Source organism: Triturus cristatus, chromosome 4_1 (assembly GCF_964204655.1).
Source record: "Triturus cristatus chromosome 4_1, aTriCri1.1, whole genome shotgun sequence".
NCBI classification, from domain to species: Eukaryota; Metazoa; Chordata; class Amphibia; order Caudata; family Salamandridae; genus Triturus; species Triturus cristatus.
In genome coordinates, this window is record NC_140585.1 from 907,215,286 (window position 1) to 907,792,001 (window position 576,716).

The following is a 576,716-nucleotide window of genomic DNA, read 5'->3' on the forward strand; positions in this document are numbered from 1 at the left end:
CTTGTTTTAGATGGCGGTAATGGGCAGAACGGAATAACATTAGAAGCTCGCTTAATAAGGTGGGCATTCTGCAGCTGTGGAGTTGGTGGTCCTGCTAAGTCTGGCCAGTTGGCAAGGTAATTCTGACAACAGAATCAGCTGAGCATCTACTTTCAGAAAATAATCCTTCTCATCACCTTTAAATTATGCAGGTAAATTGAGATGTGGGTCTCACGGAAACTCTATAAATTTTGATGGGTGTCCCATTATTGTACATAAGAGCCTTGGGATAGACATGAGATTACATGATAATGCCCTGGGGTGGAGCGATGCAGCACTGACTACTGGGGCAAGGAACCCTTTTGGAAGGAGTTGGACTCCAAAGCCATCCCCACTGTCTCAGATCTTCTTGTGGGAGAGGAATGCTGAGGACCATGATCAATTCCATCTACATCCTGTCACCTTTGGAACCACCAACGCCTGTCCAGTTATCTGCGTACAGCACTGCGCCCCCTTCGCAGTTGACCTTCACAAGTCCCCGATTCTCGACATGCTATGAAAGAGGGGCACATATAAGGGTGTGACCGCGGGCTTCTATATGAATATTGTGAACCACCAATTCTCCACACTCCGTTTCACAATAACTGAAGGAATGGTGGTCAGATAGATTGAAAACTCAATATCCCATTGTTAAATGGACAGACCTACTAACCACCAGTCATAATCCCTTGAAGAAGGTTTATCTCATGTCAGCCACTTTAAAACACTGTGCAGATGGCACTTGTCACCCAAGACACTGAGACACGGGGCCTTGTGCTGGAGGTGAGGGTCGCCTGATGGAGACATTGTACATCTACTGTGGGAATGACTCCCATTGACCCCGTTCTGGACTCTCATTAATGCCAAGACAGGAGAGACAATAGAGGTGACAGTCTAGCTAAGGCCCAAACTGCCCTAATTCATGATTTTGGTCAATACCCGTGTTAAATGGTAGCGGCAGTTTCAGTCGATAATCTTTCAAGGATTTGCCCGGCGGTAATCGCCTCTCATACCACTCGATGATTTCCAATAAAAGAGGCAGGCGCCGGAGACTGGAAGGCAGGAAACAAAGTTTTATTCCGTCGGAGCAGAACACATCAGATCAGACAGCAAGGTATCGTCACGAGGTGCTCTAACTGCATCTCTGAGACCTGGTCTCTTATACACTGGTTTATTGCTTTATTACATATAGTACATTCTTGAGATTCCCTTGATGTGCGGGGAAATATCCCCTGAAGCCCCGGCTCAGATCCGATCCCACACATGGTTACAGTAGAGGTTCCCACCCTACCCGCAGTGGGAGATGGCTATCGCGCAGCAGGGAATTCCGCTAATTCCCGGGGGTGTGTGCAACCGGCCGGGTCTCAGGGGGTAGGGGCTTTGATTCTACTTTAATCCCTTTGATGTGGGGTGTTTCCCTTACAGTAGGGGCAATAAACTGCATCCGCAGGGCTAGGCGATGGCCTGGGACCAGTTCAGACAATGGGGCGCAGAGGAAGGGGGTTATCAAAGGAGAGGCATGACCATGTATGGGTTGTCGGTCGGAAGTGGTTCCGTAGCAGGGTCGCGCAGAAGGAGAGGGTTTATGGCCTGTATGAGAGAGCGGGGGTGGCCGGCGCGCGGGGGGATGCTTGCAGCGCCAAGGGAAAACGCTGGCGGTCGAGAGTGAGCGGGGAGAGAGTGGGGTGCCTAAAATGGCGGCCGTGCATTCGTTGTGCGTGGCGCTGGGGAGAGGCAAGATGGCGCAGATAATGTTCAGTTTGCACGCTAAATTTCCACAGTCCTCCCTTTTAACATGTCTCGCCAGCTTGCCTAGTTTGGATCTATCCCCATAATACCCCGTACCTCCACCTCGTTCAGAGCTTTCATCCGCTCAGTTTCAAAGTCCAAAGTCTTAGGGCAGATGCAGTTCATAAAAAGCGAACATAAAGGTGGCAGACACTGAATCCCCAAGCAACATCCACATAGTAACACAATCGGTATCAGGATAAATGAAAACAGTCTCCATCCCCAACCTTTAATAGTGTCCCAAAACCAACTCCCCAGTGACCATTCTTCTTGTTCTTGATGAACCTCTGCGGACAGTCTGTGGAGATGTTCAATTGCTTTGTAGACTGAGGGTGAGTTATCCGGTACGTAGGTACAACAGCTGGACCCAATGATGCGGCATGCTCCTCCACGATCTGCCAGAACCACGTCTAGAACAAGGCGGTTCTGGAGAGCCACCAGGCGGACGGCCTGAAGCTCAGCGGTGTTGTTGGCGAGGGCGCCAGCTGTAATGTTCATTGCCGTTTCGACTGCCTGGGTTAAGTGGCGGATGGCACGGCTGTTTGCCATCGGACCCCAGAGTGGAACAAGGCCTTTGACTGCGTCCATGAACTGTGCTCCGGTGGAGTCGGCCTGCACAATGTCTTTGGCCCGTTTCTGTCGGTGATGGTTTGCTGGAGCCACATACGTCGGAGGAAGGACAAAGGCGATGTAGCAGGTGCCTCCCCAACCTTTCGGAAGCCAGGTGTAGGCCTTAGTACCACAGACGAAGTACATATTCGGGGAGGCAACAAAGGAGGGTGGGTCAACTGAGTCCAATGTTCGGGTGATGAGGCAGGAGCTGTGGCCCACCAGCTGTGCCCCCAGGCCTTCGAGGCATACAGACCCAGTGATGTTGATGACGGACAGGGCCACTGTTAGGGTGGCGGCCGTCCGTTTCCGGAGGTAAGAGAAGGTGGGTCTGGCTGGATTGTTGAACACTTGCATTTCAACTCGTTCTTTGGCAGGGATGTCCATGTGAAAGGAAGTGTTCGATCTCAGAGGGCAGAAGAGGGCAGAAGTTCTTCCAGTTTTGTTCAGCCAGAACCCATGGTAAAAGTGTGACATGGTTCTGCCGGAAGTGGCATTGTCCTTGTAGCTTTCTTGCAGGAGGATTAGCCAGGCGAGGCAGGAACCATGGACAGAAAAAGGTGAAGGGATGAAAGGGATAGAGTGTCCAGTGGCGTGTGGTAGCAGTCCACAGATCCAGCAATTAGTGGCGTTGGTAGCAAGATTGTGTTGGTGGAGCAACTGCACAAAAGAGTTATTCCAGAACTCCTTACGCCTTTCTCGGAGTTGGGGTGAAAGCGAGATCAGATGATGTTCTTTCGTGGTGGTAGGTTGAACGGTGGTCAGTAATGTCTTATGAGCGGGTGTGCTCTCTTCCATGATCCAGAAGGTGACCATGAGGAGAAGGCAAAAGAGAAGGGTAATGAAAAGTGCAATAGTCTTTAAGCTGTGCATTCGGTCAGTCTTTGGGTTTCTGTAGTGGATCTTCGGACGTCCGGTTGCTTCCATCATCTTCATGTCGGGCGCTTCCATCACCTTCAAGAGACTCGGTAGCGGGCAGAACCACAGACTTTGTTTTAGTTTCTCTCCTGGTGGCCTTTTAGGTGACTAGGCTACCGTTCTGAGATTTCCACTTAGCCTGTGGTCTGCTTAGCCGAAGTTCTCTCCTTTCGTCGCAAGTTATACCCTTCTTTGGATGGCACAGTGGGGTCGGGATATTCAATCAACTCAAGTGTCTCTGTATCCGGGCCGCGGTTCAGGGATGGTCGGTCTTTGTCCAGTAGTTCCTCTTGGGTGGTGATGTTGTCCGTGGTTGTCAGGGTCGGTGATACCTTCTTGCAGTGGTGTGCATGCAGCCAATTGCGTTTCCCCTCCACTCGAAGAGCTGTTCGGGTGGTGATCAGGACTTGCAGGGGGCCCGTCCACCGGGGCTCCAGACTCTTGGTGCGCTGGAAGTTACGCACTAAGACGAAGTCACCGGGTTGGATGTCGTGTCCCGGGCCCCTGGAAACATCGGGAATGGCGTGCAGCACCTGCTGGTGGATAACAGACAATGTCTTAGTTAGGTTATACAAATAGTCAGACATGAGGACGTCCGGGACGTCGTGGATGGATGATGGTTTTGGTGCAGTCCAAAGGTTCATGGGCCGCCCAAAGACGACCTCGTAGGGGGTTAAGTGGTGTTTGGTGGGGGTGGAACGCATTGATAGCAATGCTAGTGGGAGAGCGTCTGGCCATCTTAGTCCTGTGGTGGCGACTATTTTTGCTATCTTAAGCTTCAATGTGGCATTGTGTCGCTCAACCAGGCCTGCAGATTGGGGATGGAAGACCGCATGGAACTTCTGTTTTACACCCAACCCTTTTAAGATGAGTTGGATAACTTCGGCTACGAAGTGGGGGCCATTGTCGCTCCACAAAATTCGACAAAGGCCGTATCGGGGGAAGAATTCCTTCAGTAGTACTTTTGCGGTAGTCATAGCGGTGTTATCATGGGTCGGGTAGGCTTCCACCCACTTGCTGAAGGCACATACAACGACAAGCACATACTTTAAACCTTGGCACCTTTCTAGCTGGACGTAGTCCATTTGTAGGACTTCAAAGGGGTGATTGGGGACCCCAAACCCTCCCCGGGGTACAGCAGTTCCTTTCCCAGGGTTGTGTTGGAGGCATACTAGGCATTGTTGGACCAGACGTTTGGCTGAGTCCGGTATTCTGTCGTTGTGCCAGACTTTGGAGATGAGTTCGATCATGGGGGCAGACCCTATGTGTGCGGGGGAGTGTGCCATGGTCAGCATGGGGATCAAGTATGAGTCGGGTAGCAGCCATTTGTTCGAGTCTTTAGTTCGCCAACAACCGTCATCGTCCTTCAATCCTACCCGGGCCCATTCAGTTAATTCGTGTGGTGTGCTGGCTAGTTGGATATCCCTAATCGTTTCCCTAGCATCCTTCCATTTCTCAGTTTGTGACCTGGTCACGTACATACGGGTCGTGGACCTATTCTCGGCTGTGGTTCGGGCAGTAATGTCAGCTAGTGCATTTCCCTGACCTATAATGTCTGTCACCTTCTTGTGTGCCTGGCATTTGATCACAGCTAACCGTGTGGGGAGGAGGACTGCTTCGGTCAGGGCAGAGACTAGGTCTCCATGCAGGATGGGTGTGCCATGAGAAGTCAAGAATCCCCTCTCTTTCCATAAGAGCCCGAAGTGGTGAACTACCCCAAAGGCATACTGACTGTCTGTGTAAATGTTTGCGGTTGTCCCTGCTGCCAGGATGCAGGCTCGTGTGAGGGCAATTAGTTCAGCCGCCTGTGCGGATCGCTGTGTGATGCGGGCCGTCTCAACAACTGTTCGAGCTGTGGTGACTGCATAGGCAGCTGAGGTGGTGCCATCAGGGAGCTTGATGCATGAGCCATCCACCCACAGTTCTCCGTCAGGGTTCGGGAAGGCAGTATCCCGGAGGTCAACCCTACTCTTGGTCTGTTCGTCGGTGAGGGTCACGCAGTCATGTATAGGGGACGCATTGGGGTCAGTGTCAGGGAGAGGTAGTAGAGTGGCTGGATTCAGAGTGGTGCATCGTTTCAATGTGATGTGGGGTGCAAGCAGAGTCAGTTCGTACCCAGTCAGTCGTGCGCTAGTCAGGTGTTGAGTTTTGGTTTGGTTCAGGAGGGTATCAACAGCATGGGGCACCAATACAGTGAGGGGGTTCGAGAGCACGATCCCCTCACTTTGTCGGATAGAGACAGCAGCGGCGGCTACTGCTCGAAGGCAGGCGGGCAAGGCTCTGGCTACGGGGTCGAGAGTGGCAGAGAAGTAGGCACAAGGGCGTTGTTTAGGGCCTATGGACTGGGTTAGGACAGACAATGCGCATCCCTCCCTTTCGTGGGTGTAGAGGGAGAAAGGTTTAGTGTAGTTTGGGGTTCCTAGGACTGGGGCTGAGCAGAGGGCATCCCGTAATTCTTTGAAGGAGGATTGGCATTCGGGTGTCCAGGGGAGGGGGAAGGGGGTATCTTTAGCCAGCAGGGAAAGCAGAGGTTTTACGATAAGACTGAAATTTGGCAACCACTGACGACAGAAGGAGGTGAGGCCCACTAGGGACCGCACTTGCTTCTGAGTTTTGGGAACAGGGGTTTCTAGGATGGTTTGAATTCGGTCAGGGGTAAGTTTCCTCCCGTCTTTGGATAGTAGGTGGCCTAGATACGTTACTTGGGGCTGGCAGAATTGCAATTTCTTTCTGGAGACCTTGTGACCGTTCTCCGCAAGGAAGCGGAGGAGGTGAATGGTGGCTGTGACGGCAAGTGGAGTGGTGTCGGCCGCCAAAAGAATGTCATCGACGTACTGTATCAACGCCACTCCATCGGGTAGTTGGACTGCATCTAGTTGCCTCTTGAGGGCCTGGCTGTAAATACTGGGACTCTCAGTGTAACCTTGGGGTGCCCTACAGAATCTGTACGAACGGGCTTTTAAAGTGAAGCCGAACAGGTAGCGGCTGTCTGGGTGGATGGGGATGGAAAAGAATGCGTTCTTGAGGTCAATGACAGTAAAGATGGTGGCGGTGGATGGAATCAGGGTGAGGATGGTGGTGATGTCTGAGACTACGGGGTACTGGGGTATGACTACTTTGTTAACCTCTCGCAAGTCAACAATGAAACGGTAGGCTTTCTCATCCCCCTCGCCTTGCTTCTTTACAATGGGTAGGATAGGGCTGTTGCAAACATTACTCGCTACTTCTTCTACCACTCCTGCCTCGACCAGGGACTCGATGATTTCCACCAATGCCTTCTCGCCTTCGGGGGATATCCGATACTGAGGAAGCTTTGGGAGCACTGCGTCCGGTCGGACGGTTATGTGTACCGGGTCGATCACCATGCGCCCTACATCTGAGTCGGTTTTAGCCCATAGATGTGAAGGTAATGTGTCGAGTAGGGACATATCGGCATCGGTTATAGAGAGCATACGCCGAGTGTGACAGGGTCTGGACAGATCTGGGTTATCGTGTAGGATGACTCGAACTCCGTCTGGGGAGCATCTGATAGTGGCTCGAAAATGTTTTAGCAAATCAAGTCCCATAATAGCATCGGGGGTGTTGGAGGAGAGCAGAAAGGTCGTGTCAGTGGTGTTATCTTCTAAATCAAAGGGGATTGGTGCTGATAAGGGGTTAGTGGAGGGCGTTCCGTCAAAGCCTATTGAGGTTACGTGTGAGCCAGACAAGGGTGCCCTAGGAATCAGTCGTTTAGATAACGCACTACGTGTCGCCCCAGTATCTACCAGGAATGGAGATTTTGTGCCCAAGACCTTAGCGGTGACGTAAGGACCTTGCTGGTCAACACGGAGTTCGACTGGATCCCTCCCTTGCCCCTGGCGGTCCTATGCGAAGTCATGAGTGCTTTCATAGTCGGACTGCTGACACTGGTTTTGTCGGGGGCGATCAAAGGTGTTTGATCTGCCTGGCCTGTCGTTGATGGCGTCGTTCGTGTGCCCTTGTTCCCGTCCTCTATTTCTGTGGTCATATGCTGTGTCTCTGGGGTTCCTATTTTTATTCATTTCCAGAAGGACCGGGCACTGGGATTTCCAGTGTCCGAACCCTCTACAGAACGCACATTGGTTCCCATCTAAGTCTCTCCGTCCGTTGTAGGGCGTAGGTGTATGGTCTCTAGGGGGTAGCTTTCTAGGGGCGGTTGGTTGGTAATTCTCTTTTGGGGGTTCCCTTCCTATGGTCACCCCCTGCAACTGTGCTATCATCACCCTCTCCTTTAATTCCTTTTTCTTCTTCTCTGACGCCCTATCGTTCTCGTTCTTCTGGTTTTCGTAGTATTGGGCCATCTGGAGAATTGCTGCGGGTTTGGAGGCTGCCCAACTACTCTCGCTGGTCTGTAACTTCTGGGAAACTTCTGGCGACAGACCCTTTACATAATTCTGGACAAAGAGGTGGTGTCCGGTTGCGGTGGTCATGTCTTGGCCACTGTAATCGGAAAACACAGTCTCGAATCGGGAGAAGTATTCAGACACATCTTCCTGGGGTTTCTGGCGGCAAGCTGTCACTATCGACCAGTCTACCTTTCTTTCTGGGATTAGAGTCTTCAGTTTTTGTACAATCTTGTCTGGGAGCTCTAAGATGGCTTTCGGGGGTTTCTGTCCTGGCTCTCGCTGTTTATCTATGGTATCGAGTTGTACCCAGGTATATCCGAACGGCTCAGCGTGGTCAACTTTCCGGATTTGTTTCCACACATCAGCCGGCAAACATAGCCCAAAGAACAAGTCGATATCTGCTAACGTCATTATCGTTGAGCCTAAGGCTGTGCCTAATTCAGTGTAGAAGGCAGTCGGGTTCTTTCTCAAGTCGGGTAGGGTCTTTCTAAAGGTCAAAATATCTTGCCGGTCCCACGGCTGGTAGACCCAGTTATATACAACCCTTCCCTTCGCATCTTGGTGGTTGATGTCGTCGTGTGTTCCCTGACCCCGTGGGGGGACCCAGTAGGGGGCAGCTTCTTTAATGGGCATCATGGCATCGGCCCTTCCTCCCTGGGGCTTAGTTGCCATGGGGGTTTCCGTTGTGGTTGTCTGTCCATGTTCTGTAAGGTGTCGGTAGACCTCGAGTGTACGAGTGAAGAGGTTCGTTACATCGCCCTCTCTTTCTTCCCCAATGTCTACCTTCCTATATAGGGCCGCTAGGCCTTCGGGACCTTTATCGTGGTACCTATTCTCATATGTATTCAGGGTGCGATAACAGAGCCGTACGACGAAGTGTCGTCTGCGGCTGTCGGCATACGATTTATACACGTCCGTTATATACTCCTCACTTTCTTTTCGCTCCACCAGCGTCCCTACTATCTTGTCAATTCCTGCTCGTTCATCTTTAGTTAACCGATTCATTCTGGTGGACTCTTTCTTTCCTATCTCATGGTCGTCTAGCGTTGTAGTCGACGTTAGGTTCAGTACAAGAGGCTCAGCCGGCGCGGAGGCCGTGAGGGCCGAGGCCCCTGTACTGCTTTCGTTCGTGTTCGGGGGTTGTGGGTGTTGCACTACCGATTGGGAGGGTGCATACGGAGGGGGCATGTAAATGGTCGGGGGACCTAACAGTAATTCGTCATTCGTTTGCTGCTTGGAGGACAATACAGGGTAGAGCAGAGAAGGGGTCCTAACAGCGTACTGGCCTGAGGTTTCGGGCTCCTGTCTTAGTTTAGTTTCCCTTCTCTCTTTTATGTCTTCTTCTAACTTTTTAGCGGCAAGGTGAGCTGCCTTTCGTAATTCCTTTTCTGCTTTTACTTCTTCCCTCTTTTTCCGTTGCGTTGCTTCTTTGCGCCACATGCCGATACTGTCAAGCATAGTAGGCGTCGTCTTATTGCTACGCAGAGCTATTTCTAGTGCTTCTATCTTATGGTCGTCGAAGGATCCCATCAGTGGCCACTGACTTTCGGGGTCCTTCTTGGTATATTTATGCCACAGCTTGCTATAAGCTACGGCGACTAGTCCATATTTAGTGAACATGTCCTTATTAGGGGTGCCTTCCAGTGGAGCCGGGTGGTTCACCTCTAATAAGCGGTCCGGGCAGAACCAACTACCAATCAGTGGGGAGAAGATAGGCATGACGGGTTTCAACGGGGACAAAAGTCAGCACTACCTATCTTTTCACTGCTTGCAAAGACTAGACAGAATATCTCTATTCTTCGTTATTTGTAAGCAGAGAATACCTCCAAAGAACCAATATCGAACAACTAGTGTTCGGACAATCAATCAATCAATCAATGGGGAGATAAAGATAGGCACGACGGGTTTCAACGGGGACAAAAGTCTGCGTTACCTACCCTTCACTATTTGCAAAGACTAGACAGAATATTCCTATTCTACGTTATTTGCAAACAGAGAATATCTCAAAAGCACTATTCTTCAAAACAATCAATGTTCGGACAATCAATCAATGGGGAGATAAAGATAGGCACGACGGGTTTCAACGGGGACAAAAGTCTGCGTTACCTACCCTTCACTATCTGCAAAGGGAGAGAGAGAGAGTATTCCTACTCCTCCCCGTTTGTAGACAGCGAATATCTCAAAAAGAACAATCAATGAGCAATACTAGTATTCAAACAATCAATCAATTATTTCGCACTTTTGTCGTATTTCACGACCTTACCCGGACCGCATGGACAGTTTCTCGTCTTCCGCCTCCAGCGCCCGATCGTCCTCTATTCTCCGTATTTGCCGCGGCACTCCTGATGGTTCCCAGTCAGGACCGTAGATCACTCGAGAGAGGTCTGCTCGGAACCAGTGAAGTTCGGATGATCGGCTGCCAGACGAGGGTCTATTGGGCAGGAGCTCTCCCGATCGTTGCAGTCGTTCACTCTGTCGTCGGGACCTCTCCCACTGGATCCACGTGTCGCTGATGGGCCCCACGTTTGGGACGCCAATTGTTAAATGGTAGCGGCAGTTTCAGTCGATAATCTTTCAAGGATTTGCCCGGCGGTAATCGCCTCTCATACCACTCGATGATTTCCAATAAAAGAGGCAGGCGCCGGAGACTGGAAGGCAGGAAACAAAGTTTTATTCCGTCGGAGCAGAACACATCAGATCAGACAGCAAGGTATCGTCACGAGGTGCTCTAACTGCATCTCTGAGACCTGGTCTCTTATACACTGGTTTATTGCTTTATTACATATAGTACATTCTTGAGATTCCCTTGATGTGCGGGGAAATATCCCCTGAAGCCCCGGCTCAGATCCGATCCCACACATGGTTACAGTAGAGGTTCCCACCCTACCCGCAGTGGGAGATGGCTATCGCGCAGCAGGGAATTCCGCTAATTCCCGGGGGTGTGTGCAACCGGCCGGGTCTCAGGGGGTAGGGGCTTTGATTCTACTTTAATCCCTTTGATGTGGGGTGTTTCCCTTACAGTAGGGGCAATAAACTGCATCCGCAGGGCTAGGCGATGGCCTGGGACCAGTTCAGACAATGGGGCGCAGAGGAAGGGGGTTATCAAAGGAGAGGCATGACCATGTATGGGTTGTCGGTCGGAAGTGGTTCCGTAGCAGGGTCGCGCAGAAGGAGAGGGTTTATGGCCTGTATGAGAGAGCGGGGGTGGCCGGCGCGCGGGGGGATGCTTGCAGCGCCAAGGGAAAACGCTGGCGGTCGAGAGTGAGCGGGGAGAGAGTGGGGTGCCTAAAATGGCGGCCGTGCATTCGTTGTGCGTGGCGCTGGGGAGAGGCAAGATGGCGCAGATAATGTTCAGTTTGCACGCTAAATTTCCACACCCGCACATCACTAACCAACAACCACACTGGCTGGCAAAAGCATTGGCCAAAATCTGTATTTAAAGACTCTGGAGATCTAAAGACTGCCTTACTTTGGCATCATGGCTCCAGGAGATGTACAAAATAGCAGACATGCTAGTCTGAATGATCAGGTGGACACGTTTAAAGATACTTGTAGACACTTCAGGACTGACTGATGAGGAACTGATACCTACTATGATTCCACCATCCGCCATTATACTAATGACGAGTAGGAGCCCTTTTCACCCTTTTGACCCACCTGTTCTACATTTCATTACCCACACTGATGTTCATGTCATGCATGGTCTCTGCCAGTGCTGCCGGCATTCCACCCATGTGTGATTTTTTACAATGAGCAAACTAACAAAGTATCTAGTTGCTATATTTTTGGGTTGTTCAAACATAAAGGTACCAATGTTTAATTTAATTTATTTCACTTTTCTATTTCTTTTTCTTTTTCAGAAAACAGTTTTTTCTACATTAAGACATGTCTATGTAAAGGGCAACACTTAATTATGATAATACAAAGTACAAACATACATCAAATCACATTTGTATATAAATGAATTACCAAACGACATGTAATGACCAACTGACATATTCATATACATAAAAAACATCAAATAAGTGGCCTTTCCTTGACCAGTCCTTCATTAACACATTAACACTGGGTGGATAGTTCACTTTCTATTATGTGTAGTGAGTCCTGTCAATGTGTATTGCCCTGGGGTCGCTGACTTAGAATGTTGTCAAAAGGAGAGTAGCTACAATTCTGGATTTCTCTCAGACACTCTCAGTGTTGCCCTTTACTGAGACATGCCTTAATGTAGAAAAAACAGTTTTCTGAAAAAAGAAAAAGAAAGTGAAATAAATCACAAGGGCTAATGAAATTAGAACATTGGTACCTTTATTTTTGAACAACCCAAAAATATGGCAACTAGATACTTTGTTAGTTTACACAAATGAAGTGGTCCAATCTAGTTTGCGCAAGGACCCAAGCCTCCCTTTATTACCAACATTCTTACAATGAGCAGCAGGCGTGACCACTCCTGGTACTGAATAATACTCCACTGATGCATGTATGTATCTTTGTTAAAACCTCAATAAAGAAATGTTAACACTAAACGTAGCAGTAAAGAAAAATGACCTGAGCAACGAGTAAAAAGGCTATTGTAAGCCATTTTCTCAAAACTCCTACCACATACACTGACCCATTATCGTAATCTGTCCTCCCTTTCATTGGGCTCAAGAAGGCTTAGAATGCAGGTGAGCAAACATTGCTGTCCACATTTTAAGCCAATCTCAGAATTCCATAGATGGCAGTCTTGTGTTTTGTTAGAAAGGAAGTTCTGAATTTTGTTACTCAAAATCTTCGTCGTAGTGTAGTGTCTTTCAAAACATCAAAATAAGTGCATTGGAATGACTGTTTCAGCTGGAGTAATAAGAAGTGTTTTAGTGTTGCTCATTTTAGACATTGTCCCAGCCGGATGTGTTAGATTACAGAGTAGGAGTCGAGCCTGGGCAGCGCAAGCACTGCTCTGCGAGCCATGCTGTATTGAGTTAGGGATTTGAAGCCCCACCCACTCTCCGCCCTTATTTTTCATTGGCTTGTGTCATTGTCCTTCGTAAATGCTGGCTTCTGATTGGCTAATAAGCGTGTTAGTCCCTCCTTAGTACTGCCTTGTCTTCATTTGAAACTTCCCATGGCGACTGGCCCTTTTACTTTTGTTGCGTCACAGTATGTTTTAATTTGTCTGTAAATACTATTTTCTTTAATGGGGTTTGCCCTACTGCAGTCACGTCATGCTTTCCTTACAATCAGCGCGCCATGCGCGCTTTCACTTTCCAAGCAGCTGGGACAATGGAGGGCGCTGGTTTGTAATATGTCACACTTTTACAAGAGTTTGAGCTACTGGCATTGTAAATGCCAATAGCTTAAAACTCTCGCAAATGTGAGACCTATGGTATTGCACATGCTTGTTAAAAGTGCTTTCAGTTTTCACTATGCTTTTCTCTATATGACACATACTTGTGTGTTTGCTGCAGTGCAGAATGTTGGAGTGTTGACCAAAGCGGACGTGCCTGTGATGTCATCATTGGAATGTTGGGGCTGGTCCTAAAGTGATGAAGAATGTGACAGCTGGGCACTGGACGAGAATTGGAAGGCGTCAGGAGTTGACGAGAGACAGGGTTAAGGCCCAGTCTGTAGTTTAATATAGATAATCCTGACAGGAATCTTCTAAAACATAAACCTGGAACAGCTTATACTTGAGAGTCACTCAGGGCTTCTTTTAGGGTTATCTTGAGGGAGGTCCCAGGTTCCTGAGATTGCCTTTGTGTTTCAGTGATTCCACCTTCCTTCCGCAGTAAATTGCTGGCTGCTAGCTAGACCCTGAGGTAATTAGTGACAAGGTAATTGCCTGGATTCCACAGTTCAGCAGCCGTGAGGTAATGGATGTGTTCCTTTCTCGCCTGATAAGCTCTAAGAACACTCAGGTGGGACAGTTGAAAATGATGGATGAGTATGGCAAGGAAAGAGGCTGTACAGTGTCTTATCAGCAAAAGCAAACTTTGTCAGAAACATAAGTTAGGTGGAACAGAGCACTCTTAGTCGTCAAACCTGTAACACATTGTCAGCCAGTATCACTAGTTTAGTTCACCAGCAAATGGCGAATTTATATTTGATAGGAAGTCATTTTTAGAAAAATACGCATACTGAGTTTCCACTATTTCGTTTATGTATCAAAGGCTAAACATGGAGGGGAGGGAAATAAAGGGGAGTGTATATATTAGGTTAAGCAGAGTTTGTGACCTGTATACATATCAGTTGCCTCTTAAAGATTAACAAACAAAAAAATATTTTACACCAAAAATAGAGCACAGTGTTTCTTACAAATAGTACACAAAGACACAAAGGTCAAAGAATTAAAGTTGACTTTGAATCCCCCATCTCCTGTTGGTTACCTTCCGGCGCCAATAATGCCCTGTTATTTGCCGGTAATCTTCATTACTCCTGGCCCCGTAAGTCCATGTCCCATTCCTTACTTATGGAGATGACCATCTCCCTGACAGAAAAAAGAACAGAGGAACGCTGGGACTCCTAACCCCACCCCCTCCCACTGAGAATACGTTTACCAATACTTACCCAGCATTCCGCCTGAACTACCAAGCCACCAACAGGAAGGCTGGCCGTCCAAAAGGAGGGAGGGGCGTAAGGAATGGGACGAGGACACCAGGACCAGGAGTAATAAAGGTTACAGGTAAGTAATAGGGCTTTATCTCCAGGTCCCTCCAGTCCTCTTCCCATTCCTTACTTATGGAGCATACCAAAGCCTGAAACCTGGCCCTCCGAACCCCCAAAGACCACCCAGGACACCACACCAAAAAGCAGCAGCCCAAGTGAAGCAAACGGGAGAACCACAGGCAGGAGCACACAGCCTTCAACACCCCCAACCAAACAACAGGGCCACACCCTCCAGAACAAGCTGACCACAGCCAACAGAAAAGCAGCCAACCCATGGCACCGCTGTCCAGAGGGCAGCCAACCCACACTGGGAACAACCCCGAACCAAAAAAGAAGGGGGAGCACCCGCCAAGGAAGCACCAGAGACTGCCCACAACAGAAGGACAGAGACAAGGCTCACATACGGAAGAAGTCCCAAGGTGACCAGACACACCATTAAGCTATGGCCAGGCCAACAAGGACACAACCAAGGACCGTAAGAACCAGTACCCCGGAAGCTGAAGGCACCAGCGGCAGAAGCAGCCAACCACAGAAAAAAAAAGCAGGGCACCCTGGCCCCACCGAACCCAATTCCCAAAACTACCAAACAGAAGTGAGCCAGCCGTGAAGGCAACAAGGCAGAGACCAACAAAGCCAAAGCCAGAAATGAGTAAAACCGCAGAGACCCCAAGCCCAAAGGCGAAAGCCCCAAAGGGGCCAAAGCAACCATACCATCAGAAACAGCCATCATAAGGAGGACCAGAACAGCCTGATCACCCCACAGGTCACAAAAAGCCTGAAAGGGTGCCCATAGGGCCAGAAGGCCACCATGCCTAGGACCACCAAGCAGCCCCCAGACCCAACAGCAGAAGTGACAGACAGAGAGCCCAAACAGATAACAGAAAGAAAGCCCAGCAAAGCCGAAAAACCCCACTATAAAAACCAAAAAAGAGACAAGGGGAAGCAAGGAAAGACCTCACAGGCCCAGCCCCAACAAGGAAACAAAGGGCAACAGGGCTAACAACAGGACCAAACCCAAAGCCACTGGGGAGTCCCACAGCAGACCAGACCAGAAAAAAAGAGGACAGCGCCAGCCAACAGGGGTATGGCGCAGAACCAGAGGACCAACCAAGGGCCGGGCCACACAAACCAAGCCAGGAAGTGAGTAACCACAGACCAAAAGCCAGTCCCACCAACCAGAACGACCTGTCCGCTAGAGAGCCCAGAGGACACCACCACTGAAAACCCCTAGCAGAGGACCAGGCCCCAGGGTAGGAACATCTAGTACCAACCACCAGCTGCAACACAGGACAACCGCCAAATCGCTCAAACCGAGAGTAGTAGCCGGGGTACAGGAGCAGACCAACAAGCCAAGACCAAGGCACCCCCAAAGAACACAGGGGACACCAGGACACAACTAGGAACCCCGCCCAACAAATGCATGGCCACGGCCAAAAGGAAGCAGGGACGATGGGCACTAGAACACCAGCTGCCTGAAGACCAACCAGAAGGATCAGGCAGCCAGAAACACGAACCCCATCCGGACAGGAAACGGCAGGGGGAGAATCAGAGGCCAGCCCACGAAGCACAACCCTCCACCAAGAACGAGGCCAACAACAGTACCCTGCCCTTGGAAAACCAAGGGGTGGACACCAGCAGACCCCACACCAGACCAGGCATAGCCCCTAGAGAGGGGCGAGGCAAACCCCCAAGGCCACTGAGACCAGGGGTACCCTAATACAAAACAGATCCAGGATGACACCAACAACCACAAACCCTGGGGTTGATCGAAGGCAAAAAAGACAGGACCGGCGAAGACCATGTCATTGGCCACCAAAAAGGAACCCCGGAACCTGGAAGGGAGGAAAACCCCTAACGGAACAACAAGCTGACCAACCGGCCCGGAGAACAAAAGACAACACCAAGGGACCACCCCAAGAGAATTTCAAGCCCAGCCGCAGAAGGGTCAAGACAAAACTCTACGACAGCCCCAGAGCAAATGGAGAAGCAGACAGCCTCTGGCCCCAGAGCAAAAATGGTAGGAAACAAGAACCATTCCAGGACCACTAGAATAGGTGGGATAAACAGGGCGGCCCACAGCTCACCCCCACATATGCCCCCACAGACCCCCAAGATGCAAATTGACTGAACTACAGACATTCCAGCAAAGACAGGAGGCCACCTACAGGGCACCCCCACAGGCCCGGAAGGAGTGACGCAGGGCCAATAGCCACAAATCCGTAACCCCCAACCCCCGAGGGCAGAGAGAAAGCCGCTGGAACCAGCCACAACCAGGCTAAAAAGGGAATAAAAAGTGGCAGGAAGTCAGGGCAGAAGCCAAGCAGCCTGCACTGGCATGCCAACACCACGGCCCAGCCCACACCAGGGACAGGCAGGTGCAGAGTAGACACCAGAGGAAAGGGCAAAGAGGCCGAACCGGTCCCCAGCAACGCCAGGCACAAAACCACAAGGGGGCCTGAAATACCCACACTCAAATAAGGCGCAATGTGACCAGGGCAAGGGAAGCTAGAAAAGGCCCACAGAGAGACACCCAAAAGGTCAATCAATCAATCAATTAGGATTTTTGAAGCACGCTACTCACCCATGAGGGTCTCTAGGCACTGGGGGGGTGGGGGTTGAGCAGCGCCGTGGTCATACCAACAGATAGGTCTTGAGATACTTTCTGAATAGGTGCAGTGTCGGGCTTCATCTAAGGCTGAGGGGGAGCTTGTTCCAGGTCTTGGCCGTGATGTAGGAGAAGGATCTGCCACCCGCTCTGGCCCTGTGGATGCGAAGGCCCGTGGCTAGGGCTAGGTCAGCAGAGCGGAGGTTTCTCTTGGGGGCGAGGTCTTGGGGTCCAGTGTTATGGAGGGCTTGGTAGGCGTGTGTTGGCAGTTTGAAGGTTATTCTTTTTTTGACAGGGAGCCAATGGAGGTCGCAGAGGTGGTGGGTGATGTATAAATGTCGTGGGATGTTGAGGATGAGTCTGGCTGCGGCGCTCTCGATGGTCTGGAGTTTGCAGGGGAGTGCTTTGTTGATTCCGGTGTAGATTGTGTTTCTGTAGTCCAGTCTGCTGGTGATGAGTGCATGTGTGATGGTCTTCCTGGAGTTGGGGGATCCATTTGAAGGTCTTGCGGAGTATGCACAGGTTGTTGGAGCATGTGGAGGACACGGCGTTGATCTGGTGGTTCATGGTGAGTGAAAAGTCGAGTATGATGCCGAGGTTGCGAGCGTGGTCCATAAGGGTGGGTGGGTTTCCGAGGGCAGGAGGCCACCAGGTATTGTCCCATGCAGAGGGGGTGGAGCCAAAGATGATGACTTCTGATTTCTCTGAGATGAGCTTCAGACAGCTGCTGCTCATCCAGGTTGCAAAGTCCTTCATCCCTTCTTGGAAACTTTGCCTGGTGATGTCAGGTTATTTGCTAAGGGAGAGGATGAGCTGGGTCTCGTCAGCATATGAGGGTATGTTGAGTTCATGTTTTCTGACGATGGTTACGAGGGGGGCCATGTAGATATTGAAAAGCGTAGAGCTGAAGGAGGCTCCTTGGGGTACTCCGCATCTGATCTCTGTAGGTTCAGAGAGGAAGAGCAGGAGTCTTATTCTTTGAGTTCTGCCTGGAGGAAAGATCGAATCCAGTATAAGGCAGTTCCCTGGATGCTGGGGTTGTGGAGTCTGGTGGCTAGTGTGAGGTGGGAGATGGTGTCGAAGTCTGCTAGGAGGTCTAGGAGTAAGAGGGCTGCTGTGTGGCCTTGGTCGAGGAGGGTGTGGATGTCGTCAGTGGCGGCTATGAGAGCGGTCTCTGTGCTGTGGTTGCTGCAGAATCCAGATTGAGAGGTGTTGAGGGTATCTATAGAGTGCACTAGCTCGGTGTTGAAGACTTTCTCAATTACTTTGGCAGCGAAAGGAGATTTGCCTGAAGTTCTTTAAGTCTGTCAGGTCTGCGGAGGGCTTCTTGAGGAGGGGTTTGACTTTGGCATGTTTCCAGTTGTCGGGGAATGTGGCTGGCTCGAGGGAGCAGTTGATGATTCGTCGAAGTTCGGGGGCGATGGCTGTGGCCGCTCTGTGGAAGATGTGCTGCAGGCAAGGATCAGTGGGAGCTCCGGAGTGGATGCCTGGCATAGTCTCTGCGGTGTCTTCTGTGGTGAGAGGGGCCCAGGTGAGGAGGGTCTGCTGGATGGTGTCGCTGGTGGGGGGTGTTGGGTCGGTGCCATGGTCTTGATCATCGAAGTTGTCTTAGAGCGTCTTGATCTTGTGGTGGAAGAATGAGCTGAGTTTGTTGCAGAGGTCTTGGGAGGGAGGGACGTCGGCAGTTTCGCTGTAGGGTCTGGTGAATTTTTGTATGATGGAAAAGAGTTCCTTGGAGTTGTAACTCCCAAGGTGAGTCCCAAGGTGCCAAGGTCCCAACGGCCTGAGCCGGACACCAACCGGTGGCAAGCCCCCACAACCTTGAAGCCCTCAAGCAGGAGACAAGGGGAGAGGCACAGACCAACGAGGGACCCAAAAAAGGGACAGCGAGGTCACCACAAACAGAGGAAGAGCCAAGGCCCCACAACCCGACTTGAAGACCCAGGACCACACAAAAATCCAAGGAAGAAAGAGCCCGGAGGGCACACACTTGCACAACCCACCGAGGGAGCAGAGACCAGAAGAGGGACCGGGCGGAACCCAGACCAAAACAGAAACAGCAATAGCAGGGCTACCAAAAGGCCAGAAAGAGCAAGAACCAGAGACACCTGCACCACAACACCGCCTCCTATCCCCAACGATCCGGGCACAGAAAAACAGCAGGAAGGTGCGCAGGAACCTATAGGACCAAGCCCCAATGGCAAGACCCAGCCCCAAGCGGAAAGCATCAGGACCCTGCCACCACCGCAGGGACCAAAACCCAGCCATAGAGGCACCAGTAACACAGCCACTGAAAAAGACACCCAAAAGGCAACCCCCACAGGTCAGGACTGGACATCCCACTGGAGGCCAGCCCCACAAACCAGGAAGCACCCCAACCAGGAGACACGCGCAGTCACAACAAAACATTGATGCCCGAGAAAACAGATGCCAAAGCCAAAGCCTGAACCAAGCAGACCAGAACAGCTGCCAAGGAAGACCAAGACCACACCACCCACTGAGGGGACAGAGGCAGCTAGACACAAAGCCCACAAGCTGTACCCAACCTGACATACCCACAGCATGGCAACTAAACTCCCAGGAAGAGCACCATGACACCAACGCCGCCAGCCCCAGACTTCAACAAGAGACAGGACCACCACCACTCACAGCCGACAAAAAGATGTGAACAAGAGGTAAAGGAGTGAAAAAAACAGGGCGTAGGCATAATTCGTATTCCAGACTGTAATCAAACCAAACTCAGCGGACTGCACAAGCAGCGGACAGTCATCCAAATCCAATGCAGCATCAAAAGGGCAGATACAAAGCAATACGGAGATGATGCAGGGTACAGACTGCTTGAAGAACCAGGTCACACCTGTGAAAGCACTGACATGAAGGCAGGGAGAAGGAAAACCAACAGCCATAGCACCTGGGAGGCGCACAGCAGAAAAAGAAAAGAGAAACCGCTATGCGGTGCTCACCATGGGGCAAAAAGACTCAGCAGGGAACATAAATGCCCCAGGAACACTCAGGCACGCCAACCAAGACTGGCATGCCTGGACCCAGCCCAGCAGATCTGCACCGAGACACCCAGAGGACAGACATATGCGGAGCACCCCCAATCCAGCTCAATGTACCATGCAACCACCTCCTGCAACTGCCAATCAGGACAGGACCAGCGCACGGGCCCCAGCGGCCAACATGCAGGGAGATCTAAACAAGGAACAAGGGAACCCTACTCACATAGAGCCTGGGTGTTAATTATTAAAAGGAAACAATGGCTCGTGTGAATAAATAACCAATAATATGATATACGAAACACAATGGCAATGAAAAAAGGGTTAAGCGTGACGTCAGAAAGAAAAGTTGAACATACACATTAAATAAAAAACATGGTTCTTTATACTTATAATGAAAAAGTTGTTTTTAAAAACAGTCTCACAATATACATTCCAAACAAAATGGCAGTCTTAATAAACAGTTCTGAAAGGTGTCCCAGTGCAAAAAAAGTGATTAAATCTAACCAAAACAAGTGACATAAAGTGCAACATAAGTAAAAGGTTTCAATTATTCATTATAGAGGCGATCATAAAGAATGGTAGAATGTGATTGTCAACACTTGTTCATCATAAGTGTCGAATAACGATTTGCCTCTTTTTTCTCGTCAACGACGTTTCGACCCTATTTGAAATTTGAGTTAACCCTCACAGGGGCAAGTGATAAGTGAACATGAACGAGAATAGGCAAGCAGCTACCATTTGCGGCGTTTGTGTTTTTTGTGCCAAATACATATTTGCATCCAAAATGGACGTTAGTACGCATTTAATGCTAATGTATATAGAACCAAATGCCATTTTTGCATTTTGCATGGTTACAGAGAATTTTGAGAATATTTTTCCAAATTTAGCAGTATACACATGTTGCAAAGTCATTCTGTGCTCTGGGCACACCCCAACTATTTTGCTGACTGGTACTGGTGGTAACTGACTCTGAATGACCCTGGGCTCTGCCTAACCAGGCCCATGGCCTGTGCTATATTGAAAGAGACATTGAATGCAGTGAAAACACCTACAAACACAATGGGTTAGGGTATCCCTATGATTGGCATGACCTCCCCTATAAGGCCATAGTACATATTAGGGCCGGGGCTAGATATAGACAGGGTCCTTATCAAATATGTTTTCATAAGCCCTAATGATGGAAAAATGGCCCAAATCACTTGTACCATTGCAAATCCCCTGCCACAGAGGTTAACATGGCAGGAAATTGTTAACTAATAATTCCCGCTAGGAGAATCATAATGATGCCATGCAAAGACTTCCTAGAATTGTATCAATATATCCAACAATATGATATTGTTGAATTTCTCCTAAAGTGTACAGACAAGAAGTTATAAGACTTTCTTGTCTGTAAGCCAAAATTCAGCCTTCCAGTGGTCTGTCCTGATTGTTCAGAGTTAAGTGGATTAAACAGGCTCCTTTGATAAGATGATAAATAGGCCCTGGGGTTAGACAGCTCTTCTGGAGGTGCGGGGTTCTGCTACATAGAATCACAGAGCAGGGGAAGGGGTCATAAACCATTTTCTTCAATGGAAGGAGGAGACAGTCAGAAGAAGTCAGTTTCAATTTACACCTCTTCTCTTTGAACCCAGCCAGATGGTGGTATTAAGGAAGGAAGGAGGAGTGACAAGGGGGAGAGACTATGGAGATTAACCATCCTGGGGTGTGATTAGCTAGCTCTTCTCTCCCTGCTGGAAAATCAACCATGATGAATTTTGTGGAAATGGTGCTCTCTGGATGAAAATAGTGCCGCACTTTGGCAGATGTGGTCATACTCTGGTGTGTTGCCCTGCACCTCATTGGACAGGAGTGCTCTCCTGCTTGACCCATAGAACTTGAAATACGTTTCTGAGAGGGGCAGCACCTCTCAGATTTACTGCTTGAAACAAAAGAAGAAGGGTCCATGCTGAAGAGTTTGATTGGCGCTCACCAGGCCCTGTACTTTGAAGATTGAGCCTGCTGCACAATCTGAACTACAGCCTTGTGGACCTACCTTGCTTCAAAAAGACTATAGCTACAGGTTAACAGAGCTCACCTGGAACATCACCACCAAGAATCCTCAGCCTGGAGTACCACCAGTGGATTTGTAAGGGTTTTGTCCAAGTGGATTGTGGGAAGTGAAGTTGCAATCATTCAAGGACTATCTTGGAGATTCCAGACCCTTGGAGTAAGTTTTGGGCACTTTGGGACCCTTTGTGGAACTTCAGGAAGAAGTTCCAGAAGTGTGGAGAAGTTTGGAGCAACTTTGGAAAAAAGCTCCATAAGTGGACCGACTCGACCTGGCCAGCCAAGCCAGCGACTCTCAGCCGCGAGTGGGCCTGCCGTCCAGGATCGTCCCGCTAAAAAGCTCTGGAGGTCCGAATTCCAGAGTTTAACCGTGAGTAAGATGAAACCCAAGGCAGTGGACACTCACTGAATCCGGCCTGGTGAAGAGCATCGAGTGACCCCGCAAGAAAAAGCTCTGTGAAAGTTTTTAGCTCGAACGTAGAAAAGGTGACCGGGACCAACCACGAGCCACCCAACTTCAACCGCAAGCCGGACTGGATACCTGGTTCATCCCGCCTGAAAGCTCCAGGGGTCTGACTTCCATATGTTTGACCGGGAGCTCTTCACAAGCTGGCGACCCCTCACCGAATCCAAACTGGCTGAAAGCTTCGAGGAACCCTGGGAAGAAAAGCTCCAGAAAAGTTTCTAAGTCAGAAGGTAAAAACATTGACCAAGACCAACAGGGAGGGGTAGCACCACAGGGCTCCATCGCAGTCGGCCTGAAACTTTGACTTTGACCAGTCTAGTGCGACCAGATGTCCCAATAGGTGCTATAGGTTTCTATGTGCTATGTAGTGCTAAATCTTTAAACATTCATATCTTCGGTTCCCTACATTGGATTTTTTTCGTTTTGGTGTAATTATAAAGATATAAATATTTCCTATTTTTAATCATTGGTGTTGGATTTTTGAGTTGCGTCTTAATTATTTACTGAATTGGTGTTTTTAGATGTTTTACATACCTATTCCTGTTTTTGAAGTTAAGCCTGTCTGCTCGCAGCCAAGCTACCAAGGATTGAGCATGGGAATACTTTTCTAAGACTTGCACTGAGCCCTGTATTGTGCTAGTGGCCTTATTGACAGTGGCAGATATACATTTGCCACTACTAACAAACCACTTTCCAACAACGCATATGCCAATTACCCAAATTTAGTGCATCCCCATACAAAATGTTTTTATTAAAAAAGCTGCAATAACAGAAACTAGGGCAGTCATCAAGGAGCGAAAATCTCATTGATCAAAGCACATATTTATAGCCTAAGTTACAAGCTTCAAAATGGCCATACTTTTTACTATAGGAGGCAGAATTCTTAAATGAGATCATGAGAAACAGTAATACTGGGAGCTCATTTCTTCGTTACTCAACATGGCCAGAACTTTTTGAAAATACATGCCAAATGCGCCAAGCACAACCCCTGTTTACAAAGTGAGGCCAGGGTTTCCGGTGAATGCGTTAAGGCCTAACAAAAGATGGCTGTCATCCATGATTACATGGTTATGCTTATCATGATAATAAATTAAAATCACCAGGCTCAGTAGTCTCTGCAGGGAATCCTACTGTCTGCTTGAAACTTTCCTGTAAATCAGTGGCGGTTGGCGACCCGTCTTCAAGTTAAGTTGAGTGACTGCAGGAGGCCAGATCATTTAGACGGGATCTAGATGATGTCTTTTGTCCCCAAGAATGTTTTATTTTTAATTGGGCCAAAGATGCATTTTAATCGACGGAGTTTAAATGTTGAAAGAGGGTTTTGCTAAACCTTTAATACCTCAGGTGCCTGTTATACCACCCAATTTTCCACAACATGAAATCATGTGTGTGAATCTCAAAATAGGGTGCAATTGATAGATAAGAAGGTTACAGGCTACATATTTCAGGAATCTCTTCAACATCTGTGGAAGCCTATACAAGGATACTGATCAGAGATACTGATCTGCATTGCCAGAGCTGTTAAAGATGAAAGGGGTGGTGCTCAAATCTTACTGCGCCTCTCAATAATATGTCAACCCATTGAGCCATCCACTTTATCTGACATAAGTGCTGTTCTAAAGAAAGGCAAAAGGCTCCTTTTCTAATCCACTGAGTCAGTATCTACTGAGGCTTCCAGTTATAGAAACCCCACATACCGGTGGGAAAAGTTATTTATGCTTGTGCCATGCTGAATCTCCTAAAGGGTATACATTTCAGAAAACAATAGGAGAGTCTCCATAATTGTTCACGAACATCTTTAGTCAAATTAGCAAATTAAATAGCTTTTCTTTTTGCTTTCATTGTTTGTGTTTTGAAGGTCATTGAAAAATCTGACGATTTGTTTCTTATCTGATAGGAATGTATGTCGTTACAACGAATTCCGTTGCAACGCATGCCTTTACCACGCATGTGTTACAAAGGAATGATATTTCTACTCATAACCTTTACCACGAATATTCCTTTACCACGCATACTTGCATGGTAATGGAATACTCTTGTTAAAGGTTATACCCCTCCCCTGTGCCCTTACGTGATTCCCTCCTCCCCCAATACTTTTTATATTTACCCCTGGCCGTTACCCTCATTCCATATATATATATTTTAAATTTATATTCCCCTTACCTCTTCACATCGTCTCTTCGTTCTTCCTTGTTGACGTTGTACGTCTTAAAGTGGAAGCGTCATTCCCTTTCACCTAAAACGACGTTGATTTCCTCCACTTCCCCACGTTACTTCAGGTTCTTTTTTTGGGGGGGGGGGGGCAGCCCTCCCCCCCCCCCCCCAGCCCCCTTTCTTTTCTCAATTTTTATTTTTTATTTTTGGGGGGAGACCCCCCAAGCCCCCTTTCTTCTAATTTTTGCCTTTAACTCACATCTTCGCCAACACTAAAAAAGGACTTAATGTGACGAGGAAGAAGACGTTCCAGTCCAGCTTGCGTGGTATAGACGTTTGTGGAAGGAATACGCGTTGTAGTTCAGTTCTAATAGCTTTATTCGATTTTAAAATCAAAACCATAAAAGCACACTTTAAAACATTCCATTGATAAATACATCAAAGTTAGTAAATAATTAACCTTTAAATAACAATATAAGAATTACAATAAGAAGCTTAATTGCATTGAGGTCCTAAATCTAATAATGGTTTTAAGAAACTTTGACACTGAGAACATGAGCAAATCATCATCAAGCATTTGAAATCTTAACAGTGCCACTCTACATTGTCTCAAACCAAACTTTCTTAAAACAGGAGTTAAAATTCCTTTCCTAGGTCCTGAATAAAATTTACAAAAGAAAATACAATGAAGGGAGGATTGAGCGGAAACCAGGTCACATGGGTAGGGAATTAATTCTTTAGACCAACAATTCATCTCCGGGAAGGTAACTAATCTAAAAAAGATATCCACCCTGAAACGAGTCAGTAACATGCGGGAATAGCAGCAGGGCTCTTGCAACAAGTACGGCTGAATACCTTGATTTTGTATGAGTAAACAATTAGCCATAACAGTGCTCTTGCATTTCTCTATCTGCCACCGTTTGTCTTCTAGGAAATGCAAACATAATTCCTTGAGCTTCTTCCTTGACGTCCCTGCCATGCTATCCGGTGCATCAAAGTATTCCTGGTGACCCATGTCCACCCAAAAAAATGTTATGTACTTAAACCAGGAAATCTTTGAAACCCCCTCTAGACCTAAACAGTCCAAGATTATGTCCCTATTCAGGCCTGTTTCATTAGAGGACCATACTTTGTGCCACAATAAAATAGGGTCAACTTTAATAAGGTCCATAATATAAGGTAGGCCTAGCTCTTGATGGCATAAAAAAGTGGAAGTGGAACCAGGCACTGCCAGGAGATAGCGAAGGAAAGCGTTCTCACAGGACTGTGTACTGTGATTTTTCGCTATCTCCCAGATCCCTGCACCATATAACGCCGTGGTCACGCATTTAGATTTATAAATGTCCACTAGGACAGGTACTGGACGTCCTCCCACCTTATTTGCAAAATTTTTAACTGCCCCGATTGCTCGTGAGAACGCTAACTTTCTTGTTTCACCTGCTACAGTCCAAGAACCCTTTTTTTCAAAATTGATACCTAAGTAGGAAAAAGTATTTACCGTATCAATTTTTAAATTGGATAGGAAGGTTTTACAGGTGATGTTCTTCTTTTTGGTGCAACACATGTTGAAGGTCTTACTTATGTTAATCTTTAGGCCCCTGTTGCCCATATAATCTGAGAAGTTTTTGAGCGATCTCTGGAGTCCCACTTGTGTCCGAGCCATGATCACTGCATCATCTGCACATAAAAGAATGGGGATATAGGAATTTCCAATTTTGGGATAATCTTGCTTATCTTCCAAGAGGTGAGAGGCTACCGAATTAATATATAAGTTAAACAAAAATGGAGCTAATATGCAGCCTTGTCTCACACCCTTCCCTATCGCAAATTTGGAAGTACAATCCCCCTTATCTCCATAGCGAACCCGGGCGCCTGCCCCTCGATATAGTTCCCTAATGAAAATTAGGAGGTTTGGGTCTACTCCCATATCCTGCATTATTGACCAAAGTTTATTGTGATTGAGGCAATCAAAGGCCGTGCTTAGATCTACAAAAGTGAGAAATAAGCATTCATTTTTGGCCTCAACATATTTGGCTACTAAAAGAGCTAAGTTCAGACCTTGCTCTATTGTTCCCAAACCTTCCCTAAAACCATATTGAAACTGTGAGAGAATACCGTTATCTTCAACCCATAATTGCAGTTTATTGAGTATAACTCTCCTGGCAATCTTCATGAGCGAGTCCAATAAGGAAATCGGTCTATAGCACTTCAGCTCATTTCGTTCGCCTTTTTTAAAAATAGGAACCACAATTGCTTCCTGCCAAGTAAAAGGAAATCCTACTTTAGTAAAGCTGTTTAGAACATTTGTTAAAAGCGGGGCCCACAGGGCAGTATTAGCCTTGAAGATATCGACAGGAATTCCATCGGGGCCCGGGGCCTTCCCTGCCACACTCTTATCAATAGCTAAATAATTTAATTACCGGGACTTAATTTGATACAGAACATAATAAAAATAGCTCAGTAAATAAGAGGCAGAATCCGTGGTATTAGAGGTTCGGAATGGGTTTTATTCTAATGGACGATTTCGAAATCGTGGCCTCCAAGTTCCATCACCACGGAGGTTCAGGAAGTGAAGTACATACATTATTGATAATTATTCACTTTTATACAATAGGCATTACAGTGAAGTAAATGCAAGAGGCGTAACAATTGATAGCAAAGATAACATTTCACATGCGTAGCTGAAAGAGGCGTAATTGGGAGTAACAAGGAAACGTCATTGGTTGTGATGTCACATATGGGTGGACCTATGAAATAATTTCGCAATGTCAGCAGAAATACTTGGCAGAGATGCGCGCGCAGCAGTATGACGTGTGATTGACGTGCAACTAGGGGGTGAAGGGGACTTGACATTTAGCTCTACATGTGGCGACAGAAGTCTGGAGGGTCAAGTCAACCTAATCCCAAATCATATCTAACATCCTATGTTTAAAGAACTATGTTATCCAGAAGGGAGGTCTCTGAGAGTAGAATCTTATTCTATACTGACTATACTAACTGTGAGTGCGTGTACAAGCGTCTAAGTGTCTACACTAGGTGCGAGGGCAGGAATCTTCCATAGTAACAGGGCTATGAATTACTTGCATGAAGACAGAGAAGCCGGGCCTTTGCTCGGTAGCTGGAAGAATGTTTACTTAAACTACTAGACAGGAATGCATTGGGCAGGGAACGGAGCAGATAATTTCGAAGGTGAAATACAGTTCTTGGCAGGCAGCAAGCTGATGTCAGGCATCGTGAGCCGCGCAGGGAATGAGACAAAGTTTATGGTCACAGATGCAGGCTCGGACTGGAGCTTCAGAGACAGAAAGCAAGAAAAGCTTGATGACAGAATCAGGGCCTACTTGCCTGGACTGTAAAAATGGCATAAGTGAACCATATAAAGGCGGTGGCCTTTTGTACTTAGGAATGGAATATCCGGCCTATTCATGGCGGATCTGAAAGAGGACATGTTGACGGTGGACGCACATGTGTTTGCGTCTTCATAACTGGAACTGGAGGGAACATACATGTACTTGTAACATGCACATAGAACCGTTGGGGTCCAAGATAGGGGACATAACTGACCAGAAAAATCCATATTTCCACATTCCCTCCTTGTCCCCTACTTGCCCGTCAAGAGATATCAATCTTCATTAATCCATTGATCTGTTCATATAGCATCATTTGTTCTTCTTTCTTATTCCGGGATCTTTAACGAAAATCTTGATGTGGAATACACGATGTGGCACACAGACCACAAATCGCTGGTCCACATTGCAGGCATAGACAGCAACTGAATAGTATGAGAAGGCCAATACCTAGGAAGGATAGAACTCTCCATCCCCAGGCTGATAACACGCTCCAAAACCACCCGGACCAAGTCCAAGTGCCTGGATTCTGGTGTATCTGGCTCACAATCTTATGAAGACGGGTTATAGCTTTATATACAGATGGCGAATTTTCTGGTATGAAAATGCAACAACTTGATCCGATGACCCTACAAGCTCCGCCCCTATCGGCCAGGATGACGTCAAGGACAAGACGATTTTGAAGCACAACAATCCGCATAGCAGACTGTTCTTCTGTTAAATTGCCTAAGGCGGAAATAGTTTCTTTCACTACTGCTTCAAGGGTTCTAGTTAATCTACGTATCAGCTTACTATTAGTAACGGTGCCTATATAGGGAAAGAGACCTTTATTGAAATCTGTGTATTTTTCCCATGCTGTTTCAGTGTAATCGACAATTGGGAGATCTCTCCTTTCTCTATTGTGTACTAAATGAGTATTTCTGTGATAATCAGGAGGAGCTAGGAAAACAGGAGGCAAAAGGAATCCAATGTAGCAGGTACCATCCCAATCTAGAGGCAAACGTACATATGCCGTCTGACCACATATAAAATAGGAAGCTCTAAATGTCGACTTGCCTTGATCACTGAATTCTATTACAGTGGTGCATCTACTATGGCCCATATGTATGGAACCATTCTTTCTTACACATAATTCACCTTTTACTGAAAAGGGCGGGCAAAATTGGAGTAGCTTCGGATTCGACATTTAGGATCATAAGATTAAGCGTAAAATTACCTAATCCATATACTTCATTTTCTAGATCAGTTCCTGTTCTCTTGGGAAGTCCCTCCTTGTTAGGGTAGCAGACTTTAAGTAAAACTAAGTTCAAATTTCCCCATACCCAGTTGTCTTGATAAACTGCAGAATTTGAATCTAGGGAATTAATTAAACTAAACCATGCTCCACAGGAGCCGTTGTGTGTGAACGGGTATGGAAAAAGAGGTAGAATTCCTTTATAATTCTGATAGGGAGGGAGTCGGCCACATATCCAACAATTTGTAGCATTGCTAACCTGATGGGAATGATGTAACATACTAATAAAAGTGTTATTGCGCAGCGCAAATCTATACGATAATTCATGCGGGGGTAGGTCACTAAAAGAATGTTCAGCAGTAACATTATAAACATGTCTAGAAATAGGATAATATATGTGCAACAATATACTTGCAGTAATTATTAAGAAACTTAGGAAAAACAAAATTAATAACGTCACTGTGCAATGACTACGCAGTGATTTACAGTATGCATGTCGTTTCAACATTTTTCGGGTGTTTTCTCTATTCAGATCTAAGGGATACATGTCAGGGACAAATTCAACCGCTTCACCTTGGAGAGGACTTAAACAATCAAATTTCCCGACGGGTTAGGTCTGAGTTTTAGTTTATAATGTTCGTGACTACTGGTTTCAACAAAAGGAAGTTTTGAGTCAATGGGTGAAGACACACGAGGTGTGGTATTCACATCCGCTGGTAGTCCATGAAATTTCTTGATATGACTTGAATGAATCCAGCCTTTTCTGCCTTCGATCTTCACGGCTGTCCTTGTGGTGAGCAAGACCAATTTCGGTGACTTCCACCTAGGATCCAGCTGAGTCTTTCGATCAAAGTTCCTCACTAGGACCAGGTCGCCTGGAATTACGTCATGGGGTTTCACCTCAGTGTTGTCAGGAAAGGCTGCAGCTACCTGTGAACGACAAGATTGTAGTGCAGACATCAAGGAAGCCAAATAATCTGTCAGCATATTACAGTCAATATCAGTTATTTTACGTGGTATAGGCGTCCCCCACATATTTGGTGGTCTGCCAAAGATCACCTCATACGGGGATAGCCCTGTTCGAGAGTGTGCTACCATTCTCATGTAAAAGAGTGCAACTGGTAATGCTACTACCCAGTCGACACCTTTTTCCCTGCATATTTTGGACAATCTAATTTTCAGGGTCTGATTATGTCTTTCCACGAGACCTGCTGCCTCGGGGTGTCGGACACAGTGGAATTTCCACTGATAGCCTAACAAAAGTGAAACGTGTTTCATGAGTTCGGATGAGAACGGCTGGCCGTTATCTGAGTAGACAGCACGTGGTAAACCGTATCGTGGGAAGAATTCTCGAACTAACTGTTTGGCAGTAGTCGGGGCAGTGTAATCTGAAACCGGGTATGCCTCTGTCCAGCGGGAAAGAGCACAGACAACTACGAGAACATATTTGAATCCTCGACATCGTTCCATCTGGATATAATCCATCTGGAGGATTTCAAAAGGGTGATCAGGAGGCTGAAATCCACCCTGCTCTACGGGGATGCTTTTTCCTGGGTTGAACTGACAACAGATCATACAGGTACGAACTTTTTGTTTCGCTGCTGCTCGTAAATGTTTGTTGAACCAGATATGTTGGATGCTGTCTAGCATAGCTTTTTCTCCTAGATGTGCTGGACTATGTATAGTGTTAATAATAACTTGGACCATTGAATCAGGAAGGAACCACACACATTTTTCCTTCGTCATCTATCCTTGGTCCGTTTGAATCCCTCCTAATTCAGTCCATTTCCTTATTTCGTCTGGAGTAGCATGTGTCTGTATGTCAATTACATCAAGAGCGGGATCCTTAACCATCATGCAATGTGTTGGTGTCTGGACTATTGTCTTTGTCATGTCGGATGTTTGAGTTTGAGCAGTCTGTTTAGCTGTTCTGTCAGCTAGATCATTGCCTTGAGAAATGATATCAGTAACTTTCGTATGAGCTTTACATTTCATAATTGATATTGCAGTGGGTAGATGTATTGCATCTAATAAGGCATGAATGAGGGGTCCGTGCTGAATGTGGGCACCGTGAGAAGTTAAATAACCTCTCTCTCGCCACAGCACGCCGAAGTCATGTACAACTCCGAATGCATAACGTGAGTCAGTGTATATGTTGACTTTTTTATTTGCGGCTTGAATACAGGCTTGTGTCAGAGCGACGAGCTCTGCTGCTTGAGCGGACAAGGTATTTATACAATTTGTTTCAATGATTTCAGTGTCTGTTGTGACTGCGTAAGCGGCCACTAACTCTCCTGTACTTGTTCTCATACATGAACCATCTACATACAACGTCAGGTCTGGGTCTGACAATGGGACATCTGTCAAGTCTTGTCTGGGTTTCGTCGTGATTGTAATAACGTCAATACAGTCATGAGCTAGTGGGTCTGTTCCGTTTACTGGTAACAGTGTGGCAGGATTCAATGTGTTACAACGTCTGATTTCTATATGTGGTTGGAACAATGTTAATTCATACCCTGTAAGTCGCGCTATAGTTAAGTGTTGTGTCTGTGTGCGGTTCAAGAGAACCTCTACTGCATGTGGTACTTGAACTATCAATGGATGTCCTAACACTATGGCATCGCTTTGTCTTATTGCTAAAGCTGTTGCTGCCACTGATTTCAGGCACGCAGGCAGAGCCTGAGCTACGGGATCTAATGTACTAGAAAAATAAGCACACGGTTTGTGTGATCCTGCTTGTTCCTGTGTGAGTACTGACAAGGCAGTACCTTCTCGTTCTGTAACAAAGAGTGTAAAATGTTTTCTGTAACATGGTGTTGCTAAAACAGGTGCTTGGCATAGAGCTTTCTTTAAGCTTTCAAAAGCTAGTGTGTGTTCCTGAGTCCAAGGGAGGACAGTCGATGTGGCTGCCTCCTGTGTTGTTAATTGAATGAGTGGTTTTGCTAGAAATGCATACTGAGGGATCCACTGCCTACAATATGAAGTGAGGCCTATAAAAGCCCGCACCTCCTTTTGTGTCTTGGGTATAGGCATGTTAGCTATTAACTGAATGCGGTCGGGTGTAAGCTGCCTTCCCTCCTTGGACAGCGAGTGTCCAAGATAAACAACTCGCTGGACACAGAATTGCAGCTTAGAAGGGGACACCTTGTGCCCCTTTTCGGCTAGAAATTGTAAAACTGTCAGTGATGCTTTCTCACATTCAGGTTCGCTTCTGGCGGTGATCAGCAGATCATCGACATATTGAAGCAGGGCAGTGTTTACTGGCATGTGGATACTGTCGAGTTCTCGTTTCAGTGCTTGGCTATAGATGCTGGGGCTTTCTGTAAATCCTTGAGGTGCGCGTGAGAATTTAAAGCTACGTCCATTTAAACTAAATCCGAACAAGTATTGGCTTTCCGGATCTATAGGGACGCTGAAAAAGGCATTTTTGAGATCAATTACAGTAAAGAATGTTGCTTCAGGATCAATAGCTGTCAGTAATGACGAGATATCTGGGACCACAGGGAATTGTGGCATAATGCATTTGTTCAATTCGCGCAGATCAATAACCAATCGATATACTGGCGGGGCCTTCGGATCTGTTCGTTTAAGAATCGGAATTATCGGTGAATTACATACATTGGAGTCTGTTTCTACAACCACTCCTTGGGCAATGAGCTCGTCAATGATTTGTAGTAAAGCCACTACAGCATCTGGTGGTAACTTGTATTGTCGCATTCGTGGTAGTACCACTCCTGCCTTTAGTGTCACTCGATATGGTGTAATATTCATGCAACCAACGTCAGTAGGGCCTTGTGCCCATAGATGTGTAGGTAAAGTCTGCAGTCGGGGATCCATGTCTCGAGACACATAATGACCTTTGAAATCACGTAAAAACAATCTTACTCCTTCCGGAGAACAACATATTATAGCTCCTAGAGCTTTCAGTGTTTTTATACCTAACAAGTTTTCTGGACATGATTTAGTAAGCAACAAATCTGTAGTTCTGGTCAAGGGTCCTATCGTCAGTGGAAGAGGCTGTGATACTTCGTTAACAATAGGTTTTCCTGAAAAACCAAGGGAAATATTCTGTGAGCCTGAGAGGGGTGCCCCTGGAACTTCACTACGTTTTATGGTTGTTCGACTTGCCCCTGTATCTAGTAGGAATTTTCTATCTTGGCCTAATAATTCACTATGTACATAAGGTCCTTCTTGGTCTACAGGGACCTCGATAAGGGGTAAGTCAACTTCCCTCTCTAGGCTGGTTCATGCGTATCGTTGATAATCAGGGTAGTCGTACTGTGCGGTCTGGTACAGCTGTCGTGTCGTGGTTTGTGTGGCAGCAACAGGCAGCGCTGGTGCAGCTGGCACAAACTGTATAGACTGTTGTGGAGCTGGCATGGACTGTGCATGCTGTGGGGCTCCTTGTTCATTCTGATCCTGTCTAAGTGGCCGTGGTCTTTCTTTTGTAATACCTGTGGCGATATTACGCTTCAGGACTGGACAATCGTGTATATAATGACCTGGTTGTTTACAATAGTTGCATGTCCCTTTTACAGGTCCTGCTGATTCACCGGAATGTGTCGTACCCTTTTTATGTCCTTCAGCTGGAACTGTCTGGGAGACTAGCATTTTCATTTTCGTGTCTTTCATGCGTCTTTGTTCATGATCTTGTTCCTCTCTAATTCTATTGTGATGATACTGTAACATTTGTAACATTTGTGATGGGGTATTACCTTGCCAGGTACTCTCGAATTTTAATACTCTATTCTTCACTTGGGGCAAGGAATTTTCAACTAATTTTGTCACAAACAGATGTGGGTATGACTCGCTACTTGCTTTTATACCACTATTTATACCAAAACATTTTTCGAATCGGGCATAGAAATCACTAGTGTCTTCATCTTGCTTTTGTTTACAGGCTGAGATTGCACCCCAGTCTTCCTTTTTCGTGGTTAATAAACGTGGCAGTACCTGAACTAGTAAACCTGGTAGTGCTTTAGTTTTGTCCCCAAGCCCCGAACCTGGACCTCGGGCCTTTTCTTCATTTTCTAATGCTGTCCAGTCTATCTTTTGGTCTCCCACCTCCCACTCTTTTTCCTTGAGTTTTTCATAAATGCCAGCAGGCATCAATACCTTTAATATTGTCATAATGTCGGGATAGGTATACTCTCCCATGAGTAACATGTCTTTAATTTCTCGGTGGAAACCCGCTGGGTCTTTGTCATGACTGGGTACCACTTTCTTCATTTCCAACAATTCTATTTTTGATATGGGCGTATATACATATACACGTTTAAACTGATTGTCCTCGCCCTTTATTGGGTGCACTTCTCGTAAGGGATTCTGTCTGTCCATGTAATACATCGGTCTTTCCTTGATGGCCAGTGAATCATGTTCTGGACATACAAAAAGAATGTACTGCTTTCTGGATTCTAGTATTTCCTTAATTAACTTAGTACCTGAACCTTTCCATCTATTCGTGAGTAATTCAGTCAATATATCAGGTAAGGGACCAGGATCTGAATGTTGGCTTTTATATAGTATAAGAAGTTGTTGAATCATATAAATCCCAGCTAAACGCTGTTCATCTGGGGTGAGATTCAAAAATGTGTGTGCTACTGTATCATCATCATACTTTCCGGGACTGTCAACCCAATGAACGGCTGACCTGGCTAATTCTTGTTCATCCATAGAATCGAGAAAATGATAACCCCTTCGTTCTCGGAGTAATTTGTCAGTGGCTTGGAACGAATGCTCGGGGGACTTTATATTTATTATAGGTGTTTGGAAATTCCTGTTATTATCTGGGCATATCGGACGTATCGGGTCAGTAAAACATCTAGTACTATTACAAGATCTTCCTCTACCTACATAGGCTATGGTTTCTGACTGTCCTGTGGGCAGTCCTGATCCTTCCTCCTCGCTTTGTTCGAACTGGTCTACCGCTAATCTCTCTTCGTGTAGGCGTTCTATTTCTTTACGGATCTTTCGGCACATGGCTATTATACAGTTTTGCTTATCATGTCTCCCTTCTGATATATTCTGGCTCCATCTGGTAAGAATTTGCATTGCTTCCGGGTCTACCCCCGGTCGGTCTTGATTTCTGATCACACAATTTATGAGGAAACGTAACAGTTCCCCCTGTATTTCCACTTTCTGGTATTCCATAGCTCTGTTAATACATTCAGAATCTCGCCCTGTTTGGACAAAATGATATATATTATCTAGATGCATAGTCATTCCTGGTAACTTCCCTAAATACACCGCGGCTCGTCTGATACGTAATGATGCCAGGATCATTTCGTCCTCTTTGCCGGGCACAGGGTCATATTTACAATCTATAAGAAGTTCCTTAAGCGTGCGTGCATTTATGAGTTTGGGGGTACGTGGATGTGCTGACTCCTGAAAAGTAAGTTTATTTATTCTGGGTGGCGTAGAAAAAATATTAGTAGCACCTCCGGTAGCCCCGTCTGGGGTATCGGGCGTGAAAGGATTCGTTGAACGCGATACAGCAACTATAGGTGTGGACACAGCTATAGAAGTAGCTGTAGGAGCAGATGTGGAAACGGACGTGCTTGCTGGAACTTGTGTCAGGATTTGTTGTTGTAAAGATACAGATACAGGATCTTGGCGTTGAACCTCCCCGGCCGACGGTCTATGTGGGGCGGGGTTAGCATACTCGGGAGCTGCGTTATCTAAATATGAGGAAAGAAAAACATCTTCTGCGGTTCTAGGATGCCCTTTGGGATGTACCTTTATTGGAAATAATGGGGGTGGCAAGTCTTTTGGTATCCCCGCAGTAGCCTTAGGTAATCCCTCGGCCAGAAGGGGATACATACCCTTCATAAGGGCATGTCTTTGTCTGTCTACTTGTTCTGATTTCACTCGTGTACCTTCTTCAATTAATAGATTTTCTCGGACTTCATTTGAATTCTCTTTACTCTTCTCTTCCTGTCTACGTGCTTTTTCTGTACGTCTATACGATTCTTTACGCCATAATTCAATGGCGTCTTTCTGTGACTGTCTGGCTTTCCTTTTCCATAACTCTTCCTCTACTTTCACGATGCACTCTGCATCCCAGGTCCCAGCTGCGGGCCACCTCTGACTTTCTGGTAATTCCTTAGTGTAGTCTACCCATAGATCAAGAAATAATATAGCGTCTAAGCCGTGTTTATGATACATGAAGTACCCTGGAGTGTCCCTAGGAGGAATGGGAACAGCTTCTTCGAGTACCCCTTTTCTAGTGGTGATCTGTCTTAGTTTCGAAAAGAGCGGCATATTGAGAACTGGTCTGATACTTGGTCTTGAACAAACTTAATACAATAAAAACACAATAATGAACAGTCATTCACACCACAGTATGCAGAACGTATTAAAAACATTTAACATTTAACCTTTAACTGAGCAACGATGATGATGACGATCTAAGAAAACTTAATCATAAAACATAATTCTCGACATTAACGGAAATTATTCTGGATTTATATACTTGATATACTAGATATACTGCTAAACAGTACAGATACACTGCTAAACAGTGCAGACCGGATTTGTGTACCCAAACCCGTCTGGACCGGCACAACTTATGTGCACGCCAGAACGCCTCCCCAGTAATGGTACTCACCGGGTAGCTCGGAACGGAAGGCCTCGGAACGGAACTGAACTGAACTGGACCGTACTGGACTCGACTCGACTCGAAAACTTCGGACACGTCAGGACATCGGAAACCTGGTGGGCCTCTGTATACCTCGGATCTTGCTCTCTCAGCTAGGCTCTGGTCGGGATACTTCACACTTCTCACCGCCTCGTCTGGGTGTTGATCGCAGCCTCAGTCGCCCCCGCTTGACCGGAGGGAGATACAGGAAATCCTGCTGGTACGCGTTGTTGTCCGTCCAGCTGTGGCAGGAGACCGGGCCTGCAACGCACCGCCGGCGCGTGAGATGAGAAAGTGTCCCTGTTCGGGCGCCATTTATGTGGTAAATAATTTAATTACCGGGACTTAATTTGATACAGAACATAATAAAAATAGCTCAGTAAATAAGAGGCAGAATCCGTGGTATTAGAGGTTCGGAATGGGTTTTATTCTAATGGACGATTTCGAAATCGTGGCCTCCAAGTTCCATCACCACGGAGGTTCAGGAAGTGAAGTACATACATTATTGATAATTATTCACTTTTATACAATAGGCATTACAGTGAAGTAAATGCAAGAGGCGTAACAATTGATAGCAAAGATAACATTTCACATGCGTAGCTGAAAGAGGCGTAATTGGGAGTAACAAGGAAACGTCATTGGTTGTGATGTCACATATGGGTGGACCTATGAAATAATTTCGCAATGTCAGCAGAAATACTTGGCAGAGATGCGCGCGCAGCAGTATGACGTGTGATTGACGTGCAACTAGGGGGTGAAGGGGACTTGACATTTAGCTCTACATGTGGCGACAGAAGTCTGGAGGGTCAAGTCAACCTAATCCCAAATCATATCTAACATCCTATGTTTAAAGAACTATGTTATCCAGAAGGGAGGTCTCTGAGAGTAGAATCTTATTCTATACTGACTATACTAACTGTGAGTGCGTGTACAAGCGTCTAAGTGTCTACACTAGGTGCGAGGGCAGGAATCTTCCATAGTAACAGGGCTATGAATTACTTGCATGAAGACAGAGAAGCCGGGCCTTTGCTCGGTAGCTGGAAGAATGTTTACTTAAACTACTAGACAGGAATGCATTGGGCAGGGAACGGAGCAGATAATTTCGAAGGTGAAATACAGTTCTTGGCAGGCAGCAAGCTGATGTCAGGCATCGTGAGCCGCGCAGGGAATGAGACAAAGTTCATGGTCACAGATGCAGGCTCGGACTGGAGCTTCAGAGACAGAAAGCAAGAAAAGCTTGATGACAGAATCAGGGCCTACTTGCCTGGACTGTAAAAATGGCATAAGTGAACCATATAAAGGCGGTGGCCTTTTGTACTTAGGAATGGAATATCCGGCCTATTCATGGCGGATCTGAAAGAGGACATGTTGACGGTGGACGCACATGTGTTTGCGTCTTCATAACTGGAACTGGAGGGAACATACATGTACTTGTAACATGCACATAGAACCGTTGGGGTCCAAGATAGGGGACATAACTGACCAGAAAAATCCATATTTCCACAGCTACCAGCACATCTTCAAAAAGGAATTCAACATTTATTGGGTATGGAGCAATGTCCTGACCAGGTAAATTAAGCCCCCTCTCTGAGCCTTCCTCGGTTTCAGCTTGGTAGAGCTCCCCAAAATAGGTCACCCATGACTCTTCCGTAATTGCTACCTCAATTGTGTCTGTTGAATTATCTTTAAAAAAGGGAGCATTTACAGCTCTCCAGAAAGCAATATTATCTTTTGTCTGGGAGGCTTCCTGCAAGGTCTGCCATGCTTCCTGTTTGATCTGTTCTTTTCTATTTTTTAGTGCACATTGATATGCAGATCTAGCAAGTCTGACTTCAGCCTTATCCCTGGGGTCACGTTTTAACTGTGTCATTAAACAAGCATGAGTCTTACTACATTCCTTGTTAAACCACCTCTTCAACCTAGCCTCCCTTGGTTTCTGAGGTTTTAAAAGCAAGTTACGTACTTCCTCTGAAATACTAAGGAAAGCGTTGTGTACAATAGTAGGATCGTCGTTCTCAGTAAGACAAATGTCGAATTCCCTCTCTTTGGACTGAAAAAGATTTCTAAAAAAAGCCACTGGTTCCACTTTATCTCATTTTAGAGTGTAACCATTCTTTCTAGCAAGTCTCAGCCTATAATTATATAGGTTTTGGACCACAGTGTTAGCCTTTCTGGTACCCCCCAGGGAGGAAATGGAAATACTGATTGGCAAATGATCACTCATTACTATCTCACATATTTCAAATGAGCGAATATGGCTAGAGTACCGTTTGGATATTAGCATAAAATCAATAACTAATTTACAGCCCCTTCCTATAAATGTGGTATGAAAGGGGACTGAGGGGGAGCAGAGTTCATTAACGAACCCCATGTCCAAGCGAAATATTAAGTTGTTTAAAAGATTACCCAAAGGCGTATGGGAAAAGTGTGCTGTAGGGACGTCTGTAACCTCGCCCAACCCGCAAATATTAAGATTGCTATGTGGGCATAAATAGGAGTTGAAATCACCCATCCAGATCACACAAGTGTCAACAGCTTGTTTTCCTTCGATGTTTTTAAGGGTCTTGTGTAATTCATTGAAAGTCGAGGTCCGTTCGTCTTTTGGGATATTATTGTAAAAATTTATCAGAATTATATTTTGTTTGCCCCCGTACATAATTGTCAAAATCTGGAAAAAATCCGAAACAGGGGCAAAAAGAATATTTGTTTCTTTCATACAGTTGGATACGTAAGTGCAAAGACCTCCTTTATTTGTCCCCCTTGATGTACTAATTGCCGGTGTGTGAAAGGTACGGTAGCCATTCATATGAATGGGATCCACTGACCAACATTCCTGTAAACCAATAATCGAGAACTGTTGTAAAAAAGATATACAGTTTAAGTCCCCTAGCCTGGCAGACAACCCTGCAACATTCCAGGTAAGGAGTCTTAAATCGGAGACTCTATCAGCATCTTTGAGTGATCTCACATTTGAAATTTGGGGCGAGACCTCAGTAACAGGAGCTCCTCTTGGGCTTTCAATCAATGGAAGGTAATTATTTAGCTCCCCATCTTCACTGATAGAAAGAACATTTGTAAATTTGTCCTTAGGGTCAATCGTCAAGTGAACTGCCAGAGAGCCAGAGGATACATTATATTCACTAGCTTGCTTGGTCCTATCATCAGTTATCATCTCCCGTGTAGATTCAAGGTCAATTAATTTTGGGCACAGTCAATCAACCATGTCAAGACCACTAAATCTGTTCTTTGTCGGAAAGGCCTCTAACCAACCGTAATCTGCTGGAGCCAACCTACATCTCTGGGTATCAGTAGCTATTTTGCCCCTCCCAACCTTTTCCCAAGTACTATTATTTGATTGGTAGGGATGAAAACCATAAAAATAACCAAGGGGAAGTGGCCGAATTCTTGTATATGGCATGAATGGCCGCTCCTGCTGAATATATTTTACGGTCTGTGTATCTTTAAAATTAACAACAATGCAATCCCCTGATATGTCTTTGTTACCCTTGCCCACCCAGCTAACTCTCCGAACAAACAAAATTTCACTATGTATGTAAGGGGGAAGTGGTCGATTAGTATTAAGCCAGTGCATTGTTTTATTCTTTAGCTCGTGGTATGTTTCAGTGGCGGTATTTTCCAAACCAGGAACCCCTGCTAATACGATGACATAGGGGGAGGATTCTGGCGGCAAATCTAAAGGAGGTAACAAAAAACCTCTACTATTATTATGAACGGATCTATTTTCTGTCTCATTAAAATTCTGAACCGTACCACATTTTACGTTTTCATTGACATCACAATGTCTTAGAGATGTATTTACTCTTATAGGTAGATTTGTAAGGCCATTTGCATCTGGGGTAATTTTAGTGCATAATATATCCACACCTTTATCCCTGTGAGATCCCTTCGGAGGTTCAGAAGTAAGAGCCAAGGGTACGGGAGTTTTTCCCTTGGCCTTAGATGCCTGATTGCCAGAGGGAAGCTGCACATTAGGCTCTGTTGATAATCCCAACTTTAACATTTGGTTGAGTTCAAGGTTCGACAGAGCCATTTGTTCAAGTTTCTTAAGACGCTCCTCGATAAGCTTAAGTCTATCCAAAATAGAGCGAGTAGAAAGGGCAAGAAGTTCCTCAATTTTGGAGCATAGTCCCTCGTCCAGATTGATAACTGGATCTGCAGACACTGTAGACAAGGATTGGTCAGCAGCACTTGGTTGGTTCTTGGATAACGATTTTATATTTTTCGAAATCATCGATCTCAATTTACTGCCCTTTTTTCCTCGCTGGGCAATCTTCTGTTTCGGTTTGGCTCCCAGGGTTTGATCTGTGGAAGAAATGGAAGTCTCAGTAACAGTGTATGTTTGTGCCCGAGTGGATACACCTTCTGTTTGAGCGATCGTGTGGTCTACTTTGGAAGTTAGATGCCTAGCGGTACTTTTCCCTTCTTTGCCACTCTTACTTTCCATGGTTATGTCCATGGACACATCATTACTGTCTTCATCAGAGACAATGGAGTCATGTAGGGCAAGAGTTTTAGTGTTAACCTTGGGTGTAACAGACGATGCGATTTTTCCCAATGAAGAACATTTATGGGAAACAGGGTCAAGGGAAAGACGACGCTCTGTGAGATCAATTTCACGTTCAAGAAGGGTAGCAGCTCTTACAATAAAATTGTCCAGTGTACCTGCCATAGTAACGCCGACTGCTGCGCTTCTTCCCTTGCCCGTTCCGCCCGCCATTGTTATGGGGCAAACTTCGAACAAATTTTAGTTACACTAAACTTATTGCCTCGATGACCAAACATAGGGGTTGGCCCAGCCCAGTCTCTTTGGTCTCGAACGGGCTCAAACGGGCCCGCCCTTGGCCCGGGCTTCGCCCGGCACGTCCCGCGCGCGTCCCGCGCACGTCCCGCGCGCGTCCCGCGCAGCGACGAACGTCAGTATATATAGTGACGTGAGGGGCAAAGCGCAGGAGATGCGGGGTGGGAAGAGTAACCAGCTGGAGGTGGTGTGGACTGCTGGTCCTCGCAGTCCCACACCGCAATAATCCGTAGGAATTCAGCCAAAGTAACAGCTGCGAGCGGCTCCCGCGAAGCGGGGGCCGCGAGCTGTTATATGCACCAGAGAGGCGGGGCGGGAAGAGTAACCAGCTGGAGGTGGTGTGGACTGCTGGTCCTCGCAGTCCCACACCGCAATAATCCATAGGAATTCAGCCAAAGTAACAGCTGCGAGCTAAAAAAGGACTTAATGTGACGAGGAAGAAGACGTTCCAGTCCAGCTGGCGTGGTATAGACGTTTGTGGAAGGAATACGTGTTGTATAGACGTTTACGTGGTAAGTGTACCGTTGTAAACGTAATGCGTGGAAATGCCTGATAGTGTATGAAACTCACCAAGAGCTTTTTAGTCCTCGAGTGACTCTCTTTTGCCATAAAGCTTATACTAAGCTCGGTTTAAGCATTATCACTCCATACCTGCACACCTATCAATTACAGTACTGAGGACCCCACACAGACACCTCTGCCAGTGCACCTACATACTTCTTGGTCTGCCCGACTTGTGCCCTCCCTGTACTATGACACACACTCAGCTTTCCAAATGCACATCAATCATTCGCACCTGGCTTGCAGCATTCCATCTAATATACCCCATACACCGAAATCCTTCCGGAATCCTCATTAATATTCCATTCCATTTTCCCACAAACACAAGAGCGCCAATAAACCTCAACCGTTAATCGATTCCACCTGTTCATGTTACTTTACTGAGGTGCACATAGACACATCTACCTATGGTACATCCCTACCTTTTGGGCTGCAGCACCTCCACTATTGAAATACAAGGACATGCATGTTTACTATTTGCCTTCCTGGCTTTCTAATACTTAGACCTATAAGCAACTCTTTTCTAAGAGTTGTAAGGTCAGGTCCCATCGCTTCTCTTCCAGTGCAGGAGTAAGTACTGTACCACCCATGTTAGGTCTCCAGCCCATCGGGAAACATCAGAGGCCTTTTAAATATCACTGAGACACGCAAGAGGGAAAATGTCATCTGTCTGAGGTTTTTAAGAAACAGACACAAAAAACCTAGGAGTCTAGTAAGGGTGCAGGAACTCCCATCATGTGCAAAGCACCCCTTCCTTCCTCAGAGGATTGATTCAGGCAGTCACAAATGTGATTATAAAAGCAAAGGGAGAAGACAATAGAATCGGCAGAGGGTGTTTACAAAAAAAGAGTAGCAGAGAGATTTTCACAGCACTGTTTAGGATTGGGACAGTTTGTAAACATCTGCCAAGTGACCCTGTGTCTTCCATTACACCTTCATTCAGTTCTGGATTTATAGTCAAAAAAATTGCAATCTGGTGCTTGTAGTCACGCCATTCTAATAACAAATTAACTATCCGTTCTCGACATTTTATGAAATCAAAAAACATTTCCTGATAAAAAACATACCGCTGGAGAGTAGAGGTTAAAATTGAGACTTGTGACTCAGATCAGGCAAAAACATACATAAAGCAGACAAGAAACTGCAGACTTTAGCACAAGCATGCACTAAACAAACTCTCACACATACAAACACACATAGGCCCAAGCCCACACAAAGGGGCCGATTACAATGGCGGACGGACTGGAGTCCGTCCGCCATCGTGGTGGTGACCGGGACTATCCACAATACATGCAGCGGTCCCACACATCCCATTAGGATGCGACCGTAACCATGGCAGTCATAATTGCACTTTAACATTGCGGCTGGTGCTGCTGACTGCAGCACCCGCCGCGATGTTCCAAATGCATTTTGTGCATTTCACTGCATCACGTGGAAGGCACCACACAGTGCCTGCCACTTGGTGCAGTGAATGGTACCCCCAAGTGCACCCACACCTCCCTCAACACAAGGGGGGCCCGCAACGAGCCCCCAAAACCAAGCACCACCAGCCTTTCCATGGCGGTTTCTCCACCATGGAAAGGCTGGCTGTTGTCAGCATCCTAATTTGGCGGACGGTGCCTGCTAGGCACCACCACCATTTTAGCCTATCTGTAATGTCTGCCAGGCAATCGCAACGATTGCCTGTGGCGGTTCCATGGCGGACGGTCTTTGCGTCCGCCGTGGTTGCAGTCTGGATCCCCCCGCCATCGTAATGTGGCGGGAGGAAGATCGTGGTCCGACGGTGAAAGGCCCGCCACTGCATGGCTGGCGGTGGCAGTCCTCCCGCCATCGTAATCAGTCCCATAATTAGGCAGTCCCTAAGGAGAATAACAGGTAATGGTGCAGGAGAGTGACAGTGCACAGAAGGGCAGTGTGAATAGGGCTTCTAAAATGGACTAGCTTGGAGTAGCAGAAGGGCAGGGTACAATGTGAAAATCGGGGTATAGTTGTTCAAATCAAGAGTTGCAATTTGCCTGGGAAGGGCTGAAAAAGGAGGTGACCTCTAAGCAGCACCAGTGGACGTTTGAGTTTTAACCTTTTACAGTAGTGGAAAACGTGTCCACAGCTGGCAAGCACCACTGAAGCAACCCATAACAAATGTGCAGGCATCACACTGCACAATGATTGCAAAGTTTTAAAAAAACAGAGCATTTGACAGCCAGGAGGCTTTTTACCTTCCAACATCCCCACTATTTACAAACAGTACAATTCATCAACATTAGTTCAATGAATGGTGCTTGTCTTCTGAAGTAATTAGCCACTGTATGTTACTGCTTATCCTTCAAATTGATTGCTCAATTATTTTCACAGTTGGAATCTGCGTACATTGACATATCCAAATATTGTAAAGCTGTGTTTTTGCTCATCCAGGGAAGAATAGTTTCATTTTCATACAGAAAACCATATCTAAAAGTATTAGAATCTTTTTTTTATTATCTGCGTCATCCATCCTTCAGATAATATTTCACTTGAAAAATGAATTCTCCATAATGACATGACAGGTATGTGCAGCCTGAGTGTGATGGTCAATTATCCAAATGAATGCTGGCAACAGGTTACAATTACATACAAAACGTAGTGGAATATTCTCTGGAATGCTTAGAAGATGGTGGGGATCTTTTGTATTTTAGCTACTTAACACAACAGCTCCAAATCCTCTGTATCAGTAAGAGCACAGCTCCATTTGGTGAGCAGAGCAGGGAGCTAGTCTCAGCAAAGCATGGACATCTGTGATTGTTGAATCTATTTGGGAGATATTAGTTTCTGAAATCAGGTAAAAGTGGGAAAGTACTTCCACAATGATGGATCTATATATATACCTCCAGCGAAACCAACTCTCCTGCTGTGTGCCGATTAGGCCTGGGCTAAAATTCCGTTCCGCTCGCGGAAATTCCGATAATTTGACATTTTCGCGTTCCGCGGAGAGCGTGAAAATGTCAAAATTTTCGCAATCCGCATTTTACCGGAAATTTTCTGCTTGCTCGCGCTGTAAAATAATACATTCTCGCGTGCGCGCGATCGCCTTACCTGAATCCCCGCGTTCGCCGACAAGTTTTCCCGATCCGGTCGCGTTCTCCACGAGATGTTGGATTGTTGGTAGCCATTTGCGCTGTCTCGCGACAGTACGCGCCCGCAGTAACATCATTCGTCGCGCGATCACGTCTTTCTTCTCGCGATCATGCACCGCGAGACAAGTGAAAACAAGATGGCCGTGCCCGCGAGCAACCGCATGGGTAAGTTGGCGAGCCGCGACCACGCAGAAAATACCGCGAACGGGCGGGAAAAAAACTTCCGCATCTTTGCGATATTTCCGCGTGTTTGCGGAGATTTTTAACATTTTCGCGATAATTTGCGATAGTGAATTTCGCAAATTCCGCCCACCCCTAGTGCCGATCTCATCCACCGGCGGGGTTGGTGCAGGGCAAAATGGGCGCAGGACCCATTATAAATGTAACAATAATGCCGGCTGTATGTACAAACCCTTTTATCCCTTCAAGTATCTGATAACTGTAAATATGCACATGTGTAAAGTCTCACATTTTAAATCTGTTATCCAGTCTACATGTACCTTTGAATTGCTTTCTAAACCTAACAGGTTATAGCATGGCTGTCCCAGGTCAATAATCCATTGGACTTTACTATCCTTCTTTTACAATCTGATATTTTTTAAGATGAAATACTCAATTTTAATTCTATTAATGTGTATGTATAACATGGATCTACGTAACTATATCTAGCTAAAGTTTACTGCATCCTCTACCTGATAACACTGTGGTAGTCCCTGGTCACCACAAATCCTATTTTCAGGCTCATTTAAAACCGGTGGCATGGAGTGGGTCCCTTGCTCGCTGTGCCACTGGATTCAAACTAGCTTGGCTGTTGAGGGGTGAAACCCTGAAACCAGTCCTAGGAAGCTTGTTTCTGGTCCGGTGAGGACCTAGCTTGGTAGTTTGGGCTGGAATGTTGCCATGAGGAACAGGGTCATGACTGATTTGCACTTGGCTGGGTCGAAACTTGGGAGGCATAATGAGCAAAAGAACAATAGATTAAACCCTGATCTGTGACTGGGGGTGAGTGGTTGAAAAGTTTCAGCACTCCGTTCATCATCTTGTTGTGTTTGCTATGTTCACCCAAGTGGCCATCAGTATGCCCAGACGTGGGCCCCTTTCTCGGTGTGCTACTGGACTCAAGCTAGACTGGCTAATGAGGGGTGAAACGCCAATCTGTGACTGGGGGTGAGTGGTTGAAAACTTTCAGCACTCCGTTCATCATCTTGTTGTGTTTGCTATGTTCACCCAAGTGGTCATCAGTATGCCCAGACGTGGGTGGGCCCCTTTCTCGGTGTGCTACTGGGCTCAAGCTAGACTGGCTAATGAGGGGTGAAACGCCAAAACCGGTCCAAGGATGCTTGTTTCCAGTCCAGGGACGACCTGACCTAGCAGTTCGGGCTGGACTGTTCCCATGGGAAACTGGGTAAAGACTGATTTGGATATGGCTGGGTCCAAACTGGGGTGGCATAGTGAGCAAAAAAATAATGGTTTAAACCAGATCTGTGACTGGGGGTGAGTGGTTGAAAAGTTTCAGCACTCCATCCATCATCTTGTGTTTGCTATGTTTGCCTTAAGTGGCCAAGTGTATTCCCAGACCTGGGTCCCCTGCTCACTGTGGCATTGGATTCAAGCTAGTCTGGCTGATAAGGGGTGAAACCCTAAAACTGGTTGTAGGATGCTTGTTTCTGGTCCAGGGAGGACCTGGCCTGGCAGTTCGTGCTGGACTGCTCCCATGAGGAACAGTGTCAAGACTGATTTGCATATGGCTGGGTCGCAATTGGGGTGGCATAGTGAGTGAAAGGACAATGGATAAACCCAGATCTGTGACTGGGGGTGAGGGTCTGAAAAGTTTCAGCATTCCATCCATCATCTTGTTGAGTTTGCTAAGATTATTATTCCCCTAGGTCAATTTGGAAATAATGGAGGATGTTAATTAATCTCTTTTATGCCGGACGAAGCTATGGAGGCTCAAATTATTGAAGATACTTTATGAAAGATTTCAGCTTTGATCAACACAGCCCACAAAAAGGTAGAGCTGTGGGTGACTCATTAAACAACATAGGCCCGTCAGTCCACAATGGCAGGGCAGAATGACCAACCAGTGGAATTCACCCACATCTCACAACAGAGATTTGCTTTCTTGGACAATATGTGTATCTCTATTTTCCACTTTTTTCAGATAAATGACTTTAAAGTAATTCCATACTGGTTTAGTGATCACGCCATGTTGAGAAGCATCTCACATTTTAAGGGCACTTGTCTAGAACAGGAATATCTGTAAGGTTCACAGGAGGAAATTGAGTCCATTAAAATATTGAAATGGTCAATAAACAATGATGACTCTGTATACAATGAAAAAGCAAACATGGAAGACTTCCTTAAGAAGAATAGCAACTCTAATTCATATGACTGGCCTCAATTCCGGTTGTCTCTTTTAGAGCTGTTATCCAAGGAAGGTGCAGCAGCTCCTGCCACCTATAGTCGCTGTTACTCTCTAGGATTGTAGGCAATATCACTGAAACCTGAATTGATTAAACTCCTCAGACAACAACAGATTTTAGACTTTAATCATGGGATTAAAGAGGGAATAAAAGAAAGAAGAAGGATAACCTGTAAGGGATCAAAAGAGACTATTTGGAAAAAAGCAATGGATTATCCTTCAAGAGGTAAAAAAAACCAAGAAAAACTGAAACAAAGTGTGGTCTCTGATAAATCGTCCACCGTGTAAACACCTGCAGGCCCTCACTGCAAACATAACTGCTACCACCTGGTACAATAATACCCAAAAAGTATATGTGGAGGACAGCGAACCTTTATCTGAAGGATCAGCTATCTGGCATCAGCTATAAGAGACCACAGAAAGCTCCATAGTTTCATTCATATCACAACAAAAAATGGAGATAATAATTAAAAAGATTCATTTCCAAGGGGCCCCTGGCCCAAATGGCATTTCTGTTGCGATCTTCAAAATAGCTGAACAAGAATGGCCCAACCTTCTTTTCCCAATTTTTAGCATCTGCCTTCTTCATAATAGCATCCCAGACAGCTGGGGAGAATCCCTCTTGGCCCAATCCACAAAAAAGGTCCTTAAAATCAGCCTTAGAAGTTGCACTTAGTAGCTCTTTTAGACATTGATGGCAATAGATTTGCAAAAATGCTAAATCAGGATCTTGAGAAATTGACAATGGAAAATCACCTGATTCTTGTCACCAAAACAGGATTTAGGAAAGGAAGCTCTGTAAAAGATAATATTTTCTGTCTCACATCCCTGATTGATCAAGTAAAGTGAAGGAAAGCTCCACAACTCTACTCTGCCTTTATCGATTTTACAACAGCATTTGACAGTGTAGATGGAGGGCGGATATAGAGGGAGGCTCTGGCAAAAGCTAGTAGTGAGGAATTCTCCCACATCACCTACGAGCAATTATTTCACCATATACAGAGGTTTAGGTTGAGCTATCCTCCAAGTGGGTGATGTCAGAGAAGATCGGGCACCCTGGCACCCATGTTATTTTATTTTATTTTATTTAGTAAATATAGACAATTCACTGACATCGGAAAGAGTGTTCCCCCTTAATCTTGCAAGAATCTAATTCAAATTCTACAATATGCAGATGACACCATACTATTGGATCAAATGCTAGTCGGTCTTCAAAGATCTTTGGATGCCCTGGTTGAGTACTGTAAAACAAATATGATCAAACTCAATAGTAGAAATAAAAAATAATAGTATTCGGCCGCAAAATTATCAAGTAGGGATCTTGGTTTCTAGAGAGTGTGAGAATCGAAAAAGGTCATATCTTACAAATAAATATGCATCTGGTTAAATGGACGAGGTCATCACCCATCCCACTTACATATGCGTAAGAACACAGATAATACATTGATCAGAGTGTTCAGAATGCTGTCAAATAATTTAACAGGCCCAGATCTGACACCATTGTCTATGTTAATTAGAAGCAAACTTCCCCCTTCATTAACCTTTGGTATTATCACCTATAGAAATAAGCTGAGTAACTGGCTTGATAAAATACAATGCAAATGCTACAGACAGCTCTTGCACCTTCCAGACTCTACTGTCATAGCAACATTTGATCCTAGATGCAAGATTTTGAGGGTACTGCATTAAATTAAAAACAGCTCATAAGACTCCTTAAAACATCTACTATGGGACAGAATAATAAAAGATATCTCCCATGGAAGGATTATTTGGAAGAACCAGTTGAAACCTATTAAGCTAAAGACCTATGGGAAAGGAAAATACCTGTTAAATCAACATTCAAGAATGCTATGGAAACAGGTGAGACTAATTTTGGTTGACTATGACCTTCGGAAATGAAGACAGAAAATGAATAGAAACGTTTTATGATCCTCCAAACTGGCCAGCATATCTAAATCAACCTCTTTCCCTTGTTGCAGAAGGACAACTGATCCAGGTAGCATTCGGCTGCATGCCCCTTAGGGCTTATTAATATGGCCATCTCAATGGCAGCACTGCCCAGCATTGTGTCCTATGCTGTCTGGATCAGGAGTCAATAATCCATGTGGTTTGCATCTACAGTAATCTGCGGGCACCAAAAAGGTACTGGCTACTCCCAATCTTCTAACTTTTAAATATACAAAATTGTACAATGGCAATTGAAACCGGTCTGAATGGGAGATTCCCATCAACTACCTGCAAGATGTTTAAAGTGTGCAAAATCTGCTCTGAAAAATGCTAAGCCCATTCCTATCTTGGAGGAGGGTATCAATGAGTCTTAGTAGGACATGACCCGATGATCTGTCCTTGCAGTAGTATTCTCCAGTGGTACACCAATGATTCATTGGACTTCTCCTCTCCATTAGTGAATGCCCTTCATTACTTCCCATTTCTTATCCTTTTTAATGTTTTAATAAACTATTCATTTTATGAAACTCTAATGGCTTGCGTTCTTTGAACATATTGTTAAATATTTCCACTATATAACTCTTTCTAAATTAATGTTTCAGTGTTTATTGGTTATTTTGTGAAATTGCAATGATTTTAATTTTAAGCCTGGGCGTTGAACTACGCTCCGTTCGCGGAGCTTGCGAAGTTTTGGTAACTTCACGCTTCGCGTAGAGCGCGAAGTTGCAGATTGCTACGCAATCTAGCGCGTAGCGTAGTAAATTTGCTTCCTCGCGCGCTCAATATTCATTCTCGCGCGCGCGGTAATGTCTTACCTTGATTCTGCGATCGCCAACTTGCTTTTCTGTCTGTTTGCGAGCGCCACGAGATTTGTACTATGGCTGCCCAAGCCCGCGAGAGTGTGCGCCCCCGAACACGTCATTGGTGCGCGCGAACTGACTTCCGGCGGCTGTTTTGGTAAGATCGCGATCCCGAACATGGAAAAACTGCAATCTGGCAAAGAATATCTCGCGAGCTTCATAAAACCTTCTCTAAAATGATCATTTTGCTCAGAAAACTCCTCAGATTGTGATCTTGCTGTAGTCTTTGTGTAAGAAAGAGTCCTTTAATTTTTTTAACACTTTTTTTTCAAGAGGAAGGAAGTGCCCCTGACACTACAACTTCCTGTTCCTGTCCAGCAGGCTCCTCCCACGTGCTTTGTGCATGTGTTGTTCACTTTCATTTGGATTTGGAGCTGGAAGGATCACTTTTTGTGTCTGTCTGCTGCATCACACCATTTTTTTGGATTTATTTGAGGAATTTTTGATTTGAGATTTAATTTACGACAAGTAAGTTGGAGAATTGGTGTGTTTGTTTCATTGGGGCTTGTTTGTACCTACATTTTTCTGGGATTTTTATTGTTTTTAAAAATTATTGTTGTGGTGGGTGGCCTGTACTACTTTCAATTTGGGCCTAGTTGTTTTTCTCTGCAATTTCAGCCAGTAGGGTACCCATGGGTCCATGTTTTGTGGTGTCTGTAGAATTTCTACATCATGTAGGGCATGGATGGCATAGGATTGAAATGCTAAACGTGGCTGTGGTGTATTTCACTGTTGGTGTGTGTGTGTGATTTACCTTTGTTGGATGTGTGTGCTTGTGGCCTAGTAGTCTTCCACTAGGCCCAGAGGTAGTCAGCCTCCAAGCTGTGGTGCGTGATTTTAAATGTACAGTTGGTGTTGTCTGGTGATTTTCCTTTACTCCATGGATGGCTTTGGATTTTGTTGCAAAAGGTGTGTTTGGGGTGCAATAGCATTTTTTGGGTGTGTGCTAAACAAATTGGGCTATTTTGGCCTGCATTTAAGGCAAGGGATTCAGCTCGCGAACTTTCGGTAACTCTGCACAGCGCGACAACGCGGACTTACAGTTTTTGTCATTTTTGCGCTCGCAATATGCGTGTTCGCGCACGCGAGAAAGCCTTTTTGTACAGTTCGCGATCCCGAACACGCAGCTTTTGCAATCTGGCAAACAATATCTCGCGAGCAACATAGACCCTTCTCGAAAACGCTTTTTTGTGCATTTCTGCACAAAAAACTCCTCAGGCTGTCATTGAGCTGTAGGTTTGGAGCAGGGAGAAGCTGTTATTTGTCTGGAAAACATTTTTATGAGAGGGATTAAGTTCCACAGACACTACAACTTCCTCTTCCTGTCCTTTCCAATCACTTTTTGTGTGTTATTGTGGTGGGGGGGCTGAGCATGTGTGTGGCGGCCATTTTAGGAAGGCATGCATTGTGCCTTTGCCATAGGCGTCCATTGACTGTCTCCCATTTCTTGTGGTTGTTGTGGGTGTGTGGCGGCCATTTTGTGAAGCCATCCAAGCAGTGTGCTTGCTTTTGCCATCCGGTTCCAAGCTTGTGGCCTAGTAGTCTTCCACTAGGCCCAGAGGTAGTCAGCCTCCAAGCTGTGGTGCGTGATTTTAAATGTACAGTTGGTGTTGTCTGGTGATTTTCCTTTACTCCATGGATGGCTTTGGATTTTGTTGCAAAAGGTGTGTTTGGGGTGCAATAGCATTTTTTGGGTGTGTGCTAAACAAATTGGGCTATTTTGGCCCCCATGTAAGGCAAGGGATTCAGCTCGCGAACGGCCATTTTAGGAAGGCATGCATTGTGCCTTTGCCATAGGCGTCCATTGACTGTCTCCCATTTCTTGTGGTTGTTGTGGGTGTGTGGCGGCCATTTTGTGAAGCCATCCAAGCAGTGTGCTTCCTTTTGCCATCCGGTTCCAAGCTTGTGGCCTAGTAGTCTTCCACTAGGCCCAGAGGTAGTCAGCCTCCAAGCTGTGGTGCGTGATTTTAAATGTACAGTTGGTGTTGTCTGGTGATTTTCCTTTACTCCATGGATGGCTTTGGATTTTGTTGCAAAAGGTGTGTTTGGGGTGCAATAGCATTTTTTGGGTGTGTGCTAAACAAATTGGGCTATTTTGGCCTGCATTTAAGGCAAGGGATTCAGCTCGCGAACTTTCGGTAACTCTGCACAGCGCGACAACGCGGACTTACAGTTTTCGTCATTTTTGCGCTCGCAATATGCGTGTTCGCACACGCGAGAAAGCCTTTTTGTACAGTTCGCGATCCCGAACACGCAGCTTTTGCAATCTGGCAAACAATATCTCGCGAGCAACATAGACCCTTCTCGAAAACGCTTTTTTGTGCATTTCTGCACAAAAAACTCCTCAGGCTGTCATTGAGCTGTAGGTTTGGAGCAGGGAGAAGCTGTTATTTGTCTGGAAAACATTTTTATGAGAGGGATTAAGTTCCACAGACACTACAACTTCCTCTTCCTGTCCTTTCCAATCACTTTTTGTGTGTTATTGTGGTGGGGGGGCTGAGCATGTGTGTGGCGGCCATTTTAGGAAGGCATGCATTGTGCCTTTGCCATAGGCGTCCATTGACTGTCTCCCATTTCTTGTGGTTGTTGTGGGTGTGTGGCGGCCATTTTGTGAAGCCATCCAAGCAGTGTGCTTGCTTTTGCCATCCGGTTCCAAGCTTGTGGCCTAGTAGTCTTCCACTAGGCCCAGAGGTAGTCAGCCTCCAAGCTGTGGTGCGTGATTTTAAATGTACAGTTGGTGTTGTCTGGTGATTTTCCTTTACTCCATGGATGGCTTTGGATTTTGTTGCAAAAGGTGTGTTTGGGGTGCAATAGCATTTTTTGGGTGTGTGCTAAACAAATTGGGCTATTTTGGCCTGCATGTAAGGCAAGGGATTCAGCTCGCGAACGGCCATTTTAGGAAGGCATGCATTGTGCCTTTGCCATAGGCGTCCATTGACTGTCTCCCATTTCTTGTGGTTGTTGTGGGTGTGTGGCGGCCATTTTGTGAAGCCATCCAAGCAGTGTGCTTCCTTTTGCCATCCGGTTCCAAGCTTGTGGCCTAGTAGTCTTCCACTAGGCCCAGAGGTAGTCAGCCTCCAAGCTGTGGTGCGTGATTTTAAATGTACAGTTGGTGTTGTCTGGTGATTTTCCTTTACTCCATGGATGGCTTTGGATTTTGTTGCAAAAGGTGTGTTTGGGGTGCAATAGCATTTTTTGGGTGTGTGCTAAACAAATTGGGCTATTTTGGCCTGCATGTAAGGCAAGGGATTCAGCTCGCGAACGGCCATTTTAGGAAGGCATGCATTGTGCCTTTGCCATAGGCGTCCATTGACTGTCTCCCATTTCTTGTGGTTGTTGTGGGTGTGTGGCGGCCATTTTGTGAAGCCATCCAAGCAGTGTGCTTCCTTTTGCCATCCGGTTCCAAGCTTGTGGCCTAGTAGTCTTCCACTAGGCCCAGAGGTAGTCAGCCTCCAAGCTGTGGTGCGTGATTTTAAATGTACAGTTGGTGTTGTCTGGTGATTTTCCTTTACTCCATGGATGGCTTTGGATTTTGTTGCAAAAGGTGTGTTTGGGGTGCAATAGCATTTTTTGGGTGTGTGCTAAACAAATTGGGCTATTTTGGCCTGCATTTAAGGCAAGGGATTCAGCTCCCGAACTTTCGGTAACTCTGCACAGCGCGACAACGCGGACTTACAGTTTTCGTCATTTTTGCGCTCGCAATATGCGTGTTCGCGCACGCGAGAAAGCCTTTTTGTACAGTTCGCGATCCCGAACACGCAGCTTTTGCAATCTGGCAAACAATATCTGGCGAGCAACATAGACCCTTCTCGAAAACGCTTTTTTGTGCATTTCTGCACAAAAAACTCCTCAGGCTGTCATTCAGCTGTAGGTTTGGAGCAGGGAGAAGCTGTTATTTGTCTGGAAAACATTTTTATGAGAGGGATTAAGTTCCACAGACACTACAACTTCCTCTTCCTGTCCTTTCCAATCACTTTTTGTGTGTTATTGTGGTGGGGGGGCTGAGCATGTGTGTGGCGGCCATTTTAGGAAGGCATGCATTGTGCCTTTGCCATAGGCGTCCATTGACTGTCTCCCATTTCTTGTGGTTGTTGTGGGTGTGTGGCGGCCATTTTGTGAAGCCATCCAAGCAGTGTGCTTGCTTTTGCCATCCGGTTCCAAGCTTGTGGCCTAGTAGTCTTCCACTAGGCCCAGAGGTAGTCAGCCTCCAAGCTGTGGTGCGTGATTTTAAATGTACAGTTGGTGTTGTCTGGTGATTTTCCTTTACTCCATGGATGGCTTTGGATTTTGTTGCAAAAGGTGTGTTTGGGGTGCAATAGCATTTTTTGGGTGTGTGCTAAACAAATTGGGCTATTTTGGCCTGCATGTAAGGCAAGGGATTCAGCTCGCGAACGGCCATTTTAGGAAGGCATGCATTGTGCCTTTGCCATAGGCGTCCATTGACTGTCTCCCATTTCTTGTGGTTGTTGTGGGTGTGTGGCGGCCATTTTTTGAAGCCATCCAAGCAGTGTGCTTCCTTTTGCCATCCGGTTCCAAGCTTGTGGCCTAGTAGTCTTCCACTAGGCCCAGAGGTAGTCAGCCTCCAAGCTGCGGTGCGTGATTTTAAATGTACAGTTGGTGTTGTCTGGTGATTTTCCTTTACTCCATGGATGGCTTTGGATTTTGTTGCAAAAGGTGTGTTTGGGGTGCAATAGCATTTTTTGGGTGTGTGCTAAACAAATTGGGCTATTTTGGCCTGCATGTAAGGCAAGGGATTCAGCTCGCGAACGGCCATTTTAGGAAGGCATGCATTGTGCCTTTGCCATAGGCGTCCATTGACTGTCTCCCATTTCTTGTGGTTGTTGTGGGTGTGTGGCGGCCATTTTGTGAAGCCATCCAAGCAGTGTGCTTCCTTTTGCCATCCGGTTCCAAGCTTGTGGCCTAGTAGTCTTCCACTAGGCCCAGAGGTAGTCAGCCTCCAAGCTGTGGTGCGTGATTTTAAATGTACAGTTGGTGTTGTCTGGTGATTTTCCTTTACTCCATGGATGGCTTTGGATTTTGTTGCAAAAGGTGTGTTTGGGGTGCAATAGCATTTTTTGGGTGTGTGCTAAACAAATTGGGCTATTTTGGCCTGCATTTAAGGCAAGGGATTCAGCTCGCGAACTTTCGGTAACTCTGCACAGCGCGACAACGCGGACTTACAGTTTTCGTCATTTTTGCGCTCGCAATATGCGTGTGTGCGCACGCGAGAAAGCCTTTTTGTACAGTTCGCGATCCCGAACACGCAGCTTTTGCAATCTGGCAAACAATATCTCGCGAGCAACATAGACCCTTCTCGAAAACGCTTTTTTGTGCATTTCTGCACAAAAAACTCCTCAGGCTGTCATTGAGCTGTAGGTTTGGAGCAGGGAGAAGCTGTTATTTGTCTGGAAAACATTTTTATGAGAGGGATTAAGTTCCACAGACACTACAACTTCCTCTTCCTGTCCTTTCCAATCACTTTTTGTGTGTTATTGTGGTGGGTGGGCTGGGCATGTGTGTGGCGGCCATTTTAGGAAGGCATGCATTGTGCCTTTGCCATAGGCGTCCAAACTTGTGGCCTAGTCGTACAGTAGGCCCAGGGGTACAACTCAGCAATCATCACGGCGGGTTTTTTTTCCTTGCTATTCTTCTTCCTAAGTGTACACTACACAGTACAAATACAACAGGATCCCTGGCCTTGTCAGTCTCTTAATGGCTGGCTATACTGTTGATGTTGTTCACTGACTGCATGAAATTTAATAATTGTGATGACCACCCACGAGACACTAATAAATTATATATTATATTATGGATCTTTTGACTGATGTTCTTCTGGCTTTTTTGCTTTTAGGTGCACAAAAGACAGAGGTGTGTCATCATCATCCACTGTGGTGGTGCCAGACCGACGTCCTGCTGCTGTAGTGTACACAACGTGACGTGTCAGTGACCTGACCAGGCATCTATGCAACTTGTGCAACTGAGTGCTGTTTCGACATCTGTTGAAGATGCCCCCTAAGAAAGCAGGTAGCAGGTCCTCCGGTACCAAGAAAGTTGCCATGGAGAAGAAGGAACAGAAGAAGAAGGAAGTGTCACTTAAGTCTGGTGTGCCTCCCAAAACCTTTTTTGGTTCAACAAAAATGAGGCCTGCAGCAGCGGTGTCGGGGGGGCAAGCTGGGGGCAGCACCTCCACATCAGTGGGCCCAACCCACCAACCCATGCCCAAGCAGATGAGTGTGGAAGAGGTAGCCAGCCTTATGGTAGAAAGCAGTGATGCTGAGCCTGAACTAAACTTATCGCTATCTCAAAGTAGTACACAATCAACGCAGGAGGGAACATCATCAACACAGCAGATAAGTGGTCAACAGCCGCAGCTACCGCCCGCAATAGTAGCTGTTCCTCCTGAAGTAGGGGCAGTTCAGGAAATTGAGCCTCATGCAGAGGAAGAAGAGGAAGCCACTCCTTTAGAAGTTGCATTGGCTTTTAAATCCCCAGCAAGGAAAAGGAGGATTAGTACATCAAGTTCTTCACCAAGCCCCCCTTCTGATGATCTAGATGTCACTTGGAAGCCACAAACAGAGTCTGAGAGGGAAACACATCACAAGAGCAGGCATGGCAAAAGGAAGGTTCCAAAAAGCCTTACACTTATGGATGTTGATGTAGAAGAGCAGGTTGATGATGATGATGATGATGAGCCAGTCATCACAAACATCACTCCCGGGCCTGAGGAGATGGAGAGCAACATTTTTACATTATCCAAAATGGATGCGAGGGATGTAGCACGCATACCTCCAACACAGGTAACACCAACACGACCTCCAGCTTCCATATTTACATTAGCAAAGGGCCGGCAGTGTCCTACATCCAGCACAACAAGCACCACCTCAGCAGAAGTAGGTAGTGGTCCTGCACAGAGTCAAATTCAACACACACCCTCCAGTTCATCCGGCATTGGAAGTGGGAGTGGCACCTCCAGCAGGAGACAAAAGTTAAGCTCCCCAGTGTGGGACTACTTTACGGTTAGCCCAAAGGAGGAGAACATTGCTGTATGCTCCGTTTGTCATTCCTCTGTTAGCCGTGGAAAGCTTGGTACAAACTATGGTACCGGAGGCCAAATGACCCATCTGAAAAAACACCACGCAATCCAGTGGGAGGAGCACCTTAGGCTCATCAAAACTGGAACCATTGCTGTTGGGCATAAACGAGTAGAAAGTCCGCTCACGGTGGAACAGGAAGAAGAGGGAGACATTCTCTGTGCTAGTGGTACACAAAGTAGCCCTGTCCCCAGCACTGCAGTGGTAACGCCCACATCCTCAGCCACATCTCATTGGCACAAGAGTAAGAGCCAGCCTGAGACTCCAAGGAGTACTGCTGGGCCAAAAAGTGCGACGTCGACCACAGGAAGGAATACCATGCAGCCTACCATTCTTAGCATGTTTAGTAGGCCGGAGGGGCAGTACGAACGCAATCACCCAATAGCACGTTTGTACAATGCTAAGCTGGCAAAAATGTTAGCACTGGACCTTCTCCCTTTTTCTTTTGTTGAAGGGGTGGGTTTTCTTGAGTTTGTGACCACCATCTGCCCAAAATGGAAAGTTCCCAGCCGCTACTATTTTGCAAGAGTTGCTGTTCCAGCACTACATCACGACGTGCTGGAATTGCTTGGAAAAGCCTTAAAACAGAGTGCTGTTCAGAGTATACACCTGACAACAGACATGTGGACCAGTTGCCAAGCCACTGATTACATGTGCATCACTGCACACTGGGTCTCTTTTTCGGGTGTTAAAGATAAGATATCTGACGGCGTTGTTGACACCGCTGAGATTTTTAAAGACACTCGCAAACATGCAACTGTAGCCATGTTTGCAATGGAGAAATCTCATACTGCTGCTAACATTTTGGATGAGTTTAACAGCAAGGTGTTGGAGTGGCTGCGACCAAGAGGTCTTACCATTGGTTTTGTTGCCACGGACAATGGCAGTAATGTAGTTCGGGCCATGAAAGATGGTGGGTATTTCAGGGTGCCATGTTTGGCACACTGCATTAACATTGTTGTGCAAGACTTTCTGAAAAATGAAAGCAAAGTCAGCAGCTTACTGACCACCTGCAGAAGAATATGCACACATTTCAACCATTCTTTTAAAGCCCGGAAGGAGCTGAGGGTGATTCAACGTGAGCATAAAATGCCAGTCAAAGCACTCATCCAAGAGGTGCCAACACGTTGGAACTCAACGTATTACATGCTTGAGCGTCTGTTTGAGCAGTACATACCACTTAATGCTTATGTCATGAAAAGGTCAGGGGATCCTACAGTGAAAGGCATGAGAGTTGAGATGACCCAATGGGACCTTGTCAAAAGCCTGACAGAGATGCTACTTCCTTTTGAGGTCTTCACCCGTGAAGTGAGCCGGGAGGACTGTACTATGGGCCAAGCTATCCCATTGTTGTACATGCTAGAGCAACAGCTGAAGGATGTGGCAGAAATGTACGCAGATGTGGATGACAAAGTAGAAGCACATTCTTTGGCAGACACCTTATCCGCTCGCTTATCTCACAATACAAAGCTTCAAAATAACATTCTGTCAGATCCACATTACATTACTGCCTCAATTTTGGATCCACGTTACAAATTATTGCTGCGCAGTAATGAAGTAATTCCTTTTTCAGAAGTGAATGTTGCCCAGTACAAAACTTGGATAGCTGAGGAAGCCACTGAGTTTGAAAACGAAAGGATCTTCATTAAAGGCCCGCCCCTCCAGGTCAGAAAAAGTACTGCAGGGCACCCAGAACGAAGTTCTACTTCAGAAGCCAAGAGCAGTGCGTTTGCCTCCCAGCAGTCAACACTGCCAGCAGCAATAACATCAACAGCACCAACAGGATCATCAGGCACATTTCCAAAAACGGCAGGTGATTGGTTTCTACGGAAAGGGTATTGCACATCAATGACTGATGCAAAGGCAAAAGAGGCCCAGGAAATCGGAGCACCCCTGAACATTGAGCGGATGGTTCAGGCCTATCTAGATGACACAACAGAGGTCTACATGGAGCAAAGCCCATTGGTGTATTGGTATGGGAAAAGAAGCCAATGGCCAGTGCTCAGCAGGCTGGCGATAAAGTATGTGGCTTGCCCTGTTGCAAGTGTCTCTTCAGAGCGTGTTTTCAGTGCTGCTGGTGCCATTGTTACTGTCAAAAGGACCAGTCTCTCGCCCAAAAGTGTTGAGAGGTTAACCATGATCAAAATGAATCAACACTTTATACCACCGGAGTACAAAATACGTGAATCACAGGAGGAAGAGGAGAGTGACTTTGATGACATAAGTAGTGGATTGTTAGACGTACTGCTGTCCGAACCACCAGAGTTTGAGGACGAGCTCCTCTTCCCTGACAACTAGGCTTTCAAATTGTTCTCCCTTCCTTTATTTGTGTGTGACTGTGTGTATCTGTTTTTCTGGTTCAAAATCTACATTCACAACAAAGCCATCAACAGTCTCCTTTTTTTATTTCCCTATTGGAGTTGCACGTCTGTGCATAACTGTCCACTCCACTCCTCAGGGTCCTGCTCCATGTTCCTTACTCTCCCTAAGTACATTTCAAGCAAGTCAGACATTGGATGGAGATGGAGAATAGTACAATACATGTTGCCTCTAACAGTCCCTCCATAAGAAGTGAAACGTGACTCCACCTATATTCCATTTTGTTTCCAATCCGAAAGAAACTCATCACTGACTGGCAGAAGGCTAGGCAGGCATCAGATCAGACAGCCAAAGAGAACACCAAGACAGGTAATGAGTGATTATTGTGAATGATGGTGGCATGCATTGCATTGGATGCTGGCTGACTACGAAGAATTGTGCATGCCATGAAGTAGAACTATACTAGTTTACCGACAAAGTACAAGTGACTCAGGTGTGGTGACAGTTAATGTTTCCTTGCTGTTTAATAATGACCACATTGTACTCCTACCACTGCAGGTGCCGGCCAATATCCGTTGCAATTTGGTAATATGGAATATATTATAAACTTAATCAGTCACTACAGACTGAGTTGGTGTTGGAGAATACGTACCACACGGTCACCATCATTGAGGATGCTGAGCATACTATCTTTGCACACAGTCAGTTGGATTGGAGAAAATTTATGGAATAACGGCGTTTCATGGGCTGACATAAAAGGTAAAAAGTTTGAACAAGAACCACAGCAGACCTAGGCTAGATGTCCGTGTAGTGGTGTGGACTGGAGTAGAGTGTAGTGGTATGACGGACAGTGGCGCATTGATTTAGTCACTTCATTGGGAAAATTCTAGGTTGCTGCAGTGCATTTGACATTTCTCTGGCTCGGTCAAAATGTAAGTAAGGGGTAGGGTGCCTGGCCTGTGCCGCGGTTCTCCTGTTCTGTGGCTGTGCTGGCTCCTGAATCCTGTCCCGTTGTTGTTGTACCTTAATGCTTGCTGTAGAGTAGACACACTATGTAGCCTATCCAAGCTGCCTCAGTCTGAAAGTGTTCTCTCCAGAGTGTTGTCTTGCACTCCACTGTAATTGAGTTTATTGTTGTAAAGGCTGTAATTTTTCAATACCCCGTTTGTTTTTCCATCTACACTTACAGGCCGGCCGGCCCTTTACCCTGTGCTACAGTGGGAGAAACGACTCACACGTACCTTACCAATACGCATCAGGCAGGCAGTGATACCCAAGATTGATGTGCGGAGTGTCCATGGAAGGGAGGTCCAAGAAGAATGACGAGAATGATGCAACTCCTCATTTGGACCAGGATAATACAGTAACTTTAGTATCATCATTCGTCTTTACATTTATTTGCTTGCTTTTTTCTCTTTAATCATTACGACTGTGTGTTGTGGTTTGTTTGTTAATTGATCCAACTTTTTTTTAGTTTCCTTAGCTAGCTTGAAAAATGAAAGTAAGCCCGGTAGAGCAGGTAATTGGGTTCGGTCTGAGCTCTGAGGGCGTCAGACAGGCAAGGCAAATTTCAATTTCGTCCCTGACTGTACTGTCTCATTGGGTCATAGTAGTTATAGTACAACTCATTATCTCATTAACCATCAAGTTATCCTCCTCAGCATGCATGCATTTGCTTTCTCTCACTTCATACTTTGATTTCTTTGATAATGGATCATGGTCGTCTTACAAGATTGTGTTTTACTTTTGTTGTGTCCATGCATATTGTCTGTTTTTCTTTCTCAAACCTTTCCCAAAACCCCACTTCCCATCCAATCATCAATCCCTAACCCTCTTCCCCCGGGCTGTGTGATTTATATTGAGGTGTGATGTGATGACTATGTACACCAATTGATCACACGCTTGCTGGGGCAGATGTGGTGAAAGCAACACTAATTGAATTTCAACTAAGGCAGGGCAAGGATCTTCTTCTGCTTGACCACCCATGCTGTAGTTTACTTTGTGTTCTGTTCCACTCCTCCTCCCTGAGTCTCAGTCAAGTGACTTTCTCTTTCTTTTTTCAAACGCTATTGCCAGTGTCTACTACTACCACCACTATAATGGCATCTACTTTTCAATTTGGGAAACCAACCATGCAGCCATCAGTGTGCCGAACTTCATCATCAATCACAGGTAAGATAAGTTTGGTGGGAGGTATGGACTAGGAGGAGAGACTGACAGTACTATGACAATTAAAAATAACTCAGTGAGGGGTACTGCATCTATCGGTTTGTGTGTTACAAAATCGGCAGATCTTTTAAATCAAACACTGGCTGTGGGCATGCAGCAGCACGGAAACAAAGTAAACAACCATGTAACTTACATTGAATTCGGAAAACTGTAACCCACCACAAAAAACATTAACATCATATAAATAAATAGTAAGTATATTTTTAATATCCCCTAACAAAAATAAACTATCCCGCTCTGACCTAACCCACCCCCCTCCCTAACCCCAACGAAACGAAAGTCCAAAGTCCCAATGTCCGTTGAAATCCCCAACGCCCACAAACCCACCCACCAACAAAAGGAATTAAAAAACGGGCAAACGACGAGGTCCTCTATTGTCGGCGGGCCTTAAGGTGTTTGTCCACTAGGATCTTGACCCGCTCCTCCATGTTCTCCTCCCAGCGGGCCATCCGGCGGAGCAGCTGGCGGCGAAATGCCCTAAAGTTGCTTCCAGGGTGGGGGGCAGCAGTGCTGGAAATCGAGGCGCGGCGGCGGGCAAATGCCGGACCACGGCGCCGTGAAAGTGGAGGCCGGGCCTGACTGGGGCCCGGGGCATTGGAGGAGGCTGCAGCTTCAGCCGCCTCCTCCTCCTCCTCCTCCTGAGCCACCAGCCGGCGATAATGCTCGCAGATGGCCTCCAGTTTCCGGCGCCGGGCCCTAGCGGCCAACTCCTTCCTTGATGGTTTATTGGAAGGAGTATCATCTATATCAAAAAAGGAAAAGAACATGTTGGAGCCAATACTCTTAGCAAAACAGGAACACTAAAATCATTCAACACATAGTGTCACAGTATCACTAGCAAGCACAGTTCATAACATTTGGGATTTGGTGCTGGGGTAAGTATCTCTAATCCTACTTCCTTGGACTCTAACATTTGTGACCGTTTCAGACATTATTTATAAATATAATCGTACTATGTATGTACTGCGGTACACCAGTCGTGCTGTTCTTATCTGTAGTTTAGCCCAATTACATAACCTTGTTGTAGGCGGCATGCCAGGTCCATCAGCTAAGCTTGCACCCAAGAGAAACAGATATGAGCCACATGATGATGCAGACTCACGTTACTTTTATTTACTACTACTGTCTGCAGGTGGGGAAGCTCATCTTTTTGTCTGACGCCTTACGGCCGTTGGCACTGGTCATACTCTGTTACATGAGGGCAAATGGCATGCACAATTTCACTTACACCCTACCATGGGTACTACAAAAAGGCTGATTATTTATTTATCGGATCCAACGATCATTGCTTATATTCATATTATAGATGCTGCTAGTGCTAATACGATATACGACATCAGGTCGGTAGCGGTCGGTGGTGGGAGTGCTGCCGGTCGGTGACGTGGGAAGGTGCAGGGTGGGGATAGTAAACGATGGATTAAGGACATTCACAGGTAATTAAAGAATACATAAAAAAAAAACATTGCTGCACACAGTAGCACACACTGCATCGCATTCGGCGGTGCAGTGCGCACCTTGAAAATAGTTTTATTTATTTTTATGTTGATTACCTGTATTTGGCCGTAACAGTAATACACAGTTTACTCGCCAGTGCCACCCACCCGTCCCCTCCCCATGTCGCCGCCCGCCAACAATCCCACCACCAACCGCTACTGCAGAGGGTACTTTGCTTTCATTGCTTGTGTAACCAATATACATAAACATTAAACAACAGATAGGCCACCCTTTGCAGGCTGGCTGCCCCAATCGAAAATACATTAATAATAATAGGTAGGGAGTGGTCCCCAGAGTGGGAGGAAGGGGTTTCCGCTTGATAATATATGACGTGCTTGCAAACTACTGCAAGTGTACTGTATGCTCATAATACTACCTTGATTCCTCTAGGCTTTGCTACTGTCGCGCAGTTTCTGTTACATTTTCTTCAAAGTAAGAATCTCCAGTGACACTTTCCACCTATACTGTCTCTTGGTGATAGTACATCCAGGCATACATCCATTAAAGTAAACGTCTATCCTTTTGTATATATCTCTTAACAAACCTTAGTTGGTTTCACCAACAAACACCCATGCTTCTGCTCCTTCCTTCCTTGCCTTGGCTTTGAGTTTGAACCAAAAACACCGCTGATTCTTGCTATCTAGTACTATCCACCCATACTGTGTCGCCCACCCAGGCAGGCATTCTTTCACCTTCCACCCATCCTTCAACAACCCATGCATCTGATCTTATTACTATCAGACTCCTATACATGCTTCCAACAACATATCCTTCTCTGCCGGTCAGTCATATTGTTTATCTCGCCCGTCCTTCCACCCTTAGTGCTTTCCCTCTATGTTCAACACATCCATGAAGGTCATCTGATCTGAGTTTGTCTTCTCCATAAAACATTCACAGCTGATTTTGGAGTCAAATAGAAGAGGCCATTGGTTACTCTACTCACGCTGGTAATGCTACGTAAAGGGTGTCTTCTTCAACCGTTGTATAATGTCGCACAGTACAGTGAAATAGTGAACACAGTTCCATCTAGCTGTAATGTCAAGAAGTAATGAATATAACTTACCGCCGCCGGCCACTGCTGCTGGATCCCCCCTGGGCCCTGTGTCTCCTGCAGGTGCCGCCAGTTCGCCTGCCCCCTCCGGAATGGCCGCATCGCTGGCCCCGACGGCACTGGTGGATGGTAGTGTGCCTAGAAAAAAGCATCAAAAATGTTTTAGATGCCTGTAAACCTCCCCCTATTTTAAGTGTTCACTTGGAACATTGAACAAAAAGTTAATGCGATGCAACATACATCAGCACTAGACAGTAAGTACAGTCAGTAGACAGACACTAGTAGGATATGGTTCCACTTCCTAGGGTCATCTAGTCCTACTCTACTCATTTGAAAGTTAGCCTGAGCCATGAGTAACCCTTTTAGATTCATCATGTCGACTACTACTCTTTTGGTGCATATTATACCTGCCAGCGTATTGACATGTGCAGTAGATGCCTTTAAGGCCGCTTGACTGTTGCGTACAAGTGAAGAGGTCGAAAAAAAAACAACATATTGACTTTGTTTAGTTTATATTGCTTAGCCATCACACATACATGTTACACTTTTTGGCATGACTGCAAAATGCTAGCATCATTCACCAGTATACTATCTAACGGCTAACTCGCAGCGTTTTTCTCATATATCATAGGCGAAAGATTCCCTTCTACAAACCAGAGATTTACAGAGCATAGTGGATGCAAGATGATGTAACCAGTATTTCTACGTTCTACGGTGAGGGATCTTCCACAATTATAAAGATCTTGGCTCTTGTTCTTGTTGTCAATCATGCACTTGTAAATGTTTACTGTTTTAATGTTAGGCTTTTTGCTGGCTTATTGACTATGGCTGTCGTAAATTAAATTTCATATTAACGATGTACAGAGTTTGATACTTGTTTCAAATAAACCTTTTGAACTTACACATAGACTCTGTGGTATTTGGTGTGGTGGAGTGGACTTACACAAGTGTGTGAGCAAAATGGTGTTTGTTATTATGTTCTGGATTGTCTCTGTCTCCGTCATCATCAACATTGCGTATCGTCTTCGTGGGGGGGTCGGGAGTGGGACCCTAATGTGAGACACTATAGCTAGTCTGTTAGGGGATCCTGGGTTTTTCGGACTGAGGTGTGATCAGTAAGATCCAACCTCCCATCAGCACCATCCTATTTTGTTGTGCATAGTTCTGTATGTGGCTCTGCAGAATCCTAGACAATAGTAGTATCATGTACTATCCGATCAAAAATACTAGTCAAATATCTGGTTGGGCATTTTGTTTGTGGTAATTGTCAAAGCCTCAACATTGAGAAGACTTGAAGAGGACAACCCAAAGGACAGGACCCAGTGGCTAGAGCTATTGGTCAATCAGAGTTTTATTGTTGCAAAGAAAACCTTCTATTAAAGAGTGGGCAACTGTGCAAGCTTCGCTACACACAGAGTAATAATAGTAATAGTAGTAGTAGTATTAGTAGCACAGAGAGTCATAGCAGAGGGAGTTAGAAGCAACTTCGAGGCATGGATAAACAGAATTAGTAAACAGATAGTCAAGGTCAAAGAAGTAAGCTTTTGTAAAAAAGAGATTCAGAAAGTGGAACCATAATTTAGAGTTTGGGAAAAAAAAGATGCAGTAACATAACATTTAGGGAAATATAAATGTCAATCTAACCAATGGAGGACTTACTGGGGCCAGCTGCAGGAGCCTCAGTAGAGGAGAGGTCCTGGGGTTCCCCCGCCGACTCCGACCCCGTCTTCTTGCCCCTGGGTGGTGCTGATGATCATGTAAAATATAATAAAGAAAGAGACCAACATTAAGGAGTGCTGTGAGAAAAATAATAAATCATTTGGAAAAACGATAAGTCAAAGAACATTTTAGGAAACAACAAGTGCAATAAAATTGACCTATCTAATCAGATGGATCGACTACTGGCTGCTTCCTAGTGCATTTACGGATCGTCTACTTATTTATGAACACTCCAGTGTTCCTTGATCATTCTGATTCCAAATACTAACAAAGCCTAGTAAGTACCACCTGACCTACACCACCTATTCCAGACGGGCCAATTGTTCACTAAGTCTGCACTTCAATTTTTTTCAGCCATCAAATGCATAGATGATGAGATGGAGGACACATGCATAGTTGCATACATTAGTGCATACATACAACAAATTGTGGGTTGGTTGCATAATGCTGATCTAGTTCTGCTACTGACTGACCATGCTAAGCCTACCACTCACTAAACAAAGTACAAAAGGTTCGACGGAGGACTGGGGTAAGCAGCACTCAGTGACAGAGGATGCGTCACGCAGACCGCATAAAACAATTAGTAACTACTACTAACAAACTAAACCTAGTATCCAATATCCATCCACCACTATTTCACAGTAGGACAATGGAAGGACTAGAGTCTCTCTAGCAAATCGCATTACCTAACTTCAGTTCTGTAAAGTAAACTCTTACATAATCAGCATCAGCACAAGCTAGCGCAAACTACGTTGCAAACAAGTAAGAGTACCACCGTGCACCTGGGTCCTTAAATCAAAGAACATTTTGCTTTTTGGAACGTAATACCAGCAACGCTTGGCACGCAGCAGTAATCTTGTTGTTCATCTAATTTAATATACACAATCAGTTACTCACCAAGCCCGATGACCTCGACACCTAGCAGGTCCAACAGGTCCTGCTCCCGGTCCAGGATGTCGGACCACCGGTGAGCTAGCTGGTTGTGGGTGCGCCGGATCCCAGTGCACCGGAACACGGCCCGGCGCACCTTCGCCCACCGACGGTGCCGCTCCTGGGTAGCGTACCCGGAGCCGGGCCTGCCGCCTGCTGCCAAGGTTAAGGGGAGGAGGCGCTGGATGAAAAAAACAAGAGCCGCCACCTCCTCCTCCCCAAACAGTTGCCGGGCCTGCACCCCTGCAGGACGCATTCTGCCGCAAGGCAGGCGGCGCTTCTCTGCGCCTGCAGGTCCCTTGCCCTTGGGACTTGGTGTGCCCTTGGCCATGGTTCTGGGGTGGGTGGGAGGCGGAAAAGAAAAGTCCGAAGGGGAAAAAAAGTTAGGGGGAGGAAGATAGAAAGAACTTTATAAAAGTAACAAAAACACAGTAAAAATAGAAATAAAATGCAAAATATAAACTGAGGCAAACAGAGAGATAGATAATAACTAAAAAAAGTCAGGAAAAAGGCTTTAAAGACAAAGGATTGCTGAGATAAAGGGAGGATACAAAAGTAGGCCCAGAAACATGGCATAGAGTGAAAAACAAGATGGCCGCGCCCATTCGCGACCGCGTGGGTAAGTTCGCGCGATATTTCTCGCGAACATGTACAATTTATCGCGAACAAGTAAAATGCGCTCCCGAACACGTCAATGCACATCGCGAACACGCTATCCGCGACCCGGAACAGGAAATAAGGCATCGCGAGCGGGCGGGACTATAGAAAAACAAGATGGCCGCGCCCATTGGCGACCGCATGGGTAAGATCGCGAGATATATCCCCCGAGCATGCAAACAGTTCCCCGAACATGCTTACCGCGCTCGCGAACAAGAAAGAGCCATCGCGAACAGGTTGCCACAAGCAACTACGCAAGCTCGCGAAGCTTCGCGAAGGTCGCGTAGTGCAATGACATCTTCGCGAAGCTTCGCGAAGCGCGACTACGCGAACTACGCCCAGGGTTATTTAATTTATCATGCAATAATCCTACTTATATTTATAATCTTAACAATAAGCAATATTAACTTGTATACAATAGAAGTACAAAAAGAGAAGTGATGAGAGGTAGGAATGATATATATTTGCATTAAAACTGTAAAATAGCATGTACAACTATTTCAAATAGTACGGCAATCTAGTGCATTATTACCATTAGTAAATGTATTACAAAAAAACAACTCGTATTATCAGTGACCACCTTCATCTATGATAGACATGTATAACAGCCTCAAATTTGGTTTGGGTGAATATTCAGTAAATGGTTACCACATGAACATGTACTTCTTGTACAGGGATGGATTGGAAACATTATTAGTATCTATTTTATGATTCCACATATGCCATTCCACTATGCTTTAACTGAGAAAATAGTGGACTATTTAAAGTTGATGCTAATTTGCACGAAAGATGTAGCCAAAGGAATAGCAACTAACTTACCGTTCACAAAGTAATTGAAATCCTTCTAGAAGCAGCCTTCCTAGGAATACATTTTGAAACGAAATAGGAGTTTTGATATTCATAATATTATTTAAAAACTTCCATACGTGTCCCCAAATCTGTTTAACTGGATGATAATCATATACAACTTGTTACAGATGAGCACCATTAGAAGTATTAGACCAACCATCAATCAATCAATCAATGCACTTATAAAGCGCACTACTTACCCGTGAGGGTCTCAAGGCGCTGAGGGGGGGGGGGCTGCTACTGCTCGAAGAGCCAGGTCTTGAGGTGTCTTCTGAAGGTGAGGAGGTCTTGGGTCCACCGTAGGTGTGTGGGGAGGGAGTTCCAAGTCTTGGCGGTGAGGAAGGAGAAAGAACTGCCGCCAGAGGTCGTGCGGTGGATGCGGGGGACTGCGGCGAGGGCGAGGTTGGTGGAGCGGAGCTGGCGTAGTGGAGGGCTTTGTGTGCGTGGGTGAGGAGCTTGAAAGTGATCCTCTTTTCGATGGGGGTAGGTGCTGTTCCTAGCGTGGTCGGTGGGGGTAGGTGCTGTTCCTAGCGCGGTCAGCCACCAGAAGTCGTCCCAGGCTGAGGGTGTGGGTCCGAGGATGAGGACCTCCGTCTTGTCCGAGTTCAGCTTCAGTCGTCTGTTCCTCATCCATTCGGCAACGGCTTTCAATCCCTCGTGGAGGTTAGTTTTGGCGGTGGTCGGGTCCTTGGTGAGGGAGAGGATCAGCTGGGTGTCACCGGTGTAGGAGATGATGTTGAGGTGGTGTCGGCAGACGACCTGTGCGAGGGAGGCCATGTAGACGTTGAACAACATCGGGCTGAGGGATGATCCCTGGGGTACGCTGCAGATGATGTCGGTGGCCTTGGAGCGGAAGGGGGGAGAGGCGTACACTCTGTGTTCTGCCGGAGAGGAAGGAAGTGATCCAGTCCAGGGCTTTTCCCTGGATTCCGGCTTCTTGGAGGCGTTTCTTTAGTGTGCGGTGGCAGAATGTGTCGAATGCGGATGATAGGTCCAGGAGGATGAGGCCCGATGTTTCTCCGTTGTCTAGTTGAGTCCTGATGTCGTCTGTGGCTGCGATGAGGGCTGTCTCAGTACTGTGGTTTCTTCGGAATCCGGACTGGGATGGGTCTAGGATGCTGTTTTCTTCGAGGTAGTGGGTCAGCTGTGCGTTGATGACTTTCTCGATGACCTTTGCCAGGAATGGGAGCAGTGAGATGGGCCGGAAGTTCTTGAGGTCCTTGGGATCCGCTTTGGGTTTCTTCAGGAGGGCATTGATTTGGGCATGTTTCCAGCTTTCCCGGAAGGTGGCAGTCTCCAGGGAGATGTTGATGATCTTCCGCAGTTGGGGGGCGATGGCAGTGTCGTCTTTGTTGAAGATGTGGTGTGGGCAGGGGTCTGACGGTGATCCAGAGTGGATGGAGTTCATGATCTTGCGTGTCTCGTCGTCGTTGACGTTAGTCCAGGAGGTTAGGAGGTTGCCGTGGGTGGTGTTCACTGGGACAGTGGGGTCCCGTGTGGTGGGGGCGGTCGTGTTGTCGAATCTGGCGTGGATGTCGGCGATTTTCTGGTGGAAGAAGGCGGCCAGTGAGTCGCACAGTTCTTGGTAGGGTGGGATGTCATTGGTGTTGGCGCTGGGGTTGGAGAGTTCCTTCACGATGCTGAAGAGCTCTTTGCTCTCGTGTGCGTTGTTTTCCAGGCGGCTCTTGAGGGATGATCTTTTGGCCAGTCTGATGAGGTGGTGATGTTTGCGGGAGGCGTCCTTGTGGGCTGCGTGGCTGTCTGGTGTTCATTCGTGTAGCCATTTCTTCTCCAGTTTTCGGCATGTCCGTTTGGAGGTCTGGAGCTCTTCGGTGAACCAGGTGGCTTTCTTTCTGGTGTGGATGTTGGGTGGTTTCTTGAGTGGGGCGAGGGTGTTGGCGCAGTTGTTGATCCAATGGCTGAGGTTGCTTGCGGCGGCGTCTGGGTTCATGGTGTCTGTGGGTGGGTTCTGCGTGAGGGAGGTGGTCAGCTGGTCCTTGGTGACTTTACTCTAGCCCCGGCGGGGGAGCTGTTTGGTGCAGTGGTGTGTGGTTGGCTTCTTGTAGGTGAAGTGGACGCATCGGTGATCAGTCCAGTGGAGTTCGGTGGTGTGGTTGAAGGTGACGTGTGGGCTTGTGGAGAAGATAGGGTCAAACATGTGACCGGAGGCGTGTGTTGGATCGGTGATGAATTGTCTGAGGCCGAGGTTGGTGATGTTGTCGATCAGGGTGGTGGAGTTGGTGTTGTTGCTGTTCTCGAGGTGGAAGTTCAGGTCCCCGAGGATGATGTAGTCCATGGAGGCGAGTGCGTGGGTGCTGGCGAGGTCGGCGATGGAGTCGCTGAATTGAGGCCGGGGTCCGGGTGGTCTGTAGATGAGTGTTCCTCTGAGGGTGGTGTTTGGGTCAGTATGGATCTGGAAGTGCAGGTGTTCGGTGGTACTAAGGGTGTCGTCTGAGTGGGAGGAGACTTTGAGGGTGGACTTGTGAACGATGGCTATTCCTCCTCCAGTCCTGTTGGTGCGGTCTCTGCGGGTGATCTTGCAGCCGTCCGGGATGGCTATGGCGATGTAGGGTGCCGAGGCGTCGTTCCACCAGGTCACGGTCAGGAAGGCCACGTCAGGGGAGGAGGTGTCGAGCAGGTCCCAGAGCTCAATGGAGTGTTTGCGTACTGAGCGGGTGTTGAGGAGTATGCAGCGAAGATAGTTGGCCCCGGTCCTGGGAGGTTTGGTGGCTCTGTCGCAGGTGAAGCTACAGGTGCGGCAAGAGAACGGGCCGTGGGTGCGTTTGGGGGTGGCCTGGAAGCAGCGGTGGTCTCGGCCGGTGTTGAGAGTGTGGAGGGTGCTGGTGTCATAGAGATGTCTGGTGTTGCAGCGGTTGCGGGGTCCAGGGGTCTTGGCGCTGGGCGCGGTCCAGGCACGGACGGGCGCAGACGGGCTTGCCTCTGGTGCGCCTCCATATAAGGCGAAGTGGAGGGAGGAGCAGCTGGGAGGCAGGAGCGGGGCGACGAATGGGCGGCGGGAACGGGTCACAGAAGGAAAAAGGGGCGGGCTGCAGGGGAGCAGCGGCGGGAAGCGAGGACGGAAAAATAGAGCGGTGGGGGTACAGAAGGAAAGGGGGCACTGGGAGCAATCAGGAAAATACAAATTATGGGCAGAAAAATATAATCAGCAATCAGAGGCAGCAAAACAGAGCAAGCAGAACAGTGTCAGGGAGAGTACACCAGCGGCAAACTCACGACAGTGGAAGGCAGCACGGGCTAGTCACGAGCGCACTGGAGGAGCCGTGCGGCGTGGGGAGCGACCTGGCCTGTGAGCTGGGTCGAGGGTCACACTCACTGTCGTGCGGCGTCCTCCATATAAGGCCAAGTGGGAGGGAGGAGCAGCTGGAAGGCGGGAGCGGGGCGGCGAATGGGTGGCGGGAACGGGTCACAGAAGGAAAAAGGGGCGGGGCCACAGGGGAGCAGCGGCGGGAAGCGGGGACGGGAAAATAGAGCGGTGGGGGTACAGAAGAAAAGGGGGCGCTGGGAGCAATCAGGAAAATACAAATTATGGGCAGAAAAATACAATCAGCAATCAGAGGCAGCAAAACAGAGCAAGCAGAACAGAGTCAGGGAGAGTACACCAGCGGCGAACTCACGGCAGTGGAAGGCAGCACGGGGGAGTCACGAGAGCACAGGAGGAGCCGTGCGGCGTGGGGAGCGACCTGGCCTGCGAGCAGGGTCGAGGGACATTTTATTTCAATAAGAGGCATACCTTTATGTAATAATAAAGAAAAATGTCTGTGTTGTATTTGCCACATGCAGACTATTATTATATTTAGACCAAATAACAAGGCAACACCTCTATCACCATTACACCTCTATCACCATTGCTTTTTAGTTTTGGCCATCACATGAGTATTATTGTACAGACCGGCATTCCTTTGCTCAACCTGCTGCTACCTCGGTTTTTTTTGCACTAGCTTAGAATCTTTTAACCTTTTAACATTATTCTGTTGAAATTGAATTGTTTATTGGCCCTGCTGCTACCTAGCATTTATTTTGCACTAAAATTGATTGCTGCTTAAACTTTTAAAATTGTGTGCTGAATTTCGAGTGTCTTTTTTAAACGGGGAATTGATTGGAGCGGGAGGGGGAATCGAACCCTGACTTTGGAGGCTTCTTGCACCGATCACCGCCATTTTTTCTAGATGGTGCGGTCTAGTTGTTTTACCCTGGACACATCAAAACATGATGCTGCGTGAGCGCGCAGCGGACGCGCCACTGTCGCGCCTAAGGCAAGCCCGTCTGTGCCAGTCAGCGCCCCGGAGGTGACTGGCGCCGGGAATGCTACCGGTCTGCCATCAGAACAGCCAAATCCCATTATGTGCAGTAGAGATAGTCTCCTTAACATTGGTAGTTGTGTGAGCTGTAGGCCCCACCTCCCTGTGCAGTGGGGTGCTAATCACCGACTTTATAAACACTGTAACTGGGGGTCATCCCCCAATTTGGGGAAACGCTATGTGATTCGAATACGGCCCAGCGGGACAGTGTAGGCAACCACTTGAAGGCGTTCCTACCTAATGCTCGCTCAGTAAAAAAAACACATGAGCTTCAACTCCCCGACCTGTTAGTTGACTCAACCCTCGATCTGTTGTTCCCAACTGAGACGTGGTTGACTGAAGCATCTAACCCCACTATCGCTATTGCGATCCCCCCAGGTTACCTAATCCTATGGAAGGATCGACCCGAGTGGCGAGGAGGGGGTGTGGCTTTAATCTTTCGGAGCTCCTTCAACTGTGTCTCATTACCTACCATGGAGTTAGAAGGGGCAGAGCGCATGGGTTTCCTTATAACTGTGTCGGCTCAACAGTCCATCGTGGGGTTAGTTATCTACCGCCCACCGGGGCTGGCAGTCAAGTTCCTAGAATCTATCAGTGTTGTTATCCCTCCCATAGCAGCCAAATATAGCCACTGCCTGGTCCTTGGAGACTTTAATATCCATATGGATAACACTTCGGAACCAGAGTCAGTGAGGTTGCGTGAATCCCTGGACATACTTAACTTGACCCCATAAGTCTGCCTCCCAACCCATGAAAATGGGCATACATTGGATCAGATTTTTTCATCGAATCTGATCGAAATGAATGTCCCCCTCCCCTTAGTTTGGTTTGACCATTGACTGATAGGTTTTAGAGTCTGCATATAGCAAGTCAGGCACCAACCAGTAGGTCAGGCCCTTCCACCTGATCTCCTCCGAGGTTATGCAGAGTGCACTGAGTCACCACCCTATTCCCCTGAGTGGGAACCTTGAGAGGGATGTGCACGCCTTGGAGCACTCGCTTCAACTTTGCGCCTTAGAAATTACCCCTTCAACCTCGAGGGCAGTTAATGCCAACCGAGCTACCACCCCGTGGTTTACAGTGGCCCTTAGGAAAAGCAAAAGCGCGTGCAAATGCCTCGAAAGAGTGTCAGGCGAATTACAACTCAAAGGATAAAGTCATTTATAAGCGGGCTTTGAATGAGCATTATAGGAATGACCGCGAGGGAAAGAAACTTTTCTTTTCACCAAAATTGATCAGGCCAGTAATAAAGGCAGAGAACTGTTCAATATTGTAACAAAATGTCATATCTCCGACGACCACTGGTTGCCTGTTTGCCCCTACAAGTGACTGGACTAACCTTATGGCGCAGTTCTTCCATGATACAATTAAAAACATCCAGGATTCTTTTGAAGCTCAGTTGCGAGCACTAGAAGCAGCCACTGCCTTGTTCCCCATTGCTAGGCGTAACACCGACTGCTCATGGACGCAGTTTCCTGCTATCACATTGGAAAAATCCCTTGCACTCATGAAGGCTCTCAAGTCCGGTTCACCATCGGTCCTTGTCCTGCCAAAGTACTGTCATCTATTGCAGAAGTGTTAAACCGTGCGGTTAATTTTATACTGAACACCGCTCTACGCGAAGGTCACATGCCGCAGACCTGGAAACATGCCAAAATTCTCTCGCTCCTGAAAAAACCCTCGGCCGACCCTGAGGTAGCCAGTAACTACAGGCCCATTTCCTTGCTGCCTTTTTCTCCAAAGTTTTGGAGAAATATGTCAACACTGTTACCACGGAGTACGTGAAGGCCAATCATCTTTTGCATCTGAGTCAGTCGGGTTTCAGGGCCAACTTCAGCATGGAAACAGCATTATTAGAAGTTGCTGAAGCTATAAAAGCCACACTGGACAAAGGGGGCAATGTGGTTTTGGTGTTGTTGGACCTTTCCGCGGCCTTCGGCATTGAGATGGTTGACCTCCTTCTTAAATAACCGTCTACAAACTATCTGGTCCCCTCCTTTCGCCGCAGACATCCCTCCCATGAATGTTGGAGTGCCACAGGGCTTAATTTTGAGCCCACCTTTGTTCAACATGTATATGGCCCCTCTTGCACTCCTTGCCGAGAAGTACGGTGCCAAAATAGTATTGTATGCGGACAACACTCAACTGTTGTTCACTTGCAAGAAGGATGCTGAGTTCAAAGGCGAAGCGATCAACACCTGTCTCTCAGAGGTATTCTTTTGGCTTAGACAAAACCAACTGAAGTGCAACTCTGAAAAGTCAGAGATTATCTTCTTTGGCTCAAGCCCTTGTGAAGCATGGCACAGTTGGTAGCCGCAAGATATGTCTTCCCCCTCAACACCAGTTACAATTGTGAAAAATCTTGGGGTCAAATTGGATGCTGCCCTCTCGATGAAAGCTCAGATTCAAATGGTGGCTGGGACCTGTTTTGGGCTATTGAGAATGCTGAGAAACGTTCTCCCCCTGCTCCCAGTCTCACACAGAAAGGCCTTGGTGGTCTCAAGACTAGACTATGTAAACTTCCTGTACTTGGGCCTCCAGGATTATTTACTCAGACTTCTGCAGATGGTCCAGAATGTGGCAGCTAGGGCCATATTTTTGGCAGGACCTAGGACACACACGACCCAACTTCTGTCTTCCTTACACTGGCTACTGGTTCAGAAACGAATCCATTTTAAGGCATTGGTTTTGGTCTTCAAAGCCTTTCGCAAGATAGGGCCCCCCTACCTCATGGAAAGATTTCAACACTACACACCTCAACGCAATTTGAGGTCATCTGCTCAGCTTCTGACCTCGACGTCTAAGGTCTTGCTGTCCCGGATAGGGGGAAGATCCTTTCAAGTGGTGGCCTCTCGTTTGTGGAACAGCTTACCTCTCTTTCTTAGACAGGCACAGGACCTCCTCATCTTTAGGAGGAAATTAAAGACCTGGCTTTTTCCAACTTTAGGTTCTGGCTGGCTTTCTGCATTGGGTGTTTTCTCTGTTAGCTGTTATGTGTGTTTTTTCTCTTCAGCGCCGGGCCACTCCTGGGAGTAGCTGCGCACTTTACAAATACCATATAACATAACATAACATTGCTAAACAGTGGGAGAGTACAAATTAAGGATACTATGAGACATTTTGAGCAATTAAGAAATAAGATATCTCATTCCAAAAGTTATTGATCGTTGCTAATTCTTTACTATTTTTTAGATTAGGTAATTATCAGATATTTTAACCTATCTTGACATAAGCAGTGACCAAACATCATTATTATTGAGAAAATAAAAAACAAGTAAATGAAACAAAATAAGAAAAGGCTATATGAGTCACCATCAAATATTTGATTCATTTTTTATATCACATAATTACCCGGTCTAACAATGAATTGTTTGAACATTACTGTTGATATATTCGTTATAACTTAATCGTGAATTCATTAATTGATATCAAATAGAAAGATTAGACTTCAGAAATGTGAATAAAAGCCTATGGCATTTTTGGTGGTTGAACAAAAATGGTATTTAAGCTTATGAGACAAGAAAAGGACCTCTTGAAATGAGAAGAGTTGAATGGAAAATTGTTTTCTCAAATCACATATATAGGTGCTCTTAAATTATTTCCATCTGTAAATAAAAGCCAAGCTTAAAAACGAGAAAACTCTATTTGATAGATAAATAATATGTTTATTAAGACATTTGTCCATAAAAACATACAGGAGTACAATATCATGAAAACCATCGCCATAAAATACATCCAAGTTTAAATTGTTTAATGATTTCAAGAATTAAAATACAATATCCCCACATTTTTGATACGCAGCAATGAATTTCCCATCTTTCAGCAAACTAGAATTCAATCACTATCTTTTAGTTCTTCTTTCCTTTTGAAAAATGTCAAAAACTGAAATAACAAGAGCATGGTCGTGATCTGGTACCAGTATTCCACCAATTTCTGAATATACGAATGTTTAAATTAAGGATTAACTAGAATTTATGTAATCAGGTCTAGAATTAAAACCATTTATTGGAGGATAGAAAGATAACTGATAAGTATTCAGATTACATAGTCTCCATGTATCTAAACAAACTCCTTTTTCAGTTAAACGTGAGAATTATTTTGTGCATTTAGCAAGGAATATATATAGGTCTGAGTTATCAAAAATCAGGTCCGGAGGCAGATTACAATCACCTCTCACAGTCAAATTATCAAGCAAACAATCATGAAGTATACTGGTACTATTTCTCTTTAAAGAGACATCAAATGTGTTCCTCTGGGCTCCTACTGGATCATCAGCTAAAATGGTAATGCTGTATTTATGAACATTTTGCTTACGATGTCAATGTAATGTCATAATTGCTGCTCATTGTTTCTAATAAAAATTGTTTACAAAAAAAAAGACACATCACATGTAGTTGAACTGTAAATATTCAATATATTTAAGAGAACATTATTACATTAGGAATCTAGCTACCATCAATATAATTTTCCTGAGCAATAACATCAGTATTCAAGGATTTGTGACATAAAATAATCACTTAATGTTTCGTAGTCAGAGCCTCTGGTGTAAAAATCGGACCAACCCATACTTGCTCCAATTTTTGTTGCCTCATCATTGGAAAAGTGGGTCTCTTTTTATAAATACAATGGGGCAGATGTACAAGCCCCTTGCGCCACTTTTGCGTCACATTTCCCATGTTAAAAGTGACGCAAAAGTGGCGCAAGGTGCTTGTAAACCTGCCCCAATATTTGCTTTGAGTGTAACTAAATATGATTACAGTTCCTGCCTCTTGGTGGGATTATTCAAACCTTTAACAAACATTTGTGAAAATAAATAATTGAATCACTTTTACATTGCAGCTAGAACAAGTAAATAAATATTTTCACTGACCTCAAACGTATGAAAAGCAACGGAAAGAACAAAGATTGTAGACTACACTAAAGAGAAATAGAAAAAAGTAGGGGTGGGTGAAGAATTCCGCTCCACCGGCAGAGTTCCTGGAGTTTTACCCAATCCGTGCTCCAAGCGGAGTTCCGAAAAACATAGCAAAGTGAGTCTGAGAGGAGTTTTTTCTCTCGAGCGGCTCGCCAATGGTAAGTTGGTGAGCAGTTGTGAGAAAAAAATCTCGCTCTAGACCTTCTCCCAGTGAGATATCTCACTGCAGGCCGTCGCAGCAGGTTGCAACCACTCACGCTGAGAAATCTACTATTTGTGTTGAGGAAGCTGACACTCAATTAGAATGTCTACTCGAGCCGGCAGAAAGCAGCAGCGACTTCTGGCGTGACGCTTAGTGCCATTTGCACTGTTTTAAAGTTCTGCACAAACTTCCTGCACTAAAGATTTGTGCGAGCAGGTCGACTTACCCGACGCTACCGCTGGCGGAACTCTGCAGAACGCGGCAGAGTTTTTCTGTCATGTAGCTGAGTGCCGTGGAATAAGACTCTGCGAACTCCACCCAGGCATAAAAAAAAGAAGAAATTAGAAAAAAAGAAGGAAATGTACCAGAGTAACACATTAGACATGGTGAAGGAAAACCAAATAACAGTCAAGAGCTGTAGCTATAAACACAAGAAAAGAGTGGTCTAAAAACATAGAACTGTGACAACCCATGGAAAATAACACAACTTCAACTCCAGATTAAAACTCCAAACAACAGCCACAAAGATGATGACGATAAGAAGATAGCTTGCGAGCTTCCTTAAAGATAAAAAAGACCTAAAACATAAACAAAGACAAATATATACTTATTATAGACATGTGAGTGACACAATAAAGGTATGTGCTCACGTAACAATACCATTACCAACAACCTCTTTTATCTGTTTGATATTGTAAGACTTCATGTTGTGCAGGTATTGTAAAAGGTGTTTAGAATAGGAATTATTGGGAGGTGCATCCTGTACATTAGGGGAGGGCAGAGCTGATTTGCCACAGAACTGAAGAGATTGCGAAAGGCAACATTTCGAGATGCAGTTGTAACTTGGTTATTGGTAGAGAAAATAGACAAAGGGACCCTGGAACAGAGATCTTTTGATATAGTGTTCATATATGGGGCCCTCTGCCCATGATGGAATGGGCATAGGCCTCCAACGTGCAGTGTAGTGTGTGCCAATGTGTTGCTTGTCATAATATAATATGGAGAAACATTGTCTGATATAAATATTATGTTCTAATAAGTGTCTACAAAAAAAATCCCAATGGGTGTAGATTTTCTGTTATTAACTACAAATGAGTGATATATATGTGGACTATATTTAGGATGCTCTAGGAAATCCGACTTATCTGAGTGGTCATGATGGATTTATTGCTTTTTGCTGTACCCTATATTTTTTTGGCTTTAGAACTTTGTGCCATTTACACCTGCTATCCAGTAGTAAAATGCCTGTGCTCCCTGTTTAAACATGGGCGAATTTACATGCTCCTAACTGGCAAATGTAACTTTATTATACGTCCCTAGTATATTGTATAAATAGTGCGGAGGGCTTGGAAGTTGAATGCCACTAGTGTACAGTAGCATCTATTGTGCCATCCCCTACTGTGGCATTGCAAACATGGCTTGATGCCTACCATTATAGTTTGACTGCAACTGTGTAGAAACCGCAATTTGATCTGTCAAAATAAACCCTTTTAACTGGTAAAAATCGTCCTTCTAAATACTAATAACTCTCCACAATCTAAACTTTGTAGCCCACAAGCTAGGGTGCATAGTATTTGAAAGCTGGACATGTAGATGTTTAATATTAAAATGTCCTTACAGTGATTAGCATCCAAAAGATATTTTCACAGCAGCAGGCCTAGATGTCCTTCATAGAAAACCAGAGTACATAATAATATATTAATAGTCTATCATGAAAATGGGATCAGCTAGAAAAATAATTAAACAACTATTTTTGCTAGTTTTTAAAAATCCAATTCAAAATTGAGGGTCAATACATGGACTTTCAAAAATTGGGAACTGTCCTTGAGGTTTTGAAGAAAGGCTTAGCACAGGCATTGTGTCCCCCAAAATAGAGGACTATAGGGCTTAGAGGCCTAACTTATGATAATGAGAGTAAATTAAAGATTGATTAGTTGCTTTGCTTTTCAATACAAATTTGTAAAATAATGGTGTGGCAATCGGATCAGGGTGGGAAGGGCGAGTGTTTTTCAGTTAAGTTGATGTTTGTAATTTTGTGCAAACGCTGTATGTCAACAATAGAAAAATTAAGAAAAATATTATTAGAAAAAAAACTTTACTGGTAAATAAGATTTGTGATAAATACTAAGGGTAAAGTAACTTTCAGAAAGATACCTTTTCCCTGCTTGAAGTTCCTGGAGGTTAAGTTGCATTGGTTCTACAGCTTCTCCAAGCCAGTAATTAGCTTGGAATATGTATGAAATGCCTACCAGGAGCAAATAATAGGCTGACCTGAATTGGCACACATGACTCCTCTGAACTCTGCAGAATGTTCATGGTGGGGGCTGTGGGCATCCTTTTTGTAACAACAGTGTTAAACCCTGTTTGAGTGTCACATCCTGCGTAACAAGTTTTCTGGGTTTTAATATAACCCTTGGGGCACACTTGAAAGGCTAAATAACATGATGCCAAGACAATTCTTGTGGATACACAATCTGGTTGCAGAAGGACTCAGCTTTTGTCATACCAGAATTCTGTCTCTGAGTGCATTGTGGATACAGTGGCTGCCACAAACTGCAGTTTAGCGTTAGATGTAAGAGGACACAACCCCAGCCCTCAGAACCCGAGTTTGGTGTGGCTAATGACTTTCACAATCTTGAAAATGCCCAAAGTGTGTAGGTTTTGTCCCAGGAACGTGTATACCATTGGTTAGAGTGTGCCCAGGAGTCAGTACCACCCACTAAAATGTACTAGTGATAAATGTGGCACTGCCAAGCACCCAATGCAGAACATCTCTTGGACCTGCAGAAGATAAGAAGATGACTTAATATGCTATCTATGACCTGAGAGGAGCGCTGAAGTATTGCATCTGCTCCCTCTTGTACCAGGAGAAAGAAGTAGAAACCACGGGCCAGATTTACTACTTATTCACACAGCGCTGTGCAGCAATATGGCATTCTCCTCCCCTTTTCCTAGTGCCTGTGCAGAAATCAGCTGCTGTGCACCACGGAGACACCTTTGCTCCATAGTGCAAGGGTATCTCAGTGAGTCTAGCATAGGTTTTATACTGGAACGTTAGCCTTCTAGTACAAGAGATCATGCTTAGACTAACTTTAAACTTTTTCCTCCTTTCCTCCTTTGTATGTGTGCTGTAAAGTGCAGTACATGTACAAAGTCGGAAAAGGAAGGAGAAATAAATCAATTTCTCCTTCCTTTTGCCTACTTCAAAATTGCGCGGTTTTCTGACGCTAAAACCATCAACTTAATTTAGTAAATAGGATTTAGCGTCAGAAACCTTGGGTGGTTGTATGGGAAGGCCCCCTTGGCGCTAAGTAATGCAAAGCAGCTCTGTGCCCTGCTTTGTGTTACTTTCACATTATTTCCAGCACTAAACAAGTTTAGCGCTGGAAAGTAAATTAGAAAAAAAGGATTTTGCACCGATTTGCATCACTTTTGTGACACAAACACACCGTAAAATCCTCCCCTCAAGGGTCATAAGGCTACCCTCCTGTTCAAGCTACAAAGATGCAACAAGTTACAAGAGGCCTTAACCAGGTGACCAGTGGCAACTGGACCTGGACTGGACACTGCGGCTGGCTGACACCCTGTGAGTCTCTCAATGCATCCCCTGAGGTTCTGGAGGGCTTTGGAAGCTTAAACCTGTGGTGGATTGTGGCTTAAAGGACTAATTCAGAAAAAGAAATGACCAGGACAAACCTGCCTGGTGTATCTGACCCTTGCTCCATCATGATCAGTCTCAAGCACGGCCTAGGTCCCGGTCTACTGCCACAAGTGCCTATCATTGGCACTTTGTGCTTTTTGGTACTATTTCTACTTAAAAATTTCAAAAATCATTATTCCAGTTCCCGTTATTGGATCTTTAGTCATTCTTGTGTTATATTATTCATTACATTGTATGCTATTATTCTAATTCAGTTTGGGGTTCTTCTTCATTTGCATATAGGTACTGCATAAATACTCTACAAGTTAACCGTCTTTTTGGTGCCATAGCTGCCAGGGGGTTGAGCTACAGTTAATTTAGTGAATTTAGGGTTTCACCCTGACGAAGGTTGTCATTGTTCCTTTTAGGTGGGTTGTCACCTACCTCAAACAATAATCACATTTCCTACAAATGCCATATTTATATGAGATAATATTCTGAAAATATTATGGTTCCACTCTGTGCCCATTTTGTATGGTCATTCTGGGACAGGCCAATTGGCCAGATGTTTAAATTATAGGGTTTGACAGTCATTTAAGTCACATTGACAATAGAAGAGAAATTAAGAATTACTGGTATGATACATTAGAGAATGCCTGTAGCTGCAGTTCAAGAAAAATATTAACGAATGGTATAGGCTTGAGGTAAAAGGGTTATAATACGTTTAAAACATTGCATGCAATGATCGTAAAATAGTCTAAACTAGATAGACAGCAACAAAAAGATCAGAGTTAGAGTGCTACAGCAAAAGGTCTATACCACTCACAATTGTACTCTCTAGCCTTCTATGGAGCAACCAGCATTTCAATGTTATAATGCTGCATTGTAGGACATTGCTGAGGACTATACCAGTACACAATAAGACAGAAGGACTATAATGTGATTAGAACATTCCATTCAAAACAGGTGGAATGTTCGGAATTAAACAGGGAAAATGGAAGGAGACTCAATGGAATGTTGAAGCAGAAGGCTTATACCATTACTCATTCAAATTTTCTAACTATTAGTACAGAGACTACATGCCCGAGAAAATATGTAATTTGGAGCATATGTATTCATGTTGCAATCCTGCTACAGCTTTTATATTTTAGTAACTTTGTAAGTCCACTCTAAACGGTAAGAAACAATTAATATTGGGAATAATAGATTGAGATCCTTTTTGTTAACTAAGAAGATGTCGAAGCCTTTGTGTCCCAAGATAGTGCATAATGAGAGACTAACACAATGTTCTGAACTGAGAAAAGGTGTTACAAAGCATCCTACTGAGCCATCTCCATCTCATTCCTGACAAAATTGTAATTTTCCTGTCTAACAGTGACTCTCATCACATGAATAGGTGGGTTTCCTTGCCGAAGTGCGGATGTTTCATGATATGAGGACTAAAACAGTCTAGATTTTGCTTTAATTAGTAGCACCAAATATGTTCTTGGTTTGCAAAGATTGTCTGTGTTTCTTAGAATAGATATATTTTGCTTATCATTTTAATGCACTGCAAAAGAGTTTGCGCATTAAATTATACGTAGTTGCCACACATTTATGCGCAACATTTAATCTGATCCCTGGTAGTTTAGAAAACAACTTTCTGATTCTCAGTAAAAGCCCAAACTCTGCAATCCTAGAGTGCAATCAAAACATGGATTTTGAGTTCAGCATGCCAAAAATACAGATAGGTGTTCTATCTATGCAGTCTCATTCCTGCCTTTCCATAAACACTTAGCAGATCCTCAGCAGCCTGAGACGCTATATGTTGGAAATCAGATAAATACACTATAAGTCCAACATCTGCCAACTAGATGGCAGCAACCAATGTGAATATGATTGTAAATTTGGTTAAATTCACAATATTGTGTTGGTGAGATTCGAAGCTTAGCCTATGGCATAAAACACTGAACCAATTGTGTCCCAACCAGTAAGGGGCACAGGATAGATATGGAATAGAGAGAAGAGATGAATATGATTTTGGGCCTGATTTATTGTTTGGCTGCTAGATTGCAGTCTGTCAGGGTGGTGGAGGACTTCACATCTGCCGCCCTGATGGACTACTGCCTGCTGTGTTGTGGAATCACTGTCCGCCCAGCGGTGACCACAGCGACTTCTGTGAAGGCATGGAAAGCTTGGTGAGTGGCTGCCCTGCTTCAGATGGGTTCTCACAAAACCTTTTTATTTTTGAATAAGAAAATCCCAAAGGAGGAGTTGGTTTTTGAAAAATAAATACTAATTACTATCACATACAGGGGGTTTTCTCTCAGGGTGTGGGTGTCATTAGTATTTTTATTTTCTTTGTTTAGGACCATCATAATTTTCCTGCTGAGTACAAACAAAAAGGAAATTACACAGTCCTCTTGAAATGGGGCAGGCATTTTAATCTTCTTATACTGATAGCGGGCATTATTTCATCAGGCCATCAGTGTAAGGTTTCAGATGGCAGAGCCAACAGGTGACTCTAAAGAGAGTGGGCGGACCAATGGATTGACGGACAAGTTACTCCACCAAACCATAAATCAAGCCATTTGTCTCTTATGTCACACCTGAACACCCACTATAACAGGTGGTAGTTGTGAAAGCTATTTATTAATGCTCAGACTGTTTAACACATTAGTGCGTACCACATCCAGAGATAAACATTTCCAGTAAGAAATAGGGGTACTAGTTGAGGGAGGTGAGTACCCGTCACAAGTAATAACCACAACGATGTCAGGGTTAAGCAGCAGAGTTACTAAATTAACCTGAGCTCAACCCACTGGTAGCTACGGCACAGAGAAGACAGGTTTAACATACACGCAATGTGTAAAATTTGTATGCATTACCAAAACAGAGACACAACACTAAAAAGAGTGAATTTTATTAAATAAAATGATACTAAAACGACAAAAAGTCAATAAGGGAAACCAAAGTAAAGAATTTTTAAAGTTTAAATGAAAAAATAATGCCAAAAAGCATTAACCTCCTAACGCAATCATCTGGTTTCACTTGACCGGTCCCCAGGCATAAATTAAGGCTGACCGCGATGGAGCCCAGGTTAGATATAGAAACCAGGTTCCAACCGGACAAAAGTTTTACCTTCTGTATTTTTCCTTTGGATTTGGTCTCTGAAATAGAAGAAAGAAATTCTCAGCAGGGCATGCCAGCAGGATGTGACAGAATAGGGCTACACACTGTCAGATAGCCTCTGGACATATAGTCTCAGTGAAGCCGTTGACATTTGGCAGGAAAGCTCTGAGTGAAAAAAAATCAAATTTCATGACAAGAGAAGGTTCCTTGCCATCTTAATACTTTTGGAACCTTTGCCAGGTGATGATTTGTACCTTCGGACTTAGTCACTTTTTTTTAGCTTGAATTCATCCAGTGGGGAAAGCTGCAGGCTAGAGCCAAAGAGTGCTTCTGAAGGCAGATACCCTCTCCGTGAAATCCCAGTCAATCAAATTTGCTGCTGCAGAATTGGTCTGAGCCATAGCAACCTGAATCCTTAACCCAGCATACACTTTTATTGAGTTGGCTTGGCAGTTTGGTCCCTCACTTCTAGAGCGTTTTGGAGCCAAAATGTTTCTATGTCACAATGTTCAGGAAAAGTTAGGCGGATGCCAGCCAAGGGACCAAGACCTTGGAGACATCTTTTGGGAGGTTATGACTCACTCCAGCAAAGGCCAGCAGCTGGGTAAAGGGCAATACCAGTTGAACTGGCCTCTTGTATCTTGTTGTGTCCAAGTAGTTTGAACAGGAGGTCAGTCTTGTTTCCCTTGGGGTCCAATTGTTTGTCCTGGGTACAAGAGGTAACAGGTCAAGTATTATAGGCTCTTAGACAGCAGGTTCTGAACTCTTCTGTTCTTCCACTTTTCCCAGAAGTGTTCTGAAGAGGGCACTGGAATGCCACATATATGCTTGGTACCAGCCTGTGAGTGTGGTGATGCCTGACCCCTCCCTAACCATATGGGTAAAAGTTCCCAGTGGCAACTCAATCCACTTTTGCAGAGCTTCATGTGTGCTCTACTGAAAAAAATCCTACAGTGCCTTTTTCTTCCTAAAGTCAAGATGGTGAAACCCTTTTCCCCTTGTGCAGAGACAGTGTGCCTACCCCAAAAGAGTGTCCAGGGAAATGAGCAACTCCTCCCCTATGGTCACTCTCAATCAGTTCTGCAGGCAGTACATCTCCCACTGGGACTGGTGCCTTTCTGTCCGAGGGAACAAAGAAGTTTACTGCCAGGTTTAAGCTAACATTTGCCTATGACAGGTTAGACCTCTTAGAAGTTAATCAACTTCCTTGGCACAGCTGTGGTGGTCATTCTGCAAAAGGAACAGAACACCTCCCCACCCCAAGGCCTTTGTCTCAGTTCTGGGAGCAAGTTCACACCTAAAAGGGCTATTCAGCTCCTGGCTCACAGTTGATACTCATGTAAATGGGCCTCCAGAGGTTTCAGGCAGTAAAAATGTAACTTTCTAAATGTACCTTTTCCAAATTTTGTATTACAAATCTGACTTTACTAGTGGATTGGGCTTGTAATAAATATTCTGAGAACTCTAAAAATGAAACTTGTAGCTATTTCCTAGGTGGAGATAACTTTATTAAATGTAATATTGTATCTCAATGTTTTCCTATGGAACAGCCAAACCAGCTTCAGTGGCAATAGCTTTTTTGTCAATGTAATGACATGTTTATCATTAAACCTTTACACTTCTTAAAGTTCAAGTTCAATAAACTTTATTTGGGTAGCTTAATACCCATAAAAGCGCAACATATTAATGAAAAATATAAATAGCAGAAATGGAAAATTGACAATACACAATAATCAAGCATTTATGATAACATAGCTATAACAATTAATACATTTGATTACATATTAAAAGGAACTTCATTGGTAAAAAATAAATAATTTTCTGTAAATAAAACAATATGCCAACTAATGATAGTACAAAGATAGTCAGTCAGGTGGGGGCTCAAGGGTCGGGCATGGTCATACGTGCTCTAATGGCAATTCTTAGGAAAGTGCTTGTGCGAAGGATCAGCTCTTCCTCAGCCAGGGAAACTAAACACGTATAAGCATTATCCAGGCTGATTGGCCTTCTCTTTTTAAAAAATGGATTTAAAAAACACTTTATATATTTAATATAATACCTAATAAAAAGTGTAAAATTGATTGGCCACTCACCCCATCACAAGGACATGGTACATGGTCGAGATTGTGGTGATAGCCAAAAGGGAAGCATAGTGCAAATCTAACAGTTCCTGCTCTAAGGCGGAATAATAAGCTCCTTTCCCAGTGACTCATGTGTAGGGTGAGATATATAGGTAGGGAATGATAGTCCTGTTCAATGGACATATATCTGAGAACAGGAGATTTCTTAGATTCCAGGCCAGTCCCTTCTTCATTATATAAAGAGTAAAGCGCATCGCTAAGCTCCTTTTTTGGCACAGTGTCAGCTATGTTTGGTTTTAGGAAAATAATTCCTTTGTTGACGCTGCATAGGCTTTGGTATACTCCACTGAGCCAGGGGATTTCCATCCCTTTGTCACACAAGAGACAATCATTAATGATCTCTCTGGTGAGGGAGGCAGCCTGGTTCTTCCATATCGATAGCCAAAAAAGGGCAGGACGGGCGCGTATGAAATCCGATATATAATTAAGATTAAGTTCTCTGTGGCAGATGTATTGTGGGATAGAGATTGGGATACCCAATAGTTTCCTACAAAACCTATTTTCTTCCTGCTGAATGCCGGGACAGTTTGCAGTACCCCAAATCTCAGCCCCGTAAGTCGCAAGAGGGACACACTGTAGTTTAAAAAAAAATTAAATGGCTGATATAGCGCCAGTGGTCTTTGGGCGGGGAAGACTAAGAATTGAATTGGTGGCCTTTGAGAACTTGCTCCTGGAGTGAGCGAGATGCTCAGTCCAGGAGCCGTTCGCAGCAAAGACCAAACCAGATATGGAAATGTACAAGTACTTGTCAATTTCTGACTACCCACTGCAATAGAACTTAACTGTCGATTCCCAGGACCACAGGACATTAAACATGATTTGTTAAAATTAACACATAAATCCAGGCTATCCATGTACTCAACAAAAGTCCGTACTAGTCTACGCAGAGAATTCGGAGTGTGGGCTATGAGAACAGCATCATCTGCGTATAATAGTACAGGAAGAGTTTTACCATTAATCATGGGGACGTCATGGGTCGAGGTTTTGAGAAAGTTGTTCAGCCCATTAATATAAATGATGAAGAGGAGGGGGGCCAAGACACATCCCTGTCTGACCCCCTTCCTACCTTAATCATCCCCGAAACCTCGCCACTCATGCCAATCCGCACCTGCGCCTGGAGGTCTTTATGAAGATGAGCTAAGAAATGTACCAGAGGTTCATCCAAACCATATGCCAAAAGGATTGCCCAGAGCTTAGACCTGTTAACGAGGTTGAACGCTGAGGACAAGTCCATAAAGGCCATGTAAACCGGGGATTTCCGTGCTATGGTGTATTTCCCAATAACCAAGTTGAGATTGAGATATTGCTCATTGGTGCCTACCTTGCTACGGAAACCTAGCTGACAGTGCTCTTAGATGTTATTTTCCTCTGCCCAGGTTGAGATTTTATTGTACAGAACTCTTCCTAATATTTTTTAAGTATTGTCGATTAATGAGATCTGCCTATAATTACTAGGCTGAGACCGATCTCCTTTTTTAAAAATTGGGACTATAATACTCTTAGCCCATGTGTCCGGTAACGTGGCATGTGTTAGACTATTAAAAACATTTAAAAGTAGTGGGGCCCAAAAGTCTGGTTTCCATTTTATTAAATCAATTGGTAGCCCATCAGGGTCAGGTGCTTTGTTCCCAATGCTCTGTTGGATGGCCTCTTCTATATCAGAGATAGTCAGCTCAATAGTAGTAAAAGGGCCATAATCATGTTGATCAAGCTCTGATTGCGGGGTAGCATAAATTTTTGAAAAATGATTTTCCCAGGTCTCGCTTGATATGTTACAACTAATAGGAGTTAGTAGCTGACCCATCGATCGAAGCTCCCTAACTGCAGACCAAAAGATGTTGCCCTTTTTTGAACTTGCAGCCTGGGATAGAGTTTCCCAGCATTCGTTTAGGAGGATTCCATTCCTTTTCCGAATTGCAATTTTATACTCCCTCCTTGCCGATTGTACGTCTTCAGCACACCTTGGGTTAAATGACAGTGCCCTACAAAGATTTCTATTGGCCCGTGCACACTCATGATCGAACCATTTAGGGTTATTTACTGGTGGTGACAAGCAGGAATTAATGAGATGCATATTAACTCTAACTAACGTTTTAAAAAGTTCACCGTTGTCAACGCCCTTCCAAACTAATCTCAAATTGTCAGTCGAGGGTACAAGATTTTTTGCTCCACATTCAAGGGAGAACACAGGCCGATGTGCAAACCTCAACATTATTTTAATGGGGTTATGGTCCCCATAATCCGTTTCAATTACTTCAGCGGCCCTTAGTTGATCTTCAAGGCAGGGAAAAATAAAAATAAAATCAATGATTGACGAGCAGCCCCTTCCCCTAAATGTTGGCAGTTTTTTATTAGTAGTATTAGAGCTGCTCACCAAATTCATAACATTAGTCAAGTTGTTTGATTTTAGAAGCAAGTTCAATTCTACTCCCCTACGGGACGAGGGCCCAGGATTACTTGTACCCTTGGCATGCGCCACACCATTAATTGTAGCATTAAAATCTCCTCCCAAGAGAATCCCAATAGATCCCTCCCTGTTTTGTTGACTGTCTAGGTTAGAAATAAAATCAAAAAGCCCAATGAAGTTCCTGTTGGGAACCGAATAAAAGTCATTGTTATAAAAATTTACCAAATATAAACAAACCTTCCTTTTAAAAAGATGACTTGATAGTTTCTACTATTAGTTGAGAGAACCTTGAAACTGCCCCTAGCGGCCACATTGATCCCAATGAATAGTCCCCAGATGGTCTTCCCAATTTGGGGATGGGGCTACTATACTAAAACAATGAAACCCTTCGATATGAATATCTTCGGTGGCCCAAGTCTCCTGGAACATGATTACGTCTTGTTCCTTTACTAGACGCAACCAGTCTTGTTCTCCAAGCCTGGATTGAAGCCACACCACGTTCCAACTTTGAATGCTTAAATTAGCTCCCATGTTTGCCATAGTTGGGACCAATGTATCATTAGAGGATGGGGGTACAGTGTCTGAATAGTCCCCCACATGGGCCTGCGGATTAGTCGACAACAATTGTTGTCAGTCCTGAGCGTCCAAGTTGGAAAGTGCATGAAACCTATTTGCTGCCAAGGGTATTACATGGGCATCCCTAAACGAATAAACTGGTGGTTTGTAAAAATAATCTAAGGGGAGTGCACAAATATCGGTATGTTGTGAAAAGGATTGCTCTTGAGTTCTAAGTAAGTGACGGACCGTGTGTGGTCTACAAAAATGAAGGACAATGCAATCACCGCTGATGTTCTTATCCGAGAGGCCAACCCACCCTACTCTCCCTGCCATAATGATTTCATTCATTGAGGAGGGGTGGAAACCTTTGTGTTTGCGTAGCCAATCTACTGATTTATTGCGGAGGTCTGACCAAGATTCCCTCTGTCCCTCGGCGAGGTTAGGAACACCAGCCAATACTAACACATAAGGACTGGAAGCTGGTGGCAGGCTCAGCACGTCTGTATTGGGACTTAGGTGTGTGTCTCTGAGGTGGTCCGTGACCACATTATTTTGGTCAGCCTCGATAGTTCCCTGCTGAGGCAAATTACAATTCACACTGCCTAGTGTCGCATTGAAATCATTGGGGTTACGCATGTGGAGTATGCCCAGGCTTCCCCTCTGTGTAGGGATTGAATTTGGCACAGGTAAGTTATTTTGATTACAAAGGGAAACACTAGGGGCCCGATTCACAGAACTAACTTAAGACAAAATCCTAAACTTACTACCATTTTAGTATTCACAGAAGGCACTTACTCATTTTGGTATTCACAGAAGACACTTACTCACTTTGGTATTCACAGAAGTTAGTAGTCCTAACTTTAGGACTCCTAAATGCCTTCTGTGAATACCGAAAGTCTTAAAATTAGGATTTTTCTCAGTTTAGGAGTCCTAAAGTTAGGACTCCTAACTTTACAACTACTAAACTGAGAAAAATCCTAATTTTAAGGCTTTCGGTATTCACAGAAGGCATTTAGGAGTCCTAAAGTTAGGAGTCCTAACTTTACTACTACTAAATTGAGAAAAATCCTAATTTTAAGACTTTCGGTATTCACAGAAGGCATTTAGGAGTCCTAAAGTTAGGACTCCTAACTTCTGTGAATACTGAAATGCGTAAGTGCCTTCTGTGAATACCAAAATGAGTAAGTGCCTTCTGTGAATCTTAAGTTATCCACAAGACGGTCCAACTGATTAAATTTCCCCCACAACAATTTTTATCAATCGCATCCTTGAGGGAAACCAACATAGACGCTAGAGCTTCCATGGCGAACCCTGTTTGTGTGGCTCCCCCCGCGGCACCTGTATTATTATTACACATGGGTTCAAAAATGCTGTCTGTCTGGGTTGCTACTGAGTTTGTAATAGTGGCCACCACAATATTTGGGTTCCCAGCTGATTGGTAGCCTTTGACGTTTTTAGAGTTAGACTTGGCAGAAGCAGCATGCTTTTTCTTAATAGATTGACCGCTTAATTTAGTGTTCCTTTGTGCCTTAGCGGTATTACCCCTAGTATTAACAAAGGGTGCATCTAAAACCGGCACATTAGGGGAATCTTCAAAAAGTAAAGATAGGTTAGAAGAAACAGGGAGAGGTCTTGCTGTTGATATATTTGGTGATGTGTTTGGTGTTTTTGTACAAGTTGTATTGACATTAGCAGAACCACCCAGCGACAAACGAGATTGTAGCGTGGCAGGGTCCAGAGACAACCTTCTTTCAGTCAGGTGGATTTCATGAGATAAAAGTGACTCAGCCCTTACAATAAATGCGTCTAGGGTCCCGGCTACACCTTTCAATTTGCTCATTTTACAACACAGGATGTAGTTGCCAAATTACACGATTGTGTGGCCACCTATCGATGGCAAATGCAATAAACAATAAGCCGCTTCACAGTACCTTAGCACCAGATGTCCGTGGGTGGAGGGACAGGTCAAAAATAGCAGCCTCTGCTGAGGCCAAATAACGAGGCCCAGCCCGGCCTCCTTCGGCCTCGGACGGCCGCAGACGGCCCGCCCTTTGTCGCGCTTCTCTTTATGCGCCTCCGGGCGCGACGACCAGCAGGGCAGTATGGGAGGCATAGTCCTCTCCCTCCGTATGCGGTGGCAGGCAGCGGCAGCGGCAGTGGTGGCGGTTCCCCTTTACATTTCTTACTTCTAAACACCATGCGCCCTGCCTTATGGTAAGTAAGACCTCCTTAGGGGTGACTTACTAATATTTAAAATAAAAGTATAGACTTGTCAAAAATGGTTTTTGGTCAGGTCAAATTTGTAGTTTTAAAACTGCACATCCAGGCTACACAGACTAGGCCTGCATTCATGTTTACACTGTCACTGTAGTGGATAGAACAATGGGTGCTGCAGTCCACTGGTGACATTTAACTTGCAAGCACTGGGTAAACTTTCATAGCATGTACTAGGGGCTTACAGGTAAGTTAAATATGCCAATCAATGGTATAACAATTTCAACATGTTAAAAGGGGATGCCCAGGCACTTTATCTCTGGTAAGCAGGGGTAAAGTGCACAGAATTAACAAAAATAGTCAAGGCAAAAATATGGGGGTGCACACGCAAATGATGGTAATTTCCAACAGTGACAAACAGTTTTGACCGTAGACACATTTGCATCAAGATATTTTGACCACCAAGTATCTGCTAACTTTCTTTATACATTAAGATAGTGTCAGTCACTTGGCGATTTTCACCAGCAGCTAAATACCCATCTTGCTTCATTTCAGGAATTCTATAGGTTGTAAACAGTTCTCAGAGACAACAAGTCTATTAGGTAAACTATACAAGTGTATTGATTCATTCAAAACCATCAGCAAAAAGATTCTTCCTGAGCTGCCTCCTGAACCCTGATAAATAGACGATCAGCTGTAAGTCGTCCAGTCCATTTTGTTCAAAGATGTCTCCATACATGCGCGGCGAGTTCAGGTAGGAGCGGTGAGGCGGGAAGTCGATAGACGACAGAATAGGGAAAATAAAATAAAAAAACTAATAAAACCACTTACTTTGCTCTTGTCGCATCGCCAACTCGGCAATGTGGAAAGCGCAAGTTAAGTGGTTTTATAATATGTCCCAGCACTACTTAAGAATAAGCCTCAACAAAAAAACTAAATGTTCGCCCACAAATCACCTCAAAAATGTGTCTGGGTTTGTCTGCTGTATTTGCCCTGGCCTCTGCCCAGGAGCAAAGAATTAAACAAAGGAAAAGAATCCCCCGTCTGTTTACGCTCCTCGTTATGCAAATTGGGCATCATCATGGCCATTAGGATGCCCAAAACCTCCTGCGCCTGAAATGCAACTGTGAAGCAGTTCTGAAAAGAGACATGCAGAAAGCAATGCCTTCCTCGGAGGATGTTCAGTCAATATATCATTCCTTCCCCACTTGAAAGACAATCGCATCCATTTCTTCCCAGGTTGAATAAAAGGATGGCATGCTTTAGAACCAGCCGCATCTCCGCAGCTCAGAAATCTCTACTGCAAGCGACAGATGTTTCTAACTGGAGTGCCCAAAACCTATTATCCGCCACAATGTTCATTCAGTATTCAGGCACAATCCGATCATATCTTTTTTGCGCCTGCATTGTAACTTCCATTTCAGAGCTGGGTGTGCATAGAGTCCAGTGATGTACGTCCTGCTGCAAGTTTCACGTTTTTATTTTTTACATAGTCAATGTTTTGCAAACTCTCTCATTTTCACACTTTATGAAAGTTGCGGAAATTCCTGATTTAAGTCCACCTTTGCCTGTGCAAGATCTTTCTTACTAGTGGAGATCATTTTCACCACGTTGTGACATAATTTTCACTCTAATTAAACTCTGACAAGACGGACGATACAGGCAGACGTTTCACTGCAGGTTTACCTTTCGCAGGGTTTTCCTATAACCAATGAAATGACTGTGCACATCGCTAGTTTAATGGTCATTTAAGAATAGATGTAGCGCATAGAAGCATTGGAGTATACTGAGCACGTTATGCGTTTTTTTGTTTCACACTGTGGCTCTAATGCATATAATGCTGATTATTACTTCGAAAACGAGCTCTATAGCATGATACAGACTCGTGCAGCACACACTGACTCTATGCATCACACCTTGTCTTTTTGCATCAGATGTTGACCCTTTTGCATCACCACCTTGCTCTAGTGCCTCACATATGCCTGTATTGCATCACTCACTGGCCTTATTGAATCACAGTTTTTATCTACTGCATCACACACTGTATAACTGTTGCATAACTCTGTTTCCAGTGCATCACAAACTCCTCACATACTCACATCTACTGCATCATGCTCTGTCTATGCTGTATTACACTGTTACTTTATTGTATCACATACTGCTTCTATTGCACCACTCACATTGACTCTGTTGCTTCCCATGCTGCCTCTACTGCATTACGTGCTAGTTCTATTGCATCTCACGTTGCCTCTGATGCTAGGTCCAGTGCATCACCTTCTGCCTTCTGACTGAACACTGACTTTGCTGCATCTTGTCCCCATATCTCAATCGACCACTTTGAGGGGTGGGTGCTCTTCTAGGGCAGCTGAATTGTGTGAAAGCATCAAAAGCATCAATGTGCAAGCTCAGATAAACTGGGACATATTTGATAGCACATTAGGATTTTTTAAACTGACGTTTGCACAAGGAAATCTTTAAATTTGGCGATTTGTAGATTTTGAATTATCGCCTAAGCTTCAAGGCACTGTGGAATGGGGCAGAAGGAGAGGGTGATTCAGTGGACGAACGGAGCAGTCAGGCTTTCAGATGTTTTCTGAAAGTGAATACATCAGGTGAATCTGAGCTCTTATAGCAGAATTTCATAGGGCAGCACTTATGACTACATTTTGAGTTTGGGATTCTACCAATCTTTACTCTTCTGTTAAAATATTTCTTTGTTTTTCTGTTGAAAGATGAGAACAACTTTCAGCATCACTCAGAATAACCGGCTACAAAGTGGCTTTTCATTACACAAATGCAACAGAGACATTCATTTAAATCAACCTGCAAAGTGCATATCTGGCACGTGTATCTCACTTGTCAGCAGTCATGGCACTGAAATTGAAGGAATTCCCAGGTAGCAAGAAACAATGGTTAGGTAATAAGTGATTGTGCACTTGAGCCATTGGTCTAGTTTGAGTCATACATTCATAATAGATACAACTACAGGCAGGGATAGTTGTACTTAGATTCGGTCGCCGAAGTGGAGTGGTCAGCACGGAAAGCTGGGTGTGTCCTTAAAGGGCAGAAGACCTGGATCAGGAACTCAGGCAGCCAGACTATGCCCCTGTCCTACACGTCTTTTAGTTTCACCAGACTCCTTGCATATCTTCTGACTCCAATATTATCCACTCAGTGTCAGATTCATTTTTACTCAGCAGCCATCTTTGTACCACCATGTTCACATGCCAAAGGATCAGGAGAAGACAAGTCTATTGGCCATTTCATAGCCAGGGGCGGGGACCTGTATGTAAAGAGGACTGAGTCAGTGGAAAAGAGGCATGTTGACATCACACCTCATTTAAAGGAGCTGTGAATGATGCCCGGCGGTGCTGTGTAGGAAGAAGGACACAATGTGCAAGCAGGAAACTCCTTCAATAATCTATACACGCCTATTTATATGAAGTGACTCCACGAGGGAAATCAACTGCACATTCACAGGAAATGTCAGTTAAAACAGCACAAAATGTATACATCAGTTTACTAAAATTAGGATATGCGGATAGCCGACTGTAAACTGAAAACAATATTGAAGTACAAATATAATACTCAATAAGGTAAGTAAAACAAAAATATAAGCAAGCCATTCAACTATGGGCATGTACATTTCATTGATTACATACAAAGTCGTCATGGGAGTGACAAAAGATCGTACAAACCTTGGTTCACTGATTCACAATCTAGAAAATCACTCACACCATCCACTTGTGAACCAACCGATGGTTCTCAGGGTAGTTTCACATTTCCAAATACTACTCGTCATTATTATGAGCAGTTTCTTCACTCTGACTTTGAATATGTTTACTTCCTAAAGATTTCTCAACCTCTGTCAAGTTCTATTCTTCATCATTACAACCATGTAGGCCCTGCAGTCCTTCCTGCACGTCCTGTTCTTTCAGGCACTGCAAGTCATTGCCAATCTCGAGGTCAATTTGTACAGAAGCATCCCTGTCGGAGCATACAAATGGCTAAACACCTCATATGCCATTGTTTCTCATCACTCAACTTTGCTGGGCTGGTTACGAATTTAATGATTTTAAAAGGCTCAACAAATAACTCTCAACTTTACCTTAATCCTTTTCTTGACTCACAACCAATCCCTTTCCTTCTGAGCACAATATTTTACACCATGTTTACCAACGCATTACTGTGCCTTCTTCCTTGTTTTCCTTAACAACTGCCGGAGATCATTCTACTAGTCTAGACTTAGACTTCCAATCTAATTTACCAATGGTGAAAGGGATTTTTCCCTTCATACTAACAAACGGGCTATTTATACAGTTAATTTAGGGTAATGCAATATGCCAATAAAATTGTTATCTGTTCGACAACTCATTTCTGCCTGCTTCTACTAGCCAGTTGCATCACACCTTTCATTATTATCAGTAGCGGTCCGTGGAGGGAGTTCCGTGGGGCGGTGAGGCGGGGCGGGGGAGGGGCAGGGTGGGGAAATGTAAACACCGGAATATGGATGAACGGAGGTAAGTACACATTTAAATAAATAAAGCGAATTTTGTTGCGCGCGCTGCATCGCAAAATGCTATGCCATTCGCAGTAGGGTGGTATAAAGTAGTGCTGCTCAAAGACACAAAATCACTCAGGCCCACTCACATTCATTTTGTAGTGGACTTGTTTTCACTGTCGGTATGAGTCTGTATGATTTTTAATGTTGTCCTTTGGTTCCCTATAAAGTAGTATGATGGTAGACCCTCATAACAAGGAGATTGTGGGCCACATTGGGTATCAGCTGGCTTATCGCCAGTAGGCCAACATTAGGTTTTATAGTATGTTTTCTATCACAGAGTGACTGTTCCAACTGGTCCTGATGAATGCCCCTGAACCGTGAGTTGGGTCACTCTAAGGGCAGAAACATGTTGACCATCTAAGGGGAGCATTATTTTCAAATTCCCCTTCACATCCCCTTTCTCTCTATCCACAGGGGGCACCAGAATAAAACTGAAATTTTGCCTACCAGAAGATAGTGTTAACTCACCACAACTGAATCTATAGCACTCAGCCTCTCGCCTATACCTGCCTTTCATTAAAAATAAAACACCTCTGCTCCTCTCCTTTGGAGAGGTGTAGCCTGCACCAGGTACCATTTTTCCTGGTGTGAGGAGGGAGCCCAATGATGAAGCAGGCCACTTTCGGGTGGGTGAGGGTTCTTGTCCTGAAATAAAAAACAAATTCACTTACAAAGATACTCTTTTCAGCACTAGGCAATCTTTTGTGTGATTTCTTTATCAAAAACCCACATCTTCCCTTCAGCTCTCTCTCAACTTGTTCCATTTTTGTTTCTGTTCTCTCCTCTCTTTCTGCTGTCTGTCATTTACATTTCACCGTTCCATCCGCCATACCTCTCTCAGCTATTTGTATCTAAACTGCAATCTCTTTATCAGCTATCACTCTCTCACCTGTCTCCCTCTCTCTAAGGCATTGTATCAGTTTCTCTGATTTCCTTCACCTATCTCATACTCTCTTTTTTTGTTTTTTTATATTGCTCGAACTCAACACAAATTTATCAGAACACTTTACATGAGCACCTGTTGTGTTACAGAAGGACACATTAATTTTGTTAGGCACGGAGAGATTAAGTGATTTGCCCCGAATCACAGGATGTTGTGCATCTCTGCCAAGACTCGAACCCGGTTCCCCAGCTTCGGGGTTAACCGCACTAGCCATTAGGCCACATCCTCTCCCCAATTATCTCTCTTAACAGTCTTCCCTATCTGTTTCTCCCCTTTCACCGCTTTTCTGAATTGTCTTGTTTACCTGTCTCTCTGCTCAATTGTTTCTATTCCCTCTCTCTCACCTGTACCACTTCTTTCTCTCTGGGCTCTCACACACCAGTCTGTCTATATCAGCTTTCTTACACCTGCCTCTTACCCTCTGTCTCTGTAAACTAACTCTAACTCACCTATCTCTCCCCTATCTCTTAGATACCTCTTTTTCACCCTGTCCCCTCTCTGCAGTGTTTTTCTGGCATGTCTCTTTTTATCCCCTTTCACACACCTGTCTCCCCTTTATATCTCAAGTGTACCTTTCTCATTTATGTGGCCATCACATCTCTGTTTTTCCCCATCTGTCCGCTGTATCCTTTTTGCCGCTCTGCCTTAAATGTCGCTCTTGTCTCTCTCTCACACCTGTTGCGATCTCTTCAACATATATCTCTTCATCTTTATCGTATCTTTCTCATCTGTCTGTCACATCTCAATCTATCCCTCTGCCAGATGTCTCTTTTTTGTCTGTCTGTCTTAAACTTCTCTCTTGTTTCTCTCACACGTCTGTCTCTATCTCTCAACAAATATCTCTTTATCTTTCCATCTCTCTCAGTTGTTTCTTTATTTTTATTTCTCTTTCTCTTTCTCTCTCTCTCTCTCTCTCTACAAACACACACTTTTGCTTCTATATCTCACCTATCTGTTATATCTTCCCCTCTGCTTCTACCTCTGCTGCTCCCTCATTCCTCCCTTAACACTTATTTTCTCTCTACTCTCTGCTATATTTCCCCTCTCCCCTGACATGTCTGGAGACCGGGTCTTCTCAATCAGAAACAATAAATTATGTTGCAAAGTTTTGTTATTTTCAGTTTACCTCTGTGCTAGGTTCTTGCTGGAGATGCACTCTGCAAAAGCAGCTTAGCCCCTGTACCACTTGCCACAAATGGTAACATTTTGATTCAGTGCAGTGTAGTTCCACCGCTGAATTATTTTTTATCGCTGACAATATTCATTTCGGTTGCGAGTTAAAAGAAAAAAGCTCAGGAAAACCAGGTTTAGCATTCCTGACACTACTTTAGCAAACTCCGGGGAAAAGGGGTTGCAAGGGTAGTGCCAGGAGTTGCAAGGGGCAAGCTAGGAGTCACAAATGGGATCCCTGGCAACCCCTAAATGACATCCAAGGCAAGGCTTAGTGTTTTCTATAGTGTGCTTGTTGGAACTAGCCAGGGTCGGACTGGCCGTAGCGGGCATCTGGTGTTACTCCGGTGAGCCAGAAGGGTGGGTGAAGGTTTTAGACTGGTAGGGGCCGTTTTTTTGTTACTAGGGACCAGTTTTGCAGTAGTGCTGCAAAATCCGTCCCTTGTAACAAAAGGGCAGCATCAGATCTGCCCATGGTAGCAGGGCAACTCGTCAGCGAGAACAGCGTGACGGGAGTGAGCCGAGGAGGAGTCCTATCCTATCACCCGACGTAGCCTGGTGGGCTATGATGAGCTGGGACTCCAGGAAGAGAAGAGCCCAGGAAGCGTCCTGCTGACGTGGGCTCCCTTCATCAAGAAATGCAAGCCAGTTAGCCGAAATGGATCACTCAACGGAGGTCGCGCTCGGTCCTCTTTGCCCAGCTCAGTCGCACCCACAGCATACGCAGGCCAGCGGCCCGACAGCCTCCCTCAACGGCATGGCACTGGAGCACTGTGCTCAGAGCCCCGTCACAGTGCAGGGTCTCTGCCAAGCAGAATCTGGCTTGAGGGTTCTCAGCGTGGGCGTGTGGCGCTCCTCGCTGCCGGAGGCATATCCTTTGCAGCAGCTGCACCGCGTGATCGTGGGCAACTGCCTTTTTGACATATCTTAGGGCATTTTGCCTGATTGCTGCGAGACGATGTAAACCTCAAGGTCACCGTATTACCCTGGAATTACTATAGTCACCATAGCTCCTGCTCCCTGCGTGGCGACCAGACAGTACCGCTTCCGAATTGATAGGAGTGCATATAGATTGCGTCCCATACTCTTGTGGGGAGATGTCATGACCCGGATGGGTATTGCTACATTTGGCTTTCTTTTCAGTACAGACTGTCTGTCGTGTTACCGTGATTTGTGATTCCTATGTTTTGGGTGCTTTAACCAACTGCTTCCTATTCATGACCTGATGTTGTGATGCATGGTGTGTTTCCTCACATTTCCAGGACTGGCATAGTATGCCGAGCAGCCATGATTGATGTATAACCTACCTCATGCATTTTAGGCCCCAATGTGTTCTAATGTATGTTTTTTTTTTCTTGCATTTGTCAGGATAACGAGATTAATTCCAGGATTCGCCATATATGTGCAGTGATGGTGGTTTTGTAATGTGTGCAATCTATGAGCATTTAGCCTATTTCACTACCTATGCTGTTATGACCATTTCCAAGTGGCCAGTGATTTTATGGTCTATGGGACATCATGAAAATTGCCTAGTTGGCAAAGTGATATATGTGATTGTGATCTAAAGTGTTTTCTGTACCATACAAAGGATATTTTTATATAACCGTGTGTGGAGTCTCTTTTTGTGGTTTGCCTAGGGTGTCACTGGTGTGTGTGTGTTGAGCAAATACTTTACACATTGCCTCTGGGATGAGCCTGAATGCTCTACCAAGCAACCAAGCAGGTGATCAGCTTTTTTCTTGGGTGTGTAACTCCCTTACCCTAGCTAGAGTGGTGGGTTCTGTCTGGCTTAACTGCATACCCTGGCCAACCTGAAACCCAATTTCTAACAGTGCTTTACCAGGAAGAACACAGATGCAGCTTTAAGGTTTTGAGCATTCTATCAGTTAAACACAAGACTATGCTGGCCAGAGGTACATTCAAAGTGTACCCTCACTGTCAGAAATGGGGGTCTCTAGTTGGCAAGGGCTTGCACCTTTGTCCAAATAGAGACCCTTCTTTCTAGTCAGGATAAGGGAGTTACACTCCTAAAATAACCCCTGCTCACCCCCTTGGTAGCTTGGCACGAGCAGTCAGGCTTATCTTAGAGGCTGTGTGTAAAGCATTTGCACATAACCAACAGTAATACACTGCAAGCACTACAAACGGACACCACACCAGTTTAGAAAAATATCCAATATTTTTATATACTTAAAACAAGACCAAAACAATAAAATCCACAATACAGTACTTAAAAATCTTCCGTTATCAAAATAACCTTGAAAAACAGTTCCTTGATGTCGATAGCTCCGTCCGGGGTTATCACGGCGTCACGAGCAAACAAATCCAAACAGTTCTGGCTGACTGGGGCATTGTGGTCCTGCTACGGTGTCGGGAAGACCCGCAAACAGTACCTTTTAGAAATGCAGGGCGTCGACGACCTCTCGTTGAGCTTCCGAAAGCAAGGCGTCCGCAGGCGTCGGTTCCAGAGGTCGGTGCAGGAATCGTCTGGGGTCCTCGAAGTCACACGCGTTGGAGGTTAAACTCCTCTTTGTTGAAGTCAGGAGTGCTCGCGTCTGCGGGCATGGGGTGCTGCAGGGCGAAGTGCAGCGGTGCGGTTTGGGGTGCCCTCAGGTCGCGGTGCAAGCAGCGGCTCGGTGGCGGCATCAGATGGCGCCATCAGTGAGACCAGGGTCGCGGTGCGAGATGAAAGCTGTGCTCGTCATGGTGCTGGCAGGTCTCTGCGCAAACAGCGTCGTCGTCGTTGCTAAAGCTCTGTCATCTGCTGACAGACTGGAGTCAATGGCACCGGCGTTGGTACGCCAAGGCTGCAGTGCAGGATGAGGGCGGTGCATCATGTAAATTTACGAGCGGTGCCCTCGAACCACAGTGCAAGCAGCAGCATCAATTCTGCCGTGGAGCGTCGTCGTCGGGGATACCAAGGAGTCATCGTGAAATGAGGTGGTGTGGAGTGCGGGGCCCACAGGTCACAGTGCGAGCAGCTACTTGGTGGCGGCACCAGCAGGCGTCGTCGGTGAGACCAGAGTCGCGTTGCGGCGGTACCCTTTGCTGTGCCGTCAAGACACGGAGTCGGCAGCGGCGGCATAGACGTTGTTGAGTTGCTTTTCTTCTGTTGCAGCACAAAACACGCAGTCCCCAGTGCTGTTGGCAGAAGAGCTTGAAGTCTTTGCTGTTCCTGAGATTTCTTGAACAGGGGGCAAGCTCTACCTCAAGCCCTTGGAGAAACTCACAAAAGTAGATTGCAGAAAGTTCAGTCCAGTCCTTTCACTGCCCAAGACAGAAGCAGCCACTGCAGGCGAACACAGCAAAGGACACAGCAAAGTGGTAGTTCCTCCTCACAGCTTCTCCAGCTCTTCTTCTTGGCAGTCTTCTTGATCCGAAAGAGTTCTAAAGTTCTGGGGTTTGGGCCCCAATATTTATTCCACCAAATCCTTTGTTCTCTGAAGGCAGAGAGTGTCTGTACCTAGTCCAAACCAGATATGGGTGCATTCTGCCAGTGCACAACTTCTTCCTTTGTCAGTGTGGGCCAGGGTCATGAGACGTACCACAGGAGGTGGAGCCAGCATTGTGGAAGGCAGGCACAGCCCTATTCAGGTCCAGGTGCTACTCCTCCCACCACTCCTCATGCAGATAGGTCTATTCAGCCTTGTGCTGACTCACCCTGCCTCCTGGAGCCACCCCAGATCCTGTCACTCACAAACCATACATGCAATACACAACCTAGCAGAGGCACGCTGGATGGTTAGGCAAGTAAAAACCTACTTTCTAAAAGTGGTATTTTCAAACACAGAATATTAAAACCAACTTCACTAAACGATGTATTTTATCATCCTGAGTTCAGGCATACTAAATTTGTTTTTGTACCATGTTCCCTGGGTCAGTTAGGATTATAAGATGTTATAATCAAACTGCCCATTCAGGCCTATGGGAAATAGTGAAAACGAGATTTGGCTGTAATTCACAATCAGGACATGCCACACACACCAGGGCATGCCCTACCTTTCACATACAATGCACCCTGCCCCCTGGGGTACCTTGGGCCTACCTTAGGGGTGGCTAACATGTAGAAAAGGGAAGGTTTAGGGACTGGCAAGTGGGTGCACTTCCCAAGTCGACATGGCAGTCCCAGACTGCACACAAGCTCTGCAATGGCAGGCCAGAGTTACACTCTTCGGGAGCCTAGCGTGGGTGGCACAATCCAGTGCTGCAGCTCACCAACAGCATTTGATTTATGGGCCCTGGCACAAGCAGTGCACTTTACTAGGGATTGACACATAAATCAAATAGGCCAATCATGGAAACACCAATTCATAACACATTTTACTACAGGAGCACTTGCACTTTACCACTGGTCACAAATGGGACAAGTGCGCAGAATCATTATACCAGCAAAAACAGAGTCAAAACCGGGAGGTCAGAAAGCAAAAACTCAGGGGAAACACGCCAAAAGATGCCAAGTCTACCACTCACAAATAATGGAGGGTGGTTGCAGCCCAATCAGGCTCGTCTAAAGATAGAATAATGGTTGGTGGCAGTTAAATCTATAGTTAAGGATTTCTGTATGTGGTGTTAATTTTTGGGATTTTTGGTAGTGTTTTCCACTGTTATGGCAAAATGTGAAGTTTAATATTTATCAGTATTTATACATTGCCCACATAAAAAGATTAAAGATAGTGTAGTTTTTCCTGTCTTTTAGTAAAATGTGTTCTGTTTTCTGTGGTGGCATAGGTGTCTTTGCAGGATTAAAATGAGATGAGGAGGAGTGAAATTGAATCATGTATTTTTTATAGCACTATACAACTTCATGTACAGTTATTTAGTGCTTTACACAATTTCTTTTTGAATGAATTAATAAATATTTATTTATTTATTCAAATCAATAAATGACAATTAGAAATCATGTAGAAATCGATTTGTTGCAAACAAATCATCATAAAATCCCAGAGTGACGCATCTGAGTTTTGTCGATAAGGAAAGTCAAGATGAGCCAAGAAATTTTGCAGGTTTGCTTAATGAAACAATTTTTATGTGAGAAACAATGGCTCATCACTTCTTTGTCTATTCTTATCTTATTCTCATTGAAGAAATGATGCAAGTACTTCCTCCTCAAGCCCAGTAAGTTTGGGCAGGTACATCATCTGTGTTCCAGGGCTTCTGCTCTGTAGTAGCATAGTCTGCCGCAATCATGTTGGGGGCAAGCCTGTTTTCCAGGAGCCCTCAAATATGGGGGTGTGGATGTACAATAGACAAAACTATAAATGGCGGCATCCGGTTCTGAGTCGATGTAAGACTGTTTTGTAGCAAAGAAAGTGTGTAAGACTAGGTGCCTGTTTTTTTAAAATCATTTTGACGACCAAGCTGGAGAAGAGAATTTTGCTTTATGCGTTCACAGCTGCACATTTGGAGGTTGAATAAATCGTCCAAAGAAGGCAAGTTGTGCTAATCAAAAGGTTTTTCAATTGTACAGAAATTGAAGGCATGATGTTTTCGATCATTGGAGATAATGTTAGAGAACTTGTGGAGGATCCACTTTTTTGTCATCGTGTGTGGACCAGCATTCGCAAGCCAAGTTAAAGAGGGAAGCCAGATGCAAGCTACTTACAGATTATAAGTTCAGTTCCAAATGAGGAATAGCGCGAGGAGTGGGGGACCTTAGGAGCCTGACTTTAGCATGTAAATAGTGTTAATATTGTTGATCTTGCTGGAAGTGCCACCAAGGCATAATGATGGAGTGTGAGGAGTTTAGCATTCAAGGCCAGAAGCAAAGGCGTGACTTGTTGTAAGACGTAGATGGTGGAGAAGTGTTTCACTCCTTTGGTAACTGTAGTAGTTTTACTTCTTAATTTGTCAATATGGTTGGACCAGGTTAATTTGTAGTTGATTGCAACAACGAGGTACTGCTAGTTATGAATGACATCTATACGGTGTTGGCCAATCTGCCAAGGCATGCTTCCCCTTTTTATCAAATGTCATGATTTTTGTTTACATTTATATTATACATCTACAGTTGGAGCACAAGAACGTACCACAATTTGGCCATAATGGCATTCTATTTGGTCACAACAACCTTGGTTTAGAATCGAAGTCTACGAGTTCCAAGGTCCACATCAGCACATTTGTAAGTGCAGCTGGTCTGGTCCGATGGAAAGGGGCTCTGTCAGAGGCCACTTGCATCCGAAGCTGGTTTTGGATTCATGGTTGGGTCTGAGCCCATAAAGTTACTTTTGATTGGTGGAGCAGAGGCAGGGACTTGCACAGAGAGTAACCTGTCAGAAGTGTGGGTAATGGGTTTGGGATCAATGGTTTTGTCAGGAAATCTTCTGCCTCCAAGTTGATTGTAGGTGGTGGGGGCAGTGTTTTCCCTGAAGTTGACTGTGGTCCATGGGGTGGTGGTTGTTTCAGGTAGCAATGTGCCCCCAAAATGTATTTTGTGTACTGAAGCAGAGTAGGTATCTTAATAGATTGCTCACTGCCCCCATTTATTTGTGGGAGGTGGAGGAAAGCGACAGAGTCACTCCTTAAGTCATGACCTCTTCATAAGCAGTATTGGTCCTTTGTGTGTATGTTTTATTTAGCATTTATTTGTAAAAAAAAAATGAACTGTCACCTGCTGGTCACTTGGCATTAGAACTGAGGAGAAGCATATACGAGAAGGATGAAAATAGAGTCAGATTGAACAGAAAGCAAGACTCATACAAGAAGAAAAAACAATAACATAGGAACAAGAATGGAAACAAAATAGGAGGAACCTCAAGGAAATGAAAACATTCTCAACTTTTTAGGAAAGATCTGGTGGAGGTCGAGGGGAAAGTAATTCCAGAGTTTAGGGCCGAGGATTCCAAACAACCATCCCCCACATAGCGCCTTGTAGAAGCGACAGATGGAGAGTAGTGAGAGGGATCCCGACAAAGGCAGCCTCTGTGGGTGTTAAAGTGAAATCAGAGAAAATAGGAGTATTGAGCTCTCGCAATAAAAGGCCTGATGAATGCACTGCACGCTCTCTCTGATAAATCTGACCAGTAAGCTAAAAACCAGTAAGCTAGAAATGTAGTCATTGCTTCTCCATGTGGTGAGGCATGTGTGTGTGTGTGTGTGTGTTTGTGTGTGTTGTATGGATGAGAGATTATGTGCAGGGTGAATGGTATCCTATGGAGGGACCAGTGACTACTGCAAACAATGTTGGGTCCTCTTCAGGTTATCTTTGTTCATCTTGTTGAACTGACAACCTGCATACTACTTTCGAGGAGTTTTGCCCCATTAATCCCTTAAATGTATGGTTTGGCTGGGAGAATACACAGCCAAATCTCTCCACATCTGCCCTGCAATAGTACCTGAGCTTCCCTCCGTAAGAAATTGGGCTATTATTTTAGAGGGGAGAGAGCACCATTCAGGAAATGATAACAATATTTGTCAGGGTGAACTACAAAATTCACTAACTAAACCAATGTTTAATCCTCTAGTAGCTTGGCACAAAAGCAGTGAAGCTTAATTTAGAGGCAATTTGTAAAGTATTTATGCAGCACTCAAGCATTAATAAAGTAAAAATATAATACAAGAAAAATACCAAACCAAATTAAAATAATTGAGAAAATGTTATTGAATAAAATGAGACCTAAACAACAACATTCCAATAAGTAGAACCAGAGATATGATTTGTTTTAATATTTCAGTAGAAATAGGCCCCAAACCACAAAGCTCCAATCACGATTAGCTGACCCTGCTGGACCAGGTCGAAGTCAAACGTTAAGGCTGACGGGAATGGAGCTTAGATTGGGTACAGGGACCAGGTTCATCCTGGGGTAAAGTGTACCTTCTAACTTAGTTCTGTTTCATTAGAGAAGATCTTCTCTACAAGGTTGGTGGTGGGTCAGACTGTATGCTGGTTCTGTAGAGGGGCTCATCAATGGCGGGTTGCTGAAGTCTTAAGCATCGGGTGGAATTTACATTGGCCAGAAATATGCACAGTCTTTCTTTTTGTAGATGCAAAGAGCTCCTGTGCAGCGACGTCCAGGGTCTGTATCCAGGAAGGTCTTGTCAGTAGTTAGATGCAGTTTTAGCGCTTGCCTCGGTGAAGTCTGTGTACATTTGCTAAGAAGCTCTGGACAGTTCATTTTAACACGAAGAGTGCAGAGCCTCAGGTTGTTCACCTAGAGACATGTCCTTGCAGTTTTAAGGGTGGAGGAGTACACCCTTACATAAGCCAAGAGTCCAGGACCTGGGGGCACCACCTGGGATTTAGGACTCACTTCAGCAGAGGCCAGCAGCAGGGTCCAGGAAGGCCCACTTGGTACTGGTCAGCTAGACAGTTGCAGGAAGGACTTCTGAAAGCTTATTTTGTCCCTCTAGCTCAAACAGAAGGTCATTCAACTGACCCTTAGAATCCATTCTTGGGTCCTGGGTATGAGGCAAGCATGTGCAGTCTTCTGTCAGGCTTCATAAAGAAGGGCAGTCCTTCGTCTAAATCTCCACAGACACATCAGCATTCTCATGAGAGGTACTTGTGTTGCCATTTTTATGTCCAGGGTCATCCTGAGGGTCGGGGGCACCCCCTTTGTCTAACCCTAAACTCGCTCCGGTCATTTCTTTTATTTTCCTTAGGGCCGGCTCCTGTCTTGCTAGTTAAATAAAGGCAGGCAGGCCCAGGTGTGAGGTGCATTTGCCAGTGACAGGACAGGCATCTTCTGTAATCAGGAAGGGCCAAGGCATAGCCCTCAGGCTACCCGCTGACGCTCAGGAAGGGGCTCGGTACAACTGCCCAGGCCATTCTGCTCAGGAAAGGAACACCCTTCCCCACACCCAAGGACATTTTGCCCCCTGTCAGGAAGGATTACACATCACATCACAGGAGAGCCATTAACAGTCATGGGACCCTGGACATTGTCAGAAAGACACATTTGGTTTAGTCTGAAACATGACAACTTTCTGAAAGTGGCATTTTCAAAATAGCAATTTAAAATCTGACATTGCCATTAAAGAGGATTTTAAATTCCAATTCAAATGAATGAAATATGTACTTCTGTAGCTGGTCCCCAACTGAAGATATCACTTATTAAATGTTATAAGGTAACTCAGTGTTAGTCTATGGGAGGCTAACTTTGCACAGTGAAAAACGATTTGGGGGGTGTTCACTGCTAGGACATCTTAAATATAATTATACATGTCCTACATTTAAATACCAGGCACCCTGCCCTATGAGTTTTCGGTCTTACTAAAGGGGTAATTTACAAATATTAACAGGGAAGGCATAGGTTGGAAAAAAGGTTTATTTTGCCAGGTTGAAGCTGCAGTCTTAAAACTGCAATACAGGCTGCAGTGAAAGTCTGAGACATGTTTTAAAGTGCTACTTTAATGAGTGGCACCACGAGTGCTGCAGCCCACTAGTACATTTAATTTACAGGCCCTGGATACATGTTGAACAATTTGCTAAGGGCTTATATGTAAGTGAAAGGTGCCAATTATATGTTTACCAATTTTACCATATCTGGGAGGGTGAGCACTAGCACTTTACCTCTGGTTAGCACAAGTAAAATACGAAGAGTCCTATAAGCCAACAAACAAAGAAAACATAGAAGGAAAAAATCTAGGGAAAAACCAAGCAAAATATGATAATGTCCAACACCCCCTGATGTTCTATTGGGCACCATCTAGCAACATTTTGTACCCCTGATTAAAGAATCTCACTCCTGACTCCCAATGCTTCACAACTTGTCCACATGGCACATGGTGAAACCTCCTTCCCTGTCCTTATGCACCTTGCAATGAACGCCCAGGAAGATGCAGTCCTTCAGTCAGAAATGCGTACAATGTCTAGATTTTGAGAAGGAGTCTGTGCATATGTTCACATTTGTGAGAAGCAAGGCTCTTTGTGGCACAGTTTTCTCTGAAGGACAAACTCAAGGTCAGTATGTAGTCTTTCTTCTCATCACCAAAACTCAACACATTTCCACAGCCTGGTTCTATAGATATGAGATTTCATTGTTGTGTGCTTCAAGCTTAACTATCATCCATTGCCCAAATCTGAACCCAGCTTCTCTGAGTCCTAGCCATGGGGATGGAGAAGCTCATGACTGTCTAATTGGTATCATTCATGAAACTTAGCCCTGTGTTGATTTCACTGACATCCCTATACCCAATTGTGAATGAATATGCTTTACTTGTTGATCCTGTTTCCGAAATGAAGAAGATTTCCTTGTTGCAGGGCATGCAGTATGTACTGTAGTACTGTATACCAAGCTGTGGAAAGCTATTAATTAACAAAAGTGAGATCTGCCAAGAAGTCAAGATTGTTGCACTAATCCAAGCATGTATCTTGGGCAAAGACAATACTGCAACTCTGTATACAACATCCACTTAAGCCACCCTATGCAACCCCTCTGGACGGACCACCATTGCGTACACTTCTCCTTCTCAAAACCCACCGCACACAAACCTACACCACGCCCCCGTGCAGGAATTGGAGCAAGGTCACTGAAGAGCACCTCAACTCCACCATCAACTATGCTCCCCCCACCCGCCACAACCGATGTCAACTATGCAGCCAACAAACTCAACAGATGGATCACCAGCTGTGCAGACAAGCTCGCCTCCCATCTGGAACTCCCCACGAAAGCCACATGGGTCATCACTGACCTCCGAGAATCCAGTCGCACCTGCAGACGTCTGGAGAAAGTATAGAGAAACAGCAAAACCCCCGAAGCACAGACCAGCTACAAGAACACCATGACAGAAAACCACTAACGCATCAGATCCACTAATACGAACTTCATCCAGGACAAGATCCTTGCCAAATCCAGCAAATGGAAAGAGCTCTTCAGCATCATAGAGGAATTCACAAAAAACTCCAGCGAAGCCTCAGACATCACGCCCTCCCATAACCTCTGCAACAAACTTGTCTCCTACGTCCATCTCAAGATCAAGTCCCTCTACGACAACGTCAAAGAACAGATACTAGACACCAAAGCTACACCTAACTCCAGCAATGCCAGCCAGCCTACCATTTTTGCCTGGACCCCGGTCACTACAGAAGACACCCCAACAACCATGAAGAGCATTCACTCAGGAACCCCCACGGACCCCTGCCCGCCGCACATCTTCCACAGAGCCACCATAGCACCTGAACTATGACACACCATCAACTCCAACTTCGAAGTCGGCACATTCCCCGATGACTGGAAATGTGCAAAAGTCAAGCCCCTCCTCAAGAAGCCCTCCACAGACCCAACGGACCTCAAAAACTACAGACCCATTTCTTTCCTCCCCTTTGCAGCCAAAGTCACTGAGAAGATCATTAACATCCAGCTCACGAACTTCATCGAAGTTCTCCCAATCCGGATTCCGCAGCAACCACAGCACCGAGACCGCCCTCCTAGCCTCCACAGACGACATTTGCACTCTCCTAGACCAGGGCCACACAGCGGCTCTCATTCTACTAGACCTCTCTTCAGCCTTCGACACGTCTTCCACCGCACACTCACCGCCAGACACCGTGATGCTGGCATACAGGGGACTGCCCTTGACTGGATCCACTCTTTCCTCACCAGCTGAACCCAAAGAATCAGACTCCTGAACCCACCGAGATCAGCTGCGGAGTACTCCAAGGATCATCACTCAGCCCCATGCTCTTCAACATCTACATGACCTCCCTTGCCGCCATCGTCAGACAGCATGGACTCAGCATAGTATCCTACACCGGCGACAACCAGCTCATCCTCTCCCTTCCAAAGTATTCCAACACCACCAGACTCAGCTTATAGGAAGGAATGGAAGACATTGCGTCCTGGATGAGCAGCAGCTGCCTGAAGCTCAACTCGGAGAAGACAGAAGTCCTCGTCCTCGGATCCACCCCCTCTGCATGGGACAACACATGGTGGTCCACTGCACTTGGCAACCCCCACACCCACGGATCATGCCCGCAACCTCAGGATCATACTCGAGTCCTCCCTCTCCATGACCCGACAGATTAACGCCATCACATCCAATTACTTCAACACCCTCCGCATCCTCCGCAAGACCTTCAAATGGATACCCCCAGAATCCGGAAAGACCGTCACTCACACAGTCATAACCAGCAGATCGGACTATGGAAATGCCCTCTATGCTGGAATCAACAAGTCCCTGCTCCGAAAACTCCAGACCATCCAGAGCACTGGAACACTTATTAAAAGCAGTCAATGTGTGCAAATCCTTGTCAATGCTCCCAAGGAGTTAGCAGTGGTAAAGCCTGCTGCTCATCGTTATGCTCATGGTGAGGTGCCTAAAGAAAAAGCCTTGGTTGACTCTGCCACTAGAAAAGCTGCCTTGTCTGAAAATGCTTTCTCTGAAAGATATGCCTTATTGTAGAATCAAGCCTCTGAAAGCAATAAACAGTAGTGGCTCAAGTAAAAATATGAAATGGACCCTGAGAGGGCATGGAGAGATAGCATTGAGAATGAAGTCTAACAAAAAGTACTACTTACCACCCTTGCATTGTTGTATCATGGAGAAGTCCATGTCAGTGGGAATGGGATGCACAACCCTCTGGTATGTGCCCATCCTTCCTTCAATGGTCCAAAAATATTGTCACTCCTGTGTCACCTATCAGTCCCATTAATGCTTTGAAAGGGAATAAGACTGTCCTCGCTGCTTACTCTCGTTTTTGGTGTCCCTTCATGCTCCTCCAGATGGATTTTATCCAGATGCTGAAATGTGTGCCATACTCCTATGTCTTGGTGATAGTCTGAATAGGTTCGGGGGGGGGGGGGGTAGAAGCTTACCCATGCACAAGAACAGATGCAATGACAACTACAAAGCACATGCATAGAGATTTTGTTTTCCCCCATTGAATGACCAAGGAACACACCTCCTCTTGATCATCATGAAGGAGATCTGTATAGCTTAAAGATTGTGCATGTTACCCAGAGTCAACCAGTAAATTAGAAATGAATAAGATAGCATAAATATGTTCAGAAACACTTTTAAGTTGCCTGATGCTCTTCCCTTAGCTCTGTGGACCATCAGAGCCATGCCTACTTAGAAAACTAAGTTGAGACCATAAGAAATCGTGATGGGGTGACCTATGATGTTACCCTCAAATCCTCCAGTCTTTGGTGATAAGTTAGACTATAACTGAAGTATGATTCAGTTTACAGCATTGCAAAAAGCTTATACTCTGTCTCTAAAGCTTCTTTTCTCAGGTCCATGCTGCTTTACTTGAGCAACCGACCGAGGCCTGACACTCCTGCCAGCCTGGGGACTAGATTTCCATTTGAGTTCATCAGAGGAAGGCCACTCTGTATCCCCGCTGGCATGGACCCTACCAGTTCCTGCACATCATCAACAGTGCTGTCAAATGCTGTGGTCTGGCAATGTGGATGCACTCCTCTTAGTACAAATGAGCTGCATCACCTAGAGATGACAACGCACCTTCATCTACTTCTGGACCTGCATCCAACCCTAGGCAGGTGACCTCTGCTGGAACTGTTTCTGCTACTGTCTCACCTCCTGACAGTGCTCCAAGTCATCAGCATCCCACCTCTTCATCTGCCACTCGACAGTCGTGCAAGCTGTGCACATCACCCCACAACAGTGCCACTTCTGTCCTAGTTAGCCACCACCCTAGGGCCAAATTTCTTTGTAAAGGGAAGGAGGCCATGTTCTCTCAGCCGATTCTGGTATCGGCCCCGGACACCATCCCCCAGGGCGCAATACTACACTGTCCCAGGGAGCCCACCCTCTGGACGCTGTGGTTTTCTTCTCGGGAGAATGGGAATACCCTTCTCTCACTCTCTGGGCAGGGACCTCAACTTTGCTCTTGCCCGGGCCCAGAAAAATGCAATAATAGAAACTATGTTAAAAGAAATACTCACATATAGAATTTTGTTTTAATGAAAACTTTAATAATTTTTGTAAAAAATAATCACTGTTATTAAACATTGAGTTGTGTGAATTACTAAAATATACATTTGATAAAAAATATTGTTGATATTTGGACAAAGATTATAGATTTTCTTTAGATATGCTCACCCTTGATAAAGCCAATGAGCCCACTTTTTATATTTTGGTTTTGTGACTCTTTGACAAAGTTAGTAAATCTGCCTGAGTGCAGCCAGGACTTGTGAGACCAACCTCATGCTGCACATGCCATAACGCTGTGTGCTGCAGGAGGTAAGGAGCTTGTAGGGTGTGGGACGCAGCCCTGGCCACAGGTCTTTAGCACAACCCCACACTGTGTATGACTGAAGGCCACATTCAGTGGGGAATAGGGTGCCCGCATGGGGTTGGACCAGCGCCCGCCCCATGCTGCACACAGCTGGTTCGTGCACAGCGCGGGGTTGCTTGCCTGCGAAGGGTTGGGCGCAGCCTGTGTGCGTTGGGGAGGTTGGTTGCTCGCAGGGGGCAGATGCAGGGTTGGCCGAAGGTTGTGTGGGCATGGGGTTGGCTTTCTGTATAGTAACACTATAGTAATACAGTAAAAAAGTACATTGTGGAGTTGGCTTCACATATGGTAATAAAATGTCCCTTAAAAAAAAAGAAATGTACTGAAAAAAACAAATGTTAAAGTGACATTATAGTTAGAAATTGTAATTATGTATCACTTTATATTTTTAAAAAAACATAGAAATTCACTGAAAAAATAGAAGGTTAAAGTAACGCTATACTTTGGTGAAAAGTTCAGTGGCAACGTAACGTTTTAAGCTAAAAAAAACACTGACATTCACCTGTTATAGTTATCTCTGGTAACTATAACTCATGCCCTAAAGTAACTATAGCTTGTGCCCTCACAATGCTCTGCTAATCACCCCACATAATCCATCAATCATCACGTGATCTATGACAACATTGAGAGCATGACTGCAAAATCTGAAATGCCATCATTGGTGACAACACTGTGGATGGCGGGGCCCAAGTTACAGTTACTTTAAGACACGAATTATAGTTACTAGAGATAACTGCAACTTGTGAATTTCAGTGATTTCTTTAGTTTAAAATATTATATACATACCTTACCAGTAGTTACCCTGCATGGTAAAGGCACAAACACCTGGGTTGTACTTACATTTGTAGTAAAGGGATGTGTGGTAGAGGCTGTGTGGGAAAGGCACTGCGTGGTAAAGGCATTGTTGTAAATGCTGTTAAGGCTGCTTCCCTAAGTTTGCATTCAACGCATGTTAGACTTTAAGGGTTCACTAAAGTGTTGTGTTTTTACCTACAGTACGCAAAAGCTCTACCTACCCGCAGAAGTATCTGTAATAAGGCTGTTTACTCTCTGTAGATTTCACTCATTGCCCTTTCCCTACCTCCTCAGCAGGAAATAAAATAAAAGTCTGTCCGGGGACTAGGTGCATGAAAAGGAGTCAATCCCCTGATTACACTGGAGATCACAGGCTGCATGATGTCACTCCCCCTACCTCAACATTGATATAGGTAACTTCAAGATGACAAAGCGGAACAGGAGGCATTTTCCATCAAGAAAGAGATCTATGCGACATGGTGGTTGAGTAGGAACACACCGATTGAAACAGCACAGAACACACATTAATCCCCTCTGCAGCAAGGTTTGCAAAATATTTACTACAGTCGCAGGCAAGCCCAGCTGCAAACCCTGATTAAGGCAGGGTGAAGGGAGCAGGTCATCTTCGGCTCAGATGGATGCGGCCACCAAGGGAATCAGAAGTGATTCTATGAGGTTGGACAGAGAATAACACAAATAAACTCATCCAAAAACATTGTTCTCCCAAGCGGAGTTACAAGTCCTTTGAGCCCTTTGTGCAGAGCGAATGAAAATAAATGTAGATGGGCTTTGTGCAAACAATTCACCGTGCTGCGCACCGAAATCACAGAAATCAATTTCTTTTTCATAAATAAAGGCTGAACTTCCCTTCAACCTGAAGACGCATGTTTGATCAATAAGCCAAGTACTCGTTGTAAAAATAAAGTCTAAGCTTCACAATCAGCAGCGCGCTCTTCAACTGTGGCCTTCGCAATAGCTAAATAAGCATTGACAGCAGATACCACGTAGTGCGCCCGCGTGCTTGCTTGTTGCAACTCTGTAGACTCTCCAAGGTCAACAGATTTCTCTCTACACCCACACGGCAGCATTTAACCATCATGAGCTGGCAGACCGCCCATTCCCAGTTAACTGCTGACTTGAGAATGGAGTTCTAAGGCCTCAATTTATCTTTCAACAATACCCTCCTGAGCGGTCGCTCCGCCTCGGATAATGTTGCATTGTAAACCTACCAAGGTTCCTGTCTAAAGTTTTTTGCAACAATTGATGGGGTCAGGACCTCGTAATTGTTACAGTTAACTAGTAACAATGCCAGCTTCTAAGAAGGAAAACAAGGAGGCTCTTGGTTGGTCACTGCCCAAAGAACCATGTCCTGTTGGCACCATCTGGGTGGTTTATCCACAGATGGCTGCATAACTTCTTGCCTTTAAGCCAGAGGTCTCGCTTCTAAACACATCTATTTATGCTCCTTCTGCCTCTTTGGTTTAGGTGGCATTGCCAGTTGAAGGGAAGAAACCCTTGGGTGAGATGCGACCATATCTGTAGGAAAGAGTGGAGACTTGACTTAGCTGCAGGGAAATTCCTCAAAGCACACCGTGAGGTGTGGCTCAGAAGGATTCTGCCGTTGCTCCACTGTTCTCAGAAAAGTTTACCAATTATTGCCACGGTCTTACCCTTCTGGATTTCTGCGACAGTTTATTATGGGCCTTGAAAGCTCTTCATTGTTTCCCTGTGAAAAGTGTAGAGCCCTTCTTAACTCTATGCTTAGTTCATAAGGTGATAGATCTCAAAACTACCTTGCCAAACTACTTATCCTTCACCTAATACAGCCATTTGTAGAGCGCTAACAGGTACGTCCAATAGAGGTGTCCCGGCGCTATAGCAACAGGTGGTGCGCAAGAGTCACGCAACGACCGAAAATTCCAGGAAATTAATCTAGGTTAAAAAGCCATGTTTCTGCTGCTTTCCTGAATTGTGTTTCAGAAGCAATCTGGCGCAGGGCATACTGACCTACTGACCTCAGACCTGAGGCCCACCAATAAGATGTTTCTTGACTAGCCATCACACTGCAAGATATTTGATAGTTGAGTTCTCCATGTTTGTGGCTCCTTTCGATGGGCCCCACACCACTACATTTAAAACTTGAAGAGGAATTAATAAAGCTTAGAACATTTTTAAAGAATCACCTATTTTCCTTAGCATGTGGGCTATTTAACCCTTTTCAAGTCATTTTTCATCCGTGGACTCCTCTCGGACCTGAGTGGTAAGAATTCTAAGATCACAATTCCTTCTCCACCATTGGATTTAACTCTCTTGTTCTTTGAAGGTGTAATATTAATTTAGGACACATATGATATACCTGAGATACATCATTCATAATGTTGAGGCTACCGAGTTCATCACCGGGTTCCTCAGTGCACTGCCTTACTTCCTGCATTTCCTCCTATGTACCCACATTCAAAACAAACAGAGGTCATCAATGGTTCGTAATTCTTTACAGCCCCCAAAATAAATGCAATTATTTACAGCTCTTAGAAAGGCATATTTGTGGTACGAAGCACTATATCAAAATATTATTATTACTATTGTGTAACATAGGTACATACTTTCTGCTATACAACAGCAGTCAGAGATTGACACTCAAGGGCACTCTCACTTTAACACTCACTGCTTATACCACTTGTATTACACACAGGCGTGGTTCCTCTCACGCACTTTGTTTTAGTGTTACTCATTCCTCAGATCACTGGTATCAAGGACTTCTATGGAGTATCCCTCATTCTTTCCATTTGCAGATAATGTTTCCTTCTACATTTTTTAAGGCTGCCTCATAAAGCCTCCACAATATTTCTAAAAACCCTCCATAAAAACAGATTTTGACTTAAAACTTCTGATTGTGAGCTCACCTTTCTTTTGAACAAATCTCTCCTTTGTGTCTATCCTCTGCATGCCTCCTTTCTCTGAGCACGCCTTCTTTAATCTATTTGTATGTTTTGCCTTACCCCTTATTCTTGTAACCTACTTATCTTGGGATTTGGATCAGAATACTACCCAGTATAAAGCGCTACAACACCTCATATGGATTAGTAAGCACTATAAAAATGCATTTACAATGCAAATCCAATATGTAACTCATATTAATAGTAATAGCGTGTGTGTGATAACTTTATTTCGGTCGAAAGACCATAAAAGTGCACATACGTACATCAACAATTACAATAACACAATAAGACAATAAATAAGCATATAAAGTTAAACGTTTTAAAAAAAAGATTAAACTTCAGGTTATCAATGTGAAAATAATTAGGTTAAAAAAGTTTGTCTCCTGCGCCACATACTGTGTAGATAGCGGGATACTGCAAAGACAATGTTGGGGTGAGTATCATAAATTAGCGACCTACAAGCCTGCTTAAAATGACGAAATCCCAAGTTCCTGCAAATGGGAATCAGCCAACATTTCCTAATTACATAGTAAGCAGGACAAAAAAGTAGCACATGTACAACAGTCTCCGTTTTATGGTTACAAGCAGGACAACTTTCTGAGTCTGCCACTTGGATGAAAAGGACCTAACCGGTAGGGTACCATATCTTAACTGGATATACAATTTTCGAGCAAGTGGGGGTTCTATTTGATCCATGAATTCCTCTAGTTTGGGATCTTGCTTAACCAAGAGGAATTCTAAGGTCAACCTGCCCATAGCTGAAGAGCTCGAAAGAGATAAAAAAAAATGTGTGGATATCAGAGAAAGAAGTTCTTTCCTTGGTATCTCGGAACAACTTACTTCCGGGTTTACCCACAATTCCGGGAGTCCTAGTTGGATACAAGCTGCATTAATATGCAGTAGCCAAGGGATCTTTTTATATTTAAGAGCAGGCCAAATATCTGCAAATTCTGATCTATACGAGGCCAGTTCAGGCACTGACCATAGCCTCTTCCAGTACAAAATTGGTCTTGCACTGATGATCTCCTCTATTGGGACTAGCCCAAGATCAAACCTAAGGGGGATCAACGGTGTGCTGGAAGGAAGCCCTAGGAGAGATCTTAAAAAAGACTGCTCAGCCTTTAAGAGAGACACTGTCTGCTTATGTCCCCAGAGTTCAGACCCATAAATTGCAGCCACTCTTGCCTGCCGACAATAAATTTCAAGGGCAGGAGACACTGGTTTAAAAGTCGATTTCTTAAAAACTTTATTTAAACCCCCTGCCAATTGGACAAGCTTGAGCGTTGACTTAGCAATCTGAGTGTTCCAGCTAAAATTCTCCGTTAAAGTGACGCACAAATAAACGAAAGTTTTGACCCTTTCAAGGGGAATATCAAATAAGACTGGGTTTGGACGCACCCGCTTAGGGGGGTTAAAAATCATATATTTTGTTTTCCCCTGATTTATTTCAAGTCCTCTTAGCTCACAGAACTTCACGAAACCATTCAATATGTTTTGTATGCCCGATGATGTTCTGGACAGTAACAGAGTATCGTCTGCAAACATCAGTGCGGGCACTCGTCCTGAGACCAATTTAGGGGCATCATTATTTACCACACAATTCAGATGGTCAACAAGACTATTAATATAAAGGCTGAACAGTGTGGGAGCCAACACACACCCTTGGCGAACGCCTTTTTGAACAGGAAAACGATCAGTAAACTCACCATGTTTACCACACCTTACTTGGGCAAAATTGTTATCATGAAGCCTAGATAGGACGGCCAATAGATAGGGCGGAAGACCCAAATCTGCCAGTACTTGCCACAATTTAGTTCGTGGAACTAGATCGAAGGCTGCCCGCAGGTCCACAAACACCAGGTAGAGGCTGCCACCCTCAACCAGAGCTGTTTTCCAATACAGGACCTGCAGGCGAAAAATCTGATCTAGAGTAGAAGTACCAGCCCTAAAGCCTCCCTGGAATGTGGACAGAATCCTGTTCTCCTCGATCCATCCCAAGGCCCTGTCCAGAAGAACCCTCCCCATTAATTTTTGTGAGGTATCTATAAGGCTGATAGGCCTATAATTGGAGGGGGTTAATGGACAGCCCTTTTTAAAAACGGGTACCATTTCAGCCCCGAGCCAAGTATAGGGTACTTCACCCCCCTGTAGTATACGATTAAATAAGACAGCCAAGTAGGGTGCCCATATCTTTGGTTGAGCCCTAAATAGGTCCCCAGGCAATTTATCCAAGCCAGGAGCCTTATTCGGGAGCATTTTTTCAATTGCTGTTTCCACCTCGACCAAAGTAAAGAGTTCAGATGGGACATAGCATACTGGGGCTGGTGGTAGATCTGGGGTGGCAACAAACAGACTATCAGAATCACGTGTGCCATAAAGATCACAAAAGTGATTTTCCCAAATTGAGGCAGCAATATTAGGGACAGGGGCATGAGAATGCCCACTAACTCCAGTTGCAACGATAGTCCAAAATGATTTAACATCCTTGCAGCTGAGCGCAAGGCCCAACTCTTCCCACAGTGCAACCTCCCCTTCCTTCTTAGCATCACTGATTGTTTTTTTGTACAAGGAACGATTTGCCCTAATTGCTTCTCTGTCCTCAGTTTTTATTACCATCAGCAGGGCCTTTTTGGCTGTACGGCAGGTTTTGTTAAACCACCGAGCTGTTACAGCCCGAAACTGTGTAACCCTTTTTACTGGGTACAAAATGTCCTTTAATGCAACAACCAGTTTGCCGTGAATATCAGTGGGCCTACCCAGAGGCCCAACTCTCCCCATCTCTTCAATAAATGGTATTATTATTCCATACAGTTCCGCCAGCTTACTATTGGACATTTGGAGTTCTGGCCACTTAACTCTCCTTCTGCAATTTGTGATTGTCAATAGATCAGTCACAAAATTATCGTCCGGGGCAGGATTTTTAAGTCCAAAGCTCCCCGGTTTAAGGGTCAGAGCTAGAGCGTTGTGGTCACTATCAAACCTCTCAATGACCACAAATTCATAAAGCCTGTCCCAATGTCTTGCTTCAATAAAAATGTAGTCAATTATTGAGGTATGGTTTGCTCTGTTGAACGTTGCTTTCCCAGGTCTATCTGGGTTCACCCTTCCATTACATGCTCGCAATGATGCAGCTAAGGAGAGTGACTGCAGTTGCAAGACAAGGGGAGTCCATACCTTAACCAAAGGAGTCAGTGGGTCAGGAATATTCCATAATGAATCCACTTCATCAGAATCTCCTGTATTTGAGTCCAAAAGAGGCTCAAAGTGGCAGTTTAGGTCCCCGCCCAGGATTAGCACAGTAGAGGAGTCAAGTGACTGTAAGAGTTTGGACAATGCAGTAATAGCCTTCGATTCAAAGCCCCTCTTAATAGGTCTTGAGTAAACATTTATCAGAGCAATACTCGGGCCATTCACTACGTCCAATAAAACAAGTTGCACATCCCAAGAGTCAGTTGGGATGTCCTTTGCCTTAACACCCAGATGGGAGCCAACCCATATGGACAGCCCCCCCGAGGGCCTTCCCCTACTACTCTTACATGCTAAAATATCATATGTTGCAAAGCCCGGAGCCACACTCTCTTTAAGCATCCAGGTTTCTTGCAGCATGCAGATGTCAACGGAAGTGATAAATGTACCCCACTCAGGATTGGGGAGTTTGTTTTTGAGGCCAGCCACATTCCATGAAATTATTTTAACACCTTCAGCGTTGGGGGCTTGCTTAGATGTTTGAAAATCCGATAAGCCAGCGGAATTGCTCAAGATGGAGGACCCAGCATCCGCCCCCTGATTGGATACACAATTTGAAGAGGGGCGTGGAGTAAAGGGAGGGACAATTGATTCTGGAATCAAAATCCCCTTTAATGGACTTTGTCGTTGCATTAGATCAGATTTACCATTTTGCAGTAGCCCGAGATTTATTAATGGGTCAGACTGGATTGCGACAAGAGGTATTTTAGTCATATGCCTCATCTGTCAATCGCAACCATCAAGGTTCGAGAGGGCCTCGTATCGGTTTGAGACATCCAATGGCGTAAATGGGACCAAATAGTCCAACCTCCCAGTGCGATTCCCATAGCTCCATGGCAGTACAGTGTCCCACCTTGGGATGCTATCAAGGGTCGTTGATTTGGGATTAGTTTCAGACATTTTGTGCTCATTTTTACGAAATACACGAGAGTTAATCAGAGAGAAGGGAGGAACCCCAGGGTGCCTGGCTCTGTTCCCTTGGTTCCTGGGGTAGAAGAAAGTTAACTCCAAGGGAATAATAGAAGTACCAAGAGTCCCTACAGGCCAATTGAGAATATGCCTTACGGCCGTGGGGTCCCTAAAGTTAATAACAATTAGATCCCCCTTAATATCCTTCGTCCTACTTCCCAACCAATCTAGTCGGCGAACGTGAAGGATTTCACCATTGATGATATAGGGGAGTGGACGATTTTGGCTCAACCAATGTGCAATCTTATTTTTAAGCTGAAAAAACCCCTCCCTCTTACCATCAGGCAGTTTTGGAACTCCCGCCAACACTACCACATAGGGAACTGCTTCAGGTGGTAGTTCAACCTGGGGCTCCCTACATTTTATGCCCCTGGCAATGCTGGAACTCATACCCTCGTCAATACCCATATTTCTTACATCTCGTTTATTCCCAACCCTCTGGGTTTCATTTGGAACTAGCAAGGCCGAATGTCTTGCAGGTTTAGAGGTTATTTGAATCTGCTCTTTAGGGCCAGTAATCGTCACGCTAGCTCTAGCTAGGCCTTCGCCCACAACAGGACAGGAGGATGGTTTGGTTACAGCGGGAGGGCGATCCAACATCACTGTATCCCTAGTCTGCCCCACTTTGTTACTAATGGCCAGCTCTATATTCCCCAACCTTTCCTCGACCCTCTTTAGCCTCTCAATAATTGGTAAAATAAAGGACCTTATAAGGTGTTCAATACTTTCCAGAGGGTCATTTGATTGTATTTCCTTATGAGGAATGTATAGGGGGGTACCTACTTCCACCAGGTTTAATACGGTGTTAGATACAACCTTTGGGGTTTGTACAAGCAACGTGGGGGCTTTGGGGATAGAAACAACTGGTTTAGTAATCTTGTCACTTTTCCCAAAGTCAGAATGACTAATCCTAGGTCTACATGAATCTCCACCCTTCTTTCTCCTTTTCTTAAGTGGTGGGCCAAGAACTTTAGACAGCAATGGATAGTAATAGCAGAACGCTCAATGATTGGGTAGTCAATTGTAGTTCATATAGGCCGAATAATTTATTTTTACTGTTTGTCTTACAGTCACATAAGACAATGCTGCTAAGGGGCATGCTCATCACCCAGAATTGTACCAGTGCATAGCAAACCAACCTCGATCAATGACTGAACAGGCATCGACTGCCCGAAGAGATGTTCTACATGCTGCAGGCCGATTTTAATTTAGCCCGCCCGCAGGTCCCAACTAGCTACCTATTACGAGTAGGCGTGGTCAGCAAACTCCTCTCCACCGGTGGAGTTCTAGGAGTTTTTGCTACTCCACGCTCCACTTCCAACACGGAGTTTGGCAGATAACTCCGTCTGCACTTTGGCGGTGCAGAATTTTTAAAACTTTACTGCCACGCTCGCACTCACCAGTTCGTTTCGGCATTATCCTCCGCTAGTCGCTTCCGCTCTGAGCCCATCAGGTCAGCCTGGGCTATGAATAGAATGCATTTTTTAATCTGTATTCGGGACTGTGTTATTGTAAATAGGCCCGGGCGGCATTTCGCCACACACGGATCTCCGCAGAATTTCACAGAGGTTTTAAATACCTTTGTGGAATTCCGCGTAGTAGAACTCCGCAAACTCCAACCACCCCTAACTATGACCACTACTTAACATCTCACAATGACAATAACATATGGGATATTATCTAGGTCCATCCCAGCAGATCTCTCTAGCATTTCCCCCTTTAACCTATGCCTGCTCAGGGCCATTAACGTTAAACAAAATATCACAGAATGGACGACTCAGTGCAGTAAGCAGCTAAGTGGACTATGAACATAAGAAATACCATAAAGGCCCCTGCAGAACTGCTCAAAGCTGCCAGCTTACTGAAAACCATAAAGTTAACGCCTACCTCTCACACTTCTACACCCATCGCACTGCTAAGCTCTGTCTCCTTTCAAGATAACAGCACCTCAGTGGTTAGGATCCAAACAAAGACAACATCCTTCTAACCACACACCCTACAAAATGTAACGTCACGTGCCATCCAGGTAGGCAAGAGCTTCAGTGCCCCACATAGGGGTAGTAAGCGCTATATAAATATTACAATAAAATGCAATACAATTATCACCCCACTCTAATTTAGTCCCTTAATGTCTTCTACTGAAACTATTTAAAGATACAATTACACAGTTCAAAATGTTTGATAAAAAGTTTTGATACAATCTTACGGTAAGACGAAGGAACGTGACTCTTTCTACATGGTTCATTCATTTTTTACTACATTTAGGGAGCTGCTAAATCTTCCAGTGCATGTGCTCTGGCCTCTAAAATATGGGAAACTATTTGTTATTCTCAATTGGTATATTTAACATCCAGATAATGCCATGGTACAGTTGTGTATTAGCTGCACTAGTGGCATAAAGATCAGATCAACACACGAGTAACATAGTGTGTTTTGCACCTTCTATGGGGATACTTTAAAAACATTGCACCAGTGCTGCTAATGCAGCCCTGCACTGCTTTTGGGAAAAGCTGAAGTGGGCATATATCAAATGGAACCTTTTTGACATGTTTAAATGCAAATTACTAATAATATTAGCTAAGTTACTATAAAATATACCTGCCTGGAAGCCCACAATACCTATGATCTTAAGATGTAGAAGTGAGGCATGCTAAGTAGGCTGCCTACAACGTCTCTGAAGAGACAGATTCAGAATGCGCAATTTACTGAACACCCAAATCTGCAGAAGCCTTTGGATCTGCAAATACTTCTTTTGTACTTAAATCCCCTAATCCCATGATATGGCACAGGAATGTAATAGAAAAGTCATTTAAGTGACTGGTTATTATGTCTCTAATGAATTGCGAATTTAGGGCCTCATTACGATGCGCCATCATTTCAGATTTGGGACCGGCCGCCTAGGAGACGGGCTCCCCACAATCCAAATTACAATGCGACCGACACCACGGCGGTGGCATCGCCTATATTTTGCATTGTGGCTGGGAAGCGGCAAGCAGCCCCCGCCGCAGTACAAAATATATGGGGCAGACACATCCCAGCACTACTTGGCAGGCACCATGCGGTGCCTGCCACATGGTGCAGGGATATGTAGTGGGGCACCATAGGTGCCCCCCAGGGTACATGTCCCTGCACCTGGTATTAAGGGGGGCCTGCTACGGGCCCCCAAATCCGTTTCTGCCAACCGTTTTGTGGCGGGTTGACCGCCGCAGAACGACCAGAGGAAACTATTCAGCACCGCACCGCAGCTATTCAGGGCTGTGCATTTGGTCCAACAGGCAGTCGGATTTGATCCGCCCATCTGGACCGTGGCGGTCGGTCTTTCCAACCGCCACGCTTCTCCCACGCTTCCCCCACCATCATAATATGGCAGGGGGAATCGCATTGAGAAGCCGGAGGGACCGCCACCGACAGACTGTCCTGCGGCCTTTGGATTTTGAGTGCAAATGTCACAAAGGTGATTTTTATAAAAGTTTGTAATTTCTGCTAGAGCCGTCACAGTCCACTAAATTGGTTCTACCAGGTTCTCCACTTCTGCTGCAACAGTAATTAGATTTCCTAAGTCCAAAGTCCAAATCCTACTGGATCAGGTATCAAAACCTTCCAGCCTTTTGAATCACAAAATGGGGTTTCAAACTTGTTCTGAATTGCAATTAGGAGGGGACGTAAAAGATGCTTTCCATCCGAATTATGTTTCGTAGTAACATGTCTCAATAGTTTGTAGTCATAAATCATTGGAAAGTTACCATCTCTTCTAAGGAGGTGGAAGCCTATTTCCAATGGGGAAGCTGACCCTGTTGGACAGCTTCCCCTTTGGGAAATATGTTAAGTAACCTCGGACAAGCAGATAGTGGTATTTGGGACCTCTTGCTGGTCCATGATATTTTCCTAAGTGGGATGTTTTTTAAAGCTTGATAGGAACGTGACATCAAATGGAACGTGGGCTGCTTTAAAACAATTTACCATTTGAAACAGTGGTCTGCTGTTCCTTGTAGGTCACCATCCCTCTTCTTGAAGTCAATCATCGAAGATCATACTAAGTAATGGGTCTTATGGCTATTCATCAGGAAAGTCGTTCTGCAACCAACTGGAGATTTTGCAAGGCATGCCATTAGTACATAGATGAATCACAAAGTCAGAGACTGGCCACAAGAGTTGGTGAGCAATGCGCAAACACAATTCACAGTCTGTCTATCTGTACATAAGGCACTAAAACTTTTACTGGTTGTATAACGATTCAAGAAAATTGTACAATACTGGAAACAAAGATGATAGCAAAAAGGCAAATATATTACTGGCTGGCTTAAAGCCATGAGGTTGTGATTCATTGCAAAAGTCTTGTACATGTTCACTACCCATTCATCGTTCTATGATGGGCAGGAACAAGAAACCATATTGGAGGGTGATTAGAGGCAAGCTCGAAGATACAAATGAGTGTAAGGAAAAATGGAGGATAAGACAAAAAAATGGTAAGGAAAAAGGTGGATGAATAAGAATAAAGGAGTGAGTAAAAGGTAAGAGAAGAAGTATAAGAAAGAGCCTTAATTAGAGTGGAGTAAGATGGTGTAAGTGTCAAAGTAGAGAAAGCGATGAAGATTGTGTGAGAATTGGAAGAAGGACAAAAGAGGAATCTCAGGAAGTAGGATGAAAAAGCAGAATGGAGTAGAAGAATGGTCTGCACAGTGGGTGATGGGAGTAGGGCAATTCATAGGAGGTACTGAAAAAGGGGTGATGAGAAAAGAGTCGAGGTAGAGGAGTAGGGAAGAATGAAGTAAGAGGATGTGGCTGTTGAAGGATGAGGATGACGAGAAAGGAAGGTGGTCAAAGAGAAGGGTGATGAGCAAACAATAAGTGGTGTGTGGAGGGGCCACTGAAGATGGGTGAAGTGACTGGAGGAGAGTGGGAGAACAAAAGAGAGCGACAAGTGATGGGGGGCAAGTGACAGAGAAAGAGTGGTGATGGGGATAAGAGAGACTAATGAGACAGAGAACAGTATAGGACCGAGGCATTAACACTTTGGTGGATATGCTTCAAAGATCTGCCCCCTAATACGTTTCCTAGATAGTATATTTAACATTATAAAAATGTATTTCCAGTTGATTTTTGGGTGCTCCATTGGTGTCAAATACTCATCCACCTTGAGTATCAAACTCCCATACTTACCAAGGTAGTGCCGGTAACATTTTAAGCCATAGACACCAGAGCACACCTTATAATAGTTACTTTTTTCCTGCGTGCATTAGGCACTATTACCATAAGCATCCCATATTTTCTGTTCAAAGTCCTGAATGATGTCACAACACAAAGTCCCAATTTAGTCATTGCTGCTGTAGAGTTAATCCAAAATCAATCTTTATTCCTTATGCAACACAGCAGCCGATGCGCGTTTCGCCCTCCTGGGCTTCCTCAAGCCTCGCTACTAGAATAATGTTATCCTTATGCCTCCAACTAGACCATAAAACTCACTGTAAAATGTGTTGTATAAACAATTCCCTATGTTATTGTATCAAAGTATCACAGTGTTCTTCCCGTGGTTTTGGGTTTCAGTATAAGTTCCCGTAAATGGTTGTTTCATTTATATGTGCACCGTCCCTTCCGATTTCGGTATCCTTCATGGAACCATGTTAAGTTCCATCGTATGTTCCGACGATTCCCACAAGCGTCACTAGTCCAACAGATCCTCCTTTTAGCATTCACTAAACTATTTTATTACTGTCTAAAAGCAAATAACCCCTTACAGAAGATAAGTTCTACCCCTACAAACTGATATATGCATTGTCAATACTCAAAGATGCCCACATCAATTAACATAAGGTCATTAATATCTTTCATCATCATAATTGTGGCATTAGTGTCATGGACTGAAATCTTCAGCTTAGGCACCAGAGTATTCACACACTAAGCACAAAAAGCAGAGAGGCAGTGTATAGAAAGACAACATTTGAAGATAATACCAGCAATTGCAAACAGAAAGATAAGAATCTTCCAACCCCAGGATGTGAATATACCCAAGAACCATCCAGAGAGGGTGCAAGTACCATTTTCTTTGTGTATGTCAGATGAAAGCCTATGCAACTTCTGTATGGCAGCATATACATTGGGGGCTTGGTCTGGTATGTACACACATCAGCTACTGCCAATAACGCGACAGGCCCCTCCCCGATCAGCAAGGATGCTGTCTAACACCGTCCTTTTTTGTAAGGTGACGAGGCTCGTAGCCTGGAGCTCAGCAGGGATATTTGTCAGTTTCCCCGCTGTTGTATTAATAAACACTGCTACAACTCTTGTGAGCTGACAAATGTTAAGGCTATTGGACATAGGGCCCCAAAGGTGCACAATACCCTTCATGGCATCCTCAAACTGCTGCAATGTGGTATCTGTCTGATCTATATCCTCCGTGTTAATACCCCTTCTGACTTGGGGCAAGTGTACACTCCGACGCTGCAGCCGATGGTCTTTGTGATAACTCAATGGAGCTGTATACACAGGGGGAAGGAGAAAAGAGAGATAACACCTGCTCGACCATCCCTTCGGGAGCCAGACATAACCTTGGGATCCACAAACAAAATAAACATTAGGGGTGATATTAAGGGTGGACTATCAGTCGTTCTTAACCTATATGTGGAATTGCATCGTCTTTCCCCCACCTTTATCTTACCAGTCCCCTAGACACAGAAACTGTTGTATTGACCACTGACACCGGTATTGGCTTATCCTTAGTAACATTACGAGCCTGGAAAGACTGGAAATACTCTGATGTGTTGAACTCCAGGAAATCGGCTATTTCCATTCGAGACCACATTCCATTTCTCACCCCCTTGTATGCATGCATGCAGAAGCTTAAGAACAATCTACCAAACAGCTCTTGGCCTGTCAAAGCGCCGGGGGGAGCCCTATGCTGGAAATGCACATTCTGTACCATGGTGTGAGAATCAGCACGTGCTCTATCTAAAGCATCAATTGGGGATGGTGACGCACCATACTGAGCAATGCAAACCAACCCTCACAACTGCTAATGTATGTCAGTGGCATGGACAACAAGTTATCACTTTTAAGAGTCACTGAGAGAAGTTGTCCACATACCCAACAATTAGTTTTGTTAGACACATTATGAGCCCGATGCAACATTTGTATAAATATATTATTCTTATAAGACTTTCGGTGCTCTCCTTTGTGAGGGGCAAAAGTAACAAACATGTGTTTGGGAGGAATGGGTGTTGTACCAACCAAGGAATGCACAGGATACTTCTTGTCTTGAAAAGAGGATATCCCTAATACAATTATTAGTGTAATGACAATTATTGTTCATCAACTTTATCCCTCTTGAGCACTGGCGGTGGAGCTGTTCAGTCCTAGCTCGCGATGAATCCCACGTCTTCCAGGATAATGTACTTCCCTCCAGGGGAGCACACTCAATCTATCCTGTCCAATGTCCGAACAATGCACCAATCTCGCCTCGCACTAAACTAACACTGTTGTTACTACAGACAAAGTACACCCTGACTTGCTCAGTCCATCCCGTCTAATCTGACTTCTCCTTTGGTGCACTGTTCTTCACTCAAGGGCGCAAATTGTACCTCGTAACTTCGGGCACAGAAGGGGTCAGCAAAAAGGGGCTCAGGCACAGAGGGGGTCAATGGAAATGGCCCTGATCTTCGGGGGCACTGCCGCATTGAGCACCTCATGGTTTTCGCCCTCCATTTGGGTCCATGTGAGCTTGGCATCAGAAAAGGGGACAAATCGTGGGACCTATTCCCACTCCGAGTCCCCGATGCCCTCCCTCACCGACTGGTCGTAGGGTAAGGGCAGGGGTAGTCTGCTGCAATGATGGGCATGAATCCAGTGCTTTCTGCCGACGACCTTTATGGCTGTGAGGGTGGCGAGGAGGACCTGGATCGGTCCCTTCCAACAGGGCTCCAAACTCTTTTACCGCTGAAAATTGCTCACCAGGACATATTCTCCAGGCCGAATATAATGCCAGGCCCCTCAGGTACAGGTGGCATACTCTTGCTTATCTGTTGATGAATAGAACGCAGATTTTTAGTTAACTCACATAGGTAATCCGTCAACAAGGGATACTCAATTTCTGAGAACTTACGTGGTCGCAGGTCGCCCCAGACATTCGCCGGGCGTCCGAACATGAACTCGTAAGGTGACAATCCTGTTGTGTCGCGTGTTAGCTCTGCTTTGTCCGCGTGTTTAGTGATTCTGTTTCACGAGGACAAAGCAGAGCGAGAATGCGCATTGGAGATGTGTATGTTTAAATGTGCATGCTCGAGGGCATTATCTCGAGCGTAAGGTTGCTGTTAACGGAGTTGTTTACTCGGTAAGTAGTGTATCAGTTAGAGAGATTCGTTATTCTGAGAGAGAGAGACAGACGCTAGAATTCAAATTCGTTAAGTGTATTTACTACAAATCCTGTCCTAGAATGTGCAGTTGTTCTTGTTGACAAAAGGGCTAATGGTAAAGCATCTGGTTACTGCAACCCTGTTGTCTCCTGAATCTTTGCCAATTTCACTTTGAGAGTACCGTTGTACTTCTCAACTAAACCTGCCGACTGGGGGTGATTTGCAGCATGAAACTTCTGCCTAATGTGCTGCCCCTCGCAAACTAGCTGGATAACCTTGGCATTAAAATGACTTCCGTTATCACTCCGGATCAAACAGGGTAAGCCAAAGAGAGTAAAGAACTCCTTCAGGAGTATCTTTGCAGTCGTAATGGCCATATTTTCCTTAGTGGGGTAGGCTTCAACCCATTTACTGAATGCACCATCAACACATACTTCAAATTATTGACCATGTCCATTTCAATGAAATCCATTTGCAGGACTTCAAATGGGAAAGTGGGGGTGCAAAATTACCAGGCGGTGTGGGGGTCCCCTTGCCAGGTTTGTGCATCATGCACACCATACAGTATTTCACCAAATGGGCAGCGGTCCTGGGGATATTGTAATTCTGCCACACAGGGTCTAACAACTTGTAAATACCCTTAGCACTGATGTGAGCTGGGCCATGTGCCATTGTCACCGCAGGGAGAACATATGCATCTGGCAACATCCATCTCTGTTTCCCTGACTTATCAATCCAACATCCCTCATCATTCAAATTTACTGTACTCTCTTGCCACACCGCTAATTCCTCCAGCATGGATTTCTTTAACATTCTTAAGTGTATCCTCAAACATGGAGCACTTGGAACCCCACCTAGCGGGACCTGCTACAAACATTCTTTTTATCTTAGCGCGGGCTGTCTAGTTAGCTGTATAATCTGCAAAAGCGTTCCCCTCGCCCACCTTGTCAGTAACCTTCTTATGAGCGCTACACTTCACAATTGCCAATTTCTTAGGGAGCGTCAGGGTGGGTAGAAGCTTATATATGAGAGGGCCATGCTGAATACGTGTCCCATGGGAAGAAAGGAACCCTCTCTCTGCCCAGAGCCGCCCAAAATTATGAGCGACCCCGAAGGCATACTGGCTGTCAGTATAAATATTAACAACCATTCCCTCGCTCAAATCACAGGCTCGAATAAGGGCGACTTGCTCAGCTGCCTGGGCGGACTGATATGGAACGCGTGAGGTCTTGACTACCGTGTGCAGCATAGTAATTGTGTATGCTGCAGTGGTGGTGCCATCTGGTAATTTGAAAACAAGAGCCATCGACATATATTTCCTCTTGGTTTTCAGATAAGGGAACATCAGTCAGGTCTACCCATCCCTTGGTCTCTCCCTCTGTCCGAAAAATGTAATCATGTATGTCAATTTCCTCATTCTCAGAAGGGAGGGGTAGTAACGTGGCTGGATTCAGAGTGGCACAGTGTTTGATCGCAATGTGCTTTCGAAAGAGCGTCAGCTCGTAACCAGTCAGACGTGCAGTGTTGAGGTGCTGCGTCTTCGTCTTATTCAAAAGTGTATCCAGAGCATGGGGTACCATAACTGTGAGGTCAGTATCAAGTACGAGTCCAGCCGATTGTCTTATCAAGGCGGCCATGGCTGCGACCGCTCTTAGACAGCTCGGGAGGACTCGGGTGACAGAGTCAAGCACAGCAGAGAAATAAGCACACAGTAGTTGCTGATCCCCATATTTTTGTGTTAAAACAGAAAGCGTGCAACCACCCAGCTCATGGACATCAACACAAAGCATTTCGTATAGTTCAGGGTACCAAGCACTGGAGCCAAGCAAAGCGCAGTTTTCAATTGCTCAAAAGACTACGGACACTCTGGCGTCCAAGGCAGGGGCACATGCACATTTTTAGTGTTAGTGCGAGCAGGGGCTTAACAAGCAGCGAGTATCCAGGTATCCACTGCATGCAATAGGAAGTGATACCTATGAAAGCATGAACATCTTTCTGAGTTTGCGGGACAGACATTTTCACAATGATACTGATACGCTCAGGGGTCAATCTCCTACCCTCCTTCGACAGTAGATGAACTAATAAGGTGACTTCCTGTCGACAATACTGAAATTTGGAAAGGGATACCTTATGACCATGGTCGGCTAGATGAAGCAACAATTTCACTGTACTGTCTCTGCGACCTTGTTCTGTGTTTGAGGCGATGAGCAGGTTGTCAACATATTGGAGTAATACATTACCGGTGGGGAGTGACAAAGAATCCAACTGACTTTCAATGCCTGACTATAGATACTCGGATTCTCTGTATAGCTTTGAGGAGCACGACAGAATCTAAAACTTCTACCAGCTAGGGTGAACCTGAACAGGTACCTGCTGTCAGGATGAATGGGGATGCTGAAAAAGGAATTTTTAAGTCAATGACAGAAAAGAATTTAGCAGAAAGAGGAATCATCGTCAAGAGAGTCGTAATGTCAGGGACCCCTGGAAACTGAGGAATCACTATTTTATTAACCTCATGCAAATCGATAACAAAATGGTAAACATCTTAGTGATACTCAGAGGGAACCGAAAGTGTCCATTTGAGGATCGGAGGAATAGGGCTGTTAAAAATATTAGCAGACGTCTCTTCAACCACTCCTTTCTCAATCAAGTCTTGCACAATCTGAATCAAAGTCCGTTCACCTGCCTTCGGTATCTTATACTGAGGAATGCAGGGTAAAATAGCACCTTCCTTTACACGAATCGAAACAGGCAATTTCTGCAACATGCCCACATCTGTGTTGCCCGTTGCCCACAGTGTGGGTGGCACATCTTTAAATTCAGCAGAGAGAGGCGAATCCTTAGACAGGCACCGCGTAGCACACACAACATTCGGACCCACTGTCATGTAGACACCCTCCGGGGAGCAATAACTAGTGGCATGCAATTTCTTCAATAGATCCAAACCCATCTAATTCCCTCCACAATTAGACGTCAGCATGAATGGCAAATCCACAGTCGAAGGACCAAGAGTCAACGCAAGAGGTTTGGAAATGGGCCTCACAACTGGTACACCAGAAAAACCTACCAAAACATTATTATGACCAGACAGAACCGCCCCAGGGACCAAGGAACAGGAAATAGAGCTGTTCGTTGCACCTGTATCCACCAAAAACTCCTTAGTCGGCCTATACACATCCACACTAACGTATGGACCACGTTGATCCACAGTTATCGGAACTGGTCCCTCACTCTGTCCCTGGCTGCCCTAGCTGTAAGACATCCCTGTGACCTCATCCGTATCATAGTCATCATGGTAATACTGTTTGTCCCGAGGATCGTCAAAGTAATTTTCATCAGTTCGGCCCTCCGATGTCTCAGCTGTCTGAGTTCTGTTCTGGCCACAATCTACACGACCCCGTCCACAGGACCCTTGTCCTCTTGGGGCCGCCACCTTCTGCAAAAGCACAGGACACTCGCAGCACAAGTGTCCCTCCTCCTTACAGTATGCACACTGGTTCGGTCCTACAGGCGTAGTATTCCTACCAGTACGAGGAAGCTGTCGGGCCATGCCACCACGTCCTCTACCATTCCCTTGAGATGTCTGTTGCAACAACACCTTTGTCTTCAATTCTTTATGCTTTTCCTCCACCTTCTCCTCGTTTTCTATGTGCTCACAATACTGTGTTATATTCAAGAGAACGGAAGGAGAAGAAGTGGACCAGGTACTCTCGGAAGCCTCTAATGGTGTTTCATTCTCAGGGAGCAAATTCGAAACAAATCTACTAACAAACAAACGCACACCACCTCAATCAACAAGTCCTGTCCACTATAACCCAAAAACGCACTTTCAAACCGGGTGAAAAAATCAGACACACTCTCATCTTTCTTCTGGCAACAAGTCAATAACTTGTCCCAATCAATCTTTCAGGTGGAATAAGAGAATGTGTATACGTAATAATTCGGCCAAGGAAAGCTAGTATCTCTGCCTTGGGCTTCTCACCAGGCTTTCTCTCCTGTTCCCATGCCTTAATCTGATCCCAGGTACCGCCCAATTCCACGATGTGGTCCTGTGTGTGTACCTGTCTCCAAATATCTATGGCACCAACAGACCAAAGAACATTTTGATATCTGCAAGCGTCATTACTGTTGACAAAGCTGCCTCAGTCAATTCTTTGTAATATGCAGTAGGATTTTTCCTAGGGTCGGGTAGCTGAGCCTTTAGGGACAAAACCTCACTTGTTTTCATTGGAGTATAAACCCATTGTTCTGGCCTCTGCCCTTTGTCTAATAACAACATCATGCTGATCCCATAGCTCTGATCTTTCAGGGTGATATATGGGGTGGACCTCCCTCATCGGAAACGGAGACACCATCTTTGGGCTCTTCTCGAGCAGTCTACTTCGATAAGCAACCAATGTCGCGACATTACCGAAAACCTGACCATGCGCCATATCAGCTACATAGACATAATCCTTAATATCATAGATAGCCTGTGGTGCTGCCCCATTGAAACATTGCTCCCAAAGCCTAATCAAAGTAGCCGACATGTGCTTAAGGGCATGCTGCTGCACAAAAGGCTCATAAACTTTCATCACATTCCACACATTCTCCACACCATATATGGGATTCTGTGCCCACTGCGCAGCCTGATTAGCTACTACCTGTTTTTCAGCCTCCCCCACATCTGATCATATCAGCGTTCACCCTAATCGTTCCTTGAATTTTGTCCTGTCTCTATCCTCAGGGCCACGTACTGGTATCCCAGTGTCCTGCAATGTCGGGGAATGGAGGAAAACAGTGGGAGTGATAACAGAGGTAGTGGGCATTAACGTCACTGCTGGCTGGGTCGTGGGTGTAAGAGTTGGTGAAAGAGATGCTGAGGCAATAGGTGTTGCTGGAATGCTGACAGTCATCATTGCCACAGACTGCCAAGGCAAAGAAAGGACAGAAGGTGTAGTGGCCAAGGCAGATGGAGCAACAGTAGCAGAGACAGAGACAGCAGAGGCAGAAGAACCGGGCAGCTGGGTCTGCGGGGGAAGAACAGGAAATACCCTCTGTGGGGCATACGGAGGCGGGGGTTGAGCTTCTAGCAAGTCTTCGACAAAAGCATAATTTTCTTCTCAGACTGCATAAGACTTATCAATATTCAGTTGAAACCTCCTATCTTCACGCTCAATTCCTATCTCCTGCTTCTCTCTATCATTGGCCACAGCTTTCGGAGTCAATGTCTGCATTTTCCCCTTCCGGGCCTCTTTCCCTGCTTTCATTAGCCTCTGTCTATCTCCCTTTTGCAATGTTCTGAGGGAATCAAACATTGATTGCCTACTCCTTTTCGTAAACAATTTCTCCTGCAGAAAATTAATTTTCTTTTCATCAAAAGTGCCATCAATGGCCACTGCAACTCAGCATAGTCCCTCCTATATTTGTGCCATAACGTACTAAACATAATAGGGCCAAGGCCATGTTCTAAATTCGGAGCGCCTTCTGGAGGCGCCGGTTGACTTTCTTCCAGTCGAGCATCAGCAGAGCAACAACAAGAAACCAAGAAGTGATTTAGGCAAGGCATTTTCAAAAGTAGGCCAAATTTGTTATGTCGCCCAACGAAGTTTTCAGAAACACCACGTATCCAAAGCAGTCCTCAGACCGTACCAAAGACAATTCAAAATCGGTCCTCCGACCGTACCAAAGACAAACCAAAATGGTACCATATCCACAAAGAACCAAAGCAAACTCAACTGGCGCACACAGGTCAAACAAATGTATTCTCCACTGCCGACTCTTCGGACCAAACCGTCAGATCCAAGGGTTTTGCCATGCAGGACCCCAGTCGGGATGATCGCTGGGCGAGGCACCACCCGGTCAGACAGACGGGGCTTCTGCGAGTTCAAGACACTCTTGTGACCCGACCTCGGCACCCGTCTGTGGGCGAGGATGGTTCACTCCATGGACTCCCTGTTCGGGCGCCAACTGAAGGAAGTGACCCGATGACGCGACCACCTCTCAGCCTTCCTCACAAATGAAGAGTCGGTCAGACAGCAGAGAATACAAATCAAAGATATTTTATTCAGGTACACTCGAGTGGAGTACGGTCTGACCAGCCTCCTTGGATTGCTGCAGAAGGACTGAATTCAGCAAGCATGACAACACATAATGTACATTGCAGAACCAATAAAGACACAAAATTTCCAGTTGATATCTGGTGAACAAAGAAGATACAGAAGGATGGGTTGTGATCCTGAGACCGGGTACATGTTATCTCTGTGCCAAGGCAACTCTGCTCGTGCCCCCCACTCTGAGTGTGGGAGCAGGCCTATCTAGTGGGAAAGGCATGTAATGGCAAGAGCAGTGTATTCATTAGCACAGCGAAGCTCCACCTTAGTGAAATACAAAAAATATTGCAGCTGCTTACAGCTACTCAGACAGAGAGTAAGACAGAAGTTAATTTCGATCATGGCTCAAAATGGCAGTTGAATATAAAATGGTGGCGCAAATGCTAACTTAAAACATACAATGCATGTAGAGCTTCAGCTAAAACATTTTTATTCCAACAGCTTCCAAGAGCGATAGCAAAGATGATATCCTTTACAGTCGATAAGGAACTGTACTTTCTCTCTATAAAACCAGGAATCCCAAATTTCCCGTACTTAATACTCAGCATGTCTATCTACCATAATAGGGAAAGGTCTTTCTTGATAGCTTTTCCCCTGCCTCTTCTTACAACATCTTAGGGGCCGATTACAATCTCGCTAGGAAGGCCCTCTGTACAACTCTGATCCAGAGGACTTTCCTAGCGAATCACGCTGTGCAAGTCAGACCGAACTAGTACGATGCTGCGGTATGCTTTCGGGCTCGGTTCGCTCGGACTCCCATCGAACTCTACGGGAGCCGGTGTATCAACGCGTACACAGGCTCCCATAGCAAAAAAGGGCTGGTTGGGGAAAAGCGTACACCCTGTGGCGGGCACCCCATGTTGCCCACCACACTGTGCATGCTTGGATCGGGGGACACATGCGCACCCTCTCATGACCGATTCAGAGGGCTCCGGTTGAAGGGGTGCCTGCTACGGCCCCCCCCCCGAAGTCCAATTTAGACTGCCGTTTCATCTCGCTGAGACCAAGTCGAAACAGCTGTCCGAATCGTGCATCGTACTTGCTCGTTTGGAATTCAGCTCCATTGCATGGTACGATTCAGCTCTGAACGAGTCGGACGGACAGGATTTGGTCCAGAAACTATTTGGTTGATGCGGATGAGATCTTCGCATCGTACTTGGTCGTTTGGAGCAGGGGAGGACTTGGTGGGAAACCCCAACTCTGAATTGGATTTGCTCATATGGAACCCATTTGGAGGCCTTCCTAGCGAGATCATAATCGGCCCCAAAGTAGGAAGACATGAAATGATAGGTGTATCCCTCAAGAAGGTGGGACTTAACTCTGACATTGACTGGGTTAATGAACTTAATAATGGTAAATGGACCAAAATAATTGGCTATTCTCTGCTGTGCAGCATGGATTTTAAAAAAAATGATGCGTTCACCATGTTATTTTGTAGCACTGGGCATGCTTTCACCTACAAAAAGACATCTTATTTTGAGTTGTTGATCGCAGATGAATCAGTAAACTTAAAAAAAGTAGTGTTAAAGACCTTTTTTAAAAAGTAGGACGAAAGAGCTGTTTAAAAAAATAAAATAACGAATGAGCGAGTTGCTAGAGCAGGTTAGGGAGCGGATGTGAAGCAACACCGTGGGTGAATGGGGAGAAGCAACAAGAGAGAGAGAACAAGGATGAAAGAGAGAAATGTGGAGCAAGGAGGGGATAAGCACACAAATGAGAGAAAACAGCACATGCGAGTGGAGCAGAAAGAAGCACATGAGCAGAGAAAGCAGGGGAAAGAAAAGCACACAGGGGAGACAGCTAGAAAACACACGCACTCCCATGGAGTGACTAAACAAAAAATAAAAAGCAGCTCTCTAAATGCAAGCTGAAGAATCACAGTAGCCAATCAAAGAGATGTTAAAGAGGCTATACTTCATGGGAGGGACAAACGCAAAAAAAACATCAAACAAGAAGCAGCCAAATCAGAGTGAGAGGAACAAAAACCATTGGTAAAATGGTAGCCAATGGCCAATGTCCAAACCCTCTATGTACATGGTAATCCTATAATTTATCTTTTGCGACTAGACAGCTAGTGCTTTCTGGTAGGCTTGTATATCCTGCTCGTGCTTTCAGCTTTTTTAGGATATGTGTTTCTTCCTTTGTTGTGCTTTATTGGGCTAGTTCTTTCAAAGTGGCAGTTTTATTTATGGAACTGTTATTACTTTTTAGCTTATTGTGCTTATTTTAAACCCCATAGCCTGCATTTATTATCAGGTCTGTTAGAATCCAGTAGTATGCCTTACTCAAAACTGTTTCCTTTTTTGCCGTCAGGCATACCTATACCTCTGGTAAAAGTTCTTTCAAATTGTTTTACACTTCCAGGATTACTACAGAATCCCTACTTAAGGGGACGTGACACATAGTTCCTACAGGCGGAACACCACATGCCACCCCCTTAGAGTAAACGAGGATTTTTTTGGGTCCTGAAGAATTGCCTAGATCCCTTTGGACATATTAAGGCAAGAAACATGTTGACCCCCTGCACAACTCACTAGGACTGACACACATTTAATCTTCCCCTTCCAGTCCATGACTCTCTTGTCTGTTTTTAACCATGGCCCAGGTACTCCTCGAATAAAAAGGTTGGAGAATCCAGGAGCTATTTTTACTGCACATTCACTGTCCCTCTTCTACTCACTACATAAAGGCACCTTCACATATATACCATCTAGCTTCATGAAGGCAAACTGAGAAGACGTCTAGCAAAGAGCCCCCTTTGGGGCCCGTTGGGCATTGCAGCGCCGGCCCCATGAGGAGCTGCCCTATGATGAAGCATGACACCCCTTGGGGTGTGTGAGGGCCCCTGCTCCCTATAGGAGCTATCCCTGGATGAGTATGCCCACCCTTACTCTGCCTAGCACCTTACGGAAACCAGCCACCACTGTAGTGGCCCGCCCCCTTACCTTTTCTTTCCTTCCCCCCTTGCCACCCCTAGGAACAGCATACTTTTTCCCTTTATCAGTCGCTTGGCGGCATGTATGCTGGACATATCAAGCCCCCGTCCCTCCCTGTGTGACTTTCAGTAAAACTATGTGTAATGGACACTAACATTTATGAAGTAATGTAAACGTCCACAAAAATTTGACTTTCTTCCATTTGTTTGAATCTGAGGAATGGTTCAATTTGAGATTTGCAATGATTTGTAATGTTGCCTTTACCATTTCTGTTAAATGCAAATTAACATAATAAACAGCACTTCCAATTCCCGTAGTTTACAATTTCATGATCATAGCAGTCAATTATCATCCTTCCATATATACTGTTAACAGTAACTTCGCTCAATTTCATGTCTCTCACAAATCACATTCAGCCTTAAAATGCAAACACTGAGAGGTTGGTTGTATGTATATAATCCTTTCAAAACCTGCTTTTTTTAGGTTGTTTGTTGTTGAACAAGGTTCTCCGTTAAGTCCTTTAGTTCAGTTAAAAACAATATTCAATTTGACTCTTACTCTCCTGTTCTCTAAAAAACACAGAAGCCTTATATGCCAGAGCACCTCATGCCACATACGTTTCTGAAACCAAGGGCAGTGAGAACACACCCAAGACTAATTACATTTATAATTACATTTATATAGCGCTTACTATTCCTGATGAGGCTTTAAAGTGATTTATGCCGGGCAGCATGCTGGCCCAGAACCCAAATTAAGTGTTTAGTCCAGTTGTATTGATTAATATTGTTAGTTATTGGGGTTAGGCTTGTACACCCAAGTAAGACATTCCATGCTTCATTCCACCTTCTTTGTGATAAATTAGACTGATAGATGTTAGGTGTGAAATAATTAATGGAGGATATGTGAGTTCATGTAGGCGATTGGTGAGGTTAGTAGATTAGTGTAGACAATGACCATCCTCTGCATGGTATTACCTGAGATATTTGCCTTAACTGTTTTTGTTAGCAGTAGAACTCTGTACACCTTACCCCTGCTAACCAGTGTGGTAAAGTACTTGTGCTCCCCTTTAAACATGATGAAAATGGTATTCACCTGACTGGCACCTTTAACTTACCTATACCTTACCTGTGGCTCTTGACTTCCGGGAGAGCTAGTGTGGGCCAGTGTGTATGTGTCCAAATGTCTGGTGTGGGAAGCGCTTGATCACTACAACTAGTGTGCATGATTTATCCTGATTGGCTGAGTGTTCCTAACTACATGTGGCATCTAGCTTTGTGGTATTTTGGGAAACATATGCTTCTGACCAAACGTGATTTATTGGGGCCAATTTTCTCAAATCTTTTTGTGGTGCAACTGTCTATCTGTGGGATCGATTCGGGTTTTCTCTGGGGGCTCATTTGTCTTTGGGCTAAGTGTGACCTGTCATTCGATAGATGTGGGTTGGGGTTGCAGGGCCTGCCTTGCCAGGTATCTCTAACTATGGGTTGGTCGGGAGGTCAGCTTGGGTGAATATGACAGTAATGATATAAGTTTGCTAGAACTTCTACAAATAATGTGGTGGTCATTGATATAATTTTTACTAACATCCTCAGTATAGTGCATATAGTTGTCATAGCGTAAATTGATATTGTCTTTACTGATATTGGCATTGGTATGCGTGCCTAGATCATGGCATACATTGACATTGTTTCTAGTGGTATTGACATTTTTATGCGTGCCTAGATCATGGCATACAATAACGTTGCATTTATTGGTATTGATATTATTATGCTGGCATAGTTTATGGCATACGTTGGCATTGCATTAAATGGAATTGCCATTGTTAGGCCTGCATATATCATGGTATACATTCACATCATATTGACCCATACAAAATCTCCCTTCTAGTTGAATTTTCAACTACTTTATCCTATTCATATGTCATGACGGTTATTCAACACTGTGTGTGTTGCTATAGTGTTTGTTACGCTTTCCCTACCTAATTTGAGGACTGCGTTTTTACAGCAGGAGACCCCCACTTGTAGGCAACCACACAACAGAAGTACAACAACGGAAACTGGGGTTAGTGACATGAATAGTTTTGCTACCCATAGGGGATCCATGAAAAGATGCTATGAAACCAGTCCTGCTCAGCAGCAAATAACTCCTTCTTCATGTCATCTTACAGACAATGCAGTTCTTGGATGGCAAAGCCGAACGTTCTGTTGTTGAGATCATATCCCAAAATAAAAGTACAACAGGAAGTACCAATTTTAGCACACAACCCACCCTGCATTACAGCCATCAAGTCCAATATGTACCGATGTTGCATCACCATAAGGCGGATGGCTCTCAGTTCTTACTTGATAGTGTTAAGGCCAAGCTCAGTGTCGTTTATCATCCTAAACAGCTACCACCTGGTTAACTGTAACCAGCATGCATTGTTCTTTATTTGCATATTGAAGAAGAGTATTGACGCTTGTTCGTTTACTTGAGTCTCTGTAAACAGTCTAAATTCTTCAGGAATGTCCTTGTACTGAGTTCAGTCAAAATAATCAGCAGTTTTTCTTCTTCGAGCTTGATGCAACAGAGTTGTTTTTTTCTGTAAGTGATGTTGAGACAACTCAGGCAGATCTTCTCCGGGGATGACTAGCCTTGGATGTGTATGGTAACAAGGGTGCTGAGGCCTCACCATCTAGGGACGAGCTGCGTGTAGGCAAGTTCACCACACTGTCAGTAGATATCCACCAATTTGGAGGTGGTCCATTCCAGGTCTGGTATATGTAGTAGCACGCCACAGTTTTTGTTGCTACTAAGCAGTATGGTCCCTTTGCCTCTGAAACACAAATAATAGAGAGTAAGTTTCCATACAATTAGGGGTTGCCCCTTTCCCTCCAAACATGTGTACCTATTAATCTTGGTATCCCAGATTTCCTGGCACAGGGGTCTATATACTAGCGTTGGACCCATTACCCTGAGATTCATTTCCCTTAGTGTGATCGAGGTGAGTGGCCCTGCACTGGAATTCCATGTCAGGGGTCCACTTGTCCCAGACCAAGCTGGAAGCGGACATATTTATGCACTGGTGCAGTGATCTTGCTACCTCCATGCACCTCTTTTCTACGAAGTCCCTGGGTCAAATATTGTCCTCCCCTATTGTGCCCCTTCTGCGCATCCTGTCTAGCTTAGTTTGGATATCTCTAGGACCAGTGAAAAGGTAATTTGCTGTGGGGTTGGTCTCATGACAGTTGATGTTTACTATTGCCGTACGGGGTTCTACTCCATTGGGATCAATCTTGGCCCTGATCCAGCATAGATACAGATGGACGAGGCACTTTCTTTTTCAGGGGCTATCTCCTGGGATAAGTAAAGCCTGTCTGTGCCTATGGTGTGGGGCATCAATGAACATATGTAGCATGACCTGGTCGTGGTTTGAGTGCCTACGGCTATTCTTATACCAGGTGTTGTGTAGGAGTGTCAAGAGAAAACCCAGCTATTTAAGCACAACCCTATTTAAAGTACAATAAGTCCTAAATGCAACATTTGATGTAAGGACCAATATTCATGATAAATAGAGAAGCAATTTGAAAAAAGTCCTTGGAGGATTCAAAATATTCCAAAAGTATCACCGGACAGGATGCAATAATCGTCAAACTTTCAGAAAATGTTCTTTTTATTGGTTTAGAAACCCAAAATCCAATTTTTAAACACAGCCGTCCAATATCCAAAGCAGCCAACATGTGTTTCGTCCGTACTAAATAGGTACAATGACTTTCTCAAGGCTAAATATTCGTTCGATAAATCCAACCTTCAAACACGATATCAATGATAAGATATCAAGTCAAATAACCGTCTCCATGGTGTATAAATAAAAATTCACATGAGCTCAAAGTCATACGTGTATCAATATTGCATATGTTTTTAAATATTATCCAATCCTAGACATATATTCACACTGAAATAGAGTGTGAATATTATATGAAGAGCCGTGTAGTAGTGCTCCGTATTATACCGCGTGGCTGTGTTTGAATATTGTGGAGACCCTCTTCCTCCCTTCGCTCACCTATCCCTCAGATCTAGGATGTTTTGGATCTGCCACCTTCAGCAAGAATCAGGGGCTTCTTGCTCAGTGTCACGCTACTCCCGCTGCTATAGAGGGGCATGATCAGATGATTAGACCTTTGGACATGTTTGGAAGCATTAGGAAGTGGGGAGGAGGCAGAATGTTCGGACCACGATGAGAGTCAGGTGTGCAGCTGGGGCTTGTCATGCTGTAAGCAAACTGAGACGACTGATCGCTGGATGAATTTCTCTATTGACTTTGTGGCAAATTTGTGCACAGCCAACATAGTCCTATTGTCATTTCAACCCCCCATCCCTCAAGAGCATGGAAAAAAACTGACTTCCATCACTGGAACATCTGCCTCATTTTGGAACTATAGGAGGGCTTTCATTTGGAGTAGGCCTGAAAAATATTGATGATGGGGTCCTTTCGATCTGGGGCAAGCCCAAGTGACTTGGGCGAAGGGACCTGTGTGCCTCCTTTTATGCACCAGTTGGGCATAGTTTATGGCATACATTGACATTGCACTTATTGGTATTGCCGTTGTCAGGCCTGCATATATCATGGTATACATTAACAGTATAGTCATCCATACTAACACAGTATACAATCCTAAAAGCTATTTCACTGTGGCAAGGCTGGCTATTTCCATAGAAAAACACTGGATTGCAGTATTACAATTTATAATGTTCTTTTCATTTTCCTTACAGAAATATTTCAAGGACTCATTTAAATAGTTTGACAAAATCCAATTGAATGGTAACATCAAATTTTATTTAACTATTATGGAAAATGTATTCTAGGAAAACCAGCTTTTTTTCCTGCTTAAAGCCTGTAAGGTCTTTCTATAATTATTCCAACTGCTACCTGGCAGCTGTAGTGAGGTGTGAATTGCTCTAAGGATCAGGACAAAGGACCCTTCTACCCGAGTTTAGACCTGGCCATATGCAAATCAGTCTTGACCCTGTGCCTCATGGGAACAGTCCAGTCCAGCCCGAACTGCCAAGCCAGGTCCTACCTGGACTGAAAACAATCATCATAGGACCGGGTTCGGGGTTTCACCCCTCATCAGCCAGGATAGCTTAAATCCAGTGGCACAGGGAGTCCGGGGCCCACATCTGGGCATACCCGGCGCACTTAGGGCGAGAAAGCAAAAGGCACACAATTGATAGACGGAATGCAGAACAAATCAAAACATTCACCCCGGGTCAAGAGATCTGGGTTAAATCCTTCATTCTTTTGCTCACCATGCCACCCCAGTTTAATTGAATTCTGTCTCTACATCTTCCTATAGACTGAACAGAATATTCCCGGCTTGCCATGCTATTGGCTTGGCTCATTCCTTCAGTCTTATGTGATGCAAGTACCCTCTGATAAAACCTATTATATTGAAGAAAACATTTGGAAATTCCTGTAATAGCATGATGTCTGCCTTCCTGATCTGCACTTGTGGCCTAGAGTTGGGGTTTAGATAAATTCCAAACAGTTTTGATGAGGCCAGTTCAATACTGTATCACCCTTAACCACTTCGCTGCGGCGCAAATTCCGCCGCAGCGCTCCCGCAGTGCTGACATTCCGATCGCGGGCGTGGTCACGACGTCTCCCGGCCGTCGTCCGCACATGCCCATCGTGACTCATGACGGCCAGGAGACGTCATGAGCATGGAAGAGGTTAACTGGAACATATACTTTTATGAAGGCAGTATTTCCATGAAAATGTATTTCTGCCTCAAAATAGCCAAATTAACTCAATGGATTTTCCCTCATAACTGTAGAGAGTAGCATTTGGTTCAGCCAAAGTGATGTTCCCTTGAAAATTCTTAGCATAGTCACCATCTGAAACCAAGTCAGTCTTGCACCTCAGTCCTTCATCATAAATATATGAATACCATTGAGTTGCACTACATCAGATGGATGCTTACAGTTTACATAGGAAATACAGTTAGCATAATTAATTTGAAGAATCACCTCCTTATCATCAGTAGATACTTTATTACCCCCAGGTCCCTCCTGTTCTCATCCCTTCCCTGAACAAAGTGGAGATGACCATCTCCGCGACAGAAAAAAAGAACAGGAGCATGCTGGGATACCCAACCCACTCCCACCCACTGGGCGTACATAAGCGGTATCAGCCCAGCATGCAGCCTGTTCTTTTTTTACTGTCTTCTGACAGAATGGGACGTGTTTGGACTTGCCTGCTGGGTTTCTTCACTGGACGATTCGTCGGGGCTGCTGGACTGTCCTCGCCGTCCTCTTTCCACATTCTCCTGGCCTGTCGGGCTTTCCCGGAGCCGCGTTGGATCCCTTTGCGGCTGGGGCGCCGTTCCTCCTGGTCTCTTCTGGGTTGCAGTGCATGTCTCCCTGTGGCTTGGCCGGTCTGGGGGCGTGCTGCTGTGGATGTTTGGCGGGTCCTGGGACTCTGCTGGGCAATGCTCGTGGGCTCCCTGCCTGGCGTTTGGTGTCCTACCAGCCTCCTCTTCTTCCTGGCCCCACTGCTGTTTGATGGGACGGTGCAGGGGCGGGCCTTGCTGTGGCCTCAGAGGCCATATTTGGCAGGCTTCTCCACCCGGCGCTGGTTTCCTGGATGGTGCCTGGGCTAGCTTGGGGGGTAGTGGGCTTGTGGTGCGCTCTTCCTGCCCCCTTGGTCAGTACCGCATAGCAGTTCCATTTTTTTCTCTCTGTTGTTATGGCGCTTTGCGTGGGATTCGCTTGTGGCCCTGAGGTGGTGTGTCTTCCACTTGTCCTCTTCAGATGTTTGTGATGATGGCCTTCTGGGGGATGCCTGGTTCAGAGGCTGAGCCTCCAGCAGATGCCGGGGTTTGGTCCCGGGGCCTCTTACATGCAATGCTTGCGCTCTACCGATTTGCGCTGGACACGGCTGGTCTCCCTGTGGCCTTGCCCTGAGGGTTCCTTGCTTTCTTTCAGGTGCTGTTGGATCCTGTTGACCTCAGGTCCCTCCCGGTGCTGGTGGTTTCCTGATGGGGCTTCTCTTTGGAGGCTCCTGTTCCTGTGTACTGGCCCTCTGTCCTTTGCTGGTTGCATGAGGCGTGAGTCCGAGTGCTATCTGGGTCCGGGGCCCTTGTTGTCTCCGGCCTGGTTCTCTGCCTCCGCTGCCCCCTTGTCCCGGGGTCCTCGCAGCCCTCCGGCGTTTTCGACAGCTTGCAGCTTCGGCTCCCCTGCCTTCGCTGTGGGTCCTGTGTCCTGTCTTGGGCCGTGGTTCCCCTGTGTCACTGCCTTTTTTTGCGGGTTCTGCCTGGAGCAGGTCCTTCGGGGGGCTTCCTCCATGTGTGTTCCTTGGCCTTTTGGCTTTTCGCTTGCTCGGCGCTTGCTGCTGGTGGGCGTCTGGGCTGGGGGTCGGTCTCTGTGGGACTGCTGTTGGCCTGTCCCCCTGGTGCGTGCCGCCTGGTGGTTTCTTGCTTGCTGTGCTCTCTTGCTGTGCTTGCCTGCGGCCTTGGCTTCTGTTCCTCCTGCAGCTCGCTCTGTGGTTTGGCTGGGTCGGCCCTGGTTTGGCCCTGGTGTTGTGTCTGCTTGCTGGGCCGTGGCTCGCTTTGGTGCGGTCTCTCCCGGGGATTGTTGGCTTCTTCTTTTGGCCTCTTTGCTCTGTCCTCTAGGCCTCCGGCTGTCCTGCCCTGCAACTTCTGTTCTCCCTTTTTGGCCCTGGTTGGTGCCTGGTTGGGGGTCTGCATGGGTTAGCCTGTTGCTCTGGCCTGCTCTGGTCGCCACTGGCTGCTTGTCGGGCGTTTTTGCCTTTTTTCGGGTCCTGGTGCCTTGCTCTTCTTGGGCTTCCATCGGCTGCCTGCTGCCCCTCCGCCCGTTCGTTCCTGCCCTTCTGTGGGTTCAGGCCTGGTGCTTGCCTGTCTGGGTGCCTGCCTGTGGTTTTCGCTGTTGGGCGCTTCTTGCATCCTTCTGGGTGCTTCTGCTTGGCCCGTGCTCGGGGTGTCTGGTTTCTTCTTGCCCTTCTGCGGGTTCGCTGGGTCCTTCCCCTTGTTTTCCATGTTGGGGGCTGTTGTACCCGCCCTCTGTTCTGGTGGGCCTTTGGCCTTGTTGGGCTGTTGGCTCCGGGGCAGTGATGGTTGTGCCCCTGGTGGGGTCTGTCTGGAGTTGGCTGGGTTTGCATCTTGCCTGCTGCCGGGTTGTGTTGCCTGCTGGGGTTTGGTTTCCGGTTGTGTTTCTCTTGGTGGCTTGGTGCGCTTTGGGCTTTGCTTCTTGCCTGCCGCTCCCTTTTGCCTCCTGAGGTGGCTGGGTGTCGTTGGTCTTCCTTGGCCTCTGCCTTGGGTGGCCCCTTGTTCTTCGGGTGCCTGGCTCCTGTGCCCCGCCCTCTCGGCTGTGCAATTTCCCTGCTCTGTGGGTTTTGGGAGTCATGCCTCCCCTGGTGTTTTGGGCCGGTTTGTTGCTTCCCGCTCCTCTCTTCCTGCTTGGGGTTGCGGTTGGCTTTGCCTCGGGTCTGGGGCTCTGGCCTTTCCCCTTTGGGGGCCTGTCGTTGGGGCTGTGCTGCTTTCTCGCTCCCGTGCGGGCGGCTTTCGGCCTGTGGTGTCCATGGCCCTTGCTCTCTTGTTGGCTCTGGGGTGTTCCTTCTCCCCTTGTTTGAGTCTGTTCCCGCCCCCCTGGTGGGTGGTGCGCCTTTGGCTTCTCCGGGCTCCTCTCCTGGTTTCTGGTGCCTGGCTTGTTTCGGTGTGCTGTTGGGGCCTGGGCTCTGCCTCTGTTGGGTTTGCCCTTGCGGTCCCTGTGTTTGGCCTCCCGTTCGCTTGTGCGTGTGGGTCACTGGTGCTCCTCTCGGCTTGGCATTGTCGAGCTTTGTGCTGTGGGGCCCTTGGTTGCTTTGGAGTCCTCTTTTGCTCCCTTCTTGGGTCCTTTCCTGGCCGCTCGTCCTCTTGGGCTTTTGGGGTTCTTTCGGGCTCTTCCTGCCCGGTGGTTCTGGCCCTGGCGTTCCCGGTCCTGGACTGGTCTTCTGGCCTTTCCTGTGCCGCTCCTTTGCAGCTGGCTGTTGCGCTGGGGCCGTTGTCTGGGTTTTCTGGTGTGGGCTGCTGGGCTCCCTCCCTGTCTTCCTGCTGCTTCTCCTCTCTGGGTGCCCTGGCTGTAGTTGGCTGCTCTGCCTTTCCCTGTGCCCCTTCTCGGTTGGGGTTTTTTTGCCTTTCCTTCCGGGTCCTGGTGGCGCCGTGTTCGGGGCCTCCTGGCTGGCTGGCTGGCTGGCCCGCTGGTTTCTCCGGCTGGCTTCTTGGGCGTTTGTGGCTCGCCTGTGGGGTTGGGCTATTGGCCTCCTTGTTGGTCTTTCCTGTTTTGCCCCTTTTCAGCTCCTCTTGGGATTCGCCTTTGGTGGTTCCTTGTTGTCCGCCTTTGTCCCCCTGCGTGTGGATTGCCTCTTGGTTGGTGGCGGTTCCTCCTTCCTGATTCTGGGGTTTGGTTTCCCTGGTTCCGTGTTCAGCCTCTGCTGTTGTCTTTCTTGGTTGTGCCCTGGTTGTGCACGGGTCTGCTTTGGGTTGCGCTTCTTTGCTCTCAATGACCTCCGTTGGGCGGTTGCTGGTTTTCGTGTCCCAGTGTCTCCTGCTTTGGGGGTGTGCCTCGGGCCTGGCCGCTCACCTGGTTCCTGGGCCCCGGGTTCTTCTCCCGATGTGGCGGTCCTATTTTTCCTGCGGCTCTTCAGTGTCTCTGCTGGGGTTGGCCGCTGGTCGTTCCTGCCCTGTGGCCTGGGCCTTCTGTGTTTCTGTGCCGGGTTCCCTGTTGCTGCTTTTATCAGCTGAGGGGGGCATTGCTTGGGTTCCCTGCCCCCTCTTCTTCCTGGCTGTTCCTCTGGGTCGGTGCCTGTTTTCTTGTCTGGTTCGTCCCTCTTTGGTCTTTGTGGCTCTGCTGGTGGCTTCCCCTGGTGTGTCGGGGTTGGTCCTGTCATTGGTTGTGTTTTTCCTTGCTCTCTGGCTTTGGCCTGCCTCTTCGGTTTCGTCTTCCTGCCCCTCGCTTTTTTGGTGTGGTCCTTTGTTGGTTCCTGCGCCTGTGGTTGGCCTTCTTCCCTGCTCTCTGTCTTGCTTCTGCTGTGTTCCTTCCTGGGCCTTCAGCCGTGCCGTCCTGTGCGGCCTGTTCTTCTTTGCTCTTGGCCGTTGGGCTGGGTTGGCCTGTTTTGTCCCTGGTTGGGTGTCTGCCTGGTGGTGTCTGGGGCTGTGGCCTTCCCCCTTGGACGTGGCTCTGTTGGGGCGCTTCCACTTCTCCTGGGCTCCCTTTGGTGGTTCGGGGTAGTGGGGCTTTGTTTTGGCCCCTCTGGTTGTTCCCTTGGGGATTGGCTCTTGGTACGGGGCCTCCTTCTGGCTTGCCCGGGGGGGGGGGGGGGGTTCTTGTGCTTTCTTGCTGTTCATCCCCTGCTGGTTTTGGGGTCTTGGCTCTGTCCACTTGGTTGGGGGTGTGGTAGGTTGTGTGTTTCTGCCTGTGTTTTTCTTCTTTCTTGTGGACTTCTTTTGCTCCTGTGGAGTGCCATTTTTCGGTCTGGTGCTCCTGGCGTTGGTGGGGGTCCAGAAGGACGGGATGTCGGCTTTGATATTCTCCACTTTGTTCAGGGATGGGGCGAGGACAGGATGGACCTGGGGGTAATGTCCTATTACTTACCGGTAATCTTCATTACTCCTGGTCCCCTTGTCCTCGTCCCATCCCTTACGCCCCACCCTCCCTCCCTGGCGGCTGGCCATCCGGTTGTTGGCTTGGTATTTTCAGGCTGCATGCTGGGCTGGTACCACTTATTTACTCCGAGTGGGAGGGAGTGGGTTGGGTATCCCAGCATGCTCCTGTTCTTTTTTTCTGTCGCGGAGATGGTCAACTCCACTTTGTTCAGGGATGGGACGAGTACAACGGGACCAGGAGTAATGAAGATTACCGGTAAGTAATAGGTCATTTACCCTGTCCAAAGATTATTCAGAAGATTTTAAACATGTTGCATAATATCCCTTTTCCCCACAACATTTACACATACTGCACAATGCAAGACAATCCTTACAATTGGCCAAGTGACTAGGATGACCACACCTGTGACAAAAGAGACTTTGCCTTGAGACTGAGTAGACCATAATTTTTTCTGTTTGGGAGATAGTGACTGTACAGAAGAAAGAGACTCTTTTGTCATCTGAAGTTCACGTATGCCTGTGATTGAGTGTTCAGCCTGCTTATCTACAAGCAACATTTCATTAAGCTTGGGATCACTCTTAGACCAAAGTTCCTCTCTTATTTTATCACAGTTACATGAAAAGCATGAATTGATCCCGAATTTTCTCCTCAGTGTTGCCCCAAAGTGTTTCATGTAGAAGCTAATTTGCGAAGGGATGTAACAAGTTCTTCAACTGATTCATCTTTCCCCTGTTTACATTTATCAGAATAGTATCTCTACAATATAATAGAAACTTTTGTCTAGAAATGATTATTCATTCAGAGAGGCATCATCTTCACTGTTAACGCTGGATAGAGTTTCCAAAATGTCCTGCCCTTCAGCAACTAAACAATGTAATAAACGTGGCTGCATTTTTGCCGACAATACGTTTGTACCACACACCCTTACATAATTCATAAAGATTTTTTCCATTTTGCACATGGTAGAGCAGGATCATTTGGAGTAGTGAGGAAAAATGTGGTGGAGTAACGTTCTGCATGACAAATGTAATAACATTATAATGGAACAAGAAGCAAGGACTAAACAGACTGAGACACAAATAAAAAACACATGCAAATAATACCACACCACTAAAAACTTCCTAAAAACACCTTGGTACTGGAAATAGTACCCAAAATCCATCTGAAATAAATAAAAGTTAAGGCAAAATGCAAGTACAAATGTTTAATAATAACATTTTCAAGCTAAATAATGAAGGTATTTAGCCAGAATCTGAAGCATAACTGATGGGATGATGCTAGAACATCATAGTCCTATTTTTGTTACTATGACTGAGTTTGACCTTTGAGTCTTTAACAGAAAATCACATTCCATCATCTGTTTCCATGTCAAGAACGGGAGTCTCTAGCAGCGTCCCAGTGGAGCAGTATGACAGACAGGCTCCAGCAGTCGAGAACTGACTAAAGTCCAGGCCAAGTTCCAGGAAGGATCCTTAGAGTCCAAAAAACAAATTCAGGTACGTGCGGGACCGGGACCTGGCAAGAGATGAAGAGGCTGCCACACAGATGATGAGAGCACACACGGCGATGCTGGCGTGAGACAGTTGAGCAGTAAACAGACTGCCGCACAGATGATAATGACACAAACACAGCTGGCACAAGGCAGAGAGCGCGCACCACAAAGGTAATGGCTGCGTGCACGCAAGCTCACTGCTCCAGGGCCAAATTCTAGAGCAAACAGCGCACGAGAAAGGAGGCAGGTGAGAAAATTCAAAAGGGTGATCCAAATAACAAAGTACTAGAAATATAAATCCTTGCACAGAAGCTGTAACAGTTGTAAACAAAGTCCAGAAAAAACAAATTTGTGACAAAAAGAGTTTTAGGCAGTAACTTGTATCCGTGGAATTAGAGCAAGTATGTTGAAGTTTCCCCAAAAGTAGATCCATAAGCCACTCGTCGCCAGTGTGAAGTAAGTGGTTATCGAAAGCAAAGCCAAATGCAGGTGATGAAGACAACTTCCTTTATTAAGAAGGAGAAACTCCAGCAACTGCATACAGCAGCAGGGAGTACACAGTATTACTCACTTCACAGTTTCTCTTTGAGAGTTCTATATGGAACATACCAACATTGCATAGCAGGTGATCTACAGGAACCAACCATAGTTAACAATATTATTATTAGCAAAACCACACGCAGTCATGGGGCAAACATCCACGTGGCGAGTCAGTTGTGCTGGTGCTCAGAGAGAGGAGAAATGCAGAGGATGGAATGGAAGGAGAGGGCCATTTGAAAGAAAAAAAAGAAAGGAGACAATCGGAATTTTTAAGTAAAAATGAGTTTTTCATTCCACATTCAGAAATACGAAGGATGCTTTTTGAGATAATATGCAATTTGAAAATCCAAGACTGTCGAGAGGAACCCACAATTTGCATGCAAAGACAGTGATATATTAGGCACTTTTGATAGGCACTGAAATCAAACAAACAGTCTGTCCACTGATAGGCTAGCTCTAGGTCGCCACTCCAGCACGGTCAGCTGATCAGGTCAGGATCTGGAAACATAAAATAATGGCTGAGTGCCAATATTGCGAAATCTCAAGATCTTAAGCTGTGCTCAAAGCACTAAACCCAAGATGAAAGGAATGTGAGAAAGTATTTGAGTAAATAATGCGAGCTTTGAGAAGGAGATTTTGCAAATGCCGACGTGGCTGTCTTGTGATGTTCATCTCCAAGTATGGCCCACAGTGTTAATTATAAAAGAAGAGCGGGATCCATTTTTGCATGCCCTGGTGGTAGTATGGCTCAAGGTAGAGGGTGAGGGACACTTCCTCAGGCAGTGGAGGTGTATTGCTTGCATTCCTGTGGCTGGAGGGTGTAGAGCCAGACACTGATGTGAGGAGGACGATGACTGGGCTCCCTTTAGAATTTAAAGAAAGGCTGTTAGCAAGGGGCTGCAGATTAAACTTTCTGGAGCACTGCTCCTCGGTAAATGGTGAGGAAGGGGTGGGACTGCAGAGCCTGTTTGTGCAGGGTGAAGGCTACGGTTCAGGTGAACCCCTTTATGGATCACAGCCAAATGAAGAAACCTCACACCTATTTGTGTTTGTTCTAGGCTGGAGACTGTCCTGCTGTGAGTGGCACCACTACACAAAGGCTGTGTCTGGAGAGCAGTCAGGAAAGAACATATACATTCTGTTACGGGAAAGGGGGGGTCACTTTGTTAAACATGCCCTCTAGAATGCAGTTAGAAAACAGGAAAGAAAGGGGAAAAAATTAAATAGCCATACCCTGCACATTAAGAGTGAGTAAATTGTGATGTTTAGCCCTTGGAAAGCGGAATTAAATGCCCCTTCTCTCTTCCATTCATCTCTTCCAGCAAAGCTCACTGCTTGCCGTATCAGGGTAACTCATGTGATGCAAGAGGACGGTCCCTTTAAAACAACCTTCTCATTAGGGATACAGTTTTTGAATTCGGAAATGTTAAAAATACCACAACTAAAGTGTCAGTAGTTAAAAACTAATAATTTCAGGGGGTAATAAAAATCAGTTAACTTAAAGGAAGCAATCATTATTGCCTTGACAGTTAGCTCTGCATGACATCGCAAAGGTTTGTTGGCTTCCATTTCGTCCACATATGTACAATTACAAACGACCTGGAGATACTCCTTGTATATGCAGCAAATGTCTTGGAGGTGTGGAAGTGTGTGGAAGGGGTGGGGTGTGATACTGTCTTTTTATCATCACCACCAAGGCCGGCGCACCTTGACCCTTAAGGTGAGGAATTGCATCAACTCCACCGCGGGTTCCACCTACCTCTGGGCTGGGATCTCTGGACATATTGTTGAAAGTAATACGTAATTGTCCCTGAAGTGGTAGATGAAAGCGGGGGCAGGGGCATTCTCCGCTCTGGTGACCCTTGCCTTAAGGACTCAACCAAATAGCAATGCAGGGTCTGCCCCAGGAAATGGACCAAAAGGGAAAATATTTGCCCAAAAAGTGGGAAAACCACAGCCCAGAAGAGTTAACAACACCAAGCAAAAGAGAGGAGTCGGGACACAGAGAATAGAGGGAGGGGGTAATTAAGGAGAGTCTCATTTATTTATGTATTTTTTTATTTATTCACTTTGCATTTTTATACGGTGTGAACATTACCCAATGGTACTAGAGCGCTTTACTCTGGACATGTTGTTTCATGGATAGTTACAGAGGGTTCAAGAATTACCAAATATAGTTGCATAAGCTCTAGAATTACAAAATGGTAAATCTTTATAGAAAAAGGAAACAAGTTATACAGTCGGCATATACAGCCCTGAAATGTTTGTAAGCACCTGTTGAAGTGGAGGTAGTGCAGTTCTGTGCCAAGGGCATGAATGAACATGTTCTCAATGGACAGGAATTGACCGCAATGTCTAAGCTAAAAGTATTGTTAAATAAATGTACAAAATCTAAATCAGGGAGCGGTGTGGCGCAGTGGCCAGGGCAGCTGACTCCGGAGCGCAGGGCTCACGGTTTAATCGCTGGCGGCAGCTCAGCTCAGCACCATGTGACTCTGGGAAATAGCTCACTTAATCTCACAGACAGCGCCTTGAGACGCTTAGGTGCGAGTAGTTCGTGCTTTACAAATACCAGATTTAGATTTAGGTTCGAGGGAGCACAGGTGGAGTGAAAAAAGACCAAATGATTAAGAGGTAAGTGAGAAGAGAGGGTACAGGAAAAAAGGAGGAAAAAGGGGTCAGGCTCAGACCTTGCAATCTGGCCGTGCCAGAAGGGCTAATATGGCAAGTCAGTGATGAGACCAGTTTTGTGGCTTGTTGTCGGCCTGTCTTATGATTCGGTGGTCCTATTTTGACTGTTGATTGCCAAATAGTTCCACAAACATTGCCAACAGCAAATACAAATGCATGCAGTCTTTTATAACTTGCTAAACACCCATACAGCTTGTCTATAATAGTTCAAACCGGCCCCAATTTGCAAATGTAGGCCAATGTTTTAGCTATCTTATGTGGCCCACTTTAAGTTAAGTCCTTAGGCCTATATTCTGAGCCGATCTGAGCAGTAGAGCTCCGGATCCGCGAAGCAGCGATTCCCGGTGCATGGCCCCGTTGTGAAACATGTACATATGAAAAGATGTTATGCAAACTGGTTGTGTCAAGGTCACATCTCAGGAATCAGCCCTACCATATGCATCAATGGTTTATAAACCTTTGCACAGTAAGTGCTCGAATAGATTAGAATGCAGAGCAATGAAGCACAGAACTAGATTGATAGAAAAGCAACATGCTCTCTTAAATCCTCATCACATATCTGGACTGGAAAATGATAACTTAAGAATGTTCTTGGTACAAAAAAAACGGTATTTTACACGTCCGTTGTCTGATTAAAAAATAAAATCGGTATGCATTCGCAATTGAAGAATAGACTGGCTGTGTATCAGCAATTTCTGGCTGCCTTTAAACGATTGTACAGTCAATGTTTAGTGGACAAATGCAACGCAAGTGAGCTGCATGAGGATCGTCATCATAATGCATATGGCATGTCTTTAGAGCAAGGAGGCTCACAATTGTGTTAACTTCCCAAAAACGAGGTCAAGTACTTTTGTGATTGCTGAGTGATCCTTGAGCAAATTCAGCCATAAAATGACTTAGCAATGTTTAAGTAACAGTTCGTGGTGTTATTCGAAGATTTTGCACCACAATCAAATGAATTTAAAAAGATAGCATCAGTGCTATTTGATGGTTTTCCCACTTGGCCAATTGGTTCACATTGCACAATCTGCCCTCGCTGTGTTTACATGCATTTTTAAATGTTTTAGCATAACAATTGACCCACTTGAGCAATTTCCTTTTTGCTTTATTTTAGGAAAGTTTTTGCTTCATTCATTCTTCAATTTTACAGAAACATGGTTATACCGCCAAATTTTTATTCTCTAACATTATTTGTGTTTGGTTGTGCTGCTACACATATATTTTCTCAAAGAAGTGTCTTGCTTTTTCAGGCAATGGACACACAGTGCACTCTCAGGGAATGTGCACTAGATTGATGGCCTGTTCTCAGAAGTGATTCACTGTCTGTCTGTCTGTCTATCTGTCTTAGGATCTACTCAATAGCTTCCTGTCCTTTACAAGTGTTTCTATGGCTGTCTGTCCCTTACAACTGCTTCAGTAGCTGCCTGCACCTCCCCGGGCTGTAGAAGTCATTTATTTACTAACTTCCTATCCTTCTCAATTGCTTTAACGCCAGTCTGTTCCTTATAAGTGCTTCACTAGAAATCTGTGCCTTAGAACAACCCTTCATTGGGGGCCTAAAATAGAAGTAGTCCACTATACTGTTTACAGATCCTCCAAGCACCATGTTGATGCTCATAAATGTGTGTCCCATGTGGCTAGAGCTACAGCTATCAGGCAAGAGTAAGAAGAAGTTAACTTAAAATCCACCTACTCAAATCAACCTCCCATCCGCTCTGCACCCTTCTTCTCCCAAGGCATGATTTTGAATAGCGCTTTATGCGCTCTAAGAATACATTTCCGCACGAGGGTGCTGATGCTGAACATGAACAATAAATATATGAATGGGCCTTTTTAGGTCTCGCCTGAGCAGCGCGCAATCTGCGAGACTTCTTGTAAGGGAGCTTCAAAAAGCTGACCATACGCTCGTGCGTGTGTGGCTTATTGATTGCGGTTACCCGCACGGGCGCCATATGTTTTGAATTATCGTGCTCAGACACAGGTGCGACAATTCAAACATACGACCTGGTGCTCGCTCTCGCACGCACGGCCTTTTTAAAATTAGCAATGGGGTGCACGCAGGCTGCCATCTGTTCCAGATCAGGTTACAGCTTTCACTTTCGCGTCTTACAGTGCGCGCACCACTTGTTTAGTTACAGTACTTGCTTTAATCAAAAACTCCACCCTTTTCCATGGTTAAAAAGGTTACTCAAGGCAAGTGTTGATGCAAGATTTTTTTTTAATAAACAGAAATGATATTGCATAATGTTGGATCAGCAGCAAAACAAAAGATCTAAACTCTGGGCGCCGCCGTGCCACTACAGCACTCGACCACACAAATATGTAACTTTAGCACCACCACATAATCAAATATTTAGAGCAAAGATACAGCAATTACATAATTCAAGGGTCGGGCAACCTAAAATGTATCGGTTATTTAACACTCCAAAGACACTCTGCAAACCTAGCATGGGGTTTAAGCCGCACTTGCACCAAAACATGGGTTTCCTAGTGTCTACAGGAGCCCAGCCCACAACAGGCTGCACACTGGTTGCTACGAGAATCACAGGGCCTACAAGAAAAACATACTTTAAAATCCTTTAGGCATTGGATTACTTATAAACAAGATTGGTAATTCTTCAACCTGTCTGCTGGCAAGACTCAAGTGATTAACGAGCGAAAATCTTTGCAAATTACATAAACTGTGAGGTGCTACACGGTATTTTAGATGACATGTTTTCACTTCTTCACCTTGAGCGCTTTTGTCATGAGTAAAAACACAAAAGGAGAAGTGGAGCGCCCTGGACTTTCCACATTACTGGATAGTAGGCGGGGCTTCCCAACGTCAGTACAAAGCTGTGAATCCAATGGACGCGTTTCCATCATCATTTCTCCACCGAGAGATCACATTTTAGAGGTACCATAATTAATCCCCTTATTGCTTGTGATTGAAAAAGGGGTGGGTGTGGCGTTTAAACAGTAATAATCAATGCTATGTTAAAAATAATTGGCATAGCCAATAGGTCTTGCCTTTGGAACCTTATAAGTATTTAGTTATAAAGTACAATATCCTTGGTGCAACAACATTAACTGTTGAATGGCTAAACACTTATAAGGTCCCAAAGGCGAGAACTATTGGCTATGCCAATGCTTGTTTTCCTGTTGCTCAAGGGGCTCTGTAGGCACAATTGTGTGGCGAGGATTAAACAGCATTATGATAAATTTGGGTCTTTAACCGTACTGTTTGTTTGTCAGGCTCAATCTTTCCTAAAGACTGGTACGGAACTCAAAATAACTTAAAACGTCATTGAATGCATTCATCATCAGTGGTGGCTCCTCTGCTAAGGCGGAGGAGCGTCACGCCACTGGTTTTTTTCAGCAGTATAAGTACAAAATAAAATGATAATAACTCAGTTATTACCATTTTATTTTTTCCTTTTTGGTGCATTTCAGTATGGCGAGGAGGGGCGTGGTTGGGTTGACAGAGGAGCCGAGGATTGGTTTGACCCCACTCCCAAGTGCGCAATGACTATTTGGCAGGCCCTCTCGGGCCGCCCAAACCCGTTATGCGCACTTTCCCTCTTCTCCACCCAGGCTGCATTACAGCCTGGGTGAAGAACATGCCCAGGCCCCCATGTCCTGTCTAAGCGCCAAACCACAGCGCTCAGACCAATAACAACGCTGCATTGCTGCATTGTAATTGGCTTAGGGGAGCCTGGGTGCTCCCGACTGCTTCCTGTTCCTGCCGGTGGGAGGAGGAGAGACGCAACCAGAAGAAGCAGTTAGGAGGACGCGGCAAGCAGGTAAGTCAATTTTTTTTTTATTTGCCTCCAGCCCTTCCCCTTAATTCCCTCAATCCCCCCCCCCCCCCCCCCACCGCCTCTCCACCCCCAATCAGTGCCGGTCACCGTTGTTCATCATAGGCACATTTCTGATTAACAAAATGTTACTTTGAGCAATGTAATTTATTTTGTGGATTGAAAAAAATATGTATTGACTGCTCATCTAGCTACAAGGTAGAGCTGTATAGCAAAACTGATAAACAATAAAAGTAGCATTTCCGTACGTGTATGACAGAAATTGTAAAAAAACTCCTACGTATAGATGACAATTTAAACAAAAGACAACTTCTACGTAGAACTTCTAGTGGGTATCTACACACCAAAATGGAGCTCTCGAGCTTAGCAGATGTGCTATCAAGGAGAGGTGTGCAGGTCTACAACCGCAGATAAGTTACCATGATTGGCATATAGTTGTAGAGTACTGGATGACCTACAGAGCGTAGAATTACTGCAATACACCAAGCAGATATGTTACAGAGGTCAGTAGCACAGTACTACACAAAGCAGATGAGCTACAAAGTTTAGGTCTACGCAGAGCTTAATTTGTGTTGATGGTTGCAGGTGGTGGTCACCAGCCCTTATTTGTCGGCGCCTGAAATTATTGTTCCTCACTTGACTTTGACCCCGAACATGAGAGATAAAGGCAGAAAATGGAAAAAGAAAGAGAAAGAAATGTAAACAGTGACAAGGGGAGAACACATGTTTGAAAATGAAACTATAGGAGTGAGCTATAGAGACAGGAAATTTAGGGTGGTAGAAGAAACAGATATGTGATGGAATTAGGCCTTGGCTGCCTTGGTATTTTTCAACTACGGCATTCAACACTTATGGTTACGGGCTCTTAAGAATATCTCTGGTTCCTTGTACTTATTATTATTATCTTAACACATTAAACATTGTGTATATAATGTAATAATCTTTATTTTAGTTGTAGCAGCAGACTCTAATTGAATGCAAGAGTGTTCAGTTCCACAGTAAATGAAACAAAAAAGACAATATAGCTTACACAATTGATGCTTGCACCAGATATTGTCTCAGGTGTACTACATACTATAAACATGCAAAAGTGCCTAGTTCTAAAAGGCTGCTGGTATCGTTTTATATGTCAATTCTGTTCATTGAATATATAACAAAACAACACAAGCCCAACAATTTGATGACTCATGTCCCTGTAAAGAAAGCATCAAATAGGACCGCATGCCATGGTACAGGATGCAACAACTTCATAAAAACATATATATCCAGAGCTGACCCACTCAGGATACTGTCAAGATCCTACATTATAAACTAGACCATAATAGAGGAGAACAACATTTGCTTATTCTATACATAACATTGTTATTTATAAGCTCCTCTCTTCATCCATGGGGGCCCTCGATGTAAGAAAGCCACAGAGAACTGTGATCAATCGAAGATAAAAAATGAAATAAAGAAGAGAAAAACAAAAATTAAATTCCCTCAAGGTAGGGAAGGGAAATAGGAGGATGCGCTGAGAGGTGTGAAGACTGTGGGTAGAAGCTGGGGGGCATCAGGGGGTGAAAGGCCAGGGCGTCGAACTCAGGCGAGGCGCTGCGGGGAATCTGGTTTCTGGCACCTGGAGTATGATACAAGGGAATTTTCAAACAATTGCAAGACCCGAAGTCTGGGGGAACCAACCGGGAGTGCTCAGTCCTGGTGAAATAGTGTATGAGAGGCTGCCAGATGCAGGTGAATCGTGTGTCTGTGTGGTTGATGCGGGCAGTGATCAATTCCAGGGCTAACACATTCCACAGAGGAAGAAACCAGGTGGCAATAGAGGGGGGCTGCGGTTTCTTCTAAAATAGGGCTGTTGACTGGCTAGCCACTCCCAACAGATGGAGATTCAAGTGCCAGTCTGACATAGTATTTAGTGTTGAGGGTTTAATACCTAACAGCGTGACCGACGGGGAGAAAGGAATAGGAAATCCCACCACCTCTTTGATATGGCTGAGGACTTCCTTCCAAAACATCGTGACAGTCAGGCATGACCATCATATGTGAATGAAGTCCCCTCTATCTTTCTAACACCTCCAACAGGTCGGGGGGAAGGTTGGAAACATTTGGTGCAAGCGAACTGGGGTGTAATACCACTGCATCATCAATTTGTATGCTGATTCACGCTGGGGTGTGCTCTGATATATCTTTGGGATATCCCGCCATAAATGGGCCCACCCTTCAGGAGGTACATCCTCTTCCAGGTCCGAAGCCCAGCACGTCTGATAGCTATGGGGCGTGGGCCGCTGAGAATGCTGTAAAACAGTGTATGTGTTAGAAATAAGGCCCTTCGAGCTCTCAAATTTACGGACCAGGGATTCAAACGCGGTATGTTGTCTGGTAGCTCCCTGGATGTAAGTCTGAGAGCTAAGCTAATGATGTAATTTATAATATTGCATATGTATCTCACCTGTTAGATGAAACTTTTGCTTACATTGATCAAACGTAAGGAAGTCATTGCCCTGAAAAAGGGCCTGGACAACCCGACATTCGCCCTCCGTCCATGTTTTAAAAGACTGGGTTTGCAGTGCTGGGGGGAACACAGGATTACAAGCTATAGGAGTATTAGAAGATGGGAATGTTGTCAGACCGCGAGAAATTGCCAGCTTGTCCCAGATCTCTAGTACTGTCTTTGTAGGGGTGGCTATGTAGGCGCTGCGGGCCGCTCCCCACGCGGAAGCCATGGCAGGTCCCATACGAGTCCACGGGACACTGCTCAATCCAAATGGAACCAATGTTTCGCTTTCGCGAGCCACCTACTTCAAAGTATATCGCATATGACAAGTCCAGTAGTATTCCAGAAGGTTGGGGCACGCTAGTCCGCCCCGGTCGCGAGGCAGCATTAAAATCTTATTAGAAAAGCGTGGGCAGGATTTCCCCCATATAGATTTAGTAAACTCACGTTGTAAGGCAAGAATATCAGCCTGTGGTATGGGAGTGGGCAGGGTTAGGAAGAGATATAACATTTTAGGGAGGGGAGACATTTTAATGGCGTTGACACAGCCTAGCCAAGCAAGAGGTAGGCCCTTCCATCTGTGCAACTCCTCCCGGATGGCGCTCCTGTATCTAGGCCAGTTGGACGAAGTCCATGTCGCGAGTGTAGGGGTCAGGCCGAGGCCGAGGTACCGAATCAAAACATCAGTCCACTGTACCGGAATCAGATCTCGCAAGTCCTGGACCTCTGAGGCCGGGAGGGTAAAATTAAGAGCATGAGATTTGTCAAGGTTAATCTGTTATCCTGATGCATCTTCAAAGGCCCCCAGGAGAGTAGCCACTGCCGAGAGGGACGCCTATGGGGAGGATAGTGAGAGAAGGAGGTCGTCAGAGAAAAGAGAGGCCTTATGTTCATACCCACCCATGGGGATACCCCGAATGTTCGGATCGGTACATATGGCAATAGCCAAGGGTTCCACCACCAGAGCGAACAACAGAAGGGACAGCGGGCACCCCTGTCTGGTGCCCCGATAGATGGGGATAGGGGCAGTGAGACGGCCATTAAAACGTATGCGGGCAGTAAGTTTCACATAAGGCGCCATCAGTTTAGAGATCATTTCTGGGCCCAATCCCAACCTCCGCAACACCTCCCATAGGAAACCCCAGTCCACTTGGTCGAAGGCTTTCTCTGCATCGAAGGAGACCAGACAGGCAGGGATATCCCTAAAGTGTGCCTTTTCAACCAGATGGGCTATCTGGCGGATATTGTCCGCCCCCTGACAATGACGAATAAATCCCACTTGATCAGGGTCAATGAGACCCGGGAGATGAGGCTCCAATCCGTTGGCTAACATTTTTGTATAGATCTTCATGTCTGTGTTTAACAGAGCAATAGGACGGTATGACGCGGGTAGGGAATGGTCTTTACCCGGTTTGGGTATAAGTACTACCTCCGCTTCGTTCATGGTTGGGGTGAGACCTGAGAAGTCAGTGAAACTATTAAAAACGTGAAGCACATGATCTCGGAGCTGCAGGTAGAAGGCCCGGTAAAAAATTACTGGCAATCCATCAGATCCCGGGGTCTTACCAAGTGGGAGTTGCTTCAGAGCGTTTGCAATCAAGTCATGGGTAATGGGATTCTCCAACAGTTTCATAAAGTGGGTATCAATAGGAGCCCAGGGGCAAGAATTGAGAAAGGCAGTGAACGCCTCAGAAGAACAAGGGGCGTGGACATAGAGATCCCATAGAACTTCTCCAGTTCCAGGCCTTTATCCGCCTCCGAAATGGCCCATGAGCCATCTGGCGCCTGAGTTTTGCGTTGTGGGCTCTCGCAGTCTGCCCCCGAAGGCGCCGTGCCAAGCACGCCCGACCTAGTCCTACCCGTATAAAACCTCTGCTTGAGGTTGAGTAGGAATCTCTCCGCCTTATTGGTACAATGTAAGCACAGTTGGCCACGCAGTTAGGCAAGGCACCTCTTATTGTGGAGCGACCGATGGAGGTGATCCCTGCATTCTAGGGTTTTGATATCTCTCTTGAGAGTGGTTTCAACCAACTGAGCCTCCCGAGTCCTGGCAATCGATATAGATGTGATGACTCCCCATATAGTGGCTTTAAAAGCATCCAATCTAATATCCTCAGGAGAGTCAGTGAGGGAATTCGCAACAAAGAAGTCCTCAATTTCCTTTTGGATATCAGCGACATCCACAGGATCTCAAAGGACTTGGGGGGTATCCTCCAACGAGGCATAGACACCTTACGTGGGTTGGGGGGTTGGAGGGAGACCAGGACATGGGCATGGTCCGATATGTCGGATAGCTCTGCACCGCACAAAGCATGTATCAAGGGGAGGGAGAGGAAGAAATAATCTATGCGAGAATATGATCGGTGTGCGTGGGAAAAGAAGGAATAGTCCTTAGAGTCCGGGTGTAGATGTCTCCAAGCATCGACTAGGCCTAAATCAGTAATAATATTACTCAGTGCCCCCGACATTGCCCCAGAGCTTTGGTGTGCCTGCGCAGTGCGATCCCACTCAGGATCCCATACCAAATTAACATCTCCCCCAAGGATAATCGAGGTTGAAACTGACTGCAAAAGCTCCCTAAATTGTAAGCGTAGGAAAACGTCCTGATTTTGATGAGGGGCATATATGTTTACAAAGGTCCAGGGCCACCCTCCCTGAGCCATATGTGCCTTAATAAACCGTCCGCCCACATCTATCGTAACTGTGGGTTTCAGCTTGTGCCAGCTTGATTTGAAGAAAATTGCAACCCCCAACCCCAGTCTTAGAAGAGGAACAGGCCCAAATCTGGATGGGATTTTTGGGATGGGACATAAAGCGAGTATCCTTCAAAAGCAAGTGAGTCTCCTGGATAAAAATGACACTGGGGTCCTGGTGTAGGAAATAGCACCAAACCTGTTAGGGGAGTTCAGTCCTTTTACATTGAGGGAAAGAAACTTATTAGGACCAGCCATGACATTTCCGAAGAGAAGAAGAACCCTCTATAGCCTCTACAGCAAACCCATTAGCATGCATCCTCCCTGCAAAACCCCACCACAAGCAAGTAGGTAACCCCCACTAGGCCCCGCAGCAACAAAATACTCTTGATTCAGTCCAACAATAGCACCATGAAGCTCTTCCATCTCCCAATCCCCCCAGAACAGCGCATCCAGAAAGAAAAAATAAACCAGTGAGGAGGGAAGAAAAGTAGGAAACACATAAAGTACAAAAACAATTGGCCAACTGGGCTGCAAGTGATCAAAGTCTGGCAAGAACAGCCCATTGTCATTCCGACGAGCCATTCAGGAGGCGTCACTCTCCTAAAGGACTCTGAGAGGGGGAGCAGCAATCAAAAGAGGTGCGCATGTCTCCGCTACCACCGGCCCATATCAGTACAAAAAAAAGTTAGTGGCTGCTCCGACCACCGAGCCATCTCAAAAGAGATCCACAGCAATGTTGATGTCGGGGGCACCCCAAGTCATCTCTGTACCTCGTGAAAGATCCGGGTGTTATCGTCCAGTATATACAACATCTCACTCTTCATCGAGGGGCAAGTGTAGCCCAAAAATTGATGGAACGAGAAGTAAATGAAGCGCCACCAGGAGCTTTCTGGAAACGTCGCAGGGAAAATCCGATGGCAGATAGTCTAAAAGAACATCACTCCTTGTGGTCTGGCGATCGAGCCGGAGAGGAGGAGCTGCTGAGAGAACTAATGTTTTATATGATGTCTTGTTTGACTTGGAAAGATTCGAGTTTCTGCATGCAGCGTTTGGATCTAGGCGGCAGGACAGTGGACCAGACCAGGCAGAGGGGCCCATCCCGGCGTTCCTGTGGTGGCATCAGGTCATCTCTCAGGCTCCGAAGAGAGCTGCAAGAGCTGTTGGGCTTCTCTTAAAGACCCTAGGACACGTTGTGTGCCTTCCCAGACAAACATCAGAGCAAAGGGGTGGCCCCATTGATACTTAGGGGCAGATTTACAAGCCCCTTGCGTGACTTTTGCGCTACAGTTGCGTCACTTTTTTGACGCAACAGCGGCGCAAACAATGCGGCCTATTTACAACGTGACGCATCTCGGGAGATGCGTCACGCTGTAAAGCCCTGCGTCACATTATACCTGCGTCAGGTATAATGTATGCAGAGTGGGCGTTCCCACACAGGAAGGCCTCGTAAAAGTGACTCAGTGAAATCTACAAGATTTCACTGCGCCACTTTTAGGACGCCACTGCGTCAAAACCTTACGCCGGCTTCAAGCAGGCGTAAGTAGTGACGCAGTGTAGTGAGAATAGGCCTCAACACGCATTGCTGGAGTTGCGTCGTGCTTGTGACACGACTCCAGCAAATGCGTGACTTTTCCGCCAACAGATGCGTCAGAATTTCTGACGCATCTGTCAATCCTTGCACCATAGTGCGCCGTATTGTAAATACGGCGCATCTAGGTGGCACAAGGGTTTCTAAGGGTGGCGCAGGGAAAGTGACGCAGCTGTACAGATGCGTCACTTTCTTGTAAATCTGCCCCTGTATGTTGAGGTCCCTGAGCTTGTTCTTGACAGCTTTGAAGTCCTTCCTCCACCGGAGCGTGGTTGGAGCCAAGTCCTGGAATATTTGAATGGAGAGCCCATTATACAAAACAGATTTGATCCCTTGGACTTTTTTCAAGCTGGCTTCCTCGTCGGTAAAGTAGTGAACTCGATGGGCTCTATCAAGCCGGGGCAGTGCAGCATCTTCGTTCTCTCCTATAGCCTGAAGGAGCTCCGCTGTGTATGTCATAATATCTTTTCCTTCTGTCCCCAATCGGACCCCCTTAATACGCAGATTGTTTCGCCTACTACGATTTTCAAGGTCCTCTTGTTTCAGCTGTAAGGTGATATTCTGCTCCTCAATGTCCATCAGTTTTTTCCACAGATTTTCATGGTCCTCCGTCCTGGTGTCCATGGTGCGTTCCAGGTCGTCCACTCTGCCCCCAATTTCTGTAACCTCTTGGTGGATATCCTGCATCTCAGCTTTAAAGTCCTGTTTAAGGGATCCAATTTCATCCTTGATTTCCTGCAAAAAAGACGCAGTGAATGCCTGGGTAATTGGCACTTCCAAGAAGGCATTACCTGATGTGGGTATGGAGGAGTTAGAATCTTCCTGCAGCTGCGTGTTCGATTTAGACCAAATACACGTTACTGGGTTGTCCCACGATGCGGCAAGCTCAGCTTCCTTATTTGCTTTGTTTTTTGGAGGCATGATGGAGTGGTAGGTAGAGACCACATTCCCAAGCGTAGGCAAGAGTCAGCCCCCAAGGCAAAGTGAAAGGGTGATCAAGAACGCAGGTGTGCTAATCCCTTCTCTATGTGGTTAGATTGAACTTGGGTTTGATCCAGGAGACGCCGTACCTCCAACCGCTCCCAACCTGTCCCTAGCCGTCCACCCCACTGCAAGTATATGCCAGACGGAGTCGCGAAGCGGAGGGTTTGTCCAGGGTGTTCTCCTTTCCCAAGCTCACAGCGCCAGGCCCAGAGTCGAAAAAAAGAAGAGGAGAGGGGGGCTCTCACCTCTCGCAAGGGGGCTACAAAAACCCAAATGCAGTCTGTCGGTACTTTCCGTGTTTCTCAGGCCACAAAATGGCAGTGGGAGGCCATGTTTCCAGGGGCCCCCTCATACATTATCAGGGCACCATCGTACCATTCCCAGTAGGGAGGAGGCCACAGGCCTAAATCTGGGGCCACTCCAATGCGCTAACCCCGAACCGGGACGTTCTAGACTCAGGTCCGCTTTCCAAGGCACGTTTGTGCTGGTGGGCCTAACCCCCAAAATGGTGGTAGAGAAGGCCTACGGAGGAGTCACCAGAGTTCACAGGCTCGGCAGGGTTTCACAGAACCTGCCAGGGGCTCCTCGCGACTCTACCACCTCCAGGCTAAGCGCCCGCCCCGGCCAGCAACCCCGGGGGCAGGGAGCCAGCAGCTGTGCCAAAACTCGGCAAAAGTGAGGGGCGCCGACTAGATCCTCAACCAGCAGCAAGAGATCGTGGCCCCCAGTGCTGCAGGCCGTTCAGAGCAGCGGCAAGCAGTCACACTCCAAGGGGCATCCCCAGAGTTCATAAGAGCCCAAAGGTGTTTAGCCAGTTCAAGAAATGCCCCCTTTCATGGCGCACAGCAGGCCCTTTCGCTGCACCACCAGTCCCAGTGTTGCAGCCAATCACACCGGGTTTTGCCTCTAAGCCTCAGGAGATACCTTCAGGATCCGTGCCGGGACTCAGGGGTCAATCGCAACGTCCCCCAGCATCTGATGAGCCCCCAGGGAGTGAGCAGCAGTGAAGGCAGTCCCTCAGCGGGCCGGGTGCAATGCGCTTGGAGGCCGGACGGTCAGGATCGCTTCCAAGATGGCGGCCGAGAGAGCAGGAACGGGGCCGATCAATCCCGCAAGACAATAGCCCCCGAGGGTCCACCTTTCCCCTGTTGAGGGGTCACCGCCGCCTCAGGGGTCTGCAACAGGCTCACTGCCTTTAGGGTGTCTTTGCAGCTCCGCTGCCAGGTGCCGCAAATCCAGGGTAGTGCACCGGGCCAAGGTACGCCTCCACGGGCTCAGGGATAAGATCAGGGCAGCTCTCGGTCCCCCAACACAGGCGGGCCACCTCAGGAGCAGGCACAGTTCCAGGGGCTACGGCAGGTGTCTGCAGTCCCTATTCATCAGTCGGCGATCTCCGTCCAGCAGCAGCGTCGATGTTCGGTCCGCCCCCATAAGATGGCGGGTACAGAGGACACCGCAGAGGCCACACGGGGATCCGTGGCCACAAGCGTCGCAAAGTTCCCCCCCGCAAATCAGGGGGCCTCCACAGCAACACGGCTCCCAGTCAGCAGTCCCAGTGGCAGGGGACAACAGCAATAGAGGGACACGGTGGAGCGGAGACTCAAGCACAGAAGTCTCACTCCATGGTCGTCCTGGCCATGCCCCCGTGTATATAGTTTGACACTAGGTGTGGGCGAGATGTTCCGTTACACCGGCAGAACTGGTGGAATTTGGTAACTCTGCATAACTCTTGTAATGCAGAGTTCCAGTCATATTCCACCAATCGGCACTTGGTGGATTTTCTTCTCGTGCACAGCCACAGGACAGTAAGTTGTCAAGCACAAGCAAGTATTGGCATTCCCTAGCGATATCCTGTCGCTGGGAGGACATCCGGCGAGATTTTTCTAATGTGAGCGGTCATGGGTCGTTGTGACCATTTGCGGTCAGAAGGCTGTTGCTTAGGTAGAAAATCTACTCGAGGGACAGCAAAATCAACCCAAGCAGCTACGCCCTCTGGCACATTGCATGGTGCCTTTCTCACTTATTTTTTAGCATGAAACGCGCTTCTGGCACTAAATCACAGCATGAGCAGCATGACGTGCCTATTTCCGCCTGTTAGCAGAACTCCGTGGAATCTCCCAGAGTTTTTGTGTAACTTCCCGTAACTCCACAGAATCAAATTCCGCAAGTTGCTTCCACCTCTATTTAACACATAGCTGATGATGTAGCGTGCTTAGGTGTGCAGTTATACACATAGAAGATGAGCTGCAGATCTCAGATGTGCAAGACAATGGCAGTCAAACTACAGTTATCATATGAACTGCAAAGCTTCGACCTACTGCATTAGACATAGTAGATGAGGCACGGAGCATGTGTATGATTCTATATATAGCAGGTGAATCATGGCAAGTAGCCAGACGGTTCTACACTTAACACATTAGCTCTGGACCTTAGGTGTGGATTCCTACAACAATAGCTAAACTACAGAGTATAGTTCCATAATTGCAAATAAGCTACCAAACTAAGACTCATCATGATTCTGCCTTTGTCACATCTACAACATTTAGGTGCATGGTTCTGCACAGGGCAGATGAGCTAAACTGCATAGGAGTATAATTATACACATAGCAGATGAGCTCTGAAGATTTAGTCGCATGCTTCTTTCTACACATAGCACATGAGCTAAACAGTCTGTTTATGCAAGTCTACACATAGTAGATGAGCTACCGAAATTGAGTGCATAGTTCTACAGAGGGAAGAGGAGCTAACCATCTGGGGGCAGTATTAGTTATTTAACAGATGAACAATGAAGAAGAAGCGCAAAGTTATTTGCACAGCAGATGAGCTAACAAGCTAAGGCATTCCGTTCTTAATTTACGAACATGATTAGGCATATGGTTCAACACATACCAGGTAAGCTACAAACAGTAGGTGCAGCCCTTCCAAGTGTCCCAGGTACATGCGTGGTGCTGCCCTAGGCTAGGATTTTTCTTTGCATTCTGGGACTTGTAGTCTTATTTCTTCCATTACAAAAATGGGATGACAAGTCACAGCATTCAAAGAAAAAAACCTGGACTGGAGTAATACATTGTGCATGGACCTGGGAAACTTTACAGATATGTAGGCGTATTGCTCTACAAAAAGCAGATGAGCTACAGAGCCTTTGTGTATGAGTCTGCACACAGCAGGTTAGCTACAGATTTGGACGTACAGACCCACAAACAGCAGATGAGCTATAGTGCCTAGGGGAGAGGATGTGGTCGTCGGCTAAACTGCTGACATTGGTGCTGGAAACCAGAATTCGAGGCTCGAGGTCGTGTCCACATCCTGTGGTTCTGGGCAAATCACTTAGGGGCATATTTACAAGCTGGCGATAAAAAATGATCGCTGCTTTTGCGGCCGTTTTCGGACGAAAAGCGGCGATAATTTTATCGCCTAATTAGCAAGGCCACGCTAACGCGTGAAACCTTGCTTTAGCGTCTGGATTCCTAACGCCCAGCTTTGCATCTCTAATGAGATGCAAAGTGGGCGTTCCTGACCTAACATGACAGGAGAAATGTCGCTAAGCGACCTTTCTCCTATCATCAAGCCCCACGCTATGAAGCATAGCGTCAAGAAAAGTAGCGATAACCCCTGTTATCGCTACTTTCCTTACGCCTGCTTCAGGACTGACTTAGCCATGATATCCTATGGAAGGTGGATATCATGGCTAAGTTTGTGAGTTCCTATCAGCAAGCTAACGCCACACTACGTGAGATTATAGCTGGATTTACAGCGATAATCTCACGTTAGGCAGTTAGCGTGAGGATTTTTATCGCTGAGGAGATAAGCGTTGCTAATAGCACGCTATCTCAGCGATAAAAATCCACGTTACCCGGCGATAATTATCCTCACGCTAAGAGCGATGAGCGATAATTATCGCCGGTTGTTGCCGATATGCCCCTTAATCTCCCCGTGCCTGAATGTGTAATGTAAATACGGTGCTCATGTAAAGCGCTCCAATACCTTCGGGTCGAGTTTGCGCTATATAAATATGCAACAAAAAAAATAGATGTGTAGCTCTAAACACAACAGATGAAGTACAGAGAATAGGCATAGACACAGCAGTTTGTCTATTGAGCTTAGACATTTTGCTCTATACACAACAGATGAGATACAGAGTATGGGCATAGAGATGAGTTATAGAGCTTAGACCAGGGCTTTAATTGGGATGACGAAACTGGGGGGTGAGGGGGGTTGTCTCTCACAGGGGCATGGCATATGCAATTAAGGGAGTGGCTTAAACATGTATAAAAATCTGTGCTCAGAAAAGTGCGTTGCCGCACTGGAATTTTGTTGCCTTTTTTGGTTATTGCATCCAGTTACAATACAACTAACTTTTCAAAACCTAGCTAGGGCTATTGGTTTTGTCAATGGCTGTTAGCTGCATAAGATGAGTAACAACAATAACTTTGTTGGATATAATATTGAAAATTATTAAATTCTGAAAATATGACACTGAAATAACTATAAGAACTCTCTGAAATTGCATCAAAGGCCAGTGAAGGGTGGTACTGCTGCCGAGTTAAGATTTTTTTTACACTCTGAGGGTGAGGGCAAAAATGAGGAGCCGGATAGAGACCCTTCTCAGCACCTGTTTTGCAGCAGCACTGCCAGTGTTGAGCACCGGCAGGACCCGGCCATACACCAAATAAGGTACAGCGAATAGGCATAGAATTCCAGATACAGCAGTGGAGCTACAGAGCTTAGACCGGGTCCAATACACCACAGATAAGGTACAGAGGGGCATATTAACAAGCCAGGCGATAAAATTATCGCCGCAAAACGGCGATAATGGGCTTGATAATATGCTCTATGGAATTCCAATTGAAGCCCATGTTAGACGTCCTTCACATTTAACATGGGTTTCAATTGGAATTCCATAGAGCATATTATCAAGCCCATTATCGCCGTTTCTCAAGCGGCGATAATTTTATCGCCTGGCTTGTTGATATGCCCCAGAGTTTCGACTTAGAATCCTACAAATAGCGGAAGAGCTACAGAGCTCAGGTGCATAGTTCTACTCCTTTGGGTAGGGTGACCTGCCCTCCCGGATTAGCCCAGTCCCCGTGTTTTACCAGATGTCCGGGCAAGTTGAGAAATGTAGCTCATGTCCCGGTTTTTAGAGAGGGTCGACTTAAAACAGGGGGAGGCAGGTTTTTATGTGCTCAATGGCAGAACAAGTGAGCAGCTTTTATCAGAACACAAGTTAATCAACATCCATGACGCTGGGTTTAAAAGTTGCTTTTAATGAAGTTGCTTAGAGACTCTTTGCCTGTGTTTCTATGTTGATGCGTGCTGTCACTTTAAAGTAATTGTGCCGCTCGTCTGAGGTCATAGTTAGTGCTTCTTTTGTGTTTGCTAAATATCCCAGTTTGTGGTTCTTTAAATCCGCTCCCCCTTTATTTAAGACACAGAGCTAAGGCGTATAATTCTACTCCTAGCAAATGAGGCGCAGTGTTGGTTATGCGTTCAGTTATTCAGGAAAGGTAAACCCTCTCTGGCAGAAGCCGAGTCACCTGCAGCACGCCGCGCGGACGGTGATGGAGCGATATGGACCAACTCAAGCGAGAGATGCTGGTAACAATGCAGCCGCATCCTTCCCTGCCATCAGGCGCTCTTTGTCATAATGGGGATTGCTGTGTCCTGCGATGCAATCCTCAGATGGATGCGCTGTAAATAAAGTGTAACGTGATTAACATTCAGCATAACCTTAATTAGGCAAAGAACTCATGCGATTAAAGATCGAGAATCGCTCAAGCGCTGTAATATCCCAGTGCGCCAGGGACAGCAGGCAGGCGATGAAATGCCGTTCGAAACTGGAAATGCGAGATGGCCACGTTTCCATGTCCCCATCCATGGAAAAAAACGAAAATATAAAAACAAAAAAAAGGACTTGCTTTTCAGAAGCAAATTATTACACGAAGATTCGTGTGTGTGCATGTGCTGGGAGGAGGCAGGGCCGGCTTTAGGGCAGTGCGACTGGTGCGGCCGCACTGGGCGCTGACCTGTAGAGGGGGGGCGTTGTGACCTCAGGGGGGCGCTGTGCTTAGCAATATCTTATGATAGGAGAGATGAGGGGCCCTTATGCAGGTGGTAGTGAGAGAATCCGAGGAGCCGGTCATGAGACGTGGGGGCGCCACCAGCGCTAATGCTGGCCCTGGGGGGAGAGGGATCACTGACAAAATATCGAAGGTCAAGAAATCGACCTACAAAAATATCGGAACAGAAATATCGATGTCAAGAATATCGACTTCCTATCTACAACATGGTAAGTATAAAAATATCGAAAATAAAATATCGATGTCAAAAATATCGTTAACTAATATCGTTTTTTCTTTAGTTTAAAAAAATATGTAAAATAAACCAAATAATGCTTATAAATAAAATAAACATAATTAAATATATTTTATAATGTTTACAATTAATAATTAATATATATAATTTAATAAAACATTAATTAAACATATACATATAATATATGATATATATACATACTTAATAATTAGTTTTAATAATTATTTTAGTAACTTATTTTTTTTTTATTTTTTTTTATAAATTACCAATACATCTATACACATAAAACAATAACATGAATAAAAATGTAATAATTACGTATAACAAATTAAAAAAATTACATTTAATTTGAATATTTTTAATTATTAATTATATATTACATTAGCTAAAATAATACAAAAAATATTAAATATCAGAGAGATTAAACTACTACTCCAACTCCAACAAAAACAACAGTAAAGAAAATGTTGGATAGCGTAGGGCTAAAAATTACTATTTCCACTCCAGGGAGTGTAACAGTAGGGAAAGTGTTGGATAGCGTAGGGGTAAAAATTACTATTCCCAGTACAGTGAGTCCAACAGTAGGGAAAGCGTTGGATAGCGTAGGGGTAAAAATTACTATTCCCACTCCAGTGAGTGCAACAGTAGGGAAAACGCTGGATAGCGTAGGGGTAAAAATTACTATTCTCACTCCAGAGAGTGCAACATTAGGAAAAACGCTGGATCGCGTAGGGTTAAAAATTACTATTCCCACTCCAGTGAGTGCAGCAGTAGGGAAAGCGCTGGCTAGCGTAGGGGTACAAATTACTATTCCCACTCCAGAGAGTGCAACAGTAGGGAAAGCATTGCATAGTGTAGGGGTAAAAATTACTATTCCCACTCCAGAGAGTGCAACAGCAAGGAAAGCGCTAGATAGCGTAGGGGTAAAAATTACTATTCCCACTCCAGTAAGTGAAACAGTAGGGAAAGCGCTGGATAGCGTAGGGGTAAAAATTACTATTCCCACTCAAGAGAGTGCAACAGTAGGGAAAGCGCTGGATAGCGTAGGGGTAAAAATTACTATTCCCACTCCAGTGAGTGCAACAGTAGGGAAAGCGTTCGATAGCGAAGGGGTAAAAATTGCTATTCCAACTCCAGAGAGTGCAACAGTTGGGAAAGCGCTGGATAGCGTAGGGGTTAAATGAACATAATAATCAATTAAATAATTTGTTATTAAAAAATAGCATATTAATAATTAATTTACAAAATAATTATTAATAAATACCAATAAATTTAAATAAATATTTAACTAAATAACATTAAATTACATCCCACACTATTCCCCCTTTAACACACAACACACTACACATAAAAAAACCACAATTATTTAACTATCAATTAATCAATTAATAACAATTAATAATACAATATTTATAATTAATATAGTTATAAATTAACTAGTTTATACATATTAACTACCAAATAACAATTATTCACCAGTTAATTATTAATTAACAATACATTAATTAGCAATAACAACAAATAAAAAGAATTAATAAATTAATTATATTTAATATATTTAACTAAGTAATAACAATTAATTACCAATTAATAATTAGTTAACAATTAATTAATAATAAATACCAATAAAAAAAACAATATAATTAATTAATTTCATTTAATTACATCCCACCCTATTCCCCTATAAACCCACAACCCACTACACATAAAAATCACATAATTAATTTAATTATCAATTAATCACTTAAATAAAAATAAATCACCAATTAATTATTAATTAACAATAAATTAATTAACAATGACAATAAATAAAAATAATTAATAAAATAATTATAACTAATATAATTAACTAATTAATAAAAATAATTAACAATTAATGATTAATTAACAATGAATTAATGATAAATACCAATTAAAGAAAACATATTAATTCATTAATTATAATTAAATTACATCCCACCCTATTCCTCTATAAACCCACAACCCGTTCTGATACTAAACCGCTAAATTTACTTTAACAAAATTACTAATTTCTAAACATTTATTTTTAAATTTATTAAAATACATTACAAAAATGTTTAACATACATATAAAATACATATTAAAATACATAACACTAAAAAAAAATCGATATTATTGACAACGATATTTTTGCTTACGATATTACTTACTTCGATATTACTTACTTCAATATTAAAAAAAACGATATTACTTACCTTGGGGTCGATATTCTGGTCAACGATATTCTTGACTTCTATATTCTGTCCCTACGATATTAAAAACTCGATATTAATGTAGGTCGATATTTAAAATTCAATATTTTGACTAACCACCGGGGGAGAGTTGGTTCAGACTGGAGAAACAAGGGGGGTCACACGTTGAAATTGTGAGTTTTTTTAGAAGTCCGTTGCTTCTGAAAGGCCTCTGATGGCGCAGTATCACTTATGTCTCACGTAAAGGTAGCAGGACAAAGCTGTAGTGGTAAATCGGCACTACTGTGGCTGTCGTAGGATAAGGATACCAAAAACAGGGTTTGGCTCAAACGCAGCAAGGCCAAGCCGACTGTACTGAAATAACAAAAAGAAGCGCCAGTGCTGCAAATACCTTCAAGTACTATTTTTAGTGCATTGAACAAAACAAATGCCACCATCACCACTTTTTCCGTTGGATTTAATCCACAATTTTTTGAAAAAATCACATAAAGGTCATATCAAAACCACAATTTGTTGCCTGTGAGTCAGAAATGTTTTGAAATTTTCTTTGACAAATAAAACACCCCGCCCTTTCCTCTTTGCTCATTCTTACAAGGCTCTCCTGAGCTACCAACTTTCATACTTTTCTGCGCACCCTCTCAGCAAACCTCTCATTCAATCATATATCCAAACACTCAACACATCACCTCAAAACTAACACACATCTTCACTGTCAATCATACTCCCTCCCAAACCTGCTCCAACAGATAATCTCTCTGAGGAGACACTTTTGTACAACAGCTAAGTCAATAAAGTTTAGTACAAAAAACCAGCTAAGGCTATCCAAAAACACATATATGGTACTCAATTGCCAAAATCCACAAATTTTAATTTGATTAGCCTAAAATGCCGTGGTCTACGCGTTCGAATCCCGTCGAATAAGGGGATTCTCCTCAGGACCAGAAAAGCTGTAAAACATGAAAAAAGAAAATGACCTTATCTTAATGAATGACCTCAAAAAGTATCCTCACTTGTCTTGCTCCTGTGCTCATAAGCTCTTACCTTCTATAGCATTCAGAACTCAATCGTTCTCTTTGTCACTCCTACAAAAGGGTAAATGTAAATGTCACTATACTGTCGTTTTTGGTCAGGAAGAAGTAAAAAATGATATGTAGTATCAAAGGCTTCTTACTTGCGACTGTACGGGAAGAGACATGTCACCAGTAGGGGATCCAAACTCTTGCTACATAACTGGAAGAATCATAAAATAACTGGTTTTAAAAAATGAGTACTAAAGCCTTTCTATTTGCAACAATTGACCATGTTTGTTTTCAAGCATACCCGATTAAGGTGCCAATTCCGATCCGGTAAAAACCGGGTACGAACCGTCGGACGGAGCCTTTTCTCCGTCCGACTCGTACCCGGTGCGAAATCCATCCGAAAATGCAAGTACGATTCATACGGAAACACCATTTCCGTACGATTCGAACAAAACACCGACCGAACAGAAACTAAACACAATTCCGATCCTGAAAGGAGCCGACGTGACGTCGGTACGCATCCAGCCTACGTTTCACGAACCAGGAAGTACGATTCGAACCGACGTCATCCCGCACGGAAAATATTTACCGGCTGCCAAAAACTGCCGGGAAATCAGGACGACACACGCAAGGAGCAGCTGGACGCGACGAACAGACATGGACCCGAACCTACGTGCCATCCCTGCCCTCCTAGCAGTCCACCTGGCGTACAGGAACCGACGCAGACGCCGCAGAAGGTCAGCACAACAACCAGGGGCAAAGGGGGGGGCAGGGGCAGGACACACAACACCAACACATGGTACCAAATCACACATGGCCTGGACATACCTGACCATCAGGGCCTGGTCACTTCCAGGGGGTGGGGGCAAGGCCAGCAACGCAAGCGTCCGCCACAACGGAAGTGGATGGTCACGCGAACCGGTACGTACCCTACCCAGGCCGCAAGAGCGTGGGTACGGAACGTACCACGCGTCCCCCTACGTCACTCCAACAATAGCGGTACGGCCCGTACCCACGTCAGAAAGGCCTTGGTACAGCTCGTACCAGCATTGCTGGGGTCATGTAGGGGTACGCGTGGTACGACCCGTAGCCACGCCCCCAAGGCCTGTGTACGGTGCGGACCCCACGGCCCGCAACAATGGTGGGACGCACCGTACCCACACACCAAAGGCATGGGTACGGCCCGTACCCAGGCACGCAGAGCGTGGGCAGGGGTATGTACGGACCGTACCCCCACCCGTGGAAGTACGGCCCGTACCCCCACCCGTGCATGTACGCCCCGAACCCCCACTCGTGTATGTACGCCCCGAACCCCCACCCGTGTATGTACGCCCCGAACCGCCACCCGTGTATGTACGCACCCAAGCGCCACCCGTGTATGTACGCCCCGAACCCCCACCCCACCCTGGTATGTACGCCCCGAACCCCCACCCGTGTATGTACGCACCCAAGCGCCACCCGTGCATGTACGCCCCGAACCCCCACCCCACCCTGGTATGTACGCCCCGAACCCCCAGCCGTGTATGTACGCACCAAACCCCCACCCGTGTATGTACGCACCAAACCACCACACCAGCCGTGTATGTACGCACCAAACCCCCACCCCAGCCGTGTATGTACGCACCGAACCACCACCCGTGTATGTACGCACCGAACCCCCCCCCAGCCGTGTATGTACGCACCGAACCACCAGCCGTGTATGTACGCACCAAACCCCCACCCGTGTATGTACGCACCTAACACCCACCCCAGCCGTGTATGTACGCACCGAACCACCACCCGTGTATGTACGGACCGAACCCCCACCCCAGCAGAGTATGTACGCCCCGAACCCCCACCCGTGTATGTACGGACCGAACCCCCACCCCAGCCGTGTATGTACGCACCAAACCCCCACCCGTGTATGTACGCACCAAACCACCACCCCAGCCGTGTATGTACGCACCAAACCACCACCCGTGTATGTACGCACCAAACGCCCACCCGTGTATGTACGCACCAAACCACCACACCAGCCGTGTATGTACGCACCAAACCCCCACCCCAGCCGTGTATGTACGCACCGAACCACCACCCGTGTATGTACGCACCGAACCCCCACCCCAGCAGAGTATGTACGCCCCGAACCCCCACCCGTGTATGTACGGACCGAACCCCCACCCGTGTATGTACGCACCAAACCACCACACCAGCCGTGTATGTACGCACCAAACCCCCACCCCAGCCGTGTATGTACGCACCGAACCACCACCCGTGTATGTACGCACCGAACCCCCACCCCAGCAGAGTATGTACGCCCCGAACCCCCACCCGTGTATGTACGGACCGAACCCCCACCCGTGTATGTACGCACCAAACCCCCACCCGTGCATGTACGCACCGAACCTGCTATAAGAATGGGGTGTGCAAAACACCCCCAGCAGTGCCCAGACACAGGAGGGGTGGGTGCAGGGTCCTCCCAGCAGTGCCCAGACACAGGAGGGGTGTGTGCCTATCACTCCCAGCAGTGCCCAGACACAGGAGGGGTGTGTACCTATCACTCCCAGCAGTGCCCAGACATCGGACAATATACCCCATCAACAAGTTCAGTGACCTACAAGGGTGATACCCCAGATGCAGGCGGAGCCATCGCTGAGCCAGCATGGCTATATTGAAAGGCAACCCTCACACATCCAGGAAATGTAGACACAGCACAGCACAGCATTTGGGAGACACCCTGCAGGAAAAATGGCCTGGGCCACAGAGGACGGAACACACCTTGGGACAATGTCACCATACAGTGAGAGCAAACATGACCAAATACCATTTGCAGAGACCTTTGTGATGGCACGCAGATGGCAGGGTACACCCCATGAGCAGCACACTCCAACATTTCACAGACCCCTAACACATTATCACCACCCCAACGCAGGGAGCACCAGCACCAACAGCAAGTCCAGGAAAGCATCAGTGTGCAAAACAAAAAGAAAAGGCTTTATTCAGCAGGAAAATATATCAGAGAAAATGTCCACTATGTACAAGGGCCATGGGCCAGCCCAGCAGCAATGTCCGGGGGGGGGGTACACATCGGGACGTGTGTCCCCTAGCTTGCCTGCACAGTTCACAAGTCCATTTCATCCACAGAAGAGGGGGCATCAGGGGGGAGGGTGGAAACAGGCACCGCAGGGACAGGAGGGGAAAGGGTAGGTGTTGTGGGTGCAGGGAGGGATGAATCTGCCACAGGGGGGGTGCCAGCGCCAAAGGTGGAGGACAGAATGGCGCTGCACACGTCGGCAAGTTCCCCCAGCGACTCCCCCGTACCCAATCCAACCACAGGCCCCAAGGAGGGGGGGGGGGCAAAGGGATGGGTCGCAGCGCCACTGGGGGAGGGTGTGGACAGGGTGGGGGACTCAACTCCCCTGGCCGGGTCCCGCCTCCACCGCTTGCGGGGTGGTGTCATCCTGGGGCTGGGGGGCACACTCGCAGTGGATGATGCTGTCACTGACTGTTGGCCAGGAGAGCTAAGGGGAGTGGATTTGGAGGGAGTGGGTTGTGTGGAATGCGGACTCCCACTGTGGCTGCGTGTTCTACGTTTCCCCCCCGACCCAGTGGGTGTGCCTTCCTCACCCTGTGTGTGCGTGACAGGAGGTGTGCGCTTCGACTTCCCTGGTGGTGTGGTGCCTGTGTCTGTTGGGGTGCGTGCACGCTGACGTCTGGATGTGCGTGGGACAGGCACGGGAGTGGGAATTGTGGATGGGGCAGGGGTAGGGGGTGTTACGCAGCGCTGCAGGAGATCCAGTGCTGCAGTCAGTGTGGAGTCTATGGACCTCAGCAACTGCCGTTGGTCAGACTGCGCAGCCGACATGCCCTCCATGTATGCCTCCATCTGGGTCAGCACCTGGGTGTGGGCATGGAGGACATTTAGCATCGCAGTCTGACCAACCTGCAACTGCCTCAGGATGTCCACAGACTCCGCACTCACCGCAGCAGTGGTGACAGGGGCAGGGGGTGCGGTGCCTGGCAGGAAGGAGACATGTGGGGACCGAGCACGGAGGGAAGGGCCACGAGCATGTGGGAGGCCGGTGATGGAACCTGAGGTGGCGGGGGGATGTGGAGGGCTGCCATCAGCTGGGGGGGCAGACTCCGCCACCTCTGGGAGCTCAGCCTCGGACCCGTCTGCGTCATAGTCTGTGTTGGCAGTCAACAGGTCCTCCGCCTCACTCCCTTCGGCCTCCGTGCCACTCCATGTGCCAGACAGGACAGCACTGCTGGTACTGGTGCTCAATCTCTCCTCCCGGTCCGTGCTAGTGTCTCCTTCCGTGTCCCCCGGCGATGCTGTGGGCAAGGTGAAGAGACAGGAGAAAATCAGACACCTGTACACTTATGTCACATGAGTCAAATATACATAGGTCACATTGCATAGCCTGAAAAGCAACAGGAGTAACACCTACAAAACAATGTACACATGTAGGCCATGGAACACACAGTTTTTCTACCCACCATGCCACTGAGACACAATGGAGATCATGACACAACAGCAAATCACTGCACCTGAAATTTTAGAGAGGAGTCAGCCTCTGGGGACAAATGTGCACAGCACCTGCACCACACTGCGTCGTCAAAAAGGGATGAGCATGAATCATATCCATTTACTCTTGCCGCATGCTGCAAAGGCAATACATGAAACCAGGCCACACATGACAGGGTCACTGCACCTTGAGCGTATGTCCAGTCAAACATCACACACAGGCTAAACCCAGCAAGGAGGATGAAGCTTCTGACATGTAGGCCTTGTACGCACAAACCACCCACACCTGAGACAATCTCATTGAGACGGAGAAAGTATGTACACCTCTTACTCTGGGATGGAAACACATGGCCTCCACTAATTCATGACTGTAAACACACAGCCCCTGGTGGCCATGTCCACACATCATTGACAGGCAAACATCATCAGATTGTCTCAACAACACACACAGGTAATGCCCACTGTGAGTATGCACAAGCAAAATGGGTCCCCCTGTACAGTGGACACATGTAGCAACCTGTAGGTCCTAACAGTTGAGCCCAGGGTACAATGCCACCCTACGCAACCCATGGCAAAGACACAGTGAATGGCCATATTGTTGGATGACGCACATGATACCTAGGAAGAGGTGCCCCAGGGCACAGTAGTGCCCACACTCCTCCATGGTCCAGGATGGACATGACTGCAAATTAAGCAACCGTCCCTGCACTTAGCAGGCCTCCCACTCAGGCACATCATGTCAGAGGGCACACAATTGGACATGCATGCTGGAAGGCTGTACATTTTGGAGACACACCCCTATGTCGTGATTCACAATCAGTGCCAAGTGACATGGACACCACAATGACTGAAATTGGCCATGGCACACGCAAGGTCCCCATACCTGTGGCACATCACCCCCACACATGATGCTGATAGCATAGGGCACCTGCATGAACTGCCTGCATAAATAACCTTGTGCAAGAGTGGCGACAGACCAGGGAACACATTGCAAGGAGGGGAAGGGAGGGAGTGAGAACAGCACTGTGCTACTTTGTGGAGAAGTTGACGCACTGCACAATCAAACCCTGGCAGTGTATCCATGCAACTGCACACTTACATTGGCTGGGGACACACAACTGACACACATGTACCTACCCCCTTCCTGCTGCTGCCTCTCCTGTAGGCGCCTGTCCATATCGGGGAAGACCACCGCCAGCACACGCTTCTGGATGTGGGTCAGACGACGGCGGCCACGGTTCTTACGGCTCTCAGGTGAGTCCCCCAGCAGGAGCCGTGCAATCCTCCTCGTCCAGCACCGGATGTCCTGCCAGCGTTTCCTCACCTGAGACAGGCTCCGCCTCCGACCCTCTGTACCCCTCACGGCACTGACGGCTTCCCTCCAGATCTCCCCCTTGGCAATGGCGCCTACCTGTGAGGATGCAAAAGAGAGAATACATTAATCCACATGAGCAAAGACACAGAGACACACATATAGAACAATCCTCATTATGAACAGGCCATGGTATGCATGCAACTAATTGCACCTTTGTCATAGGGACATTATCCACTGTGGAAGGCCAAATGCACTACGTGCCAGTGGAAGCACACGGGTGGCATGAGGGGTACCACACACTCACTGACCAGGGATCACACTGTGCCTCACAGGCTACACCAGGATTATGTACAGCACCTCACAGCAGTCACCTGCCCCAGCACACTGATGCTACCTCAGCAGAGTACACAGACACACACAGGTACAGGACAATCACATGGCATTGCCAACTGCGGGTACACACCTCACTCTGCCCATGTGCCAGTAGACGGGGGTGTCACAGGTGTGGGGCTGGCTCAGCACGGCATGCACACAGCACTGCTCCCTGCTCACATCCGATGGCCAGGCCATATCCATCCCTCATGCTGCTTGTGTGCAACACTCCCCATATGCACTCACCCACATGACAGGGGACTAACACACACACCAATGTGCAGGGGACGAACACGGCCTTTGGACACTCACAGCACAGGTACACTGAACAAACACACATCCATGGGTACTGACACCTGTCACACTGGGGGGAACACAGGATCACATCAGGACTGTGGAAACAACATCCCCAGGAGGAGTATGCAGGCAGAATGTGGCATGCACCTTGCATTCATTGTCACAGTAGGCACTATGCAAGTGAGGAGTGCACACAGGAAACACAGCATGCTCTGCATGGGTGACATGAGGCCTTCCACACCCTGGGACCCACTCCAAACAACAGTGCATGTCTGTCACACATGGACACAATGCCAGAAGTCACTGTCACACAAAAGGGGCACAGTCTAAGCTAGTGGAGTCTGCACTCACCTGAACCCCTGGTCGACCATACAGGCTCTGGAACTGTGGGAGGATCACATCTATCAGGGCAAGGTTCTCCTCCTGGGTGAATGGCTGTGACCTCTCCACAGTCCTGGACATGGTGCCAGAGGAATCACTATCAGCAGCAGTGGTCATGGATGAATGGATGTGCAGGCAAGTGCTCTCTCATGGGACCTGGCTGCCTTATATATGCCTGGCTGGCCTGTTCATGTATAGGAGTACAGATTGATTGGTCAGTCACATTAGCATCCTACGTTTCATCCAATCCCTTCAAACCTACCCCAGTGTGTGGCTTTGCATGGTTTCAGTTTTGATAATGATGTCAAGTCAACATCCACATTGCAACAATGTAGATTCTTTCAAACTGACTTCTGCTGTGCACCTGGTGCTCAAATTCAAAAATTTAACTCAGTCTCCATGGCAACCATCAGGCATTTAGGCCCTTATACTTGTCCCTCATGTGTCCCCTATGTGTTTTCATACATTTACACACAGGTACGGTGCGTTCCACGCCCTAGGGCACCCCACAAGCAGTGATACCGACCGTACATGCGCTTGTACGGTCCGGATCACAATATGGGCGCTGGCGTATGCGTACGCCACAGTAGTACGGACTGTACACGCGCTTGTACGGTCCGGATCACAATATGGGCGCTGGCGTATGCGTACGCCACAGTAGTACGGACTGTACACGCGCTTGTACGGTCCGGATCACAATATGGGCGCTGGCGTATGCGTACGCCACAGTAGTACGGACTGTACACGCGCTTGTACGGTCCGGATCACAATATGGGCGCTGGCGTATGCGTACGCCACAGTAGTACGGACTGTACACGCGCTTGTACGGTCCGGATCACAATATGGGCGCTGGCGTATGCGTACGCCACAGTAGTACGGACCGTACAAGCGCGTGTACAGTCCGTACTACTGTGGCGTACGCATACGCCAGCGCCCATATTGTGATCCGGACCGTACAAGCGCGTGTACAGTCCGTACTACTGTGGCGTACGCATACGCCAGCGCCCATATTGTGATCCGGACCGTACAAGCGCGTGTACAGTCCGTACTACTGTGGCGTACGCATACGCCAGCGCCCATATTGTGATCCGGACCGTACAAGCGCGTGTACAGTCCGTACTACTGTGGCGTACGCATACGCCAGCGCCCATATTGTGATCCGGACCGTACAAGCGCGTGTACAGTCCGTACTACTGTGGCGTACGCATACGCCAGCGCCCATATTGTGATCCGGACCGTACAAGCGCGTGTACAGTCCGTACTACTGTGGCGTACGCATACGCCAGCGCCCATATTGTGATCCGGACCGTACAAGCGCGTGTACAGTCCGTACTACTGTGGCGTACGCATACGCCAGCGCCCATATTGTGATCCGGACCGTACAAGCGCGTGTACAGTCCGTACTACTGTGGCGTACGCATACGCCAGCGCCCATATTGTGATCCGGACCGCACAAGCGCGTGTACAGTCCGTACTACTGTGGCGTACGCATACGCCAGCGGCAATATTGGCCCAGGGACCCTATACACGCGCTCCGAGCGTATGTACGGTGCGTATAACAACTGTCAGTGGTGACAGGCGGCACACAGACAGGAATGGAGCGGACAGGTATTGCCAAGGGTGGACACCAATGCATTGTCTGTGCAATACCACCTGTGTGTGACACAGGTGTGTCAGGATGTGATGTGGCACTTTACCCCTGAGGTGTGGGCAAAGCACATGTACGATGAGCTGTGTACACATGTCGTGTGTGATGGTGCGCATTGTACCACACATCCCCTGCACTCCTTTGACATGTGTGCATGTCGTACACACTAGTGGAGCCATGAGTCACTTGCATGTCCCAGTCACGGACACCCGCACCTGTCCCCTGATGCCAGGTACACGGAATATTACATATGACACGTGTATGGCTGCGTTGCATGCTGCAACCATGTCATGTGTGTGGCATGTCTTTCCATGATTTTGCTGTAGGTGTGTGATTCAATGTGTCAGCAGTTGCTGCTGCCAACATGTGTCTGTGTGTCGATGGGCATGGCACACTGTTCCGCACACCAGCCCACATATGTGATTTGCCATGAGGTGTGTATGTATCCAACTACACGGAGTATCAACACAAGTACATATCCACATGCTCCCTATGTATGTTCTGTCTCGACATGTACTCCTCAAAGGCAATGTGTGTGGCCTGTCCTATTCCTATGACATGTGACCAGTGCATATCGCATCCAACTACCTGTCTGTACCATACGCATACTACCTCTGCACATGTGTGGATGTCTGTGAATCCTGTGATGCGTGTGCATGTTCACTTACACTGGCCCACAGCTAGTCTCATGCCATGTCATCGTGATCTTGCCCCCCTCCGTTAGTGGCTGTCCCTTGGTAGGAGTGTAACCTGACTGGCGTTCGTGTCCAGGAACTGTGGCACAGACCTGACTCACAACGTGGCATATGTGTATTGGCTGTGTAACATGTGCTCAGTGCATTGACGATGTTGTTGTACAGTGCTCACTCTTAGGTGTTCCTTCCATTTCACTGCAGGGCTCCGCCTCTCCCTCGACGTATGCCAGACATTGCTGCCCTGCATGAACGGGACTGTATACGCCGCTACAGATTCAGCCAACGGTTGATTGATGAGTTGACTGGCCGGCTGGAAGCACAACTCCTCCCGCGCCACAGGTATCCAAGTGCACTGACACCCAAGTTGAAGGTGATGGCAGCCCTACATTTCCTTGCCACGGGTACGTTCCAACATACCATTGCTGATGTCGGGGGCATGTCCCAGACGATGTTCAGCCGTGTTCTGCATGATTTCTTAGAGGCCATGTTGGTTCACCTGGATGAGTACATTAAATTCCCAAATCGTGAGCAGTTGACAGATGTCAAGCGTGAGTTCTATGCCCTGGGAGGGATGCCCCATGTCATTGGGTCCATAGATGGGACACATGTTGCGTTGGTACCACCACAGGCACAGGAGGTGGTGTATAGGAATCGCAAACATTATCACTCCATTAATGCCCTTGTGGTGTGTCTGTCCAACATGGTGATTTCACATGTCTGTGTTCGCTTTCCAGGATCAGCACACGATGCCTTCATCATGAGGCGTAGCAGGGTGCCAGAAATGATGCTGCAGCTGCGGAACGAGCGAGCATGTATTGTTGGTGGGTAGACTCTGGCAGTTCAGTGTTTGGCGTCATCTTCCAATCTCACTGCCTGTGCTGACACACTTCTGTCCATGATGTTTCCTTGTAGGGGACGCTGGCTATCCCAACATGCCATGGCTGATGACGCCTGTCCGCAACCCCAGCACGGCTGCCGAGCACCTCTACAACAACGCACATGGGCGGACCAGGAGAGTCATTGAGAGGACGTTTGGACTTCTGAAGAGCCGATTCCGGTGCCTCCACAAGACCGGCGGAGCACTCCCATATGCCCCGGTGAAGGTGTGCAAGATCATCATCGTCTGCTGCATGCTGCACAACATGGCAGTGGAGGAAGCTGTTCCACTCATACTGGATCAAGATGACCAGGACCATCCACCCGTGGAGGATGAAGGGCTTGGTGACGGGGCAAGTGATGTGGAGGAGGAGGAGGCTGTGGAGGACATGCGGAGTCGGCTCATACGCAACTTCTTTGCTTAGTGGTGAGTTCCAGTGTCTGAGTGTGCACGCATTGGGCCGTGTGTGGCATGTGTTGCAATGTGTGTGTCCATCTGCATGTCTGCCAAGTGAGTCAGTGGTGTGTATTGAAGTGTCACTCAAGTGATGGCGCAATGGAAGGATGTTGTCTGAGGGTCATCATTGTCACCTGTCATGTTAACAACATGATACGTGTTAAGTACATGCTTGCGGATGTGCTCCTTTGTGCTGAATCCTTGTGTGTCTCTCTTCCACAGGTCCATGTGCATGCTGTCTGCTGGTGGCATTGTTGTGCTCCTGCTACTCCTCATGAACACAGCGACATGTGCTGATTCAGCGTCACATGCACGGGCAAGTGTTGAAATCTCCTCAGGGTAAGGGATGCCTCACGTCGTTTTGGGTGTGTGAATTGTTTGTAGTCTGTGTGCACTTCTCCGGTTCATGTGTGTTCCATTTGCATACATGGTGATCCTACATGGGGAACATGACATGGGGCAGGCTTCACCTGGAGCCATGCTCAGACTTGGTGACTGTCATGTGGCAGGGGATTGGGGATTGTGATGAGGCCATCATTGTGTGTAACACTGGCCTCGGAAACATACAGGTTGCACCGGGTTGACATGGTGTGTGATTGCCCCATCAGGGCCTCAATGGTGTATAGCGGCCTCTCCGTGGCAGCAGGGGGTGTTTAGCTGTTATCCGTCACTTGTGTGCCAGGTCAATGGGATGCCAGCATCTGTGTTGCAATGGGGGGTGCCAGTGTTGCTCCCACATGTACATCCACATGACCTGTGTATGTGTTGACAGAGTATCATTGTCATTCCAACACACATGACTAATAAATTTGTCCCTCTGTCTCCAAGGTGCCTCTTCCCTGTCAATGGTGCCCTGTTGCCACTGTGCGTGCCGCAGGTCTGGCATAGTTTTCATAGGTGGTGCATATGTGTCTATGTGTAGAGTGACAAGATGCTAGGGGTTTGTCAGGGAGTGGGAACTGTATTATGCACAAGATGCACAGTTCCATCCACCTCAAGGCAAGAGAGACCATCCCCCAGGGAAACTACAACATCTGTGTAGAATCCTACCCTGCAGTCTACGGACATGTGCCTCACGACTCCCATGGTACTTGTCCATATCCGGAGTGCATCTGCACAGCTCTGCTACTGCGTCGGGCAACCAGGCCACATCAACGTCCTAACGGGATGGGGGGAATGTTTCACAGCCAGCTGCAGGATGACCTTCTAGATCCACGCCCACACTCATGATGCAGCCCACAACCCCAACACAACCATGTGGCACAGTGATCCTAAACTGCATTCTGGCATCTCCATGCATCCAACCTTGGCCTAGCCACCATTCTCAACATCCGCCTGACGCAAGCATGCTGCACATTGTAGGGACACATGTCTAGACATACCTGGGAGCGGCAAGCCAGGTCACTCCACATGATCCCTGACCTCTGCGCATGACTGTTGCTCCCCTGAATGTGTCTGTAGCCACAGTTGTGCGGGAACCACTCAGCTGGTTGGGCCCAGCACAGGTGAGTTTGGTACTCCATGTCTGTATCAGATGAGACATTGGGACCCATGTGTGTCCTGGGCAAGACTGCGACCCCACGGTTTGGATGGTTGGAGTTAATTCTGAGATCAGGCATGCTTTGACTGTACGACACACACATGTATTGTAATAATGTAGAATCACGGCATCATCTTGTAAGTGTGATTAATTTATTTGTGGTGGGGTACGGGTTTGTGGGGATGACAAGAGGTGCACAGCGGGAGTGTAGAATCCAAAGTTCACTGGGGGAGTTGGTATCCTTGTCGTAGCAAAATGTCAGAGTCCATGCCACAGTCTTCGTCAACATAGGTCAGACAGTGACCAGCAAGTCCATGTGGCAGAGAATGTCATGTGCTGCTATTGGGCCAGAGGGCCAGGTGCCAGGCCAGGTGACCTGGGAGATGGTGATGTTCTGCTGACTCTCACAGTCTTTTTCGTGGACGACCCACCTTCCTGCGGGGACCCTCGGAAGCAGTCCGTGACGATGTCTGTGACGCTCCGTCGGATGAATCCTCCTCCTCCTGATCCCTCCCTGTGTCTGGTAATGGCCTTCGCCTGGTGCCACAGGGAGGGTTGCCCATGTTGTCGGCAATCCGACGGAGTACACCGGTCATTTGGGTTTGCACCGCCACGAGCTCAGCCTGTCTATCCTCCATCCTTCCTTGGTGTTGCAGTTGACAGGCATGTTGCTGGGACTGCAGGGTCTTCATCTCCTGGAGGGTCCCCTTGATGTCATTGAGGGTGGACGCAATCTGGTCCATGCCCCTGGTGTCACGCCGGTATGTATCCAGGATGTTGCTGACCTGGGACACTACCGGGTCCTGAGCTGCCTGGTCAGGTTCGCGCCTCCGCCGTCCTCCACTCCCGCCACCCCTGCCCACGTGCACCTGGCCTGCCGTTGTGGGTGCATCGGGTCTCCGGGACCCCTGAGGGATGGCATCTGCGTTGCCGCCTGCCTCCTCCTGGGTGCCCGGAGGACCGTGTCCCTCCTGGGCAGACTGGCTGGGTGGTCGTGTGCGGGCAGGGCTCCTGGACGTCTCCTGGGATGTGGCAGGAATGGGGGTGGTGGTTGGCACAGTTGTACCTGACGCAGGTGCTGCAGGTGGTTGGACACCAGAGGGGCCAGGTTGGTCTGGGTCATCCACGGAGTGGTGAGAGTCATCGCTGGCGGTGGGGTCATCATCCCGCGGAGCCTGGTCCTGTGTGACTTCCCCCCCAGTGTTGGGGGGTGTTCGTCGACGTTGACCTGTGTGTGAGAGAGACAATGTTAACAGTGTCACATGTGGCATCCATGTTGCATGCATTTCTGATTTGGCACTCTTCCTCTGGGTAGTTGGATCTGTCCTGCATTCCTCTCACAGTGCACTTGTGCATGGCTATGTCCCTTGGCCACAGCTGTCAGGGCTTTACGCATGTGTGAGACACAATCTTAGTTGATGCATCTATTTGGGTACACAGTCAGCAGTGTGGTGTGCGGGCGTAGCGAGCCATGCAGAGGCGCCTTACGTGTTGCACTGTACGTGGCCAAATGGTGTTTTGGCAAGGCAATTTGATGTTGCAGGTAGGGGACTGAAGCATTTGTGACAGGGTTCTTACCGACACGGTGGGTGGGTATACTGGGTGTGTGGTTAGGTCTGTGCCTGCAGCACGGATGGACTCGTGCACAGATTGACACATGGACCGGTCTTCATCTACGGAAGGGGGGGTTGAGGCACTGCCAGACCTGGTCTGCATGCACACAGTCCACCGGCTGACGAGTGGACATGGCCACACCACCCAAGGGTGATTTAGTCTCCCTGTGTCTCCCTTCCTCCCTCCCTCTGTCACCCTCCTCCCTCCCTCTGTCGGTCTCCCTCTGTCACCCTACTCCCTCCCTCTGTCTGTCTCCCTGTGTCCCCCCTCTGTCTCCTTCCCTCTCATTCCCCCTCTCCCTCCCTCTCTTTGTCACTCTCTGTCACCTCAGGCCAGCTTCCTGGGCACACACAGTTAGCCGGTCTTTGAATGGCCATTGGCTTGTTCATGTGAGTTAGTCCCTGTTCTCCGGGCACCCATTGGGCAGTGTGTCTGAGTGTAGGCTGCTGCTGTGGCGGTGTGTGCTGAGACTCTATCAGAGCGATGCATCTTCATTGTCTGCTGTTATGTGCAAATTGTGCCTTCAGACCCATGGCATCCTGCATGGCAGCCATCATTTGCAGGCAAGACAGTACTGTGTGGGTACACACAGTTTGTATGGCTGTGCCCTGGGCCATATGGGCTGAGGGCATTGTTGTGTGCTTGTGAGTTGCTCAATGTTAGTTTTGCTGCCCCCACTCCCAGCATCGACCACATCCTGTGTTGTGTTGGTGTTTTGTGTGGCCTGTGACTTGGCATGGCCCTGATTGATGCATGGGGCATGGAGGTGCCAGTGGCATGTGTGTGTTTGTGGAGTGTTGTTGTGTCCGGTGGTGGCTTGGGGGGGGTGGCATGCATGATTGATTGTGTATGGCATCCCCCCCATGTGAGGTGAGTTGTTTGTGTACTCACCAGGGTCTGGGAGTCCTGGCAGTCCGTGTAGTCCCTCCACCGCCAGCGTGGACATCACCTTCTCCTCCCAGGGATGGTATTGTACCGGTCTGGGGGGCGGCCCTCCTCCAGTGATGTTCCCCTGGTTGTGATTGTCAGTCATCTTCCTCTTGACCGTCCTCCGCAGATCGTACCACCTGGATTGGCACTCGTGCCTGGTCCTTCTGGTTGTCCCAACAGCATTCACAGAATCGACGATCCTCTGCCACATGGCGGTTTTTTCGGATATGCTGGTCTGTCTGACCAATGTCCCAAAGAGCTGTGGCTCGACTCTGAGGATTTCGTCGACAAGGATCTCCAGCTCCTCCTTTGTGAACTTTGGATTCTTGGTGGTGGACATGGCGTGGGGTGTGGTTGTGGGGGTGTGGGTGTGGATGGCTGTGGGTGTGTGGGTGTGGTAGTGGAGGTGTGTGTGTGAATGTGATGAGGGGGTGTTTGTGTAGGTGGTTGTGTGAAGGTATGCAAGTGTGAGGTTCAAGTATGGTGGTGTGGGTCGTCTGTGGGCTCTGGCAGCAGTGGGTCTGTTGCAAAGGCTCATGGTTTGTGTGTGTGGTCCATTTTTATTGGTCCATTTGTGGGTGTGGCTGTGTTTGAAATTTGTGTGGGTGTGTTATGAGGAGTGATTGAGTTTTGGGCCTCTGTTTGGCAGTTTGGCAGTTGCAGGTGAGTGTATGTGATGTTTGTGGGGTTGTTGGGCCTGTTTGGTGGTGTGGGGAAACTCTACTTGACTCTCCTTGTGTAAATATGGTTTGTCCGGGTTCAGTACGTGTTTTTTTGGCGTCAGTACGGTCCGTACATGCACTGGTGGGGGTGCGGTCCGTACATTCCCTGGTGGGGTGGTGGTTAGGTGCGTACATACACGGCTGGGGTGGGGGTTTGGTGCGTACATACACGGCTGGTGGTTCGGTGCGTACATACACGGCTGGGGGGGGTTCGGGGGCGTACATACACGGCTGGTGGTTCGGTGCGTACATACACGGCTGGGGGGGGGTTCGGGGGCGTACATACACGGGTGGGTGTTTGGTGCGTACATACACGGCTGGTGGTTCGGTGCGTACATACACGGCTGGGGGGGGGTTCGGGGGCGTACATACACGGGTGGGTGTTTGGTGCGTACATACACGGCTGGTGGTTCGGTGCGTACATACACGGCTGGGGTGGGGGTTTGGTGCGTACATACACGGCTGGTGGTTCGGTGCGTACATACACGGCTGGGGGGGGTTCGGGGGCGTACATACACGGCTGGTGGTTCGGTGCGTACATACACGGCTGGGGGGGGGTTCGGGGGCGTACATACACGGGTGGGTGTTTGGTGCGTACATACACGGCTGGTGGTTCGGTGCGTACATACACGGCTGGGGGGGGGTTCGGGGGCGTACATACACGGCTGGTGGTTCGGTGCGTACATACACGGCTGGGGGGGGGGTTCGGGGGCGTACATACATGGGTGGGTGTTTGGTGCGTACATACACGGCTGGTGGTTCGGTGCGTACATACACGGCTGGGGTGGGGGTTTGGTGCGTACATACACGGCTGGTGGTTCGGTGCGTACATACACGGCTGGGGGGGGTTCGGGGGCGTACATACACGGCTGGTGGTTCGGTGCGTACATACACGGCTGGGGGGGGTTCGGGGGCGTACATACACGGGTGGGTGTTTGGTGCGTACATACACGGCTGGTGGTTCGGTGCGTACATACACGGCTGGGGGGGGGATTCGGGGGCGTACATACACGGGTGGGTGTTTGGTGCGTACATACACGGCTGGTGGTTCGGTGCGTACATACACGGCTGGGGTGGGGGTTTGGTGCGTACATACACGGCTGGTGGTTCGGTGCGTACATACACGGCTGGGGGGGGGTTCGGGGGCGTACATACACGGCTGGTGGTTCGGTGCGTACATACACGGCTGGGGGGGGGTTCGGGGGCGTACATACACGGGTGGGTGTTTGGTGCGTACATACACGGCTGGTGGTTCGGTGCGTACATACACGGCTGGGGGGGGTTCGGGGGCGTACATACACGGGTGGGTGTTTGGTGCGTACATACACGGCTGGTGGTTCGGTCCGTACATACACGGCTGGGGGGGGTTCGGGGGCGTACATACACGGCTGGTGGTTCGGTGCGTACATACAGGGCTGGGGGGGGGGTTTGGTGCGTACATACACGGCTGGTGGTTCGGTGCGTACATACACGGCTGGGGGGGGTTCGGGGGCGTACATACACGGCTGGTGGTTCGGTGCGTACATACACGGCTGGGGGGGGTTCGGGGGCGTACATACACGGGTGGGTGTTTGGTGCGTACATACACGGGTGGGGGTTCGGGGCGTACATACGCGGGCGGGGGGTGGTGGGGTGTTCGGCGCGTATGCGGGCACATGTCTCCATGGTTGCTATGGGAGTTCGGTTCGGACGGTGTTTTTTGCGTACGGTTGTGAAATGGGGAGGACGGGAGGGATCGTACTTGCGCAGTCGGACTTTATTTTTCCGCACGGTGGGTTTCTCGCCCGGGGACGTGTCGGTGACTTTTCCCGACCCGAGGACGTGTGGGGAAATCTTCCCAATGCGATTCGTATGGACTTTTTTCCGTTCGAATCGTACTTGGCAGTTTGTACGCTACTTTGACGATTCGGACGGAAAAAAATCCGGATACGAGTCGGACGGGGAATTTTTTTACCGGATCGGAATTGGCACCTAAATGTTTTTCTTTTTCGGAAACACCGACTATGGGGGCACGCTTGACTGCCGTTAACTGAAAGAAAATGAATTGAGGTTAAAATGTGGCATGTTTGTTTGGCCATAGACGTGTTAGTTTAAGCGGTTATACACACGCGTTATGTAAAACATGAAGGCCACCTATTGCGTAAAGCTAATCAGACGCTCGGAAGCTTCGCTTATCTTTGAGTTTTTAATTCAGTTTCTTCGCAGGGAAAACTTCCTATATGTTTTGTGTCCGGAAAATTGTTTAACCTGGGACGCCTACTGGCCCGTCATGAGAGTGCGTCTCACGGATGATGCTATTGCTCGTGGGCTGCTGGGAGTTGTAGTTGTCGACTTCTCTATACTCGGCCAGATACGAAACAAATTGTTTTATTCGTTGAGTCTTATCTTTACAAACTCACCAAAATAAATATTAATTACATCTCTTTTAAATAAAGAGGAATGCAACTTCAAATCAATTCTGTATCCTCCAGGCATTTGCGATCGTATTATTTATATGTTTCAATCAAGCAGAATATACCCTGCCAGTTAATCTGTAGAGGTCCTCCGACATGCATGGTCAGTCTCTTCGTCTATTGTATCTGCAAAACTTTGCCTATTGATTGAGTGACTCAAGATTACAATTTGAAAATCTCAGAAAGCTCATTAAGCCCATTGACCGTTGTATTGAATTGAATGATCAACATTGCCTCGCTTTTTGTTAATTTGACATCCAGGTCTCCACCTCTGTAATCTTGTTCGACTTTAGAGATCACAGTCCATCTTAAATCTCTCTCAGTATGTATGTATTCGTGCCAATGATTTACTAGGGGTGCAGTTTGCACATTTTTCCTAATTCTGGATTTATGTTGTGAGATCCTCTGGCGGATTTCCTGGTTGGTTTTACCTATATATAGCTTTTTACATGGGCACCAAATCCCATAAACTACATATTTGGACTTACAGTTAGTGAAAGCCTCATGTTTCCAGTGAATATCATTGCATGTCAGCAATTCTCCCTCTATTGTTGATTCACAGCAAATGCATGTCCCGCATTTATGATGTCCTCTTACTGGAGGTAGTCCCACGTAATCACGCAAAGTGGTTATTTTTGATTTTGGTAATGCCGCTCTGACAATCTGATTGGCAATACTTCTATCTTTCTTGAAAGCAAAGAGTGGAACTTCTGTTAGAGATTTGTCGACATCTTTCACCAAATGCCAATTCTGAAATATTACTTTCTTTAACCAGTTTGTCGTGGGACAAAATGTTGATACACATACTATTCTATCCATCTTAGATTTCTCATTTTGTTCGAGTAAGGTCTCACGAGGTGTCCACCACGCTCTCTTCATTGCTCTTTTTAGAAGTTTGTTAGGGTAGCCACGATCCAACAGTTTTTCTCTCAGGGCACTGGCATGAAATATGTACTCGTCTTTGAAGGAACAATTCCGCCTTATTCTTAGAAATTGTCCGAATGGCAAATTTTCTTTCAGGTTTCGTGGGTGATTGCTTGAAAAATGAAGGGCTTTATTCCTATCAGTTTTTTTCTTACAGAGTGTCGTCACCAACTGTCCATCTGACACATACACCTCAACATCCAAAAATGAAATTTTTTGGTTTGAATAATTCATACTGAATTTTATGTCGACTGTTCTGTTGTTAATCCAGTCGTGGAAGGAGTGTAGCTCTTTTTCTCCTCCTGTCCATACCATAAAAATATCATCGATGTAGCGGACCCAACTTCCAATCCATTGCTTAAAAGGGTTGTTGTCATAAATGAATTTGTCTTCATATTTGGACATAAACAGGACTGCTAGCTCTGGGGCAAATGGACACCCCATGGCTACTACTTTTATCTGATAGTAAAATTCATCTTTAAAGTTAAAGTAGTTCTTTTTTAGAGCAAACTTTGCCAATTCCATAATAAATTCTGTTGGAATTTTCACTGGTTGTATTCTACTATCTAGGAATGAAGCTAATACTGCTAGTCCTTCGTCTTGTGGTATCTGGGTGTAAAAGGATACCACATCCATACTCACTAGAAAGTTGTTCTTTTCATCAAAAGCCATTTGGGCCAGTTTGTTAATGAAGTTAGTGGTGTCTTGTAAAAATGATTTCACTTAAGCCATAAAAGGTTTCAAAAAATGATCCACGAATTTTGAAATAGGTTCCAGTAAAGACTCGCAGCCAAAGACTATTGGTCTTCCTGGTGGATGGTTTTCATCCTTATGTACCTTGAGAAGTACATAAAAGATTGGCATTCTTGGATGTTTATTTTGTAGATAGTCAAATTCCTTCTTCCCTAGGAAGCCTTGGTCATATCCATTTTTTAGGATCTCGAACAGTTGTCCTTGTAGTTCCCAAGTAGGATCTGCTGAAATTTTCTTGTAGCACTCGCTATCACTGAGTTGTCAATTCACTTCAGCTGTGTACTGGGGGATACCCCACACCACGATTGCACTGCCTTTATCGGCCTGTTTTATCGTTATTGATACATCATTCTTTAGGTTTGACAGGGCCTCTTTTTGTGCTTGTGTAGTGTTATATTTTGTTTCATGAAACTTTTTTTCTTTTTCTCAATCTCTGTAGTGGCTGATAACACCGTTCTTTCGAACGTGATTACTTCTTTGTGAATTTTACTAGAAGGTGGGCAAAATGTGGATTTTCTCTGCAGCCCTGTTGTTTCCAAATTGTCTATTATGGGTTGCCCACTAAAGAAAGTTGTTAAATTAATTTTCCTGCAGAATTCAATGATTTCTGTCTACATCTGTACAAAATTAGTATTTCTTGATGGGACAAAAGTAAGACCCATCTCCAAAATACTTAGCTCTGCGCTAGTCAGGACTTTATTTGTAAGATTATAGATAGATGACTTTTTTAGTTTTTGTAGTTCTGTCTCCTTGTGGACATCTCCCATGACTGGTCGTTGTAACGAGTTTTCCCTCGTGTTTTCTGCTGGCCTCTTCCTAAAAAAGACGGCCGCTGTTGAGGTTGAAAATTTTGCTGAAAGTTTTGTTGAAAATTGCCCCGTCTATTAAAACTTGGACAGTTGTTGTTATTCTCTGTTTCACTTCCGCTGCAGGAGGATGATGTTTCAGAAAAGGAGATAAAGTTGTTTTTAGATCTCCCCTGGTATTCTGGGAGAAATCTCTGTGCTTCCGCTCTTGAATAAAAGTCTGTTTGGAGCTATGGATAAACTTTGTCTAAGGAGAAATTATTTTTATACTTTTCAAATTTTGTACTTTTCTGGTTAAATGTATAATCCTTAAATTCTAGGATTTATTTTTCTACAATTTCTAGCAGTGCTTTTGAATCTGTGATCACCTGGTTTGTTTTTATCTCTGCTTCCAAAGTTGCAATTTCTTCTAATTGCTGTTTTGACAATCTTTGTGCAGTTTCCACTGTAAGGACCATCAAGTCCATACTGCATGTTGTTTCTATGGCCAAACAAACATGCCACATTTCAACCTCAATTTGTTTCCTTTCAGTTAACGGCAGTCAAGTGTGCCCGCATAGTCGGTGTTTCCGAAAAAGAAAAACATCTAATCAGGTATGATTGACAGTGAAGATGTGTGTTAGTTTAGAGGTGATGTGTTGAGTAAGTTTGGATATATGATTGAATGAGAGGTTTGCTGAGAGAGTGCGCACAAAAGTATGAAAGTCGGTAGCTCAGGAGAGCCTTGTAAGAATGAGCAAAGAGGAAAGGGTGGGGTGTTTTATTTGTCAAAGAAAATTTCAAAATAATTCTGACTCACAGGCAACAAATTGTGGTTTTGATATGAACTTTATGTGATTTTTTTCAAAAAATTGTGGATTAAATCTTGTCGTAGGATAAAGCAGCTAAATTATGACTGTAAATGTGCAATAAGCCAGACAGATTGTGGCTGTAGTAGTAGGGTAAAGTACAAGTTACTTACCTTCTGTAACTCACGCTCCGGAGTGTGCTCTATCAACTGCAGGTTCCTCACCTTTAGAATATACCCAGAAGCAGTCTGAAAGCAAAAGGTTTTCAGCAGTGCTCCCAGTCACTAGGCGGTGCTGTGTGACTCCACCTCAACTCCTTCCGCCCCAGGAAAGAAGGAGCACAGTTTCATAAAGGTGCCACCCATGCATGCTGACATCAGTTTCCAGAGGGACTCTTTCAGCGCCCTCGAAAACAGGGCACAAAACTAGACTAGATACCAAAGCAGTACCTCTCCATGGCAAAGGATCTGTGGAGTAGGCTCAGACCAAAAAGTCCTGGAGGACCAAATGGGCGCAGCACCCTTCCCATCATACCTGAATGTCAAGGCAGTAGTGTATTGTGAACTTGTGAACTGACACCCACATCTCGGCATGGTAGATGTTGAGTATAGGAGCTGTGTGTGCAAGCAAAGTGGTTGCAGCATTGGCTCTGGTGAGATGAACCCTCACTCCTTCCAGATGCTGCTTCTTGCGAGATCTTACCATAGAGGACTGTCCACTTTGAAAAAGTCCTTTCCTGCACTGCCTTAACTTCATATTGTCGCAGACAGACCCACAAAAAAGCTGATTGCCCACCCAATTGCCTTGGTGCGATCAAAGTAAAAGCGTACTGCTCTTCTGTGATGCAGTTGCAGTAAGTAGAATCAAAGTTATGAATCTTTAAAGTTACAAGTAAAAATAACACCAAGTAGCACAAAATGTCAGTCATGGTTATCTGTTCATGCCAGACTGGTTAAAAGTCAAACGTTCAGGGCAACCATGATGGAGCTCGGGTCAGATACAGGAACCAGATTTATCCCTGTGTAAGTTTTATCCTCTGACCTCAGCATCAATGTGGAGGTCAATGGTCTCCAGCAGAGAGAGGCAGGAGGTTGGGTCCGAAGAGGGGTTTGGAGATCAAACAGGAGGCCAGCAAACTGACCATTGGAGTCACATCTGGTGTCCTAGGTTTAAGGCAAGCAAGTCCAATCCTTCTTCTTCAGACAGCAGGGCAGTCCTTTTTCTGAATCTTCCCAGTTCCAGCAGTGTTCTTGTTATACGAGTTCCACAAAAAAAAGTAGGAGTGCGTAATAGGATTACAGAACTTCAGAATACATGGACTGAGTCCTTCTAAACCATCGGAGACTGTCGGCCCAATACCTAATTAGCTCACAGTGCCTCACCCGAACCCCTAACCTTCCTAGGGTGGCAGGTGATTTTGGCAACCTCATACATGACACTCTGATCCCAAGGGAATCGTGGAAACTGAACTTACCCCTTTCATTGTTTATTTATGCATGCCCATGGTAAGCAAAAGAAAGATACAAATACATTTTTCAATACATTTTTTGAAACAATCAGAGTCTTGCATAGAAATAATGAGCTGCGAATATTAGACAGATAAAACAAAGGAATGTAACGAGCATAATGAACATGGTGAAAAGAATAAACAGTTCAACCATGGCAGTCTGAGTTCTATATATATTTCTACCTATCACTAACCCTACTTTAAGAGCATAGCGGGTGTACCCTCTGCCCGATCTCTTAGTTTAGCCAGAGCCCCCATACCTGGATAACTTGGTCAGGTGATCAACCTGAAGAAGCTTGACAATCCTTTGAAGGGCATCGTCAGCAGAGCTTCATGTCGACGCAGGATTAATTCCAGGACAGTCTTGACCGGAGTGCTCCTCTCTGACCTCTAAAGGCCAGTGTACTATTTATGTAATAAATGCCACTGTGTTAGAGTTACAGATCTGATGCAATGATGTGTTTTGATGTTAGAAGCTGTCTCTGAACGGGCAATGCAAGCACTAGGATATCTTGTTCTGTGTTCCTGGCCTTGAACGAAGTGTACAAATCACACGATGGGAAAACAAGCAGCATGTACAGCGTCTTCTCAGAATAATATTGTGCAAGCAAAACATCTAAAAATTACATTGCTAGATTGATGTCAGCCTAAAACATAATAAGTGTAAAACTAAAATGGAGAACTAAAGTCGGCCCCAGAAGTCCTTACAATATTCTGATAAGAGGCTCTGAGGATACCACTTTTATACTCAATGCCAGCTTTTGTGTGGGGGTCATCCCATTTGGCTAACGCTAAACTGGTTCTGGTCAGTTCCTCACTTTCCCCTGACTTTGGTTCCAATCTGTTTAGGGTAACATGGATGGAGACCACGCGTATAATGTCTCACCTGTAAACTGACCTCCGAAGGGGCCGGAGCATGATTGATCAAGTTTTTCGTCTGCATTTGATCTGTTTGAAGTATGTTACTTTAAGGAAAACACCACTCTTTCTGGCTTTTATTGATCTAAAGACCTCTTTTGAGAGTGTGGACTGGACTACACTCTGGCAGATGTTGGAAGACCATGCTGTCCCCAGGTGCCTATTGAATCTGTTAAAAGTCTCCATACTAGAAAAACAGCTGCCAGAAAATATGGCCGTAAAGATGAGTGCACAAATGGATTTGGAAGGCACTCAGGAGTTAGGCAGGGTGCGTGCTGGTGCCAGCCCTTTTTAACATGTGTATCAACGACATAGGGAAGTCACTTATCAACCACGCACAGGATGTTCTCAAATTGGGGAACGATCAAATGCCGATCCTTATGTTTATAGATGATGTGGTTATTTTAGCACGCACCAAACTGTCTATGCACCGCCTACTGGAAGGATTTGACCGTTTTTTGTACATCCAGAAAACTAGCAATAAATGACCAGAAAACTAAATTTATGATAATAAACTCAAAGGCCAAATTAATATTAAAGTAAACTTTCAGGGTCTATGGCAATCGAGTAGAACAAGTGGGAACCTTTTACTATCTGGGCATACGGATTGATGACAAGTTACTTTGGGGCACTCAACTAATTATGTCCAAAATGATCTTATCCCAATAATTTAGGGCAGTAAAGAGATGTGCGAGTAGGTGCAATAATCGTTTGATAAAATCAGCATTGATAGCATATAAAACCAAAGCAATAGCTGCAAGCACCTATGGGGCCGAAATCTGGGGCCATACTAACGTAAAGGCCACACAAGTAGTGGAAAAAAGCATTTTTCAGGTGCCTCTTGCACCTAGTCCAGGGGCCTCCAATGATAGCACTTATTGCTGAACTGGGAATAAGGTTTGTGGCAGACCATATTGCTTTTCACCCTGTAAGCTACTGGATTCGTCCTTGGTCAACACTGGAGCTTTTGGAGTACCAAAAGGTTCTGAAGGCTGGGAAAAGTGACGCAAAAAGTGGCGCAAGGGGCTCATAAATCTGCCCCATAGAGTACATTTTAAAAGCAATTGGTTGTTCAGACTTGTGGACTCACCCCGAAAACATCTACAACTATACTGCCATTGGTGAAAAAGAAAATACTGGGATTTTACGTGGCAAAAATCTGCAGACACAAGTAGTGCCTTGGTAATTAAAGATTTGGCATCAAAGGCTGACCCTAGATGGGAACCTCACATTGATATGATTTTTCCATCCAAAAAAGGGCTCTTTTTCCCAGCTTCAGGCTAGGCACGTTGCAGATCCACTCATATACTAAATCTTGGTCCAAGGGCTATGGTAGGAGAGACGGGATGTGTGGCTGCGCCCCAGGTGGCCAGGAAACCGTGACACACTTTTTGTTATTTTGTAATAACTCATTGTCTCTACATAGAACTTATCTCCTCTCCTTGTTTTAAAAATATAGCACGAGAAGCTGTAAGGATGCTCTCATGCTGTGTTACCCAAAAGACCACCCAAAGATCTACCAGGCTGTAGCCTCATATTTATACATCGCCTTGAAAAGAAGACAACCAGCTATAATACAGGCAACAGAGAGCACTACTTCCTAAAATTCTGAGCAAGGAGTACTGACATTCCTCTAGCTTTTATAGCCCTATGTTGCTTCTGATCGGAGTACGAGGCAGACACTGGATTGCTTTTACTTCTTAATTTCTATAAATTGCTGCTATTGAATCAAATTTCTTTTGCACATTGCCGGATGGAAATGTTTCCTGGTAACCGCATGTATTATTACTTTATTTACTGTACAGATACGTACGTTTTATCAACTTTTTGTGTTCCGCACGGTTGCACTTTTGTACAATTCATGGTAATAGTCTTTTTAGCATGCTATACAGTTTTCATATTTATTCATGAAGTATTTATTAGTAACTATTTTATCTAGACAACATTTGCACTGCACGCAGCACTTTTATCTTGTCTGTCATAAATCCCTTTTAAATAATTCGATTTCTATGCGAGATGTGCATTTCTGCTTTCCTGTGCTTGGGAGTGTATTCGGGCGAATTAATTGGTGTGATTTAACAAATATGTTTTTTTTAACTTGTATTTATATTGTATGTTTTTATTGTATGGTCTTTTTGTAAAGCTGAACCAATAAACTTGATTTGATTTGGTTCAGATTAACAAAGGGCAGGCAGGCCGAGGTGTGAGCTGCATATGCTAGTGAAATGGTTGACAGATTCCAAAGACAGGCAAGGGGTAAGCACAGCCCTTAGGCTACTCTTTAAATCTCAGGAAGGTCTGTGTAAAACCCCTCAGGTTACCTGTAATCCACATTTGTAAAGCGCGAACAATCACCCGTAAGGGTCTCTAGGCGCTGGGGGCCGTCGCGAAGATTAAGCAAGCTATTGCCCAGAGTCACATGGTGCTGGGCTAATCTGCCGCCGGCGCCGGGGATCGAATCGTGATCCCCAGATTCCGGCGTCAGGTTATCCTGCTTAGGAGAGGAACAACGTTCACCACACCCAAGGAATGTTTGTCACCTGTCTGAAAGGAATACACTTGCTGTTAGACTAACAGTCCTATCGGGGTATGGATAATGATTTATGGAAAACAATGAGTTTTCTTAAAATAACCCTCACCCACCAAAGAGACCCAAGGTGGCATGCTTCATCATCGGATTCTTCCCGCCCCGCTGCGGGACAGGGTGTGCTACGACAGAAGGAGACGTTGGAGCACTTTGTAGGGTGATGACTATGAAGGGATGGGAGTGGTGAGGGTTATTTTAAGAAAGCTCATTGTTTTCCATAAATCATTATCTATACCCTGATATAGAGTCTAAAAGCAAGTGGGCTTCTTTTGGTTTTTACGTAATACAGGAGACTGAGTCCACATTGAATCTGACCTCTCTATCCCCCTTTGATTGTTTTGGAAGGAATACACATCAAACTACAGCAGAGCCATTATCAGTCTTGGGATCCTAAACACTGACAGAAAGTAACATTTGATTAAGGCAGAGAATTTGAACTTTTTAAAAGTGTCACTTTTAGAAGGGGACGTGGCTAACCGTACAGATGGCAGACGTATGAGGAGAGAGCTCCCGGGCCTGGGCCCGGCAATCTTGGCAAAATACCCGGCATTCTGAGCCGTCTACTCCTGGCATACAGGTCGGGGTGTTGTTGATGCCCCATGGAGTGGGACCACTGCCCTGATATCGGCTTAACAGCATTGCAGTAAGCAGACTCCCGATGCAACTGGGACTGGTGATGGCATGCCGGGTTTGAATGACTGCAGACCCTGGTGGTGAAGAAAAACACATATGCTGTGGCAGCCAAGTGTAGTGACCCACCGGGGGGGGGGGAGTGCCATGAAGTGCCATGATACCATACCGGCGTCCGACCAGGCATCCAAACCCAGAGACCAGAGTTGAGCATCTATAGAGCCCCCAAGACAGGGGACGTGCCTCGAGTGGTCACCCTGCTGAGGGGACGAGGCCGCTGAGCGGAAAGGGCCATGTGACTCAGAAGCAACGCAGGTCCTTCTAAGGGCATCGGCCTGGGGCTACCAGGATGCCCTGCATACACCCCCTCCAGTGGGCGCGGGACTCCGACTGATGATCTGACGTGTCATCTGGGGGCCCGCTGAAGAAAATCACTATAAGGTCACGATGAAGGACTGACGCATGCTGGAACAAACCACAGGAGCTGCCTCTGCAACAGACTAAGCTCATGCTGCCGGCGATGTTGGTAGCCGCCTGTGGTTTGGGGCCAGGTTCCGGCGGTGCTCACCCACTGAGAAGGAACAAGATCTGCGGCCACTCTGCGTCACCAGAGGCCCAGTTTCAGGTAAGTGCTGTGCTAACAGCTGCTGAGGCCTACCAGCGCTGAATATGGTCCGTTCTCCAGCTCATCTCCCTCCACTCGGAATGAGCGGCGCAACGACGCTGGGAGACGGGGCGACCTGAGAACGGAGTGTGGGGAGGCCGTATGTGCACAGCTGCTGGGACAACAGGGGCTGCTGCACATCCCTTTTCCTAGGCCTAAGACTACACACACACTGCCGGCAACAGTGTGAGACGCCTGAGAGCTGATGCAGAGCCCCTATGGCCCTCACCCACTGAGATCGAGCAGCAGCCTGCATCCCGCTCTGCAATGCCAGAGTCCCAGTCTCCAGGGAACCAAGGTGGGCACTGTGCGAGGGGCTGGTGGTGCCTACCGAAGCTGTGAGCAATTTTCTCTCCTGCCCCTCTCACCCCTCGACCGGAGTGAGCAGTGCACCACCGCTGAGTGATAGGGCCACTTGTGGTGGCAGCCCTTGTTGGGCAGGGATGAGATCGACAAAGCTCTGCACGCTTGCCACACAGTGACATGGAGTGTGGAGGGGCCCTATGTGCTGGACTACTGGGATGACAGGGACTGCTGTGCCTCTCTCCCACTGGGCCTAATGAACGAAGTTGGCATCTGCAGCGACCTAATGGGACATACGAGATAATAGCAAGGGACCTGCTCTCTGCCATATGCAGCTGCGGGGAACTCTCTGGATCTCTAAGCGGTGGCGTCAAACCTTCTTGCAGGATGAGCCCAAATCGATTGCAGCTCAGCTACTGGAGGGGCACAGAGGTTAGGACGCTGTATCTTGCCTGGGCGGTGGGCGGAGGAACCATGCAATCCTGTGGAAGAAATCAGGCCACCCGTTGCGGCTGAGAGGCCTGGCTGCCGAGGCTATCTGCGCACCCTAAGAGGACCAGAGGGGGTCCTGCCCGGCCAGGGCACTTACCTGGAGCCTGCATCAGCCATTTGCGCCAAATCTTCCTGCATAAGTCCGCCTCTGGGGCTGGGCTGCGACCCACACCCCACAACTGCAGCCTGGGTATGAGGTTTGGTAACTGTAGCTGGGGTAGGAGGGGCTCTGGATCCCCCTGCCTGGGAGAACCTTCTGCATATTGCAAGAGAAAGATCGAAAGGCTGAGAGGCACTGCAAAATGGGCCGCACCAATGGGAAGCCAGCGGACCACATGCCCTCAAGGAACCTCTGCCTTGGGAAATAGAGGGTTCACAGCTGTCATCAGCAGAAAAAATTGTACCCCCTACCACAACGCACCCCATCATGAAGGAGATCAGGGAATCCTGGGTGGCCCTAGAGCACCAACTGGGAACTCTTACAACGGATGTGGGGCTGCTCAGGGCGGACCAGAAGAAACTAGCAGACAAGGTCAAAACTAATACAGCAAACCTCTCTGATATTCCTCCATGGCGAAAAGAGCAGACAGTAACTATGACCCGGCTTCAACATCCAATTACAAAGCTCCAAGAACGGGTTGAAGACGCCGAAGGCCAATCTCGAAAGAAATACATAAGAATAATTGGCCTACCTAACAATAGTGATGGCAACAATCCCACTTAATTCTTAGAGCACTGGCTAGAGATGGTGGTATCCCCAGAGGGCCTCACTGAGATGTTTAGCTTGGAAAGAGCGCACAGGGTTCCCGCCAGGGGCCGGATGTCTGATGTGCCCCCCAGCTGATAGTGCCCACATACTATATTATAAAGACCGCAACACACTACTTTGTAAAGCATGGGAGGCAGCACCGATCCAACATGAAAATGCCAGAGTGTCCTTATTTCCAGATTATGCTATGAATGACCAGTGCCAACGAGCATCCTATCAAGGACTCAAAAACACCTCCAACACTAGAATCTTAAGTACTCTCTATTATACCCTGTTCATCTCAAAATCATCCATGAACATACCAGCTATTTCTTTGATGATCCAGATGCGGCATGGTCATAGATCGAGGAGACCTTTTTAGATCTGACCATCCCTGACGTGCATAAAAGCCCGCCCCCACTTGCCTCACAATGAAGGCGTGTCAAACAGCGACGTACATCACAGACCAACAGGACGATGACCTATTACCCACACAAGAGCAGATGTTGGAGGGCTGCCGATCTGCCCTTCAATCTGTGGCCACACTGAGGGGGAAAGGAATGACAACAGAGGGCGAAAGTCATTCGGACAGCACGACTCACACGAACTCTGAGGGCAGCCTGGCACTCTTCCTGAACATAACTTCACAAACAGTCAATGAGCTATTTCTTTGAAGACAATGCTGGATTGCAGACAGATAGTGAGGCTGTGAGGAAATGACTAATGCCTCTCTGAACTCAGTCATGATACTGCACAGACCATATCAGGTGCTGCTGAGGTTTAGCTGATGCATCCTAGTTGTCCGACAGTCTCTGACATATTGTATAACTATGCCTCTTTTTTTTCCGATATTAGCTGAATAGCCGGGGCAGACCTCATTCATTACTGTTTGTTTATCCTGGTTTTGGAGGGTGCAGGGGAGCCTCAGGCCCGGGGGAACACCTCTACATAGGCTGCGGTATAAGACCACATGGGTGGATGCACATGACGGTTGTATCTGCATTCAACCCACAAGCAAACGCACACAGGTTGTTGCAGTTGCAATGTTTATGTTTGGTCGAACACAGGTTCCCAATTGGACCATGTATTGGTGTTGTTGAAGTTCAAAGGATGGGGAAGCCAGTCGGTGCACCTTATATATGCCCTCTCACAGCTGCAGCCTGAATAGTTATGCTCGATGGCACTACACACGCCATTCATCACACATATGACTATGATACAGCACTATAATTTCGCAACTTGGATTGTTAGGGTGATGGGGTAACCCATAAATGTCATAGAATTTACCACTCAACTGTGCAGGCACAAGACACATATAGTGTTTCTACAAGAGATGCACTTGACATCCTCAGAAGCTCACAATCTTTGGAAGGGGGCATTCTCACCTCCCCCCCTCCCCGCTGGGCGCTGCCTCAATCCATCAAGCTAAAGTCCTCATGTCCACGGTTCAGGGATGGTCGCTGGCAGATGCATGATGAAGCAAAAATGTCAGGATGCGAGAATACTCCTATTATTCCTCAACACATGCATTACATACACAAATTGATCATATACTGTGCCCCCGCGAATTACTGTCCCACATCACTAATACTATCTACTTAGGAAAGACGCTCTCAGACCATAACTCCTTGGAACTAACAATGTCCTTTGGGACATGTACCCAACCCAGTCCTGACCTGGAAGTTAAACCCTCTGCTATTGGAGGATGGAGCCTTTTGTGCCCATATGGCTGCCACTATTGACACATATTTCACAATGAATGCGAATACGGCCTCCTCACTACTAACGGAGTGGGAAGCCTTTAAGGTGGTGAATAGGGAAGTGGTGATTAGCTCATTTGTTGGAGCACGGTAAGCCATACGCTGGAAACTGAAGAGGGTAGAGGTTAGTCTTGGGAAGCTGGAACGTGACGCAGCATCAAATGCTGAACGACTACCTGCACTGCAAACTGCATGCATTGACTACACAGACCTGCTAGAGCGCCTCTGGGTGGTGGATTACCATGCCTATAACCACAGAATACATGCGGAAGCAGACAGATTGGGCCCCATACTTTTTCGATTAATTAGGGATGCTCCCAGTCCAATGACCATACTCGAAATCAATAATCCACTGCGTGCGCATGTAGACACACAAAAAGAGATACACATTGTTTTTCAGGGAGTACTACAAAAAACTTTATACAGCCCCACACACAGGAGAGTCTCAAGACATAATCGATTTCCTAGCTGCGGTCCAACTACCGCAGGTTGCGGAGGCAGACTGGCAGACACTCGGGGCACCAATCACCATGACCAAGATGTGGGAAGCCAAAAAGGACTTTCCCCATAATAAAACCCTGGGATTTGACGGCTTAAGCGTGGAATTCTATGCCACCTTTGCCACGTAGCTGGTGCGCCTGTTGGAAAGCCTGTACCGTGCCTCCCTATAGGGTGGTGTACAAAGGGGCAGGCCCTAGTGGTCTTGCTGCCAAAACCTTGCAGATATTGCGCTACATACATACACAAAATAGAGGCCCCTGTCACTCCTGAACACAGTACAAAATACTGATCAAGGTATTCGCCAGACGGCTGCTCCCTCTTCTCCCAAAACTCGTGCACGTCGACCAATGTGGCTCTGTGCCCGGGAGAAATATTTCATTGAACATACATAGGCTTTACCAATAATGTGCTCATCGCCGGATGCCCTCCACAGAGCGTGATGTCTCTCATTGGATCTCCGCCAGGCTTTCGATATGCTGAGCTGGGAATTCATGCTTGTCACCCTTAGCCCGACTTAGGATTCCCCAGGAGTTTATTCACTGGGTTGGGCTACTGTATAACTCCCCAACAGCAAGAGCCTGCACTGGTGCTCACATCTCAGGCCCCTACATTATACAATGCGGCACAAGACAAGGGTGCCCGCTCTCCCCTATACTCTTTGTGCTGGCCTTAGAACATTTGGTGTGCATGCTACACCGAGATGCTGTGAGCTGGGGAGTTCCAGTGCGACATTCAACTCACACGATCTCGTTATATGCAGATAATATCATATACACCAGGGACCTACAGGAGAACTTGTCAACTACTGCACATATCTTCTTGAAATTTGAGTCATAGTCAGGCCTTGCCATCGACTTAGATATATCGCATGCATTCATCTTCAGGGAAGGATTTTCGGCAGAACACGGTCACCTTTGGGACGGCCGAGATAACTGTGGCTCCGGACATGTTTAAGTCTATGGGGATTCAAATATATAGAACCCAGCAGGATCTCCTTGACGGAAACCTCAATGGGCAATTACTTTACGATCCCAAATTATGGACTTCAATCTCTCTTTCGGAGGTAAGACGCCTCATCAGAGCTAAAATGGTGGTGCTCCCACAAATCCTGTATTTCTTTACCAACCTGCCAGTGGTCATCCCAACAACCTTTTTCAAAGTACTAAATACTTTGCTGACAGACTTAATATGAGGCGAAGGCCAACGCTGATTTATCCTGTCCAAACTGCAACTGCCATCTGAGGCTGGGGGCTTTAGGGCTAATTGTATGGCTAGCAAATTTAAATGGCTTTCCTATTGGCTGGCGGGTCGTAACTTGCACAAAATGGCCTACACTCCTAATATGTTGTTGCGAGGAATGCTGCACGCTCTATTGTGCCTCAGAGTGTGCTCCCCAACCACGGATTCCCCACTGCTAAGGGTAGCGCTCGCCTATTGGAGAATGGCCTGGAAGTGTACCGCACAAATCCCACCTTACGTCCCCAACTTCCCACTCCTGAGTCCCCCCATTCCCACTGGGACATTAACCTGGAGTAGACTGGCTGTCTGCGAACAGGCAGGAGTAACCATGGTGAAAGCACTGTTCAGGGATAGGTCACTACTCAATCACGTTGACTTTACGAATGAGCAGGGACTCCAAGACACTGTTTCTTTTACATGCTAGCCTCATATGCTACGCCTAGCAACACTAGGACCCGGCAGGGACCAAACCACCGACACATAAGTTACTATACCTAGTTCACTTCATGGGCACTAGTAGGCATTTAGTACGCTGACTATACCTTGGAATAAGAGAACACACACCCTCACCCCTATTGAAATTGCGGGCTAAATGGAAAACAGACCAGGGCAGGGACATGACAGACAACGAATGAAGCTCCCTTCTCGCATACCTGGAACTGACATCCCGTAACTCGCGCCTCAAATCTGTTCAATTCATGATAATACAATGGGCATATCTCACACCGTATAGGTTACATGCTATATTCCCTACAACAGTAGGGACGTGCCCATGATGCCCAGAGCAAGACGCTGACCTAATGCATACGTTGTGGGCTTGCCCGCCCTCTCCACATTCTGGACACAGTTAGCAACGGCATTACAAGAGGTGATGGGTGGACACACCTGGAAAACAGCGGAGAGCTGTCATCTTGGTTTACACCCTCACCGAAAGGTTACAAAGTAGAGGCAAAATTTGCAGACTTACAACTCATATTGTTGAAATGGCTCATTACTAGGAGGTGGAAGTCGGCGACCCCACCTACTCTATTAACCTGGAGAGAGGAGGCGGAAAAATGGGGATTAGCGGAAAATAGTGCAATACGTAGGGAAGATCACAGAGGATTGTGGAAAAAGCCCATCACCATGGAGTGGGATCTCCTCCTTGAGTCCTTCAAAGTATTGGAGTTGGCTACCATCTAGCATGACCTGACAACTCCCCTTGATTAGGCACACGGGAGACAAGGGGAGGCATGCATTATCCTATGCCTATACCTTAACCCTGCGCAGGACGAAAATGTAGGTGATATTATGTATGGCAGCCCTGAAAAGGACGGACGTACCAAGACCCCTGATATGCTGTATCACTCATGCAAACAAGCAATAAAAGTAGGCGCAGATGTAACAGTTCCTCTAATTGATGCATAGCTTTAATTGCACCCGCAGAATGGGAAGGGAGGGAGGGGTTTAATATTGTTGTTCTTACTCTGTATTGAGCAGGGTTGTTCTATCAGACACTGGTTTCATTTACTAGTGTTAATGGCAATATTTATATGCAGTGCTATGCATTGACACTATAACCAATATAAGATCTGTAATGCTACTATGAATGTACAATACCTTCGTGTCATGCCACCCTCTGTAACACTTGAAATGCTATTTAGACATTTATATGGGATCCTCTAGTCTTGAAAACCCAATAAAAGTTGTTTTTAAAAAAGTGTTGCTTTTTGAATTGTAACTTAAAATCGTACTTTATCTATCTGTTCCCTAAATGAAGTTATCAGTTATTAAGTGTAATAGGACAACCTAGTGTTAGTCTATGGGAGGGCTAGCCTTGCTACAGTGAAAAATAACTTTGGGAATGTTTCCCTCCAAGACATGTAAACCTTAAGTAAATGTGTCATACCTTTTAAAAACCATGCATCCTGCCCTATAGGCTGTTAGTGCCTATCTTTAGGGCGACTTATAAATACTAAATAAAATGTTCAGGTCTGTTGACGGTTTGTTTTGCTAGGTAAAAAATGTAGTTTAAAACTGCACTACAATCTGAAATGGCAGATCTGAGACATGTTTTACAGTGCTACTTTGGTGGGTGGTGCATTGATTGTTGCAGCTCACTTGCAACATTTAATTTACAGGCCCTGTGTACATGTACTACCATATAGCAGTACAGACTTATAAGGGAATTAAATGTTCCAAATAGGTGTGTACCAATTTTACCATGTTTAGAAGGTAGAGCACAAGCACTTACCACTGGTTAGCGGGAGTAATGTGCACAGAATCCTAATGCCAACAAAAATGGATTCAGCCAAAAAATAGGGTAATAAAGGAAAACATATCTGTGGGAATACCGCACAAAAGATGGTAAATTACAACAAAAGGATCAGATGAGGCTGCCCCAGGGTGCACACCCTCAGTGAGGACTTTTGTTTTGTCATCAACTGAAGGCAGCTATAGGTTGAGGACCACAGCTGCACATCTCATAATCCCAAAAAAATAATGCACTCTCCTTCATCGGGGCCCAGATAGCATAATCAACCATGTGTAAGGAGCGATATCCAACCCACTGACTTTGTACTAGTTTATATAGATATCATCATAGTGTTGGGCTAAATCACCCCCATCGTTATCAGGTAGAACAGAATGCGAACCAAAGAAGTGATGAAGTCAATGAGGAAGGCGTTATGGCAGAGGAAGTGTTTTATCTGATTCAGAAAAATATGGGAATCCCGGTGTTCTGGGGTGGATTAACCCCTTGTATGCCCATGACGAACTGGACTCGTCATGACTCGTATGCCCATAACGAGTCCAGCTCGTCATGAGGCATTCCCTAGGGAATCCCTCTGGTGCGGGCACCAGAGGGATTCCCTTTAAACCAAAATAGCCTCGGGAGCTGGGGAAGAGCTTCCCCAGCTCCCGAGGCCACCCCCCCCCCCGCTTTCACTGTAATAACGATCGGCGCGCACGTCACGCCGACGTCATTACAGTGAAAGTGAAACTGAAATGAGCCAAGAGGCTCATTTCAGGTTTCACTTTGTACGTGTGCTCAGGGGGCTATCTCAGCTCCCTGAGCACGTAGAAAGACGGGAGAGGTATCGTTGGAAAGGGGAGAATCTCCCCTTTCCAATGGTACCCCTCCCCAGTGGATCCCTGCTTGGGGATCGCCACAGGAGGGCGATCCCCAAGCAGGGATCCACCCACTAGACACCAGGGAGGGGGGAGCGGCCCCTTGGGCAAGGGCCTTTGCTCCCCCAATTATTTTGAGCATTATTTAGTCTTTTTGCCCCCCCTGGGGGGCAGATGGGGGCAGTAGCCCCCAATCTGCCCGGGGGGGCAAAAAGCCCACTAGACACCAGGGAATTTTATAAAAAACAACAATAGGGGTGGGGGCTGCCCAAAACGGGCAGGCCCATGCCCCCACCCCACCCCCCAATAATCACAGTCTTTCTACCCCCCGGGGGGCAGATGGGGCATTGGCCCCTAATCTGCCCCTTCGGGGGGGCAGAAAGCCCACTATACACCAGGGATTTCTTTTCAGTTTTTTTTAGGGTGGGGGCTGCCCGAAACGGCATGCCAATGCCCCCACCCACCACCATTACAGCCTTTCTGCCCCCCCTGGGGGGCAGATGGGGCATTGGTCCCCAATCTGCCCCACAAGTGTGGTACCATTTTTCTCGGAAGACTTTGGGGAACGCGGGGTGGGTGGAAATTTGTGGATCCACGCAGATTCCAGAACTTTCCACCAGAGAAATGTGGGGAAAAAGTGTTTTTTTGGGCATTTTTTTAGGTTTGCAAGGGATTCTGGGTAACAGAACGTGGTGGGAGGCAGTCAAGTCACCCCATCCTGGATTCCCCTGGGTGTCTAGTTTTTAAAAATGTACAGGTTTGCTAGGTTTCCCTAGGTGCCGGCAGAGCTAGGGTTAAAAAACTACAGCTAGGCACTTTGCTAAAAAAGGGCAATTTTGCATTGTGAAAATGTGGTGTGTTCACATTGGGTTTTGAGCCATTTCCTGTCGTGGGCACTATGCCTACTCCTACAAGTGAGGTACCATTTTTATCGGGAGACTTAGGGTAATTCAGATTTGTAAAGGAACTGTTATTACCTATTGACTTTCGATGCATTTCTGCCTTCCAAATGAAAGACATTGTGTAAAAAAGAAGTCATTCTAAAAAATGATAATTCTCATGCTAGTATGAGTATTCCCAATTTCGGAAATGTGCAAATATCTACTGTTTCTAAACTCTATATTTTGTTCCCATTTCAGAAATACATAGGTGTCCTTCATACCGATTTTTCCATGTACACATTTTTACAGAATAATTACTATATACCCGGTACATAATAAAAAACCATTGCAAGTTACTGCTCAGTGTTTGGCTCTGGGTTCGTCGGGTTCTTGGTGAACCTACAAGTCCTATATATCCCCACAACCAGAAATGTCCAGCGGATGTAACGGTATATTGCTTTCAAAGAGCTGTCCAAATTAGAAGAAGTTACAGGTGAAAACGTTGACACAAAATGCGCTTTTTTTCAACAAATTTTCAATTTATCCTATATTTAACTGTTAGTTTCTATAAAGAAACCTTGATGGATCTACACAAATGACCCCTTGCTGAATTCAGAATTTTGTCTACTTCTCCAAGATGTATAGCTTTCCAGGATCCATTATTGCTTTTGTACCCATTTCTACCATTAACTGGAAGGAGGTCGAAAGCACAAAAAATAGCAAAAATAGGCTATGTCCCAGAAAAATGCCAAAACTGTGTAAAAAATGTTGGGTTTCTGACAAAAGTCTGATATCCCCTAAAAGCTGGGAAAATGGTGATTTCAGCCCCACAAACCCTTTTTTGATAACACTTGCAGGGAAAAACCCAGATGCTTTCATTTGCAGCCCGTTTTTCCAATTTTCCCCCAAAAAAACCTACATTTTGCTGTATTTTGGCTCATTTCTGTGACCCGTCCAGGGGAATCCACAAACCCTGAGTACCCTCAGAATCCCCATGATGTTGGAAGAAAAGGACGCAAATTTGGCGTTGATACCTTATGTGGTCAAAAAGTTACAGGGGCCTCAGCGCGCATTACCCCAAATAGCCAAAAAAAGGGCGTGGCACAGGAGGGGGAAAAGGCCTGGCAGTGAAGGGGTTAAAGGCACGACATCCGTCGGGGTTGAAGCGCATTCAGATTGACCTCCAGTGCTAGCGATATTGGCATTGGTGTTGGTGGAGAAGAAGCCAGTGCAGATCTTAGAATTGAATGGAAGTCAGCAGCAGGGTCAGTGCAGAACCGGAAACAGGTTGCAGGGGCAAAGGTGGCATCAAGGCTAGATCTGCACGTAGTAGCCTGACTGGACACCCTGTGGATCCTTTGGGCCCAAAAGCATGCTAGAGGGAGCCTGAAGAGTGCCAAAAATACACAGAATGGTCTCCTTAAAGCCCTCAACCTTCTGTGCCGTCACCGATGACCTTGGAAATTCAGGTACAATTGGACCAGCTAAGGGTAGGGAGCAAGAATGGTTGGCAACGTAACGTCCTCTTGACTTCTCTTTAGATAGAGGATGGAATTGAGTCCCCCTTCAACTTTTTCTGCTTCTTCTTGGATTTTGATTAGGACTGACTGAACAACCTGGATTGTAAAGTGGATCTGTTATGGGAGCCGCCTTGAGACAAGGACCGAGTTTGCACCCTCGACTTAGAGTAGGAGAGGGGATTACATGAGGTTTCAACTTTTTCAGTGATCAGTGACATACAGCTTCAATTCACTGTCCTGAATCACCTTGAGGGCACATTCTTAGTATGACTTGGAGCCGTACCCCAAGCCCAGACACCAAAGGCACACTTTGTGCGGTCCATCACCGACATTTGTTTCCTCAGGCAAACTTTTCTTTAGTGATGGCAAGTAAAGTTGTAAAACTTTGCCTGACTTCACATGTGCAAATTTTCCAAATTCTCCAGCGTATGGTGTGGGCAACAAGTCACTTTAAAAAACTGGGTCATTTGATGTGGTGTTAGGAGCTCAGCCTTCTAGGTCTCTCACAGGTGACCCAGATAATGGGAAATGCCTGTGAGGTTTGCAGTGGCCACACTCCCATACCATGCAGCAGTACAAATAAACCATTCTCACAAAGTGACATTGGGTAATATGTGCTGCCGTCTTACTCGTTCACTTGGAGTCTTGGACATTTAGGTCCTGACTGCTATTCCTCATCTCCAGTACAAAAACATGCTGCAGAGATGGCATGGGACAATGAGCCCAAGTGAAACTACCCTGCAGTATAGTGAGCAGATCTATGCAGCCCGTGGGTGCCTGACATTCTCGTGCCATCAATTGTTAGGCCGTTTTCCATGATGGGGCCCACCTAAGAGAACTAACACCCTTCCACTCCATCCAGGGGTGCAAAACCCAAAGAAAGCTCTGTGGGTCTGCCCTGCTCTGGGGCTCTCCAAATAAGTAAGCTCAGATACCTATGCTACCTGTCACTCAGAATGGCAGTGAAGTTCCTTTGTCTCTCTCTTGTACCCTTTGCATGGCTTTGAGAGACATCACACTCACAGCAATGCACACATTTCAGTTGAGTGCAATGCGGTAATATGTGCACTGCAGGTAAAAAGTCCCTACAATAGTACTTTGCAGCCGACGCGGACCGTCCTTAAGGGTGGATGGGCCCTGTCCTCCCACCTCTTTGCAAACATGGAGTGCCTTTCAAGCTGACAGACACTCTTCATGTTCAGGTCAGGTAGCAAGGCGCTTTACATGCGCTAAATGTGCATGACTGAGCTGAACTCTGCTTGGCTGAAGATTTCACAGCCCTGTGGCAGTGACTTTCCCAACCCGGAAAAGGGCTTGGGGGTCCTCCCAATTATGATGAGGGGGCACATCACTGACCAACTTTGGCCGGGGTGCTTCAGTTTTAAAACCTGAAGTGCTGAGGGCTGACTGAATCAGTGAATCCGTGTTACAGAATGGAGTGGGGTCAGCAACTCTAACTGACCCAATCCCACTCTGTGACGAGTGAGGGTCTGCCACCTCCGCTCATTGGCTGTATGAATGTGTGTGCGTGTGTGTGCCCGCCCACCCCCTCACCTGCTCAAATTGCTGGCCGCTACTGCATTGCAACAATGTTTCACCTGCAAAGTTAGGATATGGAAGCAATTAAAGCAGCAAAACGTGTTTGTAAATACATGCAATAAAGTTGTTAATATAACCTGAAAGGAGTGTCCCTTTATTGTGGCAGTAAGCAAATGTTAAAAGTTATAGAGTAATGCTGGGATTGCACAAGTTATTAAAAATGATAGTACTGAGGGTTTGGCCGCAGCAAGGGCACTAAAAACTACAGAACATGTTACAAATCCAGCTCACTAAAGCCATATTCTGAGGCTTTGATTAGCCTCAGTTTGTACAGAAACTGATAAAGGCATTAAAACGGCACTCTTTTCATTGTAGCACGTGCCGAGCCGAAGCTTACATCGGGAGCAGTGGCAAAACCATGGCAAAGTTAATACACTTCAAACGGACTTTAAAAAGTAAACATTTTCCAGATAAGTATATTACAATGGAGGTCAAGGATTATTTAGGCGCCCATGAAAATGTGTGAGAGAATTGAGAGAGAAAACTATAGAGATTGCAAAACAGTTATAAATAATTAAGACAATCCTAGAAAGTTTATATTTTTGAGGGTCTGGTTCTTTGAAGGCAATAATAACAGAATCTTAAATTCAACAATCTCCTTTTTCGACGTGGAAGAGTTGATGAAACTTGTCAGAGTTCCTAATAATTAGCCATATAAATAGTAGGATCAGCCGCGGCCCGTGGAGGGAGTTCCGTGGGGCGGTAAGGCGGGGCGGGGGAGGGGCAGGGTGGGGGGTTCTAAAAACCGGAATATGGATAATTACAGGTAAGTAAACAATTAAAAAAATAAAACGAATTTCGTAGCACGCGCTGCGTCGCATTTTGCGATGCAGCGTGCGCTACGAAATTCGGTTTTTTTGTTAATTGTTTACTTACCTGCAATTATCCATATTCCGGTTTTTAGAACCCCCCGCCCTGCCCCTCCCCCGCCCCGCCTTACCGTCCCACGGAACTCCCTCCACGGGCCGCGGCTGAGTAGGATTTGATGTCTTATGGTCGCAGCAAAGTAAAACCTAATTCGAAGTGCTGGCTGATGATTGTATAGTACTATTGCTGCAGTGTACAGTCAAAGGAAATCAGTGTGGGAACTTTCCTGATACGTTTATATGTGGGCAGTGGCTAATTTGTAAAAAAAATAAGTGCCAGGGCTCTCACCAGGAGGCAGCTTGGACCAGCCCATTTCTCCTGTTAGCGCCGCCTTAAACAGAACCACTACTAACCATGAAAGTGGGGAGAGGATGTGGCGTAAGGCCAGAACTGCCGACTTTATAACTGGGGAACCAGATTAGTTCTTGGCGTTGGCTCAACATCATGTGTTTCTGGAAAAATTACTTAATCTCCTTGTGCCTATCGTAACTGAATGTGTCCTTAACTGGTGCTCACGAAAGGCGCAGGTGTTGATGATTAGGTGCTGGTGCTGAATATCGGAAACCACTGGCTCAAATTAAGCACTGGAGATTGATAAAAGGTGAAGACGGGAATCTGTGATCTCTGTTGACTTTGAAATCAAGAGATCTGGGTTTTAATCAGTCAGTCAGTCAGTCAAACGTTCTTTATTTAGTTAACAGTTTAACCATAAAAACATAAAATACATATAAAAAAAACAATTGTATAGAAATGTACAAAAAACATTTTAAAGAATTTAAACACTAATTAATATCACCGAAAAAATCATGACACATACACAAAATTGTGAGGTTTATACAAATTGCCAGATCTCATAAAATTTTAAAAGACACAATTAAAATGAAGTGATGAAAAACCTCCCCAAAATAACTGCAAAAATTAGTTTGAGCAAACAGGCAGTGCAAATCAGCCAACAAATAAAAGTACTGATGGAGGATGCCAATATCATATCATAAAGTCCTCCACCCTCTGATGACTGTCTAGATAAACTTGCCCACCACCCAACAAATCTGAATCAATGGTAATGACTGGATAAAATGCATGGCTTTTGTACATTGCCTGATATTCGAGTGTCTCAAAATTGGCATCTGTAAACACTTCCAAATTGGCGCATAAAATGTACAAAAAAGTATAAATTACATTGTATTCTGATGAGAACAAGAGTCACATGAACATGCTGATAAGCTGACATAATAAGAGCAAAGTTCAGGAAAAACAACCATATAATGTACCACGTTAGCCTCATTTGAGTGAGTAAAAATCTGGGGTGACTATTGTGGACCTATACCAGCTAGGGCTCCATGCCAAAGGTAGTGTTAACTAGCGTGTGATTTGTTATGGCATGCTCCTGGCACTCATTACGATCACTGTTCACCTTGCACAGGGCCGAAAAATTGGACCTTATCTGGGTTTTGCAGGAGGAGTTTTGAAATCAGAGCAGAGAATAATTCAGGCAAATTCAAAGTAAAAACATTTTTTTTAACAAGCTATCCATGGAATGTTCATGTGTCTATCCAATGTAATGCAATCAGACAGTACCAAATGATTGAAAGCAGTTTGCTACTTAGTCCAAAGAGACAGCCATAGTAGAAGCGGATGGAGCTTAATCAAGTCACTGACTGGGTTCTATTCATGAATCGTCCCACAGTTTGTGATCTTCTGCAAACTATTCTTTTTCCCATGTCTTTGTTCCCTTGTATGCCAAAATGGAAGTGCTTAGAAACAGGAGGACCTTCATCATTCAGCACCACATAAAAAACGGTGCCATTGTGTTGAATAACGCAACATCTATTTAGATTATGCTGTTATGTGGTACAATGATACAAATTCACTCATTTATCCTGTATTTTGCAGTGCTACGATGTTAAGTATGAGCCTTTAAAGCACTAGAACTGCCACAAGTTTGTCCAGGGAAGGGTGAAGAAGTTTTATAAACAATGTGCAGAGAACTCCATGCCCTAGGTGGTTGATCCACACTCAGTGAGAGTTTCTGAATACTGTGTGGGCCGATGATTCCTCAGATGGGAAGCAGGCATGTTTCTGACCCATGTATGGGCTGCAGAGGTCGGTGCTGATGTTGTAGCACTGTCAGCTCATGGGCTGGTGAGTACCACAAGCTGCGGCCTTGTACTATGGTGGAATTAATGCGTGTGTGTTTGTTCTTTCAATCGGGTCTTTTGATTATTCTGGATGTGCTGGGTCTGAATAGGTGAGTGATTTAAAAGGGGTGGCATGCATCAGCAATCGCTCGCGGCCTGTGCCTCCCCATGCACAGAATTTTAAATTGAACTCTGTGCTTCAGGAGGAGCAGGTCAGATAGGTTATTATGTTGACAGGAGGTAGTCCTAAAAACAGCACTAATTTGAGGAGTGACCTGAAGATGCCTGTTGAACAGGACTGGCTCTTCCTCCTGTGTCGTAGGGGACTCTTTAAATTATTGGGGCTAAATGAACAATATTGTTTTTCTGCCTACATTTACTAGAAGCATGAATTCAAATTCTGTTCTGTTCAAGCTGGGATAGTGCTTAATTTAAGTCAACTGTAGCCTTCGTTTGCTTGGAACTTTGTTTTATCAGCATACATTTGGAAATGGATGTAAGGGCAGGTGTCAGATGTAATCATTGAATAGGGTTCATGACAACAAGCATGTAGGTAGTTTGCATGCCATCATTCCTGTTGAGGACACACTAATCCATTGGTAATGATCAGTGAAGATTGAATGGATTGCTTCAAGGCACAGTTGAAGAACTGGGGTTTAACCCAGCGGCATCAGGGGCACGCCTAAGATCTTCGAGTTCACCTGTCTTGGTATACAGAGACACAGAATACTTCTGGATGGCATCAGAGACCAAGTTTATTAGCTGCAGCTAGTAACAGTGATCCTAGAAATACATCACGGTGTAAATTCTCAGGAGACTGCTCATTTTACTAAGGCGAGACGTCTCCTTTTATACCCAATATTCACATTATAAATGTACAACCACTGCACAAAATTCTAGCCAATAAGGTACATTTTCAAACAAAGTGTCACATAACAAAAACTCAATTTACAGTATCCCAACCCAAAAGTTAATTATTAGGAATGTCCCAAGTTCAATCTCCACAAGCCGGACAAACCTATAATTGAAAGCATAACCCATGTAATGAAGAAACATAAAAAAAGAAACGGTAACAGATGCTGAACAAGATAAGGCATGTGCAAGGAAACTAAAAGTTAACAATGTCCTGAACATTGATTGGCAATCTCAGACAAAGATCGATCAGGGAAATTGGCTTTGCGGGGTCAGTTTCAGGTGCAGAGGTCAGTTTCTTACAGTTCATTTCAGAGTCAAAAAGAAACCTAATTAATGTATACATGAACTAAGAAGGCCCGGCCACTTTATTCGCCAGGCTACCTTCACAGGCCTACGTGAGGGCAACACAAAATGGTGGCACAGAATAAAATGGAGTCAGACTCGAGAATTACAGAACCTCAGACCCTCCTTTTGCCATTACGTATGCAATAACCTAAGACACATGTTAATCTGAATCTAGGTCTATGTCGATATTCATTAGGTCATCAAGGTGTTGCTGTAGCATCATCTTATTATTCTCTACTTCTCTCGGGACAGGTCTCTGAACACACATAGTAGCACAAAGACTACAAATGGCGGGACCACACTGGATGCAAAGACAACAAGAGAAAAGGATGGTTAAAACCATACCAAGGAATGTCAAAATCTTCCATCCCCATTTGGACAACAGTCCCCAAAACCATCCCGTCAATGACCAGTCTCCTTCGTCTACATGGATAGACTCAGAGATTTTATACAACCTAGAGATGGCTTGGTACACTGTAGGGGCATTATCTGGTATGTAAACACAGCAACTGGATCCAATCAATTTACATACTCCTCCTCGATCTGCAAGTATGATGTCTAATACCATACGGTTCTGCAAAGTCATAAGACGGTCCGCTTGAAGCTCAGCTGTAACATTACTAAGAGCACCTGCTGTCTCAATAATAGTAGCTTCAACAACGCGGACAAGCTGTCGAATATGCCTACTATTGATCATAGGACCCCAAAAGGGCAAGAAGCCCTTGAAGAAATCTCCTACTTCGTTTGCTGCGGTATCTTCCTTATTGAAGACACCTCTACCATGTCTCGTTCTATGATAGTCTGAAGCAGTAGTGTATGTAGGGGGAAGTAGAAACGCCACATAACACGTTCCTGAAAAATAAGGTGGCAACCATGTGTAGGCTCTGTCATGACAAACAAAATATGTGCCTTTAGCTGACACAAATGGTGGAGAAGTCCGAGATGAATAGACATAGGTTTGAGCACACACACTCTTACCTAGCTGAGCTTTCGGATTCCGACCATTACCTTGAAAACAAAAGTGGCCTCGGTGGGGTACAATCCAAATAGGGGGAGACCTTTTGCATCTCTCCTTCTCTGTCAAACTGGTACTATATCCAGTCACGTTCCAACCAACGTAAGCCTGCACCTCATCCTTAGGGAAAGCATTATATGCATCAATATCTCGGCTCATAGCTACTATTCCCCTTATTAAGGCACTATTGCTCGAGTTATCTTTAAGGGAACGTAAGGGGCGTACCTCATTTGCATAGATAAACATGGTCTGAAAAGCCCACACAGACCCATTAAAATAAAAAGGCAAAACCAAATATGGCATACCTTTATCTGTCGTATGAGGCATAAGACCACAAACCCAACAATTAGTGGTATTTACTACTAACTGATGCTGATGCAACAACTGTATAAAGGAGTTGTTGACAAATTCTGATCTCCTTGTCTGTTCATGTTCAGGAAACGTATAAAACTGGTGCAAAGAAACAGTAGTGAAAGAAAGCATAGGTTGGGAGGTGGGTGCAGATGTCTGTTGTGTAGAATAGACAGTCCAACCCACACAAGCTAATGTGATACTTAAAAACATCAAAAAGCACAATATTATAAAACATTTGCTATGTATCAATGTACAAAATCTTATCTTAAGATCTATTCTCTCAACATCTCTTTCAGTTACAACAGACTCCATCCTCTAACGTGCTGCTCGCGGCAATTTTCCTTCTTCACTCAAGTGTGCGTCCAGGTGTCCTAGACGTCCCTAGAACCGCAGACCTTTCGTCAATACGCGGGCCAACCCTTAAGTTCTTATACTGCGACCCTGCAGCTGAACCCGGATGGTGGTTCGAAAAAGGAAAAGATAAATAGTCTCTTGTCTGAAAGTGTGTAATTCACAAAAAATTCAAATTTTATTTGTCCTTTTTAGACCTTAAGTTGTAGCTTTCTTTACCAGGCACAGTTTGATCCTGAAAGAGTGTCTCTGGGTGCGTAGTATTAAGTCTCAAACACGGCGGCACAGCTTCTTGCAAGACTTTATCATCTGCACGTTCTGACTGAGTCCATTCCAGATGTGCATCGCTAAAAGGTACAAATCTCGGAACCCTTTCACTCTCGGAATCGGCAACACCTTCCCGGACCCGTAAGGGCAAAGGTATCTTCTTACAATGGGTACCATGTACCCAGTTTTTCTTGCCGAACACCTTAATAGCAGTCCAAGTTGATAACAGGACTTGGTATGGACCGGTCCATCTTGGTTCCAAGTTCTTTGACCTCTGGAAATTCTTGGTTAGAACCCAGCGGCCAGGTTGAATCGTGTGGCCTGCGTCTACAGAAACTGAAGGCAAAGTGTCGTGGACCTGTTGGTGAAGAACACGCAATTTAGCAGTCAAATCATGTAAGTAGTCAACCAACATAGGGTACTCGATATCACTGTACTTCTTAGGCCCCGGCACACCCCAGACATTCGCCGTGCGTCCAAAAACAATCTCGTATGGGCTAAGTCCCACGCGAGAATGTACTGTCGTTCTCGTGGACAAAAGTGCCAATGGTAAGGCATCGGGCCATGTAAGACCAGAGCTCGCTTGCACCTTGGCCAACTTCAGCTTCAGAGTGCCATTATAGCACTCGACCAGGCCTGCTGACTGGGGGTGATTCGCAGGTGGAAATTTTTGTTTAATACCCAGACCCGCACATACTTTCTTCATAATCTGACCCACAAATTCACTTCCTTACTCTGGTCTCATATGCCGATGACACTCAGCTGGCGGTTACCCTCAGCGGAGATGTCCACCAAGACGCCCCCAGGTTTCAGTCCGGACTGAAGGCGGTGGCTTGCTGGTTGACAGAAAACTGTCTCCAGCTTAATGCCACAAAAACAGAGGTGATGGTGGTTGGGAAGGGAGTGGAGCTCTGGGGCGATCAGTGGTGGCCTTCTGAGCTGGGCCCCACTCCGACCCCAGTGTCGGAGGTGAAAAATCTTGGGGTCTGGTTGGACGTAGGCCTTACCTTCATAGGACATACTAAAAAAACGGCAGCCTGTTGTTTTGGTCTGTTAAGAGGACTTAGACCAATCCTTAAATACTTTGATGCCCCTACCAGACAGCTTGTAGTCCAGGCTACTATCATCTCTCGCCTGGACTACGCTAGCTCTCTTCTTGCTGGGGCTAATCAGGCTGAGTTAACTCGCCTATAGCGGGTTCAAAATGCTGCGGCCAGAGCCATTGTTGGCCTACCCAGATTTTGCCCGGTGGCGAATGTCCTCCGCTCTTTGCATTGGCTCCCTGTAAGGAAGCGTATTCTTTTCAAGGTCCTTTGCATGACTTTTAAGATATTAAGAGGTATAGGCCCTGAAATCCTGTCCAATCTTATCTCTTTCTATGTCCCCATTCGTAGTCTCCGATCTCAGGGCCAGGCCCTTGCTGTGGTCCCTAGATTTAGACTCTGTCGGATGGGGGGTCGTTCCTTCAGCGTGAAAGCTGCACTAATTTGGAACACCCTCCCAGTTGAAATCCGTCAGTTAGACGATCTGCTTTCTTTCCGGAGAGCCATTAAGACCTTTCTGTTTTAGTTGTCTATCTTAGGCTTCCCCGTTTCTGTTGTGTTGTGTTCCTCCTTGTCTTTGCGCCGGGACGCTCCTTGGCTGGAGTAGCTGTGCGCATAATAAATCAATTTAACATAACATAACATAACATAACATAACATAACATAACTTCCATTATCACTCCATACCATCCTCGGCAAGCCATATCTGGGAAAGAATTCTTTGAGCAAAACCTTGGCTGTAGACAAGGCAGTTTTATCCTTTAGGGGGTAGGCCTCTATCCATCTGGAAAAGGCACAAACAACCACAAGGACATACTTCAAGTTATTGCATCTTTCCATATGAATATAGTCTATCTGCAGCACCTCGAACGGATACGTTGAAGGAGCAAAATGACCCGCTGGAGTTGGGGTTCCCTTTCCAGGATTATGCATCAAGCAAATCATGCAGTGTTTAACCAAATTCTCAGCACACTTAGGAATTCCACCATTCTGCCATACCGGAGCCAACAACTTACATATCCCTTTTGAACTAATGTGAGCCAACCCATGAGCCATAGTAACAACCGGAAGCACATATGCACCCGGCAACAACCATCGCTGGTGCTCTGACAACTCAACCCAACAGCCTGTTGAATCCAACATTCCCGTACTCTCTCTCCACATACTCAATTCTTTCTCAGTAGCATCTGCCTGAATCATCTTCACACTTTCTGTTGTATCTTCACACATTCCTCCTTCCACAACCCATCTGGCAGGACCTGCAACATACATCCGACTCGTCACATCTTTCGCCGTTTCTCTCGCTACTTCATCTGCAAACGCATTCCCTTGACCCACATCATCCGTAACCTTCTTATGCGCACTACACTTCACAATAGCAATTTGGGTCGGCAAAGTAAGTGATTCAAGAAGTTCACTCACTAATTGTCCATGCTGAATTTTCGTACCATGAGAAGTTAGAAATCCTCTCTCTTTCCACAAGCGACCAAAACTATGAGCCACGCCAAATGCGTATTGGCTATCAGTATAAACATTCACTCTCTTTCCTTTTGACAACACACACGCTCTAGTCAATTCTATCAACTCCGCTGCTTGCGCTGAATTATGTGCAATACGTGCTGTTTCAACAATCGTGTGCAAAGTTGTGACAGCATATGCTGCAGTCGTCTCTCCATTCGGAAGCTTAAAGCACGAACCATCTACCCATAGGGTACCATCAGGATTCGAAAGAGGGGTATCTTTCAGATCAACTCTACCCTTCGTCTCCTCCTCTGTCCGTAGAAAACAGTCATGCTGTTCCTGAGCATCTGTCTCTACAAAAATCGGCAACAATGTAGCTGGATACAATGTGTTGCACCGCTTGATGTGCACATGGCTAGCCAAAAGCGTCAACTCATAACCTGGTAAGATGTTGAGTCTTCGTTCTTTTCAATAGGGTATCCACTGCACGTGGGACCATCACAATCAATGTATTATCCAATACCAAACCAGCAGACTGTCGGATAGAAACAGCCGCTGCCGCTGCAGCTCTTAGACAACTAGGCAACGCCCTAGCTACCGGATCTAAAGTAGCTGAAAAATACGCACATGGGCGCTGCTTGTCTCCAAATTGTTGCGTCAACACTGACAACGCACAACCTTCTCTCTCGTGTACATAAAGTGTAAAAGGTTTACTGTAGTCGGGGGTACCCAACACCGGAGCAGAACACAATGCATCACGCAATTCGGAAAAACTCTTCTGACATTCGTCAGACCAAGGAAGAGGGTGTGGTGTGTCCTTAAGAGTAAGTGCCAACAAAGGTTTTGCTAGCAAAGAAAAATTCGGAATCCACTGTCTACAATACGAGGTGATACCTAAGAAGGCACGCACCTCTCTTTGTGTGCATGGCACAGTCATTTGGGCAATCGCTTGAATACGCTCTGGGGTCAATCGCCTTCCCTCCTTCGACAAGAGATGACCTAAGTAGGTCACTTCTTGGCGGCAATACTGCAACTTCGAAGGTGATACTTTATGATGAAGGTCAGACAGATGTCGCAACAAAGAAAGAGTAACTTCTTTACAAATTTCTTCATCATCAGCAGCAACCAACAGATCATCAACATACTGGATAAGAGTAACACCAGAAGGCAATGCAAGAGTATCAAGCTGAGTTTTCAAAGCCTGACTGTAAATGGAGGGACTCTCACAATAACCTTGAGGAGCGCGCTTAAACCGGAAACTGCGGCCTCCTAAAGAGAAGCCAAAAATATCCCTACTTTCCTCAGCAATCGGAATACTGAAGAAAGCGTTCTTCAGATCAATAACAGAAAACCAAGCAGCTGAGGCAGGGATCATAGTCAATAAAGCAGTAATGTCCGGGACAACAGGAAACTGTGGCACAACGATCTTATTGACCTCTCGAAGGTCGATCACAAACCGATACATAGGTGGCTGAGAAGAGTCAGTACGCTTAAGGATAGGCAGAACAGGACTGTTACACACATTACCTCTCGTTTCTTCAACCACACCTTTCTCAACCAAATCATAGGTAATCGCTAAAAGAGCTCTTTCGCCATCACTGGAAATTTTGTACTGGGGAATGCGAGGTAATTTAGCATTCAACTTAAGGGTAACAATGTAGGGTGGAATCTGCAAGAGACCAACATCATTGGGACCTGTAGCCCAAAGTGTATCAGGGAGAGAACGCAGTTCCAGTGGAAGGCGATCCTTAGACAGATACATTGGGGAAATCACTTTCTCACCCACCGTAAGATGTACTCCCGAAGGAGAACAATGTAATGTCGCATGCAATCTTTTCAACAAGTCCAAACCCAACAGATTCTCGCCACAGCCCGTCGTTAGAATAAGGGGAGCCTCCAATTCACAGGGACCAATAGAAAGGGGCAAAGGACAAGAAACCGGATTACGAACTGGGGCGCCAGAAACTCCTACTGAAACATTGGTCAAGCCAGACAAAGGTGCGCCGGGGAGTTTAGAGTGCATGATAGAACTCTTTGCTGCACCAGTATCCAAAAGAAAAGGTTCTGCCACACCTGATGTAATCCCTTCAACATAAGGTCCACTCTGGTCTACTGGAACTGACACTACTCCCTCCCTTTATCCATGGCTGTCCTAACTATCATTAAAACCAGCACTCTCACTTCCAACATAATAATCATCAGTGTAGTACTGAGCGGACTGGATGGTCAGAACATTCTGTTGGTCAAAATAATTCATAGAATTCTGAGGGGAAAAGGAACGTTCATTCTGGGGAAACGTACCACGTCCCCTACCCCTACGTACTTGTTGGAAACCACCACGACCTCTCAGACCAGACATACCATTCGCACGCTGTAGGAAGATCGGGCAACTATTCTTGAAGTGACCTTCTTCTTTACAATAAGCACACTGATTAGGGCCGAGCGGGAGTCGCGAAGCAAAAGACTCAGGCTTCTGCAACAGTTTCTGAAACTGTGGGGGTTGCTGAAACTGGGAAGGTTGCTGAAACTGACGCTGATTAGGACGAGGCGGATAAGCCTGCTGCAGAAGAACTTTCGTTTTTAATTCTCTAGTCTTCTTCTCTACTTTATCCTTCTCATCTTTACCTCTATTCTCATAGTATTGTGCAGTAGCCAATATCTGAGCCGAAGAAGAAACAGCCCATGAACTCTCAGAGTCCTTTAACTTATTAGAAAGTTCAGGAAGTAAATTAAAAACAAACTTATCTACAAACAACCTCTGACCACCTTCTGTACTCATATCCTGACCACTATGATCAATGAATTTTTCCTCAAACCTAGTGAAGAAATCAGACACACTCTCGTCTTTCTTTTGTTTGCATGCTGCTAACTTGTCCCAATTCAACCGCAGAGGAGGCATCATAGTTTTCATTAAATTAATAATCCTACCAGGCAGTTCTGCAACTAAGGGTTCAGGTTTGGCACCTCCTACGTGCCGACCATCTGCAGCAGTAATATTAACCCACTTATCTCCTAACTCTGGCGCGTGATCCTCGTGACGGATCTTCACCCACAAGGGTTGAGGAACTACATTACCCATCAACATATCTATGTCAGCTAAATTCATAACACACGCATCAACTGTCTGAGACAACTCCTTATAATAACCAGCAGGATTTTTACGGGGGTAAGGAAAAGTCTGCTTAAGAGCCAGGACCTCAGCTCTCTTCCAAGGGACATGCACCCACACTCGCTGAAAATGAGCCGGTGCAGCCGCAATACCATGAGCGGCATCAGCCACAACTGCCTCTCTCCATACAGGGGGAACCTCTCTCATAGGATACTGCTTCACTTTTCTCCTAATAGAAGGGTCAGGTTTGAACAATGACTGAGGTGGAAGTCTATACCTAAAAGTGAGTAGTGTCTCTACTGCTTCCTCAACATCGGAACCCACTATCGTCCATTTAGCAAATTCAGACTGAACATTAAGCAATTCCAGTGGAATTGAACCCAACTCATTATCTTCCCACTCCTGACGAAGGAAGGTACACATGACATCAAAAACATACCTTCGTTTTGGTGCCTCCCACTGTAGGAAGATATCCATAACCACTTGTGGACTGTACTTGGAGGTATTCGAAACCCATCTACGAGCAAGGAGATCTAACACTGCCCGCTCTTCGGGACCAGGGAGCTGACTACGTCTCTGCTTACATTCAGAAACAGGGGTCATATTCAGTGACCCAAAGAAAGGAGACAAAAGACTAGTGACAGTCTCAGTCATTCGTCGCAGAGCAGAAGGAGAAGAAGTTGACATGAGGACAGGAGACAAAGTGTTTTGAGGTGACAGAGACGTAGGGACAGAAATAAGAGAAGTCGAAGATAAAGGAGTGTAAGGCAAAGGAGTTTGAGGCAAGGCTGGTGGCAAGGCTAGCGGCCCTGGAGGGGGCTGCGCCGGGGGAGGAAGAACCACCTGTGAAGCAACGGGTGGTTGAACAACAATAGGGGGTTGAACGACAACAAGGGGTGCAACAACTGGAGGTAACGGAGGTGCGGTAGCACCCTGCACATAAGGGGGTGGTAATCTCAGTAAATGTGACATCAAAGGATCCTTTTCAGGGTCTACAGTCACATTTGAAAGGGGAGGTGGCAAAGCTGGGTAACATTTGTCAATGGCCATGCAATGTTGTCTATCTGACACTTCAATCGCACGATCTTCTTCATCTTCCTTAAACTGCCTAGCAGCTTGCATTACCGATATATTCCTTTCCTTCCTATCTCTCTTAGCTTGCTTAATTTCTCGCTGTTTGGCTTCCTTACGCCAAAGGCGGAAAGAGTCAAACATCGCCGGGCTTTCTTCTTAAATAGCGCAACTTCTAGGTTATCTAAAACATCTGATTCAAAAGTACCATGTTGGGGCCATCGTAAAACACCATCTTTCCTTGTATAACGGACCCATACTTCATTAAAGGTAATGGGACCTACACCATGCTTTGAATAGAGCTCATAAGTTGGAGTTCCAACCGGAGGTATCGGACAAGAGTCCTCCAATCGGGAATCCCTATTACAACTACAACAAAACCATTTCCTAAATTTGCTAAAACCAGGCATCTTTTAGCTCACTAGTCTTGCTTCAAACTTCAAGGGGTTATCAAAAATGATACACTCGCAAATATACGAACCCCCTGGCTTCGACTATTGCAATGGCCGAATCAAAACCAAGAAACAAAACAAAGTCGTGGGAGCGACCCACTTATATTTAACCAAAATGTCTGTCACGCCACCAGAAGACCGTCTAACGTCTCGCCTTACAAATCATCACAAGAGGGTCCAAGACAGGGCGAAAGTCAGGGCAGCAGTCCTTCGCAGCCGTCGGAAAGGGGAAGCCTCGCAGAAAAAAAACCTTCGTTCCACGTCGACATGCAGGGGTCGATGAAGTGGCGGCCGTCCTCCAGAATTTCCTCACGGGGCTCCTCACAATCTTCGGGCTTGGACCAGTACCGCTGAAGTCGACCCGCGTTGGGCACCAGTTGAAGAACCGGAGTTTAGCCCAGCGGCGTCAGGGGCACGCCTAAGATCTTCAAGTTCACATGTCTTGGTATACAGAGACACGGAATACTTCTGGATGGCATCAGAGACCAAGTTTATTAGCTGCAGCTAGTAACAGTGATCCTAAAAATACATCACGGTGTAAATTCTCAGGAGACTGCTCATTTTACTAAGGCGAGACGTCTCCTTTTATACCCAATATTCACATTATAAATGTACACCCACTGCACAAAATTCTAGCCAATAAGGTACATTTTCAAACAAAGTGTCACATAACAAAAACTCAATTTACAGTATCCCAACCCAAAAGTTAATTATTAGGAATGTCCCAAATTCAATCTCCACAAGCCGGACAAACCTATAATTGAAAGCATAACCCATGTAATGAAGAAACATAAAAAAAGAAACGGTAACAGATGCTGAACAAGATAAGGCATGTGCAAGGAAACTGAAAGTTAACAATGTCCTGAACATTGATTGGCAATCTCAGACAAAGATCGATCAGGGAAATTGGCTTTGCGGGGTCAGTTTCAGGTGCAGAGGTCAGTTTCTTACAGTTCATTTCAGAGTCAAAAAGAAACCTAGTTAATGTATACATGAACTAAGAAGGCCAGGCCACTTTATTCGCCAGGCTACCTTCACAGGCCTACGTGAGGGCAACACAAAAAAATGGTGGCACAGAACAAAATGGAGTCAGACTCGAGAATTACAGAACCTCACAGTCCTGAAGCTCACAGCCATGACTTTGAGTAGCACAGAAGCGGTGGTACCTCAACACACAACACCGCTGACTGTTATCACTGACCCCTAAACAATAGCCTGGGACCAAAGCCAGGAGTTACCTACAAGTTCACCCACTACCACCACACTGATCATGATGTCCACCTGGATAATTTCCTTGTTCCAGAGATAGGGGTCTTTTGACTGAACAGTGAGGGTCTGGTGTGCTGTTTCTCAAGATGTATATCTAGAAGTGACCACAGGCTCCCTGGAAAACTCTTACATTGTTCAAGGCCAGAGTTCAGTGCTTCTTTGTCACCGCACTCAAGGCCTAGCTCATTTAAGAGATTGTGACTCACAAAACCCCGCTTAGGGCAAGACCTCAAGGGCATGTGCAGAATTTGGCACAGACCTATAGAGTAGGAATTCCCTTCTGGTACTCTCTGCAGGGAGATCAAAGTTTGGTATAAATATATTGGCTTGTGTCTCAGAATTAGGTTTCAAAGGAAATTAAATCTGCTCCTTTACTCCAGGAATAAGGTAAAGGCAAGCCACACATTGCTGAGAGACTGACCTGGGCCACCAGGGTACCAAATGCGGCATCCATAACAATTCCTTGTCACGTTCTGGGCGTTGTTTCTTTCACACATGAAATAATTCATCAATGCTTCTAATTTTCAAACTAGTGGCACATGATGAATTAAAAAACGTACAAAAAGAGGGCCCCTGTAGGAATGAATACCAAGGCAGGGAAAGAGGGGAAAACAGAAGAAGAACACAGCAAAAATCCTGCCTGATCTATTTATTACGTGGAACATCTCACCATATCCGGGAGTCACAATATATATAATAATTTTGGTGAATCAGGAAAAACATCAAAATCAATAACAATATAGTAGTTTCTATCAAAGATGTTATTTATTGTAATAATATTCATTCAAACGCAGGTTTTTTCTGAATTAAAAAAACATTACAGTGTGAACCGGATATATTCTTGATGGCGGGCTTTCCTGGATTTAAGAGATGCCTTCAGTAACATCAAAAATATCACATTTGAGAATCAATAAAATATATGCACCATTATTTATTCAACGTGGTGGCGCAACACATTGTATCACTGCACTTAGAGACCTTTAAAATGATCAGTTGACCCCGTGTTTCGCGTTGAATTATGTGGGCGCCTGCGCTAACCTTTAGTAAATAAGGGCACTATGTTGGCAATGGACAAATGGATTGTTTCTGTAATGGAAATGCTGAAACTGTATCGCTGTGAAGCTGAGAGAATGAGTCAACGTTGTAATTAAGGACTATCTGGAGATTTAGTAGGGATGGGGATTTGGAAAGAGTTGCAGTAGCTCGGATTTTCAATACCGACTGATGGAAATGTCCTGATTTCCAAAAGCATACCTGCAGGTTAAACTGCTGTTTGAGGATGAAGTCACTACGTGAGGATGAAGTCCATGTAGGCTGCCAATCCTAATTCGACCAGTAACAAAGTTACTGGGAAAATCTGGAATTACAAATACTACTGGAAAACGATGGCTCCGGTTAGTTTTCTCTGAGGCAGTATTCCACCATCCCAAAAGTACCAAACCCATGGCATCGCTAGTAAGCGACATAGGAATAACAATGAGAACCTCCGCATATTGTATAATCAGACCCCAAGAGAGACTAAAAGTGATTGGAAACTGAGGGTCACCATGGGAGCTTTTTTGCAGTATGGTCAGATGTGTGACAACATGACAACATGTTTCTCATATTCATGGGAATTGAGTCATTCGGACTATTATTTGCGTAGAAGATGGACCCTTTTTGAGAGGAATTAAGATGACTGACACAAGTTGGGGGCACAATAAATTCAACTCTTATGGGCGGTGTAATAATACTGACATTGCTTGCAAAGATCTTGTAGGTCTGTATCTCTACTACAGAAAGGGTTTGGAATCTATACTAAGGATTGTTTCTCTGAACCGTAAGTACATGATTCACTGAAATGGTTGGTGTAATTTAGGGCCTCATTTAGATCTCGGTGGACTGATTATTCCATCACAACAATGACGGATGTCACATCCGCCGAAATATAAATCCCATTATATCCTATGGGATTTATATTTCGGCGTACAGGATATCTGCCACCGTTGTGACAGAGTAACCCATCCCCCAAGATCTAAATAAGGCCCGAAGTGTCAAACAGCACCACGAGTATTAAGGAGGGATCAGTGTCTGTATTAAATATGGAAAGGAACAACAACAAAATCTGACCTGTGCCTCTACTGACATATAGAATATAAGCGACCTACAGCCAGGGTTAAAAGATGTGCTTCTCTGCATACATAAGGGATGCAATCCATCCAATACAGGGATTAGGGATTCTGATAGGGGCATGATGCAAATCCATCTGTGTGCACGGCTGAGAGGTCTGTGTCTCTTCTGCGCATGTGATGGAATATCCCCTAGGGTAGGTCTGAGGGATCAGTGCCTCTCCTATATGTGGAAAGTAATGCAGCCGGGGCAAGGTCCAGGGGTCTGATCTCACATGCAAATGGGATGGATTACACCCTGGGGCAGGATTGAATAATCTATGTCTCTCGTAAAAGAAGGGATGTTTTCCTCCACCCCAGAGAATGGACAAGGGATGGCTACACCTCCTACAGGATGAATGGTGCTCACACCGTTTCAGGGTAAGTGAGCTCTGTCTCTTTTACTTATGGAAGGGAACCCCCGTGGGACAGGTCGTTCAATCTAATCCTCTACTTATTGACTGAAATGGACCTGGGGAGAGGCAGTAGGTAGCTGTGAACCTCTTACAACAAGGAAAGGAATGTATATATGGTAGGGCTGAGTTGGCTTTGTTTATCCTAAAGGACGGCAGCAAGGCATGCTTTTCCTCTTAACTAGGAAGTGCTATTTGCTCCAGGTCACGGAATGGTGATTATAATGGAATTATCAGCCATTTATTCATTTGATTTCCACTCTCTTATTCCTTATGGTTTGGCTTGGAGGTATTTAATAGATGCCCTGCTTAATGTACACCATTTGCAGCGTAGAGATGCATGAGGTACTGCTTCGGCTGCTTGTTTCAGAGGGGTCACCCACCCCCACCTTCCCACCAGCATGCAATTTCCTTTTTTTATAGCAACCTTTCAGCTTGATAAGGTATCTGCCGGTACGTTAGTTATTAAAGGCGGTCCTTATCGGGCCTGTGGAAGCAAGCAGCGAGTCACACCGTGCCCTGTGCGGGGAAATGTGAAACATTGTTTATTTCCGGATGGGTGGTCCTGAGATGGCTGCGCAGGCAGGAGACAACTGAGCTCCAGGTGGGACCTAGGAGGAGCGCCTCTGGACACATGCCACACCTGCTCCACTTGCTCGGCGTTTAAAGTTGGCATCTAGCCTGAGTGAAGTAGGTAGGGTTGTTGAGCTTATAGGGACTCTGTCTGAAAGAAGACATTGTCCCTTAATCTTATTATCATCATCTACAAAAAGCCTGTAAATGTGCCATTGCAGAGTGAAATGTAGTGGCAGGGCAGAAACTAGGAAGCAGAACAGATACTTCAGTGTTAATGCTTTAATAAAAAAAATAAATAAAGACCACGGGCATATTATCAAGCACGGTGTTAAAATTATTGCCGCTTTAGCGGCAGAAAACTGTCGCTAAAGCGGCCATAATGGGCTTGATAATATGCTGCAGAGAATTCCAATAGAATCCCATGATCTGGTGTCATGCTATAGTTTAATACACTGGACTCATTTTATACACTTTTCTGGAAGACTAAGGGGCATATTATCAAGGACCGGCGTTAAAATTATCGCCGTTTTAGCGGCAGGAAACTGCAGCTAAAGTGGCGATAATGGGCTTGATAATATGCCGCAGAGAATTCCAATAGAAGCCCATGTTGACACCAGAACATGGGCTTCTATGGGAATTCTCAAGGGCATATTATCAAGCCCATTATCGCCGCTTTAGCTGCAGTTTCCTGCCGCTAAAGCGGCAATAATTGTAACGCCGTTTCTTGATAATATGCCCCTAGTCTCTTCTGGCGCTGAGTGCAGTGCATCACTGATCCAAACCCACATTTTAAGTTGGAAAGAAAGTTGTCGCACATTCCCCCAGATCCACTGGCACTCATCTTCGAAGAATTAAAACAACTTTGTCTAATTTTGTGAGTTATTGTCTTTTCAAACATACGTCAATTTTGCAACATTACTTAATGGAAATAATCCCCTTACACACTGCATCTCAATTCACTCAAAGTGGAAACAGCATAAGCATTGAAGCATTAATCATATTCACTGTACCCAGTGGTAACAAGACGAATATTTTACTATCGCGCTTACGATGATTAATGGATAGATTGTTTCATTGAAAAGTGAAATTTGCAATGGAATTCTTAACAATGATTGTTAGAAAAACTAAAAGTGAAATGATAAAATCTCTTACAAAATTAGACCAAGTTTAATTTAAGTTTTGCTGCCATGGCACCACCTTAAGGCACATCCACATCTATGTGAACATTTTCTTAAAGTTCCTCCACCTACGGCATCAAGGGAAAGCCCACTACCTTTCTGATATGCAGCTGAAAGAAACATTCCATCTGCACACCATACTGTTACAAAAATACTGACCCTGCTAGCCTTTCTGGCAACGGGGAAAACACCAAGAAAAACAGCTCCTCCATTGCCAGAACTTCTCACACCAGCCGAAAGAATAAGAGCCCCTCAAACCCTTGGCTCCTAGCACACCTTGCTCCCCTACCCCTGCCAAGCGAGTCTTTTCATCTCCCTCTGGCACTCCCACTTATTCTGTTCCCTCTCAGGCACTTATTCTTATCCACCTTCTCCCAGGCACTCCTGCTTTCTCTGTTTCCTTTCAGGCACACGCCCTTACCACCCCTCCCCCCAGGCACTCCAGCTTGCTAACTCTCCCTCAGGCATTCCTCCTTGCTCTGTTCCCACTCAGGCCCGCCCACTTACTAACTCTCCCCCAAGCTTTCCCGCTTGCTCTGTTTCTCCTCAGGCACTGCCGCTTGATCTTTTCCTTCTCAGGCACTCCTGCTTACCACCTCTCCCCCAGGTGCTCCCGCTTGCTCTGTTCCCTCTCAGACACTCCCCCTTACCACCCCTCCCCCAGGCACACCTGCTTGCTCCCTCTTCCCCAGGCACTCACACTTGCTCTGTTTCCTTTCAGGCACTCCCACTTGATAATTCTCCCCAGACACTCCCATTTGCTCTGTTCCCTCTCAGGTACTACCATTTGCTAACTCTCACCCAGGTACTCCCACTTGCTCTGTTCCATCTCAGGCACTCCAGCTTGCTCTGTTCCCTCTCAGGCACTCCAGCTTACCACTTCCTCCCCAGGCACTTTCTCTTGCTCTGCTCCCTCTCAGGCACTCCCGCTTACCACGCCTCCACGAGGCACTCCTGCTTGCATTGTTCCCTCTCAGGCACTCCCGCTTTCTCTGCTCCCTCTCAGTCACTCTCACTTACCACTGCTCCCAATGCACTCCCGATTGCACTGTTCCCTCTCAGGCAGTCCCACTTACCACCCCTCCCCGAGGCACTCCCGATTGTTACCTCTACCACAGGGCACTCCAGCTTGCTATGTTCCGTCTCAGGCACTCCCGCTTGCCATGTTCTCTTTCAGGCACTCCCACTTGCTCTGTTCCCTCTTAGGCACTCCAGCTTACCACCCCTACCCCATGCACTTCCTCTTGCTCAGTTTCCTCTCAGGCACTCCAGCTTACCACCCCTCCACAAGGCAGTCCCACTTGCTACCTCTAACCCAGGCACATCTGCTTGCTTTGTTCCCTCTCAGGGACTCCAGCTTGCTAACTCTCTCCCAGGCACTCTCTCTTGCTCTGTTCCCTGTCATGCACTCCTGCTTGATCTGTTCCCTGGCAGGCACTCCCGCTTACCACCCCTTCCCTAGGCACTGCTGCTTGCTACCTCTCCCCCAGGCACTCCCACAGACCACCTGGGGTGTTTCTTTCCACCCCAATCACCTGGTGGAAGCAAGGTGCAGGAGCTGACTGTATGTGGTAGAGGACTGCTGATTCAGAGTAGCAGCAAGAGTCGTGGTGCAGAGCAGATAGTACAAGCATTGGCATAACTAAATACTTATAAGGTCCCAAAAGTGAGACCTATTGGCTATGCAAAGCAGCCCCGCGGCCGCGAAAGGGAGAGTAATCGCGGTAATGCGCGGCACGCGCGCCCGCGCACTTGCACTGTAGCTCTAGGCTGGCCTGGTAGCATTTTTTGGAGCCCTCTCAATAAGTCTTGCCAGACCAGCGCATGCGTTGGATCTGGCGAAACCTAAAAATGTAGTTGGTGTGTGCTCTGGTGCATATAATGTATGTGTGCATGCTGAGCGTGTCTACAAGTGTGTGTGTGTGTGTGATTCTCATTAACCACCCATGATAAAATATTGGTCCTCACCAAATATTGGCATCTCCTACCAACTTGATGACATTCATCTGATGATGTCCATTGCTCCTGTGGAATTGGCCAAACATCACTTAAAATCACCTAGTAGCTGACACCATATTGATTCATTTACTGTCATATTTAGGTCTCGCCTGACCAAGCGCATGCGCTGGTCTGTCGAGACTTATTGAGAGGGCTCCAAAAAGTGCTACCAGGCCAGCCTAGAGCTACAGTGCATGTGCGCGGGCGCGCGCGCCGCGCTTTACCGCGATTACTTTCACTTTGATGTTTGATCGTGATCGAGATCACTTTCACTTTCGCGGCCGCACGACCGCTTTGCATAGCCAATAGGTCTCGCTTTTGGGACCTTATAAGTATTTAGTTATGCAACTGTTGCATAGCTAAACACTTATAAGGTCCCAAAGGCGAGACCTATTGGGTATGCCAGTGCTTGTTTTTCTATTGTGACTGTGTTATACATAATCTATTCTGATCCCTCTCTTCCACGTTTCAGCCTCACCCTCGAACTTGGCACTTCTAAGTGAGGATTTAGGAATGACTGGTTCTGCGTCTGGAAGATTACGTTTCTTGTATCTTTTTCGAGGCTGGTTTTTGTTGTTGTTCTCATTAGTAAACTATTCATCTGCTAATTAGTTTTGCTTCCTGCCATATATACTCTCATTTTAAGTAATTCACGAAGAAAACCTATAAAAGTCGTGCAGATTTGCAAGAGGTTAGCATTAGCTCACTACTATGGAAGGGACGTCATCTCTTCAAATTGCAATATTGCTTTTGCTGTGTATGTATTTTTGCCACATCTCCGACACCCCCTTGTAAATAATGCCCCAGGCACAATGTGGTAATGCTTTGCATCTTGTGGGGATCCTGGGTATGATGCTCGTTTGCACTCTGGGAAAATGCTGTCCATCAGAACAATCCAGCGATTTCAAATGTCTGCATCTCGGTACCAGTTACCTGGATACTCTGAAAGGGCCGGCAGTAATGCAATTAGACTTCAGTCTTAGATTCTAGATTATAGGGGCTTCCTTTCCACCACGTACTGCACATGAATCCGTACGGTGCTAATGAGAAAGCAACCTTGCTCGGATCAATTCCAGGAACAGGCCAACGCTCAGCTAAAGAGATCAAACATAGTGCCACATGAGACACAAGTATTTCATCCAGACCAGTTTATCACTGTGCATTGCGAGAACTGTAGTCCTGCACCTATAATGGGAAAAATAAAACTACAAAACTGAAAATGCAAAGAATAAATTCAAGACTGGCTAAACTGCTGACACCAGACGAGAAAAAAAAATACGCGATTTGCTGCCTTGATATGGGGATAATGGAAAAAGGCCTTAACATTGTGGGCGAAGCCACACGTGCCTTTTCCCCGACAAGCCGAACCACACTTGCCTTAACCACGCATTTGCCTTAACCACGCATTTACCTTAACCACGCATTTACCTTAACCACGCATATGTATGGTTGAGGTAGTGCACTGTCTAGAGGCTGGAATGGGTGGGCAGGAAGAGGAAGGATCAGAAGAGTATGCGGTCATGTAAGTGGGGCTGAGACTGGTTTTGGGGGGGCTGGGGGTGGTTTACAGGGCAGGGCAGCTGGATTTTAGGGCACAGGGCAGGAGAGGTTGGGGTAGTTTTCAAGGCTGGGGTCATTTTGTAGTGATCAGGGCGGGGGGACTGGGATTCGAGTAGTTTTTAGGGTGTGGGGTCAGTTTGTAGGGCTCAGGGAGGGACAGGGGTAAGGGATAGTTTTCAGGGCTGGAGACAGCTTTAGGCAGGGGTCTGGGTTGGGTCGTTTACAGGGGTAAAGGTCAGTTTTTAGGGGTCAGGGCGGGAGGATGTGATCTGGGTAATCTTTGGGGCGTGGGGACAGTATTTTGGGCTCAGGGCAGGGTGGGGGAAAAGGAACAGTTTGCAGGGCTGGGTGCAGTTTTAGGCCTAGGGGGATAGTTTGCAAGTGTAAGGGACAGTCCTGAGGGTTCAGGGATCAGGCTATTTTTTAAGGCATGGGGTACATTTTTAGGTCTCAGTGTGGTGTGGGGGAAAGGGAACAGTTTTCAGGGCTGGGGGCAGGGGTGTGATCTTTACCACACACGTCCCTTTACCAATCATTTCTTTACCACTAAATTGCGTGGTAAAGGCATGCACGATAACAATGCAATCATGGTTGAGACCACGTGATTCAAGCATGTTTTGGTGTGGCATGCGTTAGACCATCATACAACCCTTGATAATGATATTGCCCTCTAAGATCAATCAGGCAAAAGTATTGCTATAGGTTTGCATGAATAAGGTCTGTAACAGGCTGACATATTTTAGCAGGAGCCCTTCTATTGGGCAGTAGCTAAGAGAGGGAATACGAGCCCCACATCCTCGTTGGCAACTGTTTATTCGTGATTATCCACTGAGAATTCCTATTTTAGAAAAAAATGCCCTTACTTTGGGTGTTCTCAAATGTCAGCCTTAGATACCCTTTCTGCTGCAAGGAAACTTCAGAAAGCTTACTGTGGAAATAAATGATTCATACAGTGAGTGCTGCCACCGAGCACTCGTGCACCCCTCTGAGGGTTATCCCATCCTTAAACCTGGACTTTGACAGCCGGGGAAGCCTGGAAGAAGGTGGCATGCACACCTTCCTCAGAGTTGGCCTCTGGGTTCAGTCTTTGCCCTGGCTCTGCCCTAAAACAGCAGTGGGAGAAGTTCAGAAGTGGCCCAGCGGCCATCGCTGCTGCAGTTTTAATTACTACCTTAGCCCCGCCAGTTTTCAAAGCTCCATGCGGCTCAGTGCTGCAGTTCAGGTTTACTCCTCGCCTTCTGGGGCTTTTAGTCCAGATTTTATTACGGGATAAACAAGACTAGAAGACCCAGAATGCAAACAAAACCTGTACTGGAGCCAGAATGCAAACAAAACCTGTACTGGAGCCAGAATGCAAACAAAGCCTGTACTGGAGCCAGAATGCAAACAAAACCTGTACTGGAGCAGCTACTCGTGCACCGGTGCTCGAAACTGGGAAGGACTGAAACAGTAGCCACATTACTAAAACGTCAGCATGAGAAACCCTCTCTGATGAATGGATTGTGTCCACACTTTATTGGAGTCATTCGTCAGTATTTCAGCCAGTGTCTTCATAATGATTAAATGTGCATATTGTATTCAATCATTTATTGTAGCAAGGCGTTCTTATCTTACTTTAATTCATCTATTAAAATCGCAGTTGTAGTGGAACTTAGAAAATGTGGAAAGCCACATTGTGCTTTTCCAGTCCTGAAAAGATGAAAGCCAATACAGATTTAATGATCAACTTTTTTGCAGGGGAAGCGTGGTGGAATCAAGATATAGTCCAAAAAAATGTCTTGCTCTGTATTTATTTATTTATTTCTAAGCTTTTTTAAGTAGTGCCTATGGGCCCTAGAGCATTTCAGCACTTAACATAAATGCTGCACAACTTATAGAAAGTTCAATCAAGCTGTCAAAGGAAAGCAAACTGAGCAAAATAAAAATGGGGGCGGTAATACGATAGATGTTCAAAACCACTAACAAGTTACTCATACAACAGTTACCAAGACCTGGGAGCAAATTACAATAAACAAGTACGTGATAAGGAGCAGAACCATGTGTTACATTAGAAGGGTAAAGTCAGCAAACATCGGGTAAAAGACGATACACAAGCATGACATGACTACATAGCCATCTATAGGACCTCTGCCTACACACAAGGTTCTTTCTGGACATGACTGGGCATCCCATTTACCAAGGCTCCAACCTGTTAACCAATGGAGGTCAAACTTGCCACCACAGAAGACTGTAGCTTCCATCATCTGACGGGAATTGACTATTCAGACTTCCACCTTGTGCATAGAAGATACTCCTACTTCATGTAAAAAGATAAAGTCAACATTCGTTTGTAATAAGAAAGCTATCCAGCAAATGTTTGTACCTACATTATAGGCTGAGACTTAATTGAAACAAATAGGGTGATGATATAAAGGAGAGAGTGAGCTCCAACATGAACACTGAGAGCAAGCTGTGCAGACGCTGTAATTGATTGAGGAATAACAGGTAGTTATTTATTTATTTATTCACCACCAATCAGTATATCAACTCGAATTTATTTTACAATAGCATTCACAAAATGAATCCTAATTTCACTTGAATCACATAATCAATTAACTATTTATTTTAGTTTAGTATTTTGTAGTGCACTCACTTACCCTCAAGGGCATCCTGGCAAGGGAAAGTAGAGAATAGTATGTGAACCATGAGTTTGTAAAGAGAGAAGCTTTCAATAATTTCCTAAGGGTAGATGGTCAGAATTAATGAACAAAGTATGAGGCACAGAGCTCCAAGCCTAGTGACTTCACATGAAAATTAACTTCCTCGGGTCCGCAGCCTGCAATGCTTAGAGGACATGTTAGGCATGAAGGAGAGCAAAGTGTCCAAGCAGGGTGGTAAAGCATGATTAGATTGCATATAAGTGAAGGAGTTTTACTATAAATAACTTAATATCAGTCATATAAGGTTCTTAAATTTGACACGTTAGGCAGTGGGGAACCAAATAAGTTGTTTTAAATGTTGTGAAATAGGTACGCAATGAACAAAACCTAAAAAACACAAATGGCTGCCAAGTTTTGAATGAGTTGGAGCTTCCAAAGCTGGTACTTAGGAAGGGGAAAGTAGATTGGATATCAATCGCCAGGACGAACGCCCTCAGTTGCACAAATGACCATAAATCATGAAACAGAAGAAAGGTAAGGTAGCATTTTCCTCATAGCTCTGAGACGAAATAAGAAGGAAGAGGATGTAAGCTTGACAATTTGCGCTGCGCACCCCACAATGTTGTCAGAAAGGAACCCCAAATTGTGCGCAGTAGACACGAGGGAAAGGGCCACACATCATGGGATCAGATCGAGGACCTATACTTAAGAACACAAAAGATTAAACACATTTAAATGGGACAACAACAGTCTTGTTTATTTGTGGTATAGAAAACCGGCAGCTCCTCCACTAGGGCGGATGAGCGTGGCCCCACTGCTTTCTCACAGTGCAAGAAAGCCAAAACATAAAATGGTAATAACTAAGAGTTATTACATTTTATGTTTCCTTCGCGCATTGCGGGCGGGCGGGCGGGGCTGCTCTGCTCTTTGAGCAGGGCAGGGGAGGAGTGATTTGCAGACTCCTCAGTGTGCAAAGCCTGTTTGGTCGGCCCTCTAGGGCCGCCCAAACCAGTCATGTGTACTCTGCCCTTTCTCCATGTATGCTGCATAGCAGCCTACATGGAGAACATGGCCACCCCATTAGCCCCTGGCTGGGCGGCGTCCCGACCAATCACAACTCTGCTTGCAGCATTGTGATTGGCTTAGGGGAGGGTCCGGAGGAAGCCTGGCTTCCTACTTCCTGTTCCTGTTGGAGGCAGGACAGCAGGAGCTGAGAAGACACAGGACCTTGATGAAAGGAAGATAAGTTCAATTTTTTTTTAATTTACCCACGATCCCCACCCGCGACACCCCCGTGAATCCTCCCTACCCACTACGACTCACACCCACCCCCTACCCACGAAAAATGCCGGCCCGACTGCGTTGTGTTTCATGTGTTTTCTGTTCTGCAATATGTGCTAAACATAATATTTGTGGGCAGGATAAACATGGCCTCAAAGCATTGGGCCCTGGAAAGTTCTGGACAAAGCATTTGCTAACAGAAGCAGACAGTCCAACTGTTTTATTGAGAAGGTTGGCGTCTAACAGTGCTGATGCTCACCCGTTCTATTTAGAGACACTTGAATTATTGATAAAAATGACAGATTCTGGGCATTGTGTCTTCAAGCAACACAGTACGTAGACAGTGTTGATATATTCATTGATTAAATATAGATTCCACACTTTCCAAATATTACTTCATATCCAATTGCATCATGAAATATGTTTCTCAGACTACTGCTGCTCATGGCAATGTTTCTGCTCCCTTAATGCAAGTCTCCTTTATTCTCCTCTATCCCCTTAAAGGCAGACAGTATTGATGAAAAATATAAGGACTCAACAGTGCCTGCCACATCCACCCAGAACTGAAAGTACCGCCTCTTATATACTGAGACCTGTTGACTATTGATCTAACACTTCTGAAAAGTTGTTCCTGCATGATTACCTTAAACTAGGGAATGCCTCCCCTCCGGATGCTCCAATGAGAATGCTTGGTTTGTTAAGGAGCTGGTCATTACTCTCTCTCCATTTATATGCTCAGTCTGCCACTCAACCTCTAGGGTAATTACAGTTAGAATAATGGCTTGCAGGATGTTTTGGAAGCACCTGTTGCCACCTGAAAACACACCCAACCTCCTTACATGCCATCTCTCAGGGGCAACTGGCTGCTCACACTAACTCTGAAGGAGTCCTACACTCTCACCAATCATATAGTGGTCTGTACCTAGCCTGTCATGCTCTCTGGTGCATCATGCAGGTACCACTCCTTCTTCCTCCTGTGTGAGTCCTGGAAATACTAGGCATGACCAGTTACAGTTGGGGAAAGCCAAAAAGGTATATTGTGATCTGTGATATTAACATGGGGAGCAGGGAACACATCACATTTTTCCAGCTTTATGCCCTATTGATGTGGGTTACCTAGAAAGGAAATACATGTTTCCTTGAAGATACCCTGACTTGTAAACTACATCAGAGGAGAAGGGCTGCAAAGGTCAGAACCATCGAAGGAGTTTAAGATGTATGTCTTTATTGTGAGGCAACCATATCAAATGAGTGGGATCAGTGAAAAGGTTGCATTTTTAGACTAGCATGAGAGAGGTCTCAAGCGACCACTTCATTGCCATATATTTCCGTTCAGTTGTTGCAGAGTCATTTTTGTGGCAATAGTTTGTGACTTATGAAAATGACAGGATCTGCTGCCAAGACTGTTTGCAGAGATGTGAAAGCTCTGACAGTCTCAGATGACCATTGAACTTGATTTGGGATGTTTCCTTAGCAACACTGTTAATGGAGCAGAGGGTTTCTATGAAGTGAGGACTGGGCCTACGATACTATCTCAGATGGCCAGAAAATGCTCTTTGGATCACATGGTTGTTCGGCTAGCACTTTCAGTAGGGCTGGAATTATGTCACATTGCTGTCTATGAACTGCCATTTCCCAATGTATATCTCAGGTATTCAGCTTAGCCTAAGTTACTGCAAGGGTATATTTTTCTGAGCTGACTGTAAGACTAACTTTCTCCAAGGTGGTAGGCACAGCACCTAGAAGTTGAATTTGCAAGAGCCAATTAATCCTGAAAATAACAATGTTATCTAGATATTTTGCTGCATAGTCGACATGAGGTGTTAACCTAGTAATTAGCCTCTGTTAGGTGGTGAGCATTTGTAGGAAGCTGGCTCTGTATATACTGTACAAAAATAAGGTATAGTGTGCACAGAGTCCAGTGGAACCCCAAGGGTAGGCAGAGGTAAAAGTAGGTAAAAGTAGATAGCACCGTACTCTCTATTTGTGGTAGTGTGGGTGAGCAGTAAGGCTTTCTCAAAGGGTAGTGTGAAGCATTTGTTGTACATACTCAATCAGCAAATGATGTCACACACTTAAAAACTGAACTCAGACCAATTTGATTTTAATAAAAAATATTATTCAGTTGTAATTATTTCCTAGAACCAAGCAAGCCTGGCACAGGTAAGTGTATTTGATAATTTTCGAGGCAGGTTTAACAATACAAGCAAGCTGAATGAAAATGACTTTGTTACAGGTTTCTAAATGCTTTCAAAACAGTGGAAATTACTGTTAGATTACTTTGAAATACGTTTCAGATTACTTTCTGGATTACTTTTCTACTCAGTGTGATACACCTAGATTTCACACTGGGACATTTTCTAGAGAAAAGGTAAGTAAAGTATTTTTAGTTCTTTGCAGTTTTTTCAAAGTTCAATACAAAACCAACTCCACACAACATTTTTCAAGGAAAAACAGTCAATGTATTCCTATGGAGAGAAATTAAGTTATTGATTAACAGGTAACTACTTTGTTGTGGGAGTTGGTATTCTGAGGTTAGAACCAGGGTTCCCCCAGGGTCAATGATGCACTCTCACACTAGCTCAACTGCTACAACCACACCATCATAGCACTGTACAATTTGTATCCTTCACATATTGATAACTATTAGTATCAAGCCACATTGATCAAACCCTAGTTGATCTATTAAGACGTCATGGACGTACTTAATGAATTGTTGTTTGATGCATGATGATTAATGCAATAATATATGAAAGTTTTTCTCAAAATGTTCCCTCTAGAGGTTGGCTTCTAACTTGCGGGCACATGTTGCCGTACAACCATTGTATGGTATGTAGTTGTACACATCACCATTAGTTGTAGATAGTTTTTCACATACGGTCCTGAAGAATCCCCACAGATCATTCGTGACCATCAGGTGAGAAACATGTCGACCACCTAGGAGTAGAGCGCGTTTCCGACACACATTATAGCCAGATTGTCACCTCTCCATTATTCTTTTTAATCAGTTATTTAGAGGAATCCCATCCTTTTTTACACTGCACACTCCATGTACGGGCATGTACGTGTGGACCTCCTCTAAAGCCCATTGTCCCCCTTCTTTTGACTGAAAGAATTGACTTAGACACTGTAGGGGTACAGGGCTCATGCACCTGTACCCTCACCACTGATATACTGCACTCAGCGACAGGGGTGGCTCACCTATGTCAGGGCAGTGGGTTGTAGGCATGGCACACAGGGATGTGTGCCATGTCGACTCTTCATTTTGTTCTGCACCAAAACACGCAGCCTGCAAAGGCAGTGTGTGTGTGTGTAAAGTTGCAGGGCCTCCAAGGGTGGCACAATAAGTGGTGCAGCCCTTAGAGGCCTTCCCTGGCCACAGTACCCTTGGTACCTGTGGTACCATTTACAAGGGACTCACCTGTGGCCAACGAGTGCCAACTGGGTTTTGTTTCTTATGCAGTTTAGGGAAAGAACATAGGCCCTCGGTACCTGTTTGGCAGGAACTCAGGGCACACTCAGTCAAAGCACATCAGCAGTTTAGCAAAAGGTGCGGGCAACCATGCAAAAAGAGGGCACTTTTTTACAGTTTTCCATGAAGCTCAAAAATCATACTGAATTGGGATAATCCATTAGGATTGGGAAAGGCTGTCTTGTGCTGAATGCTGATCTTCCTTGTATAAATGTATTTGCCAGTAGCATTTCTTTAGAATAATCAAGTGCACTGGTATGTTTTGCCTTCAATATGCACTCTACTATTTCATTCGTATGAGGCACAGGATAGGCATCAAAGGTTGACATTTAATTTCCTAAAAACAATACAAAATATAATTAAACTATCAGATTTTGGTAACAGGACAATTTATGATTAATTATTCACTATAGTATTGATCTGTGATTGTTATTTTAAGTATGCTTCTCATTTCTTCAGTTACAGACTTTCGTTTGGCCTCTGGAATGCAACAAGGTTTATGATGCACATGGGCAGAGGGGTCACTTTGTATATGATGTTCTATTAGATTCATATGACCTGACTGTCTAAAAAATAGCTCCTATCTTTCCCATTGACTGCATCAGAGCTTGCTTATTAGATGCCTCACCTTTGACCATATGGACTAAGTCTTGCAAGGTATCCTTAATTCATTGTGGAAACATTTCTTTGGAACCTTTTGATTCAGGTATGATGAATGCCACTTGGGAGGCTGTTCATCTTCCCATGTCTTTAATAGAATGAGATGGAAAAGTTGAGCAGGGTGTTTTTGGTCAGGTTGTGCAACTCTATGTGACACTCTTCCCATTGCTTTTAGGGCAGTATAAGGCCTAAGTCATTCAGCCAGCAACTTGTTCTCTGTGGTTGATAATAATACTAGCGCATTGTCTCGACTTGGACGGCTATAAGTTTTGTTCCCTGGTCACCTTGTTGTTCTTGCTATGCTTGTGTTTTCTCTAGGTTGTCGGTGGCTATATTCCTCATTCTGGATAGATTATCTCATAGTTACACAACATATTAAAGTAGATTGTTTTCATGAAAGCCTGATCATCTAATTTCTTTTTTAATATTCAGATTCATCCTCACTTTTCAACTAAATAGGAGCTCAAATGGGCTGGACCCAGTTGATTTTTGTTTGGTACTTCTCGCAATTAACAAAAACAGGGGAAGAACTATGTACCAGCCTCTTCCTTGCAGATCAATCACTTTCCTCAACATCAGTTTAATCATTTGAATGTACCATTCCACAAGCCCATCAGTTTGCAGGTGGTATACAGAAGTGTGCAGTTGTTTGATGTGAAGAACTACACAAACGTGTGTCATTACTAAGCACAAAAACATTAGTCCTCTGCTCTGTTAACATTTTATAGGGGAGACCAACCCTAGCAAAGAAGAGTAGTAATACATCAAAAATATGTGGAGCTTTAACTCCTTTGACTGGAAATATCTTGGGATACCTTGTGACATAATCTACAATCACTAATATCTATCTGTGCCATGGTACTGGAATATACAGAGGTACTATGAATTCCTTCCTGATAATAATGCAAATGAACATGTAGGATACTATAAAATCATTCCCGATATTAGTGCAAAGGAGCATGAAAGAAAGGAACATGTAGGATAGGCGTTGGTTTTAGTGGTTTCCTTGATACTTTTTGACGGTTCCTAAGTTGTCAAACAAGGCACTCTTTTGACAGTACTTTCAAGTTTTAGCATAAATGCAAGACAATAGAATTTACTTAGTTATCTTGTTTTGAGTCTTTTCTGCCCCTATGTGACTACCTGTAATGTGATTATAAGGCAACAATAAAATAGTAATGGTTTGGATATTATTAGCTGCTAGACACTGGGTTTTTCATTGCTGGTAATAATAAAGTACAATGGTAAGGTTTCATTTTGAAACAATGGTCATCCAGGAATAGGATTCTGGGTATTAGCTGGATAACCTATCAAGCAAGCCTTTTGAAGATTCTCATCCCTTTCCAAGACTGAAGCTGAGCCTGTCTTCCAGGGCAAGTCCTTGGTTAGTTTATGACCCTGCAATACCAATGACTACATACCTCTCCCCTTCTAATTAAGTTTTTCCTTCTTGGATTTTAGTACTTTGGTCTTCTTAGAATTATTTAATCCATTTGGGAAAAAGGAGCATGTTCCTATCACTTTGTTAACGCCTGGAAACCATATAGGAAATTGATAAAAGTTAGAGCTGTCTGTACCGAGACTTGCAGGCTAGGGTACCTAAGGTAAAATTCCTACTCTCATGGGAAATAACACGTCCCCTATTTGCAGATTCACTAAACAAGAATGATGTGGCTTAGTGCCTCCATGAAAAAATGGAATATGCTCTACCTGTTCTACTAGCATATGTACTGGACATACTGCAGAACTAATCACAGTTTCTAGGCCGCCATTACCAGCCATCACATTTTACATCATATAGGTTGTTGACTGGAGGACTCTCATGCAGAGATAGTTCCCTCTTCCGAAATTCCCATAGGCTCTCCTTTTGGTTTTGAGGACACTGCCCAGCATGTGAACCCAGCATTAGCGCTTCAAGTACCTTAGGGATGGTACTTCTTTCTACACTGCTTCCAAGCTAATACCCCTGACCCACCCTCATGAAAGTCTCCCCTCTCCATAAGCCTTTTGGTCGTTTCCTGAAGCTACCTCACTTTTGTAGATGTTGGGAGTAAAGAGATTTCCCCACATCAGCATGCCAAAAGGCAGGAGCGAGATCCACAGATCCTTGTAAGCCTGGTCAATGGTGTGAGTGCACCCACCATTGCATGGGATGAGGCTGTGCCTCCAAGAAGTGTTCCCAGATTATATTGCCCCTTATCTCTAATTTCTTATTCTAATTTAAAACATTTATAAAGCGCAGCGTGCACCGAACGGTTTCTTGGCGCTAGTGGAGGGTATTGGCAACAGAGGCAAGTAGGAGCCTGTGGTAGAGCAGGGGGGGGAGGTTACACAGGGAAGGCCTGTTTAAAAAGAAACGTTTTTAGTTCCTTACGGAAAGACACATAATGGGTAGCCGCCCGGAGATGGTCAGGGAGGGAGTTCCAGAGAGTGGGGGCCAAGGTAGAGAAGTTGGTCCCTCCCCACTTTTTACGTCTGAAACGTGGGATTTGAAGGAGGGACTTGGAAGAAGAGCGAAGCTCTCTGGTGGGAACGTATTCTTTTAATAATGAAGAAATAAAGGCGGGGGCAGTGCCTTGACGGGCCTGGAAAACCGTGCAGGCGGTTTTAAAAAGGGAGCGTTCCTTGACAGGAAGCCAGTGGAGCTCCCTGAGAAGGGGTGTGGAGTGGTGGTAGCGTGGGAGACCAAAGACCAACCGAGCAGCCTGGTTTTGGACCATCTGGAGCCTCCTCAGGCTGTATGCTGGTATGCCGTTGTAGAGGGCGTTGGCGTAGTCCAGCCGTGATATTACCAATGCGGCCATGATCATTTTGAGTGCCTGGGGGGAAAAGAAGCGAGAGACAGTGCGGATAATTCGGAGGGTGAGGAAGCAGGAGGAGACTACAGAGCTGATTTGAGAGTGGAGGGTGAGCTGATTGTTCAATTTGACCCCCAATGTTTTGACCGTGATAGAAGGAATAGGGGCGGGACCAAGGGAGGAGGGCCAGAAGAGAGAGTTCCAGGGACTGGAAGAACCCCCGGTGAGAACCAACTCGGTTTTATCCGGGTTCAACTTGAGATGGTTGTGGTTCATCCAGTCCCTGATGAATGTCATGGTGGACTGGAAGCTAGAGACAGAGAAGGGAGAGGAGGATAAGTCAAAGATGAGCTGGAGGTCATCCGCGTAATTGTACACCGTAACCTCCAGCTGCTGAAGAGCGAAAATGAGGGGAGAGATATAGAGATTGAATAGTAAGGGAGACAGAGAGGAGCCCTGGGGAACACCACAAGTGACGGGGAGTGGGGTGGTTGTGAAGTCTCCCAGCCAGACCGCCTGGTTACGGTCCCTCAGGAAGGAGGAAAGCCACACCAGGGCTGCTCCCTCAATTCCAGCCGCCTTGACACGGGACAGTAAGATGGTGTGGTCCACCGTGTCAAATGCGGCGGAGAGATCGAGGAGTACCAGCGCCTGGTGTTTGTTATGATCCATACCCTTCCTGAGGTTGTCAAGGACTGATACCACGACTGATTCAGTCGAGTGCCTGGGTCGGAAGCCAGCCTGGCGGGAAGCCAGTCCCCCATTGGCCTCTACGTGGGCGCTGAATACCGCGGTGACATGGCGCTCCAGCACCTTGCCCAGATAGGGCAGCAGGGAAATGGGGCGGTAATTGGCCGAGATGGACGGAACAGCGCCAGGCTTCTTTAAGATGGGCACTATGGTAGCTGATTTGAGCGCAGGGGTCACTACTCCCTGCGCTAGAGATCTATTGAGGAAAGTGATGGGGGGTTCAGGGCAAGAGGAGTAAATTTGTTGCAGGATTCGCGCCGGACAGATGTCTGCCGGGGAACCAGACTTAACTTTGGGGAGTATCTCCAGAAATACCTCCTCAGTGAGGGGAGGGATGGAGGTAAGATGATTTTGGACAGTAGAGAGCTTGTATTCACCTAAAGCCACTTGTCTGTTAGGTTTTAAATTCTGAAGTATAATTGTGTAGGGGACTCAAGTACGTACACACTGGTGTTAAAGATTTGTTGTTGATGGGCCTCTTAGACCTGTCCCAGACATTCTAAAATTGTTTTGTTAATATCCACATAGCAGGCTTGTCAGCTTTATACACCAACTGCATCTTAGTAGTGAGTGGAGAAGTGACACATTGATCCCAACCCCCCACTAGCCAATAGATGGCCCATGCCACATGATCAAATGGCCAAAAATGAAATTGGGGTAAACCCCTAAGGGAACATTTCTGAAGAACTGCTGCCAATGTGCTGGGTTGTGCCCTTGATGAGGCTATCATATCTGCGATTGTTGAAGGACCTCAACCTGGTGGTTTTCTTGAGCCAATACTTGTTAGATCCTCTGTAATTAAAGAGGCTGCTGGAATACCCTGTGATTTGCTTGGGCCTGCTGTTGTTGAATTGGTATTGCTTGTTGCAATTGTTGTTATCCATCAGTGAGGGTATTCAATAGGGATTCCATTGTGTGAGGTATGTCACATTCCACTTCTGCTACATCACTTATGTGATGGCACAGTACATGGAAGGGGTTGATGTATATTTATTGTTTAAACATACATCCTGTTCACTTTCCACATATTACTTCATACACAATATTGTAATCAAATAAGTCTACTGACCTTCCCTTTCTACCTGGGCCCTGAAACCACTAAGCATGATTGGTGAATACAGCTACGGTAAGTGTAAAATGGATCTAGACCTGTCAGCCTTAGGGTCTCCTTCCCTCAAACTTTTTGCCTGCTTACCTCCTCTTTTTGCTGATTCTTTTTGTTGGCCACAGTATTCTAAGCACTTTACTTGCCACTGCTGATCAGTGCTAAAGTGCATGTGCTTCTCCCCTAAACATGGTGCCATTGGTGAATACAAAATGGGCATAATTAATTTGCTCGTAAGTCCCTTGTACAGTGGTATACCATATATCCAGGTCCTGTAAGTTAAATGCTACTAGTGGGCCTTCAGCACTGATTGTGGCACCCTCACAAGTAGCCTTGTAAACGTCTCAGACCTGCCACTGCAGAGCCTATGTGTGCAGTTTTAATGCCACTTCGACGTGTCATTTAAAACCCTTTTGTTAAGCCTTAAACACCCCTTTTATTACACATAAGTCACCCTTTGGTAAACCCTAGGTAGCCCATAGGACAGCGTGCTGTGTAAGTAAAATGTAGGAAATATATTTTTAAGCTTTCCATATCCTGGTAGTGAAAAATACCTACATTTGTTTTTTTCACTATTGAGAGACCTACTTCTCCCATAGGCTAACACTGGGAATTCCTTAATACCGTTTTAAGCTGTAATTCCTGATTAGAAAGGAGTGGCTGTAGCATGTTTCATTTCTTTGGAACGGTAATGACAAATCCTCTTTACTGGTAAAATTGGATTTAGCATTACTATTTTAGAAATGCCACTTTCAGAAAGTGGACATTTCTCTGCTTTTACAGCTCTGTGTACCTGCAGCCTGGCTCCAATAAACATCTGGGGAGAGTGACAGCTACTCTTTGTGCATTCCCTCTAGACAGCCACACACATAGGAAGGTTAGGTGTGTCAGAACTCTCATCTGCATTCTGATGGCTCTTCCTGGACAGGAAGTGAAGGAGGGGCTGACACTCACACCTGAATAGCCAGTGTCCCATCTACACACAAAGGCCTGTCTAACCCCTACTGATAGGCTGGAGTCAGGGCTGGGAAGAAAAGACCTGTGTGCTCTTCAAAGACCCTTCTTTAAAGTTACCCCCATTTCAAAGGCACAACTGGGTATAAGTTCTGGGTTTCTGACCCCACCAAATTAGACACTTCTGGACCTACAACTGGACTCGGTCACAAGAATTGCTGTACTGCATCAAGGACACTCTGTTGGACTGCTGACTGAGGAGAACTGGACTCTGTTTTGCAACTGAAGCGATCTCCATGGGATTTTTGGCTTGATTCTGTTGCTTGAGACTCAGGGATATCAAAGTTTCTAACTCTGCTCCTGTGACAAGTTCACTGGAAGTGGACCTAGATACTTGTACCAGAGAAATCGAATCGATGCATCTCCAGTCTGCGCGTAGCAGAACCGGTGCATCGACCCTGATGGAGAAGTAGAGTTGGTGCATCACACTCAGAGCCGCAGCATCGCATCCCGAACCCCTACTTCGTAACCAATGAACTGCCACCGCTATGTGGAGAAGATCAATGCATCGCCCCTCCAGTATGAATTAAACGTGCGCATCATCTTTGGAACCGCCGTACTCGAGACTGGCACTTCACTCAAAGGACCCGGTGCACCGCTGCCACTGCATGAAATAAATCGACATCACCTCGACTGCAGGCCCGACATCAACGCATCTCTTGTCTGCACCCCACATCTTACTGTTGTGACCAAGATTGAGGTACTCTGTTCATTAGACCTGCGTGGCACTTGTCACTGGCCTGATCTCCATCGCAGTCAGCCTGATCTGTTGAATTTGCCCTGGTCCAGCATGATCAGATACTTTCATTGTGTAACTGGGTGTGTCTTGCACAAATACTTTACAGATTGCCTCTTTCAATGCGCATTGAGAGATGCTGTTCTGGCTGGCTGGCCTCCAAACAGGAGAACACCCAGCCCCTGGCACTTAGACAGGAAAGCAATGAATTGAACTTTTAAAAAAACATGACTCTTAAGACAGACCTCTTGGCCCTTTCTGGAGCATGCTTCATAGGTCTTGTGCCAGAGTATGAAATCTCAACAAGGGACACTTCAGTTGAAGTAACTTGGTGCTTTATAAATAATTGTATTATTACTAGATAAGCCGAACTGCTCTGTGCCAAGCTACCAGAGAGTAATCACAGGTTATCTTTTAGTGTGCATCTAGCGTACCCTGGCTAGAGTGGTGGTCTCTACTTGGACAGGGTGCACACCTCTCCCAAATAGAGATCCCATTTCTAGCATGAATGGAGTGGAGAACTCCTGGGAATCCACATGATGGAGACAGATAGACAAAAAAAATGTAAATTCACTACATTAGTTACATTTGCAATTTAATGCTTAAGGGATATCAATCAGTGTGGCAGGACAAAATGCACACAGCTTCTAGTCCCTGTGGTTTAGTAACTGGATCCATGTGAGATCAGAATATTCCCATGAGATAAATTACATGCAGTAAATCTAAATGGCAATCATTTACACAGTTAGCAGTTTTTCTTAAAGCCTTTGTTGGATCCCACCCACAAGAACAAACATTGGACATCTCGCTCTATGGAGCAACAAATCATGCTATCTTATGGATATCTTGCACTTTCCATGGGGCATTTCATCAAGGCCCCCCGATAAAATTATCGCCGCTTTAGCATCCGTTTTCGGGCGAAAAGCGTAGATAATTTTATCGCCCTATCAGCAAAGACACGCTAGCGCGTGTTGCAATGCCTTTGCGCCCGTTTCCTCAACGCCCAGCTTTGCATCGCTAATGAGATGCAAAGTGGGCGTTCCTCCCCAAAAGAACGTGAGAAATTTCGCTAACCGACATTTCTCCTATCAGCAAGCTGCTCGCTAATCTGCGTGGCGATAAGAAAAGTAGCGCTAACCGCGGTTATCGCTACTTTCCTTACGCCTGCTTTCAGTCTGACTTAGCCATTATATCCAATGGAAGGTGGATATAATGGCTAAGTCTGCCCTGCCCTATCATCAAGCTATCGCCAAGTGTTGTGCAATTATCACTGGATTTCCAGCGATAATCGCACATTTGGCAGCTTGCGCTTGGAATTTTATCACTTTGGAGATAAGCGGCGCTGATAGCGCGTTATCTCAGCGATAAAATCCAGCGATAGCCGGCGATAATTATCCTCGCACTAAGCGTGCTTAGTGATAATTATCGCCAGCCCTTGCTGATATACCCCCATGTTTCTTTCTCTGGTCGTGTTTACATCTATAAATATGCAGTAAGGTTAGCATGCTCAGTATGTGAAGGCTCCATGGGTGTCAATAAGTGGAGGTGAATCAAGCACCTTCTACTCTTGAATCTGCTCTTCTATCCTCCATGAAGTAGTGTCAGTTGGGTGCTATAAGGATTAATTAAATCAATGTTTTCCAAAGCTGTATTTAGGCATACAGCCACTGTGCCCTCACTTCATCATTTCATACAATCCTACACTTCAAGTGAAGGCCATTGAAGGATGCATATCTTCTTGTCCTTTTTACCAGAGAAGCCTGGCAGAATCCTAACTTCCAAAGCTGGGGCAAAGCAGGGCCTTTTAGTTTTTAGCAAAAATGCTACATATAATGAACTAGGAGGAGGAGTGTAAGCAATTTAACCAAATTGCGCTAACCATACGAACCAGCAAGCTTAAGGAAGGTCCAAGGGAAACTACTCACCTGGGTGAAAAGTTTGGAGAAAATTATGTATAATTACGCAAAAAGTAAATCTGTCATTTTGCACTATATTTTAGCGCAAAATGCATCCTTGCGTACATTTTTTGGACATGGATGCATTTTAACAACATTACTCTGAACAACGGTCAGTGGCGTTCTGTTGTTCCCGTTTGTTTGCTGTAAATTTGTATCATAAGTTACTGCAAATTCCAGCAGTTCGGGCAAATATTTAGTGTGAATGGCGTGCAATTACGCACAGTGACATAATGTGTAATTTTGGGAATTCTGATTAACATGCGACTGAGGTGTTTCGGGCTAGGTTCTCATCCAGGCACTAGCTTTGCTACTCTTCCCTTTTAAAACATTTGCAATCCAGAGCTAATAGCTATTTGTTATCTTCGCAGTTGGCAGTGTTTCCTAAACCTATGAATGGGCCTAATGACTCTTAGGAAACCTTAGCATATTTGGGACAAAATGTCCTGCCTGCAAGGAAGTAACCCACTTATACAGGGACAGAGGCGTATGTTGTGTTCGGTTGGCAGCATGTAGAACATAATATCACTAGTTCTTCTGAGGTGGCATTATGTTACCATGATGTTGGAAGAACCAGACCATGGTTGGGTAAGTAAAGAGGGAGGAATGTGTATATGATTTTGCTTTATTTCGACATAAGCACCTTTTTCTTCGTATGTAGCGTGTCGTTTACAGTGCCACCATTAAGTAACACTTGTGCTGACTATGTTTTATTTCACAGAGAATAACCTCTATCATATTGATTACGTGGTATGATTCCCTTGGGGGCGCTAGAGGCCGCACAACAAGATGGCCACCTAAACTGCGAGCTCCCGAGGTTGGAGCACAAGCCGTCAAAATATCCGCTATATCTACATCTTGGCTACTGCAAATAGCTGAGTTTATGTTGGAGATGATGTCACCTGAATAAACTGGAGCAGGGAGCGGACGAAGGTGCAGAGGGAACAGTGGAGCTGGAGGAAGTGAGCGTGAGCAGCCCGGAGAGGCTGAGATGGCCCAGCCTCTGACAATATCAGCTGGTACAGGGTGGTGCCGGGCTGAGCGTGGCTCGAGACGGCGGTTGAGGAACTGCCTTGCAAGGATACAGCCACTACAGGAGAGTTAGCAGCTTCCCCTCTGGCTCTCCTTGATGCCTAACACCCATACAGCCGCTTTATTGAACAGCTGATTTGGCTAAAAAGGCAGCTACCGCCCGCGGAGACAAGAGGACTTTGGGCAAGGCCTTGTGTGGCAGCAGGCTGATGAGCAGATCCTGATAACCAGCACCCTCGGAGAAAGACTGTGTGTGCTTTGTGACCTGATAGACTCGCAAAACCCTGTGGACCTAGTGGTGGCTACAGTGATGCCCGCTGCCTGTTGGCTGATGTGCAGGCTTGACTCATGGGCTTCGCTTGGCCTCACCTACTCTTGGTCTGATTTGCCATGGGTCTGAGTTCGGCCTGGACTTGTGGAACATGCAACTGGGCTGCACGAAGAACTTACCATCTTTGGGCGTGAGCCCCTCTCCCAGGCGTTCGTTGTGGAAAGAGCGCTATGCTCCCTTGTGTCTCTTCCAGTGCCCAGGGCACCACCACGGTTGCTCATTATTAAACTTCTCAATTATCGGGACAGAGACTGGCCCGAAAATGCAGTACGATCCAGTATGAAGGTTCTAATCTGTCCTTCTACCCAGACTTTACCCAAGCTGTCCAGGAGGTTCCCATGAGGCACAGGGTCAGACTGATTTGCATATGGCCATGTCTGAACTGGGGTGGCAGAGTGGGCTAAAGAACGGTGATGGATTAAACCCAGATCTGTTGACTGGGTGTGAGTGTTTGATTTGTTCTGACGCTCTGTCCATCACCACCCCCTTTTGTACCGCTTTGTTCGCCATAAGTTGGCAGGGTATGCTCAGACGTTGAGTCCCTTGCTCACTTTGCCACTGGATTCAAGCAAGCCTGGCTGAAGACGGCTGAAATGCCAGAAACCGGTCCTAGGAAGCTTGTTTACGGTCCAGGGAAGGCATGGCTTGGCAGTTCGGGCTGGGCTGTTCCCATGAGGCACAGGGTCAGACTGATTTGCATATGGCCATGTCTGAACTGGGGTGGCAGAGTGGGCTAAAGAACGGTGATGGATTAAACCCAGATCTGTTGACTGGTTGTGAGTGTTTGATTTGTTCTGACGCTCTGTCCATCACCACCCCCTTTTGTACCGCTTTGTTCGCCATAAGTTGGCGGGGTATGCTCAGCCGTTGAGTCCCTTGCTCACTTTGCCACTGGATTCAAGCAAGCCTGGCTGAAGACGGCTGAAATGCCAGAAACCTGTCCTAGGAAGCTTGTTTCCGGTCCAGGGAAGGCATGGCTTGGCAGTTCGGGCTGGACTGTTCCCATGAGGCACAGGGTCAGACTGATTTGCATATGGCCATGTCTGAACTGGGGTGGCAGAGTGGGCTAAAGAACGGTGATGGATTAAACCCAGATCTGTTGACTGGGTGTGAGTGTTTGATTTGTTCTGACGCTCTGTCCATCACCACCCCCTTTTGTACCGCTTTGTTCGCCATAAGTTGGCAGGGTATGCTCAGACGTTGAGCCCCTTGCTCACTTTGCCACTGGATTCAAGCAAGCCTGGCTGAAGATGGCTGAAATGCCAGAAACCGGTCCTAGGAAGCTTATTTCTGGTCCAGGGAAGGCATGGCTTGGCAGTTCGGGCTGGACTGTTCCCATGAGGCACAGGGTCAGACTGATTTGCATATGGCCATGTCTGAACTGGGGTCGCAGAGTGGGCTAAAGAACGGTGATGGATTAAACCCAGATCTGTTGACTGGGTGTGAGTGTTTGATTTGTTCTGACGCTCTGTCCATCACCACCCCCTTTTGTACCGCTTTGTTCGCCATAAGTTGGCAGGGTATGCTCAGACGTTGAGTCCCTTGCTCACTTTGCCACTGGATTCAAGCAAGCCTGGCTGAAGACGGCTGAAATGCCAGAAACCGGTTCTAGGAAGCTTGTTTCCGGTCCAGGGAAGGCATGGCTTGGCAGTTTGGGCTGGACTGTTCCCATGAGGCACAGGGTCAGACTGATTTGCATATGGCCATGTCTGAACTGGGTGGCAGAGTGGGCTAAAGAACGGTGATGGATTAAACCCAGATCTGTTGACTGGGTGTGAGTGTTTGATTTGTTCTGACGCTCTGTCCATCACCACCCCCTTTTGTACCGCTTTGTTCGCCATAAGTTGGCAGGGTATGCTCAGACGTGAGTCCCTTGCTCACTTTGCCACTGGATTCAAGCAAGCCTGGCTGAAGACGGCTGAAATGCCAGAAACCGGTCCTAGGAAGCTTGTTTACGGTCCAGGGAAGGCATGGCTTGACAGTTCGGGCTAGACTGTTCCCATGAGGCACAGGGTCAGACTGATTTGCATATGGCCATGTCTGAACTGGGGTGGCAGAGTGGGCTAAAGAACGGTGATGGATTAAACCCAGATCTGTTGACTGGGTGTGAGTGTTTGATTTGTTCTGACGCTCTGTCCATCACCACCCCCTTTTGTACCACTTTGTTCGCCATAAGATGGCAGGGTATGCTCAGATGTTGAGTCCCTTGCTAACTTTGCCACTGGATTCAAGCAAGCCTGGCTGAAGACGGCTGTAATGCCAGAAACCGGTCCTAGGAAGCTTGTTTCCGGTCTAGGGAAGGCATGGCTTGGCAGTTCGGGCTGGACTGTTCCCATGAGGCACAGGGTCAGACTGATTTGCATATGGCCATGTCTGAACTGGGGTGGAAGAGTGGGCTAAAGAACGGTGACGGATTAAACCCAGATCTGTTGACTGGGTGTGAGTGTTTAATTTGTTCTGACGCTCTGTCCATCACCACCCCCTTTTGTACCGCTTTTTTCGCCATAAGTTGGCAGGGTATGCTCAGATGTTGAGTTCCTTGCTCACTTTGCCACTGGATTCAAGCAAGCCAGGCTGAAGACGGCTGAAATGCCAGAAACCGGTCCTAGGAAGCTTGTTTCCGGTCCAGGGAAGGCATGGCTTGGCAGTTCGGGCTGGACTGTTCCCATGAGGCACAGGGTCAGACTGATTTCCATATGGCCATGTCTGAACTGGGGTGGCAGAGTGGGCTAAAGGACGGTGATGGATTAAACCCAGATCTGTTGACTGGGTGTGAGTGGTTGATTTGTTCTGACGCTCTGTCCATCCCCACCCCATTTTGTACCGCTTTGTTTGCCATAAGTTGGCAGGGTATGCTCAGACGTTGAGTCCCTTGCTCACTTTGCCACTGGATTCAAGCAAGCCTGGCTGAAGACGGCTGAAATGCCAGAAACCAGTCCTAGGAAGCTTGTTTCCGGTCCAGGGAAGGCATGGCTTGGCAGTTCGGGCTTGACTGTTCCCATGAGGCACAGGGTCAGACTGATTTGCATATGGCCATGTCTGAACTGGGGTGGCAGAGTGGGCTAAAGAACGGTGATGGATTAAACCCAGATCTGTTGACTGGGTGCGAGTGTTTGATTTGTTCTGACGCTCTGTCCATCACCACCCCCTTTTGCCAAGGAGGCTAGGCACAAGTTAATTCCAGTAGAGAAGAATCTCCACGACAAGGGATGGTTGTATATTATGCTCTATCTGGCCCACTTGTGCATTACATACAAGGATAAGCCCCATGTGTTCAACAGCCCAGACGAGGTGTCATTATTTGTGAAGCAGCTTTCTCGCTTGTCGTGGCTCCTGAATCACTGCTCTCCTTCATCCTCCAAGGCTCACTCAATGGACAATGTGGAATAACTGCTGCCAGGTAACGCTCCGAAGACACTATGACCAGGGGGACGGATCCTGGGTCCGCACAGAGTGGATCATTGTAATGGCTGACACCGCCTGTGAGTTTGATGCTTACCTTTAGGGATGGGCGAGGTCCTAGATGAGTTAGGGCCACATGACTATTACGAACACTGCCAACCTTGTTGTATACCAAGACTGACGATTTGATGCATGTCAGATCTATAACCTCATATGGCGAGTACCTATGGCCTACACCTTGCAAATGATGTGTTTTGAGGAAACTGAAATTGTGTATTTTTCCATTGTCGCCTTTGTGTTATGTTATAGTTTCACATGGGGTATTCCATCGAGAAGTTTGACTATGATATGGGTGGTGGGTGACCTCGGGAGGGGGGGAAGTTTTGGCACATTGCATTACACAGTGAGCTTGACTGATTCCTGTTCATCACGTATACCTCTGCACCATCATCACGCATTCACTCATCTGGGAGGGCTTGGGCAGTTTACCAACTTGTTAATGCAAATGCCTGCTACTACTAATACTCTTAAGTTCCTTTTGTTGAACGTGCAGTGTGTGAATAACCCCCAAAATGCCCGGCTTATACTTTCCTATCTTACTGGCCACAAGGTTTTATGTGGTCTTTATCCAAGAGACCGATTTGGCAAACCGGCCTTCCCTGGTGTTTGCCGTCCAGCGGAGTTCACACAATTCTTTTCTACATATTCTAATTTTGCCAAAGGGCTTGACATTTTACTCTGGAAAAGAGTGCTGATGCAACCTCTTGAAGTGGTAGAGGATAAACAGACATTATATTATACTGCATACACAGATAGCTGATCATCGAGTCATGCTGGTTAATGTATATGGCCCAAATATCGATGACTCGGATTTCTACATAATCCTAGGATGCCAGTAACCTGAGGTAGATACTACAGAGACAGGGATGAGACAACATGCCTATGCCCGGACATTGCTGCGTGGTGTGATGACTCAGTGGGGGCTGGTAGACTTTTTCCATCTGCGCTCCCCCAAGGTGTGCACCTACACCTTCCGCACCGCTGTCCATGCCTCTCACTCTAGGCTAGACTATTGCCTGGGCACTTGGGATGTGCTAGGCTGGTTGAAGAAGATGGAACAACTGCCACAGACATTATCTGATCATGCACCAGAAGCTATCATGTTACATGTACCTGATATGACACGGGGTATCAGACTCTGGTGGTTACATTCAGAGATCCTACTACTTGACGAGCTCTTTAAGACCGAAATAGGGCAGGCTATATCTGCATACTTTGAGACCACCACTGGCACAGTCGAAATGACTAGTACACTTTGGGAACCATTTAAGGTAGTAATACAGGTAGAATGTATTTTCATGGGACAGGGAATTCTGAAGTCAATACGTAGGGAACTGTCCCAACTTGAGGCTGAAATTACTCAACTTGAAGTCAGACTAAGTGTTCAATTGGGCCGCCAGACACTGATCCAGCTAGGCACCAAGTATATGGCATTCCAGGATGCTGTGGAGCAGGAGATTACATTTTTAGATAAACATGCGGCGGCTCGGTGTTATGGGGCGGGGGAGCGGCCACAACGGTCACTGTCTTGAATGCTACAGCCCCCCGCTGGTCTGCAGCAGTCATGGCAGAGATTCAATCCCATGATGGGATTACACACCATAGGTCAACAGATATTCCATATGAATTTGTCACATGCTACACTGCTCTCTACACTGGCATACACTACTCCACACAGCCACAGATACATGAATACTTGGAATGGGCTAATTTAGCCTGGCTGGACCAATATTAGAGGGAGCCCCTCTGCTCTCCCATTATGGTCCAGGATATTAAAAATGCATCAAAAATTTGCATAATGGCTCGACGCCTGGGGCATAAGGAGTTCCAGTTGACTTTTATAAAACCTACACGGAGCAGATTGCTCCCATTCTGCTGGAACTATACAATGAAGCACTTGAGCGCAGAATCCCCCCCCTTGCGCTGAAAGAGGCGGTGGTCATCACACTCCTTAAACCTGGTAAACCAGTTCACCTTTGTGAATCATACTGACCTCTCTCATTATAAAATGTAGACACAAAGATTTTAGCTAAACTAATTGCAAAATGGCTTCTTCCCTGATAAAACGGCTCCTTCCTTCATCATACGGCCAGATCAGGCGGGATCTGTGCCAAAATCGGTCCACTTCATACAATTTGTGAATACTATTTGCACTAGCACATTAAGTTGATCCAAAGCTGGCTGTGGCGGCTGTATTTCTTGATGCAGCTAGGACCTTTGATTCTATAGAATGGTCCTATCTCTTGAGGTGCTGGAGAGGATGGATATGGGTAGGCAACTGGTATGGTGAGTCACACTTCTTTGCAAAGAGCCTTATTCTAGGATCAGTGTTGACGGTCTACTCTCTTCCCAATTGCGATCACTGGAGGAACAAGACAGGGGTGCCCCGTCACCGATCTTGTTGGCGATGGAACTGTTGATGTGTATCATTAGACAACACCAACCCCACAGAGGAATACAGTTTCATACACGCAGGTTAATAATAGCTTTGTATGCAGACAACATCCTGTTTATCCTGAAATATCCAGATAAAAATCTGGCTCCGGTGGTGAGGGAGATTCAGTGGTGGCTGGCACAGATCTGGGGGCGAGGGCAAGGGGGTAAGGGAGTGTAAAATAAGAAAAAGACTCTTACCTCCTCGCTGCTCTTCCACATCGTCTCTCCTCCATATCCGCCGAACAGGAAGCATTCAGGCTAGCTTGAACCGATCACAACCCTGCAATGCAGCATTGTGACTGGTCTGAGTGATGTAGTTCGGTGGTCAGACAGGGACTGGGGGCTTCGACATGTTCACTGGGTGGAGAACCTGCTAAGTGCGCATGACTATTTGGCCAGCCCAAGACAGCCGGCCAATACGTCATGTGCACTTCAGTGTGCCCACCGCTCCTCTCCTGCCTGTCTGTGTGAGCAGAGCAGCCCTAACCATACTGCTGCAGCAGGAACAAATAAAATGATGATAAAATCAAGTTATTATTATTTTATTTTTCCATTCTTTCACTGCTGCAAAGGAGTGGGGTGACCCTCCTCCACCTTAGCGGAGGAGCCGCCACTGGGGAGATTGTTGCCTTTGGAATGGAGTCAGGTCTGCTGATTAACTGAGATAAGTTGCTGATTATGCCACTGACAGAGAAGTGTACATGCCCCAAGTTAGATCGTTTGTTAAGATGGCAGATGTAGCATATATGTTACCTGGGTAACTAGTTCCATTTTGACAGCAAGATAATCTTCTGAGACAACTATGGGAAATGTGTCACTAAACTGGAACAGCAGGTGGATAGTTGGATAACGCGTCCCCTGTCCATGGCGGGTAGGGTGGCGATAATGAAAATGGTAATCCTCCCAAGGTTACTATATCTTTCCCAGAACCTTCCGATACCGCTGACAAAGGCATTTTTTCACACCTAACGACTCTAACGATCAGACTGGCCTGGGCTGGCAGGCTGCCTAGAATTACTCGGTCAATATTAATACAGCCATACAGGTAGAGTGGTTTTTCCATACCTGAGTTTGAGCATTACTATCTGACAGCTCAGGCCCAGTTTGCACACTATTAGCTCCATGAAACTCGCCAATCGCCTCACAGAAATTTAGAGGTGGGTTTGTTTGCTCCTCTCCCACTCAAGACTACAATCCTATTGGGACCCCTTGACCCCAGACTGAAATTTACTCGTGAACCTCATGGCCTGGATCTGGTCCCCCACTTGCCATATGTATTGGCTATACTGACAGGTATTCCCCTCGCTGATCACCCTAGACTGCAGATGATGTCTGAACTCTGCGTAATCTGACATTTGCACACAGGCTGAAAGGAGGTGGGAGATCTGTTCCCCAGCAGAATGTTCTTTACATGTTGGGATTTTCTGATGGGCTCCCCACCCTGCTCCAAGAAGATTTTATTATATAACAGACATCACCGCTTGATACAGGCCATCAATATGACATTTCCTAAGGAGCCACCAGTGTGCCCTTTCCTCATTATGGTTGCGACTAATCTCAGCCCATATAAGCTCATAGCTAGAATTTATCACTGCGCCATGCCTGCTGCACCCTCTGCACCACCCAACACTAAAAGTGATGGGAAGCAGAGCTGAGGTTCAATATCTCAGTCCAGAGTTGGTCATATTACTATGAGTAGACCAGACAAGTTTCTTTGGATGGTAAACTCCACATAGAGCACCGTAACTTAACACATAGGACATATTTACACTCCTTCATCCCTCACCACATACGGTTTATCCACTGATGCTGACTGTTGGAGGTACCGTGCCCCAAATAGTGATTTTCCAGTCTTGGGATAGGAATGACCCCCATCCGGGCATACTGTTATGCTATGTTAAAAGTATTTATTAAGCGCATATACACCAAGCAGTTTTATGGTGTTAGGAGCAAAGGGGAGGCTGCATCGTCGGGACAGTTAGCTTACTCATATGCCTGGGAAGCAGTTGGCGCATGAGCTCACCAATATGACGTCCCTCTCACTCATCCTGACCCCTATAGTTGCTCTACTTTGTTAAAGATATCCCCAAAACAAGCAGACGCTTTGTGGCGATAACTTTCCTGCTGGGGAAAATGATGGGAGGCAATGAACTGGAGAAAGCCCTCTGCTCCTCGCTATGATCAGTGGCTGAGGGACCTCACTACATGTTCTACCCACTCTGAGGTCTATGCCACTCTCCTACTGCAGACAAGCAGACCAATAAACATTTGGGACCTACTGGGACAGTACCCCTTAGCTCAAAACACAGACCATTAAATCAGTCCGCCGGGGGAGCAATTCCCACATGACCTTCTCTTACACTGCCTAACACCCTCACACAAGGACTAGAACCACTATATCCACCTTTGATGCTTTAGGGGTGGAATGTTAGTATTGTATTCACTCCCCCTCTTCCTCTGTTGATGTGGTGATGAGATACTGCTGATGGTGCGTGTGTACACTGCAATGTTGACTACACTGATGCCAGATGGTATGCTATTAAATGACATAAGTAAAGGTTTTAAAAAATGTGATATGATTCTCTACCCCTACGCTACCATCTTTGCATGGTGAAGGTAAGCAATCCTTCTTTCACCTGCATGCAGATGTGCTCAGTAATTGTATATGGATCCTACATCTTAATCACCCTGATGAATGCCCTGGACTTTTCATAGGTTGTCTGTTATGGGCAAAAACATGTCGGTAATAAAATGGATGTATTGGCCATTGTACCCATAAAACATCCCCTTTTCGTTTTTATGGTTTCATGTATACTTAGGGTACCCACCAATAAAGCGAGGAATTCCCACAGGTATCCTAAGGTATTTTTATTAACACAATCCATGCTCTATCCAGCTATCTTTTATTTGAGAACTCCCTCGCAAAATGGAGATTGAGTCCACCTTGGTAGTATCATCTTACCAGAGTGAGGTAGAAAGCCAATGGGAGTGAAAGAAGGGGCATAGAGTAACTAGGGCAGGGGTTATCTAACCCATGACACTACAGCGCTCTTACTGGAAGAAAAAGGAAAAATGTTGCACATTTCCCTACCCCTGACTTGGACATATGGACAGTGTGCTCTAGTGGGAAATCTAAGAAGGGTGAGATGGAAGAAGGTTAAAATCGACTATTCCAAGATGGCGTGCCCAATGCAAGAAAGGTCAAGGATTAGCAGGAGGGAAAGAGCAGGAGGGACGAAGCCATTCTCAGGTGGGTGAGTTTCTACAGAGATTGTAGAAACCGAAAAAACAGAAGACGCACACATTTAACAGATAAACGAAACATTCACAGCCAGGAGACCCAGGGCTTTAAGTGGGCCGGGTCTCCCCGAGTCTGAGCACCGGCAGTTTTTTAAAGTGGGCCTCAAAACGGGTCTCTATCGGGCTCTGTTTTGAGCCCTGGCACAGGCGGTCCGTTTTTTTCTGGACTGCAGTGGCAGCAGGCAAATTAATGTGCGCTGCTCACACTGCTCACTTCTCACTAGTGGAGAAGTTATGGCATGACGTCATGCTAGGTGAATGTAGTAGGGAAAGATAAAACCTTTAAAGACAGTCATTTTCTCTGTGGATTTCCCTTCTCCTCTTGAAACTCAGGAGCAGCAACATAGTCGTGGTGTCACCAGGGCTTTAAGTGGAAGCTTTTTCAATATTCTATACAACAAGCCATAGTTGCTACTTATTTATCATACACAACTAACAACCATTGTCCTGACTTGTTGTAGCTATAATATTACTTGTTTTCAATTACAGAAACAGCAAAGTACGAGTCCGGCGGCACACTATGCTAAGCACAGATTTTTGGCTTAGGTGTTTTTAAAAGACACACAATTGATGGACGGAATGCAGAACAAATCAAAACATCCAACCCCAGTCAAGAGATCTGGGTTAAAGCCATCATTCTTTTGCTCACCATGCCACCCCAGTTTAGACCTGGCCATGTGCAAATCAGCCTTGACCCTGTGCCTCATGGGAACAGTCCAGCCCGAATTACCAAACCAGGGCCTCCCTGGACCGGAAACAAGCATCCCAGGACCGTTCTGTCCATCAACTGTTGTTTTTGCATTTGTCACCCTGAGTGGGACGGGTCTGCCCAGACGTGGGTCCCGTGCTCTCCATGCCACTGGAATCAAGCTATCATGGCTGAAGAGGGGTGAAACCCCGAAACCGGTCCTAGGATGCTTGTTTCCAGTCCAGGGAGGACCTGACTTGGCAGTTCGGGCTGGACTGTTTGAGGCACAGGGTCAAGACTGATTTGCATATGGCTGGTTTCAAACTGGAACGGCATGGTGAGCAAAAAAACGATGGATTTAGTCCCAGTTCTCTGTACTGGGGTGAATGTGTGACATTGTTCTTCATTCTGTCCATCAACTGTTGTTTTTGCATTAGGCGTTTAAGCCACGCCCCTAATTACGTTGGCCAGCCACTTTGAGAGACCCTCCAGTGTTTTCATCCCAATTAAAGCCCTGCAGAGACCTGATACAGTTCTGCTACAGCGAAATGGCAAACATAATCACTTTATCTAAAATCAAAACATGAAAACCTAAGTGAGACAGGCGGGAAGGTGAGGCGCTTGGATCAGCAAGGGGGCCTTCTCACAGTGTATCTGGTCCCACAATAGGGAGCTTCTGATGGTACTCAGCACTACCAATTCCACTACTGGTCAGAATCTAAAGAGCAGCACAAGCCAACTGAGCCAATGTATGTGCCAAATTAGCCCCGGTGACTAGCATCCTCCTCTCAAATCAAGTGCCGTGATCGGGGATGGCTACCAATGTTTGCATCACAACCTGGAACATTTCGCTTTTATTTTCTATGCCGTTTTTTGAAAAATCCTGTTCTCTAACATAATTTTCACAAAATGATTTTGAGCATTTTTACCATACAAATTGGTTTTGAATAAAGCAGCAATGCAAACTTATTAGTGCAGGCATTTCATCTCAATTATGCCTAACAAAGAAATGCAAGAATTGCTAATTTCCTCCCGCTCGCGAGGCCATGTGCTCCAAGCATCTGGCTTTCTTAATTATACTTTTTCATGTTGCTGGCTTTCTGAAGGCAATCCTTTCACAATATTACAGCGATTTGAATATTAATGCATTTTTTTCCAACTGATGCGATTTTCTGGCATTGTACTGCCGAGCGCGTTGGTTAACATCTGCGAGCTGGAGTGCATATGTCTAAAAAGTTAGCAAACTCAGGGGAAGTCTTTTTGTTAGGCTGCGCAATTTCTGAATATCTCGCTTATATTTTTGCACAGATGCAAGTCAATAGTTTGTTCTGCTCTGAGCTCCTCTTCAGAATAGGAATTCGGTCGCATGGACAGCGACTGTGTCTGAGTAGGAGTGGGAGAACTTGGAAGAAAGAACTAACACGTTTTTTCGGAAAATTACACGAAATGTACTTTGAGGTGAAAATGAATTACAATGTCATGTCACGCACGTCACACAAGGCATGAGAGATAATGGCCCGATACTTGCTCGAGAAGAAAATGTCTGTGGTCCACACCTTTACTGTTCGGTGAAAGGCATTTTCTGCTAGAACCTATTTCAGTGAAAAATATGCAACATTGCACACCCCAGAAACTACATGAATTGTAAAAAAAATGTGTATAATGTAAACTTCACATATTTTTCAAGATTTCATATGCATAAAAATATTTGCCCAACCTTAGGTATGAGTACCATCACACTCTCCCTTCTTTACTAACAATGATTAATTATAAATAAAAAAAGGCTTTTCTGAAATGAACTTGCATAAGTAATAAACACAAATAGCCCACATTTAACAATAATATATGGTGTATTGTTTATAAAGGTGTGTCAGAAGACTGTTTGCGAGTTCCTACCGAGCCTGTCTTCTACCTGTTTCCGATTTTTTGACCTGGGCGTTGACCAATTGCTAATCAAAGATACAAAATGTCTGCTTGCTGAATCGATTAATCCAATAGATATGCGTGACATACAACAACCAGATAGAGAAAATGTGTTATGATTGTATATTGGTATATCTTGGATACATAAATATAAATCAGTTGTGCAGTGCCCGCTGCAACCCCACCCAATGTAAGGTCTGTTGCAACAGAGTAACAAGGCATTGTGCATCCCTGGTCCCACAGTGACACATCCTTCCTATGGAGAAGAATGTGTGCGTGTCAGGGTCGGACTGGGGCACAGCATAGGCACGGGTACCACAAAAAGAGGGGAACCCATTAGTAAATATGATAGGTTAGAAAAAGTGCCTGGTTGCTCTATAGGCCAGTCCAACACTGGTGGACGAAGTCTAACACAGATGTTCTTACCAGCAGAAGGCTTTGTGAGGACAGAGATTTGCACGTCTCCCTACTCACTTCACAAATCAACAAACTGTGGCATGTACTATTCAGACTTAGCACGTGCGGAACTTTAGCACCACACTCATTACCACTGAGGCCATACCAAATATGGACTTCCTTCAGCTACTCAATCCAACAGATCTCACTTCCTTCTTCAACTCTCTAAGGGGCATATTATCAAGGAGGGCGTTAAAATTAACGCCGGTTTAGCGGCAGAAAACTGCCGCTAAAGCGGCGGTAATGGGCTTGATCATATGCCGCAGAGAATTCCAATAGAAGCCCATGTTCACACCAGAACATGGGCTTCTATTGGAATTCTCTGCGCCATATTATCAAGCCCATTATCGCCGCTTTAGCGGCAGTTTTCTGCCTCTAAACCAGCGATAATTTTTAACTCCGTCCTTGATAATATGCCCCTAAGTGCCTTCTTCAACGTCCTTCCCTCTCATAAAGAAATCCCTCTCAGGAGATGCATCAATTGCTATCTTCAACATTGTAAATAGGTCAAATGGACACTGAAAATTCCACTCACCCATCCCTTGTTTTCCACTGTCAGTTTGATTGCATCTGGCAACTGTCTGAGCAAAAAGATAACCAAATTTGTGTATCTTCATACTCACAGCCTTTGAGCTGAAGGAGTGACAACTCACAGACCGGCATTGGTCACTCCATAGCACCAAGGATAATGAATGCACATACATTCCTATGACATCACATACACAGATTGATGACGTTTATCACCACCACATCGTCTGAAGGTACAAATCAAACCCATAGCAGTGACCCAAGTGAGATGAACACTCAAAGTGCAGCATAGCTGGGCGAATTGTGCATGTGCCATTACTAACTGCGGGTTGGTTAATTGGAGGTGCCAATGGAAAGTATGAGTGTAGGTGTGTTCATGGGCGGAACAATTTGTAGGTCTTTGATCAGGGATTTTCTGTGTGTGACATTTGATGTGGACAGGTGGTTACAGATAACATGGAGGTTGTGATAATTTTGGGGTGAATGTCCCTACACCATTGGGAATTATGGGTCGTTTCGGCCATATCATGTTTATTAAGTAATTCTCACGCCTTTAGAATTAGTTAGCAGCTTTTGTAACTAACACCTCACTTTCAATCTGCTCCTATTTTTCGAATCCAGGTGTCAAAATGTTGGATTTGAAGCATACCGCTATCAGAAGACGAAAAATCCACTTTTATGATGTATCCTAGTGGTGCATTAGAACTTTACCTTATTAAGATAAGAGTTCGGATTAAGACAGGGTTTAATGTTAATATCATGTCAAGATTAAACTCGATATATGGATTATATGTCATAGGGTCTGTCACTATATCTTATCAGATGTTTACACATTCTTTCTGTTTCTCTTTTTCTATGCTATCTCCAATTGATTTTTATATGTAATATAGCGATTCATTAAATTATTATGGATTTCTCCAAGTGATCATCTGCATCATATTGTAGGGTGACTTTTGGAGGACATTTATTGTCTTCAATGGATGAGTCAAACACTTCAGCATTTGAATATAATGCACTCATTTGAATTAAATTATATTAAATTTGTATCAGGCTATAAAGAGGTTTAAGACTTATATAAAAATCATTATTTTTCTTACAAAAAAATAAAAAAAAATCCTGTCTTAATGTGGGAGTATTTATGTGATCCATACTGTACACGTATCTCTTGTCGTACAGAGAACAACCATAAAACTAGTATGTGTAGTTTTTTTCTTATTTGTTATGTCTTTATAGTGTCTTACATGCCTTCTAATGTTTACCCTTGTCATATGATGATAAAAATGTATGTTAGTAGGTGATGTCATTGTCCAGTGTTGTAATTTGTTTATGTTATCAGTTATATCCGTCAGCTATTTCATTTTCCTTATGGTTATTTATGTTATTTGTTACAGCCCTGATGAAGTTCCACAGTTTCATTCTGGGAACGAAACGCGTTGGCTGCTTTTTTGTGATTTAAAATAAAGAAAAGTTTTGAAGAAATCACTATGGACTAAATTTGATCTTTTCGGTGCACCTCCTTCTTGTTCAAAAAAAATTGTAATCTGTACTCAGTGGCACTGAAGGATGACAAGTGCTGGAGAAGTTGTGCACAACTCTAAGAAATGTATTTGCAGCAATAAAGTGAGGTGCTATCCAACAAGTCTGTCACTCTGTTTCGCTTTTGGCTTTCTGCCTTTACTAACGGACACGGACATACAAGTCATGCCCTGATGATGATGGTGGAAATGTATCAGCAAGATAGCAGGTGTCCGGTGATATTCCCATATTAATCACTGTTAGACCTGGTACAATTAGCGTGGGTCTTCCTTCCATTTTTTGCTTTTGCCTCCTGTGTTTTTGCTACGTTTTTGCTGGTCTAGATGCTTTGGGCACTTTGCCACTGCTGTTCAGTGCCAAAGTGCAAGTGCTCCCTATTGTAAATTGTTGTAATGGATTAGTGACTCCATGATTGGCTATTTGATTTACTTGTCAGACCCTAGTCCAGTGCACCATGTGTACCGAGGGCCTGTAAATCAAATGCTGCTGGTGGGCTTGCAGCACTGGTTGTGCCACCCACAGAAGCAGCTTGTAAAATATGTTTCAGGCCTGCCATTGCAGAGCCTGTGTGCAGTCTGGGAGTGCAATGTCGACTTGGCAAGTGCACCCACTTGCCAGTTCCTAAACCTTCCCTTTGCTACATGTTAGTCAACCCTAAGGTAGGCCCAAGGCACTCATATGGGAAGGGTGCATTGTATGTGAAAGGTAGGACATGCCCTGATGTGTGTGGCATGTCCTGGTAGTTAATTACAGCCAATTTCGTTTTTCACTATTGCAAGGCTACCTGTTCCCATAGGCCAGAATGGGCTCTTATAATCCTAACTGAACCAGGGAACAAGGTAGAAAAATGAGTTTAGTATGCCTGAACTCAGAATGTTAAAATACATCTTTTAGTGTGGGTGATTTTTACATTCTGTGTTTGAAAACACCACTTTTAGAAAGTAGGTATTTTCTTGCCTAACCATCCAGTATGCCTCTGCTAGGTTTGTGTATTCCATGTCTGGTTTATGAGTGACAGGGGGCTGGAGAGGGCTTTGGCTCCAATAGTCTGATGAGTCATGGCTGGGCTGCATAGGACCTGTGTTGAATAGAGAGTAGGGGGAGGAGATTTCCTGTCACTTACCTGAGCCTACTTAGAATAGAGAGTAGAGTGAGGAGATTTCTTTTCAGCTACCTGGGCCAGGTCTGCTTTCAAAAGTGCTGTCTCCACCTCCTGCCAGGAAGCTGCACCAGGGAGGACAGAACTGGTTTTGACTAGGTAGATGCAAAAACAACAGTTGATGGACAGAATGCCGAACAATGTCATACATTCACCCCAATACAGAGATCTGGGCCTAAATCCATAGTTGTTTTGCTCACCATGCCTTTCCAGTTTGAACCCAGCCATATGCAAATCATTCTTGTCCCTGTGCCTCATGGGACCAGTCCAGCCCGAACTGCCAAGCCAGGTCCTCCCTGGACTGGAAACAAGCATCCTAGGCACCAGGCGCGGCAGGCTTTGGGACCAAGACCACTGGGCTGGCCCAAGGGCTGTTAGAGGACTCAATCACCCCTAACGCAAACATCTTGGAGACCTCCTCCTTGATGCAAGCTCTCACCCTGTCAGTCACTCTGTAAGTTTTGTGTTTTACAGGAGGACTGTCCCCAGTGTCCAGAGATAGGTTCACACTGTCTACTGACGCATCTTGCTCTGTTGCAGACAGGAGGTCAGGAAGAGGCTCAGTCTCCTCTTCCATTCCATCATCTGTCGCCAGGAGCATGCCCACTTCGGACCTCTCCAAGTGGGGCTTTAGGTGGTTTACATGCAGGACCCGCAAAGGGTTCCTAGGAGACCACAAGTCCACCAAATAGGTAACATTACTCTTGCGCTCCACCACCTCAAATGGTCCGGTCCACTTAAACTGGAGCGCAAAAGGCTCATTGGGGGCTATGACCCACACTTTCTGTCCAGGCTGAAACTCGATCAGAGTGGCATTCTGATCATACCACCGTTTCATCTCCTCCTGGCTGGCTTCCAGATTCACCTGAGCGAGTTATCTGAAACGCCTAGTTTGGTTTTTGAAAGCCAGCATGCAGCTATATACATCATGGGGAGGTTAACTTTCTCCCAGCCTTCCTTTACCAAACTCAGAGGTCCTCTTACAGGGTGACCATACAGTAGTTCAAAGGGACTGAACCCTAAGGACTTATGTGGCACCTCTCTGTAAGCAAACAGAAGGCATGGCAAGAGGACATCCCACTTACGCCTCATAGGTTCCTCAAGACCCATTATCATGCCTTTTAGGGTCCGGTTGAATCTCTCAACCAGCCCATTACCTTGGGGGTGGTAAGTAGTGGTAAACTTGTAGGTTACACCACACTCCTGCCACAGGGACTTCATATACTTAGATATGAAGTTGGTACCATGGCCTGACACCACCTCTCTGGGGAACCCCACATGGGAGAAAATCCCCATCAGTGCATGACCCACCAAGGGGGCTGTCACAGTCTGGAGAGGGATGGCTTCCGGGTACCGGGTGGCATGGTCCACCAAGACCAGGATAAACCTATTGTCCATGGCTGTCTTGTGACCCATTGGCTCCACAAAGGCAATGCCCACCCTTTCAAAGGGGGTGCTGACCACAGGGAATGGTTGGAGAGGAGCCTTTTGCTTCCTCCCACTCTTACCACTTGCCTGGCAAGTCTGACAGGTCCTGCAATGAGTATCCAAACTCATGCGCATTTGGGGCCAATAAAAGTGGATGACAAGCCGTTCAAAGGTCTTGTCTTGCCCCAAATGTCCTGCTAAAGGCACATTATGAGCCAGACCCAGTAGGAAGGCTCTGAAGTGCTGGGGTACTAATAGCACACGGGCTGACCCAGTCTCAGCAACCTTAGGCTCACTATACAGGAGACCATTCTCCCAGTAGATCCAATGTGATCCAGACTGATCACCTGCTGCCTGGTTTGTGGCCTGTTGCCGCAAACCCACAAGAGAAGGGAACATCTTCTGCTCCTTGCAGAACTCCTCCCCTGGAGGGTCCTCCTTCCTGCTGCCAGTGGGTCAGCTCAGGCAGGTTCCCCAGTTCAGCTACTTGTTCCCCTGTAGGTTCCAGGGCATCCTCCTCAAGGTCACCTCCTCCTGGACCGTGGGAACTTTGGGGGCTGGTTTCCAGCGCCCCCTGCCTCTTCTCTTTAAGACAGGCCACTATCTCAGGCTCCAGGTCCTCTTGAATACCCTTACTGGCTGCCATTGACCGAGTGGTCACACAAGCCCACTCAGTCAGACCCAACATCTCCAAATGAGACCTTCTCTCCATCTTAGCCCAAGGGGAGCTCTCCAGATCATCAAATCATTGCCTAGCAGACAGTCAACAGGCATGGCTGGCCTCACAGCTACTTGGAAGGTACCTGAGACCCCCCACTCAAAGGGAACCTGGGCCACCTTGCATTGGCTCTCTGAGTTGTCAGCAGCAACTACAGGGTAAAAATGCATGGGGGATCACCTGCTCTTCAGACACCAGCCGAAAACTGACAGCTGTCACACTGGCTCCAGTGTCTCTCTGAGCCTCTACCCTATGGCCAATGATGGTCACCCACTGCCTGTATTTCTTAGTGTTATCAGGCAGCTGGGTCCTAGGGACCATCTCATTGTCTCCTAGAGAGACTGGGGACATCTCTGCGGGACCCCACCCACATTGGGCACCCAAATCCTCCCCCAGGGCTACACTAGCCATCTGCCGGGGCGTTGCACCAGTGGGTGCTGCATTCGCTTTCATGGGACACTTAGGATGCCAGAAGCAGTGACCCACCTGACCAGAATTATAACATGTCCAGGCCCCTTCTGAACAGACTTATTTGTCGGGGCCTCCGGCTTCTTGTCAGGGGGAGGCTGGGAACCCTTCCCTTGGTTCCCTTGAGGATTACTTTGGGGCCCTTTCTTGAACTCCCTCTGTTTACCCTTGTCCTCCCCCACTCTTCTGCTGGGGACCCTGCCCACCTTTGGTGAAGTCTCCCACATGACACTTGTGGAGCCGGGTACTAACCTAGCGGTCCGCCTCCTCAGCAAGCTTCTAAGGGTTAGTCAGCTTACTATCAATCAGGTGCTGGCGTAGCTCTGGAAAACAATTACTGGCTAAGCGCTTCCATGCAATCAAATCATAGAGTGCCTCAAAATCATTTACTTTGCTACCCTTCACCCAACCATCCAATGCTCTGCAAAAAAGACACATATTCCACCCAAGTACTTGACTCCAGCTTCTTACAATTTCTAAACCTTTGTCTATAAATCTCTGGGGTCAACCAATACCTGGTCACTAAGGCTTCCTTCGTGTGGACATAGGAATTCTGGTCCTCAGAGGGCAATTCTAACAAGGTGTCCCCCCCCCCAATCACTGAGAAACTGCCCCCACAACCCCGCTCCCCAATCCTTCTCAGGGACCCGGTGGGAGGACATGGCCACTTCATAGGCCTTAAACCATTGCCCAATATCTTCATGCTTGTGGAACTCCTTAATTACATCTTTGTGGATAAATACTTTTGCTTCTACAGGCACGGATGGTGTGCACCAGAGGGAGTAATTTCTAAGCTCTTGGCTTTCAGCTCCAATTACCTCCACATTCTCTCATGATCTAAATGCATTCTCTTTTCTTCCAAGGCTAAATTCTTATTTTCTAATTCCATCTGACCACCCAGTCTGAGATTGGCTATCTCCATCTTATGCATTCTATCCCTCTCCCTGTCCTCCACCTCTCCTGGGTACAGGCCCTTTGCAGAAACACTGCTGCCCGCCCTGGAAGGTACTTTTTCCCCGGTCAGGCCCAATGGCCCATCTAGCTGCCCATCTGCATTCTCTGCCTCCTCCCTAGGCTCTTCAGGATGCTCAGGAGCATTTCTAGCTTCCAACCGGGCCCTCAGCGCCTTTTGGCACTCCTTCTTCTTGGTGAGACCTTTTGCAGAGATTTTACAGAGGGTTGTAAGCTGTGGCACAGTGTAGGTATCAATCCTCTCTTCTTCAAATTGTAGATCCATAGATGTGTTGGATGCTGCTTTGTTCATGGTAACAAGGACGGGCAGTTTTTTAGCAAAAAGAGAAGTCCCAAGGAAAAAATTCTAGCAAAAATGTATGTGGTCGTGTTATGGTCTGCACTCACTAGTAGTGTACACCAATCACTGTATATGAGTCACAAATGCAAGTCCAAATCCCACTGCTGCCACTAATGTTAGAAATGGGGGTCTCTAGTTGGCAATGGTTTGCACCTTTGCCCAAATAGGGACCCTTGCTTCTAGTCAAGGAAAGGGGGATACACTCCTGAAATAACCCCTGCTCAGCCCATTGGTAGCTTGGCACGAGCAGGCAGAGGCAGTGTGTAAAGCATTTGTGAACACATACAGTAATACAGTGAAAACACTACAAATGGACAGCACAGCAGTTTAGAAAAATAAGTAATCTTTATCTAGACTTAACACAAGACCAAACGACAAAAATCCACAATACAAATATCAAGAATATGACTTTAAAATGGTAGAAATAGCTTGGTTCAATGTGGATGGTAAATGCGACACTTTACTCTCAAAGTACCTTGGATGCGTAATGCAAAACAAACAAAAGGGTCGCAGGGAAGGTGATGCATCGGTTTCTTGCTTCGAGGGAGGTGATGCGTTGGTTCCTTACTTACTGCAGCACATGGGAGGTGATGCGTCGGTTCCTAACCGGAGAGGAGGTGATGCGTCAGTTTCTTACTGCGTTTCAGTTACGATGCGACAAGAGGGCGCCAAGATTCAATGCGACGATCCAGTGCGATGCGACAAAATGGTGTCTTTGATGCGATGCGACAACTTGGATGCGATGCATGCATGCCCGACGGCAGTGCGGCAAACTTGGTGGACTCTTGAACAGCGACAGGCCGTGCGACATGCTTCTACGGTGATGCGATAGCAACCTCTACGGAGGCAACACGCTTCTCTGGCGATGCGACACACTTCCTCGATGATGCGTCGGCAAACAGCAGTGGCGGCGGCACACTTTTTCGGCGATGTGCCGGCAACAGCTGTGGCGGCAACACGCTTCTTCCTCGTTGCGTCGCGCTTCCAGCTCCCAGTGACACGTATTCTCTAGAGGTCCCAAAAACAGCAGCTGGCACCTCTCTGCAGGTAGAATTCCGAGCAAGGAAATTCAGGTTAGCTGGTGGTGAAATCTTTGTGTCCCTGAGACTTCAGAACAGGATTCAAGCTCTGCTAAAAGCCCTTGGAGATCTTCCTCAAGATGATAAAGTACACATAAAAGTTCCTCTTCTCCTTTCCTTGGCAAAAACTCTGCTTCTGAGAGGAGCCTGCCTCCTTGTGCCAAACTACCAAGGGTGTGAGCAGGGGTTATTTTAGGAGTGTATCCCCCTTTCCCTGGCTAGAAGCAAGGGTCCCTATTTGGACAAATGTGCAAACCATTGCCAACTAGAGACCCCCATTTCTAACAATCACTAAGGTCCTCTGCCTGGCATAACTTATCAATCAGAAGAAGTGCCCTTTTCTGATGGAAATATTCAAACCAATACAAAGCACACATTGTCTAAGAGTCGTCAAATGTAGGATCTGTTATATACACAAGAATGTTTCATTGCATTTTTAAAAATTGTTTTATATTTCATTCACAAATAGAATTAGAATTCTAATCTAATGCACATTATTTTATATATAAAAAATATAGTCAAGGGAGGTTCTCTTGAAATCAATACTGCACATCAAAAAATATTGGGAGTAATATTCAATCATTAAGGTAGGTAGAAAAACAGTTTTATTTAGACAATTGTCCATAAGACATTCTAAAACTCAATTGACAATTAAGAATCAGTAAGTCACATATCTAATGTTATTTATGGACATATATAGCCAACCCAGCGACCATTCACTATCAACATGTTGTAGGCCCTTTATTGTTCAGGGTCACAGGGAGACTCTATGTGATTTACAGGATAGCACTTGAGGCCTTAAAATACTGCATCTGGCTTGAACTAACAATAAGTACATTCCCTGAACTATTGTGTCCAGCCCTGCAAATCTTAAAAGAACCTATTAACACCAATCCCATAGCAGTTTGGGGGACTACTACATGCAAAAGCAACAGGATACATCTTTATGAAACGATTTACATCACCTTAGGTACTTGGGGGCAGATTTACAAGCCCCTTGCGAGACATTTACGCCGCCGTTGCGTCACTTCTGTGATGCAGCGGCGGCGTAAACCATGCGCCATGTTGCGCCTTATTTACAACGTGACGCAACTAGGGAGATGCGTCACGTTGTAAAGCCCTGTGCTACATTAAACCTGCATCAGGTTTAATGTTTGCAGGGTGGGCGTTCCATCGGAAAAAGCCTCGGAAAAGTGACGCATTGAAATCTACAAGATTTCACTGAGTCACTTTTCCGACGCTGCTGCGTCAAAACCCTGCGCCTGCTTGAAGCAGGCGTAAGGCATGACGCAGCATGTTCAGTATGGGCAGCCCCTGAGCATTGCTGGAGTTGCGTCGTGCTTGCGACACGATCCAGCAATGCGCCGCCCTTATGTCATCAGATGCGTCACGCATCTGTTTATCATTGCGCCATGATGCGCTGCATTGTAAATGCGGCGCATCTGTGGTGGCGCAAGGCTAAACTTGCGTGACGCATTTTTCCTGGCGCATCCCTGCTGATTTGCAGGGATGCGCCAGGAAACATAAATCTTCCCCTCGGTGTTTATAACATCTTGTGTTACACCGTTCCTTGAGGAGGAATCAAGCTGAGAGGTACTAAAACTTCTAAAAAAAAATAATACTGATCCCTCGTTGCTGAAGTGACTTCGACCTCGGACACCAGATGGAGCTCAAAATGACTTTCCTAGAATTCTAAATGCTAAAAAGACTTTGGGCGCCTAAATCTTTTTTCCAGAATTTAAACCTGCAACCGGACTTAACACTCATGTGCCAGAAACTACGTCAGAACGCAGCTCTGTTTGACTGATCCCCAACTGTGACCTGCTGTCCTCCATATGACAGTCTCTGAAGGCACAAGCCCATGTATTGGACCCATTGCACTGGGTAATGATATCATCCTTATACTCAGTTTGGATGAAAAGAATGTCTGTTTCTCACTAAGGATGCTTTTATATATTTTGTTACTTTTGAACACATATTAATCTTTTTATTGCAAGTGATTAGCTTTTAGCTTTTTTTAAAAAACTGCTCTGGATCAGTGACCGCCAGGTAGATCGGCTCTGCTTACTAATTTATATTTAGTAATAAACCGTTATTTTTTACCAATAAATAACTTAATTTGAAATTATAGTTCAAAGAGCTACACAAAAATATCACTATCTCATACTAGACCACCAGCTTTGGCAAAGTGCAGCCTTTGTTTTTATTTTAAGGGAGCTATAGGAATGTGTTATATTTGCTGTATAATGCATCATGTGTGTGCTTATGGTTACTTAGGGAAACCTTACTGTCCACTCCGGCGAGCATAAACTGGTCAAATCTGTCCTAAGAGCTGTGCTACTTATTGGAATGAGACAAATGGAATCGACTGCGACACTCAGCCTGGACAACTCCTGACAGACCAACACAAGTGAATGATTAATAATATTAAGTTCAACACTCAGTCCGTCGGTAGGATAAATGAAGCAAAACAATAGATTAGAAAAATTCTAAATATGTTACAGATAAAAAGCAAATCCAAAGTTCATGTATGCATATTACTTTGAATTTTACAGATCTGGTCCTGATGATGCCTCTAGGAGCAAGACAGAGTTGACACGCATCAACAAAATAAATAAGAACGGTGTCCTGGCTATATATATGCAGATAGATTAATCAGTAAGGGCTTTCAGCAGGCATAAAGTATATCAATAGTATCAACAAGAAGAAGTGCCTTTAATATGCTGAATTGTGCAGAGATGACTGCACAACATCTAAAGTAGATAGACAATACTTAATATGCAAGATTACCTTTCCTGAAGGCTCTTGCAAGAAGCACAAATTTCCCATGATTCCTACAACCAAACTGGAAATATGGTTATTCAGCAGTAAGCTTCTGAACAAAAAAGTAATTTGGGAAGAATCTTCTCATAATAGGTTGTATAAACGTTCCAAAAATATCTTCCACTTTCGGAAACCAAGGTATTTTGGAAGGCTGAGGAAAACAAGAACCAGATTAAAAAAACTGAAATCTCACAAAACTGGTTATCTTTCCTAGAAAGAATAACAATTCTCTGTACTGTACCTCCTATTACCATTTGTCTGTATGTAATGGGAATAAAAATATGTATTCAAATGTTTTGGCTAATCATTTTAAGCCATTACTGTACTTAGTGGTGTCCATCAGACAACATGAATGTATCGAATTCTGTCATACAACCTTGCAGTGCATACCAATTTAATCATTGAACATGATCCTTGCTGGAGGAGATTAAAAATCCCTTTCTGTAATACTACTGAATGCAAAGAAGGACTTTGATAGGGTCCTGTATTACTTTCTTAAGGCCCCATGACCAATTTTGATCTCCTGCATTGTTAGACCTGGCATCTTTTGGCATGTTTCCCCTGTCTTTTTGCTTTTTGACCTCCTGGTTTTTACTCTGTTTTTGCTGGTTCAGTGTCTCTGCGCACTTGCTCACTGCTGTTCAGTGTTAAAATGCAAGTGCTCCTATTGTGAATTGGATTATGGATTGGTGTTTCCATGATTGGCATATTTCATTTACTGGTAAGTCCCTAGTAAAGTGCACTGAGAGTGCCAGGGCCTGTAAATCAAATGCCACTAGTGGGCCTGAAGCACTACACGAGCAGCCTTTCAAAGGGTTCTCAGACTTGCCACTGCAATGTCTGCACACAGTTTTTACTGCCACGCTGACGTGGCAAGAGCACCCACTTGCCAAGCCCTAACCGTCCCTTTTATTACATGTGAGTCACCCCTAAGGTAGGCCCAAGGTACCCCTATGGGCAGGGTGAGGTGTATGTGAAAGATAGGGCATGCACTAGTGTGGGTGACATGTAACCCTGGGCATAGTACTATGCTACGCTCGCGGAGCGTGTGTAATTTGCGCTACTACGCGAATTGCACGTAGCACAGTGCAAAAATGCGTAGCGTAGCAGGCATTTTTTGCTTGCTCGCGGTCCTCAACGTTAAGTTGACGACCGCGAGTGAGTAAAATCAACATCCCGGCGAGACTTTTTCCTCGTTCGCGATCAGCAACATCAAGTTGCCGATCGCGAGCGTGGAAAATAAACCTCCCGGCGAGATTCTCAACGCGGGGAGGTCAGGTTTCTCATTGCGAGTGGTCGCGAATGCTCGTGACCGCTCGCGATGAGAAACTACCAGTCCGCATTGAGAAAGCTGCCGCTCGAGTACAAATCTACTTGAGCAGCAAAAAACGACCACTTGCACTGTGCAAGATGCCGTTTTCAATGATTGCACAGTGCGGACAAGCATCCGGCACTGTGCAATCAGTGTGAACAGCATTTCCCTACCGCACTATGCAGTTCGCGTAGCTACGCGTAGCGCGCGTAGTACGAAGTGCACTTCGTGTAGCTACATGTAGCGTTAATACGCAAACTACGCCCAGGGTTAGTGACATGTCCTAATAGTGAAATACAGTGTATTTCGTTTTTCACTATGGAAAGGCCATCTGTCCCATAGGATAGAATGGGAGATACTTTGTAACATCTTACAAGTATAACTTCCCATTGGGACAAGATGGAGAAATAGAGTTTAGTATGCCTGAAATCAGAATGTAGAAATGCATATTTTAGTAAAGATTATTTTTCTGTTCTGTGCTTGAAAATACCACTTTTAGAAAGTAAGTATTTTCTTGTTTAGCCATCCAGGGTGCCTCTGCTGGGTTGTGAATTGACTGTCTGGCTTTGGAGTGACAAGGGCTGGGGATGTGCATTCTCCTCAGACAACCACTGGGGGGTGGGGGTCGAGGTTTGTCCTGCCTTTCCTGGATGAGTCAGGGCTGGTCTGAATAGACCTGGGCTGCATTTAGAGTAGTGGGAGGAGATTTCCTTGCACCTGAATGGGTCTGGTCTGCCTTGGACAATGCTGTCTCCACCTCCTGCCAGGAAGCTGGGCCAGAGAGGACTAAACTGGTTTGGACTGAGCACAGCCACTCTCTACCCAAGAGAAAAAAGAGAAATGCAGTATAAATATTGGGGCCCAGAACTTTAGAATTTACTTGGATCAAGAATCAAGCCAAGAAGAAGAGCTGGAAGAACTGCAAGGAGGAGAACTGCCCCTTTGCTGTGTTGTTGCTTTGTTGGATTGGCCTGCAGTTGCTGCTTCGGCCTTGGACAGTGAAAGGACTGGGCTGATATTTCTTCACTTGTTGCTGAGTATCTCCAAGGACTTGAAATAGAGCTTGCCTCCTTTTCCCAAATTCTCAGGGAAAGCAAAGACTTCACTTACTTCTGGGTACCGCCTCTGGAACCGTGGCTTTCATTTGCCACAGAAGGGGAAAGCAGCCGACACCGTCACGGACACCTCTGTGGACTCTGTGTCCTGAAGGCACCGCAAACCTGGTCTCACAAATGACCGCCACCAAGCCGCTGCTTGCACCTTGACCTGTGGGCATCGCACTCAGCACCACTTCACTTCACTCTGCCGCCCTGGTCTCACCGACAACGTCACTGCCCACTGACCTCAACACCCTGATCGCATCCTGGTTTGGGGGCACCGCTCATGAGTCACATGGTGCACCGCCCCATCCCACATCGCAATCTGGGCCAACCAACGCCAGCTTCCATTAACCGACACTGACGCTTACACAATGACCTGTCAACACCGCAACGAGCACCACCTCACTCTACACCACAGCCCTGGTCTCATCGACGCTGCTGGACGACCGTCACCGAGCAGCTGCCTGCACCGTGACTTGAGGGCACTGCACGCCACACTGCCACGGTTCACATCGCAACCCCAACATTGCCACGACCAGCCCCGCACCGATGCGGTCGGCCAGAACCAAAGGTACTGTTTACGAGTCTGCTGACACTAACGCCAGTTCGCACCAACGTGGTCATCTGGAACTGTTGGATTCTGTCGTTCTCAGCACTGCAGTATCCCTGGAAGGAGCCACCCGCTTTAAGGACCTGCAGTTATTCTTGCAAAGTGCATATTTTGGATTACTGTGTGTTGGCTTTTTATCGTTTTGGTCTTGTTTGCACAGATAAATATTGGTTATTTTTCTAAAACGGGTGTGGCGTCCTTTTGTAGTGTTTTCACTGTATTACTGTTGGTTATGTGCAAATGCTTTACACGGTGCCTCTGAGATAAGCCTGACTGTTTGTTCCAAGCTACCAAGGGGGTGAGCAGGGGATAATTTCAGGAGTGTATTCCCCTTATCCGGACTAGAAGGAAGGGTCCCTATTTGGATAACGGTGCAAACCATTGCCAACTATACAATAAAGAATTTCATCATCATCATCATTGCCAACTAGAGATTCCGCAGTTCTAACATGCATCTTTTAAAAATTCAATTATAACGTTTTACCATTCTCCACTTGCTGTCCTGAAATTAACCCTGGACCCTGAATAAAGCTTTCCTATCAATCCGGGCTCTGGGCAGATATTCCCCCCAACCTCTTTGGCATTTTATTTACTTCTGGGTCCTATTGTTTCCAGGTGGTGGTATGTCAGGATATGGAGTAGAAAATCATGGGGCAGAGACCAAAATATCGAGGTTTAAACTAAAAAATGAGGGCATATACATAAGTATTGTTTTACTATCATTAACTCTGCAAGAGTGTACATTGAAGATACGTATGTTTTCAAGGTACTTGTTTTTGAAGTTAAGTATAATAAATTATTCTTACCTACATACTGCCTTCACAGTGTAATACTTCTTAATATTTAGGCCTCAATATGTTGGCCTCACAATATTTGCTAGTCAATATTGTGGTAGAACATAGTCAGCATTCTGGTAGAATGCCTCCAAAGTGTTAACAGAATAGCCTTGTTTTCATAATTGATCCATTAATAGTGATTACTAAGAATTCAGACGGGCAGTCCTCATAGATAATATTACAATATATTCAGAGATACGAGACCTAACCGCAAACACATTCAATTAAATAGATTGTACTTTTGGACAAGTATCAGGTTATAATTTTCACTTATCTAAAAGCCCGAGTATGGCAATCAATATACCAAATTGCAACCCGATTAATTAACAGAAAATAAAATATATAAGGGACAGCTATTCCCGGTTCTTAACACAGAATGCAAACAAAAGTGTCTGCTTCTCTTCAGTGTTCACTGTGCATTTGGAAACTTCGACGGGCATGGGAATCGAATGTCAACACTTGGGCAAATGCGATTATGGCCCCAAATCTGCCTGTATACTAAGGAGATCTGCTCCTCATGCAGTTTCAGCATTAGCACAAATGGTCATTCAGTCCCTAATTTAAGTTCATCTTCCTTTGTCCAGGAGGGGCTAAAGGCAGCATAGTGTTAGGCGGTATCTGACGACCCCCTTCTTATAGCTCAGATTTAGTGCTCACTACAGCAGGGCATGGTTTGATGTTAGAGACATGTTCTATATACAGTATCTTTTAAGTATGTATCCGTGTTTATGTCTCTCTTAAATTCCCCATTGATCTTCCTGGCTCATTGGTCAGTTAAATCGCATATTTTTTTCTCACGTAATCTGGGTGAAATGACTTGGTTCACACAAGGGAAGATGCCTGAATGATATTATGAAATCTGACAATCCTTTTTAGGTCTCGCCTACGCAGCGCGCATGCGCTAGATAGGAGGGGACCTTTTGTAATCGATCAGCATTTTGGCAAAAAGCGTGCACGTTTTGCATTATTGCAACGCGTGCACGTTTGGCGTTTCCCTTGTGGGAGCGAGCAGCGGGCCATGTGTTAGCAATTAATGCGCTCGCTCCCGCTAGGTAAACGCTGTGGGCCTCATTTATGAAAAGTGACGCATCACTGCGTGAAAACAGTGATGCGTCACTTTTCACTGCGCCCTCCCTGCAACTCCAATGATGCGTCATATTTACAATATGACGCATCATGTCGCAAGGAGTCACAGATACGTCAGTATTTCTGACGTATCTGTAGGCGCAAAAGTGACGCATTGCTGGAGTGTGTCACAAAAGTGACGCAACTCCAGCAATGTGTCCTTTCACGTGGGGCAAGCCCCATGTGAAAGGGCCTGCGTCAGTCTTACGCCTGCTGTGAGGCAGGCATAAGATAATGACGCATTTGCACCCTAGAAGTGGCGCAGTGAGTTCTCGTAGATTTCACTGCGTCACTTCCACGATGCTTACTTACGTGGGAACGCCCACCCTGCATACATTATACCTGACGCTGGTATAATGTAGCGCAGGTGTTTACAAAGTGACGCATCTAGGTAGATGCGTCACTTTGTAAATATGGCGCATCATGGCGCATGTTTTACGCCACTGGTGCGTCACAAAAAGTGACGCACCGGTGGCGCAAAAGTGACGCAGGGGCTCATAAATGAGCCCCTGTGTGTCCCTGCTCTCGGCCATACTTCCCCCACCCCTCCCACTTGTTTATCATTGTAGTTTTAAAGGCGGCCACTCCCCTTCTTGTATGAGACGCTCGCCGGGGCCCTTGTCTTTCAGCGCTTGTTTGTTTTGCTAAAGTGCCTCCATGCTGTGCTTTAACTTTAAAGGCGGCCACTCCCCTTCCTGTATGAGACGCTAGCCAGGGCCTCGCTTGTTTTTCCTTGCCGACGCTGCAGCGGCTTGGTGCTGCCTTCCGCCCGGACTTGGCATGTTGACACGGAGCCGCAATACATTTACCAAAATTAAATACTTGTCCCAGTTTCGACAGAAGTTCAGGTGGGACTTTGGGCAAGGCGCTGCTCTTGCTTTCTCTTATCTCCATCGGACCCTCTCCCACATGCAGGGTGAGACAAGGACGGTATCCCTCGACCTGCTCCGCTGCTGCCTTTTCTCACCTTCTACAACACAAACATGGTAGCAGCTCATTCTAATATGAACGCCACGTCCTAACCTATCAAACTATTGTGACCTCTCTGCATTGATGTACTTGTATTTATATAGCACTTAGTACCGCTGACCGAGGCATCAAAGTCTTTTCGGCGATTAGCACGTTATTCCAGAACCTAAAGGGATTAGTGGTGGAGTAGTATAGGAAATACTCAGCAACTCGTTGTCATATGACTTTGACAAAATATGCACATTTAAAATATGTGAACATGGTATATTGTTGTCAGGTTTAAAAGTGAAATATATGCAGCAATTACTGAAACTGTCGATTAGTGTACCCTCTGCTATCACTGCCATTTTGTAGTCCTACTTCTATGTATATAGCCTGTCCAGTTTTTGGTTTCCTAAATCTGGTCACCCAGGCATGCTCGGCGTCCAGGACCGTTGAAAGTCCTGGGACACGCACGTGCAGGTGAGAGACCCTAGAGGATGAGGCTAGTCCAACTGTGGGATGAACTTGGCAGCGGTGCAGGGCAGCCTCACATTAATTGCCTCATTTAAGTGGCAACAAAAAGTTCAGCAAGGCGCTGACAGCAGGCCCTGCTCCTGCGAGAGGCACAGGAATGCCCCGGGATAGGTCCGCCTCGTGGCAGCCGCAGTCACGAGACCCCTCCACCCTCCCGTGCAGTGATCTGGAACTAATCTACACTTCTGCCGCCTGCGCACCCGGAGCTATTTTTAGGACTTCTAATGTTTTGTTTGTTGTGTTCCTTTGACCCCTACTTTTATGCTGACCATTTTTAAGTATCTCCTCTTCTGCCAATGAAAATAAAATATCTGTGTTTTCACATCTTTATTTCAATGATTAGCGGAGTATCAGTTCCAAGCACAGGGCCTGCTGTTTTCGGAGTCTTGTCTCTGGGCTCTTCAAGAATCTTGAGGTAGGGAAGAGCCCCCCACCTCCCAACATTTACTAGAAGGGCTTTTGGGATCTCTAGGGGCCGCTGGCACTAAGGTCGCCTCTGCTGCTTCAGAATGAAGGAACCTGGCAGAGCGACAGGCGAAGCCAGCCTCCCCCGGGTGGCTTCGTGAAAATTGAGCAGGCCAAGGACAAGTTAGGGGATAGAGGAGGGGCGGGGTTAGGGGTAGGGTACTTATGGACAGGGGGTCGGGAGTTCAGCCTCATGATGACTCCTTCAGACAGAGAAAAAATGAGCCACCCACCCACACTGCATTATCAGGGAAGCAGCAGTGCTTGCTTTAAATGTGCAGGTACTGTCCAGTACGGAGTATCGGCACTTTTTTATTTTTAGAGGGAGAGTACCGGCACTTCTCAAGAGAAATGCTATACTTTTAATTGGAGAGTTCTAGCACTTCTCAGAAACAAGCAGGTACTCTGGTACAGAGTACCTGCACTTCTATTTTCCCATTTCAAGCACTGGGTAGCAGTGAGGGTTAAGGCACGGCACAGTGGCATAGCCAATAGGTTTCACCTTTGGAACCTTTTAGTTATCCAGCACAATATCCTTAGTGCAACAACATCAACTGTTGCATGGCTAAACACTTATAAGGGTCCAAAGGCGAGACCTATTGGCTATGCCAATGCTTGTTTATCTTGAAACCCTCAATCACACCATCAGTGCTCAAGCATAAAAGACCTTGCATATCTTTTCCTCACTACGTTCCACGTTGCATATTCTGTTAGCCACCCGGGGAAAACTGCTAGTGGATCAGACGTCTATTTTTGCAATTTCCTCAAGACATTCTGGCTCAAATTTACTCTCCCAGGAGAGTAAGTTATCCAGTTGATGTAAGTGCACTGGCTATGCATACGACTATGCTTCTGAAACAAAAAATAGGCTTAGAGCCAGCATGGAGAAAGAGCCTTGCTTTGTCTACTACCCCCTCCCCTCCCTCAATGCAGAACCATGAATCCACAGACCTGATGCTTGTGATTGCCCTTGATGGAACTCGCAACCTAGTACTGTGCCAACTTCAACCTGACCTGCCATCTAATTCATCCTGACGTGAAATTCAGTATGAGCAGGAGCCTAACCCCGTCCAGGCGGCGAGCACTCCCTCCCCACTCCCCCATGTTTGCTGCCAACGCTGCGCGCTTTTCCCTTAATTAGTACTTGACCACTTCTTGGTGCCTGAAAAGGTCGCAGTTTTATTTTCACAACAAACATTTTGTTAACAGGAAATCTTCATATTTCAAATTTCAACACTCATGGTCTTATTATAGTCCTTCAATGACCATGTTTCATTTTTATCTATTGTTCATCATTTTCTCTATTCGCATTCTGGACCCAGCCGCCTCAATTGCCTGGGAGAGGAGAGAGGGGCCCCAATCCCTGTGTTTCGATTCACGGGTCTAGGCTTCAACTTGCTACCGATTTGGAGGGTGTCCCTTTCTGGGCATGCCTGGGCTGCAAGTGCCGTCCCGCTCGTCCTGTATCTTTTCGGGGCCCTCCCTTCTCCCAGCGGTCTCTGCCGTTTGGCATCCCAAGGACCTTACTTGAGCATCTACTCTATTTTCTTGCGGCTGGGTCCTCGTCATCTTCTCCGTCTGTACCCCTGCCGTAAGGCATCCCCGGGGTACTGCGGGAGTGTCATCTTTGTTCTTTGTCTGGCGGCACGCCGCCCAATGGCTCCCACAGTGCCCCTGCCGTGAGTCATGACAAGGACACCATGCGAGCCTTTCATCTATCTCCTAGTAATTTTGTTCTCTACTAGGTTCCTCGTGTCAGCTCCGCTACCCTTCCCCCCTACGGCTGCGACGCCCGTATCCATAGGTGTGGGTGGGTGGGCTTCTCTTCTTCTTTTGCGGGGGGGAAATTTGAAATGTGGTTTCCCGGGCCGTTGGCCCTTCTTAACCCCCCCCTTGCCTATCTTTCTCGCCCCCTGATTGGGGGGGGGAGCTTCCTTTGTTTGTGGGCCTATCCATGCCCTCCCCGGCCTAGCTGGGTCTTCTAATTGCGGGGGGCGTGGCGTGGGGGGGTCCCGCCGCCGGCCGGCGTTCTACCCAGGCCTCCATTGGGTCCGGCTTTGCCTTCCCCGGCCCGGGTCCTAAGCCTTCGGCTCCCGATGTACAGGGGGACTCACCATTCAGGGGACCCCTATTCAGCCAAAGGACGTTCTAATACATCTTTAAGATACGGAAGTCTAGGGAGCTCCTCACTCAATTCTGTAGGGTGGAGAGGCGTCATTTTGGGTTGGGTCACTTAGTTTGAGCCTGCTGAAAGACCGCCTTATTGCAGGGAGTGGGTCTATGGTCGCACCGGTCAGGCTGCCCTCTGGGAAGAAAGAAGCCATTGCATCTGGTGATAGTGCCCGTGGATGGATTGACAGCTTCCTTGAGGGTCTCTCGAGAGGCCCCTGAGCTGGGGTGGGAGGGAGCGTGCTGTGGCGTTGGCTAGTATGGGGGGAGGGGTCGTCAAACCATCCTAAAACTACATCCGCGAAGCCCTGACGCCTCTCACGCTAACTGAACTGAACCGAAATACTGTAAACTCCAGCTTATTAGGAGAGGGAAATAAAAGGTTAATGAAGGTTAATTCCATCGACAATAATCACGGAGTAAACAACGAGCAATCGAGTGAACAGGCGCGGGAGCGCCGAGCGCAGTCCCAGAGAGGGCTCGGATTTACAACCAGCTGCTTGGGAAGAGAGCGAGTGAAGGAAGGGGGAGCCGGCTGAGGGCGAGGGAGGCAAAGATGGGCAGTGCAAGGCGGCAATAAAGCGCGGGGTGGTGAAAGAGACATGGAGCGGGAGAGAGAGGCAAAGAGCAACACTGAGAGAGAGAGGAGGAAGGGAGAGAAACTGAGAGACACAAAGATGGAAAGAAGAGCTGGGAGATCAGGTCAAAGATAAAGAGCAGAGCGAGACAGCAGCGCAACAGGGGCTGGGGCATAAAGAGTAACATACTAAGGGCTTGATTTATTTAAGAGTTTTACTCATTCATTCTGTCTCTATTGAGAAATGCATTCGTGGGTACAATGTGGCCTGTGGAGAGATATAGACGGTAAGCGACGGGTAGAGTTGGAAGGAGATGTGGGGAATGAGATGCAAACGAGAGAAACATGTAGGCAGAGATAGATTGCAAGAGGGAGCGGGTGAATGGGTTGATAAAGAGAGAGCACAGAAGAGGGCCTGAAAAAAGTTGGGGAGTGCGAGAAAGAGAGACAGCTAGCAAGAAGGGGCAATGTAAAATTGTAAGAGAGAGGGGTTGCTCGAGATGCACACAGTGCGAGAGAGAGAAGGACAAAGAGAGGCAGACAATAGTAAACAACATGGAGGTGAGCAGAGAGATAAAGGTAATAGGTTGAGAAAACAAGAGAGGGGGAAACAATAAGAGGTAGGGAGAAATAGGGCTAAAGAGAGCCAAGAAAAGGGAGCACTGGCCAAAGGAAACAGAAAAACAGTGGGGGGGGGGGGGGAGAGGTAGAGGGACAGTACCTGGAGGAGAAAGGAGAGGGGGAGCCAGAGAGCCATATGGATAGTAAGCGAGTACAAAAGGGGGTCGAGAGGGAGAGAGAGAGATTAAGGGGCAAGGGAGAGAGGAATTGCAAAAAATAGAGAGAGAGACAGAGGGAATGTGAAACAAGAAAGAGTGGAAGAGAAATAGACAGGATTAGAAGATTGGCTACGTTCACAATGTTGATTTTCTCTGTGATTTCTACTGATTTCAGTTTACACCTCTGTTTCCAAGAATAAGTCACATGGGGAGGGGGTGAAGCTTTATGAATCGAGCTGCAAGTGAATAAGAGTAAGTATTGTAGGTGGAAGAGAGGGGTGTGGAAAAAAAGGTGTGGTTGAGCATGGAATAGAGAAAGGGAGGGCGTGATCACGATATATAGAACAGTGGCAAGGATTCAACTACTGTAGAGACACAGAGGATCTTATACAGAGTCTCAGATGTAGACATGAGACTAGACTGTACGTGAAAGAATAAGAGCGAGAGGAGTGGGAGACAATGGAAGAGAAGGGAAATTGTAGAAATGGACTGGGGAGGGGTACACGGTGAAAAGGAAGGGGGAAGGAAGGCTGGGTAATTCTGCGCCGTCGGAAGCTTCCTGTTCCAGCCCCGCAGCTCCCCACAGACGCTCCCCGTTTTGTTTCAATCAAAGCACTTTTGAGGGAAGCGCGAGTTTACTGCTCGGCGATAAAATGAAATGAAGTGAGCCACTTTGCACAATTCAATCACGCTCGGAGGTTTACTCTCCTCCTTGCAGTCATGTTACTAAGTACGGTTCCCATTATTGGAGATTATTTCTTGTCGAGAAATGCGTTTGAGGTATTTCTCCTTCAAATCTGACTGCGGCGCTTCAATCACTCCCTTCAGGGGCGCCGCGGGTACTCGCTGCTGAACACCTAAGTCCACAGTCTGCGGCTCTCTTTGTGAAGGGCTTTCAGCCGTGTACATTCGGCGAGGAAGAGAAGGTTCTCGAATTAGGTTTGTGTTTAATGTGCGTGTCCTCAGCTTCACATTAAACATGAGGGTGTGCATAGTGGGGCGGGAGCTGGGCCGGCTGACATTTGAGGTTGTATAAATGCTTCAATATTTCGTTTTATCTCGGACTCTGAGAAGATTATATTCTACGTGGCCTACAAAGTCACAGAAAAAAAAACTTCGCAAGTGTAGCAGTGGGCGATGTTGAAGAAAAAAGCGTCTCACCGATGGGAAGCTACTTACGGTGGACAACAGGGAAAGTGACGGTAAAAAAAAAGCGCTATGAAGTGGCCAGCGCTGGTCACGTCATATCGCTTTTTTTTGTATATGGTGGTTGGTGGGTGGAAGGGGATAAGCAATAGGGGCAACGATGGGATGGGAGGGGAATAAGCAACACAACTGGGGCGGGGTGGTTGACGAAGAAAAATCAACGGGGAGGCGAAAGGGCAACACGGATGGTGGTGGTAAAGAAATAAGCAACATGGGGTGGGAGAGAAATAAGCAACACGGAGGAGGTGGGAGTAGGGTGACAAACTGGCATGAGTACAAATTCAGGACTGTGAGTGTAAAAATTCAGGGCAAAGGGTCAACATTCAGGATAAAAAATCAGGACAGAAGGTCAAAACTCAGGACGAATATCTGGGGCAAAAGGTACATTTTACAGACACATCAGAGGAAGTTATGCAATACTATATATTATACTATATAAGTAAATAGACAACCAACTTAAGCACAAGTCAAAACAAGTTTATATTACGTTTTTTTCAGAATGTGTGCAGCTTTGAGCAACTGTGCAGGTCTTTTTGTGGTATTTCATATGATCATAATCTATTTATATGGTTACTGCACAGGGTTGTCCAGTCTGATATTTTTCTTACAGTTCATGGTCCTGAGCAGGCATGCTTGGTGAGAGAAGTGGTCGGGAAGATCTGCTCAGATGGACTTTGTTACTAGCATCTCCTTTCGGAGGGCCATTGTGAGATGTCAAGCAGCACGCATAGAATGTAGCTAATTGGGACCTGCAGTCCTCTCCGAGTGGCCACCTTTGTGTCAGATCGCTCCAGGTATTCCATGTCTGTTCAGCTGGTGATGACTGGTTTAGGGGCTGGCACAGTACTGAGTGATGGATAAGACTCATATTGGACAGGACTTGTGTGAGGGTAAAAGCATTAAGCAGGAAAAGGGAGTTATTAACCAGCCTGCATGAGCTATAATTGTCTGCACACTGCTGAGTGTTATGGTATCATTGTGGGCCAGATAGTTAGATAGAAGTTGACATTACTATATAGGGCCCTGGCTAGCCATATATCAGCCCTCCTTACTTTACCCGTATATGGTAAATAGCATACTGGTTGGGCTGTTTCATTTCTGTGAGCTGTAAACTGCATATTCTCATTGGTGCACAGAAGTATGGTACAGACTAGAAACTGTATACTTTGTTGAGGCATTATTGTAGGTCAAAAGGAGGCACTGTCTTTTTACATACAGAACATTTTCCATTGAAGTGTCAGCAAAATACCAACATGTAGTTTTACTGACAAAACAATGTGCCGCACAAACAATAATGCATGGAAATGTGGTTTCAGCAAATATTTATCATTTGAACATCACCAAGTAAAGTGTCTTGATTGTTTAGATCATATTAAAACTGTGGGCATATGCACAAGGAGTTAACGCTACCAAAATATCACTTTTTCCGATGTTCTGGTGATGTTAATGCCTTTGCGCTTAATGTGGCTTTACCCCGCCTTGTAAATAATGCCCCTATTCACGCAGCACTTAGCGTAAAAAGGGCGGACAATAGGTGTTGCAGTGGGCGTTCCAGTGCAACACCAATTGCTTTTTGACGCTGCCCCATATTTACAAAGTATGTTACTATACCTAGAAGGTAAGATGCCAGACCGGTTGGACCTTTAAACCACTTTTCTGTGCGAGACTTTGTCTTGCTCACCCTCTGAAAATATTGTTTTTAAAGTCCCTAATTACTGTTAAATAGAGCCCTTGTTTGCACCACATACATGAAAAACGTTTGGATGGTTCTGGAATAATATTGACCTCCCCATGAATGACTGATGTCTCTGCGCCCTGACGAAGGAACTGTGGGTCTGTAACTCCACTCCGAAACGCGCGTCAGCGCTTTTTCCTTCCCCTGTTTTTACTGCATATGTTTATGAAATGAATTATAACATGCTTTGATATATTAAGCTATGTCGCGTAGTATGATTGTTGTTGAGGTATGACTGTTAGTTGTGTGTTTGTTCATGGTTGAGTGCATCCGTGAGATATTCTATCCATTTTGCTTTGTCTTTTGGGGCTCATTAAATATGCTGTTGAGATTTTGTATTTTATTTTGAAAATTTTTAAGTTATATATATATATATATATATATATAAATAGGAAAATAAAAAGCTTTGTGATAAATAAATAGATGAATAATCAATACAACTTTGTGGGACAATGTTCTTCTTGATTATGGAGGTATCACCCGAATAATAATTCAATGTTAAGAAGAGGTTTCTGTTGTTATTGTTCCAGCACTCCTCCAGTTTCTAGAAAATATGCCCTTCAGTTTCCAGCACACTTTTGAATTACAACTGTGGTTTCCTAACTGCTGATATGGTTTGAAACATTTGCACAATTCATTTACATGTTTTTAAAATTTGTTGTGATTTGGAAAAAAACACTGGCAGCTTACAGCCTTTGTTTTCACACGTTCTTTACCACTACAAGACTGACAACTAGTCCACTTTACTATTCTGTCTTTGACTGCAAAGTTAGAGAATGGTCAGGTAGGTCTTCCATGGATGATGCATGTGCGTTCCTAGGCATCTCGATGTAGACCTATATTTACAAAGACTAGTAAAGAAGGGTTTGTGCCACAATGATGTGTCTATTTGAGGTAGGTGTGACAAGAAGAAATATCTTTATTCCTCTCTGCTATTATCTCTTTGACTGTGTGCTGCACACTGCAGTACACATGCCAAGAGGAAATAGCCGCAAAGAATAGGTTTCCCTTCTAGCAGAAAAAGCTTACTTGGCCACAATGCTTTGGTACTAGGCGGTCACAAGTACCCCAGTACTAGGAGCTAGCAGAACTGCACCATATACTTGAAAATACCGTGCTGTTGTTCTCCTTCCGTTTCAGGCAACACAGCACCAAGCTTCGCTTGCTGCGCTGTGTTGCATGAAATGGTAGTAAATATACCTATCATAAATTTGGTCAAGGGTAGTTTACAGAGCTGGGTGTGTCATGGGTAGTTTTGAGGGCTGGGGGGTCAGAGTAGTTTTTAAGGCTGGGGGGTTGTTGGGGTAGTTTTTTAAATTAGGAGTTAGGGTATTTGGCCTCAGGGCAGGGGAGGGGAATGGGTAGTCAGGGTAGTTTTTAGGGCTTAGGGGAGGATGGGGCAGTTCTTAGGGCTAGGTCAGGGCTGGCAAGAGTCAGGTTAAGGGACAGAGTTTTTGGCAATATGGCAGTGGGGACAGGGTCAGGTCAATGGACAGGGTTAAGTGACAGGGTTTTAGGAATTAGGGCAGAGGGAGGGCACAGTGTGGGTGTTGGGAGGGAGTGTGGGTATTTTCACCTCAGGGAGGCAGGGGGCGGGGGTGTTTGTGCCTTAGGGTGGTGAGGAAGGGGATGGTGACCTTAACTACTCATACCCATTTACCATGCATGCCTTTACCACAAAAATTTGTGGTAAAGGCATGCATGGTAAAGCAATGCGTGGTTAAGACGTGGTTGTTGCTCAGACCTCATTGTTTAGGCATGCAGGGTTAGGGATTTCGTTGCTCCGTTATACAACCTCCCGAGAGTGCTGGCAGCTCTGAGAATCCTCAAAGCACCACCCAGTACCAGATCTCTGAGTTGAGTAAACTCGGAGCCTCAGAGGACCCTGTAGGGATGTGTCAGATCTCACAGCTGCTTGTAAAACACGTTTGTGATCAGAGACTTCCTGAGAGAGTAGCTTCACCCCTCATCTTCTGCACGTGAAGCACCATCTGAGTCACGTGATGTCTCTTGGGTAGAATCAGGCTGAATCCTTTTGAGGCCAGTGAGCCTAAAACTTCTTATGTTTTTTTACACATGCTCCACAAAGTTTCACATATCTAGGCGCAAATCAACTCTCAGTAGAGGGACAGTTCCTTCATATAGATTTACAGATAACTGGAGAATAGATGATGGGGTTGGGGAGAGATTCATTTTAAGAAAATTTCGCTAGGTGATGTACTATTGGGTATTGTTAATTAGCACCAGGATAGTGTTAATTCAGATGTTGTTATTGCATCACAACGCTTTTCGATTAATGAGAAAATTACTTTTGAGAATGCAAACAGGACATTTTCTGCTGTGGCTCTATTAATGTCAGTCTCTGATTTGATTAACCTCTACCTCAAAATATGGCTCTCCCCTTTATATAAGTGCTGGCATTTGCTTTCAGTTACCCTACCCTTGCTTCAGTGCTTTGATGTGCAGGTCTTTGGTTGTGTTGGCATCCGGCACATGCTAATCTCACTTGTCTTCTGCAAGATATGATTTGCACTTGGGCCATGACCATGCTGCACATGAAACTATCATGTCCTGGCCAATGTCTAGAGGTGGGCAAGCCAACAAACTAACAGGGAGAGCCAGCACCGAGCCAAGAGTCCAGCTCAGATCTTAGAGTCTGCGCAAGAGCCGAGCCCTAAGAATATTTGCTATGGAAATCATACAACACCACCTAAATTTTGCTAAAGTCTTATCAAAATTCAAAGAAGTGTATTTCCTTAACATGTGGAAGCTTTAACATCAATAAGGCACGCTGTAGCACTGCACTAAGAAGTGCTTATTAAGAGTGCTAGTTTTGTACAGCTGGTAGTCTGAATTCACATATTTGTAAGTGCTTTCATACACGAAAAGGAAGAAAAAAAGAGTTAGGGAAAAATTAAGTATCTGATCAAGATCACACAATTTAAGTGAGGAAGCCGCAATTTATCCTGGTTTTCTGGTTTCAATTTGAATAAACCAGCCAGTAAATGGGTCTCTATTTGTCTTACCTTATCTTAAGGCTTTGTTTTTAACTTTTAGATAATTTTCTGCAATTTTTAACTGCAGCTCGAACTCGACCCAAAGGCTGAGAACTTTACATGATCACCAGTTACATGAGCAACAGTTGCTTACACAAGATCACATGCATTGTTTATAGGCACTGTAAAATTAAGTGATGTGCCCAGAATCACAGGATGTTGAGCCCACGTCAAGATTTTAAACTGGTTCCCTTGATCCACAGTCAGCATCTCAGACAGTAATGCCATATCCTGGGTTGGGGGAGGGAGAGAGGCAGGCATGCAGAAAGAAGCCACATAAAAGCTCGGCTCGTTATGGGCTAGAGGCTTCAACAGGACCTCGAGCAGATCCAGAGCCAGACTTTTTAGGCTCAAGCCTGGCTAGAGCTTCCAGTGGCTCACCCACCTCTACAAATGTCCAAATAATATCTCTGCAGATCAAAACTTGAAGCTGATAGCCCTGGTCCCAAAATTCATGCACAACCCCTCACATCTAAGGAGCATATCTTGGGGCATATTTGGGGCTAAAGTGAGAGAGTCAGGGTCTGCCATAAACCTACACCATTTCCATATTCAGCATTAATAACGGTGCTTAGTAGACCACACAAGTGAATAAACAAACATCTTGTTACAATAAAAAGTGCATCCTTTTTATTTTGCTGATCCCCGCCATGTAAATGTTGGTGCTGTATGTATGCTGCAGGCTGTTCAAATCAACTGGTTCTGGTAGATAAACCCCCAACAGCAAAAAGGGAGCCTGGAAAAGGGAACTTTGGTTATGAAAAACTGCATAAACATATCTTAAAATAAAAACACATATCGAATCCAAGCATCTGACATCTTATGCCAGACTCACATATTCTGGGTGTGGCAGTATTACGAGGTGCATATTACCGAATTGCAGTCACTGAACCTTTAGACAGGGACTAACCTGCGAGACACAGATCAAAGTTAGGAAGGGCTATGAAACACTTTTATCTGCCCTCGTGATACCCCCACTTAGCGGGTGCTTCAATACGCCCTTGGCCCATTGTCGTTCTTTAACCCCTCCCCTGCTCATGACGGAGCCATTCCGTCATGAGCCACGGTTGCCGTGTGCTCATGACGGAGTGGTTCCGTCATGCCGCGACCGTTGGTGGCCGCTCCGCCCACGCGGCGCTTTTTCCCCGTCTGTGCGGGGGGACAATGCAACTGGGCGGAGTCATGATGGAACCACTCCGTCATGAGCACAGCTCAACCGTGGCTCATGACGGAGTGGCTCCGCCATGAGCACAGCGCCACCGCGCTGCCCCCCCCCACCCCCTCAGCGCTGCGGCGGAATTCCCGCCGCAGCGAAGGGGTTAAGTAATAATCAACCCCAGTCAGAATGTCTAGAGGTTGAGTGTTTGTGTCTGCCCACCTCAGTCAACTGCACACCTTGTTGCAGGGTCTTTTTATTTTTTAAGAACTTACTACCATAACAGAGTATATTACTAAGCACTTCTAATGTTTACAGATAAGAGGCAAAATGCATAAGAAGACTGTGATGACGAAGATTTTATTTCATTCCAATTCAGTAATTAAATGACTTCCATTCTGCACTTGACTCACCACAGGTAATGATAGCAAGCAGAGAAGGCGTACCACAGGCTGTGGGAGAGGGATGGTGACTCAGATACAGCATAACACAGTATTATGCAACCTACTACTCTTCCTGAAACTTGAGGCTAGTATAAATTGAAACCTCAAAATAACTCCACACACTGTGCACACCATGTACATGAATTTCTCCTCCTACGCTGTCCTTCCCCCTCCCCGCCAACCAGTTCCCAACCTGCTGGCATCAATGGAGCTCTCGGTCACACCATAGACCTTACTTTTTGGTCCCTGGTAAAATGGTTAGGATTATCCATGATGTGTTCAGTGGGGACCCCTAATGAAATATTTTGGATTCTGTAGAAATGATTTTTGAATTGTTTGGATTAAACAATATGAATAATCATGGAACTAGAATGTGCCAGATTTCTTCCAGTCAGAGAAATGGCATGATTTATCACGTGGTTTAGCATTGGGTAAAACCGTCTCTCTGTGTTTACATGTGTCCATTCATTGTCCAGTCAGCTTTTTCATTATGTCTTGCAATTCTGTTTGTCCTCTTCACATAATTGATACCCACTTGCCCACCTCTTATTTTCCCACTTTCTCACTGCAAACGGCAGAGTGCGAGTGCACAAGCTTGTGTACATAGGCAAATATCAAAATGAGTGAGTAGTCATGAAAGCAATCAAGTCAAAGCTAGCCTTATAGAATAAATGTTTAAATATAGAAAAGTGAGTTTATCCCTCAGTAAACTGTGCACCACCTCCACAGTCACCTTTAGAGTTCCAAGACACAAAACTGGAGAAATGAAGTGAAACATTACGCAAAAGAGCAAGAAAGCATATTGAATGAAATCCAATTCCCACCTCCCCTTGCCCCCACACAGTGTGACATAAGGACCATGATCCTTGGAAACAGGATGTCCTCATTTTAAGCATACAATGACTGACAAGTGTAGCTCAGTTTAATATACACTATAAAATCTAGAGTACTGTGCTGTGAACACGAGCACATGTTCATAATGTCTCTCAAGCCAAAGGATATGTTGGCTCTATGGCTGACTGTGTAGGGCCTTATGAATCGGCTCCCCATATCAGCAAACTCCAAATCTAATGCTATAATAGTATGTGTATTATCTAGCATGTACTGCTAATGCTCACTGTACACAACAACAGAGCTTAAAGTGAAAAGAAAACTGTTTCTCCTGGTACTCAATCTTACATCATCAACAATCACCACCAAGAAGGGTTCCCAAATGTCTTTGTTTTATAACATCTGGTTGGGTTGTAAAACCTATTGCGCATCATTCACTAGATCGCCCTTTTAAGTGATGAGATTGAATGAAGAAGAGACAGAGAGCAATAGGGTCTGGAAAAAACAAAAGGAATAATTCGCGAAAAATTGATAAAATAGAGGTGTGTAATTAATGAAGTGAAAATTACGCCCAGGCAATACTTGACCACCACATAGAGGATGGGCAACCCAATAACTCCTCGGGAGCCAGGTTTCAATAATCTATAAGGTAAATGCCAGCAAGGTGATTATTTATAATGTCATTTGAACATAGATTAACTTGGTTGTAAGAGGGAACTAATCGAGAGATATACACAATTGAATAATCGAATAAATGTGTTTGGAGAAGGAGAAATAGGCGTACACAAAACAGTTCAAATAAAACACCTTTATTGTTTGTATGTGAATAAATCAGAATTGTACTATACATTCAGAATCAAAAACCCAGCATACATTAACCATGTACACCAAATCAGAAATCTGTTAAATCCTCATTGATTAATGCATGTCAAGTCCACTCTCTTGATGAATGGAATTAGTCATTTGTGCATATCCATCAATCCAGGTTTGCAAGCATTATCATCTGAAAAAGAGAACAACGTAGACATTTCGGTCTCTTATGTCACAAGTACGCTAGACCATCCTCAGGACAATGAAAGTTAAAGGAGTTTCACAATGACCCATAATAATGAATAACTAATAAAGCTAATTATAACAAAAAAACAATCAATTATTATTCAAATGTAATGTTTGTAGATATAACTGCCCACGCAATGAAGTGAAATGAACATGTGTTGAACTGCAAACAAATAGTAAAGTGTCAAAAAGGTGAGCATTGATATAAAGATCTTAAAGAAAAGGCTAGAAATTAATAATAGTGATCTAATGCTATTAAATGTGGAGAATTACCAATGTTTAAGGTATATTCACTTGTGGCTGGTACTAGTCAGGTTATGTTAATTATGCTAATCGGATTCATTGTTTATAATACACTTGAGATATGACTACATGTAAAAAAATAGAACTAAAATGCACTGAGGAGTATTTTAAAACATCAAAGCATAAAAATCACCTTTATTAGCCCGCTTACCAAAATAAATGAATCAGGTAAGGGCTTATTTAATATGAAGTCATGCTCGGCACTGAGTAGTTACGAAAAGCAGCTAGGGAGATAGAAAAAACCTGTTATTAGGCAGATTTAAAGAATTGTAAGCAATTATAGAAAACGGAGCCAGGCAAGTGATCTTACCTCCGCTGAAAAATCTGTCATGAGCCCGAAGCCGTCACTTTGTGTGTAGGCAAATGGACAGAAGGCTGACATGAACTTGACTTTATAAGTGTATCCATGGCACCAAAATTAGCGACCCGCAGCTAGACCACCAACAATGGCAGCCCTTTTAGGTGGGTGTAAGGGTATAACTTTGTTAAAGTGGTCGTCCTGCTCTATCCTTCACATAAAAAGGCTATCTTGATGTAAAAGACTGCTCAACAAAAATACACTGCTGAATTTCAAGCCAACTATCAGATAGCTGTTTGAACTGCTTTGTGCATGCCCCTGTCTCCTTTTCCTCCCACATTTATTCGATTAATCCATTTTGGGTATCTCTGGATTCATTCCCTTTGACAACCAAGTAAATCTATGCCCAAATAACATTATAAATGATCCCTTTGCTAGCATTTACTTTATGGGGAAACTTAAATTACCTCTGCATAAATCACACAATTTTGGGAATCTCACGGTATGCTTGTTTCCTGAAATTCCCAAAGTTACGCCATGTTGTGTAATTATTTGTCTTTCAGGGAATAGTTTTGCTATGAACTCACAAGAATAATGCTAAAGGGCAGAATGCGAGCAGCTGTTGCTTGTGTCACTTATGTTTCTTAAACTTTTTGTGCTCAAATACAGAGCTAAACAACAGATTCACACCACTTGTAATTTCATGTAATTTAACATAATTTTCTTGAAATTTGCCGTTATTATGGGAAACAAATTACTCAATGTCACACACCCCTAGAGAAAGGGCAGTGTTAAACTCTTTGCACTCAGTATATAACTATGAATGAAAGATGTCCATACTGCACCAAAAAAGATGTTTGTCCACCCACACCTGAATTCTCTTCATAATAACATTTGTCTATGTATTCCTCAAACCGCCGATGTAAAGAAGGGGCAATATTAACCCAAAGTTTTTTTAAACCTAAACCAACAACGAGCTTGGATACGGAGATGAATGGCCGACTTTCTGCTTTATTTGCCTTGCTATATACTAGAATATTAACTTCAGCAAAAGGACATTTCTTATGGCTGCATATGTAGCACAATTGTCTTATTTTTTGTCCAAGCACATTCCACTCTGGATGTGTTGCTTGAATGTAAACTAGATCAACTTCTTCCTGTTGTTGATGCCTACTGCATTGAGAATTGGCAGGAATTGTTGCTAAAATACTCTAAGAGGGATACTAAAAATAGAATAGTCATACACTGATTGAACTTTAGGTTTTCTGGAATTAAAAGCCTCTGGGAAATTTAGGTGAAAGCTAGATGTCTCTTGAGTAATATTTAAACTAAGGACCTAAGAACACATTCCCTTTATAGTCAGGAACTCTGGATCAGTGCAAAGATGTTACTCTCTCCGATCAATACAGGCAACACCATCAACCACTCAACTGCCCTCTTGTTTGACTTTCTGTTAGACCGTCTCAATGATTTAGTACCACTCAACAGCAAAAAGAAAAGAGCGAAACCATTAGTTCTCTGGTTCAATAAAAATCTGCACGAACAAAGGAAAACTCTTAGATCACTCAAGAAGAACTGGAGATAGTCGCCATCCACCACTAACCTCGCCTGCCTCAGGACTGTAAGAACTCTATATAAAAGTAACAGATTTATTATGAAGAAAATTTATTTTTAAACCGCCTATCAACTCAGCCAAAAACCACCCCAAACAACTTTTTGTTTTAGTCAGAGCTACTAACATTGCCCCACTTCTTTTAGATTTGATGACTCAACCACAAAAAGCAGAGGAATTTGGACAATTCTTGGAAGCTAACGTGAACTCAATTGAAAAGGCACAGGTAATCCATCCTTACTTCCAACACAATCTGATCACTGCATGCAAATCTAACATGGTTACATTTTGACAAAATTAGAGAGGATGAAATACAAAAAGTAATTGTGAAGACCAAACCATCCAATCATTTTATAGAGCTGAATCTTTCCAGTATTGCCAAAGACCTTGCTTAAAACACACTTTCCTACTGGGCAAAACAAGTGAATCTTTCTTACAGCCAGAAAGTGATTCATGACAGCCTCAAGAGTGGACAAGTCACCCTACTTCTCAAAAACCCTTTGACAGACCTAAACTGTACTGCAACTATTGCCTGTATTCAGCCTCCAGTTTCTTACAAAAGTAATTGAAAGTTGTCTAAGAAAGCAACTTGCACAAAACATACACGACAAAGACCTCATAGATGAATACCAATCAGGATTCAATCAAGTTTGCATCACATAATCAATTCTTCTTCAGGATGTCGACGATGTTCTTTGCCTTTTGGAATTGGGCAAGTCTTGCCTCTTGATCCTGCTCAACCTATCTGCGGCCCAATATAGTGCATCTCTATGCTTCCTGACACTCTGAAAAACTGGATAGGCATTGATTGAGTGGTCCTCAAATGGTTTAATGCATAGCTTGTGGACAGGTTACAGAGGCTAAAAAATATTTCATGCTACTCAAAACTGGTTGCCTTAACACAAGGAGAACCTCAGGGATTTATCCTAGTTCCAATTATATGTAACCTATATATCAAACTTCTTGGAGTCACACTAAAGAACTCTGGTGTCCTCTATCATCAATACATGAGTGATGCACAACTGTAAGTGTCTCCTTCCCAAATGACATCTTCCATCTTGCCATTACTTCTAACACTGTTCAAGGCTGGATGACCGCCAATCACTTACAACTTAATCTATCACAAACAGAATTTCTCCACATTTTCTAATCCTTATCATATTTACTAGGTGCAATCAACATCCTAAACTCTAAGCCTTCAATTATCAACAGTGCTAAATCTCTAAGACTCATCCTTGACAAAAGACTCAGTCTACAGTCACAAGTCAACAACATGGCCAGAAAGGCATGCTTTCAACTACATGTGCTCAGAGAATTTCATCACTTACAGGCACATGCATCAAGAAAAGCTTTTGCGAGTCCTTAAGTGCGAATATTAAGGAATCGCAATTAAGGACTCGCAAAAGCCTATGCATGTAGGAATCGCTATTAAAATAGCGATTCCTTAACATTCATTAATTGCGACTCACAAATTGCGAGTCGCAATTAATGAATGGCTTCCCATTCATTCCTATGGGCTTCCAGGCCCATAGGAATGCATTGGAGATTGCGGGAGCAATTTGCGAGTACCAGTAGGTACTCGCAAATTGCTCCCGCAATTTCTAGGGTGCAAGGGTGTCAAAATGACACCCTATTGCACCCATGTATTTGAACTCTGCACACATGTTGCATACACACATGCTCTAAGGGCATGTGTGTGCGCAACATGAAACTTAGAAAAATGCAAATAAGTGCATTTTTCTAAGTTTTAGCAAATTACCATGAAGTCCAGCTTCATGGTAATTTGCTCCCGCTAATAGCGAAATCGCTATTTTTTAAACTTTAATGCATTGCATTTAAGGAATCCCAATTAGGGATTCCTTAAATGCAATCGCTATTTAAGGAATCGCTATTTTGAGATTCCTTAAATTGCGATTTTTGCATTTGGGATGATGCATCCCAAATGCAAAAATACCGGTCGCAAAGGGGCAGATTCTGAGAATCTGCCCGTTTGCGACCGGTTTTGTAGTTGATGCATTAGTTCCTAAATGTGGCTTCAAAAGCCTGACACAATCACTAGTGCTGTAGAGAATCGATTACCGAAGTTCTCACCTGGCTGGTCTTCCCAAAATTAATCTAAAGCCACTAAAGCAGTTCTACATCTGGCGAACGACTGGTTAAAAAAACTCTTCTTAAATACGACATTACCACTGCCGGAGACTTGTTCACCGGTGGAAACTTCTTCGTTATTACAGAGGATGAAAAATTCAGAGAGGCGACTTTCATGGACCAGTTTATTCTAAACCGGTTGCGCTCAGCATTTTGCGATGCAGCGCGCGCAAAGGAATTCGTTTTATTTATTTGAATGTGTACTTACCTCCGATCATCCATATTCCGGTGTTTACATTCCCCCACCCTGCCCCTCCCCCGCCCCACCTCACCGCCCCACGGAACTCCCTCCACGGACCGCTACTGGATGCGACCCCTCCTGCCAAGCTTCCCACTAGAACTAGACCCATTTGTACCACTCTCTACAGTCATCGGGAGTACAGGGGAGAACGCCTCACGTCCAAGTTGTACAGGGCTTGCGCGGACATCATCTCTATTGACGACTCCAAGGTTCGAGGGCGGTGGGAGGCGGATTTGGGTCTTCCAATCTTAGACGATCAATGGACAGCGTGCTGTACACAGACAAAGGAAGTCTCTCTTAACAGCTGTTACAAGTTAATACACTTCAAATTCCTTTGCAGGCTATATGTCACCCCAGAGGCACTCCACAAGATAGATCGCTCTAGACCTCACTTCTGTTTGAAATGCAGGACTCCACATGCTGACTTTGCACATCTCACATGGAACTGTGACAAAATCAAGTCATACTGGTTAGAAATATTTAGAGTACTGGGAAACATGGTAGACATGGATGTCACGCCCACAGCGGAAGTCGCACTAATGGGGTATGTGGTCAACTTTCCAAAGGGTTGCTGAAAACTCATCTCCCTGGGGCTGCTGCTGGCAAAGAGAGAGATCATGCTCAGGTGGGGGAGGAAAGCGGCTCCTACATTACAAGCTTGGTTAAACAGTATTACATACTGTAACGCCAACAGCGACCCATTTAGCAGCACTTTACCCAGGACCTCCCACCCAAAAGATATAAGGGGCCCATTAAAAACTTAGTCAAAACAACAAAATAGTGTGCCTTCTTAAGAGAAGAGTGAGCAAAAAAGAATCAAATTTGATTCTTTAGAAAGCCCTCACTCACCAACCTAGTTGGTGACATGCTTCATCATCGGGCCCCACCAGGAAGGTCGAGTACCTCCCCGGTGTGCTTCGACGCCAGAATTACTGCGGAGCTGGTTCGTTGTTGTGTATTTTTCTACGTGCTAGTGAAGGTGAAGTGAATTTAAAAGTGTCTGGGTTGTGTCCAAAAATAATTTTATTTGTTGGCCAACCAGGCACAGTTAAAAAATGAGTGAGCGATTTTGATGCTTGATAGATGTCTCAGCTAAGTCTCACTGTGGGTGAACTATGTCTCACTGTGGGTGGTCAACATGTTTCTGCCTGTATGTTGCGACTAGCTAGGCATTCTTCAGGACCAGTACATAGACCCCGGCGGTATGAGCGCACTAAGGCTCACCCTGACCTGGGGTCATGAATGTGAAAAAAACAGGAAAAAAGATTTAAAACCTGTTGTTCCTGAGGGAACCTGATCCTTGTAGGAACCCTGCAGTTATCTGAAAGGGAAAAACAGACACACATAGACATACACAAATATTAAAATTCATGCAGTCACAAGGCGTATGCTGTTTCAAACTTTCTTTCTTGTGTACTCATGCTCTTCTCAATGTGCACAATAGCTAAATCTCACGTAGCTATGGTGTGGTATAGTGAGATATGGTTGTGCACATAGTATTCACATTAAAGATCGTGGTGGTGACAGATTCCACATTTAATGTGATGGTACCGAATTTGTATAGCGCTATTACACCTGCACGCCTCCTCGGGCGTTGAGTGGTATGGGTTCGTCAATATCACACATGCTGACGTGACATTCAAGAACTCGCCTTGTGTAGTGTGGCAGGTGGTTGAAAGCACAGAGATATACCTGAATGGGTAAGTAAGCTCTCTTACATGTGGAGTGTTCATTAATCACTCCATGGGTCTCAGGAGAGGGGTGGTGGCAGGTAGGCACACCCTGTGGGGAGAAAACGGGAAAGAAAAGAAAAGAAACGTGGGAAGTCACATTAGAGATCCCACTGTTTTTAAGAAAATAACTTATCTGTATTGTCGTGTAGTCGCCGGACTCTACTCACGCCAGCAAAGCCAAGCACCCGCTCGGTACCTGTACAATCCCTCTGTAGCCGGACCCCGTCGATGGTAAAGTCATGTCCCCGGGTTCTTTTATGGCAACTGAATGGGAGCTTACCGGGATCGCGTCCGCATCCCGGGTGGGCGGGGGGTGTGTCACTGGGCCAACATCATTCCATATGTGGTCAGTTACCGGCCAATAGGCGGCGAGTACTGGAGTCCTGTGATACGAAACGTCATGCGTTCAACTAGAACACTGACCTCCATCGTGCCCTATTGAATTTCATCAACAAAGTTTTATTAACAAACGAGTTGTGTTGTGGGAACTCATTCATCGTCTATTTGCGATGTATTGTTTGTGAGAAAGCGGATTCTGACGTGAATGGGAAAAAAGGGGTTCAACAGAACAGGCGTACAGACTGTCTATTGTTAATGTAATAATTTTAGATTGCAAATCGAATATATTACAAGTCAAAGAGCGCTGGCAATGATTACTGCGTGAAAAGCTAGTTCGGGAGTGATTCAGCAGTGGTATGTGACACATCCCATGCACTCTGGTAGTGGGGTGCGAGGAACTCATGGAATAAAAAGTAGGTTCACGATATCTAGTAGTCATAGGGAAAGCAGCTGTGCATATGTGCTAGGTTTAGATCACAACTGGCTTATATCAAAGTCAGCAGGGGTGTGTTCCTGTCCACTTGATATAGTGCCCCATGGAGGGTAGAAAGGGTTCACAGAATTATGGTAGGACTAGCTCTGGAATACTTGAGCTGTTGTCTAAAGCATGTCCCATGGGTCTTTGTAATGGGGACAATTGAAAAGGAGTTGTGCTTACAGCATCCCGAAGTCATGGGGAAAAAGACTGTGCATTAGTGTTTAGTTTGGTCACACAGGGCGTATACCAAAGTCAAAGAAGGTGTCCTCAATCCTCTTAAGACAGTGCCCCAAGGGATGTTGTCGTTGAGCCCATTTTTGTCTGTGCCTAGACGGTAGACTCACCTCTGTTCTTTCTCAAATAGGGACTGCTGGATGTTTCAACTTATGTTCACACGTTCAATAACAGTCCACTTTAGGTCATTAGTGGTATGATTCTGTTGTATGTAATGTTCACTGAGTTTGGTCGTAATCCTCCGACATCTAATGTTGCTCCTGTGTTCGCACACTCGTTGTTTTACTTTCCGTGTGGTCATCCCTACATAATGCAGGCCACAGGGGCACGTGATCAGATAAACCACATTTGTGGAGTTGCAGTTGGTGTGGGTGCGTTTTGACCAGGTTTTTCCTGGTTCAAGGTCAAGGGTCTTTGTGGGCGTCGTCAAGTGGAAAACGCTACAGTTAGTGCAGGGATAATGGCCCACTACTCTCGGTAGACCCCAAGCTGCAGTCACAGAGGGGGTCTCGATGATTTCTTGGACCCTGGGTCGTGTGTGTACTAGGGAGTCCCTAAGGCTGCGGCCCTTTCTGAATGAGAAGTGGGGTTTCTCCCAAGTCCTGTTGTTGCTAGAAAGAATCCTCCAGTGTTTGTTGATTACTTTCTTGACTGTGGTGGATGCAGTACTGTATGTGGTTACACAAGTGAGAGGGATTTCTTGCTTTTCTTTGGGTTTGTCCTCAAGGAGGGCTTCCCTGTGTTGGTTCCGCGCTCTCTTGTAACTCTTGTTCAGGATTCTTTCGGGGTATCCGCGATTTTTTTATCTGGTGGTAAGGTCAGCTGATTGGTGGCGGAAATCTGCCAAGTTACTGCAATTCCTCCTAAGCCGTAGGTATTGGCCGTAAGGTACGTTTTCCCAGAGAGGCCTGGGATGGAAGCTGGAAAATTCCAGTAGGTTGTTCTTCGCAGTCGGTTTGTAGTGCGTCTTGGTGATGAGGCCCCCATTAGATTTTGAGATAATTACATCTAGGAAAACCAACTCCTGTTGGTTACAGGTGTGGGTGAATTTCAGGTTATGATCTAGGGTATTGATCCAGAGGAGGAAGGTAGTTACGACATCTTCAGGTCCTTTCCAAATCAGGAGGACATCATCAATATACCTCTTCCAAAGGGCTATGGAAGAGGTATATGGGTTGTCGGCAGAAAGTATGAATCTGCGTTCGAAATCGTGGACATATAATCCGGCCAAACTAGGGGCAAAAGTGCTGCCCATCGAAGTTCTGGTGGTTTGTAGGAATAGGTTGCCTTTGTATTCAAAGAAATTCCGTTTAAGTGCCAGGGTAGCACATCTCAATATGAACTCCTTCAGGGTTTGGTATTTCCAAACTGTTTCATCCAATGCCTCACCCAAGACCCTGATGGTATCGTCCTGGGGAATGCTGGTGTAAAGTCTCTCTATGTCAAGGGTCACCAGTGTGGTTGAGGTCTCATCGACGGTCATGTCTTGAAGGAGGTGAAGCAGACTTATGGTGTCTTTCAGGTATGTTGTATGAGCGGCTTCAGGAAGAAGTCACAAAAACGTGACAATGGCTCCAGGATGGAGCCAATCTCCGAAACGATTGGGCGTCCTGGTGGCGGTGTCCTGTTCTTATGCGTTTTAGGCAACATATAGAAGTAGGGTGTGACATCGCCTCCTTCAGTTAGGAAGGCTGCCTCGTTCCTGGTAATGTGTCCGTTGTCTTCTACCTTTTTGACCATGGTCTTAATCTCTGCCTTAAGTTCCGGCGAGGGGTCCCTGGTGAGGGGGGTGTAATATTTCTTGTCGTTAAGTAGGCGTTGGCATTCATGCTCATAGTCCTTGGTGTTCTGAATTACCACCCCTCCGCCCTTGTCGGCTGGTTTGATGGTAATAGCGGTGTTGGATTGTAGGCCCTGAAGTGCTTGAAATTCTTTTTGGCTTAAGTTCTTGAATGTAATGCCATCTGTGAATGTTTCAATTTCCCGGAAAACCGCCTGTTCGAATGTCGTGATTTCAGCAGGGACCCCATAAGGGGGAGGGGTAAACGTTGATTTCAACCTGAGTCCTGTGTTGGTAGGACTCTCAGGTGGATCTGTAGCTTCCCTGCCCTCAAAATAAGCCTTCAATTTGAGCTTCCTAAAGAACTCCGCTAATTCACAATGCAGTTTAAATTTGTGTAAACGTGCCAAGGGGACAAAACCTAGGCCCTTTTCTAAGACCTGTGTCTCTAAAGGGGACAGAGTAGTGTCGGAGAGATTGGTTATTATATTCTCGTGGCGCTCGTGCCCGCCTGTCTTGGGATTTGCTGTGTGTGTGTGGTTGCCCACTGGGTCTCTTGTTCCCACCACACTTGGTTCTGTCCTCTCCTCCTGCCTCTGCTTCTGTGGCCTCTCTCTAAAAAAGGGGGGTCATGGGAGTTTTGGGGGATGGGCTGTGCTGGCATGTAGGCCGGGTTCCATCCCATGTATGAGAAGGTGTGTTGTTGGAAGTGCATTGGGTGCACACCAGGTCCTGGTGTAGGAAAATGTGGCCACATGGGTTGGGTATAGTTCCGCCTAGTTGTACCCCTAAATCCACCCCTTTGTCTTTGTCTGTAACTTCCATTGCTGGACCCACTGTTGGTAGACCCACTGTTGTCTGAGAGGTCTGAGTTGGGGTTATTCCTGATGGGAGGTATATATGCAGGGTCGGAGAAAGGGTAGACTGTGTTGAAGGCAAACCTCTTCAAGTCCTTCTGAAATTTAGTCACTTTGGACTGAGTCAGGCCATTTTTATATTCACTAATGTCTTTATTAATCTCTTCGAGTTTCTTCTTGAACCCTGTCAGAGTGGTCTTAAAATGGTTTTCGGTTTGTTGGAACTCTATCATCAAAGCTTCGGACAGTCTCATCGCTGTCTTGATGATGAGGACCAGCCAGTCACGTGTGCAATGTCAAGCGATCATTGCCCACTCTTTTCTAAATAAAGCATCTTCTAAGAAGATGTGTGGTGCATTTGTTACCAGGAGACCCCTAGGCGCTGTATTAGTGCAGAGGTACTCTGTGAGGATAGTTCCATGGAGAATCGTCCTAATCCTTTTTCGATTCTGTTCTGAAATTTTTTGCCATTCACTGGTGTGTGTGACTGCTTGTGAGATGGTGGGATCTGCAAACATGGATGGACAGGCAAGGATGGCGTCCACCTCTGAGTCAGTGTAGGAGAGACCCAAGTTTACCATTGTGTTTACTGGAATAGCTAGAGGTTGGAAGGGAAGAAGGGAAGGTGAGGATTCTGTGTGTCCCAGGTCTCACCCCAACTCTCACAGCTGTGCGCTGCCTAATATCATCAAACAACGAGAGAGAGAGGGATTCTTTGTATATAAGGAGCACTCTTGGTCCCCCAGAGGAATAGTTAAAACAACAAAAGAGTTTGCCTTCTCTTGAGAAAAGACGAGCAAAAATAATCAAATTTGATTCTTTAGAAAGCCCTCACTCACCAACCTAGTTGGTGACATGCTTCATAATCGGGCCCCACCAGGAAGGTCGAGTACCTCCCCGGTGTGCTTCGACGCCAGAATTACTGCGGAGCTGGTTCGTTGTTGTGTATTTTTCTACGTGCTAGTGAAGGTGAAGTGAATTTAAAAGTGTCTGGGTTGTGTCCAAAAATAATTGTATTCGTTCGCCAACCAGGCACGGTTAAAAAATGGAGTGAGCGACTTTGATGCTGGATAGATGTATCAGCTAAGTCTCACTGTGGGTGAACTATGTCTCACTGTGGGTGGTCAACATGTTTCTGCCTGTATGTTGCGACTAGCTAGGCATTCTTCAGGACCAGTACATAGACCCCGGTGGTATGAGCGCGCTAAGGCTCACCCTGACCTGGGGTCATGAATGTGAAAAAAACAGGAAAAAAGATTTTAAACCTGCTGTTCCTGAGGGAACCTGATCCTTGTAGGAACCCTGCAGTTATCTGAAAGGGAAAAACAGACACACAAAGACATACACAAATATTAAAAGTCATGCAGTCACAAGGCGTATGCTGTTTCAAACTTTCTTGTGCACTCATGCTCTTCTCAATGTGCACAGTAGCTAAATCTCACGTAGCTATGGTGTGGTATAGTGAGATATGGTTGTGCACATAGTATTCACATTAAAGATCGTGGTGGTGACAGATTCCACATTTAATGTGAGGGTACCGAATTTGTATAGCGCTATTACACCTGCACGCCTCCTCGGGCGTTGAGTGGTATGGGTGCGTCAATATCACACACGCTGACGTGACTTTCACGAACTCGCCTTCTGTAGTGTGGCAGGTGGTTAAAAGCACAGAGATATACCTGAAAGAGTAAGTAAGCTCTCTTATATGTGGAGTGTTCATTAATCACTCCATGGATCTCTGGAGGGTGGTGGTGGCTGGTAGGCACACCCTGTGGGGAGAAAACGGGAAAGAAAAGAAAAGAAACGTGGAAAGTCACATTAGAGATCCCACTGTTTTTAAACAAATAACTTATCTGTATTGTCGTGTAGTCACCAGACTCTACTCACGCCAGCAAAGCCAAGCACCCGCTCGGTACCTGTACAATCCCTCTGTAGCCGGACCCCGTCGATGGTAAAGTCATGTCCCCGGGTTCTTTTATGGCAATTGAACGTGAGCATACCGGGATCGCGTCTGCATCATGGGTAGGCGGGGGGTGTGTCACTGGGCCAACATCATTCTGTATGTGGTTAGTTACCGGCCAATAGGTGGCAAGTACTGAAGTCATGTGATACGAAACGTCATGTGTTCAACTAGAACACTGACCTCCATCGTGCCCTATTGAATTTCATCAACAAAGTCTTATTGGGGGAGGAGCCTAGCGCGCAACCAAGATGGCCGCGTAGGCTTACGGCTCTCGAGGGCCTCCGCAACCTCCCACGTCTATCCTGACTAAATCCTGGTAAACTTGATGGGCTCTTGCTGATGTATCCGCGCTGAGGTGCCACCCGTTTTCCAAATTCAGATCGGACGCCGGGAACCCTAATGGTCGCCCTCCGAATATTGCGGCCTGCTGTTGCCTAGGTCCCGATCTCGAGTTGGTGGGGTGCCCGTGTACGAAGTGAACAACAGCGGCATGCTGAGCCTGACTCGCCGCGTACCCTGCACTTTCACTTTCGTTTTCGAGGGGATTTTTTGAGATCGGCTTAGGGACCTCGGTGTCTCAGAGGAGAGCGGACGGCGAGGTGTCTGGCCTGACTCTCGGGCTACACACGGACTACCTGCCCGCGACTGCGGTGTTTGATTGATTTGGTCAACTGGTCCCTGTCCCCGGCTTCGACGAGTGCCAACCTTGGTGGCCTCCGGACGATGGCGACTAAACTAGACGGTGACAAGTCGAAACCCAAGTCAACTCGGAGGGGTGCCTATGCACAGGCCAACAATATGGACCGGTATGCGCAGTTGAGGGGATCCCCCAGTGGCTTGCACAAATCGCCTGAGAGGGCTAAAGAGGTTTTGGGCCCATCGTCAGAATTGACCCTGCAGGACGTTTTGGGCGCCATTGAGGAGATGAAGGCTGCGGTGGGTCAGCGGTTTGATACCCTGGCGCATAAATTGGACGCGGTCCTTATTGATGTGAATTTGGTCAGGGCAGACCTGTCCAAAACCAACGATCGGGTCGACTCTTTGTCTCAAGCGGCGTCGAGCCTAACTGTGGATGTGGCAGCCCAGCAGACGGAGGTCCACCGGCTGCGGCTGGCCAGTGACCAGACGGATCGTCGACTTGAGGACTCTGAAAGCAGAGCTAGGCAGAATAACGTTCGCATTATCGGAGTGCCGGAAAGATCGGAGGAATCTGCCGCGGATCTATTTGTGGAGGATCTGGTGATCAATCATCTCGCGCCTAAGGGATTGAGCAAGTTCTTCGCGGTGGAGAGGGCCCACAGGATTCCGGGTGGTGCGCCCAAAGTGGGTGCTCCCCCGAGGCCTATAATTGCCCGACTTTTCAACTTTCGGGATAGAGACGCTATCCTTCAGGCGTCGAGGGTGGCGGGGCCGCTGAAGTTTGAAAACTCTAATGTCAGCTTTTATCCGGATTTCACGCAAGCGGTCCAGAAACAGCGGCTGGGATTTTTGGGTGTGAAACGGCGCTTGAGGGACATGGAGTTGAAGTACGCGATGTTGTTCCCGGCGAGGCTGCGGGTTGAGTTCCAGGGTCGTTCCCACTTTTTTGACCGGCCGGAGGCAGTTGGAGACTGGTTGGATGCCCTGCCGCGGGGACAGGACCGAGACAGTCGGACGGCGGCAAACGAACGGGATGTGGTGGAGCGGGACTAGAACTTGGTTCATGGCGATTGACTAGACTGGCGAGGATTGGTACCTTGGCGCAATTGTACTTTAATCTGGTGCATCATGCCCTTCAAGTGCCTGGGGGTTGTGGGGAGCTTATTGGAGTCCTTTCCTCCTTCTGGGGTTCTTTTTGTGGTATAGGTTAGGGCGACAGGCACACTGCAAGTTGGGGGGGCTGTTTGGGCTCAAGCAGGGGTGCAGGGAGGGGGGAGTTGTTGTTCTGGGATTGTGGGGGAGGGGGGTTGTTGGGGATGGTTGTGTTTTTTGTTTTGCAAGGCAATGTGAAGTTTTCTGTTGAATTTTCTGGGTTGCGCTCTCCGGGATGTGTGTATCATGTGCGGGAGTGGGATGGGGGGTAGGGGATTGAGAATCCTTTCGTGGAATGTGAACGGTCTCGGGGACAGGATCAAGCGCGGGGTGGTGTTGCAGTTCTTGAAACGAACCTCGCCCGACATTGTTTTCCTGCAGGAGACACATTTGATTGGGAACTCCTTCCAGGCCCTAAATAGGCGGGGCTATCGCCTAGCCGCTCACTCTGGTTTCACTTCTGGCTCTAGGGGAGTGGGCATTCTGGTCAGGGCCTCTCTCCCACTGGAAGTGGACGAGGTGCTCCACGATGATAGGGGGCGATATGTGGCGCTGGTGGGGAGATGGGAGGGCAGGACTGTGTCGCTCGTGGCTGTGTATGTACCCCCGGGGTTACAAACGGCTACATTTGCTGATTTGGGGCGTTTGGTCCTGGGACTCCCTGGGGGCTTTTGGTGCTGGGTGGAGATTTTAATGCCGTTGTCTCCGGGTTGGAGGACCGCCACTCTCCCAGGGATCTCCCAAGGGCTCAGGCCTGGTTGGGTGGTTTTTCGGACACTTTGGGACTTGTAGATTGCTGTAGATTGATGCATCCGGGACAGGCTCAATACACCTTTCACTCGGGGGCCCATGGGAGTCTCTCGAGACTTGACTATATGCTTATGCCGGCGACCCAAGCTGGAATGATTGGGGAGGTGTGTCACTTAGCCCGAGGTATTTCTGACCATTCCCCTGTATGGTTGCAGCTGAGGGTTGTCTCTGGGGCAGAGGGGAGAGTGGCACCCATTAACTCCTGGTATCTTCGTAACCCTAAGATCCGCGCGGAGTTGGTCAAGTCCACTGATCACTACTTTACTGATAACGTGGGGTCGGTGTCGTCGGCCGTCTCCCTATGGGAGGCCTATAAAGTGGTGGTCAGGGGGCAGGCCTTGTCCCTTATCTCCCATACCAAGAAGTGCGAGAGAGCGGAGGTGGTCCGCCTGGAAGCGGAAATAGCGGTAATGGAGGAGGACCTGGAGAGTGGGGTTACTCAGGAGAAATTGCATGTTCTTAGCCTCAAACTGTCAGATTACAGAGCGTTAGTCACGGAAGCTGCCAAAGAGATGAGTAGAGAGCAGCAAGGGCGGTTGTATGATGTGGGGGATAAGGCCGGAAAACTGATTGCTTGGCTGGATAGGAAGGAGAGAGCTAGCAGGGTGGTGCCCGTTGTGGAGAGGAGTGATGGAGTGCGTGTGACTGATCCGGTTGAGATCGTTGACTGCTTCGTGGCCCATTTCCGCGGGGTATACTCTTCGGTCTCGGTGCGATCGGAGGAGGATTCCCACAGCCTGCTTAGAGACATCGCATTGCCAACCTTAGCGGAGGCAGACGCGGTGTTGATGAAGGCGAAGTTGTCGTCAGATGAGATCGCTTTGGCCATTCGTTCGATTGCTTCGGGCAAAGCGGTGGGTCCTAATGGTCTTCCCATCGAACTCTACAAGTTGCGTCCCGATAAGACAGCACCATATCTTCGAGACATGTTTCTGGCGGCGCGTGCGGCGGGCTTCCTCCCCCTGATCAACGCCTCGCCAGAATAGTTGTGATACACAAAGAGGGGAAGCCGCGAGATCGCTGCGCCTCCTATAGGCCCATCTCGCTGTTGAATGCAGAACCCAAGATTCTGGCTAAAGTGTTGGCCAACCGACTGGTTCGGGTCGTGGGCGACTTGATTCATCAGGATCAATCCGGCTTTATACCCCATCGGAATACCGCTCTAAATCTGAGGCGGTTGCACGGCGTGCTTGCTAGAGCGGAATTCATACGTGAGCCGGCCATCTTGGCGTCTTTGGATGCTACTATGGCATTCGACACTTTGGAGTGGCCGTATATTTGGGCCGTGTTGGCGAAATTTGGGTTCGGCCCGGAGTTTATTGGTTGGGTAAAATTACTCTACGCTGACCCACTGGCTCAGGTGGTGGTGAATGGTAGGGTGTCGGCTCCCTTCGCGCTGGGGAGAGGTACGCGGCAGGGGTGTCCGCTATCACCCCTTCTCTTTGCACTTTCTTTGGAGCCTCTCGCCGCCTGGTTGCGTTGGGAGCCGTCGTTGCGAGGCATTAGATGGACGCCTGAATTTTAAGACCGTGTCTCCCTTTACGCGGATGATATCCTTCTGTATCTTACGTCTCCCCGGCAGTCTCTAATTGTGGCGGTGGATGTGCTGAATTCTTTTGGCTGCAACTCCGGCCTGGTCATCAACTGGGCCAAGTCGTGCGTCTACGTCCTCTCGGGGGATGCCCCCCTTCTGCCGCGGGGTTGCCCGGTTCAGATTGTTACCCTGGGGTTCAAATATCTGGGAATCTTTATCTCACTGGACCCCGCGGTTCGCTATGAGCGAAACCTTCTACCTCCCCTCCAACGATTGAAGGCCGACGTGGCGAGATGGCGACGACTTCCGCTCTCGCCGCTCGGACGGGCGGCGTTGTTTAAAATGATAAACCAAAACTGGGCTTTGGCTCAAAAAACCAGCAGAACTGAGCCGGAAATACTAAAGAACAAAACACCTAGTCCTCCCTGGATTTAGTTTAAATGACACAATTTTTTATATACCCTTTCATGAATTGAAACACAAAAGATGGGGCTTTATAAGTTGCCTATTATTCAAAAAGTTTTTTATTTATTACACATTCTTTTATTGTGTGATGGAGACAAACGTAACAAATACAAACATCTATATACAATATAAATGACAATACAATACAATGAACAGCACCCTAGGCAATTTAAACATCCAATCATCTACCATACTTGGCCAAACCATTCATACCAATAGGCTGACTCATACTCTACTAAACTAGAAGGCCCTTCAACAACTACTCCCTTTTGGGACACAGATAATTTATCCGTGTCAAACTTTTTAAGACAATTATTTTCTTATTAAACACTTAGAACCCGAAGAAAACATCAAGGGCAGGACTTTTTGTGTGGAGTGTGTAAAGGACCAACTGGTCGACTGGTCTACGCGTTTCAAACCTCTAACATTATGAGGTTCTCATCAGGACCCATAAATTCTGAAAAGAAAATCAAAAAAAAGAATAAAAAATGAAAAATGATAACTCTCAATTTTTATTTGGCATTTACAGAACTTGAGCCAGCCCCCATTCTCAGCCTGGCATACCCACCTTATGAATATTTATGCACGTGTGGTCTTAGCCTGCTTAATATCCAAAAGATTATTCAATCAGCTAGTGCCTGGAGCTGAAAACAACGAAATATGACAATAAACCTACTCGTCAAATACTTCACACACACAATGGACAGACGCACAAGGACAAGACAGTAAGTAGGAGAGTTGCTCACCCTACGATTTCAAATGCTTCCCAAATAGTCAGTTGGTCTAGCGTTCATGTGTCCCCTTTGTTGGGCGTAATCGGGCTTTTAATAATCCGCTGCCATCAAAGACTGTGAATGGAAAGAGCGAAGCGGTGAAGCTTGCGTGTGTAATAACGCTGTTGAACTAATGTGCCGATTTGAGCTTCCACATAACGTGGACTCAATAGATCATCGCCTACCTGGTGATTGCTTCTTCTCGCCATTCTACGGAGCCGTATACCTCAACCGGGGATTGCTTGAGTGACCAGGAAGTGAATTAGATCCTTAACGATAGGTGATGCGCATAGCATCATGGGAATTGTAGTTCTTTTCTTGGGAGCAATGGGAAATGTAGTTCCCATCTAGTCCATGATGTTGAAAACTTTATTAAACAGGGATTAATATCAATGCAAACGATTAGATCGTAATTATGCGATGAACTGTTGATGTGAAAAAATATAGTTTCCATTGGACCAATGTTACAAACGCTTAGTCAAAAAATATTTTATGTTTTGTTGAACGAATATATTGTTGGAAAAATCCCCCAAAAGGCAGATACCTTTGGTGAGATACAGAAATGTGAATTTATACACAGGGAGAAGTCCACTGATCCTATTCAAGTCGTGAGCGGTCTATATATTTCAGCTATTTCATTAAGACCGTTGGTCGTTGTGTTAAATTTCATAATTAGAAATGACTCTCTTTGCATTGATATTAATCCCTGTTTAATAAAGTTTTCAACATCATGGACTAGATGGGAACTACATTTCCCATTGCTCCCAAGTAAAGAACTACAATTCCCATGATGCTATGCGCATCACCTATCGTTAAGGATCTAATTCACTTCCTGGTCACTCAAGCAATCCCCGGTTGAGGTATACGGCTCCGTAGAATGGCGAGAAGAAGCAATCACCAGGTAGGCGATGATCTATTGAGTCCACGTTATGTGGAAGCTCAAATCGGCACATTAGTTCAACAGCGTTATTACACACGCAAGCTTCACCGCTTCGCTCTTTCCATTCACAGTCTTTGATGGCAGCGGATTATTAAAAGCCCGATTACGCCCAACAAAGGGGACACATGAACGCTAGACCAACTGACTATTTGGGAAGCATTTGAAATCGTAGGGTGAGCAACTCTCCTACTTACTGTCTTGTCCTTGTGCGTCTGTCCATTGTGTGTGTGAAGTATTTGACGAGTAGGTTTATTGTCATATTTCGTTGTTTTCAGCTCCAGGCACTAGCTGATTGAATAATCTTTTGGATATTAAGCAGGCTAAGACCACACGTGCATAAATATTCATAAGGTGGGTATGCCAGGCTGAGAATGGGGGCTGGCTCAAGTTCTGTAAATGCCAAATAAAAATTGAGAGTTATCATTTTTCATTTTTTATTCTTTTTTTTGATTTTCTTTTCAGAATTTATGGGTCCTGATGAGAACCTCATAATGTTAGAGGTTTGAAACGCGTAGACCAGTCGACCAGTTGGTCCTTTACACACTCCACACAAAAAGTCCTGCCCTTGATGTTTTCTTCGGGTTCTAAGTGTTTAATAAGAAAATAATTGTCTTAAAAAGTTTGACACGGATAAATTATCTGTGTCCCAAAAGGGAGTAGTTGTTGAAGGGCCTTCTAGTTTAGTAGAGTATGAGTCAGCCTATTGGTATGAATGGTTTGGCCAAGTATGGTAGATGATTGGATGTTTAAATTGCCTAGGGTGCTGTTCATTGTATTGTATTGTCATTTATATTGTATATAGATGTTTGTATTTGTTACGTTTGTCTCCATCACACAATAAAAGAATGTGTAATAAATAAAAAACTTTTTGAATAATAGGCAACTTATAAAGCCCCATCTTTTGTGTTTCAATTCATGAAAGGGTATATAAAAAATTGTGTCATTTAAACTAAATCCAGGGAGGACTAGGTGTTTTGTTCTTTAGTTGTTTAAAATGATGTCGCTGCCTCGTTTCTTGTATGCCTTGCAAAATACTCTTGATGTCGTGCCGGCCCGTTATTTCCGGGAGGTGGAGGGTCTTCAGCGCCAACTGTTTTGGGACGGGCGGCCGCGGATTGCTCTCGCCAAGTTGACGCACCCTTGGTATGATGGGGGGGTCGCCCTCCCCGATATTAAACGATACTATTGGGCGTCTCAGTTGGCGGTGGTAAACCACGGGATATATGGTCCTGCCTTAAACCCGGCCTTCGAGATGGATAAACACCTGCTTCCGGGTGGGGACTATAATAGGGCTCTGTACTCGGTGACCCAGGACACGCGGTTGACGGTACCCACGCGTGTGACAGTACGGGTGTGGCACGCGGCGAATACTGCGATGGGGTGGAGGGATCGCTTGACTCGGGCGACGCCGTTGTATGCTTCTGGGCGGTTGGGCTGTTTGTGGAGATCGAAAGGCTTTGAGAAATGGGATATGATCGGTATATGTAAGGTGGGTGATCTGTGGGCGAAGGGTGCTTTCAAAACGTTCGAAATGCTCAAAATTGAATATAAATTAAACGATAGAGAGTACTTCCGGTACGCTCAAGTCTACCATGCGCTTTGTTCGGTCTTTCCGGATGCTACTGCTATCCCCGAGTATTCCCCACTGGAGGACAGAGTGTTGGATGGCTATGTGCCCGACAGCACTATTTCCCTGATTTATAAGAAGCTCATTAACGATCGTGCGGACTTGCTGCTCCGTTTGAGGGAGGCGTGGACGGGTGATGGCCTGGAATTGGACGATGAGGACTGGGTATCGGCGGTGGCCTCCCCGAAAAAGGTGGCGATCCCGGCCCGCCTACGGTTTGTACAGCTGAAGATCCTCCATAGAGTGTATGTCACAGGGCCCGGTTTGCTGCGTATGGGTTATTCGCTGGATGGATTGTGCAAGCGTGGATGTGGCCTGCCGGGCACGTTCCTTCATATATTGTGGGAATGTTCGGAGGTTGTGCGATTCTGGAACGGTATCCACACCGTAATGGAGGGGGTCACGCACGTGGCGCTGTTGCCAGAGGCTAGGAGGTGTTTGTTGAATGTCTGGGAACCGAATGATTGCAATGCGGCACAGTCGCAGTGGGTGACCTTGGGGTACATGGTGGCTAAGCGTAACATTGCACAGCTATGGGGCTCCCCAAGGCCGCCCACGATTGATGTATGGAAGGAGAATATGGACTGGTGTATGTTTAGGGAAAAGACGGCGTAGGTGGCGAGAGGTAAGCCAGGGAAATGGACTAGGGTATGGGGTCCATGGAATCTATATCGGGGACGTATCTGCACCCCGCCTCTGCCATTAGAGGCCGATATTGCTCTGACCCCCTAGCCGCGCGTTCCGCGGGAGTGCTTGAGGTGTACTCCATGCATTGCTTTCCCATGGCCCCCCTCTACAGCTTCCGGACAGGTACTGCTTTGGACATTATATTTTGTTCCCCGTCCCGGGAAGAGCACGCTGTTACTTTAGACTCTCATTGCCTTGAGTGTGTTTTACATATAATACAAAATGAAACTGTTGTTTTCAATTGCTCTTGGCCTATGGCCACGGCCTGTTATATTTGCTTACGAACTGCCGGGCGCCTTGCTTATGGTTCAACTGAGTGTGTGGCGCTACATTGCGGGCCCTCGGGCTCTATAGCGGCCGGCCCTGGTGGTTGTAGGCCCTTGTTTGTATTTTATTGTGTGCTAACGGTTTCGAATAAAAATGTTATAAAAAAAAAAAACCCAAAGTCTTATTAACAAACGTGTTGTGTTGTGGGAACTCATTCATCGTCTATTGGCTTATCATTTGTGAGAAAGCGGATTCTAAGCCAGTTGTGATCTAAACCTAGCACATATGCACAGCTGTTTTCCCTATGACTACTAGATCTCGTGAACATACTTTTTATTTCATGAGTTCCTCTCACCCCACTACCAGGGTGCAAGGGATGTGTCACATACCACTGCTGAATCACTCCCGAACTAGCTTTTCACGCAGTAATCATTGCCAGTGCGCTTTGACTTGTAATGGATTCGATTTACAATCTAAAATTATTACATTAACAATAGACAGTCTGTACGCCTGTTCTGTTGAACCCCTTTTTTCCCATTCACGTCAGAATCCGCTTTCTCACAAACAATACATCGCCAATAGACGATGAATGAGTTCCCACAACACAATATGTTTGTTAATAAAACTTTGTTGATGAAATTCAATAGGGCACGATGGAGGTCAGCGTTCTAGTTGAACGCATGACGTTTCGTATCACATGACTCCAGTACTCGCCATCTATTGGCCGGTAGCTAACCACATACGGAATGATGTTGGCCCAGTGACACCCCCCCCCCGCCCACCCGGGATGCGGACGCGATCCCGGTAAGCTCCCGTTCAGTTGCCATAAAAATACAAAAATAACCCGGGGACATGACTTTACCATCGACAGGGTCCGGCTACAGAGGGATTGTACAGGTACCGAGCGGGTGCTTGGCTTTGCTGGCGTGAGTAGAGTCTGGCGACTACACGACAATACAGATAAGTTATTTGTTTAAAAACAGTGGGATCTCTAATGTGACTTCCCACGTTTCTTTTCTTTTCTTTCCTGTTTTCTCCCCACAGGGTGTGCCTACCAGCCACCACCCCCCTCCCGAGACCCATGGAGTGATTAATGAACACTCCACATGTAAGAGAGCTTTCTTAGCCGTTCAGGTATATCTCTGTGCTTTCAACCACCTGCCACACTACACAAGGGGAGTTCTTGAAAGTCACGTCAGCGTGTGTGATATTGACGCACCCATACCACTCAACGCCCGAGGAGGCGTGCAGGTGTAATAGCACTATACTAAGTTGGTACCATCACATTAAATGTGGAATCTGTCACCACCACGATCTTTAATGTGAATACTATGTGCACAACCAAAACACACGATACCACACCATAGCTACGTGAGATTTAGCTACTGTGCACATTGAGAAGAGCATGAGTGCACATGAAAGTTTGAAACAGCATATGCCTTGTGACTGCATGACTTTTAATATTTGTGTATGTCTTTGTGTGTCTGTTTTTCCCTTTTAGATAACTGCAGGGTTCCTACAAGGATCAGGTTCCCTCAGGAACAGCATGTTTTAAATCTTTTTTCCTGTTTTTTTCACATCCATGACCCCAGGTCAGGTTGAGCCTTAGTGCGCTCATACCGCCGGGGTCTATGCACTGGTCCTGGAGAATGCCTAGCTAGTCGCAACATACAGGCAGAAACATGTTGACCACCCACAGTGAGACATAGTTCACCCACAGTGAGACTTAGCTGAGACATCTATCCAGCATCAGAATCGCTCACTCCATTTTTTAACCGTGCCTGGTTGGCCAACGAATACAATTATTTTTGGACACAACCCAGACACTTTTAAATTCACTTCACCTTCACTAGCACGTAGAAAAACACACAACAACGAACCAGCTCCGCAGTAATTCTGTCGTCGAAGCACACCGGGGAGGTACTCGACCTTCCTTGTGGGGCCCGATGATGAAGCATGTCACTAACTAGGTTGGTGAGTGAGGGCTTTCTAAAGAATCAAATTTGATTCTTTTTTGCTCGCTCTTCTCTTAAGAAGGCACACTCTTTTGTTGTTTTGACTATTCCTCTGGGAAACCAAGAGTGCTCCTTATATACAAAGAATCCCTCTCTCTCTCGTTGTTTGATGCAATTAAAAACATATACAGCCACCACACAACCCTTAACTACCTCACAACAGGAACACAGTATTGTCCCAACAGGGGTGGGCTTAAAGGCAAAAGATTTACTGGTTCAAAAACACATACAGAAAGGACGCTTTAGGGAATGGACCAACTATAGAACTATGCATCACTTGATCACCCTGCCGCCGATCTGTGGGTATTACTGCACAATACGAGATAAACATGTGGGGGAGGGGAAGGTGGGTCGGAGACGAACTGTTGATATGTTATTACACTTTGCAATTGATATCAAGCTGGCTGACATTGGAGAAGTAATCTATATTTTCCCTTTTGTACGGTTTTTAATAACCCTTATCTTTATAACATACTATTCACAACAGCAATGTTTACTTACCTACTGTACTGATTGCTCGAGAAATGGTAAATAAAGATTTTTTAAAAAAAAGCAGTTCTACATTCAGCAGCGTCTTCTGTTTCTGGAGCCAAAAGAAATGAACACATCTCACTGGTTCTTTTAAACTTTCACTGGCTTCCCATTGAAGGGAGTTACAAAATGGCTTTGCATCAACTCACAAGGCCAATATCTCTACTTCGTGACCATCAAGTGCAAAAAATCTGGAGGGAGGAGACTTTTAAGGAACGTTGAAGCACTGCTTTTAGAACCTCGACCTTTAAACTATAAGTATTTATGGCACAGTCTTTTCATGGAGTGCTACCAGAATATGGAACTCCTCACCACCGGTCTTACACACCACTACTTCACAGTAGTCTTTAAACCTCAACTGAAAGCCTTCCAATTTGAAAAGTATTTTTAGTTAATCACTTGTTCCCTTACAACCCTTTCTGGACCTGACATTCAGCCCAATGCATCATTCATCTACTGTATGATATTTTCCCTAGCATGAACCTGTTCATATCTTGCACTAAATATTCCTGATTGATCTAATTTCTGATGCTTATGTTATGTTATAGCTCAATTGTGAAGCACTGTAACACCTACCACTTGTGATCCTAGTGGGGGCCCTTTTGTGCTCACAGGTCACGTCCTGGCTGATTACCTCAGAGCAATGATCAGCCTGTGAACACACATTGACTCTTGTCCCTTCACACGAATCACTTATTCAGTCACTAAACTGGAAGTGAGAATCCATGGGAGGGCCATGGGTGGGAGGGAGAAGAAAGGGGATGTGGGAGAAAGGGAAAAAGAGAGAGTCTAAGAAAAGTAATGGAAACAAGATTTTATAGACTTGCAGGCGTTAAGGAACTGAAAGAGTGGCCTTGAATGAAAGCATTATCCAAGGGGGCTCGTAAGGTCAGCTATGTGTGTGCCCCTCTAAATCTAGGTGTCCAGGGCCTGGGCCAGCCTTCCACACCAAAAGTCGACCCTGGTGTCAGTATTTGTGTTACATACATCTGCCTCAGCACTGTTGCCAGTCTAGTATGTATTGGAGCCAACCTGTGACAGAAGGACACACAAGAATAGTTGAACTTCCCTATGACTTGAGGAATTTTCATGTTTTAGACAGTTTACAATATGCAATGTATATTCCAGCAATAGCACAAAGTGCACACATGGAGAACAGCATAAAGCCATTTGTTTCAGAGAAAGACAGTGCTTTGGAACTTTCCTTTTGTTTAATGCCAACTCCAGCATTTCTTCAGCCTATCACCACAGGCCACCTGGCTGTGTCAGTATTTATGGGTGAGGGCAGCAATAAAGCACAGCTTCAATGTAACCTCTATCAAGCTCTGTTGAAGGCGCATTCCAACTAAATTTAGCACTATGCTTCTTGAAAGGCAAGTCAAATAGCTTCCAACCGCAGTCTTAATTAAAAGTTATAATTCCTAGCTGCAGGAGATGCAGTGCATGACAAGACAGTCTCCCTTTAAAAGCACAGCTGGTCATGGGCTGTGAGGTTACTGAGCTTGCTGGGTCAGGCAGTATAGGGTGAGAGTATATGTTCGCCGAGAGTCTTGTGAAAAGGGCAGCTTCTGATGAAGGATGCTGCAGGCCTGCCTGCATCCCATCTTTTTTAAACCTGGCTACATATTGAGAAAGGTAAACTTCAAGGCTACTAATTAGTAGCACAGATTATAAATGGTGTGGGATTTTAAAAATAAATCATACATTAATTAGGTATTAGGTAATAAGGGAAATACACTGGCACATGCATCAACAAAGACTTTTGCGATTCCTTAATTGCGATTTTTAAGGAATCGCAATTAAGGAATTGCAAAAGCCTATGCATGTAGGAATCGCTATAAAAATAGCGATTCCTACAAATTCCTTAATTGCGACTCGCAAATTGCGAGTCGCAATTAAGGAATGCCGTCCCAATCATTCCTATGGGCCTGGAGGCCCATAGGAATGATTTTGAGATTGCATGAGCAAATTGCGAGTACCAGTAGGTACTCGCAAATTGCTCATGCAATTTCAAGGGTGCAAGGGTGTCAAAATGACACCCTATTGCACCCCTGAAATTGATCTGTGCACATATGTTGCACACACACACATGCTCTAAGGGCATGTGTGTGCGCAACATAAAACTTTGAAAAATGCACAAAAGTGCATTTTTCAAAGTTTTTGCAAATTACCATGAAGTTCAACTGCATGGTAATTTGCTCCCCCTATTAGCGAAATCGCTAATATTTTAACTTTAATGCATTGCATTTGAAGGAATCTCAATTTGGGATTCCTTAAATGCAATCGCAATTTAAGGAATCGCTATTTAGAGATTCCTTAAATTGCGATTTTTGCATTTGGGATGATGCATCCCAAATGCAAAAATACCGGTCGTAAAGGGGCAGATTCTGCTAATCTGCCCGTTTGCGGCCAGTTTTCTCGTTGATGCATGTGGCCCACAGTGTATAAAAAAGGAACACCAAGGCAATGTAACCTAGAAATGAGAGCTGGACACCCTTTCAAGATGGACCGTTTGGCATTCATTTTTAGGAATGGCCTCCACATAGCTGTAGCCTCATACAATCGAAATAATTTGTAAATAAAAATCATGCATACATAGAGGGACTTTGGCTCAATCTTTTCATCTGTTTGTCATCTCCACTGTAATTCCCAGTTTGCTTTTGCCCACTGCAACATACAGCATGGGCAATGGATCAGCCCACTTCAGTCATCTGTTCTCCTGCTCTGTGAGTGACAGCATATTTGTTGGATCACATATGCATATCAAAAAGAAGTGTGCTTCTATGTTAGGACTAACAGAACAATAGTTTACTTTCCCAAGTTTGTGTTGTTGCATTCTTAATCATTTGTTTTAGCCATCCAGGTCTGTGTTTAAACTATGCCTTCAAATCCAAAGCCAACAGCTCTTTTTCTTTTTGGTAACAAGAACCATATGTAGGTAGAACGTGTTTTGCGATTCTCTAATTGCAATTTTTAGGGAATTGCAATTAGAGAATTGCAAAACGGAATGTAGGTAGGATTAGCAAATAATTTTGCGAATCCTACATATTCCTTAATTGCGAATTGCAAATTGCAATTCGCAAATAAGGAATACCTCCCCATTCATTCCTATGGGCCTAGAGGCCCATAGGAATGAATGGGAACACATTCTCAATTTGCGATTCTCAATTAGTGAATCGCAAATTGAGAATGCAATTTCAAGTGTGCCAGGGTGTCAAAAGGACACCCTGTTGCACCCCTGAAATGAGCATGGGTGCACATGTGGCACACATACATGCCCTAAGGACATGTGTTTGCACCACATGCCACTTTGAAAAATGCAAAAATATGCATTTGTGAAAGAAATCGCAAATTACCGCCAACCTGTAATTGGTGGTAATTTGCGATTCCTTAAGGCCAAATTGCACTTTTTTGGTTCTTCTTACATTGCATTTAAGGAATCGCAAAATTTGCAATTCCTTAAATGCAATTGCAAAAAAGGAATCGCAAAATTAGCGATTCCTTATTTTGCACGCAGATTTGCCTTCCTATATACCACTTAGCAAAATTGCGATCGCAAACGCCGAAATTCGGCGAAGTTCGGCGTTTGCGATCGCAATTTTGCTTTCTACATATGGCCCTATGTACCTTATTTCCCACATTGTGAACTTAAAATACAAAGAGCTTCTATATCTATTTCAAGTACACCTTACTGCTAGGGAACATCCACACCGTTAAAAGTAGATGCACAATATAAGCAATGGACAACATTTCAAGCTTGCTTTCCATTCATATCACCAACATATTTAGGCAGTGTGCTTTCTTTTTCAGTTTGATTTTTTGGTATAAGCTTGTAATAAAATATTAAAAATGTAATCTATGCATCTGCTTGCCAAGGACAGACACATTGGCTTTGCTTATTCCAGGTAATACCTGTGCTAGGTAAGTTAAGGGATGGTGGCAGAATAGAAGGTAGGTTTGTGTAGCTTAAGTGTGAGTCAGGAGGGGTGTGACTTGACACTGTGCGGTATGGCCGCTCCTTGCTGATGCTCCATTGAGATCGTTGGGAGAGAGCAAGCAGATGCCTCCACATGGAGGATATTGAAAACATGTGCTGAATTCAGAGGGTGTGTTGGGGTACTTGCTTTTTGCTGCATCAAGGTACTTTTCAATGTAAAACCGGCAGACGCATAAAAGAGAGGAATTTACCCGCCATTTTGTTTTTTAGTACTGGTCTTCCTTACAGAGCGGTTCTCTTCAGATTTCTACATAATTTCACAGGCTGGAGATCCCTCTTTAAATGTTTTAAGTGATGCTTTCCTTGAAAAAGTATTTTGGCTGCAAGTCATTTAGTTAACAGTTCTGCATGAAGCTTTTCTTCTTTTTGATAGACATCCTGACTGGAATTTCTGCCGCCATTTTCTTCCTTATACTAAAATTTTAGTGCAAATGTTTTAATGCGAGCAGAACTATGTGGATAGGGAACTGCTGTAAGAAATTGTGTTAATGCTTCCCCTTCTTTATTCTAATCGTGATATTACTTCTTTGTTTACAATGAACAACTGATTATTCAAATTGCAACTTCTGTCTCAAGATTGTATTTGCTATATTTTTTATTGCTGATCTGGTTAGTAGATCATAAGTGACCTACTTTGATATTGCCACAATTCACCAGCTGTTTAATTACATATACTCCTGTAATTCAACAATCTCCTGGTGGCAGCTTCTTTATTATATATGTTGATAGCTCCACACATGGGCAAACCCAGGAATTTAAAATTACATGCTCCTACGATGTCAGTTGCCAAATCTACTGCAAAAGTTCATACATCTAATTCTTATTCTGTATTAGAAACTATGGAGGAAAGTATAGGTACCTGTCATAGTATCTTTTTCTAATATGTCTGCTGTATCCACATCTAATATAGGGTGTCTTCTAAGCTTGCGTCTGTTATTTCTTAATCCAAAAGAGTTTTTAAAAAATCCACCCTTCAATTAAATTTAACACAACAATATCAATGGAGATGCTTCTTGACGAGATTAGGGCACTTAAGACATATATGGATGATCCTAATAAATAGCTCAAACTTTTGGATGATAAATGGTCCTTAATAGAAAACAGAGTTAGTGGACTGGAAGGTTGAACATCTTCAGGATTCAGTGCAGATTATTAATACACTCCAAGAGAAAGTGTTATTTTTAAAACAGCAAGCGGAAGACATGAAAATTTGCAATAGAAGAAATAAATTACGCATTTATGGTTTAGTTGAAGGATCGGAGGGTTTGGACCGCATCTCTTCCATAACATTTCTCCCTCAGATTTTGGATCTTCCTCCTTCATCTTTTTTAAACATACATTGTGCACATTGACTTGGTTATCCCCCTTGTGTTGCATCATCCTCACACAAACCCAGAGGAATCATCATATACGTTATGGAGTACCTTTATCTTCTTACAGTTATCAGAGCAGCAAAAGCTAAAGGTTATATTTTCTGGTCTGAATATATTTTATTTTTTGCACAAGATTTGGAAAAAGCCACAGAAGGAAGACATTTCTTGACATGCGCCCAGCTCTACATTCTGTCAATACGAGATGTGGCCTTCTCCACACTTGTCTCTTCAAAGTAACTCATAATAATAAAACTACCACTTATGAGGACTATTCTCTCCTTCAGAACTTTATTGATACCTATAGAGGAGCAACAGTGGATACTTATAATATATAATTACACCTGATGTTATTAGTTTCAAATGGTTCTTCTTCTGATTTTTAATGATATTTCACAATGTTAGTTTTCCAGTTCTTGATGGATTTGGAATTTGTTAACTGTTTGTTTTATATATATGTTCCTTTTATTTGTTAATCTAAAGTTGTTCTTCCCCTTCGCTAGAAATACTCAGTGTGAACAGAAGAATTAATTGAAGTCCTTTTCTATGATCTTCTTCTTTCCTGTGAGTCAACTACATCGAGTCTCAGGTTTATCATCCCCTTATGTGGTTTCCCCCTGACTATTTGTTTGTTCTATAGGTATGATAGTTTTTTTTTTTTTGTATCCTATTTGATGTTTCCTGGGTGCTTTCATTTTTATTCTCTATTTTCTTCTCTAGTCTCTTCTCTCTTTGCTTTAATTTTCCTTCTCACTTGTCTTTTTAATATCTATTCTATACTTCTTAATACCCTTTCATATTCCTGTTTCATTGCTTATCTCTTTGAGTCTTTAGTGGAAATCATAAGTTTATTGTTACTTAACTATTTTTATGATCATCAATCTGTTTTAAAATTATTTATTAGAATATAAATGCACCTAAGAGTTATTTCTTGGAACATTAAGTGATTGGGTTCATCTATAAAACAGCAGAGTATTAACACATTTATCTAAACTTAACAGTGATATTGTTTTATTGCAAGAGACTCATGTAACACAGTCAGAAAATGTTAAACTAAAAAAACTGTGGGTTGGTCATCTCTTCTCTTCTCCAGGCACTGGCAAATGTGATGGAGTGGCAATACTATGTAATAGACTTTTAAATATTTATGATATTTCCAGAGAGTCAGATTCTAATGGCAGGTAGATAGTTTTTTCCATTACTATTAATAAAATTCCCTTAACAATTTTAAATATATATGATCCCACACAAAAAGATAGATCCTTTTGTCATGACACTTCATCTAAATCAATGTCCCTTACTAATCATGATTAAACTTTTGGTGGCGATGGCAATATGGTTTTTGACCCGTTTATTGACAGACATTCAACTTCTAAATTTACATTATCTTGTATGCACACCCACTTTACTTCCACTATACAACAAAGGGGCTTAATTGACACCTGGAGGGTTTACAATCCAACCTTTCAAGAATATATGTTTTTCTCTCCTGTTCCTTCCTCTCAATCTAGAATTGATTATTCATTTGTTTCTCAGCCTTTAGTACAGCATATTATACAATTGGGAATTGGTTCTATTGCAATTTCTGATCATGCTCCAGTTATGTTAGATTTATATTTCATGCCACATATCCCTTGGGGTTAGAGATGGCAATTTGATAACTCTCTTCTTCTAGACACTAATTTTACTGTGGAATTCCTTCAAAGCTGCCTCTAGAGACTTAATTATTTCTTTTATGGTCCAGAAGAAGAAATCAGCTTCTCAAAAATTGCTTTAAATTTTGAATCATATTAAATAATTACAGCATAAATATAATTTATGTAATTCAAAGGAATGGCTAGATGAATACAAGCCAAATTAGTTTTAACAAAACCTCAACAGAAATTGCTAATTCTTATTTGCTTAAATCTAGTGCAAAATCAGCTTTTAAAAAATTGCTTTACATTTTGAATCATATTAAATAATTACAGCATAAATATAATTTATGTAATTCAAAGGGGTGGCTAGATGAATACAAGCCAAATTAACTCTTAACAACACCTCAACAGAAATTGCTAATTCCTATTTGCTTAAATCTAGTGCAGAATATTATGGAGGACAAAATAAATCAGAGAAACTTCTGGATAATTATCAAAAAATTTAAAAATAACCTATTAAAATTGATTCTATTTTGTCTGCCTCTTATACCCTTGTCCATAAAAATAAAGACATTTTAACTCAATTTACTACATATTTTAGACCTTTATACCCTCCCGAATCCCACGCTTCTCAAGAAGACATTTCACAATATTTAAATGACATAACATCACCCTGTTCTGTAGATATTGATTTTACTTCCTTAGATAAGGTTATTTCTCTTGAAGACACATTTTTTGTCATGCGGGCCATTAAAAAAGTGAAAGCTCCAGCTCTGGATGGGTTTACCATTGAATTTTATTTGGATTTCTTTTGCGAATTTTTAACTCCTAAACTACACTCCCTTTTTACTCATTTCATATAATCCGGAATGGATAAAGGTTCATTTCAAGATGCTCTAATTTGCCTTATCGCCAAGAAAAATAAAGATCTTAAGTTGTGTAAAAATTATAAGCCCCTTTCCCTTGTAAATTTAGATTATGACAATTTTGCTAAAATTGTTGCTGTTCGTCTTGATCCTTAACTTCCTCACTTGATAGGTATGGAGCAATCTGATTTCATTAAAGGTAGACATCTCTCAGATAATACTAGACTATTTTTTTATGTTTTAAGCAAGTTCAAAGTTTATAAACAATCTTTTGCGTTAGATGCAGAAAAACCTTTTGATCGTGTTGCCTGACCTTTCATTTTCTCTACTCTCCCTTGGTTTGGATTTTGTACGACTTTTATTAATTTTGTTTCACTAATATGCTCCTCTCCCAAGGCATCTATTGAAGTTAATGGTCTTATTTCTTCATGGTCTTAATGGTCTTATTTTTTCAACTAAACTTTGTCTACATCCAGATATTTATGATTTTCCATATGGTATTTCTGCGTATGCAGATGATATTCTTTTGTTTATGTCACAGCCTGAGAGCTCTCTCCCAGCTTTTTTGACAGAAGTTGAGTATTTTGCCTCGATTTCGGGGTATAAATTAAACAACGTGAAATTCTTCCTTTAAATACATTTTGCTTTCATGCTGTTTTCGTTAATTCAAATTTTGACTGAAGTCAAAGTAAAATCAAATATTTGGGTCTTTGGTTTCATCCCACCATTAAAGACACAGGGGCTGATTACGATGGCAGTCGGATTGACCGTCCGACTGCCATGGCCGTGGTCCGATTCCGACCGCCAAGGCCGCAAAGTTACCCTACCCATATTACAATGCATGCAGGCAGAAACGCAGACGGCAGCAGTTGGTGTGTTCTCCGTGTGGGCCGCTGTGGTCGCAAATATTGCTGATAGGGACTCAGATGCCGTTGTATTGGCGGTCCCTTGTTGGTTGTTTCACGATGGCGCAAGACCGCAGCACTACTGCTACTGCCAAACAGCACAACAGTGCACATTGGATGCAGAAAAAATCAACACAGATGATGGTCAATGCCAAAGTGGACACACCAATAAATCACACTAAAAAACAATCCACATCCCAGAAATAATTAGGGGTGGGCGGAATTTGCGAAATTCACTTTCGCAAATTATCGCGAAAATGATAAAAATCTTCGCAAACACGCGGAAATATCGCGAAGATGCAGAAGTTTTTTTCCCGCCCGTTCGCGGTATTTTCTGCGTGGTCGCGCCTCGCCAACTTACCCATGCGGTTGCTCGCGGGCGCGGCCATCTTGTTTTCACTTTGTGGTGCATGATCGCGAGAAGAAAGACGTGATCGCGCGACGAGTGACGTTACTGCGGGCGCGAACTGTCGCGAGACAGCGCAAATGGCTACCAACAATCCAACATCTCGTGGAGAACGCGACCGGATCGGGAAAACTTGTCGGCGACCGCGGGGATTCAGGTAAGGCAATCGAGCGCACGCGAGAATGTATTATTTTACAGCGCGAGCAAGCAAAAAATTTCCGGTAAAATGAGGATTGTGGAATTCTTTACATTTTTGCGCTCTCAGGGGAACGCAAAAATGTCAAATTATCGCAATTTCCGTGAGCAGAACGGAATTTTAGCCCAGGCCTAGAAATAATGGGTAGTTAAGGTGTTGTGTATTTCCTTCCAATCCCTACGACCTGTGCATTGTTTGGACAACATTAACTTAGGGATTGGTGTCAATACTGTTTCAAGACACCCTGCAGGATATGTTGGCATATAGACCAGCTAGCTCTCAGTGCCACCGTAAGCCCCCTTAACCTACCAGGGAGCGAAAGGCTTTCTGGCAACAACTGAACATGACAGCCCTGACCTCTCAGGGATCCTGGAAACAATGCAGAACTTTTCGCTCAGTCACTCATGCTCACTTATTCTCAGAAAAATATACAGAGAATACACAGAGGGATGTTTTCAATAATATTTATTGAATCAACGTTATTCTTGCATAAAATACGTGTGCTGCAATGATTAGTAGACAGAAGCAGATAAAAGTGATTAGAAGCAGCAAAAGTGTAAATAGTAGATATAGTTCTATCATGGTGCTAAACAATGTATATATGCAGGCTAGAGGCAGCCGGCTCAGGTAAGTGCAGTGGGGCGTGGCAGGGCGTAGCGGGGGAACCCGACAAACAACGGTATAGGTATCATTTATTTATTTAATTATACCTATTCCGTCGTCTGTAACTTCTCCCCCACACCCTCCAGCCCCCACCCTGCCTCACCACCCAACCGCATTTACCTGTGCCAGCCACCGCTGACGCAGGCAAATAAACAAGACATTAATCTAGTGTATTCCAACTATGCGGACCCTACTCTAAGTGTGCCTAGAGTGTGTGTAGGTGTACAGCCAAGAATCCCCCCAAGGGACGATTCAACCTCATTACCTGATGAGATAGAGTGAAGAACCCCATCTTGGTTACGAACTGGACACCCTTCATGAGATGCCCGACTGCTGCTTGGTGATTTCTCAGCATGCAAGGACCCTCGTGGTACAAAAGGGGGGGGTGATGGACGGAGCATCAGAACCAATCAAACACTCACACCCAGTCAACAGATCTGGGTTTGATCCATCACCGTTCTTTAGCCCACTCTGCCACCCCAGTTCAGACATGGCCATATGCAAATCAGTCTGACCCTGTGCCTCATGGGAACAGTCCAGCCCGAACTGCCAAGCCATGCCTTCCCTGGACCGGAAACAAGCTTCCTAGGACCGGTTTCTGGCATTTCAGCCGTCTTCAGCCAGGCTTGCTTGAATTCAGTGGCAAAGTGAGCAAGGGACTCACATCTGAGCATACCCTGCCAACTTATGGCGAACAAAGCGGTACAAAAGGGGGTGGTGATGGACGGAGCATCAGAACCAATCAAACACTCACACCCAGTCAACAGATCTGGGTTTGATCCATCACCGTTCTTTAGCCCACTCTGCCACCCCAGTTCAGACATGGACATATCCAAATCAGTCTGACCCTGTGCCTCATGGGAACAGTCCAGCCCGAACTGCCAAGCCATGCCTTCCCTGGACCGGAAACAAGCTTCCTAGGACCGGTTTCTGGCATTTCAGCCGTCTTCAGCCAGGCTTGCTTGAATCCAGTGGCAAAGTGAGCAAGGGACTCACGTCTGAGCATACCCTGCCAACTTATGGCGAACAAAGCGGTACAAAAGGGGGTGGTGATGGACGGAGCATCAGAACCAATCAAACACTCACACCCAGTCAACAGATCTGGGTTTGATCCATCACCGGTCTTTAGCCCACACTGCCACCCCAGTTCAGACATGGCCATATGCAAATCAGTCTGACCCTGAGCCTCATGGGAACAGTCCAGCCCGACCTGCCAAGCCATGCCTTCCCTGGACCGGAAACAAGCTTCCTAGGACCGGTTTCTGGCATTACAGCCGTCTTCAGCCAGGCTTGCTTGAATCCAGTGGCAAAGTGAGCAAGGGACTCATGTCTGAGCATACCCTGCCAACTTATGGCAAACAAAGCGGTACAAAAGGGGGTGGTGATGGACAGAGCATCAGAACCAATCAAACACTCACACCCAGTCAACAGATCTGGGTTTGATCCATCACCGTTCTTTAGCCCACTCTGCCACCCCAGTTCAGATATGGCATTATGCAAATCAGTCTGACCCTGTGACTCATGGGAACAGTCCAGCCTGAACTGCCAAGCCATGCCTTCCCTGGACCGGAAACAAGCTTCCTAGGACCGGTTTCTGGCATTTCAGCTGTCTTCAGCCAGGCTTGCTTGAATCCAGTGGCAAAGTGAGCAAGGGACTCACGTCTGAGCATACCCTGCCAACTTATGGCGAACAAAGCGGTACAAAAGGGGGTGGTGATGGACGGAGCATCAGAACCAAAAAAACACTCACACCCAGTCAACAGATCTGGGTTTGATCCATCACCGTTCTTTAGCCCACTCTGCCACCCCAGTTCAGACATGGCCATATGCAAATCAGTCTGCCCCTGTGCCTCATGGGAACATTCCAGCCCGAACTGCCAAGCCATGCCTTCCCTGGACCGGAAACAAGCTTCCTAGGACCGGTTTCTGGCATTTCAGCCGTCTTCTGCCAGGCTTGCTTGAATCCAGTGGCAAAGTGAGCAAGGGACTCACGTCTGAGCATACCCTGCCAACTTATGGCGAACAAAGCGGTACAAAAGGGGGTGGTGATGGACGGAGCATCAGAACCAATCAAACACTCACACCCAGTCAACAGATCTGGGTTTGATCCATCACCGTTCTTTAGCCCACTCTGCCACCCCAGTTCAGACATGGCCATATGCAAATCAGTCTGACCCTGTGCCTCATGGGAACAGTCCAGCCCTAACTGCCAAGCCATGCCTTCCCTGGACCGGAAACAAGCTTCCTAGGACCGGTTTCTGGCATTTCAGCCGTTTTCAGCCAGGCTTGCTTGAATCCAGTGGCAAAGTGAGTAAGGGACTCATGTCTGAGCATACCCTGCCAACTTATGGCGAACAAAGCGGTACAAAAGGGGGTGGTGATGGACGGAGCATCAGAACCAATCAAACACTCACACCCAGTCAACAGATCTGGGTTTGATCCATCACCGTTCTTTAGCCCACTCTGCCACCCCAGTTCAGACATGGCCATATGCAAATCAGTCTGACCCTGTGCCTCATGGGAACAGTCCAGCCCGAACTGCCTAGCCATGCCTTCCCTGGACCGGAAACAAGCTTCCTAGGACCGGTTTCTGGCATTTCAGCTGTCTTCAGCCAGGCTTGCTTGAATCCAGTGGCAAAGTGAGCAAGGGACTCACATCTGAGCATACCCTGCCAACTTATGGCGAACAAAGCGGTACAAAAGGGGGTGGTGATGGACGGAGCATCAGAACCAATCAAACACTCACACCCAGTCCTTTGGTTTTGCAAGGACCCTCGTGTCAGCAGAAGTACCTCCTCTACTAATCTATTGGGAAGCTCATCTTTTACAATAGAAAGCAACCTTGCAATGTACGCATAGATTAGTGATGTTATGGATATGTAGATAGCCTTGTCTAACCCTGGGCGCAGTGGGCGTAGTGGGGATACGTGCTCCGCGTAGCCCCACTACGCGCCGCCCGCCCTCCTTTTACAATAATGTAAACTATGATAAAAAAAATTAAATATAATGCCTTACCTGCAGGACGGCGTCTCCGGGGCTCCCTCTTCCTCGTTGACATGTGCATTTATTGTGAGAAATGCGCATGCACGGGCGTCCGCGCATGCGCATTTGTGAAAATAAGTTATCGGCAACGAGGAAGAGGGAGCCCCGGGACGCCGCGCTGCAGGTAAGGCATTATATTTAATTTTTCTATTATAGTTTACATTATTTCAAAAGGAGGGTGGGCCGGAGGCGGGAGGTGGGTGGCAGGCGGCAGGCAGCTCTGCTTCGCCCTGGCGTGTGTGTAGCGCTGCCTGCTACGCCTACTTCAAAAACCGCGAAGCAGGCAGCGCTACGTACACTCCGTGGGCGAAGCAGAGTACTACGCCTGGGGTTAGCCCTGGACCCCCATGGATGAAGATAGTGATGACATTTGTACATAGTGCGAGACAAGACCTTGTAATGATGTTCAGGGTGTTGTGATAATGTAGTGTGAAGCTAGATGTAAAAACAAGTTTAGTTTCAGAGAAACGAATCCAAAATTGTCGTGCGTGCAAATGTGTGCAAAAGGTCACAGCTGGAAATGTTATTTGTGAGGACAATGTAAAAAATAAGCTGCTTCGCTACATGGGCCAAACTCGGGAATATAACAGAGGCAGCCCTTTTCACACAATCCCAACACACACTCATTACACTTTTTTCCACGTAATTCCTTGTTTTTAAGCCATTTTCTTCACTGTCATTTATTATATTTAATTAACATGTCACCTGCCAAAAATCAATGCTTCTCTAACACAGAGTTGTCAGTGATGATGGATAAAATTATTAGAGTAGAGCTATAATTGTTCGGAGCCAACAAATTTCTATCGCTAGGAAGAATGAAATGTGGGATAGGATAGTCAACAAAGTGATTGCTGCAGGTACCACTGTGTGCACAAAGAAGGACATCAGGAAGAGGTGGCACGACCTCAGGGCAAGGGGGAAGAACCTGGCCTCCAGGCACCATCTTGTGGCAAAGAAGACTGGCAGTGGTCCAAACAGCCCACAATTAGTACTCATGACCTGGGAGGAAAAGGTACATGACATCTGCATTCTGAGGGCTTGACAAGAATACCTGGGGGAATGGAGTCTGGTAAGTAACACCTCACCTACTGTCAGAGCATATCATTGTTCCTTTTGCACACATCTCAGCTAATACTATGGTGTTTCCCATCTACCTTTCCTATATGCAGTAGCCAAGGTATCAGAGATGTGTTATTGGCAGTTACAATCATTAGCCCTGCACATAAGATCCCCTGTATAATTCTCCATTACATCCCACATGTAGTAATTTTCTCTGCAAGTGCATTACCATCAAATCATCATCCCCAGACCCATAATATGTACAAAATGTCTAAAAGTATAGCCCAGCCCAACTGCATTTTGCAAACAAATATGTAACACAAACCAGTTTTGCTAGTCATGGCAAGTTGAAATTTAAATGACTACAAGTACCATGAGGCCCAAAACCTCTAACTCTAAACAGGAGGCACCACTGTTGTTTATCCTTACTCACTTGTCACTACTGATGCTCAGCTCACAGACAGTTAGCTATTGGTCAAGTGTGGGGTAGGAGAGAATGAAATTACTACAACTACCTTGAGAGCCTGCTGCTTAAACACTTAAAAGGAGGCACCGGTGTGGTTTGTCCTTACTCACTTGTCAGCTATGTGACTACATAGGTTCACCTCACATACAGTTAGTCATTGGTCAAGTGTGGGAGTAGAGAAATTGAAATGACTACAACAACCATGAGGCACGCTACCTCTAACTCTGAACAGGAGGCACCAGTGTTGTTTGTCCTTACTCACTTGTCACTCATGTCACCACCTTATGCACAATGCCTTGCTCAGGCACATGTCTGCCTACTCAGCCTGAACTTCCCCTGGTCTCCATAACTGTAAAGAATGACAACATGAGTGACACAGTATTAAGTGTGTACCTAAATTATCAGTAACACATGAAGGTAACCCAGCTGATTTGAAATGGCTGGTAACCCACTAACACAGCACGACACACATGATTGAAAATGCTAAATCAACTACCAAGTTGTGTGTATGCCTGTATTGTACACACCTCAGACTGCGGAATTACTAATACACATGTAACTTCTACACTGTGTTGGCTTCAAGTTATTGGGAGATGCCATGTCCATCCTTCATGTCAACTTGAAGCATATTAGTGCAGCAAATGATAAGGCCACACCACTTCATGTAATGGATGTCTCCCAATGTCTTGCAAGCTAGTCAGACACAACGGGGATAGTTCACAGTGTCAACCTCCATCCCTTCTGTCCCTGCCAGGCCTGTGTACCAAATCATATAAATGTACATATCACACTTACAACAATTGCACTCTACTCTATGTCTAAACAGCTTGACCCGGCACAACATCTGGGTATAGTCAGGACACCGCCCTGACTCCTCCTCCTCCCTGGATCAAGCCTCCGGTGATGCAGGATCTCCTGGACACATGGACGTGGATGACCTACCTGGCCCCTTCTGGTCAGCATGGGCAGGCAGCAACATTGAGTCTCACTGTGTCCACAAGTACACCTCCCACCCCCAGCTGCAACATCTCAGCTGACCTCTGCCCAAATAACCGGTGGACCTAGCATGGGCAGAAAAATCTCCTGTACCCCAGCCCTACTTCCGAAAGTTAGGATTGACAACACACTTACTGAGGATGGAGAAGCCAGTGGGAGGGGGCAGGCTGGCCCAAGGTCAAAGACCCGTGGGGGAAGGGGTGGTGGGAGTGTGGGACTGTGGGCCTGCAAAGTGAGGCCGCTGGTGCCACTGTTGCCCAGGCTAACATCACCGAGTCCTGGGAGCCTACACGGACTCCCAAGAAGTCATGGGCCATGTACTTGTGGAACTCCAGGAGATGAAGCAGCTGCAGAGGCCCATAGACCAGAGGCTGGACACCCGCAGTGACAACATGGGCCAGCTCATAGGGGTGCTGAGGGACATTAACACCCCACTCTGCAGGGCTTTCCCCCCAATCTACCCCTTCCCGTGATCCATCTACATCTTGCCCTTCTACATCTGCGGCAGCCACAGGAAGGGAGATCCTGTTAGCAGGTGAATCCTCAGACACCCCTGACTCTGTAGCAGTGGATCCCCCTCCATCATGGCCGAGACATCCAAGAAAACATCCAGGAGGTTCGGTTGGCAAGGCACCCACCACTGCCAGGTAGAAGCGTTGCACCTGAGGTCCTTCTTTGTGTGCAACACTTTCATTTTGTTGACTATTCCGGTACAGAATTTTACTTTCTGATGGGAGGAGTATGTTGGACTTTAGACTTTAGACTTCAGACAATGTGGCTCCTACAGCAATGGTTTCATCCACCAACACTGACTACTACACTCCTGTGTTGTCACTAGTTGTCTGTATATTGTTTTTTCACATTGTGCATTGCAGTACATTTACTGGTCACAAAATCATTAGTTCACGTAGTATCATTCACATCTAGCAAGTTATGAAGTTATCCCCTTGTGAATTACCCAATGTAAGTAGAAGCTACTTGTGTAAGCATGGACATGTGGAATGTCAACAGTGTGCAACTGAGTATCACAACCATGTCACTCCAATGCAGATATACAAGTTTGCAGTCTCATGGCATCTTTATGCCATAGTTCCAACCTTAAGCAGGCATAATGTCAAAATCAGAGCTAAATAATACATCACTGAAATGATCTGTGTCAGTGACCACAAATGTCATGTGCAGACCTCAACAACATGGTACGAGGGGATGCATCAGAAAATGCCAAATAGAATCATCAAATGACAATTGGTTCATGGAATCAGATGGAGTCACATCATCAACCACACAAAAGACATGCCAGATCATTGACAGAAAGAAACCAAAACATGGCACTACAACAGTTTTTGAGCACAGGTTCATTCCAGTCTAGTGTTGCTGCATCTGTTGGAATGTAGCAAACATGTCAGTGGTGTGCAACAAGCACTTTGGCATACAATGATGAGACACATCAACAGCTACATACAGTTCATACACATTGAGGACTTAGCCAATGTGAAGGGATACTAGCATGATTTAGCCCAACCACCACAAAGTGTACAGAACATGATGGCACACATATTGCCTTAGAACCACCACATGACAGGGAACAAGTCCAATGGAGTCTTAGCAACTTCCATTCTATTGTTGTGCAAGCTGGCTTGAAACCACAGTAGTGCACCCAAGGTCTGTGCCTGACAGTCCCAGGAACAATCCATGTCAACTTTGTACTTAAAAACAGCTACATATACCTGCTGATGTCACAATTCCGAAATGTCCAAATGAAGATGGCATGGTGCAGGTACCTACAACAGATCAAGACAAAGAGATTGGCTAGGAAGCAATACATATGACACTAATCACTGTCAACACTGGAGTACGCAGTACATGGATAAATGTCACCTACTCAAAGCAATATCAACAACATGTGCATGTGTCAAGACCTTCCCACCCCACAATGAAAAATATAGTTACCAGGCCACATGAAATCAAGTGAATACAAAAATGGTTCAAGAAATGAGTTCATGGGGTGACTAATAAAAACAAATATATTTAATCAAAGAAACAAATACATAATTATATCATTAAAAATACATCAAATTTGTGACATTAGAAAATCCATAGTACATAGAAATATATGTTGTTATTAAAATTAAAAATTGATGAGTGGCAGAAATAAATTATTCGACGCGCGTTTCGGCACTGAGAGTGCCTTCGTCAGGAGTTGCCACCAATAAACTTGTCTTCAAAATGTGTAATATATTGGATTTTACACAATATTAAATGCCCAGGATATCGGGAAAAGATCTCACTTTATGGTTAGAAGCCGTTAGTACTGATAAAGTGTCCGAAGGAAGGAACTTCTCAATCGGATAGCGTTTATTTAGTTGAGATCTTCTAATAAAAGGTGAGCAAAGATATATCATAATTTTAAATATAGCATCGCCTCGTAGTCCTCGTCTCGTGTTTATGTTACTGGAAGATAAATCTTTAAAGTATTTGTTGGTTTTCTGAGGTATTTATCACGGGTTCATGCTGGCGTGGATATCGTTCAGTTGTCAAGACCTTCCTCCATAAATAGCCGTGCACAGATTTTGCCACAGCTGTTCATACCTAACATGCATCCATAAACATCCTCCTCACAGTATCACAAAAAAGTCACTGTAACAGTCAAAGTCATGAGATTTCACAGCATACTTACACTTAAAAGAAGGAGTTGTTGAGCTCTTGATGCATGTCAACTCCTTCCTCTTCACTACTAACATACTCATTTGGAATTTCAGGATCCTTCCCTGATGGCTCCTGCTGGTCTTTCTTCTCTGCAATGAGAGGAATGTTCCATTGCAGTGCCAGGTTGTGGAGCATGCAGCAGGCTATGGTGATCTAACACACCTTCCTGAGGAGGGTTCTCCCAGTCCTGTCCAGCCTTCAGGAGCCCAAAAGCCCACTCCACTGGCTGCCATGTTCTTCTATGGGCCTCATGGAAGCAGACTCCTCTGGTGTTGTTGGCTTCTACAGGGGTGTCAACAACCATGGGCAGTTGGGATACGCTGAGTCTCCTAGATGGAAGACACGTATGTGCAATAACGAGTCACACACTTTCAGAAGATATGACCCGACATCTCACACACAAAGGTTGGACACAATCATACCCACCAACAAGCCAGTCCTCTCCGGAAGTAGTTGTGACATCAGCTGGGGTATGATGCTGCTCCACAGTACGAAGGATTCATTAGAACAGGGTTACTCATAGTACGGCCCGCGGGCCGCCAGCGGCCCGGCAAGCCTTCCTTGGCGGCCCGCGGACCTTTCAGACATCGTACCGGTGTACGAGCGAGTAAGAATGGAGTTCAGGCAGGCAAGAGCCCTATTATGCACTCGAAGACGGAGGGCTGCTCTGGTTGGCCGAAGCTCCCGCCCCACGTTCGAAAATAGCCCGCAGTGTGCAACGATTGGCTACTCAACCGGAGGCTGCAGGCTGTCTCTCCAATGAGCTGTGGAGAAAAGGGAACCCTCCGGTTGGATGATGTACGTTGGAGCCGAAGCCCGCGCTTCGGTCAGCCTTTGTCCCCGTGTCCATCCATTCAATTGTAGTCACACGGACTGCTCGCCCCCGGTCAACTGGGCGAGGAGCCCAGGATGTTATAAGTGTACCACCCTTGGTCACCCTGGAACACGCCACCGTTAACTGCGCTCGATTTCACGTTCACATCGTCTGCTTTATGCAGACACCATTTCGAGTCTGCCCGGATACAGTGAAGGAACCAAGGCACACGTTATCTCACATTTATTATAAACTAATAACTAATAACTCCCAGACCCCCTTCTTTCTTTGGGAGGGAGATGGAGGGAGAGGGAGGGAGGGAGGGAGGGAGAGGGAGACAGAGGGAGGGAGGGAGACGGAGGGAGGGAGACAGAGGGAGGGAGGGAGGGAGACAGAGAGAGACGGAAGGAGATGGAGGAAGAGGGAGGGAGAGAGACGGAGGGAGGGAGATGGAGGGAGAGGGAGACAGAGGGAGAGAGACAAAGGGAGGGAGACAGACGGAGGGAGACAGAGGGAGGGAGGGAGAGGGAGGGAGGGAGGGAGAGGGAGGGAGATGGAGGAAGGGAGGGAGAGGGAGAGAGGGAGGAAGATGGAGGGAGGGAGGGAGATAGAGGGAGTGAGGGAGACGGAGGGAGGGAGATGGAGGAAGAGAGGGAGAGTGAGGAAGGGAGGAAGGGAGATAGAGGGAGTGAGGGAGACGGAGGGAGATGGAGGATGGGAGATGGAGGGAGAGGGAGGGAGAGAGACAGGGAGGGAGAGAGACAGGGAGGGAGAGAGACGGAGGGAGGGAGATGGAGGGAGAGGGAGACAGAGGGAGAGAGACAAAGGGAGGGAGATGGAGGGAGACAGAGGGAGGGAGTCAGAGGGAGGGAGGGAGAGAGAGGGAGGGAGAGGGAGGGAGATGGAGGGAGGGAGGGAGGAAGATGGAGGGAGGGAGGGAGATAGAGGGAGTGAGGGAGACGGAGGGAGATGGAGGACGGTAGATGGAGGGAGAGGGAGGGAGAGAGACAGGGAGGGAGACAGAGGGAGGAGGCGACAGAGGGAGGGCGACAGAGGGAGGGCGACAGAGGGAGGGCGACAGAGGGAGGGCGACAGAGGGAGGGCAACAGAGGGGGACAGAGAGGGAGGAGGGAGACAGAGAGGGAGGAGGGAGGAGGGAGACAGAGAGGGAGGAGGGAGACAGAGGGAGGAGGGAGACGGAGGGAGGGCGACGGAGGGAGGGAGACAGGGAGAGAGACAGGGAGAGAGAAAGGGGGAGAGAGGGAGGGGGAGAGAGGGAGGGGGAGGGAGGGAGAGGGAAGGGGAGAGAGGGAGAGGAAGGGAGAGGAAGGTGGAGAGGGGGAGGGAGGGGAAGGGAGAGGGTAGGGAGGGGGAGAGGGAGAGAGAGAGAGATGTGTGTATGCCGGGTCTGGTGGCTCAGGGGACGAAGGCGTCTGCTGCAGGGACCTGTGTTCAACCTCATGGTCACAATTTTTTTTTGCTTTAGCCCCGCCCCTCCCCCTCTGACCCCGCCTCCACCGGTGTGGCCCTCAGCCACAAACCACACTGTAAATTTGGCCCCCGAGAGAAAGTTTGTGAGTACCCCTGCATTAGAAGATCCCGGAAATCTGACACAGACTTATGAGATGTATAAATCAGGTACACAAACCACTTACAGTGTTTACTGTCCCTATAAACCTGTTTTCTGGCTTGTGGTGATACTAAGGTAATATGTGTGCCATCAATAGTTCCAACCACAAGTGGGATGTAACCAAATCCATAAAAGTCACTGTTAGAAATGGGGGTCGCTAGTTGGCACAGGTAGTTACATTTGTCCAAATAAGGGCCCTTGCGTCTAGTCAGGGTAAAGGGAATACAATTCTAAAATAACCCCTGCTCACCTCCTTGGTAGCTTGGCACGAGCAGACAGGCTTATCTCAGAGGCAGTGTGTAAAGCATTTGTGAACACATACAGTAATACAGTGAAAACACTGCAAATGGACACCACACAAGTTTAGAAAAATAAGTCATCTTTATCTAAACCAAAACAAGATCAAACAACAAAAATCCACAATACATTTATCAAGAGGTATCCTTAAAAATAGGTTATTCACTCAATTAAAGTTTGTAGCAAAAAATAACTCCACCTGGAGTTATTACGGTGTTGTGACAGATAAAGATCCCAAAGTACGGCGCCGACCGAGAGGTGTGCGGCGTTCAGTTCAGAGTCAAGCAGAGCCACACAGAACAGTACTTTGGAAACGATGAAAGCAAAGACGGTGCACCGCGTCTGGGAGGTAATGCTTCGTTGGTGCCGGGCGGCGCTGGTTCCTTCCTACCCCAGGGGAGGTGAAGCCTCGGTACCTTACAGCGGTGCAAGGGAGGTGAGACGTCGGTTTCTTAAAGTGTTGGGGAGGTGACGTCACGGAGGCGGCGAGGCGGTGGTTCCTTATGACAGTGTGCGGTGTCGATGGATTCAGGAGTCACCCACGTCGAGTATTGGCTCCTTATTGATGAAGCACCGGCGTCAGTGAAGTCAGGGCTGCGCTGCAAGTCGGGACGGTGCGTAATGAACGTCATGAGCGGTGTCCTCGGCTCTGGTGCAGGCTGCGGGCTCGGTGATGGCTTTGGGGTTGATGCAGCATGGCTAACATGTAAGAAAAGGGAAGGTTAGTGCCTGGCAAGTGGGTGCACTTGGCAGGTTGACATGATTTACCGTCCCTGGGCACACACAGTGCACTGTACTAAGGTCTGACTAGTAAATCAAATATGCCAATCATGGAATCAATAATCCATAACAACAATTTACACAGGAAGCACTTGTCCTTTGGCACTGAGCAGCATCTAGACCAGCTAAACGGAGTCTGACACACAGCAAAAACACAGGAGGCAAAAGCAAAAAATGCAGGGTAGACACACGCCAATGGTGCCAGGTCTAACAGTCACCCATTACATTGGCCAAATCTTCACGTCTGGGGAACTGGCTGTAGCTGTGCATGTGTCTCATCATTGTTGGAAGCAAATAAAGTAGTACACCACTGAACATAGGTTGTAACATTCCACCAGATATAGCCACAGTGTACTGAAAGGAACCTATGGCCAGGAAATACAGTGCTGCCATGAGTTTCACCATTCATGTCAGAGATGTGGGATTGTTTTTTCGAGGGCGTAAATGAGGCTCCAACTGGTCACATAAATCTTGTATTGTCTGCCTATTGAGATGAAACATCCTGATGACGTCTCTTTCTTCCATAGTTTAAAGGTCTGGAAGTGGCCGGCATACTGGAGGCTATTGTCTCCTCCCTCTGCCAGGGTAGATTTGTGTGGAGTGTACAGACATGTGGGTATTGGTTACAGTGTCCACACTCATTTTTACCAAGACACACCCAAAGGTAATGTGACCACACATACTAGCATATGTCAGGAAACAGCAATTCTCTTGGTAAATAGTGTAAATATCAAATAACAATGTCTGAACAGGTAATGATACAAGACAATTTTCAGAAAACATGCACAATATTGTCAGAAAGGAGGATACAGGGAGCCAAAAATGGTATTGCAACAAGTGCTCACAAGGCAGTCTATATTTGAAATAAGGAGACAAAATCAGTGGTGGCACTATATTACAATAGATGTACATGCAACCTGTACAAACTTGTGCATATGGGTGCTCGTGAGAAAAAACCAAAGTGAGCAACACCAGTGACAAGTGACACAACGAAAAAATGTTGAATACATTGTCATTATTGTTTCCTGTGGGCCGTTTTTTCGCTGTCCCACTTGTCACCTGCGCCACTCACTTTGTTTTTTTCTCACGAGCACCCATGTGCACAATTTTTTACAGGTTACATGTATATCTATTGTAAAACAGTGCCGCCATTTATTTTTTTGTCCTTATTTCAAATATAGATCGCTTTGTGCATTTGTTGCAATAGCATTATTGCCTCCCTGTATCCTCCTTTTTGCAAATATTGTTCATGTTTTCTGAAAATTGTCTTGTATCATTACCTGTTGAGACATTGTTATTTGATATTTACACTATTTACCAAGGTCTCAACTGGGTCTATGGATTATCTCCTATGGTTTGTTTACAATACACATCTACAAAGAAGAGCACCTATGTGGTGTATTTGTTCGTTGAGGTTTGAAAATCAAATCGCTTGACTCTAGACAATGCGTCTTACACCACCTCATCAAAGTCAGCTGCTGTTTGCCATCTCTGGGAGCTGTCATGGCATGCTGTACAGGGAGCAGGGCACCCTGCCTTCACTCCAGGGAGCTGGAGACCCTGGTGAACAAGGTCCTTCTCCTGTGTCGCCAGCTCTATGGCTTACCAGACGAGCAGGGGAGTACTGCCAATACAGTCTGTGCTCTGAAACAAAAATCCTATCCTATCCCATAGGCCACAATGTGGCTCAGAGTCCCAGACTGACATCAGAGTTTTGTAAGTCAGATAGTGTGGCGCCTACATAGAACAATCATGTCATGGTTCATGTAGCACTGTACTTGTGGACCATATTGATGTGTAATGAGTTCTAAATCCTACACCCGTTTCATGCACAGATCTATGCTTGTATACATTTTATGTTGCGTATGATGAAGTTGCTATTCAGTTAATGGCAGATGTGCTAACAAATGTATAGGCCTTACACCCTAACTTGTGTATGTTTCCTGTAAGTAGAATGTGAGGATGATGTGAGATATGTGTACAGTCCCACATGTCACTCAACAAACATAAGGCCTCACCAGACTGTTGCCTGTGAGATACCAACATCTCACTGACCCCTTCAGAGTGACCCACAACTGTCATGTCATATATAGGAAGGCCACAAGGGTTAGGTTTGGAAAATGTGGGCATATGATGGTCATGTGGGAACTGTATGCCCAGCCCGCAGAGAGCAAATCCTGACAATGAGTTGTGCCCTTTATGGTCAATGACCCAGGCTGTAGCTGAAATAATGTGGCTATGGAACTGATGCACAGAATACTCTCCCGGTAGATCTGCTGATCCTCAGAAGTGGACTAAATTAGTGTCACAGGACCATGAGTTGGTCTAAATGCACCTAGTATTATTACAGTAGGTATGGTGCATGATGAGATACCCTGACCCGAGACAACTGTCCATGGATCCATATTGTCACTGTGTATGATTGCCTTAGGACAGGCACCTTACTCTCACATGTCTGGGATTTTACTGTCCTATGAGGGATGATGCTTATGTGAAACGTACACTGCAGATAGTTGGTTACATCTGCAGTGCAGTTCAGAAGTGCATCACCAGCTGCGTAAGAATGAGCAATCTTGCAGTATGTACAATGGTATGTTGATGTCGTCCCATATACACTGCCACATATAGCATATGGTCTGTCTTGTGGTGCCAGGACTACCCACACAAACACATGCGGACGTAGTATGATGTCCAAATGAGTAAATCACTTGTCCAGTGATCCTCAAAGTGGGAGCTTTCAGTGACACACATGCCAGCTCTTTCATTGCATCCCAAATCTTGGAATGTAGTCAATGCAATGTAAGCAGTGATGTCTTGGACTGTTTGAATAAAGTCATTTGTCCAGACTGTTCATGTGTCTGTTCAGTGATGCACTAGTACTGTACCCGTCAGAAGGACACAACGATGTGCTGTGTTACATGATAACTCATTTCAGAGCACACGTTATGTGGCCCTGCGCTAAGTGATATCAGTGGACTGGCCTAGTCAGTATAGGCATAATCAGAATTGTGGGCAGTCTTCAGATGACTTAAACAGTGTGTACTAATACTTTTTGCAGTGTTCAGCATGTGTGCCTTATAAATGTTGTGTGTGCAATATTAAACAATGGTTATGCTAGAAATGAAATGGAATGAAATGAAATGAAGGTTTGGTAAAGCGCTTTTATGCTACGGCATCTTAGCGCTAGCTGTCATTGGACTGGAGCAGAAAGAAGTCCCAGGAAATACGGGCTTGGATGAAAACAGCCAAGTTTTGAGTGATTTCCTAAACAACTGTCTGTTGGCTTGATTCTCAGTGAAAAGAGCAGAGTATTCCAAAGTTTGGAGGCCAAGTGGAAGAAACATTTGCCACTCCATTTTATGGTCTTCACCCTGGGAATGACGAAAAGGGAGGCTGCCGATGACCTAAGATTGCATTGTGGAGAGTGCCTTCTGATATGATTGCTGAAAGAGGCAGGTCCAGCCCCATAAAGTGTTGTGTATACAAAGCAGAAGTACTTAAATTGGACCCTTGCCTGGACCGGAAGCCAGTGTAGGTCTTTGATGCTTTGGATATTGGTCTAAATTTGGGAAGCTTAAGATGTGTTCCAGAAGGATATTTCCTTGCCGAATAGTAACACCTCAGTTTTGTTGGTATTTACCTTTATACAATTGTCCCTCATCCATCTGATGATATGACCCATACAGTTGTTAAACTTAGTTACCACGTCCTCCGGCTTTAAGGATAGAGACACCACTACTTGTGTGTTGTCTGCATAACAAATGGCAGTGAAACCGTGAGAGCAAATACGTTTAGCCAATGGGGTAACGTAGACATTGAATAATGTTAGGGATAGCGAGGATACCTGGGGAACCCCGCAAGGCATAGGGATAAGATCTATATTCTCCCATGACTACCGTTTGTTCTCTGTCCACTAAAAATTATCTAAGTATATTTGAAGCTTCGCCTGTAATCCTTATTTAGGATAGACGCTGGATGAGTATTTGATGATTAACCGTATGAATTGCAGCTGAGAGGTCTAGCAGTATCAGTATTGCTTTCCCTCCACCGTCTAGTTGGATGCAAATCTCCTCAGTTGCTGCAACTAGTGCTGACTCTGTGTAATGGTCGAAATCCATGTTTATCATTGTACTCTAAGAAAAGAAGCAGTTCTTCATTAAGGGCCTTTTCAAACATTTTAGATGGAAACAGCAGACAGGAGATGTGCCGATAATTGTTGACCTCTGTGGGGTCATGCAAGGGTTTTTTTTTTAAAATGGGCCATACTAGAGATTTTTTCCACATATTAGAAAAGGATCCTTTATCCGGAATGTTATTTAGGAGGGGTGCTAAATGTTCTGTAGTAATGTTGGGGACGATATGAAGAAACAAAGCTGGACAGGGGTCCAGTGGGAATCCAGATTTAGTTGACAGAATAAGCCTCTCAACTCGTTCGGGCGTCAAATGATTGAACTTTGTTAGGCAAGTTTTCGCAGTATCCTCACCTGGATCGGGTCGACTCGGCTGTCTACAACCTCTGTGTCACCCTAGCAGTCAAGCTATATCTTGCACATCTACTCATTCTCTTCATCTATTGCATTCAAATAGAAGGTGTCCATGTGGAAAGCCATTGCCTGGATGGTGCAGACCCTGGAGACACTCATCGGCACAGTGTTCACTGCAGGAAAAGGTGGGAAGACCTAAGACGCTGGACCCGTAAGAACGTGGAGGTCCAGCTAGGGGTGTCCTCCCAAGGCAGAAGGGGCACTCGCTGGACCCTGATCCCCCTAATGGCCCGCATATTACCAGTGGCATACCCAGACCTTGATGAGCAGTTGAGAGCCCAACTGCAGCTTGGAGGAGGTGAGTGTTGGCCTGAGTGAAACATTATGCATGGCCATCTATCTTTTGTTAAAGGCAGCTTTTTCCCCATCAAGCTTGAAGGTGACTCATGTCTCATGCAAAGGGAGTGCATGTGTAGTTCTGGCAGTAGGTTCGTGGTGTTAGCCCTAGACTATTGTCCATGTAACCAGGAACTAAGCAGCGTACAGTCAAATGTGAGTTTCCAGAGTTGAACAGCCACATAGCTGCCTAATGTCTCAGATAACCTACATTATCTTTTGATGTCATGTGTGACAGTGGTCCCAAACAGCCCACTTGTCATCCTTGTGTCCGGAGTAAAACTGAGCACTACTTCCCCTTGGTAAGAGGGGAATGTACAGTATCATGAGGTGGCTAACACCACTGGTGCCATCTCGTTTAATGCCTGCACGCTGGCATGTGTACCTTTACATGTTGTGCTGTTACATTCACAACTGTTCCATACATGATCTGAGGTTCGACAAGGTTCTCATTCAGATTCCATAATATTTGTAAGTGTTGGTCGATACATAGATGACAATATTATTCTGTGATGGGTATAAAGAGTATGTGTTACCACATGCAGGTGTGTGTAGACATGGGTGTGTGAATCACACATACCCAATGACATTGATAGATGTCATTATTCAGGTCAAATTGCTGAGGCAATGATACACATGGTAGGAAGACGTCTAGTATTTTCTGGCAATGTGAGTTTGCATGCCATTAAAAAGTGTGCATTCAGTTAGATGTGATGCACATGTGCATTTGTGGAGGGTCATTCACTGGCTGTTGATATGCACCAGAGAGTGACATGCTGACATGTTGGGGTCATATGTGTTTCTGAGACAATAAAGGTACAGTGAATTCCTTTCCCAATTGGACACAATTAAGACCTCATTATTGACTGGATATCTCCTTAGCCTCATGTACTTTCAGTGTTCTAATGTCATTTAGATTTGCAATCTAAAAAAGGTGTGCTTACATGAACCAATCTTGACTGGGGATGTTCCTAGGCAGATTCATGTACATTAATTCTTTGTGCTGAAATCTCACACCAGTAGGATCCACATTGTCTCCATTCTGCTCTTCTGTACTGCATATGAAACTTAGCTACTGATGTCCCTTGGGAATTGCGAACAGTGTGGGATGGGCACTTTCATGTCACCTTATCCTAGGTAGGCGCATGTTGCTGAAACTTAGCTGCAGCAGGTGCCCATGAATTCTACATGCTTTGGATTAGGGACTCCTGATCATTTGCTGATTGTATGGCCTTGTGTGGATAGGTAGTAATGCATTCCATGTGGACATCCCATTTGACGACATCAGGTAACTATGGTATGCTACCAGGGCCCATGTTGACAGGATGATGATATCTCCTGCTACACACATGAGGGTGGATTTCGGAGAAGGTAACACATACAGTTGGAGAAGACTGTGGTTATCACCAGATTATGTATGACTGTGAACAGGTCATGTAGCATTCATGCATGTGCTCATGCCAATGTTGGAGCCACTGTAGTCATCCTTGTAAGTGTTGTGATCTGTGCAATTTGTAATGTGATGTGTTAGGATCTGTTTGTCAAGTGGGTTCAAGCAATTGCAACTAACCTATTTCTACTATTATTTCAGCATCAACCCAGGGCAGAGGAGGAGACAGGGCTGAGACTGTTGGGGAGGCAGCTGTCCAGAGTGCTTACTATTGCGCCAATGACACAGAGGGAACCAGTGACCAAGAGGGTGATGGGAGTGTGATGGAGGAGCCAGACAAAACATTATCATCATCATCATCAGAGTCGAGCTCCAGTGGCCACACCCTGGTGGTGGCGGACCTCCCTGAACCAGTGCCTGCAACATGTAAGCCCACCACCACCCGTTCCATCTCCACCTTCCCTGCTGCGATCCAGCCAGCTGTCCGGACCCTCTACCCTAAGAATGGAGGAGTCTCCTTTGCACCAGGCACCTTACCCTTCCCCTGTCTCCGCTGTCTTCCCTGCTGCCCTGAGTGTGGAGATGACATCCTGAGACCGATCTCTGTGGGTAAGACTGCAGTGATGAATGCTATCCATGTGCAAAGCCCCCAGCCAGACAACACACCACCAGACACTTCCACTACCGACATTACAAACCCAGACACCACACCACCAGCCACAGATACATCACACATTAGCAAGGGACAGAAACATTCATCAACTGAACACACAGAGACATGCAAAAACAGCATGCACATCCACACCTCAGACTTCACATCTCTCTACCTCCAACACCCAACACTTTGGCTTACCTCCTCCCCAGTCTCCTAAAGAACTTACCATGTTTGCCCTTGACCTCTTCCCAGCCATAGCTGCCCCCCAAAGCCAAAATGTCTTCTTTCCGTCTCCTATCCTTCCCTTGCACTTCCAAATCCACCCCAAAAACATCAGCCCCCTACTAAGCCCTCCCTACCCCACAAGGTTATAAAAAAGGAAAACTACTCACCCAGAAACCCAAATGACCTCTTCCCCACCCCACCGCAGATCTTCTAAGGCAAACCAAAAAACAACTAAACCTGTTCCCCCTCCCTATACCCATCAGTCCCCTTCATGTTTGGCTCCATATTGTCAAACCAAACCGCACCAAACCCGAGCCCAGCCCTCCCACAGACTAACCCAACCCCCCTAATCTTTTGATGCACATGTATCCTTTTTCATGTGTGTTCTTTCCACCTACTTTTAATAGATGTCAGACAACTGCTGTTGCTGCAGTGGTTTTTGCAGGACTTGCACGTACCCATTAGCCACATTAGCATGCCACTTTGTGAAAATATTGGTTGTCCCTGATATACCTCATGCCACAGGCCCTATGCACTTGGAGACATTTAGGCAGGTGCAATATGAACTATTGCCTTGGCCGATTGCCTTACTGAAGTCCCCCTGGTTAGGGTAACCCAAATTTGCAGGTAGTCTTTACATTGTGGTCTTTAAATGTCTGAGACCATGGTTTGTGAGAATCCCATTTACCTGGCTTTCCTTTTTAATGTGGGTAATGTGTGAAGGCCCATTATATTGCTTTAGCAGTGGAGGTGTGTTTTATTTTCCTGAGACATCCATACTGATGTGTGTTTGATGTCACAACAGGACCTAGCTTTTGAGCAATGTGAGGGTGTCACAGAAGATGATTGCTATGTTATTCATGAAGCGGTGCTGTTTAGTGACATTGTTATTGCACACATTAGTACAGCATCTTCCGAGATGCCCACACATGCAGAGTTTGTGAGAGTGTGCCTGTATATTGTCACTAACCTAGACATAGAAGGCATCATTCAGATGTGATAGGAACATACATTCTGTGATTTTGTGTTCAGAGATCCACAAAATATGTTAAGACCAGGGATACAACTCCCCTAGCCTTTTCCACGGGGTTGAAGCTCCATCGGGGGTGTATGTAGTGTCACAACCTCATGATTGATGTATCGTGTGGGACAAAGTTGGCTAGGAGTGCTTTCAGCCAGGGGATGTGCAGTGTCTGTAGATTTTCACCAGGGATGTTTAACCTACCCACACTGACACCTACACAAACTCTCTGTTGTCTATGTTGTGGTGGACTTGTACAGTGTTGTGAATTTTGTGCTTCATTGTGTTTATCATGTTCTCCACAAGAGGACTTTGAGTGGGATGACTGTACTGGCGGTGGTGGGGTCTCTCTCACGGGCATGGTTGATGTACATGTGGACGTGGCAATACTGATAAAATTATCATATTAGATCTACTTCTTGCCATGGCATTTCAACAAATTACCAAATCTTGGAAAGATTCATATAATTTATCTTTTCAGGCTTGGTGGTATAGTGTTTATTACAATCATAGAAAGGCCAGGACATGTGTTACCCCATAACACTTGCTATCAAAAGAGACCACCTCCGCCATCAAGTGAGACATTTTTTTAAGTCTTTAGCAAAATTGACCACACCAAATATACCTCGAATGAAGGAAGTTCCCAAACCCTAACAATCTTATTATTTACCTTTGTTAATATCCATCTGATATTTCTTTTAATTATATTGTTAGCAATGATATTGTATTTTGATATTCATGCATAGGATACTTTTCTTTAAATTATATTATAGTTTTCTTATTATTATCCAATGCTCTAAGATTTCTTCTTTTGTTCCTTTTATTCTATTTTATGTATTTTATTAACTGCATTTTATTAAATGCTAATAAACGTTCCTTTTAAACATAAAACAGGTGGTGGTTAGGATCATAGGGGTTCCACAAGTTAAGTTAGAGATCATGAAGTAGCATTCCTGTAGCACACTTTTACATACTCTTGCATGACTTTGTGAGTTTGCCCAAAACACATATTTAAATTGGGAATAAAATGCGAAATTTCACATTCAGTGACTTGAAATAGAAAGGACTGTGCTATTTATTAATTGGAGTTGGATGTTTCGGTGCCGATTCACAAAAGCATGTAAGAGTATGTCAAAGAGTACTCCTGTAGTAAAACGTTCATGTTTTTGTTAATAAGCCTGTAAGTTTTTTGTGTGTGTTTTTTATGGGGCAGAAGGGAGGCAGAAAGGCTCCTTAAGGAGGTAGAGGAGGTGTAGCCAGGTATTTTTGTATGAGCAATGAGAAAGACCTCAAGGGAGCCCTGAGAGTGTCTGGATGTAAATAATTGTTTAGTATGTTTTTAGGGAGGGCACATAGCAGGTGTGGACATGGTACATCTTACGTTTTGTCTTGGGACCCTCATCAATCTGCTCCTCGCTTTCGCTGTCCTAAGACATTTGGGCTGATCTTTAAGGTCATGGAGAAGGGAAGGGAAGAGAAAGCGATTCCCTTAACTTGTCAATTTCAGTTTAGTGGATACTTGTGATTTCATAGAGGAATTGAATACTAGATCAATGGTTCTATGTTATTACAACACTTTATTAAAAATTATATATATATATACATTGTATTTAGTCATTTACCAAACACATACAATAAAATACAATCACATAAAAAAATTAATCACAATATAAAAAACAATCGTTCACAAAAATCTGCATTTCATATTCAACAACAATGTAAGTGTATAATACATCACAATTATGACCGACCTAATAGAGACAGACATATACGTAAGACAAAAAAAGAGTTACTATTCTTTACGGATACACATCCAATTTGGACTTCAAAACATAGTTCCTTGATACAGTGATATAATCAGTATTCAGTTTCTCTATGTTGGTCCTTGGATTGTGCCTTCAAAAGCGTTGACGCGTTTCGATGGCCTCAGATTATTTGTACCATCTTTATCAAGACACCAATTTGTCTATCTCCTGAGTTCAGTCCTCTATTTCTTTTAAAATCAGGATTTGATTGTAATTTTTCGTTTGGTAGCTGTTCAATTCTTCAGCATTTGGAAATTCGATGACCTGTCTTTGGCTATTTCTGACCCTCTCCTTTTTCTAATATCTTAGTGTCTTCTTGTTCTTAATCCTTCTTGTCTCTCTTATATTCAATAAATCGAAGACTTCAAAAGTCCGCGCACTCTGAAGTATTCGTTACTTCCTATTAGTCAGGCGGATCTATATTAAAAAAACTTCTAGACCAAACGGTGAGCGTGGGATTTAAAAATGGTCCTCTATTTGCCGATGTTCTCTTGTACTTAATCCTTTGTCCCTTTCTTCTCGATTTCCGATATCCGGGAATGAAAGGCTCCGTACCCTGTGAGGCTTGCGTTCCTCTTACTTAGTCAGGCGGATCTCAAAATTGATGTATTCTATTTCCGAGAACGATCGTCGGGTTAAAATTTCTTCATCCCGACGATCGTTCTCGGAAATAGAATACATCAATTTTGAGATCCGCCTGACTAAGTAAGAGGAACGCAAGCCTCACAGGGTACGGAGCCTTTCATTCCCGGATATCGGAAATCGAGAAGAAAGGGACAAAGGATTAAGTACAAGAGAACATCGGCAAATAGAGGACCATTTTTAAATCCCACGCTCACCGTTTGGTCTAGAAGTTTTTTTAATATAGATCCGCCTGACTAATAGGAAGTAACGAATACTTCAGAGTGCGCGGACTTTTGAAGTCTTCGATTTATTGAATATAAGAGAGACAAGAAGGATTAAGAACAAGAAGACACTAAGATATTAGAAAAAGGAGAGGGTCAGAAATAGCCAAAGACAGGTCATCGAATTTCCAAATGCTGAAGAATTGAACAGCTACCAAACAAAAAATTACAATCAAATCCTGATTTTAAAAGAAATAGAGGACTGAACTCAGGAGATAGACAAATTGGTGTCTTGATAAAGATGGTACGAATAATCTGAGGCCATCGAAACGCGTCGACGCTTTTGAAGGCACAATCCAAGGACCAACATAGAGAAACTGAATACTGATTATATCACTGTATCAAGGAACTATGTTTTGAAGTCCAAATTGGATGTGTATCCGTAAAGAATAGTAACTCTTTTTTTGTCTTACGTATATGTCTGTCTCTATTAGGTCGGTCATAATTGTGATGTATTATACACTTACATTGTTGTTGAATATGAAATGCAGATTTTTGTGAACGATTGTTTTTTATATTGTGAATAATTTTTTTATGTGATTGTATTTTATTGTATGTGTTTGGTAAATGACTAAATACAATGTATATATATATATAATTTTTAATAAAGTGTTGTAATAACATAGAACCATTGATCTAGTATTCAATTCCTCTATGAAATCACAAGTATCCACTAAACTGAAATTGACAAGTTAAGGGAATCGCTTTCTCTTCTCTGGTTATAAGAACCTCATTTCCCTTGACATTTTAAGGGGTCCCTCTTATTTTTCCTATGGAGAAGGGAAGTACATATATAATATTCACTTAAAAAACCATAGGTTTCACACACGTTATAGTTAGGAATTAGCATTTAAAAAACCTTGCAAATTCACTTAAAAAACCATAGGTTTCACACATGTTAATAGTTAGCTGGACATTTCACTCGTAAAAAACCATTGAAATTCCCCCGTTATAGTTAGTTCAGATAACTATAACTCGCGCGACTGCCACTCTATCACAAGGATGATGTCATCAGTGATGTCATGAGTGATGCCACTGACCATTTCATGAGTGATGTAATATGTGACGTCATGAGCAGTGGATTGCGGGCCCGGGAGTTATAGTTATCTGAACTAACTATAACAGGGGAATTTCAATGGTTTTTTACGAGTGAAATGTCCAGCTAACTATAACATGTGTGAAACCTTTGGTTTTTTAAGTGAATTTGCAAGGTTTTTTAAATGCTAATTCCTAACTATAACGTGTGTGAAACCTATGGTTTTTTAAGTGAATTTGTAAGGTTTTTTAAATGCTAAGTTATGTATGTATTATTATATTTTTTATATATTTATTTTACAATAAGCTACCTATGTATATAGTTATAGATTGACTGTATCCTGTAATATGGAATGGCTCGTTTAAAATGTTTTTTTTTATTTAAGATTATTCTCCGTATGCGCACCGTGCGCGCACCCCGCGATTTTTTGAAAAAAAACAAAAATGTTTTTTTTCACGTTCTCCACCTTTCTTTTTCACTGTCACGCACAAAACACACAAAATGGCGTCCGACACTTCCTGATTTCGACCGATTCGAATGTTGACTGACATGTAACCACCAATCAGAATTACGCTCGCGCACGTTATGGTGCGCGCACGGTGCGCGCTTATAGATATGTATGTACTTTTAACTGCAATTTTCTCAGGAACTACTGAACAGATTGACACCATATATGCAAAAGGCACATGCCTGACCTGAGGACTACCTCTTTGCCAAATTTCAAGTAATTCTGTTCAGCCGTTCGGGCTGTACCTTCGACTAAAGGTCCTACGGGAAAATGCATGGGGAAAGCGCGTTTTGGGACCCCCCTTTTTTCTCAGCCCCCGCTTGACGAATCACCCCGAGACTTTCAGGGTAGGAGCTGAGCGGAGCGCCCCATTAGTTTTGAAAATTTCGCTAGGGTTAGTCAACCGGCGCCAAAGTTATTCAAAATAGAATTTTCAGATTTCCTATGGAAACTCGGTCATAACTATAACTATCTACTGGCGACCACCAGTAGATAATAGTGAATGCTATCAGCAGCATCCATGGCAAGGGTTCACAATGAGAGGCAGACTCAGAGCCCCTTGGTGGACGCATATCCAGTGTGGCTGGAACGCTAACCAAGGGACAAGATAATGTGAAAAAGGCAAGGAGGTGTGCAAGAAACACCACAACACACATCAGTTTACACACTAAATGGAATTATCTGGAGAGCACACAACAGGACTGGAGAACTGCTCACTGGACATGAGGATCTCTGGGCTACCATTACTCATTTCTAGGAAAGCCAACAAATGCGATAAGTGTTTTCGGTGCCTCTGCTGCTTTTTTTCCAGCACTACTTCTAGTTTACGGCCAAGCAAATGGAATTTCGCCCGGGTTTTTCTTGTGGTGATGGGCAGTGAAAACTGGCTTCCAATTGCCCATCTAAATTAGGTGGGGGGAATTAGAGGTCTGCCTCCAATGGCCCTCACTCCACAAGGCTGTGGGTGGGGATTGTTCACAGGGAGACAGAATGGTCTCCATGGGTATTAAACCTACGGTCGGCTTGCCTTTAAATTTGGCGGGCAGCCCTTTATCTTGGAGGTATGTATACTCCTTTGCTATTACTATGGAGTATACATACAGCCAAGACATAAATCGGGTCCTATGTTACCGAATGTAGCCTTCCTTGATAAAAAAAATCTCATGGATTTGCCTGCAAAATTGCAACACAGTCACAGCTGACTGATGTCTCCCTTCTGAAAGAAGAAGGTTTCATCCAAAAAAGGTGGGACTTCCCCTTGGGGCTAGGGCCGTCTGTCACTTGGGCAGCTTATAGTGCCTTCACTCCTTACAATATAGTGCTTGCCCTGGCGTCTCTTCTATCCCTGTGTCCTATCCGCTTCCCCCCCTCGCCTTCTTCCGCGCCCTGAACCCAAGGGGCTGACTGCGGCAGTGCTTCGCCTTAGAATCTCCATTCGAAAAGCAAGGTTAATTGCAAGTGTGAGCCTGAAGTTATTATTTTGTACGAGATAACTCAGCGCCAGGGGACATTTTAGCTATTTGGCGCACAGCATGCTGACAAGGGTTTGGAGGGAAGTTTTGTGATGTGGCCACGGGTTTCTGGTGCTCCTTCGATTCTGTATGTGTTTACAGGGCAGGAGGGATACGTATTACAACAAAAACAAATACATACTTTATGAGAGTATAAAAATAGCACACATTCCTAGGAAAAAATCTTATGCTTTGCAAGGGAGTAAGATTTGTTCCGGCAAGATCCATGCAAAGGCCTTTACCACGAGGGACATGATTCATTCATACTTCATTCATGAAAGAGAAATAGAAGCGAGACGAAGCAAAGACAGATGGGAAGGCTGGAGTTACAAAAGAAGAACGATAGAGACAGGAAAGGATGAAGAGAAGAATGTAAGGATGAATGGAGCGAAGGATGGAAAGAAAGTTGAAGGAAGGAAGGAGGGATTGTAGAAAGCTAGAGATGACAAAACACAAATGGAGTGAAGTAAGAAATACTCAAAGAAGGAATTAAACAGCAAAAGGTGGAAATAACCATGGTAAGAAGGAAGGTGGCAGCGCAGAAAGAAAAGATGGATTGAAGAAAACATAGAAGGTGTTTCTGGAGAGAAAGGGATTGACTGTGATGGAAAAAAGGTCCTAGACCATAGCTTTAGAGCTGCAGCACTGTGCACTGCAGTGAGATTAGAAACACAGTAGTTGACACTCATGAGATCAGTACCACAAGGTAAGAGATGTCTGGGAAATGTGACTCGGTAGGCCCAAACATTAGGCCGAGGGGATATTTAATTCACACTGGCATAGTTCTCCAAATTTCGGGAATTTTACATCACTCACAATGCGAGCAACCAAAGTGCAAGCAGTTGTTGCTTGTGGTACTTGTGTTGTTTGCTTCATTTTCTAAAATTAATTTTATGTAATTTTCCTCAAATTTCATGTAATGCAGTAAAAGAAAAATAAGCACATTTCACACACCTCTACCGAGCACACATAACCCTGAACTGTCAGTGGACCCTGCAGATTAAGGTATTAGTGCATTGAGAACGTGGGAGCAGGAACTTGGAGCACTGTAGGTTACAAAAGATGTTCAACAGCACAATTATCCATATGCACAGGGCCAGTAGGTGCTTTGCTGCACAAATAAATGTATATGCTTCTGCACGCTCTTGGGTCAATCCAATGTAACTTTCACAGAGATCCTCACCTGTATGTTTCAGCAGACCTCCTGCCACCTAATCTCGCAGAGGCCGCCCCCGTAGGGAGCCTCGATGGCCGGTGCCATAATCGACGCCAAGCCATGCAAGAATCCGGTTCTGGGCGCTTTAGAGCACCTAGAAGTGGAACGTGATAGCCCCGAGCCCCCTCATGGGCGCCAGGTCCACCATCCAATGGGGGGGCCTGGTGAGGTATGAACCCCCCAATGGGGGTACACCACAACAAGGCGGAAAAGTGCTGGGGGGATATAAGCTGGCGCTACCCCAGGTAGCTCCTATCATTGTGGAGCAGGGGAGCGGCGCACCGTAGGAATTCTTTTCACAGGACCCTCCAGGTCAATCGAGTGTGGTGACACACTGGCAGCATTCCAGGAGTTCTCTGGGGAGTTAGGGATCCAACTAGTAGCAGAGAAAACATTATGCCCTGCCACGAAGATCACATTTCTGGGGCTAGAGCTAGATTCAGTGGCAGGAACGGCCAGATTACTGGAGGAGAAAGTAAGGGATTTCAGGGACTAGGTTAAGGGCCTCTGTGGGGGCAACAAGACAACCATCCGTGACCTCCAAAGGTTGATCGCAAACTCAACTTCACGGCCAGGGTGATCCCCGCAGGAAGGGTTTTCGCCAGGCGGTAGACACAGTTAACAACAGGACTCACTCACAAACACCACCACGTGCGGCTGGGGGCAGGGGTCAAGCAGGACCTGCTCTTGTGGGACACATTCTTAGCCGAGTTTAACGGTGTCCTAATCTGGAGAGAAGGCTGGATGACAGCCAGGCAGATAGCCCTGTTTACAGACGCATCAGGTAGCACAGGCTTTGGGGCAATCCTGGGGGATAAATGGTGCGCAGGCCAATGGCCTAACAGATGGTGCAAGCAGGGCATCACTAGCAATATAACATTATTGGAACTGTTCCCCATAATAGTGGTCCTAACCATCTGGAGGCAGGAGCTGAGAAAAATGAAACTGATGCTGTGGTCAGATAACAAAGGGGTGGTGTAGGCAATTAATAGGGGATCAGCGAGGTGCCCTGACACACTGAGACTAATGCGGCAACTGGTTAAATTGTAGTTGGAGGGGAACATAGACCTGAAGACCCGCCATGTTCTGGCGTGAAGAATGCAGTGGCGGACGCCCTGTCAAGAGCACAGATGAGCAGGTTCAGAGAATTGACCCCGGGGGAGGACCAAGTAGTGACCCCTTTCCCAGAACAGCTGTGGAGCCTAGTGGGATAGACTTGTCAGCGTTATCCAACTCTTGTCCCGGAGGCAGCCAGGCGCTGCAAAAATGACGCAGCAACAGTAATGCAGATAGGGGGAATCCAGACACTGGAGAACATAGCCGAACCAGGAAGAGCAGTTGAGCAATTTATCCAGTGGGCTTTTACTAACAAGAAGTCTAGATCATGGGCACAGGCCCACCTGTCAGCTGTCGCCCGTTTTACGAGGATCAACACGGGACATGACCCCACTACATCCATGTATATTGAAGCAGCAATGAAAGGGTGGTAGCCCACTGAAGGGGTAAAGGCAGAAGGCAGGCACCCAATAGACTTCACAAGACTGGGCCAGCTTATGGACACGCTTAAGGAACTGACGAAGGACATCTTTGAGCTCCACCTTTTCAGGGCAGCCTTCTCCACAGCATTCTTTGGTGCCTTTTAAGTAAGTGAGCTAGTGGCACTTAGGAAGAACGGGCTGGCAGGGCGGTGCCTGCATGCGGCCGATGTCAGACCCAAAGTAGTTGTGGTGGAGCTTCTACTGTGGTGGTCAAAAACGGATCAGGCCGGCAAGGGAGAGGTAGTGCTGCTCAAGTGCATCAAAGACCACAGATACTGCCTGTTAGCTGCTTGCTCATATACATGTCAACACGTTCATCACGCGAATGCCCGCTTTTCAAACACCTTGATGGGAGCCACATGAGAAAGTTTCAATTTACAGCAGTGATGAGCAAGGCCCTCACTAAAGCAGGGCTACCCCCAGCGGCATTCGGCTCCCACTCTTTTAGGATTGGTGCAGCAACATCGGCAGCACAGCACGGCATGACCGAAGCAGGGATCCAATCGGTAGGCAGATGGCGGTCCCGGGCATACAAGACTTACATCAGACCCCAGTTACTGTAGAGCCACCCCCTCCCCTCTCAGGACTATGGGGGGGGGGGGCGCTGCCTGGTTTTTTAACACATCCATCAGCGCGAGAGAATTACGACCTTTTATGACCATTGTTTCGGCAAGTATACACCCCCGCTTGGTGTGGGTAGTGGGCCTTTCGTTCGCATCCAGGATGCAGGCCTGGTGGCAGTGGGGGTTGTCACAGACTAACGGGTAAACCAGCAAGCACATGCATCTGCTGACTGGGACAACCAGGGATGAGATGGAATCAGCTTCCAGCGGCCCTCAAGAACCTGCAGGTGGACACATCCTGGCACTTGGACATTTTGATAATCCACCTTGGAGGAATGACCTAGCACAAAGCGGGAAGAAGGCCCTCCTACAGGACATCCAGATGGACCTCACGGGGCATCCAAATGCTTTGGGAATACGACCATTATATGGTCAGAGGTGATCAGTAGAATGGTGTGGCGTGGAGCCGAGTCACATAAGGCAGTCCATAAATCAAGGAGAAAACGGAACATTGCGGTTAGCAAATTTTGCAAGACCGACGGCCTGGAAAACATCAGGCATGGGCTCATCCACCCGGGCCGCCCGGAACTGTTTGGGCATGATGGGGTGCATCTATCGGAAATAGGCATGTGCGTTTTTTGGGAGAACCTGTGGGGAGCAATGGCACTGGCGGGTTGCAAGTAGAGAAAAAGAGAGAAATACGGAGATTCGAGGGAGCCGCAGGAAGACGTTAGCGTCCCTGACGACTTGGCGGAGAAGTAATAGTACAATGGTTGTTTATGGAAACACACTGACAGGGCGGTGTGTCCAGAAAGGGTCACCCATTTTGGGATGCCGCATGGCAGGATTAATCGGCCTTACAAAAAGCGGGTAGCAAACAGAGCTGGCACTCGCAGCCCAGACCCCGCCGGACAGCAGAGCACAAACAAGTCTGACACGGTAGCGAGTTGGGGCCTAACTCCGGGGAGAAGCTACCCCCCACACGAAAAGGGCATGGAGAACAACCAAACAATGGTCCCACATGGGACATGAAAAGAGAAAGGACTACAAGGAACTACCCAAAGAACTTTCGGTGCCATTTATGAATTGGTGATTTGCATACAATGTACCGCATAATAATATGTATGACATTCTGAGTGGATGATTTATGACCCAATATATGACAGTTCACAAATGGTAATTTATGACCAGGGGTCATACAAATTATGACCAAAGTGTTTTGTATATGCATACAATCCGAATATACTGCGGCCAAAAACGCCCATTATAATCACAATGCTAGTTGGCTGTTTATTTGGGAACACAAAAGTTGGTTTGGTTGTAATACATGTTCACTGGAATGGGCACAGTGCGGGAGTTATATGCCCCAGCTACCAGTAGTCAGCAAAAATGAGGAAGCCACAAACCTCGCCACAGCATCCATGACTATCACTCATAGAGAGATTTCTTGAGCCATTTATCCATTCTTAGGAAGCCTTCACCAAATCCATGAAAAAACAGAACTCCTAAACTTCCTAGGCAACATAGACATAATGCAACACATCCCAGAACCAATTGATTTCAGAAGAAACACCTTGTATTCATATTGAAAACAAATAAATGCCAGTTCTCTACTGGTTCTTAATTCGTCTTGCAATGCTGCAATTACAATCCTCTCCAAGCAGCACCAGCCATTCATGATGTGCTGCCTAAATCCACAAAACAAAAATACCACACATCCAAGAACTTTCACAATGAAACCCCATATCTAGATTTCTCATTTTAGCACCCTCACCCAAATGCACAGCAATTGTGGAGTGCCTCCTGAGTGCACTTATCATCAACCTTGAACACCTTTGCTGACATTTGCATCCATGGAAGCTATGCTCCTCAAGATCAAAACCCACATATTAACCTAGAGCAAACATACCACCCTGAAACTAGTAAAAAAAAGTGTTGGCAAAACCAGTAGGTCTGGCCTTGACATCTGATATGATGGCTACATGTTTTAATTTGACAGGCATATGCTTGTAAAATGTGTAGTGTAGTTAAGACATCTTACTCAGCAAGAAAGGGAAATATCTTGAGGTAGGTAGGTCGGTCAACCTATCTCCCTTCCAATGGTCACCTCCCTCCTATGTTGTGCACTTACAGGTGGCCAAGTCCTCTCTCTCCCACAGTGGGACTATTTATTGATTTAAATGTACATCATCTGCAGTTCTCTAGGTCAGTCTGAGCAAGTCACAGCCGTCAGTCAATGATTGTTCTGAGTCTGAGCCAATGCTTGTGCTGGCATGCAATAAAGCCCAAGAGCAATCTTGAACTGGTTGACCATCCATCGCCTACCTACTTCCACTGCTGCAGCTCCCCCAGACATTGCTGGATTTTGGGAAGGTTGTTTGATGTTGCACAGTCTAGGTTTTCTTTTCCCTTGCTGTGTGCAGTTGGCTGCATCTAGGTCCATCTTTCTCTGCTTCATGTTGGTCCAGCTAGTTCCAGGCCTCCTTGGAGTCAGTGAAAAAGGACTGCTTGTCATCCATTACAATTTTCAGCTTTGCTGGATATAGCAGCACGTACAGCATGCCCACTTGTCATAGGCGTTTCTCTGCAATCATGAAAGATGCCTGCTGCTGCTGGACTGTGGCCGTTTTGTCCTTGAAAATGTATACTCTATTATTCTCCATTATGAGCTTCCTCACTTAGTGGGACATCTTTGCAAAGCTTTCTTATCCTTGTACTGTAGTTGCCGTGCCATCGGTGATGTGCTCCTGGGATGCCCCTGCACACCCTCTCAATGAGTGTAGATTTTGGCTAGACCTTGGGGTGCAATTGCTAAGGTCAGTCAGTCTTTCAAATAGCTCGCTATTTCAGTGCCTTCATATCCCCATGCCCCAAGGTCAACTATGCAGATATTGTTGTATCTGGAATGCCCCTCAAAGTCTTCGCCCTGTATTCAGGAAAGCATACTCCTTCAGTCAGTTCAACAACCTGTTTTTGTAAGGTGGCTATATTCAGTTGACTCAGCCTGCTTGGCTTGTGTCTGTTTGACCATCCGAGAACTTCCTCTGGTCACCTCTCAATCGACCAACAACTATTTGCACTGCATCAGTCTTGACCTACAATGCCTGTCTTGTTGCTGGGATTATGGCAAGAATGATATTCAGCGTATCTACCTCACTCCTTGAGGGTAATCCATTCGGATTCTCCAGTCTATTTTAGACCTGTTCTCAGTGGTCTTTGGCTCACGTTACAGAGAGCCCCTAAACTCCCTTGGGATGTAAATTCCTTTTATTTCTTTGGTTGCCCATTCTTTTTCTGTCCTCTTGAGTGCCAACAAGGTGGGTTCCAATCAGGTATTTAGGCAGCTTCTGGCTTTCAGGGTAGGCAACCCAGGTTCATGGCCAGAGAGCACTGTTGTAGAACTTTATGTTGTAGACCTGCGCACACTATATTGGCCAGTATACAAGTCTATAATGTGGTAATTCATGCACGAAAAAACAGTAAGGGTTTAGTGTTAAAGCCCACCAGAGGTCTTCAGAACGTTTGCAGCACTTGTTGAGTCACACTGGGACAAAAAGTGTGATATTCAGCAAGTATCTCTGTTCTACAAGATGTTGCAGCAGTATAGTGGTGTCCTTATATTTCTGGGGTTCTGTATGGCATCTCCATATTGTTAAGTAGCTGCACTTCACTATGAGTGGTGAGGGTGAGCAGGAGACTCCAGAGCCTGCTTCTGGCTGCAGGACTAGTATCACTGCTTGTGTGCCCTTATGTGTTACAAGAAATTCCTTTGGAGTGCCCAGTTACGCCACATGTGTCTGTCTATGATCAAGAAGGGTGAAAACGAAAGGCCCACTTTGTTTTAGCATGAATCGCTGCCTCTGCGCAGTCTCTCTTGGACCTTTTGCACACTGCCACCAAGCACTGGGCTCTGTTTGTGTCCATCCCTGGAGGGGGTGGAAGGGCTGTCTGTATTCGGAAGCCTCCATGGTGTCATTGCATCTGGAGGCCTCCACAGTCTTCAATCCCTCAGGGCAGGTAGGGTCTTCAGACTGCTGTGGAGTTCTTATCCAGCAGCAAAGCTCGGGCATATCTATCCACCATCTTGAACTTTATATCTTGAGACCAGTATGCTGCATAAGGCTCTTCAGTTGGCTGGCCATATTCTGCATGTATTTGGGCTGGTGCTGCAATTAAGCATGTCTTTTCATGAGGCAGGCCCCTCACCATGCCAAATCATAAGCACAAATACAAGGATTCAATTACAGGAGGACTATGGCAGGCCAGCTAGAGTTTTAAAAACATGTATAACTCCATGAGGTAGGGCCACACCCCGACACCTCCACTAAAGCTTAACACATAAAGACATTTTAAATTATTTTAATTATTATATTTTTTATTCAAAGATGCTTTAAAAAATTAAAACAAATAATATTTAAAATGGTAATTTACCCTCTCCTGCTCTGTACAGTATAATTTGGGTTGAATGTGTCATGTTCTCGGATATTACTTATAAATAGGGCTCCTAGTTTAAGGGCATTTATTTTTTTAACATTCCAATCTGTATGTATCCATATTTATATTTAGACCATCTTATGTGTTTCTTTTGTTTTTTGAGAATATGTGGAGTTGGAAAATTATACATTCCACATATATTTAACTGCAAAACATGCGCTCACACTTTCATGACTGTCACATTTTAGCACATTAAGCAGCCAGATATAACAAAACACTACACCCAAAGGTAAATATTAGCATTATATACAGATATATATTAACACATGCCTGAATTTAAAGAAGTCTCATCTTGTTTTTTAACTCCCCAGGCTGAATATCTTCTCAGCGGTTGGCCCAGAATTCATGAAGGACAGCATGAAGAGTCACTCTTGAGAAGCACAATTTTCAGTATGTATGTACTTTTAAAAATAAATACAAAGAGGAAACACATTGAGTTCTTTCTGTGTTTATCTGTAAAAATGTGTAAACTGAAAACTGGGGGCCTTACTTTTGTATTATTGTATGTGGAATGTATTTATTGAAAAATAAATTGTTAGCAATAAAATATATTAAAATGTCGTTATGTGTATAAAAATTAATTAATATTTTAAAATGTTTACATTTTAAAAATCATAATAAAAATAACAATCATTTTAAAAGTTTCATTTAATATGGTTTAATGTATTCGACATGTTTCGCTTTGTGTTAGTGTTGGTGTTAGTCCCTGCCTCCATTAATTTCTATGGGAAAGTGTTGCAGCATCACTGCTTTTTCCATGTATGATGTTTAACTTAGTCCAAAACGGAGCTAGAGTATATTTAAGACTGTTTCGTCAGTAGTACTACTGTAATTGATTTAAATGTGTATTTCACAATGGCAGCTCCTCCGCTAAGGCGGAGGAGCATCACCCCACTGCTTTCGGCAGTGGAAATAAAGGAAAAATTAAATTATAAGAACTGGCTGTTATCATCAGTGTATTTGTTCCTTATGCAGCTTGGTGGGCGAGGCGGGTCTGCTCTGCTCTCGGAGCAGGGCAGGAGTAGTGGCAAACTCTTAGTGAGCAATAAAAGTTTGGCTGGCACTATCCGGCCAGCCAACCAGTCATGTACACTTTGCATGTTCTCCATGCAGGCTGCATTACAGCCTGCGAGGAGAACATGTCCAGGCCTCCATTCCCTGGCTAAGCGCCGAACCACGGCACTCAGACCAATCACTACACTGCAATGCAGCGTTGTGATTGGTCAGGGGAGCATGGGTGCTTACCAATCACAATGCTGCATTGCAGAATTGTGATTGGTCATGGTGGCCTGGGTGTGCTTCCTGGTTCCTGCCAAGCGGAGGGAGAACGATGAGCGGTGAGGAGACAAGGTATGTTTATATTTTTTCTTTACTTTACCCCTTTCCCCTCCTTGCCCCCGCCCTACGCCCTGCCACCCCCGATCCGTGCCAGCTGCCACTAGTATTTCATCAATTGCAATTGTCTCACTCAGCTATGGGTGTTTCCATTGTATTAACATATCAATCAATCAATCAATCAGAACATTGAACATTTGTAGAGCGCACTACTCACCAGTGAGGGTGTCAAGGCGCTGGGGGGGGGGGGGGTTCTGCTACTGCTCGATTAGCCAGGTCTTGAGTAGCCTCCTGAAGGTTAGTAGGTCCTGGGTCTGCCGTAGGATTCCTCGCTAGACCCAGCCTTCAATTTCCCTTAACTTAGTAGTAATTATTTCAACATTTTCCTTAACTCTCACTTGTCCCTCCCACATTTACTTCTAAATCCTTTATTTACGTTGGGCAGAGATTTCCATACAGTAAAGACAGGAAAAGAGAAGGGGGGAATGATAGCTGGAGATCTGTGATTTGCATTTTGCAGGCCAGAAATTAGTACTAGTTTATGTACTACAAAAGAGTTTTTGTGAATAGACTCCACAGTGTCTTCTATAGGATTTACGCGGAGGTAGGCAGCACCAGTGGCTTACGAATTAGTGACTGTGGCCGAATTGAAGTTAGTTTGTCTTGCAGAATGTTTTATCTTGAGACGTAGGAATTTTCTGGAGATTTGCAAATAATTCAACGTCCATCCTAGAAGCTTTTGTTTGAACAGCTCCACATAGTTTGATAAGCTGAGTAAGTGGTACCGTTGAGCATTGTACTTCTTTCAAAACACTTAAAAAAGTAGAAAATTAATGACATTATGTAGTGTAGTTCCTATATCCCTGATAGGCTCTGCGCATTGGAATAACATACACTATAGATTTGACATAGGACTACGGTCAGAATGTCTCTATTGAGCATATTAAACGTAATTACATGTGTGTGCCAGCTAACTCAGAGGTCACTAGAAACTTCTTGAATATACAAGAAGGGATTAGTCTCTGACAACCACATAAACATGACAACTTTGTTTCCCTTTAGAATCGGAACAGTCTCAGAATCGTGGAAACAATAGATAACAGTTTCACTCAGTCAATCGTGCATGCTTCGTTTCTACAGAGATGCACAGAAATAGAGAGACGGGCATTTTCAATAAAAAGGGTTTATTGAACAGTTATTTCTCGTGCAAGAGATAGGAATTGCTACAATCGTAAGACAGCCTGAGAAGTACAATATGTACGAGCTAAGCAGTAAGATAAAAAATTACTGCAATAGCATGGTTTGTAGCTATGACATATATTTATCAAAAAACATACATAAATAACATATGCTAAAATGTGATACTCATCTGATGCTTCTAAATTGTTCTACCCCAGTGTACCTAACCTAAGTGCAGTACGAGGTTTGAAGTAGGTGCTATTTCTAAAGTATAGCTAGCTATATTTTAGTTTAGCCAAGAGTTGCCAAAAGTTTCTCTAAGTTCTTGTCAGCTCAATAACTGAGAATTAGAGAGGTTGGAATCTCTTTTCTGGACTCGATAGTCTAACCCCCCGCAAGGGAAGTCAGAGAGCACTGGAGCTGGATTCTCTGCGAGGAGGATGACAGCGTCTGGTCAGTGCATCAGGCTGGAACTCAATCTCCTACCGAACTTGCCGTGGTAAACCGCGTAATCTGGGTTGGATCGAATCCTCCGGGAACCGCAATTTGCCAAGGCAAGTGCTGATATATTTATACGTTGAAGGTGTCTAGGAATAGCAGTATTGACGTAAAAGTTGGGCAGAGGAACGTCATGAATGAACCCTTAAGGAATAGATGTTCATGCATACTTAATGAGTTCTTGGAGTAATCAATATTCAAGCTAGGGGAAATTCCTAAAGGCTTAAGGGTCTGGTTTTCCAAGAAAGCGTTGTGACGTGGATGGACGTATGTAAGTGGCCATGCCTGTATTTGGTTTGTACGGACAATGTCTAAATAAGGGCCAGATTTCTATGACCAAATAAGGGCAATGTGAATTGTATCTTTACAAGGGCATAAATCGGGATACCTATAAACGGAATCTAAATCTACACACAACAATTACGCTTGTTAAGGCCACTCCCTCCCTCAGGGAGTGTTTCTCTTCCATGTTCAAAATATTTCTTCACATTCTGGTAGCACTTGTACCTGCTGAAGAGTCCTTTAATAGTTTGGACAGGGTCAACAGATTCTAGTACACTTTTCTCAGCTGTACTAAAGCTTTCTCAACTCTGCTTTCGGGACCATTTCATATGTACAATTTAAATGTATCCAGTGGAATTCTTCAAGATCATGCCTATTCAGGTTATATGCTTTGTGACTACAAAAATACCTTCAGATTCCATGTAACCAAAATGATGAATCCCTATGTGGAACTCTCTCTTAAAACCAAATTCACTCCTGGACTTTCCAAATCCGCCCATGTGTACACAAAGAAAATCTCCTTCCATGACATTACACTGGGTAAAAGACTTCTGATAAGCTTGCCTCCACTGAGGCCTTCTCGCCTGCTTCTCTGAGCTGGAACGGTGCTATAGAAGTCTTTTCAAGCACAGATATCCCTCTTGGCAGCCCTGATGAGTTTCCTCCCTCCTATCCTGGACATTTTGTTGCTGGTTCTCTCAAGTGCTAGCTGGTAGCCAGAGGCAAACAAAAGAGATGATGGATGGTGATCCCAGACAAAAATACGTTGACTGTAGTTTTATGCAATCTAATAGCACATATCATGTTTTATAAGTAGCTAATTATATATTTTGAACTCCTGCTTCCATTACCTCTATCTGCAGATGTGATGTTCTGGAGTACTACACACACACACACACACAGTTGACTTACCAGAGTGACATGTGTGCCTGTTCCAAAATCAAATATTTATGATTTTGAACCCAGTACATATGGTGAGGCTGATGAGGAGGTCACCTCCACTGCAGAGCAACACAATGGAGCAGTGGGCAGCAAAAATGTGATTTATCATACAGAGATGAATGAATTGTTTTTAAAGTAATTTCATCACTTTACTGTGGCATGGACCAGACCCTCAGAAGAGTCAGCATGGGACACAAATAAGCCTAAACAGCTGGTATATACCTGTTAACAATTACAGTGTATATTTATCAAAAACATTTTTCAAGAAGAAAAGCATTGAAACCAAACCATCATTCAATAGCAGCTGGCAAGCTTATAGAAATAGCAAGGGAGAACACCTAGTTTGATTGCAGAAGATAAATTAGTAAGTTGCAAAGATAAACTTTGAGTGTACTTTGAGCACTGGCCTATGGATGAGGGGAATGAAAAAGACAGACAGAAATGTTTACAAATATGTACGTGCTTAGGCCATTCTGGTGGGATTCCAGATTTATGAGGTATTGTTTTAAGGTGGTCTAGAAGGAGGGTAGGGTGGGATCAACTCTAACCTTGGGGAAGATGCGCCAGTGGAGGAAGGCAAAAGAGGAAATTAATGAAAGAAGGACAGGGCATAAGATGTTTGGGTGCTGTGAGAGGGTGAGGATTGGCAGATCACACACATCTAGTTCGAAAATAGTGTGGCAGGACTATGGCAAGGCAAAGGGGTGCAATGGCTTTGTAGACAATGCTACGAAACTTAAACAGAGTTCCACTGCTTGTTGAAAACCAACCAGAAAGGGGAGGTGAGTTAATGTTGAGAGAGAGTGACTAGTAAATAAATTGCTAAACTGATTGATCTGATAATGCAAGAGCAGGATTACTTAAGGAGACCAGCGCAATAGCTTTTAAAGCAGCCTAGTCTATGAGGTTTTATTTTATTAAATGTTCGATGAGATTTAGTTTATTGAGCCGCTGATACCATAGGCATGCGGTTGTGGTGGAGATAAAGAAGTCAAATCTTGTCAAGAATCAAACTGCACTCTAAGGTTTTAGTCTGTAGGAAAAGTACCATGGCTATCTGTGGAGACAAGAGGAAATAGAGTACATCAACTTTAGAGAAGCTGACCACAAGAGAGTTCAAGGCTACCCTGGGAGAAGAGGCAATAAAACAGAGAGGAATGTGAGTTCAAAACGGGAGTGAGAGAGGGGAAAGAAATTTCCTGGGTGTCACCAACATAATGATTTTAGATGAAGATATAAGAGAACATTTTGGCACTCATGGGGCAAATATATTGTGACAAAAATAAGGGACCAGTGATGGAGCATTTGGGGATACCCTCAGGGAAAGACCTTTGTGTGAGATCAGAGAAATGGCGACAGAGAAATGGTGTTGAAGAGATAATGTTTATGTTTGGTATTTAGTATAGCTCACGACTCGTCCTCACAAAGGCATCTCGGTGCTTGTTAGCCAAACAGCCGTTCTGTGCCACTAAAAGAGCCAGGTCTTCAGATGTTTTTTGAAACATGAAACCTCGGTGCATTCCCTAATATAAAAGGGGAGCTGGTTCCAATGGAAAGGAGCGAGGAATGAAAAGTAGAGACCACCGTATTTTAAACTTCTAATACATTGTGGCTGAAGCAGAAGCTGGTTGCTGGATCTAAGGTTTCTTTGAGGGCAATAGGGAACTAGTCTGTCCTGCAGATAACGGGGACCCCAATCCTGATCTTGCTTTAAAGGTCAGACAGAGTAGTTTAAAAAATGCTCTTTTCTTTATAGGCAGCCAGTGCAGGGACTTAAGGAGGGAGACAGACGGAGTGCATGGGGACTGTTTATTTACCAGCCGGGCCGCCGTGTTCTGTACTACCTGTAGTTTAGATATAAGAGATTTGTTGGATGCTACAAGTAGCACATTGCCATAGTCCAGGAGACTAATCATAAGTGCCTGGACTAGGGTCTTCCAGGAGGACACTGGGAGCCACTGGAATATTTTCTTAAGAAGGCTCATTATCCCAAAACACAAGCCATAAGTGGCGGTGACTTGCTCTTTCATCGATAGTTTGTTATCTATCAGAATGCCCAGATTTCTTACTGTATTTTTTGGGCATGGCGTCGGACCCAATTCCGTTGGCAACCAATCCGCTGTCCATAGAGATTGTGCTTTTCCAAACAATACAATCTCTGTCTTCTCCCCATTCAACTGAAGACAATTTGAGGACATCCACAATGCAATGTTTCCTATACATGTGGTGAAATGGGTTTTAACATTCTCTACCTCAGGCCTGAGTGCAATAATCAATTGTGTGCCGGCAGCAAATGAGAGTATTTCAAAACCAAAAGCCTTGGCAGGCTGAGCTAGAGGGGATACATAGATATTAAAAATGTGGGGCTTAAAGCTGAGCCCTGAGGCACTCCCCTTCCTAGGGACAGAGTCTTTGATTGGAAAGAAACCCAGCTTGACTTTTTGAGTTCTGTCCTTTTAGCCACTTCAGTGCAGTACCGTGTTTTCCCATCTCAAAAATACAATGGATCAGAATAGGATGGAACACGGTATCAAATGCTGCTGACAGATCGAGCAGGACCAACATCATGGGAGTACCTGCATCTAAGGAGGCACTGAGTGAATTGACTACCGCGACAAGAGTGGTTTCTGTACTATGAGCGGGGCAAACACCCAATTGAGAGGAATCAAGCAGATGGTATGCTTCTAAGTATATGGAGAGATGTTTGTTGACATGAGATTCCAGCAGTTTGCTAATCGAGGGCAACAGAGAAATAGGACTGTAGTTTGACACTTCCATAGGATTAGCCGAAGGCTTTTTTAGAATAGGTGTAACAAAAGCGTTTTTTCACTCTTTCGACAGCGTTGCTGATTGCAGAGATAAATTGCACAGAGCAGTGACCGCTGGAGCAAGAGAACTAGATAGCAAGGCTGTGATTTGAGGGGGTCAGAGATCTGCTGGAGACCCGGATTTTGATTTAGTCAGAAGATTTAATATTTGAGACTCGGTGATAGGTTCAATTATTTTTAGCATAGCCTGAAAGGTACCTCCATATGCCTTGTCCTGATCTATATATATTGGCACCGATGAGTCATTGTAAAAATTACTATAGTTGTTGTCTAGTTTTAGTTCAAAATATCGAGCCAAGGAGTCACCGTGTGTTTGACAGGCTATGCTAGTCGAGCTGCAAGCAAGGGGGTTGATATGTTCCTTTACAACTTTGAACAGCTCTTTTGCTGAATTTCCAGCTAGATCAATTCTACCTATGGGGTAAAGTCTTCTAGCTGTTTTGTGTGGTATGCCCCTAATGCTTCTTTATATTGATGCCTGTGAAGGCTATCTTTCGAAGCTCTCCATCTACGTTCTAGCTTTTTGCTGTTTGCTTTGAGAGGGGCATTGTCTCTAGTCAATTTAGTCATATGGGTTATGAATGGGATGATGTTGTCAAGAGCCTCAGCAAAGGAATCCGAGAACTCCTCCCACGCTGCAGTAATGTTTGGAGTATTATCTATATCTGGAGTTTTAAACACTGCTTCGAAGCTGGCTGCCGACAGCTGTTTCCAAGCATCTAGCTTTAACTTTTTTTCCTGCACCAGATTTTGAAGTGAAGTGATTGATGATGATATTGAATTTGATTAGGTAATGATCTGTCTATATAAGAGGTTTAGGTTCGTCAGTATATATAGATTTAAAGTTGGAAAATAGTAGATCCAAAGTATGACCGGCTACATGTGTGGGCCCCATTTTTATCAGGGCCCCATTTTTATCAAATGGAGATCAAGAGTTAAATCACTCAAAAGCAACCCTTGCAATATCGATACCAGGTTCAGGGAGAATGAGAAAGGATAGCAGTTTTTCTGAGGAAAGCTGAAGTAATTTTACTAAAACATGAGTGAGGGCTGCTGTAGTAGATAGGATGTCATGGAACCATAACAAAAGTGAGGTCAGGTATTTTGTTAGATTCTATGAAGGGAATGGGCCTGCAAAGACAAGAAATTTGAGGATTTTAGAGAAGAAAGGTGGTAGGTGAAAATAGCTGAGGTGTCAGCCTTTATTTTACTTAAGAACACTTAGTTATTTGGAACTTTGGCATGCTTCAAAGAAAGGGGTTAGGCCCTCACTATACTGGAGAATGAGGTGAAGGCGTAAGAGGAAAGTGCAAGCAGTTTACCAGTTTGAGGAGTGGAAGAGTGTGCATGGCAGATTTCAGACCAGAGAAGTGCTTGGATGGTGAGGTTGATAAAAAGGCTGTAAAAGAAGCACTGTTTACCTCCTTACTGTTGTATGAAGGTAAGTGCAGATTGTGATTCTGTTTGTGTGAAATAATTAACAAATTAATTTGCTGAAAATGTACAGAATGTGACAGTGGAGCTTGGTGGTAAGATCTAAAATTGAAAGGTTTGTCAAAGAGGGTAAGGGTGTGGTTGAAGGAAAGGGGTGAGATTCTGATAATAGCTAGCTTTAGATTTTTAGGAGAGGGAGAAGGATGGAGAGGGACTCTTTGTGAGTTATAGATGCTTTAAGTCATGGCACCTTTTTCTTTTGCATAATTGGGACTACACACTGGATTTCAGGGATTCAGTGTCAAGGGATAACTAAGGCTACATGCTGGATGCTAGATGTGTGTGCGTGTGTGTGCTTTGTTGATGAGGCATGGGAGATAGCATATGGGACACTTGAATGAGTTCATGGTCAGAAGGAGATTGGTTGAGGTTGTGGGGAACATTAAAAGTCTAGTTCCGGGATCCACTGGTCTAAATACATTATTTTGTTCACAAAATAAATGTACCATGCTAATATATATGTTGATGATGAAAAAGAGACAGTACCATAAAATATGTTTAAAGGTTTCATCAGCATTACCACAGAAACTGCAAAATCTATTTGCAGCTTTTATCTTGAGCCAGGTCCCAATAATACAAAAAGTATTCTAACATGGTCTTAAATAAATTTATTATAATTTGATAAAAATAATTGTCTTTTTGTCTTTATAATAACTAATATAATAATCAGCTACAGCTTGTACATCTGCATCTAGAAACGTTTCAGGGATTATCCTTTTGAAAATCCATCTTTATTTATGTTTTGTCATAACTTTATCATAAAATCCTTTATTCAAGCCAAGAAACTGAAAACAAATGACAAAATCTCCAATATAATTTCCACAATTTCTGCTGTTTCTTTTGAAATTCAAACCATGTTCAAAATAACAGCGTATCTGTATGGGCGTGGGCATGGGCGTGGGCTCTGCCGAGTTCAACAATCGAACAAAGGTTGGAGAGAAAGGCTCCACTCCACCTACAATGAATACCTATTTCAACTTTTTTATGTTAATTGGTGTACCATGCCTCAATGGCAGCAAGCACTTCAAGACTATTTAGTGCATCTGATGTTAAATGAAACCAAACCTCAGTCCCAAAGGTAAAAAAAGGAACTGTTTTTACATTATAAACCTTTACAAGAAGTTCAAATCCAGTAAACTTATGAAAAAGCAATAACTGTTACTTAATAGTGTCTTTGCGTTAGTACTATTTGTTAAAAATGCTCTCATTAACAATATTAGATTTTTGATTTGGATTACACAATTTCCGCAGATTTAATAATATCACCCTTGTACAGTACTGCTCTTTCCCTTTAAACAACTTGGAATAACCCTTCTCTCCCTGGTCAGAGCTCCCTATGCCCACCCACAGGTGTGAAATGGGCAAACGCTCCCTTGTGGTCCTCCAAACAGGTTCTGGGGCAGTTCCCCCCCCCCCCCACTGGGTTTGGAGCCAAGCTGACTAGGGAGACAAAGGGTTGTAAGGCCTGGGTGTGAGCTACATCTTCCTATGACAGGATAGCCATCCGTTGAAACTTAGAAAGGGTCTGGATACAGTCCCCAGGCCATCTGGCTCAAGGAGGAAATTCACCTCCCGACACCCACATCTAATACTGACTGTCTCACCACATGGGAGCCAATAAGCAGTCAAGTGACACTGTACACTGGCAGAAAGGCACATTTGGCTTAGTCAGGAAAATTACAATTTTCAAAAACTGTAATTTCCCAAAAAGTTAGATTTCAAATTACTTTTAAAATGAGTCCTTAAGTAATTTTCTAGCTTCTCTCAAACTGAAATTAAGCATTGTAAGTTAATATAATGCGTTAATATAACCCAATGTTTTCACATGGAAGAGCCAGCCTTGCTACAGGAAAAAAAATGACTTTGAGAATGTTTTACTGCCAGGACATTAAATATACATGTCCTACTTTTTAAATACAATGCTCCCTGCCCTATGGGCATTTACGGCCTACCGTGGAGGTGACTTCGAAATATTAAAAAGGAAGGTTTAGGCCTAGCAAAAAGTTTATTCTGCCAGGTAGAAATGGCAGTTTTAAAACTCAGGGCATTATCTATGAAGCCCTGCATCACATTTACGCCACCATTGAGTCACTTTTTGTGGTGCTGCAGCGGCATAAATAATGCGCCATGTTGCGCATATTTACGAAGTGGCGTATCTAGGCAGATGCGTCACTTCATAACCCCCTGCACTACATTATACCTGCGTCAGGTATAATGTATGCAGGGTGGGCATTCCCCCGCATCAAAGCCATTGCGTCAAAACCTTACGCCTGCCTCATGGCAGGCGTAAGGATGATGCAGGCCTTTTCCCAATGGGCTTGCCCCATGTGAAAGGACACGTTCCTGGAGTTGCGTCTGTTTTCAGACACACCCCAGCAATGCGTTACTTTTGACCCTACAGATACGTCAGAAGTACTGACGTATCTATTACTCCATATGACATGATGTGCCATACTGTTAAAATGGCGCATCCATGGTGTCGCTTTATCGCAGCAATGCAACACTTCTCATAAATAAGGGCCTGAATGTGCAAGTTGCGGGGGCAGGTTTGGAGACAAACTTTACAGTGTTGCTTTAGTGGGTGGCACAATGAGTGCTGCAGCCCATCTGCATATCTAGTACCATATAACAGGGACTTATAAGTAAATTAAATGTGTCAATTAGGTGTATCTCAATGTAACTATGTTTAGAAGGAGAAGAACAAGCACTTTACTGCTGGTTAAGAAGAGTAAAGTGCCAGCCAAAAAGGGTACAGCATAGTAATTCAAAAACCTGGGGGTATACCAAGCAAAACAAGATCCTCTTCAACAGTGTACAGAATGTAAATTTATTTTGCACAACCTTTCCCCAATAAATAATGTATAAGAGAGGTAGGCCTAAGCAAAATTTTAATTGCACCTGCATAATTCACACATTTTTGGGAATTTCGCATTATGTATGTTATGAAAAATTATGCCACTTAACATGATTGCACGTCCAAAGAAAATGCAAGTAGCTGTTCGCTGTGGTTTGTTCGAATCCAGCCTCTTGCAAAAAAATTGAGGCAAGGACTATTTCACATTAAAATATAGCAAGAAATGGCGGATTTGTACTTCGAGTAGTTATGTGTAATTTTGTTGAAATTAGGAATAATTGCGTAGAAGCAAATTACTCAAATTTCGCACACCCCTAAAGAGATGGCACAAAATTGTCAACATTAATAACAAGCGTGTTGTGTCATGTGATAAACAGGAATCCCTGTATCACATTCATTGGTGTAAAATGTTACATATTTCCATTAGCCTTCAGCCCTGAAAAGGTTCCAATCTGTGAAGGAACAAAACGCATTGGTAATTTTACTAACAAGGAAGAAAAAAGATTATAAACTCGATGACGGAGTGAGGATGTGTGTGCTGTAATTGCCTCGGAGTGGTATGTAGTCTGCATTGTATGGCAGTAGTATATGCTGCAGCTGCTGTTGTTTGGGGGCACATCACTGACCTAGGGAGTGCTGTCACTTTCGTTGACATCGCTGCTAATTGGATATTGTTCATCATACTTGAAACAGGTGTAGAAACGATTTTAGTTTTAATGCACCAACTGCAGAAAAGGTACAATTACTGTCAGTCACAGTGGAAAAGACACAAAGGCTGAAGAGGGCTGAAGAGGGCTGCCCATGGTCCCATGCTGTGGGACAAGTGAACAGAGCAGTTGATGAAGAGGGCTGACGCAAAGCCCCACTATTTTGTGTGTACGTATTTATTATTTCAGATTATTTTTTTTTGTACTACAGAATGCTCGATAAACAGCTAGGCCTAAAAAAACGACTTGGTTTTTATCTCTACCACATACTACAATCTACACCTCACCGGACTCATGTCAGGACTCAGACGCTTATCTAATTGTAATTTTCTTTGGATTCTATTATCTGCTGTTGGATTTGTGTAAAATGTTAATACACACCTACAAAAAGCAAAGAATAAAATCAGCGCTGGAGAGCCTATTCACTACCGAAACCTTCCAAAACAAAACACCCACCCGTGTCTTGCCTTCGATCTCATATATGCAGCTGCACAGGGACGTTAAAGCACTATGGGGCATATTATCAAGCCAGGCAATAAAATAATCAAGCCAGGCGATAAAATTAAATGTGAAGGACGTCTAACATGGGCTTCAATTGGAATTCCATAGAGCATATTATCAAGCCCATTATCGCCGTTTTAAAGGCAGTTTTCTGTCGCTAAAGCGGCGATAATTTTATCGCCTGGCTTGATAATATGCCCCTATGTGGTGTTGCCCTGAAGACCATGGAGTATGTTAGTAGAAGACATCACCATGACCCTCTAGGATACGAAAGCAGTCAAAGCCGGCTCGTCTGCGAGCTCAACAGAAGTGTTACTTTGTGGGAACGTCTTGATGCTTGGGGCAAAGTTCCTAAACCTCGCTGGTGAAGTTTGCCGACGTTGCCTGATTCGCCGAGGATACGCTTAAGCCTCTGCCCTGGGTGCTGCAGATGCTGAGAGCCTACACACATTCCCGCAGTCACGTGGTAAGAGATGCCACCATGGTTTAAGGGACCATAATAGGGATGGGAGGGCTTGGAATGTGAGTTTGAGAAGTTCTATGGGGAGATAGTATTTTTTTCAAGCTTTATAAAGGCGGACTGAACCCTAAGGTATCAGAGGGCTTTACATGAGCACCAGTTGCTTTACAGATGGAAACATTCCCTTTTTTGTGAGGTAGGTGGAGATTAAGTGATTTCCCCAGAATCACAGAATGTTGAGTGTCCCTGCTGAGAATCGAAACTGGTTTTCCAGCTTTTTGGTCGGCGGGTCTAGCAGTTAGGCCACATCCTCACAGTGAATACGAGAGCAGCTTGGGGCCTGATCATGACTTGAGTGATGGCGGGGGTGAATCCTGACTGTAGGGAAGGCGTTCAGAGAAGGGGGACAGCTGTCAAGTCAGTTCACCATTACTGCCCGTAGCCATTCGAGGAAGCTGGAATGCTTCTTTCTGATGAGAAAAGTTACTAGGGCTGCCTTTTTTTAACTTTGCGAGCTTTGCAGTTTGTTAAGATTGCAATAAATAGTAAAACAAAAATTCGAGGAATTTCACACACCTATAAAGTGTGTGCATGCCCAGTGTCAAGGCTTTAATTGGGATTTAAAAACTGGAGGATCTCTCAAAGGGGCGTGGCCAATGTAATACAGGCGTGTCCTAAAACCACTTCAGCTAAAAATCTGTGCTTAGCATAGTGTGCCGCCCAGCGGGTATTTTGCTGCTTCTATCTTTGCATTCAGATATATAATACAACAAGTAACATTACACCTACAACAAGCCAGGAGCATTGGCTTTGTCAATAGTTGTTAGTTGCATAAGATAATAAAAAGCAACAACTAAGGCTTTGTTGTACATAATATTGAAAATGCTTCAGTTCTAAAATGATAGACTGTGAAAGAACCAGTCTCTCTGAAGTTACATCAAAGGCAGTGAAGGGTGGTACTGCTGCAGGGTTAAGATTTTGTTTTTCTTCCCCGAGGGTGGAGGCAAAAATGGAAAGCTAGAGAGGGACCCGTCTTAGCACCTAGTTTTCTCTGCACCGGCAGGACCCGGCCCACGATTACGATTGATTTTATTTACGATTCGGAACTCCAAAAAGTTCCACATAAAAACATACAAAAGGTGAAAAGTTTACAGTGCCACAATCATAATGATCAATAAATACAACTGGGGAAATAGCAGTCATAAAATCATTATACATAGGAGAGTGAAGACTAACATGCCCCATATAATCACACTACCTAATGTATAACGTGCAAGTGCACATATATGAAAGGCCCTCTTGTCTCCAACTTTGGAATTGTGCAAAAACTACATAGTACATTGTCCCTATTATTATTCCCAAAAATATTATTAATTGTTTTTTTTTTACTGTGTCACAATCATCATGATCAATTAATACAATTGGCGCAGGCCGAATTGAGCTTGCTTCATTTTCCAATCAAGCATTACCCTACCATAAGCATGCTGCCATGGCAACCACATAAGTCGAAAGAAGCCCAAATGTGAGCCAAAGGGCCGCTCTACCAGCTGCACGGTTCAGATTGCAGATTTGGTGCCAAAGGCGCCCTTCCACCTTTTCAAATAAATCCCACTGCTGTACATCCACTGATTCACAAACGTAACTCAAAGTTGGCAGTATTTTAATTTTATATACAGATAAAACATGTGCAAAATGTCTTTCCCCACAACATTTATATAGCTTACCAAGTGCCAAAGCCTGGGATATAGTTTTACTTCTGCACTGGTCAATGTGTTCATTACTGGAGCATTGCCTTGAGAAAATTATTCCCAGATACTGGTATTGCTTCACAACCCCAAGTTTGTTTTTACCTAATAACCACTGAATGCTTCTTCTAAACCTACATCCCCGAGATTTAACCGTAATTTTACCTTTTAAAATATTTATTTAAAAAAAGTTATCATCAGATTATTGACCTAACTCATTAAGTCGCCTTTGCAAACCTATTGGGGTTAGATCCAATAGGACCGCGTCATCCGCATAAAGCAAACAACTCAATTCAATGGCACCTAATTTTGGCGAGTCTCCTTTACAATGCCCAACCTGGCTCGGCAAATCATTAATGTACAAGGAAAAGTGGAGATGGGCAAATAGGAACCCTTGCTTCAGGCCATTGTGAGTTAACACTTTGCTTGACAGGCCCTCATTACCATCAACACCTGTGTCCATGTTGAGGAATGCAATGCAATAATCAGTCTTAACAGATGCCCCAAAATCCCCATTGCGGCCAGTTTCCCCCACAGCGTCCCCCGGTTACCCCGGTCGGAGGTCTTGGAGAAATCCATAAAGGTGACATATGAGAAGTGTAGCTCACTGGTTAGAGGAGGCATACCCTGAAGCAGAGGTCAGACCCGGGACCAGGGTTCAATTCCCGACGCGGCAGGGTCCGGAGCCCAATTGTCCACGGACTCGATAATTCTCGCTTCGGTACCCACTCTAAGCACGAGTTCACACTATGCAGCTCTGGGCAACAAGCTTGCTTAATCTCCACAACGGCCCCCCCCCCCCGTGGCGGGATGCCTGGCTTTCACCTTGGGGATGCCCTGTACGGGTTATCTCACAGGGAAAAACCAGGACGGGTTCCCAATGCAAGCGCCAAGATGCCCAAGGGTAAGTTGAGCGCTATATAAGAACACATAATAATAATAATAATAATATAGGGTCATTCCCCTACGCACTGGGTATTTTTCAATCAAGGTTTGTATGACAGAGATGTTATCCAAAGTGCTGTTATGCTGATGGAATCCCACTTGTTCTATAGGTACGAGATCATTGCCAAAAGCCCAGTCCTGGAGGTGGAGGAGTATGCTCTTGGCAAACAGTTTTCTGGTTGTATCCAATAAGAAAATCTGCCTAAAACTTGAAGGAGAATTCTTAGGACCCTTTTTATATAATGGGACCACTATACTTCCGCTCCAAAAGGACGGAAAACTCCGCATGTGTAGCAGTAGGAAAACACTGGGTGGAGAAATTGAGCACATGACCGGCTATCTTGTTTCATAATGGCTATCAGAAGGTCATCCAGTCCCATTGCACCAAAATACCTTGCCCCTTTAATAAAACTCTAATTTCTCACAGGAAGGAGGGTCATATATATTTACCAGGGAAGGCTCAAAATTTGGCTCCAAATTAAAACTGTTCCTAGTGTTTAATGCATATAGCTGTGAAATGAATTGGGTCCATTGTACTTTAGAAATTACAATAGCTTCTGTCCTAGTTCACTTATCAGAGAATTCAGCGATTAGAGCCCAATATGTGTGGTAATCACCAGACTGTGCAACCTCTCTTAATGTAATCCATTTTGAATCCTCCACCCTCCTACATTCAGAGGCCTTAAGCCTGGTTCTTATCCACTGTGACCTGTTAATATCCCTTTGCCTGGACAATGATATCTGCTTAAATTGGTCCCTTACTAAGGCATTCAGTTCCCGATTTAACTTTTTTACCATCCACAATATAACCACTGAGTGGTCAATGCCAGTGACTAGTTGTTTACTTTCACATAGTCTAAATAGAGCCACATACTTCTAATACCAACTAATAGGTTTTTCCGGACCAGTGCCAGAGCTCACATTTTTAACATATCTCCTTAAGCATACCAAATTATTATTGGACTAAAATGTACACCTATTTGTTCTATTGTACATAATAGAGTCATTTCTCAGATTCCAGCAATCAAGCACTTAAATTCCAAATTCACAACTACTGATAAATACTATGGTCACTCAAATACATCCTCAGTATCTTAAACTGAGTACATGCTCCAAAGAGTTGATACGATACCGCCATATAGTCAATTAATGACAGTCGGCATGGAAAGTGGGGGTAGGAGGGGAGTCCTCAGGGAATCTCCCAATTAATATGACTAAGTCATTGGTTCTTAAATAATCCAAGAAACTCAGCCTCTCCTATCCGATTGAGTATATGCTGGCAAAATTATTTCATGAATAGACCATCATCTTCCAAATCACAGTACTAACAGCCAAATAAGAACAATTTGAGATTTTGCCATTAAAATCACCTACCACAATTATCAATGTACAGTCTTCGGACGTACTGATTCCATGTACAAAAGAAAAAATGAAGTTAACAAGAGAATTAGACGCCCTATCAGGAGTAATGTATACGTTTACCAGTAAAAAGGTTGAGTACTGGCCTGGTGTCACATTACCCAAGCTCAGTTTTCAGCACATACAGAGTTTTGATGGGTGAATGAAAAACCAGTGGGTTTATACTGTTACTAAGCAGGATAGCTAAACTCCCACTTGCGTGACCATTTGGTGAAGGTTTTGCTGCACAACAAAAGACAAAAACGTTCCCAAAACTAAAATCTGCACAGCTCCATGTTTCCAGCAGGCAGATTATCTATGGATTATAAATCATTAGTGAACTCAGTTTAGAACTTGGGTTTCTTACACCTGCCACATTCCAAGACAGGATCTTACCCTGGGGGTTACCCCTGCAACATGGGTAGTTTTCTTCCCCTTAAGGAGCATTTAATGATCCCGCTACCCAACTCCACTGTGCCGATTCAGCTTCCCCGCTAGATATGGTAGCCCCTTGATCCTCATGACCCACAATATTAATCACTCTCTTCCATTGTGTTACTACCAACCGAGATTGTGATGGAATCTTTCAAATTTACAAACCCCTTGCTATTCGGTGTTACTCTACCTAAAGCCTGCTGGTCTCTTCCAGTAGATTGTCAGAACATTCACTGGTTCCTCATGCAGAAATACGTCAATCCCATTTTTCCTTAAATGATATACATTCGCCAAGACTAACATTGCAATTATTCCAGAGCTAAAAGTAACTTTGGAATTTGGGAGCCCATTTCACTGCACCAATAGCACCCTCTCAATATCTCTGCTTGTTATTAATTTAAAATCTTCAATTTCAGATAGTAACTGCAATAAGCAACCTTTATTAAGTGGGCCCAGTTCTCTGTCAAACAAGGAAGCAAAGATCAGGGTATTTGGGTCTTGTTCTAGCTTACACCTTCCTACTGCCTTGTCACCATGCATTCCAGTCTACTCCCAGCTCCACTGCCTTGCACGAGAGAGACAGAGGGATGAGATGAGAGAGAGTAGAAGAAGAACCCACCCCCCTTCGTGCAATCTTCCTTGATTATGCACTACCCATTCATGCACAGTCTCCGAGCAGGAAGGATTTAAGGGACGACTATCTGCCATCCGCCCTACCTCTAACGGGGTATCATATGTTTTTTCTCCCCTATCCTTCTTAACATCCAGGTTGAATCCTGGATTTTTGGCCTCTGTTCGAAACCCAATTCTAACCTTTCATCGTAGTCTCCTATCCTCGTATCCTTGCAACTCTCCTCCTGCCCTGGCTCCCACAGTTTGGGCACTTCTATCATAATTGAGGGGTAAGGAAGGGGGTTTTTGTCTGGACAGTCCAGGTCCTGAACACCATGGGACTCAGCAGCCTGGAACTCTTTTCCTTTTCGGAACAAAGTGACATTGTCGAGTTCTTCCGGGACATTGGAAAAACTCAATTTGTTTAGTATTCGTTTTGTGAAACACAAGTACCTTTTCTTCTTTCTCTTCCATGCCTTTACACCATTATATTCATATTGAGAGGCACCCTCCACAGGGAGATCAGGAGCAGTTTCAACCTTCAACCTTAGAATGTTTATAAACGAAGGAACCGTTATACAGGCTGGATCCCCAGAATTACAGGGGTTTCCTTTTTAACAAACTGGATAAATAGAGGAGGAGATCTTAGGTGCCAAACCCTTTATGTTTTCCCTTTACAACATTGGGCGAATACTATCTACAGACAGCTGATTTTAGGGGCCAGTCCAACACATGCTATTTAGTGCTTTAATACCAACTACCCACTCAATTAATGGAACTCCCGAGTTACAGGGACAACCCACCTGGACTCCTATTTCCCTTACCACCATATTAGTCTGTGTAGCCTGGGTATTCACATTTTTACTCTTTTCCGCGTGTCCTAACAGAGTACTGACAGAAGTGAGGTGTTGCACACCCACCATAATCGGGGACAATACATCCAACATGTGATCAGAGTTGACAGTACATTTTTCTAACAAAGTTAAAATTGATGAGAGAATCCTCCCTAAAGCACTTAATACATCGGAGTTGTCCCTCCCTTCCCTTTTCTACTTCTCCCCCACATTCTCATTTGCACTCTCAAACATTAATTGCCATATATCAGATGCCCCTTTACTTATGGATGCCTCAGAATTGAATGACCCCGATGAATGAGGCAGAAGAGCACTTGAAGGAGTACTGCTATACAAGGCTGGCATTCGTGGGCAACTAACGGGACAGTCCATAGACAGTCTCAAAACGGATTCCCCATGGGTATTGCAATGTCCGGTAGTGTAATATCCTCTAGATCCCAAAGGTCAAAACTACATTTGACCCCACCGTCTTAATTCTTGGGCATCTGCGGCAACTCTCCAGATGGAATTACTCCTGATTTTACCTCTGCCGCTTTTATAGTGTTAGGTTTGACCAAGAGTTTATTGGCTTCAGCAAGACCGCAGAATCAAGTGACAGCTTTTTACCAGCATCTTTTGCTTCAAGATTAATTTTAGCAACTTCTGTGTCCGTTTCCATATCTTCGTCCTGTACATTTGACGGACTTTGATCACTGGGCTGGGGTAGTTGAGTTGAAACAAAGGGTTCCACCAAGTTCTGTGGAATAAACTTACTTTGGTGCGTAACTGACAATAGTGAGATGACAGTATCTGCCCCCAATTTACCCAATTCACCCTCATTGACCACTCCAGGGGATGCTCTCCCTTCGTAAATCCGCAGTGTTTTACTCCTGAAACCCTTGGTGAACATAGCAAATACCGTTGGATGAGATTTCATAAGGGACAGGTCTTGGGGCTTCTTTCGCTGGATAGTTTTAGATAATTTAAGTGGACTGGGACAATTAGAAGTATTTCCAATCAAACCAGCAGTAGGCTCTAATCCTAGCTCTGTGGGTGTAATTAAGCAGCCAGATGTAAACTTCTAGCAGGCATCTTCTGTCTATACAACCTATTCTTAATCTTGATCTCCCTCCAGTCCAGTCCAGTCCAGGGAAAATGGGCACTAGGCTAGCTCTTCCAATTTGTCAAAGAGACCAGCGGGAATAAATAACATTACATGCAAAGGCTCAATTAACCAAAAATAAGATTTAATCCCACTAGGCAATTGACTCACAACTCTCTGCTGATTTACAGAGTGTACTTAACTCACAGAGGCACCATATGAATTCACAGAGCAGCCCATGCATAAAGCCTGAGATATGGTTGCCAGGCGTTATGTGCCCCTAGGAGGTAGAGCCCCATAGGACTATCCAGAACTCCAGTGAGAAGCATGGGCAGGGCCAACTAAGACTACATCGTAAGCTGCACCCAGTACTTACTGGGCCGCTTCCGTGGGAGTTACAGGGTGCAAATAGCACTCAAAAAGCAACCCCTGTGGGCAGTTGTAATTATACTAGTCTGTACCAGCTCTTAAAGGGTCAGGATCACAAATTAAGTTTAGAAAATCACGATCAAAGAGCAGCGCCTTTTGTGCATCTTTTCCATGCGTTGGCACTCCCTTTACGCTTCTTTTTGCTTGGTCTGGCCGATTTTTCCTGGCAAAGCAGTGATGGACTATGGCTGCAGGCTTTACTAAAACTGTGACTATAAGCTGTGGTGAGACTGTAATTATTTCCCCAGGGGATGTTGTTTTCTTTTCTTCATGATTCTCAACTTCTGACCCCTTCTGACCCATCTAACACTGCTCCGTTATGCCTGCTTAAATGAGTGGGGTCCCCCCAGGTGAGCCGCAGGCCGTACCCGATCCTAGTCGGGCCCCCTCCACTGACCACCTGAGGGTCTCGCTCTGCGGCCACCAATTACTGGCAGCCGCACTCGTCCATATGCTGAACCAAACTGACACAATCCGTGTCAGGCAGGCAGGCAGGCAGGCCGGGTGCTTGTGCTGTAATGCACCTGTGTGCCCATACGCCTGTGCAGCAGGGCTCAGGGCTTGGGACTCTGGAGTCTAAGGGGTCTCAGATCCCAGGTCAGAATGGGATGTGGACTACGAGGGCTACAAGGGGGGGCAGAGAGAGCTCGAACTGGCTGCTCACCTCACCTTGCCTGATTGCTCCACCTCACGTCTCACGTCACATCTACTTCCCTGTAATCTGCTCTGCCCCACTTGTTCACCTCAGCGGGAGAAAAAGAATGGGACTGCCACCTGGTGCCACTGGCTGCTGGTCTCCAGCACCCCTAGAACTGTGAGGGCATCAACAACAATGCAGGTGGGTAGTGGCAAAGGAAGGGAGTCCCGGCGCTAGCCCCTACCCAGGGCTTTAAGTGAGATAAAAAAACTGAGGGGTCTCTCAGAGGGGCATGGCCGATGTAATTAAGGGCGTGGCTTAAAAGCACCTAAGCTGAAGATCTATGCCTAGCTTTGCGGTATTTCATTACTTCTATCATTACATCCAGATGCATAACATCAACAAGCAACAACCATGGATTTGTAGTATATAATATTAAAAATGCTTCAGTTCTGAAATAATGAGACTGTGAAAGAACTATAACGAGTCTCTTCGAAGTTACCTCAAAGGCAGTGAAGGGTGGCACTGCTGCAGAGTTAAGATTTGTGTTTTTTCATTCTGAGGGTGAGGGCAAAAATTGAGAGCCCGATAGGGACCCGTCTCAGCACCTGCTTTTTAGAGCTGCCGGTGCTCAGCACCGGCAAGACCCAGCCCACTTAAAGCCCTGCCTCTACCCCAATCCTGCTCCCGCCTCTATCTCCCTGGGGCTTCAGCCGACTCCAACCGGTTCACGCGTGGCTCCCCTGCAAAGCCAAACTCCGCAAAAAGGGAGGTGAGGGAGCCGCGGGCCTGTACCACCAGTGCCCTTAGGTGTACAGGCAGATCGGCAACTTTAGCAGCTCACACCGTGGTCACGGTCAGCTGAAACAGAAAGCAGCATCAGCGGAAACCTTGGCCTGGCTCACTTAAATCCCTGCCCAGTGTACAGTCCCATTAAAGTTTTGTGATTACCAGGTAAATCTATGGCGAAAAGGGTATCTGCCGAAGGGTACACTGGCACTTGGAAGAGGGCGGGAGATTCAAAGCACCATTAAGGAAAGAGACACGAAGGGATCAGGTTCACAGGTAAAGAGTCCAGGAAGAAAGAATAAACACTAAAGTAGAACCAGGAGCTCACATTAACTCATGTTTGCCCTAATCGAATGCTGTGCCTGTAAACGAAGAGTTGAAAAAGAAATGAAACATGAAAAAAGCGTATTTAACATTTCTAAAACAGTATGCCCTCCCTCACATCATATGTTCACTCTGACATTCTTTGCCAGGAACCAAAATCACGTTTCCCTTCCAATTTGTCTGACATTTCTGATCTCAGATAAATGCCAACAAACCTAAAGTGCATTTAGATTAAAATAAAAAATAAAAAAAACAAGCAGATAGGAAAAAAGAGTAGACATCCGGGTATCATCTGCAAAAGCACAGGAAACACGGTGTGTACCACTGAGCTCCTCTCTCTCCCGCTTGTCAAGGGTTGCGCTGTAGGAAGATGATCAAAGCAAAACTCATGATTTTATATCTTGTACAAATAAGCGGGTGTTGTAAGCTTTTACAGTTGTACTGCATATCAAACACCTTTCAAAACATCTGTGAGACGATTGTGCTAATGTTGCCTTGCTCTGTATTAGTTGGCTCCTCTGTTCCTTATGGTCTCCCTATCCCTGCTGAGAAAGGGATCAGATATTTGAATTAAAAGGGGAATTGGCTGTAAATGGGACACAAGCACAAATGTGTGCAAGGCAATAGAGCGACAGGATCATTCAGCCATACTTGCTGGTGTCCCTGTATGGTGCAAGAACAGTTTGCAAGATTATGTCGTGACACCACACTGCAAACAGTAGACCTGTGTCTCTGAGTTATGCTATGGCCCTGCTACCACTTTAAAATGGAGAGGCAGCCATTGGCATAAAGAGGATATATGTGCAAATACTGCACCAAATAGACCTTTGTGATCTCTTCATTGCAAAGGAAGTACTCCTTTGGGTAGATACGGATATGTGATGAATCAAGATACTTCCTGCCAAACATTCTGTTCCATAAGATGCCCACCAGTAGTTTTTCCCTAGTGACTGTAAAGGGCCATCATGTTAAAACATTAGAATTAAGCCTGTAAATTAGGCGGGAATCCTGTTATGTACTGTGACCCTTTGTACATATTTGCGTGTGCAACAATGTTGAATTATTTTCTCTGAAATGACTTCTGTGTACGCACCTAGCTTCGCCTAACATTATCACGATGCCTTGAAAACCATGTACAAGGTCTTTTTATGCACAATGTATAAATGTCGTTCTATCTTAATCCACGGGGCAAATGGGCTAGCTACATATTCAGAACATTGCTAATCTATACGTGCATCACAAGAATTCTTTCTATTATAAATAATGAGCATCCCAAAAGATTAGCAGAGGAGGCACTTCAGCTGACACCGAGGGTCCCTTCATGCTGAGACTCCACCACACAGCGGTCTGACATCTCCATGAGGTAGTATCCAGTTTGTGATCAATACAGGCTCCTACATTCTCTCCCACCAGGTAATGGGTTTGGATCGTCCCTTGGGGGGATTCTTGGCTTCACATCTACACACACTCTAGGTACACTCAGAGTATAGTTTGCATTGTAGGAGCATGCCTGATTACTACCTTGTTTACATGCCTTTATATACACACAGCTTTAGTACCATGGTATTTACTATTTACTATTTATTATGTTGCTGCCTGCAATCACTTTCATTTGCTTCTGTGTACTGATTATCACAGCACAGGTATTCTATACAAGAATAACGGTGGATCAATAAATATTGAAAACGGCCCCATTTGTATTTTCTGTATATTTCTCTGAGCACGAATGACTGATCGAAAGGTTTTGATCTGTTTCCACGATCCCTGAGGGGTCAAGGTTGTCATGTTCAGTGTTTGATAGAAACCATTCGCTCCCTGGTAAGGTTGGGGGGCCTATGGTGGCCCTGTGAGCTACCTGGCCTCTACACCAACATATCTTGTGGCGGTGCCCGGAATCAGTCTAGGCACCTCACCCAAAGTTTATGTTATCAAACAAATGTGCAGATCGTACGGATTAGTAGGAACTACATGACAATCCCATAAAAAATAGTTTAAACTCCTGTAAATGGATTAAAATATGGGGGAAATAGTTTAAATTCCAACAGCAATGGTTTAACTTTTAAGGGGAAAGTAGTAAAGATAGTCTGTCCATAAAACTGTAAGAAATTTATCAACTATGACATGTGTATGTGACTCTTAGTCCTTCAATGTCGATCTAAAACCTAAAGGAGTATATAGATATATAACACTTCTTACAGCTTAACAGTGTGTGAGGATGCAACAACGCATCACCAAATGAGCTCTGAGAGTCCCACTGTAACCAATTTTACCATAAAACAAGCAAAGACCATCTATACAGTTGTCCACTGACTACATATCGCAGGCAATACGACATTGCAATTAGGCGTTTCATTTTACAAACCAGTGCAATTCTGCACTTTCATCCAATGAAAATGAACCAGGACTTAACAAAAACTCCAACTATATAATAATGCAACTCATGGTATGGAGTCTTTTGATAATCAGACAATATGAGAACACACTGAAAATGAGAAGAGACGTGGGCTGAGGGGGAATTTCAGGGCCCTTAATGAAATGGCTGAATTGCTGTATTTGAGTTTAACAATATATGCATCAAAACTAATGACACTCCACCAAACTTTCCTGAAAAAAATCCGATTTACATTGTTTCATTCACCAGGATAAATGCAATCTGACGTTTTGTAAAGGTAGTATTTGATGTTTCATTTTACAGAGGTGTACGCACAGTGCCACAATACATTTTACTTTATCTCATCCTGATAGATGGCCTTACCCCTACCTCCCTCACATCTGCATCAAAACTTTCTGTCTTCTCTGGACCTTTTTTTTTGTAATTTTTATTTTTGTTTGGCAAACCATGCTTTTGAAAGCACTACCTTCACTCAATCTCCCTGCCCCCCACCTCAATACCTCGTCTGCAAATTTTAGTTGTCTCCCCAGCAATGCTTTCTTCCACTGTGTTCCCTTTGATTACATTTTAATATTCTGGGCTGGTCAAGAGCTGGTAGGTGAAATAGAATTGGTGTAGAATTTTCAGCATTTTTTTTAACATGGCCATTACTCATGTGTTTGCTTTGGTGCTCATTTAGAAATAACTTAGACCGTTCAAAAATACTTCTTAACCAAGTTTTTCATGTGTTTGGTCTTTTAGGTTTGCATGTCAAAAGGGAAGAATACAGGACCTCACTCTTACCCCCCCAAACCTTTTTACTGGCATGTACATAAAATACAGGCCAGAGTTGTAAAATGCCAGTCACGTGGCAACGTAGTTGCATTTACACCATGGAATTCGGTTTGGTTGAAAAAGGAAAACGTGTTATGCAATGTGGTTTCCCAGATGGCATTCAATCATTTGGTAATTGAATCTCAACACTAACACCATATATCTTTTAGACCAGTGATTCTTAACCTGTGGTCCGAGGACCCCTGGGTTCCGCAATTCCTGCTCAGGGAGTCCATGACCATTTTACAAAATTAAATAATATCATAACTATTCAGTGTAAAATAATAAAGTATTTACAAATAAATAAGCAACATTGAAAATGTGAAAACTTTTCCTGTATTTGAATGTGAATTAAACAATATATTTCAATATTTGAGCGTTTGTATGGGTTATACTTGTCTTTGTATTTTTGTGAATTGTTTTAAGATTCAAATCATAGAAACTGCTTAGGCTGGGTGTCCCCAGCTTCCAATAATGACTCAGTGGAGGTCTCCATATTCCAGTAATGATTTTGTGGGGGTCCACAGACGTCAAAAGGGTAAAACCGCTGTTTTAGATAATTGAGGGTGTGTAGGCATGGCAAACAGGGACCCTGGACCTTCAAGGGAGGATAAGGTCAAGGGAGGATAAGGTCAAAAACAAAAGAAGGGAAGTTTTCACGTTGTGACTTACCATGTCAGAATAACTTGTGTAAATTTCTTAATTACTTGGCATTTTGGGAAATGAAGTCCTGCTGATAAAACCAAGACTCGGTAAACTGCTCATTGGCATGTCACAAACTGACAGCTGTGTAAGTAATGGCCATAAAATCACAACAAATACCTTCCAAAAGTGAATTGAGAAAGATGGGCCACCTTAATGGTGAGGTGGAAGGACTCTGAAAACACTGTGAATTCAAAGACAGATATGTCACACATTAAAGAGGAGAGGATAAAGGGCTTCATCCTGGGGAAAAGGAATATAATGCTCTAATGAATAACCACATAACAAGTGATCATTAAAAAAATACTTGCTTGGTCTAAGAATAAAGCAAATACAGGCCTGATAACAATGGATGATGCAAAAAAAAATGTACACAATATATGCAGAATATGTACAGAAAATTACTTGGAGGAAAACTGGAAAGCGTGCAGAATCTGAGCAGCTCAGCAAGGAACTGGGAAGTAAACACTTCCAAGAAAAAAATGAAACAATAAATACAAATAATAATACATAAATAAATTAATAATAACAGCAACAAAATACAAATATATAATAGCAAATAAAAGGGGCCAACTCTTTCTCGGGTTCCTGTAGTAGATGATATGCAAGGCCTGACTGAAGGCCAGGCCCTGTGGCCAAGCTCCGCTACACGCTGATATTTACTGACCAAGTCGATTAACTTTGTTCCTTTTGTTGGATCTTGTTGAAATCTAAGTGGCTTGTACCGGGCGTAACTCGCTATTAACTTGTGGAATTTCATACACATGCATTAAATTTAGCCAAAGCTATGAGTAAAAGAGCACTTTTTTTTACCTCCCCACTCAACTGTACCTCACTTGACAGATTTGCATGAAAACTCAAAACATCAAAGGTAAGCTAAACTTGGTGAGTGTCTGTGAAGTTTAGTATAGATCCTCAGAACTGCACCAATCTGGGTAGTAAATCAATTATTTTTTTTAACCGCCCATTAAACTTTGCCCGCTTATATCAGATATGCATTAAATCTAAAACTCCTGCACTGGTTTTAATTTAGCAATATCTTGCCGAATTCTGTGCAGATTCATTAAACTGGATCAAAGCTATTAGCACATGAATTTTTTTTGACCTCTTTAACTCAGCTACCTTGGACAGAACTTGACATACTAGCAGAAATGTAAGCCTGCTAGAAGACAGAGTGCCTCAGGTTGAGAGGGTATAGGGAGTTCCTGGTCAACCTGAATTTCAATACCTTCTAAACAAATTTCGCACAAATAGTAGCCACACAAGATGTGGACACATTTCTTACAGAAAGGGGTCCACCTGAATAAGTAAACTTGCAATTTATTATCAAAGAATTAACGCTAGTCTCCATTGATAATATATTTCTCTTTGAAAATCAGTAATGCATCCAGATGAAAGGCACCAGCAATGGGGGCCACTTGCGCTCCTGCATATCCAACATACATTCAGAAGCATTTGAACAGAAACATACTTAAAATAAAACATTTTCCTTATTTTAAGAACATCCCTGCGTGGTCCTGTTATATTGATGACATTTATTTTCATTTGGGATGGACTAAGGAAGACACTGGAAGAATTTCAGATGTGGTTCAACTTGGGGAAACTAATTTGAAATGTTCTTTATATGGCAGTGTATAAGAGGTCCCTTACATAGATATAAAATTCAAGGACACTTAGAAGTAAAGATTTCACAAAACTGACAAATCGAAAAACTAACCTGTGATCAGTTTGTACACCTTAGACAATACTGTACCAACATTACGGACTATTTCAAACAAGCTGAGCCACTAAAAAGAAAATTAGAAGCTTGTGGATACCCTAAAATATGAATTCAACACTTTTTCAAAGGAACCTGCTAAAACAATAGAGATTCTGCTTTGTTTGAAATAAAAAAGACTGAAAGTGAGAGAAAGAAAGTAGTGTGTGTGTCTACTAATGCATTGTGGATGAATTAACTAAAAAGTATGATCAATGCGAATTGGTATAGTTTGAGCATGCCTTAAAGATAATTGTGAACTTTAGAGATCAGGTTGTTCTCCCAAACACAGAACTTGAACAAACAGACACATAGCACAAAGAAGATGTTTTCCCCCCAGTACTTGGACTTTTCCAATATGGAGCTTGCTAGGCATGTGAGACATCTTGTAAATCAGCAAATATCGATTTTAGTACTTGCTCTTTACAAGGAAAGAAATACAAAATTGTAAGACTCAGCATGTCATGTCTCACTATGGAGCTGGATGAACATTGCTATCTAACAATCTCGGTTTGTTTTGTGATACGGCTTTTGAAATGATGATTTTTGTTTGTATAAAAAATGGCATAAACACCAATATATATTTACATCGATATACAATATAAGCATGGAACATAAATGGTGCCAGAATAAGTATTTGAAGTCCTGAATGACTCTCCAAGGATAATTGTTGGCTAAGACTAAGAGAAAATATGAAGTTTTTTTCCCTAAAGGAGGTTTAATTAGTTTCTCTAAAGTAAAAATAAAGAAATCACTAGAAGGTGTCCTGCTTCAGATAAAATGAAGTAATGAAGAGTTGGAACTTACTAAATGAGAATAGATCAAGGAAATTGATCAAACATAAATTCTCCATTTCAATATGGTGCTCACACTTACCCTTTGTCTCTATTTAGAGAGTAAGAACATGAAACACTTTAGATCCATGATAGGATGGGTATGCCGCTCACAGAAATCAGCTCTTATGAAAGTGAACATTTAGAGAGGAGAGGTCTTTCATCATCTGCAAAGTAGATAATGAGGTAAGTACCATTTCAGAAAAATGTAAACAAAGGAGAGTGGACTCGTATTAAAAAGAAGTGGTTAGTCCCTAGAATAGATGAAACAGAAGACGTGATGAGAGTAAAATTCAAATTCACTCATTCCAACATGGCACCCATGTTAACTGCCTGTCTCTTCTTCAAAGGTAAAATCATGGCATATGTCTGGTCCATGGAATGCTGTACATGCGGTTTGCAGAAATCAGCACTTATGAAAGAGATTTAAAAAAGTATAGCAATCCTTAGCCTTTTGAAAAACTGAGGAAGGAACATATCTGTATAGGAAATAAACTGGACATTACAGGCGAAGCAAAACTGGATAAAAACGATAGCGATTTTTGTGAAATAAATCCAACTATGTAAAATAATATGTTCAGCCGAGACTGATCTCTTATCGTTTTGATAATTTTTATAGTTTTTCTTAAAAAGGGCCATACTGCTTAGAATGAAAATGATTAAAAACAAGACTATAATATCGGTAATGTATTCAAAATACTGTATAGAACCCAATAAAAAGTATTGGGTCCTAATAATAATTAATTAAATCTTTGCAAAGCTAACAGGTAATAATTTGCACAACTGTTATCAACAATCATGATTACTTTAAATGATGACTATTAGGCATTGTGCAGAGAATTTTGGTATGCCTGCTTTTCAAAGATTGTTTTGTTGTCATTTTTAGTACGTGTGTTAATAGAAAATACGTTTAAAACATTTTACTATTTTAAAATGATCATAATCAGATAAGAAATTAATTTCCTTTTTTGCTGTTAGTGTTGGATGCAATTATTGTAACAATTCTAATTAATCAAATCAATAACGGTCTTCTTATTCTTACTTTATTTTGCCTAAACAGAACTGGTCAGTCCAAAAAGTGGAGAGTATAATATTTAATGTAAAAACGCATACCCCGTTATTCTGTTAGATTCCAGATGGGTTGTAGGAATAATTATGTGATATCGAATATAATAAACAAATCAGGTTAAGAAAGATTTTCTCTAAAATCTGAAGTTCTTAGGTTGAATGGTAGAAGACTTTCAAAATAATAAACCCACTATAAGGTAAGTAAACGAAAATCGATTTGAGACACCATACAGGGTAGGGAACTCTCTATGCCTCATCTAGTTGGGAGCATAGGTACAGAGCGTATGAAGTAAATTGGTGATGTTTTTTTTTTTAAAGAATTTTTGTTGAGCAGAGCTATAGGTTCAAGAAATACATAGTATACTACAAATCATTTTCATTAAAATTAAAACCAGTTTCTACAAAAAATCTCAAAATGACAGCCTCACAATACTTAATAAAGAATGACAAAGAACTAAAAGTATAGCAGCTAATTATGTACTTATTCACAAAGCAAATTTCAAATTTATCCTAAAACACAGCAGCAAAGAGGAAAATTCCTAATACATCTAAAGTGCAAATGCCAATAAAGTGCTAGTGCCATCTTCTCGTCTAAAGCCAACATAAATAAAACATTTAAAAAAAAAAGAAAAAAAAAAGCATTTGTGACTATTGCAATTCCTCGCATCATTGACCAAAGTACCGAATACATTCTATACAGTGCAAAAACTATTAAAGTGCTAGTGCTGCTAAAGTGCTATAAGAGAAAGTGCTGATGCATTTTAGTGAAAAGCTGCTACATTAATTTACCGACCCTCGTGCTATGATCTCTCTTTACATTTTTCCAGTTCATTAAAAAACTTCTAGTTTTTTTCAATTTTTTTAGTACCTCTGTGGAAATATGGATTTTTATGATCAGTTATGTCCCCTATCTTGGACCCCAACGGTTTCATGTATAAATCACAAGTACATGTATGTTCCCTCCAGTTCCAGTTATGAAGACGCAAACACTTGTGCGTCCACCGTCAACATGTCCTCTTTCAGATCCGCCATGAATGGGCCGGATATTCTATTTCTAAGTATGAAAGGCCACCGGCTTTATATGGTTCATTTATCCCATTTTTCAGTCCAGGCGAGTAGGCCCTGATTCTGCCGTTAAGCCTTTTCCTGCCTTCTGCATCTGAAAGCTCCAGTCTGAGCTCGCATCTGTATCCATGAACTTTGTCCTATTCCCTGCGCGGCTAACGGTGCCTGACTCCAGCCTGTTGCCTGCCAAAAACTGTATTTCACCTTCGAGATTATCTGCTCCGCTCCCTACCCAATGCATTCCTGTCTAGTAGTTTAAGTAAACATTCTTCCAGCTATCGAGCAAAGGGCCCGGCTTCTCTGTCTTTATGCAAGTAATTCATAGCCCTGTTACTATGGAAGATTTCTGCCCTCGCATCTAGTGTAGACACTTAGACGCTTGTACACGCACTCACAGTCAGTATAGAATAGATTTTGTTCGAGAGACCTTTCTTTTTGGATAACATAGTTCTTTAAACATAGGATGTTAGATATGATTTGGGATTAGGTTGACATAACCCCAGACTTTTGTCTCCACATGTAGAGCTAAATGTCAAGTCCCTTTCTCCCTCTAGTTGCACGTCTATCACACGTCATGCGACTGCGCACGCATCTCTGCCAAATATTTCTGCTGACATTGCAGGATTCTCCAGGTATCCACCCACACATGACAAATTACCCATTATCATCAAGTGGACGCCCACATGGACGCCCACCTTCACGCCTACTTACACGCCCACATGCTCTTATCTCATTCCCTCTTGCTCTTTTGCTTACGTACAATTGAGAAATGTATATATACTGTACTCTGTGAATAATGTTTTGAGAATATTGAGAATACTTTTGAGTCCCTTTCCAGATCCTTTTTTGGTGATGGTAATATTCTCCCTTTGACTCGAGTTATTGGAATAAAGCCCTTTTAGAACCTGATACCACAGACTCAGCCTCTTGCTTTATGCATGATCCTATTGATATTCTGAAATACATAGAGCGTAATATTTTATTTACCACATAATGGCGCCCGAACAGTTTAATCTCTTTCCCCACACGCCGGAGATGAAGGTCCAGTTTTGCCCCCTTCCATAGCCGTGACGGACTTCAAGCGCGCACGTCGCGGGTCTTCCCGCCAACTCCCTCAGGCCAACGAAGGGGACAGACTGCGACCAGGCATCCATACGAGGCGGTGAGGAACGCAGATTGTCCTACCCAGAGCCCACCTGCGAGAGAGCTGTGTCCGAGGTATACAGAGGCCCACCAGATTCCGAAGTTCCGAAGTATCCAAGTCACGAGTCGAGTCCAGTCCAGTCCAGTTTGGTCTAGTCCAGTTCAGTTCCGAGGCCTTCCGTTCCGAGCTACCCGGTGAGTACCATTGCCGGGGAGGCGTTCTGACGTGCACATAGGTTGTGCCGGTCAAGACGGGTTTGGGTACACAAATCCGGTCTGCACTGTTTCAGCAGTGTATCTGTACTGTTTAGCAGTATATCTAGTATGTCTAGTATATAATTCAGAATCACCTAGTTAGTGTCGAGTATTATGCTAAGTGATTAGTTCCCTAATGGCCATTGTTGTTCGTTAAATGTTAAATGTTAAATGTTTTAAATACGTTCTACATGTTGTGGTGTGAATGACTGTTCATTATTGTGTTTATTGTATTAAGTGTGTTCAAGTAATAAGGTCTAAAAATGCCGCTCTTTTCAAAATTAAGACAGATCAAAACAAGAAAAGGGGTACTCAAAGAAGCTGTTCCCATTCCACCTAGGGACACCCCAGGGTACTTTATGTATCATGAGCATGGCCTAGATGCCGTATTATTTCTTGATTTATGGGTGGACTACACCAAGGATTTACCAGAAAGTCAGAGGTGGCCCGCAGCTGGGACCTGGGATGCAGATTGCATCATGAGAGTAGAAGAAGAGTTATGGAAAAAGACAGCCAGACAGTCACAGAAAAATGCCATTGAATTATGGCGTAAAGAATTGCATAGACGCACAGAGAAAGCGCTCAGAAAAGAAGAGAAAAGTAGGGAGGATTCAGACAAAGCCCGAGAAAACGTATTAGTTGAGGAAGGTATCCGAGTAAAAGCAGAACAAGTAGACAGACAACGAAACACTCTTATGAAAGAGAAAATGTAGACCAGCTTGGAAGGATGCCATTGAGTTTTGGCGCAAGGAGTCACATAGGAGGACAGAATAAGTGTTTCACGAAGCAGAGGGAAGTAGACTGGAGTCTGGAAAAGCCAAGGAAAAGATGTTACAGGTGGAAGTGGAGCAGGTGAAATGAGTGCAGGCTGACAGAGGAAGAAATACTGACGTTGCTGGTATTTATCCCGTCCTTTCAGAGGACCTAGCAAGAGTGGCCCCAGTAGAAAGACCAGTTAGAGTGCCACCGCAAGTACCACGATACATATAATAATGATATAGTAGCCCAAAGGTTCTTGAGCCACCCACCAAATGAACAGCGCATAGCTGGTGTTTACATGGTCCAACATTTGACTACGTTGTCAATAGGAAATTGAGAGGGGTGTAGCTAGAGAAGGAGCAACACCTGTGATTTGATGACACCCCTAATGTACAAAGTGCTAACGAAAAAGTAATTTTTGAACAGTTTAGCTTGAAAAAAGAATTGTGGGTATTTCGAATTTGCAAATTGTTCAAGAATACAGGTTTGTGTTCTTGGTGGTCCAGTGAGCCAATGTGCTGGGTCAAGTCGGTAAGATTATGACCCCCTGAGTGCTAATTGTATGTAAAAATAATTTTTCAATTTGGCGAATTATTGCAGTTTTTATGGAATTGAGTAGTCTTTTTGTCTTTGACAGCTTCAGAGTGAGGAGAAGGTGGGGGCTGTGTAGAGCAGAATGTGATACAGAAATCGGAGACAGATTCTGACCTTGTAGCCAGTGTAGGTGGGGGCCGGTGAGAGGAGCAGAACAGAGGCACTGCTTAGAAAGCTTCTCTGACATCGCATCTGTGTAATGCCTGCAGCCGGAACAACAAAAAAGTTGGCTGGCAGCCCAGGCTCAGGCCGCGCTGAGGGGCTATTTTTAGCTTCTCTGATAAGACAGGGCAGCTGAGAAATGTAAGTCGAGAAAGATTCCCTTGGTCTATTCTGTGCTAAACGAGTGCCCCGAGGAAATGTCTATGGAGAAGATTTGTTTTATTTTTTAGCAATTGTTATATTGCTTCTGGCCGGAAAATAAAATGTTGCTCTTGCTTGGAATTTTAAGGGCTATGTGCCTATATAAAAACGATTTTCAAATTCAGACATTTTTGAATTGTGGCCACAAGCTGCCACCAGTTGCATTGGATAAATGATCCAGTGGTTAAAAGTCTGTGAGGAGAGATGAGAGGTGCGTCTTCGTCTGGGACATTAGGGTACATTGTGTTGACGAAGATGCATAGCTCATTTTTATAAAAGAAAACAAACAGGTTCGTGTGTTCTTCGTTTTTGATTATTATTGCTGATTCTGTTTTTATAAAAGAAAACAAACAGGTTCGTGTGTTCTTCGTTTTTGATTATTATTGCTGATTCTGTGTGTCAGACTTGACACGGTGATTTCAGATGGGGGTGTATAGGGCAGGTAAATAAGTTATTGATTATAAGCCTGACAAATTAAGCAGGCCAGAGTGTTCGCCTCTGAGCTGTAGGTACTATAATTGCGCATCGCTGCTCATTTATATATGTTAGTGTAATTGTCTATGCTTTCTGTGCTTGGTATACTGATGGCTTGGCATATGTATTTTATATATGTTTTGTTTTTGTGTTGTATTGACCAGTCTGTTTAGCGTTTAATACAAAGTTCTCCTGTGCAGTACCGAGATAGTCGTGACGACTGCGATCTTTGCACAGCGCTTGGCTGGAACTTGTTCACAATTACTAAATTTCACAGACATGATATTACCTTTATCATGCTGTCAAAATAGCGGACAACACGTTATCAGTGTATGCCTAATTGGTATTGGTGATGAATAAAAGAAGAAAATAGTTATGCAAGACTTAAATATGTATCACATGACTGCCTTTCTCTTATAGACAGGCAGCCTCGGTCATATGTTTCCAGATTGGACATTGAGGAACTATTATGATCTGTGCACTCGCATCTTACCTCTTGAAAGGCCTGTTTTAAATAAGGACTGCCACCCCAGAGTGACAAATGAGGCTCGGTATTTAGGGTAATGAGAAAATATCTGACAGGATTTCCTTTTTAAAGTTTGCTTTAGTAAGCTCATTCTTGTAAGTGGTGGCCCCAAAAGTTGACTTGTTTTTAAATTAGGCTGTTTATTGTATAGGTGGAAATTATTGCAGAATTACTGATTTCTTTAGCAGATGAATTATTAATTATCAACATTAACAACTGTTCTTAAACTTGATTTTCCGAATATTTAGGTAATTTAGCATTCCTATTAGGGCCTCCTAGCATTAATATTGACTTCAGGTTGGTGTAGGTTCATGTAATAGGGACATTTGTATATGAGATGTCATTTGGCCAGCTTATGAGCTAACACAATGAGGTTTGTACATTAATTTGAAGGATTTCTCGCCGTTTCAAATACGCTGTGTATCTCCTATAATTTTGCTTACGCCCAGTAGCTACACACAGGGATTAATAGTGTTGACAAGACACAGGGTTTGATAGTGTTTGACAGCAGTGAAATCTGTTTCAGATTTCCTCCTGTCAAAAAGGGGGGGAAGGAGGAGAATATTGGCTTTCTGCTGGCCCCTGAGGATGTTCGCTTCCCGCTAGCCCCTTAAGAAATTAAGCCCCTTAGAAATTAGCCCCCTTAGAAATTAAGCCGAGGAAATAGGTATGGTGTTTTCCCCTTATTCTCATGTTTTATTGTGATCTTTCAGGGGTATTAGTCCAAGCCCCTAATACAGCTTCTACTAAAGTCCTCCCTTGGACACAAGAACACACTGTGGCATTTGAAGAATTAAAGAGAGCTTTATGTCAAGCACCAGTTTTAGCAAACCCTGATTACAACAAATCGTTTATGCTTTTTGTGACAGAGCGGGATGGAACAGCACTATCTGTCCTAACACAAGATCATGCAGGAAAACACGAGCCCTGTGCTTATTTTTCTAGTACATTAGACCCAGTAGCACAGGCTTTGCCTGCGTGCCTAAAATCAGTTGCAGCAACGGCCTTAGCCATAAGACAAAGTGACTCGATAGTGCTGGGCCACCCTCTGACAGTACAAGTACCACACGCAGTAGAGGTTCTCTTGAACCGGACACAAACACAACACCTGACTGTAGCTAGACTGACAGGCTATGAGCCAACGTTATTTCAACCACACATAGAGATCAGACGATGCAACATACTGAATCCTGCTACCCTTTTGCCCTCCAGTACAGAAAGCGTTTCACCACACGACTGTGTTGAAGTAATACATACCGTGACTAAACCAAGACAAGACTTGACAGACGTTGCACTCCCAGACCCTGACCTAACACTATAAGTTGACGGCTCATGCATGAGGACAGGGGCGGGAGAATTAGTGGCAGCATATGCAGTGACTACTGATACTGTAATAATAGAGACTAAAAGAATAGACATATTGTCAGCACAAGTAGCAGAGCTCATCGCCCTGACACAAGCGTGCATAAGAGCTAAGCACCTGAGAGTAAACATTTACACCGATTCTCTGGCGAGAAAGAGGTTTCTTGACCTCTCATGGGGCCAAGATACAGCATGGCCCCCATATTCAAGCCCTACTGGAAGCAATACATTTACCAACAGCCATAGCTATCCTAAAATGTAAAGCACATACTAGAGCCACAGATACCATTTCCCAAGGCAATGATCTGGCAGACCGAACAGCTAAACAGACAGCTCAGACCCCACTAGACATGACAAAGTTACAGGTTCAATAAGTGTCCAAAGCCATGACAGTTAGGGATCCTTCCAAGGATGTACAAGACATACAGACACATGCTACTATGGACGAATTAAAGAAATGGTCGGAACAAGGAGGGGTACTGACTGATCAGGGTTGGATGAATAAGGGCAAATCCACATGGTTTCTTCCTGATTCGATGGTACAAGTGATTATAAATACCGCACATAGTCCTGCACACTTAGGAGAGAAAGCAATGATAGATAGCTTACAGAATATATGGTTCAACAAGCACCTGCGTGCAGCAGCGAAACAAAAGGTCAGAACATGTATGATCTGTTGCCAATTCAATCCAGGTAAAGGCATTCCGATGGAACAAGGTGGATTCCATCCACCTGACCACCCTTTTGAAGTGCTCCAAATGGATTATATCCAAATAAACAGATGTAGAGGTTACAAATATGTCCTGGTACTAATGAAGCAGGTGTCCCTTCTGTTAGGGTATACCTGGAAATTCCATTGTGTGCGACATCCTGAAGCAGCAGGCCTTGTAGAAAGACATAAACAGACATTAAAAATTTGCGCAGACAAAGGTGTAGATTGGATGGTAGCCCTGCCGGTTGCCCTCTTTTACATGCGAATGGTAGCTCATTCTAGAACAGGCTTATCTCCCTATGAAGTGGTCTTTGGTAGACCACCAAATATGTGGGGCACTCCAATGCCTAAAAGATTACTGATGCTGACAGATTACCTGGCTTCCTTGATGTCTGCACTACTCTCTTGTTGTTCGCAGGTTGCTGCCGCCTTCCCTGACAACACCCAGGTCAAAGAATACTCCATCGCTCCTGGATGGAAGGCGCCAAAGTCAGTGCTCTGGACCACGGGGACGGCCGTTAAAGTCAAAGGGCAGAAAGGATGGTTGCACCTTCACCACTCTTTTACAAAGGAAAAAGACTTTGAACTTGGATTTTGGACACCATTTTCTAGAGGAGACTCCCCAGCAGTTTCCACAAAGCTAAACTTAGATCTAAAAAGTCAGAACCCGTTTGATCAATTAAGTCCACTAGGTGGTGAAGCGGTTGAACATGTATTCTGGCTTGCATAAGATCTTGGACAATAATATTGATAAAAAAGAGCAAGATGTGCATCACGATAATATGTATCAGCTTAATACTACATGCTATTTTTCCTCCTATTGCCTCACTCTTATACTCCTCCACTAATGATACCATAAAGCACACATTTAGTGATCTGCCATCCTATGAGCTATCATATCGACTTGCCTTACGCAACAATACCTTTATTCAGATGCTGCACCATTCACATCAGACTAGCAATGCTACAGACTGCTGGGTCTGTGGCCGACTCCCCCCCTATCAGAACTATAAGGGAGTTTTGCCCCTCTTTCTCTATCCGTTCACACACAATGGCTCCTGTGGAGCATGGTTTAGTTTGATTAATTCCCTAGATTCGAATTCCGCAGTTTATCAAGACAACTGGGTATGGGGAAACCTGAACTTAGTTTTGCTTAAAGTCTGCTACCCTAACAAGGAGGGACTTCCCAAAAGAACAGGAACTGATCTAGAAAATGAAGTATATGGATTAGGTAATTTTACACTTAACCTCATGATCCTGAACGTTGAATCTGAAGCTACACCAATCTTGCCCGCCATGTCCGTATTCCCAGTAAAAGGGGAATTATGTATAAGAAAGAATGGCTCCATACACATGGGCCATAGTAAATGCACCACTGTAATAAAATTCAGTGATCAAGGCAAGTCTACATTTAGAGCTTCTCGTCATTCCTACTTTATATGTGGCCAGACCGCATATATACGCCTACCTCTAGATTGGGATGGTACCTGCTACATCGGATTCCTTTTGCCACCTGTTTTCCTAGCTCCTCCTGATTATCATAGAAATACTCATTTAGTACACAATAGAGAACGGAGAGATCTCCCAATAGTCGATTACACTGAGACAGCATGGGAAAAATACACAGATTTCAATAAAGGTCTCTTTCCCTATATAGGTACAGTTACCAATAGTAAGCTGATACGTAGATTAACCAGAACCCTTGAAGCAGTAGTGAACGAAACTATTTCCGCCTTAGGCAATTTAACAGAAGAGCAGTCTGCTATGCGGATTGTTGTGCTTCAAAATCGTCTTGTCCTTGACGTTATCCTGGCCGATAGGGGCGGAGCTTGTAGGGTCATCGGATCAAGCTGTTGCATTTTCATACCAGAAAATTCGCCATCTGTATATAAAGCCATAACTCGCCTTCATAAGATTGTAAGCCAGATACACCAGAATCCAGGCACCTGGACTTGGTCCGGTTGGTTTTGGAGTGTATTATCTACCTTTGGACGGAGGGTCCTATCCTTCCTAGGTATTGGCTTTCTCATACTATTCAGTTGCCGCTTATGCCTACAATGTGGACCAGCGATTTGTGGTCTGTGTGCCACATCGTGTATTCCACCACCAAAATTTCATTCATCCCGGAAGAATAAAGAAGAACAAATGATGTTATATGAACAGATCAACGGATTGATGAAGATTGATATCTCTTAAGGGCAAGTAGGGGACAAGGAGGGAATGTGGAAATATGGATTTTTATGATCAGTTATGTCCCCTATCTTGGACCCCAACGGTTTCATGTATAAATCACAAGTACATGTATGTTCCCTCCAGTTCCAGTTATGAAGACGCAAACACTTGTGCGTCCACCGTCAACATGTCCTCTTTCAGATCCGCCATGAATGGGCCGGATATTCTATTTCTAAGTATGAAAGGCCACCGGCTTTATATGGTTCATTTATCCCATTTTTCAGTCCAGGCGAGTAGGCCCTGATTCTGCCGTTAAGCCTTTTCCTGCCTTCTGCCTCTGAAAGCTCCAGTCTGAGCTCGCATCTGTATCCATGAACTTTGTCCTATTCCCTGCGCGGCTAACGGTGCCTGACTCCAGCCTGTTGCCTGCCAAAAACTGTATTTCACCTTCGAGATTATCTGCTCCGCTCCCTACCCAATGCATTCCTGTCTAGTAGTTTAAGTAAACATTCTTCCAGCTATCGAGCAAAGGGCCCGGCTTCTCTGTCTTTATGCAAGTAATTCATAGCCCTGTTACTATGGAAGATTTCTGCCCTCGCATCTAGTGTAGACACTTAGACGCTTGTACACGCACTCACAGTCAGTATAGAATAGATTTTGTTCGAGAGACCTTTCTTTTTGGATAACATAGTTCTTTAAACATAGGATGTTAGATATGATTTGGGATTAGGTTGACATAACCCCAGACTTTTGTCTCCACATGTAGAGCTAAATGTCAAGTCCCTTTCTCCCTCTAGTTGCACGTCTATCACACGTCATGCGACTGCGCACGCATCTCTGCCAAATATTTCTGCTGATATTGCAGGATTCTCCAGGTATCCACCCACACATGACAAATTACCCATTATCATCAAGTGGACGCCCACATGGACGCCCACCTTCACGCCTACTTACACGCCCACATGCTCTTATCTCATTCCCTCTTGCTCTTTTGCTTACGTACAATTGAGAAATGTATATATACTGTACTCTGTGAATAATGTTTTGAGAATATTGAGAATACTTTTGAGTCCCTTTCCAGATCCTTTTTTGGTGATGGTAATATTCTCCCTTTGACTCGAGTTATTGGAATAAAGCCCTTTTAGAACCTGATACCACAGACTCAGCCTCTTGCTTTATGCATGATCCTATTGATATTCTGAAATACATAGAGCGTAATATTTTATTTACCACACCTCCTACCCTGCTAGCGTATGCTTCCTCGAATTTTCGGGTTCTTTTCATTTTATTGAACCATTTCAGATGAGAAGGTGCTTCACTGGATTTCCAGTTCTGCAGAATCAGGGAGCGAGCCACCATACACGAAATAAATACAAAGGCTTTTTCGGGTTCGGATAGTATCTTCTCGTCTCTACCCATACCAAAGAAGGCAGCTTCGACCTCGAGCAAAATATTCTTACCGATTGCTTGGCCAATATCCAAAAAAACTGCCCCCCTAAAAAGCCCAAGTCCTGAACATGCAAAAAAATTATGGTGCCACCCGCCTTCCCCATCTATTTGGCAGCGAAAGCACCTATTTTCTGCTCCTGGAAATCTTTTTTGTAAAGCTGCCAGAGTTAAATAGGAGAGCCATCGTGATAGGAAGGCCCTCCTTTTAAAATTTGCGGGGCGCTGGGATTTACTTCCTAGATGGCACATAGATTCCCATTCCTTCCCATCCAGCCTACATCCGGTCTCCCGAGTTATTTTTACCAGATGAGTCTCTATCACAGAAGCCTGTCCCTGCTTATGTAGCAGCCTATACCAGTTTCCCACCCCTTTAATATTGGCCCCTTAAAGGGCTACCACATATTGATTAGGGGTGTCCAAAATACCGCTGGTATTTGTTAGCAGATGGACAATGCGTAAATATTCAAAAAAGGTCGGCTTCCGATGGCCTTCCGCCCGTGCCGTTACTTCTTGCCATGAGATCGGCCTATTTTGAATCATAAAATGCCTTAACTCGTCCACAGCCTTCCCAAATACTTATATGCCTTAATTGCAGCTGGAGGCCGAGACTCATACTTTCTCTTAATTTTAAATACTGGAGACCAGATGAACCCGTTTTTTTAAAAGAGGACTGGAGTCTAAAAAAATAATCTTTTAAAGTCTTGTAACGTTTCTTTTTTGGAAGTTTGGATTAGTGTTAGTGATCCGATTTCTTGTGTCATTATATCTATAAAAAAGTTGTCGCTAGTAAAATTGGATCCTATCAAGACAGTCACTAAATCTAAAAAGGCGGCCTCATAATAAGTTCTCAGATGAGGCAGCGCTAAACCCCCTTGCACTATTGGTAATTGGACCACGTTCAATTTAACCCTCGGAGCTTTCTTACCCCAAATGAATTCCCTAAATAGAGTATCCATTTCATTAAAGTATGACTGATTTATTTTAATCGGGACATTAGAAAATAGAAAAATAAGCAGCGGGAGTATGGACATTTTAATCAATGAAACTCTACCCACTATCGATAGGGGGAGTAATGTCCATTGTTCCAGCAGCTTCTTGATCTTGCCCTTCATTTTTAAATAGTTCAGCTCATATAACTGATGATACTGATTAGATACATATATCCCGAGGTATCTAATAGGATCGGTTTTTATTGCTTGTGTCTTTAGACAAGATGGAAAAGAATTCAAATCAGCATTAAGGGAGAGAACCTCGGTTTTATTGACATTTATTTTGTACCCGCCTATTTGCTCAAACTCCGAGAATTCCCTCAGAGCTGTTTTGAGGTTCTCTTTATCGGGAATCAAGTATAAAATAATGTCATCAGTGAAGAGTTTTAATTCAGCCATACCAGGTATCGGGGGTTGGATAGCAGCATTATTTCATATCTTTAAAACCAGAGGTTCTATAAAAAAAGTGAAAAGTAATGGTGAAAGCGGGCAGCCCTGCCTGGTTCCACGGTTTATATTTATGGTTCCTGCACAGTTTGAGTTAATTATGACCTGGGCAGTAGACCCCTGGTAGATGTTACGTAACATATTAACAACCTGTGCAGGAAACCCGAACCGCCGTAAAATGAAAAACAAGGTTTTCCAATTCACAAGATCAAAGGCTTTCTCCGCATCGACCATTACAATACTAGCCGGGATGGAATTTTTATTGAAATAATCCAGCGCATGTATTAAAAACTGGGTGTCGGCCGCCATTGATCTACCGGTTATGGATTATTTCTTGGGCGGCAAACAAAAAACTTTCTGTCCATACCTTCATCAAAATTTTATAATCGGAATTCAACAGACTAATGGGCCTATATGAATTGAGATCTTCCGGGTTTTTATCTTTTTTAACAAAAGAAACAATTATTGCTTCTTTAAAAACATCTGGGACTGCACCACCCCTTTTAACAAAGTTAAATACACTTTTCAACGGAGTAGCAAGTTCTTTTAAGAATACCTTATAAAAATCGATGAGAAAGCCGTCCTGCCCACAAGCTTTTGCCCCGGCTGTTGATTTAATAGCTGCTGAGATTTCGGTAGCTTCTACTTCCCTTCCCAATTCACCAATCCGGTTATCTGATAGTTTGGGGACATTCATATTTATAAAATATTCCTGAATTTGCTCCTCCTCCACTAAATACTCAGTAGAGTACAGCTGATGAAAATGGTCCACAAAAGTTTGTGAAATATCACTACTGTTAACTATTTCTTGACCAGTCCGGGGGTCTAAAATGCTAGTTATTATAGCTGATTCTTGTTTTTTCCTTGTGGAATGTGCCAAGAATTTGCCAATTAACTGGCTTTCTTCATAGACCCTCTGTTGGAATATTCGTGAGTTGCAAACCTCTTCTAAAACAAAAAAATCCCTCAACGCTGTTCTTGCCTGCTCATATTTGTTAGGAAGAAGCTGAAGTTGGAGAGCATATTCCCGATCTACTTAAGTTTGCAATTGGGCTATCTTAGTCCTCCGGGTATTGGACTGGGCGGCCGTATAGGCTATTATCTGTCCTCGAGCTGCTGCCTTGAATCCCCCCACACTGAAAAGGGGGCAGCCGTATTTTCATTCATCTTGAAATCTTCCAGAATCGACTTTCCAAATCTTTGAACCCAATCCTTATTTTGCAATAGGAGACGATCTAGCTGCCACCTGGGACGTTCCCTACTTCTTCCCCCAAGCACCATTTCTATCCCAATGTAAGCATGGTCTGAAAAAGGATTACAGCCTATGCCAGCATCTTGAATCTGAAGGGATCTGCAGGTAAGAAAAAAATCTATTCGAGATGCCGTCCGAAAACGGTGTGAATAGCAGGTGTAGAATTCCTTATCAAGATTGGCTTTCCGTCATGGGTCCACCAATTGATATTCTTGTATAATGGCTCCCATTATTTTTTTGTATTTGATTTTAGTTGTTTTTTATTTTCATTTAAAGTATCTTTCCTTATGTCCTGTATGAAATTAAAGTCCCCACCAAATACCACCTGCCCGGGAGATCCTATCAATAAATCATTAATTTGAGTCAAGGGTGCAATGTCATCTGAGACTGGACCATAGTAATTTATAAAATTTAACGTTTTCCCCTGTAACTTGGCTACTACCCATAACCACCTCCCATGTATATCCCTATGTACTTGAATGAATTCCCAGGGAAGTTTACTAGAGAAGTAGATTGGCACTCCTCTAACCGCAGCTCCTGAAGATGCAAAAATAACTTTAGAAAAAATCTTAGGTATAATAAGTTCTGGAAAATTAGATTTCAAGTGTGTCTCCTGTAAAAACAAAACTTGGGGATTTAATGAAGATAATCATCTAATAAGAGCGCCATATTTCTTTTTATTTAGTATTCCATTAGTGCTGACTGATAGGATCTTGCATTTACTGGTTTCCATAATTACATTTTTCTTGTACGTTTCCTAAACTTTCAGAACCTTCTCCTCGTGCTCATTTTCCTGCTATGCCGCCCTTCCCGCCCTAAAAAGAAACCCACCCCTTGAAATGTGGGAAAAACCCTACCACCCATGCTACCCACTTTTCACCCCTCCCATCTAATTGCCTGGGTGTCATGAAGTTACATCGACACAACCAAACCAGGTTTCTAAGGCGCTTTTTATTAACCTTCCAACTTTCATCAACGTGTGTGAATTACTGCTATTTGCTCAGTTGTACTACTCTATTTTATATATGTTTTTATAGTAGTCACACTCCGTGTAGTCGCCTTTCTTTAAAAAAATAAACAATTTTTACAGAAGGCAGTCCTCCAATAACAGGGTTTCTTCAAACAAGCCTGATGTAAACCCCGCAATCACAAACTGTGAGAAATAATACAAAAAATGTGGAAAGACAAAATGACCCCTCACGTGCGCACCACCAATGGCATAGCTGGTTGGTACTCACCAGTTGTGTCCACTATTATCATCATTGGCGGTCATTTTGTTAAAAAAGAAACGAAAAAGTGTCCAAACAAAAGATTATAAAAATCAAGTGCAGTGAAGTGAAATAGGTCACATCCCTCGATGTAACAAAGTGTGATATTAAAATTGAGAAAATACTCACAAAGCAATTCTTTATTATTTATTGAGTGTGTTTATCAAATTAAAATGAATAGGTTGCCATTCATGCATACCTTTTCAAATGCCAACATGTTTCTTTGCCGCAATAATTTAGGCAAATTCATCAGGGCCAAAAGCACATCATGAATTTACACCCTGAGTGACCCTGCTAGCCTCGGACCCCCCAACAATATTAAAAGAAGGAAAATCAATCTAAGTATATACCAGAGTCTATATGCTAGATGTAGGGGAGACCCCTTTTTCATTTACCGAAAGGTTGATCTAGATAAAAAAACAATGACATCAGTACTCTTAATTACAACTTCACAGTTGCCTATCGGTAAATATATTTCTTAGCCAACCCAGCTTGTATCTCTAGGGAGGGCACCCTTAATATTGCCATGGCAACTGGTAACTCTATATATATATACCAATTTGTCAGGCTCTAGACCCTGCTGAAATCTCCTTTAACAAAGCCTGGGCCTCATCAAGGTCTGAAAACATAAAGAACTTTCCTTTGACTAAAACTCTCAGTTTTGACTGCTGAGCGATTGATGCTTGCGTGCCATGAGCTTTAAACAAATGCAAAATTTTAACAAATTATTTTCTCCTGCGTGCAGCAACAGCGGTCATATCCGAGAATATGCGACACTTATTAGTCTCATTCACAAAAAACTGTCTCTGCTGGATAGCTTTTGTCAGAATCCTCTCCTTTATACGGAAGTCTGCGAAGTTCAGCAAGATAGTTCTTGGTATTGTAGAATTTGGAAAAGGTTGCGCTGGGACTCGGTGGGCTCTTGTAATGGTGATGTCGCCTTCGAACTCGGGTAGTACATGCTGTTTGATAAATGAGTTTACCCATGGGAGGGGTTGGGAGCCTTCTATCCCTTCCGGAACCCCGACAATCCGGAGCTTGGACCTCCGAGAGTGATTTTCAAGCTCCTTCAGTTTATTCTCGAGGTAGTTCTTCCTTTTAGCCGCCTCTTTTGCCTCTCCCATTGCAATATTCATTTGATCCTCCAATACAGATATTCTAGCTTCCACTTCCTGCAATCGAGCGGGAAATCCGGTCATCGTTTCTTCGATTTTCCCCAGTCTCAGATGCAGAGCAGCGATTTCCATTTGCTGTGTTTTTTTTATTTTGCGGACCTCTTCCAAGATTAAATTCAGCATATCCCTGATATCTAACTGAAAGATCCCCTTGGCCTCCATATTCTGACAGGAATTGCTTAGCGGGCCATCAGTACCAATACTTGTATTTCCCACCTTTGGGTCCGCCTGGGCCGACACAGCTTCTGGCAGTGCTTGCCCTTGAGTTCTCGATTGAGGTTGAGGCTGAGATTGTAGCAGTGGCTGGAATGACATCAAGCTCACTGCGGTATCAATCATGATCCTTCTGCCTTCATCTGCCATATCTTGAGCCTGGATGGAATTTAACCTAGGCATAGCTTTTCCCCCTGCATTCCTGGAGCTTGGAGGTATAGAGGGCACCGCCGGAGCTTGTACTTGAGTTAGATCTTGCTGTTGATACTGAACTTCCAAATGATCACTTTCAGAATTTCGTCGGGTTATAGCCTGATCCTGATCTTTAGGAGGCAGTTTTTCTGGAGATCCTGATGAGACCGATCCTGACTCCAGCGGTGATGCCCTTGATAGTTTAGGAACTGAATTTAAAGTTGGTGAGGAGGACTGTGACAGTTGTAGGATGGATTTCTTTATAAACAGCGGAAAGTCCTTCACTCCTTTTCCAGCTTCCTCGGATCATCCTGTACTGGCCTGCTTTGAGGAGACATTGTTGAGATGACTGCAGCTTCAGTCAGCTCCAGTGCGGCACAAGCCTGGTCAACCGTTAATTCAAGCGGCCCCTCGCGTTGTGGAGAAACAGCGATGGAGGGGGACTCATCCTCAGAGCTCTCGGGGGTGCTGTTAAGGCTGGAGGAGCTGGAGGAGCTGGAATTACTTCCCTTATCCTTTTCCTTATTGGCCCTGAGTGCAGCTTTCTTCGCAGAAGCCTGGCGTGTTTTGGCTTTAAGGCTAGCTGCGGCATCTGCTTTACTTGATTTGACAGCAATCCTTGCATCCTTCTGGGGTTTTCCCATTGTTACCTCTGTTTTTTTTCTCTATTACATTATTCTAGGCCTGGGACAAAATTCTGTTCCGTTCGCGGAAATTGCGATAATTTGGCATTTTCGCGTTCCGCGGAAAGCGCAAAAATGTCAAAATTTCCGCATTCTGCAGCTTAGCGATAATTTGTTTCTTGCTCGCGCTGTAAAATAATACATTCTCGCGTGCGCGCGATCGCCTTACCTGAATCCCCGCGTTCGCCGACAAGTTTTCCCGATCCGGTCGCGTTCTCCACGAGATATTGGATTGTTGGTAGCCATTTGCGCTGTCTCGCGACAGTTCGCGCCTGCAGTAACGTCATGCGTCGCGCGATCACGTCTTTCTTCTCGCGATCATGCACCGCGAGACAAGTGAAAACAAGATGGCCACGCCCGTGAGCAACCGCATGGGTAAGTTGGCGAGCCGTGACCACGCAGAAAATACCGTGAACGGGCGGGAAAAAAACTTCTGCATCTTCGCGATATTTCCGCATGTTTGCGGAGATTTTAACATTTTCGCAATAATTTGCAAAAGTGAATTTCGCAAATTCCGCCCACCCCTACTTTATTCACCTTTATTCCTCCCAGATCCAACTCTCCTTTTCTTTTTTTTCCCCACGAAAAGTCTCCCAGAGTCTACAATCTCCACTTATTCCTTTCCTCTTCTAGTTATTTCCCCGGCCGTCGTTTGGGAAAAACGCTCGTCCCCTTTTCACCTTCTCGGGCGCTGCTGCGTCAATCAACTCCCCCGGTGGCCGACGAAAGGAAAACGCCTGACGGATAGACTCCAGGAGGGCTCACTCCACACACTGCACACCGCTCGATCCTGTCGCCTGATGCCTGGGGTCCAAAAGCTGCCTGCGTCGCTTCTCATCCAGAATCCCGGCAAAAGTCGCGATGGAAATCACTCGGAGCACCAACTAGCAACACACCAGGTATGAATCACCATGTTGGGGGTGGGGCAGCGGTCACCTATGGCTATCCGGAGGCGTGGTTCTCCATACAGCCCCCATTACTAAATTAGTGATGTTGATGGTTCATGAATGATGGTAGAATGATGGTACAAAAGGTGGCAATTCTATAGTTGTCTATTTCGATATACAGAAAGGAAATTACAATGTAAAGAATCAACAAGCTGAAATGCTGTTCTAGAATAGATCCTTCCTAATGGTGCTGTTTCTGTACAGTACAAAGATTTTCCAGAAATGTATGTCCTGAAGAAGGTGGATGCACAAATATTAATTTTCATCAATATGCTCTGTCAATGTTCTTTAAGATCAACTCATAGTTTGAAGACATTTGCCTCTATGACATATAGATGAACAGTTAATGAGGGTGTTTTGTTTGGAAGGTATATGTGTATGGAATAAACCTCATGTTTGATGAATAGGATATTTGGGTTTGATTAGTTTTAAAGAAATCTATTTGTAGATAGATTTCAATTGACTCTTTTGTACAATGTGTTATGAAGTAACTGTATGGAGTATATTAAATAGTTTGTGATAACAAATACATATTTGTTATATTTTTCACCTAATGACAAGTGTAAGGTTTCATTTATCACCTCTAATGAAGAATGAAAGTGAAAATGATCTAGAATAGAAGGAATAATTTAGCATAGACATTTTTATTGATTGTAGCACGTCCTTCCATGGACCTATCCATAGAGTGGTGCAGCAGCGGCTGCTCATGAGGAGCGCAAGGGGCAGCGACCCACTAAGTCATTCCTCTTGACTCTGCATCTCTTTGCTTTAATATTGCAGCTTTTACATGAAAACAAGAGATCTCCCTGATCACTTGTTTGTTTGTAAAAGCTGTATTATCACCTTGCCAGCAGAATAGGGCTCCACAACCTGTATTGTGCATGTGTCAGGCAGGGATTCTTACAGCCCGCTCCAACACAGACACAATCCATATCAGATATGCTGCACTAGCATAAGGAAGTGCAGCATGTGAAAGAATGGTCATTTAGGGCCTGTCCGTCATGCGCCCTTTTGCCCCATCGGAAGCCATGATCTAAGAAGCAGGACAGCCTCCCGTTCTGTCTGCACTTCTGATTGTGCATAAGGTAGTGAGCCTTGCTGTGCCGCCATTTGTTGGATCTCAAAGTTTGGTTGGGAATTGTGGTAGATGTTTGAAGTGTATCTCAAAGTGTGTGTCACGTAAGTTTCTACCTCGGGTTATGTGTACTTATGTGTCTCTTTGCAAGTGTGCACCAGTGTGAGGGTGTATGTGTGAGTGTTTTTGTGTGTGAGGTTGTTTGGCATTTCTCAGTGGGAAAGTGGTGGACAGTGGAGGTGGGTGACCGACGGGTGAACAGGGAGAGTCATTACGGGTCTATGAAATGTTTGGCATGCAGTGTAATAATGAGCACGGAGTCTGAGGAGTGGTGCTCTTGCCGGCGGCCTGTGGCAGGAGTTGTGGACTGAGACCATTAAGCTGCGCACTAGCCTTTAGGTGAGGGATAAGAGAGTACTGTTGGCAGGAACCTCTGGGCAGGTGAGACCAGCTCAGAGGCCAATTCATCACCACGTTTTTAGGCATGACATGCTGCTTCCGCCAGCGAAGGCTACAAATGGTATGGGGTGGCTCCTCCATTAGGGCGGAGGAGCGTCGCGCCACTGCTTTCTCGCAGTGCGAGAAGCAGAAACATAAAATGGTATTTTAAATACCATTTTATGTTTCTGCTTCTCACGCTGCGAGAAAGCAGAAGGGTATGCCTGGTTGGGGGCGGGCGGCTGGGCGGGTAAGGGAGGAGTGGCTTGTCCAATGCTGTGGGCTGTGGGCTGTGGGCCCTGACTGATTGGTCGGCCCTCTGGGGCCGAACAAACCAGCCATGCACACTCTGCATTTTCTCCATGTAGGCTGTATGCAGCCTACATGGAGAAAATTGCCTCCCCATAGGTGCCCGGCTGGGCGCTGTCCCCACCAATCACAACGCTGCCATTGCAGCATTGTGATTGGCTTAGGGAAGGGGAGGTAGGATGCCTGCTTCCTGTTCCAGCAAGAGGCAGGAGAACAGGAAAGCAGTAGGAAATCGCAGGTCCCGGCCAGGAGCGGAGGCGGCGCGGGACCCAGTAAAGCACGGGGTTTTTTTTTTAAATGCCCCCCGCGCCGTCCACCACCCGCGAGTCGTGCCGGCCGTGACTGTACATGGTGGGTCTCTTTTCTTGGCTCGTGGGCCTCGGGTGTAGGAGGCAATACAGCCACAGTTATGTGCTGTGAACACTGCATCACTTCGGTGCCTTATCAGGGGTAGTGGGCACTATATGGATCCAAATGAAATTGCAGTTACAATGAAGAGTCTTAGGGGAAAACATTTGCATGAATTTCTTTGGCACGAAGACATGCCAGATTGTCTCACATTACTAAAGGGTATTTATTAGGTGTGAGAGTTTTTCAATGTGAGCTTCTTGCTGCATTCACCGTTCCTTTCATCACTGTTGATTTTTACTTCAGGTTCTTGGCTTTCACATTCATCAATACTGTCTTGTACTTCGCGCTGATGCCTTTTCTCATTCATCTCTCTCCCCTACATGCAGCCTGATGCTTATTGTGCATGGAGCAAGTTTGTGATCTGTTGCATCAAACAAATGATTGTTTTTTCCTGCAGCATATGCCCTGAGGTCATTTGTTTGAAGGTGTTCTGATGTATGATGGTGAATGAGGGAAGTTAGGCTCAGTGAAATAGAGTGTTTGTCTCACATCACATGGATTAGTGGTGCAGAGAAGCCAAGATTTTCTCAAATTGTTCATTCTCATAATGTGCAGTTTTGTCCCTGGATACCTGTCTTTTCCTGATACAAGGTTAGTTCTTGGTCCTTGATTCTTAGAAGATGGGAAGATGGGGTCGGACGAGAGACACTGAGTCAGAATTTTATGGCACAGGGAGATTTGCTCCCAATTGAGGCTGCTTCCCTGTGTTTCATGGGTGTCAGCTGTGCCCACTGGGCCATATCGACTCCTGTGGTTTTTTGGACATGTCCCCTCCCGGCACCCCAACCATGATGATAATGCCATTGGTGAGCTGATAGCAGATGAAGTCTGTTGTGGTACGCAACCTGTGTGGCCTAGATTCTTGTTGCACATGTAACAACATTATAGTCTATTGGATCAACCATAGGAGAGATTTTTGTGTGGTGCTTATCCTGGGTTTGAGTGTTATGGGGTGCTCATGTCTGGTGATGGAAGAGGGGGAGGCTCACTGAGGTGGATTATTTTCCTAGGGTCACACAGTTTGGCACAAGGGGGGCTGGGATTTGTCCCAGGTTTTCTGCACCCACATTGTGTGGTTCGGCCTTTGGATGGGTGTCTCTTGCACTTGTTTTGCATCATGGGGTTATACTGCGTGTTTCATTCTTGGGTTTAAAGTGTGGGAGGCAGGCAAGGGCCACATGGGGTCTCGGTTTCTTTGAGCTTGAGGGTCAAGGAGAACTCCAACTTAATCTAATATCTAGCTCAGGTCTGCAATGGCTCACCCACCAGCTGGATTTTTAAGTCAATGTGTGAGATGATTCTGCAGAGTTTTTTGTTTTTTTCGCAAGCTTTTTTGACCACCGGAGTGGTGTATTCCTATTTAATTATTGGCTAAAATGTGAAATGTATTTTTTTAATCCTAGTTTACCTTTTTTTCTGAATGGATCTGCATGAAATTTGGTACATTAAACCTCAGCAAATTTCGCTAGTGGTGGGCTAAGCTTACAGTAGATTCGCTAAATGGCATCAAAGTTAGCCATCCAAAAAAGGTATTTTCAACGTGATGAATATTGACTGAAAAAACAAAGTTAAAGTGAAGTTATAACTAGATCTCATACAGAGTATTAATACATTTCATTTGAAATAATTCTGAAAACATTTGAAAAACAGCTAAAATGGAGTTTTGATTAGAACTCATATAAATAAATGTGGGTTACAAATTTTTTAAAGTACTCGAGAATTAAGTGAAAAAACAACAGCTAAAATTAAACGTATGGTTTCCAAACAAAAACTTTAAACCATTGATAATCGCCAGAGATGGTTGGGTAAACAAACACATGTGTTTATAGTCAGATAAAATACTTCCCTTTCCATCTACTCCAATTTGATCTGGTATGACTCAGGGTGGAAATGAAATGAAATGAAAAACCAGTATTTGTAAAGTGTACAGCTACCTCCGAAGTGGTGTCCCGGTGCTGGGGGCCCTCAGGAAGATTAACGCTCCTCTGAAGGACTCAATGCGAACCAGTCACACTGACACATAGGCAACACTAATCCAGATCCGTTTCATCTGAGTGATCTTGCATAATTTCGGGAATTTTGTGTTATGTTGGTAATCAGAAATCCCTGAAATGATGCTACTTTTATTGCTGGAGTCTGTGAACGCAAACAACCAGAACACGAGTGGCTGTTGTTTGTGGCACTTGTTATTTTTTTGCCCATTTTGTTTTTTAGCGCAAACTGCATCCTTTGAGATGTGAAGACGCATTTCATGGTAAAATAAAGTGCTAAGTTCCGGTTTTGCATGTCAAGTAGTTTTGCAGGAATTTCGAGCAATTACACAAAAGCAAATTGGGCAAATTTCCCCCACCCACAACACTTTGCAGTCTAGTCCCCCGCTTTAAAACAGAGAACTAGAAACCAGCATGGTGACAGGTCAACAACAGCATTAGTATATTTAGGCACTTCTCTGCACAATGAGGAAGCAGTTCTATAAATTTGTTCTACATGTGGACAATTAGTACACTGATAGAAATCTCCTCCACAGTTCCATTGCAAATACGAGATTATAGTGCCCACTCCAGGTCTTCTGGTGGCAAGAGGTGTGTGGTCTCAGTGCTCCGACTGAAGAATCTGAGATAAATAGGGAATTAATTATAACCCACAGGGAGAAGGCATCTGTCCAGGGTTCCTGTGTATGTGGCCAATTCCAGTACCTTGCAAACCCAAGGGTGTATTAAAGTATGTTGTGGTCAATCCATAGCACCCACTTCCTGCTCAAGTGAAAAATGTCTGTAATCCTGCATGTTCTCTCGGCTGGCAGCCGCTACTCCTCATCCTACCATGGACTCCTCAACCACCGACGAGGCTGTTATCTTGGAGACTCAACTCCAAATGCTCAGCCAGGGCCTATTGTACCTCGCTGTTCCACTCTGAGTAACCAAAGATGTTTGCCCCATACCTGTGGGACTACAAATGGAGGTCCCACTGAAGACGTGCTCTGAGGCAACTACACCTGCACTGAGGTCTTGACATTGCGGCTCGCTCCCTTTTTTGATTCTAGTGGTACACAGAGCAACTGTCTGGTCAATGAGGATCACATTTAGCCTGGTGTTGTCTTATAGAATATTCTATCTTCAAATTTAAAGAGCATCTTAATCATTGTTTTCAAGTTTTCAAACTTGTTGCGACTGATGAAGGAGTTTGTTTTGTTTTCTTGTTTTCTTTCTTGTCTGATTTTGAATAGGAGCAATTTTCCCTTAACGGGGTATTTTAATTTCTGTAGTCAATCTTCTGCTATTTTGTGAGGACATCAAATTGTGGGCACATACATCAATTCCGTAAATAGGTTTTGCAGTGATGAGTCTTCAGAAAGGTTGTGTCATGCAGTGAAACATTTAGACTACATCAAATAGTGGCATCAAGCTGTATAAGGGTATTCAGACTAATGTCGGCACGCTTCCAACAAAATGTGTTAAGTGATTGGTTGTTTTAAATTTCTGAGTGTAGGACTCTTAATTGCACTTTACTTGTGGTGGGTCACAGTGAGATTTCAAGAGCCACACAACATTAATTGTCTCTGTCAAAGCAGGGTGAGTGTTAGCAACAAGCTCCAGAGAGATAATGGGGCGTCAAATTAGGTCAGTTTTAGGACTTCTGTTTATTTCACTGTTGTTATGAGATTCACCAATAATGAAAAATCCGGGAAATTATCTCTCTTTTGGTGATGATTTGAAGTAGTTGTGTTATGAAATTCATCAAGCATTTTTGTTGAGGTCATTCACCTAACTGCAGGATATTTAGGCAATTTTTTTACAAGATCAATATTTGAGATAATGTATAGACTGGAACTGTGTGGTTCACTCCTTTATTCGCCCACATAGATTGCTGAGAAAATGACAGACCTCGATGTGTTACACAAACGGACTGATATTTGATTTAAAAAATTGATTCTTAAACAAAAGCAGTAGTGTGAAAAGATAATGGCAGAAACAAACATAGCCACGCACAAAATGATCATATTTGTAATAAAAGCACTCCTAACCTCAACAGGCGAAAGCGATGCCAAAAAGTGACCCAGTCTCTCTAGCGTGACCCACATCATACTGACGAAATGGACATAGAGCAAGTTCGTCGAGATTGTGTGCACTTCCTTGGAGTCTTCTAGGCTCCCAAAATCTCTGGTTCGACCTCACTGAGTCTGGTGAAAGAACATCACTACTTTTAAATAAATAGAGCAGGACTTCCACCCCCTCTGCTCTACAGAAAACCCAAAAAAAGAGCTGTGCCAAGCCAGTGGGCCCGGCACAGATGTGGTGGTCTCTGGCACAGTTCCTGAACTTTCTCTGAATAACGTCTTTCAGGTTTGATGAAAGGAAATTGTGTCTGCAGAGATTCAGCTAAAAACTGGGCCCAAACCCAGACAGTTCTAACGGAAGGAGGGCAATTTGATAACGTTTTAGAAATGACTCGTGTACTCCCAATGGGCACAGACTCCCTCTGTTTGTGCAGTGATAAGATGACACGCTGCCAAGGTATTGCCAGTGTTCGGATTGCTTCCTTCTCTGCATTACTTCTGCCAGTCTTAATACGTGCTTTTTTATTATTTGTGATTCGTTCTTACTCTCTTTTGTATTTCTTTTTTTGTGTCTTTCTAGTTCCTTTTCTTTTCTGTGATAGGTCAATAGTTAGAGGCTCTCTTTGTAGTTCATGACGAAGATTAAGGAGATGCCACTAAGACGTACAACTGGCACAGCAGCGCATTGGCACAGCGCCAACAGGCACTCCTCTCAGTTGATCCTCACCCACTCTGCCTCCTAGATCAATATTCTAACCGAGTGGCATACACAAATTCGACAAAGACCACATCATCCTCTTTACCTTCTTTCTTTGACACCCTTTCTTTTGTTTGATCTTTGTTTCCTATTCACAGTGTTATTCTCTCGTTTCTTTGTTTTTCTCCTGTTTCTTTCTTTAATGGTTTTTCATCCTGTCTCACTTTTCTTCCTTTTCCTACTGCTATCATTCATAATTTAGCTGAATTCAGTTCTTAAATGTTTAATATCCTGTCGTCATTTTAGATTTTGTCTTTTCTTTCTTCCTTCATTATACTTTCGTGTTAATGTCTCATTTCTTTCTCCCATTTAAGCCACCCCTTCATTTGTTTTCTAATACCGCCTTTTTTTCCCACGCCATTTTGAAATCTGGCTTGCCTTCGGAGACCCTTCTTTCCTGGAGGCTTCCTATGAAATGGCAGAACATGTGACTACTTACCTCGGAGTTATGAGTATTATTCGTGGCTATGAGTTGAGGATTCTTTGATTCCCAACCAGCGTGATAATATAATGTTGGCAAGCAGTGATTGCTGTTATATTTTAAGGGACTCTTGTCGTTTGTGTGCAAGCCCTGCCTCGGCTGCTCTAATCGCAAGTAACATGTTGCTTGAATTAGTAAAGCAGCAGAGCTCTTCGCCGTGGAGAAACCCCCTGGGACAACAAGGACTACTTGTAAAATAACACACTTTCTTTTCCGAGGATGGATGAAGATATTATCAGGAAAAGCAGACAAATCTAGATGTGCTTTAAAGACATAGAAGCAAATATTGTCTGCACAATCTCTTGTATTAAATACCCTCAGGTTCAAAAGGAAAGATTGTGAGATTATGTGTTATGCCTCTTTCCACACACTAGAGCTTGTGTCTTTTACTTTCTCTCAGCTCTAAGGGCCAGATGTACGACCTCTGAAAATTACCCGCATCTGTCCCAGATGGAGGAAGGACAGGATGGGGGTGATTCAAGCGGGCCCAGTTGTCCAGAAGTCCCAGCAACAGATGCAACAACAACATTACAGGCTACAGCCAGTGTGACACCAGCCTTACACCAGTCACCTACATCCCGACGCTCTCTGGCCACCAGGGTGCGGATGCCACAACCAACACAGCAGTCCCTACGGCATCTCCAAAGTCAGCCCTCTGATAGAGAAGCCAGTCAGCTTTTGTCTGGAGGCCTGGAACAGGCAATGTTGAAAATAAAGTGTCTGCAACAGAAGACACAGAGGCAAATAATTTGAGGATGACACAGGGCTTCCGCAACATCACAGACAAACCGAGTGAAAATCAGAGCCGGCTGGAAGCAAAATTGGATGCCGTAACAAATACAATTGCTGACCTAACCAAAAATGGACAGAAGAAAGGGCGCAGCTTAGGCACATGGAGTGCAGCAGGGGCCACAAATTGGACACTCTGAGCAGGGCCATTTGTAAGCTTGCCCATGTGACAAGCCAACACAGCAAGCGCACCCTGGGGCTCCAGGTTGAGATTGCCCACTACATTGGGGATGTTGCTCGAGGCCTGGAAATAGTCACTGCAGCAGTGGAAAAACTGGAAACAAATATGATTGTTGGTGGAGGTGCTATTGGTGGCACAGATAGTGAGGTGTCAGGCCGCAGAAGCGTGTCCGCTGCGGAGACACCTGTAATGCGCCGTAGCAGCAGCACTCGGCACCTTGGATTGGGAAGTGGCATCTCTGGCCAGGCAGGATGGAGAGGCAAAAAATGATCTGCACAAAGTTTGGGCCACATATTGTTCGTATGTTGTGGTGATGTAGCCAAAATGGAGTTACTTTGTAGTTCAGGCCTACATTTTCAGATGGACAGGTTTTTCTTTGTTTGTGGATGCTTGCACAGTAAAGCACCAATTGAAAGTCACAATTTGTTCTGTCTTATGTATAGGAGAGAGGGAAATTAATGTGTACGTACCTTTAAAAATAGTTATTGGCAATCTGGTCCCTGCGCCTTCTCCCCTCTGCTGCAGCGCTATCATTCCTTTGCTGTATGGCAGGTGGTCCTGGGTCCTCATCCTCCGATTCTGTGTCAGTCACATCCATGAGCAATCCACCCCTGCAGGCCATGTTGTGCAGCATGGCACTTGTTCCACGACTTTACAGACTGTCTCTGGTGCATACTGCAGAGCTCCGCCACTCTTGTGTAGGCATCTGAAGCGCAATTTCAGGATTCCAAAAGAGCGCTCAATCACAGCCCTGGTGCGCTTGTGTACCTTGTTGTACTGCCTTTCATGGACATTGTTGAGAGACAGGTACGGCGTGAGGATCCATGGCCACAGGGCATACGCACAAGTCACCTGTTGTGAGATATATGATGGTGAGATGACATGCATACAGACATACAAGTGCAAATGCATTCTTCTGAGGACAGGAAAGATCATAACCTAGGAGGTATCCTTCATCAAAGTCACCTCTTTCTAACCTCTGGTATATTCCACTGTGTCTGAAAATGTATGCATCATGGGTGCTTCCAGGATATTTTGCTACCAGGTCGGTGATTATGTTTTTGGAATCACTGACAAATTGGATGTTGAGGAAATTAGTGCTTTTCCTATTACAGAAGATGTATTCTATGTGGGATGGGGACATATGGGCACATGGGTCCTATCTATGCACCATATGACCTGTGGGAACCTTGCTAATCTCTAAATATCAAGTTTTTTAAATCAAGTTCCAAATCATCCCTGGGCATGTATATGTGTTGATGGATGTGGTATAGCATGGCCTCTAGGAAATAATGCAAAAAACGTGAAAGCGCACTCTGCGACAGACCACCAGCCACTGCAATGACAACCTGGTAGCTACCAGTGGCCAAGAGGTGGCGGGAGCACAACATCTGCACATGTGTGGGAATTGCATTGTTGCACAGGGTTCTGCTCTCAAGTTGTGGCTTCAAGGTGTCTATTAGGTCCAGAATGACGGTGCTACTCAGCCCGTACTGGTCATAAATCTCCTCCTCTGTCTTCTCAAACAATGTTAGATTGACTCTGAATATCCTCTCCTGTCTCCTCCTCTGCTGGGCAGCCAGTATCCGGATCCTCCTCACTATCACGTACCGGGCAGCCATTGTGGAAAGGTTTCTGATGCATTCTGAGGCTGTTTATATAGGTTGGGCCTGGTTACCACCTTTTTCTTGTTAGTGGTAAATTGCATGCGCTATTCATTAGAAGCACAAATTTGTGATTTGCGAGTGCCTTTCGATTTGTGACCGATTTTACGCATGTAAAATGGTCAATCATCTAGCCCTAAAAGAATAGGTACGAAGACTTGGGGAAAAACAGTGCCAAACGCCACATTTAACTTAAAGCAATGCCAAACTAAGATTGAGTGAAACACGTACATGGAGCTACCCAAACACAGCACCCTCAGACAAGGCACACATTTCTTGCAGAAGTGCTGTTCCAGAGAGCATCAGAATACATACCAACCACTCCATGTGGGTTAACATACATGGAATTTACAACCTCATCTATACCTTACATAGCCTTGAAAAAGTCACTCCATGACGAAACATGTGTCAGCTGTTGTCCAGTTCCGAAGGATGAATATGTGAATGTGAATTTACCGAAGATCACAGAATCTTCTATATCTGTAATAAAAGTTTTGTTCAAAACAAGTTCTTACTGTTTGGACCTTACAGCATTGTTGGACTGATGACTGAGTGATATGGTTTCTCCTTTAAAGATAAAACATTCGCCTGGCCCACATCCCCTTCGGCACCTCATTATTCTACACAGTGCTCATAGAGAGCTGAGATCAAACAACCTCTTCTTTCTTGCCATTCTCAGACTCAAGAGAGCAAGAGGTGTTGGTCATTCATTAAACTATTTGGCTTCTAAGCTTTGGAACTTCTTGCCTATTTATCTGAGATTAAACAAAAACTTGCTAAATTTCAGGAAACAATTGAAAATTCTCCTCTTCATTTAAAGCAGCACATCTCTTCACCTGTCCTGTTAGCGCCGGGAAGCCCATTCTGGGTAGCTGTGCGCTCTTTAAGAACTGCTTGATGATGATGTTAATTAAGAGAGGGAGCTTGTATCAAAGGGTGGTAGTGACTACCTTGGGTATGTGGGTTTGTACAGTATTTTGGTCTGTGTCAATGTAGGAGTTGTTTCGAAAGCAGGTAATGGTTTAGGCTGTCTTGATTTATGCTGGTATTATGCTGTCAAATTATTCCCTGAGGAGAAAATAGGAGATAATGGGGTGATGTGGTCAGTGTTTCCTTATTCTTCGCTTTAGAATTTCTCAAGTACCTATTTTGTCCTCTTTTTCACATTGATTGTTTGAATCCTACTCACAGAACCAAAGACCCTGTCCAGCTGAAAAACAGTGACATCTGTTCCCCAAAGTTGAAACACAATAACATCTACACCAAGGAGGATCTTCACACTCAAAGCAAGCACTGGGACCTGGCTAATTACATTGGTCACTACACAGCCATTCATACATTTCAGTCTGATCTCTAGAGCTTTCCTTCCTGGACTCTTGTTTAACGCTTTGTGTTTGGCAGGAAACACTCACATGTTTTCTAAACCGCTCAAGAGGTTATCTGCTCTTTCTATTCAGTTCCCAAAAACACACAAAGCCACTGTAGTGAATAAAGCTGCTACTGTCTCACAGCAAGAGGAATTTACTTTAACACGCATGTTTCACATGTGCTGTTGCAAATTCACAGTGATGGAGTGTGGACACTCTTGTATTCAGACATACTTATACTCTGTTGCTGTTTCATTCAACTTGTAACCAATTGTTTTCTATACAAACTTCAATGGGATGAATTGCAGTTTTTTTAGTATTGTTTCCAAAAATAACTTGAATTTAACTATGAATTTTTCACCCAATGCCTGACTAGCTCATGCTTCTTGTTCTAAAATGGCTGTGGTACAATTTATAGCAGAAAAGAGTTCTTTATTATAATTATTGTAATCTTGGAAAGTAAGCAGTAACTTTCCCTCTGTCGGAGACGGAGCCTAGCCTGGCTGCAAGATGACCGCTCTTTAAGAGAGATCTGCCGGCCGATCACAAAATACTTTATCTATCCACACTTGGCGGGCTCTTTGATGGCCTGTATTAACTAGGTGGCCCTTCCAAGAAGTGGTGAGGCTGTTAGAGAAGATTTGAACCCTCTGTCTGGCGCCTGAGGCTTGCGCTGTGGAGATCTAGACTGTGGCCTGCGGAGGGCCTAGACTGGGCCTAGTAGCTCCGCTGAATTGGATCTTCTTCTACAGGTGACCCGAGGGGGTCTGAGGACGTGGAGCCTGCCGGATTCTAGGCAGGAGGCAGGGGTTACTGGTCCATCCGCCCGCTCTCACGACTATCTTCGTGGTTGCATCTCTGGACCTGGGTGAGGCCGAACTGCGTTTGTTGGGCCGACCGCAGTGGATGGTCCGAGCGGTCACACTGCGCCCGGGCAGGGGGAGAAGGGCAGAGTGAGGCACCCTCGGGGAGGCCCACCATCAGATTGTGGAGCAGACAGCTTTTGGAACAGGGCCCAAACCTTCGCACGACAGGCCCCGGGTGTGCAGCCTAATTGCAGCCCACTGCTGGTGAGTGAGCGGCAGCCTGCTGACTTTCAGCGCGCTCTATGCCCAGCTTGCAGCCCTGACCTGCCTCAATCTCATGCCATGGGCTGCGGCGGGGGGTCATGTCTGGAAGGGTCGGGCTCATTAGTTCTGGAGCTGTTCTAGAATCACAATCCGATGGTTCTTTATAGCAGTATGTAAGCATAGAGGGGAGAACGTCATTATTAATGCCAATCAATTCAACAGGAATTTCTCTTGACACAAAGTAACCACAGACAACTACGTTAGGTTAGTTAGTTTATTACAAAGCCAAAAATAGCTGACTTGGGTGTAGAAATACATTGGAATCAGCATAAAGCCAGATCTGGGAATAAAGTTGAGGCGATGTAGCATAAACAAAACCACTAATTCATGAAACAGATGCAGAGTATAAGAAAGTATGAGTCAAAGTTTCCCTGCATCGAGGGTTGATGAAACTAAAGCATCAGTCTATCCCTACACTAGCCCTAAAGCGACATCCCTACCTACAAATCTTCAGGAAAAGGAATAAAAAGATGTCAGCAGGTGGAGTCTTCCTAAGAAGATTCTCTGCCAGCTATAAAGTAGATAGCATAAAGCTATCAAGACAGAGCCCGTTCTAAAATGATGCTCTCTCTCCGAAGACAAGAGAAGAAGTGGGCACTTTCCCTACCTGCAACATCCCAATATTGCAGTTATCCTTCCCAAGAATCCTTGCGGGTCACGCCATCCGCACTAAAAGGTAATTTTCTATTGGACCGCAATGTTCTTCTTCTCACCATTTCTGTCCTTGGTTCCCAAGCCTTCTTCTGTGCAAAGGACAATGGCCTTCTCTTATCGATTCAGACCAAATGATGTCACTTCTTTTCTCCTCGCCTTACTTGTAAAACAAAAACATTATTCTACCTAACAAGAACGCTTCTTTAACCTACAACCCAAAATGTGAGAAAGAACGAAATCTACAGCGCTCATGAACTTCGGACTGTTAATTCTAAAGCGAGAGCTTCCAGGAAAATTGCATTTGAGGCCTACAAGATTCAGTTAACATAAGAAAATGACATATGAGCTTAACGAAAATGCATAGGAAATAAGGCACATTTGATTGCTACATTACCTAAGTATGAAATGTCACACTTAATGAACACCTTTAATAAATGAATAATTGTCGGTTGCACAACACGAGTTCTTCATGTTTTCTGCTAATTACATTCACTTTCTACGGTAATTCTCCATTTTACCACTCAATGGCCTCTACACATCACGTTTCACGTTATTTCATTTCGAAGTTTGAATACTTCACGTTAATACGACAAAAGATTATATACAGGTGTGTTCTTCATGTGTGATTATAATGCACCTCTACAATGAAAACGCTGTTTTCTCTGCATCACGTCCATGCTCGCATCGTGGGGACCCTGAAGAGACCCCGGGGTCAGTGCTGCTGCCTACTGCAGGCCAGTCTGAGGAAGTAGAGCGACTCCCAATAGTACTGACGCTGCCTTTTGGCTCCTACCTGGTGGCCCTTCGAAGTTAAGTGCCACCTGCTTTTCTATCTAGCCAAAAGCTTTGGGACCTCTGAGCCTGCTTGTGTCCCTCATGGAGAGATATGGAGTGTCAGGGCTCAGGGGGCCCACAGACACAGTATCCACAGCACCCATTGGGGCCGTGGAGAAGTCATTAACTACATCATACTTGGTCCTCTACCATCAGCAATTTGTGCAAGCCATACATTATCAGCCTGGCTCACTTATATTGCGATCATGGGCAAGCTGTACTAGCAGAAACTCACTTTTGAGGGGAAACGCCACACTCACCAAGCTGAACAGGAGACAACTGCGGAGGGCTCCTCTGGTCCCTTTTTCGGGGGAGGCCCATCAAGAGAGAGAACTCAAGGATCTTCTAGTAGAGTGCAGACAAGCCTCAAAGCACCAATGTGAAGCTAGACCTCCTCAGCAGCTGCCTAGATCATATGAAACAGCAAGTCAATATCCACAAGGCAGGACCATTGGGAAACCTGGGCCTCAGACACAGACGACGCTCTGGCCAACTCAAGAGAACATCTCCTACGGGGAACAACCTTTACAACGCAACTATTACAACGCACTACACTTACAACGCAATTTTTACAACGCAACATCCACTACAACGGATTCCGTTACATCGCATGACACTACAACGCATTTTTAAAAACTACCTTTACAACGCATTCCATTACATCGCATACTACCTTTATAACGCATACCATTACAACGCATAATATTACATTGCATTTAAGGTAAGTATTGGATAGTATAGGGGTAAAACCCCTACACTATCCAACACTTACCCTACTGTTGCACCCCCTGGAGTTAGAATAGTAATTTTTACCCCTATACTATCCAACACTTACCTTAAATGCAATGTAATATTATGCGTTGTAATGGTATGCGTTGTAAAGGTAGTATGCGATGTAATGGAATGCGTTGTACAGGTAGTTTTAAAAAATGCGTTGTAGTGTCATGCGATGTAATGGAATGCGTTGTAGTGGATGTTGCGTTGTAAAAATTGCGTTGTAAGTGCATGCGTTGTAAAAGTATGCGTTGTAACGTCATACATCCTCTCCTACGCATGGACAAGGGCTTCAACCTCATCAAAGCCAAAAATGAAGATTAAGAAGCGTAGTTAGGACATAACAACCTCATAATCACCAGGGTGCCTGAATTCACCACTATTGTCAAAATGAAGACCTTTGATGAGTCCATGCTGTGTGAGCTTTTAGGGGAGGCCCTCTTCCCGATGTTCATAGTCGAGAGGGCACATCAATCACTAGGCCCGCGCTCCCCCCGGGCGCACCAGACGGACCGATAGACACACAACTGTTAAATTACAGATACCAGGACATGGTACTGAAGCTGGTCTGGGAGCGCGGGCTGTTCACTATCAGGGCAACGAACTATAATTTTATCCAGGCTTCACCATAGCTGTACAGGCCTCTAGGTGCAAATTCCTGCCAGCAAAAAAACTCCTTCAGAAAGTAGAAGTCTAATATGCCCTTGTATATCGTGCCAAACTAGGAGCCTCCCACGAGGGCAAACCTCACTACTTTACCAATGCCAAAGTGACTCTTAAATTTACGAAACACATCACCAAGAAACAGAAGTCATCCCATAGCTCACCCGAGCCGGGAAGAGGACCATTCATTTATAATGACTGACTGCCTGGCATGCCAGTGGCCGAGGGGAAGAGGTTTGGACAGCTCAGGATCCTCCAGTAATGGAGACCGCTGTGTTCTAAAGTTTTTCACATTGCATCTGGTGAGCCCTCTGACAGAACCATGCGTGCTTAGTGCCCAATCAGTCACCCAGTCAACCTTGACTGGGGTATTTGCCTGGCTCTCCTCCGTCCTCAAGGATGTTTCTTAGGTTGCTACTTGCAGTTTAAATGGGGTATTGGGTGGGAGGAAGGATTGTCTTTTTCACATATAACCTATGTTTGGGATTGGTGTGGGAGGGGATGGCTTAGGGTTGTTATTGTTGTATGTTGATTATTTTCCTTTCCTGACCTTTTGAAAGTTGCACACCTAATTTTTGCCCATCTATGTACTGATTGCACCTTGTGGTACTCTAACATGCTTCCCATGCTGCCCCCCCCCCACCTGGGCAACAATACCACAACAAATTGCCTAACCTGGAACATACGCGGTCTAAATAATCGTAGGAAAGCTATCAGACATCAAGTGGATATTTGTTTTCTTCAGGAACGTCACCTTACACAACCCTTGGCCACTAGGCTGCGTGCAAGATGGTGTGGGGATTCCTAAACCTCTCTATATTCTAATTGTGCCAGGAGCATTGCAATACTGCTTCACAAAGCCTCCAAAGGAAATTGAGGAATCCCTCTGTGGCGAAAGTGGTCACTATGTTATTGTAGCCGGCACCCTACACAGACACCCCATCATTATGGCTGCGGTCTATGGCCCCAACACAGATAACCCAGAACTTTTATTTTTTGAGATGTGGAAGCTTATAGACAGCCTGCGCCCAAGGGCAATACTTTGTGGGGTGACTTTAATGTACCTCTAGATGACAAACTAGACCAGTCAGGCTCGTCCAGAGGCTCTCACCCCAACACAGCTGCAGTACTGAACACCATCATATATGACAATTACTTACAGGATATCTGGTGATATACTCACTGGGCCAAAACTGAGGGCACTTGTTTTACAGCTTTTCATAACGGATGGATCAGAATTGATTGCTGGTTTATTTTCCAGGATGCTCAAATATGGGTAACTAACATAGCTCATTTACCCTGCACCCTCTCGTACCATGCCATGGTCCTCCTAGGGATAGCAATGTTCTCAGGCGACTCCTTGGAGCTTCAATTGGAGATTGTCCCCCTGGGCACTTCGAGACCAAGTGCTCAATGAGGAGGTTTGTACAGAGATAGTGGAACAATTCAAACATAATGAGAGTTTCCGTGCTGGAATCAGCCCAGACCTCCGCTGAAGACGCTCGTTCCACCCGACAGCTCACGCTGCTCCATGAGGAAATCCGCTAGATCTCTTTGGAATTGGCTAAGGTCCTGTGGCGTTCATCGGTGGCGCGTGTACACGGCTGGGGGGACAAAAACGGGAAGCTACTCCACAACCTGGTCTCCTACCCCATAGCCAACCGCATAACCCCAGAGGCCCACGACGAGGCCGGCAATCATCATCTTACTTCCCAGACTATCGCACAGACCTTTGCGGGCTATTAAGCCAGATTGTATGCGGCTCGGCCTCCCGGGGCTTCCCTGACAGTAATGTTGACAGAGGCAAGGACCCAACTGACCCGTCTTCCCCAGGCAGTCTGGGAGACCCTGGATGTCCCCTTTACCCCTGGAGAGATACACGGGGCCATCTCACTCCTGCACTCGGGTAAGACACTGGGGCAGGATGGATACCCTCAGGAATATTATGCGACCTATCGCGACCTGTTGGTTCCTCACCTGGTTGACCTGTTCCACCATGTGGTGGAAGTGGAGTCCTTTCCCCCGGAGACCGATGTGGCCTCCATTTTGGTCCTTCCTAAAACGCAACCGCCTTCCCTCTCCTGCGTGGATTACCGCCCCATTTCCTTCATCAACACCGAGGTGAAAATCTTCGCTACTGCCGTGGCCCAGCGCCTCCGCCCCCTTTTGCATGACTTGGTCCACCCCGACCAATGCGGCTTTATGCCTGCCCCTGGTACCCGGCATTGCATACGCCGTCTTCACCACACCGCCATCAGCTCACCCCGTACTTGGCCCTGCTTTTCATTGATTTTGAAAAAGCCTTTGACACAGTCGACTGGAGCTATCTGGACGATGTGCTGGTGACGATGGAATTGGGCCTCCCATTCAGGCGGTTCATCCGAGTCTTGTATTCTAGTCAAAGAGCACGGGTTCTAATTAATGGTGTACTCTCAGAGGCATTCCCTATTCAGAGGGGCACCCGCCAGGGCTGTCCGCTCTCGCCACTTCTATTCATGTTAGTGATGGAGTCCCTGGCCACTCTCGTCCGCAATGACCCCTGCGTCAAGGGTTGGGCCTGGAATCCCTGCGATATTGACAAAGTCACTCTTTATGCTGACGACGTCCTTCTTTTCTTAGTGGATCCTGAGGACTCAGGCCAACGGTGCTTAGAAGTCCTTTCTGCCTTTGAGCGAGTTTCCGGCCTACGGCTGAATCCGGCAAAATCCACTCGTCCCCCTTCACCCATCTCGTGCCTGTTTAGACTGGCAAACAAATGTTCCCCTGCGTAGGCAGTCCTTCAAGTACTTGGGTGTCTGGGTAATCTTACTCCCCGAGCTCGAATAGGCCCTCAACCTTACGCCCCTGGTTACTAGGGCAAAGGCATACCTCAAGAATGGCAATCTCTTCCTCTTAATCCCCTGGGCAGAAGTGCGCTTTTTAAAATGATGGTTCTCCCCTGTTTTTTATATATTCTTCAAAACATAACCTTTCACCTTTCGGGGAGCTGGTTCCGCGAGATTTATGGGCTGCTTACCCAGTTTTTATGGAAGGGCGGGAGGCCTCGGATAGCCTTGGCTCAGTGTTGAATACCTCCATATGATGGAGGCATGGGTGTGACCAATCTCCACCTTTACTATTTGGCCACGAGACTTATTGTGGTATACGACTGGTTTGCCGCCGGCTGGTCCGAACCGGCATATGGGGTCGAGCTCCAGTCGATGGACTTTCCATTACTCTTGACCTACTTGTACGGGGCTCCCATACCACAAGTCATTCCCCCTATCACTAGGGCTGTCCTACTGGCCTGGCGCACTGCCTTGCGCCACACGAAATGGGATGGAAAACGTACCCAACAAATGCCTCTGTGGCACGGTACCTGGCTGAGTGAGATTTCAGCACTCCGGGACTTTTGTCAACGGGACCGCATTGGGATCCCGCTTCTTGGGGATGTCTGGGTCGGGGACCACATCAGGGCCTTCGCAGACTTGCAACAGCGCTACTCCCTCCATGCCTCCCAGTTCTACAAATACCTGCAGCTTGGGCATGCCCTCAATATACACATTATCTCTCCCACCTCCCTCCCTGAATTCAGTCCCCTCGAGGCCCAAGTGATGATGGGGAATCTGGGTAGGGGTGGGGTGACGCAGATCTACTGCTCTCTAGTAAACAATGGCCTCGCGACCCTAGACTCACTGCGCGCCCGCTGGGAGGTGTGGTTGGGCCCCCTGGAGGATGCATGCTGGCGGGACGCTCTCATGGCTCCCAAGACCTTGACGATCTCCTCCAAACTGTGCCTCATCCAACTTTATTATTTACATATGGCATGTCTAAACCCTGCACGTTTATACAAAGCCCGCCTGAGACCCTCCCCGTCTCGTGCAAGATGCGACCACGCTCCGGCGGACTTTTACCATATGGTCTGGCAATGCCCCGCCATTGCGTCATTCTGGGCGGGAGTAGATATTGAGCTTACGCAGACCCTGGGCTGGGTCATTCCTCTTGATCCGGTGCGTCTACTGTTAGGTGTGTTTGATGGTCTGGACGGCTCTCGGGCTGATAAACGATTTCTGGGAACTGCTTTGGCGGTAGCGAAACGTGACATTGCAGCGCTTTGGTCTCAGGTTAGGCCTCCTACCTTACGGAAGTGGAGGCGGGGGTGAAATGGTGTGGGACCCAAGAGGAACCCCTCTTTGAGACCCGGGGTTGCCCTGAACTGTTTGAAAAAATCTAGGGGAAATGGTTCAATCTTTTGTCCTGATTCCTGGGTGTGTTTCATGTATTTATACCTGAAACCCGATAAGCAGGTCTCTGTCTCCAGCCTTATTGTTATAGATTACCAAAGTAATGTGCCTGATTTTGCTGTCAATGTAATTGTGTTATAAATGTCAATAAACCTGATTATCAAAAAAAAAGAGAGTGCCGTGTTTTCCCCATCGACCATGGGGGGGCCTTCAAATGAGTAATTTGCGGTATATGGATCATGAAACAATTCGGTATCCTAAACGCTATCATAGGGTGGCACCTAGAAGCTAGGCTCCGGGGCTCTGGACCTGGAATATTTCAGTTTTAAAAATATGGCCACTTTGGCTGTCTCTCAAGACAAATTAACTGGATTTTCCGATGAGGCCACTCACAAGAAGAATTACCTCAACTGTGATGCACAAGCTTATCGGTACAGGGAGAGCGATAGCCCTAGCAAACTCCTAGCGGGCATCCTTTGCAAACCACAGGCCTCCATCTACTAAGGTGGAACTACTGGATGACAACGAAGAACTTCAATCTCGGGCGTGGCTAGCAGGCAAACGTGATGGCCGCAGCCTAGAGGAGCTCCGGGACCGCCGGGAAATTCCCACAGTAATCCGGCACATAATCCGTACAGCAATTTGACCCGAAAGACTGAATTCCAGCTTCGGAACATGTGGGGCACCCTTCGACCCCACTTGGAGGCTGAAATTTTAATCCTGCGTGATCCACGGCACGCGATCGGGAAGAGGCCTACTCACAAGGTTGAAGCAGGGGCCTTGCATAGCGCCGCAAACCAGCGGGGGAGCGCCTCGGTTGGCGCGGCCTCATCGGAGAAGGCGGGCGCCATAACTGTTTTAAAATATACCGGCAAGAAAACAACCGGCCTGCCCCAGACTGCCCTACCACCAGAGAGCTTGGATGACAGTGTGAGACCCAAGTGAAGACTCAGGGCGGCGAGAAACAAAGTGCGAGCTGAGAAATCAGCGGAACCGCGCCGGCATGCCCCAAACCCTTGCCGACTGCCATCCTCCAGAAACAAAGGTACTGGGGGTGGAAAGGGGGGTGCCATACCTGCCCAGAGAGTCCAATTCATCGGCATTACAAACAGCGCCGCACGCAGACCCGGGAAGAAAGCCCCGACACGAACACGGGCGCGGGGAGGCCCTGAGACCTCAAGCGGCACATCAGTCCCGCCACAGACCGACAACTGCGACCCCAACAGCGTGCAAGACCAGTAACACCCACAGACGGACCCCACACCACGGCGACCACTAGGGCCCCGGTGGGTTTGATGAGACGCTGACTACTACCTGGCACAACGATCACTAAGGACTTCCCCAGACCGGGCCTGGGACCTGCGTTGTTGCTCCCGACTACTACTGCTTTCACCGCGTGGCAGGAAAACCGAGGCCGCGTGTGGTGTACAGTCACAAGGCAGGCAGGGCTGAGTACTGCCCCGCACTTGGACCAGGCACAGCATTGCCCCAGCGGTCAGATACTGATGGGGGCAGAGGCCAGCACACGACCCAACAGCACAACGGGACAAGTATGCAGACTCTAAGGACTTCTCGGAAATGACCGAAAGAACTGCCTCAAAAGAACCGACACCCGCGCCCGAGTGTCGCTCTGAAGTCACGCTACAGGATATCATGTCCGCCCTCACCAGCGTCCAGACAACAGTGGGATCAATCTCAGCAGATGTCTCCTTCCTCCTTGCCGACTTTCAGAAAATGGCCACGAGAGTAACGGAGGTCGAAAATGTAACGGCGACCCTCACTAAGGACACCAGCACCCTGCAACGGAAAGTCAGCGGAGAACAAGCTAATGGCGGCAAAGCTTGACGACCAAGAAGGACGTTCTTGGTGCAATAATGTCAGAATTACAGGCCTTCCGGAGAGTGAAGGAGGACCGGCAATAGACCTGTACATAGAAGAGCTCATCAAGAAACGGCCCCAGCCGAGAGGACTCTCCAGTTTTTTCTCAGTAGAGAGGGCTCACAGAGTACCAGGGGGCAGGCCCAAACCAGGGGCTCCCCCAGACCCATTTTGGCTTGTATCTTTAACTTCCGCGACCGAGACGCCATACTGCAGACAGCACGGGTGGCCCCGCCACTGCGTATAGAGAACTCAGTGGTCTCATTTTTCCCAGACTACACAGCGGCAGTCACCAAGAAGAGAAGAAGCTTCCTTGAAGTTAAAAAGGAACTCAGACGCAAAGAAATCACCTACTCAATGCTGTTCCCAGCAAAGCTAAGGGTGGTGGCTGATGGAAAAACTTGTTTTTTTGATACGCCCGAGGAGGCTCACGACTGGCTTTGGGGCTGCCGGCAGGTATGAAGATCACGACGTACAGGCAGACAACAACAAAGGCATCCATCGAGGGAGTCGTCTCTGAACCCAAGAGACGAAGGCGGTGAAACTGACCCACCACAGGCGGAGGCTGGAAAATGAAGATAGGCAACACCCAGCAGTTAAGGTCTCACAACAATAGAGGGATCTGCTTGAAGATTACAGCGAGACTCGGAAACCGAACATGGACAGTACTGGGTAACTAAGCCGGGCAGGCCGGTCTGGATCGTAGATTGGGATGCTACAACGGTAGCCCGATGATACACAAACTGATACGAACTACATCTACTTGAATGTCTTTGGGCAGGGGGATCCTCAAGATGCTTCTCGGACTTCACTTCCCCCCCGCACGCAAGTACTGTTTATGGGATTGAAGCACTCTGCACCGTTGGGGTGGCGGGTAGTTGGCATTCTGTCTAGCAGGGAAGCAGGGAGGGGGGTGGAGGGAGGGGTTCAGTTCATGTTTAAGTTTGTTAATTTTAAGTTATTCACACAAGAACACCTAAAGCTGATACAGTTTCTCACAGGGGTAGTGCATGACAGAGTTGGTACACCACTAGATATGCTCCGATGTCGAACAATCGCTCCCACATCAAAGGTGACGTAACACCTGACATTCCACACTTGCAACCGGAGAACACACAGACGCTAAGCTCCCCCTAACCATAATATCCTGGAATGTCAATGGCCTGTGCAACAAAATAAAGAGGGGACTGGTATTACACTATCTTAAGAGACACGCTCCGTCAGTCGCCCTCATACAAGAATTGCACCTAGTGGGTACAGACACTAAAGCATTGGATAGATGGGGCTTTAAAATGGCTGTGCACTAAGAATTTACATCAGGATCCAGGGGGGTGGGGATCTTGATCCGAAAGAGCTGCCCTCTGATAACAACCGGGACATGGACAGACGATCAGGGGCGTTTCGCAGCACTTTCCTGTCAATGGTAAGGGCGCGCATACAACCTTGTCTCCGTGTATATTCCTCTGGCGCTCCGCAATCTCGCCCTCCCGGCCCTTGGTAAATTTCTGCTCACACTACCTCCCGGGGAACTAATCATAGGGGGCGACTTTAATGCTACAATGGAGGCCAAATGGGACAGACACCCACCAAGAGACCAAGGGACAACTTCGTCACACCTCCGGGAATTCCTGGACGCACTTGGGCTAGTAGATATTTGCCACACACGTTACCCTAAAGAACGTCAGTACACCAACCACTCAGGAGCGCACAATAGCTTATCGTGAATAGACTACATACTTACCTCCTCAACAGGTTTAGAAAGTATACTGGAGATCAAACACCTCCCCAGAGGTATATCCGACCACTTCCCCCTGTTAGTAACATACACATCACACCTCACGGGGAGGAGACGCACATATCCTATATATCCTGGGTACTTCAAATACCCGAACATATGGAAGGGCCTACACAAGACCTCGGGGCACTATTTCCAAGAAAATGTACAATCAGTGGCCTCACCCTATGGGAAGCATATAAAACGGTCTTCCATGGACAAGCTATCTCCTTGATCACGGCCCACAAACGGGACAAAGAACAGCATGTGTGGGAGCTTGAGCAGGCGGTCAGCCGGGCAGAGAGCGCACGCGCAACAGACCCTAATGATAACACAGCACACAAACTCAGCTTTGTAAAACAAGCTTACAGAGACCACATATGGGAGGAAGCTAAGGCACGAGTCACAAAAACACAGCACACCATCAATGAAGTTGGGGACAAGGCCGGCAAACTCCTGGCCTGGTTAGATAAAAAAGAACAGGCCAGTCGCTGGGTAGCACAACTCCACTTGCCCACAGGAGAGACCGTAACGGATCCACATGACATAGTTACAGCATTCGCCCACCACTACGAAAAAATATACACCCCCAGCGCAACAACATCCATTGAGGAGAATTTGGCCTTTCTTAGAGACATACGTCTACCAAGGCTGACACCACAGGACATACAGGCGTTGGAGGCAGATCTCACGATAGATAAAATCACTGTAGCCATTAGAGGGCTCCAACCGGGGAAGGCACTGGGTTCCAACGGAATTCCCGTGGAACTTTACAAAAAAGAGGCGGACGCGCTGGTGCCGCATCTGCTGAGAATGTATGAGGCCAGCCTGGAGGTAGGAACACTCCCTAGAGACCAATGGTTAGCAACACTTATAGAATTCCCAAAACCAGGTAAAGCCCCACAGGAGTGCACCTCCTACTGACCAATTTTGCTCCTTAACGTGGAAGCGAAAATACTTGCGAAAGCGCTGGCGGCCAGGCTTCAACCTCTCATGACCCTGGTGCACCCCGCCCAATCTGGCTTTATGCCAGGTAGGATCACGGCGATGAACCTCCAGAGACTTCATGGTGTGCTGGCTAGAATACCCACCATCCAGGAAGAGGCGGTCATTCTCTCACTAGATGATAGTATGGCCTTCGACCGAGTGGAATGGCCCTTTCTATTTGCGGTGCTGCAGCACTTTGGTTTCGGGCCCAAATTTTGTTTCTGGATTCGACTGCTGTATGCCCAACCACTGCCACAGGTAGTGGTCAACGGGCGGCTCTCGGAAGACTTTCCCTTGGGCCTTAGGACCAGGCAGAGATGTCCCCTATCCCCCCTCCTGTTTGCTTTGGTGCTCGAGCCACTGGCAGAATGCATAAGGAGGGATCCAGTAATACTTGGACTGAAGTGGGTGGAGGGTTGGGAGGGCCGCATCTCCCTCTACGCAGACAACATCTTGCTATACATGACGAACCCTAGACGGTCCCTCTCTTGCTTGCTTGACGTCTGCGAGTCCTGCGGAAGAGGTTCCAGCTATACCATTAACTGGGCAAAATCGGTGTTATATATACTTAAGGGCCCTCCTCCACGTTTGCCCCGGGGTTTTGAGTTACAGATCGCAGAAGATGGGTTTAAATACCTTGGCATACACATCACACCACACCCCACACAATTCTTTGAGCGTAATCTATTGTCTCCCATGAAAAGACTCCGTAGTGACGTGAAATGCTGGCACTCGCTGCCATTGACGCTCATGGGGAAGGCGGCTCTGTTTAAAATGATGGCTCCCCCCAGGTTTTTATACGCTCTGCAAAACACACCTACCCCAGTCTCTCACTGCTACTTCAAGTCCATTGAGGCAGAGGTGGGCCACCTCCTGTGGCAAGGGAAGCCCTCACATTGCCCAACATTCAATTATACTATTGAGCCTCTCAGCTCATAGTGGTTAATCAATGACTTCACGCTCCACAGGACGAGCCAGCATTGCGTATGGACAGGCACACTCTTGGCACGGACGGAATCCTGGGTGCCCTATATAATAAATCTCGGTAACGCGCACTGATCGGCCCCACGGCGCACACCGTGCACATCTGGGTTATAGCACAGCGCACGCTTGGTTGGGAGAGAGTGATAACACAACACACACCACTCTAGGACACCCCTATGTTGGGCAAGCTGAGCACAAGTAAGGGTTTCTCCTGATGGGATCTAATAGGCATATCAAAGGTTGGGGACCTGTGGAAAAGGGGGGGGGTTTGTCACTTTTGCTCAGCTACAGGCAACGTATTAGATGGCAGGGACGGAGCAAGATCGATACATGCAAATTAAACACGCACTGACGAAGGCCATACCTCCAGGAACTGGCCTCCCCGAGTCCTCGCCACTCGAGGATCGATTACTAACGGACTGTCTAACCAAAAAAGCAATTTCTCTAACATATCGCAAATTGGTTAATCATCAGAAATATCCCACACACAACCTTCGAGAAAAATGGCAAACTGAGGTGGGAGAGATGGACGAGCAGGATTGGTAGGAGGCACTGGCGTCCCCGCGAGAAGTGGCGATCCCCTCCAGACTAAAACTCGTGCAACTTAAAATCTTGCACAAAACATACTACACCAGAACAACACTCCACAAAATAGGGAGGACTGATACACGGCTGTGTCTTCAGGGTTGAGGGTTAGCGGGCACCTTTTACCACACATTATGGGACTGTCCTCACATCACACAATATTGGAGGGCTGTCATGGCCACGATCACTCGATTGTGTGGCTTCAGTGTCTCCCCTGAACCAAGGAGATGCCTACTCAATGTGTGGGAGCCAGCAGACCTCAACCACATGAAGCAGGACTGGGTGACCCTGGGTATCACACTGGCTAAACGGAACATTGCTCAACATTGGGGGGCACAGACGGTCCCGTCTCACTAGCAGTGGTGTCATGACTTAGACAGTGCTATGGTAGCGGAAAAGGCAGTATTTATTCATAGAGGGTTCCCCCGAAAATGGATGCGAGTGTGGGGGAAATCGAACACATTTCGAGGGAACATATGCGCCCCTCCGCCTGAAGAATCCGATCCGGAACTGAGTGACTGACAAACACAGATGATGTTCTACAGGGGAGAATTTTTATTTACTGTAAAGGCGGATCTCATGGGTGAGGTGGAGAAGCGAAAGTACATATACGTTGTTCACTCTGTGGCACTGCCATGTATAATATATGAACTGCAAAATATATGTGATTGTAATCAGCTATGTTTGATGCAAATAATAATAAAGTAAAAAAAAAAAAAAGAACTTTAATCTCTTCCCTTGGGGCTTCTAGGCAAGATGAAGTCCCTTTACTCTAAGCTTTACAAGGCCACCCCGGTCTGTAGTGAGGCTGAATTGACAGTCTATCTGGATTCTATTCAGCTCCTGTGGCTAGACCGAGCTCATCGTTTCTACTTAGACTCACTCTATTCAATCAAACAAATCACACAGGTGATTCATGGCCTTCCAAGCGATAAGGCGCTGAGCCTAAATGACCTAACCACATTCTTCCACAAAGGATACGCATCCCTGTTAGCCCCTCACATGCTGGCAATGTTTTAGGACTCGTTAGACTTCGGGTCCCTGCTGCCCTCCTTTAGAGAGGCTGTTACTGTGATGCTGCCAAACCGCCCACCAACTGCGACTCGTATCAGCTGATCTCCATGATCAATGTCGATAATAAAATATTTGCAAAAATCCTGGCAAACTGTCTCCTTTCCTAACTACCTATGATGGTACCCACAGATGAATCCAGCTTAAGTCCAGGTCGCTCATCATCTCACAACCTGTGTACCATATTTGCCGTAATGCATCACATAGTCACTCAGGAATTGGCGGTTGTGACTCTCCTAGACGCCACCGAGGCATTTGACTCCCTGGAGTGGCCATACCTCTTTCCACTGCTAGTTTGTCTTGGTATCAGTACACAATTTCTACATCAAATAAAACTACTCTACACCTTGCCCACAGCCTACGTATGGCTCAATGGTGTGATAGGGAAGAGTTGTGACTCAGGGAAGAGGTGTGGCGTCGCGGCCAGGGCGACTGACTCCGGAATCTGGGGATCACAGTTCGATCCCCGGCGCCAGCGGCAGATTAGCCCAGCACCATGTGACTCTGGGCAATAGCTTGCTTAATCTTCCCGATGGCCCCCAGCGCGTAGAGACCCTCACGGGTGATTATTTGCGCTTTACAAATGTGGATTATTATTATATTATTGTATCAGACCCATTGCCTATCACCAGTGGGACATGCCAGGGATGCCCTTTGTCACCGGTATTATTTGCTGTGGCGATGGAGATCCTGGTGACCAAGCTTAGGTAACACCATGCACACCGTGGCTTGGGTTTTACTTTCAGGGTTTTGATTGTTTCCATGTATGCCGACAATGTGACATATATTTTCAAACCTAAAGAGAATCTCTACCCAGTGATACTTGAGATCGTGCTCTTTGGTGGCTTTTCAGGCATTCAGGTGAATTGGTCAAAGTCTATACTATTACCCCTCATGGATGGCACACAACCCTTTCCATCGGGCTACTCCCCTAAACTGGGCATCGGATCCAATGCGGGATTCGAATGAATGGCTTTGCCAAGATCCGGCAGTCTCTGTAGAGCCAATTTTGGCTAAGCCATGATGTGGTTGGAAGATAGAATACTGATTTGGTCCCGGTTACCACTGTCTTTGTCCAATGGGTAGTGATAGCGAAAACGGTCATACTACCGAAGTTCCTCTATTTTTGCCTTAATGTGCCCGTCCCTCTTACAAAACATTTCCTGAGATATCTGAGGTCTAATTCAGTTGCATTGGTCTGGGCAGGTAAATAGCCCCATGTATCGTTGGAACTGCTCACTTTGCTGCTCACCGACGGGGGCCTGGGCGCGCCTGATATGGCACTATATGCACTCTGTGCCCAGGTGCATTTCCTACATTTATGGCTTTACCCACCACTGTTCCAGGTACACACTGACATAGAAGCAGATCACACAGCACCATGGCCCTTAATCACAGCACTCTATAAGACATATACACCACTGTGGGTGGAGCTCGCCACAGTGGAGTGTCTGTGTTGGTATGGGATGGAATGAGGAGGCGTGCTGGCCTTCCCTGTCTGTACGCTCTGTCTATTCCCATCGATACCAACTCCCTCCTGCTACCTATGCAGGATGAGGGCACCAGGGCATGCAGGCATGTGGGTGAGCTCTCACAACATTTTCTGACCTATACCCAGGAGATAATTTTTTACCTCCATTCGAAGCTTCCGTTGAGGCGCCCCACTGCACTTGATACCCTCCTCTACTATCAACTTTGAGTCACATGCCATGCACTACACAACACTTTCCCAAACCCCCTCTTATGCTTCAAGTTCCAAAGCATATATTCAGGAACCCCTCACCAAAAAAACTGGTCACTGGGCTACACTCAGCTATGCAAAAAACAGCACCAGTTACACTGCCAATGGTGCGTACCGCCTAGGAGGCTGACATTGCCCCCACCCCCCCTTATGGATTCCCAATGGTCCTATTGTTACAGTCAGATGGAGGCTCTCTCACCCAGTTATGGATTGAGATTAAAGCACTTTCTACCTCACCTCTACTGCACCCCAGTACAACTTTTTGAAATGGGGTTGGTGCCAGACACATGCTGCCTCAGATGCACTTCCCCTCAATCTTCCTTCATACACCTCACATGGGACTGTCCGAAGTTGGCGGGGTTCAAGGAGGTTGTGTTCTCCAATATACACACTATCATGGGGCATCTCCCTCCATGCAGTCCTTTGGTTAGCCTCTTGGGCTACGTTAAAGATGCGCCCGCTACTGATTGGTGACTCACTGCTATGCTCCTTCTGCTGGCCAAGCCCACAGTGGCAGTGCATTGGGGATGACGGACCGCCCCTGCAGCGGAGGCTTGGTTATGGGATGCAGCCAATTGCCAAGAACGGCTATCCCACTTCTGGGAGTTGATGTCTGTGCGTTCCCATCCTAAGGACATTTGGGAACCCTTGCTGATATTCCTGTACTACAGGGATTTTTTCTCACCACGGACGGGGGTGGTCCGCCCCTAACATTGATTCTACATCAGTGGGATTCTGCATGGGACTCCGCACCATGGCAGAGAGGGAGAGCCTACGTACTTGCTCGACAAGGCTCTGGTGTCCTGACACCACCAGTTATCCTACTCTAAGGCACACTGGGCAGACATACTCAATGTGTGGGAAGCACCGGCTGAACCTGTTCCGTTTGAGCTGAATGTAGATTGGTACTAATTGCCATTGTAACCGCGCTTGTGGCTGCTTTTATGGCATGCGTCCCTTCCCTTCTCTTCCCCTTCCTCCTTGTTCTCTTCCTTCCCCAGCTTTCCCCCAGCACCCTCCCCATCCCCCTCCCATTTGTTAATGCAGTTGTACTGTTTGATTAAAATGCCAATAAAGAAATAAAAAATGAAAAAACTGGGCAAACCTAAGGCTTGGTTAAACCATGAATCCCTGAAAAATCTGAAAAAAAGGTCTTATTTCACCTCGGCAATAAATTCACATCATCTAATGGCCGTTCAGCTGTTTAATCCTTCTTTGTGCATTGCCTGTAGCAAGCAGGTTGCCAGAATGTTTCCATGAATGTCATAATCCTTAGGTGCGGGCAAAAAAAATTAAACCTCTCCATACAATTTGTTTTCCGGAAAAGAAAACTTCTAAGACAACAGAATTCTGTTACATGCATGGGGGGCAAACTCCATCTCTGTCCTTGGGCATGCTAATGTTGCGGATAGTAAACAACTTGCAACGTTCTTTTTTTTCTGTGTCAACCCTCTCTTAATTTCCAATTCAGCATTTCCACCACCTCTGCTGTCAGCAGTGTCGGCAGTCTCTGTGCTGCCGCCATTAGAAGAAAATATCTATTGTCACTCTTCTCCCACCAGAAGCAGCGGTATAGAAAGCAATGTCATTGGGATAGTTCTAACCAGCTGAGCTGCATGAGCTGTGCATGCTGTGGGTACTCTAAGCATGTTCCTGGTCAATGATAATAAGGCATAGTGTAAGACTCTGCTTTTTCAGCGGGTTTACCCCCAGACTTTTTGCTTTTTAGCCTCCTCTTTTACCAAGTTTTTGTTGGGTTTAGAACTCTGGACACTTTACCACTGCTATTCAGTGCTAAAGTGCATATGCTCTCCCAGTAAATTGTTGTTATGGATTGGTGTTTCCATGATTGCCATATTTGATTTACTGGTAAGTCCCTACTACAGTGGACTGAGAGTGCCAGCCTCTGTAAATCAAATGCTACTAGTGGGCCTGAAGCACGGATTGTGCCACCCACAGAAGCAGCCCTGTAAAGGTATCTCAGACCCGCGACTGCAGAGTTTGCACTCAGTTTGTAGTTGCCAAGTCGACCTGGCACGTGCACCCACTTGTCAGGCCCTATTCATCCCTTTTCTTACATGTAAGTCACCCCCCTGGTAGGCCCAACGTACCCCTGTGGACAGGGTGCTCTGTATGGTAAAGGTAGGACATGTACTGGTATGTGTGGCATGTCTTGGTAGCGAATTACAGTGCATTTTGTTTTTCAATATGGAAAGGCCATCTGTCCCATAGTATAGATTGGGAGTTTTGCTTTTAACATCTTATAAGCATAATTAACTTCCCATTGGGACAAGAAAGGGAAATGGGTTTTAGTATGCCTGGACTCAGAATGTAGAAATGAATCTTTTAGTAGCGATGATTTTTATGTTCTGTGTTTGAAAATACTACTTTAAGAAAGTAGGTATTGTCGTGCTTAGCCATCCTGTGTGCCTCTGCTGGGTTTGTAGATTGACTGTCAGGCTTTGGAGTGACAGGGGCTTGGGATGTGCATTCTCTCATACAGCCACCGGGGGGGGAGGGGTTGTTGATGTGTGTCCTGCCTTTCCTGAATGAGTCAGGGATGGGCTGAATAGACATGTGCTGCATTCAGAGTAGTGGGAGGAGTTTTCACTAGCACCTGAATAGGCCTGGTCTGCTTTTAGAGTAGTGGGAGGAGATTTCCCTGGCGGCTGAATAGGCCCTGTCTGCCTTGGACAATGCTGTCTCTACCTCCTGCCGGGACCCTGGACCAGAGAGGACAGAACTGGTTTGGGCTGAGCACAGACACTCTCTTCCCAAAAGAACAAAGAGAAAGTGAGTATAAATATTGGGGCCAGACCTCAAAGCTTTAGATTGTCTGAACTAAGGGACCTGCCAGGAAGAAGGAGCTGGAAAAGCTGTCATTAGGAACTGCCACTTTGCTGCGTGCTTTGCAGTGTTGGCCTGCTGCTTGCTGCTTTTGGCAGGGAAAGGACTGGATTGTACTTTCATCATCCTGCTGTTAGAGTTTTTTCCGAGGGCTTGAAGTCTCAGGAAGATAAAAGACTTCAGAGAACTCACTGGAATCAAGGAACCGGGCAAGAAGATGAGCTGCCAGGAGGAGTATGCCCCTTTGCTGTGTTGTTGCTTTGTTGGGTTGGCCTGCAGTTGCTGCTTCTGCCTTGGGCAGTGAAGGGACTGGACCGAGCTTTCTTTACTTGTGCTGAGTATCTCCAAGGGCTTGATGTAGAGCTTGCCTCCTGTTCTGAAGTCTCAGGGACTGCAAAGACTTCACCAACCTCTGAGTACCGCTTCTGGAACCGCTGTTTCAAATGCCACAGAGAAGGGAAAAGAAACTGACTTCGTCACAGACTCCGTTGCTTGTTCTGTGTCCTGAAGGCACCGCAGAAGGCACTGCCACATCTCGCACCGTAACCCTGGTCTCACTGACGACGACTGGCGCCGCAGACACCGAGCCGCTGCTTGCACCGTAACCTCTGGGCACCGCATTCCGCGCCGCCTTGCTTTACTTCGCCACCTTGATCTCACTGACGCCGTCGCTGCCTTCTGACTTCGTTACCCGTGACCACATCGTGGCTGGGGGCACCTCTCATTAAGTTTCACAATGCACCGCCTCGTCCTGCACAGCAGTCCGGGCCGACCGACACCAGCATCCGCTAACCGGCTCTGTTGCTTGCACAGCAACCTATATGAAATGTTTTTAACCAATATGTAATTATCTTATCTAAACTGAATACATTTGTTATATATGATATTTGTATATTGTTTTTATGTTTTTCTTTGTTCAGGCATATATAATTGATACTCCTGTAATTTGTATTCATTGTTACTACTGCTACTTACAGTAGAGCAGAAATTGTTGTCCAACACCTGATCCATATACTGATTTTGTTTCACTCAGGGACTTTTCATGTTTTTCGCTTCATTACCCCGTCCCTATTTAAATATTAGGGTACCTCCCACTTTCTTACCATTGCACAGCAGCCTGTCAGCACTGCATCGAGCACGTAAGAAGCTGTCTGGATGATCATCACCGAGCCACTGCCTGCACAGCATTGTGAGGGCCCCACATCCTGCACCACTTCAATTTTGAAACGCAACCGCGACGGTTGCCCCGACCGGCTCGCACCAACATGCTAGCCGCAACAAGAAGGGTACTGCTCACAAGTCTGTCCAAGCTTTGGCTGGCTCATACCAACGCAGTCGGCTGGAACTGTTATACTCTGTTGTTTTCAACATCGCTGTAGTCCTGGACGGAGCTACCGACTCAGAAGAACTGTGTTTTTGTGATATTTATGCAATTTTAAGGATATCTTGTAATGGATATATTTTTAAGTACTGTATGTTGGTTTCTTATCATTTTGGTCTTGTTTTGGATATAGAAAAATATTGAATTTTTTTCTAAACTGGTCTGGTGTCCTTTTGCCGGGTCTGGTGGCTCAGTGGACTAATGCATCCACTGCAGGGGCCTGTGTTTGACCTCATGGTCACAGGTTCATATCCCGGGGTGTCCACTTAGCCTTTTATCCATCTGAGGTCGATAAAATGAGTGCCATTGAGTTGGGTAACAATAAACATCTGTTATCCAGTGCCAAGATACCCAAGGGCGAAAGTGCGCTTTACAAATACACGTTGTGTTTTCACTGTATTACTGTTGGTTATGTGCAAATGCTTTACACACTGCCTCGGATATAAGCCTGACTACTTGTGCCAAGCTACAAAGGGGCTGAGCAGGGGTTATTTTAGGAATGTAACTCCCTTATCCTGACTAGAAGTAAGGGTCCCCACTTGGACAAAGATGCAAACCATAGTCAACAACTAGAGACACCATTTCTAATACATAGCCAGGCCCTTGGGGTAGCCTAGCATAGCTGCTACAGTGAAGATTAGCATCCACCTTAGTATGAAGGGCACGGGGGGCTCCAGCAACATGAGGGCAACCATGTACCAAGCTGAGGAGCAGCATTCGGTGGGGATCGAGACCAGAGACATTTGGTGATCATTTATTTATTTAACTATTGAGCACTTTTATATTGCAGGAAACAGACCTAACATGGTGACAGAACCCTTACATACGTTAAAATCGAGTGGCTATAGAACAAAAATAACATCATTTGTTAATATAATAACCATAAACTAGAGTCCAAGAAAGCATATAAATTAATGAAGACAATCCGAAGGGCTCCTTTGGGGGACTGGAAGCAGTTAAATATCCACAGCTAAACTTTATATATGGGGAAGTAGCGATGGAACAGTAGAATCTTTAGTTTTTTCAAGAATGTTTTGCAGGACACTATTGCAAACTACTTGTAACAAATCAGTGTCTTGCACTCTGATGTTAAATCATGACTTTAGGAAATTCCAGATCTTTATTGACTGCTGATGGTCCTTATTTTTTTTGGGACCTGATTGTAGCTTACGTGTTTGAACAAACATGAGATGCCTCCAAAGAAGAATGTGTTCAACTGTGGAATGATCGTGAATTGAGCCATATTGGATTTCAGGTTTCTCCTTAGGCTGTACAGTTTGAGGTTCCATTGCATGAAGGTCGGCTTTATCCTGTGAATTGCGTTGTAGTCTATATACAGTGATTTGAAAGACTCTGAAGCTAGTGGTAACCAGTTTAGTACTTAGAGGGTGGGGGTGGTTGTCTCTTCTCAAGTGCCAATTTCTTTTTAATGTAGTTTGTTTACTAGTTTTTGAAAGGTCATTTGGTGTTAAAGGCATAAGGGTACTAGGATTAAGGATACCCGAATCTTATGTGAAAGAGCTAATAATAGGAAAATATATCTTAGTTTTTCATTCTAAAGAAAATATGACGGGTCACAATGCCAGCTTGGGTTTTGAGTAAGAGGTTGGAGTCCATGATCACTCCAAGGATTTTCATCTGTGATGTGATTGTTGGCATCATAGTTCAGGAAGCCACACTAACAGTGTGTCATATTGCTGCCAAGTTCCACCATTGAGAATGTCCATTTTGAATGAGTTAAGTTTCAGATGAATTTTAACATACATTGCTTTACTACTAGTCAAATTCTGATCTAAAGATTTTTCAAGTTGTTTCATTGACATAGTGGTGCCAGTTGAGAATGGAGGAGTTGACAAGGCCAGTCAGTGGCAAAAGGTATCCTCTAAAGGGGAGATAAGCTGCTGATAAGCCAAGAGAAACACCTCAAGGTAATACTTTGTACATCTGAGGTTTTTTTTTTTTTTTATTTCAGTGTAATTGAGAAGGTGCTCAGGCCAACCCCATCGGTGTCTCTGATAACAATTACTGGCAATTCCAAATAAAGCAGGTGCACTCAGAACCTGCATACACATAAGACTGGAACCAAGCCATCAAAGGAGAGCCTCACCTGGTAAGTAATATCGGCAATATTCTGTCTGAACTGAATAATGCAAGGTGGTTCAAACAATGCAATCACAACACAAAAATCCACTAATTGTCCAGGTACATAATATTCTGTATTCTGCTGAGTCTCAGATAGTGCCACAGACTTCACTTCAGATCTCATCAGCAGCCAACATGTTCCAAAATGACATCTGTGAATCTAGAAGGAGATATGAACACCAGTGACATCATTCACATACATACCACTACAATTCAAGAACGCCACAAAAGACAGATCCACACTCCAAAGACCTTCCTCCTGTGGCTTTAACCTTCTAAGGAAATAATGTGAATTTCCGAAAGACAATCTCTGGCGTTTTTTTGCCAACATCTTTCAAAACAAATGAGCCAGTGCAGATTTTGGAAGATCCTGGACAACTAGGCAGCAGCCCCACCCCCAAAAAATCAGTGAACATTTCAACAATAACAGAACATTGAGCAATCTTATCAAAGTCAAAGTTGTCTGTTCTTGTACCCAAGAATGCCATACCCCAAGACACAGTAATGAAATACTTCAACACTCACTATAACATGGAGTTGGTGATCGGTGCCAGCCATGTGATTTGTAAACAAACAATCATTTGGTCTTTGGAATTAAAAGCTTTCAACAATCATGTTTTGATGGATCTGGAGTCCAGATATTAGCCAGATCAAACATGAGGCCTTAGCAATCAAGTGTTCATTCTAAAACATTCCATATATACTGTACTCCTGTGTTGTTAGAGTCATCCCAGACAAAAGGCCACTGGCTCACTTGTGTCTTGGCACTACTCCGCACCAAGTGCCTAGATTAGCTAACATTGACTCTAAGGCTACAAGCATACCCGTCCACATTCCACTACTGACCAGGAGCCAGCAATACAGCAGACTACCTTTCAATGCACTGAAGACTACCAACAGGCTCTGAACAATTGCACACGACAGCTGCAGAGGATCATGTAGCTTTGTAGCTGAGTAATCCAGCACAACCAGCATGAGCTCTGATGAGATAAGTGAGGTAACAGCAAATGACAAGTACCTTCAGGGCACACCCAGCACTGTAAAGCATTCCTGGAGGGACAACAGGAGAGATATGCTAAATCCCAGATGACAATCCAAGCTCTGTTGGGAATCCATCATAAAAATATGCTTTAGATGATGGGGCACCCGTACAAGGACATTGCATCATTATTCACCCTACAACTAGCACACCAACATTAATAAGGCCTAACAAAGACAAAAGCAAGGCTCAGAGAAAAGGTCTGGTTACGTGGTGTAGTTGGAAGGGAGGGCAGAATGATCACAAATGTCTAACAGTTTCAAGCAACATGTACCACAGGCCAACTTGCACCAATCATAGCAGAAGATGAGTGTGCATGTCCATGGCCTAATGTCAGTGCAGTGAACTATAGATGGGATTTGCTTCTATGCATTGAGACCTGCACTAAGTATCCTACCATTATAGTACAGTGATCTATTGCCTTTGAGGTAGTAAAGCCCAAGCAGGAAAAATGCTAGCTGTTTAAGGACTTCTCATCCTAAAAAGGACAGAGGACCACCATTCCAGAGAGGTGAGTTCCAGGTTACCTATGAAATCTCAACTCTATTGTAAAATCACCTCACACTGGCCTCAAGCTAATGATAAACTTGAGAGCTTCATTTGCACCCTTAAGAGTATGCTAAGAATTTGCAAGGCACAATAAGTGGTGGAGTGGACATTTCGCATGTTTCTTCACACCTATAGAAACAAATGTACTGCATGAATAAGTGCAACCTGTCATCCTTGTTGTTTGGACGGGAAGTCTGCAAAAATACACTGTTAATACCCACCTGACTGACATTCACCACAAAACCACAGATCACCGAAAAGTGGTGCACCACCAATGAGAGAGTTAACCACAACAGAGGTGTCAACATTGCTTGCTCCGTTTGGGAGATAGAATTCACAGTTGTTACCTGGGGAAGTTCTACACGTCAATTTAATTGTCATTGATAGTTCCATGGCCACAGCAGATCAAATTCAGCAATAGTCACTAGGAATGTGTCCGTTGTGTTCAAGTGTTCAGGTGTTTTACTGGACAAGCTGGAACTTTGACCATATCAGGAATCCTCAAAGAACCTTAACAAGATGGGTATCCTGCTCTAAAACGTCGATTGTAATCCTGGCCTCTCCATTTGGTCGAATTTTGACTTATTGGGCAAATATTTATTGAATTATTTCCTCCGCTTACTTCTTTGGAATGGTTGGGAGTATTTAGAATCAAAGTGAAAGCTAACTGTGTGATTACAAAATAAAACCAGACTTAATTTTATCCCAGAAGTGAAGGTATCGTGTGTCTTGTGGTCTATGTAATATAGTGGTATGGCTATAGCCTTTTCTGTTAGTAGTACTCCAAATCGAACTGTTTGATCTTGGGTAACTGCTACTCCCCCTGTATCTCTCTCGAGTAATTTAGCAATTTGCAAGCAGTACACAGATATCACAGTGAAAAGACGCAGGGTCTGTAGAAAGATGGGGCAGTGAAGAGATGCTCAGACTGTGTGTAGATGGGCCAGTGAGTAGATGTTTGCGACGTGCAGTGCTGGAAGAATGAAGATGAAGACACTGTAGTAAAATATTAACGTGACAAGATGCAGGGATTGTAGAGAAATGATGGGGATTTGGGGCGAAGCTGGGACTGGGGAGAGAAGGGCAGTGAAGGAATACAGGCGCTGTAGAGAGATGCTCAGTGAATCATTGCATAGGATACAGTGAGATGTGATAGCTAAGAAACGTAGGATCTGTGACTAGAAAGGGCAGTGGTGAGCTTCTGAGATGGTACAGAGGTGTGACCATGAACAGGTAAAGGGGTGTGCAGTGAGGAAGTGGGAAGAGATGCTGAGTTTGTAGAGTGGTGGGGAAGTGAAGAGAGACAACAGCTAAGGCAGGTGTTACAGAAAGAAATGTAATGGCAACACCAAACTTCAACGTTGCTGTGGGATTTTCTGTAAGGAGGATTTGGTGTTTTGTAATGTTAACATGTTTAACTTCAAGCATTGTCACTTCCACCACCCAAAATATTTGTCACTTCCATTATAAGATTATCAGAGGACGACCCACATCACAAAATACACAATGGTCCGGCTCTGAACTTCCCTTTTGCAAACACTTGTAATCCAGTGGTATGGTGCAATTGTGATCATTCATGGGAATCAAGACTAAAATTATCACAATGCACTGTGTTGTGAAATAAAAGCCCAGGACTGACACATTGCAACCTTAGTGGCATGAAGTCATTTGATTACCATAATAATGAGGGGCTTACGCTGGGACTTGTACGTCCCCAATTTGTTAGGAGAATATTGAAACTGCATGTTTCAGCAGAGAGAGAGCGAGCGAGATAGGCAGAGAGAGAGAGAGAGAGAAAGAGAGAGAGAGAGAGTGAGTGTGTGTGTTGTGCATCTGCATTGTTATTGTTATTGTTATTGTTATCAATATTTATAAAGTGCACTGTAACCCTACGGGCATCCTGGCGCTGAGATACATGTGCACTGCTACCATAAGGGCTGAAAAGAAAACCGTGCTTCATTGGAAATGCTTCTGCTCTGGGATAGAGCCAGGTTTTTATTTTCTTTCGAAACTGCAGTAGGTCTTTCATCTGTCTCAGATCGGTGGGAAGACCATTCCAAAGTCACGCTGCTGCAATGCTAAAAGCTCTTCCCCCTAATTTTGTTCTGTTAATCCTGGGCACTTTCACCAGATTGGCCGATCAATAGCGGGGACTGCGGCTGGGGGCATACCATCCAAATTTGCTCTGCAACGGTTTAGGCCCAAGACAATGCAGCACCTTAAAAACAATGCAGAGCGATTTAAAAGGAATCATCTGTAATACAGGTAGCCAATGTAGCTCCGCCAGAGCCTGAGATGCTGATGACCGTCGTGGTCTCATTAAAGCAAGCTTTGTCGCCAGAATCTGGATTCTCTGGAGTCTCCCGATCAGGTACCTTGGAGACTCCAGCAGCAAAGCGTTGCAATAGTCCAGTCAACTCAAAATAACACTCCTTACTACTAGTGCTCGGGCCTGGGTTGGTAACATTGGAAGAATCTTCCGATGTGCTCTGATGAGAGACAAACTACCCCCACAATCTTATTAACTTGAGTTTCTAGACTCAATTTATCGTTGAAACTAATTCCCAGATTGCGTACCGTCTCAGAGGGTACCAATGGTGTACCCGTGGGAATAGGCCAGAAACCAGTTGGGAGTGAGAATGGCACTTTCACAGCGGCATAGATTAGGATCTCCGTTTTATCACTGTTGAATTGCAGGGAGTTATTTCTCAGCCAGTGTACCATATCCTTCATACAGGCATGACATTTTTCTTGTGAGACGGAATGATCCCCCTCCAGCGACAGAATGAGCTGTGTGTTGTCATCATAATTCACAAGGCTGACATTATGTGACTTAATGACAGCAATCAAAGGACTCATGTAGGCATTGAATAATATCGGGCTGATCGCAGACCCCTGAGGGACACCGTGCCTAATATCAACAAAATCTGATTGATCTGGGGAGAGAGCCACTGCCTGTTGTCTGTTGGCCAGATAAGATTGAAACCATGTCAGCGCCACGCCCACCACCCCGACTCCCTCCAGCCTCGCTAAAAGGACCGCGTGGTTAACCGTGTTGAATGCGGCAGACAGGTCCAGCAAGATCAATACAGCTGATTGTCCCCTGTCTGCTCGCATTTGAAGATCATCCAGAACAGTTACCAATGCAGTCTCCGTCCCGTGTCCTAGGCGGAGGCCAAATTGCACATCCTCCAGCTTGTTATTGACCTCCAAGGACTGGGAGAGTGCCTTGCTCACCAGACGCTCTGTGAGCTTCACTGGATGAGGTAGAAGAGAAATGGGCCTATAACTCTTACGGCAAACTTGATCAAACGTGGGTTTTTTGAAAGTGGAGTTATTATTGCTTGTTTCCAGCATGTCAGTACCAGTCCGCTACTCAAGGATTGACTACACAACTGTCGGAGTATCGATAAGAGTTCAGAGCCTAGCTCTTTCCATATTTTATGAGGAAGGGGATCCATAGGGGAACACGAGGAGACACCTAGAGCTACTTTATTAAAGTCCTCCTCTGAGGGTAGCTCAAAATGATCTAAGAGGGCCACCTGATCTGATGGCTTCGTCCCACCTGCCCAACCCTCTTGCTTATTTGGTGGTGGCCTACTATCCACCCCATCGGAGATGACCAAATTGTCCGCTTTCATCCCTTCAATGATTTTGCTTATCTTATCCTCGAAAAATGTTGCTAAACTATCACATAGATCTTGTGTGGGAAGAATCTTGTTTTTGTGCAATCTGCGCTGGCAATATCATTCCCAATTTTAAAAATACTCTTAGTACAGTTGGGTGCCTTCAGAATACCATCAGCAAAGTACTCTGCTTTTGCAGTGACGATCTCTTTTTTATAGCTAACTATTTTCTCCTTCCAGGTGGTTTTATCCTTATCTACATACGCCTTCCTCCACTTCCGCTCTGCCTCTGTACATCCCTTTTTCAAATTCCTCAGTTTTCATTATACCAAGGGGCTGAAGGTCTACCTAATTTTTTTAACTTTTTAAAGGGGCAATCTGTTCAAGCCTTTCATTTATATGTCCACAAAAAGCCGCATAGTTCTCTTCCACCTGTTTTCCTGAATCGAAGGACCCATTAGTATGGAATACAGGGGACAGTGTTGCCCTCTTCAAAAGTCCATTCCAGTCCCGGCCTAGAAAACTCCTTACCACCCTGGTGGTTGAAGCACCCGAAATTTAACCAAGTGGTGAAACTGACCAAGAGTTTGCACGTGCAAACTGTTCACAATTTCCTTTGGAAGGTGGCCACACCAGCTTTAACTGTGGCCTCTTGTGCTCCCTCTTGAAAAGCATATGTAGACATGCCACTGATTTTACAGACACTGTTTCCAGTCCGGGCATTTTCACCTCCAAATCATCGTCATGAAATTGGATCTTCCCGGCTTCTCCAATGAGTAGATCGTGAGCTACTGGTAGCTCTCCAACTACCTATAAGTAGCTCTTCTGTACTTAGCCCCATCTACTAAATTAGAAGCTTTTTCTTGGCTGTACTATAGGTATACCAAAATGTAAAAGTGTGTATTCAAGATGAAGTGTGTGTATTCGTAGAACTTCTAAGCAGGTGTTTGAAGAAAAAAAGGGGTACCTTTCTAAAATCTATTAAAAGCTGAAGCTTGAGCGATACATTATTTGGTGTCGGGGAGGATTATTACTACTATTGTTATCTTGGTGTAAGGGACCTTGCAGCTATGACTGTTGTATATTTCCCATGTAAAGGCATTCAAGACTCACAAACCCTTTTTGACGTTACTGCTAACAACCCTGCCTGATGCACTGAGGTGTGACTGGTGATAATCTTGCATATGGTGGCTTCTAATGTTAACTTGTCTGTGTCACTATCATTGCACTAAAATACTAATACTATTAGTAGCTCGAGATGATTGTAATTGATCATGAATAGCTGTTATTGAAGAAAAGGTCGGAGACCCCTGTATTAGTCTGATCAGTTCAATGGAAGCAAGTAAGAATAACAGTACCCAGAATCGAAAAGGTTATCGCGCCACATCACACCATGACTCGAAACAGTATTGTGTTTACATGACAGAAAAAAAAAATTAAAATATATATATATATATATATATATATATATATATATATATATATATATATATATATATATATATATATATATATATATGTATATATATATATATATCATATTGTATCAGGTCTTTCTAAAAGCGGACTAGCCGAGCGACACTAATGAAAAAAACATTCACGTAGATGCAAACATAATAAAAACACGAAGGAGGCCGAATGATTATTACGGTTACTTGAGCACATTTCCTTGTTGCCTTATCCTCCTCGTCACCCGCGGAGTCGTCTTTGCAGAAGATGCCGCCTTCTATGGCCCCTCTCCGGTGCCCTCGCGCTAATAGAGTCAGAGAGCAGCGCGGCACCTGACGTGTCCCACGCATCTCCTCGGCTGCTTCTCGCGCTCGTGAGCCATTAAGCACCGCGCTGCAGCCAGCAGCAGGGCCAGCGAGCGCTCGCAGAGCCTCCCACGCACCCCTTCTTTCAGTGCAGCTCGTTCTCCGGCCCGCGTAGCCGTAGTGCTGCCACCATGGCGAAAACATTACGTGGGCTAGATCGAAATGGGCCGAGAGTGATCCGAAGGCGCAAAAACACATAAGCTCGCAGGCAGTGCTTTGCGCGGCCTAGTGGCGAGTTGGGTCCATAAACTTGGTTTACATACGAATGTAAGTAAACTGCTCATTATGGTGTTTCAGTGTTATGTGCTATAATAACCAGGACCACGGGGATTACGCAGCAGGGAAGGGTCAATTCATGCTGCAGGGTTGAGTAAATTATGCGGCAGGAAAAGGCAAATTATGCGGCGAAAAGTGGTACTTTGTGTCATAGTATTACTTCATTAGTTTGTAATTTTTACACTTGTTAACACTGTCTCGGCATTGGTTGCACCTCATTAGTACCCGTTTAACCCCCAATTATAGAAGTAAGCAACAGAAAGGTCACCAGTTAACCTTTGCAGAAGGCCTTCCACTCCATAACGTTTTTAGTAACTTTTGCAGCGTTTGAGCTAGAAACCATTTTTTTTGTCAAAATCTGCAGATTATGCAGCAAATGATTGATTATGTGACAAGTCTATAACTGTGCGAAAAAGGCCACAGCCCTGATAATAGCTTGTTTTTTTAACACCTCATACTGCAATTTTGCTGTTTCTAAGCGCCGTAGATTACATGTTACTATGACCCTGTTGAACGCTTTGCTGGCTGGGGGCTGCCCTGTTTCTCCCTGAATGCACCCTGGTGACACCATCTGTCTCATGGTGCACCGTGACCACAACTTGTTACAGCAGTCAAAGGGGGAGGTGTGGTCATTGCGCTTATAGCGCTGTCTCCCTCCTCCCTTGTGGTGCGGGCCATGTGTGTGCCACGCCTGGGCAAAGCCCGGGCTAAGGGCTGCCCCGTCCTGCACCCATCAGCAACAGGAAGAGGCGGGCCAACCCCACCCCCTTGACTCGTCCCTCTGGTGAAGGGTTTTTTGTCTTCCTAGGACTGACCTGCCTATCTCGATATTCTACAGGGGGTCCTGATTCTGATGGACACTGCTCTTCCTCCTTGGGGCTTATGGAGGAAGTCATAATTTCTGCCGAGTGCCTTTGGGCTCTACTTGAAACTGTTTAAACCTGGTCCACCATGGGGGCTGTTGTTGCAGGGGACGTTTGTACTTGTTGCTTGATTCTGGCAGTGGGCTACCAAAATGTTCATAAATATGGGAAAGAAAAAGGTCCTACCTTCCAAGGCGCCCCCCCCCCCCCGACCATGGTCCCTCGAGTTTCCACTATTGAGGAATTTTTAAATAAGGTTGTGGTGGTTTTTGAAAGAAATAGAACTGGCAGGAAGAAGGCTCTCCTTGTCAGTGTGCTGAGTGAACCAGACGATTCAACATGTTGACATGTTGCGGTGAGGGTGAGGGGGACCACACCCAGGATCCCACCTCCTTATTTCCCATGGTGAGCCCCAGACAAAAGTGAAATTGTTGGCGGTCTACTGCATCTCAGCGTGGCTCCCAGAGTAGTTCCCATGTTAATGTGGCTGCCCAAACTGATTTTAATCTTTCTTCCTTTGAGGGGGCACCTCCCCCCTACCCCCCTAGGGACCATTTATCTTAGTTCAAGGAAATATTAAATGCCAAGTTAGACCCATTCATGTCCAGGCTCATCCACATTGAGTCTTGAGTTTCTGAAATACTGGCCCTCACCAACCCTGGGAGGGTATCACAGCAGTGTAGCCTTGTGCCATTCTTGGTCACCCTATATGTGAACATTAAGCTTGCCCTGTTATCTGCCCAGGCAGATTGCCCGAAGGTGGCAATCAGACCCCTCCCAGTTATATGCCAGCGATGCGGTCCTTATGACACACATGGCTAGTGGTCTGGACTTTTTTTGGGGACAAGATTGTCTCTTATATGGGGAGCTTGGACTTATCTGTTAACTTTTCAGAGTCCTATGTTATGGTTGTTGACCCCAATCTACAAGATCCAAGATTTTCCAAGTGGCCAATCACACCCTGGGCAAAGTTTCAATCTTTCCCTATCTAGGGGTTCTAATTGACATGAAGAATAACTGGAAACCCCTTATAGAGGGAGAGAGATCTGAGTTCCTCAAATCTATTGAGGCGGTGTTGAGCTTTGCACGTCGGCTGGGCTCTTGGTCTCTGAGTGTCCTCCTAAACATTCTTCAGGCAAAATGTATGTCCCAGTTACAGTAGGGAAACGAGGTCTGGGGGTTTGTAAAGACTGACAAACTACAAGTAGCAGAAAAACTGTTTGTACGATGATTGTTGCAGAACTCGCAAAGCACCTCTGCATTTTCAGTGCATGCGGAGTTTGGTTTAAGTCATATAGTAGACACAGTAGCTCTTAGTCTACTGCTGTGCTAGATTAAGATCTGGTCCAGGGAGGATTGGAAGCTTAATGGACTGTTTCTCCTGGATGCATGGACCACAACCCGGCGCATAGAATCACATGGATAGCGTATGTTAAGGCAGCTTTTGGCTCTCTTGGGAGATCGGATATTTTCACTGTTCCCCTTTCTTTGTCCTCTCAAGAGTTGATTTGTAAAAAGAAATTGCTCCTGGAGCAGGCTCAGCTAGCAAGAGAACAGCTCGATCTGCAGAAACCCTCAGTGTGAGGTCATATGCTTTAAAAGACTGTTCAGGGTGTAGGGCAGGAGACTCCAAACTTTTCTGTAGTGAGAGTTACTTCTGATCAAGGAAAGTTCTCAAGAGCTACTAGCATATTTTGTCACTGTACAAGAGTGACCTGCTTTGTCAAAACCTAAGCAGGATTATCAGTAGTGACCACCCAAGCAATACAGGTAAAGTTACCACTAGAAACACCAGGATAAATGTTATCAGTATTAAATGCCTCTCCTTGATTAATGAAATAACAGCCAAAGCATCATATGCCCTCCAGCACAAAGGACATAACCACATCAATAGGTCACACCCAGATGGGGCTCTTAATTGTCTCCCCTCTGTATCCATACCCTGTTTTTCTCTTCTCTTTGACTGATCATGCACCTAAATAAATGTTTTCACTCTGGCTCCTTTTGTCCGACACATCCGTTGGTCAGCACTGGTTACTGCTCAAGCTACTGCTGTCACTTTTCTTTCATGGCCCATTCTTCACACACAGTGTGTGACTGATAGAGGAGGGCCTACAACATGTTCAGTCTCCTTGATACTTAACTAGATTGAGACTGGAGACAGATGATGATTTTGCACACCCCATAGGCTGGCAAAGTGTGTATCTGATTATCATGAGGCGTGTCATTGGTTTGTTTGGTTGTCACACTAAACGTCTTGAGGTTACCAGTATTGCCTTCTTTAATATTCACAGACTCCCTGAATGCGATGCTTGGCTTCACCTTTGAAAGCTACTTTGAGGGTGCTGGGAGCTACCAGTAGATCCTGAACTACTTCTTGGAGACCCCTGGTTTAGAGTCATATCTAGTGCATGTGCGCCATCAGCAAGATAGGTTTTTACTGTCCAGTTTTAGATTAACCAGCTACAAAATCGATTGGCTTCAAGTGGCTGGTCCCAATGTGGTAGTGGGGCACCCTGTGGCTGTGACAGTAGGTCTCCGCAGGACATCCCACACTTTGTAATGGGTTGTTGTTAATTTAGTTGGCCCAGGAAGCTATTTTTAGCACCTCTGCTGAAATCCCTGAACCTTTCTCAAGTACGTCCTGCACTTGTCTACTTGCAGATGCTACCAAATTAACTTGTATAATTTACTGTTTTATGTTTTTTACAAACTGCATTGCAGTCTAGGAGATCGAGACCAGATTGATTTTCTTTTTCTAGATTTTACTGCTATGGGTTTTTATATGAGATACATTTTATGTGAAAGTGCAATGTTCAGTGGCGGCTGGTGACATTTGAAAGTGGCGGGCCGTAAAAGCTCGGGAAGAGTGCCCTGAGGCGAGAGAGCGACCCTGAGAAAACTCTTTTTTTAGAGTGGGCAAATGGTGCACTTTCAAGCAAACATGAGAAAGCAAGAAGGTCAACAATGCACTTCTGAGTTTCCACTCCTCCACAGCTCCTCTCTCATCCACCTCAGACTCTGCTCTCCTTCGAGTCTCTCTCTCCTCCATCTTCAAGTCTCAGCCTCTCTCTCTCTTCCACCTCCAAGGCTCCGCTCCCTCTCAGTCTCTTCCCTCTCCACCCTCAAGCCTCTGCTCTCCCTCAGTCTGTCTCCCTCCTTCCAAGCCTCCGGTCTCCCCCAGCCTCCCCCACCTTCTCCTCCAAGTCTCCAATAGATGAGCCAGCCAAGGCCAAATGTAGACTTTTCAACATTTCAAAGGCACCCACAAGTGCCATCGAAAGCGTGACAACCCCACAGTGATTGCAGTTCTCAGAGCCTACACACCCAACCAATCCAACTCTTCTTGCCAAACACTGAGCAGCCTCGTCTGGTCCCACTCCAGGCAGACCAGCCTGTAGTCGTCTGATATTGCAAAGTGACAATCTTCTTTCAAATAATTTCTCAAGTGAGAGGCTATGAATGGTTCATTCATCTGATGGAATCATAGAGAGTAAATATTCAGAATCTCCCTGGTCCTCATCTTATCTTATCCAGTCAACAGGTATCAGACGTAAGGTCACTGCAAGCATCTACAAAAGTTCTCCCTTGGTATTCATACAATCACCATGATACGAGAGCCCACGTTTTTCTAGAATGGCGTCCTGCCTCCTTCACGGTATCATTACATGTGGGACGATACTGTGAAGGAGGAGAATGCCCTCCTGTCTCATTTTTAAAAATTGCCAAAAGAGAGCTTCTTTGGAAGGTTGAGCAGCTTGAGGTGGTGGAACTGCTCCTGTCTGCTTAGCTGAGTCAGAGAAAGACATTCTAAGTTTTCCAAAAATAGATTTCCAAAGTGGAAAAAAAAACAACTTGGAAGGTGTACCCACACCAAGATCGAAAACACAAATGAGACACAAAGGATGGATTCTTAAATTTTCAAGTAAAGGCAATGTATGAACCAATCATAATGTGCTTCATGGGTGTGTCTTTGCTATCCGGGACCTCTCACGAGGGGCTTGCGAGTGTCTCGCAGGACCTTAAAAAACATCATTGTATGTTTTTAATGGTGCAATGCATAATACATTTTTGTTAGTTTCACAAAATCTCTAGTGTCATACTTAATTCAAAATTGTAGTAAAACGCTATTATCAACAAAATTTAAAATATACTATCTCACGAGCCATTTCCAAGCGACAAATGGGAATTACAGCCCCCTCAGACTCCATGCAATGGGTTGTGTGCTTGACTCACTCGCGGGAGTCACTCATGAATAAAAAAATAAATAAATGTAATATACATGTTTAAATGACAATCTTATTATACATTAGTATTATACACCAAGTCAAAACAAGAATGACAATGTTATGCACTATAAGGCTGCGTGGCCTAACAAGATGGCTGTGTAAACATGCTCCGATTGTGCTCCCACCCCACTGAATACATCCTGCAGCATCCTGAAGAGACTGGTGGCCTGATTAGCTGTTAGCTGTAGATTCCATGGGATCGAATACTATAAGCCAGGTGACAGATGATTGACCCTTTGAACGGCGATCCTGCATGCAAATATGGAGAAACAAGAAAGAACGCAGTGGAGAGGACCCAGCTTGGCCCTGACATGGGGTGACCTGACCTGCTGAGCTGCAAAAGAGGATCGGGAAAGTATGGACTGGGGTGCCTGCCTCAAGCTGGTCTGTGGAGAGGGGTAGCGTGACCTGTGCATGGAAGGTCACCGAGTGCTTGACCTGTCTTTTGAAGAGGCAGTTGAGCTCGTGATCAGAGGGAGGACCTCTGCAGCCTGTAGGCCCTAGGTTCCAGCCCTGCACCCGGCCTGAACAGGGGAGCCTCCGGGACCTGAGGTAATGAGCCCCTGTTGTGAACCTCGGCCTGAGAGAATGCCTGGGCGGGCCCTGCTGCACAGATGCCCAAGTGAGCTCAGCCCCCGTCTGCGGCAAACAAGTGAGCTGCGTGGGGTTTGGCTGTGGTCTCGCGGGCCTCGGCCTGCTCCTCAGTGGGGCCAGCCTGGGTTGGGAGCTGGCAGCTCCTGGCTTGTAAAACCATCGCCAGATGGAAAAGAGACAGGCCCTCGGGTCGGGGGATCGCCCCACAGGCCCACACGTGAGAAGCTGTCGGGGCCTCCCGTAGGGCTCGGAGTGACTTGGCGGGCCCTTGTGACATACAATAGAAGAAACAGAAGGACAGAATATAAGCATGCGCGGCTGGCATGACTGGAGAGGGTAGGGGGGAGTTAATTTATTTTTAATCAATAATAAAAGAACTTACCAGCCATCTTCTCCGGTACAGCGTCGCATCACGTCTGCTGCTCTGCAACGTCGTGGAAGTAACTTCATCCCGCTCTTTTCTTTTGCCAATTAGGAGGAGACTGGGGGGCTGGGCGGCTGAACCTTCTTTACTTTCCTGGTATTTGATAGGGCATGGGGCGACTTTGCGCAAAACGCATCACCGCCCGAGCAGGAGCCTATCTTCAAACTCCTGCTCTACACAGGGCATGCGCAGCAAACCTAATGGTCTGTGAATGTGAGTGAGGGGCTTTGCTCCTCTCTCACATGTGCAGACCATCTTTTTAACTCCTGCTCGTCTCTGCCTGCGTGCGCTGTGCGTGACATGCGCACAGCGCACTTTCACCGGCAATGAAGCGCACAGGCGGCCCGGAAATGTAAACAGACGAATTGTAAGCTGTCAATTCGTCTGTTTACATTCCATCCTGTTCACTGGCCGATTCTTTTGTGGGGCGCTGCCCCAACGCCCCTAATGGACCAGCCGCCACTGGCAATATTGCGATGATTTTATATGATAATTATTGTGTTCTTTTATGGTTGCTGTTGTCAACTGAATAAAGATTTTACAATGATGATGACCTTGTTGGTTCTCAATTTAGAGACCTCTAAGGACAGAAGACTGATGTGGCATTTCTGGTATTTTATATTGCATTTGGCGCCATGAGAAGGGTTTGGGGTGCAAACCCCTGCTCAGACGTTAGTCTCCTTCGGCCAAGCAAGGTTAGGTGAAATCTGGACCACTAAAGATCTTGTAGTTTCTGCTCAGGTTACCAACCTTGATGGATCTTTGCCTTCCTCATTCAAACGATATATTTCTATGGGAGTAGGCAGCAGCCTTGTCTCTAAAAGTATACATCGGTACTGTTCATGCCATCAACTCCCATGCTTGCCCACTTGGACTCATTTGACAGCATCTATGTCATATCAATGGATTCTCTCTGGTATTACTCCCATCACTTTTTGTGCAAATGCACACCACAGCTCTTTGCTTCCTCTCAGGCTAGGTTGGTGCAGTGCAGCTATATGTCTTACTCACTTTTCCCCTCCCTCTAAAGGTGATTACTTATAATGCAGAACATCACTACCTCTTCCAGAATTCCTACACCTGCCCTTGTGCCAGACTCACAAAACTTTGTAGAGACTAGACCAGTGTATCGAACATGTAAGTCATTATTGAAGGGTTTGGCTTGACATTGCATTAGACCCCAACAAGCAGTGCTCAAGCAAGTGGAGATCTACTACAAACATTCATAGCAGCGCCACACTGGCTGTGGCATGGGGAGGGAAATGGCTGTGGGGCATCCTTGCTTGCATGTTATGATTCGGTGGTTCTGTTTATCAGAAGGGAATAAAGGATAATTACTTTCACTTACACGTATTCACCTCGCCAGATAAAAAGTGTCAGGTACGGCTTCGTCTCCCGTCTCCTAGGAAACTGGGAGTCTCTTCTGAGCCGAATTTCAGGCCTCTCGAGTGAATTACTGCTACAACTGATTAAGGGAGATCAGAAATCATTGAGAATAAACAGTCTTGATGATGGAAAAAGCTTTTATTACGGAATTAATTTAAAAAGAAGACCTTGCTTTCACATGCTCTCGCCCTCCTTTGTACCTCATTTCTTCCTTCCACGTGTCCTTCATTTTGGACTCCTGCTTCTTATTCGTTTCGCTGTTCACCCAATGCCACCTTCTCTCTTTTTACACTCAAACGCTTCGAAGCGTCCATTAGGCTGGTATAAGGGCTATTTTACATTATGTATCTACAGAGCTCAGGTCCTAAAAAAAAGTAGTGGGGGAACTCACCAAGTTAGGCAGAAAGGGTGTGACATCACCACGTGTGACATCACAGTGTGTGACATTACATGTGGCATCACAGGAAGTGACACCACAAACCATGGCTTCACAGGAAATGACATCATATCTTAAGACCTCACATATGTTTAGAAGGTCTATCATAAGCACATAGGAGCGCATTACAATATTTAACAAGTTCGATTTTGCTCTAGGATTGTGCCAAAATATTCACACAATCCAGACACAAAATCTGGGCCTCAACTTCTATATATATATATTTTTAACTGCTAGACTAAAGAAATTGGCAACAGGGTGAAATGTGGCAGTAATTCTGTTCTGCTTAATTGGTTGCAATGTCTGTTTTTTAAAATATAATTTATGGCTGCAGAAATCTTTCTGTGCCAGATAAATCTCAGAGAATAATAATAATGGTAAGGTAACTCTGTGGGTTAACATGTTTGCTGGAGAGATCTGTGTTCTGCCTCGTCCTAGTTTTGAATCAAAGTAGCAAAGAGGGTTAATATGACTCCTGCAAAGCATATTATGTAACACACAGATGTTGTTGTTGTTTGCAGATCATAAATTGTAATCCTTCTAATGTAGCACAGTGAGGTATAAGAACACGTGGCTCCTACACATTATAACCCACACTGTTTTATGTAACACATCCTATACATTGATTTAGACACAAATCTTTATTACCAATGCATAATCTGTACGTGTGATGTAAATCGCTCTGACACTTAGCATTGGGATGAATAGTGCTAAAGCACTACAGAAGAATTAAAACTAAACAGTGGTATTTCAATTGTTATTTTTGTAAATACTGGGATGACCAGCACATCTGACATTCTTAAAGTATATGCATATCTCTTATAAACAGGGACTGAACAAGGTCAAAAGCATTTCTCTCTTAAGTACCTGTGAAGTGATACGGTGTGAGCTTTTTTTCTCCTTCATTGCATCTAGGTGTGAGGCTCCCGATAACTCCCAGCCAAGATACTCCAACGAAAAGAGGCCTAATGGCCCCTTAACTCCAGCTTTTGTTATGGGCAAAGCTGGAATCTAATAAGCCCCTTCCATGACTGCACGTTTCTCAGAACAAAAGCAGACAACGCTCAAGCACTGCTGAAAGTGTACTGATTTCGGGGAGAAGTAGGAAAGGAATCTGGCACAATCTGATAGTGACCAGCTTTGCAGTAAGCCCAGGCACACAACTCCGCTCCCCCAGCGGAGTGTGCAGAGATTTCCCTACTGCACGTTCTGTGTAGAATGCGGAGTATAGGGCAAATTCTTACTCCGCAGCAGAGCACAGTTGGCCAGCCCCCGCCTCCACCCCGCCTACTAAAAAATTAATAATACTTTAATAAAAAAACAAAAATAAACACTTACCTCTACTGCCTGTGATGATTATCACACCCTCACAGTTTTTCTCTGATAGATTCCAACAAGTCAAAACTGCCAATATTAAGGGCTGGAAAAGGTACAGAAAAATATTTGTAATTTGGGCTTTAGATAATGATTCTGTGGGTTATGCTCATTTCCAAGTTGCAAATTCAGAATAAAAGGTATTTATCTCACCTGGGCTAACTATTGCACCTGACAACTGGTGGAACATAGCCTCAGTCAGGAGAGGAAAACAGCATGCTGCTGACCAGAACAGCCAATCTAATCTCAATAGTCTTTTATGAAGAGCGATGGCAAGCTGGGTAGCAGCAGCTGCATCAAGCGATAGCAGAGGAGATGCAACATACTGACTTTCTCCATTTATAAGGAAAGTCAGTCTGATGCCTCATGCGCTCTGGAGAGAGCCTGCCTGTAGCAGTGGAAGTCGCTGATATTATGGGTCTCCTGCGACCAGCTCACAGAAGTCTCGATGCACCAACCTGCTTAGTGTTAAGTTCTGACATGACATACAGAGATTTGTCTGATAAAGTATATGGGATGCTATTTTTTATTTTGTATGGTGTGCCTTTCTTCATACTATCTTTGCTTCAAAAAGTGTGTTGTGTGTATTTCAAAGAAGGTTTTTATGCCTTTTGAGCTTTTTCATCCACCTTAAGATTCTCATACGGGGGCACCTGACACCTTAAATATATTGGTCTTGTGCAGGGTGGCACTGTGGCTGCTGGGAGTAGTCACCCTTTCCTCAGGCAATCAAAGAACATAAAATAGTGGTGACTATCATGTCCAACCCTTGATATAGTCAAAACACCTACAAGGGTTTGACTTGCCTGTTCAAGATGATGGTCAGATATTTGAGTGTGCTCTCGGCCATCCCTGCCACCCTACATGATCCGGCCAGCTAACCCATCCTGGTGATGCGGTATGTGGAAGGCCTGGTGGAACTGGCCTGGGGCCTCATGGTCTGGGCTCTCGGAGCATGAGGTGGGCAGTGTTGATGGCTGATCACAGTGGAATCTCTGACCGTAGGCAACCTTTCTCCTGGCGAGGCCTTGGCTCCTCTATAGGCACGACTGCGACCCAGCAGCTCTGTTTCCCACTGGGTGCCACAAGAGGGCTGCAGGCCAGTACAGCCCATAAGAAACTTGTCGACATAGATCTTCCGCCCAGCCCAAGGTAAACAGGATTACCACTACCTAGGCTAAGATTGCCGGGCAGTAGGGGGCCATACCCCTAAACATGGATTGGCAGAGTCCCGGACTCTGCCACCTTACTGAAGGCCAGTCAGGTGTCTCGGGAGGCAGTTGAAACCAAGATAGTTGAGGTTGAGGTGTACTTTTTGCTTGTCCATCAAGACCTTCGCAATACGGCCCACCAAGTCACCAAAGCAGAGAAGAGAATCTCTACCATGGAAGTAGACGTAGCTGCACTAAAGATCAACGTGGCCGGACTGCTCTTCCATATCCACTCTTGAATGTTTTGCAGAAGATCCTGAAAATAGATCATGTCACAATAACTTGCAGTTTGTGGGGTTCCCGGAGGGGTCAGAGTCCTCTGAATGTGTGGACCTCCTATAAGACTGGCTACAGCCGTGGTTACCAGAGGTACCCTTTCACCATGGTTTGTGATTGAGAGGGTGCACAGGTCAGTGGCCCAGCATCCCCCACTGAGGGCATGCCCGCTGATAGCCAAGATCCTTAATTTTCGAGACAGGAACTCCATCCTCTGGCAGGCCTGGACACTCGGGTTACTAACATACCAAGCATCTCAGTTTATGATATTCCCGGATTACATTCAAGAAATACAAAGACAGCAAAGGTCATTTTCGAAGTTAAACAAAAGTTCAGGGTGCTGGATCTCAAATATATTTTCTGGGGTGACAGATGCTTCTAGAGAGGAAGTGTGGGGTGGATGAATTGGAGGTGGGGAATTTGTTATGTTGGAGTTTTCGTTCTGATCATCTCGTTGATCTGCTACCCACCACACACATGATGCCTATACGATGTCAGCCCAAGCTGGCCTGCACATTCCTTTAGCTACCACTTGTCCCCTGCAGTCACCAGCCGTGGGGTGGTATTGCATGCTACTCACACTGACAATGCATGATGCATTACACAGCCTTAACTTGAAATATTGATGGACACCTAGACTGCATAAAAAGAACAGATGTTCTCCGATACGCCAAGAACTTCCGCCCCTCTGTCCTGCTGCTGCAGGAAATTCATATCCTGGGTTCAAAATGCCCATTCCTTAAACACCTTGACTACAACAGGGTCCTGTGGGATGTGCTAGGGGCTCTGGAGAGGTGGCTATACTCTTGCACAAGTCCTTTCCTTTCCCAGTCACACACATGGTCACAGACCCCCTGGGTCAACGATATGTGGGAGTGGATCGTCTCCTTGAGGGACGCCCCTACAACATGCTGGGCGTAAATGTTTCACAACAGCTACCCACCCAAAATTTGCAGCTCTTTCTGAGGTGCTTACTGAAACTCCCACTGTACTACCATTATAGGGGTTGACTTAAATTCGACACTAAACAAAGATGTGGATGCTACCGGACCTCCAACAACACACTGCCTGATTCTGACAAAGGGACTTACAGGGTGGTTGGATACCATACGCCTCTGTGGCATATGGAGAATTTTTCAGCTGTACAAGAAGCATATACCCACACTTTAGCAGCCATAAGACGCTTTCATCCATAGACATTTTTCTTGCGCCCATGACCGATTCCCGCCATGTCACACAGGTTGGCTTCCTCCCTAGAGGGATTTCTCCCCTAACAATCTAAGATTTGGCGACCTGATTTGCATGGCGCGCCCAGTGTGTTGACACAGTGCCTGGTTTCTACAGGATGACTGCTGCACGGAGCACCTTGCTGATGAGCTGCAGGTTTACTACAAGGCAAACACTGGTTTGGTTGTCTCTGTGAGTATGCTCTGGGTAGCCAGAAAGGCCACTGTGAGTGGAGTCGTCAAGGGCTATATATGACAAACTGAAAAGACCAAGAGGCAAAAGATTACAAAGTCGGTGGCCCTTATCACCACACTGGTCTGACCATATGTCTCCCACCCCTACTAGAACACCAGATGTTTCTTGGTGCTAACCAGGTCTACGCTCAGGCAGACGGCTCTCGAAGAAGCCCGACAATGTTAGAGGGCTTCCATTCAGCAGGTCTACGAGGCTAGGGAGAAATAAAACAAAAAACTACTCAATCTCTACCTAGAGACACCCCAGAAGGGCCAGTACTTACTGTAACTGGATGAGGCCATGATTGTGGTGATCCACTAGTCTGGTCAACCATCACCATACTGCGGGTCATATAGGCCCATAACCCTCATCAATACTCAGGTGAAGATCTTAGCGAAGATCATCATTACCAAAGTCAGACACATTATCACCAGACTGGTCTACCCAGATTAGTGTGGGTTTATGCACAAAGAAGTGCCCAACATTGTATCTGCCAACTACAGGTTGCATTGGCCTTAGCCAAAGAGCTGCCTGAACCATGCACACTCCTTGACTTTAAGATGAGACAAGAAGGTTTTTGACTCGGTTGACTGGGACTTTATGAAGGCAGTATTGGCCCACATGGGTCTCGGTCCCCAAATCCATATCTACTTCAATCTTTATTTCCAACCCACTGCCTGGGTGTCAGTCAAAAGGGTTCTCTCAGACCTCTTCCCCAAAGGTTGAGGGGGGAGGTGCCCCTTGTTAGCCCTCCTGTTTGCACTCACTATTGAACCCTTTGTATGTTTAGTGCGATGCGATGCCCAAATGAGAGGTTGGGGCTGGGGGAGAGGCTTCCTCGAGGACAGGATTGCACTTTACGCAGATGACATCCTCCTCTACATGGCAGACCCTCAACTAACAGGACTGCGTTGCCTCTGCCTCCTAGAACTGTACAAAGAGCCCTCTGGCCTCAGGGTGAACTTCGGTAAGCCCCTGTTTGTGCCGATTCACGGTGGTAGTGCAACCACGCAGTGGCAATCCTCCATACCAACGAAGCAGCTGTGGTTAAAATATCTTGGGATCCATATTTACCTTATTCCCAAGCTGACATGGGGCGTTCACATGACACCCCTCCGCAGGAAGATGAAAGAGAACCTTCTGCATTGGGCTGCCCTCCCATTCAACATGTTAGCCCATTTAGCCCTGCATAAAATGATGGACCTCCTGTGCTACCTTTACGTCCTCCACAATTTCCCATTGTTGATAACAAAACTGATGGTTCCATGACCTCACCTCCGTGTTCCATAACTTCCTATGGTCTAACCAACCACTCAGCATAGTGTGTGAGCATACCTCCATCCTCCAAGGCTATCAAGCATGGGCTAACATAGGTATATCAAGTTTGAGTGTAATTTGGGCCTTCAGACACAATGCAAACTCTCCACGATCCAATTTCAAAAATGCTTTCAAGTCAAATATGCTCTTGCCATGTACAAGGAAGACCTTGTCACGCTCCCGAAATAAAATCCGTTGGAAGCTCAGTTACCGATGGGGAACCTGGGGCATCACGGTGGGGGTATCACGCATCTACTGCCCTATGATTAATATAACTCTGGACATCTTTACCCTCTTGAAGAGGAAGTGGGAAGCCTGGATTGTTCCCATGGATGACATAGACTGGCAATTGGCCTGTATGGCTCCCTCAGAGATCACTATATCTTCCGGCTTACGATTGATTTAATTGAACGACCTTCACTATACCTATATCACCCCCTTCAATTTTGGCATTTGGGTAGAGTACAGTCCCCCACCTGCATTTGCTGCCCGATTACAGATGCAGACTTCTTGATTGATTTGATTGATTTGGTTATTTATTGAGCGCGCCTGTCACTCCGAAAGGAGCATCCTGGCGCCATGCGGGACAGGAGAAGGGGGGCAGGTCCCTCATTTATGTGAGAGATGAGCACAGGGTATCTGAGAATCCTAAGATCCAATTCTTCAAGGACTTTCTGAACTGTGTTTCTGATTCTATCAGCTTTTGGTGTGTTGGCATGAGGTTCCACGCTCTGGTTCCTAGAGTATCTTGGCGCTTGGGATTCAATGTTGAAAATATGCTTAATTGATGTTTTACCAATGCACCCTCCAAAACAAAGTACAATATCCAATTAAGTGGTAGATTCATTGAGAAATGGACCATAAGCAGAAGATGTTACTTTTTCTCTTCTACTTACGCAATGGGTGAATCCATCTGAAACCATACAGTACAGGGATGAGTACTTTGTGAATCAAATGATGTTAATGTTATGACTGAGGAGGTTGAGGAATTCTTGTTTCAGGGGTATCAGCCAAAAGAAGGAACAACACAATATTGGAGAAAGTTGAAGTTATATTAAGTAAGGATGAAGTTATGCTTAGTGCCAACGGAAAGTGCAGAGACCCCACCGAATCATGACACTGGGTCCTCTCCTCTATACTCCTATAGAAACATGCCTGACTTCCAAAATCAGACAGTAACTTCAGAAGACAAGGGGCGGGGGGTTACAACTCTTTTACTAACTGAATATTGCCAAAGAAATGCAACCCCATTTCTACTTTTGAAAGAGTTCTGGTTATCCATTACCGTCTTCTAAAATATTTAATGTAAGGAATCCAATGCTTAAAATATCTAATATACTTATTGGGTGTTTTACCTAAGCAAACCCTAAAAAGAAGTACAATATTCCAATAATCTGCTGGCTGGCAGGTTAAAGCTATGGAGGGAAAGGAGATTACTTATCTCAGACCTGGATTAATCACCAATTGGAGAAAATTAACCCTTGAGTAGCCAAGCTGAAGGACCGAGTCACACAGAAGGAGTCACCTAAACATTTGGCTGCTACTGAGCTTCTCGGTGTCCATATCAATTGCATTAATGGTAAAATGGAGGTCTTAGAGAAAGGCATTGAATGAACAGCCTCTGGGTGTTTGGCATCAAGTAAGTGATGGAGGGAGGAAAACTATTGATGTTTTATTACTGATCATTTTTTAAAACTTTCCCAGATTGATTAAACAGGGACTTTATTATTATTAAAAGTCTTATATAGCGTTTAGCTACCTGAGAGGGTTTCCCAGTCCTTACGCAATAGGCAGGGCAACCTAGGCACAATTGGTTCAGAATAACAACGTTTTCAGGGCCTTACAGAAGGTAGTTAGAGAAGTGCAGCTTCTCAGGGCCTCAGGGAGAGTGTTCCATGGCTTGGGACCCAAGGAGGAGCAGGAATGGCCAGCCTTCCAAGTGTGTTTGAGTCTGGGGTCTGTGTAAAGGGACTGGTTGCTCAAGCGCAATGTGTGGGAGGGGTGGTAAGGAACCACCAGCTTTTAGAGGCACCAAGGTCCAGAATCCGAGTTGATTTTGTACATGAACCAGAGGGCCTTTAACTGGATTCGCTTGTCCACTGTGAGCCAGTGAAGGTTGCAGAAGAGGCCAGACATAGAAGTATGTTCAGGGAGCCAAAAAAGAAGCCTGGGGCAGAATTTTGGACCTCTTGAAGGCATTGTATCATGGCTTATCTGCCCCTAAATACAGGGTATTACCATAATCAAGGCTTGATAAGATCATGGCTTGAATGACTGTCCTTTGGGGTGAATAAGGAAGCATCCACAAGTTCGTTTTAAGGTATTTCATCATAGCAAGGCATGTAGAGGCTACTTCAACCATCTATGGTTTCGTTGCCAGGGTAGAGTCCAGCCAAAAGCCCAACATTCTTCACTTTATGGGTTGTTTCAGGAAGATCCCCCAAAATAGCAGGCCAGGTTTGAGGACCCAGAGTCAGGGATTCTTGCCAAATACCATTACCTCAGTCTTATCACCTTTCAGTTTTAGAGAGCTGGTGTTCATCCAAGTGGAGACAAGACCAAGGCAGGAGTTTAGATCTCCAGAGTTGTATTCCTGATCAGATGATGGGAAAAGATGATTTGGGTTTCATCTGCATAGGAGAACAGGGGAGGCCTCAACATTCCACCAAGTCCGCTAAAGAGCAGACCTATATGTTAAATGGCATAGGGCTGAACCCTGCTGGCCTCCTGAGGCAAGGGTATGTGAAGTCAACACTGCATTAGTTAAGAAAACCTGGAAAGTTTGATCTGTCGTGTAGTTCCTACTAAACTAAGGGCTTGGTGTCAAGAATGATTCTGGACATCATCGCAGGATATATTGGCCTATAGACCAGCTAGCTCACAGTGGCACTGTAAGCCCCCCCAACCTACCAGGGAGCAAACAGTTTCTGGGAACCACTGAAAATGACAACCCTGAACACTTAGGGATTGTGGAAACAGTACCAAACCTTTCGCTCAGTCACTCATGCTCACTTATTCTCAGAGTAATATACAGAGAATACACAGTGAGACGTTTTCAATAATATTTATTGAACCAACGTTATTCTTGCATAAAATACGTGTGCTGCAATGATTAGGAGACTGAAGCAAATAAAGGAGATTAGATTACCAGCACCAAATGAGTGAGCAGTAGATACATTTCTACCATGGTGCTGAAGCACTGAATATATGTAGGAATATATGCAATATGGTAATCTAACATGCTCCTACTATGTGGACCCTACTCTGAGTTTACCTAGAGTGTGTATGGGTGTAGAGCCAAGAATCCCCCTCAGAAACGATCCATCCCCATTAGCTGATGGGAGAGACTGAAGGACCACGTTTTGGTCACGAGTTGGACACCACTCATGGAATGTCAGACCAGTGCGTGGTGATTTCCTAGCATGCAGGGACCTTAAGTGTCAGCAGATGTGCCTCCTCTACCAATCTATCGGGATGCCTAGTATCTATAATAAAAAGCAGCCTTTGAGATGTATGCACTAGATTAGTGATGCTATGGATATGTAGATAGCGCTATCGCCCTGTGGATGAAGATAGGATGACTTTTGTACCTAGTGGGTAGAGAGGCCTACTACATGATGCTCAAGGCATCGTGATAATGTTGTGCGAAGCTGGATGTGTAAACAAAGTAGTATCAGAGAAACTAATCCAACATTGTGCATGTAAATGTGTGCAAAAGGTCACAGCTGAAATGTTTTTCTCTAGGACAATGTGAGGAATAACATGCCTCGCTACATGAGCCTAACTCAGGAATATAACTAACCCTGGGCGTTATACTACGCTTCGCCCACGTAGTGTACGTAGCGCTGCCTGCTTCGCACTTTTTGAAGTAGGCGAAGCAGGCAGCGCTATGCACACGCCAGGGCGAAGCGTAGCTGCCTGCCACCCGTCACCCGCCTGCCACCCGCCCTCCTTTTAAAATAATATCATGCATGATAAAATAATTAAATGTAAAGACTTACCTGCAGCGCGGCGTCTCCAGTGCTCCCTCTTCCTCGTTTCCAACTTCTTGTGGCAAATGCTCATGCGCGGACGCCCACGCATGTGCATTTCTCACAAGAAATGCGCATGCGCGGGCGCGAGTGTGCGTAGATTTGGGCACACTACGCGCTGCTCCACGTAGCCCCACTACGCCCAGGCTTAAATATAACACCCACTCCTCATCCTAAGGGTCGATATATAAAAGCTATCTAAAAAGCCAATATATCAGCTTATCATAAAATGTAATAAAAAGTGTTAACATCGTCTAAAAGCAAGCTTCTCTTTAAAATATTCATAAGAGCTTTAAAGCCATTATACTGTTTGAAATCCTAAGCACTCCGAAAGCCAAGGTGCCTAGAAAAATAAAAATAAAACAAAACTGTTTTGGAGACATTTAGTTTATAAAACAAGGCGAATTGTTCCCACTTGGAAAAAGGCCATTTATTTCATGTGTTTGGGGTGGCAGACACAACATTTTTGCTGTCCATAAAGGCAAACAGTGATCCCAGAGGCGCCTCCTCGAAGCAGATTTATGGAGCAAAGATGATTCTCTCCAATTCCCACAGCAGCTACTGAGGGAGATACTGCATCCTGTGTGCATATGGTTGAGTCGTTGTGCAAGTCACTAGGAGCCGAAGAATCCTAGAGTGGCTCAAGAAATGCATTCGTCAGCAACAGAAGAGGCTGGGGACAACAATACCTTTAGTATCATAAATGTTAAAGATACAATGGTCTAGCACCCCAAAATGTTGCAGGAAGTTAGTGTGGAGTGGTGTCTGTATCTCCGACGAGGACCATGCAACCTGGAGATCAAACGTCTCACTGGATAAAGTTAAGGCCATATCCTGTTGAAAAAGCATGACTTTCAGTCTGCTAAGGGAACCAAAGCGTATGTTGGAAACACTTATCGAAGGCCACAGCGCTGCCTCCCTAATTTTATGGGCAGGTGGAACCAGTACTTGTGTACATCAAGTGAGTAAGGAATTAACTGTCACCAGATAAGCGATGCCTGGTTCCATTCCACAGCAACCTTGATTATTCAACATCAAGTAGCTCCCATTCAAGAGCAATTTGAAAACTGGACGTATAACGGCAGCTGGGTAACCCTTCAGATAACATGACAAGTTTGCAACAGAAGCATTGCATGCCCCGTTAAGAAAGATGTCTTTGCAAACTAAGGACTCTCTTAAGGCTTCCTTACAATCGGAACCACTCAGAAAAACGTCTGTGTCTGCTTTCCCGCATTTAAACCTGGAAGGTAATTCCCAATATTCATGCACGTAACCTTCCCCTAGCGCTTTGTATCCGCCTACCTGCTGTCATTGGAGACAATATTGGAATTGGAAAGTCGTGACCATCCAGTCTGTGGATGGTGTCTCTGCCTCAGTAAAAGGTAATTGGTTTAATTTTTGAATATGCAACATGGTGTATTTCGTATCTCTGTGTGCCATTGTTATCTGTCTTTCCATGAGATCAGTTTCAGAAAACAGACTGATAGTGTTGATGTAACGCCACGGCACATGGCCAGAACATAGTGTTTGCAACGTCCAGCTCAGTATTATGATGAAATGCAATTGTGACTGTCCATGTTGGAAAAAGTCCTGCTGTATTATGTTGATTGCAGAAGACACAATGTTGCCCAGTGCCTAAATTCTCGATGATAAAGTGGTCATACCGTTGTCAACCACAGTCAAAGCCTTTTCCATATTTACCCTGTTGATCTTGCACAATCTCTCTGCAGCTTCCTGCTGAGAAATCTTCCATAGCTCGTTGTATATTACATACAAGAAGCACATTTGTCTTTGGTTTTTGGGACCTAATAAAAAATCCCTGAGATCCAGGTCATCAGAAAGAAGGGACAAGTGTTGTTTCATCTGGGAAAGTATTGAGGTCTTTAGCCAATCTAGGCATAACTTCCCAACACTATATGATGTCACCACCCCTGCGTGCTCTGTTTCTACATAGCGTAGGTCAGGCCTGTTGATCTTAAACACTCCTGTATTACCCAGGAATCTAGACTGACATTTATCTGAGTCTAGAGTCCAAACCAACAAACCCTGTTGATCGGGGTCTGATGTATTGTTGTTAGAATAGAAATGTTCCCGCTTACACATTATCCTATGTAAGTTAGCATTCGTGGCACCATTTTCTATTTAGGTACCATTTTGAATCATGATCATAACTAATCCTTCGCTATTTCTAAGAAAAGGCCTCTGCTAGGATTCCTTTCTCCAAGGTTGAGTTTTGCTTCACTAATGAATAGACTGTTCTTATTAGCTCATAGCTTTCTCACTAGACCAGACTGGAGCAACCTTGGACTTTGTAACTTTGCGTAAGATATGATCACTGAGATTGTTTTTCTCTTGTATTCCATTTCTTTGCACCACCTGCCTGAAAAATTCCATTATGGGCGTGTTCTTGCCCAGTTACAAAATGTACATAATGTATCTTTATGCTTGTCGATTTCAATCCCTCTGCAGCACTCCTAGCAACTGGGCAGACTGGGCTCTACTCTGAGTGTATTCCTAATAAACAGTTATTGGTTTGTATTCTCTACTGTGTGACCGACTCTTTATTTGGTATGGAAGGCTGAGAGGTGGTCATTAGTGACTCGAATGACCCGAATCGGGCCACTTCCTTCAGTTGGTGCCCGAACAGGGACTCCTTTGGGTGATTGATCCATCCCCTTCCACGGACGGGGGGAGGTCGAGGTCATCGTTGGGTCGGACTGACGGTTCAGGGATCCCTGCACGAGGAGTATCAATTGCTCACAGCTGCCCCGTCCGTCATGCCGGACGGTGCCTCGCCCAGTGGTCATTCCGACTGGAGTCCTGAACGGCAAAACCTTTGGATCTGACCGTTTTTTCTGAAGAGTCGGCAGTGGAGAATTGGTATGTTTTGTGCTACTCATATCAGGTGAGTTTGTTTTGGTTCTTTGTGGATATGGTACCAGTGTGGTTTGAGTTTGGTACGGTCTGAGGACCATTTTTGATAAAAGCAGTTGCAATTGCTTTGCCAGGCAAAAATAACAAATTAGTTTTCTTTTATAAAATGCCTGGTCTTAGTAAGTTCTTGTCTTTCTGTTGTTGTTGTTGTTCTGCAGTTGCTCGATTGGAAGAAGCTCAGCCGGCGCATCCAGAAGGCACCCCTCATTTTTATATGTGTGTGAAGCATGGTGTTGGCCCTATTATGTTTAGTACGTTATGGCACAAATATACGAGGGACAATGCTGAGTTACAGTGGCCGTTGACGGGCACTTTTGATGAACAAAAGATTTGGTTTTTACAGGAACAGTTATTTAAAAGACGAAGTAGACAGTCTATGTTTGATTACCTCACAACATGGCAGAAAGTAGCTAGACAGAGATGATTGAAGATGGGAAAAGATGCACAGAAGGAGAAGATGCAAACACTGACTCAAAAAGCTGTAGCATATATTAGAGAAAAGCAGGAGGCAGGAGTTGAATGTGGAGATAGGAGGTTTCAGCTGCATATTGATAAATCTTATTTGGCCCAAGAGGACACAGATACTTTTGTGGAGGAATTGTTAGACACTCGATCTCCGCCTCCATATGCCCCACAGAGTATATACTCTGCTGTTCCCTTACAGTCGCAGCAGCCTGTCGTATCTGCTCCAACTGTTCCCATATCTACAGCTTTTGTTTTGATGGCATTGGCCACGGCACCCATGCTCCTTTTGTCTTCACCATCTTTGGCGACTATGACTATTAGCACACCTACTGTCTCAACTCCTGTATCCTCCAGTCTCTCTCCTCCGGTACAAGCCCCAGCAATGATTGAACCTGTCACTTCTGTTGTTTCTCCTTCTATGGTTTTTCATCCTCCAACTTCTTTGAGTATTGAGTCGCCAGCTCGTGGATTTGAGGATAGAGATTGGACTAAATTTAAGGAGCGTATGGGCCCTTAAGTGCAGTCTGGGGTGGGGGATGAAGAAAAACAAGTAATAGCTACTCAGGCTGCGCAGTGGGCTCGTAATGTTATCTATAGGGTGGAGGATGTCTGGGAAGTTATGTGAGATTTTGAGCCTTTTATACAGCAACATGCCCTTAAGCATATGTCCGCTACGTTGATTGGTCTTTGGCAACAACACTTTGGGACAGACGCTCCTCAAATTTTATTTGATGTTAGAGATCGTGTGTATGTTAGTGATTTGGAGCCAGGTCAGGTTTTTGGAAATCTTACGACTTTAATTGCTTATAAGGGAAGATTGTATGAGAATAGTCCCAAGTCAGTGTCTCAGTTTCTAATGCGGAAGGTTCATCCTATATATCATCCAGAAATACCAGAATGAATAGATCAGCACTGTACTGTCACCAGACCGGGCATAGCATCTCGTTTACAGGAGCAATGGGTTTATACACCATGGAAGAGAAGTGAGGTTCTATCCCTTAAGACTCATTTGCCTGATCCGAGGAAAAATCCCACTGCTTATTATAGAGAGTTGACCAAAGCTGCCTCTTCTAATGTAATGACTGTTGCTGATATTGAAATGTTTTTTGGTCTTCTCGTTCCGATTGATATTTGGAGACCGGTTCATGCTCACGATCATGTTGCGGAGTTGAGTGGCACTTGGGAGCAGATTACGGGATGCGATCAGGAAAGGAAGCCAGGTGATAAGCCCCGAGCTGAGATACTTGCTTTGCCCGGTCGTATTATTACATATATGCATTCTCTTATTCCCCTGAAGAAGGTGAGTTGGGATAAGTTGGCGGCTTGTCGGCAGAAGAAGGATGAAAGTGTGTCTGATTTCTTCACTCGGTTTGAAGATACGTTTTTGGACTATATGGGCAAGATATGTCTATTGAGGGAGGAGGCCGGTTGTTTGTTGACAGATTTGTTTCTAATCTGCTTCCCGAAATTGAAACTCATTTGCAGGCATCTGAGAGTACTTGGTCCACCTCTTCCCCTCTGTTATTTTGAATATGGCTCAATATCACAAACACCAGGACCAAGAGGAGAAAGAGAAGAGAGATAAAAAGCATAAGGAGTTGAAGACGAAGGTGCTGTTACAGCAAGCGTTTAGGGGGAATGGTAGAGGATGTGGTGGTACTCCTAGACAGCTTCTGCACATCAGCAGGCAGCCGACCACTACACCTTTGGGGCTGAATCAGTGTGCAGTACGTCATTGGCGTTGCGAGTGTCCTGTGCTTTTGCGAAAGGTTGTGGTCCCCAGAGGGCGAGGTTCTCGTGGACGTGGTCATGGGACCGATAGATCTCAGAATGCTGTGGTCTCAAAGGGTCGGTCTGATAACAATTACTTTGATGAACCTCGCGATGGACAGTATTATCATGATGATTACAATGTAGATGAGGTGACAGGGATGCCTTACAGCTAGGATAGCTAGGGACAGAGTGAGGAACCAGTTCTGAAACCTGTAGATCAGCGTGGTCCTTATGTCACTGCGGATTTGCAAGGCTCGACTTGGGAATTTTTGGTGGACACAGTTGCGATGAAGAGTTCTGTTTCTCGATATTTGGTCCATGCGGTGGCTTTGTCTGGCCATAATAATGTTTTGGTAGGTTTTTCAGGTGTACCGGTTGTAAGACCCATTTCCTGACCCCTAGCATTGACTGTTGGTCCTTTTACTGTGGATTCTCTGTTTTTGTTGACCTCAAATTGTGGAGAAAATTTGATGGGTTTGGATTTGTTGAAGAAATTGCATGCTACTATTTATTTTTGACAATGGGCCTTGATGTGGGTGCTAAACAGTGTTTGTCTCAGGATGCACCTCTTCCCGCTTAATTCGCTTATGTGCCTCCCTCACTATGGGCGACAGGTTATACAGATGTAGGACTGTTGCACATACCACCAGTTTCAATGCAGGTCAAAGACAATGCTATTTTGCCTTGTATTCCTCAGTATAAGGTACCTCAGGCGGGAGAACAAGCCCTTTTACAGATTATTCAGGATTTGATACAAAAAGGTGTAGTTGAATAGACTTCTGCCAATATTTGTAATAGTCCTAATTTTCAGATTTTTAAACGGATGCCCTCAGGTTCCCCTGATGATCAGGAGGACGTTTATCGTTTTGTGATTGACTTGCGTGAAGTTAACAAAATTGTGGTCCCCCAGTTTTCGGTGGTTCCTGATATTACCACCCTTTTGACAATGATTAATTCTGCTGCTAAATTCTTTTCTGTTATTGATTTGAAAAATGCATTATTTAGTGTTCCTATTCATACAGATAGCAGATATCTGTTTGGGTTTACCCTAGCTGGTAGGAGCTTTAGGTTCTGTCGAGCTCCTCAGGGCTATACAGAGAGTCATAGTTTTTATAGTCAAGCTTTAAAGAGTCAGTTGGATTCCCTTTCGCCTCCCTCAGGTAATGTATTGGTGCAGTATGTTGATGACTTACTCATCGCTTTTGACACATAACAAGGTTGCAAAGAAAGCACAGTTAAACTGTTGTTACATTTAGCCCAACATGGACATAAACTTTCCCTTTCTAAATTTTAGTATGGTCGACCAGAGGTCACCTATTTAGTTCACCTGCTGTCAAAGGATAGGAGGTTGACCCCTGAGCGTATCAGTACCATTGTTAAAATGCACATTCCACAAACTCAAAAAGATGAGAGCGCTTTTATAGGTATCACCTCCTACTTTCGCCAGTGGATACCTAATTACTCTCTACTAATCAAACCTTTGCTTGCATTAACGACAAAAGAAGTGCATGAGCCTTTGCTCTAGACTCCTCAATGTCAGCAGTCTTTTGAGCAATTGAAAACTCCGCTTTTTTCGGCTCCAGTGGTTGGTACTCCTAACTATGGCAAGCCGTTTGTTCTCTATGTCCACGAGATGACCGGTTCTGTCCTAACACAAAACTTTGGGTATAAGCAACGACCTTGTGCTTATTTCTCTGCTGTGCTTGATCCAGTAGACCAAAGTATACTGTGGAGATATACCATTGTGGTCAACATGGGATATGAGCTTAGGACAGAGCTGCTCCACCGCCGGTACTCAAGAGCGCCAACGTATTGATAGACAATAGGAGCCTGTAACAGTGAGGCTCTGTTGGACACTGGGAACTTGTATATTTCCTTTGCATTTTGCCCCTCTTTCATCATTCGTTATGTAGCCCTTTGGTAGGTTGGTTGCTGAGGAAGAGCAGCCAGTGATTCTTGTTGCCCAGCATAATGTGGTGTGGACCCGCAAGAAGAAAATAACATGTGTTGCTCTTGTGGTTTTACTGCTAATAATATTGTGTGGGGTGTCGTGGGGAAAATGATCAGGATGTGTCTTTGTGTTCCAAGGTTAAAATTATTTCCCCGCCAAGAAAGAAAAGGACAGCCCCAAGCAATGTGTTTCTAGACACCCATAAGGGATTCTTTGGAGAAGGGACCGCTTGCTACCCCACTGAGTCTGTCACTAGTATATGAACTGCATACCCATTATCTCTTGTAAACTACACAAATACTCGCCCACCGCAATTTGCAGAAGGGAAGGGAGTATTCGGTTTCGGCTATCCAGGTCCTTGGTTATATTAAAGAAAGCCACTGGGAATGGGTTATCCAGGATGTGATAATAACACATATTGCGACAACTTTTACATGGAAGAACAGAATGTCACTTTGGTGGGTTGGCACAATAAGGAACTGATAGTCACCCGGGAGGCTGGTTATTATCCTGCTTGCTGCCCTATCGTGAATAGTACAGACACTTCTTTGTATATCAATTGTTCTGGAATAGTGCTGTACAAAAATACAATGCCCCTGGTGAATGACAAGGATCCAAGTACGTTTGGAATGAACACCAGATATGCAGCAGTAGATTACGAAGGACCAATTTATGCACACCCAGGGTTTTATTATTTGTCCAACGGTACTTATTCTAATGTTCATAATGGTACCAACGATGCCGCCCTTGGGATGGTGTTGCCCTTAGGTGTGCCCTGTAAATAGGCTCAGCCCAATGTCCGTTGGGTTAGGGGGACTCTGACCAAAGAATTTTGTGATGGTATGACTGATATAGAGGTGAATAATTATAGTAATGGAATAACTTTTGGATACATCCTTTCTTCTATTTTCACTTTAGGTGGTACCTCTCTGGCCCGGTGTGAGAAATCCAGAGAATATTTTGGGTGCAAGTTGCAAATATTGTCTAACACTACCGTGGCTGCTTTACATCACATAACTACCCAGTTGGAGAGTATGCGAAAATATTCTGAACATACTAGATACTCAGTGGATTTCATTCTAGCCAAGAGTGGTGGTGTATGCGCTGTAGTGGGCGACCAGTGTATAGTCGGGATCAAAAATATGGAAAAGAACATTACTAAACACATATTAGACATCTTTGAGAATGTCAAGGGAATAGAAAGTGGAAATTGGAGGTGGTCTCTTTTTGGTGGCTGGGGGTGTATTCTTGAAAAGGTGATGTATTTGATTGTGATATTGGTGTTTTATTCTGCCCATATTCAGTGCCTCCCCTTCTGTTGCGCTTATTGTACCACTCTTCTCACTCGTAAGAGGAAAATTTTGATTCATGATACCAATGCTGCAATTATGGTTCAGAAAGAGATAGACGACCTAATGCAGATAGATGAGAGCGTTTTCAAGACTTCTTCTCTCCTTACAGTCTCCCTTCCCAATACTGAGAATATGGAATGTTCATGAGGAGTTATACTCAGTGTCTTTTGTTTCTCTGCTTTCATATTTTTCTTGTTGCCATTAGCAAATGGTTTAGCTCATGCTAAAAGGAGTGTCTGTTAGAATAGAAATGTCCTACGTAAGTTAGCATTCGCTGCATCATTTTCTACTTAGGCGCCTTTTTGAATCATGATCGAAACAAATCCTTCACTATTTCTGAGAAAAGACCTCTGATAGGTTTCATTTCTCCAAGGTTGGGTTTTGCCTCATTAATAGACTGTTCTTATTAGCGCATACCTTTCTCACTAGATAAAGGCCTTCTCCCACTTTTCTGGTGACGTGCCTGACTGGAGCAACCTTGGACTTTGTAACTTTGTGTGAGATATGAGCACTGAGATTGTTTTTCTCTTGTATTCCATTGCTTTGCAGCACCTGCCTGGAACATTCCATTATGGGCGTGTTCTAGCCCAGTTACGAAATGCACATGATGTATCTTTATGCTTGTCGATTTCACTCTCTCTGCAGCACTCCTAGTGACTGGGCAGACTGGGCTCTACTCTGAGAGCCATATTCACAAGGCTCTATCGCCGACTTAACTGCACTTTATCGCAGCAAAAGTTGTGATAAATGTATCGCCCCAATCACAAGTTGGTGTTCACATCCCACAGTACCAGTTTACCCGTGATAGCAGACGCAAAAAACATCGCAACAGATGACCCCCGCAAATATCGCTAATGAGATGCAGAGTAGGCGTTCCGTGCCAAAAGCCGCAACTACACCAGTCCACAACATTCACAACAAACAGCCAGAACTGTGATAAGAACACAAAACAGTCGATAAGGCATGCTAGCACCAGGAAAATAACACCTGCTCTGACCTGGTGCTAAGTCGGACCACAGCCCGCATCACAAAAGGGAGCCCAGTCCACAGCCACATCGGAATGGCAACAGATGCCATGGAGCCACTGGTCATGCGGCCCGGACACCCAAGAGGTCCACAACACCCACCGCCACCACCCCAGGACCCCATACAGCACCCAGAACATCCCCCCGGACCACCACAGAAGCAGCGCAGACAAAGACAGCGGGTCCCCAAGAAACTCACCAGCCTCACAGACCCAACACCTGACAATGTCATTGCCCACTACTGGCTCAAAAGGACAACCATTGCACGCATCATGACCAACAACGCCCAACAGGCCGACGGCAGCAACACAACGGACAACCAACATCCCACCCCACACAAAGCTGCTGGCTGGGCTGCAACTGTTGGCCCCTGGTACCCCCAACCAACACCCGCCAGAGTAAGAGGAGTCACACAGCCAGCCACATCCCAGTCTCTCACACCTGTCCTGGACATTACCATCAGCCTGGTACCCCAGTCCCCATTTGTCCAACATAATGCGCAGGATCCGCTGGAGACCAAGCAACGACCATACGCCATAGCTGGTTGCACGCATGTGTTGGGGGCAATCCACAGCACACATATCCTACCTGTGCCCCCTGGTGACACAGCACACAATCACCACAACAGACAGCACACATCTCACATCAATGTGCAGGCAACAACCGAATACCAATGTCGCCTCCAAATTCTCCGCTAGTGTGCATGATATCTTCATCCTCCTACAGTCCATCAGCACCCAGCGTTCCCAGGATGGCACCAAGGGAAATGCACAGTCCCTTGGCAAGTACAAAATGAAAACCCCACTCACCTCAACTCCACAACCATGTATCTCACAACACTGGCAATGCACACTACACAATATCACAACCAACATGCAAAACAACATGCCCAGACACGACAGAACAACTCACAATGGTAACCAGGGCAAGCCGTGAACATGAGCAATCAACGGCATGGCACCTCAGCCACACAATAGCGAATGTGGGGAGAGGTGGCAACCAGGCATGTGTGAAGGGGGCAGGAGAACAATGATTGGGAAAGTACACAATGCCAAGAGTGGCGGAGATGTGTTGGACAGACTACAGCATGCAGAACACACCCATATCCATGCCGACATACACCGCTGGTGTATGGAGTGTACTGGACAGTGGATGCAAACATGTCACCCCAGCCAGTGGGAGAGTTCATGAAAATGTTGCCTGTTACGTTCCCCCGTAAGCATGAGCGGAGTGGGATGGCCCGACGTATGCCAGTCCAGTGTAGGGGTGTGAATAAAAAGCACGTAGACTTGGTCTGTTGTAGTTCGTCGTTGTCGAAGGTGTGGTGGTCCTATCCGGCATCACAGATGTGTTGTCTTCTGTGCTCTGCTGGATGTGTTTTGTGCCCCTCTGCAATGTGAAGGGGAGATGCATGTTGACAATGTGCTGACATGTATGTTTGCGCATTGTTCTGCTCTTCATGCAGACTGGATGACAATGTACATTGTGACTGTGAGGTGCTGAATTCTGCTGCAGGACAGTGAACATTTGGACTACATGACGGATGTGAGGTCGTACGCGTACATTTCCATTTCACAGTTTCCTGCTCTGTCAGATGTAGCAGGCATGCTTCTGTGTGTGTGCGGAGCCAGTTGTGTCCTCTGTTCTGCAGTGTCAGCTATGCGCATTGTACCACATTGTCGTCAATGTGGGTGTGCTGTTTTTGCTATGTGTATGTGCTGCAGTCTGCCAAGGGGATCAGGGACATGATCCTGGGTAATTGTGGGTGTGCAGTGTGCTACGCCTCGTTGTGCATGTGTGCCATTGTGCCCATCTCCCCCGTCCCCCAGTCCCTGTTAGTTACTCTCCCTGTTGATGTTGTATCAGGTCCTCTCGAGCTGTGTCCGTACTCCCTACTCCTTGCACCATCTCCACACGGATGACAGTGGCCTTGGTTTCCTCCAGGTCCTCCTGTGGCGCAGGACTCCCACCTCCTGTCGCCGTTGCTGCCTTCCTGTTGGCAGTGGGTATGTGCCTGGTTTAGGTTGTCACATCATGCCGGCGCCTCTTGGCCTCCTGGATTGGCTTCCTCGGCACTCGGACTGCATTCCAGGTGGTCTGCTTGGGGGTCAGTTGCTGGTAGTGTTTTCTCACCTCCGTGACACTGGTCTTGTTTTCCTGCGGTCTACACCCCGTCTTCCTCTCCCTCTTCTCCTTGGCCTTCCCCCGACCCCGTTGTTCCTTGCTGGTGGTCTGTGGGGGTGGTGGGGTTTGCGTTGGCCTCTGCGCTGGGTCAGGGTGCATCCATGTTGCTACGTGCTTTGGATTTTTTCTGGTGTGTGTTTCTGTGGTTTTTATGGTGCTTTTTCCCGCCAGACGCGTGGTATTTGCAGGCCTGTGGCTGGTTTTCGCTACTTTTTGTACCGCGATTGGCCTCATCGCATTTTTTTTCTGTTCGTGTTTCACATTTTTGTGGCGTGACGTTAGATTTTGCGTGGCCATTTGATGCGTTATCTGGTGACTATCGCATGCTACCGCCGCGTTGTGAATACTTGGTTGGCACGGCGTACTTTTCTCACGATGTGCTGCAATGTTGAGAGTTGCAGAGTTATCACACGTTCTTGTGAATATACCCCTGAGTGTATTCTGAATAAACAGTTATTTGTTTGTATTCTCTACTGCCTGACTGACTATTCATTTGGTATGGAAGGCTGAGAGGTGGCCATTAGTGACCCAAGTGACTCGAATCGGGCCACTTCCTTCATTGTATAATCCATTGCGGAGCATGGCATGTAATGTATCCTCACTTTAACTTGTGTATTTTTGCCAGTGTCCAAAGCATGTAAATGTGGGGCTGCAAGCTATGTTCAAGTCTTTTGCCTTAGCTAAACCAAGACAGTATGTCTGTTGCACTGTTTTATTCAGGAAAATCATTTGATGTTGCATGAGGCATGCTCTAAATAATGCCTCTTTTCCCTAAACCTGCCACTCTTTTGTTCTCCAGAGAGATTTAGTGTCTATTATGTGCTTCTAAAAATCAAAATCCTGTATAGACAATTGGTAAATAAAGGAAGCAGAGTAAATCACCTTTGTGTTTGTAAGCATATTCTTCTTTGCAGGTGTGGGTGCAAGCCTATAATAATAAGAGGCTGGATCTGATGTGTCAAAACCTCAAAAATATGCAAACTTTTGCGCAAATGTTTTTGAACTACCTTTTGGTGGTGTTGCACAGTGTTCTCATTGGGTGTAATTGTAAACTGCATGTGGGATACTTGCTTTGTATAAAAAATGGTGACCATAATGTTGATAACAGAACATACCACCAAAACAACTTGTAACATCATACAATTCATCATTAGAAAATGCTACTGGTTGCTCTAGATCTGAAAATCAATTATACACAGTTTCAATGTCCCAATCATCAGAGAATGAACTAGAGGTGATGATATCATTTAAAGAAATGTTAAACAAATATAGAATTTTCAAATGTTCAGTAGGACCATGCACATCATACGATACCCTGTCCCACACTATTCCATCAGGAACTGGAACTGCTGTAATGTTCACCAGGGACAGGTCCCTCAGTTCAAGAAGCGATGATGCATTGTGGTTTTAGTATCAAGTTCACATTTTGGACTACAGAGCATTCTGGGAGATAATGCTCATTCAGAAGTAGAACAAAGACAGTCACCAAACCAATCCAGAGTACCCGGAAAAGTAATCCAATTGTAATCCAGAGATGTTACCAGGGAGCAACAAGGTATGTCTTTTTCAGCCAAAGATAGAGAGAATAAACTTGTATCATGAGAGGGAGTGGTGGTGTTGGTAGTTCAGGTTCACTTGGATCTGATGAAAAGTCATCATAATGCACGAAGTAGCCAGACGCCATCCAGTCTATTTTTGGCAGCTCAGCAGGTTTTGTAGAACTGGGAGAGGACTCGTTCTGTAGCATGTTGACATAGATGCAATCAATTTTTCGAATTTAAATTTCTGCACCTGTTGACTGTGCAGCTGTAGTTGTTTCAGTAGGGAGAAGTATCATTTCATTTTTGTTTAGTGCTTCTCTTTGGAAAGTGGAGTCTCTATTTGATATTAAAGCTTCCATCTAAACTTCCTGCACGGTAGCGAGAGTAGATTGGCATCTACCCAGGAGCCCACGTGGCCTACTGTTGAGAATCAGGCACGTAGTGTGGTTTGGTCAGATCTATGGAGACAAACCTTTTTATCTCGGCGACAAGAGGCAGAAGAAGTACAGTTCTGGTAACTTTAACAGCCAGGACAGGTACCGGCGCTCTGTAGGATGGCACAAATTCTTTCTTGTCCTCTATTTTTTCTCTGACCAGATCCCCAATCTTCAGGCCCCAGGCTGGTCTTGCCAATACTGCTTTTACTTCCCCAGTGGCGGTGTGTTTCACTTAGACATTGCTCTGTATTCTTTTAAGTCCTGTAAAACATCCAAACGATCATTGATGTCAAATGGAGTTTCAGCCGCCACTGAGCTGACATTAACAAGGTCTGGTACCCACATTCTTACAGGATCTCTTAGGGTGTACGACTCCCAGGGATTTTCTTGGCATGTTATTAAGTGTCCTCTGGACCCGCTTAGGTGATTGACCCAACTGACACCCGAGATTAGTACCCTAGCTGTTAAGGATCGCTTTAAGTCCCATTTCTTCCTCTCAGTGACCAAATTTCTCTCTGGATGGAAGGGAGAGGAGTACCGCATGGCCACACCCAAACTTCCTATTGCTTCTTTGTAAGCCCGGGATCTTTACACCAGACCCTGATCAGTATGTAGTGTGCCAATTGCGTATGTCCCAATAAAGACTCGCAAATCCTTTATATCAGTTCAGGTGTTAGCCGAGCACTGGGGCCAAGCACATAGGAATCTAGAACATGAATCCACAGTCACCAAGATGTACTTGTAAGCCCCGTCAGAGTGTAAAGGGCCACAGTGATAGACACGTGCTAAAGGTTTGTCTGAGATCAATAAAGGTGTTTGCAGTGGACGTGCTATGGTGGAGCCTTTCATTTGCTGGCAGATGTAGCATTTGAGGACAAAGTCCTTGGTCTGTTTAGTGAGTCTGGCCACCAGTAGCGGCGCTTCAGTATTGAAACTGTAGCAGTAATCACTGCATGTGCTGAACCCAGACCCCCATGTGCAACTAGTATTAAACCCAGTCTGCGATCAGTGATTGGTATTACTCTATCCCCCTCTCCTAGAATCTGAGCATATAGCATATTTTGTGCATCTAACTTATAGAAGTACTTGAGTGGAAAGCCTTTTGGCGGTGCTGAGGTGTTGCGCGTGGCATTCACACCTATCATCGTTGTTCCATCTATCCTCGTACTAGAACGAGTAATTGCAGCACCAGCAGCAGTTCGCACTGTTACCTTGGCAGCTTCATCCGCCATTGAATACCCTTAAACGTGAACGCCAACACACTGATGACTCAATGTATGAATTACATGAGCCCGTGGCAGGCCTTATTTCAGCTTCGCCACTTGTTCCCAAGGCATCTTGTGCTTGATTGTACAATCCTTCGAATCTCGAAACCATTTTGACCCCATTAGCGAAGGTATTCATTGTGAGACAGGACATAGTAAAATGAATCACACACAATAAGTGTGGGGAATTTACAATCTATATTTTGTAGTGCCAGTAAGGGCTTTTAGTTCTGCCAGCTGCACTTTGCAGTCCCCTAGGGACTGTGTGTGTGTTATTTCAGGAAGAAACTTTCTGTCCTGCATGCGCCCTTTTACAATTGCGCATGCCACAGAATATTGCTGTTTTGATCCTACAGCAGGTTGAGCAGATCTATCGGTATAAATTATGCAATTCATTTAGATCTAGAGGCATCATTTCATTCGGCAAAGGATATTCTTGTTCATACTGCATGAATGCTTGTGTTTGTAATGTAGTGTCAAATCTGTAATCTACATTTGTTGCAGTGAGAGAGTTAGCCCATTGAATCCATCATGGATGTAGAGCCTTAGCATTCGGAATGCTAGCTTTAGTAACGAGTCGGTCGGTACTGGGGTAACGATAATTAATCATTTTCCCTGAGCCAGGGCTCTCTCTCTCATTACAGCAGTCTGTACAGCTGTGAGAATTTTCTCAATGGGTGCAAAATGCACTTCAGCGTTTGTGTACAGATATGATTTGTATTCTATAGGTACTGTATCACCTTCATTGAAAGTGATATAGGTGCACCAGGTTGGTCCAGCGGCTACATGGATCACCAGGTTAGTTGTGTTGCCACCTGCAAATGCCTGGAAGAAAGCATGTCAGTTTGTACAGAATGTAAAATATCAGTGTGTTTCTGTGTCCAGTGTTGCATTGAAAAGTCAGGTCTAATTAAGTCGTAGATTGGTTTTATCCTTTCTGCATAATCCAAAATTTAAGTTCTGCCAAAATTAAAAAATCGTAATATGGATTGTAGTCTTTTCACAGTTGTTGGAGGTTGGAGCAGTGCACATTTTTCAAAAAAATGTGTCTCCAGGCTTTTGCATTCGCTTGATAACTTGTAACCCAGAAACAGGACACTAAGGTGGGCTATTTTTGAATTGAAATTAAATTTGTAACCCAGGTAAGCAAACCCCATTATTATGTTGTTTACTCTAGCCAAATGTTCCATTAATTTATCGTCCATCAGATAAATATCATCTACATAGGACAGCGCCTCCTTATCAATACTTTGAAGTAACCCTGTTAATCTAGCTTAAAACAGCCCAGGGCTATTGATAGACCCGGCTTTTTCAGCGGGATTATCCCCAGACTTTTTTTATATTGGCCTCCTTTTGTTGATCCTGTTTTTATGGATTTTAGGACTTAGGGCACTTTACCAATGCTTTTCAGTGCTAAAGTGCATATGCTCTCTGTGTAAATTGTTATTATGGATTTGTGTTTCCACAATTGGCTTATTTGATTTACTACTAAGTCCCTAGTACAGTACACTGTGGGTGCCCAGCACCAGTAAGTCAAATGCTGCTAGTGGGCCTGCAGCACTGATTGTGCCACCCACACAAGCAGCCTTTAAAAGCGGTCTCAGACATGCCACCCCAGTGTCAGAACGCAGTCTTTACTGCCATGTCGACCTGGCAACTGCACCCACTTGCCAGGCCTTAAACTTCCCTTTTATTACATGTGAGTCACCCCTGAGGTGGGCCCAAGTTACCCCTGTGGGCAGGGTGCAGTGTTTGTGAAAGATAGGACATGTCCTGGTGTGTGTGACATGTCCTGAGTGAAAGGCTCATGAACAAAAAAGGGTACAAAGTTCCTCTGGTATATAGAAGAGTTAGTTCAGGACGTGAATGCCCTCAAACAAAACGGCCTAGTAGTAACTTGGGAAATTCCCTTGGTTTGAACTAGAGCTCTCACACACCCAGCAAGCTGGGTGTCATGCTTCATCATATGAGCTCTGCCCCTCGTCAAGGCGGCGCTGCAATCCTTGACGGGCACCCGAACCGGGGCTCTTTATCGGGGATCTTCTGTTCCTGCCGGTTGGTGCATGGGGGTAAGGGGGCCTAAAGTGTGTAGATGTGTGATGTAGTGAGGTTAAAAAGGGGTAAGTTAGTCCTTATCAATAATTTATTCGGAAGGTAAACTCCCCGGTTAAAATTGGTGTAGAGTGGCTGATGTGCTAGAGAAGGTGTCTAATCATGAAGCTCAACTCTATGGATCGACATGTTTCGTGCCTCGTGTGTCAGGAGGATCTAGGCACTTCTTCAGGATCATGAGCTACTATCTACACTACGTGGAGAGGTGTGTTCTACCTACCACGTCTTCAGGTGCATTGCCTGCGGATAAGGGTGAGAAAAACAAATGATTCCAGATGACATTCTGAACAGTACTCTTCTAATTAGCAACAAGGATAAACACCAAGTTAAAAACCACGGAGTTGAGGTTTGAATATATAAGCTTCTAGCAACTGCTTAATCATTATAGCATATGGTGTATATTAACACCCAGTGTATAGTTCAAAGAAAGAAGGAGCGTGCTGTAAAAACATTTTGGTTAAAAATTGGTATTCAAAGTGAAAACTAATAAAGTACTCATGGACAAGGGATAGTAGCTACGGACTCACCTAGTGGGTTACTAGAAATTGCTAGCAACAGTCCTGGCGGTGACTAGAGGACACCGGTTGGGTCCTGTAGGAATGAACAGCGTCAAAAAAGCGGGGTGGGGGATGGGGACAAGACGCAAGAGAGACAAACAATCAGTAAACTGAAAGTTGTAAACTAAATCAAGTCAAACAGATGTGATACGGTAGTCAGTGGCACTGACGGGGTACCGGGTGGGAACTCAACCGTGTTTGGCGCGGCCCAATGGCACCAGAAAAGAACCGCAAGGAAAGGAGTGTGTTGGGGCGGTCTGATCGGGGCCGAGGGTACTGCCGAAGTACAGGCGGAGGAGAAACTCACCAGACGGGCCCAGAGTAGCTCACGGGAGCAGTACGAAGTCACAGTAGTGTCGAACAAGGTATACTCACCCGCGTCAATTCACGCTATGCTGTAACACCTACCCAATACCGCCAGGAACCGGGGTGGTAACTGCGAGTGAATTACCCGGAGAGATATACTCGCGGTGTTCTGCTTCGTAACGTCAAAGGGGGTGTGGTGTGGGCGTGGCGCATCACCGTAACATCAGACGTAAGGACACGTGGTAACCCCATAGACTATGACGGACATGTGGGATAGGGGCGTGGCGCGTCACTGTAGCGAACACGTAGAGCGTCAGGTCACGTAATGTCGCCAAGATAATGGCGGCCATGTTGGATAGGGGAGAAGATCTATTCTACATGTACCGACTAATAAACAACCAAGGTTAGAAGGCGTCATCTGACGACCAGTTGCTGTTCAATTATCGTGAGGTATGACGGTACAGAGGGTTAATAGTGTCAGAGACTAAAAATTAATGACACATTGGTAATTGGTCATTAATAGGGTCAGTACCAAGATTACAAAACCACACAGGCTAGGAAGAATGGTCTGAGGGGGATATCCCAATGTTGTAAATAGTGTGGTACGTATTAGTATTAAAAAGGGTCAGTACCATGTCATAATGCCAAACTATATGCCAACTAATGTTAGATAGCCTATAATACATATAGTGCGGTAATAGTGGGACTATTGGACAGGATAATTAAGAGATGGAGCTCCATGGAATATCATCATTCAAACCCTCAGTGTGGCTCGCTAGTCTGTGTACCCATCTTTGTTCAATCCTAAAAAGGGATTGTTTGGAAATATGTTGGTGGGCTTCCAATACAATCCAGTGTAAGGAATCTGGGGAATGTTGAGTCTCTGTAAAGTGTCTGTACATCCTCGTGGTGGCCCGTTGGCAACGAATGTTACTTCTGTGTTCGGTAATGCGAACTTTGACCGGACGCATGGTCATCCCTATATATTGTAGACCACAAGGGCAGGTGATCAGATAGATACACTGTCTAGTGTTGCAGTTGGTGTGTGTCTGGATACACCATTTGAAGTTAGATCGTAATGTCACTTCTTTGGTTAGTGTTGTGTACTTACAAACTGTGCAGGTACCGCAGGGATAATGTCCCTTGACAGGTGGTAAACCCCATAGAGTGGTTTGTGTCATATCAGTATGACTCCTGGGTCTTGTGTTGATCAAAATGTCTCGTAGGCTGCGGGTTCTAGTGTAGGCAAATCTGGGTTTAGATATCCTTAAGTCTCCTGTGTTCAAGATGTTCCAATGTTTCAAAATGATCTTCTTAGTTGGAACTGAGGTAGCTGTATAGGAGGTGACACATGTAATTGAGTCTACTGGTGGTTTAGAGTGGACTTCTAGTAGTGCTTCCCTAGGGTTATTTCTAGCTCTCTTCATGGAGTCTTTGATCACTTTAATTGGGTAACCTCTAGTCATGAGATTAGTAGCTAGAATAGTGGACTCTTTCTTATAGTCAGTGGTGGATGTGCAGTTGCGTCTGATACGCAAAAACTGTCCAAAAGGCAGATTGTCTTTAAGGGCCTTAGGATGGTGGCTCTGGTATAGGAGTAAACTGTTGCGATCGGTGGGTTTCCTATATAGACTCGTGGAGAGCTCCCCCTCAGATAGTCTAATGTTAAGGTCAAGAAAGGCGACATTGGTTTCTGAAATGGTGTGAGAAAAATTCAGAAAGATGTTTTGTTGATTGATCCAACCTATAAAGGCCATACATGTGTCAATGGTACCATGCCAAAAGATCAAAATGTCATCGATAAAACGTTTCCACAGTTTCAGGTGGTGGACATATGGATTGTTGGTATTATTGATGACAGTCGTTTCAAAGGCCGCCATGTATAGACAGGCCAGACTGGGAGCAAAAGTACTCCCCATCGAAGTTCCCTGGCTTTGATGATATAATTGGCCTTTAAACTCAAAAAAGTTTTCAGTCAAAGCCAGGGATGCACACTCCATGATGAACGAGATTGGAGTAGGTGAGTCCCAATCTAGGGAATTAAGGGCCGCTTCTACAACTGTCAGGGTCTCCCCCTGGGGAATGTTTGAAACATTGGAACATCTTGAACACAGGAGACTTAAGGATATCTAAACCCAGATTTGCCTACACTAGAACCCGCAGCCTACGAGACATTTTGATCAACACAAGACCCAGGAGTCATACTGATATGACACAAACCACTCTATGGGGTTTACCACCTGTCAAGGGACATTATCCCTGCGGTACCTGCACAGTTTGTAAGTACACAACACTAACCAAAGAAGTGACATTACGATCTAACTTCAAATGGTGTATCCAGACACACACCAACTGCAACACTAGACAGTGTATCTATCTGATCACCTGCCCTTGTGGTCTACAATATATAGGGATGACCATGCGTCCGGTCAAAGTTCGCATTACCGAACACAGAAGTAACATTCGTTGCCAACGGGCCACCACGAGGATGTACAGACACTTTACAGAGACTCAACATTCCCCAGATTCCTTACACTGGATTGTATTGGAAGCCCACCAACATATTTCCAAACAATCCCTTTTTAGGATTGAACAAAGATGGGTACACAGACTAGCGAGCCACACTGAGGGTTTGAATGATGATATTCCATGGAGCTCCATCTCTTAATTATCCTGTCCAATAGTCCCACTATTACCGCACTATATGTATTATAGGCTATCTAACATTAGTTGGCATATAGTTTGGCATTATGACATGGTACTGACCCTTTTTAATACTAATACGTACCACACTATTTACAACATTGGGATATCCCCCTCAGACCATTCTTCCTAGCCTGTGTGGTTTTGTAATCTTGGTACTGACCCTATTAATGACCAATTACCAATGTGTCATTAATTTTTAGTCTCTGACACTATTAACCCTCTGTACCGTCATACCTCACGATAATTGAACAGCAACTGGTCGTCAGATGACGCCTTCTAACCTTGGTTGTTTATTAGTCGGTACATGTAGAATAGATCTTCTCCCCTATCCAACATGGCCGCCATTATCTTGGCGACATTACGTGACCTGACGCTCTACGTGTTCGCTACAGTGACGCGCCACGCCCCTATCCCACATGTCCGTCATAGTCTATGGGGTTACCACGTGTCCTTACGTCTGATGTTACGGTGATGCGCCACGCCCACACCACACCCCCTTTGACGTTACGAAGCAGAACACCGCGAGTATATCTCTCCGGGTAATTCACTCGCAGTTACCACCCCGGTTCCTGGCGGTATTGGGTAGGTGTTACAGCATAGCGTGAATTGACGCGGGTGAGTATACCTTGTTCGACACTACTGTGACTTCGTACTGCTCCCGTGAGCTACTCTGGGCCCGTCTGGTGAGTTTCTCCTCCGCCTGTACTTCGGCAGTACCCTCGGCCCCGATCAGACCGCCCCAACACACTCCTTTCCTTGCGGTTCTTTTCTGGTGCCATTGGGCCGCGCCAAACACGGTTGAGTTCCCACCCGGTGCCCCGTCAGTGCCACTGACTACCGTATCACATCTGTTTGACTTGATTTAGTTCACAACTTTCAGTTTACTGATTGTTTGTCTCTCTTGCGTCTTGTCCCCATCCCCCACCCCGCTTTTTTGACGCTGTTCATTCCTACAGGACCCAACCGGTGTCCTCTAGTCACCGCCAGGACTGTTGCTAGCAATTTCTAGTAACCCACTAGGTGAGTCCGTAGCTACTATCCCTTGTCCATGAGTACTTTATTAGTTTTCACTTTGAATACCAATTTTTAACCAAAATGTTTTTACAGCACGCTCCTTCTTTCTTTGAACTATACACTGGGTGTTAATATACACCATATGCTATAATGATTAAGCAGTTGCTAGAAGCTTATATATTCAAACCTCAACTCCGTGGTTTTTAACTTGGTGTTTATCCTTGTTGCTAATTAGAAGAGTACTGTTCAGAATGTCATCTGGAATCATTTGTTTTTCTCACCCTTATCCGCAGGCAATGCACCTGAAGACGTGGTAGGTAGAACACACCTCTCCACGTAGTGTAGATAGTAGCTCATGATCCTGAAGAAGTGCCTAGATCCTCCTGACACACGAGGCACGAAACATGTCGATCCATAGAGTTGAGCTTCATGATTAGACACCTTCTCTAGCACATCAGCCACTCTACACCAATTTTAACCGGGGAGTTTACCTTCCGAATAAATTATTGATAAGGACTAACTTACCCCTTTTTAACCTCACTACATCACACATCTACACACTTTAGGCCCCCTTACCCCCATGCACCTGTGGAAATGTGGATTTTCCTGGTCAGTTATGTCCCCTATCTTGGACCCCAACGGTTCTATGTGCATGTCACAAGTACATGTATGTTCCCTCCAGTTCCAGTTATGAAGACGCAAATACATGTGCGTCCACCGTCAACATGTCCTCTGTCAGATCCGCCATGAACAGGCCGGATATTCCATTCCTAAATATGAAAGGCCACCGGCTTTATATGGTTCACTTATGCCATTTTTACAGTCCAGGCAAGTAGGCCCTGATTCTGCCATCGAAACTCCTCTTGCCTTCTGCCTCTGAAAGCTCCAGTCTGAGCCTGCATCTGTGACCATGAACTTTGTCTCATTCTCTGCGCGGCCCACGAAGCCTGACATCAGCCTATTCTCTGCCAAGAGCTGTATTTCACCTTCGAATTATCTGCTTCCCCCTCAGCCGATGCATTCCTGCCTAGTAGTTTAAGTAAACATTCTTCCAGCTACCAAGCAAAAGGCCCGGCCTCTCTGTCCTCATGCAAGTAATTCATAGCCCTGTTACCATGGAATATTCCTACCCCCTCGCATTTAGTGTAGACACTTAGACGCTTGTGCACGCACACACAGTCAGTATAGAATAGATTCTGTCCGAGAGCCCTTCCCTTGTGGATAACATAGTTCTTTAAACATAGGATATTAGATATGATTTGGGATTAGGTTGACATAACCCCAGACTTTTTGTCTCCACATGTAGAGCTAAATGTCAAGTCCCCTTCACCCTCTAGTTGCGCGTCAATCACACGTCATGCTGCTGCGCGCGCATCTCTGCCAAGTATTTCTGCTGACATTGCGAAATCATCTCCAGGTATCCACCCACACATGACAATTTACCCATTATCATCAAGTGGACGCCCACATGGACGCCCACCTTCACGCCTACTTACACGCCCACATGCTCTTATCTCATTCTCTCTTGCTCTCTTGCTTACGTACAATTGAGAAATGTATATATACTGTACTCTGTGAATAATGTTTTGAGAATATTGAGAATACTTTTCAGCCCCGTCCAGATCCTTTTTTGGTGATGGTGATATTCTCCCTTTGACTCGAGTTATTGGAATAAAGCCCTTTATGAATCTGATACCACAGACTCAGCCTCTTGCTTTATGCATGATCTTATTGATATCTGAAAAATTATGACAGCGTGATATTTTATTTACCACAGAATGGCGCCCGAACAGTTTAATCTCTTTCCCCACACGCCGGAGATGAAGGTCCTGTTTTGCCCCCTTCCATAGCCGTGATGGACTTCAAGCGTGCACGTCGCGGGTTTTCCCGCCAACTCCCTCAGGCCACCGAAGGGGACAGACTGTGACCAGGCATCCATACGAGGCGGTGAGGAACGCAGATTGTCTACCCAGAGCCCACCTGCGAGAGAGCTGCGTCCGAGGTATACAGAGGCCCACCAGGTTTTCAAAGTCCCGATGTCCAGAGGGTCCGATGTCCGCAGTCGTCGAGTCCAGTCCATTCTCTGAGGCCTTCCGTTTCAAGGAGCTACTCGGTGAGTACCATCGCCGGGGAGGCGTGTTGACGCGCACATAGGTTGTGCCGGTCAAGACGGATTTGGGTACACAAATCCGGTCTGCACTGTTTAGCAGTGTATATGTACTGTTTAGCAGTATATCAAGTATTCCGAAGTATTCAGTTATTGTCAAGAATTCAGCGTGGTGATTAGTTAGGCAGACTGTCATCATTGTCGGTCGTTGTTAAAATGTTTAATGTTTAATGTTTAAAGTGTTCAAATATTGTGGTATGAATGATTGTTCATTGTTCACTGTTCATTATTGTGTTCTTTTTGTATTAAGTGTGTTCCAGATTAAGTATCAGATCAGTTGTCAATATGCCGCTCTTTTCGAAGTTAAGACAGATTATTACTAGAAAAGGGGTGCTTGAAGAAGCAGTTCCTATTCCTCCTAGGGACACTCCAGGGCAAATAATGTATCACAAGCATGGCTTAGACGCCATATTATTCCTTGATCTATGGGTGGACTACACCAAAGAGTTACCAGAAAGTCAGAGATGGCCCGTAGCTGGGACCTGGGATGCCGAATGTATCATGAAAGTCGAAGAAGAGTTGTGGAAGAGGAAAGCTAGACAGTCACAGAAAGACGCTGTTGAATTATGGCGTAAAGAATAGCATAGACGCACAGAGTAAGCGCTCAGAAAAGAAGAGAAAAGTAGGGAGGATTCAGACAAAGCCCGAGAAAACGTGTTAGTTGAGGAAGGTATACGAGTAAAAGCAGGACAAGTAGATGGACAACGAAACACTCTTATGAAAGAGAAAATGTAGACCAGCTTGGAAGGATGCCATTGAGTTTTTGGCGCAAGGAGTGACATAGAAGGACAGAGTAAGTGTTTCATGAAGCAGAGAGAAGTGGACTGGTGTCTGGAAAAGCCAAGGATGAGATGTTACAGGAGGAATTTGAGCTGGTAAAATGAGCGCAGGCTGACAGAAAAAGAAATACTGACGTTGCTGGTATTTATCCCGTCCTTTCAGAGGACCCAGCAAGAGTGGCCCCAGTAAAAAGACCAGTTATAATACATATATTAATTACATAGTAGCCCAAAGGTTCTTGAGCCCCCCACCAAATGAACAGCGCATAGCTGGTGTTTACATGGTCCAACATTTGACTACATTGTCAATAGGAAATTGAGAGGGGTGCAGCTAGAGAAGGAGCAACTCCTGTGATTTGATGACACCCCTAATGTACAAAGTGTTAACGAAAAATAATTAGTGACAAGTTTAGCTTGGAAAAAGAATTGTGGGTATTTCGAATTTGCAAATTTTTCATGAATACAGGTTTGTGTTCTTGATGGTCCAGTGAGCCAATGTGCTGGGTCAAGTCGGTAAGATTATGACCCCCTGAGTGCAAATTGTATGTAAAAATAATTTTTCAATTGAGCGAATTATTGCAGTTTTTATGGAATTGAGTAGTCTTTTTGTCTTTGACAGCTTCAGAGTGAGGAGAAGGTGGGGGCCGTGTAGAGCAGAATGTGATACAGAAATCGGAGACAGATTCTGACCTTGTAGCCAGTGTAGGTGGGGGCCGATGAGAGGAGCAGAACAGGGCACTGCTTAGAAGGCTTCTCTGACATCGCATCTGTGTAATGCCTGCAGCTGGAGAGCCTTGGGGCCAGGAGTAGGAAAAACAAAAAAAAGATGGCTGGCAGCCCAGGCTCAGGCCGCGCTGAGGGGCTATTTTTAACTTCTCTGATAAGACAGGGCAGCTGAGAAATGTAAGTCGAGAAAGATTCCCTTGTTCTATTCTGTGCAAAACAAGTGCCCCGAGGAAATGTCTATGGAGAAGATTTGTTTTATTTTTTAGCAATTGTTATATTGCTTCTGGTCAGAAAGTAAAATGTTGCTCTTGTTTGGAATTTTAAGGGCTATGTGCCTATATAAAAACGATTTTCAAATTCAGACATTTTTGAATTGTGGCCACAAGCTGCCACCAGTTGCATTGGATAAATGATCCAGTGGTTACGGGTCTGTGAGGAAAGATGTGGGATGCATCTTCGACTAGGACATGAGGGTACATTGTGTACAAAGAAGCATAGCACATTTTTATAAAAAAAAAAAAAAAAAAAAAAAAAGAGACAGGTTCGTGTGTTCGTCATTTTTTGATTATTGTTGCTGATCCTGTGTGTCAGACTTGACGCGGTCATCATTGGGATGACCCACTGCCAGATGGGGTTGTATAGGGCAGGTAAATAAGTTATTGATTATAAGCCTGACAAATTAAGCAGGCCAGAATGTTCGCATCTGAGCTGTAGGTACTGTAATTACGCATCGCTGCTCATTTATATATGTTAGTGTAATTATCTATGCTTTCTGTGCCCGGTATACTGATGGCTTGGCACAATTACTAAATTTCACAGACATGATATTACCATTATCATGCTGTCAAAATAGCAGACAACACGTTATCAGTGTATGTCTAATTGGTGTTGGAGATGAATGAAACAAAAGAAAAAGGCTATGCAAGACTAAAATATTTTTCACATAACTGCCTTTCTCTTATAGACAGGCAGCCTCGGTCATATGTTTCCAGATTGGACATTAAGGAACAATTATGATCTGTGCACTCGCATCTTAACTCTTGAAGGCCTGTTTTAAATAAGGACTGCCACCACAGAGTGACAAATAAGGCTCGGTATTTAGGGTAATGAGAAAATATCTGACAGGATTTCCTTTTTAAAGTTTGCTTTAGTAAGCTCATTCTTGTGAGTGGTGGCCCCAAAAGTTGACTTGTTTTTGAATTAGGCTATTTATTGTATAGGTGGAAATTATTGCACATTGACTGATTTCTTTAGCAGATAAATTATTAATTATCAACATTAACAACTGTTCTTAAACTTGGTTTTCCGAATATTTAGGTAATTTAGCATTCCTATTAGGGCCTCCTAGCATTAATATTGACTTCAGGTTGGTGTAGGTTCATGTAATAGGGACATTTGCATATGAGATGTCATTTGGCTAGCTTATGAGCTAACACAATGAGGTTTGTACATTAATTTGAAGGATTTCTCGCCGTTTCACATACGTTGTGTATCTCCTATAATTTTGCTTACGCCCAGTAGCTACACACAGGGACTAATAGTGTTGACAAGACACAGGGTTTGATAGTGTTTGACAGCAGTGAAATCTGTTTCAGATTTCCTCCTGTCAAAAAGGGGGGGAAGGAGGAGAATATTGGCTTTCTGCTGGCCCCTGAGGAGGTTCGCTTCCCGCTAGCCCCTTAAGAAATTAAGCCCCTTAGAAATTAGCCCCCTTAGAAATTAAGCCAAGGAAATAGGTATGGTGTTTTCCCCTTTTCCTCATGTTTTATTGTGATCTTTCAGGGGAATTAGTCCAAGCCCCTAATACAGCTTCTACTAAAGTCCTCCCTTGGACACAAGAACACACTGTGGCATTTGAAGAATTAAAGAGAGCTTTATGTCAAGCACCAGTTTTAGCAAACCCTGATTACAACAAATCGTTTATGTTTTTGTGACAGAGCGGGATGGAACAGCACTATCTGTCCTAACACAAGATCATGCAGGAAAACACGAGCCCTGTGCTTATTTTTCTAGTACATTAGACCCAGTAGCACAGGCTTTGCCTGCGTGCCTAAAATCAGTTGCAGCAACGGCCTTAGCCATAAGACAAAGTGACTCGATAGTGCTGGGCCACCCTCTGACAGTACAAGTACCACACGCAGTAGAGGTTCTCTTGAACCGGACACAAACACAACACCTGACTGTAGCTAGACTGACGGATTATGAGCTGACGTTATTTCAACCACACATAGAGATCAGACGATGCAACATACTGAATCCCGCTACCCTTTTGCCCTCCAGTACAGAAAGCGTTTCACCACACAACTGTGTTGAAGTAATACATACCGTGACTAAACCAAGACAAGACTTGACAGATGTTGCACTCCCAGACCCCGAGCTAACACTATATGTTGACGGCTCATGCATGAGGACAGGGGCGGGAGAATTAGTGGCAGCATATGCAGTGACTGCTGATACTGTAATAATAGAGACTAAAAGAATAGACATATTGTCAGCACAAGCAGCAGAGCTCATCGCCCTGACACAAGCGTGCATAAGAGCTAAGCACCTGAGAGTAAACATTTATACCGATTTTCTGGCGAGAAAGAGGTTTCTTGACCTCTCATGGGGCCAAGATACAGCATGGCCCCCTTATTCAAGCCCTACTGGAAGCAATACATTTACCAACAGCCATAGCTATCCTAAAATGTAAAGCACATACTAGAGCCACAGATACCATTTCCCAAGGCAATGATCTGGCAGACCGAACTGCTAAACAGACAGCTCAGACCCCACTAGACATGACAAAATCACAGATACTATCACTGTCCAAAGCCATGACAGTTAGGGATCCTTCCAGGGATGTACAAGACATTCAGACACATGCTACTGTAGACGAATTAAAGAAATGATCGGAACAAGGAGGGGTACTGACTGATCAGGGTTGGATGAATAAGGGCAAATTCGATGGTACAAGTGATTATAAATACCGCACATAGTCCTGCACACTTAGGAGAGAAAGCAATGATAGATAGCTTACAGAATATATGGTTCAACAAGCACCTGCGTGCAGCAGCGAAACAAAAGGTCAGAACATGTATGATCTGTTGCCAATTCAATGCAGGTAAAGGCATTCCGATGGAACAAGGTGGATTCCATCCACCTGACCACCCTTTTGAAGTGCTCCAAATGGATTATATCCAAATAAACAGATGTAGAGGTTACAAATATGTCCTGGTACTAATGAAGCAGGTGTCCCTTCTTTTAGGGTATACCTGGAAATTCCATTGTGTGCGACATCCTGAAGCAGCAGGCCTTGTAGAAAGACATAATCAGACATTAAAATTTTGCGCAGACAAAGGTATAGACTGGATGGTAGCCCTGCCGGTTGCCCTCTTTTACATGCGAATGGTAGCTCATTCTAGAACAGGCTTATCTCCCTATGAAGTGGTCTTTGGTAGACCACCAAAATATGTGGGCACTACAATGCCTAAAAGATTACTTATGTTGACAGTAACATGCTGACAGATTACCTGGCTTCCTTGATGTCTGCACTACTCTCTTGTTGTTCGCAGGTTGCTGCCGCCTTCCCTGACAACACCCAGGTCAAAGAATACTCCATCGCTCCTGGATGACAGGCGCCAAAGTCAGTGCTCTGGACCACGGGGACGGCCGTTAAAGTCAAAGTGCACCTTCACCACTCTTTTACAAAGGAAAAAAAAAACTTTGAACTTGGATTTTGAACAACATTTTCTAGAGGAGAATGCCCAGAAGTTTCCACAAAGCTAAACCTTGATTCAAAAAGTCAGAACCCGTTTGATCAATTAAGTCCACTAGGTGGTGAAGCGGTTGAACATGTATTCTGGCTCGCATAAGATCTTGGACAATAACAAAGCAAAAATAAGAGAGCTAGATAAGAAGCAAATAGATGTATAGTGACTGTAATTTTTCAATATCTTAAGAGCATCACGATAATATGTATCAGCTTAATACTACATGCTATTTTTCCTCCTATTGCCTCACTCTTATACTCCTCCACTAATGATACCATAAAGCACACCATAAAGCACACATTTAGTGATCTGCCATCCTATGAGCTATCATATCGACTTGCCTTACGCAACAATACCTTTATTCAGATGCTGCACCATTCACATCAGACTAGCAATGCTACAGACTGCTGGGTCTGTGGCCGACTCCCCCCCTATCAGAACTATAAGGGAGTTTTGCCCCTTTATTCTCTATCCGTTCACACACAATGGCTCCTGTGGAGCATGGTTTAGTTTGATTAATTCCCTAGATTCGAATTCCGCAGTTTATCAAGACAACTGGGTATGGGGAAACCTGAATTTAGTTTTTGCTTAAAGTCTGCTACCCTAACAAGGAGGGACTTCCCAAAAGAACAGGAACTGATCTAAGAAATGAAGTATATGGATTAGGTAATTTTACACTTAACCTCATGATCCTGAACGTTGAATCTGAAACTACACCAATCTTGCCCGCCATGTCCGTATTCCCAGTAAAAGAGGAATTATGTATAAGAAAGAATGGCTCCATACACATGGGCCATAGTAAATGCACCACTGTAATAAAATTCAGTGATCAAGGCAAGTCTACATTTAGAGCTTCTCGTCATTCCTACTTTATATGTGGCCAGACCGCATATATACGCTTACCTCTAGATTGGGATGGTACCTGTTACATAGCATTCCTCCTACCACCTGTTTTCCTAGCTCCTCCTGATTCTCATAGAAATACTCATTTAGTACACAATAGACAGCAGAGAGATCTCCCAATTGTCGATTACACTGAAGCAGCATGGGAAAAATACACAGATTTCAATAAAGGTTTCTTTCCCTATATAGGTACAGTTACCAATAGTAAGCTGATACGTAGATTAACCAGAACCCTTGAAGCAGTAGTGAACGAAACTATTTCCGCCTTAGGCAATTTAACAGAAGAGCAGTCTGCTATGCGGATTGTTGTGCTTCAAAATAGTCTTGTCCTTGACGTTATCCTGGCTGATAGGGGCGGAGCTTGTAGGGTCATCGGATCAAGCTATTGCATTTTTCATACCAGAAAATTCGCCATCTGTATATAAAGCCATAACTCGCCTTCATAAGATTGTAAGCCAGATACACCAGAATCCAGGCACCTGGACTTGGTCCGGTTGGTTTTGGAGTGTATTATCTACCTTTGGATGGAGGGTCCTATCCTTCCTAGGTATTGGCCTTCTCATACTATTCAGTTGCTGTCTATGTCTACAATGTGGACCAGCGATCTGTGGTCTGTGTGCCACATCGTGTATTCCACCACCAAGATTTCATTCAAGATCACGGAAGAAGAAAGAAGAACAAATGATGCTATATGAACAGATCAATGGATTGATGAAGATTGATATCTCTTGAAGGGCAAGTAGGGGACAAGGAGGGAATGTGGAAATGTGGATTTTCCTGGTCAGTTATGTCCCCTATCTTGGACCCCAACGGTTCTATGTGCATGTCACAAGTACATGTATGTTCCCTCCAGTTCCAGTTATGAAGACGCAAATACATGTGCGTCCACCGTCAACATGTCCTCTGTCAGATCCGCCATGAACAGGCCGGATATTCCATTCCTAAATATGAAAGGCCACCGGCTTTATATGGTTCACTTATGCCATTTTTACAGTCCAGGCAAGTAGGCCCTGATTCTGCCATCGAAACTCCTCTTGCCTTCTGCCTCTGAAAGCTCCAGTCTGAGCCTGCATCTGTGACCATGAACTTTGTCTCATTCTCTGCGCGGCCCACGAAGCCTGACATCAGCCTATTCTCTGCCAAGAGCTGTATTTCACCTTCGAATTATCTGCTTCCCCCTCAGCCGATGCATTCCTGCCTAGTAGTTTAAGTAAACATTCTTCCAGCTACCAAGCAAAAGGCCCGGCCTCTCTGTCCTCATGCAAGTAATTCATAGCCCTGTTACCATGGAATATTCCTACCCCCTCGCATTTAGTGTAGACACTTAGACGCTTGTGCACGCACACACAGTCAGTATAGAATAGATTCTGTCCGAGAGCCCTTCCCTTGTGGATAACATAGTTCTTTAAACATAGGATATTAGATATGATTTGGGATTAGGTTGACATAACCCCAGACTTTTTGTCTCCACATGTAGAGCTAAATGTCAAGTCCCCTTCACCCTCTAGTTGCGCGTCAATCACACGTCATGCTGCTGCGCGCGCATCTCTGCCAAGTATTTCTGCTGACATTGCGAAATCATCTCCAGGTATCCACCCACACATGACAATTTACCCATTATCATCAAGTGGACGCCCACATGGACGCCCACCTTCACGCCTACTTACACGCCCACATGCTCTTATCTCATTCTCTCTTGCTCTCTTGCTTACGTACAATTGAGAAATGTATATATACTGTACTCTGTGAATAATGTTTTGAGAATATTGAGAATACTTTTCAGCCCCGTCCAGATCCTTTTTTGGTGATGGTGATATTCTCCCTTTGACTCGAGTTATTGGAATAAAGCCCTTTATGAATCTGATACCACAGACTCAGCCTCTTGCTTTATGCATGATCTTATTGATATCTGAAAAATTATGACAGCGTGATATTTTATTTACCACACACCAACCGGCAGGAACAGAAGATCCCCGATAAAGAGCCCCGGTTCGGGTGCCCGTCAAGGATTGCAGCGCCGCCTTGACGAGGGGCAGAGCTCATATGATGAAGCATGACACCCAGCTTGCTGGGTGTGTGAGAGCTCTAGTTCAAACCAAGGGAATTTCCCAAGTTACTACTAGGCCGTTTTGTTTGAGGGCATTCACGTCCTGAACTAACTCTTCTATATACCAGAGGAACTTTGTACCCTTTTTTTTCATGATTATTGGGGCTTGTACACTGGACCTCATTAAAGAAGCCCATTTGCCTTGTCCCTCTTCTTGCATTACTGAGTGAAAGGCTATCTGTCCAATAGGATAGAATGGGAGTTTATTTATAATTTCTTATAAGTATAACTTCCCATTGGGACAATGTAGGAAGATGGAGTTTAGTATGCCTGAACTCAATATAAAAATGCATCTTTTAGTAAAGGTGATTTTTATACTGTGTGTTTGAAAATGCCACTTTTAAAAAGTGGGTATTTTCTTGCTTGTCAAAAAATGAAATGGGGAACGGATCACTTGTCCTGAGTAACCAGTTTTTAAAAAAAAAAATTCGTATAGTGTACCGATAAAAAACCCTCATTCACGTACAGAGGTAGGCGTGGCGGTATATCTTGGTTCTCCGCCTTTCTCTTAAGAACATGACAGCATCATCATAGGGTTAGTTTCTATGCTTCCCCCACCCGGAGGTATACCCCTGGTTAGAGCACTAGTGATCAGTGATGGAGGGGTTATGTACAGTGAGTTACAAGTGGGAAAAGAAGGGATAGATTAAAAAACTTGTATAGCCAGATTAAAAGTTTTGATAAGTCTGGATTTGAGATTGTCTTAAAATAGATTCCGTGCATAGGGGGACTTGTTATGAATCTCCCGCACCTAATATATCCGTAAAAAGGTTGACATGTTTCAGCCCTTGTGTTCGCCCGTAAGGGTCAAGTGGGCTTTCTTCAGGACCTAGAGTGAAAAAATAGAGTGGGAGACCATGTGTGTCTCTGTGAATTCAGGCCGTGTATTGTCAGGGTTTTCGTGGAATCAGGTGTATTAACCTGATTCTGCTGAGGTCAGATAGTACCTGTGAAAAGGAGGAAACAAGACAAACAAACATAGAAGGAGAATATCAAGTCTATATTCTCCAAATGGTCATGCTGTCTTTGTGCAGAGACAGTGCAAGAAACCTTTGCCCCAAGTGTGGCAGGGTTGTACGTCAGCGATTTCGAGGAGACTCATATACATAACATCTCAAATCCCTACCAACAGAGGATTTTGCTCTGGAAACGCCATATTGACGATATCATCCCGATCTGGGAAGGTGACATAGAAAGCTTTAAAGAATTCCACAGATGGATCAACACAAGGGATGAATGGCTCAAATTTACCTATACAGCGGACATGAAAAGACTGGACTTTCTAGACATAACCATCTATGCCGAGAACGACACATTACAAACCAAAACCTTTTTCAAACCTACATCAAAAAACAGTCTACTCTCCTACAAGAGCTTTCACCCGTGACCACTTATGGAGAACTTACCCTATAGCCAATTTCTACGTCTCAGACGCAATTGTAGTAAAAACAATGACTACAAGAGTCAAGCGGAAGATCTGTGCAACAAACTAAGGATCCGCAAGTACCCGGAAAAAACCATTAACAAATGTCAAAAGAGAGCCAAAAACCAAGAGAAAGCCTACTAGACACAATACCTCGAGCACGTGAAAAAGACCTTGTAACCTGCGTGCCCACCTATAACGGAGCCTCTAACAATGTAAAGAAAATAATAAACAAATATTGGAGAATCCTCGATTCTGGTTCCTTATGTTGGCCTAAGCCGATATTCGCAAATAAAAGAACAAGAAATCTCAAGGACATCCTGGTACACACCAGACCACCACCACACACACGAGGAGAAACAATTCCACGACTATGGAATAACCCCCCTGTGTTGGGACACTATCCATGTGGTTCCTGCTCTCTCTGCAATTTGACTACTGCAACCAAAACCATACAACTGCTGCCAGACTTCAAATGGACGATTAGATATCATACGAATTGCAACACAACACACGCAATTTACATGATCACCTGTCCCTACGCTATATAGGGATAACATGTCACAAAGTGAAGCAGAGGATATGCGAGCATGAGAGCAATGTCAAATGCAAAAGAAACACGACAAAAATGAGTAACCACTTCATAGAAACAAAACACACAGTGAACGACTTGAAATGGGTGATTTTGGAAACACTCACAATAAAGAATCACAATGCAGAAAAAGAACAGAGATGGGTCCATCGCCTTCGTACCAATGACGAAGGGCTCAATGATAATATTCCGTGGTTGCGCTTAAACCACTAAGCCACTAAACCTGATGAACACCTAATATAGAATATCAGTAAAAGTCTAATGCAAAATAACATGTGGACATAGACCTCTCTTGTGCCATAACATCCCAGTCACAAATGAAGAGTTCAACCAAAAAAACCCTTTATGCAATAAAGAATCCAGGGATCCATGCCTCACAACATCCGTTTTTTCATAAACCATAACACCTAAGCGTGATTATATATATTTATTTAGATTTTATAATACGGCAAAAAAGATGATGAATACCTCTTTTTAAAAATAATTCGCTGTAAAAAGTGCCACTCCTAGTCTTCCCTCTAGCCCTAGTACACTTTAAAATGACACCACAATGAAGACAAGCGTAACCGGGCCACCAGAGGAAGAGTCAGCACAAGTCGTGCTGCACCAGCGCAGCAGGTAGAAGCAAACCACCACGAGATCCCCGATCTTTAAAACCGCAACGTACTATCCAACAACTTATTATTTGTGATATGTTTTTATCTGTTATCCAGCAGGTAACAAACCCACTGGCCGCCCGTTAATGTCCAGTAAATAGGACATAAGGTAAATTGATACGGGTACGAGTGAGGGGGTTGGCCTCAGCACTAAACCAAGAGAAGTTTCTTATCAGCTTGACAGGCGGGGGAGCGCACCTATTTAGGAACATTTGCCTTACTGTTTTCGCATACAGGAGCATATCAAAAGTAAGCACCACTAAGGTATTATTATGTATCGTGTCTATATTATAACGCTTAGAGCTTCCACCAATGTACACTCTCATTTAACTATTTACACGACTAACTTCTGGCGGGTGACATAAGCCCTTACCAACATATAACGCAATAATTAAGCGCTGCAGTAAATTGTCAGGTTAATACACCTGATTCCACGAAAACCCTGACAATACACGGCCTGAATTCACAGAGGCACACATGGTCTCCCACTCTATTTTTTCACTCTAGGTCCTGAAGAAAGCCCACTTGACCCTTACGGGCAAACACAAGGGCTGAAACATGTCAACCTTTTTACGGACATATTAGGTGCGGGATATTCATAACAAGTCCCCATACGCACGGAATCTATTTTAAGACAATCTCGAATCCAATCTTATTGAAACTTTTAATCTGGCTATACAAGTTTTTTAATCTATCCCTTCTTTTCCCACTTGTAACTCACTGTACGTAACCCCTCCATCACTGATCACATTCTTAAGAGAAAGGCGGAGAACCAAGATATACCACCACCCCTACCTCTGTACGTGAATGAGTGTTTTCTATCGGTACACTAAGCAAAAATTAAAAAAACCCTGGTTACTCAGGACAAGTGATCCGTTCCCCATTTGATTTTTTGATATATAAATAAGGAAACTGAATGGATCGCAGTTCCTTCTTTCTCTCCCCTTCTTGATTTGTTATATTTTCTTGCTTAGCCATCCCTTGTGCCTCTGCTGGTTTGTGGATTGAGTGTATGGCTTTGGAGTGACTGGGGCTGGGGATGTGCATTCCCTTCAGACAGCCACAGGAGGGGGGTTAGGTGTGTCCTGCCTTTCTTGGATAGGTCAGGGCTGGGCTGAATAGACCTGGGCTGCATTTAGAGAAGGGGGAGGAGATTTCCTTGCACTTGAATAGGCCTGGACTGCCTTACACAATGCTGTCTCCACCTCCTACCAGGAAGCTGGACCAGCGAGGACAGAACTGGTTTGGACTGAGCACAGAGCCCTTCTGCCTCAAGAGAAAAAAAGAAATATTGGGGCCCAGACTCCAGAACTTTAGAATTCTTCTGGGCTCAAGAGGAACCTCTGCCAAGGAGAAGAGCTGGGAAAGCTGAAGGAGAAGTCCTGCCCCTGTGTTGTCTGCTGTGTGGGGTTGACATGCAGTGGCTGTTTCTGCCAAGGAGGGAACAAAGACTTTGCTTTGTGCTGTGTATCCTGCTTGAAGAAGATCTCCAAGGGCTTGAAGTAGAGATTGCCTCCTGTTCTGAAGACTCAGAGACACAAGGCCTTCACCACCAACTCCCCCTAACTTCCTTGCTGTGAGTTTTGACCTGCCAGGGGGGGCCTGTTCCTGTGTTAGGCCTCTGGAGGTTGTTCCTGCTGCCGGGAGCTGAGAAAAGAGAAGCAACTAAAGAAGTGTGATGCATCTGCACCCGTTTCCGATGCAACACCACAGTGCAAGAAGAATTCCCTTTCATCGCCATTGTGTTGCTCAAAAAACCGACACAGTTCTGCAGCGTGGAATGTCAAATCCTCCATTCGTCACAGACCACTTCAAACGGATTAATAATATTACCATTAATTGATTATTCGGATTAATATAAACATGCAGAATGGGGGGGTATACAAAATGTTGTACTACCCGCTACAGCAACACCATAGTGCAAGAAGAATTCCCTTTCATCGCCATTGTGTTGCTGAAAAAACTGACACAGCACCTGCCTGTGGCTGCAGAAATCGCCACACCAGGAGTCTTGTGTACCGATCTCCGAAGTCCGAGAACACTGCACTGATTCTGACGCAGGCCCTGCTGTGCGACTGCAAAGACCGACATATCATGGGATCACAGCTGGAGAGATCAACGCAGCGCCGTTGCTGCGGCCGCCGCTTCGAGGACTGAGGCATCCCCGAATCCCCATGCATTGCACCGTGACGCCAAGTCTACAGCAATGCCTGGGCCGCAGTAAGAAACTGACACATCACCTCCCCACACAGTAAGAAACCAACGCATCACCTACTCTTCAGGAAGGAACCAACGCATCACCTGTCCTGCATGGCAGCAAAGAACCGAGGCATCACCTCACCTGGAGCAGGGAACTGATGCATTCCCTTCCCTGTTTTCCCTTTTCATTTATAATATAATTCCATTTAGAATGACCACTTTTGCTTGAAGAGGCATTTCCCTACTGAGATGGACTTGATCCCGCTTGTTATATACACAAACACGCTTATTGCATCTGTGGAGGCCATTTCAAGATGGCACCACATTTTCCCTTAGATGGCCGTGTTTTATGCTAATGCCTCCACCGCACACGCCAAGATGTCAGGTCGACCGTTATCAGTCCTTAAGACTCCTGTGATGATCAGACGCCTGTCGCTATCATTTTTGCAGACCTCCGTCGGTGAGAGAGAACATTTTTCTACACATTTTTGTGAAGAAATATTACCCCACAGAGATGGACTTGATTCCGCCTGTTATTTACACAGATACACTTATCGCATCTGTGGAGGCCATTTTCTTTTTGCCCTTTGATGGCCTGGTGCCATGCTTATGCCTCCACCGCATGTGTTGAGACGCCAGGTCGAACGTTAACAGTTCTTAAGACTTCTGTGATGATTAGACGCCATTATCTGTGCGGACCTTCATCTGTGAGAGGACGTTCTTCCACATATGTTAACAGGTATGACACTTGTGGCTAAGTGGTATAATTTGTACGCTCTCACTATAGTGGTTTTAAAAGTTAAAATTTCATAGTTTGATGGCACTATAGTGATTTTAGTATCTAAAATACCTTAGCCTGATAACAGCTGATCTCTCTGCTTTGACACGCTTTGATTTTCGCCCTTGAAATTCAGTCTGTAGCGTTAGATCTGGTCTCCAAGGGTGTTTGCTCAGTATCCTATTCATTTGGAAAAAGAACTTGTATACATCCTTGTTTCTTCTTCCCACTATACGCTTCTCTGACTAGCTGAGATATTTTGATCTCATTCATCTATATTTTACCTTTTTGTGAAAACCAGAGTTGATCATAATATCTCGTCACCCTGTCAGTCAAACATGGACAGCAATACACATAACAGCTAAACGATCAGTGACTTTATAGAGATAGCATATGCAAACCAAGTTTTCTGCAATTTAAGAGCATTAGGGGCTATATGGATTATTCATCGTCAGTGCCCCTATTAGTTTGGCCAACTAGGAGACATCTCTAAGTATATGCCCATACTCTCAGAAATTTAGCATTCTAGTAATACTTTTGTATCATTCAAAGAATAAACTCCTTCCTTTTCTTTTACTTATTAGTACATCCCTTATCTGAATCAGGAGTGTTTACAATTAAATTGAAATTCAAGAATCATGGCATCTATACATATATGACCATAATTTATGTAGAACTCGACTAAGGTAACATCCAGTGCTATATTTAATCAAACATGAACTCACGCAACAAAGAATTAAATTAAACATTGCATTTCTTACTTGTCTCCCTGAATTAGGAACTATAGCGCACAGGTGCACTTAAGGGAACGATCACATTAAAATAAGAGTGAGGAGTTGCTTTTGAATCTGGGCACGACCTAGAGAGACATACGCACCTAGTGATATTAGTAAGTGCCCCGATGCTGCTAACTGCACGGATGCATAAGGGGGTATATATATATATCTTTAAAAGCTATTGCGAGATTCTGTGTTGGCAATCTTCTCTGGCCTTCATCGTTAATTTTTCACTTTTCACTTTACACATTGTTTATTTCTTTAAAAAATTACTCCTTGCACTGTAAATAGGATAAGAGCACCTTATGCAGTGGCCAATTGAATTTCTGGGAGAGGGAGCATTCCTCTTTCTCACATATCAATGCTCTGTTTTTACTTGGTGTAATGGCACTACGCATGGGAACCCATTATAAATGCAAAGGTTTTTCTCCAGGTTTCTGGAGTGTTTTTGTTAATTCTGATTCCATGTTTTATCTGTTCCCAATATATTCTTCCCTCCATACACACCCCTGGAAGTGACTAATTGTTGTATGGTCCTGAAGAAGGTAATAGGTGACATTCTATACCCACACCAAAATGTATGTCGACCCCTTGTTGGACAAAAGATCCCAGCCCACATCACCACAGCGGACAACAAAAGGTTTTTTGTACCACTGTTGACGCTTGCTTTCATGTATGTGTAGTATGCTGGGCCATTAGTATGAATGTTTAGTATGTTAGTGTTTGAGTCAGAGTGTATGTCAGAATGAGAGGATGAGTTATGAGGGAAGCTGCATTTTTTGTAATGGTGATTTTGAGTTTTAATATAAAAGAAAGTGCATGATATTTGGTAAAATAGCTAAGTCACAATACTTAGAATGAACTGTTGAAATATATTTGTTGACAGTGCAAACAATATTTCTACTTGTAAATGAATTATTCTGAAAAAAGATATCAAAAGAACATGATAAATATGATCAAAAGAAAAATTTCACATATGTAATTATCCTATTATAATTGGAACAGAACCAACTGCCAATAGTAGCTAAGTTGAAGAAATACGGGCCAAGTGGGTACCTGTGTTTTCTCTTTCTCTTTTGTTGTAAGAAAGCGATGCATTACCTTACCTGCGGCAGTTTTTTTAATGATTTTGACGTATCCAAGGAACTTTGTGCTGAAAGTGTTGCATCTATAGTTTGCTATGGAAAGAACTGTTTAACCTTTTAAAAGTCATACCTTGATAACTGTATGCTGGATTTTTGTCGTTTTGGTCTTGTTTGGTTTATATAAAGATAACTTATTTTTCTAAACTGGTGTGGTGTCCATTTGTAGTATTTTCACTGTATTACTGTATGTGTGCACAAATGCTTTACACTGACATAAGCCTGTCACCTTGTGCCAAGCTACCAAGGGGGTGAACAGGGGTTGTCTAAGGGTGTAACTCCCTTACCCTGACTAGAAGCAAGGGTCCCTACTTGAACAAAGGTGCAAACCATTGCCAACTAGAGAACCCCAGTTCTAAAAGCTATTATTATACCCTTGTGACAAACAACAAAATTGTCGCTGAGACCGTAGCGCTAAAAATGTGGTCAAATATCAACTTCAAGGTGCTATATTTTGGCAGAAAAAAACATTTGAAATATCTAGTGTTGTTTTGTATTTCTTCAGCAAGATGATATTCATCAGTTTTGCACTGTGTGCATTCTGTACTGCAAATGTGCGTGATGATGCATTTAAATGTCTGTAATCTAAGAGTAAACAATATGAATTTTCGGGTTTCATTACGGGAAACAAAGGATTATTCATAGATGAGGTGCAATTCTATATTACACCCTGGTACTCAAGTTGATCTAAGATCTCTCTGACTTGTTTTCTTGCTTCATGTTTAATTGGGTACTGTCTCTGTGGTTGAGGGATCTTTTTTAATGGGATCTCGTGATGAGGAGACTCAATATCCCACCCAACATGATTGCTGTATAGAGCAGGCTTTAAAGCTGATTCCCACTCCTGTGCGTATACGTTTTCCACTGATTCTGCTATGAGTTTGGAGAAAGCAGGTAAAATGACCCAACTGGGCAAATTATTACGAACTCAGGGGGCCAATCCTTTTCAGCCAAAAGAATGTCATAAACAATGTGTCAGGTCTTCCCAAAAGAGACCCTTTACCTGTCTTTGTATGTCCCCTTCGATCTGAAGAGCTATTTTATGTAAACGATGTGGGACACTTACTCTCGTATCAGGTGTTTGCACCGTGATATATTCTCAACTGCGCTACTACTTCCAGAAAATCCATCATGTTCTGGTGAGCTATTGTGACTTCTGTTGCACTGTCCATCGTTGTCACTGCCCATTTCCCATTCAGAAGCAAAGTCCTCAGCAGCCTGGGCATTTCTGATCATAATCTCAGCTACTTTTTTATTTTTTATTTGTGGATTTTTTGTTTATTTTCTTGTTTGATGATGTAGTCTGGAGTGTGATGTGTCTCCCTTTTCGGCTTGACTCAGTCTTCTGATCTTTGCTCTGACCGTCCTCTTCTCTCCAAGCATTTCTGAAATTGATCCTGAAAGGAACGAGAGGAACGTGTATCAATATCCTGATGTCTGTCATGTTTTCTAATGTTATCACGGTTTCTGAGATTGTATCTCTTTTCAGTGTGCTCCTGTTAAGGAGACCCACTCTGCGATTGTTGTTTATTATGTTTATTACTATGCTTGTTTAGAGTTATCCTTTTCAGAATTACCCTTAACCACCGGTTTCCCAAGTCTGGCTCCCAGATTATCTGTTCCCAGGGAAGAGTATGTTTCTACGATAATCTGAGGTAACTCTCTCTCCAGTTGTATAGGAGTGAATTCGCTCAGGCGCTGGTGTATAGCCTTCACGCGGCCTCCCCTTTTATGTTGCTTAACATAATTGCAGAAATGTGGGCAAAATTGCCTATCAGTTTCATCCCTAAATCCAGGGCAGGTTCTGCCCCATACTCCTGTATTTGTTTCAGTACATCGGGTATTATCGCTATTGAAGGGGTACAATGAGTTCTGGTGTAAACGGGTGCAAAGACTGTACCCCAAGTAGCACAATCTCCTATTGGGGGAGCCATCTTCATTGGCAAGCAAATTGTTAGAATTCTTTGTTTTTCCTGTGGGCACGTATTGGGGAAAAACTGCTTCAAACTATCCAGCACTATGTGATATCCAGAACGGTACTTATTCCTGACTGGTGGGAATTCTTCCCATTACGGCATCCACCGTTTGGGGGCTGATACATGTGGTAGCCAATTGACATTGTTCAGCTTGAGAAGCCCTCACAGGTTGAACTATAAGTGTTTGCATTATGTACTGTGTAAGACTTCTGTAAATTTTCACTAAATCTTCGTATAGTGTGCGCATTTCTGCTGCTCCTAACCTGTGAATGATGGGGTGTGGTGTATACGAAGCCAAGACTGGCCAGGTCGCTCCTTTTTTACTAAGAGGACCGAGTAGTACATTTTTAATGGTGTGGGGGAGGACACCTTTAAATCAAATTATATGCTCTTGGTAAGTTAACAGGACTTCTATGTCGAAGTATGGAAAGTATTCCTCGGGTGTCTCATCTTCAATGTAAGTGTGTAACAGTTGTGGGCATGCGTCTGCATCAGGGAATGTAACCCAAGAATAAAATACCTCTGTCTTGAATGCTTTGTATGTCTCAACCACAAAGGTAACACTTCCACCAGTTGCTGGGAGGCCATGGTGTAATAATTTCATAGTAACTGCCTGTCTGCAATTTTCTGAAATATTTAGCAGGGCCAGACTGGGAACAAAAACCGGCCCTGGCAAAGTGCTCGCCCCCCCCAACCACCCCGGGGAGTTGGGGGTGCCGGCGAGCTGTTTGCCAGGGCCGGTTTCGGACAATTTTGTTACAGGGGCCGATACTGCAGCTAAGCTGCAAAAACGGCCCTGTAACAAACCCTGGGGGCCCACTGGCGAAATGCACGGTGCCCGCTATGGCCAGTCCGGCCCTGATATTTAGAGTAGCTTCCTGTACTTCAACGTCCCCTCCATGTTTGGACATTGTAAGAATGAACATTTTTTGGGTGAAAATTGATTTATTGCAACTCTGTTTGTACAATATGGGAATATTCTTTAACCCTTCAAGCTTGATAAAACCTACAACCAATAAATAGGACGTACCTACTCAGCCGAGGTGGATTCCCTTTTCCCACTACGGACGTCTGTGGTTTAATGTGAGTAGGGGTCTCTGAGAAAGCACAACTGAACTACTCGTATTTGACCGTTAAATAAGTGCCTAACCAATGTTAGCGGCGCCATTTCATGTAGTTCCTAATAATCCGTAGGATCTGCGCATTATTTGGACAACGTAAACTAAGGGCTTGATGTCGAGACTGATTCCGGACACCTCCTCAGGGTATGTTGGCCTATAGACCAGCTAGCTCACAGTGCCACTGTAAGCCCCCCTAACCTACCAGGGAGCGAACAGTTTCTGGCAACCACTGAACATGACAACCCTGAACACTCAAGGGTCGTGGAATCAGTACAAAACCTTTCGCTCAGTCACTGGTGCTCACTTATTCTCAGAAAAATATTCAGGGAACACACAGTGGGACATTTTCAATAATATTTATTGAACCAACGTTATTCTTGAATAAAATACGTGTGCTGCAATGATTAGGAGACAGAAGCAAATAAAGGAGATTACAAGTAGCAAAAGAGTGAACAGTAGACACATTCTACCATGGTGCTGAAGGAATGAATAATTGCAGGCATATATGCAATATGGTAATCTAACGTACTCCTACTATGCGGACCCTATTCTGAGTGTACCTAGAGTGTGTATGGGTGTAGAGCCAAGAATCACCTCTTGGGGCGATCCAACCCCATTACCTGATGGGAGAGTGTTAGGAGTGTTAGACCTGGGATCCCTGGTTGGCTGAGGTAGGTACCTTAGGCCAAATACGGACCCTCGTTTCCACATCACGGAAAAGAAGGACACCTTCTCAGATAGCCCCCACTCGGTAGCTTGGCACAAGCAGCAAGGCTTATCTTCAAGGCAAATGTGTAAAGTGTTTGCAACCATGCTCACAGCAACCCAATGATGACAACACAAATGAACTACACACGAGTTTCATAAAAACGAGTATACATTTATATAAAAAGATATATACGATAAGACCACACGATATAAATCCAACATATGGGTATTTGTAATATTCCTCCTGGCCAGTTGTTAGGCCAGCCAGCCCTTGTAAGTTCTGGCGATATTAATGAGCACTTCTAAACATTCCACTGCAGACCTACTGCAATGCCATGCAGTTCGTAATGCTAGAAACAGGCACTTTGCAATGTAAAAATAATGCAGTTCGTAATGCTAGAATCAGGCCCTTTACAATGTAAAAATAATGCAATGCGTAACGCAACAATCAGGGACTTCGTTATGCAGAAATAATGCAATGCGGAAGACACTAACCAGGTAGTTTGTTATGCAGGAATAATTCAATGCGTAATACACTAATCAGGTAGTTTGTTATGCAGGAATAAGGCAATGCGTAATATGCGTAATACACTAATCAGGTAATTCGTTATGCAGGAATAATGCAATGTGTAATACACTAATCAGGTAGTTTGTTATGCAGAAATAATGCAATGTGTAATACGACAATCAGGTAGTTCGTTATGCAGAAATATAATGCAATGCGTAATACACTCCAGCAGCAATCACGGTGCCTTAGGCGGCATCTCTGCCACTTGTGCTGACTCGCAGTCAGACTCTCTCAACAGTTGCCTCCACACGGGTATGGTGTAAACAAAAAGTGCAGCTCTGCACTCCGGCCCCGGTACTGCCACTTTTTTGGCAAGTATGGGCCGTGATACGAGCCGAAGCAGAGGCTCTCGCTGCAGGAATTGGAGAGGCCGAGAGCATCTCCCTCCGAGCCTACACCCCACCTCAGGCGTCAACACACGTTACCTGGGGGATGGGACCTCGCTCTCCTCTCCTCTTCCAGCGACTTGGGCCTCCGATGTAATCTTTGTGAATTCTGGGCAGTGGGACTCCGGACCTCCCTCGACGAGGTTGGTTCAAGGTCCCGCTCTGGCAACGGCGGGCTCGGGCCAGTGGCTCAGCTCCTCTGGGGCTGTCGGTCAGGGCCGCTGATGCTACGAAGATCTCAGGCTGCAACAGGGCACCCGCACACAGCGTCGCTGAGACTCACTAGAGCTTCGGGTGCATGATCACAGAGCACTCACTCCTCATGAAGGTCTCAGGCTACACGAACCACATGCACACAGCGTCACTGAGACTCACTTGTGTTCAGAGGGGCACTGACCCCTGTTCAAACCAGTTCTGGGTGCCTCCCTGCCAGTGACACCTCCTTCCTTTGATTAGTGGGGGTCTGTATTCTCAATCACTCAGCAGGAGATGGGTCCATTGTTTTATGGCAGCAACCCAGGCCTCTTCACCTCTAGGGGCTACTCCTCCAGATGCAGGTCAGCCTGTTGCTGTCTCACCTCCTCCCCTGGGTCATGACATTCCTCAGATCCTATCACTTTCAAATCCAGACAGTCAATCCACAACCAGGCAAAGTCACACAGAAATGTTAGAGCACAAAATCCCATCCACTTCTAAAAGAGTGGCTTCTAAACACACAATGCAAAAACCACCTTCATAAAAAGATGTGTTATTACATTGTGAGTTCAGGCACACTAAACTTCACCTCTCCATCTTAAGAATTTGGGAAGATAGGCTGGAAAATAAATTACACAGCCTCCCCATTCTTTCCATTGGGCAAGATGGCCTTTCCACTGTGAAAAACAAAATGGCGATTATTTCACTGTCAGGACATGGTACACATCTTGGTACATGTCCTACCTTTCACGTGCACTACACCCTGACCAGGGGGTACCTTGGACCTACCATAGGGGTGTCTGATGTGCATAGAAAGGGAAGGGTAAGGTCTGGCAAGTGGGTACACTTTTCAGAACAACATGGCAGTTCAACAAACTGCACGCAGGCACTGCAGTGGCAGGCCTGAGTTCCCTCTTTAAGGCTACTTGTGTGGGTGGCACAATTAGTGCTGCAGGCCCACTAGTAGCAGTTGCATTACCAGCCCTGGCATACATAGTGTACTTTACTAGAGACTTTACTAGTAAGGCAAACATACCAATCATGGACAACCAATTACCATTACACTTTATACAGGGAGCACTTGCACTTTGACACTGATCAGCAGTGGCAAAGTGCCCAAAGCATCTAAGTTGGCAACACCATGCCAGAAAAAAGGTCTAGGGGAAAGCAAAACGTTTAGGGAACTTTAGCCAAAAAGGGCCAAGTTCAACAGAGAGAGTGAAGGGCCCCACCTTGGTCTCGAGTTGGACACCCCTCACGGAATGTTTGACCGGTGCATGGTGATATCTCAGCATGCAGAGACCTTCAGTGTCAACAGAAGTGCCTCCTCTACCAATCTATCGGGATGCTTAGTATTTATAATAAAAAGCAGCCTTTTTGATGTACGCACTAGATTAGTGATGTTATGGATATGTAGATAGCGCTGTCTTCCTGTGGATGAAGATAGAACGACTTTTGTACCTAGTGCTTAGAGGGGCCTAGTATATGATGTTTAAGGTATCGTGATAATGTTGTGCAAAGTTGGATGTGTAAACAAAGTAGTTTCAGAGAAACTCATCCAACATCGTTGTGCATGCAAATGTGTGCAAAAGGTCACCGCTGAAATGTTATTTTCTAGGACAATGTAAGGAATAATCTGCCTTGCTACATGGGCCTAACTCTGGAATATAATAGTCAACCATTCGAGAGCCGTCCCTTAGAGACTCAGCTGAGTCAGTCTTTCTACAAGAGTGTCATGCGACAGTGTATGAAGCTGGGCTGAGATCTAAAAGAATCAGCATGTCTGTACAGCCCGCATCCAGGAGCCGTCTCAGATGTTCTGTGACTCCTAGAAGGGTGGATTTGGTACTGTGCCCTGCTCTAAACCCTGACTGTGAAGGTTGTAGTGCATATTGGGACTCCACAAAAGGGGACAGTTGGACATTCACAGGTTTCTTCAATACCTTGGAGAGAACAGGCAGCATTGAGATAGGTCTAAAGTTGGACCATTTGGACAGGTCCAAATGAGGTTTTTTTTAATATGGGAAGGACCTAGCATGCTTCCACGTTTTAATTATGTGCCCCTTGTGAAGAGAAGAGTCCCACTAGAAGTTGCATACGGTGTGGGCTCAAGGTTCTCAACCTAGCTGGGGGAGAGGGTCTTGAGGCGAGCCCGATTTTATTGACTCCAATAGGCCTGAAAGGAGAGGAGAAAGATGCATCTTTCATAACGAGATATAGCTTTTACCTTTTTACCCAACCACCCAGTAAATCCACTTATACCTGACCATTTCTGATTACATTGAATATCCTGATTTTTTTCTTGTATTAAGATTCTCCCACAAATAAACCTTTTGTGCCGTTTTATATAGCGTGAACATGACCCAAAGGTATTGGAGCGCTTTATACAAGCACCAATTACATTACACTAAGACATATACATTTTTTACTTTTGTGCATATGTGATATTGAACAATTTGTTCAAAATCCCAGGAAAATGAGCCGACGCCAAGGCTCGATCCTGGTCCCCCCTTTCCAAAGTCGGCACCTCTGGCCCTTACACCACATCCCCTCCCCTCTTTTCTACTACCAAGGACTATCCTTTTTCACCTACTTCTATTTTAATTGAACATAACGGTCGAGTTAGCAGCTTAGAATAATTATTGATACGCTTAAAAATGTTGTAGGCAGACTCTACATTAGAGGGGTTTTCCAAGCTGTGGGTGACTTTATTAAAGAGCTAAATTGCCTTCTGCTTGACAGAGGTAACTGCTAACTGAAAATTGCAGGAGCTTAAACAGGCGAAGGGTATTAACTTAGAAGGCTCATCTGGTGGTGAGTGATGGACTGTGATTTGATTGCTACCTATATGCATGAAGCAGTGGCAGCTGAGGGGTAACCTGGGTCTCCTGCGAGCGGCTCACTGATGTCTCAACATGCTGACCTGCTTAGTGTTAAGATCGGGCTTGACATACAAGTAGTTGCCTGATAAGGTATAGGTGATGCTATATTTTACTTTGTGTGGCTCTTCTAGTTCGCTGTGGTGTGGTGTGGTGTTGGCCGCAAATGTGTTTGAGCCAATCCAAGATGGCCATATTTGTATTAGCAGCATCTTACCAAACGAAGAAGGAACCCAACCTTTTTGCTTTGATACCATTTCATGTTATTTTCATATAAAAGGGGTTGAATGGTCTAGCTAGATGCATTACAATGCAGCGAAAATGATTTTTTTATAGTATCTACTAGGATTGTAAACCACTTTTGTGGAAGGCAGATCAGTGGCTTAGTCTTCTACACTAGTAATTCAGTGGGCTGTCCATGATAGCCTCAGTAGTGGTGGATCCCTAGCAGGATGGTTATCAGGAACAAAGGGTTGGGCAGGGGGGTTGAGGTGATGGAGGTATAGGCATTGTGGAGGTGGCAGCACATGAGAAGAAGAACTTTCTACCAGAGAAATAAAACTTAAAGTAGAGAGCTAAACTTAGATCTCCTTATTAGCAGATAGTGTAGGAGGGTCTTAGAGGGGAGAACTAGTTACATGGGATATGCAAATGTGAACAACTGCAGTAAACAGGATAAATCGATGGACATGGCTCAGTTGATGCACCAAAATATCATGTGTTTGTATGTGACTCATGCACACTTCAACGACAATCATAAAATGTTCTGGCAGCCGTTTCCAGTTGTATGGCACCACAATTCAAGCTGTTTAGGCAACAGGGTGATTATAACTGCTCTAACCAAATAGATATCGGTGAATAATTTTGAAAAAAACTTCTTGAAATGTGTCTAGGTAACAGCTTGGTTTCAATATTTATATATAAGAGGTTAAAACGCAGCTCATTAAATGGCCCAACCTTAGAGTACCCCTTTTATCCCCTCATTGTTAAATAGAACTTGCAGACTGGGAAGACCCCAACTGTTGTGTGTGAAGTTTCATTTATATATAAGGGAGGACACCTCTAAAGCTATATATTTCAGGAGAATGCACATGACCCAGGAAACCAGTAACTGAGTAATGAACTAAGGCTTACAGATGTTGGGTGATTGCTAACCTCCCCCAGCAAGGTTACATACTTTTTCTACTCCTCAATCTGAAAGATTTTATTAACATGTTGAATCATGCTTGTGCCACAGTCCTGGTGTGTGATCCAACAAATGGGGATCACTGGTCATTCTGCCACCTCTTTGATACGGTAAGCCTCGCTCACGGTCATGGCACTCACAGACGGTATTACAACCACTTGGTTGTTTTGTTAACCCCAGCCTTCGCTCATTTCAGATATTCTTCGACCGGCTGACACCCTGACTCTGATTCGAACATCCCTGGCGTTTTAGCTGGGTGAGTCGTGGCTAGACAGTTCCTTCGTTAAAATACCGGTGGCGGTTTAGCTCAAACATGCACGCCTTTCACGTTTCTCAAACGCATGACTTCACTTGGTTGGTTGCGAATCCCGCGGCTACAGCATAGTTTATTTTATACACACCTTGAAGAGACTTCACATTCTTTGCTGCTCTCGTTTCCTTTAATACAGTCACTCTCTAATTTTTGGCTATGGTTCTTTATCCTTTGATCTATTGTCGAGTGCAAATCCTATTGTAGCAATGTACATGCGATTTCCTTAATTGGATTTATGTGGCTTTTGTTGCAGCTCCGGTGTGAGACTGAAAAGAAGTTTAAAAAGAATTACAACATTTACTATGATGGTTTTGTGAATGTATACATCCCCTGACGAAGGGTTAGAGTTTAACCCGAAATGCATTGGGACCTCATCTTTGTAATTGTTGAACGAAATCATCCATTGTGAATTGAAATACGTATTTTTTACTAAATGTATTGTGATGATAACAATACCCATTGAACTTGTTTTTCAATACAAAAAAAACGGTAAAACAGAACTTGTTTGCTGTCCTTTATATTTTACCATTAGCATCTAGCTTCACTGTAAATTCTTCGCACAGTTTGTATATGTTTTGGGTTTACTTTTTTTGAGACCTGAGGGTCCGAGCTGTGATTCACGTAGGCCCTGGTCAATCCAGAACCTCCCCGACTCATGTTTACTGATAGGGACGTTGACTCACATCCCTTCACGTGAAAGCACGCTTAAAACACAGGAAAGAATTCTTCATATTAATATACATAAGTACACAAAATAGGTGTGCAGGCCCACTCAACTACACATTAACCTCTTTGATATTAACATAGATTTGTTTTTTTCACTGAGTTATTTAAAAATTAAACCTTGTTAAAACAGACTAATCGTGCTATGCAGGAGCTTATTGCCCTTTAGCGAAACCTGCTTCACAAAACACCATTTAGCAATGAGGGTTATCATAATTGTGCAGCATCATATGGTCACTGAAGAATTTTATGTCACCAATAAAGGCAAAACTGAGTTGAAAGATATGCACCCTTTATACAGCGTCTTTCCTGCCCATGGGCATTTTGCCACCTGCACAGCACCATGTAAATAATCAATGCAGAAGATGCAAGTAGTAAAAGGCCTGTTAGCGTGGAAGAAAGAGGGAGCGAGGGCACTCACCCTAAATAAAATAACAGGCAATCACCAAAGGGCAAACATCTGTGCCTAGAGTGTGTCAGTGTTTGCCCCGCAGTGAAATATCCATGGTTCACTGAGACAACATCGATGTCACAAATATCGATGTAAAAAATATCGATGAAAAAATATAGACTGAAATGTTTTTGACTCCCTATACTTAGACAAGTAAGTACAAAAATATAGACTAAAAAATATCAATGCAAAAATTATAGTTGTACAAAATATCAATTTATATATATACAAAATAAAATAATAAATATTAAATAAATAAATTAAATGTAATATACATTTTAACAAAATATAACAAATAAGCTTAATAAAAAAAGTTAAACACACAAACATAATTCATATATATAGATACATATAGATACATATATTTACTTTAAACAAATATAGACTATTCATTTACATTTATTTTATAATTTAAATATTATATAAAAATTAACAAATATATATGTAAATATATATATATAGCAATAATATAAAATATAATTTAAAAAAACATTCTATTATAAATTATAACATTAAACAATTTATAAATATTTAAACTTAAATATCCCAATACAGTCAGTGCAACAGTCGGGAAAGTATTGTATAGCTGAGGGGTAAGAATTATTATTCCCACTCCAATGAGTGCAATCAATCAATCAGAGTTATGTTATGTTATATGCTTTTATATAGCGCACGGATGCCGCAGCAAAGTGGCGTCCCGGCGCTTATGGAGAATAGTAAACACAACACGACAAAAGATAAAAGAGATGGACCTAAATTGTGGTGAAAAGAAAAGTTTTAAGAGCCTTTCTAAAAGGAAGCAACTCAGGGATGGAGCGCAAAGGGGCAGGCAGAGAATTCCAAAGAGTGGCCGCCAAAACTGAGAAAGAGCGTCCACCCATCCTAGATTTTTGGAAGCGTGGCACGATGGCCAAATTAGCTCCAGCAGAGCGGAGAGCTCTGGCAGGAACATAGTGCTGGATAGTCTGTGCAAGGATGGGTGGGGAGGCTGCTTTGAGAATCTTAAAAGTTAAGCAGAGAGCTTTAAACTTAATTCTCTGCCCCACCGGCAACCAATGAAGATCCTGAATAGTCCGACGGGCCGATACAAATTTGGGAAGGCCAACAAGCATCCTAGCTGCCGCATTCTGAACTCTCTGAAGGCGAGATAACTCGGCTTGATTCAGACCCAGGAACAGGGAGCTAGCATAATCCAGCCTGGTGAGAACCAGGGCTTGGACAATAATCTGTCTGGTCTCCGCATCGAAGAACTTAAAAATAGGTCGGAGACACTGCAGAGTACCAAAACAAGTGCCAGCCACACGTTTTGTGTGGGAAATAAAGGAAAGCTTAGGGTCGAACCACACCCCAAGGTTTCTAACCTCGGTAACAGGGGAAGGAACGGGGCCAAGATCGGACGGCCACCACTGATCACCCCATAATTCATTGTCCCTACCAAAAATAATGACCTCGGTCTTAGAGGCATTCAGTTGGAGTCGATTGTTCGCCATCCAGCCAGCCACAGCTTTTAGAGCTGACTGAAAGGTGGAGGCATCCATGCTGTGGTCACCATTAAGAGCCACCGCCAGCTGCGTGTCATCGGCGTATGACACTAAGGAGAGACCAAAACTATGGGCAACCTTCGCTAATGGCTGAACATATAGGTTAAACAAGGTAGGGCTCAGGGCCGACCCTTGGGGAACACCCTGGAGTATGGGGCGAGAAGCAGAAACAAAAGGGGGGGTGGAAACCTTAAAGGCACGGTCTTCAAGAAAAGAGCGAAACCACTCAAGTGCCACCTCTCCCACTCCTGCTTCCATCAGGCGGTGTAAAAGAATCTGGTGAGACACCGTATCGAAGGCGGCACTGAGATCCAACAGGATCAGTGCCGCCGTCTGGCCCCGATCCAACAACTGCCTGATGTGCTCCACCACAGCCAGGAGGGCAGTTTCTGTGCTGTGGCCAGCACGAAACCCATTTTGGGAATTGTCCAATATACTAGCTTCCTGCAAGTGAGAGGATAAAATAGCGTTAGCATGAGCTTCAGCTAATTTAGCAGGCCAAGGCAGAAGGGAAATAGGTCGGTAGTGTTCGGGCTTGGTGGGATCAAGGGCGGGTTTTTTAAGTATTGGAATTACCGTCGCCTGTTTCCAAGCTTTAGGGACACTACCCGTGCTGAAGGACAAATTAATGAGACCATGAAGAGCAGGGAAGCAGCTATCAGCAAATTCCCGGAATTGGGATGGTCTCATAGAATCATCCGGAGAACCGGATTTAACTTTAATCGTCAAGGCAGAGAATTCATCCAAGGTCGGACTAGGAATAATCAACAATGGTTTATGAACCGGTAACGTATGGCGAATCTCTACAATAGGAAGCTGGGCAAATGACTTATAAATAGCCTCCACTTTTTCGACGAAAAAAGAGGCTAAATCTTCACAATGCGTCATAGAGGATTGAAGGGCAACAGTGTCAGTGCAACAGCAGAGAAAGTGTTAGATAGCGAAAGGGTAACATTTACTATTCCAACTCCAGTCAGTACAACAGTAGGGAAAATGTTGGATAGTGGTGGGGTAAAAATTACTATTCCCACTCCAGGCAATGCAACAGTAGGGAAAGTGCTGAATAGCATTTCTGATGTGACTTTGGTGTGTGAGACTGGACCATTAGCACTGTTTTGGACTACCTCCTCTATCACTTTCACTGCCACCCTCTACTGTTGAGAGTAACAGTTTATTGAGCATGGGCACCTAATGGTCCATCTTACTTAATTGGAAATCTTTATTCATGATTACTTGCCACATAAATTGCTTGTTTACGGCATACCTTTCCTGAAATCTTTACTGCTGAGAGTAACAGTTTATTGAGCAGAGACACACCTAATGGTGCATCTTACTTAATTGGAAATATTTATTCATGATTACTTGCCACATAGATTACTTGTTTCCGGCATACCTTTCCTGAAATCTTTTTGTTGGGCTTATATTGCAGCACAACTAGGGCCCTTATTCCATTGGCACTGTTAAAACAATTTGTTTCGATACTGGAGTATGGTGGGCACTCATCTTTCTGCCTTTTTATTGTGTGAAAGGGCGGATGTTGAAGATCTATGAACATGTTCTTCCAATACATGATAATAGAAAGACAACTTTGTTTTTAGTAATTTTTCTACATATCACTATTGAACAGTACACTGTCACTATGTAATAGATCTTCGCTTTTGAGCATTGCTTAGCCCTGGGAATTCCCTTGTGCGTCCAGCGTAATGCACTGTAGCACTTACTCTGGATCCTATCTGCTATTCGTTGTCGAGGTTTCGCTACGTTTTACTTAAGGTAAGGTCATGGGTCCTATTGCACTTTGGTATCTCCTTGCTTTCCCCTGAGCAATGTGTATGGAATGTATTGTGTTTTCCGCTTTATCTATTTTCTCTGATTTAACTCTCTGTCTGTCTGTCTCACGGCCTATATAACCTCTAGGCTTTCTCTCTGGCAATATCCTGAACAATAGTGTTTATGCAATATAGAGTGGTTTGTCTTAAAATAGGATGTCTCTCTGCTGTGATTCCTCTGCACAATGTTTTAAACCTATCACGTAAGCATTTTTCTCTGTGACTTGTGTCTGCATTTTTTACGCCTTTTTATATTTGGATTATGTATTTCTATCTTTTTAAATGTAATTTTCTATGTAAGGGTGCTTTTCGGTTCTGTCACATGTCTCATTATTAGTGTCTATGAATGTGTCTTTTCAAATCTTATTTAAAAGTTTAACAGTGCTTTCTGTCCAAGTCCTGTGCTTTTTTGTACTGTATTTCCCTTGTGTATTTTATGTGTTTTGATTTGGTGTCTAGTTACATGTTATCTTACAGCCCTGATGAAGTTCTCCGTGGAAGAAGGAAATGCGTTCAGCTAAACGTGTCATTAACATTTGGAAAATATTAATTGAAAATGAAGATATTACATACTATAAGAGTGTCTTCGATTTCTTTTGCCTGGCGCACGCCCACATGTAGCTACAGTAGGGAAACCGTTGGATAGCGGAGGAGTAAAAATTACTATTTGCACTCCAATAAGTGCAACAGTTGTGAAAGTGTTGGATAGCGGAGGGGGAAAAAACGCACTATTCCCACTCCAGTGACTACAACAGTAGGAAATGTGTTGGCTAACGGAGGGACAAAAATTACTATTTCCGCTCCAGTGAGTGCAACAGTAGAAAAAGTGTTGGATAGCAGAGGGGTAAAAAATACTATTGTTCGCAGCTACACGAGCAACTAAGTGCTCAGCCTTTCCCCGTCAGCCTTTGACCATCCTTAATACTGGTGAGTCTCAGGTGCCACCGTGGGTATTGGCCGACATTGTGCAGGCCTTTTGTGTGTGTTTTTCTGTTGTTATTTGTTTTCACCAATTTGGCACGTAATATGAGCACAATAACTACGGTCTCCGCCATTGACATCCTGCACTTTTATTAGCACACGCCACAAGTATACAGGCACCAGCCTGCCACTTCACTGCCATGACGCCCACTGCCATCATGCGGTGCCTTGTTTCTAGCAGTTGCCTTGACTATGACTGAGAGCTGAGCATTATACTTCTTGCTCAGGCACACCATGTAGCCGCAAATATGCTCACGCCCACTGCGCGGGTCTTATTTATCGTATTTATCGGCAACAGATCCTTCCTTTACTTGTTTTAATTGTGATCCATCCAATAAACATTTTGCTAATCTGCATACGCGCCCACCGATATGAGCACTGTATCCTGTAATCCTGGGCACCAACCAGCTGAGCATCCACACTCTGAGATCATGATACCGGCATCACGACCAATGGTGCCTGTATCTCTTTCACACCAATCTGTAGAGCTTGGTTCTTACTAACTACTCTACCCTACCAGCCTCTGTGCAGTCCACAGTTGTCTGTCTACACCTCCTGGTCGCTCATCACCTCCCACTATGTGCGCCAGTGGAGTACCCTACGTTGCTCTTAGCCACCAATGTTGTTCGCTAAATTTGACCCACTTAAAAGTGACTCTACCTTTTATGCAGTGTCTGAAATTTCCTTGGCTTTCTCCTTTTATTGTCTCCCTCCCCGTTTCCCCTAGGTCTTTTACACCCCAGGACAATTTCAACTGGGAACTGCTACCAGGTCTGGCTACCATACTATAATTTACTGAACCAGCCTTACGGTAGTGCACATGAACTGCACAACTTCACATATGGTCCTGATGAAGTGCCACTATTAGGGGCTTAACAGGCACAAAACATGTGGACACACTACACCACTTTATCCCTGTAGGAACATTACACCCTTGTAGGGGATTACCCAAATTTTAATTAGGCTAGAGCTACCACAGGAATAAAATACATTACAGTATGACTGCTCTAGACTTATTTTATCTCACTAGCCTAGTGCACTACTCAGCCCTCACACCCGCACACACCCTAAGGCTTCTTCAAAAGATCGCCACCAAAGAGCCCAGTTCAGCGTTGCAGCGCCGGTCCGACAAGGAGCATGGCCCAATGATGAAGCATGAAATCCTCCAGGATGTGTGAGAGCATTACAAAGAAAGACCTTCCTTTCCCTTCCCCTTTCCCTAGGAACTGCACACCCTTTTGAGACACATTTTGCCCTGGAACTTGTGAGCAGGACCTGCTTAAATACAGCTCCTGGTTCCCCTTGTTTATGAGATAAAAAATACTATACCCACTCCAGTCAGTGTAACAGTAGGGAAAGTGTTGGATAGCGGAGGGGTAAAAATTACTAATCCCACTCCAATAAGTGCAACAGTAGGGAAAGTGTTGAATAGCGGAGGGGTAAAAATTACTATTCCCACTCCAGTGACTGCAACAGTAGGGAAAGTGTTGGATGGCAGAGAGATAAATTTACCATTCCAACTCCAGTCAGTGCAACAGTAGAGAAAGTGTTGAATAGAGAAGGGGGTAAAAATGACTATTTCCACTCCAGGGAGTGCAACAGTAAGGAAAGTGTTGGACAGCAAAGGGATACAATTTAATATTTACACTCCAGTCAGTTAAAAAAAAATATATTTTTTCTAAAAAAAACAAAAGAAATTACAATAAATAAATAATCAAGTATATAAATATGTTACACATTAAAATACAAATATATTTAATATTAAAAATAAAAAAACAATAACATATAGGGGCAGATTCCGATCCTGTAAAAAGGCCCTACGAATCGTCGTACAGAGCGTTTTCTCCGTACGACTCGTACCCGGTAAACTGTCCATACAACCTAGGAAGTACGATTCGTACAGAAAGCCTATTTCCGTACGAATTGTACAAAAGACCGTACGGGTAAAAATACCATACGAATCTGATCTGGAACAGCCTGTACGCGATGTCCGTATGTATGTAAGCAGCGTTTTACGGCCCAGCAAGTACGACTCGTCCCTACGGCACTCCGTACGGCTCTTTTTTTACGGGAGCCAATAACAGCCGTAAAAGCTGAGTCCCCAGGGGTACGAGTCATACAGGCCCCCCCGCATATGTACGCACCGTACCCCCCCGCGTATGTACGCACCGTACCCCTGCGTATGTACGCACTGTACCCCCCGTGTATGTACGCACCATACACCCCCGCGTATGTACGCACCGTACCCCCCCGCGTATGTACGCACCATACCCCCCGTGTATGTATGCAACATACCCCCAGCGCATACGTGCTGGGGGTACGGTGCACACATATGTGGGGGGGTACGGTGCGTACATACGCTGGGGTACGGTGCATGCATATGTGGGGGGGTACGGTGCATACATACGTGGGGGGTACGGTGCATACATACGCGGGGGGTAGGGTGCGTACATACGCGGGGGTACGGTGCGTACATATGCGGGGGTATGGTGCATACATATGCGGGGGGTACGGTGCATACATACGTGGGGGTACGGTACGTACATACGCGGGGGTACGGTGCATACATACGCAGGGGGGTACGGTGCGTACATACGCAGGGGGGTACGGTGCATACATACGCAGGGGGGTACGGTGCGTACATACACGGGGGTACAGTGCGTACATACGCAGGGGGGTACGGTGCATACATACGCGGAGGCCTGTATGACTCGTACCCCGGGAACAACTTTTCCCGGGCTACGAGTCGTACAAACTTCGCTTCGTAGCGGGTAGAGTCATTCCCCGTGTACGGGACGTTTTCCGTACGATTTGTACATCGGATAGCCGGTCCGGATCGTACTTGTACGCTCGGACTGTATTTTTACGAATCGTACGGAAAAGTGTCCCGGTACGTCTCGTACAACTTTTCCCGCTACGATTCGTACGGATCGGGCCGATACGTATGTACTTTTTTCCGTACGAATTGTACTTCACGGGTCGTCCGTGACTTGTACGATTCGTACGGAAAAATATACGGATACGAGTTGTACGGATTTTTTTTTTACCTGATCGGAATCGGCACCATAATGTTAATTACATATGACAAATACCTACAAATATTGTATTAAATAAAATAAAAAATACCCATCATATAAATAAATATTTTTAACTAGAAAATGTTTACAAACAAAAACTTTAATTATTACATGAATTTATTTATTTTATTTTTAACCTTATAACACCACACAAACATAACTCACATCTAAATTTAACAAAAGATGTACTTCCATAATTAACATAATTAATTACCAATTAAAGAAATATTAATTAAAACATAAAATAGTAACAATTAATTAACTTCCCACACATTAACCCTATAATTTCCAAAACACACAGCTAAAATTAAACTGTAAAATAATTAATTACACAATTGAAACTTATTTTCAAATAAAAAACTATTACTATTGAAAAACTAATTAGAAAGTAAGTAAAATGCATTTAATACCCACCCCTTACCCCTTTAAAAGTAAAAACCACACACAAAAAAATAATTAACTTAAATAAATATCAATTAATTAGTTAACATTATCTATCAACTATTTGCTAATTAATTAAACGCAAATTGCTTCCCAACCTTTACCGCTATAAACCCCACAACAAACACCTAAAAGTAATTACACAATTTCCATATTTAATTTACAATTAATTAATATTAATTAACATCTAATTATTAACTAATTAAACATAAATTACTTCCTACCCTTTCCCCCTATAAACCCCACAACACTCACCTAAAATTAATTACACACTTGCCATAATTAATTTTAAATAAATTAATTAATATAAATTAAAAACAAATTAATAATTAATCAAAAATACATTAGGTCCCCCCCTTTACCTCTATAAACCCCACAACCCACACCTAAAATTAATTATACAATTACCAGAATTAATTACCAATTAATTAATTAATAGTAATTAACAACCAATTATTAATACATTAATAATACATTTCTTTACACAATTAACACTACAAAATCTCAATTAAATAAATATTAATAAATAAAAAATATTAATACATTTAATATAGTTAAATTACTTTCCACCCTATTCCCCTATAAACCCACAACCCGCTACGGAACTAAAAAAGGTGAAATTCTATTAAAACTAAATTAATAACTCCAAAAGATTTAACACATGTATTACAAAATATAAACAATTGTTATACAAAAAAAATACATCACATACAATTAAAATATATGCTAAAATATATAACACTTATGAAACAGTCGATTTTTTATACTTTTAAATTTTTGCACACGATATTAAACACTTCGATATTTTTTTAAATCGATATTTCTTACCATAAATCGATATTCTTGACCACTATATTCTTGCTGTCGATATTTCACACTCACAATAATTAGGACTCGATATTTCTGTAAGTTGACATTTAAAACTCGATATTTCGTCTGCACACCATATCCTTAAATCAAGTTGATATTAATTTAACTTGCAGTATCACGAAAACATACAATATTCTATCATCCAGTCTCCTTTCATCAAAGATTGTCAGTGAATGTCCTTAACATGATGACAACACTCATCTTTAAATGTTCCTCATTAACACTCCTACGGACTTGAGCGTTTGGAATTATAGCCCAAAGCATGCCATTGCCAAAGGCCTTCTTTTTCTTCAGAGTTTTATATAGCGCAAACTTGACCCGAAGGCATCAGAGCACCAGTTTGAAGGACTGGGTTATTCTAAGACCCAGCGGTGCCAGGGAACAACACCTGAAACCTTCGTGGGTTACCTGTTCTGGCGTACCAAACACAGAGACACGGGACACTTCCAGCGACGTCAGAGATCAGCGTTTATTTACTGCAGGGATACAGAGGTCACAAGAAGTACACAGCGTGTAGGTTCTCGGAGACTGCTTAAATTTGCAAAAGTGGATCGCTCCTTTTATACACGTTTCTCCCATAGAACAGTATAGTGAACAAAGATTACAACTCAGTTCCCACAATAAACTTCAAAGGGTCGCGTTCATGTTTCAGGAGGCCGGAACATAATTACAACAGTATTGCCGGTTCCCAACTGTAAAAACATATCTTCTCTGCAATAAAACACATTCCATCCTGATCGTAAACACATTAGGAGAAGGGACAAGAACAGATGCAAAGAAAGGACAAGGATGCACAACAGATTAGAGAAGAGCGTCGGGGGTAATAAGGGAAACTTGATAACGGGATCAGAGACACCGTGTCTAATGTATGCATGACTGAAACAATGGACCGGCACGGCAAGATGAGCCTTGAGCGGGGCCATCTGCCTTCGTCGTGTCATTTCCCTCGTCATAAAAGTCATACTCAAAGGAACACGTGTCCCTCGTGTAAGCTTGAGAGTCCCAGGGTCACGAAGCGGACAAAGTCCGTTCGCTGGCTACTTGAGGGCAAGAAACAAAATGGATGCCGTATCTAAAATGGAACCCGAGGGTTCAGATGAACAAACCCAAAAATAAGACGAACCATACGTGGTTGCGTAGCGAAACTGCGTACACCCACTATACTCGTCATTTGCGGTTCGTAGATACCCAACTCATCCATATTCGTCACCACTCAAAAGTGTCGTTCCGTCCCACACGGAACCTCAGACGCTCCTTTTGCCCTCATGTAGGCAAGCACTAGTCAAGATCAGAATCTATTTCAATATTCATCAGATCGTTCAGTTGCTGCTGGAACATCATTCTATTCATCAACGTTTCCTTGGTAACAGATGGCCGTCTTATACACGTTGTAGCACATAGGCCACATAAGGCAGGACCACACTGTACACATAGACAACACGTGAACAGAAACGTTACAACAACCCCTACGATCATCAGAATCTTCCAACCCCAAGTTGACATCAGGCCCCAAAACCATCCTAGAAGCGACCAATTACCTTCGTCCACGTGTATGGACTCGGAAATCTTGTGCAACTTCGAGATGGCTTGGTAGACAGTTGGAGCATTGTCAGGAATAAAAATGCAACAACTCGAATGGATAACTTTACACACACCACCTCTATCTGCGAGAACAACATCTAGAACCATACGGTTCTGCAACGTCATGAGTCTATCCGCCTGAAGTTCAGCTGTTAAATTACCAAGGGCACTTGCAGTAATATTAGCAGTCGACTCAACTACACGTGTCAGTTGTCTTAGGTTCCTACTATTAACCATAGGTCCCCAAAACGGCAAGAAACCCTTAAAGAAGTCTCCTGCTTCTTGACCGGCAGTATCCTCTTTGCTAATAACGCCTCTCACAACTCTAGTTTTGTGATAATCTGAGGCGACAGTGAAAGTCGGTGGCAAAAGATTCGCAATATAACAGGTACCCGAAAAATCACGGGGTAACCATGTATATGCGCGTTCATAACATACAAAATAAGTGCCCTTAGCGGTCAGAAAAACAGGGGAAGAGAGCATCGGCAGAACATACGTGTCAGTGCAAGCACTGTTCCCAAGTTGTGCTCTCGGATTTCGACCCAAACCTTTCAAGCAGAAATTACCGAGGTGTGGTACAATCCATATTGGGGACGAGCTCTTAAGCTGTCTATCACCCACTGACGTACTATACTCAGCCTCGCTCAGATCCTTATAAGCCTGTACCTCTTCATTTGGGATAAGCGATGCATCAAAAACATCTCTATCTAAATCCGCTATCGCTATCGCCAAAGGTTTGTGGTACGGCCCAGGACCAAAATTGGCAGAACGTGGCTCTCGACTGGGGTAGGAATCTAGTGCACTACGGAACATAGTTTGGAATGCTCGAGCCGAACCCTGGGAACTGTACGGAAGGACCAAATATGGAATACCCCTATCCATGGTATGTGGCATTAACCCACACACCCAACAATTGGTAGTGTTCATCACCAACTGATGCTGATGTAGAAGTTGAACGAAGGAGTTATTCATAAATTCCGCACGTCTAATCTGTTCATGTTGAGGCAGAGGATGAAAAGAATGTGGGGAAACAGTGGTGAGGGAGCTTAGTTTAGGAGAAAAGGTAGGTGAAACAGAAGGTAATAACAACTGTACTCCAAAATACACTCCGCCCACCAATAACATAGATACGGTCAGGAACAGTAGGAACACCTGAAACAAAAAACATTTTGTACATACAACTCTTCTTAATTCTGATCTCTGCGCCGACATCCTTTCTACTTCCAACAGCTTAGAGAATGCCATCCTCTACAAACCGTCCGTGACGTACTTGACGCACTTCGTTCTGAGTAGCGATTATCAATCCCCGGGAGTTCCCAGGAATCGACAAAAGTAACCGACCTAGCGTCAGAAACCTGCTAAACAGAAAGGAGTACCCGCACGGCCCTACGGTGACCCGGATGGAGAGGTTTCCTCGAAAAAGTTCAGCTTTGTTACAAATCTCTTAGCCGTGGGACAGCACATAAAAAACTCAAAAAAAAGGATATAATTGTCCATAATGTTCATAACATCAAAAAGCAAATATACAACTAATTTTTATTAGTCCTTGAACGAAGAAAGTATCGACTTCTTCCAGGTTGAGTTTGCTCTACAAACAATTGTTCAGCTGGCGCGACAGTGTTCGATGAAGTGGACAACGAGTCAGACCTTGGGCTCTCTGCTACCGATGACTCCACATGTGGGTTTGGCAGTGACAAATCATTCCCCACAGGTTGAGCGTCGCTAAACGGCACAAAGTGCAAAGGAGTCTCAGTTTCTGTTACCGAAATCCCAGTCCTCACCCAACCATCCGTTGGTAAGGGGATCGGTACCTTCTTCGTGTGGCTGGCGTGTACCCAATTCTTCCGGCCCTCCAGTCGAACCGCAGTCCTCGTTGTCAATAAGACTTGAAAGGGTCCTACAAATCTTGGCTCCAAGTTACGCTTCCGACCAAAATTTCGGGTAACAACCCAGTCCCCTGGCCGGAGCTGGTGTCCAGGACCCTCTGTCTGCGCCGGTAGAGCTTCAAAGACCTGTTGATGGATTAACCGTAGTTTAGTGGTCAAATCATGCAGGTAATCAATTAACATTGGATACTCAAGACTATCAAAAGCCCTTGGTCTCGGGACCCCCCAAATATTCGCAGGGCGGCCGAACACAATCTCATATGGGCTAAGCCCTACTCGAGAGTGTACGGTCGCTCTGGTCGATAGGAGAGCCAGAGGCAAGGCATCAGGCCATGATAGACCAGTCGTAGCTTGAATCTTGGCGAGTTTCAGTTTCAGGGTACCATTGTACCCTTCAACCAAACCCGCTGCCTGTGGATGATTAGCACTATGGAATATTTGACGAATTCCAAAACCCTTACACACACTCTGCATTACACTTCCCACAAACTCACTTCCATTATCCGACCATACAATCCGTGGCATCCCGTACCGAGGAAAGTATTCCTTCAGCAGGATTTTTGCTGTGGACAGGGCAGTGTTATCCTTAAGAGGATAGGCCTCAATCCATCTGGAGAACGCACAAACCACAACCAAAACATACTTTAGGTTATTGCATCTCTCCATATGGATAAAGCCCAGCTGGATAACCTCAAAGGGACAAACAGGAGGAGCAAAATGACCAGGTGGAGTGGGGGTGCCCTTGCCAGGATTGTGCATCAAACACACCATACAATTCTTAACCACTCTCTCGGCACATTTAGCAATACCCTCATTTCTCCATACAGGGGACAAGAACCTACATATTCCTTTCGCACTCATATGTGACAACCCATGAGCCATCGTCACAATAGCTAATACGTACGCATCTGGTAACATCCACCTCTGACATTCCGTCAGGTCAACCCAACACCCATGCATGTCCAACTTTCCCGTACTTTCTTTCCACTTAGTCTTTTCAGCTTTAGTAGCTTCGTTCTGAATTGCTTTCACACTCTCAATGGTATTTTCACACATACCAGTCTCTGTCGGCCACCTCACTGAACTCGTGACATACATTCGGGTCGCAAGATCCTTAGCCGTTTCCTTAGCAATCTCATCCGCAAACGCATTACCACGACCAACATCATCCGTCACTTTCCGATGTGCACTACATTTAACAATCGCCACTTGTTTAGGCAGTGTAAGTGCATCCAAAAGGTCATTCACGAGCTGCCCATGCTGAATCTTCGTACCATGTGATGTCATAAATCCTCTTTCTCTCCACAGTCTTCCAAAGTTATGCGCAACACCGAATGCATACTGACTGTCGGTAAACACATTCACTCGCTTTCCTTTAGACAAAACACACGCTCTTGTCAATGCAATCAACTCTGCAGCTTGTGCTGAATTCTGATTCAATCTCGCAGTTTCCACAACCGTGCTCAACGTCACTACAGCAAACGCAGTCGTCACATCGCCATTCGGCAATTTAAAGCACGAGCCGTCCACATACAAAGTACCATCGGGATCTGTCAAGGGAGTGTTTTTCAGGTCCACACGACCTTTTGTTTCTTCCTCAGTTCGTAAATAACAATCATGTGGTGGCACATCATCTGATTCCATATTAATCGGCAACAATGTCCCCGGATTCAGTACATTACAACGTTTGATCTGTATATGACTTGCCAAAAGGGTCAGCTCGTACCCAGACAACCTTGCACTCGTCAGATGTTGAGTCTTTGTCCGATTCAAAAGAGTATCAACTGCATGCGGAACCATCACCATGAGCATATTATCCATAACAAGACCTGCGGACTGCCGAATAGACGCCGCTGCTGCCGCTGTCGCCCTCAAGCAACTTGGCAACGCTCTAGCTACCGGGTCTAAGGTCGAGGAAAAATATGCACACGGGCGCTGCTTGTCACCAAATTGTTGCGTTAAAACACTCAACGCACAACCTTCCCTCTCGTGAACGTATAATGTGAATGGCTTGCTGTAGTCAGGAGTACCTAACACAGGAGCCGAACACAGTGCATCACGTAGTTCAGAAAAACTTTTCTGACATTCCTCCGTCCATGGCAAAGGAGTCGAAACGTCCTTGCACATGAGAGCTATCAATGGCTTCGCTAACAGTGAAAAATTCGGAATCCACTGTCTGCAATATGACGTGATACCTAAAAAGGCACGCACATCTCTCTGGGTTGTTGGCACGGTCATTCGAGCAATTGCTGCAATTCTTTCAGGGGTCAACCTTCTTCCCGCCTTTGACAATAAGTGACCTAAGTAGGTAACTTCTTGACAACAATATTGCAATTTAGAAGGTGACACTTTGTGGTGTAAGTCACAGAGATGCTGTAATAGTGACACAGTAGCAGTCTTGCAAATTTGTTCAGTATCCGCAGCTACCAACAGATCGTCGACGTACTGAATCAAAGCCGCACCAGTCGGCAGCACAAATGCATCTAGTTGACTCTTAAGAGCTTGACTGTATATCGATGGGCTCTCACAATAGCCTTGAGGTGCGCGTTTGAACCGGAAACTGCGACCTCCTAACGAAAATCCGAACAAATCACGACTTTCCTCAGCAATCGGAATGCTAAAGAACGCATTCTTCAGATCGATTACCGAGAACCATGATGCAGAGGCTGGAATCAGAGTCAGTAAAGCTGTAATGTCTGGAACCACAGGAAACTGCGGGACAACAATTTTATTTACTTCCCGTAAGTCAATAACTAGACGGTACACGGGAGGCTTGGACGGATCAGTTCGTTTCAGAATAGGCAACACGGGACTATTACACACGTTACCTCGTGTCTCCTCGATAACATCTTTACCGATCAGATCATAAATGATCGCTAATAGTGCCCGTTCACCATCAAGGGAAATACGATACTGGGGTATGCGTGGTAAGCGCGCATCAACTTTCAATTGAACAACATAAGGTGGGATATCCAGCAGGCCCACATCATTGGGACCCGTTGCCCACAAAGAAACCGGAAGAGAACTCAATTCCGGTGGGAGCTTATCGATCGATAGATACATAGGGGAAATCACATTCTCACCCAACGTAAGCTCCACACCCGTAGGAGAGCAGTACAAAGTCGCATGTAACCTCTTCAACAAATCCAAACCCAAAAGATTCTCACCACAACCAGTAGTCAAAATCAAAGGAGCTTCTAACTCATGAGACCCAATCGTAAGGGGCAAGGGGCTAGAAACTGGATTGCTAACGGGGGCGCCAGAGAATCCAACGGAAACATTCGTTAAGCCAGACAAAGGCGCGCCAGGGAGTTTCGAATGCATAATGGAACTTTTTGCTGCACCAGTGTCCAACAGAAAAGGCTCAACGACACCCAATGTGGCTACTGCAACATAAGGCCCTCTCTGATCAACCGGAACTGATACTCATCCCTTCCTTCGTCTATGGCTGTCCTAGTAGATACCATCCGTATCAACATCACGCTCAACGTAACAGTCATCCACATGATACTGTGCAGATCTACCGGACGATGGTTCACGTCGATCGAAACAATTCTGCGAGTCTGAGGAAGTGGCAAAACGCTCGGCCTGATTCTGAGTAACTCCACGACCTCTACCACGTGAAGCTTGTTGAGGACCACCACGACCTCCTCGGGCTGACACACCATTATTCCTATCACGGAGAACCGGACAATTAAACTTCAAATGGCCCTCCCCTCGACAATACGCACATTGATTATATCCCAACACAAAACGAGGTGCGGGAGAGTCATTTCGCGTCTGCGATCTAGAGAACTGTGATTGCGATCGATTTGGCTGTTGCGAATCACTGAAATTTGAGCGCGGAGGATACGCTTGCTGCAATAAGACCTTAGTTTTAAGATCCTTTGTTTTCTTATCTGCACGTTCACTTTCCTCCTTTTCCCTATTTTCGTAATATTGGGCCGTAGCCAAAATTTGAGCAGCGGTAGAAACAGCCCATGAACTCTCAGAATTTTTCAACTTATTGCTAAGTTCAGGCAACAAGTTCGACACAAACTTATCAACAAACAGCCGCTGACCACCCTCTGAACCCATGTCCTGGCCACTATGATCAACAAATGCTTCCTCGAATCTCGTAAAGAAATCGGAAACGCTTTCATCCCTCTTTTGCTTGCACGCGGACAACTTGTCCCAATTAACGCGCATCGCCGGCATAAGCGTTTTCATAAGGGTAATTATCCTCTGGGGCAACTCCACAATAAGCTGCTCAGGCTTAGCCCCACCGACTTGCTGAGCGTCTGCCGCCGTAAGGGCAGCCCAGTCACCGCCTAACTCAGCCGCGTGATTCTCGTGACGAATTTTCGCCCAAATCGGCTGAGGCACTACATTGCCAAACAACATGTCAATATCAGCTAGGTTCATAACAGTAGCATCCACCAATTGGGACAGCTCCTTATAATAACCCGCTGGATTTTTACGGGGATCAGGCAAAGTTTGCTTCACCTGTAAGACTTCCGATCGTTTCCAAGGGAGGTGTATCCACACTCTCTGAAAACGGCCTGGGACAGCAGGGTTAGCATTAGGATCACCTGGCATCCACACTGGGGGAACTTCCCGCATCGGATATTGACCAGGTTGTGCCATCCACGCTGCAGTCTCTTCCTTAAACAATGCTCGAGGTTGCACTGTACATCGAAATGATAACAAACGCTCTAGAGCTTCTCGAACCTTGTCACCTACGATCACACCAGTTGTGAACCTATGCTGGAGCTCAGAAACCTCAGACGGTACAGTATCTACCACATCATGATCCCACTCCTCCTTCAACGATTTACACAATTCCTCAAATACGAATCGTTGAGTGGGTGCATTAAACTGAGAAAATGTTTCAAACACTACACGCGAAGGGTATTTAACAGGATTACGAATCCATTTACGTGCCATTTTTACCAGCGATTCACGTTCCCTATCATCAGGAAGCTGGCTGCGCCTCTGAGCGGCATCTGAAAGAGTCGAGCCGAGTATTGGCCCAAAAAGCGGAGAATAAAGAGTAGCAACAGCAGTCAGGAGACGACTACGAACGGAAGGAGAAGAGGAAGAAGATGCAGGCGCAGCAACAGTAGGGGTGGAGGCAGTAGAAGTAGACGCGGCACCAGGAGTAGCGGGAACGACAGACTGAGGAGGGACTTGAAAAGGCGCAGTAGGAAGAGAAGCCGGTAAAAGAGGATGAACGATCTGTGGTACAAGAGGATTCGGGAGAACGGGAGGAACGGCGGGCTGACCAGCAGCCGCCAAAACAGCAGGTGGAGGAAGAGGTAGAATCATAGGGCCCAAAGTATCGGGAGCATAGGGAGGTGGTGATTTCAACAAATAAGACAATAGCGAATCTTCTACCGCTTCTTCCCCCGACTTATCAACATTAGACGGTAGCACCGGATAACATTTATCCACCGCCATATGATGAAGTCGAGCACTAACTTCCTGCTCTTTCTCATCTTTGTCTCGCTGATACTGTTCAGCATCTTGCATCACCGCAATAACGCCTTCTCTTTTATTTTTCTTACTCTGTTTGATTTCTTTCTGCTTGGCCTCTTTCCGCCATAACCGGAAGGAATCAAACATGGCCGGCCTAACCTTCTTTTTAAACAGTTTAGCTTCCAAATTATCTAAAACGGCAGTTTCGAAACTACCATGAGATGGCCAACTAAGAACACCATCATTTTTAGTGTAGCGGACCCAATATTCATTATACACGATAGGACCCACACCATGGCGACTATAGAGCTCGTAAATTGGAGTTCCAACCGGAGGTATCGGACATGAATCCTCCAGCTGGGAATCCATTCTGCAACATTTGAGAAACCCAAACAAAGTACTACGGCTAGGCATCGCGCACACTAACCGAGTTTACAAACTTCAAGGGCTATCGAATTTATGATATCCTCGCAAAAAGGTTGCGAGACCCTCGGTTTTTGGCAATTGCAATCGTCAAATAAAACCCAACAACTAAGAACCACGAATGCTATGGTACCATGCAAACAACAAAGGAACACAGGGAGCGACCCACAAATACTTAACTGAAAGAACAATGGCGTCACCAGGAAGGCCCGTCTATCGTCTCGCCGTACAAAGGACTACGCCAGGCGCCAAAACAGGTCGACAGTCAGGGCATCAGTCCGTCGCAGCCGTCAGGAGGCGGGGATCTTCGCTGGAAAAGACGTCGGGCCACTTATTTCGACAACTGGATCGATGAAGCGGGGTGCACCTTCCCTCGGAGATTTCACACGAAGTTCCTCACGATCGTCGGGCTTTGGACCGGTACCGCTGATGTCGCCCCACGTTGGGCGCCAACTGAAGGACTGGGTTATTCTAAGACCCAGCGGTGCCAGGGAACAACACCTGAAACCTTCGTGGGTTACCTGTTCTGGCGTACCAAACACAGAGACACGGGACACTTCCAGCGACGTCAGAGATCAGCGTTTATTTACTGCAGGGATACAGAGGTCACAAGAAGTACACAGCGTGTAGGTTCTCGGAGACTGCTTCAATTTGCAAAAGTGGATCGCTCCTTTTATACACGTTTCTCCCATAGAACAGTATAGTGAACAAAAATTACAACTCAGTTCCCACAATAAACTTCAAAGGGTCGCGTTCATGTTTCAGGAGGCCGGAACATAATTACAACAGTATTGCCGGTTCCCAACTGTAAAAACATATCTTCTCTGCAATAAAACACATTCCATCCTGATCGTAAACACATTAGGAGAAGGGACAAGAACAGATGCAAAGAAAGGACAAGGATGCACAACAGATTAGAGAAGAGCGTCGGGGGTAATAAGGGAAACTTGATAACGGGATCAGAGACACCGTGTCTAATGTATGCATGACTGAAACAATGGACCGGCACGGCAAGATGAGCCTTGAGCGGGGCCATCTGCCTTCGTCGTGTCATTTCCCTCGTCATAAAAGTCATACTCAAAGGAACACGTGTCCCTCGTGTAAGCTTGAGAGTCCCAGGGTCACGAAGCGGACAAAGTCCGTTCGCTGGCTACTTGAGGGCAAGAAACAAAATGGATGCCGTATCTAAAATGGAACCCGAGGGTTCAGATGAACAAACCCAAAAATAAGACGAACCATACGTGGTTGCGTAGCGAAACTGCGTACACCCACTATACTCGTCATTTGCGGTTCGTAGATACCCAACTCATCCATATTCGACACCACTCAAAAGTGTCGTTCCGTCCCACACGGAACCTCAAGTTGCCTTCCACAAGGACACATTAATTTTTGTTAGGCATGGGGAGATTAAGTGATTTGGCCAGAATCACAGGATGTTGAGCGTTGCTGCTGAGACTCCAACCCTGTTCCCCAGATTTGAGGTTGACGGTCCTAGCCGTTAGGCCACATCCTCTCCTCTCACCATGTGTTAAAGAAGACAAATATCAAAACCTACCCATACAATACAACATAGCTAAGGGGGGTAGTTGCACTCTGGTCCCAGGTCTGCCCCAGTCCTTAGCTGTGCATCATGGTAAATTAAATTCATAACTTACAATTTTTCATATCGGTCCTTCAGTGAAAAGCAGTCAGGTCTGGTAGCCCTTGACACCAGTGTTTTGTTCTTCTAAACTTTTCAGGTGGGCAAAGAGTCCTTCCGGGGGAACATGACCTGCTGCTTAGTGTCTGTGGATCAGTGGCAAACAGCTCCCAAGTCCAGACTCCTGGCTCTTGAAGCATATCAGCAACTCCCCCAAGGGGAAGGAGCTTGCATATAGATTGCTAAGTGGTGGAGTTGCACACTGGTCACAGGTCTGTCACAGTCCTCTCCATTGTGTCATGGTAAAAGCACTTCAAGGTAGTCCATGACTTACAATTTTTATTGTGGTCGTTTAAGGGTTGAGGCTCAGACAGTGCTTTTAGGCCTTGACACCATTCTTGTTTCCGCAGTAAAGGGACAGCCTACCTTACAGTTGTAACCCAGTAGAGGGTGAGTGAGTGATGATGTCGTTAAAGTGTATCACTGTAACGTTTCCACACTGCCCACACTCCTAGTTTTCAGCACTCTACATACATTATTGTCAAACCAATACTAGAAAGGACTATTTCCAAAGGTTAGAGGAAACCTTTATTTTGCTAAGCTCTCTGGGTTCCTAATGTCGTCTCTGAGTAAGGACCTCATTTTTCTTATGGTGCCCCCATTATTTCCCTCGCTGTTCTGCTGGATTTAGGACTCTGGGCACCACAGCACTGCCAAACAATGTCACAACATATATGCTTTTCCCTATTATAAGCACAATGCACTGGTTTTAATTATTTAGCTTGTTTAACCTTAAAGTAAAGCCATTGTAGGTAGCCCATGCAATACACCAATGACACGGAAGTTATATGTCATATGTGGACTGCAGTGTGAATTTACATTACTAACATGTATAGCAAAAATACCTATCTCCAGAGAGCATCATTTTGCTCTGGTTGGACTGAAGTTTAAAGTTACTACAGTGAAAAAAAACGACTTTTAAATATTAGCTAAGTCATCAGCAAAGTGTGCATTGGAAGTCCACATGAGTGCGTTCTCAATAATGAAAAATGTGGCATGCTATTTATTTAAAAAGTATGCATTCACAGTGAACAATTACAAACCAGCTGTTTTCACTGTGAAGATAAATTTACTTTTTTCTTGAACAGTCCTAGTCATGAATAAAATTACGTTTTCCTATTTAGATGAGGAAAAATACCATAGCTGTCATCAAAATGTATTTTCTTCTTAGTTTAAAAATATAATTCTCTGTTGAAAGTAAATGTTTGATACCTTTAGTGAAAGAGTACTTTGCATTACCTGAGAGTAAACTGTTTAATACGGTTTGCATCACTGGCCAGCTCCAGACATGGATTTCACACCTTTGGCTAGCAGGCACGCAAGAGTGGTGTTTATGATGGTCCCATAGTAGGGGACACTCATCTGGGAGGGGGCAGGAACAGATGCCACTACAAATGACAGCTTTAGTATCTCTTCTCTGAAGTGGAAATACCCAATTGGACTATCAGGAACTGCAACCTTTGATTCCAAGAGCCACCACAGACTTTCTTTCTACGTTCCCCAGCAGGAAAGAAAACCAAAAATAGAGAGGAAAAAGCCCCACCTCCATAGGGGTGTGGCTAGAAGGACAGCCAGCCCCCCATAGTACATGGTGCATCTAGAAAGTGGTGGGGCGCAAATAAAGTCCATGACCTTGACTCAGCTCTCTGTCCAAAAAAGCTTGCAAAAAAAACAACAAAAGCATAGCAGAATCATCTCACACATTGACCCAAAAATCCAGCTAGTGGGTGAGCCATTGCAAGCCTGAGCAAGATACTCGATTTAGCCGGAGGTCCTCCTTGACCCTCGAGCCCAAATAAACCGAGCCTCCAGGTGGCCCTAGCCTGCCACCCACACTCCAACCCCATGAATAAAATACAAAGCATAACCCCATGATGCAAAACAAGTGCAAGAGACACCCATCCAAAGGCCGAACCGCACAATGTGGAATCAGAAAACCTGGGACCAATCCCAGTCCCCACTCTTGCAACCAAACCATGTGATCCTAGGAAAACACTCCACCTCAGTGAGCCTCCCCCATCCATCACAGACATGAGCAACCCCAAAGTGTTGAGCCCAGGATAAGCACCAAATAAAAATCTCTCCTGTATTTGATCCAATAGACTATAATGTTGTTTCAAGTACAACAAGAATCTAGGCCACACAGACGTCACATCCAATCAGCTCATCAATGTCATCATCTTAAAGGTTGGGGTGTGTAGGGAGGGGCATGTCTCTAGTTCATGTCCAAAAACCACAGAGGCGACATGGTCCAGTGGGCATAGCTGGCAGCCATGCAACATGGGAAGCAGCCCCGAATGGGAGCAAATCTCCCTGTGCCAAAAGATACAACTTGGTGTCTCCTATCCAACGCTCTGATCCCATCCTCCAAGAATTAAGGACAAAGAACCAAACCTTGATTCCGAAAAAAGAGGCGTATCAACTGACAAAAATGCACAGTGTGAAAATGGAAAATCTGGGATAATCTTGGCTTCTCTGTGCCACTAAACCGTCTGTTGCAAGGCAAGCACTCCACTTCGCTGAGCCTAACCCTCTCCCCCGTTCAGCATCATACACCAGAGCACCTTCAAACAAATAACCTCAGGGCATGTGCTGCAGAAAAACCAATCCTTTGTTTGATGCAACAGATTACAAATTTGCACCATGCACAATAAGCATCAAGCCACATGTAGGGTAGAGTGATGCATGAGAAAAGCCAGCAGCGCAAAATACAAGACAGTACTGATGATTGTGAAAGCAAAGAGCCAGAGGTAAAAAACAACAGTGATTAAAGGAATGGTGAAAGCAGCAAGCAGCTCAGTTGAAAAACTCTCACCCCTAATGACTTCCCTTCAGTAATGTGACACAATCTGACATGCCAAAGGGGAATGTGCCTGTGTGTCAAAGAAATTCACCCAAATGTTTTCCCCTAAGACTCTTCATTGTAACTGCAATTGCATTTGGATCCATATAGTGCCCACTACCCCTGATAAGGCACCATAGTGCTCCAGGGTGAGCAGCACATCATTGTGGCTGTATTGCTGCCTACACCCCGAGGCACATGAGACAAGAAAAGACACCCAGCAAGTGGAGTCTCCACTGGCGGGAATGCTGCACTCTGAAACCAGCATGCCATGCCCAAAACATGGTGATGAACTGGCCTTTGAGCGGGTCTCACCTGTGCTGAGGTTCCCACCAACTGTGCCCTCTTCTTCCTCACCTCTTGTCTAGTGCGCAACTTAATGGTCTCAGTCCACCACTCCTGCTACCGGCTGCCGGCAAGTGCACCACTCCTCAGACTCTGTGATCATTATTTCACTGCATGCAAAACATTTCAAAGGCCTGTAACAGCTCTCCCTGTTCAACCGTCGGTCTCCCACCTCCACTGTCCGCCACTCTTTTCCACTGAGAAATGTCAAGCAACCTTACACACACAAACACTCACACATACATCCACACAATGGCATATGCTTGCAAAGAGACACATACCTACTCATACACCCGAGTTGGAAACTTACGTGACACACACTTTGTGTGACATTTCGAACACCTACCACAATTCCCAACCAAACTTCAAGATCCAACAAATGGCGGCACAGCAAGGCTCACTACCTTATACCCAATCAGAAGCACAGACAGGGCAGGAGGTTGTCTTTTTTCCTATATCATGGCTTCTGATGGGGCATAAGGGAGTGTGACAGACAGGCCCTAAATCACCATTACCTGACATGCTGCACTTCCTGATGCTAGTTCAGCATGTCAGATATGTATTGCGTCTGTGTTAGGATAGGCTGTAAGAGTACCCGCCTGACACATACACAATACAGGTGGTGGGGCCCTCTTCTGCTTGCAAGGTGATATTACAGCTTTTACATACAAATAAGCAATCGTGAGAAAATTTGTTTTCATGTAAAAGCTGCAATATTAACCCTTTCTGTGCCAAAGAAATAATGGTTACGTCCTCTGCCACGGTGGCCGTTTGTGGAGGACATAATCGCTATGTCCTCTGCACAAGTTGAGGAAATCCCTCTCCTGTTTACAGTAGAGGGATTTCTCTTTTTTTATTTTTCAGACTCTGGAGCAGGGGAAGAGCTTCCCCTGCCGCCAGATGCATTTTTTTTGTGTGTAATGATGATCGTGCCCATGGCCGGTGACGTCATTACATTGAAAGTGAAATTAACCTATCGGCTCATTGAAAAGAAAACAATGGTCAATTTTGAGTGGAAAAATTGACTTCATCCATGCTGCGTTTTGGGCAGTTTCCTTTTACAGGCACCAGGTCTACCCACACAAGTGAGCTACCATTTGTCAGGAGACTTGGGGGGATTCCGGGAGGAAGGAGCTTTATGGCTCTCTGCAAATTCCAGAAGTTTCCATCACAGAAATGTGAGGAAATTGTGTTTTTATAGTAAATGTTTGAGGTTTGCAAGAGAATTTGGGTAATAAAACGTGGTGAGAGATGTACGTCAGCCCACCTTGGATAGCCCTAGGTTGGCTAGGTTTACCTAGGTGCTGGCTGAGCTAGGGTCCAAAATCTAGGGGAACAAAAATTGTGGAACAAGTACTATTACCAATTGTCCGGGCCCAGAGAGGCTTCTCCACCATGGCTGGCTCCAGGAGCTCCAACCGGGCCCCGCGAGGCCATGCGTTGGACGCTCTTACCCTGCACTCTGTCCTCCGGCCAGCTGCACCACCAAGGTCCTGGGATAGCAAGACTTGGTACTGGGTCATTGTGCCTGAGTCCTGGTGCCTGAGTCCCGGGTCATGGTGCCTGGGCCCTGTGTCCTGGTGCCTGAGTCTTGGGGCCTGGACCTTTGTCCTGGGCCATCTGGTACCCCACTTCACTTGCGTGTTATGAGGCCCAGGGTACGTGGGTCGGAGCTCCATCAGGGCCCCTCTCGCAGTGCAGCCGGGGCTCTGAGCACCCAGGTGGCAGGGTCCCCTGAGCCTGGCCATCTTGTTGCATGCCATTCTTTCCAATGGGGCGACCAGATGGCTGGGCTGCCCTGGATTTCCCCATGAGGGCTCATTTGCTCCAGGAGGTCGGGTGCATTTGCTCCTTCCGTTCCCTTTGTCACTTGGTGCGCATGGATTACAAGAAAGGGAGGTAGCCTTCCTCCGGATTAATATGGACAGGGTACCCTAGACCCTTTGGTGATCTTGCGGTTCTCAGCCAGCGACCAGATGGCCCACATCCAGGTCCCCGGTGAGCCCTGTGATGGGGGGCCCCCTCATCCTGATCTCCGTTCTCCGGCCCACTGTGTGGCAGAGCACCTGGGGTGGGGTCCCACAGGCTTGGGGAGGCCTCCCCGTCGAACCCTGGGGCAGGCCCTCCCACCCTGGGCTCTGTTCCCTGGCCTGCTGTACCGCCAAGGTCCCGGTACAGGGATCCATCAGGCCCAGAGTGGCTTCCCCAGCTTGGGTAGGTTCAGAAGCTCTGCCCGGGGCCCTGACAGGCTCTGGAGTGGGATCACCCTGTCCGGTGGTCCGCCGCATGTCCAAGCACCTGGGATGGGGTCCCGGGGGGCCTGGGGAGGATTCCCCTGTGCACTAGGACCAGGAGCTCTGGCTGGGCCCTAGTGCCCCACTGGGCCCTGGGGAGGGCCCTCCTGCCCTGGGTTCCGTCCACCGTCCTTCCACACCACCAAGGTCCTGGGACGACAGTCCATCGGGCCCGGGGAGGCTTCCCCTGCTTGGCTGGGTTCAGAGGCTCTGAATGGGCCGCCGTTGGGCCCTGGGGTGGTATGGGCCCCGTCCTGCAGCCCGCCTCAGATCCAAGCACCCAGGATGGGGTCCCAGTGACACAGGGAGGACTCCTCTGCATGCCTGGGCCCTGGAACTCTGACCGGGCACTGGGGCAGGCCCACCCACCCTGGGCTCTGTCCTCCAGTCCGCTGCACTGCCAAGGTCCCGGAACGGGATCCATCGGGCCCAGGGAGGCTTTTCCTGCTTGGCCTAGTTCAGAAACTCTGACTGGGGCCCCAGAGGGCCCTGGGGTGGAGGTTCCTGACATGGGGCCAATCTTGCAGGCAGCCGCATGTCCAAGGACCAGTGGTGGGGTCCCGGGGGCCCGGTAAGGCTTCCCCTGGGTGGCTAGGTCCAGAAGCTCCGACTGGGCCTGACTGGGCCCTGGGGTGGGCCCTCCTGCCCTGGGCTCCGTCCTCCAGCCTGCCCCTGGCAGCCCGGGCTTCCAGGGCTCCGTCCTCCAGCCTGCCGCACCACCAAGGTCCCAGGATGGGAGACCATCTGGACCAGGGAGACTTCCTCCGCTTCACCTCCATGTTAAGGTGACAGCGGGCCCGGGTCGGAGCTCCATCAGGGCCCCCGTGCAGCCCTTGCTTGAGGGCCTGCTGAGGCTCTGAACACCCAGCACGCAGAGTCCCCATCCCCTCCAAGGACAATCGGAAGCCCTTTTGTTGGTCACAGCGCAACCAGATGGCCGTCCTTCGAGCCCTTCCATCTGGTTGCACGAGCCCCTCTGCCATCTGGTCATGCGTAATGTTTTCCAATGGCACGTCCAGATGGTTGGGGTGCCTTGGAAGTCCCGATGAGGACTCATTTGCTTCCTCGAGCCCAGCCAAGGTTCCGGGAGGCCGGGTGCATTAGCACCTTCTGTCCCCTCTGTCACTCGGTGCGCCCAAATTACAAGAAAGGGGGGTATATTTCCTCTGAACTACTAGGGATAGGGTACTCTGGAACCCCTGAGGTACACCAGTCCACTCCTGCCTTCAAACCCTGCCTGATGGACCTTTCCTCCAAGCCTTCCTTCCTCGAGAGCAGGCAGGGACATGAAGCCGTCATCCCAGATGCCATGGTAGTCCCAATGAGAGCTCATTTGCTTCCTCAAGCCCAGGCAGGGCTCCAGGAGACTTGGTGAATTGTCGCCAGTGGTACCCTCTGTCACTAGGTGCGCACTGATTAAGGGAAAGGGTGGTAGCCTTCCTCTGGATTACTAGGGACAGGGTACGCTGGATCCCCTTGTGGCGCAGCGGTTCTTAGCCGGGTTGCACCAGGGCCTGGGCTGGCATGCCCAGCCTCCCCGGGGCCTGGGTCCACACCTGTCTCCCAGCTCTGCCTGGTGGGCATTTCCTCTGAGCCTGCCTTCCCCAAGAGCTGGTAGGGAGACAAAGCTAACATACCGGCGCAGGGCGGCCTGCCCGGGGAAGGTTCAGCCATTGCTGTATACTCCGATCACTTGGGCATGATTGGTTCATTGAGGCATTGACAACTTGGCCAGCCTTGGCCGTTGTTTCAAGGGATATTAAGCCGTCATTGTAGCTGCCATGGGAGTTCTAATGAGGGCTCACTTGCTTTCTCAAGCCCAGGCAGGGCTCCAGGATGCTGGGTGTCTTTTCGCCAGTGGCCCCTTCTATCACTTGGTGTGCACAGATTGCAAGAAAGGGTGGTAGCCTTCCTCCGGATCACTAGGGACGGGGTACTCTGGATCCCCTTGTGGTCCAGCAGTTCTTAGCCGGGTGCAGCCTGGGCTGGCCCACCTGGTCCCCCAAGGGCCTGGGTCCGAGCCTGCCTCCCAGCCCTGCACGATGCGCATTTTCTCGGAAACTGGCTTCCCAGATAGCAGGCAGGGAAAAGCTGACATGCAGGCACAGGGAGGCTTTCCCAGGAAGAGTCTGGCCAGCGCTGTATACTCCAATCGATTGGGCACGCTTGGTCCAGTGAGGGATGGACTGCTTGGACAGCCTCAGCCATTGTTTCAAGGGACATGAAGCCAACATCTCTGCTGCTTTGGAAGTTCTGATGCGGGCTCATCTGCTTCCTCAAGCTCAGGCAGGGATCCAGGAGGCTGGATGCCTTGTCGCAAATGACCCCCTCTGTCACTCGCTTTGCAGGGATTAAAAGAAAGGGTGGTAGCCTTCATCTGGATTACTAGGGACATGGTACTCTGGATACCCTTGTGGTCGAGCGGTTCTTAGCCGGGTGCAGCCTGAGCTGACCCGCCTGGTCCCCTAAGGGCCTGGGTCTGGGCCTGCCTCCCAGCCCTGCCTTATGTGCATTTCCTCGGTACCTGCCTTCCCTGAGAGCAGGCAGGGAGACAAAGCTGACATGCAGGGGCAGGAAGGCTTGTCCGGGGAGGGTCCGGCCAGCGCTGTATACTCCAATTGATTGGGCATGCTTGGTCAGTTGAGGGATACACTACTTGGCCAGCTTCGGCCGTTGTTTCAGGAGACATGAAGCCATCATCCCAGCTGCCGTGGAAGTTCCGATGAGGACTCATTTGCTTCCTCAATCCCAGGCAGGTCTCTAGGAGACTGGGTGCCTTGTCGCCAGTGGCCCCCACTGTCACTCAGTGTGCACAGATTACAAGAAAGGGTGGCATCCTTCCTCCAGATTACTAGGGACAGAGTACTCTGGATCCCCTTATGGTACAGCAGTTCTCAGCCGGGTGCTGCCTGGGCTGGCCTGCCTTTACCCCCAGAGGCCTGGGCATGCTCCTGCCTCCCGGCCCTACCTGATGGGCATTTTCTCTAAGCAAGCCTTCCCAGCCTTCCCAGAGGGCAGGTAGGGATATGAAGCTGACATCCCATCTCAGGGCAGCTTGCCCGGGAAGGGTCCGTCAGCAACATATATTCTGATCGATTGGGCACACTTGGTCTGATTTGGGATGGACTGCTTGGCCAGCCTCGCTGTTGATACAAGCAAAGAGCTTCCACCCTGCCAGGGACCATCTGACTTGAAGGCCTGGCATTCAAACGCACCTTGCAGCCCCGGGTTATTCTAGAGGCTACGCCTGTCTAAGGGTTGCTTGGTCATCAATCGCCATGGTGCTTCAACAGGGCGCGGCTCGGGCCGTTACAGGGTAGCTCCACTCCCTTCGTCCCCCGACAAGGTTAGACATTCGATCGCCCATTGCAGGATCCCTCCCTCCCCTGTCCTGTCACGGGGCATGCCACAGATGCACCTAGCCTTCCCTCCCACCTTGGCAGAGTGCAGGTTGGTGACCGATCCTGGCTGTCTGTGTCCCGCACATGGCTGTCTGTAGTGTCCCACAGCTGCCAGTGCGCATCGTCACGGGTGCCCACCTCTGTGGCCAGCTGGGGAGGGCCCACCAGGCCCATGGGTGCTCACCTACCCCCGCAGACCTTGGCTCTGATCTGGGAAAAAGTGTGCGTAGCGCCACCGGCAGCGCCGCCAGCCAAGGAGCTGGTTCCTCCATGCTTCAGCATCCAGCTACGACCTAAGATCAGATGTGGCAACCTGCTAAATTTTAGCATATTACTAAGGAGAAGAAAAAAAAACCCGGATTTCCTCAGTAACGGTGAGTGAAGAGGAAATAGTCCAGCGCAGAATCCCTGCCCGGCGGCGTGCGTGGGAAATGTGGCATACAGAAGACCTACTTCCGGAGTCGCTCAGGGGCCCAAGTCCTTCTGATCAAGGCTCACCACCCCAGGCAGTGTTAGGCCAGTAGCAGCCCTCGGTGCACCGGGATCAGGTCTTCTTGACTTGAGGTTGCTTGGGAATACAGCCCAAAGCGGGTGGTAAATTCTAAGGCTAAATATGGGCGTGAGACTGATAGCCAACAAGTACCATAAGGGAAAGTTGAAAAGGTCCTTGAAGAGAGAGTTCAAGAGGGCGTGAAACCGTCGAGAGGTAAATGGGTGGGGTCCATGCAGTCAAGCCAGAGGATTCAACATGGCGGGATGGTTGGTCGCCCAGAAGCAAGTTGGCAAGATGTGGGGCAGTGGCCCAACGAATTTGGAATAAAATTCCACCACCAGGCTATCAGGTCACAGAGTCTTACCCCCACCATGTCCCTAATGGCCCCCATAATTATTTGAGGTGTAATGTGACCCCACAGCTCCTCACCAGTAGTCGGAGCTAGGCCCTGTAGTGCCAGGTGGTTAATCCAGCCAGTTCACCCATTCCCGATCAGTAACTTCTCTGCCCAATACGCCATTATATTTTTGCCGGATAGCAGTCAAAGTTTTCTGCACCATTCCATTGAGGGCACCATATAACCATTTAATCAGGTGCCCACCCTTTCCCTAGGACAGCAGTAAATGTCAGACGTTATGCATCCAGGGTTTGTCCATTCATGCATCCCAATTTTGCACCTCAACAAGGACCTCTATGTACATCAATGTGGAGGACTCATTCTGCCAGGGAGTATGCACGGTGCTCAGCCTGTACATGTAAAGTGGAGGGAGGGTGCAATATCACTACCACTTCCCCAGTACACATCGCACAGGAAGGTAAGATCGGAATTCAGCCGGTTATATGAGACTTGTTGAGTCAGAATATTATTAGATTAATAGAATAAGCTCACTTAAAACCCCACTCTCTCTGAGCACAAAGATGACAGGGTGTCTTGTAGCATGGTCCAAGATTCAGAGCAGTTAACAATAGTTATCCTCAGTTTCCCCATTATCCCAAGCCCTACTGTGATTATGTCCTAAGTCCCCGCAACGGCAGAGTGTTTCACTGCCATACACCTTTATTTTGCATTCTTTCAATACCATTGCACGAAGACAGTCAACATCTATTCAAAGCTATGATGTTTTGCTGAAAGTATCCCAAAAGGGTATACCATCTATAATTTCCCAAGCCCTTTATAAGGACAATTTCAGTATCTTGCCTATGATGCTGTGTTGGTTAAGTACACTGATGACTTGCTGTTTGCATTGCCTACAAAGGAGGCATGTAAATGGGTCACTCCTGATCTCATTAATCATTTGGCTCATGGGGGACACATGCCTCCCTGACAAAAGTCCAATATTGTCAGTGTAAAGTTCTATGTTCAAAAGGCACGAATTAGAAAATTGTACATAAAAGGGGTCTCAAGAGAGGTTCACAGCTGTGTTACAATGGCCCCGTCCAATACATAGGGAGAGGGGAGGAGATCCCTTGGTATGGTGGAATACTGCTGACAGTGGATTACAAACTTTTCCCCAAAGCCCATCCCCTTCAATGATTGACAAGGAAGGACATCTCTGATCCAGTGCCATGGTCAGAAAAGTGACATTGTACCTATTCAGTTGAAATTCTACTAATGCAACGTAAAACACTACATTCGAGAGATGCACAACTTACATATTATGAAATAACCTTGCTTGCCAATCCCACCACATGTGTAAAAAGGTGCAGAGTTTTGTATGGTTCCTCGTTAGTGGCTTTGACTTCCCTGCAAGATAATGAAGAAGATCACGATTGAGTACAGGTGTCAGAATTGTGCACACAACCTCATCCAGACATTAAAGACGGATCCATGAATCGTTGTGCTAATGTGTTGTTTTGTAGATGGATCATGTTTAACCCCTTCCCTGCTCATGACGGAACCGTTCCGTCATGAGCCACGGTTGGCGTGTGCTCATGACGGAACGGTTCCGTCATGACACTCCCGTTGGCGGCCGCTCCGCCTGCGCGGCGCTGTTTCCCCGCCTGTGCGGGGGGACAATGCAAATGGGCGGAGTCATGACGGAACCGTTCCGTCATGAGCACAGCTCAACTGTGGCTCATGACGGAGCGGCTCCGTCATGAGCACAGGCCCACCGCGCTGCCCCCCTGCCCCCCCCAGCACTGCAGCGGAATGTCCGCAGCAGCGAAGGGGTTAAGAGACAATGCAGGAACTTTAAGGAATCCATATTCTGTGTGCATCACTGAAAGAACAATTGAAGCTTCTTCTTTAGAACACATACAGCCAGCATAAGTTTCAGAATTGGTTGCTCTTGTTTTTGTGTAAAACATTTAAATGTGACAACTGATTCTCGTTTTGGGTTTGGTGTGGTGCATGATTATGGGCTGCGTTGGCCTCAGAGGAGGTTTATGACAACAGCTTGAACTCCACTTTGCAATGGCCCCCACGTATTTGATCTGTTGCGAGCTCGGCAAATGTCATCTTAGATAGCTGTTGTGAAATGTGCAGCACACCAGGGAGGGTCTAACGAAGTATCAAGAGGAAATAATGTTGTGGATGTAGTGGCCAGGTTTTATGCACTAACAGCATTTGCTGTACACTCTGCTTTAGCTGCAGTAATACCCATCCCCAGTGAGCATGCAAATACAATGGAAGAGGTCAGAAGGATTCGGGAAGATACAGGACAGGAGGAAAAGCAAGATGAGAAACAAACGTTTTGCAAGATAGATGAAGAGGGGATGTGGGTGAATCCAGAAAAGAGAGGTGTGTTGCCTTGGTCTTTTTTGCCTCAAATGGTCAAATTGTTTCACAGATCTACCCATACAGGTAGAGATGCAATCACTGCTAGTTTTCAGAGAATATGGTGGAACAACTATTTTCGAAAATGTTCCCAAGAACATAGATCACAATCTTTAGTTTCACAGAAAAGCAATGTGTGGAGAGGAGCTGTGATTATGATGAGTAATTTCCCTTTAGCTTACGGACAATTGTTAAGGCCCCGGATTGACTTGATAGCCATGCCACCCTGCGGATGATACTGACATAGATCTGCATATTCTCTAGATGGGTGGAGGTCTATCTAGCATGCTAGTACAATGATATGACTTTGGCAAAACTGTTACTTCAAGAACTGATCAAGCGGTATGGGGTATTGATGTACATAGAAGGTGACCAGGGTGGACACATCAGAAATAAAATTGTGAAACTAATATGTGAGGCTGCTATCATCACACAAAGACTCCATTGTGCTTATCACCCTCCATCTTCAGACATGGTGGAGCGTTTGAATGGGATCATGAAAAACAAATTAGCAAAGGTGTGTGCATCTAGCACTGTGAAATGTCCTGATGCTATATCTCTGGTGCTAAAGGAGTCGTCATTGCACACTGAACAAGAAAACAGATTTATTCCCGTGAAATTTTGATGGGGCGGCCAATGAGAATTACCGGCATGCCCACAGCTGCATTGCTATCAATAACTGATGATTTAATCATGGAATATTGCTAAAGACTGTTTGATATGGTACACAATGTCTCGCAAGGTTCAGCAAGCAGCCCCTGGAACCAGAAAACGGGGTTCTGGCGAAGAACGTCTACAAGAGTTGCTTACAATCTTGCTGGAAGGGGCCCTATCAAGCGCCGCTAGTGACTAACACTGTTATGAAATGTGAAAAGCTGGCAACACATGACCCACACTAAAAAAGTGAGATCACCAGTGGAGACTTACAAAGAGCCAGCGACCTCGAATGTGAGCTACCCCAGTCGGTGGTCACTGCCAGAAATAACAAATATTTTACCTCAGCCATACACAAGCAGCCAAAAGCAGGGGGCTTAAGTGAATCATTGAAGACAGTAATAGGGGGTCAGGTCAAAAGATTGTTCTGCTTCCACCACATGCACAATTGGACTGATCCACCCAGTAAAAATTGATAGGTCCTCCACCCCAGCGGTACTTCAAAAGATGAAAGAAAATGATTAAAAAGAAAGCCTATCTCATCATCAGAATAAGTATCGAAGAAACGCATGTGCGGTTGGTCCAAATTTACTACTCGATCATGAACAATTCTGACTGTTCTACGTGTACTCACATGCCTGTCTCTTTAGTCTAAGGAGTCCCATAAGCGCAAAGACCACTCTCTTCTAATTCCCATGTGTTAACTCTCTTTGCTCACACATGGGTACCCAGGAAATTATCCTCAGAATCAAGAATTTAAAGCATTGGATGAAAAATCTAAAGAATTAAAGTTTTCAATTCTACACAATATTTTTGTGTACCATATTTTTACATACAAGCATGGGAGCAGGATTGCCAGACTACACGTAGTTCAAAGAAGAAAAAACACAAATTTGTCAATAGACAGCACTGAACCAGTGGACGGACAGGTTGAGAACAGGACTTGTAGGTCCCACAAATAAAAAAATAAACCGTTTGTTGAAGTAAAGTGGCCATTAGGCTTAATTGGGAGCCAAAAAGCTGTCTTCAAAAGTATTATGTGGTTTTGTATTAGTTGCATGAGGCAGGGGTGTTTAAATTGCCATGAGAAGAAAAGTTAGGTGCAACTTTGTAGGAAATTAAGTTATTTTTCTTAGGGCTGGAAATGTACAAAGAGAGTTTGGAAATACAGCATGCCTACTCCAGTGAGTGGGCAAACGCTCTTGGGATATGAGGTGAGAAAAAGACCTGTAGGTCAGTAATGCTTAGTGGTCCAGGAAGCAGCCAGCCTGAGCAGAGGGAGAGTTGGTACAAGTTCCAAAAAGACTGAAGATCAGTAGAAAGTCAGCACTGGGAGGCGCAGACAGGGAAGAAAGTCCTCGAAACTGGGTATGCTGATCACAGGAGGAGTGTGTGAGCCAAACTGGCTTGGGCGGGGGGGGGGGGGGGGTTGATGTATTTAGGGGTGGGAAGAGGAGATAGAGAAAAAGGTGCATTAGTTTGATAATTAGGGATTTAGACTCTTCTGTAAGACACTGGGCTGAGGCTGTGATTTTGAGAGTTCTGATCCACCTGGACAATGCGTGTCCTTTTATCAACAATACAAATTGTCTGTGGCTCCTTTGGCAGATTCCCCGAACGTAGCAACAATAACAGTTGCAAGGAACACCTTGAAAGACAAGCCCCTCGAGGAACCATAACATAAAGCAAGCAGCATGGTGAAACTGGAAGGCTCGGCCCGGCCTTTGAGTGGGACAGGCTCGCGCCAGCACCTGCTCACCTGGCAACACGCCCTGCGGCCCTCGAGACAGTCGCCTGTGCGCGCGGAGGCGGGCCCTGGGGGTGTGGGCGTTGAGGGCGAGCTATAGGAACTGTTCAATACATCCTCCATATCTCACTGCCCATACCACCTGCTTATCTTAATTAGTAATGAATATTCATGAGCGCTCAGCGCGTTAACTAAAACAGTGCATGAAAAAAAACAACTGCTGCAATACTAACAGGAACATTAACATTATTCGCTTTTTGCATGCCAATGTTCTTATAAACTATGGACCCCATTGCGCTGCCAAAGTTATGCGGATTATTACATGGGGAATTTCATTCATTTGGACTGAATTTCTAATTTTAGACGCTGCCGCTACTGTAATTGTAGATATTCAGGAAGCCATTTAGCGCTCATTTGCATGAGTGATGCGGGTTGAGTTGCCAGCAGTGCAGAATCCTGCCATTGAGTTGTTTAAGCACACTTTAATGCACCACTCCCATGGTAATGCAGCGGATTTTCACAGTGCAGCTCCACGTTTATATGCTGTCTGTGGAGACGGTGCACACTGTGTTACTGTAGTTTCTATAGTGGCTATTTCTTGGACACACTATGGGGCATATTTACAAGCAGGCGATAAAAAATTATTGCCGCTTTTACGGCCGTTTACGGCTGAAAAGCGGCGATAATTTTATCGCCTAATTAGCAAGGCCACGCTAGCGCGTGAAACCTTGCTTTAGCGTATGAAATCTTAACGCCCAGCTTTGCATCTCTAATGAGATGCAAAGTGGGCGTTCCTGACCTAACATGACAGGAGAAATGTCGCTAAGCGACATCTCTCCTATCATCAAGCCCCACACTATGAAGCATAGCGTCAGGAAAAGTAGCGATAACCCCTGTTATCACTACTTTCCTTACGCCTGCTTCAGGACTGATTTAGCCATGATATCCTATGGAAGGTGGATATCATGGCTAAGGTTGTGAGTCCCTATCAGCAAGCTAACGCCACACTACGTGAGATTATCGCTGGGTTTCCAGCGATAATCTCACGTTAGGCAAGTAGCGTGAGGATTTTTATCGCTGAAGAGATAAGAGTTGCCAATAGCACGCTATCTCAGCGATAAAAATCCACGTTACCCGACGATAATTATACTCACGCTAAGAGCGCTGAGCGATAATTATCGCCGGGTGTTGCTGATATGCCCCCAAGTGCAGTAGTGTATCTCTACACTTAATATATTTTAGTTCTCACAGTTTTATTCTGTTGCTGTGGATCTGACACACTTTAGTCCCATATTCAGAGGGTGCAAGTTATTTAGCACGTTATAGGGCCTTTTTCTGCTCTAACGTTCTATTACTTCATTTGCATTACAGTGGGTGGCCTTTCCTACTACGGCAACTCCACCTCCCTACCAACTGTTCACCCAACTTCCCCTCCCTACCTGTTCACCCAACGCTATTACAATTTCCTTGATTGGAGAGCACAAGGTCTTCTGCTGAGATAGGGGGTTAGGGTTAAGATCAGTGTTGTGGTCAGGGTTATTTTTATGTCAAGATTTACAATCATTTTGTGCTGGGTTCGTGCCACAAGAGTGACGCTGTGCAAAGTGTTTTTTCATTTTTTTATTTACTTGCCTGAAAGTAACCCAAAGCAGCGCAAAGTGCTGCTTTGAGTTCCTCTGCGCTAATGGGGTGTTCATGGGTGGTACAAGGGTGTTCCCATGCAACCACCCATAGTTGTCAACGGAAAACTACCTACTACCAATAGTAGACAGAGTTTCATGGCAATAAATAATGTCACTTGCAAGCAGGTGTTTAAAACTGATTTTCCCCCCCTAACTTTTCCCACTTTGCATGTGTGCTGCACTGTTCAGCACAAATACTAAGTGGGAAAAGTTTTAAAGTTTGTCTAGGAATATTATTTTGTATTGGAAGGGCACCCTTCCAGTACAACACTTATGCTAGACTCAAGCAGACACTTTTGCACTACGGTACAAAGGTGTCTCCAGGGCACTCAGCAACCGTTGTGTACCATCGCTAGGGAGAGAGCAGGACAGTGCCATATATTTGTAGATATGGCCCTTTCCTGCGCTCTCACTCTAATGCAACACATTGTAGCAGCTTAGGCATGCTTGGCTGCTATGGGTGTAGATTTTATTAATCAGGCCATTAGAGTCAGAAAGAGGACTGGTTTAAAGTTAAGATGTTGGTAAGAGATGGACTCTGGGTAGGGGTAAGAGAACAGAAAATATGTAAGGTAAGGGTGAGGGACCTGCTTTGGAGTAACACAACAGATAAGGATTGGGAAAGGGGTGAGCTTAGTGTGGGGTAAAGTTCACAGTAGAGGTTAGAGTAAGAGCAAATTAAATGATTAACGTTAGTTTTTCAGTAAGAGAATTGTGAGGGTAAAGCATAGGGTTAAGGGATACTCTGGGTAACTGTATGGGTTAAGGTAACAGGATGAGGTAAAGGTAATAACATGGTAAGGCGATATTCGAACAATAGGTCCCTGTGACTGGCACACTATAGTACAGTATTCTCTAGAAACAATCCAGATCGCGTACACTATAGTGTGTTATTGTGGTGCTACAGCAGTGTGATGTTTATTTTTACACTTTTATTTTTACACTTTTGATTTTGACCTTGGTAATACTTTATTGGTGGATTGGGCTATTCCCATGGCAACGTTATGACTTAGTTACATTATAGTGTACTATTCTCATTGTAATGCAATGCAAAACGGAGGTCCTCATCCTCGGCTCCAACCCTTCAGCCTGGGACGACTCATGGTGGCCGACGGCACTGGGGACAGCCCCAACACCCACCGACCACGCACGCAACCTGGGAATCATCCTCGACTCAACGCTGTCCATGACCAAGCAAGTCAACACCATCTCCTCCTCCGGCTTCACCACCCTCCGCATGCTCCGCAAGATCTACAGGTGGATCCCGACAGAGACAAGAAGAGCAGTCACTCAGGCCCTCGTCAGCAGCAGACTCAACTATGGAAACGCCCTCTATGCGGGAGCCCCGACCAAACTCATCACACGACTGCAACGCATCTAAAACGCCTCGGCACGACTGATCCTCGACATACCACGCCACGGCCACATCACCCCCCACCTGAGAAACCTGCACTGGCTGCCTGTCAACAAGAGGATCACCTTCAAGCTCCTCACCCACGTACACAAGGCACTCCAGAAGACCGGCCCAGCTTACCTCAACAAATGACTTTCCTTCTACACCCCCAATCGCCAGCTCCGCTCCGCCGGCCTCGCACTCGCCACCGTCCCGCGTATCCGAAGAACAACCACCAGCGGGAGGTCCTTCTCCCACCTCGCCACCAAGACCTGGAACACTCTCCCACTGGACCTACGACAGACCCAAGACCTGCTGTCCTTCAGGAGGCTACTCAATACCTGGCTATTTGATCAGTAGCGCCCCTGCCCCCAGCGCCTTGAGACCCTCACGGGTATGTAGTGCGCTCTACAAATGTCGTTTGATTGATTGATTGACTTTGGAGCAACATATCTGTTGTAAAGTTGTCCATCTGTTGGAGATTCCGGTGCTATATCTTTATAGTAAATTTCAACATTTGTAGCCCTATTATGCATCCTTTGCATAGGCATACTATAGATTTGGAATAGCATTGCTCTGTAACCCCATTGTAGCGGTGCTACTTTGATGCATTAGCTGCAGTAATCCTATGCTAGTGTCTTGAATATAGCCTGCTGAAGTGTGCTGTTACTTTGATAGTGCTTTGGGTTCAGCACACTATAATGGATTATGAAAAGGTGGACCTGGAACACTATAATACACTGTTGCTGTAACAGTTATCTGGGTGTGGCATACTAATATGCAGCATTACTACTGGATTGCTGAGAGTCTGGAAAACTCATAAAGTATTTGAGTGGCGAAACTGTGGATCTTATGCACATTAGTTCAGTGTTTCCATATCTATTTTCAGTGGCTGACCCATGTTGGACCTGGCCCTTTTGCAGGGTTATTCCCAAACGTTTTGCTTTTTTCCTCAATTGTTTTCAGACTTTTGTATTGGCTTTAGGACTCTGGGCACTTTACTACTGCTAACCAGTGCTTAAGTGTATATGCTCTCTGTCTAAATTGTATTGGTGATTAGTTTATCCATGATTGGCCTATTTGATTTACTAGTAAGTTCCTAGTAAAGTGCACCAGCTGTGCACAGGGTCTGTAAAGCAAATGCTACTAGTTGGCCTGCAGCAATGATTGTTTCAACCTGCAAATGTGTCTCAGATCTGCCACTGCAGTGTCTGTGTGTGCAGTGTGAAACTGTCATTTTGACCTGGCAAGTGCACCCACTTGCTAGGCCCTAACATTCCCTTTTAAATTATGTAAGTTACCCCTAAGGTAGACCCAAGGCAGCCCCATGGGCAGGGTGCAGTGTATTTAAAAGGTAGGACAGGTACCGGTGTGTTTTACATGTCCTAATAGAGAAATACTGCTAATTTTGTTTTTCACCGTTGCAAGGACTATCTCTCCCACGTGGTAACATTGGGATTGTCTTGAACTATCTTTTAAGTGTAATTTCCCATTGGGAAGATGTAGAGATTTGGAGTTTGGGGTCTCTGACCTCACAATTTAAAAGTTCATCTTTTGGTGAAGTTGTTTTTTAAATTGCATGTTTGAAAATGCCACTTTTAGAAAGCGGTAATTTTCTTGCTTAAAGATTCTGTGCTTCTGCCTGTCTGAAGAATCTACGTCTGGGTTTGGATGACCGTTGAGCTCTCTCTAGACAGTCACAAAAAGGGAGCTGAGGTGTGCCTTGCATATCCTGATGGGCCATCACCAGGCTGATGGGGCTTCCTGAGCTAGAGTGGTGGGAAGAGTTGTTATGACTCTTGAATAGGGCTGTGTCTGTCATTACATAAAGCTGTCTCCTCCCCCCTGTAGTGTGTCTGGAGCCAGGTCAGGGAAAGGCAGGGTCCTATGCACTACAAAAACTTTCCTTTGAAGTTTGCCTACTTCAAAGGTAGAAAGGGGTATAAGTATTGGACCTCTGACACTCTCAAATCAGAACACTTCTGGACTAAAGGACATTCTGCTATGAAGAAGAGCTGGATGTTGTAGGAGGGACTACCACTCTCCCTGTTGCTTTGTTGTGATGGCCTGCTGCTTGCTGCTTTTGTCCTGGGAGTGAAAGGACTGGACCTTGCTTTCTGTATCCTGCTTCCAAGGTTCTCCAAGGGCTTGTGTGTGCTTGCCTCCTGTGAAGAAGTCTCAGGGCCATTAAAGACTTCACCTACCACAGCCTGGGCTCTTCTGCTGAGAGCCTTGACATACCAAGTGGTGTCAAATCCAGTTCCGGGCCCTTGGAAGTGTAACCTGGTGAGAAAATCTACACATCGACTCTTTGCGCCTATTTTCTCAATGCAGCATTGCCATGCAGCTAAAGAATCAATGGAGACCCTGCCGTGCAGCTGAAAAATCACTGCAGCCCCAGCCCCGAGCACCATGTTACTGACATCTGTGGCACCCGCTCTGACTCCGACACAGTCCATGCTTTGCCACTGTATAATGGATGCATCGCCTGCTTCATGGCTGTGAAATCGATGTAGGGCTTGCATCATCACTGTTGCATCGACACTGCACGTCTGGATTCTCAGCGCATTGTCCCTTGACCCCACCTCTTCATCTACGTCACCCAGTAGTGAGGAACCAAGGCAGTGCGTCCGGAGATTGATGCCTCACCTCACATACCAGTAAAGAACCGACGCATCACTTCCCCTGACAGTAAGGAACCAACGCATCACCTCCCTTGCGCAGGAGTAATGAATCGAAGCATCATCTCTCCTGGCAGTTAGGAACCAACACATCACCTCCCCTGGGAGTAAGGAACTGACACATTGATTTGCTTTTCCACCACCTCACCGCCCCTGCACCTGTTTCGTCTTTGTATTTTGACGTATCAAAAGTACTTTGTGCTAAAAGAAACACATCCACAGATTTCTATGGACTAAACTTGATTAACCTTTGAAAAGTGATATCTTTACTTGTGTATGTTGGATTTGTTTATCGTTTTGGTCTTGTTTTATTCAGATAAACATTGGCTATTTTTCTAACCTGGTGTGGACTCATTTTCAAGTGTTTTCACTGTGTTGCTGTGTGTGTATGTAAAAATTATTTACACATTGTCTCTGAGATAAGGAAGCATGACTGGTCATGCCAAGCTACCAAGGGAATGAGCAGGGGTTATTTTAGGTGTGTAATCCCCTTACCCTGACTAGAGCGTGGGTCCCTTTTTAGACACGGTATAAACCATGGCCAACTAGAGACCCGATTTCTTTTTTTAATGCTTTATTTAAGATTTTCAGAAATAGAGTGTAGAAGAGAGGAAAATGGAGAAAAAGGGAAGTGAGGCCCAAAAACATTACCGGCTTTACACATGAGATAGCTAAACAATATATATCACTTTTCACATTCAGCAGCAGAGGAAAAGGTCGAACATTCACTTATAATTATACCATTGGGCTGAACAGTGCTCTTATAGAGAAGAAAGGAACCATATGGTCTGTGCAGGGTTATTGGTCAGTGAGCTGGCTAGCAGGGTAAGAGGATGGAGCGTCGCTGGGTGAGTGGGGGGAGAGCAACAGGAAGCCTGAGTCTAAAGTAAGTAGATAAGTACGAAGGGGCTGCCAGATGTCTTTTGGTCGTGCAGAGGGGGTTGTAATGTGGAGTAAACCTCACTCATTAAGTTGCAGTAAGTCATGCTACAGAGACAAGCTTTCGTGGTGAGGCTTACTCTGCCACCCCGATGTAATGCAATGTTTTTCTTCTCTAATAGTAAGGCAACGGTCATGATTCTGCGGTAGCTCACCTGAATGGATGAAACTTTAACCAGCAGCGCTAATGTAGGAGATGGGTCTAAGGTAAGGGGGATAATCTGCGAGAAAATGTTAAACACTGCTGTCCAATATGTGGCATTGGCAGAGAGATGTCGGACGAACAACAGGATATTGTCAGCGTACATTAACACAAGGAGAGGGCTGGATTTGAGTTGAAGGCCCGATGCATATTGCGCTCCTGTAGATGGTGAATCAGGGGGTCCATAGCTATAATAAATAGGAGAGGAGATAGCGGACAGCCCTGCCTGGTTCCTAAGGATATGGAGAAGGGTTCAGAGATAGAGCCATTGATCTGAATATGGGCAGTGGGGTTGGAATATAACAGGGAGACTAGGGTCGTGAATCCATTGGGGATGCAGAGTTTGCACAAGTTTTCGTGACCATTTGAGAGAATCAAAAGCCTTCTCTGCATCCTAAAGAACAACCACTGCAGGGGTATCTGGGTATTCAGGACAGAGAAGATGGGTCAAAGATTAAGTGAGGTAGGCCTATGCGGTAGAACCCCGTTCTGAACTGGGGAAAGTATTTGGTCTAGCAAGAGTGATGCAAAAAAAGCTAAAAGTGATAGCCTGTTGGCAATGGCTTTGGCCAATATTTTATTGTTGAAGTTAAGTAGAGATAGAGGTCGGTAAGATGAGCATTGGGTGCCGTCTTTACCAGTTTTAAGCAACAAGGAGATTGCCACTTCACGCATTGTGAGGGAAAGGACCCCTGTGTTTAAGGATTCAGCGTAGACCTCTAGCAGGTGCGGTATCAGGATGTGCTTGTATGCCTTGTAAAAAACAGCAGAGAGGCCATCAATGCCAGGGGCCATTGTATCATCTAAAGAATCAATTGCCTGAGTGACTTCCTTCACTGACAAGAGGGTGTAGATGCTTTGGAAAAAGTGAGGGTCATCTATGTTTGGGGCATATATTTAAGAACATGACTTTCCTCCCCAGCATCGTCACCGGTAGGTAGTGGCCCTGCCCATCAACCACAGTAGTATGGTGTACAAAGGGGAGGCTTTTATGTAGAAGGATACAAACCCTTCTTGAAAAGTGCTGTAGTTGGCAAAGTATCTATGGGGTCCCCATGATGCTGCGAAAGGGGGCTCGTCTGTGGGGGGAAATGTGTTTCTTGCAGAAACACAACCTTAATTCCGTGGCGATTAAGATATGATAAAACCAATTTGCCCTTTCTTGGATTGTTCAAACCAGACATTCCAGGTGTGGAACGTCAAATACACAGTTCGTTTAGAATCCCCCATCATAAAACTAATATAATGAATCAACCCTGCCAACACCCATATACTTGTTCATAAATGGAATGGCCTTGTTCAGTAAAGAGGGGGAGGTAAAGAGAACGGAAGGACAAGAATTAGGTACAATCTTAACGGAAACCCCAATAAACCCTCCCCCTCATACACCAGGCACTGAAAACCCAGCAAATCCCCATGATACCAATACCAGGAACAAAGAACCCAACAAAACTTAGTATGGAGTCATCCGTGGGGGGGTGAACAACACTTCGGAACTCAGCAGTGGCGGGGGGTGCGGTGGGTGCGGGCCGCCCCGGGTGTCATCACTGAGGGGGGTGACAAAATGGCAAAAATATGTGTTTTAAACACATATTTTTACAATTTTTTTCAAGCCGGGGGTGACAAGAAATTGTCCGCAGCGAATACCACCTGACCTTGCTACGCCCCTGAAACTCAGTGCCCATACTGCAAAGCGTTGAATAACTTGGCAAACACGTGAGGGTAGGTACGGGGAATAGTGAAAAGAAGGATATTCAAAACATGGCAATAACATCCCAACAGCAAAGAGAGGACAGAAAGAAAGAAGGAAGAATATATCCTTAAAGCAGGTCAGCCAGAAGGGAAAGGTTCGGCACGTGCTGCGATGTTCAGGTCTGGGGAGCAGCGGGCCAGGGAGGTGTGAGGAGGGCAGGACTCCTTTGCTAATGTTCTGTCTATGACACTAATGTGCTGAATCGCTATGTTAATCGTCTAATTGTAGCACAGTTCGACACTTTGGTTCAGCCAATGCATGGATTCGTCACACATTAGATGATGAATTCCTACGTTTATCCTCTGGGTTTGGCACACTTTTACTCAATGCTCCTTTGTTCGTGGTCTGACTAGGACACTCTTGTGTGCACAATTCTATAATAATCCTCTGGATATGGGACACTTTACTCCTATGTTCACACTCTGGCTAGGACCCTCATGTGTGCAGAATTCCTAAGTTAATCCTCTGGGTTTGGCATATTTTAACACAATACTCCTATGTTCATGCTGTGGCTAGGACAGTCTTGTGTGCAGAATCCTATGATAATCTATTAACAATGGAACAGTATTCACAGAAATACAGGTCAGTGAATAATTTGAATGAAGGAGACACTTTGCACAGTATTCATCTGCTGATGCTCAGGATTCATCTCCACTTGGATGCAGTTTTCTTATCTTAATGCTCTGGATGCGACACAATTTAGAGCATTTTAGTACAGTTTAGAGCCAATAGCAACCTGAGCCGCAACAGAGGGACTAGGGCGGGGAAGTAAGAGTGGAGCTGGCCCTGCTCAGAAGGGAGACATGGTACAATCCAACCATGCCTGAAACTAATGCGCTTCAGCATTCAGTGATTCCATTGTGTCGCAGACTCGAAGTTGTATAATTCAGGTAGGTGTGACCAATAAGATTGCGATAAGTTGCAAAGTATATTTGAAACCTTCACAAAGGTCTATGGACATCTTTACAACAATTTTATTTACGACTATCACAAAAGCAGTTCACACTATACACTTTAAAGAAAACTTATTTTCTGTGCAATGCTATTACGCATAGAAAAGCGCTTAGCAAAAGGTAAACTTGCAGAAAACATTTCTGCAAACACTTGCCATTGTTTTTAGAAATGTTTCTGAAAAAGTAAGGGCCATATTAGCAAGGACTTGCGATAACCATCACAAAGCGCACTTAGCGCTATATTTTTTATCGCCGGCTATCGCTGGTTTAGATCGCGGAGATAAGGCGTTATTATCAACGTTTATCTCCAAGGCGATAATAAACCAGTGATAGCGGCAATTCTCCATCAATAACGCGGGAATACCAGCGATGAATTCCCATCGCTAAGGAAAAGGTCGCTAATATGTAGGTGAGGATTCAGCCGTAGAATCCACCTCCCATAGCAAACAATGGCTAAGTCAGAATTTTAGCAGGTGTTAAAATCCAGCGATAATCGCGGTTAGCTCGAGTTTTTTTATCGCTTCGCGGGCATTGCTGATAGGGAGAAGTTGTGTTAGCGACTTCTTCCTATTACTTTTAGTGAGGAACGCCCACTTTGCATGTCATTAGCATTAAATATCACTGACACGCAAAGGGGTAAAAAAAAGGCCGCTTTCACCATTAAGCTGTCGCTAACAGTTGTTAGTAACAGCTTGCTAATAGGGCGATAAAAATATCGCCGCTTTATCGACAAAAAGTGCCACTAAAATGGCGATACTGCCCTTGCTAATCTGGCCCTAAATTTCCAGAGGAAACTTTCGCAAACATTTTCCAGCTGACTTTGGTAGAATTATAGTTATAATTATCTGGTAATAAAATGAAAATGACCTCTTAACGCAGCGGAAAAAATTTGCTACAGCAACAGCAAGGGTTAGCCAGAAATGTTGCAACCTTTGAAAAAGCCAAAAGATGAGGAATTTCGTCGAACTTTGATGGAGAGAAACAAAGGGGCAGATTTACAAGCCCCTTGTGCTGCCAGTGCGTCTCTTTTTGTGACGCACCGGCAGCGCATTTTTCTGCCCCATATTTGCAAGGAAAGTAAAAGCCACCCTCGTGGCTTTTCCTATCCTTGTAAATACAGCCCTTTTACACGCAGCACTTTGCGTGAAAGGGACTTTCCATGGGTGTTGCTGTGGGTGTTCCCACGTAACACCCATGGAACCAGAAACATTTCCAGATTTACAAGAAATCGTGAATCTGGAAATGCGTCTGAATGCTATGCCTCCCCAGGGGAGGCGAAGGGAGGCGCAACAAGGAGAAATGTATTTATCTCTCCTTGTTTTTCCTCCTCTTTCTATGTGTGCTGCATTTTGCAGCACACATAGAAAGAGGAAATCACCTTTGGTGATTGTTTATGTACAGGAAGGTGTCCTTCCTGCACATAAACAATCCTTTAAATAAAGACGTTTTACAAGTTCCATGTGTGCTAATGCAGCACACATAGACGTTGTAAAACGCCATTTCTGATTGTTTATGTGCAGGAAGGGAACTTTTCCTGCACATAAAAAATCATCCCCATGACGCAGGCATCCTTGCACCATGGTGCAATGGTGCCTGTGTCGGAGCATGGCAGCAGTTTGTGGGCCAGCGCAGGGGGAAGCACAGAGATGGGACATATTGTTGAAAATATGTTGCATCCCTGTGCTTCCAAACTAATGCAATTATTTTGGAAAAACTTGCGCACCGGGTTCAGTGCTAAATTAACGGTAAAAAATAAAGTGCGTACACTCTAGACAACCAGCCACATATTATACAATATGACAAACAACTTATTGAAAAAATATATTAATAATTTTATTTGTCTTTTTTAGTGTTTCAATATATAATTGACAGAATAAATAGAAGATCTATTCAATTTATACATAGTTTACTTCTGGATATATTCAAACATATATTGCACGAATCACTTTCATTGTCACATGAGGTGTACAAATGAACATGTTATGTTTACCACATTTGGGGCCATATGTAGGTAGCTAAATACCGGTCGGTAACGGCCAAAATTCGGTAAATATGCCGTTACCGACCGGTATTTAGTCAAGTGAGATGTAGGAGTCCAAAAACCAGTTTTCGGTAAATATGAAGCGGTAAATACCGATTCATATTTACCGAATACATATTTACCGAATCGGTAAATATGAAGTGGTAAATATGAAGTGGTAAATATGAAGTGGTAAAACTGAAAAAGACATGTAGGTAAATTCGGTAATTAAGAAATCCATGAAATTCGGTAATTAAGAGTCGGTAATTAACACGGATTGAAAGCAGGTGGTAAGCATCAACAGTGCATATAAGCAATCCCAAAATGCAACAGCGTGGACAACATGGCTGCTCTGTATGTGATTGCAAGGCGCCTACGTCTACAGGCAGCAGGTCTGAGGATTTGGAGACGGGAGGAACGCATCTACAGACAGCGCATCACACTCTTTCAACAGACTGACGCAGAGATACATGAAAGGTACAGGCTACACCCACAAACCATCATGGACCTGATCAGGGACCTGCACCCACTCCTGGACCAGCCAACAAGAAGGGCGCATGCCATACCACCACATGTGCAGGTGCTCTGCAGCCTACATCTACTCGCATCTGGCAGTTACCAGGGGGTGATAGCTGCGGTGGGCGGTGTATCCCAGAGTTGCCTGTCCCGTTTCTTCAGGAAGTTCCTGGATGCCATGATGCAGAGAATGCACCACTACATCAGCTTCCCAAACACACAGGCAGAACTACAGAAAACCAAATCTGACTTTTATCACATGGCACAGTTCCCCCATGTCATTGGCTGTATTGATGGCACACACATCCCAATCTTCCCACCAGCTGCCACTGAGCACATCTACAGGAACAGAAAGTCCACCCACTCCATCAATGTGCAGGTAATCTGCGATGCAGGGAACATCATCACTGATATTGTAGCTAAGTGTCCTGGGAGCACCCACGACTCCTACATCTTCCAGAACAGTGGGATCTACACACGGCTGCTTGCCGGTGAATTTGGAGAGGGATACCTGCTAGGTAAGTAACAGTGACGCCCCATGAAACTTGCAAATCATAGTGTATTGAGGCATGTGACTGATGGTTCCCTTTTACTCACCTAGGCGACAGTGCATATGCCGTGCGGTCATTCATCCTCACTCCCTACCTACACCCAACAACCCAGAGTGAGAGACGATATAACGTGGCACACAAATCTACACGCAACGTGGTGGAGCGCACGTTTGGGCTATTGAAAAGCAGGTTCCGCTGCCTCCATAAGAGCGGAGGCGCACGCCAGTACACACCCATCATCTGTTGCAAGATCATTGCCACTTGTGCAATGCTGCACAACCTTGCCACGAAGAGAGGTACAGAGGTGGAACTAACAGATTTTGAGGACAATGAGGATGATTCAGGTCAGCCAGAGGCCAACGCTGCTGGAGTGCCAACAGCAACAGATGGGAGAGAGAGACGGGCAGAGATCACATGCAACTATTTCTGAGTAAGTAAGGGGGCACAGCCAATTGTTGTATGTCATGACGTAGTTTTAATGCGGCACTACGCCACAACACCAAAAATATGCCATTCTGGCAACATTGCGTATGTACAAGGAGTAAGTCCAGGGTTACGTCACCCAATAGTATTTGGCTATGCGGTGCAGCATTAATGCTTGCGTCCACGCGCTACAGTGTGGGATGGCACGGATTGAGCCTCCTCACTACTGCCAACCCCAAGCCGCCTGCTGCTCCTGCGGGTATCTGGGACCGGGTGTGTTATGCTGCTCCTGCTGCTGGTGTCGATGCTTTCTGCAGCATCCCCTGCACCAGTTGTGGCCGCCTGACTAGTCAATAGCACCTCAAGGTCACTTGTGACCTGCACCATCCCCCGAGACACGTCGCTGCTGCAGTGTGTCAGGCCCTCCTGCATAGACGCAGAGCGCCGGCAGAGTAGTGATGTGGCAGTTGCCAGCCGGTTGAGTGCCCTGGTGTGACTGTCCCTTCTCTGCCGTTCCCGGCGCCGTGCAGCTCTGTCAGCATCATATTTGCTGCACAACAGCTTGATGGACTGGGAGATGTCCTGAATGCCCGCTGCCATGTCACCCATCCCCACCGCCATTGTGCTGATGTTCCTGTCCATGTTTGTAAAAGTGGTTTTCAGTCCACGCATATGTCGCTGCACTGACATGACTGCCTTTGTTTGCAGGCGCTGTTGCTTCAGCATGTTGCCCTCGAGCCCCGAGAAGACCCCATGGCTGTCGACGTCTGCTGGTGGACTCTGCACCCGCGACCTGCGGCGCCGTCTTGCACCCGTGTGTTCTCCCTGTGAGGTGGAGGGCACAGTGGCATGGCTCCCATCCTGGGCATATTGTTTGGCTCCGGGCCCCTGCTGTCGTCAGATGTGGTGTCTAACGCTCGCAACCTGGCAGCAGCACGCCTCCTCGACCTCACAAATGCAGGCGGTGATGTGGCCGGTGACTCAAACATGAGTGGCGATGCTGGCTGTGGTTGAGGCGACGCTGGCTGTGGTGTTGGTGATGCTGGCTGTGGTAGTGGTGATGGTGGCTGTGGCAATGCTCCCTGGGCGGAACTTGTGCTGGCCAGAGCTGACCTGTCTTGCCGGTGTGCCCTCTCTCCTGTAGCAGGTGCAGTCCTGCGCGATGTTACATCTGTGGACAGAAATGCAACATCAGCTCAGTGTACCTGAAGCCCTGCATTGCTAGCATCAAAATAAATTCATGTAACACTCTCACATTGTCCCCTGCATCCTTTTGGCTGATGTGTGTACCATGCATTGTTGTTCTGTGCTATTCAGTTCACGGTTGGGGTTTCCCTGACTACATCTCCCATAATGCATTGCCTGTCTGCACTAACACATGGACTGGAGTGGGATACTCATTTCACTATGGGGGATGTGGGATAGGGGTAGGGGGGGCTACATTGCTGTGCATTTGTCTTACCTTGTTGGGTGGTGGCTCTGGCAGAGCTGTCGGCATCCCCAAGGCCCACGACGCTCTCGTGCTCGATTGTGGCCTCCACCAGCTCCTCCAGTTCGGTGAGGGCAGGTGCCCTGTTAATTCCACCTCCTGTCCGGCTGGCCTCCTTCTGTATTTCCCCCATCTTCCTCTTTGTGACGATCCTCAGGTCGTACCAGCGCTTTTTCAGGACCTCAATGTCCCTTGGGGTCACTCCAACCGCATTGACATGCGCCTGGATTGCCAGCCATATATTGCGCTTCTCGGATTCTGGAACTTGCAGGGACTGCCTCCCAAACAGCTTCTGGTGCTGCTTCACCACCTCCTCCACTAGCACCTGGAGTTCCCTGGGGCTGAATTTCTGCTTCCTCCTCCTTTCCCCTCCATCTCTCTGTGTCCTCTGGCTGGACATAGTGGTTTTGAGCTGCACAATCAGGCACTGGCTCCCTGCCTCTCCTCTGCACTCCCAGCCTCTCCAGGGTCTGTTGATTGTGTGCACCTGCCTGGGTGTGGCCACTTCCTGGTTGGGTGGGGTGTGGTTGCACAGGATTGGCTGTTTCATCCAGTCATGTGTTTTCGTTTTTCCGATTCGGTAAATACCGATTCGGTATTTACCGATTCGGTAAATACCACCTCGGTAGTTACCGATTCGGTACATACCACCTCGGTATTTACCGATTCGGTAAATTCCGAGTCTTTAATTCCGAATGTTACCGAATCGGTAATTATTACCGAATTATTACCTACATATAACTTTCCGATTCATAAATACCGATTCTGTAAAGTTCGGTATTTAAGAATCGGTAAATTATATTTACCTACATGAGGCCCTAGATATTGTTGAAGAGCTACTCACTCTATGATTGTGATCATATAACAACAACTTTAACTGTGATTAAAACAATACCAATCTACACATGTAGCAATCTATGTATATGATACAATGATAGTGGTGTAAAAAATACCACCAATTCAAATCATGTGTCAAAAAACCTTGGCTGTAATTGAAACAATACAACTGTGTACATACATAAAAAACATATATATAGAACACTGTTAGTGATTTGAGGAATAGCAACGCGTTTCGGCAAATGCCTTCTTCAGGATTTTCTTTACCAGTGAGTGCTAAAAAATGAATCAAAAGAAAATCTATAAATAAATACAATATATACAAGAAAGGACAGTTGCCTAGAGATTTATTGCACTAATATGATATATTTGATGTATACATCTAATAACTGATATTTCTGAAATACGGTCTAAGAACAATGACCCCGAACAACCCTGTGAAATACTTCCAAAGATTTAATATGTTATCTCACACAGAGACAATTTCTTTTATGTTATTAGTAATTCAATCCAGGATCTTTTATCGAAACTCTTATTATGGGAACATGGGTATCAAAATTAAGTAGAAATTATGTAACTTATTTAGGTATGACCCTATCTTTCAGTTTTTGGGGTTTGTATAGACTATATACTATATGTAAAAGGAAGCTACTACCCAACATATTGTTAGTTGCCCGTTTTTGCACGTCCCTTTAGTATAACTTTCCAAATACCTTTTTTCTAACGATGGTGTTTCTTCTACATAGACGATGCGATTTCCAGATACATGGATATATTCAACGCACTCATTATATCTAAAGATATAAAATATACTCCATAAAGATTCACTCTCTATTCCATAGCAGATTTATATATCCCCAATGTCGGTATCTATCTTTACTGCTTACTTGTATGCTGTCCTCCTCTTATCTTTAATCACGTTTTTCTTAGCTACTTCTTATAATCACAAATCTGTAGACTCCATACATGAGCTACTTCTGAAACAATAATGGATTCTTAATTAATCACCCCATAGCTTTCATGCAATTAGTTTAAAGCCTATCCGTATTTGGTTATACAAGTTCTTGAATACCAACCTAACATTAAGAGTAGCATAGATGGCAGCCTTTCCACACTTGGCACTTATGCCGTTTCTGCTGTCCACAAATGATTTTATGTGATTTAATTAGTAGGATAGTGATCCGCAATCCTATCCCTTGAAGCAACACCGCCTCTAATAATTTTTGGCTTTCCATGCGTTCACATTTTATTTATATCCAAGCTACTGTACATAAGGGGACACATAAAAAAGATAAAGTGGAAAAGATTAATAATGATATCATGGGGATTCTCAACACAGATTATAGCTTACTTCATACTTGACAATTTTACTGTTGACTTATCTATAAATTGCCTTGCTCCGTTGTCTGAACCGCACATCATTTGGTATATGTTAACTAAAACGATATATTAAATCGCGTCTCGCAAAGTTACAAATGGTAATAAGGAGGCACTTATCGCTTTAAGGTATTATGCTTAAAGATGGCAGCCCTAATGAACTAAATATTCATATTTCAACTCTTTAGTATTATTTGAGGTATAATAACTATACCTTCCTAAAGTCACTCGACTGAAAACAATCTGAGATCGATTCTAATATCAAGAAATAGAGAACCTAAATAATTTAGGATCCGAGTCTAGTTCAATATAAACACATTTAGAGAAGGGTGCACTATTTCTTACATTTACTTGCCTTTCAAGACGGCCAACCTAGATAAATGCAAAGGCTATATCTATATCAATTATAAGCTTCTTGAATTGTATGAGTGTCTTCCATCTTACAAATTTAAATAGGTCCCCCGTAATCCTACAACTATGACGATGGAACTGATCTGAGTAACATTCTAAAGTTAATTTCCCGCATAGTTTTACAAACGGGAATTTCAAATATTTTCACACATATACTAAAGGAGTATCAAGCTTCTCCTTTTAACTATATTTACTAGGTTATCACTTACCCAACTCACAGCGTAGCGTGTCGCATACCTCTACCTAGATGATTGTCACGTGAAGTATGTATATTGTTTGTTCATAGTTAAATACTCTTCCGTTAATTGGTCTTACGTAATGACATCATGACGTGACGTTTGCCTTTCCATGTCTGCATTATTGTCTTTGGCTGCCATCTCGGAATGGTCAATCACTTAATCTATATCAACATGTTCCACTAAACGCCACGTGAAGATACCTTCTCATATGTGTATACATATGGTATTTATCGCTACTAGACACACTCTTATTAACCATTTAGTTGACTTATAACTTATCCAAGTCGAGTTTCCTTTGTAACTGTTTTAGACCCGTGTTTCTATCTTTCTTCAATTGTCACTATCAATACCGGGTCAGTTGTTTTTTTTCCCCCTTCTTTTTTTTCCTTTTTTCCCCCTCCCCCTCCCCCCCCCCGTTACCTGATCAAATGTAAAAACATTATTATACTGAATACTCCTTTACTGTTATTCTAGTTGCTCTATGGCCGCCATCTTGAAGTGTGCGATTATTTTGAATAATTTACTATGTATTATTTTTTACTTTGCACACACAATGCTCTCTTAGGTGTATAAATCTAATTTTAGATGCTACATCTTCACTATTGAGTTCAGCATAAGTTTATATTTCACTACTACTAAAGCCTATTTTCAATTACTGCATGCCATCCTATGTACGTGAAATACTTATAGGTTACATGCCAAATGATAACTGTATTGCTTTTATGTTACTGCTCTAGATTATAGTGCAAAATGTTAATCCACAACAATATTCTATCTCTCTTCAATTGTCACCATCTATATCGGGGCATTTGTTTTTTCGTTACCTGATTGAATGTAAGAACATTATTATACTGAATACTCCTTTACTGATATTCTAGTTGCTCTATGGCCACCATCTTGAAGTGTGTGATTATTTAGAATAATTTGCTATGTTTTATTTTTTACTTGGCACACACAGCGCTCTCTTATGTGTATGAATCAAATTTAGACGCTACATCTTCACTATTGATTTCAGCTTAAGTTTATATTTCACCACTGTTAAAGCATAATTTTAATTGCTACATGCCATCCTATGCATGTAAAATACGTTTAGGTCACATGCCAAATGATAACTATATTGCTTTTATGTTACTGCTCTAGATTATAGTGCGAAGTGTTAATCCACAACAATTTACTAGTGTTTAAGGTCAAATAATTAATATTTATCAGTAGCATGCCATATCTAATTGCTTTTGTTTTAGTTCCTTTTACTCATTGGTTTAAGTGATGTTTCAATCCCCTCCTCTGTTATATTCATGTGTCCCTTCTCTATATGATAGCCTGATCCCAGGGAATCTCAAGATTAAGACCTGTGGTTGAAGTTCCCAAAATGAAAATCCAGTAAACGTCTCTGAGTTTTCTAGTTTGATCCACATTTAGCCCCTCCCTGGGACTTATTCTTTCCAAGATATTCCATTGCATATCCTCTGGTACATGACATTTTTCAATGTAATGATTTACCATGGGTGCTGTCATTTTCTTTGTTTTAATTGCTGACC